The 576,716-nt window shown below is 41.4% G+C and overlaps 3 protein-coding genes and 1 pseudogene across 5 annotated transcripts in view; all 4 read right to left on the bottom strand.

Moving 5' to 3' along the window:
• Positions 1 to 35,119, bottom strand: part of XK (X-linked Kx blood group antigen, Kell and VPS13A binding protein) — a 122,897-nt gene extending 87,778 nt beyond the window's left edge. Inside the window, exons 1-2 of the mRNA XM_079765541.1 lie at positions 34,603 to 35,119; positions 28,317 to 28,579 (exon numbers count right to left, since the gene is read on the bottom strand). Of these exons, the coding sequence (XP_079621667.1) occupies positions 28,317 to 28,579; positions 34,603 to 34,847 (508 nt within the window). The 5' untranslated portion in view covers positions 34,848 to 35,119. The remainder of the gene's footprint in view (positions 1 to 28,316; positions 28,580 to 34,602) is intronic.
• Positions 9,621 to 11,098, bottom strand: LOC307095956 (uncharacterized protein CXorf38-like; annotated as a pseudogene). The gene has a single exon. The product of its transcript is annotated as an uncharacterized protein CXorf38-like (transcript).
• A 64,388-nt stretch (positions 35,120 to 99,507) lies between the features above and the next one.
• On the bottom strand, positions 99,508 to 109,920 carry LANCL3 (LanC like family member 3; the record flags this gene model as incomplete). Its single annotated transcript, XM_079764546.1, is given in 8 exon segments — positions 99,508 to 99,618; positions 99,622 to 99,636; positions 99,640 to 99,689; positions 99,692 to 99,706; positions 105,941 to 105,968; positions 105,972 to 106,138; positions 108,905 to 109,028; positions 109,879 to 109,920. Coding segments are annotated over 8 exon segments (552 nt in total).
• A 217,232-nt stretch (positions 109,921 to 327,152) lies between these two features.
• Positions 327,153 to 572,106, bottom strand: PRRG1 (proline rich and Gla domain 1). 2 transcript variants are annotated; one of them, XM_079765128.1, is made up of 4 exons: positions 572,059 to 572,106; positions 461,157 to 461,207; positions 411,358 to 411,518; positions 327,153 to 331,422 (listed from the first exon to the last, which is right to left on the bottom strand). In XM_079765128.1, the coding sequence occupies exons 2-4, from the start codon at positions 461,164 to 461,166 to the stop codon at positions 330,937 to 330,939; spliced, it is 657 nt and encodes a 218-aa protein (XP_079621254.1). In that variant the 5' UTR covers positions 461,167 to 461,207; positions 572,059 to 572,106; the 3' UTR covers positions 327,153 to 330,936. The 2 variants fall into 2 exon arrangements, with proteins under 2 accessions (XP_079621254.1, XP_079621255.1); XM_079765129.1 differs by lacking the exon at positions 572,059 to 572,106 and adding an exon at positions 496,741 to 496,829.
• Between the last annotated feature and the right edge of the window lie 4,610 nt (positions 572,107 to 576,716).

Raw genomic sequence — 576,716 nt, 5'->3', positions numbered from 1 at the left:
AGAAGACAGAATTGAAAAAAGTCACTCAATCAGAGAACCAAAAAGAAAAAAAAAAACACAATTGAAAAACAGGAGGACAGTTTAAGGGAGCGTGGGACAATGTGAAACATAACAATATTACAATAGCAAGTGTGTAAAAGAAGAGGCAGAAAGAGAGAAAGGAACAGAGAACGTGTTTGAAGAAATAATGGCAGAAAATTTCCCTAACCTGGTAAGGAAAAAAGTCACACAAGTCTGGGAGGCACAGAGAACCCCAAGTAAGAAGAACCCAAATGAGCCCATGCTCAGTCAAATCATAATTAAAATGCCAAAAATTAAAGACAAATAGTGAATCAAAAAGGCAGCAAGAGAAAAGCAAACTGTTACCTACAAAGGAGTTCCCATAAGGTTGACACCTGATTTCTCATCAGAAACTCTATAGGCCAAAAGGGAATGGCATGAAGTATTCAAGATAATAAAAAGCAAGATTTGAAACCAAGATTCCTATATCCAGCAAGGCTATCATTCAAAACAGATGGTCAAATAAAGCGCTTCCCTGACAATGAAAAAAAAAAAAGGCTAAAGGAACACATCAACACCAAGCCAACATTACAAGAAATGGTAAAGGGATTGCTATAAAGAGAAGAGGAAATAGAGAGAGAAATCTAGGCACACAGAATTAAAATGACAATAAATAAGTGCCTATCAATAATAACCTAAATGTAAATAGATTAAATGCTCCAATCAAAAGTCACATGGTAGCTGAATGGATTAAAAAACATGACCCAACTATATGGTGTCTACAAGAGACCCACCTCAGAACTAAAGATACATACAGGAAGAGAATGAAGGGATGGAAAAAAAATTTTCCATGCAAATGGAAAAGACAAAAAAGCTGGAGTAGCAATACTCATATCCACAATATAGACTTCCAATTAAGGCCATCACAAGAGACAACAAAGGACACTACATAATACTAAAGGGATCAGTCCAACAAGAGGACATAACCCTAGTAAACATATATGCACCCAATATAGAAGCACCTAAATATATACAAAACTTCTAGAGGATTTAAGGGAGAGAATGACAACAATACAGTCATAGTAGGGGACTTTAACAACCCACTGACCTCACTGGATAGATATTTCAGACAAAAACTTAACAAGGAAACAGTGACTCTAAATGACACACTGGATTAGATGGATTTAATTGAAATTTATAAAACATTTCACGCCAAAGCTGCAAAATATACATTCTTCTCATGTGGACATGGATCATTCACAAAGATAGACCACATGTTAGGACACAAAACAAGTCTATATAAGTTCAAGAAGACTGAAATCATATCCAGCATCTTCTCATATCACTGTGTAATGAGATTAGAAATCAACTACAATAAAAACAACAAAAAACATTCAAACACACTGAGGCTAAATAGCATGGTATTAAACAACTAGAGGCCCGATACACAAAAATTCGTGCAAGAGTAGACCTTCCTTCCCCCAGCTGCTGGCACCAGCTTCCCTCTGGCACCCAGGATCTGGGCTTCCCTCCTCTGGCTGCCAGCAGGTACCCGGGATCCCAGGTGGCTTCCCCTGGGCTGCCCAAAGGTACCTGGGACCCTAACTGGTTTCCCTTAGGCCGCCCGCAGGCACCCGGGACACAGGCTGGCTTCCGCTGGGCCGCCGGCAGGCACCTGGGACCCAGACTGGCTCCCCCTGTGCTGCCCAGGATCCCAGCTAGCTTCCCCCAGACCACCCACAGCTATCCAGGACATGGGCTGGCTTCCCCTAGGCTTCCTGCAGGAACCTGGGACCCTGGATGGCTTTCCCTGGGCTTCCCACAGGTACCCAGGACACAGGCTGGCTTCCCCTGGGCCGCCACAGGCACCTGGGACCCAGCTGGCTTCCCTCCGGCCCCAGCTTCGTCAGGAAGGACATCCAGAATGACATCCAGAAGACGTCCAGTATAATTAGCATATTACCCTTTTATTATTATAGATGAATGGGTTACCAACAAGATCAAGAAAGAAATAAAAAACTTCATGAAAATAAACAAAAACGACCACAAGTCTCTGGGACACAGAAAAATAAGTCCTGAAAGAGAAGTTCATAGTACTACAGGCCTACCTCAAAAAACAATAAAAATCAACAATAAACTACTGTGTTTAACCCTATATCTTAAAGAACTAGAAAGAGAACAACAAGAAAAGCCTAGAGTAAGTAGAAGGAAGGAAATAATAAAGATTAGAGCAGAAATAAATGCCATAGAGACTAAAAAATAAAATAAAATAAAATAAAATAAAATAAAATAAAATAAAATAAAATAAAATAAAAAATCAATGAAACCAAGAGCTGGATCTTTGAAAGGATAAACAAAATCGATGAACTGTTAGCCAGACTCATTAAGAAACAAAGAGAGAGGACCCAAATAAATAAATTCAGAAACGAAAGTGGAGAAGTAACCATTGACACCAGAGAAATACAAAGGATTATAAGAAAGTACTATGAACAACTATATGCCAACAAGCAGGACAATGTGGATGAAATGGACAAATTCCTAGAAAAACACAATCTCCCAAAACTGAATCAGGAAGAATCAGAAAACCTTGAATAGACTAATAACAACTGATGAAATAGAAGCAGTAATAAAAAATCTCCCAGCAAACAAAAGCTCAGGTCCAATGGCTTCACAAGGGAGTTTTGTCAAACATTCAAAAAACACCTATATTCCTCAAACTCTTCCAAAAAATCCAAGAGGAAGGTACATGTCCACACCCTTTTTATGAGGCACGCATTATACTAATTCCAACACCAGATAAAGACACTACAAAGAAAGAGAATTACAGGCCAATATCCCTGATGAACATAGATGCTAAAATCCTCAACAAATGTTAGCAAATCGCATCCAGCAATACATCAAAAACATCATACATCATGATCAAGTGTGATTTATTCCAGTGATGCAAGGCTGGTACAATATTTGCAAATCAATAAATCTGATAAATTACATAAACAAACTGAAAGACAAAAATCACATGATCATACCAATAGATGCAAAAAAAAAAGGATTTGACAAAATCAAACACCCTTTTTTGATAAAAACTCTCAGCGAAGTGGGAATAGAGGGAGCATATCTTAACATGATAATGGCCATATGTGACAAACCTACAGCCAACATTATACTCAATGGGCAAAAACTAAAACCACTTCCCCTCAGAATAGGAACAAGACAGGCATGTCTGCATTCACCACACTTATTCAACATAGTACTAGATGTCCTAGCCACAGAGATCAGACAAGAAGAAATGAAAGGCATCCAAACTCGAGAGGATTAAGTAAAACTTTATTTTTCACACGTAGGAAATGCTAAAAATTCCACCAAAAATTACTGGATTTAAAAAATGAATTTGGCAATGGAGAAGGATACAAAATCAATACCCCCCCCACCACCACCAAAAAAAAGGCTTTTATATACACCAATAAAGAATTCTCAGAAAGAGAAACTAAACAAGCAATTCCATTTACCATTGCAACAAAAAAATTGAAATAGTTAGGAAAAACTTAACCAAGAAGGCAAAAGACCTATACTTGGAAAACTACTGGATGGTGAAAAAGAGATAGAAGAACATATAAACAAGTGGAAGAATATACTGTGTTCATGGATTGGTAGAATCAACATCATTAAAATATTCACATTACCCAAGGCAATCTACAGATTCAATGCAATCTCTATTAAAATACCAACAGCATATTTCACAAAATAATACAAAAATGTTTATGGAACAAAAAATACCCCTAAAAGCTGCAGCAAACTTGAGAAAGAAAGAACAAAGTCGGAGGAATCACAATACCAGATTTCAAGTTATACTACAAAGCCATTGTAATCAAAACAGCATTATAATGGCCCAAGAAAAGCCATATAGATCAACAGTACAGAACAGAGACCCCAGAAATCCTCCCAAGCCATTATGCTCAATTAATATTTGACAAAGGAGGCAAGAGCATACAATGGAGTCAAGACAGTCTCTTCAGTAAATGGTGATGGGAAAATTGGACAGATACATGCAAAAAAATGAAATTACATCACCAACTTACAGCATAAATGAGAATAAACTCCAAATGGATAAAAGACTTAAATGTAAGTCAGGAAACCATAACAATCCTAGAAGAAACCATAGGCAGCAAAATCTCACATATCTCTTGTATAAGGTGACCAGACCTCCCTCTTTTGGCGGGACAGTCCCGATTTTTAACAATTTGTCCTGCGTCCCGCGGCGTTTTAAAAAAGTCCCGATTTTTGGAAAGAATGCACGACAAGCTAGGGAACGACGGGAGAATGGGGAAGGGAATATACGGTTTTCGGCGGCCATGTGGCTATTTAGCCAGGATATGAGTTTTATATTATTTTTGTTAATTTTGTAATGTTAAACTTTAATAACAACAAATAATTGTTGAGAACTGATTATCGAGAACTGCTTATCAAAGTTCGCATTGTTGATCAGTTGTTAGAATTCGACCACCATTGTTTGGACTTAATGAACAATGGCATTTTTTGGGATTGGCAACGACGAAAACATTTTGTAACTGTCTCTCAGATGATACACATCGTACTGCGTGCTAGTAAGCTAGTTAAACAAGTGATGTCATTACAAATCAGCTATTCAGATAATAAGTAATTTATTTATTTATTTCATAAATACATAAATTTTCTTGAATTTAGCAGACAGTACTCGTATTATTTATATTTTATAGTGGCGGCAAAAAGTCTAGTGCTGGCCTTGAAAGTGACACTTAGAGGAAAAATAATACAAGTTAGTATTGTTATTATTTAGAAAGAAATATAGGATTAAAATAATTTTTAAAATATAGTTACTTTATAAAAATCTAATTTAATTTATAAACTAACAATAAAATATGTTCATGTAATTATGTACCTACTTACTGTGTTTTTAAGCAATATGTATATAATAATTTATAATATAATTTTAAATTATTTTTTTTAGATTTTTAACATAATGAGTAAGAAAAGAGGATGCAAATTCAACGATGATCTAAGAAGTGAATTTCCTTTTATTAAAAAAAACAAAAGCGATTACAATATAGACCAAATTTTTAATCAAGAACCCCCCCCCCTGGGCCAAAACCGGTTTGGCTCAGTGGATAGAACGTCAGCCTGCAGACTCAAGGGTCCCAGGTTCGATTCCGGTCAAGGGCATGTACCTTGGTTGCGGGCACATCCCCAGTAGGGGGTGTGCAAGAGGCAGTTGATCGATGTTTCTCTCTCATCGATGTTTCTAACTCTCTATCCCTCTCTCTTCCTCTCTGTAAAAAATCAATAAAATATATTTTAAAAAAAAGAAACCCCCTCCTTGCCCCCCGGTCAATGGTGTCCTGCTTTACCAATGTTAAAATCTGGACACCTTACTCTTGTAGTAGTAATAAGTTTACAGATACATCTCCTAGGGCAAAGGAAACTAAGGATAAAATAAACAAAGGGGATTACATCAAAATAAAAAGCTTCTGTACAGCAAAAGAAACCATCAACAAAATGAAAATGGTGCCCACTGTATGGGAGAACATATTTGGCAATGATACATCTGATAAAGGGTTAATCCTATATAATAAAGAGGTAATTTGCAAATTGACCATCACTACAACAAACAAGATGGCTGCCCCCATGTGGACACAAGATGGCCACCACAAGATGGCCAGCAGGGGAGGGCAGTTGTGGGCAATCAGGACAGCAGAGGAGGGCAGTTGGGAGGGACCAGGCCTGCAAGGGAGGGCAGTTGGGGGTGATCAGGCCTGCAGGGGAGGGAAGTTAGGGGTGACTGGGCCGGCAGAGGAGGACAGCTGGGGCAACCAGGCCTGCAGGGGAGGGAAGTTGGGGGGACCAGGCCTACAGGAGAGGGCAGTTGGGGGGGGGGAATCCAGGCCTGCAGGGGAGGACAGTTGGGGGAGATCCAGGGCTGCAGGGGAGGGCAGTTGGGGGGACCAGTCCTGCCAGGGAGGACAGTTAGGGGCAACCAGGTCAGCAGGGGAGGGCAGTTAGTGGTGACCAGGCTGGCAGGGGAGGACAGTTAGGGGCAATCGGGCCAGCAGGGGAGCAGTTAGGTGTAGATCAGGCTGGCAGGGGAGTGGTTAGGGGGTGATCAGGCTGGCAGGCAGAAGCAGTTAGGGGCAATCAGGCAGGCAGGCAGGTGAGCGGTTGGGAGCCAGCAGTCCTGGATTGTGAGAGGGATGTCCGAATGCTCGTTTAGGCACGATCCCAGGCAGTCAGACATCCCTTGAGGGTGTCTGACATCCCTTGAGGGGTCCCAGATTGGAGAGGGTGCAGGCTGGGCTGAGGGACACCCCCCACCCATGCATTAATTTTGTGCACCGTGCCTCTAGTATCCAAAATATATGAGGAACTCATACAACTTAACAGAGGTAGATAAACAATCCAATTTAAAAATGGGCAAAGCACCTAAATAGAGACTTCTCTAAAGTAGACATACAGATGGCCAAGGGACATATGAAAAAATGCTCAAAGTCACTAATCATCAAAGAGATGCAAATTAAAACAGCAGTGAGATATCACCTCCCAACCGTCAGAATGGCTACCATCAACAAATCAACAAATGACAAATGCTGATAAGGATGTAGAGAAAAGGGAACTCTAGTACACTGCTGGTGGGAATGCAGACTGGCGCAGCCATTATGGAAAACAGTATGGAGTTCCTCAAAAAATGAAATATGGAACTACCATTTGACCCAGTGATCCCATCTAGTAATGTTATAATAATAAAAGCATAATCTGCTAATTAGACTGACATGCTTTGAAGCCATCAAGGTCACTGTAGTTGAGATACAATCTGACTTGTCATTTTTTTTCTTAAAACATGATATTCATAATACTATGTGACATTGAATTTATTTTGACAAAGGCTGTTAGCAGTAGGATTATGTTTTCTTATTTTGCTTTAATTGGAACTCTGTGATTTTATTTATGTACCCAAATGTAGCTTTTGGGAGAGTTGAATCACACAGTAGGTTTATATTGATGATTCAGTGGACGATGAAGAGGTTTGGCCAGTTAATGGCACCATTAAGTTAAATGCTACCCTGCCAGCAGCTAGATCTGTTTTCTAATTCCCAGGGAAGTGAATGCAGAATGAGGCCTTCTTAGATCAATGTGTCTTTTCCACACATGCAAGCCTTTATGAGTCAGAAATGGCACTCAGCTATATGCTACCTGTAAACTAGATCTCTGTAATTGCTACAGAGCCTCCAAGAAAAATATACTCAAATAGAAAAGAGTTCCCTTTTCTCCACATCCTTATCCTTAACATTTCAAAATGGATGAATTTGTTAGTCCTTTTGCCAACATTTGCCAATCCTTGATGAATTAATGGACTGTCCTTGTTTTACATGCAGTCTTTACAGGGTCAGAGGTGTGTGACTCAGAATATCAAAGCCCACTAAATCCTTCCTTTTACATTCCCTTAAAACTCCCCTATTCAGCTCAAAATGCTAATTGGCTTTCCAAAACGAAAGGTCCAGGACTTTTAAAATGCAAATACCAGGAACTCTAGTCTGGGCCATTTTTAAAGTATAAATCTTTGGAAGATAGCCCCCTAAACAAATCACTTTTATTTCAACTATTCCTTTCTAAATTAGTAAATTTTAATTAAGGTTATTGAATTTCTAGATATTTTGAAATAACATGAAATACTGAAACACTGATAATTAAATAGGTCTTTAAATTCGCCTGCTTTTGTCTTTATTGCCGAAAGTCTGTAAAATGGATTTGAACTTTTGATAGAATGTCTGGTGCTTGAGGGTGTGTTTCTTGAAAGTGAGAGTGTGTTAAAAATGTGTTTATAAACATCAATCTAAGGAATGCTGGTCACTTATTTTATTTTCATTATTATTGGAAATGGAGGCTTCTAAAAGTTAAAAGTTCAAATTAAGTCAGGAGAAATTATATGGTTGTGATAATAGAATGCATGAGGTATGGAGATTCATTTTGGAGAGAAAAAATATTCTTGCATTTTCTGGGCAAAAATTAGTAATTTGAATTATGCTATGGTCTTTATGTGTATGGTCTTTATGTGGTATGTGTTTGTCTGTGTATTACCTGTGGTAAATTTTCAACCTCTGGATGGCATTACTAGGATATAACCTTGTATTAGCCTAATAAAAAAAAGATTAAATACTTATATAAATTAAGCAGAATTCTGTGGTCTGGACAAAAATTTTAATATTAAAACTGGCTTAAGTTTGATTAATATCTTTTAGAGTTATTACCATAAAATACATGTTTTTTCCTAGATTTTCAAAGAGTTTATGATATAATCTTTTGGTTAAGTATATTTGACTATCTTTCCAAAGTTTGAATTTTAAGACTTTTAACCAAGAGATGACTTTGAGTTGTTCCAATGGGCCCTGGAATAACTGAAGGATTTATTCTCTCTTCTTAAAAGAAATATTTTTAAACTAAATTAGGCTGATTTGATATACTTGAAATTATGTGGGCAGCTTTGTCAAATAAAAATTAATAACTAAGTTCTATTTATATACATATATTTTGTTAAAATGAATGTTATAGAAATTTCAGTCTGCTTAAGAAAGGAACTTGCAAAGGCTCAGAGCCAAGTTCAAACAGAAAACTCTCAGGGGTAGCAGGTGTCCAGTTGGGGACACTAGGCAAGCCAAAAGTGATTCCCTGGGGGGGGAGGAGGGCATCTGCTAGTGATACTCTGGATATTTGTGTTTCACATATTGGAAGTTTATGAATTACTTTCACTGCTCAACATACCCCTTGCAATAAGCCATGTGCCATGTTTTAAAATCTTATGTATTTCTTCTTTATATGCTGAAATTATATATTGAACCTACATATATACAGATTTTATATTTTCTATGTATTTTATAGTAATTATAAGAGGCCCGTTGCACAAAGATTCATGCAATAGGCCTTCCTTCCCCTGGCTGCCGGCACCAGTTTTCATCCAGCACCCAGGACCCAGGCCTTCTCTCTGGCCGCTGCCTTCAGTGTTTACTCTGGCCAGAGCCTTCAGTCTTCTCCGTTCTGGCCGAAGCGACACTCCTGTAGCTCCCACCGCCCCCTGCCCTCCCCCTCATAGCAGGTGTCCCGCCCCGCTCGGCTGCTCTGTGTCTCCATATGCAAATTAACCTGCCATCTTTGTTGGGTTAATTTGCATACTCACTTCTGATTGGGTGGTGGGTGTCACAGAGGTATGGTCAATTTGCATATTTCTCCTTTATTAGTGTAGATTATTTACCAAGAAATTGATGTCTTGGAATGTTATATCTTACTAGAGGCCCAGTGCATGATTGAATCATGCACGTGTAGGGTCCACTACACGCTTTCGCTTTTGATCGCGGGGGAGCTGGGTGCCTGTCCGCTGGTGCACCAGGCACCCAGCTCCACCACTTTTTTTTTTTAGGTTTTATAAAATTAAATTAAGTGTCTTTTAATGTAAAAATATTTACATTGAACACCCACCCCCATCCTTGCCCCTTCTCTACAGATCACATCCATTTTTAAATTTTTTTCCTTTTTTTAAAAAAAAATTGTTTGTTAATCCTCACCCAAGGTTATTTTTCCATTGATTTTTGTTTTAGGGAGAGTGGAAGAGAAAGGGAGAGACAGAGAGCAACGGTGAGGTGAGAGAGACACATCGATTGGTTGCCTTCTGCTCGAGTCCTGACCAGGGCCTGGGCCGGGGAGGAGCCTGCAATCAAGGTACATGCCCTTGACCAGAATCGAATCCGGGACCCGTTGGTCTGCAGGCTGACGCTCTATCCACTGAACCACACTGGCCAGGGCCAGATCACATCCTTGATGGGCAGCCGAGGAAGCAAGAGCTCAGCTTCACTGGGCCACTCCTCCAGGCGGCTAGGCCGTGGGCAGCGGGGACCATGGCAATTCTGTCCCTGAAGGTTCAGAGGCAACATGGCCAGCTAAGCACCACAGCTGGAATGGGACAGCAGTGCCACAGTTCAGGAAACACACAGGACACAGTCAGAGGTGGAAGACATCTTGGGTAAGAGGAATAGAGGAGGTATGAATGAATCTGTGAATCTCAGGCCTCCCCTGCGGCTGCCTGGACCCCAGGCTCCTTTGAATCCAGTTTTTGATGCTGTAGACACAGGCTGCCCAGCTTCTGCAGATCCTCTGAAAGACCGTTCCTAAGATCCTCATTGTTTCTTAGAAATTCTCTCACCGCTTCCAGCCGAGTTAGGATCTCTTCTGGCAACACCTCTTGTTCTTTCGCTTGAAGATAAATCTCTTGAAGTTTTTCCTTTAGAAATTCCATTTCGATTTCATGGACTTGGCTCTCACTCAGGTAAATGCCTGTTTCATAGTCACACCCATCTCGATGATCTTCCTCGGGGATGAGGACGGCTCAGTCCGATGTCAACAGCTCTTCTATTCTGGAGTACGCCTCCACAATCTCTGGGATATTATGGAATTCATTCAGAAAATGTTGGATCTTTATCTGGAAATCTCGAAGCCACATAGAAGATACCTTCATCTCTGAAGAGTGCATGATATCGTTAGGACACTTAATCACCTCTGTGACTTTCTTTCGATCAACCAGGAAGTGATCGCAGGCGTTGATGAGGTTTAAAAGAGCCACTGCATCACATTCCTCGGGTCCTGCTTTGTCCGCCAGTCCGTGGGGCATGAAGGCCTTGGCCACCTCCCAGGCGTCCGCGGGCCAGCGGCCCGGCCGTCAGTTGCCCCAGTGGACGTCTCCGTTTCTGTTGCTGTGATGTTTCAGGATCTCCCGTTTCCACTCTGCGCACACCTGGCACTGAGGTTGGAACTGGCGGCGCGCGGGCTGCACCTGGAGCCGCCGCGGCAAGTGGCGCCCGGGCCCAGGCCGGAAGCACAGGCGAGCAGGCCGCGGTGGAAGGCCAGCATCTCCCGGCCCACGAAGCCCTGCAGGCAGCGGCACAGCAGCAGCAGCAGGCAGTGGCCCGCCTTCACGCAGTTCTTGTACTTGGCGCAGTTGAGGCGAACCGCCAACTCCAACAGCACCATCTCCCACTCCGGCCGTGGAGTCCACGGGGGCGGGGCGGGCGGCCCCAGCTCCACCACTTTTGATGATCCCCGGCTGCTGAGGGGGGCTACCCTGCTGTTGAGAGGTGCAGGGGGCGGGGCTCCCGCCCCCTGTGCCTCTCAACGGCCAGATCCGCGGCCACTGAGAGGGCCTGCCTGCCGCGGACACCCAGCTGCGCCTCTCAATGGCAGGGTAGCCAGGTGTCCGAGGCAGCCCCCTTCAGCAGACGTTGAGAGGCGCAGGGGGCGGGACTCCCGCCCCCTGTGCCTCTCAACAGCAGGGTAGCCCCCCTCAGTGGCAGCGGATCCGTGCCTCTCAATGGCCGGATAGGCCACCCCGAGTCCCGCCCCCCAGCCTCCTGCCGCCCAATCGTGGGCATAGTGGAGTGATGGTAATTTACATGTTATTCTATTATTAGATAGGATAGAAAATCAAAGTTTTTATCAATTGCATTATAATTAAATCTATAACCATGCTGCTTTTAAGTCTTGTCATTCATGGACAGTCATTGCTTTACTCTGATGCATTTGCAGGTATATCTTTAGAAAAATCCATGAAAAGAACTCTGACCTACTCTGACTTGCAGGCTTCTAAGCAGTTCATATCTTTGAACTTGATGAAGATTTATAAAACTTCAAGAAATAACTCTGTTCAAAAGAATACTGGCAAATAATCAGGATAAACAAAAGTAGTTATGGACTAACTAAATTTAGAATAATTATTCTTATGACTTTGTTTAAAATATTGTTGATTTTTAAATCTTTTCTTTCCCAAATGTAAGGAAAAGTAAAAAGCAGACATGCTGCATTATAGGAGCTAATAAATTAGTAACATTCATTTCCCAGTACTCCTAGGAGACAAAGATTCAAATACCACGACAACCCAGAGATTTTTTTGTCCATTGGGAAATACAATTAATTAAAGGCTCTCTTCAATAGTGTTAAAGGGACCTTACCTTGGGGGCAAGCATATCGGCAGGGGGGGGCAGTTGGGGGTGATAAGGCTGGCAGGGGGGGCAGTTGGGGGCAAGCAGGCCGGCAGGGGGACAATTGGGGGTGATCAGGCTGGCAGGAGAGAGCAGTTGGGGTGATCAGGCCAGAGGGGGGGCAGTTGGGGGCAAGCAGGCCAGCAGGGGGGGGGCAGTTGGGGGCAATAAGGCCAGCAAGGGGGGACAGTTGGGGTGAGAAGGCTGGCAAGGGGGCCATTTGGGAGCAACCGGGCCAGCAGGGGAGGGCAGTTGGGGGCAAGATTAGGCCAGCAGTGGAGAGTAGTTGGGGGCGAGATCAGGCTGGCGGGGAGGGCAGTTAGGGGCGATCAGGCAGGCAGGCAGAGGCAGTTAGAGGCAATCAGGCTGGCAGGGGAGGGCAGTTGGGGAGTGATCAGGCTGGCAGCGGGGGCAGTTGGGTGTGAGCAGACCAGAAGTTTGGGGGCAGTTGGAGGAGAGCAGGCCAGCAGGGGGGGGGGCAGTTGAGGGTGATCAGGCCAGTGGGAGGGCAGTTGGGGTGATAAGGCTGGCAAGGGGGGGGCGTTTGGGAGTGAGAAGGCTGGCAAGGGGGGCAGTTGGGGTGAGAAGGCCAGTGTGGGGGGCAGTTGGGGGTGAGCAGCCTGGCAGTGGGGGCAGTTGGGGGCAAGCAGGTCGGCAGCAAGGGAGCAGTTGGGGGCGATAAGTCTGGCAGGGGGGGAAGTTTGGGGCAATCAGGCTGGCAGGGGGGTGCAGTTGGGGGTGAGCAGGCTGGCGGGGGGGGGACAGTTGGGGGCGATCAGGCCAGAAAGGAGGGCAGTTGGGGGTGATCAGGCTGGCCGGGGGTGGGGGTAGTTAGGGCTGATCAGGCGGGAAGGGCGGTGCAGTTGGGGGTGATCAGGCATGTGGCAGGTGAGCGGTTAGGAGCCAGCGGTCCTGGATTGGAAAAGGGACATCCTTCAAGAGGTCCCAGATTGGAGAAGGTGCCGGCCAGGCTGAAGGACACCCCCCGCCCCCCATGCATGAATTTCATGCACTGGGCCACTAGTATCTATTATTAAGGACCCATCTTGGACAAACTCTTCCAAGAACACCTCCTTAATAATTCCCCTGGTAAAATTATATATGGATCTAATTAATCTATATGAGTATTTTAGATGAATATTGTCTAAATATAGGAATGGATGAAATTAACTGCCCAGAGGAAAAATTGGAACTTCTGGATAATAGTAGATACTTGTTTCCCCTCAGATCCTTCCTTGTTTAATATTATACATTTTTTTTGTTCCTAATCATTGTTACTGGTTTAATATTATTGCTTTTTTTCCTGGTATGTGTTATACTAGATGCAGAAAAACAACATTTAAGACAAGCAGCAAAAGATTTGGATCATGGTGGCTCAAAAATTAGAAATGATCCAAGATACTTAACAAGCACATATAGAATCTGACTGCCTCCCATTTACCTGCCCTTTTTGTTTTGAATAATAATTTGACCTTAAGTGCCATCTAAGGTTATGGTCTTGCCCCATCCCCAGTGGTCTACCCTGTTCAGCAAGACATGCTGACACTGAGACATCCTAGGAATGAGCCTTCCTAGTACTGTAGGACTCCATTATCCAACCAAAAGGTTGGTCATCAATGCATCCTTGGGATCGATTTATGACCAAAAGGGGGATGTGTGAATGAAAGGGGCCACATGCTAACCTGACAAGCTCAGGGAAGGCCTGCATGGCAGTCTTGCAAACTCAAAGACCTAAAGTAACCACAAGGGATAGTCTAAAATTAAGACTTTAACTAAAAGCAGTTATGGTGGGTAGTCATGTCCCAGGCCGGTATATTCCCTGACAAGGTCGATTTTTACCTTAACTGAGCCTATTGCCTCTATGCATCTAAGATAACATACCTATGAAATGTCAGAGTAGCTTGTAACTTCCCTCCCACCCCCCAATCCCTGGGACACAACCAAATGCTCCTGGGTGTCAGGAAAGAGACCATAAATTCCTTCATTGTTATTGTTATCATGTTAATTGTTGACTGTTAACTATCCTGTACCCACCTAAGTAATATGTCTTAAGTAATAAAAGTAATCCCAGAGGTTTCCCAACTTTGCTTTCTCATGCCTCCCTAATCTATTACCAATGAATTTAATGTAACCCACTCATGTCTCCTCCTTTGATGCAATGTCTAAAAATAGGTGAAAAAACCACCATTATCCGAATTTGTTGAGATTCTGCTTCCTGGCAATTGTCGACAGTTTGGCTCAAGTAAACTCACAAAATTGTTTACAGGTTTGAATGTTTTTATGTTAACATATCCATATATGCATGGCCCATGGACACAGATGAGGCCATGCATATGTGGGGCGGTGAGTGCCTTGAGCAGGATGGGGTGGAGGGCTGGAGGGGGTGAATGGGGGGCAAGAGGGAATATATGCCATACTTTCAACAATAAAAAATTATTTTTTTAAATCCTTTAAAAATAATTATTTAAAAAATAATAAAATACTTAAGTTACTTGTCATGAATAAAAACTTGTGAAAGTTCAAAAAACAAAATCTGTGAGATCAGCTTGGTCATGCAGCTATTAGGTAGCAGAGCTGGCCATCAGCCCAAGCTTCTGGTCTCAGTCCTAGAGTATTTAAACAAAGAAACAGATGTGTTCCAGCTAAGAGGCTGCCTAGAATGTGACTTCCTTCTGAATTTCCCAGCCACTGATGCTCCAGAGCTTTGGCCTTCCCAATCTCCGCTGCCCAATGTCTTCCTATGTGTCTATGGCCACCTAGATTTCTCCATAAGTTCCTGCATCTCTTAATGCAAATTCAATTCAGAGCCTACTTAGGCCAGCAAAAAGAAAGGAGTACAAAAGAAAATAAAGGGAAGTGAAAAGAGAAGGAAGGAATAAAACAGCATTTTTTAACATTTCAAAGCACTTTCATACCCATTATCTACTTTATCTCTCTACCCTCCTAAGGAGGTAGGCAAGACAATCATTGTCATTTCTGCTTTCTAAAAAAAGAACACTGGACCTAGGAAGTAATATAAATTAAAAGGAGAATGGAGAAATAGTGTTAGAGTCATACTAAGTCCAATTTTTATATAGCAACATTCTAAGAGCTAAGAATTTTTTGTACATTTTAAAGGGTTGTGAAAACAAACAAAACCAAAGGAGAATATGACACAGGCCTGCAAAATCTAAAATATTTACTATGTGTTTCATAGCAGAAAATTGTTGCCGGCAATAGAACACTTTTAAGCAACAAAAATAAATGAGCTAGAATTTACATTCATTAGCATACATAGTTCTCAAAATATTATGTTGAGCAAAAAATACAAATTTCAGAATGACATTTGCAGTATGATAAAGTTTTAAAGACCTACAAAATGAATATATAATATTTATGGATACAGTACATATGTAGTTAGGTTATAAATCATTCATAAAAATGGTGAACTCTGAAATCATGATAAGAAAGGGACACAGGGTAGCCCAATCATACTAGTAATGTTTTATTCTTAAAGAGAAAAAATTCTGAAGCAAACATCGTGAATATTTGATAAAACAGGTAAAGAGATACATGGTTTGTTATATTATTATCTACTCTTGTCTATATGCTTTAATATTTTACAATACCAATATTTTGAATTGATGTACAAAGAAAAAAATATCTGCAGTTAATAAGTTAGTGGGTATCTCTTTCATGATATCCTTGTTGACAAATCAGAGAACTGGTATTTTAATGTGAGTGCAGTCAGATTTGCAACTAGATAAGCAATTTGTACTCATACTCTTCATTACTTCCTTTCAGGCTAAAGGGTATTTGTCAAGGAGTGCTTAGGCCTGTGGCTTTGGGCTGTCTTAGTCTGACATTGTTGCCAATTATTGGAATGAAGACATAAAATTATAGCTGGGACAAAACTGAGAAGTCAAGAGAATCATGATTCAAAATTATCTCAACAGACTAATAACCTGGGCTTGAATCCAAGAAAAGGAATTATAACAAGAAAAAATATCAAGCCCTACATTTAAACATTTCTAAATATACTGTATAGGTACTGGATGGGTAAATCTTGGTTTAGCGGCTCTCATTATAAAAAAAGAACTGGGAGAATTCACTGAACCATCAATATAAACCGTGTGATTCAACTCCCCCAAAAGCTACATTTGGGTACATAAATAAAATCAAAGAGTTATAATTAAAGCAAAATAAGAAAAGAAAACATAATCCTACTGCTAACAGCCTTTGTTAAAATAAATTCAATGTCACATAGTATTATGAATATCATGTTTTAAGAAAAAAAAATGACAATTCAGATTGTATCTCAACTACAGTGACCTTGATGGCTTCAAAGCATGTCATTGGAGAAATGATTGAAGGATCTGAAGACTGGAAAACAAAAAGACACAGGAGAGTTGTGAATATTTGGGGATCTGTCATGTGATAAGGGCTTAGATGTGTGAGTTGCTTTAGTGGGAAAAACCAGGACTAACCATCAGGCTGAAGATTAAAGGCCGATTTCCATATAATTTAAGTGAAAATCTACTTAGTTTTGTCAACTTGATAGGCTATTATCATGAAAGGGATTTGTTGTCTCCCCACCCCCACCCGCCCCAGTCTCCATCCAACTGTGGATATAGAATGTGAAAGAAGTGACAGTGTCCCAGTTCTGAGCCTAGACCACCCACAAAGGCTCTGCAGTTCTGGATGCTTTCACTTTCTCAGAGCCCTGCCACTATGAGACTAACAGGCTTGGGAAGTAGAGACTACATGGATGTGAGCCATTCCTAGACCAGTGCACCTGTCCTAGACCAGTCATTCCCAACTGACCCACAGGGCTAAGTGTGTACTAATGAGCAAGCTCAGTCAAGGTCAGCATAGCCTCGTCCTGTAGATTATTGAACAACAATAAATGCTTATTGATTAAACTTCTAAATCTTGGGTACTCACAATAGCTAGCTGACACAGTGACGACCTCTTGTCACCTTTTCAAGCAAATGGCAACAGAATCTCTACTCACCCCAGACTATTCCCTCAAAACTCCCTCCTTCAGAAATCTACAAATAAGAAGCAGGCCTCAGCCTCTATGCTCATGGATGCTACTAAAATCCAGGGTACACACAACAAGCTATCTCTGAAGGAAGCATCAGTGGGGTGGGTCTATGGGTTCCCAGCTTACAAGACAAGGAGTGAAGTACTTGGCTACCCATGTTATGAGTACCCTTCATTGTGAAACCCTACTTTAGGTGGCTTGTTATAGAAGTCCCTATTCTCTCACCTCTTCCCTACAGGTATTTCCTTATAGAGTGTGATGGTGGGGATGTAGGGAGTTGATTGTGGTAGGGATGCTTTGTAACTCTTGTAAGATCCTGAAAAAAAGAATCTGGCCAATACTAAGTGGCTTTTTTCTGAATGCAGCATATCCAGCACTTGGACCTGATATCAATTCTGGAAAAAAAGAAAAAGTCCTACTTAACTCACTATATGAGAAGAATGTTCTAGCAAGTGTTTTATCAATGGAACAGTTCTTCTGAGTACTGAGAGATCCATTGCTAAACACAGTCAAGCAGGGGCTTATGAATCACCTTTCAGAGACATCAAAGATGGGATTTCTACATAAAATGTAAAGTCAGACATGATGACCTCTTAGATCCCTTCCAACTCTCAGCATTCTACAACTCCATGAGAAGCACTGCTGGCTAAAAGATAAATGGAATTTCAGGGCCATCAACTTTGCCATTGTGAGCAGCTGAAATAATGCCCACAAACAACTGCCTCCCTCCAATTTCTTATTTTATGAGAAAAATAAATCCCAGGTGTTTAAACCTGTAGTCAAGTGTAGTCCCGTGCAGCAAATGCATCCCTAATCATGATGAGGAAAATAAGACATTTTTGGGGGGGTGGAGACCAGCAGCCTGACTCTGTACCTAGTTAATCAGTACATTTCTGTTAGCCTATAGTCTAGTCATTGCCCCTTCCTTAATTATCTGGTCTTGCAAGACCTATTTACCTAAATAATCACATTTTACAGAGGCCATAAACCATGAATAATACACAACCCCTGGAAGGGGTTATCAGTGCTGGTGCCAGGCCAGGCCTTTAGGTGTGGTCTCACGTCCCCCATGCCAACACACGGGGCTTTTTTCAAAGCCCGCGAAAGGTCCGGAAGTCTGATCCATATATGGAGGACAAAGAAAACAAAGGGTATAAAGAGAAAGCTTCCTCCATATTGGCTTACTCAAGATTTGGAGAACTGACCCCCTGAGTCACTGTACTAGTACATGTGAAATATCTGAAAATAAATGGATTTATCCTAGACCTCCAAGTACGCCTGTGTATTTTCCAGTCGCCCAGTAAATTCTGTAACATAAAAATTGTTTCCTGACCAAAAAACATGCAGTCAAAGTTGCCTCCTGGAGGCACCGCTGCATGAGAGCAGGTGGGTGGGCCCACTCAACCGAGCTCCTGATGACGGGAAGGCGCGCCTCCAGTGATTTACTGGGTCCCAGTCCTCATCAGGCCCAGACGACCAGGGTCCCCGCTAGCGCTCAGTGGACTCCAAAGAGGACAGGAAAGCCCTTTCTAGAACCAGACATCTGACTGGTGAGTTTTCCCCTGGGGGACCAGTTAGAGTTCAGGCCTGCCTTTAGGGGCAGAAGAAGTCGCTGATCACTACTTAGGCAAATTATTTGCCTCTGTTCAGGGATTTTCCATGAGTGGAAGTCAAAACTCAAACTGACTGGTGTGTGAATGTGAGTGTGAGCCTGCATGAAGCAAAAGCTACCTTGTGTTGTTCTGTGTCTCTGTTAACTGGGAGGGATTACATGGTTTAACTACAAACATGGGAAGTAGTTCCTCTAAACCTGCTGTCTTAGAATGTATGGTAAAGAATTTTAAGAAGGGCCCAGACTGCTGCCTGCAATGCACATGTCTCTCCGCGAAATCTGGGGCCCCCAGCTTATGGCTGAGGTTTAGAAAAAGAAATTCCAGGCCTGGGAAATACATTCTCCCAAAATAATCCATTGGGAAGAATGCTGAGATTCGGTGGCGGTTGGGGGGGGGGGGAGGGGCAGTGCCCTGAACCAGGGACAGAAGACATTGCTCTTGATATAAACTTTAGTATTGTGCATGCCGGTATGATAGTGCTAGTTGATGTTTTATGTCTCTTTGTTGTTTAATTTGTTTAAAGATGGGGCAAGTCCCGCTTTGGGGGAATCCCAGTTGTATGTGGTGAGGCTGAACATGTGACAGAGATTGCAGGATGTCCCAGCAGCTGCCAAGAATCCATATTCTTGGGGACTCATCTTGCTCTTTCTTTCAGGGTATTATCCCACCAGAAACTCTTAGCTAGTGAGATTTCAAGAATTTAACTGAGAGCCAGCTTTGTGACATCTCAAGGGCCCTGAGGTGATGCAAAGATTTATTCTTTCTCCCTAAAAAGGAATATTTTTTAACTAAATTAGACCAATACAATATACTTGAAATTACATAAGGAAGTAAGCTATGCAGGCTGGGTTGGGGAACAAGATTAATGCTTCTAAGATAATGGGCGGTTCTTGAATGAGGATGGACCACATTCTGAGGGTGGTCCTGGTCCCGGGGGCATATGACTGCCAGCCAGATTAGCATGTCCTTTCCTTGAACAGAAAGGGCAATCATGGTTATTGGTCAAGAAAATGCTTTAGGTAATAATTGGCTTTAAAAATCTCAAAATTGTTAAGATATCATACCTAATAAAATGGTAATATGCAAATTACCATCACTCCGCTATGCCCACGATTGGGCCATTGGGAGGCTGGGGGCGGGACTTGGGGTGGCCGATTGGGCTGACTCACGAGTCCCTGCCCCCTGTTCCTCCTGCCGTCCCCAACGGCCAGCGCTGCGGGAGGACCCATGGGGCCAGCGCGCCGGTGGCGGAACTCCGGGTGGCTGATTGCTTGGCTGCCGGCACCAGTTTTCCTCCAGCACCAGTTTTCCTCTGGCCACCCGCCGATTGGAGTGCCTCCCGCCAGCGCGATCGGCCACCCAGAGTTCCTCCACCGGAAGCACTGGAGGAACTCAGGGTGGCCAATCCGGGAGGAGCTCCGATTGGCAGGTGGCCAGAGGAAACGGCAGTGGAGGAACTTGGGGTGGCCGATCACACTGGAGGCCAGAGGAAACGGCGCTCTGATCAGCAGGTGGCCAGAGGAAAACTGGTGCCAGCAGCCAGGTGAAGGAAGGTCTTTTGCACGAAACTTCGTGCAACAGGCTTCTAGTAATAAATAAATGTAAATAAAATGAAGAATTTGTGATAAAGCTTTTCAGTAATAATTATAAATATGCTAATAATAAAAGTCCAGTCACTCATGAGGAGACTGACTGTGCTCTCTGTTGAAGGAAGGAGCCAGTCGCCCTTCTCCCTGTAAAAGTAGAGAAGCCACAGCAGTAACCTTAGATGGTATCTCTAAGGAAGAATGTAGCAGTTTAAATCCAAGTGGCTAAAGGCCTGGGAACAGTCTTCTGGGCCTGCTCCCTCCTCCCCCAGCCTTTCCTCCAGCCTCATATGCCTATAAACATCTAAATATTTAAAAATAACAAAACAAAAAAACTGAAACATTAGCTGCTAAACAAGTTTTAATTCACCTGCTCTTAGCTTTTATTACAGAAGGTCTCTTGTACTTTGTTGAAGGTATATTTTCTTGAAAGTAAGAGTGCATTTAAAGTGTGTTCATAAATGTTAATCTAAGAAATGCTGGCTGTTTACTTTTTTGGTAATCATTGAAAAATTAAGGTTTCTAAGAATGAAGAATTCTAATACATTAAAAAAATAAAGAAAAGGTCTATACAAGTTGCTGATGGTATGACAGAAAGAAAGAATATTAGAGTAGAAATACTTAATGGAAGGACTGAGGCATCGTTATTATGCATTTTGAAGAAAAAAGAAAGTGGTTTCTAAAGGTGGTTATTTCTGGAAGTTGAAAAAATGTTTTTGAAAATTGTAAAAATGTCTGTGGAAGTTATAAGAAGTTTTAAAAAAAATAAACTTCTTATAACATAAAAGGAAATTGATTAAATGATACAGGTCAGTAAGCCAGGACAAGCAGAACAGGGAAACTGAGATATTAAAACAGCAGTTTGCAACCATCTAAAAAACTGTCTTCCATAAACCAATGACACTTAAGAGTCAACAATTTGCATGTTGCCTCCCTAAACAGAGGGTAAATAGCTTATGCCAAAGTACTCAGGGACACTGATGGGAGAAATCCAATTACTGTCATTTGCTGTCCACACCCAAAGACAAATGAAGTTGGAAAATAATCCTTATTTTGGTTAGTTCTTTTCTAGTAAAATAATTATGTTATATTAATCAAAAATTTAGTAAATAAAAAGACCATCTTTTAATCATAGGAACTGAAGGTTGCTAGCCTATGTTCCTGTCTAATAGACTTTAATATTTAATCTTTTGATAAAATCAAGTTTGACAATCCCTCAAGAGTTTGAATTTTAAAAAAAGACAACTTTCTCTTGATCTAGAATTGGCTTTAGATCATCCCAATAGGCTCTGAAATGCCTCAGATGTTTGTTTTCTCTCTCATGAAGGAAAATTTTATACTGAAGGTACATAGGAACCTTTGTCAAATACATTTATAACTAATGGTTATTGGTTATAATATTATAGAATGTTGCATTTTACAGAAAGGACAACATTCCATGCCATCTGCATTATAATGAAATCCATAACCATGTCATTTTAAATTTCTTCTTGTCATTTGGAGACAGTTATTGTTTTGTTATAATGCATTTGGAAAAATATTACATCTTCTGAAGAGTCCATGGAAAGGACTGGCAAGGAAAATCAGAAGATCTTAAGGCAGGTTAGTGTATTTTTCTCCCTTTGTTATCCCTCCAGAATTTGGCAATTCTTAATGAATGAATCATGGCAATGCATTTCTTTGCATAAATTCAATAAGACCGGTTTCAAATGGTGGTTTTATTGAACGAAAACTTTGACTGGAGTGTCATGTTTTAAAGAGTCCTGTCAGGACTCTGAAGACTTGAAGCCAATAAGAGTGCCATGGAGAAACCCTGGTATCTTACTGGGTAGCCCTGAAAATGGATGGTGCTGGAGCGTCAGGCCCATACCCTGCAATCGCTGGTGGTTGGTCAGAGTGGAAGGGGAGCAATGAGGGCACTTCTGCATCCCTGCGAAACCCACATGGACTCTAGGCCACAAGGAGCAGAAGTGCTGCTGAGATGGGCCTTGAAGCCTAGGGTGCGGCCCCAGGTGGAACTGCTGCAGGTGAGGAATTCACCTAACCCAGCAGATACTGCAGGCAGGCCTGATGGCAGCTGGATGGCTTGGCTTCCCTGCCCTACAGTGTGCATTGAGGATCAATCATGAAATTCCGGCAAAGGCGGTCAGTTATCATTCTTGTGTTTATGCAATCAATCAGGCCAAATTGAATGCAATAGATAAATTGGTCTTAATTTTGCTCTTTAATAAACATAAGGGTGATTTTAAGGAGAAAAGTTCTATTTCAATAGGAGTTATTAGAACTGAAATGTTGGGAGATCCAAGATGGCAGTGTAGGTAAACATCTAAACTGCTGCCGTCCACAACAATTTCAAAACTACAACTAATAGACAAAATGTGTATCACCCAGAACCACGGGAAAGCTGGCTGAGTGGAAGCTCTACAACTAGACAGAAAGAGAAAAGAGCATTCAGGGCACAAATGCTGAAAAACTGAGGTACGGGAGCGCGCGAGGGATATGAGCTGGTGGCGGAGCCTGGTTGGCGGCAGGTATTGCTTTCTTCAATGCGAAGAGAGACAAGCTCCCAATCTCTCTGAAATCCAGTTTCTGGGGAGAAACATGGCTGTCTGCCATCGGGTCGGAAAGTGAGGGTGGCTTGTGTGCAGAGCTGCGCGCAAGAATAATTGTTTGCTGTGCTGGGGCGTGAGACGCGGGGACGCGGTCAAGATGGCGCACTGCCAGCCATCGCTGTTTGCCATGCCCTAGCCTAGTGACACCCTGAGACTCCACCCCTTACAATCTACAAACACACCCAAGCTCCAAGCAGCGGCTTTTGCATATGAATGGCCTTCTCTATTGCAGCCAGGTTAACCTAGTAAACTTTCAACCCGGTACAGACAGCTCCAAAGCCTCCAAGCTCCAAGCAGGGAGGAGAGGACTGTGGTTCTCACTGTAGCGCCTGCAGGGTGGCCTCAGACAGTAGCAGAACTACACTCCATTGGAGATCCAGAAGCCAGTGTACCTAGTGGTCAGTGTGAGACACCAGATTTCAACTCCTCAGATCCATAAGTGACACATTCAGGAGGCAGACTCAGTGAGCACCAAAGCCCCACTGAAACAAGGCCTGTACCATAAGCATGTCTCCAGTGCAGCAGTTCTTCCATTATAGACACAGCGGGTCCTCACAACCAATTTGCCTGGAGGTCAATTCCTCCTAGTGTACCAACAGCAATCAAGGCTTAACTACACCAACACTTTGCACTCAGCCCACAAAGGGGTGTACCAAGAGCGACCACCTCGGGTGATTGGGGAAGCTGAGCTACTGGACCCATAGGCCACCGACCACACAAAGCCACTCCATCAACAGAGGGAGGCAGCTAAAATGCGGAGACACAGAAGTATGTTGCGAATAGGAGAGGTGGAGGAAAGTAAACTACTGGACGACACAGAGTTCAGAACCACATTTATAAGGTTACTCAAGAATATTCTAAAAACCGCTGAGAAACTTGAAGAGACCTCCAAGGAACTTAGTGAGACCTTCAAGGGCCTTAATTAGAATGCCAAAAAAATGGAAAAGGACCAGTCAGAAATTAAGCATACACTGTCTGAAATAAAGAATATACAGAAACTCAACTGTAGATCACCGTACCCCAAGAGTCAAACCAAAGATCTAGAATATGAGGAAGCAAAAAACACCCAACCAGAGAGACAGAAAGAAAAAAGAATCTAAAAGTGTGAGGATAGTGTAAGGAGCCTCTGGGAATGCTTTAAGCGCACCAACATCCAAATTTTTGGGGTGCCAGAAGAAGAGAGAGAGCAGGATATTGAAAGCCTATTGGAAGAAATAATGAGAGAAAACTTTCCTTACCTGGTGAAAGAAATAGACTTACAAGTCCAGGAAGTGCAGAGAATGCCCAATAAGAGGAATCCAAAGAGGACCACACCAAGACACATCATAATTAAAATGCCAAGGGCAAAAGACAAAGAGAGAATCTTGAAAGCAACAAGAGAAAAACAGTTAGTTACCTACAAGGGAGTACCCATACGACTATCAGCTGATTTCTCAACAGAAACTATGCAGGCCAAAAGGGAGTGGCAAGAAATATTCAAAGTAATGAACAGCAAGAACCTACAACCAAGATTACTCTACCCAGCAAAGCTATCATTCAGAATTGAAGGTCAGATGAAGAGCTTCACAGACAAGAAAAAGCTAAAGGAGTTCATCACCACCAAACCAGGATTACATGAAATGCTAAAGGGTATTCTTTAAGAAGAGGAAGAAGAAGAAAAAGGTAAAGGTAAAAATTATGAACAACAAAAAGACATCAAATACATACCTACCAACAAGTGAATCTAAAAATCAAGTAAATAAAAAATCTGAAGAACAGAATGGACTGGTGAATATAATAGAATCAGGAACATAGAAAGGGAGGGTACGTACAATTCTCAGGGGGAAGGGGGTCTGAGGGGTGCGGGAAGAGATTGGACAAAAATCTTACACCTATGGATAAAGACAGTGGCGGGGGCTAAGGGCATGGGGTGGGGTGGGGAATCAGGTGGAGGGGAGCTATGGGTGGAAAAAAAAAGAGAAACACCTGTAATAATCTGAACAATAAAGATTTATTATTTTAAAAAAAGAACTGAAATGTTTTCTTTCCCTACCACCAGACCATTTGTTATAACTCTAGCTGTTCTAATTGCTCAATAATACTAAATTTTATAACACAGTTTGTCTCCTCCAGGTCACAAGCCCACCCCCTTCCATGCCCAGACCTCATCGTCCCTCTGACAGAGAGCAAGGATCTCTTGGCTCTGAAAGAAAACTTTGTTCCTCCTCAGCATGGAAGTAGCCAGAGGAGCCCACCAAGGCCCATTTTCCCTGAAAGGATTCAGAGCCAGGATCCTTAAGGGGATGTGTTAGGAATTTAGACAGACATGAGCAGAGCAAGGACAATGGGCCAACTGGAGAAGAAATAGATGGGACCCTGAGACGTGCTTCTCACCACTCCAACTGCTCTGAAGCCAGAAATGAAGAAACCTGTGTAGACTCCCTCTCCCTTCCTCTAAGAAAGCTAACAGGTTATAGAACAGCTAATAGAGAGAATCAGTAAGCCCTGAAGCCCTAGATGTTACTCCAGTCTAAATCTCTGGACTGCCATTACAATCCCTTGGGTAATGAAGATGAAAATGACTCAAGCTGCTGAACACCCTACTCCCTATCTTTGAGTCTTCTAGCGAATCCCCAAGGCTGAAAATCAGCTTGAGGATCAAGGAGGTGGGGGGGGAGAGGAATGATGAGAAAAAGAAGACTTTTTTTGGGGGGGTGGGGGGAGACCAGCAACCTGACTCTGTACCTAGTTAATCAGTACATTTCTATTAGCCTATAGTCTAGTCACTGCCCCTTCCTTAATTATCTGGTCTTGCAAAACCTATTTACCTAAATAATCACATTTTAAAGAGGCCATAAACCATGAATAATACACAATCCCCGGAGGGGGTTATCAGCGCTGGTGCCAGGCCAGGCCTTTAGGTGTGGTCTCACGTCCCCCATGCCAACACATGGGGCTTTTTGCAAAGCCCGAGAAAGATCCGGAAGTCTGATGCATATATGGGGGACAAAGAAAACAAAGGGTATAAAGAGAAAGCTTCCTCCATATTGGCTTACTCAGGATTTGGAGAACTGACCCCCTGAGACACTGTACTAGTACATGTGAAACATCTGAAAATAAATGGCCTTATCCTGGACCTCCAAGTACGCCTGTGTATTTTTCGGTCACCTGGTAAAATCTGTAACAATCACACAATGGACACTATCAATGTTTGCCTCTGTGACACACCCCAACCCCTGTTTCAATTATAACTGCCTTTCTCCTTCCTGGTGAGGAATTCCTTCCACAGATATGTTAAGGAGATGATTGGGATTAGTCAAGACCTGCATAAATGGCAGCCATCTGAATTTTTAAGAGGACTATGCCTGTTTCCTTTTTCCATATATATTCTATTTATTGTTTAACTCTCAGAGGACTTATATTTTTCCAAATCCTTTGGGGGCATCTCACAGATTTTTTTTTTTTTTTTGTGAGACTGACATTTATAAGATAGGTTTTATTTTTCTCGATTGGACCAATATGCTGTCGCTTGCTGACCTCTGAACTATAAGACAATCTTCATTTTCAAAAACTTGAGAAAAAAATGGGTCTACTTGGAAAAATAAAACAGACTATAATCACATCTGGTCTTTCCTGTGTCCCTGACTGACACATGGAAAAACAATGAACTGGGAAAAGGGCATACACATACATGAATCACCTTGGTCAATGTCCATTCTGGTTATAATTTCTTAGAGAGCAAAAATACTCTGGAATTATTTGAGCACTTACTATCTGCCAGTGACTGTGGAAGGTATTTTAACATAAATGTTAATACACCAAGGTTCAAGACCTCAACTTAAGGTCCTGATATATCTTAATAATCACCTTCACTCTGAGGTAACCAGGATGAGGGGGATAGTTGTATAGCATGCAAACATCCTGTGACCCAGCCATAAATGAAGAAATTGTACCACTCAGTTTGTAATGTAAGCAGAAAGAAGATAATATTAAGGGAAGTGAAATTAGTAAGAGTGATTTATTATTTTTAAAATTCTAAGTTCAGTATTATCTTCAATATGTATTTTTCAACTTAAGGCTTTTAACTCATTTTTGCTTATCTATGCCATAAAACTTATCAGAACATCTAGTTTTCATTTACTAACTAGAGGCCCGGTGCACGAAATTTGTACATGGGGGGGGGGGGGTCTCTCTCAGCCCGGCCTGCGCCCTCTCACAGTCTGGAACCTCTCACTCCTTACCGCCCACCTGCTCGCTGCTCCTTACTGCTCAGCTGGCTGCTCCTTAGTGCTGCTGCAGAGGTGGGAGAGGATCCCGCCACCACCACTGCGCTCACCAGCCATGAGCCCGGCTTCAGGCTGAGCGGCACTCCCCCTGTGGGAGCCCACTGACCACCAGGGGTCAGCTCCTGTGTTGAGCATCTGCCCCCTGGTGTTCAGTGTGCATCATAGCAACTGGTCATTCCACTGATCATTTGGCCATTCGGTCGATTTGCATATTAGGGTTTTATTATATAGGATAATATTAATGTTTGAAAGGGGCTATCTCCTCTTCTCATATGAAAGTTTTTCACTGTGTCCATGCACATACAGGTGGGGCTTTTTGGGGGGAAGGGGATCTAGCTTAACCAAAACCTGCCTTAATTTGAAAATGTGAGAGTAGCTTAAAGGTTAGAGCACTGTTCATTTAAAAGCTGAGATACCTATTCAAACTGCAAGAAGATAAAAGTGCACTCTTGTTTTCATTATTTACCATAAAGAAGCTATTATAACCATGTCCACTAGTTTACAACTATCACTGAAAGACAGAGGCAAAATCCAAAGAGGCCTCTGGCAGCTGTATGTTCAGCCTACAGCAAGCTGTATTTTCCAAAATCGTCAATGCAGTGAACTTCCAGAACTCTACTCTTCCCCATCAAGAATCAATTTCCTCCCCTCCTTTTCCCTTGAACTTCATAAAGATTCCTAGCTGCTTCAACAAAGAAAATACAGCATGAATGAGCTCACAGGACTTCCAAGGCTGGATCACAAAAGGTGATACTCTTCTACCTGGTCTTCTCTCTTGTCTTAGGACTCTGACCCTTAAAATCAGCCACCATGCTATGAAGCCCAAACCAGCCCACACAGAGAGATGAAACAAAGAAGATCTGAGACCATCAACAATAAGAAATATGAGTGAATGGGCCTCCAGTGGATTCTAGCCTCCCATCTTTGGGCCGCCCCAGCTGATGCACATTAAAGCATAGGTGAGCCCTTTTAGCCCTCCCCAAATAGCAGATTCATAAGCAAATAAACACTGTTATTGTTTCAACTCACTAATATTTGAGCTTAGTAACTGGAATGCAAACTCAGGACTGAAAGCACCTATGAATGAATTTTACCTAAAACAAAATAAACTTTATGTTTTACTCCCCATGTTGATCCCCAAATTAAGGCAGAGATAAAAGGTATACATACATCTTCCAACAGTGATGTCCTGCTGCAAGGTGCTTATATATAGCTGCAGGGTCAGCTGAGGGGCTGAGCCCAGGAAAGCCTGGATCACTGATGCTCGGCTGAATGCAGATCGGTGGGTGAACATCTTGCCCTCTGCCTGGCCCACTTCCTTCTCAATCTCCTCTGAGAGGCCATTTTTTGGCATTTGTCGCTTCTTGGTGATGCTGACATAAGGCTCTTCGATGTGGCCTGACTGACAATAGATGCATAAGACTTCAAAACACCTGGAAACAAATCAGCAAGTCATGATAATCAGAGGCAGACAGGATTCTCTTTTTTCAGTTACCCTGCTTACACTTAGCCCAATTCTCAAAGCCTTGACTTAGCTACTCTGGACTGCAGCCCCTCCTAGAAAATCATCCACACCAAGGGCCAGTTTTGAGCATGCAGTCCTCTTGAGTCCCTCCAGCAGGCCAACTGGGACTGACTGAGAACCAAATTGAGAGGTGACATCAAAGCCCACTGAGGCAACCAACCAAGTAGATACTAAAAAAATATTCAATTTGCCTTCCTGACATTTATTAGCTGTTGCAGTCTTGGGCAAGTAATTTAACCCTTGAGTCATTTCCCTCAATTATAAAGCAGAAATAAAATCTACCTTGCTACACTGTTATGGAGTTAACACAGAATCTATGTACACACACACACACATATATATACACATATGCACACAGATCTATAAATCTCTCTCTATTTTTTTTCTTTTCCACATCCAAGAGATGCCCCAAATTTCCTTAGTTAAAGCAGCAGCTATGGTTGTGAGATTCATCCCCCAAATCACAGAACAATTTGCCATTTAGCATTTCCCTGAAAGACCACAATTTATTTCCTATCTCTCTGCTCTCATAAGACCTTATGGAACATGACTAAATTCAATCATGCCTGGGGGCTGACCAGCTTTGGAATTTCAAGCCTACCCTGAGGAAGGAGCTATAACCAGTCACCTTTCTACACTGACAGAGTACCTGGCTTTTAAAATTGGATTTCCTCTTTAGGCAATGATATGGATATTGAAGGAAGGAAGAGTAGTGATGTGTCTGATTTACTTTGAAATATACAAACACAAATGGATTGATGGTTTGATAGAAAGATAGATAGATGTATGAAATAAAATGTTAATTATAGAATCTAGGTGGCTAGTACTTGGATGTTCACCATACAGTTCTTTCAAGTTGTCCTCTTTATGTTCAAAAATGTTCCTGTCAGAGAGGAAGAGGTTTGGGAGGCTGGATGAAATAAGGTGAAGGGATTAAGAAAAAAAAATATACCTGGGTCCGGGTGAGGCCACGCGCCCCTGGGTCCGGGTGAGGCCACGTGCCCCTGGGTCCGGGTGAGGCCACGTGCCCCTGGGTCCGGGTGAGGCCATGCGCCCCTGGGTCCGGGTGAATCTGGATCCCGGATCCAGGTGAGGCCATGTGCCCCTGGATCCGGGTGAGGCTGGATCCCAGGTCCGGGGAAGCCGCACGCACCTGGGTCCAGGTGAGGCCACGCACCCCCTGGATCCGGGTGAGGCCACGTGCCCCTGGGTCCGAATGAAGCCGTGCCCCTGGGTCCGGCCGAGACCCAACCAGAGGGAATCGAACCTGCATTACCACCATTTGTCCACCATCCAGAGCTGAGGGGTCAGTGCCGACATGTACACATAAGGAACTGGTGGACATTGATATTGGGTCTCAAAAGAACTGTTGGTCCCGAAAGAAACTCACTACAGACTGATTCATTTGCCTGTCAGCATAACTATTATTGCTCATCTCACATTCAGTTCATATAAGTATATCTCTAGTGACACATGATCTCGCTCATCTAGGGGAAATGATGAACAACATAGACTGATGAACAAGAACAGAACCAGAAACAAGGAGGCATCAATCAGACTATCGGGCCTCAGAGGGAGGATAGGGGAGGGTGGGGGGAGGGGAGAGAGATCAACCAAAGGACTTGTGTGCATGCATATGAGCCTAACCAATGGTTAAGTTCAACAGGGGGTTGGGGCATCCATGGGGAGGGGTGTGGGATGGGAATGGGGGGATGAGGACAAATATGTGACACCTTAATCAATAAAGAAATTTAAAAAAAAGAAATATATATATATATATATATATATATATATATATATATATATATTACATGCATACACACAGGCTACAGTGTAGTGATAGCCAGAGGGAAAGGGGGTGGGGGAGGTGGAGGTGAGCAAAGGAGGGAGAAATGGGGACAGAAAGAGACTTTGCTTGGGGTGATGGGCTCACAATGCAGTGTTAAGATGATGTTTTGTTGAGTTGTACACTTGAAACTTGTATGGCTTTGTGAACCAATGTCACCCCCATAAATTCAATAAAAACCTTTTTTTCATAATAAAATCTGGGGAAAAAATGGGTTTTTCCTAAGAATAAGAAAAATGCTCATAATGCATTTCCCTCCCCCCAAACATGCATTTTTATAACAACCTTATAATGCTGATGGAAGTTTTGATGGCTTCACTTGTTTTATTGAATGTTGCTAACTTTGTACTCTCATCCCGAGGCAACTATTGCAAGAAGAATCTATAATAATCTATAATAATAAAAACATAATATGCTAATTATACCAGACAGCTGGATGCCCTTCCGGACACTGCCCTCCCCTGCTGGCCTGGTTGCCCCCAACTGCCCTCTCCTGTCAGCCAATTTGGTTCTGATTGGTCGGTTTCTATGCCAGTCAGTGTCAAAAGCTCCACCTCCTAGGCAGCCATTGGCTCCTCAAAGTTCACCCAGATTTGGTTCTGATTGGTTGGTTTCTATGCCAGTCAGCATCTCTGGGCCTATCTCCGGGCCTGATCAGAGAGGCGGGGCTGATCAGCAGCCCCTGCAGAGGCCTGGAGAGAAATAGAGGCGCGGCTGCTGGCAAAGCCCGGAGAGAAAGAGAGAGGCAACGGCTGATCAACAGCTGCCAAGGAGGCTGTGGATCAGACCCTGCCTCTCTCTTCGGCCCCTCTTCCAGGCCTGATTTGCAGCCCCCTCGGCAGTCAGTGCTGGCTCACCATGGCAACCCAGCACTGACTGCAGGACTGACTTCTGGTGTTCGGTCGAGCCTTTGATCGGTCATTACGGACCCTGGGTTTTTATATATTAGGAAAGTCTTTTGAAGGTATACAATAAAGAAAAATAGTATAGTGAATAATTTTGCAATGCTCTATAAAATATTACTGGAACTTCTTAGCTTTTATATTATAAACATAGATTTTCATGAGCCATTTTTTCCTCATTACACCAGTAAATGAAAATGGAGGAAAATTCCTTGAACTAGTAACTCATTTATATTCATTCCTTCTCCCAATTAATTTATAAAATCAACATATTGTAAAAGCATAAACAAATTTTGTTGTTGCTGTTAAGAGGTATTTCCCCCCACCCTCTGGTTTTTCAGAATATCTACTATTATTCACAATAACACTACCCTTAAAAAACATCAAGACATTATTTATTCTGTGTTCTTATCATTGAAACCTGGCCTTAATTAGGAAATAACCATATAAACTGCAACTCTAGTTTTAAATATAATACTGATATAAATGAAATATGCTGCTCTCCACTGCTTCCCTAAAGGAAAGAACAGTGGGGTCTAGATTGCAGTATTTAGCCCATAATCATTGTAATTCAGTTTAACTGAGTAAATTCAACAACAGCATCTCATCTAAAAAGAATATGTTGGGCCAGTTAGTGTGCACACAAAAATACACAGAGCTAAATTTTCCAAAAACAAATTCAAAATATTACTAAGTCTAATTGATAAGGCAGGAAAAGAAACACACCATGACTCTCCTTTGTACGGGGGGAAATAACGTTGATCCTATGTAAAATCTTAGAGTTAAAATAGAAACAGTCAACAGGAAAAATTTCCAATAACATATTAAGTCACGCTAATACACAACATTAAATTGCTTTTTTTTTCCATCTGGAAGCTAAGAGGCTTGGAACTGCACCTTGTGTATCTCAGCTCGAAGATCATAGGTCCGCTATCTCCTTGAAATAAATCAGCTGCATTAGAATGACAGAGTCCTTGTTGACAGAAGGGGATTGTTTGTTGCTTTGTTTTTTATATTTTATTTTGTTGTTCCACGAAAGAAAACAATGACTTATTCAGAATTTTCTGGAAATATGTCATTTTATGGGGTTGAAACTTTTTATATGGCTAGTTGTCTCTTCAAAGCATCAAACTTTTTATTTTTTAATAAAGTTAAAATATTTTTACTGTAAAAACTGAAAAATGTAGAGAAGCATATAATAAAGGAGGAAATGATGCACTTTCTATATTTTTCAGGAGAAAATTAAAATCACCCATAACTACACCATCAGAAATTACCACTTTTATCTTTGCCATCCTGTTTTATATATAATATTATATCATTAGCTTTATCTTAGGTCACTCTTAGTATTTACAAAAATATTAAATGACAGACATGATAGGGTATTATCATTGACCTGGATAACTGTTTAGGTTGTGTTTTTAAATTTTTCCAAGATGACCAAACTTTCTTGATTTAAGACTGAACTACTGATAAAATGCACTCCACACTCCTCTGCCTTCTTTCACAAAGAGTAGAGAACATAATTCACTCCACTCTATTTCTAAGAAGCCTTGTGGACATAGTTTAGGATCTCATTTTCCTCATCTATAAAATGGGGACAATTACATATAGTTCATGATGAGGATTTGATGAACTGAGGCATATAAACACTTACCAAACCATCTAGCACAAGAAGCATTTGAAAAATGTCAGTTCCCTTTTCTGTGTCACTTTACTTAAACATCTGCCAGTACTGAGTTTTCTTTTCACAGATCAGGTTGAGACATGATGAGAGCCTTGCCCAAAGTCAGATAACATTGATTTTACTGAGCAGGAATACAATCAGGGTGCTGTGGCCTACTAGGCCAGGGAGGATGAACTCTCTCCTCATCAAATGGCTCCAGGTTGCAGTTTAAAAATTTCCCTCACCCTCTTTGTCTCCTTTTCCCTTTCCCTTTCCCTCTCCCCTGCCCCTTCCCCCCGCCCCTAACTCTTCCCTTGCTCTCAAGATGTCAGTAGCAACTTCTTACTTCTGCCCATGTACCTGTTTCTTTTCCTTTCTAAAATTCCACAGCTTCAGGAAAATTTGTTCATCCACTTTGTCCTGACTGTGTGTAAACTACAAGTCCAAATTCTGAGTGTCAGCTAGAATGGCTGTCTTTAATATGAAGTGCAACGTTTTATTAAGCACTTAGTAAAACCTATCTTGCTGCTTAACTTTGTGTTGTATATGTGGGGGTTGGTGTGGGGGTGGTGTTGGGGTCTCCCTAGGTCCATAGCTAGCTGAACAGATGAATTTTATGGCTGCTGAGGTGCCTCTTTGGCCTTTCTATGTCTACCAATTCCCCTATCACTTATGTCTAAAGTTCAGTAATATAAATTTATTTCTAATCCAGATAGAACCCCTTGGTTTTGCTTTTCCTACAGAGATGAAAGACATCAAAACAACACCTTTTAAACTCTTTTCAAGGTCCTTGGATAAGCCAAAGTCTACTTCATTACCATATATTTCTCTTGCTTTGTGTTAATAAAAACTAGTTTTTCTTTCCTTAACACACCACAAGTGTTTGTCTTCGTGGCACGTTGTGTTCCAGCTTCAAGGACCAGGTTTATAAGTCAGGCTGGGGCAGAAGATGGTTCTACAACCCCGTATATTTCCACACACAAGAAACGAGACTGATGTGTGGCTTTCTAGAGTTATGTATGAGAGTTGAATAAATTAATATTTGTAAAGCGTTCAGAACAGTGCCTGTCACACAGTAAACTCAACGTGTTGAATAAATTAAATAATCTGCCCCCGCTTTTGCTCCAACTGGAATTTAGGACACACTTCCCAAGGGTTTGTCAGGACCCAAACCAACCCTGCCAGAGCTCACCTGACCGCAGAGAAAGACTGGATTTTTAAGAGGTCGAACCACATGAAATTGTCATGTTTGTCAGTCAAATTCCATTGAATGTTGGTAATTTCATTGGCAAGAACCTAACAGGAACTCAGTACGCCCAGCTTCATTGCCACTTTCCCAGGAGTCTGTCACATTCCTGGGTCTACAAAGGTGGCTGAGAGTCCAGGTGGGCCGGCCTGGGCCCGGTCCCCAGTGCCACCACCTGACCCTCCTGGTAGGCCGCCTCCCACCTCCTCGGCCAGCGCGGGTAGGGGAGGCGGCCTAGGTCTGGGCCTGGGACCCGGGGTCCCGCACGCACCTGAAGAGGGGTCCGAGCTGCAGCAGGTGCAGCAGCAGCACGAGTGGCCGGTCGCGGCTGAAATCACGGTGCACAAAGAGGAGTGTGAGCTGCACGAGCGAGCAGGGCAGCAGCGAGAAAAGCAGCGTTAGGGACTGCCACATGCCGTCCCCGCCTGAGCGGTAAGTGCTGCTCAGGTACAGCGCCGCCATCGTCTCGGCCACGAACAGGAACACGGACGCCAGCACCGAGCCCGGGAATTTCATCTTGGCGTGTCAGCAGCGCTCCTGGCTGACGGTAGCAGCGGTGGCGGCCTGAGGGGCTGGCGGCACGCCGGGCCCCTCGGCTCCAGCTCTCTACGCTCTGCGCTGCCCGCCCGGGCGCGGGAGCTGATCCCAGGGGCGACCTACTCCGCGGCGCTGAGGCGGCGCCCGCAGCCCAGCTGGGACACGCCCACGCGCGCAGCCGTGCACCGCCGGAGCGCCCGAGTGCCCGCGCCTGAGGCGACAGTCCCTGGGCGGGTCACGAACCCGCGCCCTGCAACGGCCTGCCCAGGGCTTTGAAGGCGCCGCGGCCCTGTTGGCCCCGCGCGCAGCCGCTGGGTCCTAGAGCCCCTTGGCGGTCGTTCCGGTTAGGAGCCTTTCACATCCCTTTGAAAAACTGCAACCAACCGGGTGGAGGGCGGGGGCCGGGGGGGCGGGGGGGCGTGTTGTACAGAGTTAGGGTCTGGCCGCCTTTCCAGTCCAGTCTCTATTTTCTGGGCCTAAGGAACACCTAATTCCTGAAAGGACCTGCGTTTCTGGTCATTTAAAAATAACCTGACCACTTGTACTCTTCAAAGTACAAGGATAGAGCATGGAACTATGAACCAGGAGGTCATGGTTTGAGGTTTGATTCACGGTTGGGGCACATGCTGGGGTTGCAGGCTCCATCCCCAGTGTAGGGTGTGTAGGAGGCAGTTGATCCAAGATTCTCTCTCATCATTGATGTTTCTCTCTCTCTCTCTCCCTCTCCTATCCTCTCTGAAATCAATAAAATACATTAAAACAAAACAAAACACAACACAAAGCACAAGTGTATTGTCATGCACCCCAGGATTATCTTTTCACTGGGCCAAGTAAGCATGCCCTGAGGGCCTTTCAAATACAGTGGTCTGAAGCATTGCTGCTGATGGTGAAACAGCACCAGAGATAATCCTTAGGAGCCACACTATGTCTCCCTGAAAAACTGCCTACAAAATTAATTCCTCTATAACTGACTAACTCAGGGCAAAGACCAAGGCCTAATAAGGAAATGGTTTTCTAGCCTTGCTGGTGTGTGCCAGCCCCAAGACTAACACAATTCCTTTCCACTCACTGAATTCGTGACAACCTTCTGGACATCAGGATGAGCTCAATCCATTTTTTCCCCTCAGAACTTGAGCAGGCCACCAAATCTCTCTAAAATTCAGGTTCTAACCTGTTCCAAGGGACGAGACTTTAATAATGGCAAGGTTCTTTTTCCTGCTGAAATTACATGATTCCATCAATCTGCAGTAATTTTTAGCATTTTCTCCTTTAGAAAATGATGTCAACACAAATAGAATGCGAACATTCCATAGGAATCAAGATAAAAGTTGTAAGAGGAAAAAACAGGAATAGCTGTGTTTCTTCATTCTTGTATGCCCTGGGAAAATCTATTTATAAGGGTTAAGGGGAGGATTCCACCAACAGCTGAGAGGTAACAGGCCCATTCTCTAAAAGGATTACTAATGTCTATTTATAGAACCCAGCCAGCCACCATGTCCTGGATCAAGATACACACACTGTCACAAATACAGAATAGGCAGCAACACTCCACAGAATATTTTTATAATATTTTATTTGACGCTGTCTTAAGCTTTAAAGGAAACATTAATTTGTAGCTTAGACTTATTAGCGCACAATTAACATTTAGCATTAAGATTTTATTTTAAGGCAAAGGATTATCACAGATTTTATTAAGTAGACTGTACATAAATGGGAGTGGGATAAGCCAATAAACAACATCACTTTAAACAAAGTCCAGTTTACAGCAAATTATTTTTTACAGTACAAAACAAATAAAGAAAACACATTTTGAAAGATCACAGTGTTTAGAATAGTGTTAACAGCACTTTTAAAAAACAGTAAGGTGCAGCTCAAAGCTTCTGACTCAATCCTGCTTCTAAAGAGATTTCATTACACCATGCAGTGACTGTGAGCAAAACCCCACATGAAGGGGAGGCAACACCAACTGACTGTTGCACTTCCCCCTCTAGGAACAACTGTTAACAAAAGCTAAAATCGGATGAGCATTTGCAAGTTGATCCTTGTCAATCTGCACACCAGCTAACTTACCCCAGTGACCATGTCTTTATGTATTATCATTTGCCTTTTTATCCTTGAGAAAAAATGTATATGTTTGAGCTATGATTGCTAGTTTCCCTGTCAAATACATAAATGGATTTAATGTCACATATTGTATTATATTTTCTTGCTAGGACTGAAATACCATCATTTTTAAAATATTATGTGCACAATAATAGACTTATAAAAAGTGAGTTTTTTAGTATAATAATATGTAACATACCAGAATACTTGAGGGTTTAGTTTCCTTATAAAATACAGTACTACAACGTTTGTGAAATAGCAAAATATCTGACAGAATATTCTGCTCTATATTTATACTTAACTGCTAATAGATGTCTTTGAAACTGCCTCACAGTACCTCTAAAGAAATATAATAATTAGCAAGAGGTCATAGAACCTATTTTTACACAAAGGCATTTTTTAATGTGTGTGTGTGTGTTTTTAATTGACTTCAGAGAGAGGAAGGAAGAGGGAGAGAGGGATAGAAACATCAATGATGAGAGAAACCAAGATGGTGGCATAGGTAAACACCTGAATTTGCTGCCTCGTACAACCACTTCAAAACTATGGCTAAAAGACAAAACAGACATTATCCAGAACCACAGGAAGGCTGACTAAGTGGAAATTCTACAACTAGAAGGGAAGAGAAAAGCACACTGAGATTCAGAGGAGTTGCGGAAGTAAAGTGCAGAGGTATAGAGGCGTGCACGCAGAGAGGGCTGGCAACTGAGTACGTGGCTGGCTTTTTCAATCCACAGGGAGACACAAGCTCCCAACTGCTCTGAACTCCAGTTCCTGGCGAGACTCTGGGGACCCAGACTCATACGGGAAGAAACTGGACAGTCTGGCGTTGGGCGGAACTCAAGGGCGGCTTTCTCTCAGAGGTGCTTGCAGCAATTACTGAGGGACACTGAGACCTGGAGGCCTCTTAGGGCAGGGCTGACAGGAAGCCATTGCTGTTTGCTCTACCCTGAGACTCCACCCCATCCAAGCTGTGTGCAGAGGCTTTTGCATATGAATGGCCTGGTCCTTTGAAATCAAAACTTACCTAACAAACTGCATCTGAGTCAGAGAGAACCAGAACATCCAAAAGAAGGCCCAAGGCCCCAGAGCAGCTTGCATTGCTTCACAGCTGGGCCTCATCTGGGAACCTCCAAAACCCAAACAAAGAAGAGGAATCTGCAGATCTCTGCGTAGCTCCTGCTGGGTGGCCTCAGGCAGAGGCTAAATTAGCACCTCCTTGGAGATCCAAGAGCCAGTTTACCCAGGGGTCAGCGTAGGACCATCCAGATTACAACTCCTCAGATCCATAAGGGACACACTCAGGGGGCAGACTCAGTGAGTACCCAAGCCCCACTGAAGCAAGTTTTGCCTCATAAGGGTGTCTCCAGCACAGAAGTTCTCCCAGCATAGACACAACTGATCCTCACAGTCAATTGGCCTGGAGGTCAATTCCTCCCAGTGATACCAGCAACAATCAAGGGTTAATTATGACAAAACTGTGCACATAGCTCACGAAGGGGTGCAGCAAGAGTGTCCACATCAGGTAACCGGGGAGGATGAGCCACTGGGCCCTATAGGACACCTAGTACACAAAGCCACTCTATCAACTCAGGGAAGCAGCCAAAATGCGGAGACAAAGAAACAGGTCACAAATGAAAGAAATGGAGGAAAGCAAACTGCCAGATATAGAGTTCAAAGTCACAGTTATGAGGTTTTTCAAGAATTTTCTAGAAAAAGGCCAATAAATTTAGTGAGATCCTCTAGGATATGAAAAAGGACCAACTAGAAATTAAGCATACACTGACTGAAATAAAAAATAGTATACAGAGATCCAACAGCAGACTAGAGGATCACAAGAATCAAGTCAAAGATTTGAAATACGAAGAAGCAAAAGACACCCAACCGGAAAAACAAAAAGAAAAAAGAATCCAAAAATATGAAGATAGTGTAAGGTGCCTCTGGGACAACTTCAAGCGTACCAACATCAGAATTATGGGGTGCCAGAAGAAGAGAGAGAGCAAGATATTGAAAACCTTTTTGAAGAAATAATGACAGAAAACGTCCCCCACTTACAAGTCCAGGAAGTGCAGAGAAGCCCAAACAAAAGGAATCCAAAGAGGACCACACCAAGACACATCATAATTAAAATGCCAAGAGCAAAAGACAAAGAGAGAATATTAAAAGCAGCAAGAGAAAAACAGTTAGTTACCTACAAGGGAGCACCCATACGATTGTTACCTGATTTCTCAACAGAAACTATGCAGGCCAGATGGGAGTGGCAAGAAATATTCAAAGTGATAAATAGCAAGAACCTACAACCAAGATTCCTCTACCCAACAAAGCTATCATTCAGAATTGAAGGGCAGATAAAGAGCTTCACAGACAAGAAAAAGCTAAAGGAGTTCATCACCGCCAAACCAGTATTATATGAAATGCTGAAAGGTATTCTTTAAGAAGAGGAAGAAGAAAAAGGTAAAGATAAAAATTATGAACAACAAATACATATCTATCAACAAGTGAATCTAAAAATCAAGTGAATAAAAAATTTGATGAACAGAATAAACTGGTGAATATAATAGAATCAGGGGCATAGAAAGGGTGTGGACTGACAATCCTCAGGGGGAAGCAGTGTGGGGGGTGTGGGAAGAGACTGGACAAAAATCATACACCTATGGATGAGGACAGTGGGGGCGGGGTAAGGGCAGGGGGTGTGGTGGGAACTGGGTGGAGGGGAGCTATGGGTGGAAAAAGAGGAACAACTCTAATAATCTGAACAATTAATTTTTTTTAAAAAGAAACATCAATGATGAGAGAGAATCACTGATCAGTTGCCTCCTGCATGCCCCCTACTGGGGATAAGTAGGAAATCTGGTCATGTGCCCTGACTGGGAATGGAACTATGACCTCTTGGTTCATGGGTTGATGCTCAACCACTGATAAACACTGGCGAGACAAAGCATTTTTAAAGAAGTCTCTAGATTTGTGTGCAAGGCTTTCAAAATTTTAGTTATATACTACAGATAAATGGTGTTGTATTTAATGCTGATGGAAATTAATATGACTTTAAGGTAATAATAACTAATCTTTATTTTTTGGTATATTTTCATAATTTTATGTTTTTAACTCAGCCTTTGTGCAGAGACAAATCCACTGCAAAGAGTACAATTTTACTAAAATACTAATTTATTGAGAAGTTCTTCCAAGTTCAATAAAACTTTAATAGTATGTATTAATTCCTAGATTAAGAACAAGCAATTATATTCTATAGACTGATTATTCTTTTGTATCCCCCCAAATAATTAAGGAATTGTACTAGTGTACTAGTGAAATCTATCATTGGGAAGGTGAGCTTTTTTTTCCTTCCAAAGATAAAATTATATTTCTGTAAGTATTGTGTATTGTGCAAAAAATCTTTTTGGTGAAATAAATTCTATTCACCTGGGAAATGCACATTCTGAAACTAACACGTGGAGTTTGACTATTCCTGTATATGACTTTGCAAATTTCTCCTAATCATTGGATTCTACAAAATCCATTTTTAAAATGTTTGTTAATTTAGTGCCATTAAATACATTAGATTAAAAATCCAACTTTCTTTCCAAATACAGCTATCACAAATGTTCAAATTTGGGAAAGCTGATATCTTTTTAGAGAATGGACTGCCCTTCTTTATCAGACAGATTCTAAAACCAAACTTTTGCTCTAAGAATGTTCCACTCCTGCTCCTGTACAGTCTATATAAAACTGATGGTATACTTTGCATTTTCAAGAGCAAAGGGATTCTATAGTCATAAGAAGACATCTCTAATATTTAAATGTTAAAGTCCTAAAAAATAAACAGACACAAAACTAATTATTTAAATCAATCTTATTTAAATGCATCCACATATAAGGTTACTAAAGTCATCTTGGATCAAATTCAGTAGCAGAAGTTATTTTTAATTGGTAATTGCTACATATGCACCGATCCTAAAACAAAATGGGGGAGGCAGCATTAGAAGTCCCATTAAAACAAAGGCAAAAAGATCATTTGCTAAAGATTGACAGTTGTAAAGTATAGTCTATATCTTCTTCAAACTAATTGCTAAGTTACAGCTACTTCACACACTACAAAAACAGTACACATTAAAGCATTGTAAAGTAACACCACACACAAAATACAAAAAGAACGCATCAGAAGAAATGGTATTACTCTAGTTAAGAAATTGTATTCTGTGTTTATACACAGGTATACACATCCAGATGTTTCTCCCCTTATCTTTTTAGAGTGCTCATGCTTTCTTAAATGAGAGGAAGGTGCCTATTTAGGTACTTTTTGAAGATCAATACCCATGTGCAAGACATTAAGGCCACCTGCTGGTTTCAATTTAGTAGGTGGTTCCAGAACAAGAAGATATATCTTGGTCCTAAGGTGATTCTGAATACAAAGACTAAATAGAGAAAGGCTCAAAAAAAGAGTGGAGAAAGAGGAGAAGACACAAAATTTTTCTTATTTAGAGACACTTGTGGCATTTTCCAAAATTTTTGTCCCCAAAAGTGTAATAAAGGATGACCTCAGGTCTCTGTAAGAACAAGATTTAGTAGATTTAATACTCTGGCTCAGACCAATTGTTGTATCTTTAATGGGCCTGGCAGAGGGGAGTAGGAGAAGGGGTGTTAAAACTCCTCTGTAGAAAATAAATAAATATTATAAGCATACTAAAAATGAACTAGGCCAAACTAACCATGTTTTTATAGTGGTAGCTGGGCAACAGCACAATCAGGAGGTTGAACCTTACAGACCTGTGTCTCAACCCAGTAGAGTTTTCTAAGCGTCTGTGTTATGTTAATTGCACCATATAAATCTCCAAAAGGGGGTAAAAGGATAGGACTTTCCTAACTTATTTAATCACAGAACCTGTTTTTCCATGGGGCAACTCTTGGCACTCTGTTCCACATTTGGTGAAACACTGAGGTTCTCAAATAGTATGCAGTGTTCTGTTTATATTTTTTGTGACAACAAAAATATACATAAGCTGTAGGAAGACCCTATTAATACAGTGAAACAGCAGTGGAATGCTATGCCTGTGCTGTTCAATATAGTAGCCACACCACAAGTGGTTCTTGAGCACTTGAAATGTGACTAGTCCAATTAGAGATGAGCAGTAAGTGTAAAACACACACCAGATTTTGAAGACTCAGTACAAAAGAAATGTGAAATAAAATAGCTCAATAATTTTATATTATGATGTTGAAATGATAATATTTTAGGTATACTGAGTTAAATCAAATACATTATTAAAAGTAATTTCACCTGTTTGTCTTCACTTTTTGAATGTGACTACTGGAATATTTAAAAATTACATATGTGGCTCATTTGTGGCTCTATTTGTGAAACTCACATATGTTATCTTCTACAGATGGCTAGTGGCTTTAACCTGAAGAATAAGTTTTCATGAAAATGAGTGCTTAAGTTAGACAACTAGAAGTGTACTACTAGGGCCCTCATTAATAATGTTCTAATTTATTATAGAGCACTCACCATACAACACAGACCTATCCTACCTAATAAAACAGTAATATGCAAATTGACCGTACCTTCGCTACACCCATAAGCCACGCCCACCAGCCAATCAGGAGCAAATATACACATTAAACCAGCAAAGATGGCGGGGGAAGGGGGCAGTGCCCGCTGCCGGTGGGATCCAAGCCATGATGGTAGACTGGGGCAGGCGGTTAGTGCCGGCAGCCGGCTGACCAGTTCCTGGATAGGGGCTTCGAGTCAGCCACCGCTGGCGGCGGCTGGCGGCGGCTGACTTGAAGCCCCGATCAGGGATCACTGACCAGGGCAGGCAGCGTGGGTTAGCGCCCCCAGTCGCCTACCCAGGTCCGCCATCACAGATCATGGACCAGGGCAGGCGGTGTGGGTTAGCGCTGGCAGCTGCCTGACCAGGTCCCGGATAGGGGTCACGGACCAGAGCAGGCAACGTGGATTAGCGCCGGCAGCCACCTGCCCAGGTCCGCCATCACGGATCACGGACCAAGGCAGGCAGCGTGGGTTAGTGCCAGCAGCCGCCTGCCCAGGTCCACGATCACGGATCACGGACCAGGGCAGGCGACATGGGTTAGCGCCGGCAGCTGCCTGCCCAGGTCTGCCATCACGGATCACCGACCAGGGCAGGCTGCGTGGGTTAGCGCCCACAGCCGCCTGACCAGCTCCGTGATCATGGATCATGGACCAGGGCAGGCGGCGTGGATTAGCACCGGCAGCTACCTGACCAGGTCCCCAATAGGGACTTGGAGTCTAGCATAACAAAAATAATATTCAGCAAAAGCAGGAGACAAGGTTTCATAAGTTCTCCCCCAGGTCACCACTGTTCTCTTATACATTTTAATTATCCCAGACTTTGCCTGATGGGATTTGATTTGAATTATGCCTGATGGAGATTACATGGCATGAATTGTAGGCTCATTCTTTTTGTGGTTGCCTGACTGAGAAAGGCCTTGGAATGAGAGAAGGCACTTTTATTTTCCTTTTTCATTCTATAGAGACTGAGGAATTACAGTTATATGAAGAAGTTAGTGAGAGAATGAAAGTCTCATGTTGTATTTTTCTGTAAGTTTTATCATGTGGACTATCAAAAACTTGGTGGGATCCTTTTCAAGAGGTGTTAACAAAAATTATGTTGGAATTAACATTCAAGAATAAAAGGAGAGAAGTGAGAAGTGTCCTAGAAACCAAATAGAAGCCACATAAACCTTCAGATTCTTACTCATTGTGCTTTGGAGGTATTAAAGGATACTTTTTTAAAAAGGCAAAATCATGACTCATAATCTGTATAGATAAAAGGCTAAGTGACCGACATTTGTCCATCCATCTGACCAACCAGTACATATGATGCACACTGGAAATTTAAAAATAAACTTTGACTCACACACGTGCCATACATATAAAGCTCTCGCTGGCTCTACTTTGAATGTTGCATTTGGTGGGAAAGTTCTTTTCAGAGGGGATTTTTGTGCCACCATGCTATACGATTGGCCATAGTACAAATAAGTTAAAAGTACTGTAGTGTTTGGGGATGTTTCAGATAGTTGTCTCTTAAAACAAATATGAGATCAGAGGATTCTGCTTATAGTGAATGGTTAGTAAAACTTGGAGATGGCGAACTTGAAAGCAGTTTTCATTTAGGAATGGATATTATTGAAATTCCCCATGAAATGATTTTTAATGGATCTATTATTAAAGCCACCTTTGGAAATAGTATATCTATAGATAATATTAAAAATATATCTAAACGTGCAATTCTTTGTTCAAAAAATGAGCACGTTCAAAAATTAAATGAAGAAATTTTTGATATACTTGATGGAGATTTTCACACCTATTTGAGTGATGATTCCATTGACTCAACAGATGATGCTGAAAAGGAAAATTTTCCTATTGAATTTCTTAATAGTGTTACTCCTTCTGGAATGCCGTGTCATAAATCAAAATTGAAAATGGGTGCAATCATCATGCTATTGAGAAATCTTAATAGTAAATGGGGTCTTTGTAATGGTACCAGATTTATTATCAAAATATTGTGACCTAACATTATCAAAGCTGAAATATTAACAGGATCTGCAGAGGGAGAGATTGTTCTGCTTCCAAGAATTGATTTGTCCCCATCTGACACTGGCCACCCATTTAAATTAATTCGAAGATAGTTTCCCGTTATGCCAGCATTTGTGATGACTATTAATAAATCACAAGGACAAACTCTAGACAGAGTAGGAATATTCCTACCTGAACCCGTTTTTGGACATGGTTAGTTAATGTTGCTTTCTCTCTCTCTCTCTCTTTTTTAAGTATTTTTAAAAAATATTTTATTGATTTTTTTTACAGAGAAGAAGGGAGAGGGACAGAGAGTTAGAAACATCGATGAGAGAGAAACATCGATCAGCTGCCTCCTGCACACCTCCTACAGGGGATGTGCCCGCAACCAAGGTACATGCCCTTGACCGGAATCGAACCTGGGACCTTTCAGTCCACAGGGCGATGCTCTATCCACTAAGCCAAACCAGTTACGGCTGTTGCTTTCTCTTGAGTTCAAAGAGCATGTTACGTTAAAGTTAAAGTTGTAAATACTTTATCTCAAGGGAAATTAGTCAAGCACTCTGAAAGTGTTTTTACTCTTAATGTGGTATACAGGGAGATATTAGAATAAGTTTAATCACTTTGTCAGTCATTATTTGCATCAATGTTGTTTTTATATTACGAGTTTGTTATTGTTGTTATATCATTTTGTTATTGTTTAGTTATTAATAAAATTATGTATTATTTTCCTATACATTGTACTCATTTCCTTTTATCTCTCACACTTTTATTATAGAGAAAGGGCAAATAGCAATATTAAAATATTTCATCTAATTAATTCCCTTTCAATGTGCACGAATTTCGTGCACCGGGCTACTAGTCTTATATAATAAAAGGCTAATATGCAAACAGACCGAATGGCGGAACAACCAAACAACCGAAAAAATGGTCGCTATGATGTGCACTGACCACCAGCGGGTGTGCGCGGAACATGGCGGGCATCAACAGCAGGCGGCAGAGCACAGAACATGGCGGGCATCGGTCACAGCAGGATGGTGGAGCAGGTGAGTGAGGGCACCAGACCAAGGTCGCTGTCATCGCGGCAAGCCTCTGGTGGTTACTGAAAATTCTTTGCTCCCGTGCACCATTGTCCCGCCTGGTGCTCACACCTGCTGTCGGTGCCAGCCCCACTCACATCCACTGCCAGCACCGGAGCCACCGCTCGCACCTGCTTTCGGCACCCAATGCTGGCCCTGATCACTCGGTGCCATCAGCAGGGGCGAGCGGAGACTGCTGGCCCTGATCACCCCCTCAGGGCTTCTCTACTTCCCCCTCCTCCTGAGGGGTGATTAGGGCTGGCAGCCACCACTTGCACCCACTGCTTCATGGCCCACAGTTCCTTACAGTGTGCACAAATTCATGCACTGGACCCCTAGTTCATTAATAAATGTGTACTTGTTATATGCATTCACTCAGATATATCTAATAGATAAATGTTGAGTTTTATTTCATATGTGATACTGACTATCCCTAAGTCAATCTCTCTCTCTCTCTCTCTCTCTCTCTCTCTCTCTCTCTCTCTCTCCTCACACACAGACACACATAGACACACACAGGCACACATGCATAATTGCTGACATGGGCTAAGAAAATATAAAAGGGAAACAAACAGGAAGTCCTTGCAAATTGTCTTCATTCAAGTCTTTTGTATCTTTTCTCCCTCTTCTTCCTCCATATTGTAAAGGGAGGAGAAAGGCAAGGTAAAGAAAAGATAGTATGAGAACCAAGATGGTAGAATAGGTAAACACCTATACTTGCTGCCTCCCACAACAACATCAAAACTACACCTAGAAGACAAAACAATTATCATCTAGAACAGTGGTTCTCAACCTTTCTAATGCCGTGACCCTTTAATACAGTTCCTCATGTTGTGGTGACCCCCAACCATAAAATTATTTTTATTGCTACTTCATAACTGTAATTTTGCTACTGTTATGAATCGTAATGTAAATATCTGTGTTTTCCAATGGTCTTAGGCTCTACAGCTGCGGTTCTCAACTATGGGTTGCGACCCACAGATTGAGAACTGCTAGCAGGGTAGCCTAAGACCATCGGAAAACACAGATATTTACATTACCATTCATAACCGCAGCAAAATTATAGTTATGAAGTAGCAACGAAAATAATTTTATGGTTGGGGGTCACCACAACATGAGGAACTGTATTAAAGGGTCGTGGCATTAGAAAGGTTGAGAACCACTGATCTAGAACCACAGGAAAGCTGGCTGAGTAGAAGTTCTACAACTAGAAGGAAAGAAAAAAGTGCATAGAAACTGGTAGGAGGTACAGAGGTGTGCAGGTATGGAGGCGCATGTGAAACAGGCTGGCAACTTGGTGCACTGCTGTTTTTTTCAATCATGAGGGAGATACAAACTCCTGATTGCTCTGAACTCCAGTTCCAGGCGAGACTCTGGGGACCCAGACTCATACTGGGAGAAACTGGACTGTATGGCATTGGGCCTGAATGTGAGGGTGGCTTTCTTTCAGAGGTGCTTGCAGCAATCATTGTTCCTGCGTGGGGGCGCGGGACGTGGGATGTGGAGATGCGGAGATGTGGAGATGGCTGACTGGCAGCTATTGCTGTTCACTCCACCCTGGTGATTCCCTGAGACCCCACCCCACCCAATTTACCACTTCACCCAAGCTGTGCGCAGCAGCTTTTGCATATGAATGGCCTGTCCTTTCGCAGCCTAACCTAACAAACTGCAGCTGGGTCAGAGAGCTCCAAAGCTTCCAAAAGAAGTCCCAAGGCTTGGCGGCAGCAGCCTTCCTTGCTTCACAGCTGGGCCTCATCTAGGCACTTCCAAAACCCAAACAAAGAGAAGGAATCTGCAGATCTCACTGTAGCTACTGCTGGTTGGCCTCAGGCAGTGCCTGACCTTGCACCTCCTTGGAGATCTAAGAGCCAATGTACCCAGTGGTCAGTGTGAGACCATAACTGATTACAACTCTTCACATCCATAAGTGACACACTCAGGGGGTAGACTCAGTGAACAGCAAAGCCCCACTGAAGCAAGTCCTTCCTCATAAGGGTGTCTCCAGCATGGCAGTTCTTCCATTGTAGACACAGCTAGTCCTCACAACCAATTGTCCTGGAGGTCAATTCCTCCCGGTGATACCAACAGCAATCAAGGCTTAACTACAACAAGACTGTGCATACAGCCCACAAAGGGGTGTACCAAGAGTGTCTACTTCAGGTGATGGGGAGGCTTAGCCACTGGACCCTAGAGGACACCTACCACACAAGGCCACTCTATCAACACAGGGAAGCAGCCAGAATGCGGAGACAAAGAAACATGTCACAAATGAAAGAAATGGAGGAAAGCAAATTACTGGATATAGAGTTCAAAACCCTAGTTATAAGGTTACTCAAGAATCTTCTAGAAACCTCTGAGGAACTTAGTGAGACCTTCAAGGATCTTAGTGAGAATGCCAAAAAAAAAAAAAAATGGAAAAGGACCAGTCAGAAATTAAGCATACAATGACTGAAATAAAGAATAATATACAGAAATTCAACAGTAGACTAGAGGATTGCAAGAATCAAGTCAAAGATTTGAAATAAGAAGAAGCATAAAACACCCAACTGGAAGAGCAAAAAGAAAAAAGAATCCAAAAATATGAAGATAGTGTAAGGACCCTCTGGGACAACTTCAAGTGTACCAACATCCGAATTATGGGGGTGCCAGAAGAAGAGAGAAAGCAAGATATTGAAAACCTATTTGAAGAAATAATGACAGAAAACATCCCCCACCTGGTGAAAGAAATAGACTTACAAGTCCAGGAAGTGCAGAGGATGCCCAATAAGAGGAATCCAAAGAGTACCACACAAAAGACACATCATAATTAAAATGCCAAGGGCAAAAGACAAAGAGAGAATCTTGGAAGCAGCAAGAGACAAACAATTAGTTACCTACAAGGGAGCACCCTTACGATTATCAGCTGATTTCTCAACAGAAACTGTGCAGGCCAGAAGGGAGTGGCAAGAAATATTCAAAGTGATGAATAGCAAGAACCTACAACCAAGATTACTCTACCCAGCAAAGCTATCATTTAGAATTGAAGGTCAGATAAAGAGCTTCACAGACAAGAAAAAGCTAAAGGAGTTCATCACTGCCAAACCAGTATTATATGAAATGCTGAAGGGTATTTATTTAAGAAGAGGAAGATGAAGAAAAAAGTAAAGATAAAAATTATGAACAACAAATACGTATCTATCAACAAGTGAATCTAAAATCAAGTGAATAAAAAATATGATGAACAAAATAAACTGGTGAATATAATAGAATCAGGGGCATAGAAAGGGAGCGGACTGACAATTCTCGGAGGGAAGGGGATGTGCGGTGTGGGAAGAGATTGGACAAAAATCTTACACCTATGGATGAGGTAAGGGCATGAGGTGGGGTGGGAACCGGGTGGAGGGGAGCTATGGGGGGAAAAAAGGAACATCTGTAATAATCTGAACAATAAAGATTTATTTTTAAAAAAGATAAACTGCTCTTTTAACCATACTGCTCACCAACAACCTCCGCTTTAAAGAACAAAAGTATGGGTGATTTGGTTCTCATTTAAAATATTTTTTTTTCAAATTCAGTTCGGAGGGGTAGCATGTACACAAAGGTGAAGAAGATCCAAGAAATTCTGCAGACAAGAGACTGCCATTTGTGAAAGTGTCAGACTCTTAGAGAGTGGGAAAGACAAGATTCAACACTTTTAGAAAATAAAAAAATATATATATATTTAAACCCTAAAGGCATCATCCATCAGGCCTCAATTTATTAGCACTTTAAATTAGAGAAACCAGGAGAGGGCAACCCAGAAGGCCCAGATGTTTGTTATCATAAACTTTTTGTTGTTGTTGTTTCCACCACAGTAAAAATAAAATGGCCAGGTTTCTTTTTGGAGGAAAAGCAAGATAAATGCAGTTGCCATTCTACTCTCTCATGTACATATACTTGGGTGGGCTGTCCTGGACCTGTGATCTGGCTACAGAATGGGCCCAACTTCTTCTTCTACTAACCTCAAGGTCAGCCCTTCTGTCCCAAGTGAAGTCTGGCCTTATTGAGCCTGTAGCTCTAAGATATGAACTGACATGGATGGAGATAAAGAGAAAACTGCCTGCCCAGGAAAAAAGAGGTTGCATGATTGAGCACGCAGAAAAAACATATCAGAATGTAACTATTTAAAGAAGAAGAGGACAAGAAATTGCTGAATTGGAAATAAGTGGGTGATTAGAGATCCCAGAAAGCAATAAAACTATGAGTAAGATTAGTAGTTCTTAGCAGCATTAAACGTGCATCCACAACTCACACTGAGATGCTGAGCTGCAGCAAGCTTCCCCCCACCCATCCTTTTGCCTGTCTTCTGATTTGCCTTCCTTGCCAAATTTATGCCAAGGTCACATGGCCTTAGTGAATCTGAGGCTTACTCATTTAGCTAATAATTTGGGACAGTGTTGAATAAATAACCCAGGTCCCGAAAGAAAGGCCTAATATGCAATATAGAGTTTATTTCTATCACTGTATGGCATGAAGTTCTGAGGCCTGAATTAAAGCACAAACCAAATTCAAGCAAAAATACTTTATTTTCCAGTTCATTTTTGCTCTGTGAACTAGACTGCCAACTCCTTTTCTTATATCACTGGCACCTTAATCATTTGTTTCAGCCAGCAAAATAAATGTTTACATTAAAAGTAGCTCAAGAGCTAAACCAGCCTATTCCTATATATTAAGCCCCAGTAAATCAAAACCTTCTGAGGCTCAAATGCTATAGTCAGGATTGGTTCTGGAATATAAAAATATACACTTTGGGAGTGAGAAAAAAAATGGTGGCAGAATAGGCAGGTGTGTCCTGCGCCTTGTCCTGGAGCAGATGCAATGAGCAACTAAATCGAACAACATCCACCCCGAATTGGCAAAGTAGAAACAGCTGGTGAGACAATTCGCAGCCAGGAAGGGCAGAAAATGCCTGGATAACAGTAAAATTAGGGATCTGAGCTGGAGAGAACTGTGAAACTCCAAAGCCCAGGTGTCAGAGGGAAACCACACAGCAATGAGGCCATGACCCTTGGGTCAGGCACAGCATCTGACTGTGGAAAGGAGGTCTGCAGGACTGCTGGCAGCAGGGGATTATATATCTGGGTCCACAGCCAAGAGAGACTGAGCCCAGAGGGAGCAGCCTGGATGGCTACCCAGGCCACACTGTGAGGGGGGATGGAGTGGGGGACAGGGGCTCACAGTGGTGCAGCTTTTGCCCCTATTTTTGGTCTTTGCTTTTGTTCACTAAACCTAATTTATGGGACCTTTCAAATACAGACACTCACCTGTGGCTGAGGTGCAGGTGGGGGTGTGCACTTGTGAAGTCTAGGGAGAGACCTAGGAGAGGAGAGTGTTGGGAAGAGGTGGCCGCAAGTCTGGCGTTGAGCCACACCTGATGTGCTGGACCTAGGCAGCCATTTTCTCCTGAAGAGATAGCCCTTCCCTGCAGTCTATAGACAACCAAAACAGCCACACCCAGACTAAACCCTGAGTGGCACAAAGGATACAAAAAAATTTTGAATAGTCCCTGAAAGCCCACAGGGTCTGGCCTAAAGATAGACCACATACTGGGTCACAGGCAAAGTATCTCTAAAGTCAAGAAGATTGAAATCATATCAAGCATCTTCTCAGATCACAATGGCATAAGATGAGAAATAAACTACGATAAAAACAATAAAAAAATTCAAACACTTGGAGGCTGAATAGTATGCTATTAAATAACTAGAAGCCTGGTGCACAAAATTCGTGCATGGCGGGGGGTTGTCCCTCAGCCCAGCTTGTACCCTCTCCAATCTGGGACTCCTGGAGGGATGTCCGACTGCCCGTTTAGGCCCGATCCTGGTGGGATTGGGCCTAAACGGGCAGTCGGACATCCCTCTCACAATCCAGGACTGCTGGCTCCCAACTGCTTGCCTGCCTGCCTTCCTGATTGCCCCTAACCTCTTCTGCCTGCCAGCCTGATCACCCCCTAAACCCTCTGCTGCCAGCCTGGTTGATGGTTAACTTCTCCCCTGCCAGCCTGTTTGTCCCCAACTTCCCTCCTCTGCCAGCCTGGTCACCCCTAACTGCCCTCTCCTGCAGGGTTGATCACCTCCAACTGTCCTCCCTTGCAAGCCTGGTCCCTAACAACTGCCCTCCCTTGCAGGCCGGGTGCCTCCCAACTGCCCTCACCTGTTGGCCATCTTGTAGTGGCCATCTTGTGTCCACATGGGGGCAGGATCTTTGACCACATGGGGGCAGCTATATTGTGTGTTGCAGTGATGGTCAATGTATATTACTCTTTTATTAGATAGGATAGAGGCCTGGTGCATGGGTGGGTGCCAGTTGGTTTGCCCTGAAGGGTGTCCCGGATCAGGGTGGGGTTCCCTTGGGGCATGGGGCAGCCTGAGTGAGGGGCCTGTGGTGGTTTGCAGGCCGGCCACGCCCCCTGGCAACCTAAGCGGAGGCCCTGGTATCTGGAATTTATTTTCCTTCTACAATTGAAACTTTGTAGCCTGGAGCGGAGCCAAACCTGCTGCTCCCTCCGGGGCGGCAGCCATTTCTGTGGCAGTTAATTCACCTTCTACAATTGAAACTTTGTAGCCTTAAGCGGTTGAGCCCAGCCAGGGTGTGCGCAAAGCTTTGCTTCCCCTGTTGCTGCCGGCAACCCTGGCCTGCTCTCTCAAGCTCCATTCTGCCGCCATTTGTTTGAATTTGTTTACCTTCTATAATTTAAACTTTGTCGCTTGAGTGGAGGCTTAGGCCTGCAAGGGCTATGGAAAGCTTGGCTTCCTTTGTTACCTGTGAAACCTTGCTCTCTGTGGCTGTAGCCATCTTGGATGGGGTTAATTTGCATACTCACCCTGATTGGCTGGTGGGCATGGCTTGGATGGTGGGCGTGGCTTATGTAGCGGAGTGATGGTTAATTTGCATATTACCATTTTATTAGAGAGGATGATTGGTTTACCAAAGAGATCAAAGAAAATTTAAAAACATCCTGGAAACGAATGACAAGGAAAACATAACAATCCAAAATCTATGGTACACTGTGAAAGCAGTCCTAAGAGGGAAGTTTATTGCTCTACCTAAAAAACAAAACAAAACAAAAACAAAAGAAAAATAAAAACAAAATAAAACAAAACAAATAAACAAACAAGAAAACAAGAAAAAACGGTAATAAATTATCTAACTCTATAACTTAAAGAATTAGAAAGAGGGCAACATGAAAAACTCAGAGACCAAAAGATTAGAATAGAGAACCCAGAAATCAACCCAAAACAGTATGCTCAATTAATATTTCACAAAGGAGGCAAGAACATACAATGGAGTTAAGACAGTTTCTTCAATAAATGGTGTTGGGAATATTGGACAGATACATGCAAAAAAATGAAACTAGACCACCAACTTACACCATACACAAAAATAAACTCGAAATGGATAAAGGACTTAAACATAAGATGGGAAACAATAAAAATATTAGAGGATTTTTATCTCAGACATATGCCAAAGCAATATCTTCCCCGGTACAGCTCATAGGGCAAGGGAAACTAAAGAAAAAATAACCAAATGGGACTACATCAAAATAAAAAGCTTTTTTCACAGCAACAGAAACCATCAACAAAACAACAAGAAAGCCCACTGCATGGGAGAATATATTAGCCAATGTTATCACCGATAAGGGTTTAATCTCCAACATTTACAGGGAACTCATACAACTTAACAAAATGGAGATAAACAATGCAATAAAAAAATGGGCAATGGACCTAAATAGATACTTTTTGAAAGGGACATAAGGAAGGCCAAGAGACATAAGAAAGCATGCTCAAAGTCACTAATCATCTGAGAGATGCAAATCAAAATGACAGTGAGGTATCAACTCACACCTGTCAGAATGGCTATCATCAACAAATCAACAAATGACAAGTGCTGGTGAGGATGCAGAGAAAAAGGAAACCTCGTGCATTGCAGGTGGGAATGCAGACTGGTACAGCCACTGAGTAGAACAGTATGGAGTTTCCTCAAAAAAATAAAAATGGAACTCCCATTTGACCCAGTAATCGCACTTCTAGGAATATATCCCAAGAAACTGGAAACACCAATCAGAAAGGGTATATGCACCCCTATGTTCATAGCAGCACAATTTACCATAGCTAAGATTTGGAAACAGCCTACGTGCCCATCAGCAGATGAGCGGATTAAAAAACTGTGGTACATCTACACAATGGAATACTATGCTGCGGTAAAAAAGAAGGAGTTCTTACCATTTGCAACAGCATGGATGGAAATGGAGAGCATTATGCTAAGTGAAATAAGTCAGGCAGAGAAAGACAAATATCACATGATCTCACTCATTTGTGGAATATAATGAACAACATAAACTGATGAACAAAAATAGATCCAGAGACAGAGAAGCATCAATCAGACCCTCAAACCTAAGAGGAAAAGTATGGGAGGGTGGGAGTAAGAGGGAGAGATCAACTGAAGGACTTGTATGCTCACATATAAGCCTAACTAATGGACACAGACACCAGAAGTGTGAGGTCCTGAGGGTGGGTGTGTGGGGGACAATGGAGGGAAAAGGACACATATGTAATACCTTAAATAATAAAGAAAAAATAAATTTAAAAATATATATACACTTTGTTTTCACCAATCAAGTGATCCAGAATGCATGGCATCCACACATGGATATTCCATTTAGCTAAAAAATTTATCTGAAGTCCTAATTTAGTATAATGTTATATTTAATAGGTAGTTAAATTGCAGCTTCCCCTCTTAAATATATAAATAACCTGCATATTACCAACCTCTCATCCATTGAAAACCCTCATGATAACACTGTGTGAAGAGGGTGATTATAAATATTATTATAGTGGCAGAAAAAGGATTTAATATGTTCAATACAGGGTTTTTTGCCTTACCAATATTTTTCTTTTAATTACGAGTTTGCTTAATATGGTTATAAATCACAAACTTACATTTTCTTGTATTGAAATTATTGAGATTTCCTCTCTCCAGTTCTGGGCGAGAAATCTGGGAATCCAGATTCATTGCGGGAGAAACTGGACTGTCTGGCAGCAGGTGAAACTCGAGGGTGACTTACTTTTAAAGGTGCTTGCAGCGGTTACTGAGGGACACTGAAAACCAGGGGCATCATAGGGCAGGGCAAATGGGAAGCCAAGACTGTCTGCTCAGCCCTGAGATTCGGCCCCATCCAAGATGAGCACAGAGGCTTTTGCAATTTTGCAAGTCTTCTCTCAAAAGGCTGTCTCCATCACAGAAGTTCTCCTGGCATACACACAGCTGATCCTCATAGCCAATTGGCCTGGAGGTCAATTCCTCCCAGTGATACCAACAAAAATCAAGACTTAACTGTAACAAGGCTGTACATACAGTCCACAAAGGGGTGCACCAAAAGTGTCCACCTCAGGTAACTGGGGAGGCCAAGCCACTGGGCCATATAGGACACCTAGCACACAAAGCCACCATACCAACTCAGGGAAGCAGTGAAAATGTGGAGACAAAGAAACAGATTACAAACAAAAGAAATGGAGGAAAACAAACGACTGGATATAGAGTTCAAAATCACGGTTATAAGGTTTTTCAAAAATTTTCTAGAAAAGGCCAATAAATTTAATGAGACCCTCGAGAATATGAAAAAGGACCAACTAGAAATTAAACATACACTGACTGAAATAAAAAAATATTATACAGAGACCCAACAGCAGACTAGAGGAACACAAGAATCAAGTCAAAGATTTGAAATACAAAGAAGCAAAAAACATTCAACCAGAAAAGCAAAAAGAAAAAAGAATCCAAAAATTTGAAGATAGTGTAAGAAGCCTATGGGACAACTTCAAGTGTACCAACATCAGAATTATGGGGGTGCCAGAAGAAGACAGAGAGCAATATACTGAAAACCTATTTGAAGAAATAATGACTGAAAACTTCCCCCACCTGGTGAAAGAAATAGACTTAAAAGTCCAGGAAGCACACAGAACCCCAAACAAAAGGAATCCAAAGAGCACCACACCAAGACACATCATAATTAAAATGCCAAGAGCATTTTACAAAGAGAGAATATTAAAAGCAGCAAGAGAAAAAACGTTAATTACCTACAAGGGAGCACCGCTATGATTGTCAACTGCTTTCTCAACAGAAACTATGCAGGCCAGATGGGAGTGGCAAGAAATATTCAACGTGATGAATAGCAAGTACCTACAACCAAGATTCCTCTACCCAGCAAAGCTATCACTCAGAATTGAAGGGCAGATAAAGAGCTTCACAGATAAGAAAAAGCTAAAGGAGTTCATCACTGCCAAACCACTATTATATGAAATGCTGAAAGGTATTCTTTAAGAAGAGGAAGAAGAAGAAAAAGGTAAAGATAAAAATTATGAACAACAAATACATCTCTATCAAGTGAATCTAAAAATCAAGTGAATTAAAAATCTGATGAACAGAATAAACTGGTGAATATAATAGAATCAGGGGCATAGAAAGGGAGTGGACTGAAAATTCTCAGGGGGAAAGGGGTGTGGGGGGTGCGGGAAGAGACTGGACAAAAATCGTACACCTATGTATGAGGACAGTGGGGGGGGAGGTTAGGGTAGAGGGTAGGGTGGGAACTGGGTGGAGGGGAGCTATGGAGAGAAAAAAGAGGAACAATTGTAATAATCTGAACAATAAAGATTTATTACATTTTAAAAATGAATAAATAAAAAGAATTTTCTAGAAAAGGCTGATAAATTTAATGAGACCCTCGAGGATATGAAAAAGGACCAACTAGAAATTAAGCATACAATGACTGAAATAAAGAATAATATACAGAGATCCAACAGCAGACTAGAGGATCACAAGAATTAAATCAAAGATTTGAAATACAAAGAAGCAAAAAACACCAAACCAGAAAAGCAAAAAGAAAAAAAGAATAAAAAAGTATGAAGATAGTGTAAGGACCCTCTGGGACAACTTCAAGTGTACCAACATCAGAATTATGGGGGTGCCAGAAGAAGAGACAGAGCAAGATATTGAAAACCTATTTGAAGAAATAATGACAGAAAACTTCCCCCACCTGGTGAAAGAAATGGACTTACAAGTTCAGGAAGCGAAGAGAACCCCTAACAAAAGAGCACCACACCAAGACACATCATAATTAAAATGCCAAGGGCAAAAGACAAAGAGAGAATCTTAAAAGCAGCAAGAGAAAAACTGTTAATTACCTACAAGGGAGCACCGCTATGATTGTCAGCTGCTTTCTCAACAGAAACTATGCAGGCCAGATGGGAGTGGCAAGAAATATTCAAAGTGATGAATAGCAAGAACCTACAACCAAGATTACTCTACCCAGGAAAGCTATCATTCAGAATTGAAGGGCAGATAAAGAGCTTCACAGATAAGAAAAAGCTAAAGGAGTTCATCACTGCCAAACCACTATTATATGAAATGCTGAAAGGTATTCTTTAAGAAGAGGAAGAAGAAGAAAAAGGTAAAGATAAAAATTATGAACAACAAATACATCTCTATCAAGTGAATCTAAAAATCAAGTGAATAAAAAATCTGATGAACAGAATAAACTGGTGAATATAATAGAATCAGGGTCATAGAAAGGGAGTGGACTGACAATTCTTGGGGGAAAAGGGGTGTGTGGGTGCGGGAAGAGATTGGACAAAATTCGTATACCTATGGATGAGGACAGTGAGGGGGGGTAAGGGCAGAGTGTGAGGTGGGAACCGGGTGCAGGGGAGTTATGAGGGGAAAAAAGAGGAACAATTGTAATAATCTGAACAATAAAGATTTATTTTTTAAAAATAGTGCAATCAGTTACCTGAAGAATGACAGGGGAATATATGCTGTAAAATCTCTGTTGCAACTTATTATGTTAAAACTAGAGGCCGGGTGCACAAAATACATGCACTTGGAGTGGGGGGGCCCTCAGTCCGGACTGCACCTTCTTGCAGTCTGGGAGCCCTCATCGGATGTCCCACCACCACCGGCGCTGCTGCACTAGCCAGCCATTATCCAGGCTTCTGGCTGAGTGGCACCCCCCTGTGAGAGCACACTGACCACCAGGGGACAGCTCCTGCATTGAGCATCTGCCCCCTGGTGGTCAGTGCTTGTCATAGCGACCAGTTGTTCTGCTGTTTGGTAGATTTGCACATTAGCTTTTTATTATATAGGGCAATGTGTTAGTATGGGCAAGGCCTCTACTTCAAATTTTTTTAGTTAGTTAAAGGGAGGGGCAAAATTTTCACTTGAGCCTGAAGCCAAAATTGCCCTTAGCTCAAAAATTTGCATACCACTGAGACACGTTTTGGTGAGGCTCATTTTGAACCCCTACACTGTTCTAGTATGTGTATAAGTATTGGGAACCATCTTATCTCTTTAGTGAAAGGAACCTTTTGTTATGTTACAATGACTAACTTTATCTCATGAGTTGTGTTTTGGCTTCAAGCCTGTATCCAGTATTCATGCAGCAACTTCAGCTCTTCTTTTCAATATTTACCTGGCATATCTTTTATTTTATTTTCTCTAAATCTTTCTAGATTTTTATGCATTAGATAGGAATAGCCCATGGACACAGACAATAATCTGTCGAAGGCCTGGAAGGGGTGGGTGCAGGGTGGAGGAGATCAATGTGAAAAAAAAAAAAACTAAAACAAAGAGACACCTGTAATATTTTCAACAATAAAGATACATTTTAAATAAAGAAAAATAAGTTGAAAAGAGTTTTATGTGAAATAATATAAGTAATTGCTCTACACTGTACTTTATATTCTCAACTCCTCTCAAAGAGATATTAATTGACCCTATGTTCACTTAACATTAATTGACCCTATGTTCATCGACTGCAGGACTGACTTCCACCATGCCGACCCTGCACTGACTGCCATGGGGGCTGCGATCAGACCCTGCTTTTCTCTCCCAGTCTGCTCCAGGCTGAGGGTTCGGTCTCAGTGAAACCCGGGTCAGTCTTTGCATCAGGCAAGTGGAATCACTGAGGCCTATTTGAGAGTCGCCAAGGCTGGGAGCATGATCTCAGAACAGTTAAAAACACATTCGTGAAGGGATGTTATGTGTTCTCATCAAAAAGCCCACACATGTCTGTGCTACACCAACATGGTTGCTTTAACATGGAAGCCTCCACCCACAAACTCACCACCCTCCAGGAGCTGGCAGGAGGTTGAAAGTAGCCTTGGGTAGATGAGGCCATTTCCAGGCGACCTGGCAGGTGTCAGGGGCTCGGCTGTCTGAGCCCCAAACACGGGGAGACAGGCTCTGACGTCACCACCATGTGGAGGATTTGACAGCAGCAGCAGTGGCTTCAGAGCTTGTTGTTATTTTGTTTTATTTAGATCTCATTTTCCCTTTAAACCTCTCCAGGTTTCATTTGTTCAAGAGAGGAGCAGCCTTTGCAGCCTCTTCGGTGGAGAGCAGGGCTTCGATCTGGGTTCACACACAGCCAGACAGAGTCCTGTTTAGAAACACATGTAGGTCTTGCATTATTTGCTCTATTACAGATAAAGTGGGTTTGAGATTCTGGCACATAAATATGTTCCCTGCTTATCCACGAGGGCAGGAGGCCGAGCACAGCCACAGGCACAGCCACAGTTCTTCACTCCTTCACAGGCTTCCATCCAAGGGCAGTGATGCAGGTGCTTCACACACGGAGGGGGACTCGGGGAGCAGGGTGGAGCAGCCCTGCTTTTCCCAGACCTTCTGTCTCAGTCCCGATCTTCCCACTCTGGGTCTGTAGCGTCTTCCTTTTGAGGCGGATTCAGGCATCTGGGGGACATGATGTTTATCACACGTTGTTTTCCGTGTGGGTGGTTAGCATGGGGGTGTTCCTGAATCAGACTTCCTTCACCATTGCAGTGAGCGGTAAGGGTGAGACAGCATGAAGGTGCAAACACAACCCGTGGGTACTCCTCACTGAGCGCCTTCTGTATACCTTCTGTATATGTGGTGGGCATCTCCCTTCAGAAGGGGTGCTCCCTGTGTCTGCGACCAGCAGGTGGAGCGGCGAGGACGGATCAAGATGGTTGGCTGTGTCAGCGAGTGGGGCAGAGTACCTGGGACCCTGGAATCCCTCTGGGGTTTGCAGAACCACCCCCCTCCCTTTGTTCTTCCATTCTCTGCAGAGGCGGCTGTTGGCAGATGGCACAACTGATGATCCGGGATCACACCTACAACCCGACCTCCAGGGAGGTTTCCTGACCCCTCTGCATCCCCCACTCACCTGAAGCCCCTAAAATAGTGGGAGTGCCCAGTGCTCAGAGGCTCCAGTGAGCTTGTGGAGTTGGGCCCTTGGTCATTGGTTTTTATTTTTTTACTACATTTCTTCTGTGTGCAGTGATCACACTTCGTCTGGACCGGGGCAGGCTCAAGTGACCTTGTGGAGCATCTAGGGAGGGGAAGCAGGCACAAGGCCAAGTTCCAGGAGGCCGGAAGTGCTGTCAGGGTCATGCTAGCAACTCTGGTCCATTGGTGCCTGGCCTGTCCTCTTGGGATTGAACCTAGAGGATTACTAAAGAAGCCAGTCCCCAGTTCCACCCGGCCTCCACCACCGATTGATTGGAGTCTGAGGGCCGAGAGGAGGGACCAAGAGGTCTGCCTTTTAGCCACTCGCCAGTCACGCTCACCAGTCACCGCTGCCACCAATTGATCAGCTCCCACTCCCTCAGCTCCATAGCTCGGCATGGTCAAGCTTTCGGTCGTTGGAGATGTTACACCCTGGCTCTTTATTATTATAGACTAGAAACCCGATGCATGAAGATTCATGCTAGAATGGGCTTTCCTTTCCCTGGCTGCCAGCACCGCCTTTCAACTCTGGCCCAGCCCCTTTCCACTCAGGACCCTCCTTCCCACGCTGCCAGAGGCCCTGAGACACCAGGGGTGGGGTAGAACGCCTGCATCATTGCCATGGCGATCACGCAAGCATCCCGCCCTGTCACTCGAAGGCTAAGTATGCAAATTAACCGCCATTTTTGTTGGGTTAATTTGCATATCACTCCTGATTGGCTGGCTGGTGGTGTAGCAGAGGTATGGTCAATTAACATGTTTGTCTATTATTAGGTAAGATGAGAGAAAAATACACGTAAAAACTGATGACTAAAAAGGGGTTGGGAAAAATAAAAATATGTAATATTTTGGGATATGTGCAGAAGAGAAAGTTCATAATTGTGTTAATAAAACAAAATGCACAGAATGGTAATATGTCTCAAAACTTCATGTCCTCTAAAAAAAAAGAGCAAGACCCACAGGATTAAAAATGGTGGTGAAGTAAGTGAATGCTACACAGACACATTCCCAGGACCAAACTGAAATTACAACTACAATACAATACAAAACAAAACAAAACAAAAACCCATGCTAAAGACTAGCTGAGAAGAACCTTGATAACCAAGGATGGAAAGTGGAGACCACATAAGAAGACCACATAGGAAGCTCAAAAGTGCTGATCAGGCCCCCACAAACAGCAGCTGAAATTCTGGAGAGACAGCTGAGCTGTGAGAGATTGCCATTGAAAACTCTGGGTCTAATCGCCAATCTGCTCCCCTCCCCCACCCATGGAGAGATCACCAGAACTGAGAAATGTGCCCAGATAACATCTGGCTGTGAACAGAAGCAGGACTGCTATCTTCTAGGGAGAGACAGTGGGAAATCCAGGCAACCTCTTAAAAGGCAAACACACAAAATTTTTAGTGCAGTCACTCCCCCTTGGACTCCAGCTGAGGAAGGCAGAGTGGACTGGAGCTTTGTAAGAATAGGCCAGGGTTGGGGGCTCTGGGATTAGAGCTGGGAAGGCAGCCACCTTGAAGCTTTCACTCCCTCACACTGCGGAGGTCATCTTTCTGAGGCAGACCTTTGCTATACAGGCAGTTTTTGCCTGGGGGAAGACAGTTGACCTACCATATTGGAAAACCCATTGCCCCATCCTGTGGAGTTTTTGAGGCCTATTAAGAGACTGAGAATACCAATTAGCCTCCAGGGAATCACCAGAAAAGCAGCTAAGCGAAACAGAGGCAAGAATATGTAAGAAAAAGAATTCAGAATAAGGGTCATACAGTTCATAAACCGGATGGAGAAAAAAAATCAACAACTTATGCAAGAAACAAGAAGAAATGGATGAAAAAATCAATAACTTATGTAAGAATCAAGAAGAAACGAAGAGTGACATAGCTGCAATAAAAAACACCATGGAGCCGAGACCGGTTTGGCTCAGTGGATAGAGCGTCGGCCTGCGGACTCAAGGGTCCCGGGTTCGATTCCGGTCAGGGGCATGTGCCTTGGTTGTGGGCGCATCCCCAGTGGGGGGTGTGCAGGAGGCGGCTGATCGATGTTTCTCTCTCATTGATGTTTCTAGCTCTCTGTCCCTCTCTCTTCCTCTCTGTGAAAAATCAATAAAATATATTTAAAAAAAAAAAAAAACACCATGGAAAGTTTCAATGGTAGATTAGGAGAAGCAGAGGACCGAATTAGCAAATTAGAAGACAGGGAAGCAAAACACACCCAAACTGAACTGCAATTAGAGAAAAAAAATTAAAAGACAGGAGGAGAGCCTAAGGGAGCTATGGGACAACATGAATCGAAGCAACATACGAATAATAGGGGTGCCAGAACAACAGGAAGAGGAACAAGGTTTAGAAAACCTATTTGAAGAAATAATGTCAGAAAACATCCCTGATGTGGGGAACAAATAAGTCACACAAACACAGAGAGTCACAACAAGATGAACCTGAAAAGACCGACATCAAGACACATCATAATTATGATGGCAAATGTTCAAGACAAAGAGAGAATCTTAAAGGCTGCAAGAGAGAGACAGAAAGTTACATACAAGGGAGTCCCCATTAGATTATCAAATGATTGCTCAACAGAAACACATGAGGGCAGAAAAGAATGGAAGAAAATTTACAAAGTGATGCAAAGCAAGGGACTGGATCCAAGAATACTCTATCCAGCAAGGCTATCATTCAAAATTGAAGGAGAAATAAGGAGCTTCACTGACAAAAAAAGGCTAGGGAAATTTATCACTACCAAGCCAGCAATGCAAGAAATGCTAAAGGGAATGCTGTAAAAAGTACGTAGAAAGAAAAAGGTAAGAAAGAACACAGGCACAAAAAAATAAAAATGGCTACAAACAATTACCTTTCAATAATAACTTTAAATTTAAATGGACTAAATACTAAAATCAAAAGACATAGAGTGAATGAATGGGTAAAAAAACATGACCCGTATATATGCTGTCTACAAGAGACCCACCTCAGAACAAGGAACTCACACAGACTGAAATGAAGGGAAGGAAAAATATCTTTCAGGGAAATGGAAATGAAAAAAAAAAAAGCTGGGGTAGCAATACTTATATCTGACAAAATAGAACTCAAAGGGAAGGCCATAACAAGAGATACAGAAGGCCATTTCATAACACTAAAGGGATCGATACAACAAGAGGCTATAACCCTGATAAATATGTATGCACCCAATGCTGGAGCACCCAAATACATAAACTCCTGGAAGATATAGAGAGATCAACCACAATACAATCATAGTAGGGGACTTTAAGACAGCACTGACATCACTGGATAAATCCTCTCGACAAAAAAACAGCAAAGAAACAGCAATCCTAAATGACTGAGTAGATCAGATGGACTTAGTTGACATCTTCAAAACATTTCACACCAAAGCCCGGAATATACATTCTTCTCAAGTGTACATGGGACATTTTCAAAACATATTGGGTCACAAGCAAAGTCTCCCCAAATTCAAGAAGATTGAAATCATATCAAGCATTTTCTCAGACCACAATGGCATAATATTAGAAATAAACTACAATAAAAACAGCCCCCAAAATTCAGACACTTGGAAGTTGAATAGCATGCTATTAAACAGTGATTGGGTTACCAAAGAGATCAAAGAAGAAATTAAAAACATCCTGGAAACTAATGACAATGAAAACACAACAATCCAAAATCTATGGGACACAATGAAAGCAGTCCTGAGAGGGAAGTTTATAGCGCTACAGGGCTATCTCAAAAAACAAGAAAAAATGGTAATGAATTACCGAACTATACAACTCAAAAGAATTAGAAAGAGAGCAAGAAAAGTTCAGAGTGAGAAGAAGGAAGGAGATAATAAAGATCAGAGGAGAAATAAATGACATAGAGACAAAAAAAAAAATACAAAAGATCAATGAAACCAAGAGCTGGTTCTTTGAAAGGATAAACAAGATTGATGAACCTCTAAACAGGCTCACCAAGAAGCAAAGAGAGAGGACCCAAATAAACAAAATCAGAAATGAAAGAGGCAAAATAACAACAGACCACACAGAAATACAAATATTGTTAAAAAATACTATTAACAACTCTATTATAACAAACTAGACAACATGAAGGAAATGGACATGTTCCTAGAAAAATACAACCTTCCAAAACGCAATCAGGAAGATTCTAAAAATCTCAATAGGCCAATAACTATGGAAGAAATTAAAGCAGTCATCAAAAAGCTTCCAGCAAACAAAAGCCCAAGGCCAGACTGCTTCACAGGGGAGTTTTACAAAACATTCAATGAAGAATTAAAACCTATCCTCCTCAGACTATTACAAAAAATTCAAGAGGAAGGAACACTTCCAAGTTCCTTCTCCGAAGCCAGCATCACCCTAATACTAAAGCCAGATAAAGACAACACAAAAAAGAGAATTACAGGCCAATATCCCTCATGAACATAGATGCCAATATCCTCAACAAAATTCTAGCAAATCGGATCCAGCAGTACATCAGAAAGATCATACACCAAGACCAAGTAGGATTTATCCCTGGGATGCAAGGATGGTACAATATTCACAAATCAATAAACGTGATACAACACATAAACAAACTGAGAGATAAAAATCACATAATCATATCAATTGATGCAGAAAAAGCATTTGACAAAAATCAACACCCTTTCTTGACAAAAACTCTCAAGGTGGGAATAGAAGGATCATACCTGAACATAATAAAAGCCATATATGAAACCCACAGCTAACATCATACTCAATGGGCAAAAACTAAAACCATTTCCCCTAAGAACAGGAACAAGACAGGGATGCCCACTCTCACCACTCCTGTTAAACATACTACTGGAAGTACTACCCATTGTGATCAGACAAGAAGAAGAAATAAAAGGCATCCAAATTGGAAAAGAAGAAGTAAAAGTGTCCTTATTTGCAGATGACATGATACTGTACATAGAAAACCCTAAAGACTCCATCAAAAAATTATTAGATTTAACAAATGAATTCGGCAATGTAGCAGGATACAAAATTAACGCCAAGAAATCTATGGCATTTTTATACACCATTAATGAATTTACAGAAAAAGGGACTGGAAAAGCAATCACATTTACCATCACACACACAAAATTTAAGATACCTAGGAATAAACTTAACTAAGGAGGTGAAAGACCTATACACAGAAACTTACAGGACACTGAAAAAAGTGACAGAGGAAGACATAAACAGATGGAAGAACACACCGTGTTCATGGATTGGTAGAATCAATATCATTAAAATGTCCATACTAGCCAAAGCAATCTATAGATTCAATGCACTCCCCATTAAAATACCAACGGCATATTTCACAGACCTAGAACGAACTTTCCAAAAATTCATCTGGAATAAAAAAAGACCCCGAATAGCAACAGCAGTCCCGAGAAAGAAGAAAATAGTAGACGAATCTCAATACCAGATTTCAAGCTGTATTACAAAGCCACTGTTCTCAAAACAGCCTGGTACTGGCACAAGAACAGACATATAGACCAATGGAATAGAATAGAGAATACAGATATCGACCCAAGCCACTATGCTCAATTAATATTTGACAAAGGAGGCATGAACATACAATGGAGTCAAGACAGTCTCTTCAATAAATGGTGTTGGGAAAATTAGACAGATACGTGTAAAAAAATGAAAGTAGACCACCAACTTACACCATACACAAAAACAAACTCAAAATGGATAAAGTACTTAAACATAAGACAGGAAACAATAAAAATACTAGAGGAATCCATTGGCAGCATAATCTCAGACATATGCCGAAGCAATTTCTTCACTGATACTGCTTCTAGGGCAATGGAAACTAAAGAAAAAAAATAAACAAATGGGACTACATCAAAATAAAAAGCTTTTTCAGAGCAACAGAAACCATCAACAAAACAACAAGAAAGCCCACTGCATGGGAGAACATATTTGCCAATGTTATCACCAATAAGGGTTTAATCTCCAACATTTACAGGGAACTCATACAACTTAACAAAAGGGAGATAAACAATGCAATAAAAAAATGGGCAATGGACCTAAATAGTAGATACTTTTCAAAAGAAGACAGAAGGAAGGCCGCCAAGAGACATATGAAAACATGCTCAAAGTCACTAATTATCCGAGATATGCAAATCAAAACAACAATGCAGTACTATCTCACAACTTTCAGAATGGCTATCATCACCAAATCAACAAATCACAAGTGCTGGCGAGGATGCAGAGAAAAAGGAACCCTTGTACACTGCTGGTGGGAATGCAGACTGGTGCAGCCACTGTGGAGAACAATATGGAGTTTCCTCAAAAAAACTAAAAATGTAACTCCCGTTAGACCCAGTGATCCCAATTCTAAGAATATATCCCAAGAAACTAGAAACAGCCCTAACTGATTTGGCTCAGTGGATAGAGCATCAGCCTGTGGACTGAAAGGTCCCATGTTCGATTCTGGTCAAGGGCATGTACCTTGGTTGCAGGCACATCCCCAATAGGAGGTGTGCAGAAGGCTGCTAATTGATGTTTTTAACTCTCTATCCCTCTCTCTTCCTCTCTGTAAAAATTCAACAAAATATACTTTTTAAAAAAGAAACTAGAAACACCAATCAGAAAGGACATATGCACCCCTGTGTTCATAGCAGCACAATTTACAGTAGCTAAGATTTGGAAACAGCCTAAGTGCCCATCAGCAGATGACTGGATTAAAAAACTGTGGTACATCTACACAATGGAATACTGTGCTGCAGTAAAAAAAAAAGGAGTTCTTACCATTTGCAACAGCATGGATGGAACTGGAGAGCATTATGCTAAGTGAAATAAGCCAAGCAGAATAAGATAAATATCACATGATCTCACTCATTTATGAAATATAATGAACAACATAAACTGATGAACAAAAATAGATCCAGAGACAGAGAAACATCGATCAGACCATTAAACCTCAGAGGGAAGGTAGGGGAAGGTGGGGGTAAGGGGGAGGGATCAAACAAAGGACTTGTATGCATGCATATAAGCCTATCCAATGGACAAAGATAACAGGAGGGTGACGTCATGAGGGGGGGAATAGGGGTGGTAGTGGGGGAATAAGGACACATATGTGACACCATAATCAATAAAGAAATAAAAAAAACAATTAGTCTCCAGGCAGAAGTAATTGCCCCACCCTTTTGGAAAACCTGTCATGGGACCTGTGGATGATTGATGGAGGCTACTGAATGCTGATTCCAATCAGTGTGTAGGCTGAGGCTAGTGTCTGGAGAATTTGACACTTTTTCTGATCTAATTAGTCAGAAACAACATTTGATTCCCTGCTGCAGACACTCCCCTAGACAGCAGTGGAAGGCAATCACAAGCAGGACCTAGCATGTGCTCACCCCTCCACCCCCTGGCCCCACACACAATCCCAGACCACTCAGTGAACCAAAGATTGTAAGACCCCAAGTGATTGCATATGAAACCTGTGGGACCAACTCCATGGGTAAAGGGAGTACAGTTCAGAACAGGGATAATCAAGGCATGAGACTAAAGGCATACCAAGCTTCTGAGCTAAGGGGTCCCCAAACACTGAAATACTAGGGGTTTCAACCTCTCAGACCTCAATCAGGTTGCCCAGGGCCAGAATGGGACAATGACTCACATTCACCTACATTAGAGAAGCTCTCAGGAGGCCCCATATAGACACACCAAGGGACAACATTCAACAACATCAGAGCAAAATCCATGGAGCTGCACAAATAGCAGACCCAATGCACCTGTATAACAGCTGGCACAGCAACATTGGGTGTAAACCTCACTTTCAGCAAGTTGGAGGGGAGACCCCTCCCACAAACAGGGCATTAACAATCAACTCCCAATTATAACAGGAGAGCCCAAATAATGCAAACAAGGGACATTCCTAGAGCATCCAGCTCAGGTGAACAAAGAGACTGCATCACTGGACCTCTCAAGACACTTTCTGCATAAAGCAATCCCACAAAGACTGAGAGGCATAACAGTTCTATCTAGCACACATAAACAAATAAAAAGAGACAGCTAAAATAGGGATACAAAGAAACAACCCCCAAATGAGAGAAAAGAGTGATCTCCAGAAAAAGAACTAAATGAGAGAGACACAAGTAACCTATCAGACGTAGAGTTTAAAGCAATGCTTATAAAATGCTTAAGGAACTTAGTGGAAATTACAACAGCATGAAAAGGGTAATAGAGGCTATGAATAAGAACTAGACAGAAATGAAGAATGATATATCTGACATCAAGAACACACTAGGACCTGGGTCCGGGGGAAGCTAGATCCCGGGTCCGGGCGAGGCCGTGTGCCCCTGGATCCGGGTGAGGCTGGGTCCCGGGTCCGGGAGAGGCCAAGCGCCCCTGGGTCTGGGTGAGGCCATGCACCCCTGGGTCCGGGTGAAGCTGAATCCTGGGTCTGGGCGAGGCCGTGTGCCCCTGGATCCGGGTGAGGCTGGGTCCCGGGTCTGGGTGAGGCCGTGGGCCCCTGGATCCGGGTGAGGCCACGCGACCCTGGGTCTGGGAGAGGCCACGCGCCCCTGGGTCCGGGTGAGGCCACGTGCCCCTGGGTCCGGGGGAAGCTAGATCCTGGGTCCGGATGAGGCCGTGTGCCCCTGGATCCGGGTGAGGCCACGCGCCCCTGGGTCTGGGAGAGACCACCCGCCCCTGGGTCCAGGTGAGGCCATGTGCCCCTGGATCCAGGTGAGGCTGGGTCCCGGGTCCGGGGGAAGCCGTGCGCACCTGGGTCCAGGTGAGGCCACGCACCCCCTGGGTCCGGGTGAGGCCACGTGCCCCTGGGCCCGGCCGAGACCCAACCAGAGGGAATCGAACCTGCATTACCACCATTTGTCCACCATCCAGAGCTGAGGGGTCAGTGCCGACATGTACACATAAGGAACTGGTGGACATTGATATTGGGTCTCAAAAGAACTGTTGGTCCTGAAAGAAACTCACTACAGACTGATTCATTTGCCTGTCAGCATAACTATTATTGCTCATCTCACATTCAGTTCATATAAGTATATCTCTAGTGACACATGATCTCGCTCATCTAGGGGAAATGATGAACATAGACTGATGAACAAGAACAGAACCAGAAACAAGGAGGCATCGATCGGACTATCGGGCCTCAGAGGGAGGATAGGGGAGGGTGGGGGGAGGGGGGAGAGATCAACCAAAGGACTTGTGTGCATGCATATGAGCCTAACCAATGGTTAAGTTCAACAGGGGGTTGGGAGGGGTGTGGGATGGGAATGGGGGGATGAGGACAAATATGTGACACCTTAATCAATAAAGAAATTTAAAAAAAAAAAAGAACACACTAGGAGGTATTAAAAGTAGATTGCATGAAGCAAAGAATTGAGTCAGCGATTTGGAACACAAGGTAGAAATAAATACTCAATTAGAGCAGCAAATAGAAAAAAGAAGGAAAATGCAGGAAGATAGCTTAAGGGAGCTCTGGGACAACATGAAACGTAATAACATCAGCACTATAGGAATACCAGAAGGGGAAAGGGGTGAGCAAGGAACAGAGAACCTGTTTAAAGAAATAATGAAAGATAACTTCCCCAGCCTGCTAAAGGAAAATTGTTACACAAGTTCAGGAGGCACAGAGAGTCAAAATTAAGATAAACCTAATTGGAAAAGAGGAAATAAAACATTCATTATTCTCAAAGGACATCATATTGTACATAGAAAACCCTTAAGACTCCACCAGGAAACTTCTAGGCTTAATAAATGAATTCAGCAAGGTAGCAGGATATAATATTGACATCCAGAAATCGATGGAATTTTTTATACAAAAATAATGAACTCTCAGAAAGTGAATTTTATTTTTTTCGCATTATGTATTAAGGTATTATATGTGTACATATCTTACAATTGCCCCCACCCCACCCCACTCCCATACATGCCCTCACCCCCCAGTGTTTTGCGTCCATTGGTTATGCTAGTATGCATGCATACAAGTCCTTTGGTTGATCTCCTATCTCCCACATCTCTCCCTAACCTTCCCGCTGTAATTTGACAGTCTGTTTGATGCTTTACTGTCTCTGTATCTATCTTTTTGTTCATCAGTTTATAATGTTCTTTATTATCCATAAATGAGTGAGATCATGTGATATTTTTCTTTCATTGACTGGCTTATTTCACTTAACATAATGTTCTCCAATTCCATCCAGGTTGCTGCAAATGGTAAGAATTCCTTCCTTTATATGGCAGTATACTATTCCATTGTGTATATATACCATAGTTTTCTGATCCAGACATCTGCTGACGAGCACCTAAGCTGTTTCCAAATCTTAGCTATTGTAAATTGTGCTGCTATAAACATAGGGGTGCATATATCCTTTCTGATTGGTGTTTCTAGTTTCTTAGGATATATTCCTAGGCGTGGGATTACTGGGTCAAATGGGAGTTCCATTTTCAGTTTTTTGAGGAAACTCCATACTGTTCTCCACAGTGGCTGCACCAGTCTGCATTCCCACCAGCAGTGCACGAGGGTTCCTTTTTCTCCGCATCCTCGCCAACACTTGTCGTTTGTTGCTGATAGCCATTTTGACAGGTGTGAGATGGTACCGCATTGTTGTTTTGATTTGCATCTCTCGGATAATTAGTAACTTTGAGCATGTTTTCATGTGTCTCTTGGCCTTCCTTCTGTCTTCTTTCGAAAAGATTCTATTTAGGTCCATTGCCCATTTTTTATTGGATCATTTATCTTCCTTTTGTTAAGTTGTATCAGCTGCCTGTAGATGTTGGAGATTAAAGCTTTTTCAGTGATACCATTTGCAAATATGTTCTCCCAAGCAGTGGGTTTTCTTGTTGTTTTGTTGATGGTTTCTGTTGCTGTGAAAAAGCTTTTTATTTTGATGTAGTCCCATTTGTTTATTTTCTCTTTAGCTTCTATTGCCCTAGGGGCAGTATCAGTGACAAAGTTCTTTTGGCATATGTCTGAGATTTTGCTGCCTGAGGATTCCTCTAGTATTTTTATGGTTTCCCATCTTATGTTTAAGTCCTGAATCCATTTTGAGTTTATTTTTGTGTATGGTGTAAGTTGGTGATCTAGTTTCATTTTTTTTGCATGTATCTGTCCAATTTTTCCAACACCATTTATTGAAGAGACTGTCTTGATTACATTGTATGTTCATGCCTCCTTTGTCAAATATTAATTGAGCATAGTGGTTTGGGTCAATATCTGGGTTCTCTGATCTATTCCATTGATCTATATGTGTGTTCTTGTGCCAGTACCAGGCTGTTTTGAGAACAGTGGCTTTGTAATGCAGCTTGATATCTGGTATTGAGATCCCTCCTACTTTATTCTTCTTTCTCAGGATTTCTGTGGCTATTCCAGGTCTTTTTTAATTCCAGATGAATTTTTGTAGAGTTCTTTCTAGGTCTGTGAAATATGCCTTTGGTATTTTAATGGGGAGTGCATTGAATCTATAGATTGCTTTGGCTAGTATGGACATTTTAATGATGTTGATTCTACCAATCCATGAACATGGTATGTTCTTCCATCTGTGTACATCTTGGTCTATCTCTTTTTTCAGTGTCCTGTAGTTTTCCATGTATAGGTCTTTTACCTCCTTAGTTAAGTTTATTCCTAGGTATCTTAACTTTTTTTGTGTAATGGTAAATGGGATTGCCTTTTTAGTCTCTTTTTATGTTAGTTCACTATGGGTGTATACAAATGCCATAGATTTCTTGGCGTTAATTTTGTATCCTGCTACATTGTAGAGTTGATTTATTAAGTCTAATAATTTTTTGATGGAGTCTTTCATGTTTTTTATGTACAATATAATGTCATCTGCAAATAAGGACAGCTTTACTTCTTCTTTTCCAATTTGGATGCCTTTGATTTCTTCTTCTTGTCTAATTTCAATGGCTAATACTTCCAGTACTATGTCAAACAGGAGTGGTGAGAGTGGGCATCCTTGTCTTATTCCTGTTCTTAGGGGAAATGGTTTTAGTTTTTGCTTATTGAGTATGATGTTTGCTCTGTGTTTATCATATATAGCTTTTATTATGTTCAGGCATGCTCCTTCTATTCCCAATTTGTTGAGAGTTTTTATCAAGAAAGGGTGTTGAATTTTGTCAAATGCTTTTTCTGCATCAATTGATATGACTATGTGATTTTTATCTCTCAATTTGTTTATGTGATGTATCACATTTATTGATTTGCGGATATTATACCATCCTTGCATTCCTGGGATAAATCCTACTTGGTCATGGTGTATGATCTTTCTGAAGTACTGCTGAATCCGATTTGCTAGAATTTTGTTGAGGATTTTGGCATCTATGTTCATGAGGGATATTGGCCTGTAATTCTCTTTTTTGTGTTGTCTTTATCTGGTTTTGGTATTAGGGTGAAGCTGGCTTCATAGAATGAGCTTGGAAGTGTTCCCCTTGAATTTTTTGGAATAGTCTGAGGAGGATAGGTTTTAGTTCTTCCTTGAATGTTTGGTAAAACTCTGCTGTGAAGCCGTCTGGCCCCGGGCTTTTGTTTGCTGGAAGCTTTTTGATGACTGCTTCAATTTCTTCTATAGTTACTGGCCTATTGACCTGTTTAGATTCTTCGTGATTGAGTTTTGGAAGGTTATATTTTTCTAGGAATATGTCCATTTCCTCCAGGTTGTCCAGTTTGTTGGAATAGAGTTGTTCGTAGTATTTTTAAACAATCCTTTGTATTTTGGCGGGGTCTGCTGTTATTTCACCTCTTTTATTTCTGATTTTGTTTATTAGGGTCCTCTCTCTTTGCTTCTTGGTGAGCCTGTTTAGAGGCTCATCAATCTTGTTTATCCTTTCAAAGAACCAGCTCTTGGTTTTGTTGATCTTTTGGATTGTTTCTTTGGTCTCTATGTCGTTTACTCTGATCTTTATTATTTCCTTTCTTCTGCTTACACTGGGCTTTTCTTGTTGTTCTTTTTCTAACTCTTTGAGTTGTGGGGTTAGGTAATTTATTACCATTGTTTCTTGTTTTTGCAGTAGGCTTATAGAGCTATGAACTTCCGTCTCAAGACTGCTTTTGCAGTGTCCCATAGATTTTGGATTGTTGTTTCATTGTCATTTGTTGTCATGATGTTTTTTATTTCTTCCTTGATCTCTTTGGTAACCCAGTCATTGTTTAATAGCATGCTGTTTAGTCTCCATGTTTTTGACTTCTTTGGATTGTTTTTATTGTAGTTGATTTCCAGTTTTATGCCACTGTGATCTGAGAAGATGCTTGATATGATTTCAATCTTCTTGAATTTGAAAAGACTTTCCCTATGTTCCAACATATAGTATATCTTTGAAAATGGCCCATGTGCACTTGAGAAGAATGTATATTCTCTTGGGTTTGGGGTGAAATGTTCTGAAGTTGTCAATTAATTCCATCTGGTCCAGTGAGTCATTTAGGATTGGTGTTTCTTTGCTGATTTTTTGTTCAGAGGATTTGTCCAATGGTGATAGTGAGGTATTAAAGTCTCCTACTATTATTTTATTGCTGTTAATCTCTCCCTTGATGTCCTCCAGTAGTTTTTTTATGTACGTGGGGGCTCCTCTATTGGGTGCATATATGTTTACCAGAGTTATTTCTTCTTGTTGGATTGCTCCCTTTAGTATTATGAAGTGGCCTTCATTATCTCTTGTTATGTCCTTCACTTTGAGATCTAATTTTTCAGATATTAGTATTGCTACCACAGTTGTTGTTGTTTTTTTTTTAATTTTCATTTCCATTCGCCTGGAAAAACTTTTTCCATCCCTTCACCCTCAGTCTGTATGCGTCTTTTTTTCTGAGGTGGGTTTCTTGTTGACAGCGGATATATGGGTCTTGTTTTCTTATCCAATCCGTTACCCTATGTCTTTTGATTGGGGCATTTAATCCATTTACACTTAAAGTTATTATTGATAGGTGTTCATTTGTCACCATTTTTATTCTTTACCCCTGTGTTCCTTCTTTGCTTCCTATTTATTTTCTTTTTTACAGCAGACCCTATAGCATTTCTTGCATTGCTGGTCTGGTGGTGATAAATGGCCATAGTCCTTTTTTTCTGTGAAGCTCCTGATTTCACCTTTAATTTTGATTGATAGCCTTGCTGGGTACAGTATTCTTGGATTCAGACCCTTCCTTTTCATGACTTTGTATATTTCATTCCATTCCTTTCTGGCCTGATGAGTTTCTGTTGAGAAATCAGTTGCTAGTCTGATGGGGTTTCTTTTGTATGTAACTTTCTGGTCTCTCTCTAGCCGCTTTTAAGATTCTTACTTTTTCATGGGTGTTTGCCAATTTAATTATAATGTGCCTTTGCATCGGTCTTTTGGGGTTCATTTTGCTTGGGACTCTGTGAGCTTCTTGGATTTGTGTGGTTTTTTTCTTCCCTATATCAGGGAAGTTTTCTGTCATTATTTCTTCACACAGGTTTTATATTCCTTGCTCAGTTTCCTTTACTTCTGGAACCCCTATTATGCGGATGTTGTTTTGTTTCGTGTTGTCCCAAATTTCCCTTAGGCTCTCCTCCTGCTTTTTAATTTTTTTTCTAGAAGCTGCTCTACTTGAGTATTTTTTTCCATCTTGTCTTCTAGCTCACTGATACAATCCTCTGCTTCTTGTAGTCTACTCTTGATGCTTTCTATTGAGTTCTTTACAGCTGCGAAGTCATTTTTCATTTCTTCTTGGTTCTTCTTCATTTCCTCTTGGTTCTTACTCATATTGTTGAATTTGTCTTCCATTCTTTTCAGCCACCTTATGACCATTTCTCTGAATTCTTTCTCAGATAGATTGCTTGCCTCTATTTCGTTTACTTCCTTTTCTGGTGATGCCCGCTTTTCTTACATATGCGGGTTGTTTCTTTGTCTCCCCATGGTCTCTCTTCTCCGGATGTCTGGTTATGTAGTTCTCTCTCTCTGCAGCGTTGATTTAAAGGCACAAAATACAACACAACCAGGTACAACACACAAGGCACTGAACATAAATGTATTCACGATATTAATAGCTTCCAATAAAGGTGACCACCAGAGAAAGGCAATTAGGGGATAGAAGAGAAAGAAGAAGAGTAAAAAGAAATTTAAAAAAGGAGTTTCAAAATGAAATTGGGAAAAGGAAAAAAAAGTAAGAGAGACAAGAATGAGACTAAGAGAGAAAAGGGGAACAAACTATATATATGGGGAGAAAACTCCAATAGAACAACCACTAATCCCAGTAAATGCCAGCAACAAGTTCCTGGAGATTAATACAAACTACAACACCAACTAATATGTAAGGCAAGGGAAAACACAAGTAAAAAAACACAAAAAATAAAACACAAACAAACAAAAATACCAAACAAAAAAAATAAGCAAAACAATCTCATAAAAAAGCTTAAAAATTCTATATAATCAACATTCAAGCCAACAACAACAAAAGGACAGAGAGAAAAACAATTTTTTGGATAGTTAAAACAGCAAAGATAGAGGTGTGTATGGACTTGGAGCAGGGGATTGGAAATTAGATATATAAGTAGGGAGAAATTTTAGCAGGGGGTAAACAAAAGAATAGAGAAATTCTAAACAGGAAAGGGTCAACGTAAACAGGACACCAAAAGGGGAAAGTTTAGGAAGAGAGTGATGGCATAAAGGTAGAGTTGAGATAGGGTAAAACGATGCTAAAGAAAGATGAAAATAGAATGTAGAACACTACTCCCAGAGTAAAATAAAGAGAAAATAAAATGACACTAAAAAAAAGGTAAAATAGTAGTAGTAATAATACTGATTGAATATAAAAATGTAATAATTCAAAAGGTAAAATCAAGTGAGGAAAAAAGAAAAAAATTAGTTCCTTAAGTAAAAGATGCAAATAATTAAAAAAAATAAATAAAAAAGTAAAAATAAAAAATAGAATGTGTAGTAGTGAAGGTCATTCACTTCCTCTAGTGTTCTGTTTGGCATGCCTGTTTCCCAGTCCGGACAGTATTGCAGTTCCCTGTGTTCCACTGCTCATCAGTGTTGTAAGCCAGTCCTTATTTTTAAGCAGGTGGTGTCTTAATTTCTCGTATTCCTTTATTTTTTATTACAACAAGAGTCAATTTGTGATTCAGCCCCTGGGTGGCTGTGTTTCTGGATTGACTTCTGGGTCTCTTTGGACTCTCTAGCCTTCTTTCCCTGTGGTACTCAACACCAGTTTGTGGAGGAGGGCTGCCTTAGAGCTGGCTCTTCGATGGTCACTCCCTGCTCCGATCCCCAGGTTCCAGAAAAACAATTTCCCCCTGGAATCTCCCAGGGTGTCCCCAACTGGGTGATCAAGGATTTGAAGAGGAAAAAGCCCAAATGTGCGGACAATGGGTCTGCGTGCAAGTCTAAGCAGCATGCACACCTTTGAAATTCCTAGGCTGTCCCTCCACGTCAGATTTAAATGGGTTGCTTTTTAGAGATCCCTTCTGTTAGCAGCTCTGAGGACCCCCTTCCACATTCATGGATCACGTCAGCCCCAACAGCCACGGATTTTTCTAGGCACAGACCTTCCCTGGTCCTCCAGCTCCCGCAAAGCACGCGTTTCTCTCTCCCGCCGGGACCAGAGACCCCACCTTATCCCCGGCAAAATCTGACCTTTCCATGGTGGAGTGAAGAGCTCCTTTGAATCTGGGTGTTTGCGCCAATTGGGAACCGGTGTTCTGGGTCTCCCAGCTGTTCGGTGGTTGCTGCAGTTGTGGATTTTCAGGCTTCCGATAAGATCCACTTTCCCTTTTAAGATGGTGTGGTTTCCGCATCCGAGCCCATATTTCCGGGAGGGACCCAGCTGCAGTGGAGACTGCCAGGTCAGGGGAACCACGTCCAGCAATCCCCCACCTTCTTCTGGAGTTTAGCTGTCCCTTACCTTGCTAACAAACACTCCTCGTGCGACCCTCAGCTGTTCTTTCTTTCTGCTCTGGCAAGGTTCAGACAAGGTTCGGAACACGTCTGTCTATTCTGCCGCCATTTTCTGCTCAGAAAGTGAATTTTATAAAAAGCACTCCCATTTACCATTTCAACAACAACAAAAAAGATACCTAGGAATAAACTTAACCAAGGAGGTAAAAGACCTGCACTTGGAAAACTATAGGGCATTGATAAAAGATATAGAGGACACTACAAAGAAGTGGAAACCTATGCCATGTTCATGGATTTGAATAATTAACATCTTTAAAATGTCTATACTGCCTAAAGTAATCTATAGATTCAACACAATCCCTATTAAAATACCAATGGCATACTTCACAGAACTAGAACATATACCCCAAAAATTTATATGAAACCATAAAAGTAACTGAACAGCTGCAGCTATCTTGAGAAAGAAGAACAAAGTGGGAGGGATCACAATACCAGATCTCAAACTATACTACAAAGCCATTATAGCCAAAACAGCCTGGTACTGGCACAAAAATAGGCATGTAGACCAATGGATAAGAACAGAGACCCCAGAAATTGACCCACATCACATCGTGGATGTCAATTAATATTTGACAAAGGAGGCAAGAACATACAATGGAGTAAAGACAGTCTCTTCAACAAATGGTGTTGGAAAAACTGGACAGACACATGCAAAAAGATGAAACTAGACCACTAATTTACACCATACACAAGCATAAATTCAAAATGAATAAAAGACTTAAATGTAAGGCATGTAACCAATAAATCTTAGAGGATAACATAGGCAGTAAAATCTCAGACATCTCACGTAGCAATATGTTTACAGATACATCTTCTAGGGCAAAGGAAACTAGGGAGAAGATAAACAAATGGTACTACATAAAAAAAGAAACTACTATCAAAATGAAATGGAAGCCCACTGTATGGGAGAATATATTTGCTAATGATACATCTGATAAAGGGTTAATATCCAAAATATATAAAATAGTCATACAATTCAATAAAAGGAAGACAAATAATTCAATTTACAAATGGCCAGAATACTTGAATAGACATTTCTCCAAAGAGGACATACAAAAGTCCAAGTGACATATGAAAAAGTGCTCAATGTCACTAATCATCAGAGAAATGCAAATTAAAACCACAATGACATATCACCTCACACCTCTCAGAATGGCTATCATAAAAAATCAAGTTCTGGCCAGGATGTGGAGAAAAAAGAACTCTAGTTCACTGCTGGTAGGAATGCAGATTGGTGCAGCCTCTATAGAAAATAGTATGGAGTTTCCTAAAAAATTAAAAATTGAACTTCTGTTTGACCCAGTGATCCCATTTCTGATACTCTATCATGAAAAATCCCAAACACCAATCAGAAATAATATATATACACCCTTATGTTCATAGCAACTTTATTTACAATAGCTAAGATTTGGAAATAGCCCAAGTGCCCATTAGTAGATTAATGGATAAAAATTGTGTGGAACATTTACTCTATGGAATACTATGCAGCTGTAAAAAAGAGGGATCACTTATCTTTGGGACAGCATGGATGGACCTGGAAAATATTATGCTAAGTGAAATAAGCCAAACTTAGAAAGACAAATATCACATGATTTCACTTATTTGTGGAATATAACGAACAAAACATAAACTGATGAACAAAAACAGACTCAGAGACAGAGAAGCATCAATCAGACTGTCAAACCTCAGAAGGAAAGTAGGGGAGGGTGGGGGTAACGGGGAGAGATCAACCAAAGGACTTGTATGCATGCATATAAGCCTAACCAATGGACACAGACACCAGGGAGCTGAGGGCATGAGAGGAGGTGGGGGGCCAATTGGGGGATAAAGACACATATGTAATACCTTAATCAATAAAGAAAAAAAAAGATCCGAAGCATGGAGGTGTGGAACAGACTGACATATCTTGATGTGGGGTTGGGCAGATGAGAAGAGATAAACCAAAGAACATATATACTTACTAGAGGCCCAGTGCATGAAAATTAATGCACTGGAGGGGGTCCCTCAGCCTGGCTTGCCCCCTCTCACAGTCCGGGAGCCCTCAGGGGCAGGAGACAAACAGGCAATCAGGGGAAGGTGACACCCCATCACACCTCTGCTGCTGCCACTGCCAGCAATGCAAGCCTTGGCTGGCCCTGGTTACCTGAGCCTCGGGCGGCCCTGGGTGGCTGGGCAGCTGCCATCCAAGGCTTGCCTGTGCCTCGGGCTGGCCCTGGGCTGCTGGGGGGTTGATGGGACTGGGGGACTCCGGAGGCAGGCATGTGGAGCAGCCGGACCTGCCTGGGGGTAGGCCTGGCCTTGCCACATCCCTGCTGCCCTAGTGGGGCTGAGGGGACTGGGTGCCACCATCTTGTGGCTGTGAGTGCCACCATCTTTGAGGGTGTGACAGTCAATTAGCATATTCCCTCCTATTGGCTGTGGGCACTGCCATCTTTGTGATGGTGTGGGGGTCAATTAGCATATTCCATCTTTATTAGATAAGATAGTCATAGCCCATGGACTCAGGCAATAGGCTATTCAGGTCTTGGCGGGGGGGAGGTAGGGGCTGAGAGGAGGGAGGAAATGAGGGGAAAATGGGAGACATGTAATACTATCAACAATAAAAATATATGAAAAATAGTAAGAAAAAAAATTCTGTTCTTAAAGAATAATGCAGTCTCCCCATTGTTGAGAGATTATTTCAATCTATCCTCTCATATTTTCAGGGTTTATAATTGTTCATATCACATCTTATATAATAAAGATGTAATATGCAAATGGTCGTTATGCTGTGAAACGTAATGACCGACCGAGTAACGATTGGATAATGGATCAACAGGAGGGTGGGGCAGTGAGCTATATGCAGGTGGTGGAGAACTACAGGAGGGAGCAGGGCAGCAAGCTATGAGGGGGGGCACGGAGAGGGAGATGGGAGGAGCTACAGGAGGGTGACAGCGAGCTACTGGCTACAAGAGGGCAGCAGAAAGCTACAGGAGGGAGCAGGGCAGCAAGCTATGAGGTGGCAGGGGGAGCGGAGGGAGCAACAGGAAGGTGGGGCAGTGGGCAGAGAGCTACAGAAGGGTAGTAGTGAGCTACTGGCGAGCTACTGGCACACAGATACATGTGCAGGGCTACTAGTATACTAAATAATAGTATAGTTATACTGGTGGTAAAACTGCCCCATAGTCTTCAAGAGGCAAAATGCTTAATTAATCACTATTCAAACAATAATGTTACTACATAGAAGGGAACAAGTTGGTTAATTAAATAAGAAGTGACATGCCACATTTTTCTATAGCAACACTTAGGGGTATTTTCCCACTTCTTTTTTTTTAAAATATATTTTATTGATTTTTTACAGAAAGGAAGAGAGAGGGATAGAGAGTCAGAAACATTGATGAGAGAGAAAAATCGATCAGCTACCTCCTGCACACCCCCTACTGGGGATGTGCCTGCAACCAAGGCACGTGCTCTTGACCGGAATCGAACCCGGGACCCTTGAGTCCGCAGGCCGACACTCTATCCACTGAGCCAAACCAGTTTCGGCTATTTTCCCACTTCTTGAGAAAATGAAAAGATAGAAGAAGACCTTCCCAAACCTATAATTCTTTCAGGAAAATTAAAACTTACAACATGTTTACATGCTAAACAAGCTTACCCTTATTTCTAATTTACTGACGTGTCAATTTATAATGACACTCAAACATGGCCTTTGCCGGATTTGACATGCAAAAGGGTTACCTTTTCACAATGATCAGCATAGCAACATCAGTTACCCTACTGGACCTTGAAAGCACAGATGGTCAAGAAAGAGTCTAGTTTTTCTGAATGTTCCTAGAAATGGAACTGATATGTTGAGATATATTATCACTTCTTAGTGCTTTAGGTTTTTGGTCTCAAGGATGAATTGTGGAAGGATCAACAAACAGAAACAGAAGGTGACTTGTAGAGATGTTTTGTTCATTGCTGTATCCCTAGCATCTAGTCTACGTTACTGAATAAATATACTTGGGAAGTGAAACCCTGGGTTTGAAAAGCAGGTATCACTATTATTTCAAAAAGAGACTATTTTGTAGAAGGCATTTTTTGCCTTAAAGATTTCAGAAAGGTCCTTGACTATTTTTGAAAGAACTTCTAGATCCCAACTTTGGGAGTATTGCCCCAACCTGAGTACTTTCAAAGATGAAAAACTAAGGCAAATTTTATATATTCGTATCTAAGGATGTGAAAATGAAACAAGCAGCTAAAAATGTGCATGCTTTCAAAACCATTTTGTCCTACTTTGTTCTGATGGATGAAAACATAAAATATACAAAGGTGGTTCTTCCATTTTTTTCTGCTACAGATTTCTTTGAGAATCTCAAGAATGCTAGAGATCCCCCTGCCCAAAATGAGCATGCACACACACATACACACGCAGATATTTTTAGGCAACAGAGCATTCCCCACTCCTCCCAAAGTTCATTTTTGAATCAAGAATTTAAAAACTACTGAATTAAGTAAATGTTTGAGTATACATGAGGATATACTGTATGTACATATTTTACATATGTAAATATTTAATGACCATTTAATAATTGTTAAATCTTATATGGTATAAAACTCCCTCCTCCACTTCGATATGAAATTGTCAGTGACCAAGTTCTAGGAAAGCAGTAAACCAGTATTCTGAGTATTGAAGTGACAAATGCTCCTATAGTGTTCTGAAAACCACTATTTTCTTAAAGTTGTTTTACAACTTCTATGTATTTTTAGCAGGGTTGAATTCAATATGACAACTTGGCTTGGGGGGTATTGTACACAATTTCCTGTGGAGCTTGTGTCTTGGGAGATAAGGTAATCAGCCAGGGAGTTCACTCATCTCTTATTCTAACAGTATAAAGTTGAGCAACATTCTTTTCACATCACTAGTTCCTTTCTCTGCCTGTATTAGGGGACACGGTATTCCATCAAAGGCAGAAATGAAACACTTTTGTAGTGGTTACCCTGAATGAGTGATTTTTATCATGAGTATATTTTACAGTTCAGCTAATAGCTTCATAGGAATTACATTTAAAAATTGCAGTAGACAATAACAGCTCACACTTCAAACAAAAATATTTGACAGTAACAGTTGCTACAGTATTTGCTAGTCTATGAATTTTACTATTCTAATTGGGGGAAGGGGGGAACCAGGAAAAGATGGATAAAGAAACTTCAAATTTCGGGGTTTAAGCAAAGTTTTGATATGTGCCCAGGATATTGATAATAAGTAGAGATTCATATGAAAATCTCTCTATTCAGTAAAAAGCATAAATTTCAATAAGTAAAGGCATAGGAAAACTAAGTTTCCTTTTTTGTCCTTCAGCAACCTGACACTGCATCCCTCCTAGAAGCTTTCATCTGGGCAATTATTTTAGTTTTAGATTATTCCCCAACTCATCCCAATTTCATTTCTGAATTTAGGGGTGGAGAGCACCCAAAAATAGTCAACTTCTCTCTCCAATTACAAAGATATTGACATTTTATTGCCTTTGTCCACGTTTCAGTTTTTTATGTCATAACTAAAAAACAAATAATTTATTTTTCCCTTTCTCCTCTGATCACTAGTTTCACTCCTAATCTCTGAAATATTGAATTTCTATGATTTAGAAGAGCTGTGGTGTCTTCATTTTGCAGGTTCTCAGACTGTTCTTCCTGAACTCTGGTATGTTGCCTTCACCTGCCTGCCTTTCTTTCTTTCTTTCTTTCTTTCTTTCTTTCTTTCTTTCTTTCTTCTTTCTTTCTTTCTTTCTTCTTTCTTCCTGTGGCAATGTTAAGGCTCATGGTTGTGATACCATTGAATGTGGCTCATGTGGAAACTACCTTGGGTAGCTCTGGAAATCTCAGGGACCTTCTACAGGGCCACAGTGGGAGATGGAGCCTTCTAAACAAAGACTCTGAAGAGAGGGAATTCAGCCTGACTGGGCTACAGCAGACCAATAAGAAAGCACACCATCCCAGAGAAGCCTTCATACAAGCTGTATATACTTTCAAGGACGTGAGAACCAGCCTTGAATTCCTCAGTAAATAAAAACTCAGCAAACCTAAAAGAAGAAGAAAATATGAAGAGTTTTAACATTAGTGTTTCCACATAATTGGCTTTGGGTTGCTTCTTCCTCCTCTCTGCTAAGTTAAAATTTTAGCATAATTTTATTTCCAGAATTGTACAATATTTTAAGAATGTTCCTTTTAAAAATGAATATGCTGTTTTTCTGCAGGCATATTATTTCTGAGCTAAGTTTCATTTATGTGACAGACAACAGAGACTGTAAAACTACACGGGCAAGATTTTATACAATATGTGCTTTGGGTAAACAAAGGGATAAGATAAATGAGAATAAGCAAACCACATTTTATAGTCGTGACATCAAATAGCAAACTCAGCTATAAGACAGATTGCTTTTAGGACATCTGCTTTTCACTGGCATCTAAATTCTCTATGAAAAAGCTTTATCTTTTTACTGACATTTATAACAAATCCTATTGAAATTATTTAGAATGAGTAACATTTTTAAAATTTTATTTCTTTGTTTAAAGTATTACAAATAGTAATACATATATCTCCTTTTCTCCCCATTGACCTTCCCCCAGCCTCCCCTACCCCCCTAGCACATGCCCTCATCCCACCCACCCCCAGTGTCTTGTGTCCATTAGTTGTGCTTATATGCATGCATACAAGTCCTTCAGTTGATCTCTTTCCCCCGTTCCCTAACACTCCCCAGCCTTCCCCCTGTAATTTGACAGTCTGTTCGATGCTTCACTGCCTCTGTATCTATCTTTTTGTTCATCAGGTTATAATGTTCTTTATTTCCCATAAAGGAGTGAGATCATGTGGTATTTTTCTTTCATTGCCTGGCTTATTTCACTTAGCAGAATGAGTAACATTTTTAGTAGTTAACAGCATTTAAAGTGCTGTTCCTTATGCCATCTTTTTACTGACTTGTTATTATTCCCATCAACAACAAAAATAACCACCAATTCAGAGGCTGGAGCTCATGGGGTGGTAAGGCTGGACAGATGATATTGCCATAAATTTAGATAATTGCTACTATATAGGGGATCTTATGAGAGTAATTACTTATTGTATCTTTTAAAGGTTCTTGGAATTATTGATGGCAGATTAAAATAAATCAGCAGAACACCTATTGCAATTCTGTTTAGTGTAAGTTTTCTATCAACTGTTTTCCTATATATGCAACAATTTATAAATAAAATTAAAATATTTAAATAGTAGAATAATGATACCTCCTCATGAGTTAATTAAAAATTTGTAATTGAGACATGCACAAGCACTGAAAACCTGAGGCATGAAGGTGTGTTAATCAGGCTGGTGGCAGGTGACTGGGTGCAGTGCTTTTTTCAACTCGAAGGGAGACCAGCTCCCTATTACTCTGAACTACAGTTTCTGGGGAGATGCTGGGGACCCAAACTCCTACAGGGAGAAGCTGGACTGTCTGCCATCGGGTCTGAAAGTGAGGGTGACATTCTTGCAGAGGTGCGCCCAGCAATCATTGTTTACTGCGCTGAGGTGCGGGACGAGGGGACTTGGAAACGCGGAAACGCAGAGACAGCTGACTGGAAGCCATCACTGTTTGCCACGCCCTAGCCTAGTGACTCCCTGAGACCCCACCCCGCACAATCTACAAACCCACCCAAGCTCCATGCAGTGGCTTTTGCATATAAATGGCCTGCCCTATCTCAGCTTAATCTAACAAACTGAAGCTCTGGACAGACAGGTCCAAAACCTCCAAAAGCCAAGCAAAGAGGATAAAACTGTAGTTCTCGCTGTAGCTCCTGCTGGGTGGCCTCAGACAGTAGCTGACCTGCACCCCATTGGAGATCCAGAAGCCAGTGTATCTAGTGATCAGTGTGAGACGACACCAGATTTCAACTACTCACATCCATAAGTGACACATTCAAGAGGCAGACTCAGTGAGCACCAAAGACCCACTGAAACAAGTCCTGCCCCATAAGCGTGTCTCCAGCACAGCAGTTCGTCCATTATAGACACAGCGGGTCCTCACAGCCAATTGGCCTGGAGGTCAATTCCTCCCAGTGACACCAACAACAATCAAGACTTAACTATAACAAGGCTGTACACAGAATCCACAAAGGAGTGCACCAAGATTGTCCACCTCAGGTAACCGGGAGGATGACCCACTGGGCCATATAGGACACCTAGCACATAAAGCCACCGTACCAACTCAGGGAAGCAGCAAAAATGTGGAGGCAAAGAAACAGATCACAAACGAAAGAAATGGAGAAAAACAAACAATTGGATGTAGAGTTCAAAACCATGGTTATAAGTTTTTTCAAGAATTTCCTAGAAAAGGCCAATAAATTTAACGAGACCATTGAGGATATGAAAAAGGAGCAACTAGAAATTAAAAATACACTGACTGAAATAAAAAAAAATATTATACAGAGACCCAAAAGCAGACTAGAGGAACGCAAGAATCAAGTCAAAGATTTGGAATACAAAGAAGCAAAAAACACTCAACCGGAAAAGCAAAAAGGAAAAAGAATCCAAAATGTTGAAGATAGTGTAAGAAGCCTCTGGGACAACTTCAAGCATACCAACATCAGAATAATGGGGGTGCCAGAAGAAGAGAGAGAGCAAGATACTGAAAACCTATTTGAAGAAATAATGACTGAAAACTTCCCCACCTGGTGAAAGAAATAGACTTGAAAGTCCAGGAAGCGCACAGAACCCCAAACAAAAGGGATCCAAAGAAGACCACACCAAGACACATCATAATTAAAATGCGAAGAGCAAAAGACAAAGAGAAAATATTAAAAACAGCAAGAGAAAACAGTTAATTACCTACAAGGGAGTACCCATATGATTGTCAGCTGATTTCTCAACAGAAACTATGCAGGCCAGACAGGAGTGGCAAGAAATATTCAAAGTGATGAATAGCAAGAACCTATAACCAAGATTACTCTACCCAGCAAAGTTATCATTCAGAATTGAAGGTCAGATAAAGAGCTTCACAGATAAGAAAAAGCTAAAGGAGTTCATCACCACCAAACCAGTTTTATATGAAATGCTGAAGGGTATTCTTTTTTTTTTTTTTTCAATTTTTTTATTAAGGTATTATATGTGTACATATCTTACCATTGCCCTCCCCACACCCCCCTGCCATATATGCCCCCAACCCCCAGAGTTTTGCATCCATTGGTTATGCTTATATGCATGCATACAAGTCCTTTGATTGATCTCTTATCTCCCCCACCTCTCCCTAACCTTCCCCTTGTAATTTGACAGTCTGTTTGATGCTTTACTGTCTCTGTATCTATCTTTTTGTTCAAGATTATAATGTTCTTTATTATCCATAAATGAGTGAGATCATGTGGTATTTTTCTTTCATTGACTGACTTATTTCACTTAACATAATGTTCTCCAATTCCTCCCAGGTTGCTGCAAATGATGAGAATTCCTTCTTTTTTATGGCAGCATAGTATTCCATTGTGTAGATGTACCACAGTTTTCTGATCCATTCATCTGCTGACGGGCACCTAGGCTGTTTCCAAATCTTAGCTATGGTGAATTGTGCTGCTATGAACATAGGGGTGCATATATCCTTTCTAATTGGTATTTCTAGTTTCTTCGGATATATTCCCAGGAGTGGGATTACTGGGTCAAATGGGAGTTCCATTTTCAGTTTTTTGAGGAAACTCCATACTGTTCTCCACAGTGGCTGCACCAGTCTGCAATCCCACCAGCAGTGCACGAGGGTTCCTTTTTCTCCGCATCCTCGCCAACACTTGTCGTTTGTTGATTTGTTGATGATAGCCATTCTGACAGGTGTGAGATGGTACCGCATTGTTGTTTTGATTTGCATCTCTCGGATAATTAGTGACGTTGAGCATGTTTTCATGTGTCTCTTGGCCTTCCTTCTGTCTTCTTTTGAAAAGATTCTATTTAGGTCTGTTGCCCATTTTTTTATTGGATCATTTATCTTCCTTTTATTAAGTTGTATAAGCTGCCTGTAGATGTTGGAGATTAAACCTTTATCAGTGATGCCATTTGCAAATATGTTCTCCCATGCAGTGGGCCTTCTTGTTGTTTTGTTGATGGTTTCTTTTGCTGTGAAAAAGCTTTTTATTTTGATGTAGTCCCATTTGTTAATTTTCTCTTTAGCTTCCATTGCCCTAGGGGCAGTGTCAGTGAAGAATTTCTTTTGGCCTATGTCTGACATTTTGCTGCCTGTGGATTGCTCTAGTATTTTTATGGTTTCCCGTCTTATGTTTAAGTCCTGTATCCATTTTGATTTTATTTTTGTGTATGGCGTAAGTTGGTGATCAAGCTTCACTTTTTGCATGTATCTGTCCAATTTTCCCAACACCATTTATTGAAGAGACTGTCTTTATTCCATTGTATGTTCATGCCTCCTTTGTCAAATATTAATTGAGCATAGTGGTTTGGGTCAATATCTGGGTTCTCTGATCTATTCCATTGATCTATATGTCTGTTCTTGTGCCAGTACCAGGCTGTTTTGAGAACAGTGGCTTTGTAATACAGCTTGAAATCTGGTATTGAGATCCCTCCTACTTTATTCTTCTTTCTCAGGATTGCTGTGGCTATTCGGGGTCTTTTTTTATTCCAGATGAATTTTTGGAGAGTTCTTTCAAGGTCTGTGAAATATGCCGTTGGTATTTTAATGGGGAGTGCATTGAATCTGTAGATTGCTTTGGGTAGTATGGACATTTTAATGATGTTGATTCTACCAATCCATGAACATGGTATGTTCTTCCATCTGTTTACGTCTTCCTCTATCTCTTTTTTCAGTGTCCTGTAGTTTTCCGTGTATAGGTCTTTTACCTCCTTAGTTAAGTTTATTCCTAGGTATCTTAATTTTTTTGGTGCGATGGTAAATGGGATTGCCTTTTTAGTCTCTCTGTCTGTAAGTTCACTATTGGTGTATAGAAAGGCCATAGATTTCTTGGCGTTAATTTTGTATCCTGCTACATTGCCGAATTCATTTATTAAGTCTATTAGTTTTTTGACGGAGTCTTTCGGATTTTTTATGTACAATATCATTTCGTCTGCAAATAAAGACAGCTTTACTTGTTCTTTTCCAATTTGGATGCCTTTTATTTCTTCTTCTTGTCTAATTGCAATGGCTAATACTTCCAGTACTATGTCAAACAGGAGTGGTGAGAGTGGGCATCCCTGTCTTGTTCCTGTTCTTAGGGGAAATGTTTTTAGTTTTTGTCCATTGAGTATGATGTTTGCTGTGGGTTTATCATATATAGCTTTTATTATGTTGAGGTATGAGCCATCTATTCCCACCTTGTTGAGAGTTTTTATCAAGAAAGGCTGTTGGATTTTGTCAAATGCTTTTTCTGCATCAATGGATATGACTATGTGATTTTTATCTTTCAATTTGTTTATGTGATGTATCACGTTTATTGATTTGCGGATATTGTACCATCCTTGCATTCCTGGGATAAATCCTACTTGGTCATGGTGTATGATCTTTCTGATGTACTGCTGGAGCTGATTTGCTAGAATTTTGTTGAGGATTTTGGCATCTATGTTCATGAGGGATATTGGTCTGTAATTCTCTTTCATTGTGTTGTCTTTATCTGGTTTTGGTATTAGGGTGATGCTGGCTTCATAGAAGGAGCTTGGAAGTGTTCCTTCCACTTGAATTTTTTGGAATAGTCTGAGGAGGATAGGTTTTAGTTCTTCCTTGAATGTTTGGTAAAACTCTCCTGTGAAGCCATCAGGCCCCGGGCTTTTGTTTGCCGGAAGCTTTTTGATGACTGCTTCAATTTCGTCCGTAGTTATTGGCCTATTGAGCTGTTTAGATTCTTCTTGATTGATTTTTGGAAGGTTATATTTTTCTAGGAATATGTCCATTTCCTCCAGGTTGTCCAGTTTGTTGGAATAGAGTTGTTCGTAGTATTTTGTAACAATCCTTTGTATCTCAGCGGGGTCTGTTGTTATTTCACCTCTTTCATTTCTGATTTTGTTTATTTGGGTCCTCTCTCTTTGCTTCTTGGTGAGCCTGGCTAGAGGTCCATCAATCTTGTTTATCCTTTCAAAGAACCAGCTCTTGGTTTTGTTGATCTTATGTATTGTTTCTTTGGTCTCTATGTCATTTATCTCCGCTCTGATCTTTGTTATTTCCTTCCTTCTGGTTACACTGGGCTTTTCTTGCTGCTCTTTTTCTAGCTCTTTGAGTTGTAGGGTTAAGTAATTTATTACCATTGTTTCTTGTTTTTTGCAATAGGCCTGTAGAGCTATGAACTTCCCTCTCAAGACTGCTTTCGCTGTGTCCCATAGATTTTGGATTGTTGTGTTTTCATTGTCATTTGTTGCCATGATGTTTTTTATTTCTTCCTTGATCTCTCTGGTGACCCAGTCCTTGTTTAATAGCATGCTGTTTAGTCTCCATGTGTTTGATTTCTTTGGATTGTATTTATTGTAGTTGATTTCCAGTTTTATGCCACTGTGATCTGAGAAGATGCTTGATATAATTTCTATCTTCTTGAATTTGAAGAGACTTTGCCTGTGACCCAGCATATGGTCTATCTTTGAAAATGACCCATGTGCACTTGAGAAGAATGTATATTCTGTGGCTTTGGGGTGAAATGTTCTGAAGATGTCAATTAATTCCATCTGGTCTAGTGAGTCATTTAGGATTGCTGTTTCTTTGCTGATTTTTTGTTTAGAGGATTTGTCCAGTGGTGATAGTGGGGTATTAAAGTCTCCTACTATGATTGTGTTGCTATTAATCTCTCCCTTGATATCCTCCAGGAGTTTTTTTATGTATTTGGGTGCTCCTATATTGGGAGCGTATATGTTTACCAGAATTATTTCTTCTTGTTGGATTTCTCCCTTTAGTATTATGAAGTGGCCTTCCTTATCTCTTGTTATGGCATTTACTTTGAGGTCTATTTTGTCAGATATAAGTATTGCTACCCCAGCTTTTTTTTCATTTCCATTTGCCTGAAAGATATTTTTCCATCCCTTCACTTTCAATCTGTGTGAGTCTCTTGTTCTGAGGTGGGTCTCTTGTAGACAGCATATATATGGGTCGTGTTTTTTTATCCATTCAGCTACTCGATGTCTTTTGATTGGAGCATTTAGTCCGTTTACATTTAAAGTTATTACTGAAAGGTATTTGTTTGCAGTCATATCTATTTTTGTGTCTGTATTCCTTCTTACCTGTTTATTTCTTCTTTTTACAGTATTCCCTTTAGCAATTCTTGCATTGCTGGTTTGGTGGTGATAAACTCCCTGAGGCTTTTTTTGTCTGCAAAGCTCCTGATTTCCCCTTCAATTTTGATTGATAGTCTTGCTGGATATAGTATTCTTGGATTCAGTCCTTTGCTTTGCAACACTTTGTATACCTCCTTCCATTCACTTCTAGCTTGTTGTGTTTCTGATGAGTAATCATTTGACAATCTGATGGGTGTTCCTTTGTAGGTAACTCTCTGTCTCTCTCTTGCCGCCTTTAGGATTCTCTCTTTATCATTTATATTTGCCATTGAAATTATGACATGTCTTGGTGTGGGTCTTTTGGGGTTGATCCTGCTTGGGACTCTCTTTACTTGCGTAACTTTTATCTTTCCCATATCCGGGAAGTTTTCTGTCATTATTTCTTCAAATAGATTTTCTAATCCCTGCTGCTCTTCTTGTCCTTCTGGCAGCCCTATTATACGCATGTTACTTCGTTTCATGTTGTCCCGAAGCTCCCTTAGGCTTTCCTCCTGCTTTTTAATTTTTTTCTCCAATTGCTGTTCAGCTTGAGCTTGTTTCTGTACCTGATCTTCTAACTCACTAATTCGGTCCTCTGCTTCTTGTAGTCTACTGTTGAAACTTTCCATGGTGTTTTTGATTGTAGCTATATCACTTTTCATTTCTTCCTGATTCTTGCATAAGTTGTTGATTTTCTCATCCATCCGATGTATAAATTCCATGACCATTACTCTGAATTCCTTTTCGGTCATGTTGCAAGCTTCATTTTCACTAATTTCCTTTCTTGGCGACTCCACATTTTCTTTCCTCTGTGAGTTATTTCGTTTCCCCATTTTGGCTATTACCAGAAAGCTCAAGCTTCCGTTTGCGTGGACCTGGGCCGTGTGCTGTGGGGACTTCGCTCCACCCTAGTTTCACTGAAGTGCTCTGACACTAGGACGTGTGGCTGTCTTTGGTTGGTGGGAACCAGACTTGCCCAGGATCAGTGTCCCCAGTGTTCCGTGTGGTCTCGTGTGCACATTTAGAATCAGGGGCCCTGTCTGCACTACACTGTTGGTATGTGCCGAGAATGAGATCCTTAGCATGTGCCAGGAGTCAGAGTTTCCCTGTGTCTGCACCAAGACTCGAGTGTCAAAGTCTCTGTTGCCTTGTGCGGTTTCTCGTTGAGAATCAGGGTCCCTGTGTGTGCACGCACCAACAATTGGGGTCGCTGGCTCTTAGTGTGAATGCGCTGTGAGTCAGGGATCCCAGGCAGCTGTGTCCGGCATGCCAAATTCCCTGAAGTGGAGCTGCGTCCTGTGTGTGCTCTCTCTACTGAGCCAAACCGGCTAGAGCGCACATTCTTAAAAACCTGAAGGTGAGCCGGCTCAGTGCACTCTCCCAAAGTCCCAGAAGGGGGGCGGAGTCCGTCCTGCACGCCAGATTCCCCAAAGGGAAGCCCCTCTGTACACGCTCTTAAGAATCTCCGAAGGGGGAGCTGTGACCCGCGAGCCAAATTCCCCCAAATTCCCCGAAGGGGAGCCCTCTGTGCGCACTGACAGATTTCCCTGAAGGGGAGCTGCTTCTGTCCCGTGCGTGAGCGCGCGCCAAATTCCCTAAGAGGGAGCGCGTCCCTGCGCAAAGCTCGGCAGCTTGGGCCAGGGGCGGGTCTATCAGTTACTATGACGCTGTCTGTGCGTGCCTGTGAGCAGCTTGGGCGAGGGGCGCGTCTATCAGTTACTATGGCGCTTTCAGCGCGCCTATGTGCGCTCAGCAGCTTGGGGGAGGGGCGGGTCTATCAGCGTGCCTGCGAGGAGGGGGATAGGCTCTTTGACTCACGGAAATCTGCCGGGAAGTCTGGATTCTTGTTGTTTGTTTGTCTGAAGCTGTGATAGCAGTTCTCTGTCCCCGGTGGCTGCAGGGTCCTGGTTTGTGTCAGAAGCCAGGATCCGCGTCTCGGGCAGCTCTGTTTCTCAAGATGGCGTGGTCTCTGCATCCGCACCAGCCGCCGAGAAGTGTCCGCTTTGTGCGCGGGGCTCCGCCGTCTAGGGCTGCCCTGTTCGGGAGCCCCTTGGAAGACGGCAGAATCTAACTGACCCTATCTCATACACACACACACACCACACACATCTACACTCTCCTCTATGGGTTCCTCACTCACACTCTCTCTCTCCCTACCTTCCTGCCGGTCGCCATCTTTTTTCCCCTGAAGGGTATTCTTTAAGAAGAGGAAGAAGAAGAAAAAAGTAAAGATAAAAATTATGAACAACAAATACATATCTATCAACAAGTGAATCTAAAAATCAAGTGAATTAAAAATCTGATGAACAGAATAAACTGGTGAATATAATAGAATCAGGGGCATAGAAATGGAGTGGACTGATAATTCTCACAGGGAAAGGGGTGTGGGGTGTGTGGGAAGAGACTGGACAAAAATTGTACCCCTATGGATGAGGACAATGCGGGGGGCGGTAAGGGCAGAGGGTGGGGTGGGAACCAGGTGGAGGGGACCTATGGGGGGGAAAAGAAGAAACAATTGTAATAATCTGAACAACAAAGATGTATTAAATTAAAAAAATAAAGTGAAAATGATTGTTTCCACACAATCTACAGAATAGTGCAGAATTCAAACTAGCAAATTCCTTTTACTAAAAAATTCTGTCAAAACAGAAGTCAGAATGGTAATATAGAACTAAAAAAATGTAAACACTGAAATCATGACATATCAAAACCTGATGATTATGACCAAAACTAAATCCAGAGGAAAATTCATTGATCTGAGTTTTTAATTAGAAAGATGGAATTATTCTAGTTAAGATTTTTTTTTAAACTCTTGAAAATAACAAATTAAAGGAAAGGAACACTAGAAAGTCAAAACATAGGCAGAAAATAATGAATTGGAAAGCAAAAGAGAAAAACAAAAATAATTAATAAACAAAATCAAAGCCAGTTCTTTGAATGCATGAACAACATAGACAAAATGCTGGTGTGTCTGACCAAAAAGAAAAAAGGATTAGGAATTCAAAGGGGCATATAAACAATAATATGGAAGATTTAAAATATCATAGAACTATATTGTTAGAGCTTTACCTCAAACATTTGAAAATCTATATGAACTAGATGTTTCTAGGAGAATATATTTACTTCCAAAAATGAATTCAAGAGGAGACGGTAAACCTGAAAAAATAAATATTCATAGAAGAGACGGAAAAGGTTGTTAAATATTTTTCTGTGGCCATCAATTCCAACTGTAGGTTAAGAGTAATAGGTGATGACCAAGTAATATTTATTCACATATACATATTGTTTTACTGTCTTAGGAACTGCCAAAATGAAAAAAGTCTCCCCATTTTGGGCCAAACCATATTTAACTTTGAATTACAATAAAGTGGAAATTTTAGTATTCTGTGCAATTAAATATAATGTTCACATAATATTCAGGTATTACCTGACAATTTTCATTCTATGACTATGAGAAATTTAAGTTGCCAAAAGGGGCCTAGACTCCAGAACCTTATAACTAAGACTCAGTAAGCTAGACCTGGTCTGCCAGAAAAATAAAGGGTTGTTCTGACTTTTTAAATAGGCTTTCTAGGGCTTGACAACCTCTGATGAAATTTATCCCAAAGGTGATATAGCATTAACCTAGATAAGATCCAAAATGACTTTCTTTTTCTACATATGGGAAATTAAGGGTCAGGCTGCAACCTGAACAGATTAGGGAGTCATGAATAAAACTATGTTAACAGAATTCCTAACAATGGAGCTTCAAACAGAGGACTTACATAAGTTAGTATTTTTTTCTTCAGTGCATACACACAAATATCATAAAGGATATTTTATATTTAACACTGAATATTAGATAAGTTGGCTTAGGAAGGCCTCTCAGAGAAAATTATTTTTGAGTGAAGTTCTGAATGAAGTGAGGGCACTGGAAGATATATGTAGAAAGTGAGTATTACAGGTCGAATTAACCAAATTTCAAAGGCTTTGAGGTAGATTGTACCCGGCATCCTAACAAAATCACAAGGAAGCTACTATGGTGGAAACAACCAAGAAGAGTAAATAGGGCATGGTATCAGAGAGGCAAAGGGAGGCAAATCCTGTAGGGCATTTTGCTCAAAGGATAGACTTTGGCTTTTACTCTGAGTCAAATGGAAAGCCACTGAGTTATCATGAAAAGAGGCATGTCATAATCTGACATGAATATCATATATAATAAAAGGGTAATATGCAAATTGACACTAACAGCAGAATAATCAGAACAACTGCTGGACCAGTCACTATGAGGCACACTGACCACCTCTTGGTCCCTTCCCCTGGCCATCAAGCACCGATCACCTGATGGAAAATGGGGAGCCGGGGGTGGGTGGTGACAGGGGGCATGGCCGGTTCAGGCAGCTGAGGAAGATGGCTCAGATCACAGGCCAGGCCTAGGGACCGTACCCACGCATGAATTTTGTGTGCCAGGCCTCTAATACATCATAAGAAGCAAATTTAAAAGATCTCGGTGATACAGAAAAGCATTCATAATTAAATCAGCATAAAGGCAAGGCCGTTTACTATCCCTCTTATTATTGAACACTGTTTTAGAGATTCTGACCCATGCAATAAAAATTTTTTTTTGAATGTTATTTTTTAATTAAATATTTATTGTTCAGATTATTACAGTTGTTCCTCTCCCCCCCCCCCATCGCTCTTCTCCACCAGGTTCCCACCCCACCACCTGCCTTTATCTGCCCCCTCTACTCTCCTCATCCATAGATGTATGATTTTTGTCCAGTCTCTTCCAGCACCCTCTACACCCCTTTACCCTTCTATGTCCCTGATTCTATTATATTCACCAGATTATTCTGTTCATCAGATTTTTTATTCACTTGATTTTTAGATTCACTTGTTGATAGATATGTATTTGTTGTTCATAATTTTTATCTTTACCTTTTTCTTCTTCTTCCTCTTCTTAAAGAATACCTTTCAGCATTTCATATAATACTGGTTTGGCGGTGATGAACTCCTTTAGCTTTTTCTTGTCTGTGAAGCTCTTTATCTGCCCTTCAATTCTGAATGATAAATTTGCTGGGTAGAGTAATCTTGGTTGTAGGTTCTTGCTATTCATCACTTTGAATATTTCTTGCCACTCCTGTCTGGCCTGCATAGTTTCTGTTGAGAAATCAGCTGACAATCATATGGATACTCCCTTGTAGGTAACTAACTGTTTTTCTCTTGCTGCTTTTAATAATCTCTCTTTGTCTTTTGCCCTTGGCATTTTAATTATGATGTGTCTTGGTGTGGTCCTCTTTGGATTCCTTTTGTTTGGGGTTCTGTGTGCTTCCTGGACTTGTAAGCCTATTTCTTTCACCAGGTAAGGGAAGTTTTTGGTCATTATTTCTTCAAATAGGTTTTCAGTATCTTGCTCTCTCTCTTCTTCTGGCACCCCCATAATTCTGATGTTGGTACGCTTGAAGTTGTCCCAGAGGCTTCTTACACTATCTTCAACATTTTGGATTCTTTTTTCTTTTTGCTTTTCCGGTTGAGTGTTTTTTGCTTCTTTGAATTTCAAATCTTTTGACTTGATTTTTGCATTCCTCTAGTCTGCTTTTGGGTCTCTGTATAATATTTTTTATTTCAGTCAGTGTATGCTTAATTTTTAGTTGGTCCTTTTTCATATCCTCGAGGGTCTGGCTAAATTTATCAACATTTTCTAGGAAATTGTTGAAAAACCTCATAACCATGGTTTTGACTTCTATATCCAGATGTTTGTTTTCTTCCATTTCTTTCGTTTGTGGTCTGTTACTTTGTCTCCCCATTTTCACTGCTTCTCTGAGTTTGTAGGATAGCTTTGTGTGCTAGCTTTCCTATATGGCCTAGTGGGTCAGCCTCCCCAGTCACCTAAGGTGGACACTCTTGGTGCACCCCTTTGTGGTCTGTGTTTACAGCCTTGTTGTTGTTACGTGTTGATTGTTGTTGGTATTACTGGGAGGAATTGACCTCCAGGCCAATTGGCTATGTGTATCAGCTGTGTCTACGCTGGGAGACCTGTGCTGGAGACAGCCTTATAGGACCAGACTTGCAAAATTGCAAAAGCCTCTGTGCTCAGCTTGGATGGTGCGGAGTCTCAGGGCTGAGCAGAGAGTCTTGGCTTCCTGTCAGCCCTGCCCTTGCACTCGTGCCTCTAGACCTCTGCCTTCCGTGGCTCCTCTGAGTTTCCACCTGACAGTCCAGATTCCCCCAGGATCTCCAGGAACTTGGGTTCAGTGCAGTCGAATTGGGGTTCAGTGCAGTCAGGAGCTTCTGATTCCCTTCCGCTAGGGAGAGCTAGTGGCAACCTCAGCAGTCAGTCTTCTCTGCATGCGCGTGAGCCTCCAGACCTCTGCTCACTGCAGCTTCCCCGAGTCTCTGAGTCTCCATTTGCCTTTCTCTCTACCTGACAGTCCAGACTCACCCTGTATGAGCCTGGGTCCACGGGGTTTCACCCAGAACTGGGGTTCAGTGCAGTCGTAACTGGGGTTCAGTGCATTCGGGGGCTTTCTTCCCTCTCCCGCCAGAGAAAGACAGCCAGGCACTCAGCCGCCCTTCCTCTCTGCGTGCGTGTCTGCGTACCTCAGTCCTCTGCAGCTTCTCTGATTCTCTGCATGCTTTCCTCCTTCCTTCTAGTTGTAGAATTTCCACTCAGCCAGCTTTCCTGTGGTTCTGGATGATGTCCATTCTGTCTTTTAGTTGTAGTTTTGAAATTGTTGTGCGAGGCAGCAGTTTAGGTGTTTACCTATGCTGCCATCTTGGTTTCTCCTCCTGAATTCTTTTTTCTTTTTGCTTTTCCTATTGGGTGTTTTTTGCTTCTTTGTATTTCAAATCTTTGACTTGATTCTTGTAATCTTCTAGTCTGCTGTTGGATATCTGTAAATTATTCTTTATTTCAGTCAGTGTATGCTTAATTTCTAATTGGTCTTTTTTCATATCCTCGAGGGTCTCACTAAATTTATCAGCCTTTTCTAGAAAATTCTTGAAAAACCTTATAACCGGATACATGTGCCCAGGTATTGTGGTTTTGAACTCTATATCTCATAGTTTGCTTCCCTCAATTTCTTTCATTTGTGACCTGTTTCTTTGTCTCCACATTTTGGCTGCTTCCCTGAGTTGATAGAGTGGCTTTGTGTGCTAGGTGTCCTCTAGGGGCCAGTGGCTCAGCCTCCCCAGTTACCTGAGGTGGACACTCTTGGTACACCCCTTTGTGATCTGTGTACACAGTCTTGTAGTTAACCCTTGATTGCTGTTGGTATCACTGGGAGGAATTGACCTCCAGGCCAATTGGCTGTGAGGATCAGCTGTGTCTATGCTGGGAGAACTTCTGTGCTGGAGACACCCTTATGAGGCAAGACTTACTTCAATGGGGCTTTGGTGCTCACTAAGTCTGCCCCCTGAGTGTGTCCCTTACGGATCTGAGGAGTTGTAATCTGGATGGTCCCACTCTGACCCCTGGGTACACTGGCTCTTGGATCTCCAAGGAGGTGCTAATTTAGCCTCTGCCTGAAGTCACCCAGCAGGAGCTATAGAGAGATCCGCAGATTCCTCTTTTTTGTTTGGGTTTTGGAGGTGCCCAGATGAGGCCCAGCTGTGAAGCAATGCAAGCTGCTCTGGGGCCTTGGTTCTTCTTTGGATGTTCTGCATCTTTCTGACTCAGCTTCAGTTTGTTAGGTAAGTTTAGATTTCAAAGGACCAAGCCATTCATATGCAAAAGCCTCTGCACACAGCTTGGATGGGGCAGAGTCTCAGGGTGGAGCAAACAGCAATGGCTTCCCGTCAGCCCTGCCCTAAGAGGCCTCTCGGTCTCAGTGTCTCGCAGTAATCACTGCAAGCACCTCTGAGAGAAAGCCGCCCTTGCGTTCTGCCCGCTGCCAGACAGTCCATTTTCTCCCTGTATGAGTCTGGGTCCCCCGAGTTTTGCCCAGAACTGGAGTTCAGAGCAGTTGGGAGCTTATGTCTCCCTGCGGATTGAAAAAGCCAGCCGTGTACTCAATTGCCAGCCCTCTCTGAGTCTCAGTGTGCTTTTCTCTTCCCTTCTAGTTGTAGAATTTCTATTTAGCCTACCTTCCTGTGGCTCTGGATGATGTCCGTTTTGTCTTTTAGTTGTAGTTTTGAAGTGATTGTATGAGGCTGCAAGTTCAGGTGTTTACCTATGCCGCCATCTTGGTTTCTTGCAATAAGAAATTTTTATAAAAAGAGTATATGTATGAGAAAGGAAGTAACAAAATTTTAATGATTTGCAGATAATATGAGTGTTTATTTAGAAAACCCAGTGAAATATAATGTTAATCTCATAGAAACAGTAATGTAGTTCAGTAAGGAGGGCAGATGTATCATTATGATATTTATCAAAGCTAAGGTGGTTATAAGATGAAATGCAGATTTATGTGAAAGAAATGCCTCTTAGATTGCTAAACTGCAATAATATGTATGTTTTAAAATGTTTTCATAAATACCAGTAATAAATGACATGAAAATACAGTGGAGGAAATGATTCTCATAACAAACTTGGAAATAAAACACTAGGAATAAAATTAACAAGAAATGGACATGATCTTTATAAGATCAAAACTTTACCAAATGACATTTTAAAAAAATTGAAATAAAAATACAACATACCAGATTCATGGATGGAAAAAAGTCAGTATTCAAAAAATGTTAATTCTCACTAAGGTAACCTTTTTAATTCATTTAAATTCCAATCAAATTGTCATAGGATTTATTTCAACTTGAAAAATGGATTCTAAAGTACAATTGGAAGAATGAGAGAGTAGCTAAGAAAAATTAGAAATAAATGAGATAAAATATAGGAATTCCAGAAACAAACCTATATATCAATGTAAATTAATATTTTCCCCCTTTTTATAATCTTAGAGTGGGAAAGGTCTTTTTAAGGAAAAACACAAAATCCAGAAATCTTGTAACTTCGACAATTCTGACAAGAAAAGTTCTTAAAATTTTGGTCTCGTGGAATACCATGAACTAAATTGAAAGATAAATAACAAAGTAGGAAAGTATTGACAGAGTATATTGACAAAGAGTTACAATCTTCAATGTAAACATCATAATAGGAAAAATGGGCAAAAAATGGGATAGAAATAAAGTGGGTCTAATGACTTCAATTCTAAAATTTCTCTTACAAGTAATGCTTGCAAAAAAAAAAAAAGAGATGCTTTCACAAGTGCATAGAAATGTACTAGTATGTACTGAATATTTGGGACAATTTAGTTTGTATTAATGAAGACTGGATATGTACTAATGTCCACTACTTAAAGATTGGTTAAATTAATTATGGTACATCTTTAGTTAGTAACTATATAGTCATTAAAATTATGAGATAGATCTATACAAACTGAAAAGGGATCCCTTAAACTTAGGTTGCAAAACAGTATACATAATACTGTTAAGCATTTGTTTAGAGTGCATAGTTGATGTATTATTTTTACAATTTTAAACTATATAACTCTATTACCTATTCAGAATGTTAGTTAGATTAATATCTGCAAAAAATACATGTGAAGAATGGCTGACCTTTGAGCTCAGTAGATATATTTAGAGTTTCCTGTGAGCTGATAAAGCAACAGGAAGACATAGGCACTGCCAGCTACACCGTGGAAAATTCCTGGCCCCTTCTTTAGTAGGCCCTTCTGTCATGTGAGTTCCCCACACTAAATACATGTGTCCAGGTACTGTGGTTTCTTGGAAACCAGATAAGCTTTGCAAACAGATAGGCAATGCCTGTGAAAATATCCAAGACATTAGAGGTTACTTTCAGTTTTTTTTTTAAAATATATATTTTATTGATTTTTTACAGAGAGGAAGGGAGAGGGATAGAGAGCTAGAAACATCGATGAGAGAGAAACATCGACCAGCTGCCTCCTGCACACCCCCCACTGGGGATGTGCCCGCAACCAATGTACATGCCCCTGACCGGAATTGAACATGGGACCCTTCAGTCCGCAGACCTACGCTCTATCCACTGAGCCAAACCGGTTTCAGCAGTTAATTTCAGTTTTTAATACTATAGAGCAGAACTTCTCAAACTGTAAAAGGCTCACAAATCCCCAGGGTATTGGTAAAATATCTATTTTCTTCTAGTTCTGAGATGGGGCCTGAGATACTGCATTTCTAACAACTGTATACTGCTGGAGACCACATTTGAATAGCAAGGCTATAAAATTTCCTATAAGGGAGTCTTATTTTACCTGTGAAATTTATTTTAAGTTTTTAGAATTATATTGTGGTGTTGATCCATGGAGAAAAAACAAAAATTACATGGATTGATAAAAATTCATAATCCTATAGCGTAAAAAGGTAATATGCAAATTGACCATCATGCTGTCACAAGATGGCTGACTACAACCAGGCCATCAGGGGGAGTTAGTGAGGTATGACTAAACAACTGAACAAGCAGGCTGTGTGGGGCGACCAGGCTGCCGGTGGGGCTGTGAGGGGAGACCAGGCTGGCAGGGGGAGCAGTTGGGGGTCATTAGGCTGGCAGGGGGCAGTTGGGGGCGAACAGGCTGGCAGAAGGGGTGCAGTTGGGGTTGACCAGGTGGCAGGGGGTGCAGTTGGGGGCAATTAGGCTGACAGGGGGGGAAGTGAGGGGAGACTAGGCCAGCAGGGGGCACTGTTGGGGGTGACCATGCTGGCAGGGGGGGCATTAACGGGTGACCAGGCCAACAGGGGGGGGGTAATTAGGAGCAACCAGGCAGGCAGGCAGGTGAGCATTTAGGAGACAGCAGTCTAGGATTTTGCGAGGGATCAGGCCTAAACCGGCAGTCGGACATCCCCTGATGGGTCCCAGATTGGAGAGGGTGCAGGCTGCCCTGAGGGTATCCCGCCTGCATGAATTTTGTGCACTGGGCCTCTAGTTTATAAATATTTAATAATGCATACTCTGGTAAGTATTATGCATATTTGGCTATTTGGAATGGCTAAATATTTTTGGTTTGCCTATTCTTCTCCTCCTCCAAGGTTCAGAATTTGTAATGTTAAAGTACTTATAACTATACACCTTTGAAGAGCAAAACTGGTAGTCCTGACAAAAATAATAATGATCCCAAATGACTTAGCCAAGACTTCTACTGCAGCTATGAAATTAGTTATTCTCAACTTGATTCTTCCAAAGAAAGACATTTTCCTTCAAAACTTCTCAACAGAGGCAATCTCAATTATACAGGCAGGAACAGAAATAAGAGAAGTGACAACTATTAATAGAGACATGTCACTTAAGTTTTTGTTGCTCATATTCATAAAGTAGATTAGTTACCCAAGATCACTCTCTCTCTCCTGCATGGCCTTCCTTATTCCTATATAAAGTAGAAAAGACTGGAAGTATTTTACTTACTCATCAAGATTCTTTTTGCCTTTCATTTTCTTTGACTGGGCTCTTTACAATTCTGCAGAAATAGGATTACTGTGTAGAAAACTGGTAGCAATATATAAAGAAATCCTGTCCCTAGAAACTCAAATTCTGCCTGATAGAGGTTGAATTGACTTTCCGCAGCCTTTGTGGAAGTAGCAAGTTTTGCATCTACTAAACAAATTCATGTCAGCATTCCAAATGGCCTATAAATATATCTGCTTTTTGGATTTTTCTTTGAACCAGTTATAACACCTTTCTGGTTGCCTTATAAATTAATGAGCAAATAAAATCATTCACATGTTTATTTTATATTTGTCTGAGACTCATGACTTTATTCTCTTTTAAAATCTATCCTTTAACACTCCCCATGATTAACACTTACATAACAGGCTCTCTTCATCTAATGCTTTCCAATCAACCACTGAAAATGGTCATCTATAGAATTGTTCTTCAGTTTTAGGAACAAAGTGTCTCCCACCGACTAAAGGATGATTTTAAAAGAAATGAACTTATTTAGTTATATGTATAGGGTGTCCCAAAATATGTGTACACACTTCAACAGCTGATAGCTCAATTTTGAAAATGAAATGTATTTTAATAAAAACTGCCATTACAATTATTCAAAGAGTGTGTACACATTTTGGGAGAAACCCTATATATTCATTCACTGTATCCGTTCATTTGAAAGTGTTCATTGATTATCTACTGTATGCATAGCATTGACTGGTTTCATGGGCATGTGATCTGAACAGTCTCACAAGGATCTGATGCTGTGTTGAATGCTCTGCTATTGCCATCTTGAAATTCTTAATAATTTTTAAAGTCATTTTCAAATTATGTAACAACTCCTGGCCCTGGGTGATACAAAATAAGTGCTAAACATGACTCTTGCCCTTCAGGAAGGCAGTGTCTAGAAAGGGAGAGAAAATTATATACATGTGACTAATGAGTAATAGGACATGTAGTTCATTATGCTTTTGGAGAATAAAATGAATGGTACTGTCAATTATACTAGAGGGACCGGAAAAGTGCAAGTTCCCTGAGGGAGACAGTCAGGTGAAGTAGGGCTTTTTTCAGGACTTTGTAGGATGCATAGGAAATTCCAGGCCCAAGGTTAGGGAGAGAGAGCATTTTAGGCATCAAGATCAGCAAGGGCAAAGATTCAGAGCCTGGACAAACAAGCTACATGAAGACCAGTGGAGCAGTATTCTAACCAACAGGACAGAGGGTTGGAAGGGTAGACTGGGTTCACATTAGGAATGGTCTTACAAATCAAATTAGGCATTTGGACAGTATTCTGTGGGCAACAGGAAACCAACCAGTGGGAATGTTTTGGTTGGGGATTGGCTGCTTTTTATTTTTAATAATGTGATTAGTATTATAGACAAAATGGCCCACACTGGTGTCAGGAGATACCTAAAGAAGGGCAATGGGGTAGCTATGAACTAATCATGTTGGCAAAAAGATGGCAAAGAGGCTAATGAAACAGCTCACAGGATTTTGTGGCTGTTTAGATATTCATTGAGTACATACTATATGCCAGGCACAGTAGTAGATGATAAGGTTTTAAAAATCTCTGCCTTCATAGTGTATACCACCTAACTAGAGGCATTAATTAGGCTTAGGCTATGTGAAGGGGGAAATTAGACTATGTTGAAGCACACAGGAAGGCTCCTAACCCACACTTGCAGGTATGAAAGGCCCATGAGGGGGAGTGGCACCATCTAGTCTGAGTACCAAAGGTTGAGGAGAAATTAGCCAGGTGAATTGAAGGCCTTTGGTGCTCTGCTGGATCCCCTTGACCTTGCCAGCAGGTGCACCCATCCCCCAGTTGCTATGAGCTGGCTGCTAACAAAGTTCACAGCTTCCCTCTTCTTGGAAGGTTTGCCCTCAGCCAAATGGGAGGCTAGGCTATGTGCCCATCCCCCAGCAGATTTTAGCCAATGACTGACACAGGGTTACAAAAGATTAGCCTCAAGGCAAACCAATTCTGTGGTGTAATCTGTGCCTCTTAGCTTCCCTCAAAATCCAGGTGAAGCTAGTCTCCAGATGAGACACAGAAAGCCCTTTGTGACCTAGCTCTCTACTCTGTTCTCATTTTTCCCCTCTATTCCCTACTTAACGCTTTCCACTTTGGTAAAACTAAGCTATTCATAGTTCCCGTTCCTTCACTATGTGGTCTCATGCCCCTGACTGACTTTTATTGAAACAAATTTTCCACCTTTCTTGGCCTGGTCAACTTATCTCAGGTATCACCTCCTTCAGGAAGCGTTCCCTGAACCTGGAGGAACACCAGGAATCCCTTCTCTGAGCTCCTATCACTCCCTATACAAACCTTAGCACTTATATAGTATCATATTAAAATTTTCTGTGTGCATATCTGCCTCACCTAGTGCAAATTTCCCAAGGGCTGGACCTCTTTCTTGTTCAATTTTGCTCTTCTAGTTTGTAATACATGGCAAAGGGTTCACAAATGTCTACTGACCCTGTAATGTCTCATTTCTCATCCCAACACAGTCCAACACTGAGTGAAGATGAGAGATGTGGAAGGAAGAAGGGATGAGATGGTCCAATTACTATACCAGGCCATTAATCCCAGACAGCTAATAGGTATTGATCCTATGGTTCTGGCAAGAGAGAAATGTCCTCTTCCTGCAGTTTGGGTCATGGAATGGTACATGGAAGGAACCTTGGAATTCTTCTAAATCTATTGTCTCCTAACCAGACCTAATGAAATCCACAATAGGACTGATTAGTCTAAAAGAAAGGAATGTTGGATTTCTTTGATTTTTATGGGAACTGTGACATTTCATCATGGGAATGCTAAGGCGCAGTGATAATAATAAATAAATAAAAATCCTGAGTCAGCACCAATATATGCCTTTGCCTTTGCCAAAGACAATTAGAGAAAGGAATTATTAGGTAAGAACTATCATTTTAGAGACTAGATATTTGAAAACATGCAATTTAGCACAGCCTTGTGACAGCCAGACTTGGCACATACAGTTTCAACATACTGGGGATCATCAGGCAGGTCCATCCTGTGATCAGTAATTTCATGGAGTCAGGTATTGCATTGCACTAAAAAGCTTGGTAACAGTGACATCTGTACTACACAAGCCCTTCTTATTCTTAATTTAAAGTTACCTACCCAAGTGTCCTTGTGGAATTAATTTTAAAAACAGCCACACCTGTGTTTCACACAGAGGAAAGGAAATGTCCTGTCAGTGTTACCACAGTGATGATGTAACATAATGCAATATAGAGTTTATTTTAGCCACAGAATTTGGTTTAATAGTGTGGACAAAAGGGGCCACATGCTGACCTGACAAGCTCAGGGGAGGCCTGCATAGCAGAGTCTTGCAAACTCAGAGACCTAAAGTAACCACAAAGGATGGTCTGAAATTAAACTTTAATGAAATGCAGTTATGGTGGGCAGTTACATCCTAGGCCAGTATCTTCACTGACAAGGTCAACCTTTACCTTAACGGAGCCTATCTGTCTTTTTGCATCCATGATAACATACCCTTGAAATGTCTGGGTAACTTGTAACTTCCCTTTTTCTGGAGCCCCTGGGGCACAACCAAATGTGGTAGGCGCTAGGACAGATACCACAAATTCCTTCATTATCATGTTAATTGTTCCTGCACCCACCTAAGTATGTGTCCATCATTTTACTTCTTATCCAATCCCAGGGGGTTCCCCCCCACCCCCACCTGTTTTGCTTTATCCCACCTCCTTAATCTATCACCAATGAATTTCATGTAAGCCACCTATGTCCCTCCTTTGTTTGCAATGTATAAATACAAATGTAACCCGCCATTTTCCGGAGCATTAACTTAATTCGTTGAGGTTCTGCTTCCCGGCATATGTTGACAGTTTGGCTCAAATAAACTCACAAAATTTCTTTATAGGTTTCAATGTGTGTGTTTTTTACGTTAACAATGGTTTTAAAATGACTTTTGTCCTGTATTTCAGAATCATCAAGGCTATGACGAGGTCATATGAATATGCCTACTATACTTTATTGCATTTAATGAGAAAAAGTATATGCCACACTGTCTTGTGATAGAGGATTGGATAAAGGAGATGTGGTACATACACACAATGGAATACTACTTGGCTATAAGAAAGGATGAAATAGCACCATTTGCAACAACATGAATGGACCTTGAGAACATTATGCAAAGTGAAGTAAGTCAGACAGAAAAAGCTAAGGACCATATAATTTCACTCATATGTGTGACATAAAACTGAATCTTATGAACATAAACAGCAGAGTGGTGGTTGTCAGAGAGAAGGGGATGCGGGGAGAAGGGAGTGCTAATATGAAGTGACAGGAGAAGATTTGACTTTGGGTGGTGGCTACATGGTACAATATAAAGATCTTGTAACATAAAAATCAACACATAAAACCTATATGTTCATGTTTACCAATGTCAGCTCAATCAATTTAATAAATAACATTTAAAAATTTTTTCATATTGACCTTTTTATCTCATGTAGTAATGATAAGATAAGAAATAACCTCACTTTTCAGAAAAGACACCTTTCTTTATCTAAGCTTGAAAGGCAATGTTTTTAGATAATAATGAGTGTGAGACCTGGGGCGCCATGGCACCAGTGCACCAGCTAGTTCTCTCTCTCAATGGCCTTGCCAAGCTCAGGTGGCCAGTTGCAGTTCTGTTCCTGCTCCATGAGGAAGTCCACACTCTGCCATACCAGCTCCTGATCTGAGGGCTTGATGTGCTCATAGTAAGAAAGAAGCATCTGGAGAATGGATGATATGTTACGAGCTGTTCCTATATTGACAAACAAAGCATAATTAATACACACAGTTTAATTTAGTGTAAAGACAATCATCTATATATATAAAAGCCTAAGCAACTGCCTGACCGGCTGATGGCCAGTAGCTATGATGTGCACTGACCACCAGAGGGCAGATGCTCAACACAGGAGCAGAAACCACAGGCATGGAAACATGGAACAGACTGATGAATCTCAGAGGGAAGTGGGGAGTGGGGAGGGAGAAAAGATATTAACCAAAGATCTTATATGCATACTAGAGGCCTGGTGCCATGCACTGGTGGGGTCCCTCAGCCTGGCCTGGGGGGATTGGGCCTAAATCTGCTCTTCAACATCGCAAGAGGGGTTCCGGATTGCGAGAGGGTGCAGGCCAGGCTGAGGGACCCCACCAGTGCACAAATCTGTGTACCAGGCCTCTAGTAGTATAAATAAAAAGAATGGCAAATTACTTCCAAGCACACATAGTGATATAATAGTTGAGTTGCCAAAAAACTAGGCTTCTGGGAAACATGGGTTAGAGCAGGGGTCAGCAAACTACAGCTTGCAGGCCAAATCTGGCTCACTGCCTGTTTTTGTAAATAAAGTTATTTTTAAACTTTTTAAAAATTAATATTCACCCAAGGATATTTTTTCCATTTCATTTTAGAGAGAGTAGAATGGAAGGGTAGAGACAGAGAGAGAAACATTGATGTGAGAGAGACACATCGATTGGCTGCCTTCCACACGTGCCCCGACTGGGGCCAGGATTGAGCCTGCGACAAAGGTACGGCCCATGAACGGAATTGAACCCATGATCCTTCTTCAGTCCGAGGGCCAGTACTCTAACCACTGAGCAAAACTGACTAGAGCTGTAAATAAAGTTTTATTGAAACACACCATGCTCATTCATTGATCTATTGTCTATGGCTGCTTTTGTGCTACAATGGCGGAGTTGTATTTGTGAAAGAGACCATAGAGCCCCAAAAGCCTAAAATACATATTATTTATTCTTTTAAAAAACAGTTCAGCCCTAGCTGGTTTGGCTCAGTGGATAGAGTGTTGCCTGAGGACTGAGGGGTCCTGGGTCCGATTCTGGTCCAGGACACTTTCCTTGGTTGTAGGCTTAATCCCCGACCCTGCAACCAATCGACGTGTCTCTCTCACATCCCTATTTCTCTCTATGTCTCTCCCCCTTCCTTCCACTCTCTCTAAAAAATCAATGGAAAAATATCTTTAGATGAGTATTAACAAAATAATAAATAAATAAATAGTTCAGTAATCAACCCATTTTAGAGAAAATATTTTTAAATTGTAATTAACATATTGATAGTTTTTATGAAAATGCTCTTAAAGTGCTTGAAAATAATTTGTTCTTGGTATCCTAAATATTCCTTCCTTCCTTCATTTATTATTCATTCAACACATAAGAATTAAGCATCTACTATGTGCCAGATACTGTTTAGGGGTGAATGAATCAGTGAACAAAACAGACTAATTCCCTTCTTTATTTATCAAAGTAGGGAGTTGGTAGATGAATACCCCAGCTTTGGCTGGGACAATTCTGATCCATGTTCTATAAAATCTCTAAGAATCCCCAGTGGCACTGAGTCTCAGTTATCCACAATTGCTCATTACTACATACTCTCTTAACTTATTTGTCTACCCTGTCTCACTGCCTCATTCTTCTACCAACACTTTCTCTGATCACCTCCCAATTAAACCATTTACATCTTGTCTCAAGATCTGATTCTAAGGAAAGTTGCACAGGAATTTAAAGATTCTTTTAGAAAACCCTCAGAGAACTGCTGCTCTATAGCTCATAGTTTATCAGCCATTTATTCATTAATTTGGGTACCCTCATTTTGTACAGGCTTTTGGTAAAGGTCACAAAGATAAACAAAAGAAAGCCCTTATCCTGAAGGTGCACAGAGCCAATTAAGGCAGTTGGACAGATAAGCCACTAATTGTACAGTCCATGTGATAAGGGCTCCAATAGAAATGTGGCAGGGTAACATGATACGAGCCAATTTTGCTTCACCGCAAAACCTGAACTGGTGAACATTTCTTTAGAGAGGGTTCAATAAATCCATTTTCCCAAAGCACAAAGTTTCTCAACAGATCTAATGATGTTTGAACAGAGTCTTGAAGTCTGGGTATAAGTATTACAGATAGATGAAGGGGTTAGAGGAAGTCAGACATTCTAGGCAAAAGAAGCAGGCACAAAGGTTAAGATATGAGAAGATTTTGCTTATAGTAGGCTATGCTGGACAGAACTAGCAAGGGGAAGAGATAAAGTCTGAGTTTGGAGAAGGAAACAGGTGATCTACAAAAGGCCTTCCAAGTTATGCTCAGAGGTAAGGAGAGTAACTAATTTTCAGTTACATGCTCCATAGCTCAAAAGTCACCATTGTTATTCAGCAGTCTTTTAGTAATCTACTAATATTAAAACTTGAGAATGTTAATGGCTGAATCCTATTTCCCTGTGTAGAGGCACTATTTGCAATAGGTGTGTAAACTGTTCACAAACTCAGCAAAATTAGGCCAATGAACTCACAATTTAGAATAAGGAAAGCAATTGTTAAAATAGCTACATTTACATCAGGTAGAGTGTGGAAACAAATATTAAATTTTAATTTGTAAAATTGATCATTATTTGTTTTTAATGGCATTTTAATATATTTCTACTTAAATGAATAATGATGAGCTATTTCAAAAACAGATTTTCCAGTCTTTAGTCAATGCTGATATTAGAGACTCCATCTTTTGCCAGCACCTTCACTCACCCAAGTATTCAGATCCATAGTAAGAATACATCAGAGGAAATGGTTTCCTCTTTTTCATGGCATATTGCTTTCCAGAGTCGAGAATTGCTTGGCAAATTGATTTGATCTCTGCTGGGGTCAGCACCTGTGTAAGGAAATCAAGAAGCAGAAGTCAAATCAGTATCTTTTTTCCTTAGACACTGGATTTTCTTGCTTAAAAAATCAATGAGCATATCCCCCAAATATCTTTTCCTAGGTGTATATAAGCTTTGCCAATCATAACTTTTTTTTTAAACCATTGATTCTATCCTTGTCATTTATCTACCCTCTTGAGAAAATTTGCTCAGAAAAGAACAAAGACTGGTCCTAACTGATTGCGCTTTTACTCCTGGTGCATGGTGCATGTCTGGCTCAGACAATGGGCCTTCAATTTGTGTCATTTAGACAGTGCTCATAAAGCCACAATTCTATAATAAGCTGCTGCCTGACAGACTCACTTGTGGCCTTTGGCATTCCTAAATGAAACCAAAGTCCAATAAGTACCAAAACAAAATAACTTTTTTAAAAATATATTTCTTTATTGATTTCAGAGAGGAAGGGAGAAAGAGAGAGAGATAGAAACATCAATGATGAGAGAGAATCATTGATCACTGCCTCCTCCACACCCCCTACTGGGGATAGAGCCTGCAACCCAGGCATGTGCCCTTGGCCAGAATCGAACCTGGGACCTTTCAGTCCGCAGGCTGACACTCTATCCACTGAGCCAAGCTCCTAGGGTGCAAAATAACTTTTAATATCAAAATGATTCTTAATCGATTATAGTTAAAATGCAGTGATTTGCAGTTGTCATTATTTTATTTAATCTAATCACAGTCATTTTTAGGACTATAGAGATTAAAATGTTCTTAAGCCTACAAAGCACAGTGAGTTTATTAGGATTACTAGAGGTCCAATGCACGAAATACGTGCAAGGGTAGGCCTTCCTTCCTGACTACTGGCTTCACGGCTTTACGGCCTTGCCCCCCGTCCACATCCATCTTGGCCTGGTGCTGCCTGCATCTGCCACCACACACCCCTGGTTCCACAGTTCCGTGGATCCCCCCCATTTGCCCTGGAGAGGGTGATCTGGGTCTCCCTCTTTGGGGTGATCAAGGAGCCCCCAATTGATAGCCCTGCTGGCTGGTGGCCTGGGCCTTCCTCTGTGGGGCGATCATGGGGCAATGGCAGGGACCCCCAACCAATCGCATCGTACCTGCCTTGGCTGGCCTGGCGCCAGTGCGTGTCATAGCGTGGTCATCCAGACCATCGTTCTGTAGTTTGGCCGTTTGGTCGATTTGCATATTATGCTTTTATTATTATAGATACTCAGGTTTGCAATGTTTTCTGCCTCCCACTCTTCCTCTGGGCAGATCAGATGCTCCCTTTGGCACAATCCTGTATCACCACAACTCTTTGGTGTAGCACTTACCACCTGGTGTATTATGTCTCTCTCTACTAAACAATCAGTTATTTGAGGGCAAAGACTATGGCATCTCATCGTTTTGGTTTCCTAACACAGAAACTGAGAAGAGTCTTTGGTAACTGATGAGTAAGTGCCATGTTTACTGGCATGATAGATAGAGCCCTCCCTCCCCTCTTTTCTTTATTGCCTCTCTAACCTCACCAGTCCATCCTTCCTTCCCTTCCTTCCACAATTAGTTCCTAAACCCTTACTATAAGACAGAAAAGCCTACTCTAAATGCTAGAGATACAACAATGAACAAAATAGACAAGACCTCTGCTTTCCTAAAGTCAATCTCCCCAAAAGGCAGACCTGCACAAGAAAAGTACCAGTCAGAGTTAAAACACACACACACACACACACACACACACACACACACACACACACATTACCTAAATTTTTTGAAGTTTGGCCTTCGCCTGATTGATTGAATCTGGGATCAAGGAAAAAAGAGTGTATTGGATTTTTTTTCCACCTTTAATTTTTTTAAAATAAGTCTTTATTGTTCAGATTATTACAGTTGTTCCTCTTTTTTCTCCTCATAGTTCCCTTCCACCTGGTTCCCACTCCACCCCATGCCCTTACCCCCCGGCATTGTCCTTGTTGATAAGTGTTCGATTTTAGCCCAGTCTTTCCCGGCACCGCCCACACTTCTTTCCCCCAAGAATTGTCAGTCCACTCCCTTTCTATGACACTGATTCTATTATATTCACCAGTTTATTCTGATCATCATATTTTTTATTTTTTAATAAATGTTTATTGTTCAGATTATTACAATTGTTTCTCCTTTTTCCCCCCCATATCTCCCCATTACCTGGTTCCCTCCCCCCTGTTGTCCTTATCCATAGGTGTATGATTTTTTGTCCAGTCTCTTCCCATACCCCCCACACAGACACCCCTTTCCCCCTGAGAATTATCAATCCACTCCCATTCTATGCCTCTGATTGTATTATGTTAACCAGTTTATTCTGTTCCTCAGATTTTTAATTCACTTGATTTTTTGAATCACTTGTTGATAGATATGTATTTGTTGTCCATAATTTTTATCTTTACTTTTTTCTTCTTTTTCCTCTTTTTAAAGAATACCTTTCAGCATTTCATATAATACTGGTTTGGTGGTGTTGAACTCCTTTAGCTTTTTCTTATCTGTGAAGCTCTTTATCTGCCCTTCAATTCTGAATAATAACTCTGCTGGGTAGAGTAGTCTTGGTTTTAGGTTCTTGCTATTCATCACTTTGAATATTTCTTGCCATTCCCGTCTGGCCTGCATAGTTTCTGTTGAGAAATCAGCTGACAGTCGTATGGGTGCTCCCTTGTAGGTAACTAACTGTTTTTCTCTTGCTGCTTGTAAGATTCTCTCTTTGTCTTTTGCCCTTGGCATTTTAATTATGATGTGTCTTGGTGTGGTCCTCTTTGGATTCCTCTTGTTTGGGGTTCTGTGCGCTTCCTGAACCTATAAGTCTATTTCTTTCACCAGGTGGGGGAAGTTTTCTGTCATTATTTCTTCAAATAGGTTTTCAGTATCTTGTTCTCTCTCTTCTGGCACCCCAAAAATTCAGATATTGGTACACTTAAAGCCATCCCGGAGGCTCCTTATGCTATCCTCACACTTTTGGATTCTTCTTTCTTTCTTCCTCTCTGGTTGGGTATTTTTTTCTTCCTCATATTCCAGATCTTTGGTTTGACTCTTCGGGTGCGGTGGTCTACTCTGTATATTCTTTATTTCAGACAGTGTATGCATAATTTCTGACTGGTCCTTTTCCATTTTTTTGGTATTCTCATTTAGGTCCTTGAAGGTCTCTTCAAGTTTCTCAGCGGTTTTTAGAAGATTCTTGAGTAACCTTATAAATATGGTTCTGAACACTGTGTCGTCCATTAGTTTGCTTTCATCTATCTCTCCTACTTGTGACATACTTCGATGTCTCCACATTTTGGCTGCCTCCCTGTGTTGATGGAGTGGCTTTGTGTGGTCGGTGACCTATAGGGGCTGGTAGCTCAGCTTCCCCAATCACCGTAGGTGGTCGCTCTTGGTACTCCCCTTTGTGGGATGAGTGGAAAGTCTTGGTGTAGTTAAAAGCCCTGATTGCTGTTGGTACACTGGGAGGAATTGACTTCCGGTCCAATTGGTTGTGAGGGCCTGCTGTGTCTATACGGAAGAATTGCTGTGCTGGAGACACAGTAGGGCTTTGGTGCTCACTGAGTCTGCCTCTTGAATGTGTCCCTTATGAGAGTGGTTGAAATCTGGTGTCGTCCACACCGACAGAAAAGTCACTCTCACTCTCTGACCAATGGCCGAGAGTCCCATAGGCGTCTGGGTCCCCCGCGTGTCCCCAGAAACTGGAGTTCAGAGTGGTTGAGATTGTTGGTATCACTGGCAGGAATTGATCTCCAAGCCAGTTGGCTGTGAGGATCAGCAGTGTCTCTGCTGGGAGAGCTTCTGTGCTCAGCTTGGATGGGGCGGAGTCTCAGGGTGGCGCAGACAAGCTTTGGTTTCCCGTCTGCTTCTGCCCTAAGAGGGGCGGTTTCTCCGTGCCCAAATTAATGGCTGCGCGCCTCTGAGAGAAGGCAGCTTTCAAGCCTCTCCCGCTGCCTAACAGACCACTTTCTCCCCAGCTGGGGCTGGATTTCAGTGCAGACCGGAGGTTTTGTTTTTCTCCCGAATGAGAAATCCAGTCACTGGGAGGGTTGTGCTCAGCTTGGATGGGGCGGAGTCTCAGAATGGCGCAGACAAACTTGGTTTACGTCCGCGCCGCCCTAAGAGGGCCAGTTTCTCCGTGCCCTAATCAATGGCTGCACGCCTCTGAGAGAAGGCAGCTTTTGAGCTCGCCCGCTGCCAAACAGACCAGCAGCTGGATTTCAGTGCAGTCAGGAGGTTTTGTTTTTCTCCCAAACAAGAAAGCTAGCCATGCAGCGTCTGCTGCCCTCCCTCTCTGCGCGCTGTGAGCAAGCCTGCTGTGTATTCAGCCGCCCGCCCTTTCTGCACTCACGGATCTCCGCACCTCCACAGCTCCTGAGGCTCAGCGTCCCCCTCTCTTTTTTTCTCTAGTTGTAGGTTTTCAACTCTGCCAACTTTCCGATGGTTCTGGACGGTGTGCGTTCTGTTTTGCAGTTGTAGTTTCAAAATTGTTGTGGTAGGGAACAATTAGGTGTTTACCTTATGCCGCCATCTTGGTTTCTCCTGATCATCATATTTTTTATTCACTCGATTTTTAGATTCACTTGTTGATAGATATGTATTTGTTGTCACTTTGTTCTTCATAATTTTTATCTTTACCTTTTCTTCTTCCTCTTCTTAAAGAATACCTTTCAGCATTTCATATAATACTGATTTGGCAGTGATGAACTCCTTTAGCTTTTTCTTGTCTGTGAAGCTCTTTATCAGACCTTCAATTCTAAATGACAGCTTTACTGGGTAGAGTAATCTTGGTTGTAGGTTCTTGCTATTCATCACTTTGAATATCTCTTGCCACTCCCTTCTGGCCTGCATAGTTTCTGTTGAGAAATCAGCTGACAGTCGTATGGGTGCTCCTTTGTAGGTAATTAACTGTTTTTCTCTTGCTGCTTTTATTTATTTTTTATTTTTTTATTTATTGTATTTTTTAATAATAAATCTTTATTGTTCAGATTATTACAGGTGTTCCTCTTTTTTTCCCCCATAGCTCCCCTCCACCTGATTCCCCACCCCACCGCATGCCCTTACCCCCCGCCACTGTCTTCATCCATAGGTGTAAGATTTTTGTCCAATCTCTTCCTGCACCCCTCAGACCCCCTTCCCCCTGAGAATTGTCTGTCCTCTCCCTTTCTATGTCCCTGATTCTATTATATTCACCAGTCCTTTCTTTTCTTCAGATTTTTTATTCACTTGATTTTTAGATTCACTTGTTGGTAGGTAGGTATTTGATGTCTTTTTGTTGTTCATAATTTTTACCTTTACCTTTCTCTTCTTCTTCCTCTTCTTAAAGAATACCCTTCAGCATTTCATGTAATCCTGGTTTGGTGGTGATGAACTCCTTTAGCTTTTTCTTGTCTGTGAAGCTCTTCATCTGACCTTCAATTATGAATGATAGCTTTGCTGGGTAGAGTAATCTTGGTTGTAGGTTCTTGCTGTTCATCACTTTGAATATTTCTAGCCACTCCCTTATAGCCTGCATAGTTTCTGTTGAGAAATCAGCTGACAGTCATATGGGTACTCCTTTGTAGGTAACTAACTGTTTTTCTCTTGCTGCTTTTAAGATTCTCTCTTTGTCTTTTGCCCTTGGCATTTTAATTATGATGTGTCTTGGTGTTTTCTTCTTTGGATTCCTCTTGTTTGGGGTTCTGTGCGTTTCTTGAACTTGTAAGTCTATTTCTTTCAGGTGGGGGAAGTTTTTTGTCATTATTTCTTCAAATAGGTTTTCAGTATCTTGCTCTCTCTCTTCTTCTGGCACTCCAAAAATTTGGATGTTGGTAGGCTTAAAGCCATCCCACAGGCTCCTTATGCTATCCTCACACTTTTGGATTCTTCTTTCTTTCTGCCTCTCTGGTTTGGTGTTTTTTGCTTCCTCATATTCCAGATCTTTGGTTTGACTCTTGTGGTATGGTGATCTACAGTTGAGTTTCTGTATATTCTTTATTTCAGACAGTGTATGCTTAATTTCTGACTGGTCCTTTTCCATTTTTTTGGCATTCTCATTAAGATCCTTGAAGGTCTCACTAAGTTCCTTGGAGGTCTCTTCAAGTTTCTCAGTGGTTTTGAGAAGATTCTTGAGTACCTTATAAATATGGTTCTGAATACTGTGTAGTCCAGTAGTTTACTTTCCTCCATCTCTCCTATTCGTGACATGCTTTGGTGTCTCCGCATTTCATCTGCCTCCCTCTGTTGATGGAGTGGCTTTGTGTGGTCAGTGACCTATAGGGGCAGGTAGCTCAGCTTCCCCAATCACCCTAGGTGGTCGCTCTTGGTACATCCCTTTGAGGGCTGAGTGTAAAGTCTTGGTGTAGTTAAGCCTTGATTGCTGTTGGTACACTGGGAGGAATTGACCTCCAGGCCAATTGGCTGTGAGGACCCGCTGTGTCTACAATGGAAGCACTGTTGCACTGGAGACACGCTTATGGTACAGGCCTTGTTTCAGTGAGGCTTTGGTGCTCATTGAATCCACCTCCCGAATGTGACACTTATGGATGTGAGGAGTTGAAATCTGGTTTCTCACACTGACCACTAGGTATACTGGCTTCTGGATCTCCAATGGGGTGCAGTTCAGCTACTGTCTGAGGCCACCCTGCAAGAGCTACAGCTAGAACTGCTGTTCTCTCCTCCCTGCTTGGAGCTTGGAGGCTTTGGAGCTGTCTGCACCGGGTTGCAAGTTTACTAGCTTAAACTGCAATAGAGAAGGCCATTCATATGAAAAAGCTGATGCTAGGAGCTTGGGTGTGTTTGTAGATTGTGCGGGGTGGAGTCTCAGGGCGTCACTAGGCTAGGGCGTGTCAAGCAGCGATGACTGGCAGTGAGCCGCCTCCAATCGCATCCCCACGTCTCGTACCCCAGTACAGCCAACAATTGTACCTCCATGCAGCTCTGCTAGCAAGCCACCCTCACTCTCCAACCCAATGGCAGACAGCCCAGTCTCTCTCCAGAAACTGGATTTCAGAGAGATTGGGAGATTGTCTCCCTTTGGATTGAAGAAAGCAACGCCCGCCACCAGCTGGGTTCCGCTGCCAGCCCGTGTTGCGCGCTCTCCCCTGTACCTTAGTTTTTCAGCGTTTGTGCCCTGCTTGCTCCCCTCTCTTTCGGTCTAGTTGTAGAGCTTCTGCTCAGCCAGCTTTCCAGTGGTTCTGGGTGATAGACGTTCTGTCTTTTAGTTGTAGTTTTGGAAATTGTTGTGGACGGCAGCAGCCCAAATGTTTACCTACGCCGCCATCTTGGATCTCCTCTCCTCTTTCTGCTTTTAATATTCTCTCTTTGTCTTTTGCCCTTGGCATTTTAATTATGATGTTTCTTGGTGTGGTCCTCTTTGGATTCCTTTTGTTTGGGGTTCTGTGCGCTTCCTGGACTTGTAAGCCTATTTCTTTCACCAGGTAAGGAAAGTTTTCTGTCATTATTTCTTCAAATAGATTTTCTGTATCTTGCTCTCTCTCTTCTTCTGGCACCCCCATAATTATGATGTTGGTACACTTGAAGTTGTCCCAGAGGCTCCTTACACTATCTTCATATTTTTGGATTCTTTTTTCTTTTTGCTCTTCCAGTTGGGTGTTTTTTACTTCTTCGTATTTCAAATTTTTGACTTGATTCTTGGTATTCTCTAGTCTGCTGTTGGATCTCTGTATATTATTTTTATTTCAGTCAGTGTATGCTTAATTTCTAATTGTTCCTTTTTCATATCCTTGAGGGTCTCACTAAATTTCTTGGAGGTTTTCTAGAAGATTCTTGAGTAACCTTATAACTGTGGTTTTGAACTCTGTATCCTGTAGTTTGCTTTCCTCCATTTCATTCATTTGTGACCTGTTTCCTTGTCTCTGCATTTTGGCTGCTTCCCTGAGTTGATAGAGTGGCTTTGTGTGCTAGGTGTCCTATAGGGCACAGTGGCTCAGCCTCCGCAGTTACCTGAGGTGGACTCTCTTGGTGCACCCCTTCGTGGGCTGTGTGCACAGTCTTGTAGTTAAGCCTTGATTGCTGTTGGTTTCACTGGGTGGACTTGACCTCCAGACCAATTGGCTGTGAGTACCAGTTGTGTCTACAATGGGAAAACTGCTGTGCTAGAAACACCCTTATGGGGCAGGACTTGCTTCAGTGGGGCTTTAGTGCTCACTGAGTCTGCCCCCTGAGTGTGTCTTTTATGTATCTGAAGAGTTGTAATCTGATGTGGTCTCACTTTGACCACTGGGTGCACTGGCTCTTGGATCTCCAAGGAGGTGCAAAGTCAACCACTGCCTGAGGCCACCCAGCAGGAGCTATAGAGATATCTGCAGATTCCTCCTCTTAGTTTGGGGTTTGGAGGTGCCCAGATGAGGCCCAGCTGTGAAGCAATGCAGGCTGCTGATGAGCCTTAGGCCTTCTTTTGGAAGCTCTGGGGTTCTTTGACCCAGCTGCAATTTGTTAGGTTAGGTTGCAAAAGGCCAGGCCATTCATATGCAAACACCTCTGCACACAGCCTGGGTGGCGTTGTAAATTGGGTGGGGCATGGTTTCAGAGAATCACAGGGCAGTGCAAACAGCAATGGTTGCCAGTTGGCCCTGTCCCAGATAGGTCCCTGGTTCTCTGTGTCCTGCGGCCCTGTGCAGAAACAATGAACGCTGCGACCACCTCTGAGAGAAAGCCGCCCTCGTGTTCTGGCCTGATGCCAGACAGTCCAGTTTCTCCATGTATGGGTCTGAGTCCCCAGAGTCTCACCTGGAATTCAGAGCAGTCAGGAGTTTGTATCTCCCTCCAGATTGAAAAAGACAGTGTACCCAGTTGCCAGCCCGTTTCCACAGCGCCTCCATACCCTTACTCTTCCTCTCCTCTGCACCTCCTACCAGTCTAGATGCGCTTTTCTCTTTCCTTCTTGTTGTAGAACTTCCACTCAGCCAGCTTTCTCATGGTTCTGGATGATATCTGTTTTTTCTTTTAGTTGTAGTTTTGATGTGGTTGTGCGAGACAGCAAGTTCAGGTTTTTACCTATGCCACCATCTTGGTTCCTCTGTATTGGATTTTTTACCTCTCTCCTAAGACATCAAATTTTATTTTCCTACCTGCTTTCTGCCATTAGACTCACTAATTCCCTTTGAAATGAAATACTAATGACTTCTTAATTCATAACTTTCTCCTCTGATTTACCCAACATTAGAAGGGTAAAATATAATCTAGGTTTGGGCTTCCTGAAATCTAGTATTTAATTTGGAAAAGTAATTACATAAAGTGAAAGCTGTTCATTAATTAATTCTGCCAATTAACATTTACTGAGCTACTATTCCAGTAAGGCCCTGTGCTAGGTATTGTGGGGGAAATTCTAGAAAGCTTAGGACAATTTTTTTTCCTTACAGGGAACATACTAATCAGCACTGGAGGGGAAAAATAGAGCAATTAAAGTTCATGAGCCTAGTGATTGAGAGAAACAGTAATGCAGAGTATAGCATGCAGACAATGAAGCACTACTCAGCTTGACTAGTATTTTAATGTCTGCTTGTTTTCCAACTGGTTGCTCAGAAACAATTTTGTTGTGGTTTTCTTTACCTAAATTTCCCTTTTATTAGCTACCAATTTTGTCTCTTGGATTTACTCCTCCTTTATGCCAAAAATTCCCAAACACCCTACCTTCCCATGCATTCCCAGTATCATTTCAGGGTTCAATCTCAGGTCTTTTCTTAGCTGAAAAACAAATTTCTCCTAAATTATTTCCTACTCTGCATCTTTTAAAATTACTACTAAAATTTTCATTTGCTATTAAAAACGTCTTACTCTTTAGGCCTTTATCAGTATCAACTGATCTTGGGTTTAGTCTTACTCAACTTAATATCTGTCATCACCAGTCTCATATCAACTTCTTCATCCTGGCTCACTCACAGAAACCTGCTAAACCCTGAAGGACATAAACTTAATAGGAGTCTAACCTGGTTCTATCCCATATTTTCCTGGGAATATATCTGGCTCTTCAACTGAACTTTGGTCCTATCTGCCAATATTGGTCTTGAATCTATGTGACAGAGGCAGTTTTTGTGATAGGAAAAGGTCACTGAATTTTTGGGGTATGTTCTCGTTTAAATTACTAAAATTCTCCCTATTTGACTCCTGTGCCAATAATTGAAAACTGGCTTATTCATTTCTCAGTTGAACATTATTCATCTCTCTCTCTCTCTCTCTCTCTCTCTCTCTCTCTCTCTCTCTCTCTCTCTCTTCACCTGCTTGTTTTCAACTCAGAAAACAAAATCGACTTACATTATATATGGTAGTCTCCTGTTCTTTCTATTCCTAATCCACAACTCAGAATAGAGAATGAATTTATATTTCAAAACCTCCCCAGTCATGCATCATGCCTGGGTGGTTTCCTCTTATCTCTCTGAAACACTGTGAAAAACAAAGAGAAACGGTGCTTGTTCAGCTTGATAAAACTATCTCTGGGAACAGACAAGACCTACCCTTGGATTTACTGGCCAGTAAATAAAAAGAGTGAAAATAGTGCTTATTAAATGTGTGTGGAGGGAAACATTGAGAAAGAGAGTGCTCTACTCTCCCAAACAAGAAAACAATAAAGAAGAAAGGAGATGAAATTAGAGGGGAGGGGCCTGCTCTTGTTCTATCATTTGTCTGCTTTGCCAGACACTCCTCCATTTCCTGCTCCCAGCACATAGAATCACATGTGAGTACACACACTTTCTCCAAGAAGATGGCCTCTGTGCGTTTGAAACAATCTGAGGCCCTGGGAATGAGGAAATGTCAATGCCAGTGGGGAAAAAGTGACTGGGGATGGCAGAGAGGGGCTCCCTGATCATAAGCCTTTCTCAAAACAAACCCAAATCCCCTTCCCTGAATGTGGAGCACTTAAGGCCTGTACAAGTGTCAATATCTTAGATGGATTTGGTTCTTTAAATAAAAAAATATTAATATATATTTTTATTGTTTATAGTATTAGAGATGTCTCCCATTTACCTCCCTTTACCTCATCCTCTCAGCCCCTATCCCCCCGCAGCTCCTCACCACACTATTGCTTGTGTCCATGGGCTATGCATATAAGTATACAAGAGGCCCAGTGCATGGAATTTGTGCATGGGGGGGCGGGGTTCCCCTCAGCCCAGCCTGCACCCTCTCCAATCTGGGACCCCTTGGGGGATGTCCGACTGCCAGTTTAGGCCCAATCCTAAACCAGCAGTCTGACATCCCTCACAATCCTGGACTGCTGGCTCCTAATTGCTCACCTGCCTGTCTTCCTAGTTGCCCCTAACTGCCCCACCCCGCCACTGCTGGCCATGTCGCCCCCAACTGCCCCCTTGCTGGCCTGATCGCCTCTTACTGCCCCATCTGCTGGCCTGGTCGCCTCCAACTGCACCCCACCACCAGCCTGGTTGCTGCTAACTGCCCCCTCCGCTGGCCTGGTTGCCTCTTACTGCCCCACTTGCAGGCCTGGTTGCCCCCAACTGCCCTCCTCTGCCAGCCTGGTTGCCCCTAATTGCCCCCCCTGCTGGCCTGGTTGCCCCCAACTGCTCCCCCCACTTGCCTAGTCGCCCCTCACTGTCCCCTTGCCAGCCTAATCGCCCCTAACTGTCCCCCCTGCTGGCCTGCTCACCCCCAACTGCACCCCCCACCAGACTGGTTGCTGCTAACTGCCTCCCTCCCCACCTCTGACCTGGTTGCCTCTTACTGCCCCACCTGCTGGCCTGGTTGCCCCCAACTGCCCCTCCCTCACCGGCCTAGTTGCCCCTCACTGCTCCCCTTGCCAGCCTAATCGCCCCCAACTGCCCCCCTCTGCCAGCCTAGTTGCCCCTAACTGCCTTCCCCTGCCAGCCTGGTCGCCTCCAACTTTCACCCCTGCTGGCCTGGTAGCCCCCAACTGCACCCCCTCTACCAGCCTGGTTGCTTCATGCAGCCTGCTTGTTCAGTCGTTTGGTCGTCCCTCACTAACCCCCCTGCCGGCCTGGTTGCCCCACGCAAACTTCTTATTCAGTTGTTTGGTTGTTCCTCACCAATCCCCTTACCAGCCTGGTCGTAGGCAGCCATCTTGTGAGGGTATGAGGGTCAATTTGCATATTACCTCTTTATTATATAGGATAATTTCTTTGGTTTATCTCTTCTTGTTCCCCATCCCCCACATCAAGGTATGTCTGTCTGTTCAACACCTTCATACTTCTGGTCTTATTTTATTGGTCAATTCATTTTGATCATTAATTTGATCCACAAACAAGTGAAGTCATGGAATATTTGTCTTTCTCAGATTGGCTTATTTCACTTAGAATAATATTATCTAAGTACACCCATGCCATCCCAAAGGGTAAGACTCTTTTTTACACCTGCATAGTATTCCATTGTGTAAATGTCCCACAGCATTTTTTATCCATTCATCTACTGATGGGAACTTGGGCTATTTCCAGATCTTAGCTATTGTAAATAACACTGCTATGAAGATAGGGGTGCATATATTCTTTCTGATTGGTGTTTTTTTTTGTTGTTGTTGTTGTTTTTTTAGGATATATTCCCAGAAGCAGGCCAAATGGAACTGCCATTTTTAATTTTTTGAGGAAATTCCATACTGTTTTCCACAGGGGCTACACCAATCTTCATTTCCACCAGCAATGAACTAGTGTTCCCCCTTCCCTCATTCTCACCAGCACGTTTGTTGATTTTTTCATTATAGCTATTCTGACAGGTATGAGGTGATATCCCGTTGTGGTTTTAATTTGCATTTTTTTCTGATGATTAGGGATTTAGAAAATTTTTGCATATGTCTCTTAGCCATTTGTATGACCTCCTTGGAGAAATGTCTATTCAGGTATTCTGACCATTTTGTAATTGGGTTGTCTTCCTTTGGTTGAGTTGTATGAGTGCTTTATATATTTTGGATATTAACCCCTTATCAGATGTATCATTGGCAACTATGTTCTCCCATATGGTGGGCTCCCTTTTGCATTGTGATGGTGGTTTCTTTTGCTGTGCAAAAGCTTTTTATTTTGATGTAGTCCCATTTATTTATTGTTTTCTTTATTTCATTTTTCATAGGAGATGTATCGGTAAAAATTCTGCTACCTTAGATGTCTGAGATTTTACTGCGTATGTTTTATTCTAAGATTTTTATGGTTTCATGTCTTACATTTAAGTCTTTTATCCATTTTTAGTTTATTATTGTGTATGGTATAAGCTGGTGGTCTATTTTCATCTTTTTGCATGTGTCTTCCTAGTTTTCCCAACTCCTTTTGTTGAAGAAGCTATATTTACACCATTATATGTTCTTGCCTACTTTGTCAAACATTAATTGACCATAATGATGTGGGTCAATTTCTGAGGTTTCTGCTTTGATCTATTGGTCTATATGCCTGTTCTTGTGCCAGTACCAGGCTGTTTAGATTATAATGGCTTTGTAGTATAGTTTGATATCTGGTATTGTGATCCCTCCAACTTTGTACTTCTTTCTCAAGATTGCTGAAACTATTCGGGGTCTTTTATTGTTCCAATATAAATATTTGGTTTATTTGTTCTGGTTCTGTGAATTATGTGTTAATATTTTAATGGGAATTGCATTGAATCTATAGATTACTTTGGGTAGTATATACATTTTAATTGTGTTAATTTCCCCAATCCATGAACATGGAGTACATTTCCTTTATTTATTTATTTATTTATTTATTTATTTTTTTGTATCTTCCTCTAGTTCTTTTTTCAATGTTCTATAGTTTTTCAAGTACAGGTCCTTTACCTCCTTGTTTAAGTTTATTCCTGGGTATCTTATATTTTTACTGTTGCAGTGGTAAATGGGATTGCTTTTTTAGTTTCTCTTTCAGAGAGTTCATTATTAGTGCATAAAAAGCCATCAATTTTTGGGTGTTGATTTTTTATCCTGCTACCTTGCTGAATTCATTTATTAAGTTCAGTAGTTTCCTGGTGAAATCTTTAGGATTTTCTATGTACAATATCATGTCATCTTCAAATAATGAGAGTTTTACTTCCTCCTTTCCAATTTGGATGCCTTTTATTTCTTTTTCTTGTCTAATCACTGTGGCAAAGACTTCCAGTACAATGTTGAATAAGAGTGCTAAAAGCAAACATCCTTGTCTTGTTCCTGTTCTTAAGGATAACACATTTACTTTTTGCCCAGTGAGTATGATACTGGGCATAGGATTTTCATATATGGTTTTTATTATGTTGAGCTATGATCCCTCTAATTACATCTTACTGAAAGTTTTTATCAGAAAAGAGTGCTAGATTTTGTTGAATGTTTTTTCTGAATCTATTAGTATGACCATATGGTCTTTATCTTTCAACTAGTGGCCTAGTGCACAGATTTGTGCACATTGAAAGGAAAATAATTGGAAGAAATATTTTAATATTTAATATTGGATTTTGTATTCCACATGCTCCATGTACCATATTTGATTTTACAATTTGAAAAAGTAGAGGGCACTGGTATTCATTAGAAATTTCTGCCTTAACTATATGGTCAATATCATGTTCCATTCATAATTTGGATTCACTATCTAATGTCAATAATATGTGAGCATGAGGGAGTCCGTGTTTCTGAAATTCAATGACATGAAATTTAGCTGTAACTTTGCCAAATAAATTGAATTTACGTATATAATTTAAAAGAACATTCAGCTTAATATTAAAAACCCTGGCTACCAAGTCAGGTCTGTTTTCAACTTTTTGCCAGCGCTATAAATTATTTGTAATATCTGCCCATTTTGGGTTGCACGTCATGGTTATGAATAAATCGGGCTTGCCATACTTCATTACAATTGCCATAACATCCTGATATCGCTGTTGCATATTTCTGGGTCTACCCTCAAAAGACAATGGAAGTATTATCATTTTACCAACCGGTACATTGTGATTTTCAGATCTAAATGTGAGATAATCCATCAAACCACTATATTTTTCAACTCTCAACTTAGATTGGTTTGCTTTAATGAAATTTATCCAATTGGCTTCCATTTTTGAATATGAATCAACAATATACCGTTGAGTTGATTTTCCTGCATTTAAAATAGGATTGAACATGTCCCAGACAGAGATTAAATCCATAATATTGCATTTGTGTGACTCATGTCCTTACATTTTGTCTGGTACTATTGTTGATTACACTGTTGTCTCTGAGTCTTGATGCAATATCTGTTCCCCGGCCTTATTCACCATGTGGAAAAAGAATAGGATGCATTAGTGCATCTAATGTAGGAAACAGAATACTGATTTGTTTCATTTTAGTGACATTCGGATTATTGGGATCTGGTTTACAATGAATGAGCAGGTCCCTTTCAAAAGGAGGTTCTCCATCTTCATTTCTGAATATGATGGCAACTTTGGTTACACGGGGATAATTGTATCTACCCAGATCACTATTACAATTATATTTAATTGCCATTGTTACTTCCATTGGAGCAATACCTTTCACTTCTGCTTCAGATTGGGCTTCCTTTTCTATCTCATGGAGCATCTTGTATGATTTTGTTAATTTGTTTATTTCATGCATGAGGTTGTTGATGTTGATCATGAGTCTTGCTGAGCAACCTTGGTTTTCTGACATTGCTAATCTTTTACTCGTCACTTCGGCAGTGTTTAAAATGTAGAGTTGAGCAAACTTCTGAGAAATACCATCTAAAGGATGTAAAGTTCCAGTACAGTGATAAATTTGACCATGTATTCTAAAACAGTATGGCCCATATCCTGATGGTCATGTGATATTTGTACCCATTGAAGCAAAAGCACTATTTATGGAACAAATATTTTCCATAAAATTTTTACTGTCAAAATCTTCGTTTATCATTAATTTTTAAAAATATGCCGGGTATTCTGGAAAATTTATATCATTTGGACAAACTTTACCTTTTCTGCAACATCAAGTAAATTTTATATCAGATGGTTTTTCATTGGAGAAATTTAGTGATAGGCAAAATTGACAGGTAACAGTCATTCCATCACAAGTATGCTCGATAATTGCATCCTCATTTACTTCATTTTTGCTGTGAAGGCAGTTCCTACCAGTATTGGTAGTACTTGTTGATGACACTTTTTCAGACATATTCTGTTGACGACGCCACTTTCTTTTAGCCGCAGAGGTACGTTGTGCCAATAGTTGGTCTTCAGACATATTCTGTTGATAATGCCAGCTTCTTTTAGCTGCAGAGGTACAAATGGGGCTGGCTGGCTGGGGAGGGACCATGGGAGAATGGCCTGCTTAGAAGGGACTGCAGGAGGGCTTCAGGGTGTGTCCAGCCCCCATCTTGCCCCAGAAGCCCCAGCTCATGCCCCCAGCCTTGCAGCCCTGCAGCCCCACCTGGCACCCTGCCTTGGCCTGGTGCTGCCCGCTCACCTGCTACACCATCCCACCACAGTCCCACTCTCATCAGGGCCCATTGGGGCTGGCAGCACCTCCACTGATGCCAACTTCCAGGGCTGCATTGTCAATGCCTGCCATGTTCAGCACCCCCCCCCCCCGGTGGTCAGGGCATGTCATAGCAAGCAGTGATTGAACTCCCAGTCTCCCGGTCGAACTCCCAAGGGGGCAATTTGCATATATATAGCTTATATATATTTGTTTATGTGATGAATCACATTTATTGATTTGCAAATATTGTACCAGCCTTGCATCCCTGGAATAAATCCCACTTGATCATGGTGTATAATCTTTTTAATATACTGCTGGATCCAATTTAGTAATATTTTTGAGGATTTTAGCATCTGTGCTCATCAGGGATATTGGCCTGTAACTTAGTTTCTTTGTAGTGTCTTTATATAGTTTTGGAATTAGGGTAATGCTGGCCTCATAAAAAGAGCTTGGAAGGGTTCCTTCATCTTGAATTTTTTGGAATAGTTTGAGGATAGGTGTTAGTTCTTTGAATGTCTGGTAAAATTTTCTAGTAAATCCATCCAGTCTAGAACTTTGATTTGCTGGGGGTTTTAAAATTACTGCTTCAATTTCATCAGTTGTTATTGGCCCCCCTCAGGTTTTCTCATTCTTTCTTATTGAGTTTGGAAGATTGTATGTTTCTAGAAATTTGTCCATTGTGGCCAGGTTGTCCAGTTTGTTGGCATAGTATTGTTGTTTGCAGTATTTGCTTACAATCCTTTGTATTTCTGTGGAGTCTGTTGTTATATTTCCTCTTTAATTTCTCGTTTGATTTATTTGGGTCCTCTCTTTTGTTTCTTGATGAGTCTGGCTAGGGTTCATCAATATTGTTTATGTTTTCAAAGAACCATCTCTTGGATTAATTGATCTTTTATACTGTTCTTAATTCTCTATGTCATTTATTTCTGCTCTGATCTTTATTATTTCCTTCCTTCTACCTTCTCTGGGCTTTTCTTGCTGTTCTCTTCTAATTCATTTAGTTGTAGGATTAAATAGTTTTATTAGTACTTTTTCTTGTTTCTTGAGGTAGGCCTGTAGTGCTATGAACTTCCCTCTCCAGGCTGCTTTCACCATGTCCCATAGGTGTTGTGTGGTTTTTGTGCTCATTTTCATTTGTTTCCAGGACATTTTCAATTCCTTGCTTGATCTCATTAATAACCCATTCATTGTTTAATAACATGCTATTTAGCCTCCATGTATTTGAGTGTTTTTGAGTTTTTTCATTGTAATTGATTTCTGACTTCATGCCATTGTTATCTGAGAAGGTGCTTGGTATTCTATTCATTTTTTTCAATTCACGTACTCATTTTGTGTCCTAACATTTGGTTTATCTTTAATGTTGGTGAATCTGGTCCCTTGGTGTGTCTATCCTGGGCCCCCTGGAAGCTTCTCTAGTGCAGGTCAATGTGAATTACTGCCCCTTTCTGGCCCTGGGCAACCTGATTGAGGTCTGAGGGGTTGAATCCCCTAGTAGTCCAGTGGACAGGGACTCCTTAGCCCAGAGGCTTCGTCTACCTCTAGTCTTATGCTTTGATTGTCCCTGTTCTAACTGTACTCCCTTTCCCATAGAAATGGGCTCTGTGATTGTATCCTGGTCTTGGCCAAGATGATTTGATCAAACTCGTGTTGTTGGGTGGTGCCAGTAGCTTGTAGGAGGGTGGGGCAAGCCCTTCCTCTCCTTCTAATTCCCCAGCTCTGTCTGATTTGCTGGAACCTCCTCTCTGTCACCTGCAGGGGCACATATTTCTCACCCCAGAGTGTCCCCCCTTTCCTCAGGTCGCTGCAGGTCAGGTCAGAAGCAGCTGATTTGTTGTCATAAAGAGGGGACCTACCCTGCATTCCATGTGGGCAGGGCTGATCTCCTTCCTGGACCTACTATTCAGCCCCCTTCCAGCTCACCTGCACAAGTTCCTGCAAGAAATAGAAGGCCCCACAGATTCAATGTTAAGTGTGTCCTTCAGACCCCTCCAGTGTAGGCTGGCCCTGAACTCCACTGCATGGCCTTTTCCCCTGGAAAGAGAAGTTTTCCAGGCTGCATGATGGTGGGGTGCTAGTGCTAATCTATCCCCAGGCTCCACAGCCTGTGCCCTTGAGGCCTTGTCTCTCAGTCTCAGGCCCTCCCCTCTTGCCTACAGATCTGCAGCCTTTTCAGTCTCCTCAGGTCCTCAGTTCTATAGGTCCAGGACAGGGTAAACTATATCCACCTCTCCCAGCCTTCAGCTCAGTTCCTGCCCCTGAGACTTGGTAGTAGAATGGAGCAGCTTGGCTCTAGGGTGGCGGTGGCAACACAGTAGTGGTGGCAGTAGTTGAGTACACGGTAGGGGCAACAGCCCTGCTGGGTCAGTTAATTGTGGTTGCAGGGCAGTGACACAATGTCTAGACTGGGTCCCCAGAGGTACACAAGTTCAGGTTGGGTGTGTGCCAGGTACACAGAGGCCCTGCCGGTGTCTTTTTCAGGTGTGTAGGTCTGAGTTGTGACCTCTGTGGGCACATGGGGACCGGGGTGGGGTGAGTCTGGATGGTGGTGAAGCTTGGCACCTAGCCCCTGCTGCTTCCTGCAGCCTCCTCCCAACTAGAACCTTGCAAACCTTTCAAGGTGGTGCACTCTCCAAGTTGGAGCTATGCCTAGGGAGTAGCTGTGGTGGTAGCAGAGGCTCCTCGTGCCCACAGCTGTCATCTGCAGATGCATGGAGTCCCGCTGCTGTTCCCTTAGGTGCATAGCCTGGAGTTGTCTGTGGCAGGCACACTCGGGCTTTCTTTGCTGCTGTCGCTGTTTATTTAGGTTCTTGGACTTGGGGTTGTGTCTTTAGGGTGCACATGCGTGTGCCAGATCCAGGACAGGGGTGCCTATGGGTTTAGGCCCTGACCTCAGCTAGTCCGGGTGGTAGCAAGGTTGGGTGCTCAGCCACTGCTGCCTCCTCTCAAGGAGGACTTTGTAAACCCTTCAAAATGGCATGGTCTCCAAGCCAGAGCAGATCCCCGGGAGTGCCTGTGGCTGCAGCAGGAGATTTTTGGCCAGGAGAGCCCCGAACCCCACTGCCACCCAGGCTCCCCATGATAGTACTGTCCTTCACACACACACACACACACACACACACACACACACACACTCGCCCTCTCACTCCCTCACTTACAGTTTTTCCCTCACTCCAGTCCTGCTGGCCACCATGTTCTGAAACTAAATAAATTTTTGTACTGAATTAAAATAAATTAAGCTATCTCAAAACTGCAAAGTAAGTCTGTGGTAGTTTGGTTTAAACAGCTTTATTAGTTTAACCAATTCCTTTCACTGATCCTCGGAGATGTTTGTTGTGAAATATTCCTGTTGGGCTGGGCTCTGAGTATGAAGAGACTAGAGAACAATGAAGCCCATGCTCAGTTTCTTGGCCCTACCTTGAAGGGTCATGTTATTACTGAACCACCTCCATGCCATTTGACTACCACTGAACATCAAAATGACTTTTGATACTTAAGGAAAATAGCTTTGATTATAAAGACTTTTGAGTTGTTAGAACCTGGGTATTTTAGTACTTAATGTTTATACCATATCAACAAGACAGGTAATAGTAAGTGTTGGGTGTCTGAAAAAGGAACTTTCTCATTCACTGCTGGTGGGAATGTAAATTGGTACAGCCACTATGGAAAACAGTATGGAAGCTCCTCAAAAAATTAAGAATAGAGTTACCATATCTACACAAAAATTTTAAAAACATTTATTTGCAAATATATATGCTCTCCTATGTTCATTGCAGCATCATTAAAATTGGCCAAAACATGGAAACAACCAAAGTGTCCTTCAATAGATGACTGGATAAAAGAGACGTGGTACATATATACAATGGAATACTACTCAGTCATAAGAAAAGGTGTAATACTGGCATCTGCAACAACATGGATGGATCTCGAAAATATTGTGCTAAGTGAAATAAATCAGACAGAAAAAACCAAGAACCACATGATCTCACTCATATGTGGGATATAAAACTGAAAGTATTGAACAAACATGACAAACAAAAACTCATAGACACAGACAACAATATGAGAAAGGGGGTGGGAGGAAAGTAGTATAGGATTAAGGAGATCAAATATGTGATGACAGAAGGAAATTTGACACTGGATGGTAAACACACAATGCAATATACAGATGATGTATCATAAACTGTACACTTGAAACCTATATAATTTTATTAACATATGTCACCCCAATAGATTTAATTTAAAAACCAATAGACTTGAAAGATGTATAGAGTCAGGATGGATCTAAATGCTGTTCACAGTGGGAAGAATTGACATGTAAAATAAACCAGGAAACTGAAAGTCGGTGTGGAGTTCCTACTATACCCCCTAAAAGATCCTGTAATTCCCCATATGTTTAAGGATCTGGTTGTTACTAGTAGGATGTGTGCCCCTCTCCTGCTTGAGGAGATGTGTCTACTGCCTCAGGGTCTGGGTCCAGTAAAAGAGTTATCACTACGTGACATGTCCCACAAGAAAGCCAGAGATCCTGAGTTTCTTGTGGATACCCTGGTGGACCAGGAAAAAAAAATCCCATACCCCAAAGTAAATTAGTTTTACAAATTCCAAGTCCTAATAATTTCAAATTAAAAACTCTTTTGTACAAAGTCAGTTTTCACAATTGGTTAGATTTTTATTTTTTTTTGTTTCTTTGGTGTTTTTTTTTATCTAGATTTTTACTTTTGAAGCCTCTTTGGGGTTGTGCGTGGGTTAGAACCCACTGGGTTACAGGGAAGGGTGAGGCTTCAGGAAATCGGACCTAGAGTTACTTCAAGCGTTGAGAAGACAAAAACTCAGGAGAGCTGCTGTGAGTAAGAAGAAACTTAAAGAGACAAGGTAGAACTAAGGGAAAACTTTCAAGCAGGAAATATATTTCGATGAGTTGAACAATTTACATTATGTGCAAAGCCTCTGCTAAGCACTTTAAGGGAAAATGTAACCATATAAATAATGAAACATTCAGCATTTGTTTAAATTCTAAAAGTTATGACATACAGGTGTAAGGTAGAGAGAATAAATATTGGGGACTTCACCCAAGGGAGAAGGATATGAGCTATGCTTTCTAAGACAAGTAGGAAGTAGATAAATGAAAGTAGAGAGAAGGGGGAGCATTTTAAGTTGTGGGAAAATGGAGCACACCCTGTGTATTAAGGCTTCTCAATCTGCAATGTGCACACAAGTAACATATTCTGATTCAGTAGGTCTGAAAGAATAATAAAGAGTTTTTTCAAAAGCTGTCTGTTTTATCTCAAACTCCCCCCCCCAAGGTCTCTCCCCCTGTGATGGTAAAGCTGAGTGTGTATTTTATCTCAACTCCTCAAGGTCCCTCTCCCAGTGATGGGAACAAGACCATTAAAGCTGTGTGTCTTATCTCAACTCCTCAAAGTCTCCCTCTGGAAAAAGCCCCAAGCAAAGAACAAACAGAGCAGTGTTGTTCAGACAGATAGAGAAACACAGAATATGAGATTACCAGGTGGGATTGTTGTTGCCCTGTCATAAAATATGTAACTAACAGCTCCCCTTTGGAATTTCCCGGCAGCTTTGGTCCCCTTTTTCCTCCCTCCCGTGTGTGACCCCTCCCGACGTGTAGTTTTTGCCTTTATAAGCTTGTAAGATTTTCTACTACTCGCTCGACTCCTCTGCTCCTGCGTGAGTTACGAGTTGAGCCCCAGCGCGCTGGAATAAAGCCTCTTGCTGTTTGCATCAAGTGGTGCCTCCTGCGGTTGATTGGGGTTGCCGTCGATTCGTGGGACAGAGTAAGGGTCTCCTTCTGGGGGTCTTACATTTGGTGCGTTGGCCGGGAATTGACGCCCCCCCCCTCATCCGCGGAGTCGACCTTGGAGGTAAGAAGGGGTACCCAGAGATTGTCTGTCTTTGTCCTGTGTTTTGTTAATTGGTCTGGTTCTGGGTGCGCACTTTCGGTTTTGCAGCCGTTCGGCGACTCGTGAGAGTGACCGGACAGTGGTCGGTAGACGTGCCTGGAGGGCCACAGGTTGCAGCCCTGGGGGATGCCCCAAGGGTGGAGGAGAGCCAGGGACGCCTGGTAGTCTCCTACTGTAAGGGCACTGATCGGGTTCAACTGTTGGATCAGAGATTGTTAAGATCGCGCCCGTCTGATTCTGTTGCGTATTTGTGGCGGACAAGGTGGGGTAAGTGGGTCCTCGTGTCTGTAACGTTATTGTTATTTGTGTTTCTAACGACGTACGAACTGACGATGGGACAGACTGTGACAACCCCTCTTAGTCTGACATTAGACCATTGGACTGAAGTTAAGGGAAGAGGTTGCGACCTATCAGTTGAGATCAAGAAAGGTCCATGGCGGACCTTCTGCTCCTCAGAATGGCCTACTTTTAATGTAGGATGGCCAACAGAAGGGACTTTTGACCTATCTGTCATTTTTGCTGTTAAAGAGATTGTTTTTCAGCAGGAACCTGGAGCCCATCCGGATCAGCAGCCCTACATCGTGGTTTGGCAGGACCTGGTACAAAATCCACCCCCCTGGGTTCGACCTTGGGTTGTAAAACCCAAGCCTTGGCCGGCTGCTCCAGTGCCGGCTGCTCCGGTGCCGGCTGCTCCGGTGCCGGCTGCTTCAGTGCTGGCCGCTCCAGTGCCGGCTGCTCCAGGGCCGGCTGCTCAAGTTCTCGCCGTCCAAACTCCCAGTTCTGGGGGGAAATCCAGTCGCTCGGACCCCCCCAAGAAGATTTATCCAGAACTCCAGGCTGACCTCCTTCTCCTTGACCCACCTCCCCCATATCCTCCTGCCTTAGTTCCTGTAGAGGGTCGGGGAGAGCCAGAAGTGCCGCCGGCCCCTGCAGTTGCCCCCTCTACTCCCCCTAACGAATCTCTGCCAGGGCCTGCACGGAGCACCAGAAGCCGCCGCGGAATGACTCCTGACACCACTGTCGCCCTTCCCCTGAGGGCTTATGGGCCCCCTCCAGTGGTGACGGACGGTGGACCGGCCCCTCTTCAGCCCCTTCAGTACTGGCCTTTTTCCTCCGCAGACTTGTATAACTGGAAAACTAATCATCCTCCCTTTTCAGAGGACCCCCAGCGCTTAACCGGGCTGGTGGAGTCTTTAATGTTCTCTCATCAACCCACATGGGATGATTGTCAGCAGCTGCTACAGACCCTTTTCAATACGGAGGAGAGAGAGAGGATCTTATTGGAAGCAAGGAAGAATGTACCAGGAACAGATGGACGACCCACCCAGCTCCCCCTCTTCATCGAGACTGCCTTCCCCCTCTCCAGGCCTGACTGGGATTCCAACACGGCAGAAGGTAGGGAGCGACTGACGGTCTATCGCCAGACTCTAGTGGCTGGCCTCCGCGGGGCAGCGAGATGCCCCACTAATTTGGCTAAGGTAAGGGAGGTTATCCAGGGGGCCACGGAACCCCCGTCAGTATTTCTTGAACGCTTAATGGAAGCTTTCAGGCGCTACACCCCGTTTGACCCTACCTCTGAGAGGCAAAGGGCTTCCGTGGCCATGGCTTTTATAGGGCAGTCAGCGATAGATATTAAGAGAAAGTTGCAGAGAATAGAAGGGTTGCAAGATTATACCCTACAGGATCTAGTTAAGGAGGCAGAGAAAGTGTACCATAAGAGGGAAACTGAGGAGGAAAAAGAACAAAGGAAAGAAAAAGAAAAAGAGGAAAGAGAAAACAAAAGGGATCGCAAGCAGGAGAAGAACCTGACATGGATTTTGGCCGCCGTAGTAGGTGAGAGAGGCCAGGAACAGACCCAAGGCAGGGCTAAAAAGCCAGGTTACCTGGGCAACCGCACCCCATTAGACAAAGATCAGTGTGCCTACTGTAAGGAAAAAGGTCACTGGGCTAGAGAGTGCCCTAAGAAGAGGAAGAACGGGCCCTCCAAGAAAGTGTTAGCCCTGGAGGAAGAAGAAGATTAGCAGGGACGGGGCTCGGAACCCCTCCCCGAGCCTAGGGTAACACTAAAGGTGGAGGGGAAGCCAGTTGAGTTCCTAGTAGATACTGGGGCTCAACACTCGGTCCTACTCGAACCATCTGGACCCGTCTCCCACAAGAAATCGTGGGCCATAGGAGCCACAGGGCACCAGCAGTACTCATGGACTACCCGAAGAACGGTAAACTTAGGAACGGGACGGGTAACCCACTCGTTTCTAGTCATCACCGAGTGCCCTGCGCCTCTACTTGGGAGAGATCTCCTAACCAATATGGGAGCCCAGATTACCTTCACCCCTGAAGGCCTGGAGGTGACCCAAAGCAGGAGAATGGCTACCGCCCTGACCATACGCCTAGATGATGAACATAGACTTTTTGAGAAACAGGGAACAGAGATAAGTCACATAAATGACTGGTTGAGCAGGTATCCGGGGGCGTGGGCTGAGACGGCTGGAACAGGATTAGCCGAAGAAAGGCCCCCCGTAGTCATAGAGCTTAAGGCCACTTCTACTCCTGTGGCTGTACACCAATACCCCATGACTAAGGAGGCCCGGGAAGGAATTAGGCCCCATATTCAGTGCCTCCTCCAGCAGAGCATCCTAGTAAAGTGTCAGTCGCCGTGGAACACTCCCCTGTTACCTGTTAAGAAGCCTGGCACAGGAAACTATCGCCCGGTGCAGGACTTAAGGGAAGTGAACAAACGGGTGCAGGATATCCACCCCACTGTACCTAACCCTTACAACTTGTTGAGCTCTCTCCCCCCGGATCATATTTGGTATACTGTCTTGGATTTAAAGGACGCTTTCTTCTGCCTGCGACTACACCCTCTTCCAGCCAGAACATCTTTGCATTCGAGTGGCGGGACCCTGACTCCAGGACTACAGGACAACTGACTTGGACCCGATTACCTCAGGGGTTCAAGAATTCCCCGACCCTCTTCGATGAAGCTCTTCACCAAGATTTAGCCCACTTCCGTGCCAGCCATCCCCAGGTAACGCTTCTGCAGTATGTAGATGACTTACTACTAGCCAGGGCCACAGAGGAAGAGTGCCAACGGGGCACGGGACTACTGCTAGAAGAGCTCGCCCGCTTAGGATATCGGGCCTCCGCCAAGAAGGCCCAGATCTGTCAAAGAGAGGTAACGTACCTGGGGTACGCCCTCAAAGAGGGGCAGAGGTGGCTAACGGAGGCTAGAAAACAAACTGACTCAGATACCCGTTCCTCGCTCACCCCGCCAGGTGCGAGAATTTTTAGGGACTGCGGGGTTTTGCCGCTTATGGATCCCCGGGTTCGCTACCCTGGCAGCTCCCCTCTATCCCCTGACTAGAGAGGGTTCCCCGTTTGAGTGGGGTAACGGCCAACAGCAGGCCTTTGATGACATCAAGAAGGCATTACTGTCAGCCCCAGCCCTGGCATTACCGGACGTAGCAAAGCCCTTCGTCCTATATGTGGACGAGAGGAGGGGAGTAGCCCGAGGGGTGCTGACCCAGCCTCTAGGGCCGTGGAAGAGGCCGGTAGCCTACCTCTCCAAGAAGCTAGATCCTGTTGCTAGTGGCTGGCCTGCCTGTCTGAGGTCCGTGGCGGCAGTGGCAGTTTTAGTGAAAGATGCTGACAAATTAATTATGGGACAAAAGCTAACGGTCATTGCCCCTCACTCCTTGGAGAGCATCATCAGACAGCCCCCTGATCGGTGGCTGTCCAACGCCCGCATGACACATTACCAGAGTCTCCTACTGAATGGAGACAGGATCCAGTTCGGGCTGCCTGCCATCCTCAACCCAGCTACCCTACCACCTGACACGTCCACCCAGGAGAGTGTGCTGCATACCTGTCAAGAGATACTGGCAGAAGAAACGGGGACCCGAAGGGACCTCCGAGACCAGCCCTTGCCAGACGCTCAGCTGACCTGGTTCACTGATGGAAGCAGCTACATAATAGAAGGTAAACGGGTGGCCAGGGCGGCGGCGGTAGTGGATGATGAGCAAATTATCTGGGCAAGCAGTCTACCCGAAGGGACATCGGCTCAGAAGGCTGAGTTACTAGCTCTGACTCAGGCTCTACGGTTGGCAGAAGGGAAGAAGGTTAACATCTACACTGACAGCAGGTATGCCTTCGCTACTGCTCATGTACACGGGACCATCTACCGGCAGCGGGGGCTACTGACCTCGGCAGGGAAGGAAATCAAAAATAAAGAAGAAATTCTGAGCCTGTTAGAGGCTGTCCACCTCCCTAAGAAAGTGGCAATTATTCACTGCCCCGGACATCAGAAAAGAGGGTCCAGGGTTGCAGAAGGGAACCAAAGGGCTGACAGAGAAGCCAAGCAGGCGGCCCAGGGACTTAACATCCTATCCTTGTCTGGGGAAAAACCGAGGCCTCACCCTGAGGATGCGGTATACCCCTCTATCAGGAACTTTGAATATTCAGAACCAGACCTTGAGAGAATGGACAGATTAGGATTTCGCCTGGAGACTCCAGAGGGGATCCGGGAAACCTCAGAAGGGAAAAGAATCCTCCCAGAAAAACAGGCTATCATCTTTCTCAGACACCTTCATAAATTAACTCATCTGGGCCCAAAACATTTAAAAACTATTGTCCAGTCTTCACCGTATTATATCATGAAATTAGGGGAGCTCGCAGATACAACTGTAAAAGAATGCAAGCCTTGCCAGATGGTGAATGCCCAGCCCAGCAAGCTATCTCAGGGCAAACGGCTCCGAGGAGACCGCCCTGGGAGTTACTGGGAAATAGACTTCACTGAGGTAAAACCAGCCAGGTATGGATACAGATACTTATTGGTATTCATAGATACATTTTCAGGATGGGTTGAAGCCTTCCCTACCAAGAAGGAGACTGCTCAGGTGGTGGCCAAGACAATACTAGAAGACATCTTCCCGAGGTTCGGGGTGCCTAAGGTAATCGGGTCAGACAACGGCCCTGCATTTGTTGCCCAGGTAAGTCAGGGACTGGCCAAAATCCTGGGGCTTGATTGGAAATTACATTGTGCTTATAGGCCCCAAAGCTCAGGACAAGTAGAAAGAATGAATAAAACTTTAAAAGAGGTCATGACTAAATTATCCTTAGAGACTGGCATAACAGACTGGACAGTCCTCCTTCCCTTTGCTTTGTTTAGGGTATGCAATACCCCTGGCTCCCTTAAGCTAACTCCTTTTGAAATTCTTTATGGGGCTCACCCCCCGCTCATTACCATACAGCATCTTCCTTCCCCAGAATCTTACTCCTCTCAATCTCTGTACACCAGATTAAAAGCCCTTGAGACTGTGCAGAGGGAAGTGTGGAACCGGTTAGCTGAGGCCTACAAGCCTGGAGACCTGCAAGTACCTCATCAGTTCCAGGTCGGAGACTCGGTGTACATTCGGCGCCACCGTGCGGCCAGCTTGGAACCAAGGTGGAAAGGACCATACATAGTGCTGCTCACAACTCCGACTGCAGTAAAGGTCGATGGCATCGCCACCTGGATCCACGCTTCGCATGTCAAGCCCGCGCCACCACCAGACCCAGCTTGGAAAGTGGAAAAAATGGACAACCCCCTCAAGCTCCGCATTCACCGTGTTCCTGCTCCTGTTGATGTTCTTCCCGCCGATAACTAGTCCTAACCCTCATGCCCCTCAACGACTAACATGGCAGGTCCTCTCCCAGACTGGAGATATAACATGGAGCACCACCAAGGAGGACCCCCTTTGGGCCTGGTGGCCGTCATTAACCCCAGACATTTGCGCCTTAGTGGCTGGGTTAGATAATTGGGACATACCCACTCTGACTGCCAAGGAGGCCCGTAGACATTGGCCACCCTCAACCAAGACTTTAGGGGGAGCAGAATACCGCCTTGTTCAGGGGCATGACCCAGGCTGTAGCTATCCACGCGCCCGTAACACTTTAAGCCAGACTCCTCTCTATGTCTGCCCTCAGGATGGGAGGTCGAGGAGTGAGGCAAGAAGGTGTGGAGGAATAGACCAATATTATTGCACAGAATGGGGCTGTGAAACTACTGGGAATACTTATTGGAACCCCACCTCGTCGTGGGATCTAATAAGAGTGCAGAAAAATCTTACGGTGGTAGACTGTTATAACCAAGGATGGTATAATCCCTTGAATATTTCCTTCACGGAAAGAGGGAAACAATCCCGTGAATGGATTAAGGGAAGGACATTGGGATTACGTTTCTATATGTCAGGTTATGACAATGGATTTTCCTTCACTATCAAGCTTAAGGTTGAAACTCCGGCCGCGGTTCAGGTAGGGCCTAACCTCGTACTGTCTGAACAGCGGTCGCCAACCACCCAGATGAGACCACCCGGCCCCCGAACCTCCACAGATAGGCCCAACCCAGTTACAACCACAACCCCCTCAGTCCTCGGCCCTGCATCTTAAATCGCCTAGTCACCTTCATCAGGGAGAGAATAAGTGCTGTGCAGGTACTAATGCTCAGGCAGCACTACCAGTCCCTCCGCCAAGGAGACAGCCTCAGAGAAGGGTATATAGAGACCGAAGTTCCATGATTAGAACTTACCAAAAAGCAAATGGGGGAATGAAAGAATAATAAAGAGTTTTTTCAAAAGCTGTCTGTTTTATCTCAACCCCCCCCCCAAGGTCTCTCCCCCTGTGATGGTAAAGCTGAGTGTGTATTTTATCTCAACTCCTCAAGGTCCCTCTCCCAGTGATGGGAACAAGACCATTAAAGCTGTGTGTCTTATCTCAACTCCTCAAAGTCTCCCTCTGGAAAAAGCCCCGAGCAAAGAACAAACAGAGCAGTGTTGTTCAGACAGATAGAGAAACACAGAATATGAGATTACCAGGTGGGATTGTTGTTGCCCTGTCATAAAATATGTAACTAACAGCTCCCCTTTGGAATTTCCCGGCAGCTTTGGTCCCCTTTTTCCTCCCTCCCGTGTGTGACCCCTCCCGACGTGTAGTTTTTGCCTTTATAAGCTTGTAAGATTTTCTACTACTCGCTCGACTCCTCTGCTCCTGTGTGAGTTACGAGTTGAGCCCCAGCGCGCTGGAATAAAGCCTCTTGCTGTTTGCATCAAGTGGTGCCTCCTGCGGTTGATTGGGGTTGCCGTCGATTCGTGGGACAGAGTAAGGGTCTCCTTCTGGGGGTCTTACAGGTCTTGAGTGGGGCCAGGATTCTACATTTCTAACAAGCTTCCAGGTGATGCTGCTGCTGCTGGTCCATGGAATCACACTTGAAGTAGCAAGGGATTATGGGAACAGAGAGGCTGGTTGCGGCAGAGAATTTATCTTGGAAAGGGTGAGAAATTAGACTGAAAGAATTATTGGAAGTTCCTAAAGACATTCAAGGAATCAAAAGGGAGTACCAGGTAAGAACAGCACACACCATCATTTAAATGATTAGATTACCCAGAAAAGAGAGGCAGCAACAATGGGAAATTCTCTTGCAATTTACTATGCATAGGAAAAACATGCCCAGATTTGTAACTTCCAGTGGGGAGCTCTCTTAGCTAATGTGGCCAGGTTTGTTATTTTCTTAATTAGTCTCCAAATGGGGCCTGTGTGCAAGTGCAGACTGAACAAGCCCCTTCCATCGGTTTTCCTGATGCTCCCCGACCATAATTATGCTGGGTGATGAAGAATGAGAGGTGGGTTTCTATACAATAAGTAATGATTATATTCTAGTCATTAAAGGGACTCAGCAGGGAATTTCAGTTATAAACATTTGGTCCCAGATATCAAAGTTTTCTCTTTTTCCTTCTCACCAGAAAAGTAAAACAGGTTTTACCCCATTCTTGCATGCTGAATGCTGGCTTTAAAGATTTATTACAAGTACCTGGTAACCCAGTGTGCACCAAGTGTCAGTAGATGATTCATTCTGTTTCCTGTAAGACACTAAATATCTCAGAGCCTGAGCTTTTTTATCTACAAAAAAGGGATCACAATGACTTGCTCCACAGACCTCCAAGGATGATGGTGAGACTATTAGAAAAAGCAGTTCCCAACATTTGACAGCACACTGTGATCATCTAGGGATCTTTTAAAAATCTTGATGCCCTGACCACACTCCAAGTCTATTATATCAGACCCTATCGGTGTGAGGCTAAGCATCCGTATTTTTTAAAGCTCTCCAGGAGATTGCAAAGTGTGGTCAAGTTTCAGTATCATTGCCATGAAATGTTGAATGAATGCAAAAATGATTTTTAAAAGCAAAGTAGTAATACTAGAATGATGATGATGACTATGGTGATGAAGAGAGCTATAAGAAAGACAAGCAAAAGTTAGTACCAGGTATAAACAACTTTGGTCTGAGTCATGGGAGATTGAAACAGAAAAAAAACCCTTGTGCACAGGAATGGACATGCTGCGTTAGGCCAGAGGTCCACTGAACCTCATCCAGTGTTTCCAACACAGGCATCAATGAACATTTTGTGGCAGAGTAATGGAGAAACCACAGAACACAGCAGACAGTGCACTAGACTAGGATTTAGGAGATGTGGCCTTGAGATCCAATTTTGCCACAGTACCCATGGTTAAGTCATCAGAGCTCTGTTTCCTCATCTGTAATATGAAAGGACTAGACTAGACTCTGCCTACTAAGTCAGTGCTTCTTAAATTTTAGTGTGCCTACAAATCACCTAGTGAGCTAGCTAAAACACAGTTTCTGGGGCCTCACCCTCATAGATTCTGATTCAATAGCTGTGGAATGGGGCCTGGGCTCTGAGGTGATGTGTATGGTGTTGGGCTGGGAATATCACTGTACTAGGTGACCTCTAAAGTTTTCTAAGGCATTGGAAGTCTGGCTCTTAAACTGAAGAAAGAATATAGCATGGTGTTAAAAACAACTACAACAACAACAAAACACAGGGGTTCTAAATTTGGCTACATCACTTTCTGGCAGTGTGGATTTAGGCAAGTTCCTTAATACTTTCTAACCTTGGTTTACTCATTTACAAAAAACAGCAATAATGAGACTTACCTAACTCACTGGATTGCTATAAGGATTCCATATAAGACACTTAGCACAATTCCTGGCATAAAGCACAAATGCAATGCATATGAGCTATAGTTAAAACTGACATCTAAGTTCAATAGTGACTCAACTCAACACCATTCAGCACCATATGCCTTGGAGGTCTTGTGCTCAGGAAATCTCACACAATATAATCCTGTTGTTGCTCACCTCCCATCCCCCACCTCCAACCAAGGATCAACTTGTGTCAGCTTGCATTCCTAAGTTGTTGTAACTTGTAATTCATAAACTAGTAATGCATGGCCCTTCATATCTGTGTATTTATTATACTCATCACCACACTTTGAGCCTTTTATGTCCTCTGTTGCACAAACCACATTTTTTTTCCTCTTTCAAAATACTTTTCAAGTTTTCCTGGTTTCTAGACAAGTCTTTGTCACTAACTATGTAACCTGAGCCCAATAACATAACCTCTGTGGACCAGTTTCCTCATCTGAAAAAAAAAAGGAGTTAAACCCTGGCAGGTGGTTCTCAGTGGTTAGAGCGTCAGCCTGCACACTGAACAGTCATGAGTTCAATTCCCATTCAAGGGCATGTACCTCGGTGGAGGGTTCACTCCCCTCAACCAGTTAATGTGTCTCTCTTACATTCTTCTTTTTCTCTCTTTCTCTCTCTCTCTCTCTCTCTCCCTCTCTCTCTCTCTCTCTCTCTCTATTCTTGCACTCCCTTCCTCCCTTCTACTCTGTAAAAAAAAAAAACAATAGAAAAAAATATACTCAGGTGAGGATTAACAAAAACAAAGAGTTAAGCTGAGGTGGTCTTTAATGTGCTTTCAGCAATAGTATTTTGTTACTTTGTGATTCAACACTTTATGTCAACTATTACAAATCTACATATACTTATTTGGGCTCTAATTCTGGGATATAGGTGTGATGGTATGTTGCAGTGGTTTCATTTCTTCCAGGCTAAGCAAAAAGTTCTTTGCAATGAGATTATAGCACATATTTAATTTTTCCTCTATTCTAGTCATTGTATTTTATTAAGATATATTTTCTCTTACATACTTCCTTCCTAGTAGAAAGCTTAAAAAAATAGAAAATTGGCCCTAACCAGTTTGGCTCAGTGGATAGAGGATCAGCCTGCAGACGGAAAGGTCCCAGGTTCGATTCCGGTCAAGGGCATGTACCTTGGTTGTGGTCACATCCTTAATAGGAGGTCTGCAGGAGGCAGCTGATCGATGTTTCTAACTCTCTATCACTCTCTCTTCCTCTCTGTAAAAAAACAATAAAATTTATTTTTTAAAAAACTAGAAAATTGTTTTAGCCTCCTGGTATTAGTTATTTGAATATCTGAAGTGTTTGGGCTCCTGATGCCCCCAAATGAATGACTATGTTATTAAGACTGAATGCATAATTGACCGTTTCACATCAGACCCTTCTCTAAGCCAGTATTGAATGAATATATCATTGCAATATTCTTAAACCACAGTTCGATAGACATTTTTCAGGTGCTTGCTGGGTGCATGACACTGTGCCAGAGAGTACAGAAATTATCAAGAGATCAGTAGTTATGTATAATTAAGTAGACAGTAAATGACTTTTTTTATTTATCAAGGCCTATTCTGAGAACATATTTGTGGCTTACACTATTAGTTAGCTACTCAACATCCATTCTTTCCTTATTCCTTGCTAATTGGATCTTAATTTTGTTTGGGTGACAATTAGCTCTAGGTGATAAATAGTGAGTAGTCTCAGCTAATCATGTCAATCCTATTGTCCCTTGACAGATAAACAGTTCTCACCCTTCTTTGAAGCTAGGGTTGACTATGTGGCCTCATTTTGATCAAAGAGGAAATCCGCTGTGGTAGGAGCTTCTTGGGAAGCTGTTATTTCATGGTAAATGGAAATAAAATGGATGAACTTGGCTGTAACCTACCTTTCCACTTTTTGGTGCCTTGAATGTTTATGTGAGGCCTGGAACTAGCTGTAGCAAACATTTTGCATCTTGAGGCAATGAGCATGTGGATGAAAGATTCAAAGAATTATGGAGGAGAAAGAAAGATCCTGGGTTTTGTGGACATAATTGAACATCTGTACCACAACCAGGATTACCTATCACCAGATTCTTGTTTTGAGAGAAAAAATTATTTCCTTTCTTAAAGTCACTGCTGATTATGTTCCTTATAGCCAAACTCACATCACCTGGGGAGCCATAAAATATAAACCCAACAGCATTGCTAGCCTTCATTTTCATGTAAAGCAATTTTTGCCCACATGCACCTCTGTTTCCATGGAAACTTCTAGCTCCAGAGATCTTCAAAGTGAGACTGATTGATTGAGTAGACAAATTCAAATGCAGTTTCCACTTCTGGCTGCACTCACAAAGTTGTGATTTATTTTTCTTTTTAAGTGCTATTTTATAGCCCCGAAAAAAGCCTGGAAAATATAGTCACTTTGCTGCCATTGCATTTGGTGACTCCTCTACTTCTTCCACTTATCCTGCTCAAGGTCAGGAACAATGAACACTCTGAAATCTGCCACCATGACAGTGGATCATCAAATTCTCAAATTCAATATGAGAAGGCAGAGAGGAGACCCATGGGCATTTCTGCAACAGGTGCTATAAAGCAATTAACTTCTTTTCAAGAAACCACTGTAACCTCAACTGAAGTGATAACATTATGTAGTACCTACCCTGTCACTTTAGAGAGCTATTCTGGAAAATGGTCCTAGATGAACAATATCTGAAAAATGTGTGATAATTTAAGGTGCAATAACTCTTTAATCTAAGTACTTAGGACATAACAAGCTAAAATATGTTGTGTGGTTTTTTTAATTCTTTGTTTGTTTTCTTACAATGCTCCTTGAAATGGGCCTGTGAAATTGATGGGTGCCCTGAAGGTTACAAACTGGGGAGGGAATGCAGAGATTCTTTAAAACTGATTAATCTTGGGAAGACAAAGAAACAACCCGCATATGAAAGAAAATGAGCAATCACCAATAAATGAAAGGGGGGGGGGGGCAAGCAATTTATCACAGAAAAATTCAGAGCAATGGTTATAAGGATGCTGAAAAAGCTGAACCAGAAATTCAACAACATGTTGAATGAGGACCACTTCATAATACTAACATGTGTAAGACTCAAGAGGAAATGAAGACTGGCATAGCTATAATAAAGAACACAACGGAAGGTTTCAACAGTAGACTAGAAGAAGCTGGGGACCACATCAGTGAGTTAGAAGACAGGGTAGTAAAAAACACCCAAGCAGAGCAGCAACTAGAAAAAAAAACCTTAAAAAGCAAGAAAGCCTAAGGGAGCTTTGGGACAACATGAAATGAAACAACATCCACATAATAGGGGGGCCAGACGGAGAGGAATCTGAGTAAGAATAGAAAACCTGTTTGAAGAAATAATGACAGAAAACTTCCCTGATTTAGGAAAGAAAACAAAATCACACAAGTACAGGAAGCACACACAATCCCAAAAAAGATGAACCCAAAAAGACCAACACCAAGAAACATCATAATTAAATTGGCAAACATCAACAACAAAGTAAGAATCTTAAAGGCTGCCAGAGAGAGACAGAAAGTTACCTACAAGGAATCTCCTATTAGACTATCAATTGATTTATCAACAGAAACACATCAGGCCGGAAGAGAATGGAATGAAATATACAAAGTGATGCAAAGCAGGGGACTGAATCCAAGAACACTATACAGAGGAAGGCTATCATTGAAAATTGAGGGTGAAATCAGGAGCTTCATAGACAAAAAAAAAAGGCTAAAGTAGTTTATTACCACCAAACCAGCAATGCAAGAAATGCTAAAGGGACTGCTGTAAAAAGAAGAAATAGGAAGGGAAGAAGAAACACAGGCATAAAGAAGAAAAATGGCTACAAACAAGCAAGTACCTATCAATAATAATGTAAAGACATTAAATGCTCTAATCAAAAGACATAGTGTAGCTGAATGGATAAGAAAACATGACCCATATATTTGCTGTCTACAAGAAACCCACCTCAGAACAAATGACTCACACAGACTGATAATGAAGGGATGGGGAAAAAAAAGTTTCAGGCAAATGAAAATGAAGAAAAAGCTGGCGCAGCAATACTTATATCTGGCTAAATAGACCTCAAAATGAAGGCCATAACAAGAGATCAGGAGGACCACTTCATAATACTAAACAGAACAATTCAACAAGAGGATATAATTCTCCTAAACATATATGCAACCAATGCATGAGTGCCCAAATACATTAAAAAACAAAAAACAATCAAACAAACAAACAAAAACTTCTGGATGATATGAAGGGAGAGACCAATAGCAATACAATCATAGTAGGGGACTTTAATACCCCATTGATTCCACTGGATAAATCCTCTAAACAAAAAATCAGCAAAGAAACAGCATTTCTAAATGAATCACTAGATCAGATGGAACTAATTTACATCTTCAGAACATTTCACCCCAAAGATACATAATATACATTCTTCTCAACTGTACACAAGACATTTTCAAAGATAGACCATATATTGGACACAGGCAAAGTCTCTTCAAATTCAAGAAGTTTGAAATCATATCAAGCATCTTCTCAGATCACAATGGCATAAAATAAGAAATCAACAACAATAAAAAACATCCAAAAACATCAATTACTTGAAGACTAAATAGAATGGTATTAAACAATGATTGGGTTAACAAAGAGATCAAAGAAGAAATAAAAAGAACATCCTGGAGACAAATGACAAGAAAAACACAATCCAAAATCTATGAGACACAGATTTTGAAAGCAGTCCTGAGAGGGAATTTCATAGCACTACAAGCCTACTTAAAAAAACAATAACAACTGGTAATAAATTATCTAACCCTACAACTTAAATAATTAGAAAGAGAGCAACAAGAAAAGCCTGGGGTAAGCAGAAGGAAGGAAATAATAAAGATTAGAGTGGGAATAAATTACATAGAGACAAAAAAAAAATACAAAAGATCAATAAAACCAAGCTCTATTTCTTTGAAAGGATAAACAATATTGATGAACCTCTAGCCAGGTGCACAAAGAAGCAAAGAGAGAGAACCCAAATAAATAAAATCTGAAATGAAAGAGGTGAATTAACAACGGACTCCAAAGAAATAGAAAGGATTATTAAAAAAAATACTATGAACCACTCTATCCAAGAAAAAATGGACAACCTACATGAAATGTACATATTCCTAGAAAAACTTAATCTTTGCAAAGTCAATCAGGAAGAATAAAAAAATCTGAATAGGCTAATAACTATGGAGGAAATTGAAGCAGTAATCCAAAACCTCCAACAAAGAAAAGCCATGGTCTGCACAGTTTCACAGGAGTTTTACCAAACATTCAAAGAAGAACTAAAACCTACCTTCCTCAGACTATTCCAAAAATTCAAGAGAAAGGCACACGTCTGAGCTCTTTCTATGAAGCCAGTGTTACCCTAATCCAGTGATGGGCAACCTTTTGAGCTTGGTGTGTCAAAATTCGCCAAAACACTGAGCATAACTCGGGTAGTGTGTCACTTTGAGGAAAAAACTAACTCCAAGACTCTAGTTGCAAATGTTTCATCCTCAGGAGCAGCAAATGTTTCATCCTCGGCATGCGGCCGTGTGTCATCAGAAATGGCTATGCGTGTCAGTGCTGACACACGTGTCATAGGTTCGCCATCCCTGCATCCAAACCCAGATAAAGACACTACAAAGAAAGATAATTACATAGTTGAACACAGATGCTAAAATCCTCAACAAAATTACAGCAAATCAGATCCAGCATTACATTAGAAAGATCATACACCATGACCAAGTGGGATTTATTCCAGGGATGTAAGCCAGGTACAATATCTGCAAACCAATAAACATGATACATCATATAAACTAATTGAGAGACAAAAACCACATTATCATATCAATTGATGCAGAAAAAGCATTTGACAAAATCCAACACCCTTTATTGATAAAAACTCTCAGCAAAGTGGAAATAGAGGGATCATACCTCAAAATAATAAAAACCTTATATGACAAACCTACAGCCAACATCACACTCAATGGGCAAATACTAAAACCATTTCCCATAAGATCAGGAACAAGACAGGGATGTGCACTTTCACCATTCCTGTTCTATAGCAATCAGATAACAACAATAAATAAAAGATATCCAAATTGGAAAAGAAGTAAAACTATCATTATTTGTAGATTACATGATACTGTAAGTAAAAAACCATACAGTTTTCATTTAAAAAAAAACCTCACTATATTTAATAAATAAATTTGGCAACATAGCAGGATCCAAAATTAACACCCAGAAATCTATGGCTTTTTTATACACCAATAATGAATTCATAGAAAGAGAAATTAAAAAAAAAACAAAACACCATTTTTCATTGTAACAAAAAAAGTAAGATACCTAGGAATAAACTTAACTAAGGAGGTATAAAATCTATACTCAGAAAACTACAGGACATTGAAGATAGAGATAGAGGGAGACATAAACAAATTGAAGAATTTATTTGGTAGATTTGATTGTTAGAATCAACATCATTACAATCTCCATACTACCCAAAGCAATCTATAGATTCAATGCATTCCCCATTAAAATACCAATGGCATATTTCACAACCTAGAACTAACTCTCCAAAAATTTAATATGGAATAAAAAAATAACCCAAATAGCCACAGGGATTCTGAGAAAGAAGAACAGTTGGAGGGATCACAATACCAAATATCAAACTATATTATAAATCCACTGTTCTCAAAACAGACTTTTATTGGCACAAGAACAGACATATAGACCAATGGAACAGAACAGAGAACCTAGAAATCGACCCAAGCCATTATGCTCAATAAATACTTGACAAAGGAAGCAAGAACATACAATGGATTCAAGACAGTCTCTTCAATAAATGGTGCTGGGAAAATTGGACAGATAAATGCAAAAAAATGAAACTAAAGGGGAGAGATCAACCAAAGGACTTGTGTGCAAGCATATGAGCCTAACCAGCAGTTAAGGACAACAGGAGGTTGGGGGCATGTGTGGGGAGGGGTGTGGGATGGGAATGGGGGGATGAGGACAAATATGTGATACCTTAATCAATAAAGAAATTTTAAAAAAATGAAACTAGACCACCAACTTATACCATGCACTAAATAAACTCAAAATGATTAAAGGACTGAAACATAAGAGGGGAAAACATAAAAATCTTAGACAAATCCATAGGCAACAAAATATCAGACATATGTCATAGCAATATTTTACTGATACAGCTCCTAGGACAATTAAAACTAAGGAGAAAATAAACAAATGGGACTACATCAAAATAAAAAGCTTCTGCACAGCAAAAAAACATCAACAAAACAGCAAGTGAGCCCACTACATGGAAGAACATATTTGCCAATGTTACATCCGATAAGGTTTTAATCTCCAAAATTTATAGGGAACTCATACAACTTAACAAAAGGAAGATAAACAATCCAATAAAAAATAGGCAAATGGTTTAACCTCTTAGGCTGGCGTCCTCAAACTAGGGCCCACGGGCCTCATGCGGGTGTTTTTGCCGTTTTGTTTTTTTACTTCAAAATAAGATATGTGCAGTGTGCATAGGAATTTGTTCATAGTTTTTTTAAAACTATAGTCCGGCCCTCCAACGGTCTGAGGGACAGGGACCTGGCCTCCTGTTTAAAAAGCTTGAGGACCCCTGCGTCTTAGGTCTGTTCACAGATTCACAGGCTTCAGGGCACTGGACTGAGTAGAAGGAGGCCTGGGAGGCCGCTGCCTGCGGTGCAGGGTGTGTCTGAGGCTCCTGGAGCCCCAACAGACCGAGATTGGGGTCCCCGTGCCTCCCGGACGCCTCTCTGCTCACAGCGTTCCCGCAGCCTGACCCCCCTGAACCCTCCAGCCTGGGGGCCGGCGCCGCTCAGGTCCTGCCGCCCAGGTCCCAGCGTCCAGAATGAGAGGAAGAGAGAGGGATAGAGAGTTAGAAACATCGATGAGAGGTCAGTTAGATTCTGCAGGTCTTCCAAGGGGCTCCCGAACAGGGCAGCCCTAGACAGCGGAGCCCCGCGCACAAAGCGGACACTTCTCCGCGGCTGGTGCGGATGCAGAGACCACGCCATCTTGGGAAACAGAGCTGCCTGAGACTCGGATCCTGGCTTCTGACACAAACCAGGACCCTGCAGCCACTGGGGACAGAGAACTGCTATCACAGCTTCAGACAAACAAGCAAGAATCCAGACTTCCCGGCAGATTTCCGTGAGTCAAAGAGCCTATCCCCCTCCTCGCAGGCACTGATAGCGCCATAGTAACTGATAGACCCGCCCCTCCCCCAAGCTGCTGAGCTCCCACAGGCGTGCGGAAAGCGCCATAGTAACTGATAGGCGCGCCCCTCGCCCAAGCTGCTCACAGGCGCGGGCACAGACAGCGCCATAGTAACTGATAGACCCGCCCCTGGCCCAAGCTGCCGAGCTTTGCGCAGGGACGCGCTCCCTCTTAGGGAATTTGGCTCGCGCTCGCGCACGGGACAGAAGCAGCTCCCCGTCGGGGAAATCTGTCAGTGCGCACAGAGGGCTCCCCTTCGGGGAATTTGGGGGAATTTGCCTCGCGGGTCACAGCTCCCCCTTCGGAGATTCTTAAAAGCGTGCACAGAGGGGCTTCCCTTTGGGGAATTTGGCGCGCAGGACGGACTCCGCCCCCCTTCTGGGACTTTGGGAGAGTGCACTGAGCCGGCTCACCTTCAGGTTTTTAAGAATGTGCGCTCTAGCCGGTTTGGCTCAGTAGAGAGAGCACACACAGGACGCAGCCCCACTTCAGGGAATTTGGCACGCCGGACACAGCTGCCTGGGATCCCTGACTCACAGCGCATTCACACTAAGAGCCAGCGACCCCAATTGTTGGTGCGTGCACACACAGGGACCCTGATTCTCAACGAGAAACCACACAAGGCAACAGAGACTTTGACACTCGAGTCTTGGTGCAGACACAGGGAAACTCTGACTCCTGGCACATGCTAAGGATCTCATTCTCGGCACATACCAACAGTGTGGTGCAGACAGGGCCCCTGATTCTAAATGTGCACACGAGACCACACGGAACACTGGGGACACTGATCCTGAGCAAGTTTGGTTCCCACCAACCAAAGACAGTCACACGTCCTAGTGCCAGAGCACTTCAGTGAAACTAGGGTGGAGCGAAGTCCCCACAGCACATGGCCCAGGTCCACGCAAACAGAAGCTTGAGCTTTCTGGTAATAGCCAGAATGGGGAAACGAAATAACTCACAGAGGAAAGAAAATGTGGAGTCGCCAAGAAAGGAAATTAGTGAAACTGAAGCTTGCAACATGACCGAAAAGGAGTTCAGAGTAATGGTCATGGAATTTATACATCGGATGGATGAGAAAATCAACAACTTATGCAAGAATCAGGAAGAAATGAAAAGTGATAAAGCTACAATCAAAAACACCATGGAAAGTTTCAACAGTAGACTACAAGAAGCAGAGGACCGAATTAGTGAGTTAGAAGATCAGGTACAGAAACAAGCTCAATCTGAACAGCAATTGGAGAAAAAAATTAAAAAGCAGGAGGAAAGCCTAAGGGAGCTTCGGGACAACATGAAACGAAGTAACATGCGTATAATAGGGCTGCCAGAAGGACAAGAAGAGCAGCAGGGATTAGAAAATCTATTCGAAGAAATAATGACAGAAAACTTCCCGGATATGGGAAAGATAAAAGTTACGCAAGTAAAGAGAGTCCCAAGCAGGATCAACCCCAAAAGACCCACACCAAGACATGTCATAATTTCAATGGCAAATATAAATGATAAAGAGAGAATCCTAAAGGCGGCAAGAGAGAGACAGAGAGTTACCTACAAAGGAACACCCATCAGATTGTCAAATGATTACTCATCAGAAACACAACAAGCTAGAAGTGAATGGAAGGAGGTATACAAAGTGTTGCAAAGCAAAGGACTGAATCCAAGAATACTATATCCAGCAAGACTATCAATCAAAATTGAAGGGGAAATCAGGAGCTTTGCAGACAAAAAAAGCCTCAGGGAGTTTATCACCACCAAACCAGCAATGCAAGAATTGCTAAAGGGAATACTGTAAAAAGAAGAAATAAACAGGTAAGAAGGAATACAGACACAAAAATAGATATGACTGCAAACAAATACCTTTCAGTAATAACTTTAAATGTAAACGGACTAAATGCTCCAATCAAAAGACATCGAGTAGCTGAATGGATAAAAAAACACGACCCATATATATGCTGTCTACAAGAGACCCACCTCAGAACAAGAGACTCACACAGATTGAAAGTGAAGGGATGGAAAAATATCTTTCAGGCAAATGGAAATGAAAAAAAAGCTGGGGTAGCAATACTTATATCTGACAAAATAGACCTCAAAGTAAATGCCATAACAAGAGATAAGGAAGGCCACTTCATAATACTAAAGGGAGAAATCCAACAAGAAGAAATAATTCTGGTAAACATATACGCTCCCAATATAGGAGCACCCAAATACATAAAAAAACTCCTGGAGGATATCAAGGGAGAGATTAATAGCAACACAATCATAGTAGGAGACTTTAATACCCCACTATCACCACTGGACAAATCCTCTAAACAAAAAATCAGCAAAGAAACAGCAATCCTAAATGACTCACTAGACCAGATGGAATTAATTGACATCTTCAGAACATTTCACCCCAAAGCCACAGAATATACATTCTTCTCAAGTGCACATGGGTCATTTTCAAAGATAGACCATATGCTGGGTCACAGGCAAAGTCTCTTCAAATTCAAGAAGATAGAAATTATATCAAGCATCTTCTCAGATCACAGTGGCATAAAACTGGAAATCAACTACAATAAATACAATCCAAAGAAATCAAACACATGGAGACTAAACAGCATGCTATTAAACAAGGACTGGGTCACCAGAGAGATCAAGGAAGAAATAAAAAACATCATGGCAACAAATGACAATGAAAACACAACAATCCAAAATCTATGGGACACAGCGAAAGCAGTCTTGAGAGGGAAGTTCATAGCTCTACAGGCCTATTGCAAAAAACAAGAAACAATGGTAATAAATTACTTAACCCTACAACTCAAAGAGCTAGAAAAAGAGCAGCAAGAAAAGCCCAGTGTAACCAGAAGGAAGGAAATAACAAAGATCAGAGCGGAGATAAATGACATAGAGACCAAAGAAACAATACATAAGATCAACAAAACCAAGAGCTGGTTCTTTGAAAGGATAAACAAGATTGATGGACCTCTAGCCAGGCTCACCAAGAAGCAAAGAGAGAGGACCCAAATAAACAAAATCAGAAATGAAAGAGGTGAAATAACAACAGACCCCGCTGAGATACAAAGGATTGTTACAAAATACTACGAACAACTCTATTCCAACAAACTGGACAATCTGGAGGAAATGGACATATTCCTAGAAAAATATAACCTTCCAAAAATCAATCAAGAAGAATCTAAACAGCTCAATAGGCCAATAACTATGGACGAAATTGAAGCAGTCATCAAAAAGCTTCTGGCAAACAAAAGCCCGGGGCCTGATGGCTTCACAGGAGAGTTTTACCAAACATTCAAGGAAGAACTAAAACCTATCCTCCTCAGACTATTCCAAAAAATTCAAGTGGAAGGAACACTTCCAAGCTCCTTCTATGAAGCCAGCATCACCCTAATACCAAAACCAGATAAAGACAACACAATGAAAGAGAATTACAGACCAATATCCCTCATGAACATAGATGCCAAAATCCTCAACAAAATTCTAGCAAATCGGCTCCAGCAGTACATAAGAAAGATCATACACCATGACCAAGTAGGATTTATCCCAGGAATGCAAGGATGGTACAATATCCGCAAATCAATAAACGTGATACATCACATAAACAAATTGAAAGATAAAAATCACATAGTCATATCAATTGATGCAGAAAAAGCATTTGACAAAATCCAACACCCTTTCTTGATAAAAGCTCTCAACAAGGTGGGAATAGATGGCTCATACCTCAACATAATAAAAGCTATATATGATAAACCCACAGCAAACATCATACTCAATGGACAAAAACTAAAGACATTTCCCCTAAGAACAGGAACAAGACAGGGATGCCCACTCTCACCACTCCTGTTTGACATAGTACTGGAAGTATTAGCCATTGCAATTAGACAAGAAGAAGAAATAAAAGGCATCCAGATTGGAAAAGAACAAGTAAAGCTGTCTTTATTTGCAGACGACATGATATTGTACATAAAAAATCCGAAAGACTCCGTCAAAAAACTAATAGACTTAATAAATGAATTCGGCAATGTAGCAGGATACAAAATTAACGCCAAGAAATCTATGGCCTTTCTATACACCAATAGTGAACTTACAGACAGAGAGACTAAAAAGGCAATCCCATTTACCATCGCACCAAAAAAATTAAGATACCTAGGAATAAACTTAACTAAGGAGGTAAAAGACCTATACACGGAAAACTACAGGACACTGAAAAAAGAGATAGAGGAAGACGTAAACAGATGGAAGAACATACCATGTTCATGGATTGGTAGAATCAACATCATTAAAATGTCCATACTACCCAAAGCAATCTATAGATTCAATGCACTCCCCATTAAAATACCAACGGCATATTTCACAGACCTTGAAAGAACTCTCCAAAAATTCATCTGGAATAAAAAAAGACCCCGAATAGCCACAGCAATCCTGAGAAAGAAGAATAAAGTAGGAGGGATCTCAATACCAGATTTCAAGCTGTATTACAAAGCCACTGTTCTCAAAACTGCCTGGTACTGGCACAAGAACAGACATATAGATCAATGGAACAGAATAGAGAATCCAGATATTGACCCAAACCACTATGCTCAATTAATATTTGACAAAGGAGGCATGAACATACAATGGAATAAAGACAGTCTCTTCAATAAATGGTGTTGGGAAAATTGGACAGATACATGCAAAAAAATGAAGCTTGATCACCAACTTACGCCATACACAAAAATAAACTCAAAATGGATACAGGACTTAAACATAAGACAGGAAACCATAAAAATACTAGAGCAATCCACAGGCAGCAAAATGTCAGACATATGCCAAAAGAAATTCTTCACTGACACTGCCCCTAGGGCAATGGAAGCTAAAGAGAAAATTAACAAATGGGACTACATCAAAATAAAAAGCTTTTTCACAGCAAAAGAAACCATCAACAAAACAACAAGAAGGCCCACTGCATGGGAGAACATATTTGCAAATGGCATCACTGATAAAGGTTTAATCTCCAACATCTACAGGCAGCTTATACAACTTAATAAAAGGAAGATAAATGATCCAATAAAAAAATGGGCAACAGACCTAAATAGAATCTTTTCAAAAGAAGACAGAAGGAAGGCCAAGAGACACATGAAAACATGCTCAACGTCACTAATTATCCGAGAGATGCAAATCAAAACAACAATGTGGTACCATCTCACACCTGTCAGAATGGCTACCATCAACAAATCAACAAACGACAAGTGTTGGCGAGGATGCGGAGAAAAAGGAACCCTCGTGCACTGCTGGTGGGATTGCAGACTGGTGCAGCCACTGTGGAGAACAGTATGGAGTTTCCTCAAAAAACTGAAAATGGAACTCCCATTTGACCCAGTAATCCCACTCCTGGGAATATATCCGAAGAAACTAGAAACACCAATTAGAAAGGATATATGCACCCCTATGTTCATAGCAGCGCAATTCACCATAGCTAAGATTTGGAAACAGCCTAGGTGCCCGTCAGAAGATGACTGGATCAGAAAACTGTGGTACATCTACACAATGGAATACTATGCTGCCATAAAAAAGAAGGAATTCTCATCATTTGCAGCAACCTGGGAGGAATTGGAGAACATTATGTTAAGTGAAATAAGTCAGTCAATGAAAGAAAAATACCACATGATCTCACTCATTTATGGATAATAAAGAACATTATAAACTTGAACAAAAAGATAGATACAGAGACAGTAAAGCATCAAACAGACTGTCAAATTACAAGGGGAAGGTTAGGGAGAGGTGGGGGAGATAAGAGATCAATCAAAGGACTTGTATGCATGCATATAAGCATAACCAATGGATGCAAAACTCTGGGGGGTGGGGGCATATATGGGAGTGGGGTGTGGGGAGGGCAATGGTAAGATATGTACACATATAATACCTTAATAAAAAAATTGAAAAAAAAATAAAAAATAGGCAAATGACCTAAATGGACACTTTCTGAAAGCAGACAAATATAAGGCCAAGAGACATATGAAAACATGCGCAAAGTCACTAACATATGAGAGATGGAAATCAAAACGACAAGGAGGTACCATCTCACACCTGTCAGAATGGCCATCATCAACAAATCAACAAATGACAAGTGCTGGAGAGGATGTGGAGAAAAAGGAACCCTGATGCACTGCTGGTGGTAATGCAGACTGGTGCAGCCACTGTGGAGAACAGTATGGAGTTTCCTCCAAAATCTAAAAATGGAACTCCCATTGCCCAGTAATCCCACTTCTAGGAATATATCCCAAGAAATCAGAAAGACCAACTAGAAAGAATACATGCACCCATATGTTCAATGCAGCACAATTTGTAATAGCTAATATTTGGAAACAGCCTAAGTGCCCAACATCAGATGAGTGGATTTAAAACATAGGTACATCTACACAAAGGAATACTATGCTGCTGTAAAAAAAGAACGAACCCTTACCATTTGAAACAGCATGGATGGACCTGGAGAGCATTATGCTAAGCAAAATAAACCAGTAGAGAAAGGTAAATATCACATGATCTCACTCATTTGTGGAATATAATGAACAACATAAACTGATGAACAAAAATGGATCCAGAGACATGGAAGCATCAAACAGATAATCTAACCTCAGAAAGAAAGCAGGGGAGAGTGGGAGGTGTTGGAAGCTGCCCATTGTCTTCACTAGCAGAGAGGTGTGGACAAGGAGCCCGGAACACTGGTGAACCTTGAGCCCTGGCAAGGGTCAGAGCTATGCACCAATTGTTTAGTTGAGATAATTGTAGCTGGAGCAATTTCCCGACCAGATAGTCTCATGTAAATCCTTACTGATAATACAGTCTTTCTGTTACTGGAATTGCCTGGCTAAGGGCTGTAGGTGTATCCCAAACTGAACAAAAGGATGGCCAGGCCTAAGCACAAGTAGAGTCCTTCCTCTTGCGTTGGGCTCCCGCCTGGCCCCCCAATTTTCAAATTATTATTTCTTGTCTCATCTCTATCATTTGTTCATGGCCCTTCTCCAGAGCCCGAACCCTGAACCATGCGGGAAGTGGGTCATCACATCCAGCGCCTCAATGAGGTACCTCTGGAGGAGAAGATTTCACCTAGAGCAGTGGTCGGCAAACTCATTAGTCAACAGAGCAAAATATCAACAGTACAATGATTGAAATTTCTTTTGAGAGCCGAAAACCGACTTCTGTGCATGGGCCACAAAGTTTCCATCGTACTGTACGTGCATGCCCACATGTGGTATTTTGTGGAAGAGCCACACTCAAGGGGCCAAAGAGCCGCATGTGGCTCGCGAGCTGTAGTTTGCCGACCACTGACCTAGAGCAAAGAACGAAGTTTCACTGTGAAGGTGGGGAAGATTTCACCAGATAAGTGGGAAAGAATTCACCATATAGGTAGGGAAATACACTGTGTGTAAACCCCACGGTCAGCTGCTGAAGTCATGATCTGTAAGTAGGGTGGGGACGTCTTTTTTTAGCCAGGCTAATGGGGAAGAATTTGGTTAAAAAGTAAGAAACTTTATTGTAGACTTTTGGTTTGCATGCTTAAGGAATTAAAGTTTCAGAAGGTATTCTCTTACAGTTTTTGCTTGATGTTATAGAACATAACCCTTGGTTTCCTGAAGAAGGTACATTAGATCTTGAATGTTGGCAAAGAGTGGGTCAAAATTTGAAAAAGCTCAGCAGCAGGGGAAAAATTTGCCTCCAAACTGTTTCTCCTTGTGGAACACAGTATTGCATTTGCTAGAGCCTTTTAAAGAGATTAAAGAGGATAAACCTCCTCCCCTTGCACCCTCCACTCCTAAAGAAGAGCAAAAAGAAAAATTGGAGGAATGGCCTTCATGGCCCCCTCCACATCCATGTCCTAATCCTGAAACATTTAATTTGCTGTTAATGGAATCACCTATGCAAAGAGCCATCAGAGAAGGATTGAAGGACATGTTGGGGGAAGAAAGACTTTCTTTTCCTATTATACAGGTAGCTGACCCACAGCTCCCAAATCATATAATAAGATAGCATGAAATATTTGACTTTAAAATGATAAAGGCCTACAAGAAAGCATATTTTAGAATGGTCCAATGGCTCCTTTTACAGGAGAAATTATGAATAACATTTCTGAAGCATTCTTAGATCCTTATTATTGGTATTCTCTGGCTCGTGCAACTCTGGATGGAGGAGATTATTTACTATGAAAGGGAGAATTTTTGGAGAAATGTCAGGAGCAAGCCCACGCAAAACATGGGCTGAATGCTCAAATAACTTATAAAATGCTGGCAGGACTGGGACAGTATTTTGATGTGAAAAATCAGCTAAATTATATGCAACAGGCGAATAAGCAAATTAAACTTTGTGGAAGAACAGGAAATTTAAAAAAAAAGAATGTAGGTAACCAAGAAGGACACAAGGTGGAACTCTAGGGAAAGGCGCAACTCATTCTGCCTGTTGATTTAATCAATGTAGATTCAACCTTTTATGTCCTAGATATTAAAAAGTAAATTATTGGATACTTTTTTATTAATTACTGTTTTATCTGTCTTTGTTGTTTACTGCTAATTTATTAAGCATAACTTCAATTTTATTTAAATGATGGCGGAGGAGCCAAGATGGCGGCGGAGGTGAACGGCTGATCTGTTGCCCCGCATGGCAGTTTCGGAAATACAACTAAAAGATGGACTGGTGAGCGCGGGGACTCCTGCTCGCGTCTCCCCAGGCCGGGCGGCTGCTCCTCTCAGTCAGCACCTCAGCCGGGGCCATGAGCTCGTGGGCGACCGCGGCAGCTGCTGTGGGGGCAGCCACGGACTCGGCGCAGCGGCTCTCGGTGAAGGAAGAGACCATCTTTCTGCAGGACGGGCCCATCTGCGTCACCGACCTGGCCGAGCTGCTCAGTGAGATCCTCGGGGTCCCAGAGACCGCCAACACAGACTCAGGATTTTTAGGGGTTCCCGTCTTACATTCAAGTCCTTTAGCCATTTTGAGAGAGGAGAACCAAGAAGGCAGCAAAGTTAAACAAAGGAACTTCGCCGCGCACAGCAATTTCAAGGATACAACTGGAGGATGGAGCGTCTGCCACCCAGAACCACAGGAGAGCTGGATGAATGGTGGATTTACAGCTAAGAGGGAAGAGGAAAGAGCGAACTCAGAGGAGATAAGGTGTGGAGGCGCGTGGGTCGGACTGGTGGCGGGGGAAGGGACGTGCGGCTTTTGTTCCAATGCTAGGGGAGATTAGCTCCCCATCACCCTGAAATCCAGCTTCTGGGGACGCGCGGGAGACCCAGACGCCTGCGGGGAGAGGCTGGATTCTCGGCCTTCGTGTCGGAGAGTGGGAGTAACTTCCTTGCGGAGGTGCGCCCAGCAATCAGTGTTTGCTGGGCTGGAGTGCGGAACGAGGGGGCTTAAAAAAGTGGAAAGCAGAAAAAGCAGACTTGCAGCCAGTGCGGTTCGCCACGCCATGGCCTGGTGGCGCCCTGAGGCCCGGCCCCGCCCTGAGACCCGCCCCACCCTGGGACCCGCCCCACACGTTGTGCAGACCCACCCCGCAAGTTTTGCAGGCCCACCTGGGCTCCAAGCAATGGCTTTTGCATGTGGGTGGCCTGCCCTATGGCAGCTTGACCAGATAAACTGCGGTTCTAGTCGGACTGCTCCAGGGCCCCTCAGACAGAAGGAGGAAACTGCAGTTTTTGCTGTAATTCCTGCTGAGTGGCCTCAGGCAGTAGCTGACCTACACTCCATTGGAGACCCAGAAACGAGGTCATCTAGTGGTCGGTGTAAGATGACACCAGATTTCAACCACTCGCATAAGGGACATATTCAAGAGGCAGACTCAGTGAGCGCCAAAGCCTTGCTGCACCAAGACCCGGCCCATAAACGTGTCTCCTGCACAGCAACCCTTCCTTTATAGACACAGAGGGTCCGCACGGCCAATTGGCCTGGAGGACAATTCCTCCCAGCGACACCAACAACAATCAAGACTTAACTATACAAAGGAGGACCAAGATGGAGGCATAGGGCGGAAGCCTGATAGTTGCCTACCACAACAATTTTGAGTCTACGACGGGAGAGCAGAGCAGACACCATCCAGAACCACCGGAGGGCTGGCTGAGCAGATGCTCTACAACTAGAATAAAAGAGAGGGGTACGCGGGATGATGCTGATGCCGGTGACCCAAAGATCACACTTTAAGAACTACAGCTCAGGCGACACAATGGCAGCCTGGAACGTGCTCGGCGCAGTTCCCCCGGCGGTCTCCGGCTGAGGGGAAGGCTCCACTCGCTGTCGAGCACAGACAGACGAGCCACTGGGAGACATGGGGTGGGAGACTTCGCGCTTGCTGACCTCCGAGTCCTTCAAGAATCAAACGCCCCGGAAGTGGCCAGGTGCGCACGCTCGGCGACCAGCCACCGCTGCTGACCCAAGGGCCGATGCAGCCACCCTGGACCAGCCCGCCGCCGCGCACCGGGCACACTAGAGCTTCGCCGAGCCCGCCGCCCAATGAGTTCTGCGGCGGCTGCCCTGAAGCTCTGAGAAAATGGCCGAAGGAATTGCTGAGATGGAATTGACCAACAGGAATTGGGATCAAGAAGATGAAACCCCGCTGGGTCCCGAATCCGGGTGAAGCCGCGCGCCCCTGGGTCCGGGTGAGGCTGGGAACTGGGTCAGGGTGAGGCTGGGTCCCGGGTCCAGGTGGGGCCGCCCCCCCGGGTCCGGGTGAGGCTATGCGCCCCTAGGTCCAGGTGAGGCTGGTACCTGGGTCCGGGTGGGGCCGTGCGCCCCTGGATCCGGGTGAGGCCACGCGACCCTGGGTCTGGAAGAGGCCACACGCCCCTGGGTCCGGGTGAGGCCACGCGACCCTGGGTCTGGAAGAGGCCACACGCCCCTGGGTCCGGGTGAGGCCGTGTGCCCCTGGATCCGAGTGAGGCTGGGTCCCGGGCCCGGGAAAGGCCACGCACCCCTGAGTCCAGGTGAGGCCATGTGCCCCTGGGTCCGGGTGAAGCTGGATCCTGGGTCTGGGCGAGGCCGTGTGCCCCTGGATTCGGTTGAGGCTGGGTCCCAGGTCTGGGTGAGGCCGTGGGCCCCTGGATCCGGGTGAGGCCACGCGACCCTGGGTCTGGGAGAGGCCACGCACCCCTGAGTCTGGGAGAGGCCATGCGCCCCTGGGTCCGGGGGAAGCTAGATCCCGGGTCCGGGCAAGGCCGTGTGCCCCTGAATCCGGGTGAGGCTGGGTCCCAGGCCCGGGAGAGGCCACGTGCCCCTGGGTCCGGGTGAGGCCATGCGCCCCTGGCTCCGGGGGAAGCTGAATCCTGGGTCTGGGCAAGGCCGCGTGCCCCTGGATCCGGGTGAGGCCACGCAACACTGGGTCCGGGTGAAGCTGGATCCCGGGTCTGGGTGAGGCCCTGTGCCCTGGATCCGGGTGAGGCTGGGTGTGGGGTCCGGGTGAGGCCGTGCGCCCCTGGATCTGGGTTAGGCCACGCGACCCTGGTCTGGGAGAGGCCACGCGCCCCTGGGTCCGGGTGAGGCCACGCGCCCCTGGGTCCGGGGGAAGCTGAATCCTGGGTCTGGGCGAGGCCGTGTGCCCCTGGATCCGGATGAGGCTGGGTCCCGGGTCCGGGTGAAGCCGTGGGCCCCTGGACCCGGGTGAGGCCAAGCGACCCTGGGTCTGGGAGAGGCCACGAGCTCCTGGGTTGGGTGAGGCCACGTGCCCCTGGGGCCGGGAGAAGCTAGATCCCGGGTCCGGGTGAGGCCGTGTGCCCCTGGATCCGGGTGAGGCTGGGTCCCGGGCCCGGGTGAGGCCACGCGCCCCTGGTGTCAGGTAAGGCCACATGCCCCTGGGTCCGGGTAAGGCCATGCGCCCCTGGGTCCGAGTAAGGCCACACGCCCCTGGGTCCGGGTGAAGCTGGATCCCAGGTCTGGGTGAGGCCATATGTCCCTGGATCGGGTTGAGGCTGGGTCCCGGGTCCGGGTGAGGCCACACACACCTAGGTCTGGGCTAGGCCACGCGCCCCTGGGTCTGGGAGAGTCCACGCGCCCCTGGGTCCGGGTGAGGCCACGTGCCCCTGGGTCCAGCCGAGACCCAACCAGAGGGAATCGAACCTGCATTACCACCATTTGTCCACCATCCAGAGCTGAGGGGTCAGTGCCGACATGTACACATAAGGAACTGGTGGACATTGATATTGGGTCTCAAAAGAACTGTTGGTCCCGAAAGAAACTCACTACAGACTGATTCATTTTCCTGTCAGCATAACTATTATTGCTCATCTCACATTCAGTTCATATAAGTATATCTCTAGTGACACATGATCTCGCTCATCTAGGGGAAATGATGAACAACATAGACTGATGAACAAGAACAGAACCAGAAACAAGGAGGCATCGATCGGACTATCGGGCCTCAGAGGGAGGATAGGGGAGGGTGGGGGAGGGGGGAGAGATCAACCAAAGGACTTGTGTGCATGCATATGAGCCTAACCAATGGTTGAGTTCACCAGGGGGTTGGGGCATCCGTGGGGAGAGGTGTGGGATGGGAGTGGGGGGATGAGGACAAATATGTGACACCTTAATCAATAAAGAAATTAAAAAAAAAGAAATGTAGATGGCCAGGCCATTGCTGAGTTTCCCCAGAACAAACAGAATGTGGGAATGGGGAAAGAAAGAATATGAGCAGTACACATGGCCAATAACACAGGTTCTAAGAAAATTCCCTAGACAGAAGGAAGTAACTGAAAATGGCTCCAGCCCATTGACTAGTCTTTTGGTGATCCTATAAGATGGACGCCCACTCCCAAGAATACTATTTTAAAAAGTCTCATCTTTGCCATGTTCTTTCCTGGTTTGTAATTTAGAAGTTTTACAAAATTTAGGAATGTGTCTGGGATTTCTGTGCTTGTGAAGAGAGAAAGCTAGCTTAAAACAAATGTGCACACCATCTGATTTGGGATTTTAGATAGTTTTGAGCTAAACTTAATCTCTTTACGATGCTAAAGAATAAAACCCAAAGACTGCTTTTTCTCAAAAGAAAGATGGTGCAGACTCCCCAAAAATATCCATATTGAAGGGTAATTTTTGTATAATAATGTACTGCATTACAAGGTTGCCTCACAAATCTTGGGGGAACTCCTGTTTTTATAAATAAAATAAAATAATACTTTAGCATTGAAGCCACTTAAAGTCAGTAAATTGTCTCTGTTATAAAATTTACCAAAGAAAATACCTTGGATAATTATAATTGGATTTAAAATCTCAAAATCGTTAAAACATAAATAAATAATATATTAATTATATAGGTCCAATAGCCCAGGGAGAAACTAACTTCACTCTTTGACATTTAAATGGACCAGGTTAGACCAAACTTGTTCACCAGTGGAAAACAGTTTTTCCCAAGTCTGTGATTTCTTAAAGAAAAAATGTGGTCATTTTGAAATTTCCAGCCAGCAAGCAACCGGGCAGGAAACAATGTAGCTAATTTGAATTTTATTTGCTACATGCCTGCTTCCAGTCACTGGTCACTTAAAACTTTGGAAGTTTGCTGAATTGAAAAATAAAATTAAATGTCTAGGTATTTTGAAATGACAAAATACTAAAATGTTAATCTAAATTTGCCTCATGAAACATCTAGAGGATAGAATTGAATTTGTTAATTAAATATGTCTTTTATTTTTAAAAAAATATGAAGTTATTATTAATATGAATATTTAACTTGCCACCATAAAATTTAAGACTTCTAAAAATTTTAAATTCAACTTAAATTGGGAGAAATCATATAGTTGTGGTAAAATTTCAACCTAATCTAGTAAAAAAAGAGAATTAATTCTGTGATCTGAACCAAATTTTTAATACAAAAACCAGTTTAAATTTAATTGATATTTATAAAGATAATTATAAAAATATATAATCTTTAAATAATATATATATTTGATGATATTTCCAAGTTAAATTTCCAGACTTTAACTGAGAATAACTTTTGCAGCCTGAAATGTTTTCAAAGGTTTGTTGTCTCTTAAAAGAAATATTTTTGAATTAAGCCGATTTAGTATACTTGAAATCACATGGAAAGCTTTATCAAATAAAAATTAATAAATATATTTTACTTATGTACCTATATTTTATATGTTATAAAGGTTTTGGCCTCTAAGGAAGGGCAAAACAAAATTAATTCTTAAGTAAAAGCCAAAGAATTCAACAGCAGAATTTTAAAACAGAACTTTAAGACAAAAAGGCCCCAGCAGCCTGCATTTTAAATAGGCTGGGGGTGGGGCAGCATTTATGCCTCATGGATCAAATGTATAAATTTATTTGCTTTGCCTTTTTAATAAAGATACTTACTTTACTTTATAAATTAGCTTTTTAAATTATAATCAAGGTGACATATAATTTCAGCTAAATTAAAAGCCAATATTTTCAAAAACAATTAAATCCTAATAAAGCCCTCTGAAAGTTACTGGGACTACCCATGATCCCTCTATATATGCAAATAAGCAAAAAAATATGTGCCATTTAAAAGCAAATTTTAAGCTTAATAAAAAGGAGAAATTTAAAAAAATTGAAATCTCTTCTGCTAATATTTACAGGGTAAACTAAAGAATATTATTCAGGCACTAAATCTGATCATTAATAGTAGTCACTGTAACTATGAGGGGAGTCATTTAATGTGACTACATGGCCTGGTAGTATTAACATAAACATCCAAAAAGCAACCATGTTTGTTACATGTGTGGCTTGGTGTAAAAAGGAAAGAAAAATATCTTTTAAATTCTCTGAAGGTGGTCAAAAAATTATTCTGGAAGGAAATAAAAAGAGGTTTCCTTCAAATGTCTGAAAAACTATAATTAAAAATCAATGTATTAGGCCTCAAAAAGAAAAGTAAGCGGTTTGTGTTTTTGCCTCCCTAAACAAAGTTTATGTAAAACTACTCAAAGACTAATAGCAGAAATTTAATTAGTGTCATTTATTGTCCCCAGCCAAGGACAAGTAAAATTAAAAAATAAGTCTTAGTTCAGACTAATTTAAATTGGCATATTTAAATAAATAAATATTCACAAAGTTTAGTTATACTGGGCAGGAAACTATTCTTAAGCATTAACTAATTTTTTAATGGTTCATCCCATAGTAAACTTGCTTACCAAGCAATGAGAGAGAAAAAGATGGCGACCGGCAGGAAGGTAGGGAGAGAGAGAGTGTGAGTGAGGAACCCATAGAGGAGAGTGTAGATGTGTGTGGTGTGTGTGTGTGTATGAGATAGGGTCAGTTAGATTCTGCAGGTCTTCCAAGGGGCTCCCTAACAGGGCAGCCCTAGAAGGCGGAGCCCCGCGCACAAAGCGGACACTTCTCGGCGGCTGGTGCGGACGCGGAGACCACGCCATCTTGAGAAACAGAGCTGCCTGAGACACGGATCCTGGCTTCTGACACAAACCAGGACCCTGCAGCCACTGGGGAAAGAGAACTGCTATCACAGCTTCAGACCAACAAACAACAAGAATCCAGACTTCCCCGCAGATTTCCGTGAGTCAAAGAGCCTATCCCCCTCCTTGCAGGTGCGCGGATAGCGCCATAGTAACTGATAGTCCCGACCCTCCCCCAAGCGGCTGAGCGCCCACAGGTGCGCGGAAAGCGCCATAGTAACTGATAGACCCGCCCCTTGCACAAGCTGCCGAGCTTTGCGCAGGGATGCGCTCCCCCTTAGGGAATTTGGCGCGCGCAGGCGCACACGCGGGACAGAAGCAGCTGCCCATCGGGGAAATCTGTCAGTGCGCACAGAGGGCTCCCCTTTGGGGAATTTGGGGGAATTTGGCTCGCGGGTCACAGCTCCCCCTTCGGGGATTCTTAGAGCATGCACAGAGGGGCTTCCCTTTAGGGAATTTGGCACGCAGGACGGACTCCGCCACCCTTCCGGAACTCTGGGAGAGTGCACTGAGCCAGCTCACCTTCAGGATTTTAAGAATGTGCACTCTAGCCGGTTTGGCTCAGTAGAGAGCACACACAGGACACAGCTCCACTTCAGGGAATTTGGCACGCCGGACACAGCTGTCTGGGATCCCTGACTCACAGCACATTCACACTAAGAGCCAGCGACCCCAATTGTTGGTGCGTGCACACACAGGGACCCTGATTCTCAACGAGAAACCGCACAAGGCAACAGAGACTTTGACACTCGAGTCTTGGTGCAGACACAGGGAAACTCTAACTCCTGGCACATGCTAAGGATCTCATTTTCGGCGCATACCAACAGTGTGGTGCAGACAGGGCCCCTGATTCTAAATGTGCACACGAGACCACACGGAACACTGGGGGCACTGATCCTGGGCAAGTCTGGTTCCCACCAACCAAAGGCAGCCACACGTCCTAGTGTCAGAGCACTTCAGTGAAACTAGGGTGGAGCGAAGTCCCCATAGCACACGGCCCAGGTCCACGCAAACGGAAGCTTGAGCTTTCTGGTAATAGCCAGAATGGGGAAACGAAATAACTCACAGAGGAAAGAAAATGTGGAGTCGCCAAGAAAGGAAATTAGTGAAACTGAAGCTTGCAACATGACCGAAAAGGAGTTCAGAGTAATGGTCATGGAATTTATACATCGGATGGATGAGAAAATCAACAACTTATGCAAGAATCAGGAAGAAATGAAAAGTGATAAAGCTACAATCAAAAACACCATGGAAAGTTTCAACAGTAGACTACAAGAAGCAGAGGACCGAATTAGTGAGTTAGAAGATCAGGTACAGAAACAAGCTCAATCTGAACAGCAATTGGAGAAAAAAATTAAAAAGCAGGAGGAAAGCCTAAGGGAGCTTCGGGACAACATGAAACGAAGTAACATGCGTATAATAGGGCTGCCAGAAGGACAAGAAGAGCAGCAGGGATTAGAAAATCTATTCGAAGAAATAATGACAGAAAACTTCCCGGATATGGGAAAGATAAAAGTTACGCAAGTATAGAGAGTCCCAAGCAGGATCAACCCCAAAAGACCCACACCAAGACATGTCATAATTTCAATGGCAAATATAAATGATAAAGAGAGAATCCTAAAGGCGGCAAGAGAGAGACAGAGAGTTACCTACAAAGGAACACTCATCAGATTGTCAAAAGATTACTCAACAGAAACACAACAAGCTAGAAGTGAATGGAAGGAGGTATACAAAGTGTTGCAAAGCAAAGGACTGAATCCAAGAATACTATATCCAGCAAGACTATCAATCAAAATTGAAGGGGAAATCAGGAGCTTTGCAGACAAAAAAAGCCTCAGGGAGTTTATCACCACCAAACCAGCAATGCAAGAATTGCTAAAGGGAATACTGTAAAAAGAAGAAATAAACAGGTAAGAAGGAATACAGACACAAAAATAGATATGACTACAAACAAATACCTTTCAGTAATAACTTTAAATGTAAACGGACTAAATGCTCCAATCAAAAGACATGGAGTAGCTGAATGGATAAAAAAACACGACCCATATATATGCTGCCTACAAGAGACCCACCTCAGAACAAGAGACTCACACAGATTGAAAGTGAAGGGATGAAAAAATATCTTTCAGGCAAATGGAAATTAAAAAAAAGCTGGGGTAGCAATACTTATATCTGACAAAATAGACCTCAAAGTAAATGCCATAACAAGAGATAAGGAAGGCCACTTCATAATACTAAAGGGAGAAATCCAACAAGAAGAAATAATTCTGGTAAACATATACGCTCCTAATATAGGAGCACCCAAATACATAAAAAAAACTCCTGGAGGATATCAAGGGAGAGATTAATAGCAATACAATCATAGTAGGAGACTTTAATACCCCACTATCACCACTGGACAAATCCTCTAAACAAAAAATCAGCAAAGAAACAGCAATCCTAAATGACTCACTAGACCAGATGGAATTAATTGACATCTTCAGAACATTTCACCCCAAAGCCACAGAATATACATTCTTCTCAAGTGCACATAGGTAATTTTCAAAGATAGACCATATGCTGGGTCACAGGCAAAGTCTCTTCAAATTCAAGAAGATAGAAATTATATCAAGCATCTTCTCAGATCACAGTGGCATAAAACTGGAAATCAACTACAATAAATACAATCCAAAGAAATCAAACACATGGAGACTAAACAGCACGCTATTAAACAAGGACTGGGTCACCAGAGAGATCAAGGAAGAAATAAAAAACATCATGGCAACAAATGACAATGAAAACACAACAATCCAAAATCTATGGGACACAGCGAAAGCAGTCTTGAGAGGGAAGTTCATAGCTCTACAAGCCTATTGCAAAAAACAAGAAACAATGGTAATAAATTACTTAACCCTACAACTCAAAGAGCTAGTAAAAGAGCAGCAAGAAAAGCCCAGTGTAACCAGAAGGAAGGAAATAACAAAGATCAGAGCGGAGATAAATGACATAGAGACCAAAGACACAATACATAATATCAACAAAACCAAGAGCTTGTTCTTTGAAAGGATAAACAAGATAGATGGACCTCTAGCCAGGCTCACCAAGAAGCAAAGAGAGAGGACCCAAATAAACAAAATCAGAAATGAAAGAGGTGAAATAACAACAGACCCCGCTGAGATACAAATGATTGTTACAAAATACTACGAACAACTCTATTCCAACAAACTGGACAACCTGGAGGAAATGGACATATTCCTAGAAAAATATAACCTTCCAAAAATCAATCAAGAAGAATCTAAACAGCTCAATAGGCCAATAACTATGGACGAAATTGAAGCAGTCATCAAAAAGCTTCCTGCAAAATAGCCCGGGGCCTGATGGCTTCACAGGAGAGTTTTACCAAACATTCAAGGAAGAACTAAAACCTATCCTCCTCAGACTATTACAAAAAATTCAAGTGGAAGGAACACTTCCAAGCTCCTTCTATGAAGCCAGCATCACCTTAATACCAAAACCAGATAAAGACAACACAATGAAAGAGAATTAGAGACCAATATCTCTCATGAACATAGATGCCAAAATCCTCAACAAAATTCTAGCAAATCGGCTCCAGCAGTACATCAGAAAGATCATACACCATGACCAAGTAGGATTTATCCCAGGAATGCAAGGATGGTACAATATCCGCAAATCAATAAACGTGATACATCACATAAACAAATTGAAAGATAAAAATCACATAGTCATATCAATTGATGCAGAAAAAGCATTTGACAAAATCCAACACCCTTTCCTGATAAAAACTCTCAACAAGGTGGGAATAGATGGCTCATACCTCAACATAATAAAAGCTATATATGATAAACCCACAGCAAACATCATACTCAATGGACAAAAACTAAAAACATTTCCCCTAAGACCAGGAACAAGACAGGGATGCCCACTCTCACCACTCCTGTTTGACATAGTACTGGAAGTATTAGCCATTGCAATTAGACAAGAAGAAGAAATAAAAGGCATCCAAATTGGAAAAGAACAAGTAAAGCTGTCTTTATTTGCAGACGACATGATATTGTACATAAAAAATCTGAAAGACTCCGTCAAAAAACTAATAGACTTAATAAATGAATTCGGCAATGTAGCAGGATACAAAATTAACGCCAAGAAATCTATGGCCTTTCTGTACCCCAATAGTGAACTTACAGACAGAGAGACTAAAAAGGCAATCCCATTTACCATCGCACTAAAAAAATTAAGATACCTATGAATAAACTTAACTAAGGAGGTAAAAGACCTATACACGGAAAACTACAGGACACTGAAAAAAGAGATAGAGGAAGACGTAAACAGATGGAAGAACATACCATGTTCATGGATTGGTAGAATCAACATCATTAAAATGTCCATACTACCCAAAACAATCTATAGATTCAATTCACTCCCCATTAAAATACCAATGGCATATTTCACAGACCTTGAAAGAACTCTCCAAAAATTCATCTGGAATAAAAAAAGACCCCGAATAGCCACAGCAATCCTGAGAAAGAAGAATAAAGTAGGAGGTATCTCAATACCAGATTTCAAGCTGTATTACAAAGCCACTGTTCTCAAAACAGCCTGGTACTGGCACAAGAACAGACATATAGATCAATGGAACAGAATAGAGAATCCAGATATTGACCCAAACCACTATGCTCAATTAATATTTGACAAAGGAGGCATGAACATACAATGGAATAAAGACAGTCTCTTCAATAAATGGTGTTGGGAAAATTGGGCAGATACATGCAAAAAAATGAAGCTTGATCACCAACTTACGCCATACACAAAAATAAACTCAAAATGGATACAGGACTTAAACAAGACGGGAAACCATAAAAATACTAGAGCAATCCACAGGCAGCAAACTGTCAGACATATGCCAAAAGAACTTCTTCACTGACACTGCCCCTAGGGCAATGGAAGCTAAAGAGAAAATTAACAAATGGGACTACATAAAAATAAAAAGCTTTTTCACAGCAAAAGAAACCATCAACAAAACAACAAGAAGGCCCACTGCATGGGAGAACATATTTGCAAATGGCATCACTGATAAAGGTTTAATCTCCAACATCTACAGGCAGCTTATACAACTTAATAAAAGGAAGATAAATGATCCAATAAAAAAATGGGCAACACACCTAAATAGAATCTTTTCAAAAGAAGACAGAAGGAAGGCCAAGAGACACATGAAAACATGCTCAACGTCACTAATTATCCGAGAGATGCAAATCAAAACAACAATGCGGTACCATCTCACACCTGTCAGAATGGCTATCATCAACAAATCAACAAACAACAAGTGTTGGCGAGGATGCGGAGCAAAAGGAACCCTCGTGCACTGCTGGTGGGAATGCAGACTGGTGCAGCCACTGTGGAGAACAGTATGGAGTTTCCTCAAAAAACTGAAAATGGAACTCCCATTTGACCCAGTAATCCCACTCCTGGGAATATATCCGAAGAAACTAGAAACACCAATTAGAAAGGATATATGCACCCCTATGTTCATAGCAGCACAATTCACCATAGCTAAGATTTGGAAACAGCCTTGGTGCCTGTCAGCAGATGACTGGATCAGAAAACTGTGGTACATCTACACAATGGAATACTATGCTGCCATAAAAAAGAAGGAATTCTCATCATTTGCAGCAACCTGGATGGAATTGGAGAACATTATGTTAAGTGAAATAAGTCAGTCAATGAAAGAAAAATACCACATGATCTCACTCATTTATGGATAATAAAGAACATTATAAACTTGAACAGAAAGATAGATACAGAGACAGTAAAGCATCAGACTGTCAAATTACAAGGGGAAGGTTAGGGAGAGGTGGGGGAGATAAGAGATCAATCAAAGGACTTGTATCCATGCATATAAGCATAACCAATGGATGCAAAACTCTGGGGGGTGGGGGCATATATGGGAGTGGAGTGTGGGGGGGCAATGGTAAGATATGTACACATATAATACCTTAATAAAAAAATTGAAAAAAAAAAACAAGCAATGAATCCAAACCAGTCATATTTCTGTGCATAAAATTAAAATTAAAAGCTATCAAGACTGCATTGCAGGATTTTCAAAAGCCTCTTAATATTACTTAAATAAAAAAGGAGGGTAGTGGAATAATCCCCTGTGAGTAAATTACATCAAGAAAATTTTTTACTTTGAAAATTATTTTTCACTTGTAATGCTGAAGACAAGACACCCATGAAAAAACACATGGTGTCAAAATAAGCCAAAGGAAAATGGTTTGGGCACAATGAAAAGAAAGGATGCCAAGTCTAGTTTATAGAAAAGATTCCTTTATTAACCTTTGGTTGAGAATATGCTTGTATATTACCAGAAAATTTCTCCAAGCCCATGTGGATTCCCAAAAGAAATATTAAACTTCAAAATGGATCTGAGGGAGGAACTAGCCAGGTTAATGAGGTCCCTACACCTGGAGCCACACCTTGTAGCTGCAGACAATTGACTACCTCAGCCACAGATAACAGCAGCCCCAAGCAACCCTCTGAAGATAAGGAGTGGGAGGAGGACAAGGCAGATGGAGAACAGCCCGGAGGTCACCTGGGGCATAGTGAAGAAGATGGTCCAGAAAGCTGAGCGAATTTGTGAGAAGACTAGATACCCAAGAATGCCTGAGAATGTATTTCTTGCCATGCTGGCAGTAATCAGCGTGAAGTAATTTTACCAGGGGCAAATGGGGAAGTATTTTGGACTTATGTTCCTGACCCTCCATGGGTAAGACCCCTTATGTGGGCTGATCCCCCACCTAATGTAGTCATCAATAATACCAAACACCTTGGTCATCCAGGAGGACCACAGGTGGGACAAGGAAGTATATGGGCAAAGTATAATTATATGGGTGTTGCCACCTAGCTTCCCTTTTGTATGACACAAAATCAAACCACTGCTCCTTTGTGTATAAAATTAAAGAGAGGCTTCTGGCTTGCATTTACATCAAAGGAGGGGGAGGCAAAAGCCCAAATACATCTACTATCACTACTTGCTTCGGGGAGAGGTGCAGAAAATGTAACTGTACTAAGACACCCCCCTCCCCACTAAGCCACTATGTAAAAGGTCTTATGAATGGCAGCCCACTGAGGAAGAAATTAATTGGCAAGACTGTTATAGTGATTACAAATATATAATAACAGTTTTTCCTTTGTGGATTGGAGCCCCTATGGGTCTGTGTATAGTAACAATCACACCCTAAAATGGAAGGGGAATGCAGCCTATCTATACGTTGATGCAAATAACTCCATTTCATGGCATGGAGGTGGATTTGTTGAATCTCAATTAAAGATGACAATTGGCCCCTACAAAATACATAATGGAAATTAGCTATGGCACTTGAACATATTAAATGGTATAGTTTTAATTACACTGAGTGGCCAGATTATTATGACCTCTGAACGCATAATAATCTGGCCACTGAGTGTAAATCCTATATAATCCTATATAATAAAAGGCTAATATGCATATTGTCCCCTCAAACAGGAGTTTGAACAGCAGGCAGGCCGGCCAACTGCCCATGTCCCCTCCTAGGCTGGCCGGACCCCACCCATGCACGAATTCATGCACCAGGCCTCTAATATGTGTGTGTGTATATATATATATATATATATATATATATATATATATATATATATATAAAGACTAAGTATAAATATTAGTATATATATTTATACTTTTATTAGTATACATATATACTAATATATATAGACATATACATATATATATACATATACACACACACACACACACACACATATATATATATATATACATATACATATATACACACACACACATATATATATATATACTAGAGGCCCAGTGCACAAAATTCGTGCATGGGGGGAGGTGTCCCTCAGCCCAGCCTGCACCCTCTCCAATCTGGGACCCTTTGAGGGATGTCTGACTGCCCATTTAGGCCTGATCTGGGCAGTCGGACACCCCTCTCACAATCCAGGACTCTGGCTCCCAACTGCTCACCTGCCTGCCTTCCTGATTGCCCCTAACTGCTTCTGCCTGCCAGCCTGATCACCCCTTAACCACTCCCCTGCCAGCCTTATTGATGCCTAACTGCTCCCCTGACAGCCTGTTTGCCCCTAACTGCCCTCCCCTGCAGGCCTGGTCCCTCCCAACTGCCCTCCCCTGCTGGCCATCTTGTGGCAGCAATCTTGTGTCCACATGGGGGCAGGATCTTTGACCACATAGGGGCAGCCATCTTGTGTACTGGAGTGACAGTCAATTTGCATATTACTCTTTTATTAGATAGGATAGAGGCCTGGTGCACAAGTGGGGGCCAGCTGGCCTGCCCTGAATGGTTTCCCGGATCAGGGTGGGGGTTCCCTTGGGGCATGGGGTGGCTGGGGCGAGGGGCCTGTGGTGGTTTGCAGGCCGGCCATGCCCCCCTGGCGACCCAAGCGGAGGGCCTGGTATGTGGGATTTATTTATCTTCTATAATTGAAACTTTGTAGCTTGGAGCGGAGCCAAGCCTCCTGCTCACTCCATGGCCACAGCCATTTTTGTTGGAATTTATTTATCTTCTATAATTGAAACTTTGTAGCCTTAAGTGGAGGCCTGGGCCCACCAGGGTTAGTGGAAAGCTTGGCTTCCTCCATTGCCAGGGCGACCTAAGCCTCCTGCTTGCTCTGTGGCCGCAGCTAACTTGGTTGGGGTTAATTTGCATAATCGCCCCTGATTGGCTGGTGGGCGTGGCTTGTTGGTGTAGCAGAGTGATGGTTAATTTGCATATTGGTCTTTTATTAGATAGGATATATATATATATATATATATATATATATATATATATATATATGGAGTGGGAGGAGTGGCCATATGATCATGATAATCTGGCCACTCAGTGTATAGCTCAGATAATTCCATTCGTACCTTATGGGGAACTCCCAATAAGACAGTATTTGCCACAGCCTGTGTGTTTGATCTGTTTGTACTCCTCTCAGGCCCCATCCAGATGTGCCCTAATGCTACAAGCCATCTGTATGAGGTGTCATGTACAGGCTGTACTCTATCCCATTGTATTAATTCTACATTCCAAAAGGATTCCCTCAGGATTTTAAAACAACCAGCTTTCGCTTGGGTTCCTACTAACCAAACCAAGCCTTGGGAATATCATCAAACCTGATCTGGTTACATGATCTGGTAAAAACCTTTAAAAGACAAAAAAAAGATTTCTTGGAATGTTAATTGAAGGAATCTTTGCCCTTGTAATGTTACTTACTTCTGTGGGCTGTTTCATCCATGGTACAAACTGTTCAAACTTCTCAGTTTGTACGACAAGTTAAGGAAAATGTAACTAAGACCTTGTCTATACAAAAAAGAATTGACAGCCAGTTTGAGATTGAATTGTCGGCATTAAAGTCTTGTGGATGGGTGATAAAGTCTGCTTAGAGCAAAGAATATATTTGCATTTGCCTCTCAGCATAACCACTATTGCTTGTCTCGTTTTTGTTCTCATATTTTTATTTCTAGTCTGCAGATGTGGAATGAAGAGTCTTAACCTTTTGCACTCAGATGTCGAGTGTGACTCGACATGGTTAGCATCGGTAGCAGCTCTTTTTATACTCTTTGAATGTATCAATAATTTGAAATATAAAAAAATCCAAATAAATAAGTTTGTATGAAAAGAAACTCCAGTTTTTTATTCTACTGCCGCGCTTTGTAAAATCTGGGGTATTTAAAAAATTAAATCCCGAGTAGAATAAAGGAATTGAGAAAAAAGCAAGCGAATGCAAAGGTTTAAGGACTTGAACCCTTTAGGCGGCATTCACTTTTCAAGATTTATTAAGGAAAAGAAAAGGGGAAGATGTGGAAGCTGCCCATTGTTTTCATTAGCCAAGAAGTGTGGACAAGGAGCCTAGAATGCTGGTGAACCTTGAGCTCTGGCAAGGGTCAGAGCTATGCACCAATTGTTTAGTCGAGAGAATGGTAGCTGGAGCAATTTCCCGACCAGATAGTCTCATGTAAATTCTTACTGATAAGACATTCTGTCTGTTACTGGAATTGCCTGCTTCAGGGCTATAGGTGTATCCCAAACTCAATAAAATGATGGCAAGGCCTGAGCACAAGTGGAGTCCTTCCTCTTGCGTTGGGCTCCCGCCTGGCCCCCCAATTTCCAAATTATTATTTCTTGTCTCATCTCTGTCATTTGTGCATGGCCCTTCTCCAGAGCCCGAACCCTGAACTACGCAGGACGTGGGTCATCACAGGGAGGTGGGTAAGAGGTCAACCAAAGGACTTATATCCATGCATATAAGGATAACCAATGGACACAGACACGAGGGGGGTGAGGGCATGTGCTGGGGGGGTGGGAGCTGCCAGGGAGAGATCAAGGGGGAGGGGGAAATTGACATATGTAATACTTTAAACATAAAGAATTAAATTTAAAAAACTGATTCATCATTTTCTCATTTTTTTCAATATCTTTTTTTTAAAAAATTCTCTATTGATTAAGGTATCACATATTTGTCCTCATCCCCCCATTCCCATCCCACACCCCTCCCCATGCATGCCCCACACCCCTGTTGCCCTTAACCGCTGGTTAGGCTCATATGTTTGCACACAAGTCCTTTGGTTGATCTCTCCCCTTTACCCCAACCCCCCCATACCCTCCCTCTGAGGCCCGACAGTCTGATCCATACCTCCTTGTTTCTGGGTCTGTTCTTGTTCATCAGTCTATGTTGTTCATTATTTCCCCTAGATGAGTTAGAAATATACTTATAAGAACCGGAAATGAGACAAGCAATAATGGTTATGGTGACAAGCAAATGACTCAGTCTGTAGTGAGTTTCTTTCTGGGCCAACAGTTCTTTTGAGACCCAATTTCAATGTCCAACAGTTCCTTATGTGTACATGTCAGCACTGACATTACAGTTCTGGATGGTGGACAAATGGTGGTAATGCAGGTCCGACTCTCTCTGGATTGGTCCTGGGCAACCTGCAGTGATGCACAGCTGCTACCTGCTAGTATGGGAAGGCCACATCAGCGTTTTCCATCTCTGGACTGCTTCTCTTCTGTCTTCATGGCTGGAGTACTCCTGAAGACTACTGGATAGTAGACCTGTAGACTATTATTCTCCTCTCTGTTGCTGGAATCCACATGGTCTCAGAGTTGTTGTCTGAAAATATACACACATATTCTCAACCAAAGTTAATAAAGGAATATTTTCTATAAATTTGACTTGGGATCCTATTGCATTTTTTGCCCAAATGATTTTCCTCTGGCTTGTTTTGACAACTTGTGTGTTTTTCATGGGTGTCTTGCTTTTAGCCTTACAATTAATTTTCTAAAGTATTAATTTTCTAGATATAATTTACTTACAGGATATTTTTCCTTACATGATATTCTCCTACTATCCCCTCCTTTTTTTATTTAAATGTTAGGAGGTTTTGAAAATTTTATAATGTAGTCTTGATGGCATTTAAATTTTAATTTTTTGCACTATAATATTACTGTTTTAAGTTCATTAAATGGTGCACATTTTTATCATGAGATGAAGTACCAATAAAAATTTTAGTTAACACTTTAGGAACACCTTTTTGTCCAGTACAATTAATTTTTCTAGAATATTTGCTTGTTTCAACTAGCCAATTTAAATTTGCCTGAAAACTTGACTACTATTTTACTGTCAAATTTATTACTCTAACAACAATCTTATTTTACCCTGTAAATATTAGTGGAAGGGATTATTTGCCTTCTTGAGTAGGTCCTGAGCATTCCTGGTGGTAGGCTGGATTTAGGTATCGTAAACCCACTTCCCCACACCATGGGTACAAGACAACTCAAACAATTCTTGTTGGAGTGAGAGGGCAGCTGCTGTCGGCCAAGTCTCTGTCGGTCACCTGGGTCCTGATCTGAGCTGGGCATGGGAAGCATGAAGCAGCCATGGGGCAGGAGACCTCCCTCAGAATGGGATAGGGTTCAGGCCCCTGCAATGTTGGGGATGTGAGGATCTGTGCCCCACCTCTGTTGATCCCCAAGTTCTCTCCTGATGGCCCCTCTGCGGCTGTGCCTGTCTTAAGTTGTTCCTTCCTTGAGGAATCTTACCCATCTTTGGCTAACCAGCCATCCTCTGGGGCCAAGCAGGGTGATGTGAGGTTCAGTTTTGTCTCCTTGGTAGCCTATGCCCCCGTGGCCTCCATACCCAGTACCTGCCTTGGGATCCCCTCGACTGCTGGCAGGGCCCCAGCACTGATCACATATCTTGTGGAACCCGGGATCTTCTCCAGGAGGGCTCAGTTCACCCCACTGGGTGAGAGACAGATCCATGGTACCAGTCATCACGAGACTTCAACCTCGACATGAACAGAGAGCTCATGCAACAGCTGTGAGCAATTGAATTGTGAGAAGAGGGTCTCTCTTGGCCTAAAGGGTAAGAGGGACCAATATAGAATGCTCAGGTGCCTTCCCAGGAGTCCCTCTACACAATGAAAAGGATTAAATCCTTACATGTCCTTTTTAAATTACTGCTAGACATTCAAAGAATTAGTTTGTAAGTTTGCTTGGGATAATTGTATATTATGCTGTTATAATTCTAAAGTATCAAGAGATGTGTTGAGTTTGTCTCCAAGCACCAAACAGATGATTTTCCCCCCCAAGGGTGCGAGGAACTATTATAAGTACTGGGGGTGATCCAAATCTTGGAATAATTTTAATGACAGTGTAGAATAATATCATGTAAAGATATTCTTTGTTCTAGTCCATGGCAATTCCCTTTCAAACTGGCTGTTCATTTCTTTTTGTATAGACAAGGTCTTAGTTACATTGTCTGCAGCTCTACCGGGGGCAAGTAGTGATAGTAGTGACACCCTTTCTTTGGTGTCCATACAAGCCAGAAACCTCTCTTTAATTGTACACACAAAGGGGCATTGTTTTGATTTTGTGTCATACAAAAGGGAAGCTGGGTGGAGACCCCAGTGTATTTATACTTTCTAGACCCACCCATGGACCTCCTGGATGACCAAGGTGTTTGGTATTATTGATAACTACATTAGACAGGGGATCAGCCCACGTTAGGGGTCTTACCCATGAAGGGTCAGGACCATAAGACCAAAATACTTACCCTCTTATCCCAGGTAAAATTACCGTACTTCTGATGATTGCTAGCATGGCTAGAAAGGCGTTCTCAGGCATTCTTGGGTTTCTGGTTACCTCACAATTTCTTCCCTGAGGTTTGACGTTCTGACTGATGTTTTTCTGTTTCTGGATCTATTTTTTCCCCATCAGTTTATGGTCATTATATTCCACAAATGAGTGAGATCATGTGATATTTATCTTTCTCTGCCTGGCTTATTTCACTAAGTATAATGTTCTCCATCTCCATCCATATTGTTGCAAATGGTAAGAGCTCCTTCTCTTTTACCGCAGAGTAGTATTACATTGTGTAAATGTACCACAGTTTTTTAATCCACTCATCTGCTGATGGGCACTGAGGCTGTTTCCAAATCTTAGCTATGGTGAATTGTGCTGCTATGAACATAGGGGTGCATATATCCTCTCTGATTGATGTTTCCAGTTTCTTGGGATATATTCCTAGAAGTGGAATCACTGGGTCAAATGGGAGTTCTATTTTTAGTTTTTTAAGGAAACTCCATACTGTTCTCCACAGTCGCTGCACCAGTCTGCATTCCCACCAGCAATGCACGAGGGTTAATTTTCTCCACATCCTCTCCAGCACTTGTCATTTGTTGACTTGTTGATAATGGCTATTCTGACAGGTGTGAGATGATACCGCATTGTTGTTTTGATTTGCATCTCTCTAATGATTAGTGATTTAGAGCAGGTTTTCATATGTCTCTTGGCCTTCCTTATGTCTTCTTTGGAAAAGTGTCTATTTAGATCAGTTGCCCATTTTTTGATTGGGTTGTTTATCTTCTTTTTGTTAAGCTGCATGTGTTCCCTGTAAATGTTGGAGATTAAATCCTTATCGTTGACATCATTGGCTAATATGTTCTCACATGCTTTCTTGTTGTTTTATTGAAGGTTTCCGTTGCTGTGCAAAAGCTTTCTATTTTGATGTAGTCCCACTTGTTTATTTTCTCTTTAGCTTCCATTGCCCTAGGAGCAGTATCAGCGAAGAAGTTCTTTTGGCATATGTCACAGATTTTTCTACCTGTAGATTCCTCTAGTATTTTTATGGTTTCCTGTCTTATGTTTAAGTCCTTGATCCATTTTGAGTTTATTTTTGTGTATGGTGTAAGTTGGTGGTCTAGTTTCATTTTTTTACATGTATCTGTCCAATTTTCCCAACACCATTTGTTGAAGAGACTGTCTTGACTCCATTGTATGTTCATGCCTCCTTTGTCAAATATTAATTGAGCATAGTGATTTGGATTGATTTCCAGGTTCTCTATTCTATTCCATTGATCTATATGTCTGTTCTTGTGCCAATACCAGGCAGTTTTGCGAACAGTGGCTTTGTAATATAGCTTGAAATCTGGTATTGAGATCCCTCCTACTTTGTTCTTCTTTATCAGGATTGCTGTAGCTATTCGGGGTCTTCTTTTATTCCAGATGAATTTTTGAAAACTTCATCCTAGGTCTGTGAAATATGCCATTGGTATTTTAATGGGAAGTGCATTGAAATTATAGATTGCTTTGCGTAGTATGGACATTTTGATGATGTTGATTCTACCAACCCATGAATATGGTATGTTCTTCCATCTGTTTATGTCTTCCTCTATCTCTTTTTTCGGTGTTGTGTAGTTTTCCGCATAGAGGTTTTTTACCTCCTTAGTTAAGTTTATTCCTAGGTATTTTAATTTTTTTGGTGTGACGATAAATGGAATTGCTTTTTTAGTCTCTCTTTCTGTGAGTTCATTATTGGTGTATAGAAATGCCATAGATTTCTTAGCATTTATTTTGTATCCTGCTACTCTGCCAAATTTATTTATTAAGTCTAATAATTTTTTGAAGGAGTCTTTAGGGTTTTCTATGTACAGTATCATGTCATCTGCAAATAAGGACAGTTTTACTTCTTCTTTTCCAATTTGGATGCCTTTTATTTCTTCTTCTTGTCTGATTGCAATGGCTAGTATTTCCAACACTATGTTGAACAGGAGTGGTGAGAGTGGGCATCCCTGTCTTGTTCCTGTTCTTAGGGGAAATGGTTTCAGTTTTTGTCCATTGAGTATGATGTTGGCTGTGGGTTTGTCATATCTGGCTTTTATTATGTTGAGGTATGATCCTTCTATTCCCAGCTTGCTGAGAGTATTTATCAAGAAAGGGTGTTGGATTTTGTCAAATGCTTTTTCTACATCAATTGATATGACTATATGGTTTTTATGTCTTAATTTGTTTATGTCATGTATCATGTTTATTGATTTGCAAATATTGTATCATCCTTGCATCCCAGGGATAAATCCTACTTGGTCGTGTTGTATGATCTTTCTGATGTACTGCTGGAGCCGATTTGCTAGAATTTTGTTGAGGATTTTGGCATCTATGTTCATGAGGGATATTGGCCTGTAATTCTCTTTCATTGTGTTATCTTTATCTGGTTTTGGTATTAGGGTGATGCTGGATTCATAGAAGGAGCTTGGAAGTGTTCCTTCTTCTTGAATTTTTTGGAATAGTCAGAAGAGGATAGGTTTTAGCTCCTCCTTCAATGTTTTGTAAAACTCCCCTGTGAAGCCATCTGGCCCCGGGCTTTTGTTTGCTGGAAGCTTTTTGTTGACTGCTTCAATTTCTTCCATAGTTATAGGCCTATTGAGATTTTTAGTCTCTTCCTGAGTAAGTTTTGGAAGGTTTTGTTTTTCTAGGAATGTGTCCATTTCCTCCAGGTTGTCTAGTTTGTTGGAATAGAGTTGTTCATAGTATTTTTTGACAATCCTTTGTATTTCAGTGGTCTGTTGTTATTTCACCTCTTTCATTTCTGATTTTGCTTATTAGGGTCCTCTCTCTTTGCTTCTTGGTGAGCCTGTTTAGAGACTCATCAATCTTTTTTATCCTTTCAAAGAACCTGCTCTTGGTTTGGTTGATCTTGTGTATTGTTTTTTTGGTCTCTATGTCATTCATTTCTGCTCTGATCTTTATTATTTCCTTTCTTCTGCTCACTGTGGGATTTTCTTGTTGCTTCCTTTCTAATTCTTTGAGTTGTTGAGTTAGATGATCTATTACAATTTTTTCTTGTTTTTGAGGTATGCCTGTAGAGCTATACACTTCCCTCTCAGGACTGCTTTTATTGTGTCCCATAGGATTTGCAATGTTGTGTTTTTATTGTCATTAGTCTCCAGGGTGTTTTTAATTTCTTCTTTGATCTCATTGATAACCCAATCATTGTTTAGTAGCATGCCATTCAGTATCCAAGTGTTTGAATTTTTTGGAATGTTTTTATTGTAGTTTATTTCTAATATTATGCCATTGTGGTCTGAGAAAATGCTTTATATGATTTCAATCTTTTTGAATTTGGGGAGACTTTGCTTGTTACCCAATATGTGGTCTATTTTTGAGAATGTCCCATGTGCACTTGAGAAGAACGTATATTCCATGGCTTTGGGGTGAAATACTCTGTAGATGTCAATTAGGTCCATCTGATCTAGTGTGTCATTTCGAATTGCAGTTTCTTTGCTGATTTTTGGTCCAGAGGATTTATCCATTGATGTCAGTGGTGTATTAAAGTCCCCTACTATGATTGTATTGATGTCGATCTCTCCCTTGATATCTTCCAGGAGATTTTTATGTATTTGGGCGCTCCTGCGTTGGGTGTATATATGTTTACCAGAGTTATATCTTCTTGCTGGATAGCTCCCTTTAGTATTATGTAGTGGCCTTCCTTATCTCTTATTATGGCCTTTACTTTGAGGTCTACTTTATCTGATATAAGTATCGCAACCCCAGCTTTTTTCTCATTTCCATTTGCCTGAAAAATATTTTTCCATCCCTTCACTCTCAGTCTGTGTGAATCCTTTGCTCTAAGGTGGGTCTCTTGTAGACAGCAAATATATGGGTCATGTTTTCTTATCATTTCAGCTACCCTATGTCTTTTGATTGGTGCATTTAATCCATTTACATTTAATGTTATTATTGATAAGTACCTGTTTTTTGTCATATTTTTTCTTAGTGTTTGTTTTTTTTCTTGCCTTTCTCTTTCTTCTTTTTACAGCAATCCCTTTAGCATTTCTTGCATTCCTGGCTTGGTAGTGATGAACTCTCTTAGCCCTTTTTTGTCTGTGAAGCTTCTGATTCCACCTTCAATTTTGAATGATAGCCTTGCTGGGTATAGTATTTTTGGATTCAGTCCCTTGTTTTGCATCACTTTGTATATTTCATTCCATTCCCTTCTGGCCTGGTGTGTTTCTGTTGAGAAATCAGTTGATATTCTGATAGGAGATCCCTTGTAGGTAACTTTCTGTTTCTCTCTGGCAGCCTGTAATATTCTTGCTTTGTCATTGGTGTTCGTCAATTTAATTATGATGTGTCTTGGTGTCGGTCTTTTGGGATTCAACTTGTTTGGGACTCTGTGTACTTCTTGGACTTGGATAGTTTTTTTCTTGCCAATATCAGGGAAGTTTTCTGTCATTATTTCTTCTAACAGGTTTTCTATTCCTTGCTTCTCTTCCTCTCCTTCTTTTATCCCTATTATTCGAAGGTTGTTTCGTTGTGTGTTGTTCCAAAGCTCCCTTAGGCTCTCCTCTTGCTTTTTAAGTCTTCTTTCCAGTTGCTGCTGTGTTTGTGTGTTTTTTCCTACCTTGTCTTCTAATACGCTAATGGGGTCTTCAGCCTCTTCTACTCTACTCTTTAAGCCTTCCATTGGGTTCTTTATTGAAGCTATGTCGTTCTTCATCTCCTCTTGGTTTCTTTTCATGTTGGTGACATTTTCATTCAGCTCCTTATAGTTCTCATTGAGTTGTGTGTATTTGTCATCCATCCGTTTAAACATCCTTATAACGAATACTCTGAATTCTTTCTCTGTTAAGCTGCTAGCCTCAATTTCATTTAACTCCCTTTCTGGTGATTCCTCTATTTCCTCACTTTGGGAATTTCCTTTTTTTCTCCCCATGTTTTCCTGTAATGTTTTAATTGTAGATCCACTTGCTTTGCTACCCAGATTCTTTTGGGGATGGTGCTACTGGTGTAATCTCTCAGTTCTCCTGGGCTTGGTAATCTAGTGTAGCTCCCTACTTGAGCTACTTGGGTTCTCTTGATGTAGGCCTGGAAGCTTGAGAGGCACAACTGTGGTGTCTAGAATTCAGCAGCTATGGAGTGGAGTGTCCCAGTTTTTGCTGTCTTGCACCCTTAATTGTAATCACACATGCCCAGCAGGGACTCACAGTGGCCCCCTGGTACTGTCTGTTGGGGTGTTGGGGCTCAGGGGATCTGGTCTTTGAAAGGAGTGGCTGTGGTGCCCTGAGATCTGCAGTCGTGGGGTGAGCAGACCCAGCTTTTTCTGTTGCACCTGTGGTGGATAGGTGCTTACTCCCAGCAGTGTTTTACAGGAGCACCCTTGGTACTTTTGCCAGTGAGGCACACTGAAGGGCTCTGAAGGGCCCTGGCATTGTATCCGGGTAATTGGGGTGCCTGTGGGCCAGTATCCACGGAAAGTAAATTCACGCTTCTACTGCTGGAGGGGCGTGCGACCCCTGCTTGTTCAAGATCACACCCAAGGAGAGCTCACAGTGGCTCCCACTAGTGCCTTGTGGTTGGTTGGGCTCAGTGTGTTAGTATCTGTGGAGGCGCGCTCTCTGGTCGCAGAGCTCTGATGCACTCTGAGGGGTCCTGGCACTATGATTGAGTAGCTGGGGTTAATGTGGGCAACCCTACAGGAAGAGGGAATTCAGAATTTCCACTAAGGGGCTGCGTGCCCTGTCTGCGCAGAATCACACCCTTGGGTGCAAACCCTGAGCAAAGTGACCTGGGGCTGAGAACTCGCAAGTGCATGCGCAGATGGGGTTAATGTGGGCAACCCTCCAGGAAGAAGGAAGTAGGAATTTCCACTGTGGGATCGCGGGCCCCCGTCTGCACAGAATCTCACCCTCGGGTGCAAACTCGGAGTGAAGTGTCCTGGGGATGAAAGCGTGCGAGTGCTTACACACGCAGCTGGGGGCAGCTGGGGTTAATGTGGGCAGCCCTCCAGGATGGGGGAGTTTGGAATTTCCACTGAGTGCGCCCCCTTCTGCACAGAATCACAACCTCGGGTGCAAACCCGAAGTAAAGTGACATGGGGCTGAGAACGCGCAAGTGCGTGCACAGCTGGGGTTAATGTCGGCAACCCTCCAGGAAGAAGGAAGAAGGAATTTCCACTGAGGGGCTGGGGGCCCCATCTGCACAGAATCTCACCCTCGGGTGCAAACCCGGAGTGAAGTGTCCTGGGGATGAGACCACACGAGTGCGTGTTCGTGCGCGCGTGCGGGCGGGAACCAGGGGTTCTGCTGTTGGGGAGGGTGAGTTGCACTTACAGCTGTGGAAAGCTGTGTCTCTGGAGGTGGAGGTCCCAGGTTCCGTGAGTCTGCAGCTGGGGTAGCAGGATATGGGCTGGAGTGGGTGCTGGGTAGCGGGGAAGTTCCAAGGCCTGTCTTGTTGGTGGTGTTGATGAGTTTCTATGTAAGGCCGTTCTCCACTCAAGATGGCGTGAGCTCCCTCTGTTTTTTTCAATATCTTAAATCACAATTTAGTAAATGTGTTTGCTGGGGCTCAGGAAAGCAGTGTGATATAATCCAGTTTTGGTCATGAATGTTACCTTCTCAGTGTGCAAAGTGAAACCTGAAGCTATTGGGGCTGGGGTGAGGTGGAATGTATTGAGTGACCATTGTTGGGAAGATCAGAATTTTTGGCTCTGTCATTTTATGGCACTGAGCAAGTGATATAACCTCTATGGCTTCACTGTCCTCATCTGCAAAATGAGTAACTTCCCAGGACCTTTCTTGTTCATAATTTACATGATTTACTAGAATATAACTTTTCGACCTTCTCTTGTGTTCACTTAAGTATTGTAGGGAATCTTCTGTCTGATCATGTTCAAAGTAGTTTTGCTATGTTGATATTTTGTTTTCAGGTCCTTTAAAGGGGAAATGACTATTTTCTAGTTTCTTTTCAGAAACAGTTTTAGCTGAAGGTCTTGAGAGAGTTATATTATAAAATCTAGATTGTGCAGACTGTTGAAACTCAGAGGGAAGGTGGGGGTGGGTGGGAAAAGATCAACCAAAGAATTTGAATGCATATATATCCATAACCCATAGACAAAGGCAATAATATGTTGAAGGCCTGGGGATGGGGGAAGAGGTGGGCTAGATATGGGTCAATGAGGTAAATAAAGGGGACATATGTAATACTTTCAACAATAAAGATTAAAAAAATAAAATAAAATCTAGATGGAATCGCTTTCCATATAAACAACACAGCAAAAAAGGCAATTTGGAGTGAGTTGGCCATGAAGGCATGCTAAAGGAAGCTGCCATCGCCCCCCACCCCCTGCATAGTAGACATAATGAACAAAACTGTAACTGTGGCTATTTCTGTTTTTTCACTTTACACCTAGTGGAAGGAGAAGGAAAGGAGAATTTCCGGAGGAGCTGGCTCTGTTGCAATGCAGGGTTCCTTTTTCTTCAGCTCTGTGGCTGAAGTAAATGATACCTTTGTTCTGTTAAGGACAAGAAACTCTGCAAAGCTTCTTCCTTGAATTTGGGCTTCCACAAATTCCAAGTAGTTGCTGCTGAAGGAACACAGCTAGGGAAGCTTCTTCCTGGTCCTCAGAAAGGCTGGGATGAGCAACTGGAATATATTATTAGTACTAAGCAAAGCAGGATTTATAACCTTGTGAGTTAGTAACTAAGGTTCTTTTCTTATATAAGGTTTACTCAAAATAATATTATTGATCCCTACTATGCTTTACTAGGAGAACTTCTGTGAACAAAAAAGAAAAAAAAATCCCTTCCATCATGGAGATTACATTGTAGTCTGAATAAATTCATATTGTGCTCCATAGTTTATTACCCCAGATAGGTATTATCCAGCCACTTTCCATAATTGGTTATTATTTTAATTGCACTATTTTCATAAAGAAATCAATATTAAGTAAATTGTGTGCCTCATCTTATGTTGCCTGGGAAGATTTTCACAGATGAAATCCATCCACAGGATCCAATGTTCAACTGAGGGTAATCACCAGAACTGTAAGGATGTACATAAGAAAAAAATGGCCAGCTGGTCAGATGCTATAGCGTCTAGTTCCATGGAATGTTCTAAAAACAGAGGTCTGTCTCTACACCAAGGCTTATGGGGTTAGGACCAGACACTCATATTTTAAAAAAAAATGTTCCACTCATGATGCTGAGACACAGACATTGCTTCATAGGGCTTTGCATAGCAAATCCAGCACTATTTAGTGTTACAAATTGAAGAGATGGTTAGAAGAAGGAACTCAGCTTAATCATTAAAAAATTTTTAATTGATTTTTGGAGAGAGAAAAACTTTTTTTTTCAGAGCCAAGATTTTATTTTATTTTTATTTTTGTTTTCATGTTTCTAGTCTCCTTTTATGGCTTCTTTTTTTGTTGTTTAAATTTCTTTATTGATTAAGGTATCACATATTTGTCCTCATCCCCCCATTCCCATCCCACACCCCTCCCCATGCATGCCACTACACCCCTGTTGTCCTAAACCACTGGTTAGACGCATATGCATGCACACAAGTCCTCTGGTTGATCTCTCCCCTTTATCCCCACTCTCCCCTACCCTCCCTCTGAGGCCCGACAGTCTGATCCATACCTCCTTGTTTCTGGGTCTGTTCTTGTTCATCAGTCTATGTTGTTTATCATTTCCCCTAGATGAGTGAGATCATGTGCTACTAGAAATACACTTATAAGAACCAAAAATGAGACAAGCAATAATGGTTATGCTGAAAGGCAAATGAATCAGTCTGTAGTGAGTTTCTTTCTGGGCCAACACTTCTTTTGAGACCCAATTTTAATGTCAAACAGTTCCTTATGTGTACATGTCAGCAATGATATTTCAGTTCTGGATGGTGGACAAATGGTGGTAATGCAGGTCCGACCCTCTCTGGTTTAGTCCTGGGCAACCTGCAGTGACACAAAGCTGCTAACAGCTAGTATGGCAAGGCATTGTCAGCATCTTCCATCTCTGGAATGCTTCTCTTCTGTCTTCATGGCTGGAGGAGTCCTGTCGATTCCTCTCTGTTGCTGGAATCCACATGGTCTCAGAGTTGTTTTCTGAAAATATACAAACATATTCTCAACCAAAACTTAATAAAGGGATATTTTCTATAAAATTGACTTGGGATCCTTTTTCATTTTTTGCCCAAATGATTTTCCTCTGGCTTGTTTTGACACCATGTGTGTTTTTCATGGGTGTCTTGCTTTTAGCCTTACAATTAATTTTCTAAAGTACAAATTTTCTAGATGTAATTTACTTACAGGGTATTTTTCCTTACATGATATACTTCTACTATTCCCCCCTTTTTTGATTTAAATATTTGGAGGCTTTTGAAAATTTTATAATGTAGTCTTGATAGCTTTTAAATTTTAATTTTTTGCACTATAATATTACTGCTTTAGGTTCCTTACATTTTATGCAATTTTACCATGAGATGAACTACCAAAAAAAATTTAGTTAACACAGTTGAGAGAGATGATAGGAAAAAGATGGCGACCAGCAGGAAGGTAGGGAGAGAGAGTGTGAGTGAGGAACACATAGAGGAGAGTGTAGACGTGTGGTGTGTGTGTGTGTGTGTGTGTGTGTGTGTGTGTGTGTGTATGTATGAGCTAGGGTCAGTTAGATTCTGCAGGTCTTCCAAGGGGCTGCTTAACCGGGCAGTCCTAGACAGCGGAGCCCCGCGCACAAAGGGGACACTTCTCGGAGGCTGATGCGGACACAGAGACCACACCATCTTGAGAAACAGAGCTGCCTGAGACTAGGATCCTGGCTTCAGACACAAACCAGGACCCTGCAGCCACTGGGGATAGAGAACTGCTATCACAGCTTCAGACCAACAAACAACAAGAATCCAGACTCCCCGGCAGATTTCCGAGAGTCAAAGAGCCTATCCCCCTCCCCGCAGGCTCGCTGATAGCGCCATAGTAACTGATAGACCCGCCCCTCGCCCAAGCTGCAGAGCTTTGCTCAGGGACGTGCTCCCCTTTAGGGAATTTGGCTTATGGTACAGAAGCAGCTCTCCTTCCGGGAAATCTGACAGCATGCACAGAGGGCTCCACGTCAAGGAATTTGGGGGAATTTGGCCTGCGGCTCACAGCTCCCCTTTGGGGAATCTTAGAGCGCACACAGAGGGGCTCCCCTTTGGGGAACTTGGCGCGCAGGACAGACTCTGCCCCCCTTCGGGGAATCTGGGAGAGTGCACAGAGGCAGCTCACCTTCAGGAATTTGAGAGTGTGCGAAGCCCTAGCCGGTTTGGCTCAGTACAGAGAGCACACACAGGACGCAGCTCCACTTCAGGGAATTTGGCATGCTGGACACAGTGCCTGGGATCCCTGACTCACAGCGCATTCACACTAAGAGCCAGCGACCCCAATTGTTGGTGCATACACACACAGGGACCCTGATTCTCAACGAGAAGCTGCACAATGCAACAGAGACTCTGACACTCAATTCTTGGTGCAGACACAGGGAAACTCTGACTCCTGGCATATGCTAAGGATCTCATTTTCGGCACATACCAACAGTATGGTGCAGACAGGGCCCCTGATTCTAAGTGTGCACAGGAGACCACACAGAACACTGGGGACACTGACCCTGGGCAAGCCTGGTTCCTACCACCCCACAGCAGCCACAAGTCCTAGTGTCAGAGCACTTCAGTGAAACTCAGGTGAAGCGAAGTCCCCACAGCACACGGCCCAGGTTCACGCAAATGGAAGCTTGAGCTTTTTGGTGATAGTCAGAATGGGGAAACAAAATAACTCACAGTGGAAAGAAAATGTGGAGTCACGAAGAAAGGAAATTAGTGAAACTGAAGCTTGCAACATGACCAAAAAGGAGTTCAGAGTAATGGTCGTGGAATTTATACATCGGATGGATGAGAAAATCAACAACTTATGCAAGAATCAGGAAGAAATGAAAAGTGATATAGCTACAATCAAAAACACCATGGAAAGTTTCAACACTAGACTACAAGAAGCAGAGGACCGAATTAGTGAGTTAGAAGATCAGGTACAGAAAGAAGCTCAATCTGAACAGCAATTGGAGAAAAAAATTAAAAAGCAGGAGGAAAGCCTAAGGGAGCTTCAAGACAACATGAAACGAAGTAACATGCGTATAATAGGGCTCCCAGAAGGACAAGAAGAGCAGCAGGGATTAGAAAATCTATTTGAAGAAATAATGACAGAAAACTTCCCGGATATGGGAAAGATAAAAGTTACGCAAGCACAGAGAGTCCCAAGTAGGATCAACCCAAAAAGGCCCACACGAAGACATGTCATAATTTCAATGGCAAATATAAATGATAAAGAGAGAATCTTAAAGGAGGCAAGAGAGAGACAGAGAGTTACCTACAAAGGAACACCCATCAGATTGTCAAATGATTACTCAACAGAAACACAACAAGCTAGAAGAGAATGGAAGGAGGTTTACAAAGTGTTGCAAAGCAAAGGACTGAATCCAAGAATACTATATCCAACAAGGCTATCAATCAAAATTGAAGGAGAAATCAGGTCCTTCGAAGATAAAAAAAGGCTCAGGGAGTTTATCACCAACAAATCAGCAATGCAAGAAATGCTACAGGGAATAGTGTAAAAAGAAGAAATAAACAGGTAAGAAGGAATACAGACACAAAAATAGATATGACTACAAACAAATACCTTTCAGTAATAACTTTAAATGTAAACGGACTAAATGCTCCAATCAAAAGACATCGAGTGGCTGAATAGATAGAAAAACATGACCCAGCTGAGACTGGTTTGGCTCAGTGGATGGAGCGTCGGCCTGCAGACTCAGGAGTCCCGGGTTCGATTCCGGTCAGGGGCATGTGCCTTGGTTGCAGGCACATCCCCAGAGGGGGGTGTGCAGGAGGCAGCTGATTGATGTTTCTAACTCTCTATCTCTCTGTCTTCCTCTCTGTAAAAACTCAATAAAATATATTAAAAAAAAAAAACATGACCCATATATATGCTGTCTACAAGAGACCCACCTCAAAACAAGAGACTCACACAGATTGAAAGAGAAGGGATGGAAAAATATCTTTCAGGCAAATGGAAATGAAAAAAAAAAAGCTGGGGTAGCAATACTTATATCTGACAAAATAGACCTCAAAGTAAATGCCATAACAAGAGATAAGGAAGGCCACTTCATAATACTAAAGGGAGAAATCCAACAAGAAGAAATAATTCTGGTAAACATAGATGCACTCAATGCAGGAGCACCTAAATACATAAAAACTCCTGGAGGATATCAAGGGAGAGATTAATAGCAATACAATCATAGTAGGAGACTTTAATAGCCCACAATCAATATTAAACAAATCTTCTAAACAAAAAATCAGCAAAGAAACATGAATCCTAAATGACTCACTAGACCAGATGGAATTAATTGACATCTTCAGAACATTTCACTCCAAAGCCACAGAATATACATTCTTCTCAAGTGCACATGGGTCATTTTCAAAGATAGACCATATATTGGGTCACAGGCAAAGTCTCTTCAAATTCAAGAAGATAGAAATTATATCAAGCATCTTCTCAGATCACAGTGGCATAAAACTGGAAATCAACTACAATAAATACAATCCAAAGAAATCAAACACATGGAGACTAAACAGCATGCTATTAAACAAGGACTGGGTCACCAGAGAGATCAAGGAAGAAATAAAAAACATCATGGCAACAAATGACAATGAAAACACAACAATCCAAAATCTATGGGACACAGCGAAAGAAGTCTTGAGAGGGAAGTTCATAGCTCTACAAGCCTATTGCAAAAAACAAGAAACAATGGTAATAAATTACCGAACCCTACAACTCAAAGAGCCAGAAAAAGAGCAGCAAGAAAAGCCGAGTGTAACCAGAAGGAAGGAAATAACAAAGATCAGAGCGGAGATAAATGACATAGCGACCAAAGAAACAATACAAAACATCAACAAAACCAAGAGCTGGTTCTTTGAAAGGATAAACAAGATTGATGAAACTCTAGCCAAGCTCACCAAGAAGCAAAGAGAGAGGACCCAAATAAACAAAATCAGAAATGAAAGAGGTGAAATAACAACAGACCCCGCTGAGATACAAAGGATTGTTACAAAATACTATGAACAACTCTATTCCAACAAACTAGACAACCTGGAGGAAATGGACATATTCCTAGAAAAATATAACCTTCTAAAAATCAATAAGGAAGAATCTAAACATCTCAATAGGCCAGTAACTATGGACGAAATTGAAGCAGTAATCAAAAAGCTTCCGGCAAACAAAAGCCTGGGGGCTGATGGCTTCACAGGAGAGTTTTACCAAACATTCAAGGAAGAACTAAAACCTATCCTCTTCAGACTATTCCAAAAAATTCAAGAGGAAGGAACACTTCCAAGTTCCTTCTATGAAGCCAGCATCATCCCAATACCAAAACCAGATAAAAACAACACAATGAAAGAGAATTACAGGCCAATATCCCTCATGAACATAGATGCCAAAATCCTAAACAAAATTCTAGCAAATTGGCTGCAGCAGTACATTAGAAAGATCCAACACCATGACCAAGTAGGATTTATCCCAGGAATGCAAGGATGGTACAATATCCGCAAATCAATCAAAGTGATACATCACATAAACAAATGAGAGATAAAAATCACATAGTCATATCAATTGATGTAGAAAAAGCATTTGACAAAATTCAACACCCTTTCTTGATAAAAACTCTCAGCAAGCTGGGAATAGAAGGATCATACCTCAACATAATAAAAGCTATATATGATAAACCCACAGCAAACATCATACTCAATGGACAAAAACTGAAAACATTTCCCCTAAGACCAGGAACAAGACAGGGATGCCCACTCTCACCACTCCTGTTTGACATAGTACTGGAAGTATTAGCCATTGCAATTAGACAAGAAGAAGAAATAAAAGGCATCCAAATTGGAAAAGAACAAGTAAAGCTGTCTTTATTTGCAGACGACATGATATTGTACATAAAAAAATCCGAAAGACTCCGTGAAAAAAACTCATAGACTTAAATGAATTCGGCAATGTAGCAGGATACAAAATTAAAAACAAGAAATCTATGGCATTTCTATACACCAATAGTGAACTTACAGACAGAGATACTAAAAAGGCAATCCCATTTACCATCGCACCAAAAAAATTAAGATACCTAGGAATAAACTTAACTAAGGAGGTAAAAGACCTATACACGGAAAACTACAGGACATTGAAAAAAGAGATAGAGGAAGACGTAAACAGATGGAATAACATACCATGTTCATGGATTGGTAGAATCAACACAATTAAAATGTCTATACTAACAAAAGCAATCTATAGATTCAATGGACTCCCCATTAAAATACCAATGGCAGAGGCCGTGTGCCCCTGGATCCAACTGAGGCTGGGTCCCGGGCCCGGGAGAGGCCACGCGTCCCTGGGTCCCGGTGAGGCCATGCGCCCTGGGTCTGGGTGAAGCTGAATCCTGGGTCTGGATGAGGCCGTGTGCCCCTGGATCCGGGTGAGGTGGGTCCTGGGTCCGGGTGAGGCCGTGGGCCCCTGGATCCGGGTGAGGCCACGCGACCCTGGGTCTGGGAGAGGCCACGCGCCCCTGGGTCCGGGTGAGGCCATGTGCCCCTGGGTCCGGGTGAAGCTGAATCCTGGGTCTGGGAGAGGCCGTGTGCCCCTGGATCCGGGTGAGGCTGGGTCCCGGGTCCGGGTGAGGCCGTGGGCCCCTGGATCCGGGTGAGGCCACGCGACCCTGGGTCTGGGAGAGCCCACGCGCCCCTGGGTCCGGGTGTGGCCACGCGCCCCTGGGTCCAGGAGAAGCTGGATCCTGGGTCCGGGTGAGGCCGTGTGCCCCTGGATCCAGGTGAGGCTGGGTCCTGGGCCCAGGTGAGGCCATGCACCCCTGGGTCCGGGTAAGGCCACGCGCCCCTGGGTCTGGGTGAAGCTGGATCCCGGGTCCGGGTGAGGCCGTATGCCCCTGGATCCGGGTGAGGCTGGGTCCCAGGACTGGGTGAGGCCGCACACACCTAGGTCCGGGTGAGGTCACGCGCCCCTGGGTCCGGGTGAGGCCACGCGCCCCTGGGTCTGGGTGAGGCCACGTGCCCCTGGGTCCGGATGAAGCCGTGCCCCTGGGTCCGGCCGAGACCCAACCAGAGGGAATCAAACCTGCATTACCACCATTTGTCCACCATCCAGAGCTGAGGGGTCAGTGCCGACATGTACACATAAGGAACTGGTGGACATTGATATTGGGTCTCAAAAGAACTGTTGGTCCTGAAAGAAACTCACTACAGACTGATTCATTTGCCTGTCAGCATAACTATTATTGCTCATCTCACATTCAGTTCATATAAGTATATCTCTAGTGACACATGATCTCGCTCATCTAGGGGAAATGATGAACAACATAGACTGATGAACAAGAACAGAACCAGAAACAAGGAGGCATCGATCGGACTATCGGGCCTCAGAGGGAGGATAACGGAGGGGGGAAGGGGGGGAGATCAACCAAAGGACTTGTGTGCATGCATATGAGCCTAACCAATGGTTAAGTTCAACAGGGGGTTGGGGCATCCGTGGGGAGGGGTGTGGGATGGGAATGGGGGGATGAGGACAAATATGTGACACCTTAATCAATAAAGAAATTTTTTAAAAGAAAAAAAGCCATCCATATAAAAAAAAATACCAATGGCATATTTCACAGACCTTGAAAGAACTCTCCAAAAATTCATCTGGAATAAAAAAAAAAAACCAAATAGCCACAGCAATCCTGAGAAAGAAGAATAAAGTAGGAGGTATCTCAATACCAGATTTCAAGCTGTATTACAAAGCCACTATTCTCAAAACAGCCTGGTACTGGCACAATGGAACAGAATAGGGAATCCAGATATTGACCCAAACCACTATGCTTAATTAATATTTGACAAAGGAGGCATGAACATACAATGGAATAAAGACAGTCCTTCAATAAATGGTGTTGGGAAAATTGGACAGATACATGCAAAAAAATGAAGCTAGATCACCAACTTACACCATACACAATAATAAACTCAAAATGGATACAGGACTTAAACATAAGACGGGAAACCATTAAAATACTAGAGGAATCCACAGGCAGCAAAATTTCAGACATATGCCAAAAGAACTTCTTCACCGATACTGCCCCTAGGGCAATGGAAGCTAAAGAGAAAATAAACAAATGGGACTACATCAAAATAAAACCTTTTTTACAGCAAAAGAAACAATCATCAAAACAACAAGAAAGTCCACTGTATGTGAGAACATATTTGAAAATGGTATCACTGTTAAAGGTTTAATCTCCAACATCTACAGGCAGCTTGTACAACTTAATAAAAGGAAGATTAATGATCCAAAAAAAAAAAATGGGCAATGGACCTAAATAGAATCTTTTCAAAAGAAGACAGAAGGAAGGCCAAGAGACACATGAAAACATGCTCAACGTCACTAATTATCTGAGAGATGCAAATCAAAACAACAATGCGGTACCATCTCACACCTGTCAGAATGGCTATCATCAACAAATCAACAAACGACAAGTGTTGGCGAGGATGCGGAGAAAAAGGAACCCTCGTGCACTGCTGGTGGGAATGCAGACTGGTGCAGCCACTGTGAAGAACAGTATGGAGTTTCCTCCAAAAACTGAAAATGGAACTCCCATTTGACCCAGTAATCCCACTCCTAGGAATATATCCTAAGAAACTGGGAACACCAATAAGAAAGGATATATGAACCCCTATGTTCATAGCTGCACAATTTACAATAGCTAAGATCTGGAAACAGCCTAGGTGCCCATCAGCAGATGACTGGATCAGAACACTATGGTACATCTACACAACGGAATATTATGCTGCCATAAAAAAGAAGGAATTCTTACCATTTGCAGCAACCTGGATGGAATTGGAGAACATTATGTTAAGTGAAATAAGCCAGTCAATGAAAGAAAAATACCACATGATCTCACTTATTTATGGATAATAAAGAACATTATAAACTTGAACAAAAAGATGGATACAGAGGCAGTAAAGCATCAAACAGTCTGTCAAATTACACCAGGAAGGTTAGGGAAAGGTAGGGAAGATAAGAGATCAACCAAAGGACTTGTATGCATGCATATAAACATAACCAATGGACCCAAAACTCTGGGGGGTGAGGGCATATATGGGACTGGGGTGGAGGGGCAATGGTAAGATATGTACACATATAATACCTTAATTTAAAAAATTGGAAAAAAAATTAGTTAACACTTTAGGAACTGCTTTTTGTCCAGTACAATTAATTTTTCTAGAATATTCGCTTGTTTCAATTAGCCAATATAAATTAGCCTGAAAACTTGACTATTTTACTGTCAAATTTATTACTCTAACAACAATCTTATTTTACCCTGTAAATATTAGTGGGAAGGATTATTTGCCTTTTTGAGTAGGCCCTGAGCATTCCTGGTGCTAGGCTGGTTTTAGATATCAAAAACCCACTTCCCCACACCATGGGTACATGACAACTCAAACAATTCTTGTTGCAGTGAGAGGGCAGCTGCCTTGGGATCCCCTCGCCTGCTGGCGGGGCCCCAGCACTGATCACATATCTTGGGGAACCCAGGTTTCTTCTCCAGGGAGGGTCTAGATCGCCCCACTGGGCTAGAGGCAGATCCATGGTACCAGTCATCACGATGCTTCAACCTCAACATGAACAGAAAGCTCAGGCAACAGCTGTGAGAAATTAGATTGTGAGAAGAGGGTTCCTCTTGGCCAAAAGGGCAAGAGGGACCAATATACAATGCTCAGGTGCCTTCCCAGGAGGCCCTTTACACAATGGAAGGGATTAAATCCTTACATGTCCGTTTGAAATCGCTGCCAGACATTCAAAGAATTAGTTTTAAGTTTGTTTGGGATAATGGTGTATTATGCTGTTGTAATTCTAAAATATCAAGAGATGTGTTACCTTTGTCTCCAAGCACCAAAAAGATGATTTTTTTATTGATCCCCAAGGGTGGGAGTAACTATTATAAGTACTGGGGGTGATCCAAATCTGGGAATAATTTTAATGACAGTGTAGAATAATATCATGTAAGGATATTCTTTGCTCTAGGCCATGGCAATTCCCTTTCAAACTGGCTGTCCATTCCTTTTTGTATGGACAAGGTCTTAGTTACAATTTCTGAACCTCTCCCGGGGGCAAGTAGTGATAGTAGTGACACCCTTTCTTTGGTGTCCACAAAAGCCAGTAACCTCTCTTTAATTTTACACACAAAGGGGCAGTGTTTTGATTTTGTGTCATACAAAAGGGAAGCTGGGAGCAGACCCCTGTGTAATAATAATTTCTTGCCCCAACTGTGGTCCTCCTGGATGACCAAGGTATTTGGTATTATTAGTTACTACATTAGTCAGGGGCTCAGCCCAAAGGGGTCTTACCCATGAAGGGTCAGGAGCATAAGTCCAAAATACTTCCACATTTTCCCCAGGTAATATTACTGAACATCTGATGATTGTTAACATGGTTATAAAGGCGTTCTCAGGCATTCTTGGGTTTCTGGTTACCTCACAATTTCTTCCCTGAGGTTTGATGTTCTGATTGATGTTTCTCTTTCTCTGGATCTATTTTTTTTCCATCAATTTATGTTGTTCACTATATTCCACAAGTGAGTGAGATCATGTGATATTTATCTTTCTCTGCCTGGCTTATTTCACTAAGCATAATGTTCTCCATCTCCATCCATTTTGTTGCAAATGGTATGAGCTCCTTTTTTACCTCAGCGTAGTATGCCATTGTGTAGATGTACCACAGTTTTTTTAATCCACTCATCTGCTGATGGGCATTGAGGGTGTTTCTAAATCTTATCTATGGTGAATTGTGCTGCTATGAACATAGGAGTGCATATATCCTTTCTGATTGATGTTTCCAGTTTCTTGGGATATATTCCTAGAAGTGGGATCACTGGGTTAAATGGGAGTTCTATTTTTTAGTTTTTTAAGGGCACTTAATACTGTTCTGTGGGAAACTGTGCTCCCAGAACTTCATGTGGATGACCAAAGATAACATTGTTTGCACAACAGGGGGCTCTTGACAATTATTACTTAAACACCCTAGTGGCAGACATCCTGGCGGCTGGGGCACAACAAGACCTCTCTGTTGAGATAACCTATTCTTGATATTTACGGCTTAACTACCCTCCCACTGACATCATTAGAGGAGTTCCCTCACCCTCCCTTACTATATCTATTCCCATATACCTTGCAATAAACGAGACTTGATCAGAAAGCCTGTCTTGTCTCCGTCTCTTGTGCCACTTGTCCTTTCATTCCCACTCCCCCTCTAGGGTCCGCGTTGACTTTACCTGCGGGTCGGGGCACTGTTCTCCACAGTGGCTGCACCAGTCTGCATTCCCATCAGCAGTGCACGAGGGTTCCTTTTTCCCCGCATCCTCACCAGCACTTGTCATTTGTTGACTTGTTGATAGTAGCCATTCTGACAGGGGTGAGATGGTACCGCATTGTTGTTTTGATTTGCATCTCTCTGATTATTAGTGACTTTCAGCAGGTTTTCATATGTCTCTTGGACTTCCTTCTGTCTTCTTTCGAAAAGTGTCTATTTAGATCAGTTGCCCATTTTTTGATTGGGTTGCTTATCTTCTTTTTGTTAAGCTGCATGAGTTCCCTGTAAATGTTAGAGATTAAACCCTTATCGTTGATATCATTGGCAAATATGTTCTTTCATACAGTGGGCTTTCTTGTTGTTTTATTGATGGTTTCCTTTGCTGAACAAAAATTTTTTTATTTTGATGTAGTCCCATTTGTTTATTTTATCTTTAGCTTCCATTGCCCTAGGATCAGTATCAGTGAAGAAGTTCTTTTGGTATATGTCAGAGATTTTTCTGCCTATATATTCCTCTAGTATTTTTATGGTTTCCCGTCTTATGTTTAAGTCTTTGATCCATTTTGAGTTTATTTTTGTGTATGGTGTAAGTTGGTGGTCTAGTTTCATTTTTTTACATGTATCTGTCCAATTTTCCCAACACTATTATTGAAGAGACTGTCTTGACTCCATTGTATGTTCATACCTCCTTTGTCAAATATTAATTGAGTGTAGCAATTTGGATTGATTTCTGGGTTCTCTACTCTATTCCATTGATCTACATGTCTGTTCTTGTGCCAATACCAGGCAGTTTTGAGAACAGTGGCTTTGTAATATAGCTTGATATCTGGTATTGAAATACCTCCTACTTTATTCTTCTTTCTCAGGATTGCTGTAGCTATTCGGGGTCTTTTTTTATTCCAGATGAATTTTTGGAAAGTTCGTTCTATGTCTGTGAAATATATAATTGGTATTTTAATGAGAAGTGCATTGAATTTATAGATTGCTTTGGGTAGTATGGACATTTTGATGATGTTGATTCTACCAATCCATGAACATGGTATGTTCTTCCATCTGTTTATGTCTTCCTCTATCTCTTTTTTCAGTGTTGTGTAGTTTTCTGCATATAGGTCTTTTACCTCCTTAGTTAAGTTTATTCCTAGGTATCTTAATTTTTGTTGTGTGATGGTAAATGGGATTGCTTTTTTAGTCTCTCTTTCTGTAAGTTCATTATTGGTGTATAGAAAAGCCATAGATTTCTTGGCATTAATTTTGTATCCTACTACTCTGCCGAATTCATTTATGAAATCTAATAATTTTTGATGGAGTCTTTAGGGTTTTCTATGTACAGTATCATGTCATCTGCAAATAAGGACAGCTTTACTTCTTCTTTTCCAATTTGGATGACTTTTATTTCTTCTTCTTGTCTAATTTCAATGGCTATTACTTCCAGTACTATGTCAAATATGAGTGGTGAAAGTCGGCATCCCTCTATTGTTCCTGTTCTTAGGGGAAATGGTTTTAGTTTTTGTCCATTGAGTATGATGTTGGCTGTTGGTTTGTCATATATGGCTTTTATTATGTTGAGGTATGATCCTTCTATTCCCACCTTGCTGAGAGTTTTTATCAAGAAAGGGTGTTGGATTTTGTCAAATGCTTTTTCTGCATCAATTGATATGACTATGTGATTTTTATCTCTCAGTTTGTTTATGTGATGTATCACATTTATTGATTTGCGAAAATTGTACCATCCTTGCATGCGGGGGATAAATCCTACTTGGTCTTGGTGTACGATCTTTCTGATGTACAGCTGGATCCAATTTGCTAGAATTTTGTTGAGGATTTTGGTATCTATATTCATGAGGAATATTGGCTTGTAATTCTCCTTCATTGTGTTATCTTTATCTGGTTTTGGTATTAGGGTGATGCTGGCTTCATAGAAGGTGCTTAGAAGTGTTCCTTCCTCTTGAATTTTCTGGAATAGTCTGAGGAGGATAGGTTTTAGTTCTTCCTTGAATGTTTGGTGAAACTCTGCTGTGAAGCCATCTGGCCCCGGGCTTTGGTTTGCTGGAAGCTTTTTGATGACTTCATCAATTTCTTCTATAGTTATCAGCCTATTGAGATTTTTAGTATTTTTCTGAGTAAGTTTTGGAAGGTTGTATTTCTCTAGGAATGTGTCCATTTCCTCCAGGTTGTCCAGTTTGTTAAAATAGAGTTGTTCAGCCAAAACCGGTTTGGCTCAGTGGATAGAGCGTCGGCCTGCGGACTGAAGGGTCACTGGTTCGATTCCTGTCAAGGGCATGTACCTTGGTTGTGGGCACATCCCCAGTAGGGGGTGTGCAGGGGGCAGCTGATCGATGTTTCTAACTCTCTATCCCTCTCTCTTCCTCTCTGTAAAAAATCAATAAAATGTATTTTTAAAAAATAGAGTTGTTCATAATATTTTTTAATAATCCTTTGTATTTTTGTGGGGTCTGTTGTTATTTCTGCTCTTTCATTTCTGGTTTTGTTTATTTGGGTCCTCTCTTTTTGCTTTTTGGTGAGCCTGGCTAGAGGTTCATCAATCTTGTTTATCCTTTCAAAGAACCAGCTCTTGGTTTTATTGATCTTTTTTATTGTTTTGTTGGTCTCTATGTCATTCATTTCTGCTCTAATATTTATTATTTCCTTCCTTCTGCTCACTGTGGGCTTTTCTTTTTGCTCTCTTTCTAATTCTTTGAGTTGTTGAGTTAGATGATTTATTATCATTTTTTCTTGTTTTTTGAGATAGGCCTGTAGCGCTATAAATTTTCCTCTCAGGACTGCTTTCATTCTGTCCCATAGTATTTGCATTGTTGTGTTTTTATTGTCATTAGTCTCCAGGATGTTTTTAATTTCTTCTTTGATCTCATTGGTAACCCAATCATTGTTTACTAGCATGCTATTCAGTTTCCAAGTGTTTGAATTTTTGGAATGTTTTATTGTAGTTTATTTCTAATATTATGCCATTGTGGTCTGAGAAAATGCTTGATATGATTTCTGTCTTTTTGAATTTGGGGAAACTTTATTTGTGACCCAATATGTGGTCTATTTTTTAAAATGTCCCATGTGTACTTGAGAAGCAGGTATATTCTGTGGCTTTGGGGTGAAATGCTCTGAAGTTGTCAATTAGGTCCTGCTGATCTAGTGAGTCATTTAGAATTGCTGTTTCTTTGCTGATTTTTTGTCTAGATGATTTATTCAGTGATGTCAGTAGTGTATTAAAGTCCCCTACTATGATTGTATTATTGTTGATCTCTCCCTTGATATCTTCCAGGAGTTTTTTTTTTTTTATGTATTTGGGTGCTCCTGCATTGGGTGCATATATGTTTATCAGGGTTATATCCTCTTGTTTTATTGATCCCTTTATTATTATGAAGTGGCCTTCCTCATCTTTTGTTATGGCCTTTACTTTGAGGTCTATTTTGTCAGAAATAAGTACTGCTACCCCAGCTTTTTTTTTTTTTTTCATTTCCATTTGCCTAAAAGATATTTTCCCATCCCTTCACTTTCAATCTGTATGACTCCTTTTTTCTCGGGTTGGTCTCTTGTAGACAGCAAATATATGGGTCTTGTTTTTTTATCCAATCATCCACTCGATGTCTTTTGATTGGAGCATTTAGTCCATTTACATTTAAAGTTATTATTGAAAGGTACTTGTTTGTAGCCATTTTCATTTTTTGAGACTGTTTTCCTTCTTACTTTTTTCTCTCTTCTTTTTACACCAGTCCCTTTAGCATTTCTTGCATTGCTGGCTTGGTAGTGATAAACTCCATTAGCATTTTTTTTGTCTGTGAAGCTCCTTATTTTCCCTTCAATTTTTAATGATAAACCTGCTGGATAGAGTATTCTTGGATTCAGTCCCTTGGTTTGCATCACTCTGTAGATTTCCTTCCATTCTTGTCTGGCCTGATGTGTTTCTGTTGAGAAATCATTTGATAATCTAATGGGAGTTCCCTTGTATGTAACTTTCTGTCTCTCTCTCTTGCAGCCTTTAAGATTCTCTCTTTGTCCTGAATATTTACCATTGTAAGTATGTGTCTTGGTGTGGGTATTTTTGGGTTCATCCTGATTGGGACTCTCTGAGCTTGTGTGACTTTTTTCTTTGCCACATCAGGGAAGTTTTCTGACATTATTTCTTCAAATAGTTCTTCTAACCCTTGTTCTTATTCCTGTTGTTCTGGCACCCCTATTATTCGTATGTTGCTTCATTTCATGTTGTCCCATAGCTCCCTTAGGCTCTCCTCCTGTCTTTTATTTTTTTTTCTCCAATTGCAATTCAGTTTGGCTGTGTTTTGCTTCCCTGTCTTCTAGTTCACTATAAAAATTATGAACAACAAATACATATGTCAACAAGTGAATCTAAAAGTCAAGTGAATTAAAAATCTGAGGAACAGAATAAACTGCTGAATATAATAGAATCAGAGGCATATAATGGGAGTGGATTGATAATTCTCAGGGGTAAAAGGGTGTCTGTGTGGGGGGTACGGGAAGAGACTGGACAAAAATCATACACCTATGGATAAGGACAGTGTGGGGAGGTAAGGGCAGAGGAGGGGTGGGATCCGGGTGGTGGGGAGATATGGTGGGAGAAAAGGAGAAACAATTGTAATCTGAACAATAAAGATTTATTAAATTAAAAAAAGAAGAATTGGATGAATATGGGGAGGACCTCAATTTAGTATTGCGGAAGTCAAAAGGGAATAAGTGGATGAGACAAAAGCGAATGAGAAGAAAAAATAATAAATTTACAAAAAATGATTTCAAAAATGATATAAAAAATTAAAAATAGCAAATAAAAAATAATGATGAAAAATAATGTGAACAGAAATAAAATTTAAAAAGCAACAAACCAAAACAGGAAAACAAAGAAGAAAAGAAGAAAGAAAGAAGAAAGAAAGAAAGAAAGAAGAAAGAAAGAAAGAAAGAAAGAAGAAAGAAAGAAAGAAAGAAAGAAAGAAAGAAAGAAAGAAAGAAAGAAAGAAAAAAGGGATAATAAAAGTAAAAGTGAAAAAAAAAAGTGGGGTGTCTTCCTTTGTCTGGCTTATGATTCCATCTGTCTGTACTGTTCTGTTTGTCAGTTTCCGGTTGCTGGGGCTAAAGATAACTCTTTAGGCCCCTCCTATGTCCTCAGGGAGTATTCAGATTCCTTGTATTACTCAAGGTGGATCTGGGTGTGGATATATTGGTTGCCTGGAGACTTGAGGGAGGGGCTATCTCTCAGGAGAAAATGGCGACCGGGGTTTAGATGACTCAGCACTAGATCTGCCACCACCACCCCTGGACCGCCAGCCTACTCTCCCCAGACTCCACAAGCCCACACCTTCCCCCGCACCTCAGCCACAGGTAAGTGTCTGTATCCGAAAGGTCCCACAAACCAGGTTCAGTAGGAGAAGGCACAGGCCCCAGCGGAAGGAGTGACCACTTCCCCGCGAGCTCCCCTCTTGCCGCCACTGCACGATCCGACTAGCCCTTCAGAGCTGCCTCAGCTCAGATCCAAAATCCAGACTCCAAGGTCCAAAATCCCCTACCTCCCGCAGTGCCGAAGGCCCCCTCCCCCACTTTTTTATTTTTACAGACTGACGCTTTTCCTGTCCTCAGAGACGCAGCCCGGCACCCTGTAGACTCCCCCTGCCCCCCTTGCCACAGAGGCTTGGCAGATTCTTCAGCCCAGATCCTTGTTTTACCTTTTTCAGGGACTTCTGCCCTTCCAGGGTGCAAACTATCTCACCAGCTGCGCCTCCTTGACAAATTTGGGCATAATTCCACTCATTTCAGCTGCTCCCTCCACTTGCTCCCAGACAAGTCTCAGGAGACGTCCATCTATTCCGCCATCTTTCCTCCTCCCAAGAGAAAAACTTTGATGTGAGAGCAAAACATTGATCAATCCATGGGCTGCCTCCTGCATGCACCCTACTGAGCATCAAGCCTGCAACTGGGCACGTGCCCTGACAGGGAATCGAACTAGCAACATTTTAGTGCACAGGATAATGCCAAACTGACTGAGTCACACGAGCCAGGGCTTAGCTTAATCTTATGTGGTTCATGTAGCTTTGCTGTGTTTATTCCTGGACACAGACTAATCTCTTAATTATAAGCTTAATGCAAGATAACCTCATGCCAGTGGCTAAAGCAAAAAACAGTCCACATCAAAAAGAAACATTGGAAGACCAATGGACTTTGATATTCAGCAGGGCTGAATCCTGCTGTGATTGCAATGGCTCGAGGCAATTTCCCGACCTGATAATCTTTACATTGTTTACCAAACGTTACCTTTGATCTGCCTGTATGCATTGATAAAGGGCAAATGTGTATTCAAGTAAATAAAAAGTGGACTAGGCCAGAAGTCAGGGTGCCTCTCAGGAAAGAAGTTTCCACCTGGCCTCCCAAAGCCTTCTAAATTAATATTTTTTGTATAGTATTTTCATTTGTGCATTGGCCCTTCCTTCAGATCCTGAACCTCGCTGCAAAGGTTGTGGCATCTGGTACCCAAACAGGGATTGGAGAAGATTCGCCTGAGTGAAAAACGAAGTGAAAAAGAAAAAGTGGAAACTCACCAGAAAGGTGGAGATTCACTGTACGCAAAGCCTGTGCCAGCTTCTGAGTCTCGACTGTAAGTGGATTGGGATGTTTCTGGAATCAGCCAAGTTATAATGGGGAAGAATTTGAGTAAAAGGCAAAAACATTATTGTAGATGTTTAGCTTGCATGCTCAAGGATAAAGGAATTAAAGTGTCAGAAAGTATTGTCTTACAATTTTTGCATATTATCATAGAGTATAATCCTTGGTTCCCTAATGCTGAAAAATTAGACCTTAATCTCTAGAAACAAGTAGATTGGAATTTAAAGAGAAATCAGGCTCAAGAAAAATGAGTGCCCTTGTCATCTTTAACTATGTGGGCTCTTGTTCGAAATGTACTATGCCCACTTCATATTGAGGATCAAAAGCCTACAGAATGCCAGGAGAATTTTCCACCACCCCCTCCTCCTCCTAAGGTAAAGCCTGTAAAGCCCCCTGATCCTCCACCTGTGGTGTGGGAAGGCTCATCAACTACAAAAAAGGGGGTTAACAGTCCATTTAAAAAAGGAATCCTTAATGCTTTGTCTGAAAATTACCATTGATGCTTGGGACTGGAAGAGTTTAGCTAAAACAATTTTAGACACCAGTCAATACTATGGAGAGCAGAATATGATGAGATCTGTAAACAACAGGCTAAGATCTGGGCTGCATCTGGCTGTAAGTCCCAGGCAATGATGACATCTCAAAGATCCATGAAAAGAACTCCAATTTATTAAGTCTTGTCTATGTGTTATGCAGGCTTGTCTGTTGATTGTTGTTTTATCTGTCTTTTTTGTTTGGTTTAATTTGTTTATTGTTAGTCTATTAAGCATGCCTTTGATTTATCTTCATAAAAAAGAAACAGTAGGTGGCCAGGCCATTACAGAATTTCCCCAAAGCAAACAGGATGTGGGGGTGGGGAGAGAGAATATGAGTGGTACATGCGTCTGATAACACAGGTCCTAAGAAAATTCCCCTAGACAAAGCAGGAATAGGTAACTAAAAAAGGCCCCAGCCCATAATTACTAGGTCTCTTGGTGATCCTACAAAATGGACACCCCCTCTCAGGTGTTATTAAACATCTCATTTTCTCCATGTTTTTATTTCTCAGTCTGTCATTTGAAATTTGGATAAATAAGCCATTTCTCACAATTTGGAAATGCATCCAGGATTTCTATAACCATGGAAAGGAAGAGGCTAATTCAAGAGATGGCACACCCCACTTGATTTTGGGTGGCCTCTTGGCCTAAGCCCCATCTCTTCATGGATTCTATAGAACAGGCAAAAAAAAAATATATCTTGAATTTTTTCAGCCTATGTTTTTCTTTGGAAGATGGCAAAAATGACACAAGGAAAATATACAGGCTGGGTCTGGGCAACAAGATTAGTGTTTCCATAATAATGGGCAGTTATTGAATAACAATGGACCACATTCCAAGGTTGTCTCCCAGATCTCGGGTGGCACTCTAGTTTTTATAAAGGAAAATAAAATAAAATAATACTTTAACATTAAGGCCACTGAAAGCCAGTGAGTTATCTCTGTTACAGAATTTGCCAAGGAAAATTCCTTGGGTAATAATAATTGCCTTAAGATCTCAAAGTTGTTAAGGCAAAATATATATAACTAAAATGAAGAGTATATAATAAATCTTTTTTCTCTGGTAATTATATAAGCCTAAATGTCATTTTCTAAAATCTTTGGTAACTTAAAACTTTGGAGTTTGCTAAATTAAATAATAAAAATTATTAAATATCTAGGTATTTTAAAATGACAAAATACTGAAAAATTAATCTGCATTTGCCTCATATGAAAAATCTAAAAGATCTATTTGAATATATTAATTGAATATGCCTTGTATTTTATTTGAAGTATATCCTTAAAAATATGAATATATTAGTAATCTGAGAAATGCTAAGTATTTAACTTTCCACCTAAAATTTGAGGCTTCTAAGAGTTAGAAGTTCAAACTAAGTTGGGAGGAATTACATAGTTGAAATAATAGAATGCATGAAGTATGAAAATTCATTTTTGAGGAAAATAGTTCTTGTGTTTTCTCTGGAAAAATGAGTAGTTCAAAATATATTGTAGTCTTTATGTTTACTACTTGTGGTTAATTTTCAACCTTGGATATAATATTTAATTGGCCTGATTAATAAAGAGAATTAATCCTATGGTCCGAACCAAATTTTTAATATTAATGAAAAGAAAAATGGGTGGGGGGGCTTGCAACCTAGTTCAGTATCTCATTAAAATTGTAGTCTTACTTCCCAACTCTGACTGACTTGGGCAGAGCTGCAGAGCCTAACTCCAGGGCTCCACCACAGCTTACTTGGGCTGAGCTGCAGGGATCCTCAGGGGCCCACCACAGGAAGAGATATATAGGCCAGAGCTTCCCCACGAGTTCAGTTCAGGCTTTGGATCTGGAATTCCCCCAGACTAGCAATCTGTGAAATAAAGTTTAAACTTTCCTCCCTCAGAGTGCTGGCTGATCGTTCTCCTGTGCATTCTGCCACAACATTAAACTGGTTTAAATTTAATTAATACCTTTTATAAACATTACAAAAAGTATATAATATAATCTTTGGGTTATGTATATTTGATAGTCTTTCCAAGTTAAATATCAAGACTTTAACCAAGAGATTGCTTTGGGATATTTCAAGGGCCCTGGAATGATTCAAGGATTTATTCTCTCTTCTTAAAAGAAATATTTTTGAACTAAATTAGGCCAATCTAATATACTAGAAATCACGTGGGAAGCTTTGTCAAATAAAAATTAATAACTGTGTTCCAACCTATATAATAAACAGGAAATATGCAAATTGACCCTCACTCCATCACACAAGATGGCCGCCCCAATGTGGACAAAGATGGCCACCACAAGATGGCCTGCAGGGGAGGGTAGTTGTGGGCAATTAGGCCTTCAGGGGAGGGCAGTTAGGGGCTACCAGAATGGCAGGGGAGGGCAGTTAAGGGTGATCAAGTTTGCAGGGGAGGGCAGTTGGGGACAACCAGGCTGGCAGGGCAGGGCATTTGGGGGTTACCAGGCCAGCAGGAGAGGACAGTTGGGGGCCATTGGGCTGGCAGGGGAGCAATTAGGCATTGATCAGGCTGGCAAGGGCGTGGTTAGGGGGTGACCAGGCTGGCAGGCAGGCCAGCAGTTGGGAGCCATCAGTCCTGGATTGTGAGAGGGATGTATGACTGCCGGTTTAGGCCCGATCCTATGGTCGGACATCCCAAAAGTGGTCCCAGATTGAAGAGGGTGCAGGCTGTGCTGAGGGACACCCCCCAATGCACGAATTCCATGCACCAGGCCTCTAGTGTGTGTGTGTGTGTGTGTGTGTGTGTGTGTGTGTGTGTGTGTATAAGTGACCATTGGAACTGAACGGATGATGGAACAGGCTGCATGGGGCGACCAGGCCAGCAAAGGGGTCAGTGAGGGGCAACCAAATGACCGAGCAGCTGGCTGCATGGGGCGACCAGTCCAGCAGGGGGTTTAGTGAGGGGTGACTAAATGATCAAGCAGCAGGTTGTGTGGGATGACCAGGCCTGCAGTGGGGGGCAATTGGGGGGACCAGGACGGCATGGGGGGCAGTGTGGGGTGACCAGACTGGCGGGCAGGCAGTTAGGGGCAATCAGGCCGGTGGGGGGGCAGTAAGGGGCTACAAGGCCAGCACAGGGGGCAGTAAGGGGTGACCAGGCCAGCAGGGGAGGCAGTTAGGGGTGATCAGGTAGGCAGGCAGGTAAGCAGTTAAGAGCCAGTGGTCCCAGATTGTGAGAGGGATGTCCGACTGCTGGTTTAGGCTCATTCCCCGGGATCGGGCCTAAACCAGCAGTTGGACATCCCCCAAGGGGTCCCAGATTGGAGAGGGTGCAGGCTGGCCTGAGGGGACCCCTGTGTACAAATTTTGTGCACTGGGCCGCTAACATATATATATAAATGTTATAGAGGTTTCAGCCTCTAAGCTTGGCAGGGAGCAGTGGAGTTTCAAGACAGGATCATACATAATGCCTCAGACCCCCATCTAGCCTGCTCTTCAGATTGGCTGAAGGGTGGGGTGGCATCTGTACTTCATAGATCAAATGTACAAGTTTGGTTACTTTGCTTTTTCAATAAAGGTGCCTACTTTAATTACTTAATAAGTTAATTTTTCACAATATAATCAAGATCTTATATAAACTCATTTATATGTGAAGCCAATATTTTGTAAGCAGTTGGTTCTAAAAAAGTCCAAACTAAAATTTACTAGTCATAAAGAATGCTGTTTAGAAGTTAATTTAAGCTTAATAAGGAGAAATTTAAAAATCTCTTCTACTACTATTCACAAAGTAAACTAAAAGTTATTGTTCAAGCATTAAGTCTCACCATTAATGAAACACTGTAAGTATAATAAAATTACTTTTATTTAAGTTGTATGCACTGCAGTATTGGCCAGCATGTTTGTCTCCTACCTGTTTTTCTAAATGGCAACCAAGTTGGTTGCTCTGCTTAAAAGAAAGGAATAGTATTTAATGTAGCAATTTATGGTAAGCATACAGGAAAAGCAAACTTTAGCAATGTTTACCCAGTTAGAAAAGAAAATCCATAAATGGGGCTTAAAGATTGCTCTGAAAAAGGTACAGAAAGTAATGCCCTTCAATTATCTAGAAACTGTAATTGAAAATCAATGTATTAGGCCTCAAAAGGTAGAAATATGAAAGGATTGCCTTAAGACCTTAAATGACTTTTAGAAATTATTAGAGGGTGTTAAATAGTTAAGATTTTATCTAAAAATCTCTACAGGAGAAATGACAAATTTATTCAATATATTTAGGGAATCCTGAGGAAGCTTTATATAAGTGTGTGCAGGGACCTATGGAATCATTTTCTAATTCTGTGGCTCGCCTCACTCCAGCAGTGAGATGGCACGTACAGCATATAACAGCAGTTTGCAACCATCTAAAAAATATAAATGTCAAGTGGTTTGAGGCCATGTGGTAAATCCTATCTTTCCTAAACCAAGGACACTTAAGAGTAAATAACTTGCATTTTGACTCCTTAAACAGAGTCTAAGTAGCTTATGTCAATATACTTAGAGAGACTGATAGCAGACATCCAATTAGTATCATTTACTCTGTACACTCAAGGACAAATGAAGTTAAAAAATAAACCTTATTTCAGACTAATTTAAATAGTCAAATTGAAATAAGTGGATATTCAGGGGAACTTAGTTATCACCTACTAAAAAACAAGTTACTACAGTTTTTATATTACACCCCTATTATTATAATACCAAAAAATACTAGACAGGAACCTATTTCTGTAGCCTTAACTGTTTTTACCGATGGTTCATCTAATGGTAAAGCTGCTTATCATACAGTAAATTCAGACCAAGTCATCCAGACTAGTCACACTTCTTTACTAAGAATTGAATTAGAAGCTATCAAGACTGCATTGCAGAATTTCCAAGAGTCTCTTAATATTATTTCTAATTCTGCCTATGCTGATGGCCTGGTAAACAGAATTGAGACTGCTCGATTAAAATGGCTCAGTGACCAAAGTCTATTTATACTATTTAAACAGGTACAGCAAATTGTACAGCAAAGACAATATCCTTTTTATATTACTCATATCAGGGCTCATACCACCATGCCTGTTCCTTTAACAAAAAGAATGCATATACCTATGAGTTAGTTGCTTTATTACAGCAGGCAAAACAAATTATCAAGGAATGCCCCACTTATATGTTACACCTGCCTCAGGGGCCTAATACAGGAATTAACCCTCAAGGATTAAAAAGGGACCATATCTGGTAAATGGATGTAACACATTATACTCCTTTTGGAAACCTTAGGACATTGCATCTCTGTAAATACCTTTTCAAAGTTACTATGGGCCACTGAATTTACAGGAGAATCAGTGAAACAGGTCATTAATCATTGCCTAGCTGTTTTGACCATCATGGAAATTTCAAAAATTATTAAAACTGATAATAGACTTGCATACACAAGCTGTCATCTCCAGCAATTTTGTAAAAATTCAACACATTACAGGAATACCATACAATTCCCAAGGACAGGCAATTATAGTACACCAACATCAGGGGCTAAAATCCCAACTTGAAAAACAAAAAGGGGGAATAGTGATGCTGGAGAAATCTCCTATAGGTAGACTACATCAAGCCTTAATTACCTTAAATTTTTTCACTTGTAATGCTGATGTAAAGACACCAATGGAATTACACTGGTGTCATAATAAGCCAAAAGAAAAAAGGCTTGATAAAATGGAAGAATCTTAAGTCTGCTTTATGGAAAGGTCCCAACCCTTTACTAACCTTTGGTTGAGAATATGCTTATGTATTTCCAGAAAACTCCTCCAAGCCTGTGTGGATTCCTGCAAGGAACATCAAACTCCAACATGAAGCTGAGGAAAGAACTGACAAAACTAATGAGGACTTTGCACTTGAAGCCTCATCCTGTACCTGTGGCTGCAGACAGACTACTACTCCAGCCCCAAATAGCAGAAGCCCCAAGCAAACTTACAGACTAATTCCATTAAATGCCTGAAACAATTTTTAAAAGGACATGAAAGAGGTCAGACCTTTTCATTGAATCTCCCTACATTTGCCTGTTAGCATAACCACTATTGTCTATCTCATTCTTGGTCTTACATGTTTATTTCTAGTCTGCAGATGCAGAATGAAAAGTCTTAAAAAAGACTCAAACCCTACAGAGAGCATACGCTTTTCAAGATTTATTAAGAAAACAATAGGGGGACATGCCTGAGGCTAAAGCAAACAACAGTTAACATCAAAAAGAAACATTGGAAGACCAATGGACTTTGATATTCAGCAGGGCTGAATCCTGCTGTGATTGCAATGGCTCGAGGTGATTTCCTGACCTGATAATCTTTACATTGTTTACCAAACTTTATCTTTGATCTGTCTGTATGCATTGATAAAGGGCAAATGTGTATTCAAGTAAATAAAAAGCAGACTAGGCCAGAAGTCGGGATCCCTCTTCAGGAAAGATGTTTCTACATGGCCCCAATGCCTTCTAAATTCATATTTCTTGTATAGTATTTTCACTTGTGCGTTGGCCTCTCCTTCAGATCCTGAACCTCACAGCGAAGGTTGTGGCACCCTCTCTTAAATTTGTTTCATTAATTGTAACAGAAACTACTACTGACTTTATCAAATTTTAAATAAACAAAAGCATGCATCCCCATAATACTGAGAGGGTACCCCCATGTTTAATATGTAAAAGGGGTAAATCCATTACATATATAATTAGTTATGAAGAGGTACTCACAAAATAAGGTCTCCCAATTATACTATGAAAAAGCAACTAAAGAGAAAAATGTATTAAGATGCATGTGAGATATCTATATCTATATCTGTATTCTTAACTGTGAATGATGTATGATTTGGAGTTCTATAGTACACCAGTGTCCAAGGGAAATAAGTACCTAGGTTTATTGTACAAGAATGTCCACAGCAACTTTATACATAAGAGTTTATTCATAAGACCTGGAAACATCCTACCTGGCCATTGTGCTCAGTAGTTGTGCATCAATCTATGAACCAAGAGGTCACCAGTTTGATTCCTGGTCAGAGGGTTATGGGTCTGATCCCCAGTAGGGGGGTCACAGGAGGCAGCCAAAAGATGATGTTTCTTTCTCATCGATGTTTATATCTCTGTAGCCCTCTCCCTTCATCTCTCTCTAAAAATCAATAAAAACATATTTTAAATAAATTAATTAATTAAAAGACTTGGAAACATCCTAAATGTCCATCAACAAGAGACTGCATGATTAAATTGTGGTATATTTACCCAGTGAAATACTACTCAATAAAAAGAGAATGAATTGAGAGAAACCAAGATGGCGGCATAGGTAAACACCTAAACTGCTGCCTCACACAACAATTTCAAAACTACAACTAAAAGACAAAACATCTATCACCCATGACCACAGGAAAGCTGGCTAAGTGGAAGTTCTACAACTATAAGGTAAGAGAAAACAGCATTGAGACTTGCACAAGCGCTGAAAAGTTGAGGTATGGAGGCGTGCAAATTGGGCTGGCGGTGGGCTTCTAGGTGCGCTGCTTTTTTCAACATGAAGGGAAACCAGCTCCCGATTACTCTGAACTCCAGTTTCTGGGGAGATGCTGGGGACCCAAACTCCTACGGGTAGAAGCTGGACTGTCTGCCATCGGGTCGGAAAGTGAGGGTGTCTTTCATGCAGAGGTGCGCGCAGGAATCATTGCTTACTGTGCTGGAGCGCGGGATGCGAGGACATGGAAACTCGGAGATGCAGAGACAGCTGACTGGAAGCCATCACTGTTTGCCACGCCATAGCCTAGTGACTCCCTGAGACTCCGCCCTGCACAATCTACAAACCCACCCAAGCTCCATGCAGCAGTTTTTGCATATAAATGGCCTGCCCTATCGCAGCTTAACCTAACAAACTGCAGATAGGTCAAAAACCTCCAAACCCCAAGCAAAGAGGATAAAACTGTAGTTCTCACTGTAGCTCCTGCCGGGTGGCCTCAGACAGTAGCTGACCTGCATCCCATTGGAGATCCAGAAGCCAGTGTATCTAGTGATCAGTGTGAGACGACACCAGATTTCAACTACTCACATCCATAAGTGACACATTCAAGAGGCAGACTCAGTGAGCACAAAAGCCCCACTGAAACAAGTCCTGCCCCATAAGTGTGTCTCCAGCACAGCAGTTCTTCCATTATAGACACAGCGGGTCCTCACAGCCAATTGGCCTGGAGGTCAATACCTCCTAGTGACACCAACAACAATCAAGACTTAACTGCAACAAGGCTGTACACACAGTCCACAAAGGAGTACACCAAGAGTGTCCACCTCAGGTAACTGGGAGGCCGACCCATTGGGCCATATAGGACACCTAGCACACAAAGCCACCCTACCAACTCAGGGAAGCAGTGAAAATGTGGAGACAAAGAAAAAGATTACAAACGGAAGAAATGGAGGAAAACAAATGACTGGATATAGAGTTCAAAACCATGGTTATAAGGTTTTTCAAGAATTTCCTAGAAAAGGCCGATAAATTTAATGAGACCCTCAAGGATATGAAAAAGGACCAACTATAAATTAAACATACACTGACTGAAATAAAAAATATTATACAGAGACCCAACAGCAGACTAGAGGAACGCGAGAATCAAGTCAAAGATTTGAAATACAAAGAAGGAAAAACACTCAACCGGGAAAGCATAAAGAAAAAAAGAATCCACAAATTTGAAGATAGTGTAAGAAGCCTCTGGGACAACTTCAAGCGAACCAACATCAGAATTATGGGGGTGCCAGAAGAAGAGAGAGAGCAAGATACTGAAAACCTATTTGAAGAAATAATGACTGAAAACTTCCCCCACCTGGTGAAAGAAATAGACTTATAAGTCCAGGAATCTCAGAAAACCCCAAACAAGAGGAATCCAAAGAAGACCACACCAAGTCACATCATAATTAAAATGCCAAGGGCAAAAGACAAAGAGAGAATCTTAAAAGCAGCAAGAGAAAAACAGTTAATTACCTACAAGGGAGCACCCATACAACTGTCAGCTGATTTCTCAACAGAAACTATGCAGGCTAGATGGGAGTGGCAAGAAATATTCAAAGCGATGAATAGCAAGAACCTACAACCAAGATTACTCTACCCAGCAAATTCAGAATTGAAGGTCAGATAAAGAGCTTCACAGATAAGAAAAAGCTAAAGGAGTTCATCTCCACCAAACCAGTATTATATGAAATGCTGAAGGGTATTCTTTAAGAAGAGGAAGAAGAAGAAAAAAGTAAAGATAAAAATTATGAACAATAAATACATATCTATCAACAAGTGAATCTAAAAATCAAGTGAATTAAAAATATGATGATCAGAATAAACTGGTGAATATAATAGAATCAGGAACATAGAATGGGAGTGGATTGATAATTCTCAGGGGGAAAGAGATGTGGGGGGTACAGTAAGAGACTGGACAAAAATCATACACCTATGGATGAGGACAGTGGGGGGGAGGTAAGGGCAGAGGGTGGGGTGGGAAACAGGCGGATGGGAGCTATGGGGGGGGGGGAAGAAGAAACAATTGTAATAATCTGAACAATAAAGATTTATTAAATTAAAAAATATTTAGTAACTGGTATGGTTATAAAAATTAATATGCAAACTGATATATTTCTGACACTTAAAAATATATCCTCTTATAATCACTAAATAAACTGAATTATATGTGAAAAAGAAAAGAGAATGAATTACTGACAAATGAAACAATATGGATGGATTTCATGAACGAATTGACCAAAAGAAGCCAGGGACAGAAGAATAGTACTTGCTATATGATTCCATTTATATGAACTTCAAGAACAGGCAAAATAAGACTATAATAATAGAGGTCAGAAAAGAGGTTACCTCGCTGTTTCCCTTCTGTGTGCATAGGCAAGTGGTACTTATTGGGATAAAGGGACTCTGGGGTGATAGATATATTCTTTTCATAATCTGGGTAGTGAATATATGAGTCATTCAACTATATACTTCTGACTTGTACATTTTGCTCCATGTCAATTACACTTCAATTTTAAAAAGCAAAATAAATGAGGGTATATCAATGTTTTAGCTGTTTGTTAATACATTTTATCTGCATGTCAAGGTCCTTTGGTTGTAAGACACCAACTTGACTAGGTATCCTGAAGAAGGGCCTTCTTAAGTCTTGTGTGAAATTAATTTAAAAAGATGGGCTCCTTTCTGGACAGATGAATTACATAAAGAAGCACATTACCTCTGGGCTGATGCAGCCCCAGGCCAAGACTTATTGGCCAAAACGCAGAGGCTGGATTTCACTTTCCTCATCCTTTGTCCAGGTGCCCTTGTGCAGAGTACAACTGCCAGTCACACAGATATTCATGCTTTTTGGGAATGAAAATGGAGCACTCCAGGAAACCAAGGGCAGCCAGGCTAGAGAAGAAACTAATACTTGGACCCAGAAAGCTGTCAGGCCTCAGGCAGTATTCTCTTTCTTGATGACATTGGTCTCTGCCTCTCACTTTCACTTTTTCAGACATATTATTTCTACTTCTCTATGGCTGAAGGGTGACCTTCCATCACACCATCATGCTTTAAAAGTTTTATTATGTTCCCCTGTTTCAGACACACTGCAGGGATCAACTAGAACCACTAAAACCAAATTTCAAATCCTTAAGAGAGAGAAACTTATGAGCTCATCCTCAGTCAGGTGTGTTTAGCCCAAATGAATCAATATAGGCACAAAGATACGCCCAGAGAATAAGTGGGACAGTATTTTACAGAGAACTGGGGTGATTTTGAGCTAGGCAGATTTCCATAGTAGGGTATACTATACTTTTATCATTATGTTTTTATTTTGATTTTTATTTAATTTTCATTTTTTTCTTTATTGATTAAGGTATTACATATGTGTCCTTATCACTACATTGCCCCCCACACCTCCCATTCATGCCCTCACCCCCTGTTTTCTGTGTCCATTGGTTGGGCTTATATGCATGCATACAAGTCCTTTGGTTGATCTTTCCCCGTCACCCCCACCCTCCCCTACCTTCCCTCTGAGGTTTGACAGTCTGATAAATGCTTCTCCATCTCTGGATCTGTTTTTGTTCATCAGTTTATGTTGTTCATTATATTCCACAAATGAGTGAGATCATGTGATATTTATCTTCCTCTGACTGGCTTATTTGGGTTAGCATAATGCTTTCTAGTTCTATGCACGCTGTTGCAAATGGTAAGAATTCCTTCTTTTTACCACAGTGTAGTATTCCATTGTGTACATGTACCACATGTTTTTAATCCACTCATCTGCTGATGGGCATTTAGGCTTTTTCCAAATCTTAGCTATGGTAAATTGTGCTGCTATGAACATAGGGGTGCATATATCCTTTCTGATTGGTGTTTCTAGTTTCTTGGGATATAATCCTAGAAGTGGGATTACTGGGTCAAATGGGAACTCCATTTTTAGTTTTCTGAGGAAACTTCATACTGTTCTCCACAGTGGCTGCACCTCTCTGCATTCCCACCAGCAGTGCACAAGAGTTCCTTTTTCTCCACATCCTTGCCAGCACTTGTCGTTTGTTGATTTGTTGATGATAACCACTTTGACAGGTGTGAGATGGTCCCGCATTGTTGTTTTCATTTGAATTGTTGTAATGTACCCCATAAATTGCACAAAGGATGCCCTAATCAAGAAGTCAAATTAAGGAGTCTTTATTCAGAATCCGGCGGCTACAAGGGGGCATTAGCTCTCCAAATCTCGAAGCACCAAGTGACTACAGTAACAAGCTTATAAAGGTAAAAACCACATCCTGCTAGACGTTGGAATGTGGAGCTATTTTGTGAAAGCAGATTATACAGAAGCAAAATTGAGCAAAGTTAATTATCTCTAAAGGTCATCTACAATCTCAACTCCTGGAGCCACTGAGTCAACGGAAAGCAATCTTGTGTGGTTCTGGTCCTCAGGCACAGAATAACCTTTGTGATGTGGGCTGTCAAAATACTGGGGTGATTTATGTGAGTTTCCAGGTCTCAATCTGGAAACTGAGGTAACCACCATATTGTTTAAGCAAGTAGGTGTGTACAGAAGCCAGCAGATTTTACCTGAGATAAATGTTACCATGCTTCATTGCTTCAGCATCTCTCAGATGATTAGTGACTCTGAGCATCATTTCATATGTCTATTTGGCTTCCTTATGTCTTCTTTTGAAAAGTATATATTTAGGCCCATTGCCTATTTTTTGATTAGGTTGTTTATCTTCATTTTGTTAAATTGTATGAGTTTCCTGTAAATGTCAGAGATTAAACCCTTATTGGTGATAACATTGGCAAATATGTTCTCCCATGCAGTGGGCTTTCTTGTTGTTTTGGTGATGGTTTCTTTTACTGTGCAAAAGCTTCTTATTTGATTTCGTCCTATTTGTTTATTTGCTCTTTTGTTTCCATTGCCATAGGAGCTGTATCGGTGAAGAAATTGCTTGCGCATATGCCTGAGATTTTGCTGCCTGTGGATTCCTCTAGTATTTTTATGGTTTCCCATCTTAAGTCCTTTACCCATTTTGAGTTTATTTTTGTGTATGGTGTAAGTTGGTGGTCTAGTTTCATTTTTTTTGTATGTATCTGTCCATTTATCCCAATACCATTTATTGAAGGGACTGTCTTGACTCCATTGTATGTTCTTGCCTCCTTTGTCAAATATTAATTGAGCATAGTGGTTTAGGTCGATTTCTGGGTTCTTTATTCTATTCCATTGATCTATATGTCTGTTCTTGTGCCAGTACCAGTCAGTTTTGAGAACAGTTGCTTTATAATACAGCTTGATATCTGGTATTGAGATCCCTCCTACTTGGTTCTTCTTTCTCAGTATTCCTGCAGCTATTCAGGGTCTTTTTTTATTCCAGATGAATTTTTGGAAAGTTTGTTCTAGGTCTGTGAAATATGCCATTGGTATTTTAATGGGGACTGCATTGAATCTATAGATTGCTTTGGGTAGTATGGACATTTTAATAATATTAATTCTACCAATCCATGAACATAGTATGTTCTTCCATCTGTTTATGTGTTCCTCTATCTCTTTGTTCAGTGTCCTGTAGTTTTCTGAGTACAGGTCTTTTATCTCCTTAGTTAAGTTTATTCTAGGTATCTTAATTTTTTTGGTGCGATGGTAAATGGGATTGCTTTTTTAGTCTCTCTTTCTGTAAGTTCACTATTGGTGTATAGAAATGCCATAGATTTCTTGGCGTTAATTTTGTATCCTACAACATTGCTGAATTCATTTATTAAGTCTAATAGTTTTTTGATGCAGTATTTAGGGTTTTTTATGTACAGTATCATGTCATCTGTGAATAAGGACAGTTTTACTTCTTCTTTTCCAATTTGGATGCCTTTTATTTTTTCTTCTTATCTGATCACAATGACTAGTAATTCTAGTCCTATGTCGAACAGAAGTAGTGAGAGTGGGCATCCCTGTCTTGTTCCTGTTCTTAGTGAAGACGGTTTTAGTTTTTGCCCACAGATTGTGATGCTGGCTGTGGGTTTGTCATATATGGCTTTTATTATGTTGAGGTATGATTCTTCTATTCCCACATTGCTGAGGGTTTTTATCAAGAAAGGGTGTTGAATTTTGTCAAATGTTCTTTCTGCATCAATTGATATGACTATGTTGATTTTATCTCTCAATTTGTTTATGTGATGTATCATGTTTATTGGTTTGCGGATATTGTACCATCCTTGCATGCCCGGGATAAATCCTACTTGGTCATGGTATATGATCTTTCTGATGTAATGCTGGATTTGATTTGCTAGAATTTTGTTGAGGATTTTGGCATCTATGTTCATGAGGGATATTGTCCTGTAATTCTCCTTCATTGTGTTGTCTTTATCTGGTTTTGGTATTAGGGTGATGCTGGCTTCATAGAATGAGCTTGGAAGTGTCCCTTCCTCTTGAAGTGTTTGGAATAGTCTGAGGAGGATAGGTTTTAGTTCTTCCTTGAATGTTTGGTGAAACTCTGCTGTGAAGCTGTCTGGCCCCGGGCTTTTGTATGCTGGAAGCTTTTTGATGACTGCTTCAATTTCTTCCATAGTTATCGGCCTATTGAGATTTTTTACATTCTTCTTGATTGAGTTTTAGAAGGTTGTATTTTTCTAGGAATATGTCCATTTTCTCCAGGTTTTCTAGTTTGTTGGAATATAGTTGATAATAGTATGTTTTAACAATCCTTTGTATTACGGCAGGTCTGTTGTTATTTCACATCTTTCATTTCTGATTTTGTTTATTTGGGTCCTCTCTCTTTGCTTTTTGGTGAGCCTGGCTAGAGGTTCATCAATCTTGTTCATCCTTTGAAAGAACCAGCTCTTGGTTTTGTTGGTCTTTTGGATTTTTTTTTTGGTCTCTATGTCATTTATTTCTGCTCTGATCTTTATCTCCTTCCCTCTGCTTACTCTGGGTTTTTCTTGTTGCTCTCTTTCTAACTCTTTAAGTTGTAGACTTAGATGATTTACTACCATTTCTTCTTCTTCTTCTTCTTCTTCTTCTTCTTCTTCTTCTTCTTCTTCTTCTTCTTCTTCTTCTTCTCCTTCTTCTTCTTCTTCTTCTTCTTCTTCTTCTTCTTCTTCTTCTTCTTCTTCTTCTTCTTCTTCTTCTTCTTCTTCTTTTAGGTAGGCCTGTAGTGCTATAAACTTCCCTCTCAGGACTGCTTTCATTGTGTCCCCTAGATTTTGGATTGTTGTGTGTTCATTGTCATTCGTTTCCAGGATGTTTTTAATTTCTTCTTTGATCTCTTTGGTAGCTCACTCATTGATTAATAGTATGCTCTTCAGCTTCCAAGTGTTTGAATTTTTGTGATTGTTTTTATTGTAGTTGATTTCTAGTTTTATGCCATTGTAATCTGAGAAGATGCTTGATATGATTTCTATCTTCTTGAATTTTAAGAGACTTTGCCTGTGTACCAACATATGGACTATCTTTGAAAATGACCCATGTACACTTGAGAAGAATATATATTCTGTGGCTTTGTGGTGAAATGTTCTGTAGATGTCAATTAAGTCCATCTGATCTGGTGAGTCATTTAGGATATCTGTTTTTTTGCTGATTTTTTGTCTAGAGGATTTACCCTGTGATGTCAGTGGTGCATTAAAGTACCCTACTATGATTGTATTGTTGTCAATATCTCCCTTGATATCTTCCAGAAGTTTTTATTTTATGTATTTGGGTGCTCCTGCATTGGGTGCATATATGTTTACCAGGGTTATATCCTCTTGTTGTATCAATCCCTTTAGTATTATGAAATGGCCTCCCTTATCTTTTGTTATGGCCTTCACTCTGAGGTCTATTTTGTCAGATATAAGTTTTACTACCCCAGCTTCTTTTTTTCATTTCCATTTGCCTGAAAGATATTTTTCCATCCCTTCACTTTTAATCTGTGTGAGTCCCTTTTTCTGAGGTTGGTCTCTTGTAGACATCATATATATAGGTCATTTTTTTTTATCCATTCACTCACTTGATATCTTTTGATTGGAGCATTTAGTCCATTTACGTTTAAAGTTATTGATAGGTACTTGTTTGTAGCCATTTTTATGTTTTGTTCCAGTGTTCCTTCTTCCCTTTTTATTTCTTCTTTTTACACCAGTCCCTTTAGCATTTCTTGCATTGCTGGCTTTGTAGTGATAAACTTCCTTAGCCTTTTTTTTTTTTCTGTGAAGCTCCTGATTTCCCCTTCAATTATGAATGATAGCCTTGCTGGATAGAGTATTCTTGGATTCAGTCCCTTGTTTTGCATCACTTTGTATACTTCATTCCATTTCCTTCTGGCTTGATGTGTTTCTTATGAGAAATCATTTGATAATCTAATCGGAGATTTCTTGTACATAACTTTCTGTCTCTCGCAGCCTTTAAGATTCTCTCTTTGTCTTGAACATTTGCCATCATAATTATGACGTGTCTTGGTGTGGGTCTTTTTTATTTCATCTCGTTTTGGACTCTCTGTGTTTGTGTGACCTTTTTGTTCCCCACACCAGGGAATATTTTGATATTATTTCTTCAAATAGGTTTTCTAACTCTTGTTCCTCTTCCTGTCATTCTGGCACCCCTATGATTCATATGTTGCTTTATTTCATGTTGTCCCAATGCTCACTTAGGCTCTCCTCCTGTCTTTTAATTTTTCTCCTCAATTGTAGTTCAGTTTGGGTGTGTTTTGCTTCCCTGTCTTCTAATTCGCTAATTCGGTCCTCCACTTCTAGTCTACTGTTGAAACTTTCTACAGTGTTTTTATTGCAGCTATATCATTCTTTATTTCTTCTTGATTCTTAAATAAGTGCTTGATTTTTTCATCCATATGGTTTATGAACTGTATGAGCCTTATTCTGAATTTCTTTTTCTGACATATTGCATGTCTCCCTCTTAGTTGCTTTTCTGCTGATTTCTCCTTTTCTTTCCTTTGGGGGTTTCTTTTTAACCCATTTTTGTTCTCACCGAAGTATCTAGGTGTTGAGTTGTGCAGAGGCTGCTCCTTGGGTGTCAGTGGCTCCTCGGGTTGTGGCTGCTCCTCAGGTGGTCACGGCAGCAGCTTCTCCTCAGTTGGCATTGTCTTCTCTGGTTGGGACTGTTAGCAGAAGTGGTGTCTCCTCTGGCTCATCGGGGAAGGCTGCTTGTGCAGCTGCTGCTCCTCAGATGGGGGCAGGCTGCACGCAGCTGCTGCTCCTTGAATGGGGACGGGCTGCTCACGTGGCTGCTGCTCCTCGGACTGGTATGGGTTGTGTGTGGCTGCTGCTCCTCGAACGGGGGCAGGATGCTCGTGTCACTGCTGCTTCTCAGATGGGGGTGAGCTGCGCATATGGCTGCTGTTACTCGGACAGGTGTGGGCTGCGTGCAACTGTTGCTCCTTGGACGAGGGTGTACAGCGTGGGGCTGCCGCTACTTGGTTGTGGGTTGGCTGCTCACATGGCTGCTGATTGCATGGTCGCAGTTTCCTGGGATAAAGTGTTGGGCCAGTAAAAGGGGAGTGTGCTTGGGAACTCACAGGAGCCTGAACCTGGGGTGCCTGGGTCTCAGTGACCATGGAACCACAGTCGAGGTAGCAGGTCCCTGGCAGGGGTGGCTGTAGAGTCCCAAGTGTTATAGGAGGGCACCCTGGGTGGAGATGAGGCTGGGCTCCCAGTCACAGCAGCTCTCCCCTTCAAAAAGGCGAGGCCTCTGAGGAAGAGCCGGCTGCTCTGGGACTGTTTGCAGCAGTCGCAGAGACTGCCTAGTTAGGCAAGCCTGGTTAGCCTGCCCCTGAAAGTTCTGCGGGATCTAACTGTGCCTCACTCACACTCACCCAACACGACCACACACTCCACTTTTGCTCCCACCCTCCCTCACTCAAGCTCTCTCCCTCTCTGCTGCCCTCTTCCTGCCTCTGTAGTTGGCTCTGGAGTGTTACTGACCCATTCATGGATGGAGTCTCCTCTCCGGGTGTCTGGTTATGTGACTCACTCTCTAGCACATTGGCCAAACAGGATAAAATTCACCTCTACAAGACACGACACAAACTGAACAAAACATGAATGTATTCATGACACCAATAACCCCAATATAAGTGACCACCAGAGAAAAGAGAATTAGGGGAGAGAAAAGAGAATATAAATGATATCAAAGAGAGAAAAAATGGTATGAGACAAAAAAAAAAGAAGAAAAAGGAAAAAAACTTATATATATACTAGTATATGGGGAGAAAACACCAGAGAACAAACAGGTAAACCAAAACATACAAATACCAAATTCCCAGTAAAGAGGATGGGGGCAGAATCTTATATACATTAAGTAAGGTTAAGAATTGGATGAATATGGGGACGACTTCAGCGCAAGTATAAAGAGGATGAGTGGATAAGAAGAAAGAGAAAGAGAAGAAAAAAATAACAATAAATTAAAAATTTGATTAAAAACTAGGATAAATAAAATAAAATAAATTGGAATGATGGAAAAATAATGTGAAAAGAAATAGAAAATAAAGAAACAAATGAAAAAAGGAAAATAAAGAAAAAAGATAACAAAATAATAAAATAAAATAATATAAAATAAAATAAAAATGAAAAAGTGAAGTGTTGTTACTTTGCTGGTTTAAGATCCCACTCTTCTGTACTGTCTGTGGCTTCTCAGTTTCCTGTTGCTGGGCCGAAAGGCCTCTCTTTAGGCCAGTCCCTGTGGACTTTCAGGTATTATTCAGATATTTTTTATCCCTTGTACCACTAAGGGCATAGTCTGGGTGTGGCTGTATTGGTTGCCTGGAGAATGCAGGGAGGGGCTATCTCTTCAGGAGAAAATGGCTACCTAGGTCAAACGTGTCAGGTTTGACTCAGCGCCAGACTCGGGGCCCCTCTTCTCACCCCAGCCTCTCCCCAGACTCCACAGGTATGAACCCCCTCCTGCACCTCAGCCACGGGTGGGTGTCCATATACAAAAGGTCCTATGAACTAGGTTCAGTCAAGAAAAGCAAAGACCTAAAAGAAGGGAAAGTTCTGAGCCTCTGCGAGCCCCTCTCCTCCTGGCACTGCGAGGTCTGGGAAGCCGTCTTGAATGCCCCCTCTGAGCTCAGTCTGTCATGACTGTGGACCCAGATCTAGAATCTGCTGCCACCAGCAGTCCTGTGGATCTCTTTGCCACAGTCAGACGCTGTGCCTGACCCAAGGGGTGCGGCCTCAGTACCGTGTGGTTTCGCTCTGACCCTCTGGGCTTGGAGGTTTTGCAGTTCTCTCCAGCCCAGATCCCTGATTTTACCGTTCTCCTGGTGTCCTCTGCCCTTCCTGGCTGCAGATTGTGTCACCAGCCATGTCCACTTCACCAATTCGGGGTGGATGTTATTCGATTTAGTTGTTTGTTCTATCTGTTCTGGGACAAGGCTCAGGACATGTCCAATATTCTGCTGCCATTTTGTTTCCCTCTCTCTGGTATGTTTTTAACTTAAATTAGTAGAAAATCTGACTTCCAGTGGCTTCATCAAATAAAAGGTTATTTTTCTCATATAACAAAAAGTTTGAAAGCAGCCAACTGATGATATTGTTTAGTGGTTAGTGATATCAGGACCAGGATGACACAATTCTCTCTTCCTTCCCTCATGTTGGTCCATATGCACAAAATGGCTGCTATAAATCCAGACACCAATCAAGACAGGAAGAAATGGGGAAGGGCAGCACTAGTCACACCCATTATTTTTTATTTTAATCTTTATTGTTGAAAGTATTACCTACATCCCTTTTTCTATATTGACCCCTTTAAGCCTGCTCTGCCCCCTACCCCAGATTTTCATCACACTATTGTCTGTATCATAGGTTATGCATGTATGCATATAAGTTCTTTGATTAATAATCTCTTCCTATCCACCACTCATCCCCTCCTATCCTCTGAGATTCAACAGTTTGTTCCATGCTTCTATGTTTCTGTTTTGTTTGTTTTTTTAATTTCTTTATTGATTAAGGTATCACATATTTGTCCTCATCCCCCCATTCCCATCCCACACCCCTCCCCACACATGCCCCCACGCCCCCTGTTGTCCTTAACCACTGGTTAGGCTCATATGCATGCACACAAGTCCTTTGGTTGATCTCTCCCCTTTACCCCAACCCCCCCATACCCTCCCTCTGAGGCCAGACAGTCTGATCCATGCCTCCTTGTTTCTGGGTCTGTTCTTGTTCATCAGTCTATGTTGTTCATTATTTCCCCTAGATGAGTGAGATCATGTGTTATTAGAAATACACTTATAAGAACCGAAAATGAGAAAATGAATAATGGTTATGCTGACAGGCAAATAATCAGTCTGTAGTGAGTTTCTTTCTGGGCCAACAGCTCTTTTGAGACCCAATTTCAATGTCAAACAGTTCCTTATGTGTACATGTCAACAATGACATTTCAGTTCTGGATGGTGGACAAATGCTGGTAATGCAGGTCCGACTCTCTGGTTTGGTCCTGGGCAACCTGCAGTGATGCACAGCTGCTAACTGCTAGTATGGCAAGGCAACGTCGGCGTCTTCCATCTCTGGACTGCTTCTCTTCTGTCTTCATGGCTGGAGGAGTCCTGTCGATTCCTCTCTGTTGCTGGAATCCACATGGTCTCGGAGTTGTTTTCTGAAAATATACTATCATATTCTCGACCAAAAGTTAATAAAGGAATATTTTCTATATATTTGACTTGGGATCCTATTTCATTTTTTGCCCAAATGATTTTCCTCTGGCTTGTTTTGACACCTTGTGTGTTTTTCATGGGTGTCTTGCTTTTAGCCTTACAATTAATTTTCTAAAGTATTAATTTTATAGATGTAATTTACTTACAGGTTATTTTTCCTTACATGATATTCTTCTACTGTCCCCCCTTTCTTGATTTAAATATTAGGAGGCTTTTGAAAATTTTATAATGTAGTCTTGATGGCTTTTAAATTTTAATTTTTTGCACTATAATATTACTGTTTTAGGTTCATTACATGGTGTGCAATTTTATCATGAGATGAAGTACCAATAAAAATTTTAGTTAACACTTTAGGAACACCTTTTTGTCCAGTACAATTAATTTTTCTAGCATATTCGCTTGTTTCAACTAGCCAATTTAAATTTGCCTGAAAACTTGACTGCTATTTTACTGTCAAATTTATTACTCTAACAACAATCTTATTTTACCCTGTAAATATTGGTGGAAGGGATTATTTGACTTCTTGAGTAGGTCCTGAATATTCCTGGTGGTAGGCTGGATTTAGATATCATAAACCCACTTCCCCACACCATGGGTACAAGACAACTCAAACAATTCTTGTTGGAGTGAGAGGGCAGCTGCTGTCGGCCAAGTCTCTGTCGCTCACCTGGGTCCTGATCTTTTTTTTTTTAATATATATTTTATTGATTTTTTACAGAGAGGAAGTGAGAGGGACAGAGAGCTAGAAACATCGATGAGAGAGAAACATCAACCAGCTGCCTCCTGCACACCCCCTACTGGGGATGTGCCCGCAACCAATGTACATGCCCTTGACCGGAATCGAACCTGGGACCCTTCAGTCCACAGACCGACGCTCCATCCACTAAGCCAAACCGGCTTCGGCATGGGTCCTGATCTGAGCTGGGCATGGGAAGCACGAAGCAGCCATGGGGGCAGGAGACCTCCCTCAGAAGAGGCAAGGGTTCAGGCCCCTGCAATGTTGGGGGGGTTGCTTCTGTTTCTGAATCTGTTTTGTTCTTAGTTTATTTATTTATTTATTTATTTTGTTCATTAGATTCCACATATGAGTGAGATCATGAGATACTTGTCTTTCTCTGACTGGCTTATTTTGCTTAGCATAATAATCTCCAGGTCCCTCCATGCTGTCTCAAAGGGTAAAACATTTTTATTTTTTACTGCTGCATAGTATTCCATGGTATAAATGTACCACAGCATTTTTATCCACTCATTTACTTGGGCTGTTTCTAAATCTTAGCTATTGTAAAATGTGTTGCTATGAACATAGGGGTGAATATATTCTTTCTGATTGGTGTTTTGGGTTTCATAGGATCTATTCCTAGAAGTGGGATCACTGGGTAGAAAGGCAGTTCCATATTGAATCTTTTGATAAAACTCCATACTGTTTTCCATAATTGCTGCACCAGTCTGCATTCCCACCAACAGTGTGTTGTCTCCACATCCTCAGCAACACTTGTCATTTGCTGATTTGTTGATGGTAGCCATTCTGATAAGTGTGAGGTGATAGCTCATTGTTGTTTTAATTTGCATCTCTCTGATTAGTGCCTTGTGCATTTTTTCATGTTTCTTGGCAATCTGCATGTGTCTATTTAGGTCCTTGAATGATTTTTAAATTGGATTGTTTGTCTTCCTTTTGTTAAGTTGCAAGAGTTACTTATATATTTTGGATATTAACCCTTTATCAGATGCATCATTACCAAATATGTTCTCCCAAAGTGTTGGGTCCCCTTTTCATTTTGATGGTGGTTTCTTTTGCTTTGCAGAATATTTTTATTTTGATGTAGTCCTATTTGTTTATTTTCTACTTTGTTTCCCTTGCCATAGGAGATGTGTCAGCAAACATATTGCTATGAGTGATGTCTGAGATATTGCTGCCTAAGATTTCTTCTAGGATTTTTATGATTTTATGACTTACATTTAAGTCTTTTATCCATTTTGAGTTTATTCTTGTGTATGGTATAAATTGGTCTAGTTTCATTATTTTGCATGTATCTGTCCAATTTTCCCAACACCATTTACTGAAGAGGTTGTCTTGATTCTATTGTATGTTCTTGCTTCCTTTGTCAAATATTAACTGAGCATAATGGCTTGGGTCAATTTCTGAGGTCTCTGTTCTGTTCAATTGATTAATATGATTTTTCTTGTTCCAGTATCAGGCTGTTTTGATTACAGTAGCTTTTTGTATAACTTGATATCTGGTATTGTGATCCCTCCAACTTTCTTCTTCTTTCTCAAGATTGACACAGCTATTTGGGGTCTTTTTTGCTTCCATCTTTTCAAAGAACCAGCTCTTGGTTTCAATGTTCTTTTGACATTTTTTTTTTAGTCTCTATATCATTTATTTCTGCTCAGATATTTATTATTTACTTCATTCTTTTCTTGTTATCTTTCTAATTCTTTAAGTTTTCAAGGTAGATAGTTTATTAATAAATTTTCTTGCTTTTTGAGGTAGGCTTGTAATGCTATGACCTTCCCTCTCAGGACTGCTTTTTCTGTGTCCATAGGTTTTGGGTTGCTGTGTGTTCATTTTCCTTTGTTTCCAGGAAGTTTTTAAAATTTATTTCTTGATATGATTGATAACTCATTCATTGTTTAATAAAATGTTATTTAACCTCCATGAATTGGAATGTTTTTGAGTGTTTTTATTGTAGCTGATTTCTAATTTCATGCCATTGTTATCTGAGAAGATGCTTGGCATAATTTCAATATTCTTGAACTTGTAGAGACTTATTTTGTGTCCTAACATGTGGTCTATCTTTGAGAATGCTCCATGTGTGCTTGAGAAGAATGTATATTCTGCAGCTTTGGAGTAAAATACTCTGTAAATGTCAGTTAAATCCATCTGACTACTGGAAAGAATACACAGAAGATTAGGGGAATCTGAGGATTGGATCAGTGAATTAGAAGACAGGGTAGAAAAAAATCACTCAATCAGAAAACCAAAAAGAAAAAAAAAAATAAGAGGACAGCTTAAGGGATCTCTGAGACATGAAACATAACAATATTTATATCATAGGAGTGCCAGAAGGTGAAGAAAGTGAACAAGAGATATAGAACTTGTTTGAAGAAATAGGGGCAGAAACCTTTGCTAGCCTGGTGAAGAAAAAATCACAGAAGTTCAAAAGGCACAGAGAGTCTCAAGCAAGGAGAACCCAAAGAGGCCCACGCCTAGACACATCATAATTAAAATGCCAAAAATTAAAGACAAAGAGAATCAAAGGCAGCAAGAGAAAAGCAATTTGTTACCTTCAAAGGAGCTCCCATAAAGCTGTCAGCTGATTTTTCATCAGAAACTCTACAGGCCAAAAGGGAATAGCATGAAGTATTCAAGGTAATGAAAAGGAGGGATCTAAAACCAAGAGTAATGTATCCAGCAAGGCTTTCATTCAAAATAGATCGTGATAAAAAGAGCTTCCCAGACAAAAATGGCTGAAGGATTTTATCAACAACAAATCAGCATTGTAAGAAATACTATAGGTATTGCTGAAATAATAAGAAATAGAGAGAGATAAAAACATAGGCATACAGAATTAAAATGTCAATAAATATCTCTATCATCATTATTGTGAGATTCCCCTTTACTCTCTACCATCACATAGAAGCTTCTTTTACTGAATCAATTCAGAAGTCAATGAATATCCTGCCAAGTCATTTAAGCTCAAAAAGTGACTCCAAAAAGATGGAGAGGTGAGAAAGGAAAAGGTGACATATTTGGCACATCACCAGGCCAGAAATAAAGTGAAACTCTGTAAACATTTTAAGCAATGAATAATGGCCTTATAAAAAATAAATTCATATCTCATGTTGATAACCCTAAAAACCTGCATGTCACTTTTTCTTAGAAAATGATCATCTGTCTACATAACAAACCTGGTGACTCAGGCTTCCTTTCAGCAAGCACCTGTAAAAAGCCCCTCCCAGCTTTCCCATAATACTCCCAGATGTTCAAAAAATGAGAAGGTTAGAATTGAAGTAACAAGGGCATTCCTCACAGGAAACAAGAATCTGTTTATTATTAACAATTCAAATTTCTGGCAAATTCTTTATAATCGGTGTCCTTTTAAGGTTCTGTTTTGAAAAGGCAGTGTTTGTTACATCTCTGTGTCAGGTAAATTTAGGATATGGCTGCAGAAACACTATATGAAAAGCCAGGCTAGCAAAGCAGCAACTTATTTATTACAATTGCTTTCAATTAAAGGGTAAGGATCTTCGTCTTAAGAAAGAAAAAAGAAAAGAAAAAGATTCCATTTTACTCCAGCAGAGGGAGCCTATGAAACAGCCAAAGGTCATTCTGATCTTGTCAGAGTGAATTAAGGATCATTTGCCAAAAAAAGTAAAAATAAAAGTTACAGCTTATGGAAGTGTGAAAGCATAACAATGACCTTGAAATAATGATTTCAGGTGTTCAATGAATGCTTGCTTAGTGGAGAAATGTTTTGCCTCCTCCCTCAGGGAGCCTTACTTTTGGTGACTTCACATCCATTTATCCTCATAGAATGCTAGCATTAAATCACACACCTGACTTCTGAGAAGAAGTCATCTAGTAAACTCAGAGTTTGGTGGTTGGGACAGAGGGCTAACTTTTGTTAAGGGTCATGGCGTATTTTTAATCTTCACACCAACCCAGAGAAAAGAGCCCAGTGCCATCTTGAAGATAAGGAAACTAAAGTTCCAAGAAGCTAGTGATTTGTTTCTGCTCACACACCTAGGAAGTGTGAGAGGTTGAGCAACTTGTTCTAATCTTCACTCTTCTATGATAAAATTATACATCCACACCTTTGCCATGTAACTGTTGTATTTTCTATTGTGGGTGGAGCATATGTCCCCTCTCCCTTGATGGCCTTGGCCATTGAAAGGGTTAAAGAGAATAAAACGGGGCAGAGGAAACTTACTGTGCTTAGCAGATATCTTGCGGAAAGCTTGCAGCCTTGAGCACTGCATAGCTTAGATAACCAGAAGACACCTGGAATCGGGAGGAACTAGGGACAGACCGGACCCTTATGTCAGCAGAACCGCTTGCAGCCAGCAAGGATTAATAAAAACCTTTCTCTCCCTTTAGTCTCCGCTGACTCCTTTTTTCAGACTCAGCCCACCTGCACCCAGGTGTCTGAAATAAAAGCTTCTTTTGATACATTATGGTCTCATGTCATAGGTGCATGACCCCGGCCCACTCTAAACCTATCATGGCCCACTCTGAACCCATCATTTGGCACCAAAACCCGGGAAGGTCTAGTGAGGGGTCTGGTAAGAGTCATTGCAGGGTTCCAGCAACTGGACACTTGGCACTCAGAAAGACCGTGATCATCTGGCTCCTGAGCTCCCCTTGTGTCTGGGGAGGCCCCAGCTATACTTCTGCATGGCTGAACTTCTGCTGGACACGCGACACTTGCTTAGGAACCCCCCCCCCGACCCTCCCAGCCTTCCTCCAGACCGGTCTGGGTGGTGCCGGTGACTGGATAGTGGACCTCTCCTTGCCTTACCTCCCTCCATAAACACTGGGCATAAATTCATGGGTAAGTGTCTTTAGTCTGTCCTGTCATTTTGGGTTTGGAGCCAGGCTCTGGGCTGTTACTATACAGTCGGCCCCACGGAAACTCCAGCACTGGTCAGCATAAGTCCTCCGGGAACCAGGTTCCCTTGCCCAATCTTCTGATGGGGACTCCTGTCACGAAGGGAGGGCTCTGTCCATTTCTGTTGAACATTAGGAGAGAAGGGCACGCCTTTCTCCACATTAACGTTTGATGGAGAACAGACTTTAAGCCCTAGCCTGTCACCATGGGGAAATTCACAGTCAGGATCCCCCCTCCCCACGCACCGCACCCTCACGCAGGACTTACACCCTAAGTGACTTATTTTTTATTGCAATACTGTCTGTCTGGCCTCAGTATAAATTAGACAATGGGTCCCACATGGCCTGAAAACAGCGCTTTCAATTTCCAAATTCTAACTGACCTTGACAATTTCTGCCACAGGCAGGGCAAGTAGCCTAAGGTCCAGTATATCCAGGCTTTTTTTTTTTTTTTACCCTCAAGGACACATCCTTCTCTCTGTAACAGCTGCTATCCCTCACAGATTTTCCTTCTTCACTCTAAGCCCCCAAGGATCCCAAATACCCCTCTGCCTTCACCACTTTTAATCTCGCTGACAATCCTATGGCTCCTCCATTTCAGCAGCCTAAGAGGTCACCACCCTACCCAGCGAATCCCACCACTACCACCACCACCCCATCTCACACCCACTCCAGAGCAGTTTGGGGCTCTCTTCCTCCCCGACTCTGGCACTAGCCTTAAAGTGCCCCCTTCAGGAGATTGCTGGTGCCAAATCTGGCTTCATGCACAGGGTCAGGCAGATACCCTCCACTGGCAGGCCCCTGCCCTCCTAGTTGGAGCGCATGCTGTCCCTAACAGGGACCCACAATAGAACTATCAGGAAGGGCGGGCAGGCCGCAGGTCTCAAGACCACATGGTTCTCTGTCTGCTAGAAGGACTGAGAAAGGCAGCCCACAAAGCAATTAATTATAAAAAATTACCAGAGATCACCCAGGAAAGACATGAAAATCCAGCAGTCTTCCTCTCTTGCCTTACACAGGTCATGAGAAAATACACCAATCTTAACCCTACAAGCCCAGAAGGGAAAATCCTCCCAATGAGACCTTTTAAACATGACCTTTAAGGTATTTAATAATAGATACAAGGAAACTAAAAAACAAAAGCGAGATCAGGACAAGGCTGAGGCCCAGACAAAGGCCTTTCAGCTTCTAGCCACCACTCTCATGAACCCCAAATAAAGTGCTGGTCCTCCAACCAAGGGTAAGTCAGGGGCTCAGCCTCTTCTGAGCCCATGCTTCAAATGCAACAAGAGAGGACACTGGGCCAAGTCCTACCCAAACCTTAGACCCCCGCCTGGGCCCTGCCCAAGGTGGGGAAGGGAAGGCCACTGGAAATCAGACTGTAGTCTGGCCCCTCCAGGTCGGACCTCAGCAAGGCCACCCTCTGGATCCATTTTGGAGCTTCCAGACCTCCTGGGACTGGCCACTGAATACTGAAGCTACCCAGGCCCTGGCAAGGCCCTACATACTTACATCACTAGGACAGAGCCTCAGGTAATGATTGTGGTGGCAGGTAAGCCAATCTCCTTTTTAATTGACAGGGGGGCCACTTATTCTGCCCTCTCTGAATTCACTGGGACCCTTGTCCCCTCCTTAGTCTCTATTATGGGGGTTGACAGATTAGTCTCACAGTCATTAGCCACCTCACCTCTTCACTGCATCTTATTAAATACCCCCTTATATACTCTTCTTGCTAGACCCAAATGATGCCCAGTTGTCCCAAATGATAGTCACCTACTTCTGTTTCACTCTCACCCCACAAAGCTATGCCATTCCTTAGACTGTAAACTCCTTATCTTCTCCATGACCATTCCCTCCTCTAAACAAGAAATACTCTCCTTATTTGGGCTCGCTAGGTACTCTCGCCTCTGAATTCCCAACTTTAGTCTTCTTGCAAAACTTCTCTATAACATGACATGATGAAGGAACTCCTCACTGAGCCTTTAGATCCCAAGGACAACATTCTCACCCCTTTAATGCTCTGAAAACTTCTCTGACCTCAGAGCCTCTCCACACACACCCCTTTTTCCAAAGAACAATTTTCTTTACTACAAAACCACAAATGCTTACTTAACAGTCTGACTACTACCAGAAGCTGAACTCATTATCGCATAAACCATAGCATGTTATCTCTAAGGAAAAATATGGCAATTTTAAATCCAAGCAGCTAGAGGCCTGGGAACACAGGCTCCTAGGCCTGCTCCCTTTCCCCCCTCCTTTTCTCCAGCCTCATATGCCTATACATAATTTTCCAAAGTCTTTGACAACTTAAAAGCTTTGGAGCATTGCTGGATTAAATGATAAACATCTAAATATTTCAATACACTTCAAGTTCACACAATTTTAGCTTTTATTATAGAAAATCTATACATTTATAACTGTTAATATAATGGCCTATACTTTATTAAAGATATATTTCTTAAAAGTGAGAATGTTCATAAATGTCAATCTAAGAAATGTTGGCTGTTTACTTTTTGATTATCATTGGAAAATTAAGGTTTAGAAATTGTATGGTTTAATAATAGAAGGCATAGACATGCATTTTTAAAGGAAAAAGAAAGTGAGCTAAAGTTGTAAGAATGTTTATGAAAGTTGTAGAAAGGTTTGTGAAAGTTATAGGTTTGTAGGGAGAAATGTTAAAAAGAAGTTATATAAATGACACAGGCCAGTAAGCCAGAACAAGCAGAATAGGAAAACTGAGATAGTAAAACAGCAGTCCACAGCCATCTAGTAAATCCTATCTTCCCTGAACCAAGGACACTTAAAAGTACATAATTTAAGAATAAACCTCATTTGGGTATATTAGACGACAATCCTCCAAACTAATGTCTCCTTCATTCCACCAGACCATTTGTCATAACTCTTATTGTTCTAGCTTTTCCCCCAGTAATACTAAAATGTATAAAACAGTTTGTCTCCACCAGATTACAAGCCCTACTCATACTCAGGAAATACCACCCCCAGATCCCATCACAACCTCCTTTTGTCCCCAGGCCTCATCGTCCCTCTGACCCCCAGAGTAAGGAAAATGGGCCAGATACAGGTGTAGAAACTCACCAGGACAGAAAGCTCCAGATGGAAAAAACTGGGGAAAACAGAAACCTCACCCCCAGGGTAACCTACCTTCCCATTAGCCTTCCTGGAAAAAATAGCCCCTCACATATCAGCCAAATGACTAATAAATTATATACCCAGGCTTCCACATTCCTTTAAATTGTTAGTGACAACATTCCCCCACCTGGCACAGACTATCCCGTCCAAACAGTGCAAGATATTTTCAAACTTATTACAGACCTCTGGCTCCAGGGTGATTTACAAGATTTCTCTCCAGATCACATCTCTTTGTTTACCTTCATAGTGCTTCTGAATCTCGCAGGTATCCTATATCCCTAAAATGGTCCCCCTACTAGCCCTAGACTATCTTTTAGCCAAAAAGGAAGGGGTTTGTTTAATTGTTAACACCCCCTGTTGTTTTTATATAAACTCTACAGGTCAAATAGAGGAAAGAACACAACATTCTGCAGAATACTCAATGACTCAAGGAGATCAGCTAGGACAGCATAGAGCAGTCCATATAATCCAGCCTACAAACAGCTCTGCCCAAATTAACCTGGCTTTTACCCCTTTGGTTAAGCCCCCCCCGCCCCAACACTATTTCTCCTCCTCCTCCTCCTCCTCCTCCTCCTCCTCCTCCTCCTCCTCCTCCTCAGGCCCTGCATTTTCAGGATAATTACCAAATTTATACAAACAATATTACAAGTCCTAGTTAACCAGACAGTAGGACAGTTTGTCCTTACCCAGGTAAAGGGACCCTATAGGTCTATATCCCAGAAAATAATCTGAATTTACTCCTTAGGAATCCATGACACCCCCTCCCATGCAGGAAGTAATAAAAGAGAAATGGAGACCCCATCCCCCTTCTTTTCCTTTATATATACCCTTTAAGATGGGAATGAAAGGGTTAAAGATAATAAAATGGGGTAAAGAAAACTTATTGTGCTTAGCAGATATCTTGCAGAAAGCTTGCAGCCTTGATCACTGCATAGCTTAGATAACCAGAAGACACCTGGCATCAGGAGGAACCAAGGATGGACTGGACCCTTATGTCAGCAGAATGGCTTGCAGCCAGCAGAAGTTAATAAAACCCTGCCTCCCCCTTCACGCTCCGCTGACTCCTTTTTTCAGACTCAGCCCACCTGCACCCAGGTGCCTGAAATAAGTTGTTTTGATACATTATGGTCTCATGTCATAGGTCCATGACCCTGGCCCACTCCAAACCTTTCAGCCATGTGAACTGCTTTGGTTATAGGAATGTTAGGGATAAAAAGCTTTAAACATACTTGCATAGTTTGTCTTGTCCTAAAACACAGGGAGGTGGGCTGAACCTTACTCGTTCAGAGTAATCAGAGCCACTCCCAGCCCAGATGGCCTGAAGACTATTAGCAAGGAAAACAAAATGTGTTAGTGCAAACCACTGGATTTAGGATTAGTTATTACAAAGTAAATTTCACTAATACAACAACATTGTGAATTACATCTAGCCCCAACTTGCAGATGAGAACACTGAGGAGTTGAAAAATGAAGTGGCTTTCTCAAACAGGAAAATAATTTCCCAGAGGCACATACATTTCTCCTGATGTCTCAGTGGCCAGAACTGTGTAACATACCTACCTACAATTGCAATAGATGTTGGAAAAGTATCTGGCATCATGAGCCTTTCCTGTGGGGACTAGGGTCTACCATCATGGAAGGAAGGGGAGATAAATAATTTTTGAGTAGGCACTCAACAGTGCCTGTCATTCCATTGTTGTCAGGCTCCAAAGTCCATTAACTTTACTAGTTCCCAATGTTGTGTTCTATCATAGGTAGGCAGAAGCTACTTGGAAGTCCCTTCAACTTAACCTTGGTGAACTGGTTTTTCCTTTAGTACTTCTGCACTTGCCATGGGAAGAACATCCTCCAGGTAACTGATGGCCCAAGGAGAATGAGGACTCACATGGAGTCAACCTAAACCCACACAGAACTTCCCCATGAGTAAGGAAAAGAAAAAAAAAAGATTTAGGGGTGCTTGTTATTAATTTAAAAATAAGAGTGTTTTGAAGTTCACCCAGCTGTACCTGGCTATCAATTCAGATTCGAGTGAGCTTCAATTGTAACCACCTATGGGTGTGTGCACATGGTACTGTTTGATAGTAATAGCATATAGTCAAAGAGCATGCCAAAAAATCTAGGACATGATATTCATTCATAATTAGAAAAATGCAAATTAAAATAGCACATAAGCAAGAATGAGTAAGTAAAATGTATAGCACAGGCAACTTGTGGGAAAACAGGCACTCTCATACACCTTTTTTTCCTTTTTTTTTTCATACACTATTGAAGGAGAAGTTAGATAGGTGCTGCCTCTCTGGAAGGCAATTTGGCAAATGGATCAAAATTGTCTTAGCAATTCCAACAAATATTTATGTCTGGGTGTACAGAGAAGTGTGTATAATGTGTTGCAGCATTATATATAATGGCAAAGGACTAGAAACTGCCAAAATGCCTGTTAACAGGCACTAGATAAATGATGTGTGGTACCACCTATACAATGAAGTATTATCCTGCTATGAATGGTTGTTGATATGGAAAGTTCTCTAACACAGATGGTCAGATTAAAAAAAATAGGGTGCATAACAGTGTTCATGGTTCATTCACATATGCATGTGTGTGGATATGTTTAGCATATTCCTGGGAAGAGTCACAAGAAATAGGTAAAATTGCGTATGGGGATAAAGGTAACTGGGAGTCTGAGATGAGAGGAAGACTTGCCTCTCATTTTATATACCCTTTGTATACTTCAGTGTGTGTGTGTGTGTGTGTGTGTGTGTGTGTGTGTGTGTGTATCAACTACATGAAATATTTTAAAAATATAGATGTAGTTAATAAAAATAAATATAATAAATAATAATTAACAGTCCCTCAAGGTATACAGGGAAAAAAACCCAAAACCTAATATGCCCAGCTGGCGTGCTCAGTGGTTGAGCATCAACCTATGAACCAGGAAGTCATGGTTCAATTCCTCGGTCATGGCATATGCCCAGGTTTTGGGCTCGATCCCCAGTGGACATGCAGGAGTCAGCCTATTGATGTGTCTCTCTCATCAATGTTTCTATATCTCTATCCCTCTCCCTTCCTCTCTGAAATCAATAAAAATATATTAAAAAATAATAGCCTTCCTATTAAATCTAGAAAAATCAATGTGTTTAAAAGGATAACTTTTTTAAAAAATGATTTAGTGATTAGACTGTGGAAAGTTAAATTTTCAAGGACTATCAAATTTCATTCAGTAGACAGAGAATGACCTGAAAAGGAAATGAATGACTATTTTTCAGTCAGTGAGGGAGGTAGGGTTATTTATATAACTCTAATGACACAGGAAAGATAATGTCTGCATTTTCTTCATGGCTCATCTTCTACTGCAGAGAGGCCAGAAGGACAAGGCCCTGAAGTTATGCCTATGATATGACTGGTCCAGGAGAATTAAAGTGTTTCTGAGGCACTGAGCCATTATGAAATATCAAAGCAATAACTTTTGTTAAATTAGAAAAAAGGCCCATACATTCATTTTCCCTGTAAAGTAAAAATAAGTGTGTTTGATTTTCATGGGGTAAATGCAGAATAGCTACATTCTCAGGGAAGAAATGAACATATATGGTTAAATAAATGACACTCAATGCAAAAACACTATCAAAAGGTGCCATTTCTATTGTCAAATGGACATCCTGTTATCTTTCAATAAATGAAGGTGTTTAATGCATTTTATAGCCTTAAAAGGAGGTAAGGAAAACTAATACAGTTAGATATGATATGTTCATGCCTTATGGGAATGTGCAGTTCCATTGTGAGGACAGAATTAGGTCTAATTGGTGCAGTACCGGAGACAAGGAGTATTGTCAGAGAAAGGAGAAGATGGAGAAAGCGTCACCCTGGATCTAGAACACAGGTTATGCCCAGGTTGATAGAATGGTATGAGTAAAGACTTAGAAATGGACTGCCAGCAAATTGAGAAAGTGGACACCAGCATCAATGTATCATGTTGGGCAGGATAGAGAATGTTCAGTTTGAATAGAAACAGTCCAGTTTGCAGCAGGATTGTAAGCCATGGGCAAGTGTACAATTCATGTGTTAATGATGTGTTTACAAAGTTTTGTCCTACCAGATAACAGATAATCAGCGCGGGGCAGGGCGGCGGGTTGGAGAAGTCCTAGTCCATGTGGTTAAATATTTGAGAAATATTAGGTTAAAAAAGGTGATTTAAAAATAAGAGTGTTTTGAAGTTCAGCAGATGAGTGGACAAAAATGCCATGGTACATCTACACAATGAAATACTATGCTTCTATAAAAAAGAAATAACTTTTGCCATTTGCAACAGCGTGTATCAACTACATGAAATATTTTAAAAATATTTAAAATATTTTTAAATATTTAACTTATTTAAAAAATGAGTTAAAGTACTGACATGAAACATTGGAAACAAGTTTCTTTCCAACTTGAGTTCCCCTCACACATGTATTCTCACACCTTTTCACCACTCTAAGAAATGTGATATTAGGAAATTTCTACTGGGAGGGTCAATCCTGGGGGGCAGGAGACTGTTAGAATAAAAAAGAATCTGAAAGTTAATTAACAGATAAAACAGATGGTTAAGAGGAGCAGAGGCTCTGGCAATAATGTCTTTGGAAAGACAGGGAGATGAAATCAGCCTAGGCTTCAGAGATTATACTAGGTGCTTTGGTTTGACCTATGGGTTGTGGGAGGGTGGACTGAGGGAATACCACTAGTTAAGGGAAGCAGGGGCAGTAACTGAGTTGGATCTACATCAACATAGGTTTTTCCATCTCAAGCTTCCAAGTGCTTCTACATCCCTGGGATATGGTGGTTCACTAGGTGTTCAAGGTTAACACTTCCAAGTTATAAAATCAGAAAGACTGAAATTCTGGTCATAGGACCAGACAAAGTCCAAAACTATCTTTTAACAAATGAACATTTTCTGTAACCAAGCAAAAAAATCTTTTTATTGAAACTGGAGGGAAGAAATACACTTCTCAACTTAGCTGAGGAAAGCAGAAAATAGAAAACAAAACAAATATTAGCTTAAGGTAATAAAATATTACTGGCATTCTCTTCATTTAGAATGCCAATTTTAATGTTTTATTTCAGTAAATGTGAAAATATTTGTAATAGGTTGCCGTTGATCCACCCACACTAATTTCCAACATAAAGATGACCTTCAACCAGGATTTCCTTTAGCACGGGTTTTTTTCTACAATTTCATACTTACACCTAGGAGAAAGAGTACATAATTCATCTCCATCAGAATAAACCAAATATCTTGAATTTACATGTAAAGCAATAGCCTCTGTGTGTTCTACAAATTCTGCATCAAGCTGTGTGTAGAGTCTGAAAAACTAATAAAAGTCATAGTGAATGACCTTATAATATAGATAATTAGACAAGAGGGGCCGGGCTATACAAATACTGCACTGCCCACCAGTGCTGCAGAGACTATCTGAGGAGCAAAATAATGCAGGAAAAAGGACAAGGAGCTTGTTCCTGAGCTACACAAAGCCAGCTTGGTCCAATCAGGAAAGGATAAAAATCTTACATTAAGATTTTCTTAATTTAGATTTAAATGAGATGAGGGAGCTATTGGTGTGACAGAAATTAGGCTGTGATATATGGAGATCAGTGTTGAGAAACTGTGAGCTAAGAGTCGTCTGCCATTTCCCCAGTCCTTTGGGTCATTCCAGGAGTGTACTAGAAAAATGCGTGCCAAAGCAAATGTCTCTCAACTTGGCAAGGACCCTCCTTTAAAGTCAGGCAAATGGGACTCAATGTGAAAGAATAACCAATAATCCAGGTAATTGTTCAGGAAACAAGACCTCATTTATCAGTTTTCTTTTTATTAAATTCTTTATTGTTGAAAGTATCACATATGTCACCTTCACCCCCATCGACCTCTCCCAGTCCACTCCCCCCGCCCCACAGCACAGGTCTTCACGACCCTACAGTCTGTGTCCATTGGTTATGCATATCAGTCCTTTGGTTGATCTCTTGATCCCACCTTGCACCCTCCCCTGCCTTCCCTCTGCAGTTTAACCTTGTATTCGATATTTCTATGTCTCTAGATCTATTTATGTTCAGTTTATGTTGTTCATTATATTCCAAAAATGAGTGAGATCATGTGATATTTATCTTTCTCCTACTGACTTATTCCACTTAGCATAATGCTCTTCAGGTCCATCCACGCTGTTGCAAATGGCAAAAGTTATTTCTTTTTTATAGCAGCATAGTATTTCATTGTGTAGATGTACCATGGCATTTTTGTCCACTCATCTGCTGATGGGCACTTAGGCTGTTTCCAAATCTTAGCTATTATAAATTGTGCTGCTATGAACATATATTCTTTCTGATTGGTGTTTCTGATTTCTTGGGATATATTCCTAGAAGTGGGATTACCGGGTCAAATGGGAGTTCCATTTTTAATTTTTTGAGGAAACTCCATACTGTTTTCCACAGTGGATGCACCAGTCTACATTCCCACCCGCAGTACAATGGGGTTCCTTTTTCTCCACATTCTTGCCAGCATTTGTCATTTGTTGATTTATTGATGATAACCACTCTGACAGCTGTGAGATGGTACCTCATTGTTGTCATAATTTGCATCTATCAGATGATTAGTGACTGAGCATTTTTTTCATATACCTCATGACCTTCTGTATGACCACTTTTGAAAAGTGTCTATTTAGATACTTTGCCCATTTTTTTTATTAGACTGTTTATCTTCCTTTTGTTAAGTTTTATGACTTCCCTAGAAATTGTGGAAATTAAACACTTATCGAATGTAACATTGGCAAATATATTCTCCCATTCAGTGGGCTGTCCTGTTGTTTTGTTGAGGGTTTCTATTACTGTGAAGAAGTTTTTATTTTGATGTAGTCCCATTTGTTTATTTTATACTCAATTTCCATTGTCTAAGGAGATGTATCAGTAAACATATTGCTACAGGGTACCTCTGATATTTTGCTGCCTATAGATTCTTCTAAGATTTTTATGGTTTCCCATCTTACATTTAAGTCTTTTATCCATTTTGAGTTTATTTTTGTGTATTATATAAGTTGGTGGTCTAGTTTCATTTTTTTGCATACATCTGTTCAATTTTCCCAACATCATTTATTGAAGACACTGTCTTGACTCTATTGTATGCTGTTACCTCCTTTGTCAAATATTAACTGAGCATAATGGCTTGGGTTGATTTCTGCATTCTCTGTTCTGTTCCATTGGTCTATATGTCTGTTCTTGTGTCAGTATCAAGAAGTTTTGAGAATAGTGGCATCTATAATAATAAAAGTGTAATATGCTAATTAGACCGGACATCCTTCCAGACGACTTTCTGAACGAAGCTGGGGCTGCCAGGGAATCCCAGATGCCAGGTGTCTGCCTGGTGCTGGAGGGAAGCCGCTACCAGCAGCCAGGGGAAGGAAGGCCTACTCTTGCACAAATTTCATGCATTGGCCCTCTAGTTGTAATATAATTTCATATCTGGTATTGTGATCCCTCCAACTCTGTTTTTCTTTCTCAGGATTGCCGCAGGTATTTGGGGTCCTTTTATATTCTATATAAATTTTTTGGAGAGTTTGTTCTAGGTCTGTGAAATGTACCATTGGTGTTTTAATGGGGATTGCATTGAATCTATAGATTGCTTTGGGCAGTATGGACACTTTAATGATATTGATTCTACCAATCCATGAACATGGTATATCCTTCCACTTGCATATATCTTTCTCTATCTCTTTTTTCAAAGTCCTGTAGTTTTCCAAGTATAGGACTTTTACCTCCTTAGTTAAATTTATTCCTGGGCATCATAATTTTTTGTTGCAATGGTAAATTGCATTGTGTTTTAGTTTCTCCTCCTGTGAATTCATTATTGCTGCATAAAAATGCCATAGATTTCTAGGTAATTTTGTACCCTGCTATGTTGCTGAATTCACTTATTAAATGTAGTAGTTTTGTGATGGTGTCTTTAGGGTTTTCTATGTACAATATCATGTCATCTGTGAATAAGGACAGTTTTATTTCTTCTTTTTTAATTTGGAAACCTTTTATTTCTTCATCGTGTCTGATTGCTCTGGCTAGCACTTCCAATACTATGTTTAAAAGGAGTGGTAAAAGTGGGAATCTCTGTCTTGTTCCTGTACTTAGGGGAAATAGTTTTAGTATTTGCCCATTGAGTATGATTTTGGCTGTAGGTTTGTCATATAAGGCGTTTATTATGTTTAGGTATAATTCCTCTATTCCCAAATTTGCTTAGAGTTTTTATCAAGAAAGGTTGTTGGAATTTTTCAAATTCTTTTTCTGCATCAATAGATATGATCATGTGATTTTTTTGCTTTTCTATTTGTTTATGTGATGTATCACCTTTACTGATTTGCGGATATATGTACCAGCTTTGCATCCCTATAATAAATCCCATTGGTCATTGTATATGATCTTTTTAATTGCTGGATGTGATTTGTTAATATTTTGTTGAGAATTTTACCATAGATGATCATCAGGAATATTGGCCTGTAATTCACTTTCTTTGTAGTGTTTTATCTGGTTTTAGGACTACGGTAATGCTGACTTAATAGAAAGACTTTGGAAGTGTGCCTTCCTCTAGAAATTTTTAGAATAATCTGAGGAGGATCAGTGTTAGTTCCTCTTTGATTGTTTGGCAAAACTCACCTGTGAAGCCATCCAGACCAGAGCTTTTGTTTGCTGGAAGCTTTTTGATTATTGCTTCAATTTCATCAATAATTATTGGCCTATTCATTTTTTTATTCTTCCTGATTGAGTTTTGGAAGATTATATTTTCCTAGGAATAAGTCCATTTCATCTAGGTTGCTCAGTTTGTTGGGATAGAGTGGTTTGTAGTATTTTTTTTTACAATCAATTGTATTTCTGTGGGGTCAGTTGTTACTTCACCTCTTTCATTTCTGATTTTGTTTATTTGGGTCCTCTCTCTTTGTTTCTTTGTGAGCCTGGCTAGAGCTCACCAATCTTCTTCATCCTTTCAAAGAACCATCTTTTGGTTCAACTGATCGTGTGTTTGTGCGCGCATGTGCGCGCGCACTCGCGCATGTATGTGTATTTGTCTCTATGCTATTTATTTCTGCTCTGATCTTTATTATTTCTTTCCTTTTGCTTCCTCTGGGCTTTTCTCATTGCTTTCATTCTAGTTCTTTAAGTTTTAGTGTTAGATAACTTATTACCAGTTTTTTGTCTTTTTTTGAGATAGGCCCATAGTGCTATGAACTTCCCTCTCAGGACTGCTTTCACTGTGTCCTATAGATTTTGGATTGTAGTGTGTTCATTTTCCTTTGTTTCCAGAACAATTTTTACTTCTTCTTTAATCTCTTTGGTAACCCATTCATTGTTTAATAGCATGATATTTAGCCTCCATGTATTTGATTATTTTTATTGTAGTTCATATCAAATTTTATGCCATATTTTTTTTAATCTGAGATGATGCTTAATATGATATAAAACTTCTTGAATTTGTAGAGACTTAGCCTTTGTCCTAATATGTAGTCTATCTTTGAAAATGTACCATGTGTACTTGAGAAGAATGTATATTCCATAGCTTTTGGGTAAAATGTTCTGAAGATGTCAATTAATTTAATCTGATCTACTGAGTAGTACAAGGGTGCTGTTTGTTTGCTGATTTTATGTCTAGATTACAGTGGTTCCCAACCTTTTAATGCCGCAACCCTTTTATACAGTTCCTTATGTTGTGGTGACCCCCAACCATAAAATTATTTTCGTTGCTACTTCATAACTGTAATTTTGCTACTGTTAATGAATTGTAATGTAAAAATCTGTGTTTTCCGATGGTCTTAGGCGACCCTGCTAGCGGTTCTCAACTGTCGCGACCCACAGGTTGAGAACCACTAGCAGGGTCGCCTAAGACCATTGGAAAACACAGGTATTTACATTATGATTCATTAACAGTAGCGAAATTACAGTTATAAAGTAGCAACGAAAATAATTTTATGGTTGGGGGTCACCACAAAATGAGGAACTGTATTAAAGGGTCGTGGCATTAGAAAGGTTGAGAACCACTGGTCTAGAAGATTTATCCAGTGATGAGAATGGGGTATTAAACTCCCCTACTATGATTGTATTGCTGTTGATCTCTTCCAGAATACTTTTTATGTATTTGGGGGATCCTGTATTGGGTACATACACTGAGTGGCCAGATTATTATGATCTCGAACGCCACTCAGTTTATATCCTATCTAATAAAAGAGTAATATGCAAATTAACCATCACTCCATGACAAAATGGCAGCACCCATAGCCACAAGATGGCGGTGCCCAGTCCTCTCATCCCCGCCAGAGTCCCCCAGTCTCAGGGCGGGCTGCTGCTGAGAGCCGGCAGTGTAAGTGGCTTGGCGAAATGCTGCCCAGAGGCCCTCCTGACCTTTTATAAAAAACAAATTCACTCTCCATGGCCCGATCCCCACCCAGCGGCAACAGCCTGGGGTCTCAGCCTGGGAGGGGTGCGTACCCCCATGGCATGATTTCCTCCTAGGGGCAGCAGCCTGGGCTGGGGTCTCAGCCTGGGAGGGGCGCGCACCCCCATGGCGCAATCCCCTCCCAGCGGTGGCATCCTGAGCTGGGGTCTCAATCACTGAGTCACACCAGCCAGGCAGATATGGAGGAATCTTAAATGTTTCTTTTTTTAAAATATACTTTATTGATTTTTTACAGAGAGGAAGGGAAAGGGATAAAGAGCTAGAAACATCTATGAGTGAGAAACATTGATCAGCTGCCTCCTGCACACTCCCCACTGGGTATGTGTCTTCAACCAAGGTACATGCCCTTGACCAGAATCGAACCTGGGACCCTTGAGTCTGCAGGCCAATGCTCCATCCACTGAGCAAAACCAGTTAGGGCTGTCCAATATGTTAAAGAAAAAGCCCTATCTAATAAAGAGGGAATATGCAGGGGAGGGCATTTGGGGGTGACCAGGTTGTCAGGGTAGGGCAGTTGGGGACAATCGGGCTTGGCAGGGGAGTGGTTAGGGGCAATCAGGCAGGCAGGCGAGCAGCTGGGAGCCAGCAGTCCTGGATTGTGAAAGGGATGTCCCACAGGGATCGGGCCTAAACAGGCAGTCGGACATCCCCCGAGGGGTCCCAGATTGGAGAGAGTACAGGTTGGGCTGAGGGACACCCCCCCAGTGCACGAATTTCTAGTCCTATATAATAAAAGGCTAATATGCAAATTGTCCCCTCGACCAGGAGTTCGACCAGCAGGCAGGCCGGCCAACCACCCATGTCCCCTCTTCCTGGCCAGGCTGGCCGAACCCCACCCATGCACGAATTTATGCACTGGGCCTCTAATATATATGTATATATATATACTGAGTTGCCAGATTATTATGCGTTCAGAGATAATAATAATCTGGCCACTCAATGTATATGTTTACCAGGGTTATATCTTCTTGTTGAATTGCTCCCTTTAGTATTATGAAGTGGCCTTCCTTATCTCTTGTTATGGCCTTCACTTTGAGGTCTATTTTGTCAGATATAAGTATAGCTACTTCAGCTTTTTTTTTTTTTTCCATTTGCTTTGAAAATTTTTGCCATCTCTTCACTTTCAGTCTGTGTCAGTCCTTTGTTCTGAGGTGGGTCTATTGTAGATAGCATATGCATGGGTCATGTTTTCTTAACCATTCAGGTACCCTATGTCTTTTAATTGGAGCATTTCATCCATTTACATTAAAGTTATTATTGATAGGCACTTATTGTTGCCATTTTTATTCTTTTTTATTTATTATTCAGATTATTACAGATGTTCCTCCCCCCCACCAATGCTCTGCTCCATCTGGTTCCCATCCCACCTCATGCCCTCACCTCCCCACTGTCCTCATCCATAGGTGTAAGATTTTTGTCCAATCTCTTCCAGTCCCCCCATACCCCCTTCTCCCCGAGAATTGTCAGTTCACTCCCTTTCCATGCCCCTGTTTCTATTACATTCACCAGTTTATTCTGTTCATCAGATTTTTTATTCATTTGATTTTTAAATTCACTTGTTGATAGATATGTATTTGTTGGCACTTTGTTGTTCATACTTTTCTATCTTTACCTTTTTCTTCTTCTTCCTCTTCTTAAAGAATACCCTTCAGCATTTCCTATAATACTGGTTAGGTGGTGATGAACTCCTTTAGCTTTTTCTTGCCTGTGAAGATCTTTATCTGACCTTCAATTCTAAATGATAGCTTTTCTGGGTAGAGTAATTTTGGCTGTAAGTTCTTGCTATTCATCACTTTGAATATTTCTTGCCATTCCCTTCTGGCCTGCATAGTTTCTGTTGAGAAATCAGCTGACAGTCGTATAGGTACTACCTTGTAGGTAACTAACTGTTTTTTTCTTACTGCTTTTAAGATTCTCTCTTTGTCTTTTGCCCTTGGCATTTTAATTATGATGTGTCTTGGTGTGGTCCTCTTTGAGTTCCTCTTGTTTGAGGTTCTCTGTGCTTCCTGGACTTGTAAATCTATTTCTTTCAACAGGTAGGGGAAGTTTTCTGTCATTATTTATTCAAATAGGTTTTCAATATCTTGCTCTGTCTCTTCTTCTGGCACCCCCATAATTCAGATGTTGGTATGCTTAAAGTTGTCCCAGAGGCTCCTTACAATATCTTCATATTTTTGGATTCTTTTTTCTTTTTGCTCTTCCAGTTGGGTGTTTTTTGCTTCTTCGTATTTCAAATCTTTGATTTGATTCTTGGGATCCTCTGGTCTACTGTTGAATCTCTGTATATTATTCTTTATTTCAGTCAGTGTATGCTTAATTTCTGACTGATCCTTTTCAATTTTTTTTTTTTTTGGCATTCTCACTAAGATCCTTGAAGGTTTCACTAAGTTCCTTGGAGGTTTCTAGAAGATTCTTGAGTAACCTTATAACTGGGGTTTTGAACTCTATATCCAGTAATTTGCTTTCCTCCATTTCTTTCACTTGTGACATGTTTCTTTGTCTCTGCATTTTGGCTGCTTCCCTGTGTTTATAGAGTGGCCTTGTGTGGTAGGTGTTCTCTAGTGCCCAGTGGCTCAGCCTCCCCAATCACCTGAGGTGGACACTCTTGGTGCACCCCTTTGTGGGCTGTGTGCACAGTTTTGTTGTTGTTAAGCCTTGATTGCTGTTGGTATTACTGGGAGGAATTGACCTCCAGGCCAATTGGCTGTAAGGACTAGCTGTGTCTGCAATGGAAGGACTGCTGTGCAGGAGACACCCTTATGGGGCAGGACTTGCTTCAGTGGGGCTTTAGTGCTCACTGAGTCTGCCCCCTGAGTGTGTCACTTATGGATGTGAAGAGTTGTAATCTGGTATGGTCTCACACTGACCTCTGGGTACACTGCCTCTTGGATCTCCAAGGAGGTACAAAGTCAGCCACTATCTGGGGCTGCCCAGCAGGAGCTACAGAGAGAGCTGCAGATTCCTTCTCTTTGTATGGGGTTTGGAAGTGCCCAGATGAGGCCCAGCTGTGAAGCAAGGCAGGCTGCTGGAGCTGGGCCTTGGGCCTTCTTTTGGAAGCTCTGGGGCTCTCTGACCCTGCTGCAGTTTGACAGGTTTTAGGCAGAGAAAGGACAGGCCATTCATATGCAGAAGCTCCTGCGCACAGCTTGGATGGGGCTGTAAATTGGGTGGGGTGGGGTCTCAGGGAATCACCAGGGTGCAGCAAACAGCAATGGATGCCAGTCAGCCCTGCACCAGAGAGGTCCCATGTCTCCGCGTCTGGTGCCCCTGCACAAGAACAATGATCACTGTGGGCACCTCTGAGAGAAAGCTGCCCTCGTGTTCTATCCCAATGCCAGACAGTCCAGTTTCTCCCCATATGAGTCTGGGTCCCCAGAGTCTCGCTCAGAACTGGAGTTCAGAGCAAGTGGTAGCTTGTATCTCCCTCCTGTTTGAAAAAACAACAACAGCAACCTGGTTGCCAGCCTGGTCCATGTGCACCTCCGCACCTCCGCACCTCTGCACCTCCTACAGTCTCAATGCGCTTTTTTCTTTCCTTCTAGTTGTAGAACTTCCACTCAGCCAGCTTTTCCATGGTTCTGGAGGATAATTGTTTTGTCTTTTAGTTGTAGTTTTGATGTGGTTGTGAGAGGCAGCAAGTCCAGGTTGCTGCCATCTTGGTTCTCCAGCCATTTTTATTCTTTATGCCTGTGTTTCTTCTTTCTTTTCTATTTATTCTTTTTATAGCAGTCCCTTTAGGATTTTTTGCATTGCTGTTTTGGTGGTATTAAACTCCCTTAGACTTTATTTGTCTGTGAAGCTCCTGATATCACCTTCAATTTTGAATTATAGCATTGTTGAATAGAGTATTATTGGATTCAGTCTCTTGCTTTTTATCACTTTGTATACTGCATTCCATTCCATTCTGGCCTGATGTGTTTCTGTTGAGAAATCAGTTAATAGTCTAATGGGAGATACCTTGTTGGTAACTTTCTGTCTTTCTCTTGCAGCCTTTAAGATTCTCACTTTGTTGTTGACATTTGCCAGTTTGATTATGATATGTCTTGGTGTTGGTCTTTTGCAGTTCATCTTGATTGGGACTCTGTGATTTCTGGATTTGTGTGACTTTTTTCTTCCAAGTCAGGGAATTTTTCTGTCATTTCTTCAAACAAGTTTTCTATTCCCTGCTTAGCTTCTTCTCCATATGGCATCCCTATTATGAAGATGATGCTATGTTTCATGTTGCCCCAAAGCTCCCTTAGACTCTCCTCCTCATTATTTAAGTTTTTTTTTTTCCAGTTGCTGCTCTGCTGGGGTGGATTTTTCCTGCCTTGTCTTCTAACTTGCTGATTTATTCCTCAGCTTCTCCACTCTACTGTTGAAACCTTCCATTCTGTTCTTTATTGCACCTATGTCATTCTTCATTTCCTCTGTATTCTTATACATGTTGGTGAATTTCTGATCCTGTTGTTTGAACATCCTTATAACCATTGCTTAATTCTTTCTCTGATAAATTGCTTGCCTCCTTTTCATTTATTTCCTTTTCTGGTGTTTCCGCCTTTTCTTTCACATGGGGGTTCTTTCTTTGTCTCCCCATTTTTGTTGCTCCTTTGTGATTGTTGCCATGTATTAGATCAAACTACTATGCCACCCACATTTTTAAAATTGGTTTTATATAGTAGCTGTTTTGTGGGATCCAGGGGTGCTCTCTCAGGTCTTCTGGGCTGGGTGTTCTAGGGAGACCCCCTACTTGAGATATTTGGATTCTGCTGATGTAGTTGGGTCTTGAATGTTGTACCATTCATGGATGGTGTCTCATGGCTCGCTTTCTACCACATCATACCAGTAATTGTGGAGGTGCTGACCGAACAGCACAAAATACATTACAACAAGACATGACACACGAAGGAGCAGAACATGAATATCCACAAGACACCTATAACCCCATAACAGTGACCACCAGAGAAAAGAGAATTAGGTAAGGGAAAAGAGAACTAAAATGATATTGAGAAAATAAAAAGAAAGAAAAAAACAAACAAAGAATATAGGAGAGAACTCAAGAAAACAAACAAATAAACCAAAAAGCTCCCAGCAAAAGGGGGTGAGGCAGAATCTGTAGAGGCAGAGCTTAAATACAGAAAATGAGGTTAAGGAATTGGATGAATAGGGGGCAGACCACAGTTTAATATAGAGGAGGGAGAAAGAGAATGAAGAAAATAAAATTTATGTATTTATTTATTTATTTATTTATTTTATATTTGGAAAAGGAGAATAGAGGACATAGCAGATAGGCTTGAATTTAGGAAATGAAACCAATTAGTAAATTAGGGGGGGGAAAGAGCAAGAGAAGAGAGGGAAAAAATTGAGTAGCAAAGAAAAAGAAAAGAGAAGGGGAAATGGAGTAGGACCAGGGAAGAGGAAATTAAAAATATATGAATAAGCCAACAGATACTACAATAATAGTAACACATCAATAAAGCAGATAAAGATCAATTTTTTAAGGGATAAAAAGAACAGAAAGAGAAGAAGGTGGAAAGATGGCGACCGGCAGGAAGGTAGGGAGAGAGAGAGTGTGAGTGAGGAACCCATAGAGGAGAGTGTAGATGTGTGTGGTGTGTGTGTGTGTGTGTGTATGAGATAGGGTCAGTTAGATTCTGCAGGTCTTCCAAGGGGCTCCCGAACAGGGCAGCCCTAGACGGCGGAGCCCCGCGCACAAAGCGGACACTTCTCGGCGGCTGGTGCGGACGCAGAGACCACGCCATCTTGGGAAACAGAGCTGCCTGAGACTCGGATCCTGGCTTCTGACACAAACCAGGACCCTGCAGCCACTGGGGACAGAGAACTGCTATCACAGCTTCAGACAAACAAGCAAGAATCCAGACTTCCCGGCAGATTTCCGTGAGTCAAAGAGCCTATCCCCCTCCTCGCAGGCACTGATAGCGCCATAGTAACTGATAGACCCGCCCCTCCCCCAAGCTGCTGAGCGCCCACAGGCGTGCGGAAAGCGCCATAGTAACTGATAGGCGCGCCCCTCGCCCAAGCTGCTCACAGGCGCGCGCACAGACAGCGCCATAGTAACTGATAGACCCGCCCCTGGCCCAAGCTGCCGAGCTTTGCACAGGGACGCGCTCCCTCTTAGGGAATTTGGCGCGCGCTCGCGCACTGGACAGAAGCAGCTCCCCGTCGGGGAAATCTGTCAGTGCGCACAGAGGGCTCCCCTTCGGGGAATTTGGGGGAATTTGGCTCGCGGGTCACAGCTCCCCCTTCGGAGATTCTTAAAAGCGTGCACAGAGGGGCTTCCCTTTGGGGAATTTGGCGCGCAGGATGGACTCCGCCCCCCTTCTGGGACTTTGGGAGAGTGCACTGAGCCGGCTCACCTTCAGGTTTTTAAGAATGTGCGCTCTAGCCAGTTTGGCTCAGTAGAGAGAGCACACACAGGACGCAGCACCACTTCAGGGAATTTGGCACGCCGGACACAGCTGCCTGGGATCCCTGACTCACAGCGCATTCACACTAAGAGCCAGCGACCCCAATTGTTGGTGCGTGCACACACAGGGACCCTGATTCTCAACGAGAAACCACACAAGGCAACAGAGACTTTGACACTCGAGTCTTGGCACAGACACAGGGAAACTCTGACTCCTGGCACATGCTAAGGATCTCATTCTCGGCACATACCAACAGTGTGGTGTAGACAGGGCCCCTGATTCTAAATGTGCACACGAGACCACACGGAACACTGGGGACACTGATCCTGGGCAAGTTTGGTTCCCACCAACCAAAGACAGTCACACGTCCTAGTGTCAGAGCACTTCAGTGAAACTAGGGTGGAGCGAAGTCCCCACAGCACACGGCCCAGGTCCACGCAAACAGAAGCTTGAGCTTTCTGGTAATAGCCAGAATGGGGAAACGAAATAACTCACAGAGGAAAGAAAATGTGGAGTCGCCAAGAAAGGAAATTAGTGAAAATGAAGCTTGCAACATGACCGAAAAGGAGTTCAGAGTAATGGTCATGGAATTTATACATCGGATGGATGAGAAAATCAACAACTTATGCAAGAATCAGGAAGAAATGAAAAGTGATATAGCTACAATCAAAAACACCATGGAAAGTTTCAACAGTAGATTACAAGAAGCAGAGGACCGAATTAGTGAGTTAGAAGATCAGGTACAGAAACAAGCTCAAGCTGAACAGCAATTGGAGAAAAAAATTAAAAAGCAGGAGGAAAGCCTAAGGGAGCTTCGGGACAACATGAAACGAAGTAACATGCGTATAATAGGGCTGCCAGAAGGACAAGAAGAGCAGCAGGGATTAGAAAATCTATTTGAAGAAATAATGACAGAAAACTTCCCGGATATGGGAAAGATAAAAGTTACGCAAGTAAAGAGAGTCCCAAGCAGGATCAACCCCAAAAGACCCACACCAAGACATGTCATAATTTCAATGGCAAATATAAATGATAAAGAGAGAATCCTAAAGGCGGCAAGAGAGAGACAGAGAGTTACCTACAAAGGAACACCCATCAGATTGTCAAATGATTACTCATCAGAAACACAACAAGCTAGAAGTGAATGGAAGGAGGTATACAAAGTGTTGCAAAGCAAAGGACTGAATCCAAGAATACTATATCCAGCAAGACTATCAATCAAAATTGAAGGGGAAATCAGGAGCTTTGCAGACAAAAAAAGCCTCAGGGAGTTCATCACCACCAAACCAGCAATGCAAGAATTGCTAAAGGGAATACTGTAAAAAGAAGAAATAAACAGGTAAGAAGGAATACAGACACAAAAATAGATATGGCTGCAAACAAATACCTTTCAGTAATAACTTTAAATGTAAACGGACTAAATGCTCCAATCAAAAGACATCGAGTAGCTGAATGGATAAAAAAAACACGACCCATATATATGCTGTCTACAAGAGACCCACCTCAGAACAAGAGACTCACACAGATTGAAAGTGAAGGGATGGAAAAATATCTTTCAGGCAAATGGAAATGAAAAAAAAGCTGGGGTAGCAATACTTATATCTGACAAAATAGACCTCAAAGTAAATGCCATAACAAGAGATAAGGAAGGCCACTTCATAATACTAAAGGGAGAAATCCAACAAGAAGAAATAATTCTGGTAAACATATACGCTCCCAATATAGGAGCACCCAAATACATAAAAAAACTCCTGGAGGATATCAAGGGAGAGATTAATAGCAACACAATCATAGTAGGAGACTTTAATACCCCACTATCACCACTGGACAAATCCTCTAAACAAAAAATCAGCAAAGAAACAGCAATCCTAAATGACTCACTAGACCAGATGGAATTAATTGACATCTTCAGATCATTTCACCCCAAAGCCACAGAATATACATTCTTCTCAAGTGCACATGGGTCATTTTCAAAGATAGACCATATGCTGGGTCACAGGCAAAGTCTCTTCAAATTCAAGAAGATAGAAATTATATCAAGCATCTTCTCAGATCACAGTGGCATAAAACTGGAAATCAACTACAATAAATACAATCCAAAGAAATCAAACACATGGAGACTAAACAGCATGCTATTAAACAAGGACTGGGTCACCAGAGAGATCAAGGAAGAAATAAAAAACATCATGGCAACAAATGACAATGAAAACACAACAATCCAAAATCTATGGGACACAGCGAAAGCAGTCTTGAGAGGGAAGTTCATAGCTCTACAGGCCTATTGCAAAAAACAAGAAACAATGGTAATAAATTACTTAACCCTACAACTCAAAGAGCTAGAAAAAGAGCAGCAAGAAAAGCCCAGTGTAACCAGAAGGAAGGAAATAACAAAGATCAGAGCGGAGATAAATGATATAGAGACCAAAGAAACAATACATAAGATCAACAAAACCAAGAGCTGGTTCTTTGAAAGGATAAACAAGATTGATGGACCTCTAGCCAGGCTCACCAAGAAGCAAAGAGAGAGGACCCAAATAAACAAAATCAGAAATGAAAGAGGTGAAATAACAACAGACCCCGCTGAGATACAAAGGATTGTTACAAAATACTACGAACAACTCTATTCCAACAAACTGGACAATCTGGAGGAAATGGACATATTCCTAGAAAAATATAACCTTCCAAAAATCAATCAAGAAGAATCTAAACAGCTCAATAGGCCAATAACTATGGACGAAATTGAAGCAGTCATCAAAAAGCTTCCGGCAAACAAAAGCCCGGGGCCTGATGGCTTCACAGGAGAGTTTTACCAAACATTCAAGGAAGAACTAAAACCTATCCTCCTCAGACTATTACAAAAAATTCAAGTGGAAGGAACACTTCCAAGCTCCTTCTATGAAGCCAGCATCACCCTAATACCAAAACCAGATAAAGACAACACAATGAAAGAGAATTAGAGACCAACATCCCTCATGAACATAGATGCCAAAATCCTCAACAAAATTCTAGCAAATCGGCTCCAGCAGTACATCAGAAAGATCATACACCATGACCAAGTAGGATTTATCCCAGGAATGCAAGGATGATACAATATCCGCAAATCAATAAACGTGATACATCACATAAACAAATTGAAAGATAAAAATCACATAGTCATATCAATTGATGCAGAAAAAGCATTTGACAAAATCCAACACCCTTTCTTGATAAAAGCTCTCAACAAGGTGGGAATAGATGGCTCATACCTCAACATAATAAAAGCTATATATGATAAACCCACAGCAAACATCATACTCAATGGACAAAAACTAAAGACATTTCCCCTAAGAACAGGAACAAGACAGGGATGCCCACTCTCACCACTCCTGTTTGACATAGTACTGGAAGTATTAGCCATTGCAATTAGACAAGAAGAAGAAATAAAAGGCATCCAAATTGGAAAAGAACAAGTAAAGCTGTCTTTATTTGCAGACGACATGATATTGTACATAAAAAATCCGAAAGACTCCGTCAAAAAACTAATAGACTTAATAAATGAATTCGGCAATGTAGCAGGATACAAAATTAACGCCAAGAAATCTATGGCCTTTCTATACACCAATAGTGAACTTACAGACAGAGAGACTAAAAAGGCAATCCCATTTACCATCGCACCAAAAAAATTAAGATACCTAGGAATAAACTTAACTAAGGAGGTAAAAGACCTATACACGGAAAACTACAGGACACTGAAAAAAGAGATAGAGGAAGACGTAAACAGATGGAAGAACATACCATGTTCATGGATTGGTAGAATCAACATCATTAAAATGTCCATACTACCCAAAGCAATCTATAGATTCAATGCACTCCCCATTAAAATACCAACGGCATATTTCACAGACCTTGAAAGAACTCTCCAAAAATTCATCTGGAATAAAAAAAGACCCCGAATAGCCACAGCAATCCTGAGAAAGAAGAATAAAGTAGGAGGGATCTCAATACCAGATTTCAAGCTGTATTACAAAGCCACTGTTCTCAAAACAGCCTGGTACTGGCACAAGAACAGACATATAGATCAATGGAACAGAATAGAGAATCCAGATATTGACCCAAACCAATATGCTCAATTAATATTTGACAAAGGAGGCATGAACATACAATGGAATAAAGACAGTCTCTTCAATAAATGGTGTTGGGAAAATTGGACAGATACATGCAAAAAATGAAGCTTGATCACCAACTTACGCCATACACAAAAATAAACTCAAAATGGATACAGGACTTAAACATAAGACGGGAAACCATAAAAATACTAGAGCAATCCACAGGCAGCAAAATGTCAGACATATGCCAGAAGAAATTCTTCACTGACACTGCCCCTAGGGCAATGGAAGCTAAAGAGAAAATTAACAAATGGGACTACATCAAAATAAAAAGCTTTTTCACAGCAAAAGAAACCATCAACAAAACAACAAGAAGGCCCACTGCATGGGAGAACATATTTGCAAATGGCATCACTGATAAAGGTTTAATATCCAACATCTACAGGCAGCTTATACAACTTAATAAAAGGAAGATAAATGATCCAATAAAAAAATGGGCAACAGACCTAAATAGAATCTTTTCAAAAGAAGACAGAAGGAAGGCCAAGAGACACATGAAAACATGCTCAACGTCACTAATTATCCGAGAGATGCAAATCAAAACAACAATGCGGTACCATCTCACACCTGTCAGAATGGCTATCATCAACAAATCAACAAACGACAAGTGTTGGCGAGGATGCGGAGAAAAAGGAACCCTCGTGCACTGCTGGTGGGATTGCAGACTGGTGCAGCCACTGTGGAGAACAGTATGGAGTTTCCTCAAAAAACTGAAAATGGAACTCCCATTTGACCCAGTAATCCCACTCCTGAGAATATATCCGAAGAAACTAGAAACACCAATTAGAAAGGATATATACACCCCTATGTTCATAGCAGCGCAATTCACCATAGCTAAGATTTGGAAACAGCCTAGGTGCCCGTCAGCAGATGACTGGATCAGAAAACTGTGGTACATCTACACAATGGAATACTATGCTGCCATAAAAAAGAAGGAATTCTCATCATTTGCAGCAACCTGGGAGGAATTGGAGAACATTATGTTAAGTGAAATAAGTCAGTCAATGAAAGAAAAATACCACATGATCTCACTCATTTATGGATAATAAAGAACATTATAAACTTGAACAAAAAGATAGATACAGAGACAGTAAAGCATCAAACAGACTGTCAAATTACAAGGGGAAGGTTAGGGAGAGGTCGGGGAGATAAAAGATCAATCAAAGGACTTGTATGCATGCATATAAGCATAACCAATGGATGCAAAACTCTGGGGGGTGGGGGCATATATGGGAGTGGGGTGTGGGGAGGGCAATGGTAAGATATGTACACATATAATACCTTAATAAAAAAATTGAAAAAAAAAGAACAGAAAGAGAAAAACTAAAACAGGAACAGAAGAAAAACTGGATGAAAAAAGAAGTGAGGAAGAAAAAGGTGAACAAAAAAATTACAATAAAAATATTAATAGTATACAAAATTTTAAAAAATTAAATAACTAAAAAATTGAAGTGTGGTTCACTTCAGCCGAGTTTTAATGCCCCATAGGAGCTGGTTTCAGACCTCACTCTTCTGTTCTGTCTGCCAATTCTGGGTTTCCTTTTAGGTAGGTAGGAGCTGACCACTGTCAGGCACTGTCTTTTGGCTTTTAGCTCCCTGTTGAAGCTCCAAGTGATACCTGCTTATGTCTGTCTCCACAAGCCTCGGTTGCAAGCAGACAGGGCCAATCTGCCCACTTTGCCTGTCTGCCAGTTGTCAATCTTAATTATTGTCAGGGCTTTAGGTGGAGGTGGTGCTGTTTTGCTTTCCAGGAATCAAATGAATTTTTTTTCCCTGACCCAGAGCTACTCCTCAGCGAGTAGCCCAAAATATTACTCTGGCCCAGGTTGGTCAGATATTCTTGTATGGAGACCAGTGGCCTTGGCTGGCAACCTGGAGTTTTTATCAGTCTGGTTCCCAGAATAGTGGGGCAGATTGTCCCCTCTTCCAATCCAGTCACTGAGGACTCATTGGGCCTATTCAGACCCGTAAACTTGGCCTCTGCCTTTGTTTCCTTTGTAGAGCTCAAAATGCGGTCAGAGTGTGGCAGGCTGAATTATCTGTCTTGTGGCTACTGGGAGGGGCTAGCTCTTCAGGGGAGAAATGGCCACTTAGGTTTTGAAGCTTTAAGAATGTCCTGGCCATGTCTCTTTGCCCTGCTTCCCTCCCCAGCCTCTCCTCAGGCACCTCATCTGTGCTCTCCCTACACCGAAGCCTTGGCTGAGTGTTTGCAATTGAAAAGTCCTATGTTCTGGGTTTAGCAAATAAAAGCAAATACAAAACCAAAATAACCATGAAACTGCCGGTTTCTCTCCACCCTGCACCACCTGAGCCTTTCCTGGCTACGGTCTTATGTCCAGATTTCCTGGCTGCCAGCAGTCCAGTGGCTTTTCCTTTCCACGGTTGGATTTTACACCTGTCTCCAAGGTGAATTGCAGCTTCCTCCTCACCTTCTCAGCCTTCTGGCCGGCTGGCCCTCTCTAGCCCAGATCCCTGTTCCTACCATTTGACAGGTGTCCTCTGCCCTTCCTTGTTGTAAATTGTCTACTCAGCTGTGTCTAATTTGTTAATTATGGGTAGACATTCCCCAATTCAGTTGCTTTTCCAGTCTGGCCTCCGAACAAGGTGCAGGACATGCCTTCCTATTTGGCCACCATTTTCTATATCTCATTTATCAGTTTTCAATATCTGTTATCACTGGACTGAGGATATCTATACTAATACTAGATGTACCGGTTAATAATGTGGATTTTTTTTCAATAGATGGAGTTACACATATGTTGATATATATGCGATTTGTATTGACAACAAGCTTCAAAACTTCATATGTCAAATTTGCTGAAGGTGTTAACATCATAGATATTTTTACACTTAAAAATGTTGAATTTCATGCCAAAAAAAGAGCATTTGGGGGAAGTTTTAATTCATTACTTTATTTTGAAGAAAAGTGCTGCTGAATACTTCGGGAAGCTTATGGTGAACATGGTCCATCTCAAGATACTTGTGTACGTTGGTTTAAATGCTTTAAAAGTGATGATTTTGATGTGAAAGATAAAGAACATCCAGGTCAACCAAAAAGGTTTGAAGACCAACAATTACAAGCACTATCTGATAAAGATGCATGTCAAACTCAAAAACAACTTGCAGAAAGATTAAATGTTGCTCAGCAAACAATTTCTGATCATTTACAAGCAATGGGAAAGATTTTAAAGGAAGGAAAAGGGGTGCCACATCAACTGAACGAAAGACACATGGAAAACCAAAAAGTCATCAGTAAAATGTTGCTTCAACAGCACAAAATAAAGTCTTTTTTTTTTTGCATCGATTGTGACTGACAATGAAAATTGGATTTATTTTGAGAATCCCAAATGCACAAAATTATGGGTTAATACAGGTCAACCATCAACATCGACTGCAAGACCAAATCACTTCGGAAAGAAGACAATGCTCTGCATTTGGTGGGATCAGGAAGGTGTGGTGTATTATGAGCTTCTAAAACCAGGTGAAACCATTAGTACTGATAGCTACTGACAACAAATAATCAATTTGAACCATGCCTTGATTGCGAAATGACCAGAATGTGTCAGAAGACATGGCAAAGTAATTTTGCTTCATGATGACACACCATCACACAATTCAAAACCAGTTAAAAACACATTAAAAGATCTTGCGTGGGAAGTATTAACCCACCTGCCATATTCACCAGACCTTGCTCCTTCAGATTACCACTTGTTCTGATCGATGGCCCATGCACTTTCTGAGCAGCACTTCAAAACATACAAAGAAGTGGAAAATTGGGTCTCTGACTGGTTTGCCTCAAAACAAGAAAAGTTTTATTGGATGGTATCCACAAATTACCTGAAAGATGGGGGAAATGTGTAGCTAGTGATGGACATTACTTTGAATAAAGCACTTTTGATGTTTCTCTTGAAATTATCGTGTTCTTTTATTACAAAATCCACATTATTAACCGATACACCTAGTAAAAAGGTAATATGCTAATTAGAGGAGACATCTTCTGGACATTCTTCTGGACAAAGCCACGGTGGCAGAGGTGGTTAGGAGTGATCAGGCCAGCAGGGGAGGGCAGTTAGGGGGTGATAAGGCTGGCAGGGAAGCAGTTAGGGGGTGATCAGGCTGGCAGGGGAGCAGTTAGGGGGCGATCAGGTCGGCAGGCAGAGGGGGTTATGGGCGATAAGGCCAGCAGGCAGAGGCAGGTAGGGGCGATCAGGCTAACAGGGGAGCAGTTAAGGGCATCAGGCTGGCAGGCAGAGGTGATTAGGGGCGATCAGGCAGGCAGGCAGGTGAGCAGTTAAGAGCCAGCAGTCCTGGATTGCGAGAGGGATGTCTGACTGGTCCTGGATTGGAGAGGGTGCAGGCCTGGCTGAGGGACCCCTACTCCATGCGCGAATTTCATGTACCGGGCCTCTAGTTAAGGATTATTACTGAACCCCTCAGTCTTGGTTATGGTCTCAAGTTTAGTCCTACAGTCTAACCCAGTCCTACTTCCTTCCCATTTGCATTGAGAAGGAAGTAAGATAACCATAGGAATGATGGGATTTCAGGTTCTGGAAGTGTGGCCAGCAATTAAGAGGCTAGGAGGAGTTTGTGCTGAGAAGTACCCCAAATCCAGTCTAAATTAGACTTAAAAGTTTTTGGAACTTCTCTGCAACCTGCCCCAACTTCTGTAAGATCACATAGTCTCTGGAGCTGGTCCCCATTTCCCAAGACCTTATGGGAACTGGGTAGATGAAATTCACTGACTCCATCACAGGCCTAAATATCTGCCTTCTTTTCTCCTTTAGGGTGGGTTTTATTCTTTAGCATCCAACTATTACCTAACCATACATGTGTTCCCTGTCAGTTGTAATTGTCTTCCCATGTCTGAGACCCAAGAGTCACCTGTTCTTTTGCCTTAGGCTTTCTTCTCTGGATACTCCCACACTATTTATTTCACCCTAGAAGTTAACTGGGTCTTATGAGAGCAGAATTCCACAAATCTCCAACTAGTCAATAATGATCAGCACTTTAGGCATGGCAGTCTAGGAGGGCAACAGAGAAAAAGGAAGAAACCAAGCCATGTCACCTGAGGATTTCCTTACCTACCTTTCTGGAGACTTTCCTATTTTATGCCTCCAGAGTGGTGTCCTTGGCTAAGACTTGAAGGAAGAAGGAATATACAAGGGCAAAAGTAGGTTTACAGTTGTTCATTTAGAAAAAGACCTGCAGGTTGTAATTATTACAATAGCTTTATTAACTCAAAAGCATGTCACAATGCAACTGTAAACCTACCTTTTCCCCATGCCTGTATTTGACAGAAAATGAAAAGGGGAAGTCATTCTAGGTAGAAGTGACAGTATGAGCAAAGGCTAAGTGTCATGCTTAAAGGACTCTGAAGAAGAAAAATGAACGGAGCTTGTTCATAGATTAGGAAAAAAAACACAGAAGAGTTAAAGACACAAATAAGAGTTTTAGAGTACTGGGAGGGTTGAATGGAGTTTCTGTGCAGCTGTTTTCCATTTTCAGGGAAAATGGGATAGGAGGAAATTTTCACCGAGTAAGAGGAAATAGTCTTAATGTCTGACAACATGGTTGAGTGCAAGAAAGTGAAGAGACTACAACCTGCATAGTAACTTCTCCTTTTTGCTTCTTTGATCAAGGGCAGAGGTAGTCACTTATAATTAGTATTTAATTAGCAAGTTTCAAAGTTTAACAAAAAGGTATATTGCAAAATTAGGACCATATAATCTAAAAATAACTTGGCCTAACCAAATTTTAACCCCATCTTTATCTGTGCCTTTGCCAAAACATATGATTTTTAAAAATTTCCATTTTATATTTCTTCATGGTCTCATTTACAATCTCTCTTCATATTACCTTACTTGGGTTTCAGCTCAGTATTGTGTAAAGTCTGCTAAATTTAGGAAGATCAGGTTATACCTCTAAGTAAAAGGTTTTCTGCAGACATTCCTGTCAGTAAACATCCTCAAGGAAAATTTATTAAGGAATAAAAGTAGATAGGGAAAAGGGATCTTGATCACTGGCAGAAATAAATGTGCTTCCAAATGAGAATCTGTGTGAAAGTGCTATATATATGGTAATAGTCATAATGATTATAATAATTATTCAATCATTTGATTTCACTGTTTTTACTCAAACTTAGGATCCCATGCACAAGATTGAATATAGCTGCAATTTAAAGCCAGTTTTATTTTCATATACTATTATACACAATCACCCTCTTCAAATAGAACAGTGAGGATGAAATATTCCTTAAAATGTAACCCACCTACCCCACTGAATTTCACTGGTGTAGAGTTAAATGACTCTACATGACTGAGGCCATGGGGATAAAGAGTTGGAGGGAAAGACCCCAGAGAAGGGGAAGTGGAGATTTGTAATATAGGATGTGTTATAGGTTAAATTGTATCCCTCCAAAAAGAGCTGCTGAAGTCCTAAACTCTAGTGCCTGTGAAAGTTACCTTATTTGGAGATTGGTGATTAAGTTAAGATGAGGTCATTAGGTTGGGCCTTAGATATGGACATAGATATGTACACTGGGAAGATAATGTGAAGGCATAGAAGTAATATACCACATGAAGATGAAGATAGAAATCTACAAGCCAAGGGGCACTGAAGATTTCCAGTAAACCACCAGAAACTAGGGAGAGGCAGGGAACAGATTCTTCCTCACAGCCCTCAGAAGGAACTAACCCTGCTGACATCTTTATCTCAGAGTTTTGGCCTCCATATTGTGAGACAATAATTTCTGTTGTTTAAGCCACCAGGTTCATGGTAATTTGTTACAATAGCCCTAGGAAACTAATACAGGGTGGAAAGGGCAGGAGGTGAGGAGGCAAACCACTTCTCACAAAGAATAGAACCCCCCTTCCTCTGGTTGTTTCTCCATGATGTTCTCCTCAACTCCTGGTTTAGCAATTCAGAGTCAGAAATAGGATTAAGAGATGCAGGGCCATAAGTGGTTTTGCAAAGAGCAATACCATAAACACAAGCATACATGTCTATCCTGGATCATTATATTTTCTATACAAAGCTCTGAAGTTCCAGCTTGCAGCCAAATAGGTGACCTTGCTAGATGACTCATGGCCTCCTTGGAGGAGAGGGCCCAGAGAATCCTGGGTGTGTCAGGGTCAAACTTATGTTTGGCCTTCAAGAAACCCTTTTAGTACAATGTGATGATTATAGTATGATATATTTGAAAGTTCCTGAGAGAATAGATCATAAAAATTATCAAAAAGAAAAAAAACACATTTTTTTGTATCTAGTATATGAAATGATGGATGTTAACTAAACTTACGTTAATATCTAACAATGTATGTAAGTCAAGTCATTATGCTGTATACCTTAAACTTATACGATGCTGAATGTCAACTGTATCTCAGTATAACTGAAAAAAAAGAAGTCCTTTTATTTATTTTTTATTCTTTTGAATATATTTTATTGATTTTTTACAGAGAGGATGGGAGAGTGATAGTTAGAAACATCGATGAGAGAGAAACATCAGTCAGCTGCCTCCTGTACACTCCCTACTGGGTATGTGCCCGCAACCAAGGTACATGCCCTTGACCGGAATTGAACCTGGGACTCTTGAGTCCACATGCCAACGCTCTATCCACTGAGCCAAACCAGTTAGGGCAAAATAAGTCCTTTTAGCTGCAGGCCAGAGGCTGAGCAATCCAGCAGGACTCCCATCCTACTTTTGACAACAGCAGCTATGCTTTCCACTCCTATGTGAATTGGGCTTCCCCATATGATTCCAATTGAACAAAGGGTTTCACAGATCAAAAATAAATGTCTTGAAATTCCTTCATAAGATCCCTATGCTTCAGTGAAGCACATCTAGTAACCATTCTTCACACAGGCTTCACCCTCCATGCCTTCTTAATGCCTTCCCCTAACATGGGAATGCCCTAAGTCTTGGTTCCACTGACTGAAATCCTCCTGTGCCCTATAGTGTTTGTAGACTACCCCAAAGTTTTGCGATTTAAAAATACTTGTACCCTGATAAAAGAAGCCCAATGCTACTTGAATATTGGGATATGACTCCTAGAAGCTATGGAAGGTCAACCAGCCCCTAGTGTACTGGTGGTCATATACCCAAATTCTAGTCAATAAGGCAAGGGCGAGGTTTGTTGGGAGGTCTCTAGGAAAGAATTGCCTCCTTTATAAGAAAGCAGGAGGAGAATTCTTTCCCTAATGCCTCTCTGCTTCTTGTTCTTGAATATAGTTAGATGAGAATGTTATTCTCAGAGCTACAACAGCCATTTTGTGATCATAAAGGGAAAAAATGAGGGCTGCACATTGAGGACAACATGGATAGACCTTGAGGGAATTATGCTAAATAAAATGTCAGACAGAGAAAGACAAATACCATATGATCTCACTTAATATCCTAGCTAATAAAAGAGTAATATGCAAATTAACCATCACTCCGCTACACCCACCAGCCATGCCCACCAGCCAATCAGGAGCGAATATGAAAATAAAGCCAAACACTACCAAGGAGACAAAACTGAACCTCACATCACCCTGCTTGGCCCCAGAGGATGGCTGGTTAGCCAGAGACAGGTAAAATTCCTCAAGGAAGGAACAACCTAAGACAGGCACAGTCGCAGAGGGGCCATCAGGAGAGAATTTGGGGATCAACAGAGGTGGGGCACAGACCCTCACCCCCCCAACATTGCAGGGGCCTGAATCCTAGCCCCTTCTGAGGGAGGTCTCCTGCCCCCATGGCTGCTTTGTGTTTCCCATGCCCAGCTCAGATCAGGACCCAGGTGAACGACAGAGACTTGGCCGACAGCAGCTGCCCTCTCACTCCAACAAGAATTGTTTGAGTTGCCTTGTACCCATGGTGTGGGGAAGTGGGTTTACGATATCTAAATCCAGCCTACCACCAGGAATGCTCAGGACCTACTCAAGAAGGCAAATAATCCCTTCCACCAATATTTACAGGGTAAAACAAGATTATTGTTAGAGTAATAAATTTGACAGTAAAATAGTAGTCAAGTTTTCAGGCAAATTTAAATTGGCTAGTTGAAACAAGTGAATATTCTAGAAAAATTAATTGTACCAGACAAAAAGGTGTTCCTAAAGAATCAACTAAAATTTTTATTGGTACTTCATCTCATGATAAAAGTGTGCACCATATAATGAACCTAAAACAGTAATATTATAGTGCAAAAAAATTAAAATTTAAAAGCCATCAAGACTACATTATAAAATTTTCAAAAGCCTCCTAACATTTAAATCAAAAAAGGAGGGGATAGTAGAGGAATATCATGTAAGGAAAAATATCCTGTAAGTAAATTACATCTAGAAAATTAATACTTTAGAAAATTAATTGTAAGACTAAAAGCAAGACACCCATGAAAAAGACACAAGGTGACAAAACAAGCCAGAGGAAAATCATTTGGGCAAAAATTGAAAAAGGATCCCCAGTCAAATTTATAGAAAATATTCCTTTATTAACTTTTGGTCGAGAATATGTTTGTATATTTTCAGAAAACAACTCCGAGACCATGTGGATTCCAGCAAGAGAGGAATCGACAGGACTACTCCAGCCATGAAGACAGAAGAGAAGCAGTCCAGAGACTGAAGACGCTGATGTGGCCTTCCCATACTAGCAGTTACCAGCTGTGCATCACTGCAGATTGCCCGGGACCAAACCGGACAGAGTCGGACCTGCATTACCACCATTTGTCCACCATCCAGAACTGAAATGTCAGTGCTGACATGTACACATAAGGAACTGTTGGACATTGAAATTGGGTCTCAAAAGAACTGTTGGCCCAGAAAGAAACTCACTACAGACTGATTCATTTGCCTGTCACCATAACCATTATTGCTTGTCTCATTTTCGGTTCTTATAAGTGTATTTCTAATAGCACATGATCTCACTCATCTAGGGGAAATAATGAACAACATAGACTGATGAACAAGAACAGACCCAGAAACAAGGAGGCATGGATCAGACTGTCGGGCCTCAGGGGGAGGGTAGGGAAGTGTGGGAGTAAAGGGGGAGATCAACCAAAGGACTTGTGTGCAGGCATATGAGCCTAACCAGCGGTTAAGGACAACAGGGGGGTGGGGGCATGTGTGGGGAGGGGTGTGGGATGGGAATGGGGGGGCGAGGACAAATATGTGATACCTTAATCAATAAAGAAATTTAAAAAAAAAGAAAAAAAAAGAAAAGAAAGCCAAACAATATGGCTACGGCCACAGAGAGCAGGAGGGAGGCTTGGGTTTCCCCGGCAATGGAGGAAGCCAAGCTTTCCACCTGCCCTTGCTGACCTAGGCCTCCACTCAAGGCTACAAAGTTTCAATGATAGAAGATACATAAATCCAAACAGAAATGGCGGCAGCCACGGAGCTGGAAAGAGCAGGAGGCTAGCCTTGCCCTCGGCAATGGAGGAAGCCAAGCTATCTGCACACCCTGGCTGGCCCAGGCCTCCACTTAAGGCTTAATTATAGAATATACATAAATCCCAACAGAAATGGCTGCCACCATGGAGCAGGCAGAAGGCTTGGCTCCACTCCAGGCTACAAAGTTTCAATTGTAGAAGATAAATAAACCCCAGATACCAGGGCCTCCTCTTGGGTCGTCAGGAGGCGTGGCCAGCCTGCAAAACACCACAGGCCCCTCACCCAGGCCTAACCATGCCCCAAGGGAACCCCCACCCTGATCCAGGACATCCTTCAGGGCAAACCAGCCAGCCCCCACCCATGCACCAGGCTTCTATCCTATCTAATAAAAGAGTAATATGCAGATTGACCATCACTCCAACACACAAGATGGCTGCCCCCATGTGGTCAAAGATCCTGCCCTCATGTGGACACAAGATGCCACTACAAGATGGCCAGCAGGGGAGGGCAGTTGGGAGGAACCAAGCCTGCAAGGAAGGGCAGTTGGGGGCGATCAAGCCTGCAGGGGAGGGCAGTTAGGGGTGACCAAGCCAGCATAGGAGGGAAGTTGGGGGCGACCAGGCCTGCAGGGAAGGGCAGTTGGGAGGGACCCAGGCCTGCAGGGGAGGGCAGTTAGGGGTGACCAGGCCTGCAGGGGAGGGCAGTTAGGGGCAAACAGGCTGGCAGGGGAGCAGTTAGGCATCAATCATGCTGGCAGGGGAGTGGTTAGGGGGTGATCAGGCTGGCAGGCAGAAGTGGTTAGGGGCAATCAGGAAGGCAGGCAGGCAGGCAAGCAGTTGGGAGCCAGCAGTCCTGGATTGTGAGAGGGATCAGGCCTAAACGGGCAGTTGGACATCCCTTGAGGGGTCCCAGATTGGAGAGGGTGCAGGCTGGGCTGAGTGACCTCCCCCTTCATGCACAAATTTCGTGCACTGGGCCTCTAGTGTAGAATAAGAAAAGAACAAGCTCATAGTTACCAAGAACAGATTGGTGGTTGCTAGAGGCAGGGGTTATGGGATGGGAGGTGGGAAAAATTGGTAAACATGATCAAAAGGTACACATTTTCAGTCATAAAGTAAATAAGTCATGGAGATGTAATGTACAGCATGGCAACTACATTAATACTGTATTGCATATTTGAAAGTTAAGAGAGTGTGCCTAAAAAATCTTCACCATGTCCTAGCCAGTTTGGCTCAGTGGATAGTGTCAGCCTGTGGACTGAAGGGTTTCGGGTTCAATTCCAGTCAAGGGCACATACCTCGGTTGATCCCTGGCCTTGGTTGAGGCAGGTGCGGGAGGCAACCAATCAATGTGTCTCTCTCACATCGATGTTTATTTCTCTCTGTTTCTTCCCCTCCCTTCTACTTTCTCTAAAAATCAATGGAAAAAATATCCTCGGGTGAGGATGAACAACAATAACAAAAATAATAATAATTTAAAAAATAAAGAAATAAAGTCTTCATCAGAGGGGAAAAATTGTAACTATGTATGGTGATGGATGTTAACTAGGCTTATTGTGGTGATCATTTCACAATATATACAAATATCAAATAATTATGTCATACACATGAAACTAATATAATGTTGAGTGTCAATTATACCTCAATTACAAAAAAAAAAAAACAAAAAAAAACAAAAGAGGACTGCAGAGACACTGACCCAGAACCCTGATATCCTTGAATACTTGAAGCAGCACTCCAGGCTGCCTACCTACAAACTACTTCTTGTGAAAGAAACAACAACCCTTCTTCTTTAATTAATCTCATTCAGGTTTTCTGTTACAGCCAAATGCAGTCTTAAACTGATACATTTCCTGTCCTTCAAGAAACAGAGATCTCCCCACCTGCCATCAGGCACAATTTCTCTTTCTATCTCCCTCTCTCTTCTTTGTTCCCACAGTAACATTCATTAATGTTTCTTATCACATTTGATTATTCATATTCAAATTTCATTTTTACTTTCTTTTTTTTTTAATTATAGGCCCAGGAGGGAAAGACCTTAATGTGTCCTTCCTCTGATAGAAGTGATTTTTTCAAATAGTACTGTTAAAATGTTAATGTGCATACAAATCACCTTGTTAAAAATGAAGATCCCTGAGCCCCAAACACTGAGCTTCTGATTCAGTGGGTCTGGGGAGGGGCCCAAAACTCTGCATCTCAAACAAGTTCTCAGATGATGCTGATCCACAGTCCAGGGAATACTTTGAGGAAACACTGCTCTAAAACACTGTGTACCATTTGTATTATTCATGACACACACCATCTTTTATTGTTAACCTCTTTTCTTTTGTATTGCATTCCCAGTAATTTTGTAAACTCTTTAAGAGCAGGGACCATGTTTTATGTTTCTTAGTACCTCTGGAGTACCTAGCATAGTGGCTTCTAACAACCTTTATTGAAATGAATGAGTGAAGTGAATACAGTTGCTAATCTTTCAGTCTAGTTTCTTATTCCTGACCTTGATAAACATGAGACATGCCAGTACTTCAACTGACATTTCTGCAGAGAAAGTAATATCTTCAGAATTCTAGTCAATAAATGCAGCCAAGAGTCCTTTTCTTAACATTGGACTCCGTTTACAATGTAGACACACTAGCATTTCACCCCAGATTTCTGTTGTATGAAGTCACATATTTTTATGAGTAACATATTTTATATTACAGACTTTGTTCCCTCTGGTTCTCTGAGCCAAGAAGTGCCTCTTAAAATAATCTAATAAGTGAATACATTTCTTCCAGGCAAATCCTCTTTGTCTCATATATGCATTATCTGGTTGGAAATATCCTGAGTGGTGGGAGTGGGTAGAGAGTTCTTCCTGGAATCTGTAATGGTTGAGCTGTTACAAGGAACATGAAATTTGATTCTTATTTTGTTATCTGGTGAGCTTTGTTCTCAGGAGTAAACCTAGGATATTAAATGAGTGAGAGATGGGAGCCTGAATATCATCCACCACATGATTGCATTGAATGTGGGATCAAGGCTACTAATGAAAATATTTCTTTTCATCCAAAAGGAGGAAAACAATCTCTTTCCTGATGACAAAACCTTAAATAGCAGTACTATTTTTGAATGAACAGTGCTTCCATATCCACTGGTGTTTTGTTTAGTTTAATAAGAAATATTCCAGATCTGTAACACATTTTCAAAAGCAAAGGCAATGGCAAAAAAAAAAAGAAAAAAAAGACACAGAAAGATATCCAAAATAAAATCTTGATAATCTGTTTCTTCTTTGTTCCCTATTAAAAGCAAGGATGGAACAACCTGTTTAGGCCATGAGAAAAAAATGTGGTGACGATAAAAGCTAGTAGTAGATTAATTTCCAAATGTAAAAAGTACTGATGAGAGGTACTGGGTTCTAGGCATTATATTTCAATCTTTGACTAGACAATGATCTGCTGGACACAGCACCCAATGTCAGTTTATTTATTCAACAGCCACTTATCAAGCACCCAAGCATAGTGGTTAAACAATCACCTTTGAGACTCATTGCATGGATTCTAGTTGTAGCTCCACTGTGTATTTGTTGTCAGAATCTGGTAAAACTGCTATCATCTCTAAGCCTAAGAGCACAAATATCCTCCTTTATCCATAGTTTTGCCTTCTGTAGTTTTGGTTACCTGTGGTAAACTGTTACCAAAAGTATTAAATGGAAAATTGCAGAAATAAACAATTTATAAGTTTTAAAATGCACCCTGTTCTGAGTAGCATGATGAAATCTTGCCCAATCCTGATTGTCCTGCTTGGGACATGAATCATCCCTGTGTCCAAAGTCTCCATGCTCTATATAGTACCCGCGTATTAGTCACTTAGTAGCCGTCATGCTAACACAGTGCTTGTGTTCAAGTAACCCTCCTAGTAGCCTAATTCTACATCACAATGCCTACGTCATTCACCTCACTTCATCTCACCACATAGGCATTGTATCACCTCACATCATCACAAGGTGAGGACACTATAGTAAGATATTTTGAGAGAGACCACATTCACATAACTTTTATTACAGTACATTGTTATAATTGTTCCATTTTATTAGTAGTTGTTGCTAATTGTAGGTGGCTGTTTCACAGCTGTAACGGCTCAGGGTGGGGCTCCAATCTCTTGGAGCTGGGTGGGGGCCGGGCCAGGGCGGGGCCAGGTGGGCTAGGAGGGCAGGTTTAGCTGCGCTCCCAGCGAGGTTCAGTGCGCTTCCTCTGCGGAGATGGCGCTGCTGCTGTTGGGGGTGGTGGTGGAAGGGTCTGACCCTGGGGGGCCACTCAGGCCTGCCTCCACCCAGGTCTGGAGTTATAGGGAGGAGAGGCATGCCTGGCCCCAGCGGAGTGGGCCTGGCATTTGCAGGCTGTGGGCCCCAGGGGCGCTGACGGGTGTTCGCCAGCCTGCTATTGTTGTGGGTGCCCCTGGCAGGGGGTGTTGGAGGAAGAGATCAGGAGTCGGAGGTGCGGACTGCTAGGCCGGAGGCTGGGTCTTCTCCCCGTTGTCCCCTGCCCCCCCCCCCCGAGGTTGCGGGGCCTGGGGTAGGGTGTGCTTCCATCCCCCTCGAGGGTGTGTGGGGGTAGGGGGCTAAGGTAGGATGTCCATGCAGGGGGATTGGAAGAGCTCCCCGTGGCCTCTTCCTCTTCCTTCTTTGCAGTCCGGGCTCCTGTCAGGAAGTCTCCTCAGATCCCAGGGAACTTGGCTCCTGTCGCCTGCCCCCTGCTGTGCACGCATCAATAGGAAAATTGGTCTTTACTGGGACACTGTCACAAACAAATTAGCATATAACCTCTTTATATATATAGATGTATAGAAAAAAAATAGTACATATAGGGTTTAGTACTATCCATGGTTTCAAGCACCCACTTGGGGTCTTAGAACATATCCCCTGCAGATATGGGTGGGGACAGTTATATAAATTCTTATTTGGAATGTCCTTGCTATTCAAAACATAGAGCATAAACCTATAGCATCAAAATCACCTGGGAGCTTGTTAGAAATGCAGATCTGGTGATCTGGAATCTGCATTTTAACAAGATCCCCAGGTAATTTCTATGCACACTAAAATTTGAGAGGCACTTGTAGATGATACAGAAACATTCTCTAAGCCAGTGGTTCTCAACCTTTCTAACCGCTGCTGTAGAGCCTAAGACCATCAGAAAACACAGATATTTACATTACGATTCATAACAGTAGCGAAATTACAGTTATGAAGTAGCAACGAAAATAATTTTATGGTTGGGGGTCACCACAACATGAGGAACTGTATTAAAGGGTCGCAGCATTAGAAAGGTTGAGAACCACTGCTCTAAGCCCAAACTGCATGAATCTTAAGCTCTACCGGTTACCACCTGTGTGCCCTTGGTATGGTACTTAACCAATTTGTGCCTCAATTTCTTAATCCATAAAATGGGGATAATAATAAAAACTCAACTTATAGGATTGTTGAGAAGAGTAAACTAATGAATACATGTAAAGAGCTTAGAAAAGGGCTTAGTATGTAGTGTTCAGTTATATTGAGAATTAATTGAGTTGTAAATGCTGAATACAGTAAATAACAAATAGTAAGTACTTGGTAAATGTTACCTGCAGTGGACAAAATACTTTTCAGTGTTGTCAAGAAACAGATGATAAAGAAAAAGACCCTGACCTCATGACACTTGTGACCTAATGATGATAATTCTGCTTATATGTGGGGCCTATTAAAACAAGAAAGAATCACAGTAACAGTTTTTCAATGACAGTCAAAGCATCCCTGCCACAGCTTGGACTTTAAATGATGAATCTAAGTTGTAATTCATGAGCCAAACTTGAATTAATACTGCTCAAGACACCACGGAGTAACTAATATGGTGGAAGAAAATGCCACATTGCTTGACTTGCTCATTTTCAGGCAATTCTCATATAAATTGCTCTCTGAGATTTAGAAAGGTAACAGCATTCAAAACCTTAAATAGCAATACTATTTTTTAATGCTCCTCAGTACCTCTGGAGTATCTAGCATAGTGGCACTCAACAACCTTTATTGAAATGAATGAGTGAAGTGAATACAGTTGCTAATCTTCAAGTCTAGTTTCTTATTCCTGACCGTGATAAACATGAGACATGCCAGTACTTCAATTGACATTTCTGCAGAGGAAGTAATAGCTTCAGAATTCTAGTCAATGAATGCAGCCAAGACAAGAGTGGACTCCATTTACAATATAGACACACTAGCATTGGACTCCATTTACAATATAGACACACTAGCATTTCACCCTATCTAGTAAGTTATGCGGAAACAAGTTGATTCTATCTGATGGGTTAAAGGGCTGGAGTTGAATCTATACATCTGCCCTCTTTCCTAGGATAAGATGTGTCTTGCAATGGTTCTCAAACTTGGCTGCCTATTAGAATCACCTGGGTAGCTTTTCCAAAAAGTACTAATACCCAGGCCCCATCCCCAGAGACACGGATTTCATTGCTTTGCAGTGGGGCTCAGGAAACTTCCTAAAGTAGCAGGAAGAGAGGACAGTTCCAGAAATGTAGAACTTAAAAAATGATGTAAAGAGTAAACCATCCAAATCAATTGCTATAAAATCCATGCCCTTTACGCACAGAGCCTTGCAGGTTTATTCTTAAAGCTCATTTTCCATGTCAGCCAAACCTAGAAACAACCTACATATGAGTAGAATGAGATAAATATATTGCAGCCAATTCACTCTGGATATAAGAGCACAAACTGCCGCTATACACAACATAGATGAATGTCACAGACATGATGCTGAGAAAGCTGACACATTAGAGCACAGACTATATGACTACATTTATATGAAAAATTGATGGTGAGAGAAGTCAGAAACATGGTCACCTTTTGGAGATGGCACTGACTGGGAGGGGTCTGAGGGGGCCTGCTGGTAGGTGCTGGAAATGTCCTATATCTTAGCCTGGGTGTGGTGATAATGTGTGCACATATATACATTATTTATTGAGTTGAACACTTAAGATGGATGCACATTACTTGATGCAAGTTATGCTTCAATAAAAAATAAAGAAAAAGAAATATATTTGTTATTATTATTAGTCACTCAATAAATATTTATGAAAAGCTTACTCTGAGCCAGGTCATGTTCTTGGTGTTGGATACAGAGGTGTAGTAAACCAATAGAGCTCCTGTCTTCTTGGCACTTAAATGCTAATGAATAAAGGAGACCACAGAACATAAACAAACACATGTTAACATGTTGTCAGGTTGTGATAAATATCATGAAGAAAACTAAACAAGCTAAGGTGCTGCAGTGCTTGTGGTGGGGGGGGTAGAGGTGGGTGAGGCAAGCTATTTTAGATATCAAGGTCAGAGAAGGCCTTTCTGAGAGGGCAACATTCCAACAACTTCATGGTATCTGGTTTCCAGCCCACAGCAGATTAGAAGCAATGCATAAGATGAGGATAGGAATATTGTTTGAAAGCAGACAAACTGACAGAAGCAAGAAGTGTCCGTTGACAACAAGGGAAGGACACAGGAATTATAAACTAACAAGACCAAGCACTCAGAGAGCCCGGCATGAGGGCCACATACTTTGCCCCTCTATTAGCTTTTAGGACATCCCAGTGATAAAGCTCAAAACAGCCTTTTGTTCTTTCATTTCTCTTACTGTGTCAGCACCATTTCCTGCCCTCTCCTCCACTAGACAGTAAGCATCTTGAAGGCAGAGATTGGGTCCTCTTTGTCATTGAATCCCCAGCACCTACCACAATGAGGGGACATAGCAAGGCAGTAAATAAATATTTACTACTTACCTGGCTGTCTGATGTTGAGTTACCCCCAAAATATTGCTACAACACTACTATTTCCACAATTCTTTGTGTAATAGAATTTAGACTTCAAAATGAGTATAATTCATCAGGTTTTAACCTTTAAGATTGGGTGTGTGAAAGAAGAGGAAAGTGTCAGCCATGGAGAACTCAAAAGGAAACTTCTCATTCCCAAAGATGCCGAGGAAATAAGATATTAGTACTATGCTAATCAATTTTGTCTTGACATCACCTGATATCTCTCACTATCTCTGACTCTCAACCTGGAGTAGCGCTGTTCAAACTTCAGTATGTATACACACCACATGAAGGGCTGGTTATAAATGAAAATTTCCAGGCTCCATATTCAGATGTTAGGATTCACTATGTCTGGGATATAGATAGTAATAATAATAACAACAACTCACTGAACACTTAATAATTGCCAGGCATCATTCTAAATGAATTTAATGTTCTAGCTCAATTAATTCACAAAAATAGTCATATGACACACTTTACAGATGAGGAAAATGAGGCACAGACAGCTCAGGTAACTTGCCCAGGATCATATAACTAGTGGGTATCTCTAGGATTCAAATTCAGGCATTCTGGGATCTGAATCACCTCAGTCAATTGCCAGGTGGTATGAATTTTCATCAAGCAGGCTAGTTATACTGGTGGCCTGGTAGTTTCATTTCAGTAAAAGGCAAAAGATTTATATGATCTGAAGAGAAGTCAGAACTTCACTTTAAAAACAGTGGCCAACATCAGCCTTTTCCTTCAATTCCTGCATCCTCTAACTATAATTACTGTTACCTTGATCTTGGACATTTAGAGAACCCTACATTTCCCACATCAGAAAGGAACCACAGACCCCCCCCTCTTTTTGTTTTATATTTAATAATAAAGGAACAGAGTTTTCAATCATTTATTAAAGTAACTTCTCCAATGGCAGCAGAGTAAGTGGATGCTACAAAGACACGTTCCCATGACCAAACTTGAATTACAACTAAAATTCATAAAAATCATCCTGAATAATCAACTGAAGACTAGCTGGAGCGAACACTGATAACCAAGGATGAAAAGTGGAGACCACATAGAGACTGGTAGGAAGGGCAGAAGCTCAAAAGGGCTGCTCGGGATCCCACAGAAAGAAGCTGAAGTTCTGGAGAGATATCTCAGCTGTGGGGGTTCCCAATTAGAACTCTGTAGTCTAATTCCCAAGCTGGTCCCCCCAGCAGAGGTCACCAGAACTGAGAAAGGTACCCAAATAACATCTGGCTGTGAAAAGCAGCAGGGCTGCTGTCTGTCAGGGAGAGATGGCTGGAAATGCAGTCACCATCTTAAAGGGCCAAAACACAAATTTTTGAGTGCAGCCACTCACCTTGGGCTCCAGCAGAGAGAGGGCAGAGTGAACTGGAGCAGTGTGAGCAGAAGTTAGGTTTGGGGGCTCTGGGCTTAGAGCTTGGATGGCAGCCACCCCAGTTTCCTGTGCTTAGCCATTCCCTCATGCTGCAGATGTCATCTTTCTTAGACCTTTGCTATCAAGGTCATTTTTGCCTGGGGGGAAGACAGTTTACCCATCCTATTGGCAACCCCTTTGCCCCACCATGTGGAGTTTCTGAGGCCCATTAAGAGACTGAGAATAACAATTAGCTTCCAGTCAGAAGCAATTGCTCCACCCTGTTGGAAAACCTCTCACCTCACCTGTGGACGATTGCCTGAGGACTACTCATGACTGAATCCAGTCTGCAGGCAGAGTAGGGTCTCTGGAGGCTTTGAGTCTTTGGCTGATCTAATTAGTCAAAAACAGCATTTGACACTGCCCTATACTAGAGATTGGGAAGTGTAATAGATCTACCTAGTCATAAACCCAAACAGGCAGCCAAAATGGGGAAACAAACAAACAAAAAACAACCCTCAAATGAAAGAACAAGAGAATTCTCCAGAAGAGATAAATGAAATTAAAGTAAGAAATTTATCTGACATAGATTTCAGACTAATAATGGTAAAGATGCTCAGGAGAATGAGAAAAGATATGGTAACTATGAAAATGGCAGTCAGAAATAAAGAATGACATAGCACTAATAAATAACACATTGGAAGGAATACACAGAAGATTAGGGGAAGCCAAGGATCAGATCAGTGAATTAAGAGACAGGGTTGAAAAAAATCACTCAATCAGAGAATCAAAAAGAAAAAAAAAAAAACAATTGAAAAACAGGTGGAAAGCTTAAGGGAGCTCTTAGACAACATGAAACATAACTATACTTGCATAATAGGTGTACCAGAAGGAGAATAAAGGAAACAAGGGATAGATAACTTGTTAGACAAAATAATGGCAGAAAACTTCCCAAGCCTGGTGAAGGAAAAAGACACAAGTTTAGGAGACACAGAGAGTCTCAAGCAAGAAGAACCCAAACAGGCCCACACCTAGACATGTCATAATTAAAAAGCCAAATATTAAAGACAAAGAGAAAATCTTAAAGGTAAAAATAGAAAAGCAATCTGTTACCTACAAAGGAGCTCCCATAAGGCTGTGAGCTGATTTCTCATGAGAAATTCTGCAGGCCAAAAGGGAATGGCATGAAGTATTCAAGGTAATGAATAGAAAGAATCTGAAACCAAGATTACTATATCCAGGAAGGTTATCATTCAAAATAGATGGTGAAATAAAGAGCTTCCTAGAAAATAAAAAGGTTAAAGGAGTTTATCACCACCAATCCAGTATTGCAAGAAATGCTAAAGGGACTGCTGTAATGAGAAGAAGAAATATTGAGAAAAACCTGGACATACAGAATTTATTTATTTATTTTTTTGACTTTTTTTTCTTTTTTTTTTTATTGAGGTATTATATGTGTACATATCTTACCATTCCCCCCCACCCCACACCCATACATGCCCTCACCCTCCAGAGTTTTGCGTCCATTGTTTATGCTTATATGCATGCATACAAGTCCTTCGTTTGATTTCTTATCTCCCCCACCTCTCCCTAACTTTCCCCCTGTAATTTGAAAGTCTGTTTGTTGCTTTACTGTCTCTGTATCTATCTTTTTGTTCATCAGTTTATAATGTTCTTTATTATCCATAAATGAGTGAGATCATGTGGTATTTTTCTTTCATTGACTGGCTTATTTCACTTAGTATAATATTCTCCAATTCCATCCAGGTTGCTGCAAATGATGAGAATTCCTTCTTTTTTATGGCAGCATAGTATTCCATTGTGTAGATGTACCACAGTTTTCTGATCCAGTCATCTGCTGACGGGCACCTAGGCTGTTTCCAAATCTTAGCTATTGTAAATTGTGCTGCTATGAACATAGGGGTGCATATATCCTTTCTGATTGGTGTTTCTAGTTTCTTCGGATATATTCCCAGGAGTGGGATTACTGGGTCAAATGGGAGTTCCATTTTCAGTTTTTTGAGGAAACTCCATACTGTTCTCCACAGTGGCTGCACCAGTCTGCATTCCCACCAGCAGTGCACGAGGGTTCCTTTTTCTCCGCATCCTCGCCAACACTTGTCGTTTGTTGATTTGTTGATGATAGCCATTCTGACAGGTGTGAGGTGGTACCTCATTGTTGTTTTGATTTGCATCTCTCGGATAATAAGTGACTTTGAGCATGTTTTCATGTGTCTCTTGGCCTTCCTTCTGTCTTCTTTTGAAAATATTCTGTTTAAGTCCGTTGCCCATTTTATAATTGGATCATTTATCTTCCTTTTATTAAGTTGCATAAGCTGCCTGTAGATGTTGGAGATTAAACCTTTATCAGTGATGGCATTTGCAAATATGTTCTCCCATGCAGTGGGCTTTCTTGCTGTTTTGTTGATGGTTTCTTTTGCTGTAAAAAAAGCTTTTTATTTTGATGTAGTCCCATTTGTTAATTTTCTCTTTAGCTTCCATTGCCCTAGGGGCAGTGTCAGCGAAGAAGTTCTTTTGGCATATGTCTGAGATTTTGTTGCCTGTGGATTCCTCTAGTATTTTTATGGTTTCCCGTCTTATGTTTAAGTCCTGTATCCATTTTGAGTTTATTTTTGTGTATGGTGTAAGTTGGTGATCTAGTTTCATTTTTTTGCATGTGTGTGTTCAATTTTCCCAACACCATTTATTGAAGAGACTGTCTTGACTCCATTGTATGTTCATGCCTCCTTTGTCAAATATTAAATGAGCATAGTGGTTTGGGTCGATATCTGGATTCTCTATTCTGTTCCATTGATCTATATGTCTGTTCTTGTGCCAGTACCAGGCTGTTTTGAGAACAGTGGCTTTGTAATACAGCTTGAAATCTGGTATTGAGATCCCTCCTACTTTATTCTTCTTTCTCAGGATTGCTGCAGCTATTCGGGGTCTTTTTTTATTCCAGATGAATTTTTGGAGAGTTCTTTCTAGGTCTGTGAAATATGCTGTCGGTATTTTGTTGGGGAGTGCATTGAATCTGTAGATTGCTTTGGGTAGTATGGACATTTTAATGATGTTGATTCTACCAATCCATGAACATGGTATGTTCTTCCATCTGTTTACGTCTTCCTCTATCTCTTTTTTCAGTGTCCTGTAGTTTTCTGCGTATAGGTCTTTTACCTCCTTAGTTAAGTTTATTCCTAGGTATCTTAATTTTTTTGGTGCGATGGTAAATGGGATTGCTTTTTTAGTCTCTCTTTCTGTAAGTTCACTATTGGTGTATAGAAATGCCATAGATTTCTTGGCGTTAATTTTGTATCCCACTACATTGCCGAATTCATTTATTAATTCTATTAGTTTTTTGATGGAATCTTTTGGGTTTTTTATGTACAATATCATGTCATCTGCAAATAAGGACAGCTTCACTTCTTCTTTTCCAATTTGGATGCCTTTTATTTCTTCTTCTTGCCTAATTGCGATAGCTAATACTTCCAGTACTATGTCAAAAAGGAGTGGTGAGAGTGGGCATCCCTGTCTTATTCCTGTTCTTAGGGGAAATGGTTTTAGTTTTTGCCCATTGAGTATGATGTTTGCTGTGGGTTTATCATATATAGCTTTTATTATGTTGAGGTATGATCCTTCTATTCCCACCTTGTTGAGAGTTTTTATCAAGAAAGGGTGTTGGATTTTGTCAAATGCTTTTTCTGCATCTATTGATATGACTATGTGATTTTTATCTCTCAATTTGTTTATGTGATGTATCACATTTATTGATTTACGGATATTGTACCATCCTTGCATTCTTGGGATAAATCCTTCTTGGTCATGATGTATGATCTTTCTGATGTATTGCTGGAGCCGATTTGCTAGGATTTTGTTGAGGATTTTGGCATCTATGTTCATGAGGGATATTGGTCTGTAATTCTCTTTCATTGTGTTGTCTTTATCTGGTTTTGGTATTAGGGTGATGCTGGCTTCATAGAAGGAGCCTGGAAGTGTTCCTTCCTCTTGAATTTTTTGGAATAGTCTGAGGAGGATAGGTTTTAGTTCTTCCTTGAAAGTTTGGTAAAACTCTCCTGTGAAGCCGTCTGGTCCCGGGCTTTTGTTTGCCGGAAGCTTTTTGATGACTGCTTCAATGTCTTCCATAGTTACTGGACTGTTGAGCTGTTTAGATTCTTCCTGATTGAGTTTTGGAAGGTTTTCTTTGTCTAGGAATATGTCCATTTCCTCCAGGTTGTCCAGTTTGTTGGAATAGAGTTGTTCGTAGTATTTTGTAACAATCCTTTGTATTTCGTCGGGGTCTGTTGTTATTTCACCTGGTTCATTTCTGATTTTGTTTATTTGGGTCCTCTCTCTTTGCTTCTTGGTGAGCCTGGCTAGAGGTTCATCAATCTTGTTTATCCTTTCAAAGAACCAGCTCTTGGTTTTGTTGATCTTCTGTATTGTTTCTTTGGTCTCTATGTCGTTTATCTCCGCTCTGATCTTTATTATTTCCTTTCTTCTGCTTACACTGGGCTTTTCTTGTTGTTCTTTTTCTAACTCTTTCAGTTGTGGGGTTAGGTGATTTATTACCATTGTTTCTTGTTTTTGCAGTAGGCTTATAGAGCTATGAACTTCCGTCTCAAGACTGCTTTTGCAGTGTCCCATAGATTTTGGATTGTTGTGTTTTCATTGTCGTTTGTTGCCATGATGTTTTTTATTTCTTCCTTGATGTCTTTGGTAACCCAGTCATGGATTAATAGCATGCTGTTTAGACTCCATGTGTTTGATTTCTTTGGGTTGTTTTTATTGTAGTTGATTTCCAGTTTTATGCCACTGTGATCTGAGAAGATACTTGATATGATTTCTATCTTCTTGAATTTGGAGAGACTTTGCCTATGTCCTAACATATGGTCTATCTTTGAAAATGACCCATGTGCACTTGAGAAGAATGTATATTCTGTGGCTTTGGGGTGAAATGTTCTGAAGATGTCGAATAATTTCTTCTGGTCTAGTGAGTCATTTAGGATTGATGTTTCTGTGCTGATTTTTTGTTTAGAGGATTTGTCCAACGGTGATAGTGGGGTATTGAAGTCTCCTACTATGATTGTATTGCTGTCAATCTCTCCTTTGATATATTCCAGGAGTTTTTTAATGTATCTTGGTGTTCCTGTATTGGGTGCATATATGTTTACCAGAGTAATTTCTTCTTGTTGGATTTCTCCCTTTAGTATTATGAAGTGGCCTTCATTATCTCTTGTAATGTCCTTCACTTTGAGATCTAATTTGTCAGATATAAGTATTGCTACCCCAGCTTTTTTTTCATTTCCATTCGCCTGGAAAACCTTTTTCCATCCCTTTACTCTCAGTCTGTATGCGTCCTTTTTTTTGAGGTGGGTTTCCTGTAGACAGCAGATATATGGGTTTTGTTTTCTTATCCAATCTGTTACCCTGTGTCTTTTGATTGGGGCATTCAATCCATTTACATTTAAAGTTATTATTGATAGGCACTTATTTGTCGCCATTTTTATTCTATACCCCTGTGTTCCTTCTTTGCTTCCTATTTCTTTCTTTCCTTTTTTTTTTTTTTTACAGCAGACACTTTATCATTTCTTTCATTGCTGGTTTGGTGGTAATAAATTCCCTTAGTCCTTTTTTGTCTGTGAAGCTCCTGATTTCACCTTCAATTTTGATTGATAGCCTTGCTGGGTACAGTATTCTTGGATTGAGACCCTTCCTTTGCATGACTTTGTATATTTCATTCCATTCCCTTCTGGCCTGATGAGTTTCTGTTGAGAAATCAGTTGCTAGTCTGATGGGGGTTCCTTTGTATGTAACTGTCTGTCTCTCTCTGGCTGCTTTTAAGATTCTTACTTTGTCGTTGGTGTTTGCCAACTTAATTATAATGTGCCTTGGTGTCAGTCTTTTGGGGTTCATTTTGCTTGGAACTCTGTGAGCTTCTTGGATTTGTGTGGGTTTTTTCTTCCCTATATCAGGGAAGTTTTCTGTTATTATTTCTTCAAACGGGTTTTCTATTCCTTGCTCCGTTTCCTTTCCTTCTGGTACCCCTATTATCCTGTTGTTGTTTTGTTTTGTGTTGTCCCAAAGTTCCCTTAGGCTCTCCTCATGCTTTCTAATTTTTGTTTCTAGAAGCTGTTGTAATTGGGTATTTTTTTCCATCTTGTCTTCTAGCTCACTTATGCGGTCCTCTGCTTCTTCTAGTCTACTCTTGATGCTTTCTATTGAGTTCTTTACAGCAGTGATGTCATTTTTTATTTCTTCCTGGTTCTTCTTCATTTCCTCTTGGTTCTTACCCATATTGTTGAATTTGTCTTCCATCCTTTTCAGCCACCTTATGACCATTTCTCTGAATTCTTTCTCTGATAGGTTGTTTACCTCTAATTCATTTACTTCCTTTTCTGGTGATGCCTGCTTCTCTTTCCTATGGGGGCTGTTTCATTGTCTCCCCATGGTCTCTCTTCTCCGGATGTCTGGTTATATAGTTCTCTCTCTCTGGCGTTGATTTAAAGGTACAAAATACAACACAACCAGGCACAACACACAAGGCACTGAACAGAATTGTATTCACGATATTAATAACCTCCAATAAAGGTAACCACCAGAGAAAGACAAACTAGGGTATAGGAGTGGAAGAGGGAGAGTAAAAAGAAAGAACAACAACAAAAAAAAAGTGTGAATCTAAACTTGGGAAAAGAGCAGAAAAAAAAGGAAAAGAAAAAAAAAAGTAAGAGAGACAAGAACAATACTAAGAGAGAAAAGGGGAACAAACTATATATATGGGGAGTAGACTCCACTAGAACAACCACTAATCCCAGCAAATTCCAGCAACACGAGCCTGGAGATTAATACAAACTGCAACACCAACTAATATCTAGTGAGGCAAGGGAAAACAAAAGTAAAAAACAAACAAAAACAAAGCAAACAAAAGAACCAACCAAACAGACAAAAAGAATAATCAAAACAATCTCATAAAAAAGCATAAAAATTCAATCTAATCAACATTCAAGCAAACAACAACAAAAGGCCAGAAAGAAAAATAATTTTTTTTTGGTAGCGTAGAGAGAGGTATGTATGGATTTGGAGCAGGGGGTTGGGAATTAGATATATAAGTAGGGTGAAATTTTAGCAGAGGGTAAACTAAAAAAGTAGGGAAAATCTATAGCCAGAAAGGGTTAAGAAAAACAGGAGACCTAAAGGGGAAAGGTTAGGAGGAGAGTGATGGCAAAATGTTAGCGTTGAGATAGGGTAAGGGAAAGATGCAAATAGAATGTAGGACACTAATCCCAAAATACAAGAAAGGGAAAATCAAGTGACATTTAAAGAAAAAGAAAAAAAAAGTAAAATAATAGTAATAATAATGCTGATTGAAAATAAAAATGTAATAAGTAAAAAGGTGAAAATTGAGTGGGGAAAAAGAAAAAAATTTAGTTTCTTAGGTAAAAGATGCAAAAAATGAAAATAAAAAAATTAGAATAAAAAAATTAAAAAAAATTGAAAAAAGAATTAAAAATTAAAAAATAGGAAGACTAAAATGTGCAGTAGCGGCTGTCATTCACTTCCTCTATTATTCTGTTTGGTATGCCTGTTTCCCAGACTGGGCGGTATTTCAGTTCAGCTTTGTTCCACTGCTTCTCAGTGTTGTAAGCCAGTCCTGCTTTTTGAGCCGGCCGTTTCTTAATTTCTCGTATTTATTTTTTATTACACCAGAGACAATTAGCGTTTCAGCCCCTGGGTGGCAGTGTTTCTGAATTGACTTCCGGGCCTCTCTAGCTTATTTTTTTTCCCCTCTATGGCACTCACTACCGGTTTGTGGAGGTGTGTGCCTCAGGGCTGCCTCTCTGATGGTCACACCCAGCTCTGCTCCCCAGTTCCGAAAAAACAACTTCCCCCTGCAGTCTTTCAGGCTTTTTCCACCTGGGTTTTCCTATGTATTGGGCTTAGTAATCAGAGTCGGAAAGAGCCCAAGTGTGCGGACAGTGGGTCTGTGCGCCAGACTAAGGAGCCCGCACTCCTTTGAAAATTCTTAGTCTGATCCTCCTCGTCAGATTAAAATGAGTTGCTTTTAAGAGGTCACTTCTGTTAGCAGCTCAGAGGACCCCCTTCCACATTCACAGATCACGGCAGCTCCAACGAATTCTGCGGCGGCTGCCCTGGAGCTCTGAGAAAATGGCCGAAGGAATTGCTGAGATGGAATTGACCAACAGGAATTGGGATCAAGAAGACGAAACCCCGATGGGTCCCGGATCCGGGTGAAGCCGCGCGACCCTGGGTCCGGGTGAGGCTGGGAACTGGATCAGACTGAGGCTGGGTCCAGGGTCCGGGTGGGGCCGCCCCCCCTGGGTCCGGGTGAGGCTATGCGCCCCTAGGTCCAGGTGAGGCTGGTACCTGGGTCCGGGTGGGGCCGTGCGCCCCTGGACCCGGGTGAAGCTGGATCCTGGGTCTGGGCGAGGCCATGTGCCCCTGGAATCGGGTGTGGCTGGGTCCCAAGTCCGGGTGTGGCCGTGGGCCCCTGGATCCGGGTGAGGCCACACGACCCTGGGTCTGGGAGAGGCCACACGCCCCTGCGTCCAGGTGAGGCCACGCACCCCTGGGTCCGGGGAAAGCTAGATCCCGGGTCCGGGTGAGGCCATGTGCCCCTGGATCCGAGTGAGGCTGGGTCCCGGGCCCGGGTGAGGCCACGTGCCCCTGGGTCTGTGTAAGGCCACGCGCCCCTGGGTCCGGGTGAAGCTGGATCCCGGGTCCGGGTGAGGCTGTGTGCCCCTGGATCTGGGTGAGGCTGGGTCCCAGGTCCGGGTGAGGCCGTGCGCCCCTGGATCCGGGTGAGGCCATGCGACCCTGGGTCTGGGAGAGGCCACGCGCCCCTGGGCCCGGGTGAGGCCACGCGCCCCTGGGTCCGGGGGAAGCTATATCCTGGGTCCGGGTGAGGCCATGTGCCCCTGGATCCGGGTCAGTCCACGCGCCCCTGGGTCTGGGATAGGCCACGTGTCCCTGGGTCCGGTTGAGACCACGTGCCCCTGGGTCCGGGCGAGGCCATGCTCCCCTGGGTCCGGGTGAAACTGGATCCCGGGTCCAGGTGAGGCCATGTGCCCCTGGATCCGGGTGACGCTGGCTCCCGTGTCCAGGGGAAGCTGTGCGCACCTGGGTCCAGGTGAGGCCACGCACCCCCTGGGTCCGGGTGAGGCCATGTGCCCCTGGGTCCGGATGAAGCCGTGCCCCTGGGTCCGGCCGAGACCCAACCAGAGGGAATCGAACCTGCATTACCACCATTTGTTCACCATCCAGAGCAGAGGGGTCAATTCCGACATGTACACATAAGGAACTGGTGGACATTGATATTGGGTCTCAAAAGAACTGTTGGTCCAGAAAGAAACTCACTACAGACTGACTCATTTGCCTGTCAGCATAACTATTATTGCTCATCTCACATTCAGTTCATATAAGTATATCTCTAGTGACACATGATCTCGCTCATCTAGGGGAAATGATGAACAACATAGACTGATGAACAAGAACAGAACCAGAAACAAGGAGGCATCGATCGGACTATCGGGCCTCAGAGGGAGGATAGGGGATGGTGGGGGGAGGGGGGAGACATCAGCCAAAGGACTTGTGTGCATCCATATGAGCCTAACCAATGGTTAAGTTCAACAGGGGGGTGGGGCATCCGTGGGGATGGGTGTGGGATGGGAATGGGGGGATGAGGACAAATATGTGACACCTTAATCAATAAAGAAATTTTAAAAAAAGACATAAAGTAGGTGAATGGATAAGAAAACATGACCCAACTATATGCTGTCTACAAGAAACCCACCTCCGAATTAAAGACTCCCTAAGGATGAAAAAGGAAGGGATGGGAAAATTTTTCCATTCAAAATGCTGGGGAAGCAATACTCATATATGACAAAATATACTTCAAAATAAAGGCCATCAGAAAAGACAATAAAGGTCACTAAATAATACTAAAGGGATCGATCCACAAAAGTATATAACCCTGGTAAACATATATGCACCCAATATATGAGCACCTAAATTATTTTAAGCCCTAACTCATTTTGCTCAGTGGATAGAGTGTCAGCCTGCGGACTGAAGGGTCCCAGCTTTGATTCTGCTCAAGGGCACATGCCCAGGTTGCAGGCTCGATCCCCAATAGAGGGCATACAGGAGGCAGCCAATCAATGATTCTCTCTCATCGTGATATTTCTATCTCTCTCTGTCTCTTTCCCTTTTCCTTCCTCTCTGAAACATATTAAAATATATTAAAATATATTTTAAAAACTTCTAGAGGACTTTAAGGAAGAGATGGACAGCAATAAAGTCAAAGTAGGGGACTTTAACACTCCACTAACTTTACTGGATAGATCTTCCAGACAAAAAAAAATTAACAAGGAAACAGTGACTCTGAAAGACACAAGGGATCAGATGGATTTAATTGACATTTATAAAACATTTGACCCCAAAACTGCAGAAAATGCATTTTTGTCAAGTACACATGGATCATTCACAAAAATAGATCACATGTTAGGACACAAAACAAGTCTCCTCAAGTTCAATAAGACTTAAATCATATCAAGCATCTTCTCAGATCACACTGGAATGAAATTAGAAATCATCTATAGTAAAAGCATTTAAACATATAGAGGCTAAATAGAATGCTATTAAACAATGAATGGGTTATCGAAGGGATGGATCAAAGAAGAAATAGAAAACATCTTGGAAACAAATGAAAATGAACACACAACAAACCCAAATCTCTGGGACACAGCAAAAGCAGTACTGAGAGGGAAGTTCATAGCACTACAGGCATACCTCCAAAAACAACAAAAAATAATAAACTATTTAACCCTACAACTTAAAGAATTAGAAAGAAAACAACAAGAAAAGTCCAGAGTAAGTAGAAGGAAGGAAATAATAATGATTAGAGCAGTAATAAATGATATAGAGACTAAAAAAAATACCAAAAAAAAATCAATGAAACCAAGAACTGGTTCTTTAAAAGGATAAACAAGACTGATGAACCATTATCCAGACTCATCAAGAAACAAAGAGAGGACCTAAATAAATAAAATCAGAAACAAAAGTGGTGAAGTAACCAATGACACCACAGAAATACAAAGAATTATAAAATAAAATACTATGAGAAACTATATGCCAACAAGCTGGACAACGTGGATGAAGTGGACAAATTCCTAAAAATATATAGTCTCCCACTGAATCAGGAAGAATCAGAAAACCTGAATAGGCCAATAACAACTGATGAAATAGAAGCCATAATTTAAAAAAACTATCAACAAACAAAAGCCCAGTTATGGATGGCTTCACAGAGGAGTTTTGTCAAACATTCAAAGAAGAACTAACACCTATACTCCTCAAATTATTTCAAAAATATACAATAGGAAGGATCAAAGCTCTTTTTATGAGGCCAGCATTATCCTAATTCTAAATCAAGATAAAGATACTACAAAGAGAAAGAATTACAAGCCAACATCCCTGATGAACATAGATGCTTAAATCTCCAACAAAATAATTGCAAATCAGATCCAGCAATATATTAAAAAGATCATACAGCATGACAAAATGAAATTTATTCCAGGGATGCAAGGCTGGTACAATATTCACAAATCATTAAATGTGATATATCACATACTAGTAAACAAATTGAAAGACAAAAATCACATGATTATATCAATAGATACAGAAAAAAACATTTGAAAAAACCCAACACCCTCTTTTATTAAAACTCTGAGAGGGAAGAGAGGAAGTACATCTCAACATAATAAAAGCTATACATGATAAAGCTATAGCCAACATAATACTCAATGAGTAATAACTAAAATAATTTCCCCTAAGAACAGGAAAAAGGCAGGGATGTCCACTTTCACCACTCTTGTTCAACATAGTTCTGGAAGTCCTAGCCACAGAGCTGAGATAAGAAGAAGAAATAAAACGCATCCAAATTGGAAAGGAGGAAGTAAAACTCTCATTATTCACAGATGACATGATATTGTTACATAGATAACCCTAAACACTTCACCAAAAATATACTAGATTTAATAAACGAATTAGGCAATGTAGCATGATATAAAAATCAACACCCCCAAAAATGGCTTTTTTATACACCAATAATGAATTCTCAGAAAGAGAAACTAAAAAATCAATCCCATTTACCACTGCAACAACAACAAAAAAAATTAAGATACCTAGGAATAAACTTAACCAAGGAGGTAAAAGACTGGGGCTCAGAAAACTACAGGACATTGCAAAAATAGATAGATGAAGTTATAAACAAGTAGAAGAATATAATGTGTTCATGGGTGGTTAAAATTGAAATAATTAAAATGACCATATTACCCAAGGCAATCAACAGATTCAATGCAATACTTTTAAAATGCCAACAGCATATTTCACAGATCTAGAACAAATACTCTAAAATTTACAATAAAGACCTGGGATAGCCACAGCAATCTTGAGAAGGAAGAATAAAGTTAGAAGAATCACAATACCAGATATCAAGTTATACTAAAGCCACTCTAATCAAAACAGCCTGGTACTGGCACAAGAACAGGCATATAGATCAATGGAACAGAACAGAGAACCCAGAAATCAACCAAGCCATTACACTCGGTTAATATTTGACAAATGAAGTGAGAACATACAATGGAGTCAAGACAGTCTTTTTCAAAAAATGTTGCTGGGAAAATTGGACAGATACATGCAAAAAAAAAAAAATGAAACTAGACCACCAACTTACTCCATACACCAGAATAACTTCAAAATGGATAAAAGACTCAAATGTAAGTTGTGAAACCATAAAAATCCTAGAAGAAACCATAGGCAGCAAATTCTCAGACATGTCTCCTAACAATATGTTTATGGATACATCTCCTCAGGCAAAGGAAACTAAGGAGAAAATCAAGCAATGGGACTACATCAAAATAAAAATCTTCTGCACAGCAAAAGAAACCAACAACAAAAGGAAAATGCAGCCTACTGTATGGGAGAACATATTTGGCAGCGATACATCTGATAAAGAGTTAATATCCAAAATATATAAGAAACTCATACAACTTAACAAAGGGGAGAGAAATAATCCAATTTAAAAAATGGATAAAGGACCTAAATAGACACTTCCCCAAAGTGGATATACGATGGCCAATAAACATATATGAAAAAATGCTCAAAATCACTGATGATCAGAGAGATGGAAATTAAAATGACAATGAGGGTGTGGTGTGAGCATCACAACCAAGATGCTGACATTCAGAACTCCTGAGCCCAGGAAGTTTCCTGTGGATGTACAGAAGCTGGCATTGTCAGAGGTATTGGCTAATATTTCTTCAGGCACCTTAAACTGAAAAGAGGGCAGTCCCTGTATACTCCTCTCGTAGTCACTTAAAGTTATATGCACTGACCTATTAGGAAGTAAGAACAAAAAGTCAGTGTGGGGATCTTGAAGGGGAGAGTGGCTGTGATCTGAAGCCTATACCTCCAGGGACTCTACAACCACAACACCCAGGGACCAGCTGTGAACCCAGGAACACCAGATCTCAAGCAGTGTGAATACGCAGACTCAGAGGAGCTCTGCGCCTTCTCACAGAAAGGTCAGATTTCTCCTAGGGAAAGATGAGGTCTGTGATCCAAGCTGGAGAGAGAAACGCACACAGCGGGATCTAGAGATTCCGGAGAAGTCTGTGCCCCACAAAATCCGCGGCCATTGGGGCCAGCATGATCCGCGAATGTGGAAGGGGATTCACAGGGCTGCTGGCAGAAGGGAACTCTAAAAATCAATCCATAGCTGGACTGGGCACAAAAAGGTAGCTTGAAGTTTCACCAGTGTGCTGGCTGCTTAGTGCCAGCAGAAAAAAGACGTGCACACAGATGTTCACAGAGTTGTACGCAGTGCTGGAGAGTAAAAGTCACGAGTTCACACACTTATTCTGGTTCTTTTTTTCACTTTAAATCATTGCTTTTGATTACTAAGCCCAGTACGTAGGATCACCCAATTGGGGACACTTTCAGAGACAGCAGGGGAAAGTTGTATTTGTGGAACCTGGGGATCAGAGTGGGAAGTAATGATCAGAGAACCAGCTCTGGGGCAGTCCATTCTCCCAAACAAGTATTAAGTGCAACAGGGAAAACAAAATCAAAATACTGGCTAGAGAGGACTTATAGCCTCAGAGATCAATCCAGAAACACTGCCACCCATGGGTTGAATCACAAATTGACTCTTGTGTAAACACAAATAAAGGCAGTCTAAGAAACAAAGAAATACTGTCTGCTTGAAAATCAGACTGTGGCTTACAACACAGAGGAGCAGTGCAAATCAGGGAACTTCAATACTGTCCTGACTACCTGACAGAAACAGATGTGCCAAACAGAACAGTAGAGGAAGTGAATGACCTTCACTACTGCATATTTTTATTTTTTAATCTTTTGCTTAAGAAACTATTTTTTCTCACTTGATTTTACCTTTTTAATTATTATATTTTTATTTTTAATCAGTATTATTACTACTACTATTTTATCTTTTTTTTGAAAAGTGTTATTTTATTTTCTCTTTATTTTATTTTATTATATTTTATTTTGGGATTAGTGTTCTACATTCTATTTTCATTTTTCCTTTAGCATCATTTTACTCTATCTCAATATTACCTTTATGCCAACACTCTCTCCCTCACTTTTCCTGTTTTGTTGTCCTGTTTCTCTTACCCTATTCCTGCTTTAGATTTTCCCTATTCTTTCTTTTTACTCCCTTTTAAAATTTCACCCTATTATATATCTAATTTTCAATCACCTGCTCCAAGTCCATACACACCTCTCTCTTCTCTTTCTTCACTATCTAAAATTTTTTTATCTCTGTCCTTTGGTTGTTGTTTGCTTGATTGTTGATTATATCAGTTTTTTATGCTTATTTGTGAGATTATTTTCCTTCTGCTTTCTTTTTGTTTTGGTTTTTTTTTCCTTCTGTTTTCCCTCACCTCACTTGATATTAGCAGTAGTTTGTAGTTTGCATTCATCTCTAGGTATTTGTTGCTGGCATTTGTTGGGATTAGTGGCTGTTCTATTGGAGTTTTCTCCCCATATAAACAGTTTTTCCCCTATTCTTTCTTGTTCTCTTTCTTTTCTCTCTTACTTTTTTTTCTTTTTTCCCAATTTCATTTTTCAACTTCTTTTTTTCTCTTCTTTCTTTCTTATCCTCTAATTCACCTTTCTCTGGTGGTCACCTTTCTTTGGGGTTATTAATATCGTGAATACATTTGTGTTCAGTGCCTTGTGCATTGTGCATTGTTATGTTGGATTTTGTGCCTTTAAATCAAGGCAGGAGAGAGATAACTACATAAATAGACATCCGAAGAAGAGAGACCATGGGGAGACAAAAAAAACAGCCCGCATATGAAAGAAAAGCAGGCATCACCAGAAAAGGAAGTAAATGAAATAGAGGCAAGCAACCTGTCAGAGAAAGAATTCAGAGAAATGTTCATAAGGTGGCTCAAAAGAAAGGAAGACAAATTCAACAATATGAATAAGAACCAAAAGGAAATGAAGAAACAAGAAGAAATTAAAAATTACATTGCTGCTACACAGAACACAATAGAAAGCATCAAGAGTAGACTAGAAGAAGCAAAGGACAACATCAGTGAGCTAGAAGACAAGGTGGGAAAAAACACCCAAATAGAGCAGCTTCTAAAAAAAAAAATTAAAAAGCAGGAGGAGAGCCAAAGGTAATTTTGGGACAACATGAAACAAAACAACATCCGCATAATAGGGTTTCCAGAAGGAGAGGAAACTGAGCAAGGAATAGAAAACCTGTTTGAAGAAATAATGACAGAAAACTTTCCTGATATAGGGAAGAAAAAACCCACACAAATCCAAGAAGCTCACAGAGTCCCAAGCAAAATGAACCCCAAAAGACTGACACCAAGGCACATTATACTTAAATTGGCAAACACCAACGACAAAGCAAGAACCTTAAAAGCGGCCAGAGAGAGACAGAAAGTTACATACAAAGAAACGCCCATCAGACTAGCAACTGATTTCTCAACAGAAACTCATCAGGCCAGAAGGGAATGGAATGCAATATACAAAGTCATGCAAAGGAAGGGTCTGAATACAAGAATACTGTACCCAGCAAGGCTATCAATCAAAATTGAAGGTGAAATCAGGAGCTTCACAGACAAAAAAGGACTAAGGGAATTTATTACCACCAAACCAGCAATGCAAGAAATGCTACAGGATCTGCTGTAAAAAAAAGAAATAGGAAGCTAAGAAGGAACACAGGGGTAAAGAATAAAAAGAGTGACAAATAAGTACCTATCAATAATAACTTTAAATGTAAATGGATTAAATGCCCCAATCAAAAGACATAGGGTAACGGATTGGATAAGAAAACATGACCCATATATCTGCTGTATACAATAAACCCACCTCAGAAAAAAAGACTCACACAGACTGAGTGTGAAGGGATGGAAAAAGGCATTCCTGGTGAATGGAAATGAAAAAAAAAAGATGGGGTAGCAATACTTATATCTGACAAATTAGATATCAAAGTGAAGGACATAACAAGAGATAAGGAAGGCCACTTCATAATACTAAAGGGAGCAATCAACAAGAAGAAATAACTCTGGTAAACATATACACACCCAATACAGGAGCACCCAAATACATAAAAAAAAACTCCTGAAGGATATCAAGGGAGAGTTTAACAGCAATAAAATCATAGTAGGAGACTTTAATACCCCACTATCACCATTAGACAAATCCTCTAAACAAAAAATCAGCAAAAAAACATCAATCCTAAGTGACTCACTAGACCAGATGGAAGTAATTGACATCTTCAGAACATTTCACCCCAAAGCCAGATAATATACATTCTTCTCCAGTGCACATGGGTCATTGTCAATGATAGATCATATGTTGGGACATAGGAAAAGTACCTACAAATTCAAAAAGGTAGAAATCATATCAAGCATCTTCTCAGACCACAGTGGCATAAAACTGGAAATCAACTACAATAAATACAATCCAAAGAAGTCAAACACATGGAGACTAAACAGCATGATATTAAACAATCACTGGGTTACCAGAGAGATCAAGGAAGAAATAAAAAACATCATGGCAACAAATGACAATAAAAATACAACAATCCAAAATCTATGGGACACAACGAAAGCAGTCTTGAGAGGGAAGTTCATAGCTCTACAAGCCTACTGCAAAAAACAAGAAACAATGGTAATAAATCCCTTAGCCCTACAACTCAAAGAGTTAGAAAGGGAGAAACAATAAAAGCCCAGTGTAACCAGAAGGAAGGAAATAATAAAGATCAGAGCGGAGATAAACGACATAGAGACCAAAGAAACAATACAGAAGATCAACAAAACCAAGAGCTGGTTCTTTGAAAGGATAAACAAGATTGATGAACCTCTAGCCAGGCTCACCAAGAAGCAAAGAGAGAGGACCCAAATAAACAAAATCAGAAATGAAAGAGGTGAAATAACAACAGACCCTGCCAAAATACAATGGATTGTTAAAAAATACTACAAACAACTCTATTCCAACAAACTGGACAACCTGGAGGAAATGTACATACTCCTAGAAAAATACAACCTTCAAAAACTCAATCAGGAAGAATCTCAACAGGTCAGTTGGCCAGTAACTATGGATGAAATTGAAGCAGTCATCAAAACGCTTCCAGCAAACAAAAGCCCATGGCCAGACGGCTTTACAGGAGAGTTTTACCAAACATTCAAGGAAGAACTAAAACCTATCCTCAGATTATTCCAAAAAATTCAAGAGGAAGGAACACTTCCAAGCTCCTTCTATGAAGCCAGCATCACCCTAATAGCAAAACCAGATAAAGACAACACAATGAAAGAGAATTACAGGCCAATATCCCTCATGAACATAGATGCCAATATCCTCAACAAAATTCTAGCAAATCGGATCCAGCAGTATATCAGAAAGATCATACACCATGACCAAGTAGGATATATCCTGGGGATGTAAGCATGTTACAATGTCCGCAAATCAATAAACGTGATACATCACATATACAAATTGAGAGATAAAAATCACATAGTCATATCAATTGACGCAGAAAAAGCATTTGACAAAATTCAACTCCTTTTCTTGATGAAAACTCTCAGCAAGGTGGAAATAGAAGGATTATACCTCAACATAATAAAATCCATGTATGACAACCCCAAACCCAACATCATACTCAATAGGCAAAAACTAAAACCATTTCCCCTAAGAAGAGGAACAAGACAGGGATGCCCACTCTCACCACTCCTGTTCTACATAGTACTGGAAGTACTAGCCATTGCGATCAGACAAGAAAAAGAAATAAAATGGCATCAAAATTGAAAAAGAAGAAGAAAAGCTCTCCTTATTCGCAGATGACATGATACTGTACATAGAAAACCCTATAGACTCCATGAAAAAAGTATTAGACTTAATAAGTGAATTCAGCAATGTAGCAAGATACAAAATTAACACCAAGAAATCTATGGCATTTCTACACACCAGTAATGAACTTACAGAAAGAGAGACTAAAGAAGCAATCCCATTTACCATCACATCAAAAAAATTCATATACCTAGGAATAAACTTAACCAAGGAGTTAAAAGACCTATATGCAAAAAAAAAATACAGGACACTGAAAAAAGAGATAGAGGAAGACATAAACCAATGGAAGAACATACCGTGTTCATGGATTGGTAGAATCAACATCATTAAAATGTCCATAATATCCAAAGCAATCTATAGATTCAATACACTCCCCATTAAAATACCAATGGCATATTTCACAGACCTAGAACAAACTCTACAAAAATTCATCTGGAATAAAAAAGGCCCCGAATAGCTGCATCAATCCTGAGAGAGAAGAACATACTATTCTCAACAGTAGCTACTATAGTCTGCATTCGCAAAAGCAGTGCACGAGGGTTCCTTTTTCTCAGCATCCTCGACAGCACTTGTCCTTTGTTGATTTGTTGATCATAGCCATTCTGACAGTTGTAAGATGGTATCTCATTGTCATTTTGATTGGCATCTCTCAGATGATTAGTGATTTTGAGCATGTTTTCATATGCCTCTTGGCCTTTCTTCTATCTTCTTTTGAAAAGTATCTATTTAGGTCCGTTGCCCATTTTTTGATTGGGTTGTTTATCTTTCTTTTGTTAACTTGTATGAGTCCATTGTAAATGTTAGAGATTAAACCCTTATTGGTGATAACATTAGCAAATATGTTCTCCTATACAACACGTAGCACACAAAGCCACTCTATCAACACAGGGAAGCAGCCAAAGTGTGGAGACAAAGAAACAGGTCACAAATGAAAGAAATGGAGGAAATCAAACTACCGGATATAGAGTTCAAAACCACAGTTATAAGGTTATTCAAGTATCTTCTAGAAAAGGCCAATAAATTTAGCTAGAAGCTGGAGGATATGAAAAAGGACCAACTACAAATTAAGCATACACTGACTGAAATAAAAAATATTATACAGAGATCTAACAGCAGACTAGAGGATCGCAAGAATCAAGTCAAATATTTGAATTACAAAGAAATAAAAAAATACTCAACTGGAAAAGAAAAAAGAATCCAAAAATATGAAGATAGTGTAAGGAGCCTCTGGGACAACTTCAAGTGTACCAACATCAGAATTATGGGGGTGCCAGAAGAAGAGAGAGAGCAAGATACTGAAAACCTATTTGAAGAAATAATGACCGAAAACTTCCCCTAACTGGTGAAAGAAATAGACTTACAAGTCCAGGAAGCACAGAGAACCCCAAACAAAAAAATTCCAAGGAGGACTACACAAAGACACATCATAATTAAAATGCCAAGAGCAAAAGACAAAGAGAGAATATTAAAAGCATCAAGAGAAAAACAGTTAGTTACCTACAAGGGAGCACCCATACAAATGTCAGCTAATTTCTTAACAGAAACTATGCAGGTCAGATGGGAGTGGCAAGAAATATTCAAAGTGATGAATAGCAAGAACCTACAACCAAGATTACTCTACCCAGCAAAGCTATCATTCAGAATGGAAGGTCAGATAAAGAGCTTCACAGACAAGAAAAAGCTAAAGGAATTCATCACCACCAAACCAGTGTTATATGAAATGCTGAAAGGTATTCTTTAAGAAGAGGAAGAAGAAGAAAAAGGTAAAGATAAAAATTATGAAGAACAAATACATATCTATCAACAAGTGAATCTAAAAATCAAGTGAATAAAAAAATCTGATGAACAGAAAAAAACTGTGGTACATCTACACAATGGAATACTATGCTGTGGATAAATAAGGAGTTCTTACCATTTGCAACAGCATGGTTTGAACTGGAGAGAATTATGCTAAGTGAAATAAGCCAGTCAGAGAAAGATAAATATCACATGATCTCACTCATTTATGTAATATAATTAACAACTTAAACTGATGAACAAAAACAGGTCCAGAGACAGAGAAATGTCAATCAGACCATCAAACCTCAGAGGGAAGGTAGGTGAGGGTGGGGTTAACGGGGAGAGATCAACCAAAGGACTTGTATGCATGCATATAAGCCTAACCAATGGACACAGACAACAAGGGGGTGAGGGCATGAATGGGAGGGTTGGGGGAGTAATGGCAGAATAAGGACACATATGTAACACCTTAATCAATAAAGAATATTTAAAAAAAGGTAAGTATAACATAATCTCACTTATATGTGGAATCTAATGAACAAAATAATCTGATGAACAAAATAGATCCAGAGATGTAGAAGCATGGACCAGACTATCAAATCTCAGAGGGAAATGGGTGGGAAGAGATCAACCAAAGAACTTGAATGCATATATGCGTTATCCATGGACAAAGAGAATAGGGTGGTGAAGGCCTGAAGTGTATGGCAGGGGCGGGCTAGAAGAGGTCAATGTGTAATATTTTCAACAATAAAGATATATATAACATAACCATATATTTCTTATTTCTTATACATAAAAACAAACCTGCACACTCTCCTAGTTTCTTTAAATCTCTGATAGTAGTATTCTCTGCAATGAAATATTTATTCATTGTTTTGTTCTTAGGAGTTGAAAAACTATTTTCTCAAGATTAAGTTATCCTGCAATGGTGATACATATTTTTTAAGTTACCAGGGAAAGTTCTAGAATATACTATAAAAATAGTATAAATACTAGATACTCATTTCTTACCAAATACATGAAAGTGAGGAAGAACTAAGTAGATTTTATTCTCGTTATTTTTGTTCTCATAAACAAGACTTAATGATCTCTAAATAGTACAATATAATAAACTTAACTAAATATAATAATACTGGTGTGAAATAATGTTTTATTCTACCTAATGAGTTTTGCAGGGTGTGAATTATCTCTTGGTTATGATCAATTTCAAATGTATACAAAATTAGACAGAATCTATACTAATAGCCTAGGTGGTTGTCACGTCCACATGTTGTCACAAGATGGCCCTCACAAGATGGTCGTCACAAGATGGCTGCATTCAAAGCAGAGTCAGGGCCCCAGCATCTGCTCGGTGCAGTGAGGCCTGGGGTCTCAAAGCTCCATGCGGCGTAGAGGAGGCCGGTCTCGGCGTCTCCAGGGCCTCACGTGGAGGAGGCAGGTCCTGGTGGAGGAGGTGGGTCACAACAGGGGAGGGCAGTTGTGGGTGATCAGGCTGGCAGGGGAGGACAGTTGTGGGCAATCAGGCCAGCAGGGGTAGGCAGTTGTGGTCTGTCAGGCCAGCAGTAGAAGGCAGTTGGGGGTGATCAGGCCGGCAGGGGACCAGTGAGGGGGCGATCAGGCTGGCAGGCAGAAGTGGTTAGCGGTAATCAGGCAGGCAGGCGAGTGGTTAGGAGCCAGCGGTCCCAGATTATAAGAGGGATGTCCCAGATTGGAGAGGGTGCAGTCCAGGCTGAGGGACACTCTCCCATGCAAGAATTTCATGCACCGGACCTCTAGTATTATAATAAATCCCATCTTACCATCTCTCACATTCAACATTATTAACTCATGACAATATTTCTTTGTTTCCCCCTTCTTCTTTTTCTTTTTTTTAAAATCTTTATTGTTGAGAGTATTACAGATGTCCCCATTTTTTTTCCCATTGCTCCCCTCCATCCAGTTCCCACCCTGCTCCAGGCCTTCAATACCCTACTGTCTGTGTCCATAGGTAAGATCTTTGGTTAATCTTTTCCCATGCCCCTTTCTCATTCCTTCTGTGATTCATTAGTCTGTTCCATGCTTCCATACCTCTTATTCTATGTTATTCACCAGATTATTTGTTCATTAGATTTCTTTTTCATTTATTTTGATTTTTTAGATCCCATTGTTGATAGATATGTATTTGTTGCCATTTTATTGTTCATATTTTCTCCTTCTCCTCCTTCTCCTTCTCCTTCTCCTTTTTCTTCCCCTCCAACACTTTATATTATATTGGTTTGGTGGTGACGAATTCCTTTAGCTTTTTCTTGTTTGTGAAGCTCTTTATATGACCCTTATTACTAAATGAGAGCTTTTCTGGGTAGAGTAATCTTGGATGTAGGACCTTACTATTCATCACTTTGAATATTTCTAGCCACACCATACTGGCCTACAGTTTCTGTTCAGATCAGCTGACAGTCATATAGGTGTTCCCTTGTGGGTAACTAACTGCTTTTGTCATGCTGCTTTTAAGATTCTCTCTTTATCTTTAACCCTTGGCGTTTTAATTATGATGTGTCTTGTATGAGCCGCTTTGTGTTCCTCTTGTTTGGGACTCTGCACTTCCTAGACTTGAAAATCTATTTCTTTCAAGAGGTAGGGGAAGTATTTTTGTCATTATTTCTTCAAATAGGTTTTTAATATTTTGCTCTCTCCTTCTGGCACCACATAATGCAGATGTTGATACCCTTGCAATTGTCCCAAATATTCATTACACTATCTTTATATTTTTGGATTTTTTTTTTTGCTCTTCTGCTTGGGTGGTTTTTCTTCCTCATATTCCAAATCATTGATTTGATTCTCGAAATCCTCTACTCTACTGTTGAATCTCTGTACATTAGTCTTTATTTCAGTTAGTGTATGCTGAATTTCAGACTGGTCCTTTTTCATGTCTTTGATATTCTCACTAAAATGCTTGAAAGTCTCATGAACATCCTTGAGTAACCTTATAACCATGGTTTTGAACTCTGTCCTATAGTTTGTTTGCTTCCATTTCTTTCATTTGTGATATTTCTTTGTCTCCACATTTTGGCTGCTTCTTTGTGTTTGTTTCTATGTATTAAGTAGATCTTCTATGTGTCCTGGAATTGGTAGAGTGACCTTGTGTAGTAGGTGTCCTGTAGGGTCCAGTGGCTCAGCCTCCTCAGTCACCTGATTTGGGTACTCTAGGTTCACCCCTGTGTGGGCTGTATGCACAGTCTTGTAGTTGAGCCTTGATTTCTGTTGGCATCTCTGGGAGAAGTTGACCTCCATGCCAATTGGCTGTGAGGACCAGCTGTGACTACAGTGGGAGATCTGCTGTGCAGGAAACACCCTATGGAGTAGGACTTGCTTGGATGTTCATTGAGTCTGCCTCTTGAGTGTGTCTCTTGTGGATGTATAGAGTTCTAATCTGCTATGGTCTGAAGCTGTACACCAGGTGCATTGGCTCTAGGGCCTCCAGGGAGGTGCAAAGTCAGCCACTGCTTGGGGCCACCCAGCAGGAGCTACAGAAGGATATACAGATGGCTACTACTTGGCTAGGAAGTACCCAGGTGAGGCCCAGCTGTGAAGCAAGGCAGGCTGGTGCTAGTGCTGGGTCTTGTGCCTTTTATTGATGGTTTGGGGCGTGCTATCCCAGTTTCAGCTTGTTTGAGGCTACAAATTGAATGGGGCAGGGTCTCAGGGGATCACCAGGGCAGAGCAAACAGTGTGCTCTAGGCTGATGGATTTTCAGATATGGCTGCCAGTCAGCTCTGCAACAGGGGAGGTCCCATCCTAGGAACAATGACCCCTGGAAGCACCCTGCCTGGGAGAAAGCCATCCCTGAGTTCTTGCCCCAACGCCAGATAATCCAGTTCCTCCTTGTATGTGTCTGTGTCCCCTGGCACTGGAGCTCAGAAGAAGTGGGACTGTGTAGGTTTGTGCACAGGCTCTTTATAAAAGGAAAAGCTGGGTCTCCAGCAGCCTCCATGTCTCTCAGCCACAATTTGCTGGTTTTTACAACCTGTAGTTGCGGGGACTTCTCTTCCCAGTTCTGAGACCCTGGATGGGGAGGTCTGGTGTGAGGTTGGGACCTCATGCTCCTCATGGATGGCTTCTGCAGAGATGATCTCCCTCTGGATTAAAAAAAGGCACATGGCTGTCGGACCAGACCATTCCACACCTCCATCTCAATGTGCTTTCTTCTTTAATTCTCTAGTTGTAGGACTTCCATTCAGCCAGCTTTCTGGCAGTTCTTAATGATGGTTGTTCTGTATTTTAGTTGTAATTTTGTTGTGGTTGTGGGAGGCAGCGAGTACAGGCATTTACCTACACCACCATCTTGGTTCTCTTCTTCCCCTCTTATTTTTAAGAAACTGTAAGACATTATTTTATCCATAAATGTTCACTGGTTGTGGGTTTTCCCCTTTATCATGTTGAATCCATCATGCCACTCTTTTCTGGCCTATGAAGCTTCTGCTGACAAATCAAATCAACTGATAGTCTTATGGGGGCTTTCTTGTACATAGCTAGTGGTTTTTCTCTTGCTTCTTTTAAGATTCTATGTCTTCAACATTTAACATTTAAATATGATGTGTTAGAGAACATAGATCATGGTATAAGTAAATGCCAATACTGTCTACCTCCCACAACATCAAAATGTCAACCAATCATGACCAGCATGGCTCAGTGGTTGAGCGTGGGCCTATGAACCTGGAGATCATGGTGTGATTCCTGGTCAGGGCACATGCCCATATTGCAGGCTCAATTCCCGGTGTTTGGCATGCAGGAGGCAGCTGATCAATGACTCCCTCTCATCATTGATGTTTCAATCTTTCTGCCCTTCCTCTCTGAAATAAACAAAAGTATGTTTTTTAAAATTACAATTTAAATACGGAACAACTATCATTCAGAACTGCCTGAAAACTGGCTGAATGGAAGTCCTATAGATAGAGAACTAAAGAAGAAAGCAAATTGAGACTGGTAGGAGGGCTGGAGGGGCAGAATGGGCCAGTCCAACACCCACTTGTGGTGTGTGTGTTTTTTAAATCAGGAGGGATATCTCGGCTTTAGAGGCCTCCTGTGAGGAGCAAGGGGTCCCATCCCCACACCAGCCTTCTCCCCTCCCCCCCAGCCTAGAGTTACAGAACTGGGAGGAGAAGTCCCTATAATTTGGGGTTGTAAACACCAGTGGGGATTGTGGCTGAGTGACACAGAGGCTGCTGGAGACCCAGGAAGCTCCTCTTAAAGGGCCAGTGCATGGAATTACATGGACTCACTACTTCTGAGCTCCAGAAATGGGGCAGTGGCTTGGGGGATCCAGGAACATGCAGGGAGGAACTGGGTTGTCTGGCATTGGAGCAAGAACTCAGAGGCAGCTTTATCCCAAACAGAGGCATTCACAGGAGTCATTTTTCCTATGTGGAGATTACCCTTGTCACAGAGCTGACTGGCAGCCATATCTAAGTTTCCATCAGCCTGGCACATATTGCTTGCTCTGCCCTGGCAATTCGATTCCATGAGACCCATCCCCCTCATCCACTTGGCAGCCCCACCCAAACTATTTGCAGCCCCACCCAAACTATTTGCAGCCCCACCCAAACTATTTACAGCCCCACCCAAACTATTTGCAGAAGTTTTTCCATATGAATAGCCTGTCCTGGCTCAGGCTTCAGAATTTGGTAAATCTCTTAAATAAACAGCAGCTGAAGTCAGCATGCCTCATACTGTCAATAAGAGGCCAAAGACTCAGCACTAACAGCAGTCTGTCTTGCTTCTCAGCTGGGCCTCGCTTTGGCACTTCCAAGCCCAACACAAATAGCTGCAATTTACAGATCGCTTTGTAGGTCCTGTCTGGTGGCATCAGGCAATGGCTGACTTTGCACCTCCATGGCGGCCCCATAGCCAGTGCACCTGATGGACAGCTTCAGACCATACCAGATTACAACTCTACACATCCACAAGCGACACACTCAAGGGGCAGACTCAGAGAGCACCAAAGTCTTACTGAAGCAAGTCCTGCTCCATAGTGGTATCTCCCTCACAGCAGCATTTCTGCTGTAGTCTCAGCTGGTCTTCACAGCCAATTGACCTTGGGGTCAATTCTTCCTAGTGACGCCAATAGAAATTAAGGATCAACTACAACAAGACAGTGCACACAGCCTACACAAGGGTGCACCTAGAGTTCCCAGCCCAGATGACTAGGGAGGATGAGCCACTGGGCCCTAAGGGATGCCAACTACACAAGGCCACTCTACCAATTCCAGGAGACAGAAGCTCTACATAATATGTAGAAACAAACACAGAGAAGCATCCAAAATGTGGAGAGAAAGAAACATGTCACAAATGAAAGAAATGGAAGCCAGCAAACTACTGGATACAGAGTTCAAAACCATGGCTATAAGGTTACTAAGAATCTTCATGAGACCTCCAAGGGATTTAGTGAGACTTTCAAGGATCTTAGTGAGAACGCAAAAAAAAAGAAAAAAAGAAAAAGGAAAAGGACCAGTCAGAAATTAACCATACATTGACTGAAATAAAGAATATCATACAGGGATTCAGCAGTAGAGTGGAGGATTCTGAGAATGAAATCAAGGATTTGTAATATGAGGAAGCAAAAACCACCCAATCAGAAAAGCAAACAGAAAAAAGGATCTAAAAATAAAAAGATAGTGTATGGAGCCTCTGGGACAACTTCAAGCATACCAACATTCGCATTATGGGGGTATCAGAAAAGAGAGAGAGAGCAAGATATTGAAAACCCATTTGAAGAAATAATGACAGAAAACTTCCCCTACCTGTTGAAAGAAATAGACTTACAAATACAGGAAGCAAAGAGTCCTAAACAAGAGGCACCCAAAGAGACCCACACCACGACACATCATAATTAAAATGCCAAGGGTTAAAGACAAAGAGAGAATCTTAAAAGCAGCAAGATATATAGCTGCCACCTGATATCTCAACAGAAACTTTGCAGGCCAGAAGGGATTGGTAAGAAATATTCACAGTTTTTAATAACAAGGACCTACAACCAAGAATACCCAGAAAAGCTATCATTTAGAATTGAAGTTCAGATAAAGATCCTCACAGACAAGAAAAAGCTAAAGGATTTCATCACCACCAAACCAGTATTAGATGAAATGTTGAAGGGTATTCTTTAAAAAGGAGAAGAAAAAAGAATATAAAACATATAAACAATAAAATGGCAGCAAATATATGTCCATCAACAACTTAATCTAAAAATCTAAATAAATGAACAGGAATCCAATGAACAAAATAAACTGATGAATAAAATAGGCCAGAGGCATGAAAACATGGAACAGACTGACAAATCTCAGAGGGAAAGGGAGAGGGGGCGGGAAGAAATTAACCAAAGAAGTTATATTCATATATGCATCACCTATGGACACAGACAATAAGGCAGTGAAGGCCTTTAGTGGGGTAGGGATTGGGTGGAGGGGAGTATTGGGGGGAGACAGGAGATGTCTCTAATACTCTTTACAATAAAGATTTAAAAATAGAAAATGCTAAAAAAATAAGTAAATGTGATGTGTCTTGGTGTTTGCCTCTTTGGGTTCATCTTGTTTGGGACTGTCTGTACTACTGGGACTTGAATATCTGTTTTCTTAGTCAGGTTAGGGATCTTTTCAGTCAGTTCTTCTTGGAATAGGTTTTCTGCTCCCCCCCTCCCTCTATATATATGGGACCCCTATAATGTGAATATCAATATGCTTGATGTTGTCCCAGAGGTCCTTTTAACTATTCATTTTTTAATTAATTTTTCTTTTTGCTGTTCCAGTCAGATTATTTCCACTACCCTATCTTTCATGTCACTGACCTATTCTTCTGTACCATCTAATTAACTGTTGATTCCTTCTATTGAATTTCTTTTTTCCATTTCAGTCATTGTATTCTTAAGTTCTGTTTGGTTCTTTTGAATATTTTCTATGTCTTTGTTAAAGTTCTCAATGTGTTCATTCATACTTCTCCTGAATTTGGTTTGCAGTCTTATGACTATTACTTTTAACTCTTTATTTGGTAGACTATTTATCTTCATTTCATGGTTTTGTTTTTCAGGGGATTTGTCTTATTCTTTCATTTGGTACATATTCCTGTATTTTCTCATTTTTTATTGATTTTTTTGTTTCTACATTTACATAGATCAGCTACACCTTGCAGTATTGAAAGAGTGGCCTTATGTAGAAAGTACACTGTGGGGCACAGTGGACACACCCCCTCCACAATCACCAGAACCAGGAACTCCAGAGTGTCCTCTGTATAGGCAGCATGTACTCTTCTGTTGTGATTGGGCTGTGACTCTTGTGGGTGAACTGTAAGGTAGGGATGGTCCCTGGCCTATCTGGCTGTGAGTCCTGGCTACAACTGCTGCAGGTATACTGGTATGTGGGGCAGACCCCTGGCATGGCTTTCTGTGGTGTTTGGCCACAACTGCGGCTGGTGTGCTGGTGTCCAGGGCAGGCCTCTGGTGTGGGTGGCTGTGAGGCCTGGCCTCTACTGTTGCATGTGCATTGGTATATGGGTACTAGCCTCACAGAGTGAGATGCTGATTTTGGGGGGGGGGGGTCTCCGGTGTCACTCAAGGCTTCCTACTGGGTGGGTGGCAGGGTACCACTTTGAAGGGGCTTCAGTGCCTCCCTGGGCCACCTGCCAGATACTTTGTAGCAGGTTGCCACTTTGGAGAAGGTCTTCAGGAGAACACCATAGTGGGCTGAATGGTTAGTTGGTTAGTGGAAAGTGTCAGAACTGGCACCTGTCAACATCATGGCTGGCTGGCTGGGTGGAGAGTAAAACAAATAAAAATATGACACCAGAAAGTGCTTCCATCCCTGAAAATCAGATCTCTGCTCCTCTAGCACACACCTTAAAATTAGTCCATGTATCTCCATCACATAAGACCCAGGCACTTCTGTGCTGGAACCCAGAATGAATGAATTTGTGCATGGGCCCTTTAAGGGAGGAGTCTCAGTTTCCTATAGCCATTCAGCTCTCCCCTGACATAACCTCATTGGTTTTCAAATCCAGATGTTATAGGGGTTCCTCTTCCTGGTGCAGGTTCCTGAGAATGGGGAACCTAATGTAGGTTTCTTTGCTCTTCAGACGAGACCTCTACGGTTGTAGAGTGCCATACTGGGGGTGTGGGATCTGACTAGACCCCATATCCACCCCTTTTACCCATCTTGATTTAGTTTTTTCTTTATATCCTCATTTATAAAGAATTTGTTCTGCTAATCTTCATGTCACATTCAGAGATATTTGCTCCACATGTACTTGTAATTTTGGTGTGTCCATGGGAGGAAGTGAGTCCAAGATCTCTTCATTCTACTATGTTGATCCTGCCTCCCCTTAAATGTGCTTTTTAAAGTTTTGTACTTATAACTGGAAGGGCAAAACAATGACTTTCAAAATCAGAAAGAGTAAGTCAGAAAGAGTATCTTGCTTTGTATGAGTGGTTGTTCCTGAGACCATTTCATGTAAATTGGCAGTTTCTTGAGATACAGCTCTAAAGAACAATGCACAGCAGTCAGCAAAAGATTACAAGCTATGCTTTCCTTTTCTGATTAGAGAAATAAAATTCCAAAGTTACATAACAGCAAATATGGAGGAACTGAAGTATTTTCATAAGCACATTGTATATTTACTGTGGTAAAAATACACACACACACACACACACACACACACACACACACACACAACACCCCTGAGAACTTGTAGGTCCTCTTTGTAAATATTAAGAAGACACCTTGCATTTGTTTTTGTTTTTTGGTGTGTGTGTGTGTGTGTGTGTGTGTGTGTGTGTGTGTGTTTGTGTATGTGTGTGTGTGGTTTTTTACTTTGTTTCTTTTATAGCCCACATGGTTTTTGTCCTTTCCCATCTGACTTATTTCACTTAGTATAAGATTCTCAAGATCCACCCACATTATCACACTCATAGATACAGAAAACAGAATGGTGGTTACCAGAAGGGAAGGGGTGGAAGGGCTAGTTAGGTAAATGGGGTCAAATATATGGTAGCAGAAGGAAACTGGACTTCTGCTGGTGACCATCCAATAGAGTATACAGATATTGAATTATAATGTTGTACACCTGAAATTTATATAATGATATTAAACAATGTTATCTCAATAAGTACATGTTTTAAAGTGAAAAAAGAAGGTATCTTGGAATACTGATTCAGTGATAAATATATCCTAGGAATACTGGATCTTAAGAGTTTCATATTTTTGGCCCAAGTACATAAGACCTATATAAAAGTGATGTTTTACAGGTATGGGCTTATCATTAAAGTACCTAGAAGAACCCAGTTCTTTATTTTCCTTGCGATGGTCATACCTTATTTCAGTGTGATGACTGGCAATGCTATTTCATAATTATCTTTAGTTATTTGACATACTCTTCCTATGAAGTACATAAATATATTAGGTTTGAATCATATGGAATTGCTATTTAGTCCATCAAAATATTTGACTATTGAGAAATCCATATACATGTCAGTGACCATTTTATTGAAAGCCTGGCAAGTCTTCTTAATCTACACCAAAGGGATGTCTGCTTATATTCATACTAGTGGCCTGGTGCATGAAATTCATGCATGGGGCGGGGGGGGGGGGGGAGGTGTCCCTTAGCCGGCCTGCACCCTATCCAATCCGCTAGGGCAGTGGTTGGCAAACTCATTAGTCAACAGAGCCAAATATCAACAGTACAGACCACCACCCAGTCTGGTCTCCGAAGCAAACCTGGTCACTACAGCCACTCTGGTAGAAGACCTGCCACCCCAGCTGCAGATGCGGGAACCCTGAGACTTCCACCTCCAAAAGTGCTCTGTTGAAAGCAGTAAGTACAACCTCCCCCTCCCCAGCGCCTGAACTCAGGATTCGCTGCGTCCCCAGCCCATAGGCACCCAGTCACTCCACTACCCAGGAAGTGCTTGGAAATCACTGAGAGGCCCCGAGGGGGTGATTCTGCACAGTCAAGGGTGCGCGGCCCTGCAGTAGAATCTCTGAACTGCCTCTTCCCAAATAACTGCCCACGGACACCCCTGCGGTGCAACGTCAGTGCCAGGGTGCCTCAGAGCTTTGCGCAGGCGGGCGCACCACCAGTTCCCGCACACTCAAGGGCAGGCAAACTCATGGCCACAGCATGGGAAGGCACCCTGAGCCCATATATCCACAGGGTCCTATGGGGAGCTGCTTTGAGCCCCTGCTGGGTGTGATTCTGTACAGCCAAGGATGCGCTGCCCCACTGCAGAAACTCTGAACTCCTTTCTCCTGAAAAACTTCCCACATACACCCTAGCTGTTTAACTTCAGTGCCAGAGTCTCTCAAAGTGCATCAGAGCTGTGCGCCTGCAGGCTCGCCACGAGTTCGCACACATTCCAGAGCGGGCAAACTCACAGCCACAGCAAGGGAAGGTGCCCTGAGCCCATATACCCACAGGGTCCTCTGGGGAGCTGCTTTGAGCCCCTGCTGGGTGTGATTCTGTACAGCCAAAGATGTTCTGCCCCACAGCAGAAACTCTGAACTCCTTTCTCCTGAATAACTTCCCACATACAAACTAGCTGTTTAACTTCAGTGTCAGAGTCCCTCAAAGTGTGTCAGAGCTGTGTGCCTGCAAACACACCTCCACAGAAGCGAATTTACAACAGGCAGGCACCCTGAGCCCATCTACACACAGGGTGCTAGTGGGAGCCACTGGGAGCTCTCCCAACAGATGGTTCCTGGGTGCCACTGTGAATTCTCACTGGACACGCGCGATTTCAACTAAGGGTGCAAGACAGCAATAACTGGGACACTCCACTCCATAGCTGCTGACTTTTAGACACCACAGTTGTGCCTCTCAAGCTTCCAGGCCTACATCAAGAGAACCCAAGTAGCTCAAGTAGGGAGCTACACTAGATTACCAAGCCCAGGAGAACGGAGAGATTACACCAGTAGCACCATCCCCAAAAGAACCTGGGTAGCAAAGCCAGCAGATCTACAATTAAAACATTACAAGAAAACATGGGGAGAAAAAAAGGAAATTCCCAAAGGGAGGAAATAGAGGAATCACCAGAAAGGGAGTTAAATGAACTTGAGGCTAGCAGCTTAACAGAGAAAGAATTCAGAGTATTTGTTATAAGGATGTTTAAACGGATGGATGACAAATACACACAATTCAATGAGAACTATAAGGAGCTGAATGAAAATGTCACCAACATGAAAAGAAACCAAGAGGAGATGAAGAACGACATAGCTGCAATAAACAACCCAATGGAAGGCTTAAAGAGTAGAGTAGAAGAGGCTGAAGACCCCATCAGCGAATTAGAAGACAAGGTAGGAAAAAACACACAAACACAGCAGCAACTGGAAAGAAGACTTAAAAAGCAAGAGGAGAGCCTAAGGGAGCTTCGGGACAACACAAAACGAAACAACCTTCGAATAATAGGGATAAAAGAAGGAGAGGAAGAGAAGCAAGGAATAGAAAACCTGTTAGAAGAAATAATGACAGAAAACTACCCTGAAATTGGCAAGAAAAAAACTATCCAAGTCCAAGAAGTACACAGAGTCCCAAACAAGTTGAACCCCAAAATACCGACACCAGGACACATCATAATTAAATTGATGAACACCAACGACAAAGCAAGAATCTTAAAGGCTGCCAGAGAAATATAGATAGTAACCTACAAGGGATCTCCTATTAGAATATCAACTAATTTCTCAACAGAAACACACCAGGCCAGAAGGGAACGGAATGAAATATACAAAGTGATGCAAAACAAGGGACTGAATCCAAGAATACTATACCCAGCAAGGCTATCATTCAAAATTGAAGGTGGAATCAGAAGCTTCACAGACAAAAAAGGGCTAAGAGAGTTCATCACTACCCAACCAGCAATGCAAGAAATGCTAAAGGGGCTGCTGTAAAAAGAAGAAAGAGAAAGGCAAGAAGAAACACAAACATTAAGGAAAAATATGTCAACAAACAGGTACTTATCAATAATAACAGTAAACATAAATGGATTAAATGCACCAAAAAAAAGACATAGGGTAGCTGAATGGATAAGAAAACATGACCCATATATTTGCTGTCTACAAGAGACCCACATTAGAGCAAAAAACTCACACAGACTGAGAGTGAAGGGATGGAAAAACATTTTTCAGGCAAATGGAAATGAGAAAAAAGCTGGGGTTGCGATACTTATATCAGATAAAATAGACCTCAAAGTAAAGGCTTTAATAAGAGATAAGGAAGGACACTACATAATACTAAAGGGAGCAATCCAGCAAGAAGATATAACTCTGGCGAACGTATATGCACCCAACGCAGGAGCGCCCAAATACATAAAAAATCTCCTGGAAGATATCAAGGGAGAGATCAACATCAATACAATCATAGTAGGGGACTTTAATACACCACTGTCATCAATGGATAAATCTTCTGGACAAAAAATCAGCAAAGAAACAGCAATTCTAAATGACACACTAGATCAGATGGACCTAATTGACATCTTCAGAGTATTTCACCCCAAAGCCATGGAATATACGTTCTTCTCAAGTGCACATGGGACATTCTCAAAAACAGACCAAATATTGGGTAACAAGCAAAGTCTCCCCAAATTCAAAAGATTGAAATCATATCAAACATTTTCTCAGACCACAATGGCATAATATTAGAACTAAACTACAATAAAAACATTCCAAAAAATTCAAACACTTGGAAACTGAATAGCATGCTACTAAACAATGATTGCATTATCAATGAGATCAAAGAAGAAATTAAAAACATCCTGGAGACTAATGACACTAAAAACACAACATTGCAAATCCTATGGGACACAATGAAAGCAGTCCTGAGAGGAAAATGTATAGCTCTACAGGCCTACCTTAAAAAACAAGAAAAAATGGTAATAGATCATCTAACTCAACAAGTCAAAGAATTGGAAAGGGAGCAACAAGAAAAGCCCACAGTGAGCAGAAGAAAGGAAATAATAAAGATCAGAGCAGAAATGAATGACATAGAGACAAAAAAAACAATACATAAGATCAGCAAAACCAAGAGCAGGTTCTTTGAAAGGATAAACAAGATTGATGAACCTCTAGCCAGGCTCACCAAGAAGCAAAGAGGGAGGACCCAAATAAACAAAATCAGAAATGAAAGAGGTGAAATAACAACAGACCCCACAGAAATAAAAAGGATTGTGAAAAAATACTATGAACAACTCTCCTCCAACAAACTAAACAACCTGGAGGAAATGGACACATTCCTAGAAAAACAAAACCTTCCAAAACTTACTCAGGACGAGACTAAAAATCTCAATAGGCTGTTAACTATGGAAGAAATTGAAGCAGTCATCAAAAAACTTCTAGCAAACAAAAGCCCAGGGCCAGACGGCTTCACAGGGGAGTTTTATAAAACATTCAAGGAAGAGCTAAAACCTATCCTCCTCAGACTACTCCAGAAAATTCAAGAAGAAGGAACACTTCCAAGCTCCTTCTACAAAGCCAGCATCACCCTAATACCAAAAGCAGATAAAGATAACACAATGAAGGAGAATTACAGGCCAATATCCCTCATGAACATAGATGCCAAAATCCTCAACAAAATTCTAGCAATTCGGCTCCAGCAGTACATGAGAAAGATCATACACCACGACCAAGTAGGATTTATCCCTGGGATGCAAGGATGGTACAATATTTGCAAAACAATAAACGTGACACATCACATAAACAAATTGAGAGATAAAAACCATATAGTCATATCAATTGATGCAGAAAAAGCATTTGACAAAATCCAACACCCTTTCTTGATAAATACTCTCAACAAGGTGGGAATAGAAGGATCATACCTCAACATAATAAAATCCAGATATGACAAACCCACAGCCAACATCATACTCAATGGGCAAAAACTAAAACCATTTCCCCTAAGAACAGGAACAAGACAGGGATGCCCACTCTCACCACTCCTCTTCAACATAGTGTTGGAAATACTGGCCATTGCAATCAGACAACAAGAAGAAATAAAAGGCATCCAAATTGGAGAAGAAGAAGCAAAACTGTCCTTATTTGCAGATGACATAATACTGTACGTAGAAAACCCTAAAGACTCCATCAAAAAATTACTAGACTTAATAAATGAATTCAGCAGAGTAGCAGGATACAAAATAAATGCTAAGAAATCTATGGCATTTCTATACACCAATAATGAACTTACAGAAAGAGAGACTAAAAAAGCAATCCCATTTACCATCACACCAAAAAAATTAAGATACCTAGGAATAAACTTAACTAAGGAGGTAAAAAACCTATATGCGGAAAACTACACAACACTGAAAAAAGAGATAGAGGAAGACATAAACAGATGGAAGAACATACCATGTTCATGGATTGGCAGAATCAACATCATCAAAATGTCCATACTACCCAAAGCAATCTATAATTTCAATGCACTTCCCATTAAAATACCAACGGCATACTTCACAGACCTAGAATGAACTTTCCAAAAATTCATCTAGAATAAAAAAAGACCCCGAATAGCCACAGCAATCCTGAGAAAGAAGAACAAAGTAGGTGGGATCTCCATACCAGATTTCAAGCTGTATTACAAAGCCACTGTTCTCAAAACTTCCTGGTATTGGCACAAGAACGGACATATAGATCAATGGAATAGAATAGAGAACCCGGAAATTGTTCCAAATCACTATGCTCAATTAATATTTGACAAAGGAGGCATGAACATACAATGGAGTCAAGACAGTCTCTTCAACAAATGGTGTTGGGAAAATTGGACAGATACATGCAAAAAAATGAAACTAGACCACAAACTTACACCATACACAAAAATAAACTCAAAATGGATCAAGGACTTAAACATAAGACAGGAAACCATAAAAATACTAGAGGAATCTGCAGGCAGAAAAATTTCTGACATATGCCAAAAGAACTTCTTCGCTGATACTGCTCCTAGGGTAATGGAAGCTAAAGAGAAAATAAACAAGTGGGACTACATCAAAATAAAAAAAACTTTTGTACAGCAAAGGAAACCATCAATAAAACAAGCCCACTACATGGGAGATCATATTTGTCAATGATGTCAACGATAAGGGTTTAATCTCCAACATTTACAGGGAACTCATGCAGCTTAACAAAAAGAAGATAAACAACTCAATCAAAAAAATGGGCAACTGATCTAAATAGACACTTTTTGAAAGAAGACAGAAGGAAGGCCAAGAGACATATGAAAACCTGCTCTAAATCACTAATCATTAGAGAGATGCAAATAAAAACAACAACGCAGTACCATCTCACACCTGTCAGAATGGCCATTATCCACAAGTCAACAAATGACATGTGCTGGCGAGTATGTGAAGAGAAAGGAACCCTCGTGCACTGCTGGTGGGAATGCAGACTGGTGCAGCCACTGTGGAGAACAGTATGGAGTTTCCTTAAAATCTAAAAGTAGAACTCCCATTTGACCCAGGGATCCCACTTCTAGGAATATATCCCAAGAAACTGGAAACATCAATCAGAAAGGATATATGCACCCCTATGTTCATAGCAGTACAATTCACCATAGCTAAGATTAGGAAACAGCCTAAGTGCCCATCAGCAGATGAGTGGTTTAAAAACTGTGGTACAACTACACAATGGAATACTACGCTGCGGTAAAAAAGAAGGAGCTCTTACCATTTGCAACAATATGGATGGAGATGGAGAACATTATGCTTAGTGAAATAAGCCAGGCAGAGAAAGATAAATATCACATGATCTCACTCATTTGTGGAATATAATGAACAACATATACTGATGGGGGGAAAAATAGATCCAGAAACAGAGAAACATCAATCAGAACGTCAAACCTCAGGGAAGAAATTGTGAGGTAACCAGAAACCCAAGAATGCCTGAGAACGCCATTCTAGCCACGCTAGCAATCATCAGATGTACGGTAATTTTACCTGGGACAAGAGGGTAAGTATTTTGGTCTTATGCTCCTGACCCTTCATGGGTAAGACCCCTTATGTGGGCTGATCCCCTGACTAATGTAGTTACCAATAATACCAAACACCCTGGATATCCAGGAGGTTCATGGGTGGGGCAAGAAAGTATAAATGCACAGGGGTCTCCACCCAGCTTCCCTTTTATATGACACGAAATCAAAACAATGCCCCTGTGTGTACAATTAAAGAGAGTTTTCTGGCTTGTGTGGACACCAAAGAAAGGATGTCACTACTATCACTACGTGCCCCCGGTTGAGGTGCAGAAAATGTAACTAAGACCTTGTATATATGAAAAGAAATGGACAGCCAGTTTGAAAAAGAATTGCCATGGACTAGAACAAAGAATATCCTTACATGATATTATTCTACACTATCATTAAAATTTTTCCCAGATTTGGATCACCCCCAGTAGTTATAATAGTTCCTCGCACCCTTGGGGATAAAAAAAAAATCATCTGTTTGGTGCTTGGAGACAAACTCAACACATCTCTTGATACTTTAGAATTATAACAGCATAATATACAATTATCCCAAGCAAACGTACAAACTAATTCTTTGAATGTCTGGCAGCAATTTAAAAAGGACATGTAAGGATTTAATCCTTTTCATTGTGTAGAGGGCCTCCTGGGAAGGCACCTGAGCACTCTATATTGGTCCCTCTTACCCTTTAGGCCAAGAGAGACCCTCTTCTCACAATTCAATTGCTCACAGCTGTTGCATGAGCTCTCTGTTCATGTCAAGGTTGAAGTCTCGTGATGACTGGTGCCATGGATCTGTCTCTCACCCAGTGGGGCGAACTGAGCCCTCCCTGGATAAGTAACCCGTGTTCCACAAGATATGTGATCAGTGCTGGGGCCCCGCCAGCAGGCGAGGGGATCCCAAGGCAGGTGCTGGGCATGGAGGCCACGGGGGCATAGGCTACCAAGGAGACAAAAACTGAACCTCACGTCACCCTTCTTGGCCCCGGAGGATGGCTGGTTAGCCAGAGACAGGTAAGATTCCTCAAGGAAGGAACAACCTAAGACAGGCACAGTCGCAGAGAGGCCATCAGGAGAGAATTTGGGGATCAACAGAGGTGGGGTATGGACCCTCACCCCCCCAACATTGCAGGGGCCTGAAACCTAGTTCTTTCTGAGGGAGGTCTCCTGCCCCCATGGCTGCTTCGTGCTTCCCATGCCCAGCTCAGATCAGGACCCAGGTAACCGACAGAGACTTGGCCAACAGCAGCTGTCCTCTCACTCCAACAAGAATTGTTTGAGTTGTCTTGTACCCATGGTGTGGGGAAGTTGGTTTATGATATCTAAATCCAGCCTACCACCAGGAATGCTCAGGAGCTACTCAAGAAGTCAAATAATCCCTTCCACCAATATTTACAGGGTAAAATGAGATTGTTGTTAGAGTAATAAATTTGACAGTAAAATAGTAGTCAAGTTTTCAGGCAAATTTAAATTGGCTAGTTGAAACAAGCGAATATGCTAGAAAAATTAATTGTACTGGACAAAAAGGTGTTCTTAAAGTGTTAACTAAAATTTTTATTGGTACTTCATCTCATGATAAAATTGCACACCATGTAATGAACCTAAAACAGTAATATTATAGTGCAAAAAATTAAAATTTAAAAGCCATCAAGACTACATTATAAAATTTTCAAAAGCCTCCTAACATTTAAATCAAAAAAGGAGGGGATAGTAGAGGAATATCATGTAAGGAAAAATATCCTATAAGTAAATTACATCTAGAAAATTAATACTTTAGAAAATTAATTGTAAGGCTAAAAGCAAGACACCCATGAAAAACACACATGGTGACAAAACAAGCCAGAGGAAAATCATTTGGGCAAAAATTGAAATAGGATCCAAAGGCAAATTTATAGAAAATATTCCTTTATTAACTTTTGGTTGAGAATATGTTTGTATATTTTCAGAAAACAACTCCAAGACCATGTGGATTCCAGCAAGAGAGGAATCGACAGGACTACTCCAGCCATGAAGACAGAAGAGAAGCAGCCCAGAGACGGAAGACGCTGATGTGGCCTTCCCATACTAGCAGTTAGCAGCTGTGCATCACTGCAGGTTGCCCAGGACCAAACCAGAGAGAGTCGGACCTGCATTACCATCATTTGTCCACCATCCAGAACTGTAATGTCAGTGCTGACATGTACTCATAAGGAACTGTTGGACATTGAAATTGGGTCTCAAAAGAACTGTTGGCCCAGAAAGAAACTCACTACAGACTGAGTCATTTGCTTGTCACCATAACCATTATTGCTTGTCTCATTTCCGGTTCTTATAAGTATATTTCTAACTCATCTAGGGGAAATAATGAACAACATAGACTGATGAACAAGAACAGACCCAGAAACAAGGAGTCATGGATCAGACTCAGAGGGAGGGTAGGGAAGGGTGGGGGTAAAGGAGAGAGATCAACCAAAGGACTTGTGTGCAAGCATATGAGCCTAACCAGCAGTTAAGGACAACAGGGGGGTGGGGGCATGTGTGGGGAGGGGTGTGGGATGGGAAAGGGGGGATGAGGATAAATATGTGATACCTTAATCAATAAAAAAATTAAAAAAAACAAATATCAACAGTACAACAATTGAAATTTCTTTTGAGAGCCGAAAACCGACTTCTGCATATGGGCCATGAAGTTTCAATCGCACTGTACATGCGCACCCGCACATGGTATTTTGTGGAAGAGCCACACTCAAGGGGCCAAAGAACCGTATGTGGCTCGCGAGCCACAGTTTGCCAACCAGTGCCCTAGGGAAATGGCTGTCTACCAGTTTAGGCCTGATGCCACTAACCCACAGGGATTGGGCCTAAACTGGTAGCCAGACATCCCTCTCTCAATCGGGGACTGCTGGCTCCTAACCGCTCACATGCCTGCCTGCCTGATCGCCCCTAACCACTCTGCATGCTGGTCTGATTGCCCCCAACTGTCCCCTTGCTGGCCTGCTTGCCCCCAACTGCCCCCCTCTGAGGGCCTGCTTTCCCCTGACTGCCATCCCTTGCCGGCCTGTTCACCCCTAACTGCCTCTGCCTTGGCCCCACCACCATGGCTTTGTCCTGAAGGACATCAGGAAGGTCTCCCGGTCTAATTATATATTACACTTTTATTAGTATAGATAAGATACCACTTTTCATCTGTTAGTAGGATTATCTTCACTTCCTAATCAATTCATAAACTATCTCCTAAGAGCAGAATTTTCAAATTCAAAGGCTATATGATTTAAAGCAAAAGCTGCAACTTAGAACCTAAGAAGTATAGCCCTTGATGAGACCACGGAGGCTATCTCATTGCAGTAAATATTTCTAACTACCCCCTAATATTTTTTTATATCTCCTCTCTCTATTTAATAAAAATTCTAATATTTATCTGGGAACATGGCTACCCAATACAGTCTTCTATCCCATGTATCTCTGGGAGCTAGTCAGGCCAGGTCACTAAGTCCTGACCAATAGGATGTGACAGAAATAATCGGTTTCCTCCTCTTTCTGTCCCTGTTATCTGATGGATGAAATTCAGAGGTGGTGGTCATTATGGTGGGTCATCTTGGACCATGTAGGTGGGGAAAATACCCTATAAAATGAATAGCAATATGGGAGGAGTTTGGGACCCTGTAACCCTGAAATTATCACACTACCCTGGGATGCTTATGCTTATACTTCTACAAAAGAGATAATGTATGTCCTATTATACTAGTCAAATCCTTTCAGTTTACAGGTGATAAAGCAAAGACTCAGAGAGATAAACTTGCTTAGAATCACTCAGCCAGAGTGTGGCATTGCTTAGAGTCTAACTCAGGCCTTTGATTTAAATGCTTGTTTCTCATCTTCTACTGTCTCTGTGAAAATGAGGCCACTTAAACACAAAAATTATATGTAAAAAAAGTCACTTTTAAATTTAAACTACACTCTTATTTATTTTTAATAATGCTTTTTCACTAAGAATGGAGCTTTGAAACAAATTAGATGACTTTCCTCAAACACAATAAAATATTAGATATTCAATCATTGAGATTTACTGATACATGTAAATTTCACTTTATAGTTACCCTTCTCAAGTTTATAGCATTGCATTTAAGTGTCTTTGATAATAAAAATAGAACTGATGGATGATAGAATATGCCTGTGGGATTTCTAAACATTTCAAATGGCTCAGCTTACGCTAAATAGCCTCAGGGCAATAATCAGGGTGAAATTATTTCTGTCAATTTTGGGTGTGGGCTGGATGTCATCTAACCTTCTTTCTAAAAAATAAAATTGTCTCTAGAGTAAATTTTGGTAGTCACGTGTTTCATCTATTGTTTTTTTTAAAGGTAAACAAACATGCATTTATTAGTTCCTAAATGACAAGCTTGATGACTGCTTCTTAAATTTGGAAGTAAATTAATGATTTAGAAAAGTTAGTGGATTTTTCTTTTCTTTCAGAGCCATATGTCCACTTACCATTAGCCCACATATAAGACTAGAGATTATTTTCCTATATAATAAAGAGGTAATATGCAAATTGACCATCACTCCAACACACAAGATGCCCGCCCCCATGTGGTCAAAGATGGCCACTCCCATGTGGACACAAGATGGCCAGCAGGGGAGGGCAGTTGTGGGTGATCAGGCCAGCAGGGGAGGGCAGCTTGGACAAACCAGGCCTGCAAGGGAGGGCAGTTGGGGGTGATAAGGCCGGCAGGGGAGGGAAGTTGGGGGCAACTAGGCCTGCAACGGAGGGCAGTTGGGGATGACCAGGCCTTGCGATGGAGGGCAGTTGGGGGCAACCAGGCCAGCAGGGGAAGGCAGTTTGGAGCAACCAGGTCTGCAGGAGAGGGCAGTTGGGGGCGGGGAGGACCAGGCCTGCAGGGGAGGGCAGTTGGGGGTAGGGAGGACCAGGCCTGCAGGGGAGGGCAGTTGGGGGCGGGGAGGACCAGGCCTGCAGGGGAGGGCCATTAGGGGCAACCAGGCTGGCAAGAGAGGGCAATTAGGAGTAACCAGGCCAGCAGGGGAGGGCAGTTAGGGGCAATCGGGCAGACAGAGGAGCAGTTAGGTTTCGATCAGGCTGGCAGGGGAGTGATTAGGGGGTGATAAGATTGGCAGGCAGAAGTGGTTAGGGGCAATCAGGCAGGCAGGCAGGCGAGTGGTTGGGAGGCAGTAGTCCTGGCTTGTGAGAGGGCAGTCAGACATCCCTCGAGGGGTCCCAGATTGGAGAGGGTGCAGGCTGGACTGAGGGACACCCCCCATGCAAAAATTTTGTGCACCGGGCCTCTAGTATTATTATAAAAATATAAAATTTTAATTGAAATATAACAAACATCAATAAAAATACATATTATCAGTCAGCATTATGGATTTTCACAAAGTCAACATACTTCTGAAACTAGCACTGAGATCAAGTAACAGAACAGAATCAACACACTAGAAGGCCCTGGTGACAGATTTAGTCTTTGTTACCCACAAAGGGTAAGTGCTCTCTTGACCTCTAACACTAGAGATTACTTTGCCAATATTTGAATCTTATGTAAATGAAATCACAGAGTCTGACTTCTTTTGCTCAAAATTATGTTAGTAAGATTTGTTCAAACTTATGGGTTTAGTTGTAGGCTTTTTTCATAGATAGTTTTTCATTATGTTAATGTATATATTTATATATGTATGTATTCCACTGTTGAACATTGCCCTGTTTTTGCCAATATAGGGCAGTTTCAGCTTAACATAACTTTTGATTTAATGAAAAATTGTATGTCCTCAAATAATCAGACCATCTCTTCCAGCACCCTCACACCCACTTTCCCCTGAGAATTGTCAGTCTGCTCACCTTCCATGCCCCTGATTCTATAAAATTCACTAGTTTATTCTGTTCATCAGATTTTTTATTCATTTTACTTTTATTTTTTTATTTTTTGCATTTTAATTTCTTTATTGATTAAGGTATTACATATTTGTTCTCATCCCTCCATTACCTTCCCATGCCCCCTCCCCAACTTATGCCCTCAACCCCTTGTTGTCTGTGTCTACTGGTTAGGCTTATATGCATACATACAAGTCCTTTGGTTGATCTGTCCTCCTTACCCCCACCCTCCACTACTTTCCCTCTGAGGTTTGACAGTGTGATCGATGATTCCCTGTCCCTGCATCTGTTTTTGTTCATCAGTTTATGTTGTTCATTATTTCCAATAAATGAGTGAGATCATGTGATATTTATCTTTTTCTGACTGACTTATTTCGCTTAGCATAATGCTCTCCAGTTCCATCCATCCTGTTGCAAATGGTAGGAATTCCTTCTTTTTAGCGCAGCATATTACTCCATTGTGTAGATGTACCACAGTTTTTTAATCCACTCATTTGCTGATGGGCACTTAGGCTGTTTACAAATCTTACTTAGTTATGGTAAATTGTGCAGTTATGAACTTAGGGGTGCATATATCCTTTCTGTGTGCTTGCCCTGAATCAAAGTCAGGTGGCACTGCCGTTCAGTGTGGTTGTGGGGTCTGGTCATGCGGGTGTGCACTTGGGATATATTCCTACAAGTGGGATCACTGGGTCAAATGGGAGTTCCATTTTTAGTTTTTTGAGGAAACTCCATACTGTTCTCCACAGTGGCTGTACCAGTCTGCATTCCCACCCGCAATGCACTAGGGTTCCTTTTTCTACGCATCCTCGCCAACACTTGTCATTTATTGATTTGTTGATGATAGCCATACTGACAGGTGTGAGATGGTACCTCATTGTCGTTTTGATTTGCATCTCTCAGGTGATTATTGACTTTGAGCATGTTTTCATATGTTTCTTGGCCTTCCTTCTGTCTTCTTTTGAAAAGTTTCTATTTAGGTCCATTGCCATTTTTTTTATTGGATTGTTTATCTTCCTTTTGTTAACTTGTATGAGTTCCCTGTAAATGTTGGAGATAAAACCCTTATCAGATATAACAATGGCAAATATGTTCTCCCATGCAGTGGGCTTTATTGTTGTTCAGTTAATCGTTTCTTTTGCTGTGCAAAAGCTTTTTATTTTGATGTAGTCCCACTTGTTTATTTTTTCGTTATTTTCTATTCCCCTAGGAGCAGTATCAGTGAAGACGTTCCTTTGGCATATATCTGAGATTTTGCTGCCTGTGGATTCCTCCAGTAGTTTTATGGTTTCTCGTCATATGTTTAAGTCCTTTATCCATTTTGAGTTTATTTTTGTGTATGGTGTAAATTGGTGGTCTAGTTTCATATTTTTGCATGTATCTGTCCAATTTTCCCAACACCATTTATTGAAGAGACTGTCTTGACTCCATTGTATGTTCATGCCTCCTTTGTCGAATATTAATTGGGCATAGTGGTTTGGGTCTATTTCTGGGTTCTCTATTCTAGTCCATTGATCTACATGTCAGTTCTTGTGCCAGTACCAGGCTGTTTTGAGAAGAGTGGTTTTGTAATACGGCTTGAAATCTGGTATTGAGATCCCACCTACTTTGTTCTTCTTTCTCAGGATTGATGCAGCTTTTGGGGTCTTTTTTTCTCCAGATGAATTTTTGGAGAGTTCTTTCTAGGTCTCTGAAATATGCCATTTGTATTTTAATGGGGATTGCATTGAATCTATAGATTGCTTTCGGTAGTATAAATATTTTGATGATGTTGATTCTACCAATCCATTAACACAGTATGTTCTTCAATCTGTTTATGTCTTCCTCTATCTCTTTTTTTCAGTGTCCTGTAGTTTTGTGCATATAGGTCTTTTTCTTCCTTAGTTAAGTTTATTCCTAGTTATCTTAATCTTTTTGGTGCAATGGTAAATGGGATTGCTTTTTTTAGTCTCTCTTTCTGTAAGTTCATTATTGGTGTATAGAAATGCCATAGATTTCTTGACGTTAATTTTGTATCCTATTACCTTACCAAATTCATTTATTAAGTCTAACAAGTTTTTTGATGGAGTCTTTAGGGTTTTCTACGTACAGTGTCATGTCATCTGTGAATAAGGACAGTTTAACTTCTTTTCTGATTTGGATGCTTTTATTTCTTCTTCTTGTCTGATAGCAATGGCTAGTACTACCAGTACTATGTTGAACAAGAGTGGTGAGAGTGGGCATCCCTGTCTTGTTCCTGTTTTTAGGGGAAATGGTCTTAGTTTTTGTCCATTGAGTGTGATGTTGGCTGTGGGTTTATCATTTATGGCTTTTATGTTGTTGAGGTATGATGCTTGTATTACCACCTTGCTGAGAGTTTTTATCAAGAATGGGTGTTGGATTTTGTCAAATGCTCTTTCTGCATCAATTGATATGGTTATGTGATTTTTCTCCCTCAATTTGTTTATGTGATGTATCACGTTTATTGATTTGTGGATATTGTACCATCCTTGCATCCCTGGGATAAATCCTACTTTTTCATGTTGTATGATCTTTCTGATTTGCTAGAATTGGGTCCGATTTGCTAGAATTGGGTCCGATTTGCTAGAATTTTGTTGAGGATTTTGGCATCTATGTTCATGAGGGATATTGGCCTATAATTCTCTTTCATTGTGTTGTCTTTATTTTGTTTTGGTATTAGGGTGATGCTGGCTTCATAGAATGAGCTTGGAAGTGTTCCTTCCTCTTGAATTTTTTGGAATAGTCTGAGGAGGATAGGTTTTAGTTCTTCCTTGAATGTTTGGTAGATCTCTCATGTGAAGCCGTCTGGCCCCTGGCTTTTTTTCGCTGGAAGCTTTCTGATGACTGCTTCAATTTCTTCCATCGTTATCAGGCTATTGAGATTCTTAGACTCTTCTTTATTGAGTTTTGGAAGGTTGTATTTTTCTAGGAATATGTCCGTTTCCTCCAGGTTGTCTATTTTGTTGGAATAGAGTTGTTCATAGTATTTTTTTAACAATCCTTTGTATTTCTGTAGGGTCTGTTGTTATTTCACCTCCATCATTTCTGATTTTGTTTATTTGGGGCCTCTCTCTTTGCTTCTTGGTGAGCATGGCTAGAGGTTCATCAATATTGTTTATCCGTTCAAATAACCAGCTCTTGGTTTCATTGATCTTTTGTATTATTTTTCCCCCCTTTGGTCTCTATGCCATTTATTTCTGCTCTAATCTGTATTATCTCCTTCCTTCTGCTCACTCTGGGTTTTCTTGTTGCTCTCTTTCTAATTCTTTGAGTTGTAGAGTTACTACCATTTTTTTCTTAATTTTTTGATGTAGATCTGTAGAGCTATAAACTTCCTTCTCAGGACTACTTTCATTGTGTCCCATAGGTTTTGGGATTGTTGTGTTTTTATTGTCATTAGTTTCCAGGATGTTTTTAATTTCTTCTTTGATCTCATTGGTAACCCAATCAATATTAATAGCATGCTATTCAGCTTCCAAGTGTTTGAGTGTTTTGGATTGTTTTTATTGTAGTTTATTAATAATCTTATGCCATTGTGGACTGAGAAGATGCTTGGTATGATTTCAATCTTCTTGAATTTGGGGACACTTTGCTTGTGACCCAATATGTGGTCTATTTTTTAAAATGTCCCATGTAATCTTGAGAAGAACGTATATTCCACAGCTTTGGGGTGAAATGTTCTGAAGATTTCAATTAAATCCATCTGGTCTAGTGAGCCATTTAGGATTACTGTTTCTTTGTTGATTTTTTGTCTAGAGAATTTATCCAGTGATGTCAGGGGTATATTAAGTTCCCCTCCTATGATTGTATGTTTGTCGATCTCTCCCTTGATATCTTCCAGGAGTTTTTTTTTTTATGTATTTGGGTGCTTCTGCATTGAGTGCATATATGTTTACTAGGGTTATATCCTCTTGTTGTATTGATCCCTTTAGTATTATGATGTGGCATTTGTTATCTCTTTATGGCCTTCACTTTGAGGTCTATTTTGTCTGATATAAGTATTGCTACCCCACCTTTTTTTTTCATTTCCATTTGCTTGAAAGACATTTTTCTATCCCTTCACTTTCAGTCTGTGTGAGTCCCTTGTTCTGAGATGGGTCTCTTGTAGACAGCATATATATGGGTCATGTTTTTTTATCCATTCAGCCACTCAATGTCTTTTGATTGGAGCATTTAGTTCGTTTACATTTAAAGTTATTTTGAAAGGTACTTGTTTGTAGCCATTTTTATTTTTTGAGCCTGTGTTCTTTCTTACCTTTTTATTTCTACCTTTTACATTCCCTTTAGCATTTCTTGCATTGCTGGCTTGGTAGTGATAAACTCCTTTAGCCTTTTTTTGTCTGGCAAGCTCCTGATTTCCTTTTCAATTTTGATTGATAGTCTTGCTGGATAGAGTATTCTTGGATTTAGTCCCTTGCTTTGCATCACTTTGTATTTCTCCTTCCATTCCCTTCTAGCTTGATGTGTTTCTGTTGAGAAATCATTTGATAATCTGATGGGGGATCCTTTGTAGGTAACTCTTTGTCTCTCTCTTGCAGCCATTAAGATTCTCTCTTTGTCATTGTAATTATGATGTGTCTTGGTGTGGGTCTTTTAGGATTCATCTTGCTTGGGACTCTCTGTACTGTGTAACGTTTTTCTTCTCCATATCAGGAAAGTTTTCTCTCATTATTTCTTCAAATAAATTTTCTAATCCTTGCTGCCCTTCTTGTCCTTCTGGCAGCCCTATTATATGTATGTTATTTCGTTTTGCATTGTCCCAAAGCTCCCTTAGGTTTTCCTCCTGGTTTTTAATTTTTTCTCTAGTTGCTGTTCAGATTGGGCTTGTTTCTGTACTTTGTCTTCTAACTCACTAATTTGGTCCTGTACTTCTAGTGTACTGTTGAAGCCCTCCATGGTGTTTTTGATTGTAGCTATGTCAGTTTTTATTTCTTCCTGATTTTTGAATAGGTTGTTGATTTTCTCATCCATCTGGCATATGAAGTGTATGACCATTACTCCGAATTCTTTTTCTGTCATGTTGCATGCTTCTGTTTCACTTATTTCCTTTCTTGCCAATTCCTCCTTTTCTTTCCTCTGGGATTGTTTCATTGTCTCCCCATTCTGACTATCACCAGAAGGTTCAAATATGGAGTTTCAGGGGCCTGGGCCATGTTCAGTGGGAGTTTTTCACCCCCCAAGTGCCACTGAAAAGCTCTGACACCAAGACGTAGGGCTGCTATGGGTTGTTGGGAGCCATGATCGCCCCGGGTCAGAGTCACAGGTGCTTAGTGTGGCCTCATGTGAGCACCTAGAATCAGGGACCCTGCCTGTGCCACGTTGAAACAGAGAACCCACTGGGGTGTGCCAAAAATTAAAGTCCCCTAGTGTGTTTCAGGAGTCAGAGGTTCCTATGTCCGTGCTGAGAATCATTTATCAGAGTCTCTGTTGCTTGGTGCTATCTCACACCGAGAATCAGGTTTCCTGTGTGCGCATGCGCCAAGAATTGGAGTCGCTGGCTCTTAGTGTGAATGTACTGGGAATCAGGGATCCCAGGTGCACACAATGAGAAACAGAGTCTAGTCACTGGTGCTCATTGCTGCCTCTTGTGTGGAGATTCAGGGTACCTGATCTGCTTGGGAGACCGGGTTGCACAGTCGCACTGTGTTGGAAGGAGTTCCACTCTTGCCCTGTGGAAAACAGCTTTCTGTGTGTGCTTGCCCTGAATCAAAGTCAGGTGGCACTGCCGTTCAGTGTGGTTGTGGGGTCTGGTCATGCGGGTGTGCACTGCAGAAACAAACTCCCCATGTCCATTCACCCAGGCTCAAATTGAGTACTGCCTCCCTGTGTGGGCATGGAGTCTGGTTGTCAGGAGCAAACTCCCAGAGTTAACTCGTTCAGGTTCAAATTCAGTGCAGTCTCCATGCTTGGGTGCCGGGTCTGGTCATGGGAAACAAACTCCCCGGGTTCGCACCCCCAGGCTCAAATTCAGCACTGTCTCCCTGCGTGGGTGTGGGATTTGGTTGCAGAAAACAATCTCCCCAAGGTGGCGTAGCTAGGCCCAAATTGAGCACATCCTTCCTGCCTGGGCTCGGAGCCTGGGCAAGGGAAACAAACTCCCCGGGTTCGCAAGTCCAGGCTCAAATTCAGCATAGCCTCTCTGCTAGGGTGCAGGATCTGGTTGTGAGAAACCAACTCCCCAGATTTGCACCCCCAGGCTCAAATTTAGCGCTGTCTCCCTGCATGGGTGCAGGGTCTGTTCACAGAAAACAATCTTCCCAAGGTCGCGCACTTATGCTCAAATTCAGCCAGTCTCCCTGCCTGGACGTGGAGCCTGAAACAAATTCCCCCAGTTCGCACGTCCAGGCTAAAATTCAGTGCTGTCTCCCTGCCCTGCATGGGCACGGGATCTGGTCACAGAAAACAATCTCCTCAAGGATGCACACCTAGGGTCAAATTCAGCACAGTCTCTCTGCCTGGGCGGGGAGCCTGGTTACAGGAAACAAACTTCCTGTGTCCAACACCAAGGTTCAAAATCAGGTAGATCTGCTGCTGCTGCGTGTGTGCAGAAAGCCTTATTGTGAGGCCAGGGTCTGGCAGTTCCTATGCTGCTGCTGGTGGGGGAGGGGGATTGGCTTTGTGACTCACAGAAATCTGCGGCCAGGGTGCCTGGAGTCTTGGTGTCCCTGGGTCTGCAGCTGTGGTTGCAGGTCTTCTACCAGAGCAGCTCTAGGGTCCCAGTTTGCTATCGAGACCAGACTAGGTGGTGGCGAGGCTAGGATCCTAGTCTCAAGCAGTTCTGTTCTTCAAGATGGCATGGTCTCTGTGCTGCAGGTGTCCTCCCCGGAGTGTTTGTGGCGGCAGCGGGGTTTTGCCATCTAAGACTGCCCAGATTGGCAGCCCCTTTGGAAGACCTGTAGGATCAAACTGTCCCTATTTCACTCACACACACACCCATACAAGTCCACACACTCCTCTATCACTCCCTCACTCTCTCACATACTCTCCCTCCCTACCTTCCTGCCGGTCACCATCTTTTTTCCTCCTATTCATTTGATTTTTATATTCGCTTGTTGATAGGTATGTATTTGTTGTCACTTTGTTGTTCATAATTTTTTATCTTAAACTTTTTCTTCTTCTTCCTCTTCTTAAAGATGACCCTTCAGCATTTCATATAATACTGGTTTGGTGATGATGAACTCCTTTAGCTTTTTCTTGCCTGTGAAGCTCTTTATCTGACCTTCAGTTCTAAATGATAGCTTTGCTGGGTAGAGTATTTTTGGTTGTAGGTTCTTGTTATTCATCACTTTGAATATTTCTTGCCACTCCCGTCTGGCCTGCATAGTTTCTGTTGAGAAATCAGCAGACAGTCGTATGGGTACTCCCTTGGAGGTATCTATCTCTTTTTCTCTTGCTGCTTTTAAGATTCTCTCTTTGTCTTTTGCCCTTGGCATTTTAATTATGATGTGTCTTGGTGTTGTCCTCTTTGGATTCCTCTTGTTTGGGGTTTTCTGAGCTTCCTGGACTTGTAAGTCTATTTCTTTCACCAGGTGGGGGAAGTTTTCTGTCATTATTTCTTCAAATAGGTTTTCAATTTTTTGCTCTCTCTCTTCTTCTGGCACCCCCATAATTAGGATGTAGGTACACTTGAAGTTGTCCCAGAGGCTCCTTACACTATCTTCATATTTTTTAATTCTTTTTTCCTTTTGCTCTTTTGGTTGGGTGTTTTTTGCTTCTTCGTATTTCAATTCTTTGATTTGATTCTTGGGATCCTTGGGATCCTCTGGTCTACTGTTGAATCTCTGTATATAATTCTTTATTTCAGTCAGTGTATGATTAATTTTTGACTGATCATTTTCCATTTTTTTTTTTTGGCATTCTCACTAAGATCCTTGAAGGTCTCACTAAGTTCCTTGGAGGTTTCTAGAAGATTTTTGATTATCCTTATAACCATGGTTTTGACCTCTATATCCAGTATTTTGCTCTCTTTCGTTTCTTTCATTTGTGACATGTTTCTTTGTCTCTGAATTTTGGCTGCTTCCCTGTGTTTGTTTCTATGAATTGGGTAGCTGCTAAGTCTCCTGGAGTTGATAGAGTGGCCTTGTGTGGTAGGTGTCCTATAGGGCCCAGTGGCTCAGCCTCCTCAATCACCTGAGGTGGACACTTTTGGTGCACCCCTTTGTGGGCTGTGTGCACAGTTTTGTTGTAGTTAAGCCTTGATTGCTGTTGGTATCAGTGGGAGGAATTTACCTCCAGGCCCATTGGCTGTGAGGACCAGCTGTGTCTACAATGGAAGAGCTGCTGTGCAGGAGACACCCTTATGGGGTAGGACATGCTTCAGTGGGGCTTTGATGCTCACTGAATCTGCCCCTTGAGTGTGTCAGTTATGGATGTGAAGAGTTGTAATCTGGTATGGTCTCACACTGACCACTGGGTTCACTGGCTCTTGGATCTCTAGGGATGTGCAAAGTCAGCCACTGTCTGGGGCCACCCAGCTGGAGCTACAGATAGATCTGAAGATTCTTCCTCTTTGTATTGGGTTTGGAAATGCCCAGACGAGGTCCAACTGTGAAGCAAGGCAGGCTGCTGCTGCTGGCATTGAGTATTCTTTTGATAATTTTGGGGCTCCCTGATCCAGCTGCTGCCTGTTTGACAGGTTTTTTAGGCTGAGAAAGGACAGGCCATTCATATGCAAAAGCTGCTGTGCACAGCTTGGGTGTGGTTGCAAATTGGGTGTGGCAGGGTCTCAGGGAATCTCCAGGGTAGAGCAAACAGCAGTGACTGCCAGTCAGCCCTGCTCTGGGGAGTCCCCAGCACAGGAACAATGACTGCTGGGAGCACTTCCATCTGAAAGAAAGCCACCCTTTCATTCCTGCTCTGATGCCACACAGTCCAGTTTCTCCCTGTATGTGTCTGGGTCACCCAGAGTCTCGCCTGGAACTGGAGTTCAGAGCAAACAGGAACTTGTATCTCCTTCCCAATTAAAAAAGCAGCACACCCGGGTGCCAGCCTGTTCTGGGCCTCTGCACCTTCTATCAGTCTTAATGTGTTTTCTTCTTTACCTCTCTGGTTGTAGTACTCAGGCAGCTTTCCCGCGGTTCTGGATGATAGTTGTACTGTCTTTTTGTTGTAATTTTGATGTGGTTGTGAAAGGCAGCAAGTACAGGTGTTTACCTATGCCTCTATCTTGGTTATTCTCTAGCGTTATCTTTAAGGAAGGGGAATGAGGGAGCCTTCTTGGGGTGTCAGAAATGTCTTGACCTAGGTGTTGTGTTTCATGAATGTATTAATCAATATGTAATTTATATAAGTTTTAGAAATTGCTGTATGTTTTTTTAAATACATATAAAGTTTATTAAAAATAGGTTGGAATGGAATACAGTAGAATAGAAGCTACAGCAGTTGGGATGTATTTGCAGTACTGCAGTTATGAAAAGCACTCCCCCACCCACGCCACCTGACCTCCCCAGGATGGCCGAGCCAACCCCCTGTGCAGGGTTTGCATGTAGTTCACTTGTTTGTGGGCACGGGCCTTTCTATATATTAACAGAATAGCAGTTTGCTCACGTCATCTCTTGGGGAAACTTGTGGACTTTGCCCCGTGGGGCTACCAGTGTCTCGAGGTGCCTAGGAGGAGCCTGCTCAGACCATGCAATCCTTCATAACCGAGCAGGCTCCTCTACTGACTTACACATACCTCCCAACCAGAGCCCAGGCCACATGAACATATTTACACTCGCACTGGAAAGGCTTATCCTACAACTCTCACCCAAGTGGTTCCCAGGTCAGAAACCCTTCCCCCTTCTATTTGAAGTGTGTGCGTTTTCCTAACAGACAAATTTGTAAGAGAACAATACGTACAGAAAAATCTTCCAGACCCCTCCTCAGGGCTTTGTCAATAGAAAATCTGATTATAAACACAGAGTAATTTATCATTTTAACATCACAGAATATAAAATAGCATGAGGCCCATCTCCCAGACATCAGCCACATATTCATAGCTGAAGAAATGGCAGTGGTAACTAATAATTCAACAAATGGAAATTAAATAATTCTATTAGAGTATAAAAATAGCTTGAATTGCCACACAAGTCATTCTTAGGAATTTAAATAAGGTGCTGGGTGGGAGCGTCCCCCGCCCCCTCCATGTAGCACATGGATATCACTCTTGGTCGAATGTAAAATCCCTGAGTAGTAGCTTCGCCTGGTGTCCCCTATGACTCACATCCTGACACTGTGCTCCTATATATGCAACACTGAGTTAGTTAGTGGCATCCTTACAGATCTCCTTGAGCATCTGAAATACTTAATGTTCTAACTCTAACTGCCACCCTCAAAATCACCAGTGGTTTAATATAACTAATCTGGTATTTATAAAAATAAAATACCCTAAACTCAAAATTTTCTGTTGGGAAAGTTTTCCCATCAAATATGTAAGTGGATCGTCAGGGGTTGCACCTGTGAGGAGCCGGCGGAGCGAAATTGCTATATGTTTTTAAAAGTACCTTGTTATGATATTTTGGACAACTCTCTGGGAACTGATGCTTAGAAAATGGATACTTAGACTTATAACATATTCTTACAATTCCTCCTCAAATATAATTAAATATTTTATACCATAAAAATCAAGTCATATTTACATTAGTTTGTTTAATGACATATCACATTAGCTTTTGTTTTTTGAGGTAACTACACTTTAAGAAGCTTCCCTGTGGTTACAGATGTTTGCATCTTGTGATTTCCTTTCTAATCTTCTAAATATCAAGTGCAATCTATTCTGCTAAGGAGGAAAAAATCCAGTTCCTTGATATCTTTAAATAACACTATTTCCAGTACTTGACAAACTACACCACTGCAGGGAGTTCAGTCTATCCTTTTGAAGCAAGTGTTTCCATTTTGTGTCATGCTCGCATCATTCAAAAGTAGTACAGAAAGTTCTTTCTTGCTGGGAACACCCTGAAGTTGTCACCAGATATTTTTTATTTCTGGAGTAATATTACTTAAATTCATAAGAAAAATAAAAATAATTTTTACCTTATTAAAAAGACCATAATTAATAAGAATTTATGCAGCATGTTTATTAACTAATCATAATATAATTAACACATGGTAGAAAAAGTCTCTTGGGTTTAAAAACAGCTTTATTTAGCATACCAAAAACATAGAGATATAAGAAAAACATTACCTAGTATAAACATAAAAATAGTTAAAAACCATAATTTAATGTAAACCAAGTGTTTAAAAATGTGAAATATAATAAAATACATGAAATTTACACAAAACCAAGTTAAAGCAACCTCCAGTTATCATATCAGATCATCAGTCTTGAAGTCATAATTAACAATGAATAAAACACAGCATCAGTATTTGTATTGTTCAATATGAAAAAAGAAATATAATTTACTTTAAACAGATACAATTAATTGTGATATTCAAAGCAGAGAGGCAGATAGTTCTAGTATTCTAGTCACAACTACTGCATGTGGAAGTTTGGAAACCTTTCCACTGGAAGAACTCCCATTAAGCCCATTCTTTCATTTAAATGCAAACTGGTTGATTCAGTTTAATTACTGCTTAAGAAAGGCACTAAATATATCTGCAAAACTAAACCTTTATTAAAAATGATCAAAGGTGAATGTAGTATCTATCAGGTAAGAAAGGCAAAAGCATAAAAAATATATTTATTCCAGACAAGCCCCTTTAATTATAAAACATATTAAGAAATTCAGTTTATAAAACCAGGTGGCATAGCAAAAGGGTTTTTAAAAATGTAAAACCCAAACAAAGCAAAATCAAACCAAACCAACCAAACAAACCTAAGAGAATGCTTCTTGAAGAAAGTGGTATTTTGTTTATCCTGTCATCATGATGCCAATGCTGCCAGGAGACCTGTGACTGATGCCAGTTATCACTATGGAGTAAGAATGCTTTCTTTAACCAATAGTCTGAAAAACTGTGGTCATTGATCAGTTTAAGCATTTGGCTTTTGTTTCAAGGATCAACATTACAGTTCAGGTATCACTAAAAGGTAGCATTAAATCCAATATCAGGAGTTGGAAATGTAAAATAAAGTTGCAAGAATAATATACTTAGTTAACAGAACATTCTGCTCCTTTGTATAATCTTGTAATTCTGAAACTTTTGGTCTCCAGATCTCTTCATATTCTTACATTTTATTGGGGATCTGGATGCCAAAGAGCTTTTGTTTATGGAGTTGACATCTATCCATATTTTCCATATTAGGATGCATACAAATTTAAAAAGTATTTATTTATTTAAAAATTAAAAAGTCCATTACGTGCTAACATAAATAACATTTTTAATAAAATAGCCATATTTTCTAAAACAGACATAAGATCTGAGGGAAGATGGCATTGTTTTATATTTTAACTATTTTGAGAGTTAGAATAAAAAGATAAATAATAGCCTTGTAATATTATGATTAATAGTTTTGATCTCACTGATCCCCTAAAAGGGTCTCAAGGACACCCCAGAACTCATGGGAACACTTTTGGAAACTACTGTTTAACCTTTTGCACTCGGATGTCAAGTGTGACGGTTATTGAATGTATCAATAATTTGAAATATTAAAAAATCCAAATAAATAAGTTTGTATGAAAAGAAACTCCAGTTTTTTATTCTATTACCGCGCTTTGTAAAATCTGGGGTATTTAAAAAATTAAATCCCGAGTAGAATAAAGGAATCGAGAAAAAAGCAAGCGAGTGCAAAGGGTTAATCTAAGGCCTGATATTAATGACATAAAAATCTATACAAAAGGAGCCTTAATTTTCATTTTAAAATAAACCAAAATATCCACACATACACACACAAGTCACAGTATCAAACACTTCAACTTTCAGCTTTAACTAGAAGCCAAAGATCACCATGGCCAAATTCAAAACAGCATCGTCATTTCTGCTGAGACCAGGGTAAAGATTTTTCATTTTTAGCCCATGAAAGCTACAAAACCTATTAACAAAGCACACTCATTCTATTTCTCTTTCTAACATTTGCTTAATCCTGTTTGTGTTAAACTGGCTGTCATCTTTAAGTTGGCACAGCCTTGGTATAGACCAGAGAATGACAGGAGTTTAACTAATAGCCTTCACACTCAGATCAGGAACATGTCAGCCATTTATGGGGCAGCCTATTCTATTTCTCATTATGTAAAAACTCGGATAAATTTTAGGGGAACGGGGAGAAAATTCTCTCTTTAGGACAATAAGAACAATGCTATGACCTCTTCATATCTTACAAATTACTTTCATGCACACCATATCATTAGATCTTTTGATGTCACTGGAGAAGGACAGGGCAAATGATTTTATTGCCATTTCAGAGTTAAGGAATTTGAGGGCCAGATATGGGACTTTCCTGAGGTACCATGGCAAGTATATTGCAGAGAGGGATTAGAATTCATGTCATCTGACTCCTAGTTCAGGATTCTCCCAAGCATTTCCTCTTCCTTTGGTTTCAAGGCAAGATTGAGGGAGAGGTCAGTGGGGATGGAGATGGAGGCAGCAGTGTATGATACTTACTAAACCTGCATTCCATTGCTTCATCCACCATTTTACCCAAGACCAAGGAAGCCTGGGAGAGTGGCAGAGACATCTTTCTGACTAATAAAATGAATTTCCCACCAGTGACATAAATTATGGAACTTTGTATAAAATCACTGTCATACTTTTCTTTCTGAGCTAGTTTATATTGGCAGCTCATTCATAGCCGTTCACTCTGATCCAAAGAAAAAGTAAAAATCATGAAGTTAAATAAAAACTGATGAAAAAAAAACCCAAAATGAAAGAACAAGATCTTTGTTAAGTTATTATAACTAGATTTATTGTGCACCTGGCACAACAGACTTTGCAATCTTCCTCCACCAACTGGAGAGCAATATAAAAATCACAATTCTTAATTTAATGGGAAATTGCCTCAATCATTTGACACAAAGACTTCAGTCTATAAAAAAGCATTAAGAAAATAATTTTAAGAATTTTATTTTAACTAAATTCTTAGGTACTTGACGATTCTGTGGTGGTAGAAAGAGTAGAAAGTAGAGTAAAAAGCAATGAAACAGTGAGAAGAAAATAATTGTTGTCACCAAAGAGCAAAGGATAAATCTTTATCTATTCACTGTCATTAATGCATATATGTACTTTAGAAATTATTCTGTTTGCAGGAAATCCTCTCCACCAAGATGTTAATACAAATAGCATGAGACATTCAAAACTAGTAAGCAAACACTGTTTAATTGGGAGGAGGGACAGTCAACAACAAAAAAATTCCCTCCTATAAAATTAGCTAAATGCAACTAATTACCAATAATTTTCTTGCTATACACTATAAGCAAGTTATTGTTTACTGTCCCTTCCCTCAATCTTTCTGGGATGTTCTGAAAATCAAGATAGACTACATGCATTTTTTTCTACTAAGGTAGTTGAAGAAAAAGTTTAACAAAAGCCAGTAAGAAACAGAAAACATACTAAGTTCATCTTATTTTCAAAATTGAACTGCACATCACTATCTATTACACAACTTGACGGCCCCCCCCCCCCCAATTTTGGTGAGTAATTTACAGGTGATTTAGACAGAAGTTAATGGCTGTTTAACACATTGCACATATGCTGGGCTGATGTACACACTATATGCATATATGTATATATGCATGAATACACATACACACATATGTATAACTCATCACATCACATAAAGACCACTGTTTTCCCCTCTTCATATATTCCTATTACCTAAAATAAGCATGGATAATGATTTTATAGTAGGAAATAAAACTAATTAAAATCAAATCAGAAAATGTAAAGTGCTATGCTGTCAGAGTCCAATAAAATAAGTCAATGCATATTTATGTAGTGGTAAAGTGGTAGACAGTTGTTTTATTAGTATTCTAAAAACGATTATAGTAAAAAGAAGTTTGCTGTTTCATTTGATGGTGGTGACCACAGGCACCATAGCAATGGCACTGGATGAGTTGGAATTGATGATGTCCTCATACTCCGGGGGTGGGTCTAATTGAGGTTCTGTTTCAATCCTCTGAAGGTTCACCTGTCCTGTGGCTTCCTCATAGGTTGGTGGAGGATCGCAGTTGGACAGGTGAGTGGAAACAGAATCTGAGCGTCCAACTACATATTCCAGAAAGCCTGGCGAAATTCCACTGCTATCAAACACTTCGTCTGGTGGGGGAGGTGGAGTGATAATATTAAGGTGCTGAGGGAAAGGGATGTGATCTTCAGTCACTGTCTGTCTGCGAGTTTTGTTTTTTAGGAAGCATCTCCAGATTAGGAAAATGACAAGGAGGATAATAAAGAGGCCAAAGATTAATGGAAAGGTGAGGTAAAATTGAAACCAGTCACTTCCTCTGCTACTCTCACCTTGTTGCGCTTTTGTATAGATGTTCCAAAACTCTTTCTGAAAATAAAAGACAAAATTATTGAAAATCAGTATGATCAAAAGATATGAAATATCAAATGAACAAATGTATGGGGTCTAGTAATATAATGAAAAAACAACAACAACAAACCAGCTTTTTTTGTTTAAATGACCTATAGTCTACATTTTTCATGACAAGAAATTACAAATAAATCATAGTAGAACATGAGTCATCTTCAAGACTTGGGAGTTATTTATAATTTTAGCTATGACATTTTATTTTTTTCATTTATAGAATTTTAAAAAATCATTCAATTACATTTAACATACAATATTTTATTAGTTTCAGGTATCCAACATATGTATTAGACATTTATATAACTTACAAAGTGATCACTCCAATAACTCTAGTACCTGACAACATATATAGTTATTATAATAATACTAGAAGCCCGGTGCACGAAATTCATGCACGGAGGGGGGTTGTCCCTCAGCCCAGCCTGTACCCTCTCCAATCTTGGACCCCTGGAGGGATGTCCGACTACCCGTTTAGGCCTGGTGGGATCAGGCCTAAACGGGCAGTCGGACATCCCTCTCACAATCCAGGACTGCTGGCTCCCAACTGCTTGCCTGCCTGCCTTCCTGATTGCCCCTAACCACTTCTGCCTGCCAGCCTGATCACCCTCTAACCACTCTGCTGCCAGCCTGGTTGATGCTTAACTGCTCCCCTGCCAGCCTGTTTGCCCCCAACTTCTCTCCTCTGCCGGCCTGGTCACCCCTAACTGCCCTCTCTTGCAGGGTTGATCACCTCCAACTGCCCTCCCTTGCAAGCCTGGTCCCTCTCAACTGCCCTCCCTTGCAGGACTGGTCCCTCTCAACTGCCCTCTCCATCTTGTAGTTGCCATCTTGTGTCCACATGGGGGCAGGATCTTTGACTACATGGGGGCAGCCATCTTGTGTGTTGGAATGATGGTCAATCTGCATATTACTCTTTTATTAGATAGGATAGAGGCCTGGTGCACGGCTGGGGGCCAGCTGGTTTGCTCTGAAGGGTGTCCCGGATCAGATGGGGGTTCCCTTGGGGCGTGGGTTGGCCTGAGTGAGGGGCCTGTGGTGGTTTGCAGGCCGGCCACGCACCCTGGCGACCCAAGCAGAGGTCCTGGTATCTGGGATTTATTTTCCTTCTACAATTGAAACTTTGTAGCCTGGAGCGGAGCCAAGCCTGCTGCTCCCTCCGGCCGGCAGCCATTTCTGTTGCAGTTAATTCACTTTCTATAATTGAAACTTTGTAGCCTTAAGCAGAGACCTGGGCCCGTCCAGGGTGTGCAGAAAGCTTTGCTTCCCCTGTTGCCGCCGGCAACCCTGGCCTGCTCTCTCAAGCTCTATTCTACCGCCATTTCTGTTTGAATTTTTTTACCTTCTATAATTGAAACTTTGTAGCTTGAGTGGAGGCTTAGGCCTGCAACGGCTCGCAGAAAGCTTGGCTTGCTCTGTTACCTGGGAAACCTTGCTCTCTGTGGCTGTAGCCATCTTGGTTAGGTTAATTTGCCTACTTGCTCTGATTGGCTTGTGGGCGTGTCGATGGTATGGTCAATTTGCATATTACCTTTTTATTAGGTAGGATTTGCTATATTCTCTATTCTATACTTTATATCCCCATAACTGTTTTTATAATTGACAATTTGTACTTCTTAATCTCTTCACCTTTTTCACACATCCTCCTCAATCCCCCTCCCATCTGGCAATCATCAATTTTTTCTCTGTATCTATGAGTTTGTTTCTGTTTTGTTTGTCCATTTATTTTGTTTTTTTGGATTCCACATATAAATGAAAACATGTGGTATTTGTCTTTCTACTTTTTAATAATTCTTAATTGTTGAAAGTATTACATATGTCCCCTTTTTCCTTCCCCCCATTGAACCCCCCCCCAGTCCCCCTGCACTCCAAGGCCTTCAGTACCCTATTGTCTGTGTCCATGGGTTATGCATACAAGGTTCATTACCTTCCACCCACCCACACTCCGCCACTTTCCCTCTAAGATTCCACACTCTGTTCCATGCTTCCATGCCTCTCGATCCACTCTGTTCATCAGTTTATTTTGTCACTTAGATTCCACATATAAGTGTGATCATGTGATACTTGTCTTTTTCTGACTGACTAATTTCATTTAGCATGATACTCTCCAGGTCCCTTCATGCTGTCTCAAAGGGTAAGATATTCTTCTTTTTTAATTTTTTTTTACTAGAGGCCTGGTGCATGAAATTCGTGCATGGGGGGGGGGTGGTGTCCTCAGCCCAGCCTGCATCCTCTCCAATCTGGGACCCCTTGGAGGATTCCAACTGCCAGTTTAGGCCCGATCCTGCAGGGATATCCCTCTCACAATCCAGGACTGCTGGCTCCTAACTGCTCACCTGCCTACCTGCCTGATCACCCCTAACCACTCTGCCTGCCTGCCTGATGCCCCTAACTGCTCCCCTGTCTGCCTGATTGTCCCTAACCGCCTCTGCCTGCCGGTCTGATTGCCCCTAACTGCCCTCCCTTGCCGGAATGGTTGCCCCTAACTGCCTCTGCCTCAGCTCCCACCACTGTGGCTTGGTCTGGAGGGACGTCTGGTCTAATTAGCATATTACCCTTTTATTAGTATAGATGGATACTGAGCAGTGCATTCTGGGGAACATGGGGGAGTGGTCCGATGACTCAGAGACCAGGGACTCAACAGGAAGCTGGGAGGACTGGTCTCACTCAGCAGAAGATGGGCCTTTGATCATGGGCGAGGCCTGGACTGTGTTTAGGTCTGAGGAGCCTCCCTCCTCCAGGCAACACTTGCTCAGTGGACTCCCACATAGCACACACCCCTACCCAGGTTTAAACCTGCAGCGTTTCAATGTACAGGATGAAGCTCCAACCAATGGAGCCACCCGGCCAGGGCAGTTATTCTTGGTTTTTCTTTTCCTTTTTAATTTTCTTTTATTTCTTACTCTTTTCATTAAATCTTTATTGTTGAATGGGTTACATAGGTCCCCTTTCCCTCATTAACCTTTTCCAGCCTACTACCCCACCCCCCCAGGCCCTCACCACCCTGTTGTCTGTGTCCAGGGGTGATGCATATATGCACACAGGCCATTGGTTGATCTCATCGCACCCACCAACCATCCCCCGCCTTCCCTCTGAGGATCCACAGTCTGTTCATGCATCTGTATCTCTGGATCTATTTTTGATCACCAGTGTATTTGGTTCATTAGGTGTTAAAAGTGCTCTGCTTGTGATCACTTGGGTTTTCTAAAGATGCAGTCATATCATGTACAAATCTTTTTTCTTTTTCCAAATGTACTTGTGGACACATTGGGAATATAGATACCAGAAATAGAAGTCTGTGAATAAGTTGGGAATAGGATGCGTTTTCTTTTGTGATGTTGTGTACATGATCCTGTGCTACCGCCGTGTTGAGGCTCTCATTAGCAACTCATCCACATAGAGCCATAGCCTCCCTCTCCATCAGCCTCAGCTCCCAGGACAGATGCATGCACCCCTCAGCAGAGGTGGGGGCACTTGGCCACCTCCTGCAGGCTTGCCCCCGCCATCACCCGGTGGGGCCCGGCCCACCTTCTGCACATCACCCTCTTATTCCTACTCCCAGGCCTTTCCATGCACTTCCTCTCACCCAGCTCCCTCCCTCCTCCCGTCATGTCCGGAGCCCCAGGTGCTGTCCCTGCGAGGTCTGTGACACTCTTTACTGGACTGTTTCATCTTATTCTTCCATGGCGTCCAGTGTTTCTTCTGCCTCATTAACTTGGTTTGAATCTGAACGGAAATAGATCCATCTTCTATTCCATTTGTGTCCTTTCCACCCCTAAGTTAATGTCGTGTCGTTAGTATGTGGCTATGAGATGTCTCTGTGACTGAACTGGGAAACCTTTCACATTTTTCTTTCCTTTTCTTTCATCTCAGGATAACTGAGCTCTGAGGTTTGTGTGAAACCAAAGACCCTGGGAATACAATGCAGAGCCCTCTGAATTCATTTTATCCTTTATTGTATTATTTGATTCCTGGGATTGAATTAAACATGAAAATATACCCTTAGTTATAGAATCTGAGTTATTACCTGGAGATTTCCATGGGAGTTGACACTGAGACATGAGACACATGTGTTTATTGGTCAGTTTCCTCAACTATGGAACGAAGGTTGAACCTGTCCCTTGGATCCTTTTGAGGGTGGATATGATGCATCCAGAGGGATTAACTGGAAGCTTGGAGAGTAAGATTGGAAGTCAACAGACACTTGTTTCCTTTACCCGGACAGAGTTAGAAAAACACAGCTCTTTTTATCATAACACCAGGATGGGCTATGCCTGTGGGAGGAGGTGCAGGGAACTGGGGCTTCCTCCTTGCTCCTTCCCCGCCCTCCCACCCACCCTCCCCCGCCTTCCCTCTGAGGATCCACAGTCTGTTCATGCATCTGTATCTCTGGATCTGTTTTTGATCATCAGTGTATTTGGTTCATTAGGTGTTAATAGTGCTCTGCTTGTGATCACTTGGGTTTTCTAACGATGCAGTCATATCATGTACAAATCTTTTTTCTTTTTCCAAATGTACTTGTGGACACATTGGGAATATAGATACCAGAAATAGAAGTCTGTGAATAAGTTGGGAATAGGATGCTTTTTCTTTTGTGATGTTGTGTACATGATCCTGTGCTACCGCCGTGTTGAGAACACCGAGTACTGTGGTTGCAGGGAGGCTCTCATCAGCAACTCATCCACATAGAGCCATAGGATAGGATTGTATAAAGTATTACAAATAGTAGTAGATATGTTTCCTTTTTCCCCAATGACCTCCCAGACCTCCCCTATCCCCCGACACATGCCCTCAACTTCCCCCCCGCCATTGTCTGTGTCCTTTGATTATGCTTATATGCATGCATACAAGTCCCTCAGTTGATCTCTTACCGCCCCCCCCCAAAAAAAACCACCCCTGCCTTCCCTCTGTAGTTTAAGAGTATGTTTGATGCTTCCTTGTCTCTGTGTCTCTTTTTGTTCATCAGTTTATGATGTTCTTTATATTCCACAAATGTGTGAGATCATGTGATATTTATCTTTCTCTGATTGGCTTATTTTGCTTAGCATAATGCTCTCCAGTTTCATCTATGCTGTTGCAAATGGTAAGAATTCCTTCTTTTTTATAGCAGTGTAGTATTTCATTATGTAGATGTACCTCAGTATTTTAATCCACTCATCTGCTGATGGGCATTTAGGTTGTTTCCAAATATTAGCAATTATAAATTGTGCTGCTATGAACATAGGGGTGCATATATCCTTTCTGATTGGTGTTTCTGGTTTCCTGGGATATAGTCCTAGAAGTGGGATTACTGGGTCAAATGGCAGTTCCATTTTTAATTTTTGGAGGAAATGCCATACTGTTTTCCACAGTGTCTGCACCAGGGTGCACGAGGGTTCCTTTGTCTCTGCATCCTCGCCAGCACTTGTTGTTTGTTGCTTTTTCATGATAGCTGTTCTTTGCATGGACAATTTGTGAATTTGAGAATGTTTTCATATTTGGCTTCCTGCATGTTCTCTTTCAAAAAGTGTCTAGTTAAGTCCTTTGCCCATTTTTTGATTGGATTGTTTATCTTCCTTTTGTTTAGTTGTATAAGCTCCCTCTAAATTTTGGAGATTAAACCCTTATTGGAGATAACATTGGCAAATATGTTCTCCCATGCAGTGGACTTTCTTGGTTTGTTGATGGTTTCTTTTGCTGTGAAGAAGCCTTTTATTTTGATATAGTCCCATTTGTTTATTTTATCCTTAGTTTCCATTGCCCTAGGTGCTGTATTGGTAAAGATATTGCTACAACAAATGTCTGCTATTTTGCTGCCTATGATTTCTTCTAAGATTTTTATGGTTTTCCATCTTACGTTTAAATCCTTTATCCATTTTGAGTTTATTTTTATATATGGTGTAAGTTGGTGGTCTAGTTCCATTTTTTTTTTTTTTTGCATATGTCTGTCCAATTTTCCCAACACCATTTATTGAAGAAACTGTCTTGACTCCAGTGGATGCTCTTGCCTCCATTGTCAAATATTAATTGAGCATAATGGCTTGTGTTCATTTATGGGTTCTCTGTTCTGTCCCGCTGGTCTATATGTCTGTTCTTGTGCCAGTACCAGGCAGTTTTGAGAACCGTGGCTTGGTAATTTAGCTTGATATCTGGTATTGTGATCCTTCCAACTTTGTTCTTCTTTCTCAAGATTGCTGCAGCTTTTGGAAGTCTTTTTTTTTTATCCCAGATAAATTTTTGGAGAGTATGTTCTAGGTCTTTGAAGTATGCAGTTGGAATTTTAATGGGGATTGCATTGAATTTATAGATTGCTTTGGGTAGTATGCATATTTTAATGATGTTGATTCTCCCAATCTAAGAACATGGTAAATTATTCCATTTGTCTGTCTTCCTCTATCTCTTTTTTCAATATCCTATAATTTTCTGAGTCCAAATCCTTTACTTCCTTTGTTAAATTTATTCCTAGCTATCTTAATTTTTTGTTAGAATGGTAAATGGGATTGTTTTTTTAGTTTCTCTTTCTGTGAGTTAATTATTGGTGTGTAAAAAAGTGATAGACTTCTGGGTGTTAATTTTGTATCCTGCCACATTGCCAAATTTATTTACTAAGTCTAGTAGTTTTTTGATGGAGTCTTTAGGGTTTTCTGTGTACAATATCATGTCATCTGCAAATAATGACAATTTTACTTCTTTTCCAATTTGGATGCCTTTTATTTTTTCCTCTTGTCTGATTGCCATGGATACTGCTTCCAGTACTATGTCAAACAGGAGTGGTGAGAGTGGGCATCCCTGCCTTGTTCCTGTTCTTAGGGGAAATGGTTTTAGTTTTTGAGTATTATGTTGGCTGTAGGTTTGTAATATATGGTTTTTATTAGTTTGAGTGATGATCCATCTATTCCCACTTTTTTATCAAGAAAGGGTGTTGGATTTTGTCAAATGCTTTTTCTCCATCAATGGATATGATTACATGGTTTTTATATTTCAATTTGTTTTATGTGGTGTATCATGTTTATTGATTTGCAGATATGGAACCATCCTGGCATCCTCAGAATAAATCCAACTTGGTCATGGTATAGGATCTTTCTAATGTAATGCTGGATTCAATTTGCTAAAATTTTGTTGAGAATTTTGGCATCTATGTTTATGAGGGATATTGGCCTGTAATTCTCTTTCTTTGTATTGTCTTTATCTGTTTTTGGGATTAGGATAATGCTGGCTTCGTAGAAAGAGCTTGGAAGTGTTCCTTCCTCTTGAATTTTTTGGAATAGTTTGAGGAAGATAGGTTTTATTTCTTCTTTGAATGTTTGATAAACCTCCCCCGTGAAGCTGTCTTGTCCAGGCCTTTTGTTTGTTGGAAGTTTTTTGATTACTGCTTCAATTTCCTCCACTGTTATCAGCCTATTTAGATTTTTTTATTCTTCCTGTTTCAGTTTTGGAAGGTTGATATTTTTCTAGGAATAAGTCAATTTCTTTTAGGTTGAACAGTCTGTTGGAATAGAGTTGCTCATAGTATTTTTTTGTGATTCTTTGTATTTCTATGAGCTCTGTTTTTATTTGGACTCTTTCATTTCTGATTTTGTTTATATGGGTCCTCTCTCTTTGATTCTTGGTGAGCCTGGCTAGAGGTTCATCAATCTTGTTTATCCTTTCAAAGAACCATCTCTTGGTTTCATTGATCTTTTGTATTATTTTTTTTCTTTTGTCTCTATGTCATTTATTTCTGCTCTGATCATTATTATTTCCTTCCTTCTGCTCACTCTGGGCTTTTCTTATTTATCTCTTTCTAATTCTTCAAGTTGCAGTGCTAGCTGGTTTATTACCAGTTTTTTCTTGTGTTTTTTTGTTTGTTTGTTTGTTTGCTTGTTTTTTGTTTGTTTGTTTGTTTGTGTGTGTGTGTGTTTTTTAACTTAGGCCTGTAATTCTATGAACTTCCCCCTCAGGACTGCTTTCACTGTGTCCCATAGATTTGGCATTGTTGTGTTTTGATTGTCATTCATTTCCAGTATGCTTTTATTTCTTTTTTGATCTCTTTGGTAACCCAATCATTGTTTAGTAGCATGCTATTCATCCTCCAAGTGTTTGAATTTTTGTGATTGTTTTTATTGTCATTTATTTCTAATATTATGCCATTGTGATATGAGAAGATGCTTAATATGATTTCAGTCTTCTCGATTTTGAAGAGATTTTGCCTGTGTCGCAATATGTGGTCTATCTTTGAAAATGACGCATGTGCCTTTGAGAAGTATGTATATTCTGTAGCTTTGGGGTGAATGTTCTGAAGATGTCAATTAAGTCCATCTGATCTACTGAGTCGTTTAGAATTGCTGTTTCTTTCCTAATTTTTTGTCTAGAGGATTTATCCAGTGATGTTAATGGGATATTCAAGTCTCCTACTATGATTGTATTGCTGTCAATCTCTCCCCTGATACCTTCCAGAAGTTTTTTGTTATGTACTTGGGTGCATATGTTTTTACCAGAGTTATATCCTCTTGTTGTATTGATAACTTTAGAATTATGAAGTAGCCTTCCTTGTCTCTTGTTATGCTCATCACTTTGAGATCTATTTTGTCAGATATAAGTATTGCTACTCTAGCTTTTTTTCATTTCCACTTGTCTGAAAGATATTTTTCCATCCCTTCACTTTTAGTCTGTGTGAGTCCCTTGTTCTGACGTGGGTCTCTTTTACACAGCATATACACTGAGTGACCAGATTATTATGACAACCTGATGTTTGTAGGAAAATTAGCCGTACAGTGCATAGTATGGGATATGGAAGCCGAAGGCCTGTTCAAACACCTTTGCTGTCTGCAGTTACCAAGATAAAATTCTCCAATTCGCACGGGAACACAAGGATTGGACAGTCGAGCATTGGATAAAAGTCATGTGGTCCGATGAATCACATTTTCAGTTGTGTCATACAGATGGCAGAGTGAGAATTTTGCGGAAACAGCATGAAAGCATGCACCCCACATGCAATGAGTACAACCCTTCAAGTTGGTGGGGGGCAGTGTTATGGTTTGGAGCATGTTTTCTTGGCATGATTTTGGCCCTTTAATTCATGTGGAACAATGTCTGAAAAGCACAACATACCTAAGTATCGTTGCTGATCAAGTTCATCCTATCATGTTGATGGCATATCCCAATGGAGATGGCTTCTTCCAATAAGACAATGGGCCATGCCACGGTGCTCATATTGTGCAAGATTGGTTTTAAGAACATGAGGAAGACTTTATCTTGCTTAGGTGGCCCCCACAATCACCAGATATGAATCCAATTGAGCCTATCTGGGACGAAGTTAAAAGAGCCATCAAGCAGCTGTTTCCACAACCATCAAATCTCACAGAACTGGACAGTGCTATTCATCAGGCATGGTGTCAGATTCCTTGCATCACCTTTCAACATCTTGTGGAGTCAATGCCAAGAAGAATCACTTAAGTATTGAAGGCAAAAGGCAGCCCAACAAAGTACTGATGGCGTGGTCATAATAATCTGGCTACTCAGTGTATATGCGTCAGGTTTTCTTATCCATTCAGTCACTCGATGTCTTTTGATTGGAGCATTTAATGCCTTTACATTTAATGTTATTATTGATAGGTATTTGTTTGTAGCCATTTCAGTACTTTATGCCTATGTTCCTTACTCTCTTTATATTTCTTCTTTTTTACAGCATTCTATTTAGCATTTCTTGCATTGCTGGTTTGGTAGTGATAAACTTCCTTAGCATTTTTATTTTTTTGTCTGCAAAGCTCCTGATTTCCCCTTCAATTTTGATTTATAGTCTTGCTGGATAGAGTATTCTTTGATTCAGTCTTTGTTTTGCATCACTTTGTATACTTAATTCCATTCCCTTCTAGCTTGGTGTGTTTCTGTTGAGAAATCATTTGATAATCTGATGGGGGATTCTTTGTAGGTAACTCTCTGTCTCTCTCGCAGCCTTTAAGATTCTCTCTTTGTTGTTAACATTTGCCATTGTAATTATGATGTGTCTTGGTGTGGGTCTTTTGGGATTCATCTTGCTTGGCACTCTCTGTACTTGTGTGATGTTTTTCTTTCCCATATCAGGGAACTTTTCTGTCATTATTTCTTCATATAGATTCTCTAATCCTTGCTGCTCCTCTTGTCCTTCTGGCACTCCTATTATACATATGTCATTTTGTTTCATGTTGTCCCAAAGTTCCCTTAGGCTCTACTCCTGCTTTTTAATTTTGTTCTTCAGTTGCTGTTCAGATGGGCTTGTTTCTCTACCTTATCTTCTAACTCATTAATTTGGTCCTCTGCTTCTCCTAGTCTACTATTGAATCTGTGCATCACATTTTTGATTGTAGATACATCACTTTTTATTTCTTCCTGATTTTTGTATAAGTTGTTGATTTTCTTGTCCATCCAGTATATGAACTGTATGACCATTACCCTGAATTCTTTTTCAAACATATTGCATGCCTCCATTTCATTTATTTTCTTTCTTGGTGATTCCTCTTTTTCTTTCCTTTGGGGATTTTTTGTTGAGTCCTCATTCTAGCTATCACCAGAAGGTCAAAGCGCTGAATTGTGGGGTGCTGAGCCATGTGTGGTGGGAGTGTGTTGTCACCTGAGTGTCACTAAAGAGTTCAGACACTGAGACATGTGGCTGTGGTGGGAGCCACGTGCACCCAGAATCAGAGTCCCCGTGTGCCTCTGCTGAGAATCGGAGTCACTGGTGCTCGGTTCAGATCTGCATGTGTGCCTAGAATCAGTGTCCCCACCCACATGTGCTGTGAAACAGAGTCCCTACATGTGAGTACCAAAAATCAGAGCCCCCAATTGTGCACATGGAATCAGAGTCCCCATGTGCTCAAGCCAAGAATCGAGAATCAGAATCTCTGGCGCTTGGTGCGTTCTTGTGTGCGCTACAAGAATTAGGGTCCCTGTGTGCTTGTGATGAGAAACAGAATCCCCGCATGTACGCTGAGAATGAAAGTCAGTGGCACACAGGGCGACCTTGCGCATGCGCCAAAAGTCAGTCCATGCACACAGGCCAGTAATCAGAGTCCCTGGCCTGCTAGGGTGCAGGGCTGCACAGCTGCCCTGTGTCGGCCATAGGCCCGCTCACACACTGTGGGTCACGCAGGCCCTATGCAGCTGTGGCAGGCTGGACGGGGGGGGGGATGCACTCTGTGACTCACAGAAATCTGCAACTGGGATTTCTGGAGTCTTGTTTTCCCTGGATCTGCAGCTGTGGTAGCAGGTCTTTCTCCGGAGTGGCTGTAGGGTCCCGATTTGTGTCTGAGGCCAGTAGGTAGTAGTGCAGCTAGAATCTTAGACACAGCAGTTTTTCCCTTAAAGATGGCATGATTTCTGTGCCAGCGCCAGCCGCCTGGGAGTGTTTGCAGTGGCAGCAGGGTCTTGCAGTCTAAGACTGCCTGGTCTGCCAGGCCCCAAAAGTTCTGCATGATCTAACTGTCTCTAGCTCACGCACACACTCACCACACATGTCCACACACTCCCCTTTCACCCCCTCACTCTCTCACACACTCTCTCACTCCCTGCCGTCTTGCCAGTCGCCATCTTCCTCTCCCAATATTCTTTTTTTAACTGCTGCATAGTATTCCGTGGTAAAAATGTACCACAGCTTTTTTATTCACTCATCTACTGATGGTCACTTAGGCTGTTTCCAGATCTTAGTTATTGTAAATTGTGCTGCTATGAACATAGGGGTCCGTAGATTCTTTCTGATTGGTGCTTTGGGTGTCTTAGGATATCCTCTCTAATAAAATGGTAATATGCAAATTAACCATCACTCCGCTACATAAGCCACGTCCACCAGCCAAGCCACGCCCACCAGCCAATCAGGGCGAGTATGCAAATTAACCCCAATCCAAGATGGCTACAGCTACAGAGAGCAAGGTTTCCCAGGTAACAGAGGAAGCCAAGCTTTCCATAGCCGTTGCAGGCCTAAGCCTCCACTCAAGCTACAAAGTTTCAATTATAGAAGGTAAACAAATTCAAACAAATGGCGGCAGAATGGAGCTTGAGAGAGCAGGCCAGGGTTGCCGGCGGCAACAGGGGAAGCAAAGCTTTCTGCACACCCTGGACGGGCTCACCCGCTTAAGGCTACAAAGTTTCAATTGTAGAAGGTGAATTAACTGCCACAGAGATGGCTGCTGCCCCGGAGGGAGCAGCAGGCTTGGCTCCACTCCAGGCTACAAAGTTTCAATTGTAGAAGGAAAATAAATTCCAGATACCAGGGCCTCCTCTTGGGTCGCCAGGGTGCGTGGCTGGCCTGAAAACCACCACAGGCCCCTCGCTCAGGCCGCCCCACGCCCCAAGGGAACCCCACCCTGATCCGGGACATCCTTCAGGGCAAACCAGCTGGCCCCCACCCCTGTACCAGGCCTCTATCCTATCTAATAAAAGAGTAATATACAGATTGATCATCACTGCAACACACAATATAGCTGCCTCCATGTGGTCAAAGATCCTGCCTCCATGTGGACACAAGATGGCCACTACAAGATGGCCAGCAGGAGAGGGCAGTTGGGAGGCACCCGGCCTGCAAGGGAGGGCAATTGTGAGGGACCAGGCCTGCAAGGGAGGGCAGTTGGAGGTGATCAACCCTGCAGGAGAGGGCAGTTAGGGGTGACCAGGCTGGCAGAGGAGGGAAGTTGGGGGCAAACAGGCTGGCAGGGGAGCAGTTAAGCATCAACCAGGCTGGCAGCAGAGTGGTTAGGGGGTGATCAGGCTGGCAGGCAGAAGTGGTTAGGGGCAATCAGGAAGGCAGGCAGGCAAGCAGTTGGGAGCCAGCAGTCCTGGATTGTGAGAGGGATGTCCGACTGCCCGTTTAGGCCCGATCCCACCGGGATCGGGCCTAAACGGGCAGTCGGACATCCCTCCAGGAGTCCCAGATTGGAGAGGGTACAGGGTGGGCTGAGGGACAACCCCCCGCCGTGCACGAATTTCGTGCACCGGGCTTCTAGTATTCCTATAAATGGGATCACTGGGTCAAATGGCAGTTCCATATATAATTTTTTGAGGAAACTCCACACTGTTTTACATAATGGTTGCACCAGTGTGCATTCCCACTTGCAATGCACTAGGGTTCCCGTTTCTCTACATCCTCGTTAGCACTTGTTATTTGTCGATTTGCTGATGCTAGCCATTCTTACAGTTGTAAGATGGTACCTCATTGTTGTTTTGATTTGCATCTCTTGGATGATTATTGACTTTGAGTATTTTTTCATATGTTTCTTTGCCATCTGTATTTCTTCTTTGGAGGAGTTTCTATTTAGGTCCTTTGCCCATTTTTTAATTGGATTGTTTGTCTTCCTTTTGTTAAGTTATATGAGTTCCTTATATACTTTGGATATTAATGCTTTATCAGATGTATCATTGCTAAATATGTTCTCGCATACAGTAGACTCCCTTTTCTCATTGTTGGTGGTTTCTTTTGCTGTATAGAAGCTTTTTATTTTGATATAGTCCCATTTGTTTATTTACTCCTTAGTTGCCTTTGCCTTAGAAGATATATCAGTAAACATATTGCTGTGAGAGAAGTATGAGATTTTGCTGGTTATGGTTTCTTCTATGATTTTTATTGTTTCAAGACTTACATTTAAGTCCTTTATCCATTTTGAGTGTATTCTTGTATAAGGTGTAAGTTGGTGGTCTAGTTTCATTCTTTTGCATATATATATGTCCAATTTTCCCAACACCATTTATTGAAGACTGTGTTGGCTTCATTGTATGATCTTGCCTCCTTTATCAAATATTAATTGAGCATAATGGCTTGGGTCAATTTCTGGGTTCTCTGTTCTGTTTATCTATATATCTGTTCTTGTGCCAGTACCAGGCTATTTTGATTATGATGGCTTTGTAGTATACTTTGAAATCTGGTATTGTGATCCCTCCAAACTTTTTTCTTTCTCAAAATTGCTGCAGTTATTCGGGGTCTTTTTTTAATTCCATATAATTTTTAGAGTATTTGGTCTGGCTCTGTGAAATATGCCCTTGGTATTTTAATGGGGATTGCTTTGAATCTGTAGATTGACTTGGGTAGTATGAACATTTTAATGATGTTGACTCTACCAATCCATGAACATGGTATATTCTTCTACTTGTTTATATCTTCTTCTATCTATTTATAACATCCTGTAGTTTTCTGAGTATAGTTCTTTTGCCTCCTTGGTTAAGTTTATGACTAAGTATCTTAATTGTTTTGTTGCAATGGTAAACGTGATTGTTTAGTGCTTCTTTCTGATAATTCATTATTGATGTATAAAAAAAGCCATCAATTTTTGGGTGTTGATTTTGTATCCTGTTACATTGCCAAATTCATTCATTAAATCTAGTAGATTTTTGGTTGAGTCTTTAGGGTTTTCTATGTACAATATCATGTCATCTGAAAATAATGAGAGTTTTACTTTCTCCTTCCTAATTTTAATGCCTTTTATTTCATTTTCTTGCTGTGGCTAGGACTTCCAGTACTATGTTGAATAAGAGTGGTGAAAGCGGACACCCTGTCTTGTTCTGGTATTTGTCTTTCTCAGACTTATTTCACTTATTATAATACCCTGTAAGTTCATCCAAACTATCATAAATGGAAAGATTTATTTCTTTTTAATGGCCAAGTAATATCCACTGTATATGTATACCAACTCTTCTTTATCCATTCATCCATCAATGGGCACTTAGGTTGCCTCCATATCTTGGCTATTGTAAATCATGGTGCACATATCATATTGAATCAGTGTTCTAGATCTTCAGATAAATACCCAGAAGTGGATTTGCTAGGTCATATAGTAATTCTATTCTTAATTCTTTCAGGTTTCTCAATATGGTTTTCTATAATGGCTGTAATAATTTACATTCCCACCATACCAGTGTGTGAGGGTCTCCCTTTCTCCTTATCCTCTCCAACACTTGTCATTTTTTGGCATTTTGATGAGAGATTCTAACAGGTGCGAGGCGATATCACGTTGTACTTTTAATTTGCATTTCCTAGTAACTGATGATATTGACTATCTTTTCACCTGACTGCTGGCCATGTGTATGTCTTCTTTATAAAAATGGCTATTCAGATCTTCTGCTCATTTCTAAAAAAAATCCTTACCCTAGGATATATTTTTCATGGATTTTAGAATGATGAAGGGGGTGGGGGAGAGAGAAAGAGAAAGAGAGAGAGGGAGAGAGAACATCGATCAGTTGCCTCCCACATGTGCCTCAACCAGGGATCAAACTCCCAATCTGGTCATGTGTCCTGATGGGGAATCGAACCAACTGTTCAGATGACACTCCAACCAACTGAGCCACACTGGCCAGGGCTCGCTCTTCTGCTTATTTTGTAATCAAGATTTTTGTTGTTGAAATGCACGAGTTCTTTACTTATTTTAGATATTAACTAACCTTATTGGATGTATGATTAGCAAATTATCTTTTCACATTTGCTAGGTTGCCTTTTCATTTTATTGATGGCTTCCTTTCTTATGCAGAAGATTTTTAGTTTTATGTAGTCCCACTTATTTTTGCTTTTGTTCCTCTTGCTATAGGAGTGAAATTCACAAAAATATCACTGAGACCAATAACAAGAAGCTTACTATGTATTCTTCTATGTATTTTATGGTTTGGGGTCTTCTATTCAAGTCAAAACCATGTATTGAAAATACTTTCCTTTTCCCATTGTATGTTCTTGACTCCTTTATTATAAACTAGAAGCCCAGTGCATGAAATTCATGCACCCCTGGTGGGGGGGGGGGCAGGATCCCTCTACCTGGCCTGTGCCCTCTCACAGTCTGGGAGCCCTTCAATTGATCACCCCAAAGAGGTAGGCCCTGCACACCCAACCGGGGCTCTGCAATGAATGGCCCCTGCAGAGGGAGGCCCAGGCTACCCACCACAGTGCCACCAGCCACCCATAGCCTAGGCCTCCCTCTTGGGGGCAATCATGTAGCCCTCCTATTCGTCTATTGCCCTGCAGGCTGGTGGCCTGGGCCTCCCTCTGCAGGGTGATCATGGGGCGATGGCCAGGCCCTTGACCAATTGCACTGCACCCACCTTGGCTGGCCTGGTGCCATTGGGTGTCATAGCGTGGTCATCTGGAAGGTCATCCAGACAGTTGTTCTACTGTTGGGTCGTTCAGTTGATTTGCATATTATACTTTTATTATTATAGATTAGTTGTCCATATAAGTGTGGGTTTATTTCTGAGGTCCCAATTCTGTTCCATTGATTGATCATTTTTTCTGTTTTTCTGCCAATACCATACTATATTGTTTACTGTAGCTTTGTACTAGTATAGTCTGAAATCAGAGAATATTATACCTCTGGTTTTGTTCTATTTATCAGTTGCTTTGGCTATTCAAGGTCCTTTATAGTTCCATGACATTTTAGAATTTTTTAGTTTTATTTCTGTGAAAAAATGCCATTGGGAATTTAATAGGGATTGCATTGAATCTGTAGATTGCTTTAGGTAATATGGACTTTTAACAATGTTAATTCTTCCAATCTATGAGCACTAATTATCTTTCCATTTTTTTCTATATTTTTCAATTTCTTTCAACAATTTCTTATAGTTTTGGTGTACAGGTCTTTCACCTCCTTGGTTATATTCATTCCTAGGTATTTTATTCTTTTGGATGCAACTGTAAATGGGTTTGTTTTCATTTGTCTTTTTGATTTTTCACTTTAGTGTATAGAAACACAACAGATTTTTGTATACTGACTTGGTTCCTAACAACTTCACTGTATTTTTTATTATTATTTCTAACAGGTGTCTTTGGTGGATTCTTTAGGGTAAAATCATGTCATCTGCAAATAGTGACAGCTTTACTTCTTCTGATGCAATTTGGATGACTTTTATTTCTATTTCTGCCTGACTACTCTATCTAGGACTTCCAATATTACATTGAATAATAGTGGTGAAAGTGGGCACCCTTGTTTTGTTCCTGATATTAGATGAAAAGTTTTGTTTTCAACGGTTGAGTATAATACTAGCTGTGGGTTTGTCCCATATGGCATTTATTTTGTTTAGGTACTTTCCTCTACACTCATTTATTGAGATTTATTTTTTTTATCATAAACTGACATTGAATTGTTCAAATGCTCTTACTACATCTTCTGAGATGATAATATGATTTTTTATACTTCATTTTGTTAAATGGTGTGTCACATTGATTGATTTGCAGATGTTAAACCATCCTTGCATCCCTGGACTAAATTCCACAAGATCATATTATATGATCCGATTAACATATTGCTGCATTTGGTTTGCTAATGTTGTGTTGAGAATATTTATGTATGTGTTCATCAGGGATATTGGCCAGAATTTTTCATTTTGTGTGTTTTGTCCTTCTCTGGTTGGTTTTAGTATCAGAGTAATGTGGTACTCCTGAAATGAATTAAGAAGCATTCCCCCCTCTTCAGTTCTTTGGAAGAGTTTGAGAAGGATAGGTATTAAATCTTCTTTGAATTCCTGGTAGAATTCACCATTGAAGCCATGTGGTACTGGACTGTTGGTTTTATTATTATTATTATTATTATTATTATTATTACTGTTTCAACTTTGAAAGGTTTTAGGGTTTTAAAAATCCATTTCCTCTTGATTTGTAATTTGTTGGTATATATGTACTTATGCCTCTTATGATCCTATGCATTTATGGGTATCTACTGTAACTTCTCTTTTTTACTTTTAGTTATTTGAACCTTCTCTTTTTTTTCTTTAGTGAGCCTAGGTAAAGGTTTATCTACTTCATTTATCTTTACCACTTCTTAGTTTCATTGATCTTTTCTATTGTGTTCTTTTGTGTGTGTGTGTGTGTGTGTGTGTGTGTCTACTTCATTTATTTCTACTCTGATTTTCATTATTTATTACCTTCTATTGATTTTGAGCTTTGTTTGTTCTTTTTTTCTAGCTTCTTAAGATGTAAGGTGAGATTGTTTGAAATTTTTCTTGTGTGTGTGTGTGTGTGTGTTTGTTTTTATGAGGTAGTCCTGTATTGCTATAAGCTTACCTCTTGGCACTGCTTATTCTATAACTCATACATTTTGGTATTTCATAATTTCATTTGTCTCCATATATTTTTAAAATTTCTTCTTTGATTTTTTTGTTGATCCAATAAATTGCTGCCTAATATCCTCTTTAGTTTCCACATATTTTTTTTTTTATCTTTCCAGGTTCCTTCTCATAGTTGATTTCTAATTTCATACCATTGTGGTCAGAAAATATGCTTGATATGATATCATTCTTCTTAAATTTGTTGAGACTAGTCTTGTGTCCTAACATCTGGTCTATCCTGGAGAATATTCTGAATGCACTTGAGTAGAATGTGTATTCTGTTGCTTTTGAAAGGAATGCTCTGTACATCTATTAGGTACTTTGTTCTAATTGCTACTTAAGGTCACTGTTTGCTTGTTGACTTTCTGTCTAGATAATCTATCCTCTTATATAAATGGGGTGTTAAAGTCCCCCTACTATTATTGTGCTGCTGTTAATTTCTCCCTTTAAGCATGTTAATAGTTGCTTTATGTATATTTTGTTGCTCCTATGTTTAGTATACACATAATGATAAATATTAAGTGCTGTTGATGGATTGTCCCCTTTATCATTATATACCAGTAATGTGCCTCTCTGGCTCTTGTTACCCTTTTTGGCTGAAGTTTGTTTTGACTGTTGACTACCATTTGCTTCGAGCATTATCTTCCAACCCTTTGTTTTGAGCCTCTGCTTGACTTTAGAGTTCAGATGGGTCTCCTGGGGCATCATATAGTTGGGTCTTATTTTTAAAACCATCCAGTCACTCTGTGACTTTTAATTAGTGAGTTCATTCTACTTGAATCAAGGGTAATCTATATATATAAAAACCTAAGTGACTGTCTGACTGTCCAACCAGTAGCTATGATGTGCAATGACCACCAGGGGGCAGACACACTGACTGGTAGCTATCATGTGCACTAACCACTATGGGACAGATGCTCAATGCAGGAGCTGTCGTGACTTGGCAGCTGCGGTTCTCGGGTGATGCACCCAGAACCAGAGAGGAGGGAGCCCGATTCCAGGGTGTATCACTAGAGAATTGCCCTCTCACAATCTGGGACCTCTCAGGTAATGTCGGAGAGCCAGTTTTGGCCTGATCCCCACAGGCCAGGCCAAGGGATCCCACCGGTGTACAAATCCGTGCACAGGGCCAATAGTTGTTAATATGAGGGCTTACTACTGCTATTTTATACTTTTCTTATTTGCTCTCTATCTTCATTGTTTATTTTCTCTTGTGTTTCTGTCTGTCATTTTAGTTTGGTGATTTTCTATTATTTTTTTTCTGTTTCTCCTTTTTCAATTTTGTCTCTGCTCTAGATCTTTGTTTTGTGGTTGCCATATGTTTTGTATAAAATGTCCCACAGATAAAATAGTCCTTTTTCTGCTGATAGCATCTTATCTTCATTTGCCTATACAGCTTCTATCATTTTCTTTAACCCCTTTTATGATTTTTTTTTATCACAAATTGTTCCTTTTTCTGTTGTGAGTTTTTAACAAACTGAAGTAGCTATAATTATTTTAATGTGCTTTTTCCTTTAACCTTTATGTTACACTTTAGTGATTCTGAAGTAGCTTCACAATTCTCTGATTCTCTCTATTATATCACTCAAAGTTTTGTATACATTTGCTTTTTCATTTCAGTTGCAAGAGATACTTTCAACATTTCTTATAAGGCAGGCCTAGTAGTGGAAAACTTCATCTTTTGTTTGTCAAAGAAAGACTTTATTTCTCCTTCATATCTGAAGGATAACTTTGTTGGATATTCTTAGCTGGTGGTTTTAATCTTTCAGTAGTTTGAATATGCCATTCCTTTTTCTCCTGGCGTGTAGAGTTTCTGCTGAGAAATATACTGATAACCTAATGGGGATACCCTTGTAGGTTACTGAATTTTTATCTTTGGCTCCCTTTAAAATTCTTTATCATTGACTTTTGACAATTTTAACATAATGTGTCTTAGAGATGGTCTTTTTGTACTGAGGTAATTAGGTATTCTGTTAGCTATTATTTCTTTAAATTAGCTCTTTGCCCTCTTCATCCTCCTCTTCTTTCTGGGATACCCATTTTCCTTATGCTTGTTTTCGTAATGGAGTTGGATACGTTTCTTATAGTTTCTTCATATTTTTAAGATCTTAGTTCTCTCTCATTTCTAGATTTTATAGATTTCTATCTTTTGAGCTCATCAATTTTCTCTTCCATATAATGAGCTCTATTTCCATTGCTTTTAAAATTCATTCTTCATCTCATTTCCTGGGTTCATCAGCTCCATAATTTCTGTTTGGTTCTTTTTTAGAGTTTCAATCTCTTGTGTTCATTAATTTTATTTCTGAGCTCATTGAACTGTCTTTCTGAAATTTCTTGTAGCATTTTGAGTTTCTTCATGACAACTATTTTGATTTATCTATCAGTTAGATTGCAATGTTCCATGATGTTAAATTTAATTTCTGGAGAATTGTCCATTTGTTTTGGTGGTGCCAAATTACTGTACTTTTTCATGGTGCTTGATGAATTGTTCTTCCTCTAGCAAATAAATTAGTGAACACATTTCTGAGTTGACTCTATCTATATTTGAGAGCTAGCACTTTCCACACTCCACTGCTTTTGCCATCACTGGTGCCCTTGTTGCTGCTTTTGCCTCTGAGGTTGGTGGTGTCTTGCTGCTGTTGGTGTTGCAGGATAGTAGGTGACACCACTGTTCCTGGAGCATCAGGTCATAAGCATGGCTGCTACTGTTGGCACTGGGGTTTTGGGTACAGCTCCTATTGCTGGGACAGTTGAAGTTGCAGGCACTGCCACAGTTTCTAGAACCTCAGGTAACAGGTGTTGCTGCTAAGGGTACCAGGTTCTTAGACGCAGTCCCTGCTGCTAGGAAGGCCTGAAGTTGCAGTCGCCACCACTGGTGGAGGGCAGCATGGATTTTGGGTGCTGCTCTGGTTCCTGGAGCCTCCCGTCATGGACTCTGCCACTGCTATTCCTCTAGTTCCATGCCCTCCGGGCAGTCCAATCTGCCTATTTTCAGATGTATGGATCTTTGGACATCCTTAGTACAGAGGATCCTATGTTATGCTATTGATGTCCTATTGGGTGTAATTGAAAGGGGAGAGACAAGGGGAATGACGCACTTCTCTATGATGCTGACATCACTCTGGGAAATAAAATTCTTAATCATGTACTTATAGAGACCTACTAAGTATTTCATTTATATTCAATTTTCTTTTATCTGCTGATAAAAATTTACCCTATCAGCCGAAACCGGTTTGGCTCAGTGGATAGAGCGTCGACCTGCGGACTGAAGGGTCCCAGGTTCGATTCCGGTCAAGGGCATGTACCTTGGTTGTGGGCACATCCCCAGTAGGGGGTGTGCAAGAGGCAGCTGATCGATGTTTCTCTCTCATCGATGTTTCTAACTCTCTATCCCTCTCTCTCTTCCTCTCTGTAAAAAAATCAATAAAATATATTTTTAAAAAATTAAAAAAAATTTACCCTATCACTTCCTAATCTCTCACATCACCATCTCTTTTCTTCCATTTAATCTTATCCAAGAAAATGAACAAGTACATATGATTTCAAATAATTATATAATTCTAACAGTAGATAAACACATTAAAAAGTGGCTGTTTTGTATTATCCACATCACCTTGGATAATTGATCATCAATAATGCACATAAAATTATTATTTTTTAAATATATTTTATTGATTTTTTACAGAGAGGAAGAGAGAGGGATAGAGAGTTAGAAACATCGATGAGAGAGAAACATCGATCAGCTGCCTCTTGCACATCCCCTACTGTGGATGTGCCCGCAACCAAGGTACATGCCCTTGACCGGAATCGAACCTGGGACCCTTGAGTCCACAGGCCGATGCTCTATCCACTGAGCCAAACCGGTTTCGGCATAAAATTATTTTTATGGCTGGCTTGTAATTCAATTTCTCTGGTGTCTTTGACATGCTGGAAATAAAATATATACAGACTAAAAGAAGAAAATAACCAGATTTTAATTTTGAATGGTTAAAAAGAAAGCCTAGACAAAAATGAAATTATAACACTGGAGAGCATTATGCTAAGTGAAATAAGCCAGTCAGATAAAGACAAATATCTCATGATTTCACTCATTTGTGGAATATAATGAACAACATAAACTGATGAACAAAAACAGATCCAGAGACATAGAAACATAGATCAGACCATCAAACCTCAGAGGGAAGGTAGGGGAGGGTGGAGGTAAGAGGGGGATATCAACCACAGGACTTGTATGCATGCATATAAGACTAACCAATGGACACAGACAACAGGGGGGTAAGGGCATGAGTGGGGGGGATGGGGAGTAATTGGGGAATAAGGACACATATGTAACACCTTAATCAATAAAGAAATTTAAAAAAAAAACTAGATTTTTACTTTATCGATAGCAACTCAATCCAAACTCAGCAATGAATGTATAATTATCATCTTCACTTGAAGATGAGGAAATGGAGGCTCAGAGAGGTTACCTAATAATATACCTAAGGTCATTAAACATGAAAACGTTGGGACTAGAATTTGAACCCAAGAGGCCTGGCATTCAAGCAAACCAAAAAGAAATCTGCCTTAATGTATAAGACATTTTGACCCTATCTGGCTACTTTCCTAGAAAATTCAATCCATCATGGTAAATTTTAGTCAAAAGTGAGCTTGCTCAGTTTATAAATAAAATATTTCCAATTAAAGTAACATTGATCTGATAGAAAGGTACTTACTGACAGATTTCTTTGGGAACTAGACTTATTTTGTTCTTTAAGTCAGAGAATCAGATGAAAATTCACTTGAAATCAAGACTAATACAATTTTCATTTAAAAATTACACTTAGCTTATGCCTCTGTAAGCTATTTTTTAAAAGTTCTTTATCTTACTGAAAGTAGCAAAAGATATTCAGAAAGAGCAATTAATTCTAATACTTGGTAAAACAGTGTTTTAGAGGGAAATTTTTTGTTTAGTGAAGAAAAATCTCATAAGAGGTCCTCAGTAATTTTATATCAGGCTAAAAGTATACATATAATAAATGTAATCTGAATGTTTCAGAGAGATCTGAACCATTTGTGAGGGGAGAATACCCAAGAGGTAGAGGTTTCAACACAGTAGATGAGTTTTAGAATAAAATTCTCTATGTTCAGGTTTCTATCAAGCAATATTAGTTGCTCTTTTATAAAGTGTGTTTTTCTGTTTTGAATTTTCTTACTGACCTTTATTAGAATTTGAGTGACTCAAGGCCCGAAGGACTACTCATCATTCAGAGTAGAGCTAAGAATGTTTTACATTCCTTGATTAATTAGCTCAGAACCTACCCTGTGCAGTTTGGAAGTGGATGATGTTCCCAGTGAGTTTGTGTTGCTGAGGGCCCTGCAGTATTTATATCTAGCACTCACATGGCTTGCTTGAACAAGTATGACAGGGAAGGGAAGAAAAGACTATCAGAGATGAGGGAAAAAACCCACAATCATAACTCAAAAAGCTATCTAATTGGGAACAAGTTGGAACATTCTAGCAAGAAGTTGTCCACAAAATTTAAGAATCTTTATCAAGATGGATTTTCTGGGGAAAATGGCTGGAGAGACACAAGGCACTTAACATCTTTGTGTTAATGTGTTTTTGTCTACAGGGTAGGAATATGTAGATATAATTTCTGAGAAAATTGAAAAATAAAACATGTGTAAGTTACTATGTAAAAAGTAAGGCAGCCCTAACCGGTTTAGCTCAGTGGATAGTGTCGGCCTGCAGACTGAAGGGTCCCAGGTTTGATTCTGGTCAAGGGTACATCCCCAGGTTGCAGGTTTGATCCCCAGTAGGGGGCATGCAGGAGGCAGCCAATCAATGATTCTAACCATTGGTGTTTCTATTTCTCCCTCTCCTTTCCTCTCTGAAATCAATAAAAAAAAATTTTTAAAAAAAATTTAAAAAGGCATTATTTGAAAACTGCCACTAGGGTATAGAAAAATTGCTATAAGAAGTAATATTTATGCTAAGTATAGTGCGAATTAGGTTTATTTTATAATTCAGTTTAAAACGATAGAGCTGGGGGATGAAGAAGGAATGGTTTTGTGTGTTTTAAAAAATAATTATGAGAACTATTGTTTTTGCCAGGTGGCACATAGCTTACATAAAGTAAAACATCTATAATTTATTTATTTATTTTTTAATTTTTTAAATAATTTAGATATAATTATTTGGAAAATGTTAAGATTTGGATTCAGCCTACTTGAGGGGGAATTGATATCTATACTGGTGTAAGAGGCAGCAGGAGGAAACTCAAGTCCCAAAACTTACCTCATGACCAGTATTCAAAATTGAATGCTAAAAATTCATTCTTTCAGGGTTCCAGTATAAGACAGCAATATACAAAGATCCAGAACTTAACTACTCCCATGGACATACCAAATCTACAGCTACATATGGAACAAATTCCTGTGGAAAAAAAAAAAACACGCATAAGAATTACCTGAGTAACTCCTACACATTGGGTGAAAGGGGGGAAAAACCCACATCTAAGCAGGTAGAAGAGGCTGAGACAAGTTCTCACCATAAAGCCAAACCCTGGTTCAGTGACTCACAATTAGAAAGGAACTGAAAACCATGAGATTCTTCCTGCGGGGCAAAGGATTTGAACCCCACCTCAGGCACCCCAACTTTTAAGACCTGTACCGGAGAGATGAAGCCCTAAAACAACTAGCTTTGAAATCCAATGGGTCTCACTTCCAGGAGACCCACAAGGCTACAGCAAACTGAGCAATGCTTCTTTAAAAAAAAATAAATAAATAAATAATATATATATATATATATTATTGATTTTTTACAGAGAGGAAGGGAGAGGGATAGAAAGCTAGAAACATCGATCAGCCGCCTCCAGCACACCCCCCACAGGGGATGTGCCCACAACCCAGGTACATGCCCTTGACCAGAATCGAACCTGGGACCCTTCAGTCCACAGGCCGATGTTCTATCCATTGAGCCAAACCGGTTTCGGCGAGAAATGTTTCTTAGATAGTTCATGTGAGCAGACTCGCTTAGCTCTAGAAGCTGACTGAAAGGCAACCAGACTTTGTGTGAAAGATGTGGATAAAAAGGGCCACACATTAACCTGACTAATTCAGGAAAGGCCTGTGTGATAGCCTTGCAAACTCAGAGTCTAAAGTAACCACAAAGGATGATCTGAAATTAAACTTTTTGTTTGTTTAAAGTATTACAAATAGTATGTTTCCTTCCCCCCACCCCCCATTGACCTTCCCCCGGCCTCCCCTACCCCCCAGCACATGCTCTCACACCCCATCCCCAGTGTCTTGCTTCTATTGGTTATGCTTATATACATGCATACAAGTTGATCTCTTACCTCCCTTCCTTCCCCAGCCTTCCCACTGTAATTTGACAGTCTGTTCTATGCTTCTCTGCCTCTGTATTTATCTTTTTGTTCATTATAAATGAGCATGTTTTCATATGCCACTTGGCCTTCCTTCTGTCTTTTTTCAAAAAGTATCTATTTAGGTCCCTTGCACATTTTTTGATTGGGTTGTTTATCTTCCTTTTGTTAAGTTGTATGAGTTCCAAATGAATGAGATCTTGTGGCATTTTTCTTTCACTGACTGGCTTATTTCACTTATTAAAAAGCAGTCTATGGTGGGTAGTCATGTCCTAGGCTGGTATATTCCCTGACAAAGATCAGCTTTCATCTTATCTGAGACTATTGTCTTTTTGCATCTAGATAACATACCTTTGGAATGTCAGGGTAACTTGTAACTTCCCTTTATTAACACCCATCAGGGCACAATGTACTAGGAAGGAGACAACAAATTCCCTCATAGTTATTGTTATCTTATTAATTATTTAATGTTAACTATCCTGTACCCACCTAAATAAAAGAAGCATGTGTCTATCACTTTTACTTTTTATCCAATCCCAGAGGTTTCCCGCTTTGCTTTCTCCTACCTCCCTAATATATCACCAATGGATTTCATGTAACCCACTTAAGTCTCCTCCTTTAATTGTAATGTATAAAACAAAGTGAAAAACTGCCATTCTCCAGAGCATTGTCTCAATATGTTGAGATTCTGCTTTCCGGCAATTGTCCACAGTTTGGCTCAAATAAACTCACACAAATTCTTTATAGGTTTGAATGTTTCTTACCTTAAAGAGGTTTACTTGCTTACCTTAAAGATTTTACCTGAGCCCTAGGCCATTTTGCTCAGTGAATAGAATGTCAAGCATGTATGTGGGTTGCAGACTCTACTGGTGGGGGCAAGTGCAGGAGACAACCAATCAATGTGTCTCTCTCACATTGATGTTTCTCTCTCTGCGTGTCTCCCCCTCCCTTTCACTCTTTCTAAAAATCAATGGAAAAATATCCTCCAGTGAGGATTAATAAAACAAATAAACAAAAAAGATTCAGCCTGAGGGGCAGGCATTTAATTTAACACACATACAGGGGCCTATCGAAGTACTTTCTAGGGATAGAGGACAACAGTGTAATCCCTCTGACTTCTTTCAGCTCACTGGTTTCTCCCAGATAGGAGATAGTACCCTCCTCTGGCACCCTGATTTTTGCAACTATCATCCAGAAGTCACCTGGCTCTGGTGGCCAATAGGGCTTATGCTCGTAGGTCCCACAGGACTGTAACCAATGAGAAAAAAATTATTAACCAGCTACTACCCCCAGGGCATAGCAAAACTCAACAGACTGAGGTGCTAAGTCTTTATGTGAAAGAGACCCATAACTGCAGCCCGAGGGGCAGGCTTTAATCAAGTAGAAGGCAGGAAATAATAAAGAAAAGAGAATTCAGTAAAATAGAAAATAAAAAATAGGCAATATAAATAAAACCAAACATAGATTTGAGATTTTTTTAAAAGCCCACATAAATCTCCAGTTACACTAATTAAAAAATAAAGGGAGAAGATAAAAACTACCACTGTCAATGATGAGAAGATATTACTACAGATCATGAAAAGGGAACAATATTGCCATAACTGACCTAGACTAATGATTTTTAATTGATTTAGAGAGAGGAAGGGATGGGGGAGGGAGGAAAAGAAGGAGTGAGAGGAAGAGAGAGAAAGAGAGAGAGAGAGAGAGAGAGGAGAGAGAGAGAGAGAGAGAGAGAGAGAGAGAGAGAGAGACTGATGTGAAAGAGAAACAATGATTGGTTGCCTCCCACACATTCCCCGACAGGGAATGAACCACAACCTGGGTATGTGCCCCCAGAGGGAATCTAACCTATTACCTTTTGTTATATGGGACAATGCTCCAACCAATTGAGCCATCTGGCCAGGGCATATAGTAATAATGATTTACCTCTAGCAACTGGGTATATTACAACTGGGCATATTATTACAAAATTTTAGTTCTTTTAGCAAGAAGGGGGTAAAATGCTTTTTAGATCAGTAATCTACAGTGTCTGCCACAATTTTCTTCATTAGCAAATTAGACTATAATAATTAAAAAAATTACTTTCTTTTCTCCCCAAGAATATTTGTGGTAGGGCAATCCATAATCAAACAGCAAGGAACACAGTATTTCTAGGATAATGTAAATAATACAAAATGTGGTAGAGTAGAAAGCAAATAGAATGTTCACTGCTGGAACAAAGTCTATTTTTGTATTTCGAGGAATACTAAAACACCTAGTAATTACTTATCTTTTTTGTCTAAAGTTTGCCCTAAATTTTAATATTTTAAAATGGAAAAAACAGCAAAGTGGAATGTAACAGTTTCAATGAAAAACTAATATAAAGTCCAGTTTATGGGGAATTATTATTTTTATTAGTTTACCTCATTTCAGTTATTAATATGCACCTAGATCTTTATAATGCAATCTAAGTAATAACAATGAAGCTCTATAATTGAAGTTTCATTCAAACTTTTTATAGTGGGGGAGAAAATGGTGGCTGAATAGGCAGACGTGTCATGCAACTGGTCCCGGGGCCAGACTGGAAAAACAACTAAATCGGAGAACATACACCCATAATTAACAAATTAAACACAGCTGAGGAAACAATTTACAACAAGGAAGGGCAGAGGACAGTAGGAACGGGGATCTGGACTGGAGAGGAACAGCCAGCCACCAGGCTGAGAGGGTGAGGAGGAAACTGTGTTGCACCAAAGCCGCATCCCTTGGGGACAGGCATAAAACTCAACTAAGAAAAGGAAAGGCCACAGAGCTGCTGGCAGGTGGGGAATTGAGATTAAGACCACAGCTGTGAAAGACTAAACCCTGAAAGGAAGCCTGAAAAGCAGCCCGAGCAGTGCAGTGCCAGAGGGAGAGAAACCCACAGTTTTATGATTGATTTGCTTGTGTTTTGTCTTTGTATTTATTGATAAACCCAGAACATAGCATGTTTCTGTTGGAGACCAAGTATAAACTGACGCCGTCCTTGCACCTAAAGGGGCTAACAAGGCTGGGACGCTTACCCACACAGCTTTCCCAGACTTGTTTGGATGGCAGTTATCTGTAGAATGAGAGCAACCTTTGTAGAATGAGAACAGCCTTTCATGGCTTATCAAGAAGTCTGTAACTATTTTACTGAGATTTGCTGTACCAAGAATTTGTTCTTCTGCTCTGTCCCTCCCTTAGTGATTAAGAGGAACAAAGACATTCCTCTTGACAGACCTCCTATTCAGTATTTTGTGTATAAAAGGCATCGTGTAGTTAATAAACTTGCTACAGACTCTTGAAGAAGACCTGTAGTCCTCCCGATTCCCGCTGTCCTGTCTTTCTTTCTTTTCTCAGTCCAACCTCCCTACCTCAGCCCAGTTCAACCCGTCAGGCTGGCCTTGACAAATGGGCGCCCAAACAGGGATCTGAGGACTTGGGAAGCAGATGGTGAGGACCTCCTCCAAATAAAGAGTGCACTCGATAAGGTCAGGGAGGAGCAATTTATTGATAGTCGGGAGTAAAGCATGGGACAAGTAGAGTTTAGAGAAAATGCCCTTTAGAAGCAAATGTTGAAGTCTATGTGATCACAGAATAATGTTGTTACTTGTTCAAATTAGAATCTTAGTGTGTCTATGGAATTTAAAATCTGTAATAAGTGGAACTCCATTGCTGAAGCCGCCTCTAGTGCGGAGAGATTCAGGAGTGGCAGAAGAGGGCAGGGCTATCTGCTCTCCCACAATAAGATTACTTGCAATAAGATTACTTACGGTTACATTTAAAAATTATATGAGAACTTGCAGAGAAATGCAAATCTTGGCCAAATTGGATGTGAGTTATTACTTCAGAAAGCGAAAAAGAAAGAAAAAAATTTGAGATCTGTCTATCTTTTAAGCATAAAAAGAAATTCGGCTAGATCTGTTGCTAATACTTCCCCTGAAGTAAGCAGGATATGGGGGAAGAGAGGGACACGTGACAATCCAATATGGACGCCCACTCTCCCAGTATACAAAATTAAAGTTTCCTTTCTCGCCATAAAAAAGTTTTAAAAATTTAGAAATACGTCTGGGATATCTGTACACGTGTAAAGAGAAAGCTGGTATAAGGCAAAATGCACACATGGTCCGATTTCGGATATTAGATAGGTCTTAAACTAGACTTAACTCTTTACAAGGGCTACAGAAATGAAAAACCCAGAGCTAGTTCTTTTTCCTAAGAAAAACGGTGAAAAAGTATTCTTGAAAGAAATTCAAGCTAATTCCAGGGGCAGGATTCGCATTTCCATAATAAAGAGTAGTTTTTAAGATGCTAATGAACATCAGTAAAAGTTAACTTTTAAAGCCTTCAAGAAAACAAGTAAATTTATCTGTCATAGAATTTATCCAAAGTAATGCTTTAAAATAATTATAATTAACTCTAGAATCTCAAAGAAACTGTTACAATGTAGATAAATAATGTATTAATTATAAAAATCTAAGTGGCCCAGACAACTGGCTATGCCCTTTGTTAATAGAGGAAGGGGTAGATGCCCTTCCCCCAGCAGAACTACTGGCAAATAAAAAATAAAGTTTACATTTGCCTCATGAGACAAATCTAGAGGACAGAATTAAAGCTATTAATTGATTATCTTGTATTTTTCTTAGAAATATAAAGTGTTTTCAATCTAAGAACTACTAAAAATATTTAGCTTACAAGCTCTAAAAGTTTAAAGTACATATTAAATTAAGAAAAATTATATAATTGTGGTAATAAAACCCCATAAAATATAAAAATATGTTTTTGAGAAAATAAAATATTATATTTTCTCTAATAGTTAGAAATTTAAAATATATTAGTTATTGGTCTGATTTTAAAAGAGGATTAATTCTATAATCCAGTTTAAATATAATTGACATTCTTTAAGATAATTTAGGTGTATAATTTTTAAAGCATATATATAAATATATGCATATATATATATATATATATATATATATATATATATATATTTAATCTTTCCAAGTTATTTCGAGACTGAGTGATTTTTGAGCATTTCATTGGGCCCCAAAATGTTCAAAAGTCTGTTCTCTCTTAAAAGAAATATTTTTTTAATTAAACCAATTGATACTTGAAATCCCATGGAAAGCTTTATCAAATAAAAATTAAGATTTTTTACTTATACATATATATTAAATGTTATAAAGGTTTTCACCTATAAGAAGGGCAAAAACAATATATTTCTTAAATATAGCCATACTTTTAAATCAGACTTTTATCAAATCTATAAATTTTACTAAATAAGTCTTTTTACTTTTTAATTAAAGATACCTACTTAAGTCACTTTATAAATTAGCCTTTTAAAATATAATCAAGACATCATATAAATAAAGTTACATAAGAAACTAATGTTTAAATAATTAAATACAAGTAAAATCTAGGAACAGATCAGAAGCCACCATTTACTATCTAACTTTATGTAGCCTCTTACATTAAGCTAGAGGCAGGGCAACATTTACAGTTTATAAAATCAGACGTAATTTACTTTATTTTAAATAAAGATACCTACTTTAATTACTTAAATATATTAGCATATTAAATTATAATCAAGGTTTTTAGCTTACAGAAAAGCCAATGTCTTTGTAAGCAATTTAATTAAGTATTCTAGGAAAGTTACTAAGACCTTGTCTATACAAAAAGAAATTAACATCCAGTTTAAAATTAAATTACCATACCTAGAACAAAGTATATTCTTACATAATATTATTCTACAATGTCATTGTAATTTTTGATATTTTACAACAGCATATTTTACATTTATCCCAAACAAACTAATTCTTTGAATATTTAGCAGCAATTTACAAGGACATAAAAGGATTTAATCCCTTCCACTGTGTGGAGGGCTCCCTTAGAGGGCACTTGAGCATTCTATATTGGCCCTTCTTGCTCTTTTTACCAAGAGGGACCCTCTTTTCACAATGCAATTGCCCGCAGCTGTTACCTAAGCTCTCTGTTCATACTGCGGTTAAAGCCTCATAGTGGCTGGTACCATAGATCTGTCTCTCGCCCAATAGCGTAAGCTGGGCCTCTCTAGAGAAGAAACCTGGGTTCCCCAAGATATGTGATCAATGCCAGGGCCCCGCCAGCAGGTGAGAGGATCCCAAGGCAGGTAGTGGCCATAGGGGCATAGGCTACCAAGGAGACAGAACTAAACCTCACATCACCCTGCTTGGCCCCGGGGGATGGCTGGTTAGTCAAAGACGGGTAAGATTCCTCAAGGGAGGAACAACCTAAGACAGGCACAGTCGCAGAGGGGCCATCAGGAGAGAACTTGGGGGTCAACAGAGGTGGGGCACAGAACCACACACCCCCAACATTGTAGGAGCCTGAACTCTAGCCCCTTCTGAGGGAGGTCTCCTGCCCCATGGCTGCTTCACGCTTCCCACGCCCAGCTCAGATAGGGACCCAGGTGACAGACAGAGACTTGGTCCAGCTCAGATCGGCACCCAGATAACAGAGACGTGGCTAACAGCAGCTGCTCTATATTTAATTCCAGCCTAACACTAGGAATGCTCAGGGCTTTCTCAGGGACACAAATAATCCTTTCCATTAATATTTACAGGGTAAACTAAGATTGTTATTAAAATATTAAATTTAAAAGTAAATTAGTAGTCAGCCTTACTGTAAAACTACTTATAATATAGCTAGCTAGTCGCCTATAGGCTTAACCTTCAAACTACAGCCCTACAGGTTACGTATTATAAAAAGAAAGACAAAGATTCTTAAATAAAAATAAAGAGGTTTCCTTCAAATATTATAGGAATTATAATTAAAAGTCTATATGTTTAGCCTTTTAAACTAAGGTAAATAATTTATGTTTTTCCTCTCTAATAAGTTTTATATAAAATTAAAGATTAATAGCAAAAACTTAATATCATTTATTATCCATAATTTAGGACAAATAAAGTTAATAAATAAATTAAGCTTTATTTCAGATTAATTTAAATTGGCTAATTAAAATAAGTAAGTATTCATAAAAACTTAATTATACTAGACAAAAATCTGTTCCTAAAGTATTAACAAAACTTTATTAATAGTTCATCTCATAATAAAATCACTTAACATACAATGAATCCAAAACAATCATATTTCTACACAAAAATTAAAAATAAAAGATTATCAAGACTACATTAAAAAAATTTTACAAAAACCGGAAACCAAGATGGCGGCATAGGTTAAACACCTAACCTACAGCCTGGCACAACAATTTCAAAAATACAACTAAAAGTCAAAACGGACATCATCCAGAACCACAGGAAAGCTGGCTGACTGAAATGCACACAAATAGAAGGAAAGAGAAAACCACAAGGAAAATCAGAGAAGCCGTAAAAGCCTGAGGTATGGAGACACGGGCAGAGACACGAGCCCGCGCGCGTGCGGGGAGGACGGAGCCAGAGAGGAAGGGGCGGCTGACGGCCTGGCTGGCGTTCTCTGGCGGGAAGGAGATAAAAGCGCCAGATTGTGCTGAACCCCAGCTCCGACTGCACTGAACCCCAGTTCCGGGCGAAACCCTGGGAAGCTGGGCTCATGCTGGGGGAGTCTGGGCTGTGGGGCGGAGGCACAGAGGAGTTGCGCCGGAGCCGCGCACGGGAATGTGCGCAGAGGAGGGACTGTTGCCTGTGCTGCTGGATTGCCCTAACGGGAAGGAGACAAAAGCTCCGGACCGTGCTGAACCCAGTTACAACTGTACTGAACCCAAGTTCTGGGAAACACCCGGGGAAGCCAGGCTCATACTGGGGAAAACTGGGCTGTAAGGCAGAAATGAAGAGAAGCGGCGAAGGGCAGAGCACCGGAGGCGCGCACGGGATTGTGCGCAGAGGATGGTCTGTTGACCGTGCCGCTGAATCGCCCTGGTGGGAAGGAGACAAAAGCGCCAGACTGCGGTGAGCCCCAGTTCCGACTACACGGAAACCCAGTTCCGGGCGAGAATCTGGGAATCCAGATTCATTGGGGGAGAGACTAGACTGTTTGGCAGCGGGCGAAACTCCAGGGCGCTTTTCTCTCAGAGGTGTTTGCTGGGAGTACAGAGGGACACTGAGACACAGGAACCTCATAGGGCGGGACTGACGGGTAGCCAAGGCTGTAGGCTCCGCCCTGTAACTCCGCCCCATCCAAGCTGAACACAGAGGCTTTTACAATTTTGCAAGTCTAGTTGAATGGGGCTGTCTCCCGGCATAGACACAGCTGATCCTCACAGCCAATTGGACTGGAGGTCACATCCTCCCAGTGTACCAACAGCAATCAAGGCTTAACAACACCAAGACTTTTCACTCAGCCCACAAAGGGGGGTATCAAGAGCGACCACCTAGGGAGATTGGGGAAGCTGAGCGATAGGGAGGCAGCCAAAAGGGGAAGACACCGAAACAGGTCACGAATATAAGGGATGCTGTAATTCCTGCTGAGGGGCCTCAGGCAGTAGCTGACCTACACTCCATTGGAGACCCAGAAACAAGGGCATCTAGTGGTCGGTGTGAGATGACACCAGATTTCAACCACTCGCATAAGGGACACATTCAAGAGGCAGACTCAGTGAGCGCCAAAGCCGTGCTGCACCAAGACCCGGCCCATAAACGTGTCTCCCGCACAGCAACTCTTCCTTTATAGACACAGAGGGTCCGCACAGCCAAGTGGCCTGGAGGACAATTCCTCCCAGTGACACCAACAACAATCAAGACTTAACTATACAAAGAAGGACCAAGATGGAGGCATAGGGCAGAAGCCTGATTGTTGCCTACCACAACAATTTTGAGACTACGACGGGAGAGCAGAGCAGACACCATCCAGAACCACCGGAGGGCTGACTGAGCAGATGCTCTACAACTAGAATAAAAGAGAGGGGTACGCGGGATGAAACTGATGCCGGTGACCCAAAGACCACACTTTAAAAACTACGGCTCAGACGACACAATGGCGGCCTGGAACGTGCTCGGCGCAGTTTCCCCAGCGGTCTCCGGCTGAGGAGAAGGCTCCACTCGCTGCCGAGCACGGACAGACGAGCCCCTGGGAGACATGGGGGGGGAGACTCCGCGCTTGCTGACCTCCGAGTCCTTCAAGAATCTCAACGCCCCGGAAGCGGCCAGGTGCGCACGCTCGGCGACCGGCCACCGCTGCAGACCCAAGGGCCGACGCAGCCACCCCGGACCAGCCCGCCGCCGCGCACCGGGCACACCGGAGCTTCGCCGAGCCCGCCGCTCAACGAGTTCTGCAGTGGCTGCCCTGGAGCTCTGAGAAAATGGCCGTAGGAATTGCTGAGAGGGAATTGACCAACAGGAATTGGGATCAAGAAGACGAAACCCGGTGGGTCCCGGATCCGGGTGAAGCCGCACTCCCCTGGGTCCGGGTGAGGCTGGGAACTGGGTCAGGGTGAGGCTGGGTCCTGGTTCCGGGTGAGGCCACGCGCCCCTGGGTCCAGGTGAAGCTGAATCCTGGGTCTGGGCGAGGCCGTGTGCCCCTGGATCCGGGTGAGGCTGGGTCCCGGGTCCGGGCGAGGCCGTGGGCCCCTGGATCCGGGTGAGGCTGGGTCCTGGGTCCGGGCGAGGCCGTGGGCCCCTGGATCCGGGTGAGGCCAGGTGACCCTGGGTCCGGGTGAGGCCATGCGCCCCTGGGTCCGGGTGAAGCTAGATCCCGGGTCTGGGTGAGGCAGTGTGCCCCTGGATCTGTGTGAGGCTGGGTCCCGGGTACGGGTGAGGCCACGTGCCCCTGGGTCCGGGGGAAGCTAGATCCCGGGTCCGTGCAAGGCCGTGTGCCCCTGGATCCGGGTGAGGCTGGGTCCCGGGTCCGGGCGAGGCCGTGGGCCCCTGGATCCGGGTGAGGCCAGGTGACCCTGGGTCCGGGTGAGGCCATGCACCCCTGGGTCCGGGTGAAGCTAGATCCCGGGTCTGGGTGAGGCCGTGTGCCCCTGGATCTGTGTGAGGCTGGGTCCCGGGTCCGGGTGAGGCCATGGGCCCCTGGATCCGTGTGAGGCCACGCGACCCTGGGTCTGGGAGAGGCCATGCGCCTCTGGGTTCGGGTGAGGCCACGTGCCCCTGGGTCCGGGGGAAGCTAGATCCCGGGTCCGGGCGAGGCCATGTGCCCCTGTATCCGGGTGAGGCTGGGTCCTGGGCCCCGGGCCCGGGAGAGGCCACGCTCCCCTGGGTCTGGGTGAGGCCATGCGCCCCTGGGTCCGGGTGAAGCTGAATCCTGGGTCTGGGCAAGGCCGTGTGCCCCTGGATCCGGGTGAGGCTGGGTCCCGGGTCCGGGTGAGGCCGTGGGCCCCTGGATCCGGGTGAAGCCGTGCCCCTGGGTCCGGCCGAGACCAAACCAGAGGGAGTTGGACCTGCATTACCACCATTTGTCCACCATCCAGAGCTGAGGGGTCAGTGCCGACATGTACTCATAAGGAACTGGTGGACATAGATATTGGGTCTCAAAAGAACTGTTGGTCCAGAAAGAAACTCACTACAGACGGATTCATTTGCCTGTCAGCATAACTATTATTGCTCGTGTCACATTCAATTCTTATAAGTATATCTCTAGTGACACATGATTTCGCTCATCTAGGGGAAATGATGAACAACATAGACTGATGAACAACAACAGAACCAGAAACAAGGAGGCATCGACCGGACTATCGGGCCTCAGAGGGAGGATAGGGGAGGGTGGGGGGAGGGGGGAGAGATCAACCAAAGGTCTTGTGTGCATGCATATGAGCCTAACCAATGGTTAAGTTCAACAGGGGGTTGGGGCATCCATGGGGAGGGGTGTGGGATGGGAATGGGGGGATGAAGACAAATATGTGACACCTTAATCAATAAAGAAATTAAAAAAATTTTTACAAAAACCTCATAATAATACAAAAAAAGAAATTAATAGAGTAATATCTTAAAAGAAATATCCTATAAGTAAATCATATCAAACCTTAATTACTTTAAAATTTTTACTCAAAAATTAATTTTTCATTTATAATACTAATAACAGGACACCCATAAAATCTTATAGTATCAAAATAAGCCAAAGGACAATCATTTAGACAAAAATCAACAGGATCCCAAATCTAATTTACAGAAAAGATTTCTTTATTAACCTTTGGTCAAGAATATGTTTGTATATTTCCAGAAAAGCCCATATAGATTTCTACGACAACGGATCCCATAGAAGACCTCATAGAACTGTTCCAGCCACGGAATAGGCAGTGGCCCACAAGAACAAAGGTAAAATAGTCCAGAAATAAATATAGTAAAGATACCTTACCATACTAGCTGTCAGCACCTATATATTGCTACAGGTTGCCCAGGACCAAAGGCAAGGAAGGTCAGTATGCGTACTTCCAGATCATGTATACACACTCTTCTACATAAAAGTCAAAATATTTAATATTTGTATTATTCCGGGAACCCTGGCTTATGGGTTTACTTTATTTCTAACATAGGGAATAGTATTAACTACCACATTAAAAGAATCATTACCTCAAGCATTAACCATTTTTACAGATAGATCCAGTTCTTGAAAGGCTAGATCTACTACAGCAGAAAACACAGGTCCTTCAAACCCCTTATATTTCAGTAGAAATACAAGCTCTTATTTATACCTTAACAGATTTTACTACAGAGCCCATAAACCTATAGTAATAATATTTATATAGTAAGTATAGCAAAAATTATTAAAACAGCTAGTATAGGGCACACTAATTCAGAGGATCTTTCCATTTAATTTTCAGTCTTTAAAATGTTATTTGAGAACGGCAATTTCCATATTTTATTAGAAGCCATGTTATCAGTATATTATCCATCTTTCTATACCAACTTTAGGGGTAAATCCCTAAAAACTTACACCTATTTGAATCTAGCAAAATAAATAACACTCAATTATAGAAAGAGCCAATCGTACTCTTAAAATCATTTATTAAAAAACAAAAAAGGGGGAGACAGATGTTATGAGTCACCTCAAGAGAAGCTCAGTCATACTTTTTAGACTTTCAAAATTCTAAATTGTAAAATTTTAAAATTTTAATACAGAGGATCGTACAGCAGGTGAAAGGCATCAGGCCTCCTATACAACAGCCTCCATCGAGTCAGCTAGGTGGAAGGAAGCATAAACCAGAAAAGAGTTATATTAGATTCAGTAATAATGTGGGGAAGAGGTTGTGTTTTATATCTTTCCAGAAGGAGCAATACAGCCAATTCGGGTATCAGAGCATTACGTGTGTCACCACAATGGACTCCGACAAGCTCCTGTGTCCCTTCACTCAAAAGGACTAAGGACTGCCCTAATGTGACTTTTAGTTTTCTTCTTCCTCTGCTTAATGAAAGCAAAGCAGGAAAAGAAAACTAAAAACTACGCAAGGGACTAAGGTACCAACATAGAGTCATCTGAAGAAGTTAACGACTCAAGAGCAGCAGATTATGGAAAAGCAAGAAGTTGAAGCTACTTCTTCAACCATGTTCCTGCTCATGCTAGCATCTGTTAGCTGCCAGTCTTCTGCAAAGTCTTACGCAGCCAAGTCCAAGGACACCAGCAGCACAAGAGACTTTCTTTCATTTAGTAGCTAAAAATGTTAATATGTCCATAGTTTTGATTTCTCTCTTATTGTTTTATCATTATTTAATAGCCATAGTTTTGCTCTTAACATTCAAGTTTTAAAAATGATAACATGTATATAATTTAATTTTACATTGGCATTGTTTTAATATTAGAGCTTTATTATTAATATTTAAATTTTACTTTTATTATTAGTATCTTAAAATTAAATAGAAAAGGGGGATCTGTTGGTTACCAGGTATAAACTGACGCTGTCCTTGCACCTGAAGGGGCTAGCAAGGCTGGGACCCTTACCCACACAGCTTTCCCAGACTTGTTTGGATGGCGGTTATCTGTAGAATGAGAGCAACCTTTGTAGAATGAGAACAGCCTTTCATGGCTTATCAAGAAGTCTGTAACTATTTTACTGAGATTTGCTGTACCAAGAATTTGTTCTTCTGCTCTGTCCCTCCCTTAGTGATTAAGAGGAACAAAGACATTCCTCTTGACAGACCTCCTATTCAGTGTTTTGTGTATAAAAGGCATCGCGTAGTTAATAAACTTGCTACAGACTCTTGAAGAAGACCTGTAGTCCTCCCGATTCCCGCTGTCCTGTCTTTCTTTCTTTTCTCAGTCCCACCTCCCTACCTCAGCCCGGTTCAACCTGTCAGGCTGGCCCTGCATTTTTCCATTCCAAACAGTCACCCGAGGAGGCTGCAATGCAGGGAGAAGCACAGACTTCAAGTGCCTAAGGATAGACTGGAGAGGGAAGCAGGGCAGGGAGATGTGCTCAGGACACTGCTGGCATTGGGACACTTACATATCTAAGTGGCCATTTCTCTCCTGAAGAGCCATCCCCACCCAGTAGCCTCAAGACGGGTAATACAGCCTGCCACACCCTGCCTGCATTTTGAGCTATCTAAAGGAAATAAAGGCTCTGAATAGCCCCAAAGAGCTCAGTGACTGGGTTGGAAGAGGGGCCAGTCAGCCCCATTATTCTCGGAACTAGACTGATAAAAAATCCAGGTTTCCAGACAACCACACTGGTATCCATACAAGGATCTGTTACCATCAAAGGCCAGAGTTATGTTTTGAGCCACTCATGGAGGAGTAGTTCTGGGTCAGGGAAAAAAACATCCTTCTGACTCCCCGAAAGTGAAACAGCACCACCCCCACCTAAAACCCTGTCAGAAACAGACACGTGAGCAATTACGATTGACAGCTGTCAGACAGGCAAAACAGGCATATTGGTCCCGCCCGCTTGAAGCCAAGGCCTGTGGAGACAGACACAAGCAGAGGAGCAGTGGATGGCTTTGGGCTTCAACAAGGAGCTAAAACCCAAAGAAAGTGCCTGACAGTGGTCAGCACCTAACTACTTAACAAGAAGCCCAGAATTGGCAGACAGAACAGAAGACTGAGGTCCTAAATCAGTCCTCATGGGGCATTAAAACATGGGTGAAGTCAATGACACTTCACTTTTTAATCGTATCCAGCATTACATTAGAAAGATCATACAACATGAGCAAGTGGGATTTATTCCAGAAATGAAAGGGTGGTACAATATAAGCAAATCAATAAACAGGATACATCACATAAACAAATTGAGAGATAAAAATCACATAGTTGTATCAATTGACGTAGAAAATGTATTTGAAAAAATCCAATACCCTTTCTTGATAAAAACTCTCACCAAAGTGGGAATAGAGGGATCATACCTCAACATAAGAAAAGCCTTATATGACAAACCTACAGCCAACATCATATTCAACTAGAGGCCCGGTGCACGAAATTCATGTATGGGCGGGGGTCCCTCAGCCTGGCCTACATCCTCTTGCAATCCAGGACTGCTTGCTCCTAACCACTCAACTGCCTGCCTGCCTGCCTGATCACCCTTAAGCATTCTGCTTGCCTGCTTCTTGACCCCTAACCACTCGCCTGCCTGCTTGATGCCCCTAAACACTCTGCCTGTCTGCCTGATGCCCCTAACGACTCTGCATGCCTAGCTTATGCCCCAAACTTCTCAACTGCCTGCCTCATCACTCCTAACTGCTTCTGCCTTGGCCCCAGCCACCACGGCATTGTCCGGAAGGATGTTCAGCTGTCCGGTCTAATTAGCATATTATGCTTTTATTATTATAGACTAGAGGCCCGGTGCATGAAATTTGTGCATGGAGGGGGGTTGTCCATCAGCCCAGCCTGTACCCTCTCCAATATGGGACCCCTTGAGGGATGTCCGACTGCCCGTTTAGGCCAGATCCCGGTGGTGGGATCGGGCCTAAATGGGCAGTCGGACATCCCTCTCACAATTCAGGACTGCTGGCTCCCAACTGCTTGCCTGCCTGCCTTCCTGATTACCACTAACCACTTCTGCCTGCCAGCCTCATCACCCTCTAACCACTCTGCTGCCAGCCTGTTTGCCCCCAACTTCCCTCCTCTGCCGGCCTGGTCACCCCTAACTGCCTTCTCCTGCAGGGTTGATCACCTCCAACTGCCCTCCCTTGCAGGCCTGGTCCTTCTCAACTGCCCTCCCTTGCAGGCCGGGTGCCTCCCAACTGCCCTCTCCTGCTGGCCATCTTGTGGTGGCCATCTTGTGTCCACATGAGGGCAGGATCTTTACCACATTGGGGCAGTTATATTGTGTGTTGCAGTGATGATCAATCTGCATATTACTCTTTTATTAGATAGGATAGAGGCCTGGTACAGGGGTGGGGGCCAGCTGGTTTGCCCTGAAGGGTGTCCCGGATCAGGTGGGGGTTCCCTTGGGGCGTGGGGCAGCCTGAGCGAGGGGCCTGTGGTGGTTTGCAGGCCGGCCACGCCCCCTGGCAACACAAGCGGAGGCCCTGGTATCTGGAATTTATTTTCCTTCTACAATTGAAACTTTGTAGCCTGGAGCGGAGCCAAGCCTGGGGCTCCCTCCACGGCCGGCAGCCATTTCTGTTGGGGTTATAATTGAAACTTTGTTGCCTTAAGCGGGTGGGCCCAGCCAGGGTGTGCAGAAAGCTTTGCTTCCCCTATTGCCGTCGGCAACCCTGGCCTGCTCTCTCAAGCTCCATCCTGCCGGCATTTGTTTGAATTTATTTACTTTCTATAATTGAAACTTTGTAGCTTGAGTGGAGGCTTAGGCCTGGCAAGGGCAGGCGGAAAGCTTGGCTTCCTCTGTTACCTAGGAAACCTTGCTCTCTGTGGCTGTAGCCATCTTGGTTTGGGTTAATTTGTATACTCGCTCTGATTGGATGGTGGGCGTGGCTTGTGGGCGTGGCTTGTGGGTGTGTCGGAGGTATGGTCAATTTGCATATTTGTCTATTATTAGGTAGTATTATTATAGATGGGCAAATACTGAAACCATTTCCCCTAAGAACAGGAACAAGACAAGGATACCCACTCTCACCACTCCTATTTAACATAGTACTGCACATGCTAGCCATAGCGATTGGACAAGAAGAAGAAATAAAATGCATCCAAATTAGAAAAGAAGAAGTAAAACTGTCATTATTTGCAGATGACATGATATTGTACATAGAAAACCCTAAAGATTACATTAAAAACCTACTAGTCTTAATAAATGAATTTGGCAATGTAGCAGGATACAAAATTAACACCCAGAAATCTATGGCTTTTTTATATACCCATAATGAACTTACAGAAATAGAAATTTAAAAACTAATCCCACTAACTATTGCAACAAAAAAATTAAGATACATAGGAATAAACTTAACTAAGGAGGTAAAAGACCTATATTCAGAAAACTACAGGAAATTGAGAAAAAAAGAGATAAAGAAAGAAATAAACAAATGAAAGAATATACCAAGTTCATGGATTTGTAGAATCAACATCATTGAAATGTCTATACTATGCAAAGCAATCTATAGATTCAATACAATCCCCATTAAAATACCAATGGCATATTTCACAGATCTAGAACAAACTCTCCGAAAATTCATATGGAATAAAAAATAAAACACCCCAATAGATACAGCAATCCTGAGGAAGAACAAAGTAGGAGGGATCTGAATACCAGATATCAAGCTATATTACAAAGCCGCTGAAATATATTACAAAACTTCCTGATACTGGCACAAGAACAGACATATAGACCAATGGACCAGAAGAGAGAACCCAGAAACCAACCCAAGCCATTATGCTCAAGTAATACTTGACAAAGGAGGCAAGAGCATACACTGGAGTCAAGACAGTCTCTTCAATAAATGGTGTTGGGAAAATTAGACAGATGCATGCAAAAAAAAAAATGAAACTAGATCACCAACTTACATTATACACTAAAATAAACTCAAAATGGATAAAGGACTTAAATGTAAGCCAGGAAATCATGAAAATCTTAGAGGAATCCACAGGCAGCAAAATACAGACATCTGTCATTGCAATATCTTTACTGATACAGCTCCTAGTACAATGGAAAATAAGGAGAAACTAAACAAATGGGACTACATCAAAATAAAAAGCTTCTACACAGCAAAAGAAACCACCAACAAAACAACAAAAAAATCCCACTGCATGGGAGAACATATTTACAAATATTATCGCCAATAAGGGTTTAATATCCAAAATTTACAGGGAATTCATACACATTAACAAATGGAAGGTAAACAATCAAATCAAAAAATGCGTAAAGGACCTAAATAGACATTTTTCGAAAGAAGATATACAGAAGGCCAAGAGGCATATGAAAAAATGCTCAAAGTCACTAATCATCAGAGAGATACAAATCAAAACAGCAATAAGGGACCCTCTCCCACCTGTCAGAATGGCTATTATCAACAAATCAACAAACAACAAGTGATGGCGAGGATGTGGAAAAAAAGGAACCCGTGCACTGCTGGTGTGAATGCAGAATAAGTGCAGCCACTGTGGAAAACAGTATGGAGTTTCCTCAAAAAATTAAAAATGGAACTCCATTCGACCCAGTAATCCCACTTCTAGGAATATATTACAAGAAATCAGGAACACTAATCAGAAAGGATATATGCACCCCTATGTTCATAGCAGCACAATTTAAAATAGCTAAGATTTGGAAACAGACCAAGTGAACATCAGCAGATGAGTGGATTAAAAAATCGTAGTACAGCCACACAATGGAATACCATGTTAATGTGAAAAAGAAGGAACTCTTACCATTCTCAAAAGCATGGATGGACATAGAGAGCATTATAGTGAGCAAAATAAACCAGTTGGAGAAAGATAAGTATCATATGATCTTACTCATTTGTGGAATAAAATGAACAACATAAACTGATGAACAAAAACAGATCCAGAGAAAGAGAAGCACTGAGCAGACTTCAAACCTCAGAGGGAAGGCAGGGGAGGGTGGGTAAGTGGGTAAGACATCAACAAAGGACTTATATGCATTCATATAAGCATAACCAATTAACACAGACACTAGCTAGGGGTGTGAGGGCATGTGCTGGGGGGGGGTAGTGGTTGGGAAGAGGTCAATGGTGGAAAAAGGAGACATATGTAAGACTTTAATCAATAAAGAAAATAAAATTTAATTTTTAAAATATTTATTATTTATTGTTATTGTTATTTTATTTCTTTCTCTTTTTTAAATCTTTTTCTTCTTCTCTTCTCTAATTTTTATCCTGGTTTTCTTCTCCTTTCCCCAATTTAGTTTTTCTCTTGCCTTTCATTTTAACCCTTTTTAAAAAGTGATCTTCTTTATATGATTCATTGATGTATTATTATTGTAGTCTCTGTTGGCTTATTCATATATCTAAATTCTTCTTCCCTGCTTCTTCTCTTTTCTCTTTCTTTGCTTCTCAAATTTTTTCCTTCTTTTTCCTCTCCTCTCTTGCTCTTTTCTTCCCCTAATTATTTAATTAATTGTAACAAATGGAACAACTGGAAGAAACGAACATATTTCTAGAAAAATACAACCTTCCAAAACTCAATCAGGAAGAATAAAAAAATCTCAATAGGCCAATAACTATGGCAGAAATTGAAGCAGTCATCAAAAAGCTTCCAGCAAACAAAAGCCAGGGGCCAGATGGCTTCACAGGGGAGTTTTACCAAACATTCAAGGGAGAACTAAAACCTATCCTCCTAAGACTACTCCAAAAAACTCAAGAGGAAGGAACACTTCCAAGCTCATTCTATGAAGCCAGCATCACCCTAATACTAAAACCAGATAAAGACAACAAAATGAAAGAGAATGATAGGCCAATATTCTTCATGAACATAGATGCCAAAATCCTCAACAAAATTCTAGCAAATCGGATCCAGCAGTACATCAGAAAAATCATACACCATGACCAAGTAGGATTTATCCCGGGGATTCAAGGATGGTACAATATCCACAAATCAATAAACGCGATACATCACATAAACAAATTGAGAGATAAAAATAACATAGTCATATCAATTGATGCAGAAAAAGCATTTGACAAAATCCAACACCCATTTTTGATAAAAACTCTCAACAAGGTGGGAATAGAAGGATCATTCCTCAACGTAATAAAAGCCATATATGACAAGCCCACAGCCAACATCATACTAAATGGGCAAAAACTAAAACCATTTCCCCTAAGAACAGGAAAAAGACAGGGATGCCCACTCTCACCACTCCTGTTCGACATAGATCTGAAAGTACTAGCCATTGCGATCAGACAAGAAGAAGAAATAAAAAGCTTCCAACTTGGAAAAGAAGTAAAACTGTCATTATTCACAGACTAGAGGCCCGGTGCACGAAATTCATGCACGGTGGGGAAGGGGGGTAGCGGGGGGTGCTGTCCCTTAGCCCAGCCTGCAGTCTCTCCAATCTGGGACCCCTCAAGGGACCTTCATTTTTTCCTTCAAGAGTGTGGTGGAAAAACCCTAGATTACCTTCTTGGATTCTTATAACCCAAATTACCAAGAACACTGCAATTGGTGGCCTACAGGGAGATTAGCCAATGAGTTGTCAGAAAAGGTATTTACTCTCAAAATGGTTTGGCTCAGTGGATAGACCGTGGGCCTGCAGACTGAAGGGTCCCAGGTTTGATTCCTGTTAAGGGCATGTACCTTGGTTGGAGGCATATCCCCAGTGGGGAGTGTGCAGGTGGCAGCTAATGGATGTTTCTCTCTCATTGATATTTCTGACTGTCTATCCCTCTCCCCTCTTCTCTGTAAAAAAAAAAAATTCAATAAAATTTTTTAAAAAAAGGTGTATCCTCTGCAGCTCATGCAGCCCCTGGGTTGTGTCCACTGGGCTAGGGGCATGTCCCTTCCACCCGGTGGTGGCTGCCGGGGTCTCTGCACACCCCAGAGGCCAGCAGCCATCCCCCTGTGGAGGGTGCTAGGCTTGGGGCATGGACACAATCTGCCACTTGGTGCTGGAGCTTGGAAAGCCTCTGGGGCTGGGTGGGAACATCCCCGTCTCCAAACGCCCCAAGGCCAGCAGCCAGCCCCACCATGGGCCCCACGCTCGAGGCTTGCAGGGACCCTGGGCAGCACGCAGCGGTGGCCGCCAGGGTCTCAGCAAACCCAGGAGGCCAGCAGCAGCCCCTGGTCCTGGGCGCCTGGCTGGGGGCATAGCCCCAAACCACTGCTTTGTGCAGGAGCCTTTGCAAGCGGCTTGGGGAGGCCAGCAGCCAGCCTGACCATGGGCCTCAGGCTTGGGGCTTGCAGGGACCCCGGGAAGCACACAGCAGTGGCTGCCAGGGTCTCGGGACACCCCGGAGGCCAGCGGCAGCCCCCGGTCCTGGGCGCCTGGCTGGGGGCGTGGCCCCAAACTGCCGCTTTGTGCAGGAGCCTTTGCAAGCCGCTGGGGGCGGGGCGGATGTTCTGCCCGCCAGGTTGCTTGGCGCCTACACCCATAGGCTCTGAGTGGCCAGGGTGTGTTCTGGGACCCCTGCCGCTCAGGACCTAAGCACGGGCCTACAGGCTAGGAGCGGCCTGGGTCCACCAGGCCACTCAGTGCCCGCATATGCAAATTAATCGCCATCTTGTTCGCTCTGTTTGGCTGTGGGCGTAGCGAAGGTGCGGTCAATTTGCATGTTTCTCTATTATAAGGTAAGATGACATGCTATTGTACATAGAAAACACTAAAGACTCTGTCAAAAAAACTCCTAGATTTAATAAATGAATTTGGCAATGTAGCAGGATATGAAATTAACTCCCAGAAATCTATGGCATTTTTATATACCGTATTTTCCGGTGTATAAGATGACTGGGCGTATAAGATTTTCCTGGGTTAAAAGGTCTTCTTATACGCCGGAAAATACAGTATATGTTGCTAATAATATGGTCTCAATACACACATCAAAAGAAATATAAGGTACTGTATTTTCAGGCATATAAGACGACTTTTTAACCCAGGAAAATCTTATACGCCCAGTTGTCTTATATGCCGGAAAATACAGTACCAATAATGAACTCACAGAAAGAGAAACTAAAAATAAAAAAATCCATTTACCCCTTCCACAAAAAAATTAAGAACACTAGGCATAAACTTAAATAAGGAAGTAAAAGACCTGTACAGGACATTGAAAAAAGAGATAGAGAAAGACATAAACAAATGGAAGAATATACCATGTTCATGGATTGGTAGAATCAACATCATTAAAATATCCATACTACACAAAGCAATCTATAGATTCAAAGCAATCCCCATTAAAATACCAACGCCATATTTCAGAGACCTAGAAGAAACTCCTCAAAAATTTATAAGAAATTTAAAAAAAGACACCCAAAAGCTGCAGCAATTCTGATAAATAAGAACAAAGTTAGAGGGATCACAATACCAGATATCAAGCTTTATTTCAAAGCCACTGTTCTCAAAACTGCCTGGTACTAGCATAAGAACAGACATATAGACCAATTGAACAGAACAGAGAACACAGAAATTGACCTAAGCCATTATGCTCAATTAATATTTGACAATGGAGTCAAGATAATCTCTTCAATAAATGGTTCTGGGAAAATTAGACAGATACATGCAAAAAAATGAAACTAGACCACCAAATTACACCATACACTAAAACTCAAAATGGACAAAAGAGTTAAACATAAGCTCAGAAACCATAAAAATCTTAGAAGAATCCAAGGCAGCAAAATATCAGATATATATGATAGCAATATCTTTACTGATACATCTCTCAGGACAATGGAAACTAAGGAGAAAATAAACAAAAAGGACTACATCGAAATAAAAAGCTTCTGCACAGCAAAAAACAACAACAAAAACCATCAACAAAACAACAACAAAGCCCACTGCATGGGAGAACATATTTGTCAATGTTACATCTGATAAGGATTTAATCTTCAAAATTTATAGGGAACTTATATAACTTAACAAAAGGAAGATAAACAATCTAATCAAAAAATGAGAAGAGGTCCTAAATAGACACTTTCCTAAAGTGGACATACAGAAGGCCAAAAGACATATGAAAAAATGCTCAAAGTCACTAATCATCAGAGAGATGCAAATCAAAACGACAATGAGGTACCCTCTCACACCTGTCAGACTGGCTATCATCGACAAATCAACAAATGATAAGTGCTGGCATGAATGTGGAGAAAAAGGAACCCTCATACATGGCTGGTGGGAGTGCAGACTGGTGCAGCCACTGTGGAAAACAGTATGGAGATTCCTCAAAAAATTAAAAAATGGAACTTCCTTTTGACCCAGTAATCCTACTTTTAGGAATATATCTCAAGAAATCAGAAGCACCAATTAGAAAAAAAAATATGCACCCCTATGTTCAATGCAGCACAATTTACAATAGTTAAGATTTGGAAACAGACCAAGTGCCCATCACTAGATAGTGGATTAAAAAATGGTGGTACATCTATAAAATGAAATACTACACAGCTGTAAAAAAGGAAAGAACTCTTATAATTTGCAACTGCCTGGATTGACCTGGAGAGCATTATGCTAAGCAAAATAAGCTAGTCATAGAAAGATAAATATCATATGATCTCACTCGTTTATGAAATATAATGAACAACATAAACTGATGAACAAAAATAGATCCAGAGACAGGGAAGCATCAAACAGACCACCAAACCTCAGAAGGGAGGCAGGGGACTGGGGGGGTGGTGGTGATGGTGGTAAGAGATCAACCAAAGGACTTGTATGCATGCATATAAGCATAACCAATGAACACAGACAGTAGGGGGGTGAGGGCCTGTGCTGGGAGTCAGGAGCGGGTAGGGAGAGGTCAATGGGGGAAAATGGAGACATACGTAATACTTTCAACAGTAAAGAATTAAAAAAAAACTTTTTATAGAACTAATTCTTTATCATCTCCTCTATCTCTTCAGACATTACTCTGGAATTATAGTAAACCTCATCTGTTTATTTAACTTAAAGATAGCTTCCTTGAAAATGATTTCACCAGCAAACCAAACAAATTCAAAAGTGTCTAACAGTTCAGATTGCCACTTCTCAGATAATAACAAGAAATCTCAGCCTACCTCTATATTTCTTTCTAATTGGCCCAATTATATTACAAATTCTAATAAGTTTTTTTTCTGTTCAAGACATCCTGCCATATCTAAGTGTGTCAGCTACATGGCATGATGCTCTTGAGTACTAGATTAGGAATCAAAACCAGGAGTTTCAATTCCACTTGGAAATCAGTCATATCATTGGTCTTCTTTACAATCACAATATTGGTCTAAAGATGGAAAGAAAATCACCTACTCTGCTTGTCCTAATTGTTGTTCTAAAGCATTTTAAAACAGTAAAAAGAATACAGTGATGAGTGGGTGGGTATCAGCAACCAATTTTTCATTTCAATCATATCTGGGCTTGAATAAGTATATCGTGACATGCCTTTATTAACAGCCTAATAAAATCAGCATAAGAAATCTAGAAGTAAATTGATCTATTGTACAAACTTTGGTATAACCATCACAAGTTAAATTAAGAGGGAACTGTGTTCAATGCAGAGGAAGGGGAGGAAAAACACTCAATTAGGAGACTGGATCTCATTTCTTGCTGTACCAATCAGTAACTTGCTATAGGAAAATGACCAAATGAAAAATTTCTCTGGGGCTGTTATTTGTGAAATGAAGAGCTTGACCTGTTTGGTTTTTCTGAACCCTATCAGATATAAAAATGATTGCAGCCTATCCCATCAGTCTTTCTTCAACAATGAAATGAAGAATCAGCCTTTAGTCTATTCATTATAAGCAGTGATTGGTATCAAATGTTAGCTTTGGGAATGAGATAATATCTTAACATTCAAATAATAATACTATTTTATGTTATTAGAATTATGTTATTAGGCATTAGTGTGACCCTCTAGAACCGTGGTCGGCAAACTGCGGCTCACGAGCCACATGCGGCTCTTTGGCCCCTTGAGTGTGGCTCTTCCACAAAATACCACGGACTGGGCGAGTCTATTTTGAAGAAGAAGTTTAAGTTTAAAAAATTTGGCTCTTGAAAGAAATTTCAATCGTTGTACTGTTGCTATTTGGCTCTGTTGACTAATGAGTTTGCCAACCACTACTCTAGAACATACAATTTAAGAAAAGGCAGAGCCTTCTTCACTCTGCTGGTTGCTGTATGTGTAATGGGGAAATGAATCCCATTTCAGACTGATGGCATCCAAGACCTATGGCTGACTATCACAAAGTTCCAATTTCCTTTGCCACTGATTTTATTGTACTTTGGAAGTGGCTAAACTGAATCTTATTTATATAGTTACTAATACTCCAACCATAAGAGCCATTCACAGTCAGAAGCTTTGCTCTGGAGGTACTGTGCCCTAGCACTAAGGGAAAGAACCAGTGACAATCCCCAATATTAAAGGAATCAGCAGCTACCCACTGTAACAGAAACTGATTTAAGGTAGTGGTCCCAGATAGGAATCTCTGAGGAGGGGTGGTGAGTGATTGCTGTATTTTATCCAATATACCACAAATTGAATAGCATACTGTTTTATACAATAAACTAGAAGCCCGGTGCATGAAATTCGTGCACGGCGGGGGTTGTCCCTCAGCCCAGCCTGTACCCTCTCCAATCTGGGACTCCTGGAGGGATGTCCGGGCAGTCGGACATCCCTCTCACAATCCAGGACTGCTGGCTCCCAACTGCTTGCCTGCCTGCCTTCCTGATTGCCCCTAACCGCTTCTGCCTGCCAGCCTGATCACCCCCTAACCACTCTGCTGCCAGCCTGGTTGATGCTTAACTGCTCCCCTGCCAGCCTGTTTGCCCCCAACTTCCCTCCTCTGCCAGCCTGGTCACCCCTAACTGCCTTCTCCTGCAGGGTTGATCACCTCCAACTGCCCTCCCTTGCAAGCCTGGTCCCTCTCAACTGCCCTCCCTTACAGGCCTGGTCCCTCACAACTGCCCTCCCTTGCAGGCCGGGTGCCTCCCAACTGCCCTCTCCTGCTGGCCATCTTGTGGTGGCCATCTTGTGTCCACATGGGGGCAGGATCTTTGACCACATGGGGGCAGCTATATTGTGTGTTGCAGTGATGATCAATCTGTATATTACTCTTTTATTAGATAGGATAGAGGCCTGATACAGGGGTGGGGGCCAGCTGGTTTGCCCTGAAGGGTGTCACAGATAAGGGTGGGGGTTCCCTTGGGGTGTGGGGCGGCCTGAGCGAGGGGCCTGTGGTGGTTTGCAGGCCGGCCACGCCCCCTGGCAACCCAAGGGGAGGCCCTGGTATCTGGAATTTATTTTCCTTCTACAATTGAAACTTTGTAGCCTGGAGCGGAGCCAAGCCTGGGGCTCCGGCAGCCATTTCTGTGGCAGTTAATTCACCTTCTACAATTGAAACTTTGTAGCCTTAAGCGGGTGAGCCCGGCCAGGGTGTGCGAAAAGCTTTGCTTCCCCTGTTGCCGCTGGCAACCCTGGCTTGCTCTCTCAAGCTCCATTCTGCCGCCATTTGTTTGAATTTGTTTCCCTTCTATAATTGAAACTTTGTAGCTTGAGTGGAGGCTTAGGCCTGCAACGGCTATGGAAAGCTTGGCTTACTCTGTTACCTGGGAAACCTTGCTCTCTGTGGCTGTAGCCATCTTGGATTGGGGTTAATTCGCATACTCGCCCTGATTGGCTGGTGGGCGTGGCTTGGCTGGTGGGCGTGGCTTGTGTAGCAGAGTGATGGTTAATTTGCATATTACCATTTTATTAGAGAGGATAAGAGAAGAAAAAATGTGCTTCCAACTAATCCATAACAGTGATGTATCTCAGAGAAGTTAAAATGTGAATAAATGATCAGAGAATCTATGACATACTGTAATATTTATTGGGTTTTGTCATCCACTTACCTGAATATATTTATCAAAGTAGATACTTTTTTACTATTAATATTTGTCCCAGTAGTCTACAGTATTATGTACAATGATAGAAAACATTACTAAAGGAAAAATGGGCATTTTCTGTTGGACAGTATTTCATTTAACAACACTTCAGCCTCTTCCTAGCATGGGTGGTTTCTGACTTTTTTCTTCCTTCTATTCCTTTTTTTGGAGGCAGAGGTTTAGTGTATTAGACTAAGGAATGTAATTCCTTGGGTTAACAGGTAAACAAATACCTGTTCTCTGAATTCATAGCTAATCCCCCTCTTAGTATGCCATGGTAAACATGTGACATCATTATTTCATACAAAATAATAGATGCATTAAACATTTACCAAGCAAAGTTGCTGACCTAAGGTCCTACTCAGATCCCATATTGAACGTGAAAGTTTTATTCTCATCAATCCCACCGAATAACTGCAGCTCACTGTTGGGTAATATGAGCATTTCTAACAATGATAGTGCTGCCCATCAAGTAGTCAAACATCCCAAAGCATCAGCACAGTAGCTTATAGGGCCACTAGGATCACTAATGCACATGCTAGGTTGGCTTGTCGCACTTTCATAGATTCAAAGTTACTGTTTATCCCGAAAACTTTGAACTACTGAGGGGAGCAAAGTCATATGTAGGGTACTGCCATTTCATTTCCTGAGTGGACATCCACGTAACCCTTTGCACTCGCTTGCTTTTTTCTCGATTCCTTTATTCTACTCGGGATTTAATTTTTTAAATACCCCAGATTTTACAAAGCGAGGCAGTAGAATAAAAAACTGGAGTTTCTTTTCATACAAACTTATTCATTTGGATTTTTTTATATTTCAAATTATTGATACATTCAAAGAGTATAAAAAGAGCTGCTACCAATGCTAACCGTGTCGAGTCACACTCGACATCCGAGTGCAAAAGGTTAAGTAGTAGACTGGCTGATGTGCCTCACTCCTGACCCGTGTGTCCATATGAAGGGCAGGGTACATGAGGAAAAGTGAGGTAGAGAATGGGGTCAACACTGAAACAGATACTTTCCAAGGATTAAAATGAGGTGGATACTGTGGAAAGCTTGAGCCCTGTTGCTGCTACTTTGCCCCACAAAGTTGTTTTCCAGGCAAAAGGCCCCCAAAACAAGGAAGTGAGGTGTGCATATCAGGATAGGAGCCTGCTGGGGAATAAGGCAAAAGAGGACCACATGAGTCATAACTCCTATTCCTGGAACTATGTTGTGGGGAGGTTCCTTCTAGCACTCCTTGAACATGGTGTACCTCCCACCTAACTTATAATTAAGCACACCAAATAATTAATTACAACCAAGAAGATGCTACCACAATACCAATTAAGTAAAAGACATCTGTCCCTTTTCCCTCTCTTCCCCCCCCCCCAGGTCCTCAAAATACCAGAGAAGAGAAATGGGAGGGGCAAGGGACAAAGCAAATCTTGTCTCTCCTCACTCCACAATCATAAAGTCAAGCTTTAGCAGAAGCTAGAGGAAAAGGTGAGCATAAAACAAATACAACACTAAAGTTTTGAATGGAAGAGAGTGGATAGGAGTTTTTATGCTCAAAGTGCCTATAAAGGTAAGAGATCTGCCTATCTCTAAGGAACATAAGTTTAGATTGTCACTGTAGAGTGGTTACACAAGGCAAGGTCTTTTTAGATATGGGACTCATTTTTTATGTGACCTTAAACTCTGGTGCAGTATTGCTATGGAACCCTTGGGATTCTACCAGGTCCGTTAGAAGAACTCCTCTGGCAAATTAATTATAACAAGGAGCACTGATTAATTCTGAAATTCTATATGTGTCTTCAGTGTAATCATGGGTAAACAGCAGCATATTTTTAAAAATATATTTTATTGATTTTTTTACAGAGAGGAAGGGAGAGGGACAGAGAGTTAGAAACATCGATGAGAGAGAAACATCGATCAGCTGCCTTCTGCACACCTCCTACTGGGGATGTGCGGCAAACAAGGTACATGCCCTTGACTGGAATCGAACCCAGGACCCTTCAGTCCGCAGGCCGACACTCTATCCACTGAGCCAAACCGGTCAGGGCAACAGCAGCATACTTGGAGGTTAAACAGAACATCACTAACTAGACACTGCTGTTTATAATATGCAGATTTATATTAACGCTATGGTACAAATTATTCTACAAGTGAAATAAAAGGACCCATAAGTCTCTGAGGGAATGTCTGAAAATGATGAACTGGCACTGGAAAAGGAAACTGATGAGGTAACTTACGGTCAAGGTTCACAGATTGCTGGCATGGGCAAGAGAGACCCACACTGGAGCCAAGTCGACTTCTTTGGGAATATACAGGCTGAAACTCTCCAAATTAAGTTACTATCATAACCTGAAAAGAATAACTGAGATTACATAGGACTTATAATCTAAAAAAGAGCCCATCTGACAGAATAAAGTTCACCAATAATTTAAAACCAACAATATAATAAAAAATTAAAATAAATTATCATATAAAGTGATACCTGCCTGTAGAAGTCAGACCTTCCTCATCTCTCTAGTAGCTCATAATACCAACTGCATAAAATAACATACTTTGGCCCCATTTAACTTATTTTCAAGCGATCCCAAAAAGAAATATAAGAGAAAGCCTGTGGGAGCGCCAGGAAACCACGCTCATGTGGCTGAAGGGAAACTTCATATTTGGCTCCTCCCCCAGGAAGGTGTGGGATGGGTCTAGCAAAGGGAAAGTGTGGGAAGATTTGGATGGAAATGTATTGAGCATGGCTGAGAGATGGCCACAGGGCCACCCCATATTTGCCCCCATATGTCTATGCTCACCTCCTTTCCTTACTGAATTCCCTCATCCCTCAAAGGGCAAAGTTCTGAATTAGTGACTACAGTGTCATCAATGGATCATGGGAAGCTAAGTGAAATAGGAGTTTTCCTAATAATCCTCAAGAATCTGAGTTTTTGCCTGTAAGAACAATGAGTAATCTTCAGGAAACTAGTGACCAACTCTTAAATACCTAAGACATTGAGCATCTCTTGTAATCACTATCTCTACCTACAGGTGTTGACATGCTAGTTCCTGCTATGGGATGTGAACTCAGAGATTTCCAATGTAGCTTTATATAGAGGGGAACTGCATATCTCTTTCTTCAAATTCTCTTTAAACAATTTCCACAATAAAAAATTAAATGGCAGCACTTGGAATGAGAGGTATTATCTAAAAAGAAATCTCTGGGCTTGGATCTAAAATCCTTGGACAGGGAGACTTCAAAATGACGGCGGAGTAAGTAGACGGTAAACTGACACATTCCCAGGACCAACTGTAAACACAAATAAATACAGAAGAACAACCCTGAAAAATAAACTGAGGACTAGCTGGAGAGAACCCTGATAACCAAGAATGGAAAGTGGAGACCACATAGAGATTTATAGGAAGTGCAGAGGCGCGAAAGGGCTGGCCAGGCCCCCACAGACAGCAGCTAAAGTCCTGGAGGGATATCTACAAACATATTGCTACAAGAGATGTCTGATATTTGCTGCCTATGGTTTCTTCTAGGATTTTTATGGTTTTGTGACTTACATTTAAGTCTTTTATCCATTTTGAGTTTACAGCCCAAGTGCCCATCAGTAGATGAGTAGATAAAAAAGCTGTGGTACATTTACACCATGAATAATATGCAGCTGTAAAAAAGAAGGATATCTTCCCCATTGAGACAGCATGGGGGGACCTGGAAAGTATTATGCTAAGGGAAATAAGCCAGTCAGAGAAAGACAGTATCACATGATCTCACTTATATGTGGAATCTAATGAACACAATAAACTGATGAACAAAATAGATGCAGAGATATAGCAGCATGGAATAGAATATTGAATCTCAGAGGGAAGGTGAGGGTGGATGGATGGGAAGAGATCAACCAAAGAACTCATATGCATATATGCATAACCCATGGACACAAACAATAGGGTGGTGAAGGCCTGGGGTGGGAGATGGGGGTGGGCTAGATGGGGTCAATGGGAGATAAAAGGGGACAAATGAAATACTTCCAACAAAAAAGATTTAATTTTTTAAAAAAAGAGTGGTTGCCAGAGATGGGGATGGGAGATGGGTAAAAGGAGTCAAAAGGGAAAGATGATTACTAGAATTAGTGTGGTGATCATATTGTAAGGTATAAAAATGTTAAATAACTCTATTGTACATGTGAAAATAATATATTATTATATACTACTTATACTTTAGAAAGAAATTTTAAAAAGGTACAAACATTAAATTTTATAAAGAGGTAATATGCAAATTAGCCAGGATGCCCTAACAGTCACGACTGGCTCAGGAGGAGGTTGTGTGCAAAGATGGGTGGGAGGGGACTGCTTGCACTGTGAGGCAAGCCATGGATGGCGCAGCCCCAGGAGCAGAGAGGCATGGGGGCATGCACAGGTCACCGCCACCACTGCCTGGGTCCAGCAGACCTAGGAGCAGGAGCAGAGAGGCAGGTGGGTGTGCCCAGGCCGCTGCCATGGAGCGGGAGTGAAGAGGCAGGGTGGCATGCCCAGGTCACTGCTGCCCAGCCCCAGCAGGTGTGCCTCTGCACGTGAGCTGCAGAGGAAACACCTTTTCTGACCGCTCATTGCCTAAGCTCCCGGAATGCCACTTGCAGCATTCTTTTTTTTTTTTTAAGAATTCAAAATGCAAACAAGGAAGATGTTTATCAAGTAGAAATCAGAAGTCCCCATAATCTAATTTGGTTCTCGTCCACACACTATCAATTGCCGTGCTACTTGGTATGCCAATATGACATGAAGCAAGTGAAACAGACATGGTTCACAAAACAAGGTCATCTCTATGCATGGCTCACTCAACTGTTTTTTTTCCTTATCCCCCTATTATCTCCCATCCCCCCACTCATGCCCTCACACCCCTGTTGTCTGTGTCCATTAGTTCGGCTTATCTGCTTGAATACAAGCCCTTCGGTTGATCTCTTCCACTTACACATACCCTTTCCCTATTTTTCCTCTGAGGTTGATGGTCTGATCAATGTTTCTTTGTCTCTGGATCTGTTTTTGTTCATCACTTTATGTTGTTCATCATATTCCATAAATGAGTGAGATCATGTAATATTTACCTTTCTCTGACTGGCTTATTTCACTTAGCATAATGCTCATCAGTTCCATCCATGTTGTTGAAATGGTAAGAACTCCTTTTTTACCACAGTGTAGTATTCCACTGTGTAGATGTACCACAGTTTTTAATCTACTCATCTGATGATGGGCACGTAGGCTGTTTCCAAATCTTAGCTATGGTGAATTATGCTGCTATGAACATAGGGGTGCATATATCCTTTCTAATTGGTGTTTCTAGTTTCTTGGGATATATTCCTACAAGTGGGATCACTGGGTCAAATGGGAGTTCCATTTTTAGTTTTTTGAGGAAACTCCATACTGTTCTCCACAGTGGCTGCACCAGCCTGCAATCCCACCAGCAGTGCACGAGGGTTCCTTTATCTCTGCATCCTGGCCAGCACTTGTCTTTTGTTGATTTGTTGATGATAGGCAATCTGACAGGTGTGACATGGTACCGCATTGTCATTTTGATTTGCATCTCTCAGATGATTAGTGACTTTGAGCATGTTTTCATATGTCTCTTGGCCTTCCTTCTGTCTTCTTTTGAAAAGTATCTACTTAAATAAATGGAGTTACTAATCATCAGCAAATTGGATCCAGCAAATCGGATCCCCTAACTGCTCACCTGCCTGCCTGATGCCCCTAACCACTCTGACTGCCTGCCTGATGCTAAGTTGTATGAGTTCCCTATAAATGGTTTGTTGATGGTTCCTTTGCTGTGCAAAAACGTTTTATTTTGATGTAGTCCCATTTGTTTATTTTCTTTTTAGTTTCCATTGCCTTACGAGGAGTATCAGTGAAGAAATTGCTTTGGCATATGACTGAGATTTTGCTGTCTGTGGATTCCTCCAGTATTTTTATGGTTTTCCATCTTATATTTAAGTCCTTTATCCATTTTGAGTTTATTTTTGTGTATGGTGTAAGTTGCTGGACTGGTTTCATTTTTTGCATGTATCTGTCCAATTATCCCAACACCATTTATTGAAGAGACTGTCTTGACTCCATTGTATGTTCATGCCTCTTTTGTCAAATATTAATTGAGCATAGTGGTTTGGGTCGATTTTTGGGTTCTCTATTCTATTCCATTGATCTACATGATCTATATGACTGTTCTTGTGCCAGTACCAGGCTGTTTTGATAACAGTGGTTTTGTAATACAGCCTGACATCTGGTATTGAGATACCTCCTACTTTGTTCTTCTTTCTTAGGATTACTGTGGCTATTCGGGGACTTTTTATTCCAGATGAATTTTTGGAGAGTTCTTTCTAGGTCTCTGAAATATGCTCTTGGTATTTTAATGGGGAGTGCATTGAATCTGTAGATTGCTTTGGCTTGTATGGACATTTTAATGATGTTGATTTTACCAGTCTATGTCAGGGTTTGTTCTTCCATCTTTTTGTGTCTTCCTCTATCTCTTTTTTCAGTGTCCTGTAGTTTTGTACATGTAGGTCTTTTACCTCCTTAGTTAAGTTTATTCCTAGGTATCTTAATTTTTTTGGTGTGATGGTAAATGGGATTGCTTTTTTAGTCTCTCTTTCTGTAAGTTCATTATTGGTGTATAGAAATGCCATAAATTTCCTGGCATTAATTTTGTATCCTGCTACACTGCTGAATTCATTTATTAAGTCTAATAATTTTTGATGGAATCTTTAGATTTTTCTATATACAGTATCATGTTATCTGTAAATAAGGAAAGTTTTACTTCTTCTTTTCCAATTCGTATGTCTTTTATTTCTTCTTCTTGTCTGATCACAATGGCTAGTACTTCCAGTACTATGTCAAAGAGGAAGGTGAGAGTGGGCATCCCTGTCTTGTTCCTGTTCTTAGGAGAAATGGTTTTAGTTTTGCCCATTGAGTATGATGTTGGTTGTGAATTTGTCATACACAGCTTTTATTATGTTGAGGTATGATCCTTCTATTGCCACCTGGCTGAGAGTTTTTATCAAGAAAGGGTGTTGGATTAGGTCAAATGCTTTTTCTGCGTCAATTGATATAATTATGTAATTTTTTATCTCTCAATTTGTTTATGTGATGTATCACATTTATTGATTTGCAGATATTGAAACATCCTTGCATCCCTGGGATAAATCCTACTTGGTCATAGTGTATGATCTTTCTGATGTAATGCTGGATCCGATTTGCTAGAATTTGGTTGAGGATTTTGGCATCTATGTTCATGAAGGATATTGGCCTGTAGTTCTCTTTCATTGTGTGGTCTTTATCTGGTTTTGGTATTAGGGTGATGCCGGCTTCATAGAATGAGCTTGGAAGTGTTTCTTCCTCTTGAAATTTTAGGAATAGTCTGAGGAGGATAGGTTTTAGTTCTCCCTTGAATGTTTGGTAAAACTCCCCTGTGAAGCCATCTGGCACTGGGCTTTTTTTTTTTTTTTTTGCTGGAAGCTTTTTGATGACTGCTTCAATTTCTTCCATCCTATTGGCCTATTGAGATTTTTAAAATCTTCCTGATTGAGTTTTGTAAGGTTGTATTTTTCTGGGAATATGTCCATTTCCTCTACATTGTCTATTTTGTTAGAATAGAGTTGTCCATAGTATTTTTTAACAATGATTTGTATTTCTGTGTGGTCTCTTGTTATTTCACCTCTTTCATTTTTAATTTTGTTTAGTTGGGTCCTCTCTCTTTGCTTCTTGGTGAGCCTGGCTAGAGTTTCATCAATCTTGCTTATCATTTCAAAGAACACGCTCTTGGTTTCATTGATTTTTTTTTTCTGTCTCTATGTCATTTATTTCTGCTCTGATCTTTATTATCTCCTTCCTTCTGCTCAGTCTGGGCTTTTTTTGTTGCTCTCTTTCAAATTCTTTGAGTTGTAGAGTTAGATGATTTATTATCAATTTACCTCCTTTTTTTTTTTCCTTTTTGAGGTAGGCCTGTAGAATTATAAACTTCCCTCTCAGGACTGCTTTCATTGTGTCCTATAGAATTTGGATTGTTGTGTTTTTATTGTCATTAGTTTCCAGGATATTTTTAATTTATTCTTTGATTTCTTTGGTAAACCAATCATCCTATCTAATAATAGAGTAATATGTAAATAACCATCACTCCGCTACGCCCAAGATTGGGCGGCGTGAGGCTGGCAGGCAGGACTCGGGGTGGCCTATCCGGCCATTGACAGGTGCGGGGGGCGGGACTCCCACGGGGGGGCGGGACTCCCACCCCCCATGCCTCTAAACGGCCGGATCCGCAACCACTGAGGGGGGCTGCCGCGGACACCCGGCTCCCTGCCATCAGAGGCAGGGAGCTGGGTGTCCGCGTGTGCACCAGGCCAAAAGCCTAGGGTCATCACGACCAGAAAGGCCTACCGGTAACCAGGAAGTGCATGGAGCACCTCTTGGTCCCTCCCCTCCATTTCCCCCACCCCTGGCCCACAGGCTCCCATCAGGCTGGAGGGCCAATGGAGAGCCATAGGGAACCGGGCTGGGTGGCAGCAAAATGGGACTGGAGATTGGCGAGCGGGCGCAAGTCAGACCTCCTGCACCCTCCCCCAGCTGACATTCTTCTGAAAGGCACGTGAAGCCTCCACTGCACAGCCTTCCTGGACCAGGACTCACAGCTGTGAGAGGCTCCAGAGCAGAGACTTTAACAAGGACTTCAGTGCCTCCTCAGGGGGGAAAAACCACCACCTCCCTACTCCCCAGCTACTTCAGTGTCTGCAAGAAACTGCGCATGCCCCTCCCTGAGAGATGGGCGGTTCCCTGATGGCGGCTGGGCCAGTGCAGGGATGGAGGGAGGGAGGGCAGGGCAGGGCAGGAGCAAGGGGGAAGCCCCAGTTCCCTGCAACTCCTCCCACAGGCATAGCCCTTCCAGGTGTGATGATAAAGAGTTGTGTTTTTCTAACTCTGTCCAAGTAAAGGAAACAAGTGTATGTTGACTTCTGATCTTACTCTCCGAGCCGCCAGTTAATCCCTCTGGATGCATCATATCCAACCTCCAAAGGATCCAAGGGACAGGTTCAACCTTCGTTCCATAGGTGAGGAAACTGACCAATAAACACATGGGTCTCATAACTCAGTGTCAGCTCCCGAAGAAATCTCCGGGTAATATCTAAGGGAAGGTGACCAGATCGTCCTGCTTTTGGTGGGACAGTCTCAATTTTTAAGAATTTGTCCCGCATCCCACAGCGTTTTAAAAAAAGTCCCTCTTTCCAAAAATAGGGACTTATTTAAAACACCGTGGGACGCGGGACAAATTGTTAAAAATCGGGACTGTCCCGCCAAAAGTGGGACGATCTGGTCACCTTAATCTAAGGGTATATTTTCTTCTATTTTAATGTTTAATTCAACCCCAGGAATTAAATAATACAAAAAAGAATAAAATGAGTTCAGAGGGCTCAGCATTGTATTCCCAGAGCCTTTGGTCCCACACAAACCACAGAGCTCAGTTATCCTGAGGTGAAAGAAAAGGAAAGAGAAACATGAAGTTTCCTAGCTCAGTCATAGAGACATCTCATAGCCACATACTAAGGACACAGCATTAACTTAGGGGTGGAAAGGACACAAATGGAATAGAAGATGGAGCCATTTCCGTTCAGATTCAAACCAAGTTAACGAGGCAGAAAAAACACTGGACACCATGAAAGAATGAGAGGAAATGGTTTGGTAGGGAGTATCACAGACCTCGCAGGGACAGCACCTGGGGCTCCGGACATGATTGGAGGAGAGAGGGGGCTGGTTGAGAGGAAGTGCATGGAATGGCCTGGGAGTAGGAACAAGAGGGTGATGTGCAGAAGGTGGGCCCCACCGGGTGATGATAGGGGGCAAGCCTGCGGGAGGTGGCCAAGTGCCCCCACCTCTGCTGAGGGGTGCATGCATCTGTCCTGGGAGCTACGGCTGATGGAGAGGGAGGCTATGGCTCTATGTGGATGAGTTGCCAATGAGAGCTTCCCTGCAGCCAGAGTACTCAGTGTTCTCAACAAGGCAGGAGCACAGGATCACATACACAACGTAACGAAAGAAAAAGCATCCTATTCCCAACTTATTCACAGACTTCTGTTTCTGGTATCTATATTCCAAATGTGTCCACGAGTAAATTTTGAAAAAGAAAAAAGATTTGTACATGATATGACTGCATCTTTAGAAAACCCAAGTGATCACAACCAGAGCACTTTTAACACCTAATGAGCCAAATACACTGATGACCAAAAAGAGACACAGAGGCATGAATAGACTGTGGAACCTCAGAGGGAAGGCGGGGGAGGGTGGGTGGGTAGGAAGAGATCAACCAATGGTCTGTGTACATATATGCATTATCCCTGGATACAGACAATGTGGTGGTGAGGGCCTAAAGGGGGTTGTAGGCTGGAAAAGATTAATGGGGGGAAAGGGGACCTATGTAAACCTTTCAACAATAAAAATTTAATAAAAAAGAGTGAAAAATAAAAATAAAATAAAAGCTAAGAATAACTGCCCTGGCCAGGTGGCTTCATTGGTTGGAGCTTCGTCCTGTACATTGAAAGGTTGCGTGTTTGAACCCATGTCAGGGTGTGTGTGGGAGGCCACTGAGCAAGTGGTGCCTGGAGAAGGGAGGCTCCTCGGAGCTAAACACAGTCCAGACCTCACCTCACCCATGATCCCAGGCCCATCCTCTGCTGAGTGAGACCAGACTTCCCAGCTTCCTGTCAAGTTCCTGGTCTCTGAGTCATAAGGCCGCTTCCCCATGTTTCCCAGAATGGACTGCTCAGTAACCATCCATACTAATAAAAGGGTAATATGCTAATTAGACTAGGTGACTGGACATCTTTTAGACATCCAACTTCCTTCCAGACAAAGCCACGGTGGTGGGGGCTGAGACAGAGGTGGTTAGGGGCAGTCAGGTGGGCAGGGGAGGTCAGTTGGGAGCCATCAGGCCAGCAGGGCAGGACAGTTGGGGGCCATGAGGGGAGCAGTTAGATAGCGATTAGGCTAGCAGGCAGGCAAGCAGTTAGGAGCCAGCAGTCCCGGATTGCGAGAGGGATGTCTAACTGCTGCTGCCCTGTGAATGGGGCCTAAACTGGCGGTCGGACCTCCCCCAAGGGGTCCTGGATTGGAGAGGGTGCAGGCTGGGCTGAGGGGGATTCCCCCCGCCACCCCATGCACAAATTTTGTGCACCGGGCCTCTAGTTGTTTAATAGAATGCTATTCAGCTTCCATGTGTTTTAATTATTTGGATTGTTTTTATTGTAGTTTATTTCTAATATTATGCCATTGTGGTCTGATAAAATGCTTGATTTGATTTCAATCTTCTTGAATTTAGGGAGAATTTTCTTGTGGTCTATTTTTTAAAATGTCCCATGTGCACTTGAGAAGAACATATATTCCATGGCTTTGGGGTGAAATGTTCTGAAGATATCAATTAAGTCCATCTGATCTAGTGTGTCATTTAGGATTGCTGTTTCTCTGCTGATTTTTTGTCTACAGGATTTATCCAGTGATGTCAGTGGTGTATTAAAGTCCCATACTATGATTGTATTATTGTTAACTTCTCCCATGATATCTTCCAGTTGTTTTTTTTTAATGTATTTGTGTGCTCCTGTATTGGATGCCTATATGTTTACCAGTTATATCTTCTTGTTGAATTGCTCCCTTTAGTATTATGAAGTGGCCCACATACCTTATCTCTTGTTATGCCCTTCACTTTATGGTGTATTTTATCATATATAATTATTGCTACCCCAGCTTTTTAAAATTTCCATTTGCATGAAAAATTATTTTCCATCCCTTCACTATCAGTCTGTGTGAATCCTTTATTCTGAGGTGGGTCAGTTGTAGACAGCAAATACATGGCCCATGTTTTCTTATCCATTCAGTCACTCTATGTCTTTTGATTGGAGCGTTTAGCTCACTTACATTTAAGGTTATTATTGATAGGTACTTGTATGTAGCCATTTTTCTTCTTTATACTTGTGTTCCTTCTTTTTCTATTCCTTCTTTTTACAGAAGTCACTTTAGCATTTCTTGCATTGTTTGCTTGGTGGCAATAAACCCCCTTATCCTTTTTTGTATGTGAAGCTCCTCATCTCATCTTCAATTCTGAATGATAGTCTTGCTGGATAGAATATTCTTGGATTCAGTCCCTTGCTTTTCATCACTTTATAAATTTCCTTCCATTCCTTTCTGGTCTGATCTATTTCTGTTGAGAAATCATTTGATAATCTAATGGGAGATCCCTTGTATGTAACATTCTATCACTCTCTTGCAGCCTTTAAAATTCTCTTTGTTCTGAACATTTGCCATAGTAATTATGATGTGTCTTGGTGTGGGTCTTTTCAGGTTCATCTTGTTTATGACTCTCTGTGCTTGTGTGACTTATTTATTCCCCACTTCATGGAAGTTTTCTGACATTATTTCTTCAAATAGGTTTTCTAATCCTTGTTCTTATTTCTGTTGTTCTGGCACCCCTATTATTAGTATGGTGCTTCATTTCATGTTGTCCCATAGCTCCCTTAGGTTCTCCTCCTGTCTTTTAATTTTTTTCTCCAATTGCAGTTCAGTTTGGGTGTATTTTGCTTCCCTGTTTTCTAATTTGCTAATTCGGTCTTCTGCTTCTCCTAGTCTACTGTTGAAACTTTCCATGGTGTTTTTTATTGCAGCTATATCACTCTTCATTTCATTTTAATTCTTACATAAGTTATTGATTTTTTAGTCCATTTCTTCTTGATTCTTGCATAAGTTGTTGATTTTTTTCCTCCATCTGGTTTATGAACTGTTTGACCTTTATTCTCAATTCTTTTTCTGACATATTGCATGCCTCTGTTTCACTTAGATGCTTTTCTGGCAATTCCTCCTTTTCTTTCCTTTGGGGGTTTCTTTGTCTACCCATTTTTTGTCTCATCGACTGATCTAGATGTTGAGTCGTGCAGGGTCTGCTCCTTGGGTGGCAGTGGCTCTTTGGGCTGTGGTTGCTCCTCGGGCTGCAGTTGTTCTTCGTGTGGTTGCAGAAGCAGCTGCCCCTCAGTTGGCAGTGGATCCTCTGGTGGGTGCTGCTCACAGCAGTGGTGTCTCTTATGTTTGGTGGGGGAGGCTGCTCACACAGCTGCTGTTCCTTGGACTGGGGTGTGTTGATCACGAGGCTGCTGCTTCTCGGATGGGGGCGTGCTGCGCGTGGTTACTGCTCCTTGGACGGGGTTGGGTTGCTTGTGCAGCTGCTGCTCCTCAGGTGGAGTGAGTTGCACATTCGGCTGCTGCTCCTTGGACGGGGATGGGCCGCTCACCCAGCTGCTGCTCGTCAGACAGATACAAGCTGCATGTGGCTGCTGCTCCTTGGACCAGTGCGAGCTGTGCAGGGCTGCTGCTCCTTGTATGTGGGAATTCTACTTGTGTCGCTGCTGTTCTTTGGTCGGGGATGGGCGGCTCGGGAGGCTGCTGCTCCTTGAAATGGGGTGGGTTGCTCACGGCACTGCTTTTCCTCATACGGGGGCAGGCTGCTCACACAGCTGCTGCTCCTTGGATGGGGGTAGGCTGCTCATGCACCTGCTGCTCCTCGGACAGGTGCAGGATGTGGGCCATGCACAGCTGCTGCAATTCAGATGGGGACAGGATGCATGGGGCTGCCGCTCCTCAATCGTGGGTGGGCTGCTTGTGTGGCTGCTGCTCCTTGAATGTGGCAGGCTGCTTGTGTGGTTGCTGCTGCTGCTTGGACGGGGTAGCAGCCTGCTCACACAGCTGCTGCTCCTTGGACAGGGGCAGGCCACGTGAGGCTGCTGCTCTTAGGCTTGGGGTGGGCTGCTCGTTGGCTACTGCTCCTTGGAGAGGATTGGGCTACTCACATGTCTGCTACTTGCATGGTTGCAGTACCCTGGGCTAAATCATTGGGCCAGTCAGAGGGGAATGCTCTTCAGAACTCACAGGAGCTTGCGCCTGGGGTAGCTGGAGACTCATTGACCGTGGGACCACAGCTGAGGTAGCAGGTCCCTGGCAGGGGTGGCTTTCTCCAGAGATCCTCTGCCCTTCCTGGCTGCAAACTGTCTCACCAGCTGAGTCTCCTTTGCCAATTCTGGATGCATGTTCTTTGCTCATCCTATTTGCTCCGGGACAAGGCTCAGGACATGTCCATCTATTTTGCCACCATTTTTCTCACCTCTGCAGTGTTCTTGATAACTTGGGTAATAAGAATCCAAGAAGTTGATCTAGGGTTTTCCCACCTCACTCATGGAGGAAAAAACAAAGTTCCGCTGATGGAGGGGCTAAAAAATATGATATCCTGCCCTAGCCAGTTTGGCTTAGTGGATAGAGCCTTGGCCTGCAGAATGCAGGGTCCGGGTTTGATTCTGGTCAAGGGCATATACATAGGTTGCAGGCTCCTCCCTGGCCGGGGCCCAGGTCATGGCTCATGCAGGAGGCAACCAATCGAAGTGTCCCTCTCACATTGATATTTCTCTCTGTCTTTCACTCTCTCTTCCATGCTCTCTAAAAATCAATGGAAAAATATCCTCAGGTGAGAAAAAAAAAATAAAGAAAGAAATATCATATCCTATGAAAGAGACATCTTGAAAATGCCTAAAGAAAGTTGTCATTTTTCGTGGTGAAGGGTCTCAAGTTCATGTTGATGAAAACACCTTGGTGGCCGGCAGTGGCAGCAGCAGCAGGGTGATGGGGGTGGCACCTTCCCCTGAACAGCCCACAAAGGGAGGCCAGACTGCAGTTCAGGCCTTCTTCTGGCAGTAGGACACCCCCTGAGGGCTCCCGGACAGTGAGAGGGGGCAGGCTGGGCTAAGGGACACCCCCCCTCCAGTGCACGAATTTCATGTACCGGGCCTCTAGTTTAATTATAGAATAAATAAACCATGGAGATATAATATACAGCATGGTGACAGTGACTATAGTTAATAATACTGTATTGCATATTTGAAAATTACTAAGAGAGTAGATCTTAAAATTTCTCATCATGAAAAAAGAATAAAAATTGTGTGATGATGGATGTTAACTAAACTTATTGAGGCAATAATTTTACAACATATACATATGTCAAATCATTACATTGTGCACCTAAAGCTAATATAATATTGTACGTCAATTATATCTCAATTTTAAAAATTAATGTTAAAAAAGAAAATAGGTGAAAGACATAAAGGGAGATTTCACAAAAGGGAATATAGAAATATCAAATAAGCACATAAAAAGTTGTTTGACATAATTAGTCATTAAGGAAATAAAAATTAAAATGTGATATCCCTACACACCTATCAGAATGACTCAAAGAAAACATAGTAACACCACCAAGTGCTAGCGAGTAATCAGAGAAGCTGGATCACTCAACCACACTGGAGGAAATGTAAAATGGTAATTTGTACAATGACAAATTAGTTTGTCAGTGTTCTAAAGAAGTACATATATTCTTATCGTACAACCCAACAACTTTACATTCCCAGAGAAATAAAAAGTTATGTTCAGAGGAGGAGAAAAAATGGCGACGGAATAGAGTCGTGTTTGGAGTCTGGTCCTGGGACGGAGAGTAGGAGCAGCAGAGGTTCGCAGGGGGAGTGTATATTGGCAAGCCAAGGGACAGCTAAACTACAGGAGAAGGCCGGGGGAGTGCTGGCCAGGGTTCCCCTGACAGTGCAGCACCCACAGGGGCTGGGTCCCCTCCCGGAGCTGCGGGCTCACCGGGCGCCTTGCCATCTTGCAAGGAAAGGAGGATTTTATTGGAAACTTGACTTTCCGAGACAACTGCAAACACTGAACAGCTGCGAACACCAGAACACCGGTCCCCTATCGGCGCAAACATTCAGATTCAAAGGAACTCTTCACTGCACCACAGAAAGGTCAGATTTCGCCTGAAATAAGGTGTGGTTTCTAATCCCCGCGGTGGGAGGGAAGCGTGCGAGCCGTAGGACCGGCAGGAACCAGAATGTGTGTGCCTAGAAAAATCGGCGGCAGTTGGAGCTGCCGTGATCCGTGAATGTGGAAGGGGGTCCTCTGAGCTGCTAACAGAAGTGACCTCTTAAAAGCAACTCATTTTAATCTGACGAGGAGGATCATACTAAGAATTTTCAAAGGAGGGCAGGCTCCTTAGTCTGGTGCACAGACCCACTGTCCGCACACTTGGGCTCTTTCCGACTCTGATTACTAAGCCCAATACATAGGAAAACCCAGGTGGAAAAACCCTGAAAGACTGCAGGGGGAAGTTGTTTTTTCGGAACCTGGGGAGCAGAGCTGGGTGTGACGATCAAAGAGGCAGCTCTGAGGCTCACACCTCCACAAACCGGTAGTGAGTGCCATAGAGGGGGAAAAAAAAAAAAAAGCTAGAGAGGCCCGGAAGTCAATTCAGAAACACTGCCACCCAGGGGCTGAAACGCTAATTGTCTCTGGTGTAATCAAAAATAAATACGAGAAATTAAGACACGGCCGGCTTAAAAAAGCAGGACTGGCTTACAACACTGAGAAGCAGTGGAACGAAGCTGAACTGAAATACCGCCCAGACTGGGAAACAGGCATACCAAACAGAATATTAGAGGAAGTGAATGAGAGCCGCTACTGCACATTTCAGTCTTCCTATTTTTTAATTTTTAATTCTTTTTTCAAATTTTTTTTTTTCAAATTTTTTATCCTAATTTTTTTATTTTCATTTTTTGCATCTTTTACTTAAGAAACTAATTTTTTTCTTTTTCCTCACTCGATTTTCACCTTTTTAATTATTACATTTTTATTTTCAATCAGCATTATTATTACTATTATTTTACTTATTTTTTTTTTAAATGTCATTTGATTTTCCCTTTCTTGTATTTTGGGATTAGTGTCCTACATTCTATTTGCATCTTTCCCTTACCCTATCTCAACGCTAACATTTTGCCATCACTCTCCTCCTAACCTTTCCCCTTTTGGTCTCCTGTTTATCTTAACCCTTTCTGGCTATAGATTTTCCCTACTTTTTCAGTTTACCCTCTGCTAAAATTCCACCCTACTTATATATCTAATTCCCAACCCCCTGCTCCAAATCCATACATACCTGTCTCTACGCTACCAAAAAAAAATATTTTTCTCTCTCACCTTTTGTTGTTGTTTGCTTGAATGTTGATTAGATTGAATTTTTATGCTTTTTTATGAGATTGTTTTGATTATTCTTTTTGTTTGTTTGTTTGGTTCTTTTGTTTGCTTTGTTTTTGTTTGTTTTTTTACTTTTGTTTTCCCTTGCCTCACTTGATATGAGTTGGTGTTGCAGTTTGTATTAATCTCCAGGCTCGTGTTGCTGGAATTTGCTGGGATTAGTGGTTGTTCTAGTGGAGTCTACTCCCCATATATATAGTTTGTTCCCCTTTTCTCTCTTAGTATTGTTCTTGTCTCTCTTAATTTTTTCTTTTCCTTTTTTTTCTGCTCTTTTCCCAAGTTCAGATTCACACTCTTTTTGCTTTCTTTCTTTTTACTCTCCCTCTTCCACTCCTATTCCCTAATTTGTCTTTCTCTGGTGGTTACTTTTATTGGAGGTTATTAATATCATGAATACAATTCTGTTCAGTGCCTTGTGTGTTGTGCCTGGTTGTGTTGTATTTTGTACCTTTAAATCAACGCCTGAGAGAGAGAACTATATAACCAGACATCTGGAGAAGAGAGACCATGGGGAGACAAAGAAATAGCCCCCATAGGAAAGAGAAGCAGGCATCACCAGAAAAGGAAGTAAACGAATTAGAGGCAAACAACCTATCAGAGAAAGAATTCAGAGAAATGATCATAAGGTGGCTGAAAAGGATGGAAGACAAATTCGACAATATGAGTAAGAACCAATAGGAAATGAAGAAGAACCAAGAAGAAATGAAAAATGACATCGCTGCTTTAAAGAACTCAATAGAAAGCGTCAAGAGTAGACTAGAAGAAGCAGAGGACCGTATAAGTGAGCTAGAAGACAAGATGGAAAAAAATACCCAATTACAACAGCTTCTAGAAACAAAAATTAGAAAGCATGAGGAGAGCCTAAGGGAACTTTGGGACAACACAAAACAAAACAACATCAGGATAATAGGGGTACCAGAAGGAAAGGAAACGGAGCAAGGAATAGAAAACCTGTTAGAAGAAATAATAACAGAAAACTTCCCTGATATAGGGAAGAAAAAACCCACACAAATCCAAGAAGCTCAGAGAGTTCCAAGCAAAATGAACCCCAAAAGACCGACGCCAAGGCACATTATAATTAAGTTGGCAAACACCAACAACAAAGTAAGAATCTTAAAAGCGGCCAGAGAGAGACAGACAGTTACATACAAAGGAACCCCCATCAGACTAGCAACTGATTTCTCAACAGAAACTCATCAGGCCAGAAGGGAATGGAATGAAATATACAATGTCATGCAAAGGAAGGGTCTCAATCCAAGAATACTGTACCCAGCAAGGCTATCAATCAAAATTGAAGGTGAAATCAGGAGCTTCACAGACTAAAAAGGGCTAAGGAAGTTTATCACCACCAAACCAGCAATGAAAGAAATGCTAAAGGGTCTGCTGTAAAAAAAAAAGAAAGAAAGAAAGAAATAGGAAGCAAAGAAGGAACACAGGGGTATAGAATAAAAATGGCGACAAATAAGTGCCTATCAATAATAACTTTAAATGTAAATGGATTGAATGCCCCAATCAAAAGACACAGGGTAACAGATTGGATAAGAAATCAAAACCCATATATCTGCTGTCTACAGGAAACCCACCTCAAAAAAAAGGACGCATACAGACTGAGAGTAAAGGGATGGAAAAAGGTTTTCCAGGCGAATGGAAATGAAAAAAAAGCTGGGGTAGCAATACTTATAGCTGACAAATTAGATCTCAAAGTGAAGGACATAACAAGAGATAATGAAGGCCACTTCATAATACTAAAGGGAGAAATCCAACAAGAAGAAATAACTCTGGTAAACATATATGCACCCAATACAGGAGCACCAAGATACATTAAAAAACTCCTGGAATATATCAAAAAAGAGATTGACAGCAATACAATCATAGTAGGAGACTTCAATTCCCCACTATCACCATTGGACAAATCCTCTAAACAAAAAATCAGCAAAGAAACATCAATCCTAAATGACTCACGAGACCAGATGGAATTAATCGACATCTTCAGAACATTTCACTCCAAAGCCACAGAATATACATTCTTCTCAAGTGCACATGGGTCATTTTCAAATATAGACCATATATTAGGACATAGGCAAAGTCTCTCCAAATTCAAGAAGATAGAAATCATATCAAGGATCTTCTCAGATCACAGTGGCATAAAATTGGAAATCAACTACAATAAAAACAACCCAAAAAAATCAAACACATGGAGACTAAACAGCATGCTATTAATCCATGACTGGGTTACCAAAGACATCAAGGAAGAAATAAAAAATATCATGGCAACAAATGACAATGAAAACACAACAATCCAAAATTTATGGGACACAGCGAAAGCAGTACTGAGAGGGAAGTTCATAGCTCTACAAGCCTACTGCAAAAAAACAAGAAACAATGGTAATAAATTACCTAACCCAACAACTCAAACAGTTAGAGAGATAGCAACAAGAAAAGCCCAGTGTAAGCAGAAGGAAAGAAATAATAAAGATCAGAGCGGAGATAAACAACATAGAGACCAAAGAAACAATACAAAAGATCAACAAAACCAAGAGCTGGTTCTTTGAAAGGATAAACAAGATTGATGAATCTCTAGCCAGGCTCATCAAGAAGCAAAGAGAGAGGACCCAAATAAACAAAATCAGAAATGAAAGAGGTGAGATAACAACAGACGCCCACAAAATACAAAGGATTGTTACAAAATACTATGAACAACTCTATTCCAACAAACTGGACAACCTGGAAGAAATGGACATATTCCTAGACAAATACAACCTTCCAAAACTCAATCAGGAAGAATCTAAACAGCTCAACAGGCCAGTAACTATGGAAGAAATTGAAGCAGTCATCAAAAAGCTTCTGGCAAACAAAAGCCCGGGGCCAGACAGCTTCACAGGAGACTTTTACCAAACTTTCAAGGAAAAACTAAAACCTATCCTCCTCAGACTATTCCAAAAAATTCAAGAGGAAGGAACACTTCCAGGCTCCTTCTATGAAGCCAGCATCACCCTAATACCAAAACCAGATGAAGACAACACAATGAAAGAGAATTACAGACCAATATCCCTCATGAACATAGATGCCAAAATCCTCAACAAAATCCTAGCAAATCGGCTCCAGCAATACATCAGAAAGATCATACACCAAGACCAAGTAGGATTTATCCCAGGAATGCAAGGATGGTACAATATCCGCAAATCAATAAATGTGATACATCACATAAACAAATTGAGAGATAAAAATCACATAGTCATATCAATAGATGCAGAAAAAGCATTTGACAAAATCCAACACCCCTTTTTGATAAAAACTCTCAACAAGGTGGGAACAGAAGGATCATACCTCAACATAATAAAAGCTATATATGATAAACCCACAGCAAACACCATACTCAATTGGCAAATACTAAAACCATTTCCCCTAAGAACAGGAACAAGACAGGGATGCCCACTCTCACCACTCCTGTTTGACATAGTACTGGAAGTATTAGCTATCGCAATTAGGCAAGAAGAAGAAATAAAAGGCATCCAAATTGGAAAAGAAGTGAAGCTGTCCTTATTTGCAGGTGACATGATATTGTACATAAAAAAACCCAAAAGATTCCATCAAAAAACTAATAGACTTAATAAACGAATTCGGCAATGTAGCGGGATACAAAATTAATGCCAAGAAATCTATGGCATTTCTATACACCAATAGTGAACTTACAGAAAGAGAGACTAAAAAAGCAATCCCATTTACCATTGCACCAAAAAAATTAAGATACCTAGGAATAAACTTAACTAAGGAGGTAAAAGACCTATACACGGAAAACTACAGGACACTGAAAAAAGAGACAGAGGAAGACGTAAACAGATGGAAGAACATACCATGTTCATGGATTGGTAGAATCAACATCATCAACATGTCCATACTACACAAAGTAATCTACAGATTCAATGCACTCCCCATCAAAATACCGACAGCATATTTCACAGACCTAGAAAGAACTCTCCAAAAATTCATCTGGAATATAAAAAGACCCCGAATAGCCGCAGCAATCCTGAGAAAGAAGAATAAAGTAGGAGGGATCTCAATACCAGATTTCAAGCTGTATTACAAAGCCACTGTTCTCAAAACAGCCTGGTACTGGCACAAGAACAGACATATAGATCAATGGAACAGAATAGAGAATCCAGATATCGACCCAAACCACTATGCTCAATTAATATTTGACAAAGGAGGCATGAACATACAATGGAGTCAAGACAGCCTCTTCAATAAATGGTGTTGGGAAAATTGGACACACACATGCAAAAAAATGAAACTAGATCACCAACTTACACCATACACAAAAATAAACTCAAAATGGATACAGGACTTAAACATAAGACGGGAAACCATAAAAATACTAGAGGAATCCATAGGCAACAAAATCTCAGACATATGCCAAAAGAACTTCTTCACTGACACTGCCCCTAGGGCAATGGAAGCTAAAGAGAAAATTAACAAATGGGGCTACATCAAAATAAAAAGCTTTTTTACAGCAAAAGAAACCATCAACAAAACAACAAGAAAGCCCACTGCATGGGAGAACATATTTGCAAATGCTATCACTGATAAAGGTTTAATCTTCAACATCTACAGGCAGCTTATGCAACTTAATAAAAGGAAGATAAATGATCCAATAAAAAAATGGGCAACGGACCTAAACAGAATATTTTCAAAAGAAGACAGAAGGAAGGCCAAGAGACACATGAAAACATGCTCAAAGTCACTTATTATCCGAGAGATGCAAATCAAAACAACAATGAGGTACCACCTCACACCTGTCACAATGGCTATCATCAACAAATCAACAAACGACAAGTGTTGGCGAGGATGTAGAGAAAAGGAACCCTCGTGCACTGCTGGTGGGAATGCAGACTGGTGCAGCCACTGTGGAGAACAGTATGGAGTTTCCTCAAAAAACTGAAAATGGAACTCCCATTTGACCCAGTAATCCCACTCCTGGGAATATATCCGAAGAAACTAGAAACACCAATCAGAAAGGATATATTCACCCCTATGTTCATAGCAGCACAATTTACAATAGCTAAGATTTGGAAACAGCCTAGGTGCCCCTCAGCAGATGACTGGATCAGAAAAAACTATGGTACATCTACACAATGGAATACTATGCTGCCATAAAAAAGAAGGAATTCTCATCATTTGCAGCAACCTGGATGGAATTGGAGAATATTATACTAAGTGAAATAAGCCAGTCAATGAAAGAAAAATACCACATGATCTCACTCATTTATATATAATAAAGAACATTATAAACTGATGAACAAAAAGATAGATACAGAGACAGTAAAGCAACAAACAGACTTTCAAATTACAGGGGGAAAGTTAGGGAGAGGTGTGGGAGATAAGAAATCAAACGAAGGACTTGTATGCATGCATATAAGCATAAACAATGGACGCAAAACTCTGGAGGGTGAGGGCATGTATGGGTGTGGGGTGGGGGGGGTTAATGGTAAGATATGTACACATATCATACCTCAATAAAAAAAAAGTTATGTTCACATGGAAGCTTGTATATAAATATTTATAGCAGCTTTATTTGTAATAACCCCAAACTGGAAACAACCCAGATGTCCCTGAAGGAGTGAATAGTTTTAAAAATGTGATACATCCATACCATAGATTACTACTCTGCAATGAAAAAGAATGAACTATTGATATACACAACAACTTATGTGAATCTCAAGAACATAATGCTGAGTGTAAAAAGTCAGTATCAAAAGTTTCATATTATATGATTCCATTTATAAAACATTCTTGCAATGAAAGAATTACAGAGGTGAGGGAACAGATTAGTGATTACAAAAAGTTAGAGATGGTGGGTTGGGGAACGGGGAGGTATGACTATTAAGGAAGAATTTTGTAAAACTGATGAACAAAAATAGAACCAGAGTCATAGAAGCATTGAACAGACTGTCCAACATATGAAGGAAGGTAGAGGGTGAGAGGGTAAGAGGTCAACCAAAGAACTGGTATGCATGCATATGAGCATAACCAATGAACACAGACAGTAGGGGGATGAGGGCAGGTGCTGGGGGGTGGGGGTGGCTGGGGAGAGGTCAATGGGGGAAAAGGAGACTTGTGTAATACTTTAAAAAATTTTTTTTAAAAGTATTTGTGGTAGTGAAAAAATTCTGTATCTGTATTACTAGTTGTGATTATAGGATCTACACATGTGGTAAAATGGCATAATACTATACACAGAGTGTGCACCAATGTCAGTTTCCTGTTTTTGATATCCTATATAATAAAAGGCTAATATGCAAATCAACTGAACAGCGGAACAACTGGTCGCTATGATGCGCACTGACCATCAGGAGTCAGACACTCAAAGCAGGAGCTGCCCCTTGGTGGTCAGTGCGCTCCCACAGGGGAAGCACCACTCAGCCAGAAGCCAGGCTTACAGCTGGCGAGTGCAGCAGCTGTGGCGGGAGACTCTCCTGCCTCCGTGGCAGTCGGACATCCCCTGAGGGGCCCTGGACTGTGAGAGGGCACAGGATGGGCTGAGGGACCCTCCACCCCAGTGCACAAATGTCGTGTGCTGGGCCTCTAGTTGTACTATAATTATGTAAGATGTAACCATTGGGGAGAACTGGGTAAAGGTTACAAGGAGACTCTCTGTATTTTCTGTGGATCTATAATAATCTCTAAATAAAAGGTTTAACAACACATAATGCATCCTTGAAAATATAATTTAGACCTTTAGATTTCTTAGAACTCAAGTCAAAATAAATACATCATTCTTTAATTAAAAATTAATGGTCTAGTGTATAAGTGTTCATAGCAGCTTTATTTGTAATAACTACAAACTGGAAACAACCTCAATCTCTAAAAAACGAATGAACTATTGGTACATGTAGTATGTATGCATCTGAACATAGTTATGCTGAGTGAAAGGAGTCATACCAAAAAAAGTACATAATGTATGACTTCATTTATAGGAAATTCTAGAAAATATAAATGAATCAATAGTGACAGAAATCAGATCAATCATTGTCTGGGGGGTGCTGTTTGTGGGGACAAGTGAGAAGGAATTATATGGAGAAAGAAGGAACTTTTGGGGATGATGAATTTGTTTACTATCTTGATTGTGGTGATGGTTTCATATATGTCCTATATAAAAAAGAGCTAATATGCTAATTAGACTGAACAGCAGAACGACCGTCTGGACTACCATCTAGATGAAGCCAAAGCCGCCACGGCTGTGAGGGCCAAGCCCCTTGCACAGATTTCGTGCATTGGGCTTCTAGTATATATGTGTATATATTTACCAAATTGATGAAATATGTATGGTTAATGGTATCTGTATATATAAAAGCCCAGAAACCTTTACAGTGGAACGACTGGACAACCAGAGCGACCAGTTGCTATAACGTTCACTGACCACCAAGGGGCAAGAAGCTCAACGCAGGAGCTGTCCCCTGGTGGTCAGTGAGCTCCCACAGCGGGAGCGCCGCTCATCCAAGCTGGGCTCATGGCTCGCGAGCACAGCGGCTGTGGTGGAAGCCACTTCTGCTATCGTGGCAGTGCTAAGGAGCTGTGAGCGAAGCAGTAAGGAGCAAGCAGGCGGGCGGTAAGGAGCAAGCAGGAGGGCAGTAAGGAGCAAGCAGGAGGGGGGTAAGGAGTGAACAAGTGGGTGGTAAGGAGCGGCGAACCAAGCAGTAAGGAGCGGGCAGGCGGGTGGTTAAGAGCGAGAAGGCAGGCAGCAAGGAGAGAAAAGGCAGGTGGTTAGTAGCAAGCATGCAGGTGGTTAGGAGCAAGGGGTCCCGGATTGCGAGAGGGATGTCTGACTGCTGGTTTAGGCCCCCTCGTGGTCCTGGATTATGAGAGGGCACAGGCCAGGCTGAGGGAATTTTGTGCATTGGGCCCCTAGTGTCAATTATAATTCAATTAGAGGAAGGAAGATGGCTGCTGATGGGAAGGCAGACTGTAAGATAGTGTGTGAGTGAGAGAAGGAAAAAAGTGTGTAGTCGCACAGGGAATGTTTGTTTCTGAGTTGAGGGACAGCTATAATTACAGGGGACTGTGAGGGACAGCCGGACGGGGTTCCCCTGAACAGGCAGCTTCCACTGCTGCTGAGATCCCTCCCGGAGCAACTAGCTCTGATGCGGAGACCACGACATCTTGAAGGGGAAAGTGGATGTTATCGGAAGCCTGAAAACACTGAGAATCTACAACACTGGCACCCACTGAATAGCGGCAAACCCTGGAATACCCTAAAGACTCCACCAAAAACTATTAGACTTAATAAATGAATTCAGCAATGTAGCAGTATACAAAATTAACGTCAAGAAATCTACAGCAGCCGAAACCGGTTTGGCTCAGTGGATAGAGCGTCGGCCTGCGGACTGAAGGGTCCCAGGTTCGATTCCGGTCAAGGGCATGTACCTTGGTTGTGGGCACATCCCCAGTAGGGGGTGTGCAGTAGGCAGCTGGTCGATGTTTCTCTCTCATCGATGTTTCTAGCTCTCTGTCCCTCTCCCTTCCTCTCTGTAAAAAATCAATAAAATATATTTTTTAAAAAAGAAAGAAATCTACGGCATTTCTGTACACCAATAGTGAATTTACAGAAAGAGAGATTTAAAAAGCAATCCCATTTACCATCAAACCAAAAAAAAAAAATTAAGATATTTAGGAATAAACTTAACTAAGGACGTAAAAGACCTATACATGGAAAACTACAGGACACTGAAAAAAAGAGATAGAGGAAGACATAAACAAACGGAAGAACATACCATGTTCATGGATTGGTAGAATCAACATCATCAAAATGTCCATACTACCCAAAGCAATCTATAGATTCAATGCACTCCCCAGTAAAATACCAATGGCATAATTCACAGACCTAGGAAGAACTCTCCAAAAATTCATCTGGAATAAAAAGTCCCCAAATAGCCGCAGCAATCCTGAGAAAGAAGAATAAACTAGGAGGGATCTCAATACCAGATATCAAGCTGTATTACAAAGCCACTGTTCTCAAAACAGCCTGGTACTGGCACAAGAACAGGCATATAGACCAATGGAATAGAATAGAGAACCCAGATATCAACCCAAACCACTATGCTCAATTGATAATTGACAAAGGAGGCATGAACACACAATGGAGTTAAGACCGTCTCTTCAATAAATGGTGTTGGGAAAATTGGACAGATACATGCAAAAAAAAAAATAAAACTAGACCACCAACTTACACCATACACAAAAATAAACTCAAAATGGATTCAGGACTTAAACATAAGATGAGAAACCATAAAAATACTAGAGGCATCCACAGGCAGAGAAATCTCAGACATATGCCGAAGCAATTTCTTCACTGATACCGCTCCTAGGGCAATGGAAGCTAAAGAGAAAATAAACAAATGGGACTACATCAAAATAAAAAGTTTTTGCACAGCAAAAGAAACCATCAACAAAACAACAAGAAAGCCCATTGTATGGGAGAACATATTTGCTTCTCCAACATTTACACGGAACTCATACAACTTAATAAAAGGAAGATAAATGATCCAATAAAAAAATGGGCAATGGACCTAAATAGAATCTTTTTGAAAGAAGACAGAAGGAAGGCCAAGAGACATATGAAAACATGCTCAAAGTCACTAATTATCTGAGCAATGCAAATCAAAATGACAATGTGGTATCATCTCACACCTGTCAGAATGGTGATCATCAACAAATCAACAAACGACAAGTGCTGGCGAGGATGCGGAGATAAAGGAACCCTTGTGCACTGCTGGTGGGAATGCAGACTGGTGCAGCCACTGTGGAGAACAGTATGGAGTTTCCTCAAAAAACTGAAAATGGAACTCCCATTTTACCCAGTGATCCCACTTCTATGAATATATCCCAAGAAACCAGAAATACCAATCAGAAAGGATATATGCACCTCTATGTTTATAGCAGCACAATTCACCATAGCTAAGATTTGGAAACAGCCTAAATGCCCATCAGCCAATGAGTGGATTAGAAAACTGTGATACATCTACACAATGCAATACTACACTGCTATAAAAAAGAAGGAATTCTTACCATTTGCAGCAGCATGGATGGAACTGGAGAGCATTATGCTAAGTGAAAATAGCCAGGCAATTAAAGAAAAATACCACATGATCTCACTCATTTATGGAAAATAACATTATAACCTGATGAACAAAAAGATAGATACAGAGGCAGTAAAGCATCGAACAGACTGTCAAATTACAGCCTTCTACAGGAAGGCTGGAGAGTGTTGGGGAGTCGGGGGAAGAGATCAACCGAAGGACTTGTATGATGCATATAAGCACAACCAATGGACACAAGACACTGCGGGGAGGGGGGGTGGGTGGGGGGTATGAGGGCATGAGACAGCGGGTAGGGGAGGCTGGGGGAAAGTCAATGGGGGAAAAAAGGAGATATATGTACTACTATGTGTAATACTTTAAACAATAAAAAAAATACGGCCTTGGATTCTGACATTCGTGCTGGTTTTCAGGAGCCACCTTGCAGCTGCTTTTATATAGTTTCTTCCTTGTGGAGCATCTAGGGAGGGGAAGAGGCCACAGTGCCTGAGGCCAACTTCAGGAGGCCAGCAGTGGTGTCAGGATCAGGATCATGCTGGTGGTGCAGGTCCATCAGTGCCTGGCCCATTCTCCAGAGATTGGACCTGTAGGACTACTGAGGGAGTGAGTGGCTGCCACCTGGCTGATGTGCCACCAGGGCGTGTCGGTCAGCTGAGTGGTGCTCCCACTGAGGGAGTGCACTGACCACCAGGAGGAAGCTCCTGTGTTGAACGTCTTCCCCCTGGTGGTCAGTGTGCATCATAGCAACTGCTCATTCTGGTCGGTCCGGTTGTTTGCTTGTTTGGTTGCTTAGGCTTTTATATATATAGATAAGGTTTAAAAACTCAGTAACAGAGCAATACTTAGAAACAACCTTGAGCTATTAGACCTTGAGCTTTTACTCCTGAGTTCCTCTCTATCTATCAAGATAAAATCCCCTATCCTTAAAACTTCAGCAATAAAATTTTACTTCTGTAATAAAATTTGATGTCCCTCTAACACATCTGACATCCCTTGTTTAGTATCAAGTGTTATTTTCATGGTACACAGGAATGCATCTTTGTATAATGGCTACCTCTGGCAATGCAATTTACAAGTTCAAAGCAGTTCTATAGAATTTATACCGCTGCGTTGTGCTTTTACCAAAGTATTTTCTTTGGTAGGAGAAGTAAACCATTTTGAATTAGTGTCAGTATCTATTAGCTTCCTCCACAATTTCTCTCTGATTAGGCAGAGTAAAGAGATGATGTCAACTATAACTTTCCCTGAATGAAGCTTCTATGAAACAAACATTTGCTTCCCCTTGCTAAGAGGACAAATCTTAGTTCAGCAGAGTCCTATGGAAATAGGACCTGCACAGACAGGCCAACATACAGGGATGTGAATCTAGCCCTCTATACACACAGTAGTTTAAGTTAGATGCCACTTTCAGAGTTCTTCACAAGGGTAACTTTTAATTGCTAGCAATGCATACCATTTGGGAATGCAGACTTCAAACATATATCTAAAAGGTAGGCAAATCTGTCAAAAAAATTTAAAAGTACCAACATACTTACAGTTTTTTCATTATTTTCAAAAGCTTCTCTTGCTTCTTCGAATGTGCAGAATTCTTCTTTGCATTCACGTTCAATATTTCCTTGTCTTATTTCTTCAAAAAGTCCATTAGCTCTTGGGTAGCGTTTTAGTACCGAATTTGCTTTTCCTCCCGTGAGGAAAACTAAAAAAAGATACAATAATAAGCATACACTTGTAATAAAAATGTGTAAAGTTAATATACAAGATGAAAACTGCTAGATAGTCTTTAGAATACAGAGCCAACATCCTAAACCTCTTTCTGTGTGAGTCAGCAATGAAGTAGCATTTAGCTCCAAACCATCACATCTGCCATATTCTTCATCAAGTTAGTATGTCCTTTCAGTAGCAGGTGCTCTGGGCAGGGACAGTGATATAGTTTACTATCTTATATTCAGACTTTAGCACGTTCTTGCCAACCATGGGTGTTTAAATATAGTAACAATGATACCACCATTTATTTTTAAATACATTTTATTGACTTTTTTACAGAGAGGAAGGAAGAAGGATAGAGTTAGAAACATTGATGAGAGATAAACATTGGTTAGCTTCCTCCTGCACGACCCCCACTGGGGATATGCCCACAACCAAGGTACATGCCCTTGACCAGAATCGAACCAGGTATCCTTCAGTCCACAGGCCGCTGCTCTCTCCACTGAGCCAAACCAGTTAGGGCTGATACCACCATTTATACCTATTATTATAAGTTGACACCTTGAGGTACTCTGCTGTTGGACAGCAGTAAGCAAATAAAAATCCAGTCTCTAGACTATCAGTCTTTGTCCCTTAACTAAAAAACATAAAACTCCAACTAACCTAATGATATGAACCAAGAGGAGCTTTACTTGTATGAAAAAAAAAAAAAAGACGTGACAAAACAATATCAAAAAATTAAGGTAAATTTAGCCATAATTCATTCCAAGGAATGCTAATAATAATTTTGTTCTAAATTCACTTAAGTTAAACATATTGAGACATTTAAATATATTCAACCCCATTTTACTGTCCTTCAGAAAAAGAAAATTCTGCATGACTTAGAGGCATTTTATATAAACATTCAAAATACACACTTATGATATCCAATAAAATAAAGGCAGGAGTTACACAATTATGGAAAATTATTTTTATTTTTACATACTGATTCATTTATTTTTTTTTACTTTTTAAACAAGTTTAACATTTTCTATTTGTTTGTTTTTAAAATATTTTTATTGATTTCAGAGAGGAAGGGAGAGGGAGAGAAAGATAGAAACATCAGTGATGAGAGAGAATCATCGATAGGCTGCCTCCTGCACGCCCCAGGCTGGGGAATGGGCCCCCAGCCTGGGCATGTGCCCTGACCAGAAATCAAACTGTTACCTCCTGGTTCATAGGTTGACATTCAAACACTGATCCATGCTGGCTGGGCTCATTTTAAAATATACTTCAATTACATTCTCCTAAAAGTGTCATGTTTGTTTGCAGAGATACTAGAAATTAATCTCTGCTACTGCAAAAAAAAAATTAGAAAATTCCCTAATCTGATATACTGCTAACATGGGGAAAAGCACATTACAGATCCTTCAAGATGTTTAAAAAATGTCTATATGTTTCAAAGAATATATTGAAGTAAATGAAAAATAGTGAATGTTCTTTTAAAAATAACAATTTCAATGAATTTAAGGTTTACCTCATTATAGAGATGTGTTTCACTTTATATGAGATATGGATTTATTACTGATGATTCTTTAAATTATCCAAATTGATACCAGCTAGATGAACCTATACTAGATTGAAAACTATGGTGCACTTCCATAAGAGTATCCTTCTTTATGTACCTCAGAAGGTTAACCATCTATAAAATGAATCAGAGTGATAAAACATCATTAGAAGAAATCTTTAAAATTGTGGCAAGTGGTATGAAAGAAACTAAAAGGCTGATATTGAGATTAAGAATATCAGTGGAGAGGAGAAAATGGAGGCTGAATAGGAAGACCTGTCAGGCACCTTGTCTCAGGGCCAGGCTGGAAATACAACTAAAAAGGAAAACATTCACCTGGAATTTCCAACTGTGGTCCAGCTGAGGAGGTGACTTATAACAAAGAAGAACAGAAGGCACCTAGAAACCTGTAGGAAGAGTGAGATCACGAGTGGTGGTGGTGGGGGGGGGGGGTTCTCAGAGCATACACAGCGGCCTGTGGCAGCAGTGGTGACTGAGGAGCAGCACCTCTGGACCCACAGTGGCATGACCCGCAGTGCCCATATCACCCAAGGTGCTAAGAAAAGTAACAAGACTGATGGTGGCAGCAGAGTCTAGACATGGCAGAACAGAGCCACTGGGGATAAAGCTGCATCTTTTATTCCCTTTACCTTTTTCTTTTTTATTTCTAAACCCAGAGCATAGGAGTTTTCATTTGCAACTACACACCAAAGGCAGGGAAGGAGGAGTGGACTTGAGGTGCCTGAGGAGAGGTGGGGAAGGGAAGCAGGGCAGGGAGACTTGGACAAGTAGTAGCCAGAAGTCCTGCATTGGAACGTTCTCAGGCTTCCAAACTGAAATGGCCATTATCACTGGGAAGAGCTACCTCCTCCCAATACCCAGAGTGTAGGTGAAGGAAAAAAACTCTGCCTTAGGTAATACAGCCTGCCACACCTTGCACTTTGAACTTTACTGAGGAAACAAAGGCAGAGACCAAGCTTATGGGTCTGAACACTCTCAAGGAGCCATCAGTGACTGGAGTGGAAAGTGGCCAATCGTCCCACTATTCTAGGAACCAGGATAATGAAAACTCCCGGGTCCCAGATGACCCCGTTTGTCACTAGCAACTGGAAAACAACTTAAAAAGCAAGAGAGTCTAAGGGAGCTTTGGGACAACATGAAACGAAACATCATCCTATCTAATAATAGAGTAATATGCAAATTAACCATCACTCCACGACAAAATGGCAGCGCCCATAGACACAAGATGGCGGCGCCCAGTCCTCTCAGGCCCGCCGGAGACCCCCAGTCCCAGGGAGGGCTGATGAGAGCCGGCAGCTTGGCCCAGGCTGTAGGCCTGGGAGGTGGCCACGCCCCCGGCACGATCTGCTACTAACCTCAGCCCGCGCATCCCTGGCGTAATCTGCTCCCAGCTGCAGCCCTGGCCATCCGCCTGGGAGACTCCTGTGGCCCCCCCCAACTCCCCTCCCACGATCCGCTTCCAGCCCCAGCCTCGCCCGTGGGCCTGGAAGGCAGCTGGACCCCACCTCCACGAGATCCACTTCCAGCCCCGGCCCAGGCCGTGGGCCTGCGAGGCGGCCACACCCTCTGGCGTGATCCGCTCCCAGCAGTGACCCAGGTCGTTGGCCTGTCAGCTGGGGCTGGGAGGCGCCTACACCCCTCTCAGAGCGTTCCACTGCCAGCCGTGGCCCGGGCCTTAGGCCTGTTGGCTGGGAGGCACCTGCGCCCCTCTCCATGCGTTCTGCTTTCAGCCTCGGCCATGGCTGTGGGCCTGGGAGGCATCCACACCTCCCAGGCACGATCCGCTCCCAGCTGTGGCCCTGGCCGTAGGCCTGTCGGCTGGGAGATGCCTGCACCCCTCTCAGTGTGTTCCATTTCCAGCTGTGGCCAGGGCTGTGGGCGCGCCTCTCCCATGCGATCCGCTCCCAGCTGTGACCGGGGCCTTAGGCCTGTTGGCTGGGAGGCACATTCAGCTTTCAGCCTTGGGCAGGACTATGGGCCTGGGAGGCAGCCACGTCCCTCTCCGCATGCTCCACTTTCAGCCGCCGCCAGGGCCGAGGCCTGTCACCTGGGAGGTGCCTGCGCCCCTCCCGGCGAGTTCAGCTTTCAGCCAGGGCCATGGCTGTGGGCCTGGGAGGCAGCCGCACCTCCTGGGCGAGATCCACTCCCAGCTGTGGCCCTGGCCGTAGACCTGTCAGCTGGGAGGCGCCCGTGCCCCTCTCCTGCTCCCCTCTCAGCGCGATCCGCTCCCAGCCGTGACCGGGGCCTTAGGCCTATTGGCTGGGAGGTGCCTGCGCCCCTCTCGGTGCGTTCAGCTTTCAGCCAGGGCCATGGCTGTGGGCCTGGGAGGCAGCTGCACCTACCAGGCACGATCCGCTCCCAGCTGTGGGCCTGGCTGTAGACCTGTTGGCTGGGACACGCCTGCGCCCCTCTCAGCGTATTCAGCTTCCAGCTGTGGCCAGGGCTGTGGGTGCGCCTCTCCCGTGTGATCCACTCCCAGCCATGACCCTGGCCGTAGGCCTGTTGGCTTGAGGTGCCTGTGCCCCCCTAGGCACATTCCACTTTCAGCCGCTGCCAGCTTCTTCCCAACCTGCAAAACTCCAGCTTGATTCCCCTATAAAGGGAAGAGAATAGGACAGAACATTCCCAGGAAATGGTGACAACTGGTTGCATGTGTGGACTGTGCTGGAGCTGTGTCCATGGCACTGTGGGAACACTGAGGAAGGAGCAAGCAGATCTGGCTGCAAGGATTGGGAGAGGGCCACAGAGACTTGGCCACCCCTCAAAGGGCCCAGTAGAACTTTCATAGGTAGAGAGGATTGAGATTATTAAGAGGAGAAAGGCATCTTGGAAGGAGTATTTCTAGCAGAAGGGAAAAAATGGGCCAAAAGTTTGTGGGAAAATGGATAAGTACAGTGTTAGTAGACCTCTATGTGAAAAAACCTTCCATCTTGACACCTACATTACTTAACAGACTTGGCTCCAATTGCCTTTGCCCTTTCAAAATAATTTTTGGAGGGAAAGATGGAGAGTTGATTACATGTCTATTATTTATAAAAGAAAAGGAAACTTTTAGAAAATATGAAAAAGTGTGAAATCACCTATAAACCTTCTACTTATTCAAATATAAGCCCAACAACCACATGATATCACCTTTCCAAGGTCTCATGAAATTCCTGTTTAAGGAGTTTATTTTATGACACTTTTAGTTTGGGTTTACATTTTTACTGGTTTGTCAAGACCACAGCAGGTATACTGTCCAATATGTTAAAGAAAAAAACCTATCTAATAAAGAGGGAATATGCAGGGGAGGGCATTTGGGGGTGACCAGGCTGTGAGGGGAGGGCAGTTGGGGATGATCGGGCCGGCAGGGGAACAGTTAGGTGTCAATCAGGCTGGCAGGGGAGTGGTTAGGGGCAATCAGGCAGTCAGGCAAGCATTTGGGAGCCAGCAGTTCCGAATTATGAAAGGGATGTCCGACTGCCCTGTGGGATCGGGCCTAAACAGGCAGTTGGACATCTCCCAAGGGGTCCCAGTTTGGAGAGGGTGCAGGTTGGGATGAGGGACACACCTCCCCCCCCCCAGTGCACGAATTTCATGCACCGGGCCTCTAGTCTGCATAATAGGGGTGCAAGAAGGAGAGGAAGCTGAGCAAGGGATAGAAAACTTGTTTGAAGAAATAATGACAGAAAACTTCCCTGACTTTGAGAAGAGAAAAGTCACACAAGTCCATGAAGCACAGAGACTCCCAATCAAGAAAACCCCCAAAAGACCAACACCAAGACACATCATCATTAAATTGACAAACGTAAAAGACAAACAAAGAATCTTAAAGACTGCAAGAGACAAAAAGTTACCTACAAGGGATCTCCCATTAGAGTATTAACTGATTTCTCAATAGAAACACATCAGGCCAGAAGGGAATGGAATGAAGTATACAAAGTGACACAAAGCAAGGGACTAAATCCAAGAATGCACTATCCAGCAGGGCTATCATTCAAAATTGAAGGTGAAAACAGGAGATTCACAGACCAAAAAAAAAAAAGGCTAAGGGAGTTTATTACCACTAAGCCAATAATGTAAGAAATGGTAAAGGGACTGTTATAAAAAGAAGAAATAAAAAGGGAATAAGGAACACAGGCATAAAGAATAAAAATGGCAACAAACAAGTACGTATCAATAATAACCTTAAACGTAAATGCTCCAATCAAAAGACATAGGGGAGATGAATGGATAAGTAAACATGACTCATATATATGCTGTCTACAAGAGACCCACCTCAGAACAAATGACTCACACAGACTGAAAGTGAAGGGATGGCAAAAATTTTCAAAGCAAATGGAAATGAAAAAAAAAAAAAAGCTGGAGTAGCAATACTTATATCTGAAAGAATAGACCTCAAAGTGAAGGCCAGCACATCAAGCCTCAGAGGTCAGGCAGGGTAGGGTAGGTTAGGAGGGAGGGCACAAGACATCAACCAAAGGACTTGTATGCATACATATAATCATAACCAAAGGGCACAGACAGTAGGGGGGTGGGGACATGTGCCATGGGGGGGGGGTGGCTGGAGAGAAGTCAATGGGGGGAAAGGAAACATATGTAATACTTTCAACAATAAATAATTTAAATTAAAAAGACACCATTGCGGACCTCAGAAAAACAAATAAATAAATAAACAAAACAAAACAAAAAAAAAAACAACAAAGAGATAAGGAAGGCCACTTCATAATACTAAAGGGATTGATAAAACAACAGGCTATAAGTCTGATAAACATATATGCACCTAATACAGGAGCATCTAAATATATAAAAAAATTCTGGAGGATATTAAGTGAGAGAGTGACAGCAATGTGATCATAGTAGGAGACTTTAATACTCCACTAACATCACTGGATAAATCTTCTAGAAAAAAAAAATCAATAAGGAAACAGCAATCCTAAATGACACTCTAGAACAGAAGGAACTAATTTACATCTCCAGAATATTCTATCCTAAACCTATGGAATATCCATTCTTCTCAAGTGCACATAGGGCATTTTCAAAGATAGAACACATGTTAGGACACAAGCTAAGTCTCTACAAATTCAAAAAGACTGAAATCATATCAAGCATCTTCTCAGACCGCAATGGCATAAAATTAGAAATCAGCTACATTAAAAGCTCTCAAAAACAAGCAAATACATGGAAGCTAAATAGCATGTTATTAAACAATGAATGGGCTACCAAAGAGATCAAAGAAGAAATTTTAAAAAATCCTAGAAATAAATGAAAATGAATAACACAACAATCCAAAATCTATGGAACACAGTGAAAGCAGTCCTGAGAGGGAAGTTCATAGCACTACAGGCCTACCTCAAAAAACAAGAAAAACTGGTAATAAATTATCTAACACTACAACTTAAAGAATTAGAAAGAGAACAAGAAAATCCCAGAATAAGTAGAAGGAAGGAAATAATAAAGATCAGAGCAGAAATAAATAAATTTTAAAAAATGGAAAAGGACCAGTCAGAATTTAAGCATGCACTGACTGAAATAAAGAATAATTATATAAAGATTCAACAGTAGACAAGAGGATCCCAAAAATCAGGTCAAAGATTTGAAATACGCAGAAGCAAAAAACGCCCAACTGGAAGAGAAAAAAGAAAAAAGAATCCAAAAATATGAAGATAGTGTAAGGAGCCTCTGGGACAACTTCAAGGGTACCAACATCAAAATTATGGGGTGCCAGAAGAAGAGAGAGAGCAAGAAATGAAAACCTATTTAAAAAAATAATGACAGAAAACTTTAACTACCTGGCGAAAGAAATAGACTTACAAGTCCACGAAGCACAGAGAACCCCAAACAAGAGGAATCCAAAGAGGACCACACCAAGACACATCATAATTAAAATGCCAAGGGCAAAATACAAAGAGAGAATCTTAAAAGCAGTAAGAGAAAAACAGTTAGTTACCTACAAGGGAGCACCCATATGACTGTCAGCTTATTTCTCAACAGAAACAATGCAGGCCAGAAGGGAATGGCAAGAAATATTCCAAGTGATGAATAGCAAGAACCTACAACCAACTCTACCCAGCAAAGCTATCACTTAGAATTGAAGGTCAGATAAAGAGCTTCACAGACAAGAAAAAGCTAAAGGAGTTCATCACAACCAAACCAGTATTATATGAAATGTTGAAGGGTATTCTTTAAGAATAGGAAGAAGAAGAAAAAGGTAAATATAAAAAAATTATGAACAAGAAAGTGACAACAAATGCATATCTATAAACAAGTGAATCCAAAAATCAAATGAATAAAAAATCTGACAAACAGAATAAACTGGTGAATGTAATAGAATCAAGAGCATGGAAAGGGACCAGATTAACAATTCTCGGGGGGAAGGGGATGTGAGAGGTGTGGGAAGAGATTGGACAAAGAACTTATATGCATGTATGCAGTACCTATGGATGAAGACAGTCAGGTGGTGAGGGCCTGGGGTGGGTTGGGAACCGGAAGGGAGCTATGGGAGAAAAAAAAAAGAGGGACATCTGTAATAATCTGAACAATAAAGATTAAAAATAAAATCAAATAGTGTGGAGTGAATCTAAAAAAAAAAACAACATTAAAAAAAAGAAAGAAATGACAGAGACAAAAAAAAACCCACAAAAAGTACGAAAAATAAAAATAAAATAAAAAAGTAAAACTCAAAAATACAATACAAAAGATCAATAAAACCAAGAGCTGGTTCTTTAAAAGGATAAACAAGATAGATGAAACTCTAGCCCAACTCACCAGGAAACAAAGAGAGAGGAGGCAAATTAAAAAAAAAATCAGAAATGAAAGAGATGAAGTAACAACCTACCCCACAGATATACAAAGGATTATATAATACTATGAACAACTTAAGTGCAACAAATGGAACAACTAGAAGAAATGGACATATTCCTAGAAAAATACAACCTTCTAAAACTCAATCAGCAAGAATCAGAAAACCTGAATAGGTCATTAACTACTGATGAAATTGAAGCAGTAATAGAAAATTTCCCAGCAAACAAAAGCCCTCATCCAGACGGATTCAAAGGGGAGTTTTACCAAATACTCAAAGAAGTACTAACACCTATATGCCTCAAATGATTGAAAAAAATTCAAGAGGAAGGAATACTTCCAAACTCTTTCTATGAAGCCAGCATTACCATAATTCCAAACTAGATAAAGACACTATAAAGAAAGAGAACTACAGGCCAATATCTCTGATGAACATACTAGTAGACATTAAAATCCTCAACAAAATTTTAGCAAATCTGATTTAACAATACATGAAAAAGATGATACATCATGACCAAGTGGGACTTATTCTGGGGATGCAAGATTGGTACAATATTCACAAATCAATAATTGTAATACATCACATAAACATATTGAAGGACAAAAATCACATGATCATATCAATTGATGCAGAAAAAGCACTTGACAAAATCCAACACCCTTTCTTGATAAAAACTATCAGCAAAGTGGGAATAGAGGGATCATACCTAAATATAATAAAAGCCTTATAACAAACCTACAGCCAACATCATACTCAATGGGCAAAAACTAAAACCATTTCCCCTAGGAACAGGAACAAGACAGGGATGTCCTCTTTCACCATTCCTGTTCGACATGGTTCTAGAAGTCCTGACCATAGTGATCAGATAAGAAGAAATAAAAGGCATCCAAATTGGAAAGGAGGAAGTAAAACTCTCATTACTTACAGATGACATAATACTGTACATACTATATAGAAAACCCTAAAGACTCCATCAGAAAACTATTGAATTTAATTAAAGAATTTGGAATCACAGCAAGATACAAAATTAACACCCAAAAATTCGTAGCATTTTTATACAACAATAGTGAACTCTCAGAAAGAGAAACTAAAAACAAACACACAAAAAACCACACACAACAATCCCCTTTACCATTGCAACAAAAAAAAATTAAGATACTTAAAAATAAACTTAACTAAGAGGTAAAAGACCTGTACTCAGAAAACTACAGGACATTGAAAAAAGGGATAGGGAAAGAAATAAACAAGTGGAAGAATATACCATGTTCATGGATGGGTAGAAAAAAATCACTAAATGTCCATATTACCTAATGCAATCTACAGTTTCAATGCAATACCTATTAAAATACCAAGGGCATATTTCACAGACCTCAAACAAACACTCCAAAAATTTATATGGAATCAAAAAAAGACCTGAATAGCTGCATCAATCTTGAGAAAGAAGAACAAAGTAGGAGGAATCACAATACCAGATATCAAGTTATGCTACAAAGCAAGTATGGTCAGAACAGCCTAGTACTAGCACAAGAACGGGCATATTGATCAATAGAACACAACAGAGAACCCAGAAATCAACCCAAACTATTATACTCGATTAGTATTTGACAAAGGAGGCAAGAACATACATTGTAGCAGAGACAGTCTCTTCAATAAATGGTGTTGGGACAATTGGGCAGGTACATGCAATAAAATGAAACTAGACCACCTACTTACAGGATACATAAGAATAAACTCAAAATGGATAAAATACTTAAATGTAAGACGTGAAACCAGAAAAGGCCCAGAAGAAAACATAGGCAGCAGAATCTCATATATCCCTAGAAATATGTTTACCAATACATCTCCCAGGACAATGGAAACTATGGAGAAAATAAACAAATGAGATTATGCTAATATATAAAAGAGCTAGGTGCCATCACGACCAAACGGACCACCGGTCCCTCCTCCCCCCCAACCCCTCCTACCCTCAGCCCACAGGCTCCCATCCCAGGATCGCCAACGGAGAGCCATGGGGAACTGGGCTGAGTGGCAGCAGAGCGGGACTGGGGATTGGTGAGCGGGCACAAGTTAGACCTCCTGGATGGCCAATGGAGAGCCACAGGGAACCGGGCTGGGTGGCAGCTGAGCGGGACTGGGGACTGGCTAGCGGGCACAAAGTAGACCTCCTGGTCCCTCTGCACAGCCGGCAGGCTCCAATCAATCCTCAGTTTCTTCTGAGAGGAACATGGTGCCTCCACTGCACAGCTTCCCAGGACGCGGACTCACCACTGTGAGAGGCTCCGGAGCCGAGACTTCAACAAGGACCTCAGCGCCTACTCAGTGGGGAAACTGCCACCTCCCTACTCCACAGCTGCTTCCACATCTGCAAGAAACTGCGCATGCTCCTCCCTGTGAGATGGGGGGCCAGATCCTGAGTTGAGCAGTTCCACTATGGCAGCTGGGCCAGTGCAGGGATGGAGGGAGGGAGGGCGAGGAAAGAGCAAGGAGGAAGCCCCAGTTCCCTGCACCTCCTCCCACAGTCATAGCCCTTACTGGTGTTATGATAAAAAGAGCTGTGTTTTTCTAACTCTGTCCGGGTAAAGGAAACAAGTGCCTGTTGACTTCCAATCTTACTCTCCAAGCTTCCAGTTAATCCCTCTGGATGCATCATATCCAACCTCCAAAGGATCCAAGGGTCAGGTTCAACCTTCATTCCATAGCTGAGGAAACTGACCAATAAACACATGTGTCTCATGTCTCAGTGTCAACTCCCGTGGAAATCTCTGGGTAATAAATAACTCAGATTCTATATCTAAGGGTATATTTTCATGTTTAATTCAACCCCAGGAATCAAATAATACAATAAAGAATAAAATGAGTTCAGAGGGCTCAGCATTGTATTCCCAGGGCCTTTGGTTTCACACAAACCGCAGAGCTCAGTTATCCTGAGGTGAAAGAAAAGGAAAGAAAAAAATGAAAGGTTTCCCAGCTCAGTCACAGAGACATCTCATAGCCACATACTAAGGACACGACATTAACTTAGGGGTGGAAAGGACACAAATGGAATAGAAGATGGAGCCATTTCCGTTCAGATTCAAACCAAGTTAACGAGGCAAAAGAAACACTGGACATCATGGAAGATGAAACAGTCCAGTAGAGAGTGTCACAGACCTCGCAGGGACAGCACCTGGGGCTCCAGACATGACAGGAGGAGGGAGGGAGCTGGGTGAGTGGAAGTGCATGGAAATGCCTGGGAGTAGGAACAAGAGGGTGATATGCAGAAGGTGGGCCTCACCAGGTGATGACGGGGGCAAGCCGGCAGGAGGTGGCCAAGTGCCCCCACCTCTGCTGAGGGGTGCATGCATCTGTCCTGAGAGCTGAGGCTGATGGAGAGGGAGGCTATGGCTCTATGTGGATGAGTTGCCAATGAGAGCCTCCTTACAGCCACAGTACTCGGTGTTCTCAACACGGCGGGAGCACAGGATCATGTACACAACATCACAAAAGAAAAAGCATCCTATTCCCATCTTATTCACAGACTTCTATTTCTGGTATCTATATTCCCAATGTGTCCATAAGTACATTTGGAAAAAGAAAAACATTTGTACATGATATGACTCCATCTTTAGAAAACCCAAGTGATCACAAGTAGAACACTTTTAACACCTAATGAACCAAATACACTGATGAACAAAAATAGATCCAGAGACACCGATGCATGAACAGACTGGAACCTCAGAGGGAAGGCGGGAGAGGGTGGGTGGGTGGGAAGAGATCAACCAATGGCCTGTGTGCATATATGCATCACCCCTGGACACAGACAATGGGGTGGTGAGGGCCTAGGGAGGTTGTAGGCTAGAAAAGGTTAATGGGGGGGGGAAAGGGGACCTATGTAAAACTTTCAACAATATTTAATAAAAAGAGTAAAAAATAAAGTAAAAAAGTAAAAGAAAAGTAAATAAAAGCCAAGAATAACTGCCCTGGCTGGGTGGCTCCATTGGTTGGAGCTTCATCCTGTAAGGTTGCGGGTTTGAACCCGGGTCAGGGTGTGTGAAGGAGGCCACTGAGCAAGTGGTGCCTGGAGGAGGGAGGCTCCTTGGACCGAAACACAGTCCAGGCTTCGCCCATGATCTCAGGCCCATCCTCTGCTGAGTGTAACCGGACCTTCCAGCTTCCTGTGGAGTCCCTGGTTTCTGAGTCATAAGGCCGCTTCCCCATGTTTCCCAGAATGCACTGCTCAGTAACCATCTATATTAATAGAAGGGTAATATGCTAATTAGACCGGGTAACCAGACATCTTTTGGACGTCTGACTTCCTTCCAGACAAAGCCATGGAGGTGGGGCCGAGGCAGAGGCAGTTAGGGGCGATCAGGTGGGCTGGGGAAGGCAGTTGGGGCCATCAGGCCGGCAGGGGAGGGCAGTTGGGGGCCATCAGGCCAGCAGGGGAGGGAAATTGGGGGCCATCAGGCTGGCAGGGGAACAGTTAGGTGGTGATCACACTGGCAGACAGGTAATCAGTTAGGAGCCAGCAGTCCCAGATTGTGAGAGGGATGTCCGACTGCCAGTTTAGGACCTATCCCGCAGGGATCCCAGATTGGAGATGGTGCAGGCCGGGCTGAGGAAACGCCCCCCCCCCCCCTGTGCATGAATTTCATGCACCAGGCCTCTAGTATTAAAATAAAAAGCTTCTGAACTGCAAAAGAAACCATCAACAAAATAACAAGAGAGCCCACTACATGGGAGAACATATTGGCTAATGAAACATCTGATAAGGTTTTAATCTCCAAAATATATAGGGAACTCATACAACTTAACAAAATGAAGATAAATAATCTAATTTAAAAGTGGGCAAAAGTCCTATATAGACACTTCTCCAAAGTGGACATACAGAACACCAAAGGACATATGAAAAATTTCTCAAAGTCACTAATCATCTGAGCAATTCAAATCAAAACGACAATGAGATATCACCTCACACCTGTCAGAATGGCTATCATGAACAAATGACAAGTGTTGGTGAGATTTATGGAGAAAAGGGAATCCTAGTACACTGTTGGTGGAAATGCAGACTTGTGCAGCCACTGTAGAAAATAGTATAGAATTTCCTTAAAAAATTAAAAATGAAACTCCCATTTGACTCAGTGATACTACTTCTAGGAATATATCCCAAGAAACCAAAAAACACTCATCAGAAAGAATATATGCACCCCTATGTTCATAGCAGCACAATTTATAATAGCTAAGATTTGGAAATAGCCTGAGTGCTATCAACAGATGAGTGGATTAAAAAACTGTGGTACGTCTACACAATGGAATACTATGCAGCAATAAAAATGAAAGAACTCTTACCATTTGCAACAGCATGGATGGACCTGGAGAGTATTATGCTGAGCAAAATAAGCCAGTCTGAGAAAGATAAGTATCACATGATCTCACTCATATGCAGAATCTAATGAACCAAATAAACTGATGATCAAAAATAGACCCAGAGACATGGAAGCATGAACAGACTGTTGAACCTCAGATGGATGGCATGGGAGGGTGGGTGGGAAGAGATCAACCAATGAACTTAAATGCATATATGCTTAACCCGTGGACACAGGCAATGTGGTGAGGTCCTGTAGGGGTGGATGGGAGTGGGCTATAAGAGGTTAATTGGGGAAAAGGAGGACCTATGTAATACTTTAAACAATAAATTTTAATGAAAAGAATACCAGTGAAATTTTCTGGTAGTGCCTCTCACAGTTTGGCAGCATCACAGTCCCCTAAAGGTCTCCTTATCAAAGAAATTGCAAGACCCATGTCCCAGAGTTTCTGATTCCATAAGTCTGGGTGGGGCCATGAAGTTGTATTTCTAAGTTCACAGGTAATGCTGGGTGCTGCTGGTCCTACTACCACAGTTTGAGAATCACTACATATTTTAAAATATATTTTACTATATGACTTTTAAGGGCCCTTAATATATATTTAATATATATTTGTAAATCTCCAGAAAAGGAACATGACACATGCATTTGTCATTTATTTGATTATGGTACACTTTTGTAGGGGATATTTCACTGAATTAACAACTTCCTAGCCATTGTTCTTATTTATACCCTCCTCTATATAACACGGCCAACTAATACATAAAGACAGTAAATGATTTCCATTAAGTCTTATATTTTCCAGGATAAGTATGTCTAGTTCCTTCATCCATTGCTCATATAAAATATATAGTAGTATCTACATCATATTTATCTCATAAAATAGTGTCCTACATTGAGTATGATACTCTAACTGTAGTCTGAGAAGTCCAAAACTGATCAGAACTATCTGCTTCCTTGTAATAAAACACAATAGATATGTTAATGTAGTCTAACATATCCCTGGCTTTTGGGACAGTTTTCTTGAAGATAAACCAAACAATAATATACACTGAGTAGCCAGATTATTATGATCTCTGAACTCATAATAATCTGGCCACTCAGTATATATATATATATATATATATATATATATATATATATATATATTAGATATATATTAGAGTCCCGGTGCATGAATTCGTGCATGAGTGGGGTCCGGCCAGCCTGGCCAGGGGGAGGGGACATGGGTGGTTGGCCAGCCTGCCTGCTGGTCGAACTCCTGGTTGAGGGGACAATTTGCATATTAACCTTTTATTATATAGGATATACACTGAGTGGCCAGATTATTATGCGTTCAGAGATCATAATAATCTGGCCACTCAGTGTGTGTGTGTGTGTGTGTGTGTGTGTGTATGGAAAGAGAGAGTATGTATGTGTAATATATATATACATAGCCTTTTACCTGGCCTTTAGCCTTTACCCCTCCACTTTCTCTTCATCCTACCCCAAAATGGAGGGGAAAAAGCCACGTGAAAAATTATTTACAATAGACCTGGTTAATAAATAATGAAATTATGCTTTAGAATGGGGGAAATAGGAATGGAAAGAAAGGGACAAACTTGAAAGATGCAGATATTGGGTGATTTCTTTGGCCACTACACTCACCATGCACCTTATTCCTCAGTAAAACCAAATCTTACCATTCTCCAAACAAGCTCTTTAATACCACCATAATTTTGTACTTAATATTTCCTCTGTCAAGTGAACTCTTATTCCATCTATATATATAAAAAGGCAGTGTCCATCACAACCAGGACGACCAAAGGACTGACCAGTCACCTCCCCCCAGCCCATAGGGGACTGGAGAGCTGTGGCGGGTGGCAAGCAGTAAGTGGCTTGTGCTGGGCCAGCCCCTACCTTCACCCAACAGTGGCGCAGTGGAGCCTGTCCCAGGTGAAGACAGGAGAGGCGCATCCCGCACCCCGCCAGGTTCTCAGACCCCCATGCCAGCATCGAGGCCTTGGATGCCAATGCTTTGTTATCCTCCACAACTCTGCGACCCCAATGCTGCCCAGGAAGAAGTTTTGCGTGCCTCACCTATCTGACCCAGGGCCAGATTCTCCACCTACTCTTGCCACCTGCTGCCCTCCCGCTGCTCAGACATCCAAGCCAGGGACTCGCTGTGGGGTGGGCCCAGATGCTCCTTCCCATCCCCAAGGGTCTGGTGGCCTTGGAAGCACCCGAGCCCATGACCTGCCCCTGAGAGGGTGGGTCTGAGCTAGATATCCACAGCCCCTCCCTCCACAACATCCCACCCAGCAGTGGGGGAGGGGGCAGCCTCCCTCCTTTCCAGCTCCATCCCAGGGCAGAGGCTGTGGCATGTCTCAGCCCCCAATACCCTCCAGAACCCTGGGAAGAAGTGCCGGCCCACCCAGCTAGGACAAGTGCTTCAGGCTCCCCACCCTCCTGAGCCCACACCTGGCCTCGCCAATGGCTGCTGTTCCCCTCAGCCATCAGCCCGCTGGCATGGGAGGAGAGGAGAGGAGGAGGGAAGCTGTTGGTGTGACTCTGTCGGGTTCAGCTGGCCTGCCTGAAAGCTCTCCCCGTGTGCCTCCCTGATCTGCCTCTGCAGAGGGAACTCTGCCCCTGACGCACATTCATCAGGGTTGCTGCCATCTTGGGAAGGTCAATGCCCGGCTGACTGCAAGATGCCCCGTGGTCGCCATAACAAAGAGGTCATGGAGGGTCAAGACCCTGCCTCTGGTTGAAACAGGTGCTGGGGGAGCAAAGGGACCAAAAAAATGGTTATGTACAACAGCCCTCTAACTCCACACGTGGTGTGCAAATTAGTCATTGTTAGAACTGAATTCAGTACTGGTATACCCCATTTTAAGCAGATCCCCCAAACAGACTTACCGTGTTGATAATTCACTTTACTACAGAAAGAATGCACAAAGATTCTTGAAATAAGCAAAATATTTTGCACCTCATAGTACAAAACGTTTAAAAATCATTAAAAATAATCTCTATGCATAAAGGGAGTTGATATTAGCAAAATCTAATATAGCCAATTCAAAATGTCATTCAGAAATGCATCTACTATGTAAAATCAAAGTATGGGATCTATGGTTTGGAAAAAGCAACTTTACTCCACTCTACCTGCTCATCCCCTCAGCCTTATGATTTGCCCAAAATTCTCAATAAAGAGATGGAGCAGAAGGAAAAGTAATGCCTCATGACACTGAAATTTATCAGTTTCTTCAACAAATATTTATAAAAGTTGCATTAACTTTGTGCCTGTATTATAGAAACACAACACAGCTCTGTCCCTATCTTCAAAGGGCTTAAAGTCTTTGTGAGTTCCCAATAAGGTAAACCCGTAAACAGCCAAAGAAGGAGCAGGTTTCAATACAATTCTTATAAAAATTACTGAGTAAAAAACTGTCCTCACTCTCTCTCCAGAACAAGAATTAAAAGGAGCAAATAAATATAATGAATTAATCCGAACTCCTTTGGGGACCCCAACCCTCAGGGACTAACACAGGTTTTGTGAGGCCTAAAGTTTACTGAACCTAAAGGACTAATTTTAGTGGTGGTGGTGGGGGGGGTTTAATAAGATTCAAAAATGACTTTATTTGGAATAAGAAAATAAATTACAAATAACTGTAGGCTTGGGGAATCTGTCCCTTTCTCTTTTTAAATCATTTCAAGCAGGTTATCCAAAATGCTGCTGGTTACAACTTGCTTGCTCTCTCCCGCAGAACAAATCCAGCCCTCACAGGGGCTCTGAAGCTTCCTTAGCTTTACCATAAAACAAACAAACAAAAACAAACAAACAAAAACCATTTTATCAACATTCCTTTCTGGACAAAATTCTTTCTTTTTAGATTTTTTTAAAAATATATTTTATTGATTTTTTACAGAGAGGAAGAGAGAGGGATAGAGAGTTAGAAACATCGATGAGAGAGAAACATCGATCAGCTGCCTCTTGCACACCCCCTACTGGGGATGTGCCCGCAACCAAAGTACATGTCCTTGACCGGAATCGAACCTGGGACCCTTGAGTCCGCAGGCCGATGCTCTATTCACTGAACCAAACCGGTTTAGGCTCTTTTTAGATTTTATCAAAGTAGTAAATACATGCTTCATAATGTATATATTTTTTTCCCCTAATAGGTGTGTAGTGTAGTGGTATGTCATTGTTGTTTTTATTCTATTGTTGACACTATTATAGATGTCTCCTATTTCTCCCCCCTTTACTCTCCTCCACCCAGCCCCCCCCCCACCTCTGGCCATCACCACACTTTTGTCTATGTCCATCCCCCTCCCCTCTGATCTCTGTCAGTCCCTCCCATCCTATATAATAAAAGGCTAATATGCAAATCGACCAAATGGTGGAACAGCAAGTCTCTATGACGCACACTGATCACCAGGGGGCAGAAGCTCAATGCAGGAGCTGCCCCCTAGTGGTCAGTGCACTCCCACAGGGGGAGTGCCACCATGAGCTGGGCTCTTGGCTGGCAAGCACAGCAGCGGTGGTGGGAGCCTCTCCTGTCTCCACAGCAGAGCTAAGGATGTATGACTGCTGGCTTAGGCTCGCTCTCCCAAGGACATCCCCCGAGGGCTCCCTGACTGCAACAGGGCACAGGCCAGGAAGAGGGATCTCAGCCATATGCACATTAGGAACAACCAGGCCAGCAGGCGAGGGCCATTAGGGGTGACCAGGCAGGTTAGGCAGAGGCAGTTAGGGGCAATCAGGCAGGCAGGGGAGCAGTTAGGGGTGATCAGGCAGGCGAGTGATTAGGAGCCAGCAGTCCCAGATTGTGGGAGGGATGTCTGACTGCCAATCCCAGCCTGATCCCTGGGATTAAGCCTAAACTGGCAGTTGGACATCCTCCAAGAGGTCCCGGATTGGAGAGGGTGCATGCCGGGCTGAGGGACCCGCTCCCCCCCTCACCCCCCCCCCCCCATGCACAAATTTCGTGCCCTGGGCCTCTAGTGTCTATATATAAAAGACTAAGTGACTGTTTAAGTTCGACTGGTAGCTATGATGCGCACTGACCACCAGGGGGCAGACTTCAACACAGGAGCTGCCCCCTGGTGGTCAGTGCACTCCCACAGCAGAAGTGACGCTCAGCTGACCAACGGGCGCCAGACGCTGGGGTCATGGCTGAGTGCAGCTGTGAATGCGCAAGACTCTCCTGTGGACACTCCCCCTGAGTGCCCCTCCCCCATCCAGACGGGGACCGGGATTGGGACTGGCATTGGGACTGACTGGGCACAAGCCAGCGGCCGCTTCTTGGTCATGGGTGAACTGGTATCATTCTAGGACAGGCATGCGGAGACCACAGTGGACCAGCAGCGAGCCTACCGAGTGGTGGTGTCAGGCACAGTGGGGCCAGGAAGAGCAGGAGCAGTGCAGTTTCTGGTCTAGGCTCGGGTTCCTCCCTGGCCGCATGCCGCTTTGTGCACTACTACATCCCTTGGGGGATGTAGGACTGCCGGTTTCAGCTGATCCCCACAGGCCAGGCCGAGGGACCCCACCGGTGCATGAATCAATGCACTGAGCCTCTAGTTCAAATATAACATCCTCTATAAACCTTCCCCAGAGTGTACTCCCCACTTCATTAGACAGAGCTGCTATAGACTCAGTATTTACATATACTTAAATTACAGCAATTAATTAAACTATATTATGTTGTTTGGTATGCTTATCTGGTTTTCCCTCAAGATTAAGGTTCTCAAAGGCAGGTCCCATGTCTTTTGATCCAATCTATGTCTTTCATAACACCTAATAAATAACTTGGTACAAGATTCAATAAGTATAGAATAAATGAAAAGGCAGAATGGGAGAAACTTGAAGGCTGAGTTACTCAAAGCTGGGAAAACAAGGACCATGCCTCTAATTATGAAACAGTATGACAAACTTACTATATGATTTTGAAATAAATACATTCACAGCAACATTTCTAGGGAGAGAGCACTTGAATATCCTATTTTTAACAAACGAAACTACCTTTTGAAATTTGTATAATACTAGTACTTCTATTTGTGCTTCCCTTGGAACAGACATTTTTTGTCCGATAAGAACCATTTGATTTCCACTAATAGTTGTGTGGAGGTAAGCTAGCTGAATACCTACCTACCATTCTGGAAAGAGGACATAGCCAGATGCCTTTTGGCTTAGCAAGGAACTAATAATACCTTGATCCCCAAAGTGTATACCCACAAGGTGCATGTATAGCATAGTGTTAGTCTGCTTGCCAACATCAATCAGCGCTTTCAAAGCAACTTATGTAATCCTTTTGAAAGCCCCCTTTTTCTGTCTTTATAAATTGTCTCTTTCCCCCTTAGAACATAGTTGAGGTTTCTACCCAAAATTATGTTATCTGGATTGCAATTCCTAAAAAAGACCCCCAAATAAAGCTTTTGTTTACCCTGCAGTTCTTGGTCAAAAAATTAGTTGACAACAGTTTATCATTAGATAATTCTACATTCATTTCCTTTGTGAAGCTAGATTTTTTACTGTGATTTTTTAAAAAAGTGTTGTGTGAAAAATCAATATGGAATAGGAAATGGAGATGGTATCCTCCAATATCCAATATCCTCCACTATCAAATCTGATCCCAAAGTTTGGGAAGTTGTATACTGCTCATCAGGCACATCTATCCTATTAGTAAGTAACTGCATGGCTATTTAAGGTTGAAATAAAAATATTGCTTTCTTGTAATTTGTTTAGATTATTTTTCAAATGGCTACTAAGCTCCTAGGATATAAATACTTATGTTGTTTGGACATAACTATTTAATAAATAGAACTATTAAGTATTTCTTTTGGCCTATAGCTGCTATGAAAAAAAAATCACTGTGACAACTAAGGGCACTGTAAATCAGAAAGTTTGAGGACCTCAGACCTAGAGGTTCTGGAAACAGGTGTATTCTTGCCACTCTCTTCCAAGTTCATTTGGCACACCAAGCTCAAATGGGCTGGGGAATTCCTTCCCTGAGAAAAGAGACCAAGATCTCATTTGAAAGTTCATAGTTATCGGAACCTGTCAGATGGGTTATTGCTGTCCTGATAAGAGTTACAAATATCAGGAAAAGTACACAGTGTAGTCCTCCACTACATTAGATCACTCAGTTGTTGGTTACTCTCAACTAGCTCTTCTGGTTCTATGAGATTGAAGAAGAGGCCAGAAATATTAAAACTGAAACAATAGTACCACCAATTAGCTGAAACATTGGAAAATAGGGCCTACTATGTTGTGAGCAAAAGTGAATGAAATGCTAGGTAAAAAGATGCCCTCCTCTTATCGAAGCCCAGCTGGGGAAACCTTTATTTCAGTTACTGTGGTGATTCCTTTAGTGCCCTTGAACTATTTTAGGTGCCAGAAAGCCTGGTCTGGGCTCCCTGGTGCAAGAATATCAAGAGCAAGAGACAATGGGGACTTTCTATAAATTAACTTAACATTTCATTATCTTTTCTTCTATGCAAGAGTCAGAGCCCACTCCTGTAGACATAATATGCAACCCTAGATTTTTTGTATTTCTCATAGGAACAGCGTTGGTTAGGGAAGGAAGAATGATATTCTTAAGTTACCAAGGGTTGTAGTTGTTTAATTTGCGTAACAAATGCAATCTGTAACAAATGTGATCTCTTTGGTATCCCAAGCTTATTAAGTGGTGCACATAAGTAATACATTGTGAAAGCAAAAAAACAAAAAAAAAAGTTGTTAGAGCAAATAGCTATGTGAGGAAAGCAAAAACCATAAGCTTCCCTTCTTCATCTGTAAATTAGAATAACAGCACCAATCTCATAATTATAAATGAGGTAATGTACATAAAGTACTTTGATCAGGGTTTGGCTAAGAATGGATGTTTAATAGACGTGTTGCCACTGTTATAATGATAATTATTCAGTGAAAGGAAAAACACAAGACTTACCAAGCTGATAATAAAAATGCACGTAGAAAATACAGAATAAATTAGTAAGGATAAGGTTAATTTGCACTGACTTTGTATGCTTAACTCCAAGGATGCCTAAGAGTTTGTTCCCCTTGATCAAGTTTGAGATGAAATGTAGTAGAGCTTTATAAAGTGCTTTTAAAGTCTTAAACCCCCTTGGAGACACTCTATACTAGCTTGTCTATACCATTTATTGAAAATGTGTAGATTGTGGTTTGCATCTGATTTAATTGAGCATGCAGCCTACTTTCAGCTACATAACCAGTGGGGTATCAAAGATTCTAGGTAACCTGTGCCTTAGCTCCCCTGAAATCAATATTATCTTACACAAACCTTGGTGGTTCACAATTAGAAGACAAAACATGTCCTCTGTGACTACAAATGGCCTTAGAAGCCATCTTTCTCCTGCTGCACTGGACCTTTAGCCATTATTAAAGCCTTATGAGAGCCTCATAGGTCTTTTCAATTATCTAATGTTGTACAGTGGCTACAATATACTTTGATGATTCATAAATATTTTGGGATATCATGAGAGTTTAAAATTTCAGAAATTCTTCATAAAGTAAATTAAGGCTTATTTCTGGTTCTTATTTATAAGGACTTAATTGATCATTGTAACAAACTCCAAGGAAACATCTTTTACCATAACCTACCATATGTACTTACTTTTATTAGCTTCGATTTTGGTCAAATGTATGTTCATAAGCTATCATCATTAGAATTTTAACAATAGATCACAAAGAAGCTCTTAAGGACAGGTTAAGAAATGAAAATTATATATATGACAGATATATATGTTTAGAGAGCATGGGTACCTACAACAAAATACACTAAACAATCATTTTCTATTGATTTTAGGTTATGTTATTTAATATTTTATATAATCACTGTAGATATTAATCACAGTAATACATCATTATACAGAAGCAACTCAAATAAACCCAGTTTCATGAACTTAGAAAGAAGAAATGACCAAGCTCATACTTACTAGAGACCCAGTTCACAACATTCGTGCACTGGGGGTGGGGGGGGGTCACTCAGCCCGTCCTGCACCCTCTCGCAGTCCAGGACCCCTCAGGGGATGTCCGCCTGCAGGCTTAGGCCCACTCCCCGTGGCCAGCAGGCAGACATCCCCCTTGGGGTCCTTAGCGCTGCCACGGAGGCGGGAGAGGCTCCTGCCACTGCTGCTGTGCTCACCAGCAACTCCTGCGTTGAGCGTCTACCCCCTTGAGGTGGACATCCCCCTTGAGGTGGTCATTGCGCTTCATAGCGACCAGTTGTTCTGCTGTTTGGTTGATTTGCATATTAGCGTTTTATTATATAAGGATGCTTTACCTACAGCTCCCTTAGACTAATCAAGGATACATTTATTTAACCAGCATCCAGAAACCTGGTTATGGGACATGGAAGCCTCATTGCACATTATTGCTGAAAAGTAGAAAAGCAATAAGAAGTGAAAACTGATTAATCTGAAGACAAGGGAACTGGTAGATAGAGGCCCTTTGAGGGTTATTTAGAGTAGGCTCTAACCACCCTCATAGTTCCCAAAGTTCTAGGCATCAATGATTATATTCAAATGGTAAATATGAGTGACCAAGAAAGGACCATATGTTTAGGATATAGTTTAGGAAGGCAGTAAATTATATGATCTATTTTAGAAGTGTTTCCATAAAATAGTTTTTAAAAAGCTTTAAACACTTATTTAACAGGTGAGCATGAACACTCAGCAAAATGTATTTTTTAAATGGAAAGTCTATTCCTAGACATTGTGTAAATGTTGGTATATCAGACAATCTATCACGAATCCACACACTAACCAGGAAGCTGTTTTTCTCTCCTGAAAAAGTATCTATCTTGTTTAGTTGTGAATTTCTCATAAATACTGCAGAGCATACCAAACTATACACTTAACTGAAACTTCACATGAAAATTGCCTTTTGAGACTATCTAAAAGTCTAAAAACATTTTATACTAAAATCTAAAAAATCCAATATCCATTAACTTACTGTCACACTTTCACCAATCCTGTATTGAGACAAATGAAAAGCAGGAAAAGAGAAGAGTGTGATATGGTAAAAAGGTCCTGAATTTGTACTCAGAGTACACAGATTCCTGTTCCAGCTCTGGCACTAAAGCATGATTCTGCATTTGTTGCTTAATTTATCTATGCCTGTGACCTAAGGAGCTGTACATGACTTTTTAGGTCCTTACAGTTATAACTGTGAAAAGTTTTGTAATTGGAAAGATATTTGTTTAGTGGGAGTAGTGTTTCATATCCAAATTCTTTGGGGATATGAACACACTATTTTCCAGCCAAGCAACCACCATCCTCTAAACCAACAACAAAAATAAACAAGAGAAAATCAACAAGGCATACTCCCCACCCAACCCTGTGCTCAGATTTATATTTTTAAAATCTTATGAAGTGTCACACTCATAATTCCTTGTTTTCTTGTTTCTAAGCCATTTTGGCACTATTATTTACTCAGTTGTGCCTGCATACAATGCCTTCAGGGTTTCTCTTTTTTCTTTTTTCTTTTTAACTGAAATGAGTATAAAATAGGTACTTCTTATCACAGATTGGTGGAAATAACTTTCCCCATAAAAATAAAGCCTCACATTCTAAAGTGACATTTCACTTTAAAAAAAAGATGCTATTTGGATCATCCTCTTATTACTTAGGAAGTTGGAAAAAATAGAATATTTTCCAATTGTATTTCACCACTGTAATCTATTTGTGGAAAATAAACTTAATTTTTTTCATACCAAGTAGGTTTATGATTCAGAATTTGTTGTATGGTGGTGCTCATGTACTCAACCAGGTTGTCACAAACTTACAGCTTAGTTAGAATGGCATGTAGTATGTGTTCACAGCAATTAGTGAGCTAAAACCCATTCAGGAACTCAGGTACTTAAAAATAATTTTTAAGTTACAAGATTGAGCTAGTGTGAGTGAGATGTCTCAGGGTTTAAGAGAAGAAATAATTGTTATTAATATATTTAATATCCTGAACCTGCTTTTTAAGGACTATGTGGTGGTTATGATCACTACCTAAAACTTTTTAAAAAGGATATATTTGCCCTAACCAGTTTGGCTCAGTGGACAGAGCATCGACCTGTGGACTGAAGGGTCCCAGGTTCGATTCCGGTCACGGTCATGTACCTTGGTTGCGGGCACATCCCCAGTAGGAGGTGTGCAGCAAGCAGCTGATCGATGTTACTCTCCCATCAATGTTTCTAACTCTCTATCCTTCTCCCTTCCTCTCTGTAAAAAAAAATCAATTATATATATATATATATATATATATTTAAAGGGTATCTTTATGCTACCGGAGGTAATGCAATGAAATGCCAGATGAACAGGCAGACTTCCAGGAATAAGTGTGAAGAAAATGCCAGAAATGGATTTTTGTACAAGAGTAAACAAAAGAGACAATGTAAAAAGTCAATAGTCTTTAAAAACAAATATGTCCCACCAGGGTGAGTCTTACTAACTCAATATGGTTTTCTTAAAAGCTAAATTTTGGATCATATATTCAGATATCTCTTGTCTCATGATTTTATGCTTCATAAGGAATAATGAGATACAGAGAAATGGTCTAATTGTTTCTACCACAAAGGAAGATGAAAGGCCACATTTTCTTTGATGGAGTCTTACAATTTATCCAAAATAATTCTTCATTAAATGGTAGGTGACAACAATCAAGCTGCTAGCAATGGCAACAATTGATTTAAATGTATGGTATTCTAACACATGATTATTTATGGACTAGGGGCTATGCCTTATCCACAATAAACAAAAAAAATATGGAATTAGCAATGGTAAAATTTGCACAAAATTAAACATACAATCATGTGGAATCATGAAAACCAGAGAATTCCCAAGATGGGTATTTTTTTCTGTCACTATTGCCTCAATCATATTTGTTACAAACATAAAACTTTCTTTTTAGTTTATGGATTATATCTACACTGATTATGGTTCTGTCTAGAAATAACAATAACTATAATAATCACCATTTAATGGGGAAAAAAGCAGAGAGAACTCACAAAATTGAAATAGGGTTTTAAGTACATAACTATGTTATAATGAATGCTTTACAACTTGTCAACATAGACACTATGATATTATCTATGTGATAGTTTACAGTAATCTACATTCTAGAAATGGATAATTATCCTGATAGAGCACACACTACATTTAATCAAAAACCCACATTCTAGAGGTTGCTATTAAGATAGCATTCAGCTTTCTCTCCTGCCCATGACAGCAGAGAACATAATGGATTCAAATGGAGTTTCATTGGCAAATTAATGCCTTTGTTAATTAGCACACGAATTTTAGAAACTACTTTCACTGGTGAAATTAATATTATTTATGCCTGAATTTGTTCTAGAAATTATAGAAGAATTCAAACTTTGCTTGCTCTGCCTGAGGGGAGTTGCTATATACCAGGAGCACTTCACTTTAATTTCCTTCATGGTGGCTCCCTTTAGAAAATCTGGCCTTCACTGAGCACACTGGAAACCACTGATCTATTTCAATCCCTTCATTTTACTGACAAGAAAGCTGAAATTCCAAGGTTATGTTATTTATCCAAAAACATAGCTGCTTGAATATATGGTTTTCCAGAACCATATAATGCTCTTCTTTAGACTCAAATTACTTCTATTATAATACTAGGGGCCCAGCGCATGAACTTGTGCACCTTGAAAGGAACTGTGGGCTGCGAGGCTGTGGTGGGCAAAGGGGAGGGTCTCAGCCCATCCACACCCCCACCTAGCCCCTCCTGTCTCAGCCCCCCAGTCCCCTCTCTGCCTACAGCCCTGCTTCTGCCACCACCACTCCCACCCGCTGACAGCATAGAGCGATTAAGGTCAGTGCCAGTAGTGGGTGCGAACTGTGGCTGCTTCCCTGATCGCCCCTCAGGAACAGGGGGAGGTGGAGAAGCCCTCAGGGGCGATCGGGGCCGGCAGCCACTGCTCAAACCCACTGACAGTGCTGAACAATCGGAACTGGGACTGGGACTGGGAACCAGCAGCAGGTGTGAGCTGTTGCTCCAGCAGTGGCTGCAGGTGCGAGCAGGGCCAGCATTGGCAGTGGGTGTGAGTGACGGCTCTGGCACCGGCAGTGGTGAGAGTAGGGCCGTCGCCAGCAGCAGGTGCGAGAGGCAGCTGCCGGCCCTGATTGCCCCTCAGGAGCAGGGGGGCGGTGGAGAAGCCCTGAGGGGCGATCAGGATGGGCAGCTGCCACTCACACCCGCTGATGGCACTGAGCATCAGGGCCAGCACCAGGTGTGAGCGGTGGCTCCAGCACTGGCAGCGGGTGTGAGCGGGGCCAGCACCAGCAGCAGGTGCGAGCACTGGGTGGGACCACAGTGCGTGGAGGCAAAGAATTTTCAGTAACCACCAGAGGCTCGCCCCAATGACAGCGACCAGTGCCCTGCCTTGGTCTGACACCCTGCTCACCTGCTCCACCATCCCGCCACAGCTGACACCCACCATGTTTCGCACTCTACCACCTGCTGATGATGCCTGGCAGGTTCTGCATGCACCAGCTCGTGGTCAGCATGCATCATAGCAACCGGTAGTTTGGTTGTTCGGTTGTTCCACTGTTCTGTCTATTTGCATATTAGGGTTTATATATATAGCTTATCTCTAAAGACTTTCTTTCCTTTACACCAAATCAGTGGCTCTCAGCCTTGGGTTATTTTGCACTCCAGAAAACATTTGGCAGTGTCTAAACACATTTTTGGTTGTCACAAGTTGGAGGGATAGGTGCTACTGGCATCTAGTGGGGAGAGGCCAGGAATGCTGCTAAACATCCTACAATGCACAGGACATCCCCTCACAACAAAAAAACTTATCTGGCCCAAAATGTCAACAGTAATTCCTAGGTATATCTCCCAACCAATTGAAAGCAGATATTCAAACAAAAACTTGTACATCAATGTTAACAGCAGCACTATTTATAATAGCCAGAAGGTGGAAATAACCTAAACGTCCAGTAACTGATGAACGGATAATCAAAACGTAGTATAATCATACAATGGGATATTTTTCAGCCATAAAAATGAATAAGGACTAGTATTTCTTAGTAGTTGAGCACCGGCCCATGAACCAGGAGATCACGGGTCAATTCCAGGTTAGGGCACATGCCTGGGTTGTAGGCTGGATCCCCAGTAGAGGATGTGTAAGGAGGAAGCCAAGCAATGATTTCTCTCTCACTGATGTTTCTATTTCTCTATCCCTCTCCCTTCCTCTCTCTAAAATCAATAAAAAACATCACTCTCTGTGCCTCAGTTTCCTCATCTATTAAAACAAGGATAATACCATCTTCCTCACAAAGTTGTTTAAAAAAAGAATAAAGTACTAAATACAACATGAATAAACCTAAAAAAAATATGCTAAGTGAATATGCCAGATACAAAAGGTCACATATTGTATTACTGCATTTATATGAAATATTCAGAATAGGTAAATGCATAGAGACAGAAAGCAGACTACAAGGTGTCAGGGCCCGGGGAGAGGAAGGAATAGTGACTGACCGTAATGGGTCTGGGTTCTCCTCCGGAGGTGATGAAAATGTTTTGGAACTAGATGCTTGCACAACATTGTGAATGTACTAAATGCCACTGAACTATACACTTTAACATGGTCAATTCTATGTTATGCGATGTTTGCCTGAATTTAAAAAATGTCAGTAGTGCTGAGGTTGAGAAACCATTCTAAACGTATGTACCAAAGGTTATTTTCGTCTTAAATAGGTAAAATCAGGAAGGACTGCATCAAAGACAAAAAGCATCAAGCACTATAATGAGTTTTTTCTTTTTAAGGAGTCTGACCCTTAAAGAGTTAATTACTGCCCTGCTGGTATAGCTCCGTGGTTGAGCATCAACCTGTGAACCAGGAGGCCACAGTTTGATTCCTGGTCAGGTTGCCTGGATTGTGGGCTTGATACCCAGTGGGTGTGCAGGAGGCAGCTGATCGAAGATTCTCTCTCATCATTGATGTTTCTATTTTTCTTTCCCTCTTCCTTCTTCTCTGAAATAAATAAAAATATATATTAGTTAAAAAGTTAATTACTTCACTTCTTTTTTTTCCTGATGGGAAAGACTTGCCAGGGAAGAGGAATGGCCCAAGCAGATTTTACATTACTGCTATAAAATTATGAATATAATAATTTAAGATAAATTGGTGACATCATCTAAACAGCAGAGGCATGAATATGCTACTGTAATAAAAGAGATTATCAGATTTAACACAAGCCAGAACATGAAATAATTAATTTTTTTTAAATGTGTGCCTGCACTTGAATTATAAACCAGGGAGCTGTCAAATAAAATTAAGCACTACATTATGAGATAGTCACTTTACAAGGCTTATCAGTATGAACATTCATTTGCCATTTGAAAATATAGAGATGTATGCTCAGAGTTAAAATTTAGGATTGGCCTCAACTAAACAGTAGTTTGGTGGTGCATCAAAGAGCTTAGAGATTTACTGTGGTAGCTATAAACCATTTTTTCTTCCACGAAGTCTTGATAAGTGGGGGGACAAGCTTGGGTTCCTTGGGCTAAAGGAGCCAGGCACATCCAGGGACCCAAAGGAATTATGCTGCTATGTTTTAATTAATGCACACACACACACACACACACACCACGTACACACACACACACGCATGCACGCACGCACACGCACACACGCACACAAAGACTGTGCCTGACAGCACAGTCACTGTTTCTCTACAGCATGGCAATATGTTCATGCATACTAGACCATCAAAAGCATGTCACCATTAAGTATAGAAAATGAAAATGGAAACTGACTTTTCAGATTAAGATTTTTATAGACATAAGATTTTTTTACAGGCTAGGTAAAAGTTATTTCCAAAGACTAAATACGGACAGAGGAAAAACAGAAAAAATGCTGTTACCTTCATATTTTTATCTTAATTATTACCCACAAATCCTGTCAGTTTACTATCACCCAGCTCTTCCAGATATTATTTTCTGTACAACAAAGTAAAATTCATCCTTTTGAAGATACATGGTTAAATTATTATTCATATTTTCTAAAAAAAAGTAGTAGCATAATGTGGTTAGTTATGATTGAAACAGCATGATGAATTGCTTCCAGAAGCTGTATTCTTAAGTTAAAGATAGTGAAATTCACCATAAATAACTGCATATGCTAGTAAATATGACAAATTACTGCTATAGCACTTAGAAAATGCACTAAGATCAAAATAAAAAGCTTCTGCACAGCAAAAGAAACCATCAACAAAACAACAAGAAAGCCCACTGCATGGGAGAACATATTTGCCGATGTCATCACCAATAAGGGTTTAATCTCCAACATTTACAGGGAACTCATACAACTTAACAAAAGGAAAATAAACAACTCAATCAAAAAATGGGCAATGGACCTAATAGATACTTTTCGAAAGAGAACATAAGGAAGGCCAAGAGACATATGAAAGCATGCTCAGAGTCACTAATCATCCAAGAGATGCAAATCAAAATGACAACACGGTACCATCTCACATCTGTCAGAATGGTTATCACCAACAAATCAACAAATAACAAGTGCTGGCGAGCATGCAGATAAAAAGGAACCCTTGTGCACTGCTGGTGGAAATACAGACTGGTGCAGCCACTGAGGAGAACAATATGGAGTTTCCTCAAAAAACTAAAAATGGAACTCCCATTTGACCCAGTAATCCTACTTCTAGTAATATATCCCAAGAAACTAGAAACACCAATCAGAAAGGATATATGCACCCCTATGTTCATAGCAGCACAATTCACCATCCTATCTGATAATAGACAAATATGCAAATTAACCATACCTCCGACACACCCACAAGCCACGCCCACAAGGCACGCCCACCACCCAATCAGAGCGAGTATGCAAATTAACCCAAACCAAGATGGCTACAGACACAGAGAGCAAGGTTTCCTAGGTAACAGAGGAAGCCAAGCTTTCCACCTGCCCTGGCCAGGCCTAAGCCTCCACTCAAGCTACAAAGTATCAATTACAGAAGGTAAACAAATTCAAACAAATGGCAGCAGAATGGAGCTTGAGAGAGCAGGCCAGGGTTGCCGCCGGCAACGGGGAAGCAAAGCTTTCCGCACACCCTGGCCGGGCCCACCCGCTTAAGGCAACAAAGTTTCAGTTATAACCCCAACAGAAATGGCTGCCTGACTCGGAGGGAGCCCCAGGCTTGGCTCCGCTCCAGGCTACAAAGTTTCAATTGTAGAAGGAAAATAAATTCCAGATACCAGGGCCTCTGCTTGGGTTGCCAGGGGGTGTGGCCGGCCTGCAAACCACCACAGGCCCCTCGCTCAGGCCGCCCCACACCCCAAGGGAACCCCCACCTGATCCGGGACGCCCTTCAGGGCTAACCAGCTGGCCCCCACCCCTGTACCAGGCCTCTATCCTATCTAATAAAAGAGTAATATGCAGATTGATTATCACTGCAACACACAATATAGCTGCCCCCATGTGGTCAAAGATCCTGCCCCCATGTGGACACAAGATGGCCACCACAAGATGGCCAGCAGGAGAGGGCAGTTGGGAGGCACCCGGCCTGCAAGGGAGGGCAGTTGAGAGGGACCAAGTCTGCAAGGGAGGGCAGTTGGAGGTGATCAACCCTGCAGGAGAGGGCAGTTAGGGGTGACCAGGCCGGCAGAGGAGGGAAGTTGGGGGCAAACAGGCTGGCAGCAGAGAGGTTAGGGGGTGATCAGGCTGGCAGGCAGAAGCGGTTAGGGGCAATCAAGAAGGCAGGCAGGCAAGCAGTTGGGAGCCAGCAGTCCTGGATTGTGAGAGGGATGTCCGACTGCCCGTTTAGGCCCGATCCCTGGGCATAACATCCCTCGAGGGGTCCCAGATTGGAGAGGGTACAGGCTGGGCTGAGGGACAACCCCCCTCCGTGCACGAATTTCATGCACCGGGCCTCTAGTAGCTAAGATTTGGAAATAGCTTCAGTGCCCAACAGCAGATGAGTGGATTAAAAAACTGTGGTATATCTACACAATGGAATACTAAGCTGCAGTAAAAAAGAAGGAATTCTTACCATTTGCAACAGCATGGATGGAAGGGGAGAGCATTATGCTAAGCGAAATAAGCCAGTCAGAGAAAGATAAATATCACATGATCTCACTCATTTATGGAATATAATGAACAACATAAAGTGATGAACAAAAACAGAGACATAGAAGCATTGATCAGACTGTCAAACCTCAGAGGAAATGTAGGGGATGGTGGGGTTAAGGGGGAGAGATCAACCAAAGGACTTGTATGCATGCATATAAGCCTAACCAATGAACACAGACACCAGTGGGGGTGAGGGCATGAGTGGGGTATGGGGGGGGCAATGGGAGGATAGGGACACATATGTAATACCTTAATCAATAAAGAAAATAAAAAATAAAATAAAATGGTAAAAAAAAAAAAGAAATAGAGAAATGCACTAAGAGAAGTGTGTTCTGACATGGAAAAATATTCAGATGAAAAACAGGTATGTTTTTTTTGTTTGTTTGTTTTTTGTTTTTTTTTAAATTTCTTTATTAATTAAGGTATCACATATTTGTCCTCATCCCCCCATTCCCATCCCATACCCCTCCCGACACATGCCCCCACCTCCCTGTTGTCTTTAACCGCTGGTTAGGCTCATATGCTTGCACACAAGTCCTTTGGTTGATCTCTCCCCTTTACCCCCACCCTTCCCTACCCTCCCTCTGAGGCCCGACAGTCTGATCCATGCCTCCTTGTTTCTGGGTCTGTTCTTGTTCATCAGTCTATGTTGTTCGTTATTAAATAAAGAAATGCACTAAGAGAAGTGTGTTCTGACATGGAAAAATATTCAGATGGAAAACAGGTATGTTTTTTTGTTGTTGTTTTTTTAATTTTTTTTAAAATATATTTTATTTGCTTTTCACAGAGAGGAAGGGAAAGGGATAGAGAGCTAGAAACATCGATGAGAGAGAAACATCGACCAGCTGCCTCCTGCACGCCCCCTACCGGGGTTGCGCCCGCAACCAATGTACATGCCCTTGACCGGAATCGAACCCGGGACCTTCCAGTCCGCAGACCGACGCTCTATCTACTGAGCCAAACCAGTTTCGGCTGGAAAACAGGTATGTTTTAAAAATCAAATTCTAGCCCAATGGTGTGGCTCAGTGGTAGAGCATCAATCTATGAACCAGTAGGTCACAGTTTGATTCCTAGTCAGGGCTCATGTTCAAGTTTCGGGCTTGATCCCCGGGGGGGGGGGGGGGGGGGGGGGCATGCAGGAGGGAGCCGATCAATTATTCTCTCACATCATGTTAATGTTTCTATCTCTCTCTTCCTCTCTCTTCCTCTCTGAAATCAATAAAAAATATTTAAAAAAATCAAATTTTATTCAAACATTGAAACAAAAACAATAATCCCCAAATTTTTTAGCAAGAAAACTCCCAAGAAATTTCTTTGTGGATCACTCAAATTTTGTCATGAATATACCAGTTGCTTGGGGATGGTGGGGTAGGAATGAAAAGAGGCTAAAGTTTTCATTTCTATCAGAAGATGACTAAAGATAAATACTCAAGTTTAAACATACACATTTGTAAAATTCTCACATTCTTTCCTTTGTGAAAATGTTATTTCTCTACTAAAACTTACACATAATTTAATCTATAAATGCTGTTCTTTTTTTGTAACAGGATCTCCCCCTGTTGGCTCATACTATTCTGGTGTTCCATGGTGTATTATATTCTTTGTGTTAAGAAAAACCACAAAGGTAAAAACCTATTAATAAAAAAGGGTGACTTGCACCAGGTAAGTGTCTCTGGCCCCAATCTGGGCTGTGTACAGCAAGCTTCTGAGTTGTACTATCTTGTTATGTACCTTGGTGACTGAAAATAAAAACTAGACATGGCATAAGGAGACCTAGGTTTATATTTTGACACTCCTTTTATAAGCTATGGACTTTACATAAGACTTTTTCTCACAACCTTCAGTTTTGTAATAAATAAAATGAAAATAATAATTCCTATTTACATCAAAGGGTTATCTTACAACTCAAATAAAATAATATATGAGAAATATCTGTGAGTTATGAAGTGCTCTATAAATGTTAATATAAAAATAAGTGATTCTTGGAAGGAGAAACCCTGGTGAGACAGTTTGCAGCTGGGAAGGGCAGAGATCTCCTGGAAAAAGGTAAAACAAGGATCTGGGCAATAGAATCTGCTGGATCTCTAAGCCCAGAAGGTCAGGGGAAAACTACACAGCACCAAGCCACGTCCCTGAGGACAGGCAAAGCGTCTGACTGTGAGAAAAAGGGTCCACGGGACTGCGGGAGGTAGTAGATTTTAGACCTTGGATTCTGATTTGGGATCTGAGCTCAAAAGCAGCCCTGAAGAGCTAACTTCCGACCACGCAGTGCCAGCAAGAGAGGAGCTTGTAAAGACGCGGTCCCTCTCTGCGCTGGGGCCTGTGTCTTTCTCCACTGAACCTAGTTCGTAGGACCTTTCGGATACAGACACTTACCTGTGCCTGAGGTGCAGGACAAGGGGTGGAGTTGTGGAATCTAGGGAGAGTAGGCAGCAAACAGGTCCAGGAGAAGTGGAAGCATGTCTGGTGCTGAGTCACTTCTGATCCCTGGTCTCCATTTTCTCCTGAGAGATAGCCCCTCCCTCCAGTCTCCAGGCAACCAATATAGCCACACCCAGATTCCACCCTAATTAACACCATAGAATCTGAATACTCCCTGAAGCCATAGGAACTGCCCAAAAGAAAAACCTTTAGCAGCTAGGCACATCAATTACAAAGTTACACTGCCAGGGCTCTTCAGAGTGCTTCAGTGTACCTTGATGGCAAACTTACCGCGGGTGCTCCTGTGAGCCGCCACTGGGATTAAATGCCTATCCACTACAAGTACAGCAGCAAAAGCTGAGTCTGCCCACCCCACAACTACAGAATTCTGGGCAACACAGTCACGCCTTTCCAGAAGGCAGGCCCCCTGAGCCACATCACCCTGACAGACGGTTCCTTGGAGCCACTGTGAGTCCCCACTGGGAAGGCGCAATTTCAATTTAGGGTGCAAGACAGAAAAAATTGGGATACTACCCTCCATGACTGCTGACCTCTAGACACTGCAGTTGTGCCTCTCAAACTCACAGACCTACATCAAGAGAACCCAAATAGTTCAAGTAGGGAACTATACTAGATTACCAAGCCCTGGAGAACTGAGAGATTACACCAGTAGCACCATCACCAAAAGAACCTGGGTAGCAAAGCAATTGGATCTACAATTAAAACATTACAGGAGGGGAGGCATGATGGCGACCAGCAGGAAGGTAGGGAGGGAGAGTGTGTGATCAAGTGAAGGAGTGATAGAGGTGGGTGTGGACGTGTGTGGGGGTGTGTGTGTGAGTGAAATAGGAACAGGTAGACCCTGCAGTTCTTCCAGGGGGCTTCCAATCCAGGCAGTCTTAGTTGGCAAAACCCCGCGGCCACTGCAAACACTCCTGAGAGGACACCAGCGGCACAGAGACCATGCCATCTTTAAGAACAGAACTGCTAGAGACTAGAATCCTAGCCTCGCCACCACCCCGTCTGGTCTCGAAAGCAAACCTGGACACTACAGCCACTCTGGTAGAAGACCTGTTACCCCAGCTGCAGACGCGCGAACCCAGAGACCTTCACCTCCAAAAGTGCGCCGCTGAAAGCAGTAAGTACAACCTCCCCCTCCCCAGCGCCTGAACTCAGGATTCGCCATGTCCCCAGAATATAGGCACCCAGGCACTCAGTGCTTGGGAACCACTGAGAGCCCCCGAGGGTGTGATTCTGCACAGTCAAGGGTGTGCGGCCCTGCAGTATAATTTCTGAACTGCCTATTACTAAATAACTGCCCACGGACACCCCCACTGTGCAACTTCAGTGCCAGGGTCCCTCAGAGTGTGTCACAGCTCTGCGCGGGTGGGCGCACCACCAGTTCTCGCACACTTCAGAGCCCGCAAACTCAAGGTCACAGACAAGGGAAGACACCCTGAGCCCATATATCCAAGGGGTCCTCTGGGGAGCTGCTTTGAGCCCCTGCTGGGTGTGATTCTGTACAGCCTAGGACGTGCTACCCCACAGCAGAAACTCTGAACTCCTTTCTCCTGAATAACGTCCCACATACACCCTAGCTGTTTAACTTCAGTGCCAGGGCCCCTCAGAGTGCATTAGAGCTCTGCGTGGGCAGGTGAGCCACCAGTTCTCGCACACTTCCAGAGCCAGCAAACTCAAGGCCACAGACAAGGGAAGGCACCCTGAGCCCATATATCCAAGGGGTCCTCTGGGGAGCTGCTTTGAGCCCCTGCTGGGTGTGATTCTGTACAGCCTAGGACGCGCTGACCCACAGCAGAAACTCTGAACTCCTTTCTCCTGAAAAACGTCCCACATACACCCTAGCTGTTTAACTTCAATGCAAGGGCCCCTCAGAGTGCGTCAGAACTCTGTGCGGGCAAACGCACCACCAGTGCACTCACACTTCCAGAGCCAGCAAACTCAAGGCCACAGACAAGGGAAGGCACCCTGAGCCCATATGCACAGGGTCTTCTGGGGAGCTGCTTCGAGCCCCTACTGGGTGGGATTCTGTACAGACAAGGTCACGCTGCCCCGCAGCAGAAATACCGAAACCCCTCTTCCTGAATAACGGTCCACATCCACCCTAGATACTCAACCTCAGTGCCAGGACCCCTCAGAGTGCATCAGAGCTCTGCGCCTGCAAACACACCTCCACAGAAGCGAATTTACAACAGGCAAGCACCATGAGCCCATCTACACACAGGGTGCTAGTGGGAGCCACTGGGAGCTCTCCCAACAGATGGTTCCTGGGTGCCACTGTGAGTCCCCACTGGACATGTGCGATTTCAACTAAGGGTGCAAGACAGCAAAAACTGGGACACTCCCCTCCATAGCTGCTGACTTCTAGACACCACAGCTATGCCTCTCAAGCTTGCAGGCCTACATCAAGAGAACCCAAGTAGCTCAAGTAGGGAGCTACACTAGATTACCAAGCCCAGGAGAACTGAGAGATTACACCAGTAGCACCATCCCCAAAAGAACCTGGGTAGCAAAGCAAGCGGATCTACAATTAAAACATTACAGGAAAACATGGGGAGACAAAAAGGAAATCCCCAAAGGAAAGAAAAAGAGGAATCACCAGAAAGGGAGTTAAATGAACTTGAGGCTAGCAGCTTAACAGAGAAAGAATTCAGAGTATTCGTTAGAAGGATGTTTAAACAGATGGATGACAAATACACACAACTCAATGAGAACTATAAGGAACTGAATGAAAATGTCACCAACATGAAAAGAAACGAAGAGGAGATGAAGAACGACATAGCTGCAATAAAGAACACAATGGAAGGTTTAACCCTTTGCACTCACTTGCGTTTTTCTCGAGCTGCTACCGATGCTAACCGTGTCGAGTCACACTCGACATCCGAGTGCAAAAGGTTAAAGAGTAGAGTAGAAGAGGCTGAGGACCGCATCAGCGAATTAGAAGACAAGGTAGGAAAAAAACACACAAACACAACAGCAACTGGAAAGAAGACTTAAAAAGCAAAAGGAGAGCCTAAGGGAGCTTTGGGACAACACAAAACGAAACAACATTCGAATAATAGGGATAAAAGAAGGAGAGGAAGAGAAGCAAGGAATAGAAAACCTGTTAGAAGAAATGACAGAAAACTTCCCTGATATTGGCAAGAAAAAAACTATCCAAGTCCAAGAAGTACACAGAGTCCCAAACAAGTTGAACCCCAAAACACTGACACCAAGAAACATCATAATTGCAACAAGACTTGATGGAGATGTCTTGCACCAATGATCCGGGGAACTGGGGTCTAGGATATCTAAATCCAGCCTAGCACCAGGAATGCTCAGGGCCTACTCAAGAAGGCAAATAATCCTCTCCACTAATAATTACAGGGTAAAACAAGATGGTTGTTAGAGTATTAAATTTGACAAGTTTTCAAGTAGTCAAGTTTTCAGACTAATTTAAATTGGCCAATCAAAATAAGCGAATATTCCAGAAAAATCAATTGTACTGGACAAAAAAGCTGTTCCTAAAGTGTTAACTAAAATTTTTATTGGTAGTTCATCTCATGGTAAAATTGCGTAACATATAATGAACCTAAAGCAGTCACATTTTAGTGCAAAAACAGTTAAATTTAAACACTATCAAGATTACAGGATAAAATTTCCAAAAGCCTCCCAATATTTAAACCAAAAAAAGGGGGGATAGTAGAAGAATATCATGTAAGGAAAAATATCCTGCAAATAAATTACATCTAGAAAATTTTTACTTTAGAAAATTAACTTTCATTTGTAATGCTAACAGCAAGTCACCCAGGTAAAACATACATGGTGTCAAAACAAGCCAAAGGAAAATATTTTGGGCAAAAAAATGAAAAAGGATCGCAAGTCAAATTTATAGAAAAGATTCCTTTATTAACTTTTGGTCGAGAATATGTTTGTATATTTTCAGAAAACAACTCCGAGACATGTGGATTCCTGCAACAGAGAGGAATTGACAGGAGTGCTCCAGCCATGAAGTCAGAAGAGAAACAGTCCAGAGATGGAAGACGCTGACGATGCCTTGCCATACTAGCAGTCAGCAGATATGCGTCACTGCAGATTGCCCAGGACCAAACCAGAGAGGGCCGGACCTGCAATACCACCATTTGTCCACCATCCAGAACTGAAATATCATTGCTGTTATGAACACATTAACAACTGTTGGACATAGAAACCGGGACTCAAAAGAACTGTTGGCCCAGAGAGAAACTCACTATAGACTGATTCATTTGCCTCTCAGCATAACTATTATTGCTTGTCTCATTTTCGGTTCCTATAAGTGTATTCCTAGTATCACATGAGCTCAAGGAATAGAAAACCTGTTAGAAGAAATGACAGAAAACTTCCCTGATATTGGCAAGAAAAAAACTATCCAAGTCCAAGAAGTACACAGAGTCCCAAACAAGTTGAACCCCAAAACACTGACACCAAGAAACATCATAATTGCACCAATGATCCGGGGAACTGGGGTCTAGGATATCTAAATCCAGCCTAGCACCAGGAATGCTCAGGGCCTACTGAGCATTCATCTAGGGGAAAAGATGAACAACATAGACTGAAAAACAAGAACAGCATTGATCAGACTGTCAGACCTCAGAGGGAAGGTAGGGGAGGGTGGGGACAAGGAAGATAGATCAACAAAGGACTTGTGTGCTTGCATATGAGCCTAACCAGTGATCACGGACAACAGGGGGAGGGGGGCTTGCGTGTGGGGGGGTTTGGGAAGGGAACGGGGGGAGGGTGTTGATGACAAATATGTGATACCTTAATCAATAAAGTAATTTTAAAAAAAGACACATCATAATTAAATTGATGAACACCAACGACAAAGCAAGAATCTAAAAGGCTGCCAGAGACAGACAGAAAGTTACCTACAAGAGATCACCTATCAGAATATCAACTGATTTCTCAACAGAAACACACCAGGCCAGAAGGGAATGGAATGAAATATACAAAGTGATGCAAAACAAGGGACTGAATCCAAGAATAATATACCCAGCAAGGCTATCATTCAAAATTGAAGGTGGAATCAGAAGCTTCACAGACAAAAAAGGGCTAAGAGAGTTCATCACTACCAAGCCAGCAATGCAAGAAATGCTAAAGGGGCTGCTGTAAAAAGAAGAAAGAGAAAGGCAAGAAGAAACACAAACACTAAGGAAAAATATGTCAACAAACAGGTACTTATCAATAATAACATTAAATGTAAATGGATTAATGCACCATTTCCAAACCCAATGCACCAATCACAAGACATAGAGTAACTGAATGGATAAGAAAACAGGACCCATATATTTGCTGTCTACAAGAGACACACCTTAGAGCAAAAGATTCACACAGACTTTGAGTGAAGGCATGGAAAAACATTTTCCAGGCAAATGGAAATGAGAAAAAAGCTGGGGTTGCGATACTTATATCAGATAAAATAGACCTCAAAGTAAAGGCCATAATAAGACATAATGAAGGCCACTACATAATACTAAAGGGAGCAATCCAGCAAGAAGAAATAACTCTGGTAAACGTATATGCACCCAACGCAGGAGCACCCAAATACATAAAAAATCTCCTAGAAGATATCAAGGGAGAGATCGACATCAATACAATCATAGTAGGGGACTTTAATACACCACTGACATCAATGGATAAATCCTCTGGACCAAAAATCAGCAAAGAAACTGCAATTCGAAATGACACACTAGATCAGATGACCTAATTGACATCTTCAGAGTATTTCACGCCAAAGCCATGGAATATACGTTCTTCTCAAGTGCACATGGGACATTCTCAAAAATAGACCACATATTGGGTAACAAGCAAAGTCTCCCCAAATTCAAAAAGATTGAAATCATATCAAGCATTTTCTCAGACCACAATGGCATAATATTAGAAATAAACTACAATAAAAACATTCCAAAAAATTCAAACACTTGGAAACTGAATAGCATGCTACTAAACAATGATTGGGTTATCAATGAGATCAAAGAAAAAATTAAAAACATCCTGGAGACTAATGACAATAAAAACACAACATTGCAAATCCTATGGGACACAATGAAAGCAGTCCTGCGAGGGAAGTGTATAGCTCTACAGGCCTACCTCAAAAAAAAAAAAAAAATGGCAATAGATCATCTAACTCAACAACTCAAAGAATTAGAAAGGGAGCAACAAGAAAAGCCGACAGTGAGCAGAAGAAAGGAAATAATAAAAATCAGAGCAGAAATGAATGACATAGAGACCAAAAAAACAATACACAAGATCAACAAAACCAAGAGCAGGTTCTTTGAAAGGATAAACAAGATTGATGAACCTCTAGCCAGGCTCACCAAGACGCAAAGAGAGAGGACCCAAATAAACAAAATCAGAAATGAAAGACGTGAAATAACAACAGACCCCACAGAAATACAAAGGATTATCAAAATACTATGAACAACTCTATTCCAACAAACTAGACCACCTGGAGGAAATGGACAGATTCCTAGAAAAATACAACCTTCCAAAACGTACTCAGGAAGAGACTAAAAATCTCAATAGGCTGATAACTATGGCAGAAATTGAAGCAGTCATCAAAAAGCTTCCAGCAAACAAAAGCCCATGGCCATTCGGCTTCACAGGGGAGTTTTACAAAACATTCAAGGAAGAGCTAAAACCTATCCTCCTCAGAGTATTCCAGAAAATTCAAGAAGAAAGAACAGTTCCAAGCTCCTTCTATGAAGCCAGCATCACCCTAATACCAAAACCAGATAAAGATAACACAATGAAAGAGAATTACAGGCCAATATCCCTCATGAACATAGATGCCAAAATCCTCAACAAAATTCTAGCAAATCGGCTCCAGCAGTACATCAGAAAGATCATACACCACGACCAAGTTGGATTTATCCCTGGGATGCAAGGATGGTACAATATACGCAAATCAATAAACTTGATACATCACATAAATAAATTAAGAGATAAAAACCATATAGTCATATCAATTGATGCAGAAAAAGCATTTGACAAAATTCAACACCCTTTGTTGATAAAAACTCTCAGCAATCTGGGAATAGAAGGATCATAACTCAACATAATAAAAGCCATATATGACAAACCCACAGCCAACATCATATTGAATGGGCAAAAAATAAAACCATTTCCCCTAAGAACAGGAACAAGACACGGATGCCCACTCTCACCACTCCTCTTCAACATAGTGTTGGAAATACTAGCCATTGCAATCAGACAAGAAGAAGAAATAAAAGGCATCCAAATTGGAAAAGAAGTAAAGCTGTCCTTATTTGCAGATGACATCATACTGTACATAGAAAACCCTAAAGACTCCATCAAAAAATTATTAGACTTAATAAATGAATTCGACAGAGTAGCAGGATACAAAATAAATGCTAAGAAATCTATGGCATTTCTATACGCCAATAATAAACTTACACAAAGAGAGATTAAAAATCAATCCCATTTACCATCACACCAAAAAAATTAAGATACCTAGGATTAAACTTAACTAAGGAGTTAAAAGACCTATACGTGGAAAACTACACAACACTGAAAAAAGAGATAGAGGAAGACATAAACAGATGGATGAAAATACCATGTTCATGGGTTGGTAGAATCAACATCATCAAAATGTCCATACTACCCAAAGCAATCTATAATTTCAATGCACTTCCCATTAAAATACGAACGGCATATTTCAAAGACCTAGAACAAACTTTCCAAAAATTCATCTGGAATAAAAAAAAGACTCCGAATAGCTACAGCAATCCTGAGAAAGAAGAACAAAGCAGGAGGGATCTCAATACCAGATTTCAAGCTATATTACAAAGCCACTGTTCTCAAAACTGCCTGGTATTGGCACAAGAACAGACATATAGATCAATGGACTAGAATAGAGAACACGGAAATCGATCCGAATCACTATGCTCAATTAATATTTGACAAAGGAGGCATGAACATACAATGGAGTCAACACAGTATCCTCAATAAATGGTATTGGGAAAATTGGACAGATAAATGCAAAAAAATGAAACTAGACCACCAACTTACACCATACACAAAAATAAACTCAAAATAGAACAAGGACTTAAACATAAGACAGGAAACCATAAAAATACGAGAGGAATCTACAGGCAGAAAAATCTCTGACATATGCCAAACAAACTTCTTCACTGATACTGCTCCTAGGGCAATGGAAGCTAAAGAGAAAATAAACAAATGGGACTACATCAAAATTAAAAGCTTTTGTAAAGCAACGGAAACCATCAATAAAACAATAAGAAAGCCCACTGCATAGGAGAACATATTTGCCAATGATGTCAATGATAAGGGTTTAATCTCCAACATTTACAGGGAACTCATGCAGCTTAACAAAAAGAAGATAAACAACCCAATCAAAAAATGGGCAACTGATCTAAATAGACACTTTTCGAAAGAAGACAGAAGGAAGGCCAAGAGACATATGAAAACCTGCTCTAAATCACTAATCATCAGAGAGATGCAAATCAAAACAACTATACAGTACCATCTCACACCTGTCAGAATGGCCATTATCAAAAATTCAACAAATGACAAGTGCTGGCGAGGATGTGGAGAAAAAGGAACCCTCGTGCACTGCTGGTGGGAATGCAGACTGGTGCAGCCACTGTGGAGAACAGTATGGAGTTTCCTTAAAAAGCTGAAAATAGAACTCCCATTTGATCCAGTGATCCCACTTCTAGGAATATATCCCAAGAAACTGGAAACATCAATCAGAAAGGATATATGCACCCCTATGTTCATAGCAGCACAATTCACTATAGGTAAGATTTGGAAACAGCCTAAGTGCCCATCAGCAGATGAGTGGATTAAAAAACTATGGTACATCTACACAATGGAATACTACGCTGCGGTAAAAAAGAAGGAGCTCTTACCATTTGCAACAATATGGATGGAGATGGAGAACATTATGCTTAGTGAAATAAGCCAGGCAGAGAAAGATAAATATCACATGATCTCACTCATTTGTGGCATATAATGAACAAATAAACTGATGGAGGGAAAAAAATAGATCCTGAAACAGAGAAACAGCAATCAGAATGTCAAACCTCAGGGAAGAAATTGTGAGGTAACCAGAAACCTAAGAATGCCTGAGAATGCCTTTCTAGCCATGCTAGCAATCATCAGAGGTACGGTAATTTTACCTGGGACAAGAGGGGAAGTATTTTGGAATTATGCTCCTGACTCTTCATGGGTAAGACCCCTTACATGGGCTGACCCCTGACTAATGTAGTTACCAATAATACCAAACACTTTGGTCATCCAGGAGGTCAATGGGTGGTGCAAGAAAATACAAATACATAGGGGTCTCCACCCAGCTTCCCTTTTGTATGACACAAAACCAAAACAATGCCCCTTTGTATGTAAAATTAAAGAGAGGTTTCTGGCTTGTGTGGACACCAAAGAAAGGGTGTCAATACGATCACTACTTGCCCCCGGGAGAGGTGCAGAAAATGTAACTAAGACCTTGTCTATACAAAAATGAATGGCCAGCCAGTTTGAAAGGGAATTGCCATGGCCTAGAGCAAAGAATGTCCTTACATGATATTATTCTACAATGTCATTAAAATTTTTCCCAGATTTAAATTACCCCCATTACTTATAATAATACCACCCACCCTTGGGGATCAATAAAAAAAATCATCTTTTTGGTGCTCGGAGACAAAGGTAACACATCTCTTGATATTTTAGAATTACAAGAGCATAATGTACAATTATCCCAAACAAACTTACAAACCAATTCTTTGAATGTCTGGCAGCAATTTAAAAATGACATGAAAGGATTTAATCCCTTCCATTTTGTAGAGGGCCTCCTGGGAAGGCACATGAGCATTCTATATTGGTCCCTCTTGCCCTTTAGGCCAAGAGAGACCCTCTTCTCACAATTCAATTGCTCAAAGCTGTTGCATGAGCTCTCTGTTCATGTCGAGGTTGAAGTCTCGTGATGACTGGTAACATGGATCTGTCTCTCGCCCAGTGGGGCGAACTGAGCCCTCCCTGGAGAAGAAACCTGGGTTCCCCAAGATATGTGATCAGTGCTGGGGCCCCACCAGCAGGCGAGGGGATCCCAAGGCAGGTGCTGGGCGTGGAGGCCATGGGGGCATAGGCTACCAAGGAGACAGAACTGAACCTCACATCACCCTGCTTGGCCTCGGAGGATCACTGGTTAGCCAGAGGCCATTAGGATTCCTCAGAGAAGGAACAACCTAAGACAGGCACAGTCACAGAGGGGCCATCAGTAGAGAACCTGGGGGTCAACAGAGGTGGGGCACAGACCCTACCTCCCCAACTTTGCAGGTGCCTGAACACTCACCCCTTCTGAAGGATGTCTCCTGCTCCCAGGGCTGCTTAACGTCCCATGCCCAGCTCAAATCAGGACCTGGGTAACAGACACAGACTTGGCCAACAGCAGCTACCCTCTCACTCCAAGAAGAGTTGTTTGAGTTGTCTTGTACCCATGGTGTGGGGAAGTTGGTTTATGATATCTAAATCCAGCTTACCTCCGGGAATGCTCAGGACCTACTCAAGAAGGCAAATAATCCTTTCCACTAAAATTTACAGGGTAAAATAAGATTGTTGTTAGAGTAATAAATTTGACAGTAAAATAGTAGTCAAGTTTTCAGGCAAATTTAAATTGGCTAGTTGAAACAAGCGAATATTCTAGAAAAATTAATTGTACTGGACAAAAAGGTGTTCCTAAAGTGTTAACTAAAACTTTTATTGGTAGTTCATCTCATGATAAAATTGCTCACTATTTAATGAACCTAAAACAGTACTATTATAGCGAAAAAATTAAAATTTAAAAGCCATCAAGACTACATTATAAAATTTTCAAAAGCCTCTTAATATTTAAATCAAAAAAGGGGGTGATAGTAGAAGAATATCATGTAAGGAAAAATATCCTGTAAGTAAATTACATCTAGAAAATTAATACTTTAGAAAATTAATTGTAAGGCTAAAAGCAAGAAACACATGAAAATCACATAAGGTGTCAAAACAAGCCAGAGGAAAATCATTTGGGCAAATAAATGAAATAGGATCCCAAGTCAAATTTATAGAAAATATTCCTTTATTAACTTTTGGTCGAGAATATGTTTGTATATTTTCAGAAAACAACTCCGAAACCATGTGGATTCCAGCAACAGAGAGGAATCGACAGGACTACTCCAACCATGAAGATAGAAGAGAAGCAGTCCAGAGATGGAAGATGCTGATATCGCCTTGCCATACTAGCAGTTAGCAGCTGTGCGTCACTGCAGGTTGCCCAAGACCAAACCAGAGAGAGTCGGACCTGCATTACCACCATTTGTCCACCATCCAGAACTGAAATGTCAGTGCTGACATGTACACATAAGGAACTATTGGACATTGAAATTGAGTCTCAAAAGAACTGTTGGCCCAGAAAGAAACTCACTACAGACTGATTTATTTGCCTGTCACCATAACCATTATTGCTTGTCTCATTTTCGGTTCTTATAAGTGTATTTCTAATAGCACATGATCTCACTCATCTAGGGGAAATAATGAACAACATAGACTGATGAACAAGAACTGACCCAGAAACAAGGAGCCATGGATCAGACTGTCGGGCCTCAGAGGGAGGGGAGGTGAGGGTGGGGGTAAATGGAAGAGATCAACCAAAGGACTTGTGTGCATGCATATGAGCCTAACCAGTAGTTAAGGACAACAGGGGGTGGGGGTATGCGGGGGGAGGGGTGTGGGATGTGAATGGGGGGATGAGGACAAATATGTGATACCTTAATCAGTAAAGAAATTAATTTAAAAAAAGTGATTCTTTTTAAAAAACATTTTTATTGATTTTTAGAGCGAGAGGAGGGGAGAAGGAGAGAGAGAAACATCGATGCAAGAGCAAAACACAGATGGCTGCCTCCCGCATGGCCCTGACTCCCACAACCCAAGCATATGCCCCAACCGAGAATTGAATACAGCAACACTTTGGTGCACAGGATGATGCCCAACTGAGCCACACAGTCCAGGGCAATAATTATATAGTCTTACTAGTAAGAGTCCTAAATACTAAGCCATAACTCAAAGTAATATACAATGGACGCTGATGGTGGCCTAATAAGAACTTAAATACACAAGTCTGTTTTCATCCAAACCCCCACCATTTTAGACTTTGTTTATAAATGTTTTTCATGTCACATAAATGACTCATCTAACATATACTTATAATGTCTTCATTCAATATCAAATAATTCAAAAAGAAATTCACCTCAATTTTAATTTTTCACCTACACTGCATAGTTTTCCAGCTGTGCTGTTTTCATGGCTCCTTAATTAATGAGGCTAGTGCCATATTTTTGTGATATTTTCCTCTGTTGTCCCTTTGTATGACACAATGAGCTATGTTTGTGAGAAGGTTTACCAAATCTTATAAAAGCTTCATTGTACATTGCCAGAAAAGAAAACAAAAAGAGCACCCAGTAACATTTTTCTTTTCACTAATAGTGTCAGCAATTAACAAGTGTAATCAAGGAAACTAAGTAAAGCTTGTAGAGTAAAGGATAGAGCCTTTGAGATTCACAACCATCAACGAAACAACAAGAAAGCCCATCGGTGATAGCATATGGTGAGAACATATGCTATCACCGATGAGTGTTTGCCAATGTTATCACCGGTAAGTGTTTAACCTCCACCATTTACAGGGAACTCATACAACTTAACAAAAGGAAAATAAACAACCCAATCAAAAAATGGGCATTTGGACCTAAATAGACACTTTTCGAAAGAAGACAGAAGGAAGGCCAAGAGACCTATGAAAACATGCTCAAAGTCAATAATTATCCTAGAGATGCAAATCAAAATGACAATGCGGTACCATCTCACACCTGTCAGAATGGCTATCATCAACAAATCAACAAACAAGTGCTGGCTAGGATGCATAGAAAAAGGAACCCTCCTGCACTGTTGGTGGGAATGCAGACTGGTGCAGCCACTGTGGAGAAAGGTATGGAGTTTCCTCAAAAAACTAAAAATGGAACTCCCATTTGACCCACTGATCCCACTTCTAGGAATATATCCCAAGAAACTAGAAACACCAATCAGAAAGGATATATGCACCCCGATGTTCATAGTAGAACAATTCATCATAGCTAAGATTTGGAAACAGTCTAAGTGCCCATCAGCAGATGAGTGGATTAAAAAACTATGGTACATCTAAAAAAGAAGGAATTGTTACCATTTGCAACAGCATGGATGGAAGGGGAGAGCATTATGCTAAGCGAAATAAGCCAGTCAGAGAAAGATAAATATCACATGATCTCACTCATTTATGGAATATAATGAACAACATAAACTGATGAACAAAAACAGAGACATAGAAGCATCAATCAGACTGGCAAACCTTCAGAGGGAAGGTAGGGGATGGTGAGGTTAAGGGGGAGAGATCAACCAAAGGACTTGTATGCATGCATATAAGCCTAACCAATGGACACAGACAACAGGGGAGTGAGGGCATGAGTGGGGCGGGGGGATAATGGGGGTTAAGGACACATATGTAATACCTTAATCAATAAAGAAATTTCAAAAAATAAAGTGGTCAACACAAACAGTTGACCACTTTACAAGCTTCTGTTTGTTTGTAAAAGTAGACTTTTTGAAGCACTTCCCTTATCTCATGTCAAGGTTGGAAGCATGCCCATCTTGCAGATTACATTACCATGCCCTGTGCTTTATCAAATATTCTATTAATTGCCTAACTATTTAAATAAATACTTGCTGAGGCACCTTTAAAGTAAGCACCTAATGATCTCTTTTTAATGACCTGATAATTATTCTAAAAATGAATAGAATAAGAAAAAATGTGTTGCCCTTTCTCAGTGTAGCTCTCTTCAAATCCAACCGAAGCTTGTGATTAGGTGAAGACCAAACAGGATGAGTTACTCTGGAAACTTCTGTTGACGACTGACTTGGTGTTAGGACATGGCATGGATTAGTCTGAAAATTTATAAGTTTTCTTTTTAATTTATTCATTTTTTTAATTTCTAAAATATCAGAGATTAGTATCTTTTGTTGAGTTTGGTAAAGAATCATAATCTCTGGGGTTAATCAATCTCCAAGGAAAGCCCCAGGGTTGGGGGGAGCAGGCAAAATCTGATTCAATAGGTTCAGGAAGATATTTTCCATGATTAATCCAGGGCCTACCAGGGCCAATACTAAACTGGGGCAAATAAAGTGCCTCGAGCTCAAAACATAAGGTGGAATTCTCTGTCACTTGGACAACCCTAGTGAGCCCTGCTGATAAAAATAACTTCATTTTAACTAATAAAAGACAGAACCAATGAAGATATACTTATTCAATAAGGACAGCAAAGAGCAGATACCACTGCTCTCTTTGATTGTACTTGAGTTCTCAACATGCTTTTCATATATGAGTTCTCAACATGCTTTTCATATGCATTATCACATTATGCCAACCTCAGCTTCCTGAGGATAGAAGTGCAGAATGTATTAATTCTCCCTCAGATATGAACAAACAAGTTTAGGGGAGCTCTAGGATTTGGTCAAGGTAGTAGAGGTAGACTTGAATTCAGGCCTTTGATTATCTGTGTCTAGTACTTTTCTCACTATACTACACACCACCAAGTCTCATTGTGAGGTCCTTTATAGCATCTGATTTTATAGTCTACATTGATTAGAGTTATTTATGAAGTCATCTGATTTTATAGTCTACATTGATTAGAGTTATTTATGAAGTCATAGCGGATTTATACTAACAATGAAATGACCTTAAATTTGTCTATTAGTCACTGACCCTAAATAGCCTTATAAGAAAGGAAAAATAACAAATGCAATTCATCTAATGGTTCTTAATGCCAGGCTTTAACATTTTAGGGGAAATCGAAACCATTTATAAATCAACCTCACAGATTAACTTTTTAATACTGTCATTGGTTGCATGTTTTTGTTTATGTTATTATCAACAAGGCTTAGAAACAATTAGAAGCATATTTTGCTAAGAGTTGTAAAGAAGCTGGGATTAGGGCAGGTCTATATAGTATCAAGTTTGAGCCTTCTCTCCTTGTGCTGGGAGGTGTTCAGAAAAGAGAAGAAAAAAAAAGACCCTTGCCAGTGAGCAACATGTGGTCTGTTGGTTTGTCTCTGTATAGGCCTGCTTCAGACAAAAACTTTCTAACACTAACCAGAAATATAATTTAAATATACCCCAAAACATACACACATACATACATACACACACACACACACACACACACACACACACACACACACACACGAAAACCTTGGAGTTGCAAATCTAATTTCCTGGATACAGTGAATTAATATAGAGAGAGTCTAAATTATTTAAATAATTTAAAAGTGAAGAGAAACTTACTCCTCCCCATGTTTTCTTGTGGTCTCTGGGAGGTCCCTGGATGATGATTCCCTGTAAAAACAGAACATACACACAGTCAGATTCTCAGAGGCTGAGTCACTACATCAAATAAGTTCCATTAAAACTGATGATGTCAACATGAGCATTCATTTTAGTGCATTCTAATCTTTCCCCTTTACATAAATGTTTTCTCCATCACAAATAGATATCTAATTTCAGAGGAAAGAAACAGAGTATCCTGGAAACATGAGGTCTATATGAACTTACTATGACCTTGTTTATCTGGCATTAGTTTCTGCCCTTACCAAATAAAACTCATCAAATTGGTCACATGCTTATCTCTTAGGAGATGACCATGATATCAATAAAAATGGTGGACAAAAATTCCAAAAGGCCAATTTAATAATGAAGCTATCATATTATTAGTTTGCCTGGCTTCTCATCAATGTCATTCTGTCACAAATCCAATGCTCTCTATAGTGTAACATTTTCCTGAATGGTGTTAAACAGCAGTACTTCTAATCAAATTATTCCTGAGGCAAAGCAGCCCACAGAGTTATTACCCATAAACAGTATGAAGCAATGACCGTGAACTACTAACCACAAAACTTTGGAGGAAAAAAACAACAACACATAATGAAAATGCAAGTATGCATGGAGGAGCAGCAATTCTGTTTTGAAAAGATGAAAATACACACACTGAATCTATTCCATAATCACAACGCTTCATTTTCTTATAGGTTTCAATCATAGAATCACCACACATTTACTGTTCACCTGCCACATTCCCAATGTGGAGCTAAGCACCAGAGAGGCAAAATTATAAGACACAATCTATCAGTACATTTAGGAATACATAACCTACTTAAAGCTAAGCACATAGGGGAGAGTGATGTCATCAAGATGGACACATAAGTCTCCTTCATATGCCAACTTCAGTCCCCCTCACAGGAAAACCAATTAGTAACTATCCATAGAAAAGACACCACTGTGAAAATCCCACAATATAAGGGTAAAAGGACTACATTCGCTCTGATTATACAACTCCACCCCCACATTGCCACAGTGCCACATCAAGAGGGCACCTCAAGCCTGTGGTTTCTACAGTGGGAAAAGATAGCCTGAGCTGTACATCCAGCTCCTCCAGCATATGGAAGGCTTTCCAGGAGGCCCACTGAGGTCTTGCCTCACGGGAGTCACTGGAGGAATCTGCAGGACTTTGACAGAGGTGGATAGGGGAGTGGGGCTTACAGCAACCAGAGTTAAGGTCTTGGCAGACAGCATTCTTACTTGCAGCAGTGTCTGAGCAGAGATCCAAGCCAGAAGCTCTGGAAATCTGAAGAGCTGAGCCAATGACCACTCTGGCTAGGGACCTCAGTTGGTATTTCTCCCTGATTTGGATCCCTATTCAGTGGGCCATATGGGAAGTGGAGCCTGTTCTACCACCCCACCCAGGAAAGGAAGCAAATTCCTAGAACCATCCAAGTGCTGAGCATAGCCTCCAGTTCTGGCCACCCAGGAGGCCTGGCCAGAGAACTGAAGCAGCCATGCTTGGTCAGGGAGGCAAACTGGCAGTCTGGCCCAACTCTTAAGCACAGCCTCTGGCCCTGCTTAACCAGGGAGTCTGAACAGTGACCCTGGGCAAGAGAGGAGCCCAGCCCACATTCCACCCAGCCTGGGAGCCAAGTGTACAACCTTAATAAGCAGAGAAGGCCAACCTATAACACTGCCTAATTGCTGAACATGACCTGTGCGTTTCCCCAGGCAGAAAGCTCAGCCAGCAACCCTGTCCAATCAGAAGCATAACCTGTGGTAGGCAGAGCAAGGATGATGGGCCAGGTACAGAAAGTCACCAGGGTGGAAACACCTGGATGCCTACCAAAGGACAATTGTAGGGTAGGACCTTGCCCCCAGGGTGAAATTTCCTCCCCTAGCATATCCATGGTCCTGTGGTTTGGACCACCTGACCTTTCCTCCCTAGAGATAACAATTAGGCCTGAGTTGTATTTAAGCTCCAGGTCCAGAAAAGAAGAAAAACCAGACAAGCAACACCACAGCTGACCTCAGGACCAACTGCATTGGATAATGACCCCCTGTCCTGGTGCCGACCAATAAATCAGTGGAAACCTAGACCCTGAAAGGACAAACCTGTAAAACTGCTGAATATTCTATTGAGATCTTGCCTCTGGGATCTTCCCTAAGATCTCCACCCTTAAAACCCTTAGGACTGAGTACCCAGCTTACTTTCCCTCCCACCCCTTTCCCTTCCTCCTCCTCCACCCTTAGGCATATTACCATTACCTTCCTCATTCCCCAGTTCCAAGGGCCCTTCCTATACCTCTATAACTTGTTTCATAAGCCCATTTCTTCTACATATTACTTATTCTACCTCTGTTATTTTATAAATTAATGTCCTGTTATAGTTTGAATCTTGGTTCTGAATTCTTTCCTAGGCAGAACTAAAGTATAGAGGATGCTGAACCCTGGTGCAGTGTGACCCCACTGGTTTCATATCTGGTGCCATTTCCACTGCCTACAACACAACCTACTGCCCCAGCCAACAGAAAAGCCCAGCCAATGACCTTGCCTATCAGCAGAGAACAGACAATGGCTTAGGTGATCACAAAGACAAGCATGCAGTCCCATTCAACCTCATGTAGCCCTGCCTAATCCCAGAGCATAGCCTGAGGCCACATCTGACTACTAAATCCTGCCTACAGCCCCACAGAGTTCAGGCAGTGGCACCATCAGGTTGTGAAAGCAAATTTTAGGATCCCATATAACCGGGACAACTGCAGTGCAGAGCCCATAGCCCTAACCAATTGTGGAGTTCAACCAGTGGTAGCATCCTGCCAGTGAACATAGCCTGGGACTTGATCCAACCAGAGGTGATTGCAGAGCTCAGTTAGTGGCCCTGCCTGACTTGCAGAGCACAATCAGCCCAAACAGGGATATGGCCAAACAATGGCCCGGCTTGAATATGGTCATAGCCAGAGGCATCCCCCCAATCTCAGAGCATGAGTACTGATATCACCCAACTACAGACCATACTAATAAACTCTGCCTGCCAACAGATGCTACCAAATGACCTATCTGGTACCCCTAGCTACAGTGACTGGTGAAGGTCTTTCCCTGCAGAAGTGAACATGTAAAGTCTGGGTGAGGAAGACACATAAACAATTGCACAAATACCATCACAAGGAATCAAGAATCACAAAGAGAGAGAAACCAAGATGGCGGCATAGGTAAACACTTGAACTTGCTGCATCGCACAACCACTTCAAAACTACAACTAAAAGACAAAACGGACATCATCCAGAACCACAGGAAGGCTGGCTAAGTGGAAATTCTACAACTAGAAGGGAAGAGAAAAGCACACTGAGACCCAGAGGATCTGTGGAAGTAAAGTGCAGAGGTATGGAGGTGCGCACACAAGGAGAGGGCTGGCAACTGAGTACGCGGCTGTCTTTTTCAATCTGCAGGGAGACACAAGCTCCCGACTGCTCTGAACTCCAGTTCCAGGAGAGACGCTGGGGACCCAGACTCATATGGGGAGAAACTGGACTGACTGGTAGCAGGCAGATCTCGAGGGTGGCTTTCTCTCAGAGGTGCTTGCAGTGATTACCAAGGAAGACTGAGACTTAGAGGCAACTTAGGGCAGGGCTGATGGGAAGTCTTTGCTGTTTGCTCTGCCCTGAGACTCCACCTCAACCAAGCTATGTGCAGAGGCGTTTGCATATAAATGGCCCGGTTCTTTGAAATCTAAACTTACCTAACAAACTGCAGCTGAGTCAGAGAGACCCAGAACATCCAAAAGAAGGCCCAAGGCACCACAGCAACTTGCATTGCTTCAAAGCTGGGCCTCATTTGGGCACCTCCAAAACCCAAACAAAGAAGAGGAATCGGTAGATATCTCTGTAGCTCCTGCTGGGTGCCCTCAGGCAGAGGCTAAATTAGCACCACCTTGGAGATCCAAGAGCCAGAGTACCCAGGAGTCAGAGTAGGATCATCCAGACTACAACTCCTCAGATCCATAAGGGACACACTCAGGGGGCAGACTCAGAGAGCAACAAAGAACCACTGAAGCAAGTATTGCCTCATAAGGTTATCTCCAGCACAAAAGTTCTCCATTGTAGACACAGCTGATTCTCACAGCCAATTTGCCTGTAGGTCAATTCCTCCCTGTGATATCAACAACAATCAAGGCTTAACTACAACAAGACTGTGCAAACAGTCCAAAAAGGGGTGCACCAAGAGTATCCACCTCAGGTAACTGGGGAAGCTGAGCCACTGGGTCCTATAGGACACCTAGCACACAAAGCCACTCTATCAACACAGGGAAGCAGCCAAAATGAGGAGACAAAGAAACAAGTCACAAATGAAAGAATTGGAGGAAAGCAAACTACTGGATATAGAGTTCAAAACCATGGTTATAAGGTTTTTCAAGAATTTTCTAGAAAAGGCCGATAAATTTAGTGAGACTCTCGAGGATATGAAAAAGGACCAACAAGAAATTAAGCATACACTGACTGAAAAATAGAATAATATACAGAGATCCAACAGCAAACTAGATGATCGCAAGTATCAAGTCAAAGATTTGAAATAAAAAGAAGCAAAAAACACCCACCCAGAAAAGCAAAAAGAAAAAAAGAATCCAAAAATATGAAGATAGTGTAAGGAGCCTCTGGGACAACTTCAGAATTATGGAAGTGCCAGAAGAAGAGAGAGAGCAAGATACTGAAAACCTACTTGAAAAAATAATGACCGAAAACTTCCCCCACCTGGTGAAAGAAATAGACTTGCAAGTCCAGGAAGCACAGAGAACCCCAAACAAAAGGAATCCACAGAGGACCACACCAAGACACAGCATAATTAAAATGCCAAGAGCAAAAGACAAAGAGAGAATATTAAAAGCAGCAAGAGAAAAACAGTTAGTTACCTACAAGGGAGCACCCAAACCACTGTCAGCTGATTTCTCAGCAGAAACTATGAAGGCCAGAAGGGAGTGGCAAGAAATATTCAAAGTGATGAATAGCAAGAACCTACAACCAAGATTACTCTACCCAGCAAAGCTATCATTCAGAATTGAAGGTCAGATAAAGAGCTTCACATATAAGAAAAAGCTAAAGGAGTTCATCACCGCCAAACCAGTATAATATGAAATGCTGAAAGGTATTCTTTAAGAAGAGGAAGAAGAAGAAAAAATGTAAAGATAAAAATTATGAACAACAAATACATATCTAACAAAAAGTGAACCTAAAAATCAAGGGAATAAAAAATCTGATGAACAGAATAATCTGGTGAATATAATAGTATCAGGGGCATAGAAAGAGAGTGGACTGACAATCCTCAGGGGGAAAGGTGTGTGGGGGGTGCAGGAAGAGACTGGACAAAAATCATACACCTATGGATGAGGACAGTGGGGGGGAGTAAGGGCATGGGGTGGGGTGCGAACCAGGTGGAGGGAAGCTATGGGGGGAAAAAGAGGAACAACTGTAATAATATGAACAATAAAATTTAATAAAAAACAAACAAACAAAAAAGAATCACAAAGAAATAGGTAAACATTACACCATCAAAAGAACCTAATAGCCTGAATGGTTTTGCACAGTGATTGAGTGTTGACCCATGAACAAAGAGGTCCCCAGTTGGATTCTCAGTCAGGGCATATGCCTAGGTTGCATGCTCTATCCTGAGTAGGAGGTGTGCAGGAGGCAGTGATTGATGTTTCTCATTCATTGATGTTTCTATCTCTCTACCACTCTCCCTTCTTCTCTCTAAAATCAATACAGACATATTTAAAAAAAATAATCTAATATAGCTCGAATAAGTGACCCCAAAGAAATGGAGAACTATCTAAAAAGAATTCAAAATAATCCTCTTAAAAAAGTTCAGTGAACTACAAAACACAAAGACTAAATATATTAGGAAAACAATGCATGAACAAAATTAGTTCAACAAGAAAATAGATACCATAAAAAACCCACTTAGAAATCTTAAGAGCTAAAAAATACAATAACTGGGAGATTAAAAATGGTGGTGGAATAAGTGGATGATACACACACGCTCCCAAGACTGAACTGGAATTACAACTCAAATAAAAAATAAAATAAAACAAAGAACAAAAAAGCCAACCTGAATAATCATCTGAAGATTAGCTATAGAGAATCCTGATAACCAAGGATGGAAAGTAGAGACCGCATAGAGACTAGTAGGAATGGCGGAGGCTTGGAAGGGCTGCCAATGATCCCAAAGACAGTAGCTTAAGTTCTGGAGAGATATCTCAGATGTGGGGGGTTGCCACTGAAAACTCTGGGGTCTAAATCCCAAGTTGAACCTCCCCTCCCCCCGGCCAAGAGCAACAGAACTGAGAAAAGTGCCCACATAACATCTGGCTGTGAAAAGCAGCAGGGGTGCAATTGCCAGGAGGAGACAACTGGAAATGCAGGCACACTCTCAAAGGGCCAACACACAGAATTTAGTGTGCAACCATTCACCTTGGACCCAGACAGAAAGAGGACAAGTGGATAAGAACTGTGTGAGTAGAAACCAGGGCTGGGGGCTCTGGAGTTAGAGCTCAGAAGGCAGACACCTTAGTTTCCTGTGCTAAGTCATTCCCTCATCCTGAGGAGAACATCTTTCTCAGGCAGACCTTTGCTATTCAGGCTGTTTTTTTCCTTGGGGGAAGACAGTTACTCTAACCCAGTGGTTGGCAAACTGTGGCTCGAGAGCCACATGCGGCTCTTTGATTCCTTGAGTGTGGCTCTTCCACAAAATACCATGTGCGAGCGAAACTTCATGGCCCATGTACAGAAGTTGGTTTTCAACTCTAAAGAAATTTCAATCGTTGTACTGTGGATATTTGGCTCTGTTGACTAATGAGTTTGCCGACCACTGCTCTAACCTAATGGAAAAACCTTTACCCAACCATGTGGAGTTTCTGAGGCCCATTAAGAGATTGACAATAACAATCAGCCTATACTCAGAAGCAACTCCCCCACCCTGTTGGAAAACATCTCACCCCACCTATGGATGATTGCCTGAGGCACTCAAGACTGAATATAATCAGTCTGTAGGCAGAGTTGGATTTCTGGAGGCTTTGAGTGTTTGACTGAGCACTAATAAAGAACACAGTGGAAGGAATACACAGCAGATTATAGGAGCCTGAGGATCAGATCAGTGAATTAGAAGACAGGGTAGAAAAATCACTCAATCAGAGAACAAAAAAAACAAAACAACAACAACAAAAAAATAGGACAGCTTCAGGGATCTGTGGGACAATGTGAAACGTAACAATATTCGCATAATAGGTGTGCAAGAAGGAGAAGAATGTGAGCAAAAGATACAGAACATGCTTGAATAATTAATGGCAGAAAACGTCCCTAACCTGGTGGGGGGAAAAAAGTCACACAAGTAAAGGAGACACAGTCCCAAGCAAGAAGAACTGAAGCATGCCCATTCTCAAACACATCATAATTAAAATGTCAAAAATTAAAGACAAAGAGAGAATCTTAAAGAAAGCAAAAGAAAAGCAAATTGTTACTAGGAAGAAGCTCCAATGAGGCTAACACCAGTTTTCTCATCACAAACTCTAAAGGCCAGAAGGAAATGGCATGAAGTATTCAAGGTAATGAAAAGCAAGGATCTGAAACCAAGATTATTATATCCAGCAAGGTTATCATTTAAATAGATGGTGAAATACAGAGCGTCTTACAATGAAAGGCTAAAGGAGTTTATCATGACTAAACCAGCACTACAAGAAATGCTAAAGGGACTGCTGTAATGAGAAGAAGGAATAGAGAGAGAAACATTGGCATACAAAATTAAAATGGCAATAAATAAGTACCTATCAATAATAACTTCAAATATAAATGGATTAAAGGCTGCAATCAAAGGACAAAAGGCAGAGAATCAAGATGGTGGCATAGGTACACACTTGTACTTGCTGCCTCGCACAACCACATCAAAACTATAACTAAAAGACAAAACGGATATCATCCAGAACCACGGGAAGGCAGGCAGAGTGGAAATTCTACAACTAGAAGGAAAGAGAAAAGCATATTTGAACTGATAGGAGGTGTGGAGGGGTGGAAGTGTGGAGGTACGGAGGCGCGTGTGGAAATGGGCTGGCAACTGGGTACAATGATGTCTTTTTCAATCAGGAAGGAGATACAAGCTCCCGACTGTTCTGAACTCCAGTTCTGGGCGAGACTCTGGGGACCCAGACTCATACGGGGAGTAACTGGACTGTCTGGCATTGGGCCAGAACACAAGGGCAGCATTCTCTCAGAGGTGCTTGCAGGAATCATTGTTCCTGCACGGGTCCTTAGGACACAAAGACCCCAGGACCTCTCCAAGGCAGAACAGACTGGCGGCCATTGCAGTTATCTCCGCCCTGATGATTCCCTGAGACACCACCCCACCCAATTTACAACCCCACCCAAGCTGGAAGCAGAGGCTTTTGAATATGAATGGCCTGTTCTTTTGCAATCTAAAACTTAACAAACTGCTGCTGGGTCGAAGAGCGCCAAAGCTTCTAAAAGAAAGCCTAAGGCTCGACAGCAACCTGCATTGCTTCACAGCTGGGCATCATTTGGGCACTTTCAAACCCCAAACAAAGAAGAGGAATCTGCAGATCTCTCTGTAGCTCCAGCTGGGTTGCTTCAGGCAGTGGCTGACTTTGAACCTCCTTGGAGATCCAAGAGCCAGTGTACCCAGTGGTCAGAATGAGACCATACAAGAGTACAACTCTTCACATCAATAAGTGACACACTCAAGGGGCATACTCAGTGAGCACCAAAGCCCCACTGAAGCAAGTACTGCTCCATTAGGGGGTCTCCAGCATAGCAGTTCTCCCATTCTTGACACAGCTGGTCCTCACAGCCAATTGGCCTGGTGGTCAACTTCTCCCAGTGATACCAACAGTAATCAAGACTTAACTACAACAAGACTGTGCACACAGTGCAAAAAGGGGTGCACCGAGAGTGTCAACCCCAGGTAATTAGGGAGGCTGAGCCACTGGGCCCAATAGGACTCCTAGCACACAAAGCCACTCTATCAACACAGGGAAGCAGCCAAAACGTGGGGACAAAGAAACATGTCACAAACTAAAGAAATGGAGGAAAGCAAGCTACTGGATATAGAGTTTAAAACCACAGTTATAAGGTTACTCAAGAATCTTCTAGAAACTTCCATGAAATTTAGTGAGACCCTCAAGGATATGCAAAAGGACCAATTAGAAATTAAGCATACACTGACTGAAATAATGAATAATATACAGAGATCCAACAGCAGACTAGAGGACCCCAAGATTCAAGTCAAAAATGTGAAATACGAAGAAGCAAAAAACACCCAACTAGAAAAGAAAAAAGAATCCAAAAATACGAAGATAGTGTAAAGAGCCTCTGGGACAACTTCAATCGTACCCACATCCAAATTATGGGGGTGCCAGAAGAAGAGAGAGAGCAAAATATTGAAAACCCATTTGAAGAAATGACAGAAAACTTCCCTTACATTGTGAAAGAAATACACTTACAAGTCCAGGAAGCTCAGAGAACCCCCAATAAGAGGAATCCAAAGAGGACCACAACAAGACACAGCATAATTAAAATGTCAAGAGCAAAAGACAAAGAAAGAAACTTAAAACAACAAGAGAAAAACAGTTAGTTACCTACAAGGGAGTACCCATAGGACTGTCAGCTGATTTCTCAACAGAAACTATGAAGGCCAGAAAGGAGTGGCAAGAAATATTCCAAGTTGTGAATAGCAAGAACCTACAACCAAGATTACTCTACCCAGCAAAGTTATCATTTAGAATTGAAGGCAGATAAAGAGCTTCACAGATAAGAAAAATCTAAAGGAGTTCATCACCACCAAACCAGTATTATATGAAACTAGTAGCCCTGCACATCAATCCATGTGCCAGTAGCTCTCTGCGGGGCCTGGCCACTCCGTGCCCACTCCTCAGAGGCTCTCCGCAGCCCCGAGGCCCATCCGCGGCCAGGTGTGGAATGCTTGCCTCGTTGCTGAGGTGACGAAGCAAGCATTCCGCCAGGCCGCTCATGCTGCCCGCTCTCAGCGGCCACCACCCCCCGCCCCTGGGACGGGGGGACACCGGTGAGGTTGAGAGAACTGGGCACTGCCATCTTTGTGATGGAGTGATTATTAATTTGCATATTACCCTTTTATTAGATAGGATGCTTAAGGGTATTCTCTAAGAAGAGGACGAAGAAGAAAAAGGTAAAGATAAAAAATTATTAACAAAAAAGTGAAAACAAATGCATATCTATGAACAAGTGAACCTAAAAATCAAATGAATAAAAAACCTGATGAACAGAACAAACTGGTGAATGTAATAGAATCAGGGGCATGGAAAGGGAGCAGACTGACAATTCTTGAGGGGGAGGGGTTGTGGGGGGGTACGAGAAGAGATTGGACAAAGAGCTTACACATATGGACGAGGTCAGTGGGGGGGGGGTAAGAGCATGGGGTGGGGTGGGAACCAGGTGGAGTGGAGATATGGAGGGAAAAAGAGGAACAAGTGTAATAATCTGAACAATAAATATTTATTAATAAAAAAAGACAAAAAAAACCCCAGCTGAATGGAGAAAAAAAAACCAAAAAACATGGCCCATCTATATGCTCTCTACCAGACACCCACCTCAGAACAAAGGACTCACTGGATGAGAGTGAATGGATGGGAAATTTTTTTTTCCATGCAAATGGAAATTTAAAAAAAGCTGGGGTAACAATACTCATATCTGACAAAATAGATTTCAAAATAAAGGCCATCACAAAAGACCAAAAAGGCCACTACATAACTCTGAAGGGATATATTCAACAGGAGGATATAACCCTGGTAAATATATATGCACCCACTATAGAAGCACCTAAATATATAAAAATAAAACTTCTAGAGGACTTTATGGAAGAGAAGGGCAAACATACAATGATAGTAGAGGACTTTAATATCCCACTGACTTCACTAGATAGATCTTCCAGAAAAGAAAATTAACAAGGAAAGGTCAACTCTAAAGAACAGACTGGATCAGATAGATTTCATTGACATTTATAGAACATTTTACTCCAAAGCTGCAGAATATATATTCTTCCCAAGTGCACATGAGTCATTCACAAAGATAGACCATATATTATGACAAAAAAAACAAGTCTCTACAAGTGCAAGAAGACTGAAATCATAGCAAGCATATTCTTAGATCATAATGGAGTGCAATTAGAAATCAACTCCAGTAAAAACACTCAAAAATATTCGAACACATGGAAGCTAAATAGCATGTTATTAAACAAGGAACGGGTTACTAATGAGATCTAGAAATAAATTTTAAAAAACAAACTTCCTGGAAACAAATGGAAAATAATATACGACTCCAAATCTTTGGGATACAGCAAAAGCAGTCCTGAGAGAGAACTTCATAGCACCACAGGCCTACCTCAGAAAAAAAGAAAAATTAATAAGAAACTATTTAACCCTAAAACTTAAAGAATTAGAAACAGAACAACAAGAAAAGTCCAGAGTAAGTAGAAGGAAGTAAATAATAATGATTAGAGTAGAAATACTAATAAATGACATGAGGATAAAAAATATAAAAAATAAATGAAACCAAGAGTTAGTTCTTTGAAAAGATAAACAAGATTGATGAGCCATGAGCCAGAGTCATCAAGAAACAAAGAGAGATGATCCGGTTAAATAAAATCAGAAACAAAAGTGGTGAAATAACAATTGATATCACGGATATACAAAGAATTGTAAGAAAATACTATGAACACGCTGCACAATATGGAAAAAATGGACAAATTCCTAGAAAAATACAATATTCCGAAACTAAATCAGGAAGCATCAGAAAACTTGAATAGGCAAATAACAACTGAGGAAATAGAAGCAGTAATAAAAAAATTAAAAAAAAATTTCAACAAAAGCCCTGGTCTGGATGGATTCATAGGGGAGTTTTACCAAACAGGCAAAGAAGAACTAACACCCATATTCCTCAAACTATTCCAAAAAATCGAAGAAAAAGGAACAGTTCTTTTTATGAGGCCAGAATTACCCTAATACCAAAACCAGATAAAGACACTACAAAGAAGGAGAATTACAGGCCAATATCCTGATAAACATTGATGGTAAAATCCTCAACAAAATATTAGCAAATCTGATCCAGCAATAAAAAAGACCATACTCCATGACCAAATGGTATTTATTCCAGGAATGCCAGGCTGGTACAATATTCCCAAGTCAAAAAACATAAACAATTTGAAAGACAAAAATCACATGATCATAACAATAGACACAGAAAAACTATTTGAGAAAATCCAACACCCATTTTTGATAAAAAACTATCAGCAATGTGGGAATAGAGGGAGCATATCTCAACATGATAAAGGCCATATATGACAAACCTACAGCCAACACCATACTCAATAGGCAAAAACTAAAACCTTCCCCCTAAGAAGAGGAACAATACAGGAATGTCTGTTTTCACCACTCTTATTCAACATAGTACTGGAAGTCCTAGCCACAGTGATCAGAGAAGAAGAAGAAATAATAAGCATGCAAATTGGAAAGGAAGGAGTAAAACTCTCATTATTCACAGATGACATGATATTGTACATAGAAACACTGAAGACTCCACCAAAAAACTACAAGATTTAATAAATATATTTGACAATCTACCAGGATACAAAATCAACACCCAAAAATCAATGGGTTTTTTATACACCAATAATGAATTCTCAGAATTCAGAAAATGGCAGCAGAATAGACAGATGTGTTCCGAGCCTTGTTCCGGAGCAGAAAGAAAGAACAGCTGAGAGTGGCACAGGGAGTGTTTTTGGGCGAGTTAAGGGACAGCTAAACTCAAGGAGAAGGTGGGGGACTGCTGGACGGGGTTCTCCTGACTGGGCAGACCCAACTGCTGCTGGGTCCCCTCCCATAGCTACAGGCTAGGATGCGGAGACCGCTCCATCAAGAAGGGGAAAGTGGATATTATTGGAAGCCTGAAAATCTACAACTGCGGCAACCACTGAAGAGCTGCGAACCCCAGAACACAGGTCCTCAATCGGTGCAAACACACGGATTCAGAAAAGCTCTAACCCCCCCCCCCGAAAGGAAAGGTCAGATTTCACCTGGGATAAGGAGAGAACTACATAACCAGACATCCAGAGAGGAGAGACCATGGGGAGACAAAGAAACAGCCTGCATATGAAAGAAAACCAGCCATCACCAGAAAAGGAAGTAAACGAAATACAGGCAAGCAACCTATCAGAGAAAAAATTCAGAGAAGTGGTCATAAGTTGGCTGAAAACAATGGAAGACAAATTCCACAATATGAGTAAGAACCAAGAGGAAATGAAGAAGAAACCAGAAGAAATGAAAAATGACATCGCTGCTGTAACGAACTCAATAGAAAGCATCAAGAGTAGAATAGAAGAAGCAGAGGACCACATCAGTGAGATAGAAGACAAGATGGGAAAAAATGCCCAAGTAGAGCAGCTTCTAGAAAAAAAAATTGAAAAGCAGGAGGAGAGCCTAAGGGAACTTTGGGACAACACTAAACAAAACAACATCTGCATAATAGGGGTTCCAGAAGGAGAAGAAACTGAGCAAGGAATAGAAAACCTGTTTGAGGAAATAATGACAGAAAACTTCCATGATATAGGGAAGAAAAAAACCCACACAAATCTAAGAAGCTCAAAGAGTCCCAAGCAAAATGAACCCCAAAAGACCGACACCAAGGCACATTATAATTAAATTGGAAAACACCAACGACAAAGTAAGAATCTTAAAAGGGGCCAGAGAGAGACACAAAGTTACCTACAAAGGAACCCCCATCAGACTAGCAACTGACTTCTCAACAGAGACTCATCAGGCCAGAAGGGAATGGAATGAAATATACAAAGTCATGCAAAGGAAAGGTCTGAATCCAAGAATACTGTACCCAGCAAAGCTATCAATCAAAATTGAAGGTGAAATCAGGAGCTTCACAGACAAAAAAAGGACTAAGGGAATTTGTTATCACCAAACCAGCAATGAAAGAAATGCTAAAGGGTCAGCTGTAAAACAAAACAAAACAAAACAAAACAAAAGAAAGAAAGAAAGAAAGAAAGAAAGAAAGAAAGAAAGAAAGAAAGAAATAAGAAGCGAAGAAGGAACACAGGGGTAAAGAATAAAAATGGTGACAAATAAGTACCTATCAATAATAACTTTAAATGTAAATGGAATAAATGCCCCAATCAAAAGACATAAGGGAACGGATTGGATAAGAAAACAAGACCCATATATCTGCTGTCTACAAGAAACCCACCTCAGAAAAAAAGACGCACACAGATTGAGGGTGAAGGGATGGAAAAAGGTTTTCCAGGTGAATGGAAATGAAAAAAAACAGTTGGGGTAGCAATACTTATATCTGAAAAATTACATCTCAAAGTGAAGGACATAATAAGAGATAAGGAAGGACACTTCATAATACTAAAGGGAGCAATCCAATAAGAAGAATTAACTCTGGTAAACATATACACAACCAATACAGGAGCACCCAGATACATAAAAAAAAACTCCTAGAGGATATCACGGGAAAGATTGACAGCAATACAATCTTAGTAGGAGACTTTAATACAACACTATCACCATTGGACAAATCCTCTAAACAAAAAATCAGCAAAGAAACATCAATCCTAAGTTACTCACTAGACCAGATGGAAGTAATTGACACCTTCAGAACATTTCACCCCAAAGCCAGAGAATATACATTCTTCTCAAGTGCACATGGGTCATTTTCAAAGACAGACCATACATTGGGACATAGACAAAGTCTCTTCAAATACAAGAAGATAGAAATCATATCAAACTTCTTCACAGATCACAGTGCCATAAAACTAGAAATCAAATACAATAAATACAATTCAAAGAAATCAAACATATGGAGACTAAACAGCATGCTATTAAACGATGACTGGGTTACCAGAGAGATCAAGGAAGAAATAAAAAACATCATGGCAACAAATGACAATAAAAACACAACAATCCAAAATCTATGGGACACATCGAAAGCAGTCCTGAGAGGGAAGTTTATAGCTCTACAGGCCTACCTCAAAAAAACAAGAAACAATGGCAGTAAATCATCTAACTCTACAACTCAAAGAATTAGAAAGAGAGCAACAAGAAAAGCCCAGAGTAAGCAGAAAGAAGGAGATAATAAAGATCAGAGCAGAAATAAATGACATAGGGACCAAAAAAACAATACAAAAGATCAACAAAACCAAGAGCTGGTTCTTTGAAAGGATAAAGAAGATTGATGAAACTCTAGCCAGGCTCACCAAGAAGCAAAGAGAGAGGACCCAAATAAAATCAGAAATGAAAGAGCTGAAATAACAAGAGACCCCACCGAAATACAAAGGATTGTTAAAAAATATTATGAACAACTTTATTACAACAAACTGGACAACCTGGAGGAAATGGACATATTCCTAGAAAAATATAACCTTCCAAAACTCATTCAGGAAGAATCTAAAAAGCTCAACAGGGCAATAACTATGGAAGAAATTGAAGCAAGTCATCAAAAAGCTTCAGCAAATAAAAGCCAGGGGCCAGACAGCTTCACAGGGGAGTTTTACCAAACATTCAAGGAAGATCTAAAACCTATGCTCCTCAGACTGTTCCAAAATATTCAAGAGGAAGGAACACTTCCAAGCTCCTTCTATGAAGCCAGCATCACCCTAATACCAAAACCAGATAAAGACAACACAATGAAAGAGAATTACAGGCCAACATCCCTCATGAACATAGATGCCAAAATCCTCAACAAAATTCTAGCAAATCGGATCCAGCAGTACATCTGAAAAATCATACACCATGACCAAGTAGGATTTATGCATGAATGCAAGGATGGTACAATATCCACAAATCAATTAAGATGATACGTCACATAAACTAATTGAGAGATAAAAATCACATAGTCATATCAATTGATGCAGAAAAGCATTTGACAAAATCCAACACTCTTTCTTGATAAAAACCTTCAACTATGTGGGAATAGAAGGATAATACCTCAACATAATAAAAGCTATATATGATAAAACCACAGTTAACATCATACTGAATGGGCAAAAATTAAAACAATTTCTTCTAAGAATAGGAACAAGACAGGGATGCCCACTCTCACCACTCCTGTTTGACATAGTACTGGAAGTATTAGCCAATGCAATTAGACAAGAAGAAGAAATAAAAGGCATCCAAATTGGAAAACAAGAAGTAAAATTGTCCTTATTTGCAGATGACATGATACTGTACATAGAAAACCCTAAAGACTCCATCAAAAATTATTAGACTTAATAAATGAATTCGGCAATGTAGCAGGACACAAAATTAATGCCAAGAAATCTGGCATTTCTATACACCAATAGTGAACTTACAGAAAGAGAGACTAAAAAAGAAATCCCATTTACCATCAAACCAAAAAAATTAAGATACATAGGAATAAACTTAACTAAGGAGGTAAAAGACCTATATGCGGAAAACTACAGGACACTGAAAACAGAAATAGAGGAAGACGTAAGCCGATGGAAGAACATACCATGTTCATGGATTGGTAGAATCAACATCATTAAAATGTCCATACTACCCAAAGCAATCTATAGATTCAATGCACTCCCCATTAAAATACCAATGGCATTTCACAGACCTAGAAAGAACTCTCAAAAATTCATCTGGAATAAAAAAAAAAAAAATACCCCAATAGCCACAGCAATCTTGAGAAAGAAGAATAACGTAGGAGGGATCTCAATACCAGATTTTAAGCTGTATTACAAAGCCACTCTTCTCAAAACAGCCTGGTATTGACACAAGAACAGACATATAGATCAATGGAATAGAATAGAGAATCCAGATATTGACCCAAACCACTATGCTCAATTAATATTTGATAAAGGAGTGATGAATATACAATGGAGTCAAGACAGTCTCTTCAATAAATGGTGTTGGGAAAATTGGACAGATACATGCAAAAGAAATGAAACTAGATCACCAACTTACACCATACACAAAAATAAACTCAAAATGGATACAGGACTTTAACATAAGTCGGGAAACCATAAAAATACTAGAGGAATCCACAGGCAGCAAAATCTCAGACATATGCCGAAAGAACTTCACTGATACTGCTCCTAGGGCAATGGAAGCTAAAGAGAAGATAAACAAATGGGACTACATCAAAATAAAAAAGATTTTTTACAACAAAAGAAACCATCACCAAAACAAGAAAGCCCACTCTATGGGAGAACATATTTGCAAATGTTATCACTGATAAAGTTTTCATCTCCAACATCTACAGGCAGCTTGTACAACTTAATAAAAGGAAGATAAATGATCCAATAAAAAAATGGGCAACGGACCTAAATAGAATCTTTTTGAAAGAAGACATAAGGAAGGCCAAGAGACACATGAAAACATGCTCAAAGTCACTAATTATCCGAGAGAGGCAAATCAAAACGACAATGTGGTACCATCCCACACCTGTCAGAATGGTTATCATCAACAAATCAACAAACAAGTGTTGGCGAGGATGCGGACAAAAAAGGAAGCTTCGTGCACTGCTGGTGGGAATGCAGACTGGTGCAGCCACTGTGGAGAACAGTATGGAGTTTCCTCAAAAAACTGAAAATGGAACTCCCATTTGACCCAGTAATTCCACTTCTACGAATATATCCTAAGAAACTAGAAAAACCAATCAGAAAAGATATATGCACCCCTATGTTCATAGCAGCACAATTTACAATAGCTAAGATTTGGAAATAGCCTAGGTGCCCGTCAGCAGATGACTGGATCAGAAAACTATGGTACATCTACACAATTCAATACTATGCTGCCATAAAAAAGAGGGAATTCTTACCATTTGCAGCAACCTGGATGGAACTAGAGAATATTATGCTAAGTGAAATAAACCTGTCAATGAAAGAAAAATACCACATGATCTCACTCATTTGTGGATAATAAAGAACATTATATACTGATGAACAAAAAGATAGATACAGAGGCAGTAAACCATCAAACAGATTGTCAAATTACAGCGGGAAGTTTAGGATGAGGTGGGGAGATTGGAGATCAACCGAAGGACTTGTATGCATGCATATAAGCATAACCAATAGACGGAAAACACTGGGGGTGAAGGCATGCATAGAAGTGGGGTTGGCAATGGTAAGATATGTACACATATAATACCTTAATAAAAAAATGGGAAAAATAATGAATTCTCAGAAAGAGAAACTAAATAAGCAATCCCATTTACCATGGCAACAACAAAAAATTAAAATTCTTAGGAATAAACTTAACCAAGGAGGCAAAAGATCTGTACTTGCTAAACTGAAGTACATTGAATAGAGATAGAAGAAGATACAAATAAGTAAAAAATATACCGTGTTCATGGATTGGTAGAATCGACATCATTTAAATGTTCATAATACCCAAGGCAATCAACAGATTCAATGCAACCCCTATTAAAATACCAACAACATATTTCACAGATCTACAACAAATACTCCAAAAATTTATATGGAACCAAAAAAGACACCAAGTAGCCACAGTAATCTTGAGATACAACAGTTGGAGGAATCAAATGCTAGATTTGAAGTTATGGTACAAACCCACGGTAATCAAAACAGCCTGGCCCTAGCCAGTTTGGCTCAGTGGATAGAGTGTTGGCCTGTGGACTGAAGGTTCTTGGGTTTGATTCTGATCAAGGGGGCGTACCTGGGTTGCAGGTTACCAGCCCTGTTTGAGGATATACGGGAGTCAACCATTTGATGTGTCTCTCTCACATTGGTGTTTCTCTCTCTCTCTCCTTCTCCCTCTCCCTACCACTCTTTCTAAAACTAAATGGAAAAATATCCTCAAGTGAGGATTCAAACAAACAAACAGCCTGGTACTGGCACAAGAATGGGCATATAGATCAATGGAACAGAACAGAGACCCCAGAAATTGACCCAAGCCATTATGCTCAATTAATATTTGACAAAGGAGGCATGAACATACAATGGAGTCAAAACATTCTCTTCAATAAATGGTGTTGGAAAAATTGGACAGATACATGCAAAAAAATGAAACTAGACCACCAACTTACGCCATACACAAGAATAATCTAAAAATGTATAAAATACTGAAATATAAGTGATTAAGGCATAAAAGTCCTAGAAGAAATGATAGGCAGAAAAATATCTCATAGCAATATATTTATGGACACATCTCCTAGGGCAAAGAAAATTAAGAAGAAAATAAACAAATTGGACTACATGAAAATAAAAAGCTTCTGCATGGCAAAAGAAATCATCAACAAAATGCAATGGGAACCCACTGTATGGGAGAACATATATGGCAATGATACATCTGATAAAGGGTTAATATCCAAAATATGTAAAGAACTCATACAACTTAACAGAAGGAAGACAAATAATCCAATTAAAAATGGGCAAAGGACCTCAATAGACACTTTTCCAAAGATGTGTCTTTGGACATATAGATGACCAAGAGACATATGAAAAAAGGCTCAAAATCGCTGATCATCAGAGAGATGCAAGTTAAAATGACAATTAGGTATCACCTCACACCTCTGAGAATGGCTACCATCAACAAATCAACAAATTACAAGTGCTGGCAAAGATGTGGAGAAAAGGGAATCCTAGTACACTGATGGTAGAAATGCAGACTGGTGCAGCCATCATGGAAAACATATTAAGTTTCCTCAAAAAATTAAATATGGAACTGCCATTTGACCCAGTGATTCCACTTCTAGGATTATATCCTAAGAAACCCAAAACACCAATCATAAAGAATGTATGCACCCCTATGTTCATAGCAGTACAATATACAATAGCTGATATCTGGAAACAGCCCAAGTGCCCATCAGTAGTTGAGTGTATAAAAATGCTGTGGTACATGTACATCATGGAATACTATGCAGCAGTAAAAAAGGATAATGTCTTACCTTTTGAGGCAGCATGAAGGGACCTGGAGAGTATTATGCTAAGTGAAATAAGCCAGTCAGTGAAAGACAAGTATTGCATGAGTGAGCTCATATGTGGAATCTAATGAACAAAATAAACTGATGAACAGAGTGGATCCAAAGACATGGAAGCATGGACCAGAGTGCAGAATCTCAGAGGGAAGGTAGGGGAGGGTGGGTGGGTGAAAGGTAATCAACCAAGGACCTTGAATTCATATATATATACATGGTCCATGGACACAGACAATGGGGCAGTGAGGGCCTGGGGTGGGCTAGAGGGGGTCAATTGGGGAAAAGGGGGGAAATATGTAATACTTTCCACAATAAAGAATTATTTTTAAAAAAGAAGAAAACACACTGAGACTGGTAGGATGGGCAGAGGGTGGAATGGGCTGGTTTGACACCCACATGTGCTGTTTTTTTAAATTATGAGGGAGATCATCTCTGAGGAGTCCTCTAGTGAGGAGCAAGGGGTCCCAGCCCTACACCAGACACCCCCAACCCAGGTTTCCAGAGTTTGTAAAAGAAGTCCCCATAACTACAGGCTGTAAAAGCCAGTAGAGATTGTGGCTGAGTGTCAGAGGCTGCTGAAGACCCAGGGGTTCATATTAAAGAGCCAGTGCACCAACTTTCTTGGACTCAATCCCTCTGAGCTCCAGTGCCCATCAGCTTTGGAGTACTCAGACACATATGAGGAGGGAATGGATTCTCTGGTATAGGGCTGGAACTCAGAGGTGGCTTTCTCCCAGACAGGGGTGCTTGCAGGAGTCATTGTTCCTGTGCTGGGACCTCACCCATCACAGAACTGGCTGACAGCCATATCTGATTTTCCATCAGCTTGGCTCACACTCTATAGTCCATCCTGGTGATTCCCTGAGAACCTGCCTCATCCAATATGCAGCCCCACCCAAGCTATTTGCAGCATCTTTTGCATATGAATGGCCTGTTCTGGCTCAGGTTTCAGACTTTGCTACAATCTCTCAAACAAGTAGCAGCTAGGGTCAACATTCCCCATACCTATCAATAAGAGGCCCAAGACTGAGCTCTAGCACCAGCCTGCCTTGCTTTGCAGCTGGGCCTTCCCTGGGTACTTCCAAGCTTGATACAAATAGTAGCCATCAGCAGATCTCTCCATAGCTCCTGCAGCATGGCCCCAGGCAGTGGGTAACTTTGCACCACCCTGAAGGCCCCCGAGTCAGTGCACCCAGTGGACAGCTTCAAATCATACTAGATTACAACGCTCCACATCCCCAACAGACACAATCAAGGGGAAGTCTCAGTGAGCACCAAAGCCCCACTAAAACAAGCCCTGCTAATAGAAGTGTTCCCTGCACAGAAGCTCTTCCACTGTAGTGACAGCTGGTCCGCGCAGCCAATTGGCATGGAAGTAAATTCCTCCCAGTGAGACCAACAGCAATCAAGACTCAACTACAAGACTGAGCACATAGCCCACACAGGGGTGCAACTAAAGTGCCTAGCTCGGGTGAATGGGGAGGCTGAACTACTGGGCCCTACAGGACACCTAATACACAAGGCCACTCTACCAAATCCAGGAGAGATAGCATCTCTACTTATTACATAGAAATAAACACAGGGAAGCAACCAAACTGTGGAGACAAAGAAACATGTCACAAATGAAAGAAATGGAAACAAATACACTACTAGATAGAGTTCAAAACCATGGTTATAAGGTTACTCAAGAATCTTCATGAGTGTGTGTGTGTGGGGGGTAATGGTAAGATATGTACACATATAATACCTCAATAAAACACACACACACACACACACACACACACACACACACACACACACAAAAGAATCTTCATGAGCCGAAACTGGTTTGGCTCAGTGGATAGAGCGTCGGCCTGCGGACTGAAGGGTCCCAGGTTCGATTCCGGTCAAGGGCATGTACCTTGGTTGCTGGCACATCCCCAGTAGGGGGTGTGCAGGAGGCAGCTGATTGATGTTTCTCTCTCATCGATGTTTCTAACTCTCTATCCCTCTCTCTTCCTCTCTGTAAAAAATCAATAAAATATATTAAAAAAAAAAGAATCTTCATGAGAGCTTCAAAGGACTTAGTGAGACTTTCAAGAATCTTAAGGAAAATGTCAAAGACTTGAAAAAGGACTAACCAGAAATTAAGCATACAATAACTGAAATGAAAAATAATTTACAGTATTTCAATAGTAGAGTAGAGGATTCCGAGAATCAAATCAGCAACTTGGAATATGCGAAAGCAAAAAACACCTAAGCAGAAGACCAAAAAGAAAAAGGAATCCAAAAATATGAAGACAGTGTAAGGAGACCCTGGAATAACTTCAAGTGTACCAATATTCTCATCAGAGGGGTGCCAGAAGGAGAAGAGAGAGTGCAAGATATTGAAAACCAATTTGAAGAAATAATGACAGAAAACTTCCCTTACCTCTTGAAAGAAATAGACTTACAAGCCCAGGAAGTGAAGAGAGTCCAAAACAAGAGGCACCCAAAGAGGCCCACATCAATACACATAATTAAAATGCCAAAGGTTAAAGACAAAGAGAGAATCTTCAAAGCAGCAAGAGAAAAGCAGTTAGTTACCTACAAGGGAGCACCCATACAGCTGTCAACTGATTTCTCAACAGAAACTTTGCAGGTCAGAAGGGAGTGGCAAGAAATATTCAAGGTGATGAAAAGCAAGAATATAACCAAGAACACTCTACCCAGCATAGCTATCATTTAGAATTTAAAGTCAGTTAATGAGCTTCACAGACAAGAAAACACTAAAGTTCATCACCACCAAACCAGTATTACATAAAATGTTGAAGAGTGTTCTTTGAGAAGAGGAAAAAGGAGGGGAAAAAAGGATCAAATATATGAAAAATAAAATGGCAATAGATACATACTACCAACAATTGAATCTAAAAATGAAAATAAACAAACAAGAAATCTAACGAACAAAATAAACTGGTGAACAATTTTTTTTAATAAGCAGGCAAGAAAGGCAAGAACATACAATGGGGTAAATTAATATATAGGCCTGGGAAAATTGCATAGATGCACACAAAAAATGAAATTAGACTATCTTTTTACACAATATACAAGAAAATCTCAAAATGGGTTAAGGACTTAAATAGAGGATTTAAAACCATAAAACTCCTAGAAGAAAACATAGGCAGTAAAATCTCTATTTTTCTTAGCAATGTTTCCTTGGGCATGTGAAGCAAAAGAAAAAATATAAATGGGACTATATAAAACTAAATAGGTAAAGTTCTGCAAAGCAACGAAAACCATAAAAAACAAAACAAAAAGACAACATATTAAATAGGATAACATGTTCACCAAGGATACATCTGATAAGGGTTTAATATCCAAAATTTATAAAGTACACATACAACTCAACACTCAACACCCAAAAAAATGCAATTAAAAATGGGCAGTGGATGGCCAAGAGACATATGAAAAGATGCTTAGCGTTACTAATCATCAGAGAAATGCAAATTAAAACCACAATGAAATAGCGCTTTACACCTGTCAGAATGGCTATCATCAATAAATCAGCAAATTCCAGTGTTGGCAAGGATGTGGAGAAAAGGGAACTCCTGTACACTGTTGGTGGGGATTCAGACTGGTGTAGCCACTATGGAAAACTGTATGAAAAAGTCCTCAGAAAATTGAATATACAACAACCTTATGACCCAGTGATTCCACTTCTGGGTATATATCTGAAGAACTCAAAAACACTAATTTAAAAGAATATATGTACCCCTATGTTCATTGCAATTATTTACCATAGCCAAAATATGGAAGAAACCCAAGTGCCCATCAATAAACGAGTGGATAAAAAAGCAATGGTACAAACACTGAGTGGCCAGATTATTATGATCTCTGAACACACACACACACACACACACACACACACACACACACACATATATATGTATGTATATGTATATGTATATGTATATGTATATGTATATGTATATGTATATGTATATTAGAGGCCTGGTGCATGAATTCGTGCATGGGTGGGGTCTGGCCAGCCTGGCCAGGGGGAGGAGACATGGGCAGTTGCCCGGCCTGCCTGCTGGTTAAACTCCTGGTGGAGGAGACAATTTGCATATTAGCCTTTTATTATATAGGATATACACTGAGTGGCCAGATTATTATGCGTTCAGAGATCATAATAATCTGGCCACTCAGTTTATATAAAATGGAGTATTACTTGGCAATAAAAAAGAATGAAATCTTGCCATCTGTGACTGCATGGATGAAACCAGAGGGCATTATGCTAAGTGAAAAAAGTCAGAAATAGAAAGACAAATATCATATGATTTCACTTACCTGTGGAATCTAAAAAATACATAAAAAATGAAACAAAACAGAAAGAAACCCATAGATACAGAGAACAGACTGGTGGAGACAGATGGGAGGTATTTGGGGGAATGGGTGGAAAAGGTGAAGGGATTAAGAAGTACAAATTGGGCCCAGCCAGTGTGACTCAGTGATTGAGCCTAGACCTATGAACCAGGAGGTCCCGGTTCAATTTCTGGTCAGGTTACATGCCTGGGTTGAGGGTTTGATCCCCAGTGAGGTGTGTGTAGGAGGCAGCCGGTCAATGATCCTCTTTCATCACTGATGTTTCTGTCTCTCTCTGCCTCTCCCTCTCTGAAATCAACAAAAGAATAAATTTTTAAAAAGAAGTATAAATTGGTAGTTACAAAATAGTAAAGGAGATGTAAAGTACAGTATAGGAAATATCTATCTAATAAAGAGGGAATATGCTAATTGGCCATCATGCCCTCACAAAGATGACAGTGCCCACAGCCAATAAGGAGGGAATATACTAATTGACTGCCACACCCTCAAAGTTGGTGGTGCCCACAGCCACAAGATGGTGGCTCCCAGTCCCCTCAGCCCTGCCAGGGCAGCAGGTATGCAGCATGGCTGGGCCCGTCCCCTGGCAGGTCTGGCTGCTCCATGCACCTGCTTCTGGAGTCCCCTCAGCCCCCCAGCTGCCTAGGGCCAGCCCGAGGTGCAGGCAAGCCTCAGATGTTGGCTACCCAGCTGCCTAGGACTGGCCCAAAGTGCAGGCAAGCCTCAGATGTCTGCTGCCCAGCTGACACCCGAGGCGCAGGCCAGCCTCAGATGTCAGCTGCCCAGCTGATGCCAGAGGCACAGGTAAGCCTTGGATGTCGGCTGCCCAGCCAACGCCCAAGGCACAGGCAAGCCTCGGATATTGGCTGCCCAGCTGCCCAGGGCTGCCCAAGGCCCAGGTAACCAGGGCCAGCCAAGGCTTGCGCTGCCGGCAGTGGCAGCAGCACAGGTGTGATGGGAACATTGCCTTCCCATGATCGCCAGGTCACCTCCTGCCCCTGAGGGCTCCCAGACTGTGAGAGGGGGCAGGCTGGGTTGAGGGACCCCCCTCCAATGCATAAATTTTCATGCACTGGGCCTCTAGTAGTCAATAATATTGTAATGACTATGTATGGTTCCAGGTAGGTACTTGAAATTTTATGGGGGGTGAACCACTTTGCAAAGTATATGATTGTCTAACCACTATGCTGCACACCTGCAACTAATACAAAATAATATTGACTATAAACTATAATTGAAATTTTTAAAAAGTGTTATCATATATTGAATTCCTTGGATGCTGATCTTTTAGAATATGGACAATAGAGTTAGGCAAGTTATGCAAATGAAGAAAGTACACTTTGTTTCCTTTGGTTGTCCAGTTATCCTCAGATTTTAGCTAAAGTAATATGTAGCAGATTCTATACCAAGCATGTCAAACTCAAAAGGCTAACATGGGCCAAATAAATGAGGCATGTGGACTGTGGGCCATGAATTTGACATGCTTGTTCTACACAGTCAACTTTTCAATTCAACAAATACTTACTGTGTGACTACTCAAATACACAATGTGTTTCAACTACATGCCTAGATTCTGGGGATACAGCAGCAAACTGAAGAGGCAAAAATCTCTTCCATCAAGCACTCCTCGGGTGGCCAGCTCTGGCACAGAAACCATGCCATCATGAAGGGGAGAGCTGCTGTGACTAGGAACTCAGATTCACCAGCAACCAGACTAGCCTGAGACACCATATTGGACCCTACAGCCACACTGGCCAAAGACCTTCTACCTCATCCTCACACCACTGACTCCAGGACTTCAGCCTCCCAGGCTGCAGGCTCCGGTGAGTTCCAGAGTGCACTCCCCTCCCATCAAGGCCACCGCTCTATCCACAGGCCCCACACTACCCAGCATTTAGGCGATCCTAAGAGACTTGGAGTGGGAGACATTCTCGCCAAGCCCATTACTTCAGCCACAGGCCCCATGCTACCCAGTGCCTGAGCCCTCCTGCAAGACTCAGAGTGTGTGACCCTTCCACCAACCCCATAGCTTCAGCCACAGACCCTGCGGTACCTGGCACCTGGGACCTCCTGCAAGACTCAGAGTGCACGACCCTCCCACCAAGAACACCAATTCAGCCACAAGCCCCATGCTACCCAGTGCCTGAGCCCACCGTTGAGTACTGGAGTGTAAGAACATCCTGCTAAGCCCATTGCTTCAGCCACAGGCTCCATGCTACCCAGCACTTGGGCACACCAGCGAGTATTAGAGTGCACAACCCTCCCACCAAGCCTGCCACTTCAGTCAGAGGCACCACGCTATGAGGCACCAGGGCCCTCTGGCAAGTCTCAGAGTGTGTGACACTCCTACCAAGCCTGCCAATCCAGCCACAGTTCCCACTTGATTTGATGCCTGGACCCTTCAGTGAGTCACAGAGTGTACGACTGCACCCCCAACAGTCCCTCTTCCCCCCCCCCCCGCACTGTAAAGCCCACCATTTCAGCCACAGGACCATATGATTCGGCGCCTGGACATTTCAGTGAGAGCAAAAATGGGGAGACAAATGAACAACCCCAAAGGAAAGAAAACAAGGAATCGCTAGAAAAGAACTAAATGAAATGGGGGCATGCAATAGATCAGAAAAAGAATTCAGGGTAAGGGTTATACAGTCTGGCTAGATGAGAAAATAAACTTATGGAAGAATCAAGAGAAATCAGTAATGATATAGCTATAATACAAAACACAATGGAACGTTTCAATAGTAGACTAGAAGACATGGAGGACCAAATTAACAAGTGAGAAGACAGGGCAGAAAAACACACCCAATCTGAACAGCAATTGGAGAAAAAAATTTGAAAGCAGGAAGAGATCCAAAGGGAACTTCAGGACAACAAGAAATGAACTAATATTAGTATAGGGGTTCCAGAAGGACAGAAGAGGAGAAAGGATTAGAAAACCTATTTGAAGAAATAATGATGAAAAATTTCCCTGATTTGGGGAAGAAAAGTCACACAAGCACAGAGAGTCCCAAACAAGATGAACCAAAAAAGACCCACACCAAGACACCTAGTAACTACAATGGCAAACATTAACAACAAAGAGAGAATCATAAGGTTGTGAGAGAAAAGAAAGATAGTTACCTACAAGGGATATCCCATTAGATTATCAAATGATTTCTCAACAGAAATAAAGCCAGAAGGCAATGGAATGAAGTATACAAAATGATGAAAAGCAATGGACTGAATGAAAGAATACTCCATCCAGCAAGACTATCATTCAAAATTGAAGAGTAAATCAGGAGCTTCACATATCAAAAAAAAAAAAAAAAAGTCTAAGGGAGTTTATCATTACCAAGCCAGCAATTCAAGAAATGGTAAAAGGACTGTTGTAAAAAGAAGAAATAGAAAGGGGAGCAGAACCAAAATGGCAGCATATGTAAACACATATACTTGCTGCCTCTCACAACCACATCGAAATTACAACTTAAAGGCAGAACAACTACCACCCAGAACCACTGGAAAGCTGTCTGAGTGGAAGTTCCACAACTAGAGAGGTGAAGAAAGTGCATTGAGATTGGTGAGAGGTGCGGAGGCACAGAAAGTGCTGCCACCTGGATGTGCTGCTCTTTTAATCAGGAGGGAGATACAAGCTCCTGCTTGCTCTGAAGTCCAGTTTTGGGCGAGACTCTTGTAGACCCAGACACATACAGGGAGAAACTGGACTGTTGGACATAGGGACAGGAATGCGAGGGCAGCTTTCTCTCAGAGATGCTCACAGCGATCATTGTTCCTGCACAGGAACATGGGACACAGAGATGTAGAGACCTCTCCAGTGCAGGGCTGACTGGCAGGCAATCCTGTTTGCTTCGCCCTGGTGATTCCTAGAGACACCACCTCACCCAATTTACAACACCACCCAAGCTGTGCACAGCAGCTTTTGCATATGAATGGCCTGTCCTTTCTCTGCCTAAAACCTGTCAAACTGAAGCTGGGTCAGACAGCCCCAGAGCATCCAAAAGAAGGCCCAAGGCCCAGCAGCAGCAGCCTGCTTTGCTTCACAGCTGGGCCTTGTCTTGGCACTTCCAAATCACATACAAAGAGGAGGAATCTGTAGATGTCTCTGTAGCTCCTTCTAGGCAGCCCCAGACAGTGGCTGACCTTGCTCCTCCTTGGAGATCCAAGAGCCAGTAAACCCAGTAGTCAGAGTGAGACGATACCAGATTACAACTCTTCACATCCATAACAGACAAACTCAAGGGGCACACTCAATGAGCACCAAAGCCCCACTGAAGCAAGTCCTGCCCTACAAGGCTGTCTCCTGCACAACAGATCATTCAGTGTAGACACAGCTGGTCATCACAGTCTATTGGCCTGGAGTTCAATTCATCCCAGTGATACCAACAACAATCAAGACTTAACTACAACAAAACTGTGCAAACAGCTCACAAAGGGGTGCACCAAGAGCGTCCACTTCAGGGTATTGGGGAGGCTGAGCCACTAGGCCCTAGAGGACACCTACCACACAAGGCCACTCTGTCAACTCAAAGAGATTTAGCAGCTACTCAGTACATAGAAACAAACACAGTGAAGCAGCTAAAATGCGGAGACAAAGAAACAAGTCACAAATGAAAGAAATGGATTAAAGCAAAATACTGGATTTAGAGTTCAAAACCACAGTTATAAGGTTATTCAGGAATCTTCTAGAAACCTCCAAGAAATTTAGTGATACCTTCAAGGATATGGGAAAGGACCAATAGTAAATTAAGCATACACTGACTGAAAGAAAGAATAATATACAGAGATCCAACAGCAGACTAGAGGATCCCAAGAATCAAGTCAAAGATTTGAAATACGAAGAAGCAAAAAACACCCAACCGGGAAAGCAAAAAGTAAAAAAGAATCCAAAAATATGAAGATAGTGTAAGGAGCCTCTGGGACAACTTCAATCATACCCACATCCAAATTATTGGGGTGCCAGAAGAAGAGAGAGAGCAAGATATTGAAAACCTATTTGAAGAAATAATGACAGAAAACTTCCCCTACATTGTGAAAGAAATACACTTACAAGTCCAGGAAGTTCAGAGAACCCCCAACAAGAGGAATCCAAAGAGGACCACATCAAGACACAGCATAATTAAAATGCCAAGGGCAAAAGACAAAGAGAGAATCTTAAAAGCAGCAAGAGAAAAAGAGTTAGATACCTCCATGGGAGTACCCATATGACTGTCAGCTGATTTCTCAACAGAAACTATGAAGGCCAGAAGGGAGTGGCAATAAATATTCAAAGTGACGAATAGCAAGAACCTACAACCAAGATTACTCTACCCAGCAAAGCTATCATTCAGAATTGAAGGTCAGATAAAGAGCTTCACAGACAAGAAAATGCTAAAGCATTTCATCACCACCAAACCAGTATTATATGAAATGCTGAAGGGTATTCTCTAAGAAGAGAAAGAAGAAAAAGGTAAAGATAAAAAAATTATGTACAACAAAGTGAAAACAAATATATATCTATCAACAAGTGAACCTAAAAATCAAATGAATAAAAAACCTGTTGAACAGAACAGACTGGTGAATATAATAGAATCAGGGGCATGGAAAGGGAACAGACTGACAATTCTCAGGGGGGCGGAGTTATGGGGGGTGTGAGAAGAGATTGGACAAAGAGCTTACACCTATGGACGAGGTCAGTGGGGAGGGCTGGAGTGGGGTGGGAACCGAGTGAAAGGGAGCTATGCGGGGGAGGGAGAAAGAGGAACATCTGTAATAATCTGAACAATAAAGATTGAAAAAAAAGAAAGAGAAAGGAATAAAAAGGGAAGAAGGAACACAAGCCTAAAGAAGAAAAATGGCTAAAAACAAGTACCCATCAATGATAAACTGATATGTAAATGGATTAAATGTTCCAATCAAAGCACTGGCTGAATGGATAAGAAAACCTGGCCCATATATATGGTGTCTACAACAGACCTACCTCAGAACAAAGGGTATGGAAAAATATTTTTCAGGAAAATGGAAATGATAAAAAAGTTGCGGTAGCAATACTTGTACCTGACAAAATACACATTAGAATGAACTCCATAACAAGCGATAAGGAAGGCCACTTCATAATACTAAGGGGATTGATATAACAAGAGGATATAAGTCTGGTAAACATATATGCACCCAATACAGGAGCACCCAAATACATTAAAAAAAAAACTTCTGGAAGATATCAAAGGAGAGATCAACAGCAATACAATCATAGTAGGTAACTTTATTACCCCATTGACATTACTGGATAAATCCTCTAGACAAAAACTCAACAAAGAAACAGCAATCCCAAATGACTCACTAGATCAGATGGAATTATTTGACATCTTCAGAACATTTCACCCAAAACTACACAATATACATTCTTCTCAAGTGTACATGGGACATTATCAAAGACAGGCCACATATTGGGACACCAGCAAAGTCTATTCAGTTTCAAGAAGATTGAAATCATATAAAGCATCTTCTCGGAATACAATGGCATAATATTAGAAATCAACTACAATAAAAACAACCAAATAAATTCAAACACTTGAGAACTAAATAGCATGTTATTAAACAACTAGAGGCCTAGTGCACAATTTTGTGCACCAGTAGGGTGCCTTGGCCTGGCCTGAAGGATCAGGCCAAAACCATCTCTCCAACATCCCCTGAGGTGTCCCAGATTTTGAGAGGGCATAGGCCAGGTAGAGGGACACCACCAGTGCATGATCAGAGCCAGGGAGGGACATGGGAGGTTGGACAGTCAGAGATGGACCACAGGAGGGCTCCAGGACATGTCCGGCCCATCTCATCCAGTTATGATCGGACTTATCCCAGCAGCAAGCTAATCTACTGGTTGGAGCGTCTGCTCCCTGTTAGTCAGTACACGCCATAGCAAGCAGTGGAGCGGCCATAGCATATCATTAGCATGTTACGATTGGTTGAATGGTCGACTGAACAACTGGGCACTTAGCATATTGGGCTTTTATTATATAGGATGATTGGGTTACCAAAGAGATCAAAGAAGAAATTAAAAACATCCTGGAAACAAATGACAATGTAAACATGGCAATCCAAAATCTATGGGATACAGTGAAAGCAATCCCAAGAGGGAGGTTCATAGCATTACAGGCCTACCTCAAGAAACAGGAAAAACTGGTAATAAATTATCTAACTCTACAACTTAAAGAAATAAAATGAGAGCAACAGGAAAAGTCCAGAATGAGTAGAAGGAAGGAAATAATAAAATCAAAACTCAAATAAATTACATAGAGACCAAAATAAGAAAACAAACAAACAAAAAACAAATACAAAACAAAAATAAAACAAGAGCTGGTTCTTTGAAAGGATAAACGAGATTGATGAAACTCTATCCAGGCTCACCAAAAAGCAAAGACAGAGGACTCATATTAAAAAAAAATCAGAAATGAAAGAGGTGAAGTAACAACTAACCCCACATAAATACAAAAGATTGTAAAAAAATACTATGAACAACTCTATTACAATAAACTCGTCAACCTAGAAGAAATGGACATATTCCTATGCCGCAGTCTTTTCACAGCAAGGGTTCAGGAATCTGAAGAAGGGATGAGCATACATGAATACTAGACAAGAAATATAAATTTGGAAGGCATTTTGGGGGAGCCAGATGGAAACTTAGTTCTAGTGACTAAGCTCTCCAAATCTCCGGACCCACGGCTTTTTATTAACACATTTTGCCCTCTAGCAAAGCAGATATACATATCAAAGGTAAGGTTTGATAAACAATAAAGGATTATTAGGTTAGGGGAATTGTCCTCAGCTGTTTGGCAGCAGGTAATAATATGCAGATCTTCAGCCCTGCTGAAAATGTCAATCAGCCTTCTGATGAACTTCTTGCATTTATTATGCTAACTACTGTCCTTAGTCTCCAGCAGTCCTAGAAAAATATGACCTTCCAAAGCTCAATAAGGAAGAAACAAAACATCTGAATAGGCCAATATGTATGGAATAGGCCAATAACTATAGAGCAAATTAAAGCAGTAATCAAAAAAACTTCAATCAAACAAAAGCTCTGGTTCAGATGGCTTCACAGGCTATTTTAACCAAATATTCAAAGAAGAAGCAAAACCTACCCTCCTCAGACTTTAACAAAAAAATTAAAGTGGAAGGAACACTTCAAAGCTCATTCTATGAAGCCAGAATTACCCTAAACCCAAAACCAGTTAAAGACACACAAAAAAGGAGAATTACAGGCCAATATCACTGATGAACACAGATGCTAAAATCCTCAACAAAATTGTACCAAATATGATGAGTATTACATTAGAAAGATCATATACCATGACCAAGTGGGATTTATTCTGGAGATGCAAAGATGGTACAATATATAAAAATTAATAAGCAATATACCACATAAACAAATGGAGAGACAAAAAAAACATAATCATATCAATTGATGCAGAAAATGCATTTGACAAAATCCAACCTATTTCTTGATAAAAACTCTCATCAAAGTTGGGATAGAAAGATCATACCTCAACATAATAAAAGCCTTATATGACAAACAGCCAACATCATACTCAATAGGCAAAAACTAAAACTATTTACCCTAAGAACAAGAACAAGATAGGAATGCCCACTCTCACCACTCCTGTTCAACATAGTACTGGAGTACTGGCCATAGCAATCAGACAACAAGAAGAAATAAAAGGCATCCAAATTGGAAAAAGAAGAAGTAAAACTGTCATTAATGGCAGATGTCATGATATTGTACATAGAAAACCCTAAAGACTCCATCAGAAAATGACTGGACTTAATAATTGAATTTGGCAATGTAGCAGGATACTGCATTAACAGCCAGAAATCTATGGCTTTTTTATACACCAGTAATTAACTCACATAAAGAGAAATAAAAAAAAATCCGATTTACCATTGCAACAAAAAAATTAAGATACCTAGGGATAAACTTAACTAAGGACATAAAAGACCTGTACTTGGAAAACTACAGGATGTTGAAAAAAGAGATAGATAAACACATAAACAAATGGAAGAATATACTGTATTCATGGATTGGTAGAGTAGCTAAGCCATTCTGGTAGAGTAGCTAAGCCATTGGTAGAGTAGCTAAGCCATTCTGTGCTCATTGGTCCAAATGAAAGATAAGCTTGGGTCAGACAAAGAGAGAAAAAAAAGTTGTCCTGCCGAAACCGGTTTGGCTCAGTGGATGGAGCATCGGCCTGTGGACTGAAGGGTCTCAGGTTCGATTCCAGTCAAGGGCATGTGCCTTGGTTGCGGGCACATCCCCAGTGGGGGGTGTGCAGGAGGCAGCTGATCGATGTTTCTCTCTCATCGATGTTTCTAGCTTTCTATCCCTCTCCCTTTCTCTCTATAAAAAATCAATAAAATGTATTTTTTTTTAAAGTTGTCCTAACTTTGTCATCCAAGGAACTTGGGGAAAACAAGAGGTCTTCTAGCAGAGACAATAGGATTGAAGAAAATAATGAGAGCAACGGTTCTAACTCCAATCCCATCCAGTCATTCCTCCTCCCCAGGCTAGAAAGGCTTCCCTGGATTAAAGGGAAGAGAAAAGTCAGTGAGACCAAGGATAGAAGGACCATACCTGAAGGGACCAAATACATTCAAAATGATGGGTCATTTTTAGTGAGGAGCATTGCTGAATGCCCAGGAATCCCTTAGGAGTGAGTTTAGCATCAGCAGACTTTAAGAGTAAGCACATGGGCAGAACCTTTCCTGGTAGTCCATAGTGAAGTCTTCTCTTGGACAGTAGTCGTTCCTTGCAGATGATCTCACTGCTAGAAGGAGGCCTATCCAAGCCTGAAGCTTTACGTGGTCCCCATCCAATTTGCTCCATGTAGACAGCCCTCTTTGCATCTTCCTTGTACCATAAGCACTGAAAGGCAATAGAGACCTGCACACTCCATGAAAGTAATGGTGCTGGAGATGCAAGATGGCTGCCGACAGGATGGCAGCCTGCAAGATAGTGTGTGAGTGAGAGAATGAATGGAGAGTGTGTAGACGTGTGGGGAGTGGTTGAATTTGTGAGTGAGCGATAGTTATATTCCAAGGGACTGTTGGGGACTGGCGAACTTGGCTCCCCTGGCTGGGCAGCATCTACTGCTGCTGAAATCTCTCCTGGAGAGGCCAGCTCTGCCACAGAGACCGCGCCATCTTGAAGCGGAGAGTGGCTGTACATAATGAAATGACTTACTGACTTTTCATAAATCAACAGTCAAAAGAAATATAAGTAAGCCTAGGATACATATTAGTGAAACATAAAGATCCAGCACTATCAATAATAACAGCTAGAAAACTCTCTAATAACTTTAGAGATATTAATTTCATATGGTAGTGGAACTTACATTCAAGTACACAGTAAAATATTAAAGACAATGGTGAATCTAAAAAAAGAAGCCCAGATAAAAACGACATAGTCATATCAATTGATGCAGAAAAAGCATTTGACAAAATCCAGCACCCTTTTTATATAAAACTCTCAGCAAAGTGGGAATAGAGGGAATCATACCTCAACCTAATAAAAGCCTTATATGACAAACCTACAGCTGATATCATACGCAAAAATTAAACACATTTCCCCTAAGAACAGGAACAAGACAAGGATGCCCACTTTCACAACTCCTGTTCCATACAGTACTGGAAGTGCAAGCCATACTGATCAGACAAGACGAAATAAAAGGCATCCATATTGGAAAAGAAGAAGTAAAACTGTCCTAATTCACAGATGACATGATACTATACAAAGAAAACCCCAAAGACTCCATCAAAAAACTACTAGACCTAATAAATTAATTTGACCTAATAAATGTATTAGGATACAAAATTAACACCCAGAAATCTATGGTATTTTTATACAGCAATAATGAACTCACAGAAAGAGAAACAAAAGAAAAATCGCATTTACCATTGCACCAAAAATTTTACGATACCTAGGAATAAACTTAACTAAGGACGTGAAAGACCTGTACTCAGAAAACTACAAGACATTGGAAAATGAGATAGAGGAAGACATAAACAAATGGAAGAAGATAGCATGTTCATGGATTGGTAGAATCAACATCATTAAAATATCCATACTACTCAAAGCAATCTACAGATTCAATTCAATTCCCATTAAAATACCAACAACAGCCGAAACCGGTTTGGCTCGGTGGATAGAGCGTCGGCCTGCGGACTGAAAGGTCCCGGGTTCGATTCCGGTCAGGGGCATGTACCTTGGTTGCGGGCACATCCCCGGTGGGGGGTGTGCAGGAGGCAGCTGGTCGATGTTTCTCTCTCATCGATGTTTCTAGCTCTCTGTCCTTCTCCCTTCCTCTCTGTGAAAAATCAATAAAATATATATTAAAAAAAATAAAAAATAAAAAAATAAAATAAAATACCAGCAACATATTTCAAAGATCTAGAACAAACTCTCTCAAAATTCAATAAAAATGAATAAAAAAAAGACCTGAATAGCCACAGCAATTCTGAGAAAGAAGAACAAAGTTGGAGGAATCAAAATACCAGATATCAAGCTATATTACAAAGCCACTGTTCTCAACACTGCATGGTACTGGCACAAGAACAGACATATAGACCAAGGAAACAGAACAGAGAACCCAGAAATTGACCCAAGCCATTAAGCTCAATTAATATTTGAAAAAGGACGCAAGAGCATACAATGGAGTCAAAACAGTCTCTTTAAAAAATGGTGCTGGGAAATTTGGACAGATACATGCAAAAAAATGAAACTAGATCAACTTACACCATACACAAAAACAAACTCAAAATGGCTAAAGGACTTGAATGTAAGACAGGAAACCATAAAAATCTTAGTGGAATCCACAGGCAGCAAAACCTCAGACATATGCCGATGCAATATCTTCACCGATACAGCTCCTAGGGCAATGTAAACTAAAGAGAAAATAACCAAATGGGACTACATCAAAATAAAAAGCTTCTGCACAGCAAAAGAAACCATCAACAAAACAAGAAAGCCCACAGCATGGGAGAACATATTTGCCAATGATATTTCTGATAAGGGTTTAATCTCCAAAATTTACAGAGAACTCATACAACTTAGTAAAAGGAAGATAAATAATCCAATCAAAAAATGTGCAGAGGTTCTAAATAGACACTTTTTGAAATCGGACATACAGAAGGCCGAAAGACATGTGAAAACATGCTCAAAGTCACTAATCATCCCAGAGATGCAAATCAAAATGACAATGCCGTACCATCTCACACCTGTCAGAATGGCTATCATCAACATATCAACAAACCACAAGTGCTGGTAAGGATGCTGGGAAAAAGGAACCCTCCTGCTCTGCTGGTGGGAATGCAAACTGGTGCAGCCACTGTGGAAAACAGTATGGAGTTTCCTCAAATAAGTTAAAAATGGAACTCCCATTTTCCCAGTAATCCCACTTCTAGGACTATATCCCAGGAAACCAGAAACACCAATCTGAAAGGATATATGCACCCCTATGTTCATAGCAGCACAATTTACAATAGCTAAACTTTGGAAACAGCTTAAGTGCTCATCAGCAGATGAGTGGATTAAAAAAACTGTGGTACATCTACACAATGGAATACTATGCTGCTATAAAAAAGAAGGAACTTTTACCATTTGCAACAGCATAGATGGAACTGGAGAGCATTATGCTAAGTGAAATAAGCCAGTTGGAGAAAGATAAATATCACATGATCCCACTCATATGTGGGATATAATGATCAACATAATTTGGTGAACAAGAATAGATCCAGAGACAAATGATAGGGGAGGGGGATTAGAGAGCATCGAAAGGACTTGTATGCATGCATATTAGTATAACCAATGGACACAGACACTGGGGCACTGGGGGCCTGCCCGGGGTGGAAATGGCTCGGTGGGGGGTCAATTGGGGAAAATGGAGACATATGTAAAACTTTAGACAATAAAAAAAGTTATGGTGATGAAGGCAAGCCCTCTACTGGAATTAGCAAAATGAGGAAAGGGGAGATAGGCACTAATGACCACTACCCTGATTTCTTACACCATTTTTTTACCTTCATACAAATGGACTCATAGTGTATAATCTTGAACCTAATTTCTGCATCTCAACTTTATGTGTGTGAACTTTATCTATATTGTATGTGATTGTAGTACATTCATTCCCAATATTGACTGTGATTAGATATACACCAAGTGGCCAGATTATTATGATCTCTGAGTGCATAATTATCTGGCCACTCAGTATATATATATACACATATATATATTAGAGGCTCGGTGCATGAATTCGTGCATGGGGTCTGGCCAGCCTGGCCAGGGGGAGAGGACATGGGTGGTTGGCTGGCCTGCCTGCTGGTCGAACTCCTGGTGGAGGGGACAATTTGCATATTATCCTTTTATTATATAGGATATACACTGAGTGGCCAGATTATTATGCATTCAGAGATCATAATAATCTGGCCACTCCATGTACATTCCCATGTATTTATTCTTTCTACTACTGATGGACATTTGAATTGTTTACACACACCCATTATGTGGGTTTACCACAGTGGACTCATTCTTAGTCAGTAAAACCTACTCACTCTTCCTTTGCTGTATCTGTAATACCTGATCCCAGTCTTTCCATACTCACTGCTATAAAATTTAATCATATTTCTTCAATTGGATAGTCAGTTTCACAAGGAATAGCTATTGTACATGTATAATCTCTACTATCATAGTGATCAATAACAACTTTCAATGTAGAAATAAATGCAAGTGGCACTCTGACATCTTGACTTAAAAGGCTTGAGATTTTTTTTAAAGAATCCTATTTTAGGTATCTCTCAGAATATGAAATGTTCCTAAAATATTATCTAAATAAAAAAGAGCCTAGCGTTTAAAACATACCTTTCCTCACCTTAAGCAAGAGGCTCAGAAGGAAGTGATACAGAAGTAAGAGTGAAAGGAAGAAGTATGTGCTGGTAGGATACTTAAATACAGGGCTCTATCAACTCATAGCTTTAATATCAGGAGAGAGAACCTAAGCTTTTAGCATAAGAACCCAGGAGAATAACAACAGCAAACAATAACATGGAGCTTTATTATGCATATTACTTATATATTATTTCCTTTAATCTTTGCAATTTTATGATGAGTTAGGTATAGGACTATCATTAGAGTTACCAATAAGGAATTTGATGCAGAGTAGTAAAGCAATTTGTTCAAGGTCCTACAGTTTGTAAAGTGACAGAGCTAAGATTCTAACCCAGGCCACATGGCTTTCATATTCTTGACTGGGGTAGCATGGAGGTGGAGACTTATTTTTCCAAATTGGGTAAGAGTTCTATAATTTAAACAAAAATTAGATTGAGCTATCGATCAGTATATGTAAGTACAGATTTTAAAGATACTTTATATGTATAAATAAAGCTTTTCAGCCATTAACAATGATGAAATAAAAGATTATAATAAAGGGAATAGAGGCCCAGTGCATGAAATTCGTGCATGGGTAGGGTCCCTAGGCCTGGCCAGTGATCAGGGCTGATCAGGGACTTTCGGCTGCCGACCATGACCTTCCTTCATTCCGCACCACCCCCTGGTGGTCAGCGCACATCATAGTGAGTAATAGAACTCCCAGTCTCTTAGTCGTACTCCCAAGGGGACACTTTGCATATTAGCCTTTTATATCCTATATAATAAAGAGGAAATATGCAAATTGACCTTCACACCCTCGCATAAGATGACCACCCTCATGTGGTCAAAGATGGCCACCATAAGATGGCCAGCAAGGGAGGGTAGTTGTGGGTGATCAGGCCAGCAGGGGAGGGCAGTTAGGGGTGACCAGGCCAGCAGGGGAGGGCAGTTGGGGGAGACCAGGTCTGCAGGGGAGGGCACTTAGGGGCGACCAGGCCAGCAGGGGAGGGCAGTTGGGGGCAACCAGGCTGGCAGGGGAGGGCAGTTAGGGGGGGACCAGCCCAGCAGGGTAGGGAAGTAGGAGGTGACCAGGTGTGCAGGGGAGGGCAGTTGGGGGCGACCAGGTCAGCTGGGGAGGGCAGTTAGAGGAGACCAGGCCGGCAGGGGAGGGCAGTTAGGGGTGACCGGCCCAGCAGGAGAGGGCAGTTAGGGGTGACCAGGTTGGCAGAGGAGGGCAGTTGGGGTGGCCGGGCCGGCAGGGGAAGGCAGTTGGGGGTGACCAGGCTGGCAGGGGAGGGCAGTTGGGGGTTACCAGGCCAGCAGGGGAGGGCAGTTGGGGGCAATCGGGCCAGAAGGGGAGAGCAGTTGGGGGTAATCAGGCCAGCAGGGGAACAGTTAGGCATCGATCAGGCTGGCAGGGGAGTGGTTAGGTGTTCATCAGGCTGGCAGGCAGGTGAGCGGTTGGGAGCCAGCAGTCCCAGATTGTGAGAGGGATGTCCGACTGCTGGTTTAGGGATTGGGCCTAAACTGGCAGTTGAACATCCTCTGAGGGGTCCCAGATTGGAGAGGGTGCAGGCTTGGCTGAGGGACACCCCCCCTCCCCCAGTGCACAAAATTCATGCACCAGGCCTATAGTATATAGATAGGCGGAAACATTTTGGAGTGATAGATTACTTGTTATCTTGATTGAGATGACAATTTCATGGGTATACATGTACATAAAAATCTATCCAATTGTATACTTTAAATATATGCGTGCATGTCAATAGTATGTCAACTATACCTCAATAAAGCTACATGCAAACAGGATAAAATAGATAAAAACACATGTAAAAACACACATGTACACACACACATATAATGTAATCTGTGGGCTTTGTTTTTTTAGCTTTCACTGAGGCTTCTGTCAACAGGTAGGTGACTGAGCCACCTTGTAGCAAATCTTCCAGTCCCCTTCAAGCCTTCACATAACTGCATGCTTTAGCTGATATTTTGGTAACAACCTCATGAGAGACCCTAAGCCAAAACCACCCACCTTAGCCACTCCTGGATTGCTGACTCTCAGAAACTGCAAGATAAATGTTTCTTATAGCCTAGGTGCCCATCAGCAGATGACTGGATCAGAAAACTATGGTACATCTACACAATGGAATACTATGCTGCCATAAAAAAGAAGGAATTCTTACCATTTGCAGCAACCTGGATGGAATTGGAGAACATTATGCTAAGTGAAATAAGCCAGTCAATGAAAGAAAAATACCACATGATCTCACTCATTTATGGATAATAAAGAACATTATAAACTGATGAACAAAAAGATAGATACAGAGACAGTAAAGCATCAAACAGACTTTCAAATTACAGTGGGAAGGTTAGGGAGAGATGGGGGAGATAAGAGATCAACTGAAGGACTTGTATGCATGCATATAAGCATAACCAATGGACGCAAAACACTGGGGGGTGAGGGCATTTATGGGAGTAGGGAGGCAATGGTAAGATATGTACACATATAATACCTTAATAAAAAAATGGGGGGGGGAATAAAGTTATCAATAAGTGTGAAAAAAAGATAAATGTTTCTTATTTTAAGCTGCTAGTTTTAGGGGTAAGTTTTTATGTAGGAGTAGAAGGATAATTAAGATTTATTACACTTTTATATATAATATTAAAATATAGCATACATACATAAAGTGAGCACACCCATGTAATGAGTACCCACATCAGGACAAAGAACAGAACATTACTAGCACCTCAGAATCCCCCCTTGTGCCCCTGTCCATTTACTACCTAACAACAAGGGTAGCCACTAGCCTGATTTCTTAAAGCATATATGGCTTTTGTGTGTTTTTGAACTTTATATAAGTGGAATCATAGTGTATACTCATTTGAATCTAGCTTCTTTTGCTCAATATCATGTTTATAAGGTTAATCCAAATTGTTACATGTAGTTATAGTTCATTCATTCTCACTACTGGTAACATGTTAGGTATATAACCCCATTAATGTACTTGTTTTGCTACTAATGCATATTTGTGTTGTCTCAAGTTTAGATTTATTACAAACAGTGATGTGAACATTCTTGTATGTGTCTTTTTATGAACCTATATATGTTATTTCTGTTGTGTATGGGCCTAGAATGAATTACTGGATTATAGGCATGCCTGTAGTATTCAGCTCTACTAATTATCTGAAAAATGCTTTTCCAATTTGGTTGCACGAATATACTATCTGAGCAGCTATATAGAGGAGATCCAATTGCTCCACATTCTTGCAGACTCTTGGTATTGTCTTTTTCATCTTTGCTATTCTGGTGGGTGGTAGTGGTATTGCATTGTACATTTTCCTTATTTTTGTATGTTAATTGGCCATTTGGTTATCTTTTGTGAAGTTTCTGTTTCAAGTCTTTGTTCATTTAAGCAAATATTACTTTTATTATTTTAAAGCAATTTTACTTTTTATAAATTAATAGGATCTCTCTGGTACTGTGAAAGCAGTACCTTAGAAGAACAGAGTTATGAAAAAGAAAAAGAAAGATTGAACTAATAACAGGAATATGGTTAGATGCCTATTCTAAATCTAGAATGGTGTTGAGAAGAGAAACAAGAAAAACAGCAGGGCAGAAAGAACCCTCAACTTAGAAATGAGACAAAGAAGGAGAAGGTGGCTTCAGGAAAAGGAAGATGGCTGCCGACATGAAGGCAGACTGCAAGATAGTGTGTGAGTGAGAAAACAAAGGGAGAGTGTTTGGTCACATGGGGAGTGTTTGTTGGTGAGTTGAGGGACAGGTATACTCCAGGAGACTATGGGAGACTGCTGGATGGGGCTCCCATGACCAGGAAGCCCCCCTGCTGCTGGGTTCCCTCCCTGAGCAACCTGCTCAGACAAGGAGACCGCGCCATCTTGAAGGGGAAAGTGGATGTTGTCCGGAACCTGAAAAGCTCGGAAAATCTGCAACTACGGCACCCACCGAACAGCTGAGAACCCCAGAACACCGGTCCCCAATTGGCGCAAACACACGGATTCAGAGCTCTACACTCTACCACGAAAAGGTCAGATTTCGCCTGGGATAAGGTGAGGTCTGTGGTCTGGGCAGGAGAGAGAAACACGTGCACTGCGGGAGCTGGAGGACCAGGGGAAGTCTGCGCCTAGAAAAATCCATGGCTGTTGGGGCTGCCATGATCCATGAATGTGGAAGGGGATCTCCAGAGCTGCTAACAGAAGGGAACACTAAAAAGCAACCCATTTTGTTCTGAGTGCAAAAGGACAGCTTAAAAAATTTAAAAGTGTGCAGGGTGCTTAGACCCAAGGGGGGAAAAAAGACTGCACAGACTTGCGTGCAGCCCCGGAGTTCACACACTTACTCTGGCTTTTTTTTTTCCTTTTCTTTTTCCTCTTTAAATCTTGCTTCTGATTACTAAGCCCAATACATAAGATCACCCAACTGGGGACACCATAAGAGACTGCAAGGTAAAGTTGTTTTTCTGGAACCTGGGGATCAGAGAGGGGAATAACCATCAGAGAACCAGCTCTGAGGCAACCCACTCCCACAAACTGGTATTGAGTGCCACAGGGAAAGCAGGATCTAAGCACTGGCTAGAGAGGACCTATTGATCCGGATGTCAATCCAGAAACACTGCCACCCAGGGGTTGAATCACAAATTGACTCTTGTGTAAACACAAATAAAGGAATACAAGAAATTAAGACACACTGCCTGCTTAAAAATCAGGACTGGCTTACAACACTGAAGAGCAGTGGAATGCAGGGAACTGCAACACTTTCCTAACTAGAAAACAGGCGTGCCAAACAGAACAGTAGAGGAAGTGAATGACCTTCACTACTGCACATTTTTTTTTCATCTTTTACTTAAGAAACTATTTTTTTTCTTTTTGCATCACTTGATTTTACCTTTTTAAGTATTAAACTTTTATTTTCAATCAGTATTATTACTACTACTATTTTATTTTTTTTAAAAAGTGTCATTTTATTTTCTCTTTATTTTACTTTGGGATTAGTGTTCCACATTCTATTTTCATCTTTCCTTTAGCATCATTTTACTCTATCTCAACTTTACCTTTATGCCATCACTCTCTTCCTAACTTTTCCACTTTGGTTTTCCTGTTTCTCTTACCCCTTACCTGCTTTAGATTTTCCCTGTTCCTTCTTTTTACTCCCTGTTAAAATTACACCCTACTTATATATCTAATTTCCAATCTCCTGCTCCAAGTCCATACACACCTCTCTCTTCTCTTACTTCACTATCCAAAAAAAAATATTTTCTCTCTATCCTTTTGTTGGTGTTTGCTTCATTGTTGATTATATCGATTTGTTATGCTTGTTTGTGAGATTATTTTGCTTATTCTTTTTGTTTGTGTTTGTTTTTTTAATTCTGTTTTCCATCGCCTCGCTTGATATTAGTCGTTGTTTGTACTTTGTATTCATCTCTAGGTACTTGGTGCTGGCATTTGTTGTAATTAGTGACTGTTTTATTGGAGTTTTGTCCCCATATATATACTTTCTTCCCCTCTTCTTTCTTATTATCTTTACTTTCTCTCTTATATATATTTTTTCGTTTCCCAATTTCATTTTTGCACTCCTTCCTCTTTTTTTTCTTTTTTCTCTTTGTCTTTCTCTCCTATCCTCTAATATGCCTTTCTCTGGTGGTCACCTTTATTTGGGGTTATTAATATTGTGAATACATTTGTGTTTAGTGCCTTGTGCTTTGTACCTTGTTGTGTTATATTTTGTGCCTTCAAATCAATGCAGGAGAGAGAGAACTACATAACCAGACACCTGGAGAAGAGAGACCATGGGGAGACAAAGAAACAGCCCGCATATGAAAGAAAAGGAGGCATCACCAGGAAAGGAAGTAAATAAAATAGAGTCAAGCAACCTGTCAGAGAAAGAATTAAGAGAAATGGTCATAAGGTGGCTGAAAAGAATGGAAGACAAATTCAACAATATGTGTAAGAAGCAAGAGGAAATTAAGAAGAACCAAGAAGAAATGAAAAATGACATTGCTGCTGTAAAGAAATCAATAGAAATAATCAAGATTAGACTAGAAGCAGCAGAGGACCACATCAGTGAGCTAGAAGACAAGGTAGGGAAAAATACCCAAGTAGAGCAGCTTCTAGAAAAAAATTGAAAAGCAGGAGGAGAGCCTAAGGGAACTTTGGGACAACAGGAAACAAAACAACATCCGCATAATAGGGGTTCCAGAAGGAGAGGAAACTGAGCAAGGAATAGAAAACTTGTTTGAAGAAATAATGACAGAAAACTTACCTGATATAGGTAAGAAAAAAAACAACAACACACAAATCCAAGAAGCTCAAAGAGTCCCAAGCAAAATGAACCCCAAAAGATCGACACCAAGGCACGTTATAATTAAATTGGCAAACACCAACAACAAAGAATCTTAAAAGCAGCCAGAGAGAGACAGAAAGTTACCTACAAAGGAACTCCCATCAGACTACTGACTGATTTCTCAACAGAAACTCATTAGGCCAGAAGGGAATGGAATGAAATATACAAAGTCATGCAAAGGAACAGTCTGAATCCAAGAATACTGTACCCAGCAAAGCTATCAATCAAAATTGAAGGTGAAATCAGGAGCTTCACATACAAAAAAGGACTAAGGGAATTTATTACCACCAAACCAGCAATGCAAAAAATGTGAAAGGGTCTGCTGTAAAAAAAAGAAATAGGAAGCAAAGAAGGAACACAGGGGTAAAGAATAAAAATTGCTCCAAATCATTAACCATCTGAGCACTTCTGGTTGTCCAAGTGGCCCTTTACCCTTGATGATGTCAGCAATCCCAGCAAGTCCCCTGGCCCAAACCATTACCACCTGAGCACTTAAGCCTGTCCACGTGGCCCCTCCCTGTTGATGACATCAGCACTTCTAGTTTAAATGCTTAAACAAATTTCTTTCAAAAACGACAACTCATTGGCACTGAAATATAAATGTAACCAGAATCAAACTTGGTTCTCTGATCTTTGAACATGATTTCCCTGTCATTAAACAATGTGCTACAGATATTAAGGCTCTTTGTTGATTTATTCCTAGTGTTTCAAGCACGTTCAAGCAACCTAGGTTATCATTGTGAATTTACCAGGGTTTGATTCACTTTTTTTCCAGTGTTTCAAGCTCATTCATTAGGAATTCCAAGTGTTTAAACAGTGTTTTTACATATATACCAGCACTTTAAATATGAATTATTACCATTAAAAAGACTATCCTACCTTTCACAGTGCTTTGAATACAAATTCTCAGTATTTCAAAATGCAGTAGAGATCTTAAGGTTCTAAAACGTATTCCAAGTGTTTTAGAAACACTCTTACACATTCCCCTGCTCTGTTATTTTGAGCTCTGAGAGTTTTAACATTTTAATATACATATTATACGAGCTCTTTAAAGGTACATTATTACTACTTTGACCACTAGGCTAACTACCATTTTGATTTCTTAGTGTTTTAAATACTTTCATACTGTTATATAGCTCTATGAAAATGAATTTTTAAGTATTTCACCAACTTTCTTCCAAAAACGCCAACTCATTTTGACGGGAATAATAAATGTAAACAGTATTACACTCACTTCTCACCTCTTTGAACACAATTTCCCAGTGACAAAATTGTGTCGTTCAGATATTAAATCTATTTGAACATGTATTCCTAGTATATGAAGCACATTCCTAAATATTTCCCTAGTCTATCATTGTGAATACTCAGTGTTACATTCACTTTTGTCCAGTGATTGAAGCTCATTCATTGTGAATTCCAAATGTTAATACACCATAACCCTAACCTGAACCCTAACCCTAACCCTAACCCTAGCCCTAACCCTAACCCTAACCTGAGCTTGAACCCTAGCCCTAACCCTAATCCTAACCCTAACCCTAATCCTAACCCTAACCCTGAACCTAACTTTAACCCTAACCCTAATCCTAACCCTAACCCTAGTCCTAACCTTGATGATGTCAGCACTCCAGGCAGGTCCCATGGCTCCAAACCATTAACCACCTGAGCACTTCTGGCTATCCACGTGGCCCTTTTCCCTTGATGACATCAACATTCCCAGCTTGTACCCTGGCTCAAACCATTACCACCTGAGCACTTGAGCCTGTCCACATTGCCCCTCCCCCTTGATGACATCAGCACTTCCGGTTTAAATGCTTAAACAAACTTCTTTCAAAAATGCCAACTCATCGGCACTGAAATATAAATGTAACCAGTATGCAACTCAGTTCTCTGATCTTTGAACATGATTTCCCTGTCATTAAACAATGTGCTACAAATATTAAGGCTCTTTGTTGATATATTCCTAGTGTTCTAAGCATATTCTTATATATTACCCTAGGTTACCATTGTGAAATTTCAGAGTTTGATTAACTTTTTTCCAGTGTTTCAAGCTCATTCATATCAATAATAACTTTAAATGTAAATGGATTAAATGCCCCAATCAAAAGAAATAGGGTAACAGATTGGATAGAAAATAAGACCCATATATCTGCTGTCTACAAGAAACCCACCTCAGAAAAAAAGACGCACACAGCCCTAACCAGTTTGGCTCAGTGGATAGAGCGTCGGCCTGCAGACTCAAGGGTCCTGGGTTCGATCCTGGTCAAGGGCATGTACCTTGGTTGTGGGCACATCCCCAGTAGGGGGTGTGCAGGAGGCAGTTAATCAATGTGTCTCTCTCATCGATGTTTCTAACTCTCTATCCCTCTCCCTTCCTCTCTGTATAAAATCAATATAATATATATTTTTTAAAAAGACACACGCACACAGACTGAGAGTGAAGGCATGGAAAAAGGTTTTTCAGGCGAATGGAAATGAAAAAAAGCTGGGGTAGCAATCCCTATACCTGACAAATTAGATCTCAAAGTGAAGGACATAACAAGAGATAAGGAAGGCCACTTCATAATACTAAAGGGAGCAATCCAACAAGAAGAAATAACTCTGATAAACATATATGCAACCAATACAAGAGCAGCCAAATACATAAAAAAAACTCCTGGAGGATATCAAGGGAGAGATTGACAGCAATACAATCATAGCAGGAGACTTTAATACCCCACTGTCACCATTGGACAAATCCTCTAAACAAAAAATCAGCAAAGAAACAGCAATCCTAAGTGACTCACTAGACCAGATGGAATTAATTGACATCTTCAGAACATTTCACCCCAAAGCCACAGAATATACATTCTTCTCAAGTGCACATGGGTCATTTTCAAAGACAGACCATATATGGGGTCATAGGCAAAGTCTCTTCAAATTCAAGAAGATAGAAATCTTATTAAGCACCTTCTCAGATCACAGTGACATAAAGCTGGAAATCAACTACAATAAAAAAATCCAAAGAAATCAAACACATGGAGACTAAACAGCATGCTATTAAACAATGACTGGATTACCAGAGAGATCAAAGAATAAATAAAAAATATCATGGCAACAAATGACAATGAAAACACAACGATCCAAAATCTATGGGACACAGTGAAAGCAGTCTTGAGAGGGAAGTCCATAGCTCAACAAGACTACTCCAAAAAAACACGAAACAATAGTAATAAATTACCTAATCCTAACACTCAAAGAGTTAGAAAGAGAGCAACAAGAAAAGCCCAGTGTAAGCAGAAAGGCCAAAATAATAAAGATCAGAACGGAGATAAACAACATAGAGACAAAAAAAAAACAACAATACAAAAATCAACAAAACCAAGAGCTGGTTCTTTGAAAGGATAAACAAGACTGATGATGCTCTAGCCAGGCTCACCAAGAAGCAAAGAGAGAAGACCCCAAAAAACTAAATGAGATATGAAAGAGGTGAAATAATAACAGAACCCACAGAAATACAAAGGATTGTTAAAAAAATACTATGAACAACTCTATTCCAACAAACTCAACAACCTGGAGGAAATGGACATATTCCTAGAAAAATATAACCTTCCAAAACTCAATCAGGAAGAATCTAAACATCTCAAAAGGGCAATAACTATGGAAGAAATTGAAGCAGTCGTCAAAAAGCTTCCAGCAAACAAATGCCCGGGTCCAGACGAATTCACAGGGGAGTTTTACCAAACATTCAAGGAAGAACTAAAACCTATCCTCCTCAGACTATTCCAAAAAATTCAAGAGGAAGGAACACTTCCAGGCTCCTTCTATGAAGCCAGCATCACCCTAATACCAAAACCAGATAAAGAAAGCACAATGAAAGAGAATTACAGGCCAATATCCTTCATGAACATAGATGCCAAAATCCTCAACAAAATTCTAACAAATCGGATCCAGCAGTACATCAGAAAGATCATACACCATGATCAAGTAGGATTTTTCCCAGGAATGCAAGGATGGTACAATATCCACCAATCAATTAAGATGATACATCACATAAACTAATTGAGAGAAAAAAATCACATAGTCATATCAATTGATGGAGAAAAAGCATTTGAAAAATCCAACACCCTTTCTTGATAAAAAGTCTCAACAAGGTGGGAATAGAAGGATCATACCTCAACATAATAAAAGCTATATATGATAAAACCACAGTTAACATCATACTGAATGGGCAAAAATTAAAACAATTTCTTCTAAGAATAGGAACAAGACAGGGATGCCCACTCTCACCACTCCTGTTTGACATAGTACTGGAAGTATTAGCCATTGCAATTAACAAGAAGAACTTAAAAGGCATCCAAATTGGAGAAAAAGAAGTAAAGCTGTCCTCATTTGCAGATGACATGATGTTGTACATAAAAAAACCCAAAAGACTCCATCAAAAAACTAATAGACTTAATAAATGAATTCAGCAATGTAGCAGGATACAAAATTAACAACAAGAAATCTATGGCATTTCTATACACCAATAATGAACTTACAGAAAGAGAGACTAAAAAAGCAATCCCATTTACCAGCACACCAAATAATTAAGATACCTCGGAATAAACTTAACTAAGGAGGTAAAAGACCTATACGTAGAAAACTACAGGACACTGAAAAGAGAGATAGAGGAAGACGTAAACAGATGGAAGAACATACCATGTACATGGATTGGTAGAATCAACATCATTAAAATGTCCATACTACCCAAAGCAACCTACAGATTCAATGCACTCCCCATTAAAATATCAACAGCATATTTCACAGATCTAGAGAAAACTCTCCAAAAATTCACCTGGAATTAAAAAAGACCCCGAATAGCTACAGCAATCCTGAGAAAGAAGAACAAAGTAGGTAGGATCTCAATATCAGATTTCAAGCTGTATTACAAAGCCATTGTTCTCAAAACAGCATGTTACTGGCACAAGAATAGACATAGAGAACAATGGAATAGTATAGAGAATCCAGATATCGACCCAAACCACTATGCCCAATTAATATTTGACAAAGGAGGCATGAACATACAATGGAGTCACGACAGTCTCTTCAATAAATGGTGTTGGGAAAATTGGACAGATACATGCAAAAAAATGAAACTAGACCACCAACTTACACCATAAAAAAAAAAAACCTCAAAATGGATACAGGACTTTAACATAAGACAGGAAACCGTAAAAATACTAGAGGAATCCACAGACAATGAAAGCTCAGACATATGCTGAAACCCTTTCTTCACCGATTGCGCTCCTAGGGCAATGGAAACTAAAGAGAAAATTAACAAATGGGACTACATAAAAATAAAAAGCTTTTTCACAGCAAAAGAAACCATCAACAAAACAACAAGAAGGCCCACTGCATGGGAGAACATATTTGCAAATGGCATCACTGATAAAGGTTTAATCTCCAACATCTACAGGCAGCTTATACAACTTAATAAAAGAAGGATAAATGATCCAATAAAAAAATGGGCAACGGACCTAAACAGAATATTTTCAAAAGAAGACAGAAGGAAGGCCAAGAGACACATGAAAACATGCTCAAAGTCACTTATTATCCGAGAGATGCAAATCAAAACAACAATGAGGTACCATCTCACACCTGTCAGAATGGCTATCATCAACAAATGAACAAACGACAAGTGTTGGCGAGGATGCGGAGAAAAAGGAACCCTCATGCACTGCTGTTGGGAATGCAGACTGGTGCAGCCACTGTGGAGAACAGTATGGAGTTTCCTCAAAAAAACTAAAAATGGAACTCCCATTTGACCCAGTAATGCTACTTGTAGGAATATATCCCAAGAAACTAGAAACACCAAGCAGAAAGGATATATGCACCCCTATGTTCATAGCAGCACAATTCACCATAGCTAAGATGTGGAAACAGCCCAAATGCCCATCAGCAGATGAGTGGATTAGAAAACTATGGTACATCTACACAATGGAATACTATGCTGCTATAAAAAATGAATTCTTACCATTTGCAGCAGCATGGATGGACCTAGAGAGCATTATATTAAGTGAAATAAGCCAGGCAATGAAAGAAAAATACCACATGATCTCACTCATTTATGGAAAATAAATAACATTATAACCTGATAAACAGAAAGATGAATACAGAGGCAGTAAAGCACCAAACAGACTGTCAAATTACAGTGGGAAAACAGGGGAGTTTTGGAGAGGGGGGAAAAGAGATCAACCAAAGAACTTGTATGCATGCATATAAGCACAACAAATGGACACAAGACACTGGGGGGTGCAGGATGAGGGCATGCGACAGAGGGTAGAGGCAGTTGGGGGAAGGTCAATGGGGAAAAAAGCAGATATATGTAGTACTACATGTAATACTTTAAACAATAAAAAAAATATTTAAAAAATAAATAAAATGAATGCTTAAAAAATGGAGAAGTCATTATGAAGATGATGCACATGGGTTGGATTTGCATCTTTTTGATGAATGGGAAGTACAGCACACACAGGATATAGCTCAAGAATCATGATAGGCATAGTTACTGTCTAGAAAAGCTTTTTTGAAGAAAACAAGGGGCTCAGATGGGCTATAAACTTATTATATAATGCTATATAATTCAAGGACGTTTAGTGCTAATAGAAAAAAACAGTAAATATTCTACAAATAAAAAATGTGTATCACCAATATCTTGCTCCTATCCTGTTTAGCTAAAATAAATTCTAATAAACTCTTATAAAAAGTTTTTCAAAAGTTAAAAAATGTATATCATCTAAAAGTATGGTGCCATTACATCACACTTCTCAAGAGAGTAAAAATGGTAATTTCTACATACCCTAGAATAGCCAATAAATATATCTCACCTTCCTTTAACCTCACAAGCCTGAATTAAGCTTTAGCTTCTCTTTTCTTTTATGAGGTACCATAATGCACTATGGCATTAGCTGCTTATTTTTAGTTTATTGATTAAATTTTAATGTGTTTCTTTAGAAAGCAGGACAGTCTATTAAAGAATGTTAATATTTAATGCATAAAGGACACCATGTGTGAGAGAAAAACTAGAATAAACCATGTGGGTTTGGTTATATTCTCTTAGACATATATAGAACAGAACTTTAACCCTAAATGTAACAAACTGGTGCTTTAAATGCGATTGTATAAGAAGTTCAGGTATTATAAATATTTTTAAAATATATTTTATTGATTTCAGAGAAAGGAAGTGAGAGGGAGAGAGAGCTAGAAACATCAATGATGAGAGACAATCATCGATCGGCTGCTTCCTGCACACCCCCTACTGGACATTGAGTCTGCAACCCAGGCATGTTCCTTGACCGAGAACTGTGACCTTCTGGTTCATAGGTCTATGCTCAACCACTAAGCCACACCAGCTGGGCAGTTATTATATGTTATTAATTAAATAAGGTCAGATATACTAATAACTTCATGAGCTCAACACTTAAAAATCAAGCAGAAAAAATAGGGACTCAAATTTTTAATATTGTCATTGTCCTATTGTGCATGTACATCACAAAAATGGCACTGAGAACTCATCACATCTATACTAATAAAAGAGTAATATGCTAATTAGACTGGGAGACCTTCCGGAGACCTTCCGGACGTCCTTCTGGACAAAGCCGGGGGCTTGGCCAGCCTGCAAACGGCCCTCAGCCCCTCCCCCAGGCAGGCCACAGCCCCCAGCAGGGACCCTCACCCTGATGGTGGGTGTGTCCAGCCTGCAAACAGCCCTCAGCCCCTTGCCCAGCCCCTACCCCACGGCAGCCATGACCCCCAAAGGGACCCTCACCCCGACGGGGGTGTGACCAGCCTGAAAACGGCCCTCAGCCTCTTGCCCAGGATGACCACGCCCCCCAGCAGGGACCCTCAACACAATGGGGGCATGTTCAGCCTGCAAAAGGCCATCAGCCCTTTGCTCAGGCCTGCCCTGCCCCCAGCAGAAACCCCCACCCTGATGGGGGTATGGCCAGCCTGCAAATGGCCCTCAGCCCCTTGCCAAGGCCTGCCACAACCCCCACCCCAATGGGGGTGTGGCCGACTTGAAAACTGCCCCAGGCCCCTTGTCCAGGCCAGCCCTGCCCACCCAAGGGGACCCCACCCTGACCCGGGCCCCCCTTCAGGACAGACCAGCCAGACCCCACCCTTGTACCAGACCTCTATCTATACTAATAAAAGGGCAATATGCTAATTAGACTGGGAGACCTACTAGACGTCCTTCCAGACAAAGCCATGGTGGCGGGGCTGAGGCAGAGGTGGTTAGGGGTGATCAGGCCAGGAGGGGAGTGCAGTTGAGGGTGGTCAGGCCAGTGGGGGGGCAGTTGGGGGCAAGAAGGATGGCAGGCAAGAGTGGTTAGGGGCGATCAGGCAGGGAGGCAGGTGAGTGGTTAGGAACTAGTGGTCCTGGATTGTGAGAGGGATGTCTGAACCAGCAGTCGGACATCCCCCGGGGGGTCCCAGATTGGAGAGGGTGCAGGCCGGGCTGAGGGACATCCCCCCTCCCTGTGCATAAATTTCATGTACTGGGTCACTAGTATAGTATAAGGAACAAAACTGATACACCTCTCAGGCTTTAGAAGGAAAAGTTCTATGACATGATAATGTTGCTTCACTACCTAACAAAGCATATCACTGAAGTGAACATGTTTCAAGGATATTACATTAAAGCTATTAGGAGAACCAAAATTTTATGGTTGGACATAGGCAATTAAAACATTAACCTCAAACTTGGCCGGTGTAGCTCAGTGGTTGAGCATCAACCTAGGAACCAGGAGGTCATAGTTGATTCCCAGTCAGAGCATGTGCCTGAGTTGTGGACTTGATCCCCAGTGTGGGGCATGCAGGAGGCAGCTGATCAATGTTTCTCTCTAATCACTGATGTTTCTCTCTCTCTCCCCCTCTCCCTTCCTCTCTGAAATCAATAAAAATATACTAAAAACAAACAAACAAACAAAAATCTTTAACCTCATAATTTCAAAATATAGATCCATTTCCTATAAGTATCATTCAAATTTTTTAAAGGAAATTTGTCCCAAGAACAAAATTAAGAGGAGAAACCAATATGGCGGCATAGGTAAACACCTATACTGCTGCCTCGCACAACAATTTCAAAACTGCAACTGGAAGACAGAGCGGACATCGTCCAGAACCACCAGAAAGTTAGCTGAGTGGAAATTCTACAACTACAAGGAAATATAAAAGGACACTGTGACCCAGAGGATCTGTGGAGGACAGGTGCGGAGACCCGTGCATGCAGAAAGGGCAGGCGGCTGAATACACAGCTGGCTAACTCGCGGCGCAGGGAGACTCACAGCACTCAGAGACTCGCAGTGCTCAGAGACGGCAGACGGCGGGCAGCAAGCGTGCAGGTAGCTTCCTCGCTTGGGAGGGAAACAAAACCTCCTGACTGCACTAAAATCCAGTTCCAGGTGAGACTTTGAGTACCCAGACTCATTCGGGGAGAAACTAGACTGTCTGGCAGTGGGCGAAACTCACGGCAGCCTTCTCTCAGAGGTGCGTGCAGCCATTGCCGTGGGACACTGAGACACAGGGGCCTCATAGGGTGGGGCTGCCAAGAAACCAAGGCTGTCTGCTCAGCCCTGAGACTCCGCCCCATCCAAGCTGAGCACAGAAGCTCTCCCAGTGGAGATACAGCTGATCCTCACAGCCAATTGGCCTGGAGGTCAACTCCCCCCAGTGATACTAACAACAATCTAGGCTTAACTACAACAAGACTGCACACACAGCCCACAAAGGGGCACACCAAGAATGTCCACCTCAGGTAACTGGGGAGGCTGAACCACTGGGTCCTGCTAGGACACATAGCACACAAAGCCACTCCATCAACTCAGGGAAGCAGCCAAAATGCAGAAACAAAGAGGCAGGTCATAAATGAAGGAAATGGAGGAAAGTAAATGACTGGATATAGAGTTCAAAACCACGGTTATAAGGTTTATCAAGAATTTCCTAGAAAAGGCCGATAAATTTAACGAGACCCTCGAGGATATGAAAAAGGATCAACTAGAAATTAAGCATACACTGACTGAAATAAAAAATATTATACATAGACCTAAAAGCAGACTAGAGGATTGCAAGAACCAAGTCAAAGATTTGAAATACAAAGAAGCAAAAAACACTCAACCAGAAAAGCTAAAAGAAAAAAGAATCCAAAAAGTTGAAGATAGTGTAAGAAGCCTCTGGGACAACTTCAAGCGTACCAACATCAGAATTATGGGGGTGCCAGAAGAAGAGAGAGAGCAAAATACTGAAAACCTATTTGAAGAAATATTGACAGAAAACTCCCCCACCTGGTGAAAGAAATACACTTACAAGTCCAGGAAGCACACAGAACCCCAAACAAAAGGATTCCAAAGAGGACCACACCAAGACACATCATAATTAAAATGCCACGAGCAAAAGACAAAGAGAGAATATTAAAAGCAGCAAGAGAAAAACAGTTAGTTACCTACAAGGGAGCACCATACGAATGTCAGCTGATTTCTCAACAGAAACTATGCAGGCCAGACGGGAGTGGCAAGAAATATTCAAAGTGATGAATAGCAAGAAACTACAACCAAGATTACTCTACCCAGCAAAGCTATCATTCAGAATTGAATGTCAGATAAAGAGCTTCACAGATAAGAAAAAGCTAAAGGAGTTCATCACCACCAAACCAGAATTATATGAAATGCTGAAAGGTATTCTTTAAGAAGAGGAAGAAGAAGATAAAGATAAAAATTATGAAGAACAAATACATATCTATCAATAAGTGAATCTAAAAACCAAGGGAATAAAAAATCTGATGAACAGTATTAACTGGTGAATATAATAGAATCAGGGACATAGAAAGGGAGTGGACTGAAAATTCTTGGGGGAAAAGAGGAGTGTGGGGTGTGGGAAGAGACTGGACAAAAAGCATACACCTATGGGATGAGGACAGTGCGGGGAAGGTAAGGGCAGAGGGTGGGGTAGGAACCTGGTGGAGGGGAGCCATGGGAGGAAAAAGAGGAATAATTGTAATAATCTGAACAATAGAGATTTATTAAGTTTAAAAAAAGAACAAAATTAAGTTGATAAACTACAGAACAATAAGATTACATTCTATAAAAGCATGAGTATAAATTTGTTTGTAAGGTTAAATAAAAAGGCCCATGCAGAAGTACTTTCTCCTGTAGAAGCAGTTCAGACTCACCGCCCACTCCCTGCGGGGGGGGGGGGGGAGAACAGTCACAAGGGATGGATTCCTAGGAAAGGCTATTACACTGAGGTTATTGGGCAACATTAGCTTTAAAAAAATCTTAGGGGAGGTTGGGGGTGGGGGCTGTAAGAGATCAACCGAAGGACTTGTACGCATGCATATAAGCATAACCAATGGATACAAGACACTGGGGGAGAGGGCAGGTGAGGGCATGTACTAGGGGGTAGGAGAGGCCGGGGGGAGGTAAATGGGGGGAAAAAAGGACACATATGTACCACTATTTGTAATACTTCAAACAATAAAAAAAATTTAAAAATAATAATAAAATAAAATAAAATAAAATAAAAACATGGAAATATGTAAAAATGCATAGGAGCCAGCTTGAAGGGAATCCCAGTGGCCAAATTTAGGACAATCTGAGCAACAAAATAAATAAGGCAGTAATAGATTATTTACCTATTGAATAAAACAAATATTTATGAGCACAATAACAGAGGGAGAGGTACACTGAGATTTCTGGCTTATGGGTGAACGACTTGCATCTACTGATAAATGTGAAGGGTGTAGTGGCATTGGAAATCATCATTTTCCAAGCATCATTGTAAAGACTGGTTCAGTCAGACAAGAATCATCAATGGATGCAAAGTTTGAGGGGAAAGTTATATGAGCAGGATCATTACATGGTCTCAAAGTGTTTCTCCACATATTGCTTCATAGTTGCATGGGGAAATAGAACCTATACAGTGGAGAAACTGGACAATGCCTTGATCTGGTCATCAAGATTAACATCACCAATGAAGGATATTCAGATATCATGTGCCTCCTAATGTGATTACCTGGAGAGGTCACAACTTTGTCACTTATGTAACCGTCCAGCCAGGGATGCATAACCTGAATTTAATATGGAGGCAACACAAACAATCCAAAATAAAGGGCATTTTGGTAAATGAAAAAAAAATCTAAAAATGATAGGGAACGCTGGGCTTGAATTGTCTGTTGGTACTGTTTTTTAAACTCTACTCATCAATATAATGGAACTGGAGAGCTATGAATTCTCAAACAAAAAAGAAATGAAACCAAGATCTTGGAGGGTCCACAAAATAGAAAGTGAACTTAATGACATCTGATTATAAATCATCAGTCCCCCAAAGGAGATTTAATTTCATAATGATGTCCTATTATGTTTAATGCTGGCAGGGATCATGTATATCTTGTTTGTTGCTACTGTATCCTCAAACTCATCACTACACTTGACTCATACTACACATGCAAAATTTATTGAATAAAACATTTATTGAATATTATATTTCAACAAGTTGAGTTAATATGATATTCCATTTTATGTCTGCCTTTTTCATTCATACACTGTAATAATCTTCCTATTAAATTAAATACTTCATAAACATGATTCTTAATGGCTGAATTATATTCATGTATCATAACTTAACCATTCCCTAAATATTCAACCATTCAGAAATAAACTTTGTTATATCCATACAATAAAAAATTATGTGACCATTAAGAATTAATTCTATTTTTTGCTTCATAAATAATGTAGCAGTATGTATTTTAAAATATAGTGTTATTCACATGTCTGATTATTTTCTAGGGACAGATAAATGGGAGACTTGTATTTAGACACCTAGAGAGAGCATGCTTCCCCTTTGGAGAAAGAAGTATATATTACTGAGAAAATTAGAGGGTGTTATTAGCTCTTCACACATGTGTAAATTAATTTAATCAGCTTGTATCTTAATACCTAGCTGAAATAGACTACAAAATCAGAAGTTTCATACATAAAGTAGAAATAGTATGGCAGTGAAAGAATTGAATCATATAGGGTAGGTGTGGGGAAATTTATCCTGACCAAGGAATATATACTGGGCTAGTACTTCATTCCACTGTTTCATTAGTTGTGAGATACTGCTGGGCCTCTTTTCCTTGCTCTCCTGTAAAAGGCTTCCCACTGAAACAAACAGCCTCGAAAAAGCTCGAGAGTAAGGAGCCAACATATAACCTTGAGGTATTCATTGCAGAAGTTATTGTAGGCATATGATCATTTATCACCTTACCATACGTACTACCTTATCTAACATATAAATTGTTGTATATTTCAGGATGTCACCTAATTTGATACCCTAATCATCACCAAATAATGATAAACTAACAAACAAACAAAAATGAATACCAATTCAATACATTAAGCTTAGCATTTCAGTATAAAATTAATTTATTTACTCATACTGTACTTAGTTCTGGAAAGAAGTGAGGATAATATAAAAATCGCATAATAAGACAATAATATAAAATACAATTAAAAAGTAAAAAAAAAATATTTGAGGAAAATGTGACAAAGAGAAAATAAAAAAATAGAAAAGTTTCAGGATAATATAACCTGAATAGAGAGGACTTATATATGTATACCAAGAAAACAAAAAACCTTGTTTAAAGGTTCCTTTTCTTTGTTAAAGAAACAGATAAACCTCCCAATGGTCACTGCCAAGAGAAAAACACCATGAGTTACATGATCCATGTGTCCCTAAGATAAAAATAAAAAAGTTGCCCAGAAGCCCAATTACTTATGATTTTCAGACTAGAGATAAAAATTATCCCTAGTAGCAGAAACCCAAGAATGCCTGAGAACACCTTTCTGGCCATGCTAGCAATCATCAGATGTACAGTAATATTACCTGGGGCAAATGGGGAAGTATTTTGGACTTATGCTCCTGAACATTCATGGGTAAGACCACTTATGTGAGCTGATCCCCAGCCTAATGTAGTCACCAATAATACCAAACACCTTGGTAAACCAGGAGGAAAGTATAATTACACAGGGGTCTCCACCCACCTTCCCTTTTGTATGACACAAAATCTAAACACTGCCCCTTTGTGTGTAAAATTAAAGAGAGATTTCTGGCTTGTGTGGACACCAAAGAAAGGGTGTCAATACGATCACTACTTGCCCATGGGAGAGGTGTAGAAAATGTAACTAAGACCTTGTCTATAAAAAAAGAAATGGACAGCCAGTTTGAAATGGAATTGCCATGGCCTAGAGCAAAGACTATCCTTACATGATATTATTCTACAATGTCATTAAAACTTTTCCCAGATTTGTGTTACCCCCATTACTTATAATAGTACCTCGCACCCTTGGGGATCAATAAAAAATCATCTTTTATGTGCTTGGAGACAAAGGTAACACATCTCTTGATATTTTACAATTAAAACAGCATAATATACAATTATCCCAAGCAAACTTACAAACTAATTCTTTGAATGTCTGGCAGCAACTTAAAAAGGACATGAAAGGATTTAATCCCTTCCATTGTGTAGAAGGCCTCCTGGGAAGGCACCTGAGCATTCTATATTGGTCCCTCTTGCCCTTTAGGCCAAGAGGGACCCTCTTCTCACAATCCAATTGCCCACAGTTGTTGCCTGAGCTTTCTGTTCATGTCGAGGTTGAAGCCTCGTGATGACTGGTACCATGGATCTGTCTCTTGCCCAGTGGGGCGAGATGGGCCCTCCCTGGAGAAGAAACCTGGGTTCCCAAAGATATGTGATCAGTGCTGGGGCCCTGCAAGCAGGAGAGGGGATCCCAAGGCAGGTGCTGGGCATGGAGGCCATGGGGGCATAGGGTACCAAGGAGACAGAACTGAACCTCACATCACCCTGCTTGGCCCCAGAGGATGTCTGGTTAGCCAGAGACCAGTAAGATTCCTCAGGAACAACCTAAGACAGGCACAGTCACAGAGGGGCCATCAAGAGAGAACCTGGGGGTCAATAGAGGTGCGACACAAACCCTAACCCCCCAACTTTGCAGGGGCCTGAACACTCACCCCTTCTGAGGGAGGTCTCCTGCTCCCATGGCTGCTTAAATCAGGACTTCCCATTCCCAGCTTAAATCGGGACCCGGGTAACAGACAGAGACTTGGTCGACAACAGCTGCCCTCTCACTGCAACAAGACTTGTTTGAGTTGTCTTGTACCCATGGTGTGGGGAAGTGGGTTTTTGATATCAAAATCCAGCCTACCACCAGGAATGCTCAGGGCCTACTCAAGAAGGCAAATAATCCTTTCCACTAATATTTACAGGGTAAAATAAGATTGTTGTTAGAGTAATAAATTTGACAGTAAAACAGTAGTCAAGTTTTCAGGCTAATTCAAATTGGCTAATTGAAATAAGCAAATATTCTAGAAAAATTAATTGTACTGGACAAAAAGCAGTTCCTAAAGTGATAACTAAAATTTTTATTGGTAGTTCAACTCATGATAAAATTGTGTAACATGTAATGAACCTAAAGCAGTCATATTATATTGCAAAAAATTAAAATTTAAAAGCTATCAAGACTACATTTTAAAATTTTCAAAAGCCTCCTAATATTTAAATCAAAAAAGTGCGATAGTAGAAAAATATCCTGTAAGTAAATTACATCTAGAAAATTTGTACTTTAGAAAATCAATTGTATTGCTAACAGCAAGACACCCATGAAAAACACACATGGTGTCAAAACAAGCCAGAGGAAAATCATTTGGGCAAAAAATGAAATAGGATCCCAAGTCAAATTTATAGAAAATATTCCTTTATTAACTTTTGGTCGAGAATATGTTTGTATATTTTTAGGAAACAACTCCGAGACCATGTGGATTCCTGCAACAGAGAGGAGTTGACAGGACTACTCCAGCCATGAAGACAGAAGAGAAGCAGTCCAGAGATGGAAGTCGCTGACGACGCCTTGCCATTCTAGCAGTCAGCAGCTGTGCGTCACTGCAGGTTGCCCAGGACTAAACCAGAGAGGGTTGGACCTGCATTACCACCATTTGTCCACCATCCAGAACTGAAATATCATTGCTGACATGTACACATAATGAACTGTTTGACATTGAAATTGGGTCTCAAAAGAACTGTTGGCCCAGAAAGAAACTCACTACAGACTGATTCATTTGCCTTTCAGCATAACCATTATTGCTTGTCTCATTTTCGGTTCTTATAGGTGTATTTCTAGTAGGACATTATCTCACTCATCTAGGGGAAATGATGAACAACATAGACTGATGAACAAGAACAGACCCAGAGACAAGGAGGCATGGATCAGATTGTCGGACCTCAGAGGGTGGGGAGGGGAGGGTGGGGATAAAGGGGTGAGATCAACCAAAGGACTTGTGTGCATACATCTGAGCCTAACCAGTGGTCAAGGACAACAGGGGGGTGTGGGCATGCGTGGGGAGGGGTGTGGGATGGGAATGGGGGAATGAAGACAAATATGTGATACCTTAATCAATAAAGAAATTTTAAAAAAATAAAAAAGCTGTGGTACATATACAAAAAAAAATTATTCCTAGTGTCCTCAAAACAAGAAATGTAATGAACAATATCTTCAACATCCATTTAGTAAATACAAGAAGACATTTTATAGCACAACTAGAGGCCCGATGCACAAAATTCACGCAAGGTTAGGCCCTGGTGGCCCCAGCTGCCTTGGCTGCCTCACAGCCCCGCAGCTCCCTCCCCTGCCCTCTGGGTATTCTGGAAGGTTGTTCCGCTGTCCAGTCTAATTAGTATGTTAGCTCTTTATTATATAGGATTTCTTATAGTTTCTTTGTTATAAGTAGGTCAATGGCAAGACAGCACAGAAGCCATGTTTCCTGTATTTGTATAATATAATTAGAAATTGACTCACCAAAACGGCTTCCTAAATCTGCCCAGATACAATTGAAAAGATACCAGGCCCAGTGGAATGCCTGTGCCAAAGGAAATTCCTTGCACCTAGTTGATCAGACAAATATCCTGATGGCCACTCTATAAACAAAATATAAAATATCTGACTCACTCTGCTGGTCCTTCTCCAAAAAAGAACAGCAGCCCTGAAAGAAATGCTGATAAGCAATCCCATGGGCCAAAAGAATTCAGAATAACATTTCATTCTAAATAATTATAGATGAGGAACTATCTTTAGAGGGTAGCTTTAGGTTCCTAAGAATTACTACTCCCTGGAAGTACACTGTGGAAAGCTTCCCAAGTTGATTTACCAAATCAGTATAGTCCTGGTATCAATCAGCCAAAACAAAAGGGATGCTTGTTATGATATAGTGATGGCTAAAAAGTAACCCCAAAACCTTATCCTGTAGTCCAGCTGTCTGGGCCCAAAGCACTAAAGATTCTGGTATGTGCTGGGGGGTTGTTAGATAATGTTTCTGGACTCTTGTCACTTCAGTACTCAATTTTCAGGTGGGTTCAGATTTCTCTGTAAATCCTTTATTTTCCCTTTTCATCAGAGTAGAAGAGAAGAGAGGGTACAGAGGGGGTTTGATCTGAAGACTACAGGCCCGGCACATGAAATTCATGCGTGGGTACGGTCCCTAGGCCTGTCCTGCAATCAGGGCCATCTTCCCCAGCTTCCCACAGCCAGCCCTGCCCCCCGTCACCACCCACCCCCAGTTCTCCGTTCACCATTGGGTGATCGGTGCCTGACAGCCAGTGGAAGGGACCAAGAAAACAGCTGTTTCCGCCCCCTCGCCGGCCCCACCCCCATTGCAGGTGGCCATCAGGATATTGGAGCATGCTGGCTGGGGAAAGGGACCAAGAGGTGGTCAGTGCGCCTCATAGTGACTGGTCCAGTGGTCGTTCGGATCGTTCTGCCATTAGGGTCAATTTGCATGTTACCCTTTTATTATATAGGACTAGCGGCCCAGTGCACGAAATTCGTGCATGGGGGGTGGGGTTGTCCCTCAGCCTGGCCTGCACCCTCTCCAATGTGGGACATCCCTCTCGCAATCTGGGACTGATGGCTCCTAACCACTCACCTGCTTGCCTGCCCTGATTGCCCCTAACCACTCTGCTTGCTGGCCTGCTTGCCCCCAACTGTCACCCCCGCTGGCCTGCTTGCCCCCAATTGCCCCCCCACAAGCCTGATCACCCCCAACTGCCCCCTGCCAGCCTGCTCGCCCACAACTGCCCCCCCTGCCAGCCTGCTCGCTCCCACCTGCCCTCCCTGCTGGCCTACTTGCCCTCAACTGCCCCCCCCTGCTGGCTTTATTGCCCCCAACTGACACCCACTGATGACCCGCTCGCCCCTAACTGGGCCCCCCTGCCAGCCTGCTTACCCCCAATGGCCCCCCCACCACTGGTCTGATCACTCACAACTGCCCTCCCCCTTGGCCCCTAACTGCCTCTACCTCGGCCCCGCCACCATGGCTTTGTCCAGAAGAATGTCCAGAAGGTTTCCTGGAAGGTCTCCCAGTCTAATTAGCATATTACCCTTTTATTAGTATGGATAGAGGCCTGGTACACGGGTGGGGGCTGGCTGGTTTGACCTGAAGGGTGTCCTGGATCAGGGTGGGGGTTTCCTTGGTGGGTGGGGTGGCCTGGGTAAGGGGCCTGTGGTTGTTTTCAGGCCAGCTACATCCCCATTGGGGTGGGCGTCCCCACTGGGGATGGTGCCAGCCTGGGTGAGGGGCTGGGGCAGTTTTCAGGCCAGCCACGCCCCCATGGGGTGAGGATCCCTGCTGGGGGGGCATGGCCAGCCTGGGTGAGGGGCTGATGGCTGTTTTCAGGCTGGCCACCCCCTGCACAGGGACCCTCACCCCATGGGGGTCTGGCCAGCCTGGATGAGGGGCTGAGGGCCGTTTTCAGGTTGGACACACCCCCTTCAGGGTGGGGGAACTTGCTGGGGGGCCTGGCCAGCCTGGATGAGGGTCTAAGGGCCGTTTTCAGGCTGGCCACACCCCCTTCAGGGTAGGACACACCACTGGGGGGTCTGACCAGCCTGGATGAGGGGCTGAGGGTCTTTTTCAGGCTGGCCACACCCCCTTCAGGGTGGGGGTCCCTGCTGGGGTGCCTAGCCAGCCTGGGTGAGGGGCTGATGGCTGTTTTCAGGCTGGCTACGCCCCCCAGTGGGGACCCTCACCCCATGGGATGTGGCCAGCCTGGGTGAGGGGCTGAGGGCCGTTTTCAGGCTGGCCAAGCCCCCCAGTGGGCACCCTCACCCCAATGGTGGCGTAGCCAGCCTGGGTGAGGGGCTGAGGGCCATTTGCAGGCCACTCCCTCGGTGGCCGGCCCAGGCAACCCAAGCGTCCCGCGTGCTCAGGCCGGCTCTGTGGCCACCGCCCACAGACCCCTCCTTCAGCGGCTGGCCAGGGCGGGCGGGAAGCTTGGGTTGCTCTGGCCTGCTCCTTGGCTGCCACCCACAGGCCCCTCCTTCGGCAGCTGGCCCAGGCAGGCAAGATGCTTGGCTTCCTCTGTGACCAAGGGCAACCCAAGCCTCCTGCCTGCTCCGGCTGGCTCTGTGGTCACTGCCATCTTTGTCCTGCTAATTTGCATATTCCCTCCTGATTGGCTGTGGGCATCACAGAATGATGGTCAATTACCATATTTCTCTCTTATTAGTATAGATTGTTTTTTGTTTCCCTAAGTACTGCATCAAGAAGAATCTTTACATCACTTTACTTGATCTTCAATTAGAAACCCCATGAGTCCAGTAAGGTGAATAATATCATAATTGTCTTACAGACAAGGAAACCAAGGCTTTTATTTGGTTATAGAGTGGCTACTTGGTAGAACCTTAGCATATTCCAGGTCAGAGTCTCACTCTTAATACTATCTCCACTACAGTACTAAACCGAGAATGGAAAATTTTCACCTCTCAGCTTAATTTCCTGTCCTAGAGTGGATTTTCTAATACTAAAATGGCCATTTTTGCAACTTGCAATTAAAAGCAATAAATACAACTCCTTCCAAACCTGAATCAGAGGTTGACATTCTAGGCTGTGGTCTGGTCCGTTATTTGCTTTTGCACTCCAACAAGAATCTTACACATCAAATCAAGCTAGCTCTCTACAAATGCTATATATTTTCCCACTTCCAAGACTTTTCTCACACCATTCCCCTTAATTTAAATATGATGTCCTTTACTTTTGGTGTCTTTGAATCCTAATGCCATTGTTAATGAAAGCATAGTCCCCCATTTGTTTAGAAATATATCTCTATCAGCCCTGCAGGACATAATTTCTCTGTCCTTTGGATTTCTATAACATTCAAATGTGTAGCATTCATTTATCAAATATTACTCTCTCTTGTTTGTTCACCAATTTTTCAACCATGTGTGTATTATCTTCCCAAGATTACAAAATGCTTGAGGGATGAATCCATCACTTGGCCTTTCTGCACTGATGATAGCATCCAGCACCCAGCTGAAACAGATAAAAGACTCTAACTGATGGCTAAAACACCAAGACACCTGAACAATTAAAAAAAATTAGCTATCTACCTCACTGTCTTTCTTTTTTAATGGGATATTAAACTCAACTAATCTTTTAATATCCCATTTCCCCTTTATCTTTCTTTTCCTATTTTAACTGTCCATAACACAAAACCAAATTGTATGTTTTAACATTGGATTGACTACAGATTCTTATATGGGAAATATTTTCTCTTCACTGAACTTATATATACTTAAGGCAGACAACTTGAAGCATGCATAAATGATCATTGTTGCTTCATAATCTTATATAATAAAGAGGTAATATGCAAATTGCCCATCACTCCAACACACAAGATGGCTGCCCCCATGTGGTCAAAGATGGCTGCCCCCATGTGGTCAAAGATGGCCACCCCCATGTGAACACAAGATGGCCACCACAATATGGCCAACAGGGGAGGGCAGTTGTGGGTTATCAGGCCAGCAGGGGAGGGCAGTTGGGAGGGACCAGGCCTGAAAGGGAGGGCAGTTGGGGGTGATCAGGTCTGGAGGGGAGGGCAGTTAGGGGTGACCGGGCCAGCAGAGGAGGGCAGTTTAGGGTGATGAGGCCTGCAGGGGAAGACAGTTTGGGGGGACCCAGGCCTGCAGGGGAGGGCAGTTGGGAGTGATCAGGCCTGCAGGGGAGGACAGTTGTAGGTGACCAGGCTTGCAGGGGATTGCAGTTGGGGGGGACCAGGCCTGCAGGGGAGGGCAGTTGGGAGGGACCAGGCCTGAAAGGAAGGGCAGTTGGGGGTGATCAGGCCAGCAGGGGAGGGAAGTTAGGGGTGACTGGGCTGGCAGAGGAGGGCAGTTTGGGGTGATGAAGCCTGCAGGGGAGGGCAGTTGGGAGGGACAAGGCCTGCAGGGGAGAAGAGTTGGGGGGAACCATGCCAGCAGGGGAGGGCAGTTAGGGGCAATCGGGCCAGCAGGGGAGCAGTTAGGTGTCGATCAGCCTGGCAGCAGAGTGGTTAGGGGCAGTCAGGCAGGCAGGCAGGTGAGCAGTTGGGAGCAAGCAGTCCTGGATAGAGAGAGGGATGTCTAACTGCCTGTTTAGACCCTATCCCAGATTGGAGAGGGTGCACGCTGAGCTGAGGGACACACACACACACACACACACACACACACCCATGCACGAATTTCGTGCACCGGGCCTCTAGTCCATTATATAAATATTTACCATTTATTTACTATCTCCACTACAATTAATGGAGTTCAATTAATATGGTTCCATTTCTTTATTATAAATAAAACTGACAATTATAACTAAATTTTTATGCACATCTCATTTTTTCTGATATTAAATTCCTAGGGTAATTGATACATGTTGCTAACTTGTGCTCCAGAAAATTTGAAGCAATTTCATTTTCATTTCCAGTGTACAGAAGTACTTGTTTACAGAGTGTAGTTGCCTCAGGTTGGCTTTAGGGGAATTAACAGTGAAGGAAAGAGAAGGGAAGGAAAGGAACTGGATAGGGTTATATCTTTTTAAAAAGATGAGAAAAAAATGGTGGACATAGAAGTTTTTATTATATTGGCCTCTCTACGTTTCAGTATGCTTCATCTGTTATAATACTTTAATAACAAACTTTTAAAGCTTGTCTATTCCCCATACTCATAAGTAAGCAAAGCATTTTGTTTTCCAAATTGTGAATTCAATAATTTAAAAATGGTATCTCACTGCTTTAGTTTACAATTCCTTGATCACATGTCACGTTGAATAGATAATATGTAATGTACATATGAGCTAGCTGTATTTCTTCTTTTATGAACCTACAGCTTTCAGTTAAAATTTCATGCTCTCTGTTCCTTATCCATGCATACACTGCTTTTTTTAATTTTAGAAGCAAAAATTAAAGAACATTTTTCTCTCAAAGATAAAACTCCTACCCAAAAGAACTATCCTCTAAATAAGATCTTTACATATGCGGTCCTTATTTGCTCTCTTATTATATATGTGGCCCTCAAAGGAAAAAGTTTCTCCACTACCAAATTGCACATAAATTTCCTAGAAGCAGTTAAAAAATAGCGAGGCCTTCAGAAAAGGGATTTGTCTAATAGATATAACTGTAGGGTTTTACTGTTGTTGTGATAAGTAAAGACAAGAGAATTCATGGCCGAAAACAAATGCACAGTATTCAGATAAAGAAAGAGACCCTAAATTCACAACTATAAGACAATGTTGTAAGGGACACACGTAAACTCAAAAATCACAGGAAGGTGAATCCTAAGAAAGCAATGGATTATAAGAGTAGGGGGCTACAGTAAAGATTAGAGAATCCTAGTGGTTTCCAGCAGACAGGTGATTTGTGAAGTCCATCCCTTTAGAGTTAAATGGTTTCCATACTGTTTGGGGTTAAGTTCCTAGAACCACATTCTCTTGTAAAACTGCTTATTTCCATTTCTGACCATATCCTACATCTTAAAAATGGCCAAAGTAAGTTTAATTTGAAACCATGATCCAGACCACACTTTTAATATAGATGCAAAGAGCCTTAGCTGGTTTGGCTCAGTTGATAGAGCCTCAGCCTGTTGACTGAAGGGTCCCGGGTTCAATTCCAGTCAAGGGCACATGTTCAGTTTGCAGGCTCCATCCCCAGTGGGGGGCGTGCAGGAGGCAGCCAATCAATGATTCGCTCTCATTATTGATGTTTTTATTTCTCTCTCCCTCTCCCTTCTTCTCTGAGATCAATAAAAATATATTTAAAAAATAAAATAGATAAAACAAATCTGAAGAAATAACAAAGAAACAGATTTTGTCCTCAATTCTTAAGATGGTAAGCCTACTGCTTAAATATGTTCAATGTGTGATTTAATTAATTGTACATGCACCAGGACATTTTTGAGGGAAACCCCAATAATGAACATGACATTGTAGATTACCTACACAAATAGCATCCACAATGCCTTTGCCCCCTGCCTTTCTATAGAAGAAGGGCTAGAAAAGTTCTTTGACTCCCTTGCAACTAAGGGTGGCCATGTGATCCAATTCTAGCCAATGTGATGTAAGAGTAAAGTGTCTTTATGAAGAACATACTTCTGGCAAAACCTTCTGCCATTTTCCCTCTTTCTTCCTGAATACAGATGTAAGGTGTGGAATATAACTGTTGTTCCATCATGAGAATGACATGCTAAGCTTAGTGAATTGGAAAACAAACAAACAGAAAGATATGTGTCCTTGGAGACATCCATTCTAAATTACCTACCTCCAAATTTAGAAGGGAAAGACTATCCTGCCTTGCTTTCTGTCCAACAACTGCTACCTCTATTCTAAAACAAGTAAAAAAAAACCTAAGACATAGTAATACAATATAATTCCCATTCTTCCAAAAAAATGTATAAGGATCTATCACAACCAAACATAGTACCAGGACTCAATGATTACTAAAATGGCATAAAACCTGCCCTCATGTTGCTTACAATCTAATAAACATTTTCAAGGCTATCGTAATAAAACAAGTAGTCACAGCTCAGTGGATGCATAATTGTATCTTAGATATACTGCTGTGTTTGGCCTATAAGAAGTCTGACATTCCAAACTAAAACCTACTCTGTATCATCTAGGAATCGCCTCTCTCCTAGTGTAAAGGGAAGGACATCATGTTGTCATTTGTGGTCATTAAAAATCTCAGCACAATTATGAACCTGGCAAAGGTCCCAGGAGATCAAAACAATCTATTTTGTAACATAGCTTCAAAGCCTCCAGAGACAATCAGGATCCAAGTACTTAAGAAAATTACCTCACCATCTATTCACCTCTTTGGAATCTGTTTCTGAAATGTCTAGCTGCAGCTTTAGCTACCAATAAAGTCAGTCTTAGGGAAGGCCCCTCCCATATACCAATTTAGTTGCTAATTTGAGGAGAAAATTCTCTTTGGAAAAGCATTTCCCCAAATTTCATATATGCCTTATAGGATTTTAATACCTTGTACAGTTTATTCTGAAACAGACTTTCTCTCTGTCCTTTTTATAGTACCTGTGAAACATGAGACAGGTATCTTGAAAATACAGTTCCTTACCTCCCATTCAATTTAAGTATTCATCTACCTCAGAGATGTGAGAGTAGGACAAAGGATAGTAATTAATGTGGTCTGGTACAGAACCAACAGGAATGCATCTGGGTGCTCAGAAGACTCAAATAGAAATTTGTTTAATTATAAATGTATCTTTCAGAATCATCTGGGGGAAAAAAACTGAATCCTGCTAGCAACGTGCATGAATATCCATGAAAATGTTCTTTGGCCTTACTTTCCCTTGTTATTCTGGTCTACAATTGTTTTCACATTTTTTAGTGCTCACTGATGCAATTCAGACCTCAAAGCAGTTTTGGGGTACTGGATTTCAATGCAAGTTACCTTAAAAAAGAGGCAGAATACAGGGGTATTCATAGTTATGGGTCACTAAAGCCAACATCAAATAGCTACCACAGCTTATAAATCCTAAGCCTTCTCAGGGTTCACCAGTCTGCCTGCAGCAATGAGTAAATGGAGACCTAGGACAGAGAACTAAAGGAGTTTCTATGTTAGGATGCTGAATACTTACATTAATCTCAGGAAATAATTCCATACTATATATATTTTACAAGAATCACACTGACCAGTCAATGCCAAATCTCTAATGTTAGTGTCAAACATGGCCGCTTTGATCTCAGTCCCATTCAGTAGTGAGTAGCACCTATAGTATAGCCCATGATTTACCATAATGATATCAAGGCCCCATGTGACCTCTTACATGTGAATTAACAAGAGAGTAATGAGCCAAAAGTGCTGCACGTTGTATTTTTTATGGTGTATTTTTTTGTTGTTGTTGTTGTTAATCCTCCCTGTAGGATATTTCTTCCATTGATTTTAGAGAGAGTGGAATGGAGGGGAAGGGGGAGAAGAAAGAGAAACATTGATGTGAGAGAGCCACAATCAGTTACCTTCACCACACACCCCCAACTGAGGCAGAGAACCTGCAACCCAGGTATGTGGCCTTGACTGGAAGAAATTGAACTCAGGACTCTTACGTTTGAAGGCTGATGCTCTAACCACTTAGCACATTGGCCAGGGCTGCATATTGTATTTTGATGAATTTTACACTTTGTGTGTAGATATACTCTCCAGAACACTTTAACCCCAATATTAAAGAAACTTTAATTATTTTCTATTCTATAGCCTAAATACCTTGATGATGTCTATAAATCTAATTATTACATTCTTAAGGTGTTTAAGTTAATAATCTAACTTACTTTGGCTATCATATGAGATAGAAAGTAAAAATAAACTTTATTTAATTAGGTTGCTCACTATTCCCTATAATCCTTCAACAAAGGAGTTAGAGCCCTAGTTGTTTTTTTGTCCAGTGGTTAGAGCATAAGCTCAATTGAAGGGTTATGGATTCGATTCCAGTCAAGGGCACATACCTGGATTGCAGGCTCAATCCCTGGACCTGGTCAGGGTACATGCGGGAGGCAACCAATTGATGTGTCTCTCTCACATTGATGTTTCTCTCTCTGTCTCCCCTGCCTCCCTTCCAATCTCTCTATAAATCACTGGAAAAAATATCCTCAAGTGAGGATTAACACCCCCCCACACACACCAAAAAAAAAAGGAGTTAGAAGTAAGAAATAACTATTAGGTCACTTCTGGAGGGAAATTGCTTCAATTGAGTTTTGTTGCTCCCTTGAGATGAGGAAAGTCAGAATTAAAGTTTTCGTTAGCTTGGCTTGAAGTAGAAAAAAATGGGTTAGTGACATATAAGAAACTTTGGAGATAGTGAAGGGCAGTTTGTCCAGACCAGTGGTCGGCAAACTCATTAGTCAACAGAGCCAACTATCAACAGTACAACGATTGAAATTTCTTTTGAGAGCAAATTTTTTTAAACTTAAACTTCTTCTAACACCACTTCTTCAAAATAGACTCTCCCAGACCGTGGTATTTTGTGGAAGAGCCACATTCAAGGGTCCAAAGAGCCGCATGTGGCTCGTGAGCCGCAGTTTGCCAACCACTGGTCCAGACTGTTGAGAGCTCAGAATTAGAGTTTAATTGGGATAGAAATTCTGCTGATAGCACCTGATGCCTGAAATCTGAGCACTCTACTTTTAGGTTTTCCAATTCAAGTTTTTGGAGACTGCCTATTAAAAGATTCCTGGATGGAAAGTGTTTGTATAAAGTATATTCTGTGTTTACCATGCTTAGCTATCTGTAAGGAATATGGAATGTTAAATGCCTCATGTTCTCAAGAAGCTTGAATTTTAAAATAAAGAAGAAATATAAATATGAAAAATGAAAAAAAAGCAGCTTGAATATTATTCAGGAAGTCTTTAAGGGCTTATCTATAATAATAAAAGTGTAATATGCTAATTAGACTGGATGTCCTTCCAGACGAAGTGGGGCTGCGAGGGCATCTAGTAGAATTTCCTGCATCGGTCTTCTAGTGGAATCATAACAGAAGCAACTGCAATTCACTAGCTGGGTTGTGTAAAATCATTGGCTAATTGTAAGAACACATTTCATCATAGAATGGATTTTACAACTGCTGTGGTAGAAAGAGCAGGGACAGCATGAACAAAATCCTGAAGTCCAGAAATAGCACAGTATCAGACACTATGAAAAGTTTGATTTTACCAGTAATTTTTGAGTCAAGTAGTGACAAAAGTTCGGCAAGTACTAGATCCTGGAGGGTCTTGCATGTGCTGTCAATAGGATTATTTCACCTGTGTTTTATAGTTGGGCTGTCTGGGAAATAACATCGGGCAATTCTACAGCGAGAAGGGTTGAGGACCCAAGTAACCAACCAAGGGAGAGTTTGGGGCTGAAAGAAAAGAAAATTAATTTTATAATATGAATTTATCAGCTCCAAAACTATGCTGTTCAGAGGGAGTAATTTGTTGGGGAACCAATTGTTTTAGCTCATGGTAACCCAGAGAACAGGAAAAAAAATAATATGGCTGTATCTAGCTTGGTGCAGTAGCAGTATCACAGCCAATAAGGTTTATTGGAAACACAATTATTGCTAATTGAAGAAAAAAATAATGTCTATCTACAAGCAATACCGTGGACTAAAATCTGATGTTATTTTGTGATATATAGGTTATTTGATTCACTTTTCCCCAACCTTTAGGCTCTGTAAGGTCATCATTAGTATCTTAGTTAACTGGTGGTCAGATGACCTGGTGAAATTTAAACCAGCTAAAAGTTATCAGTATTTTTTTTGGGGGGGGGGGGAATAAAAATGCTTCCCTTCTAAGTTCAAAGAAGATAGTATGGCAGCCATAGGGCACACTATTCTGGTGGTTGGGTAACAAGAAACTAGTAAGCCTGAAGTAAAGGCTGAATGTTGATTTCAATTTCTTCTCTATTCTTAAGAGCATCTAAATGAGTCTGAATCCTTTCCAGGTTCTCATTGCAAGGCAAGGTAATTTTTCCTCAGCAAAAGCACCAGTGTTTTTCAAAGTGAGATCTTGGCACCAGCAGCATGAAAATCACCAGGATCAAAGGTGATTGAATATAAAGAAAGCCAGAACATCTCTTATGTATCTCAGGGACCAGTTTTAGAAAAAAACAGCTAAGGTGTGTCTTGTCACCTTTTCACTCAGTGACTATAAGCCAGATGAACTTAAGCTCCCCAAATCCTTATTACATAAGAATTCTAACAATGAAGTGGCATGTAAGAAATATAAGAAGACTGAAATAAATAAAACTTTCAGAGAGGTTTTATCTCCAAAGATGAAAGCCACCACATCTTCTAAGACAGAATCCACTCTGTAAAAATCATCCTTAGATGTTCACACAGAAAATAACAAACAACACATGAGCACTTCAGACACAGTGCTTCTCAGTGTTGAGATGGAAGGCAGTCAGGATGGAGACAGCGATGAAGATACATCAGGCTTGGTAAGAGTTTAATTACTGTTTATCTAAAATATTCTTATGTTAAAAATTGAAATTTTGATAGTCGACATTAATTGGGAACACTGATGTGCTGAATAATAATTCCTTTAAACATGAAAAGGAGACAAATGATGTAATAGAGAAGATACATGATAAAATTTATTAATTCTATTTAAAATAATAGTTTGAATCAGCTTAAGGAATTAGGCATCTAATTCTTTTGGCTTCTGTTGACTACCAGGAGTGCTGTACTTCATTTGAAGTGACAAGTTTTATGCAACATAAGATAAAAGTACACCACAGGACAGAAAGTTGATGGAAGTAGGAGAACAGAAAATGATGGTAGGGAAAGGGAGATAGGATAATTGAGGTGTTATTCTGAAACTAGAGGCCCGGTGCACAAAATTTGTGCGGGGGGGGTGGGGGTCCGCTCAGCCCAGCCTGCACCCTCTCCAATATGGGACCCCTCAGGGGATCGGGCCTAAACCAGCAGTCGGACATCCCTCTCACAATCCTGCACTGCTGGCTCCTAACGGCTCGCCTCCTGCCTGCCTGATCACCCCTAACTGCCCCCCCACCAGCCTGGTTGCCCCCGGCAAGCCTGGTCACCCCCAACTGCCCCCCATGCTGGCCTGGTCGCCCCACACAGCCTGCTGTTCAGTCGTTTGGTCATCCCTCACTAACCCCCCTGCCGGCCTTATCGCCCCATGCAGCCTGTGTTCAGTAATCTGTCCAGTTGTTTCAGTCGTGACAGCCCCTGGATTTTTGTATATTAGGATAGGAATTCAATTTAAGCTTTATTGCCCAGAAGTAAGAACTAGGGCCTATGAGAGGCATTGTGGGGTAAAGTGTAAGTACATTGGACTGGGGGTTGGAAGCCTAAGTTTTAGGAATGACCACTTCTAGGAAACCTTGTGCTTTTAAGCAAATAATCTCAGCACTAAGACCCTTGGTTCTCAAAGTTTAGCCTGCCTTAGAATTATCTGGAGGGTTTGTTAAAACTTTGTTGCAGGGCTCCACCACCAGAGTTTGTTTTTGTTTGTTTGTTTGTTTTATTAAAACATTTAATTGATTTGAGAGAGAGAGAAAAAACAGAGAAAGAGAGAGAAACATCTATTTGTTCCACTTATTTATGCATTTATTGGCTGATTCTTGTATGTACCCTGAGTCAGGATCCAACCGAAAACCTTGACTTATGGGGGATAACATTCTAACCAACTGAACTACAGACCAGGGCTGGTACCAAACTGTTTTAATTCCTATAGCTTTGTAGTAAGTTTTAAAATCAGGAAGTGTGAGTCTTACAACTTGGATTTTTTTTTCAAGATTGTTTTGGCTAACAACAGGGGCGTGGGGGCATGTGTGGGGAGGGGTGTGGGTTGGGAATGGGAGGATGAGGACAAATATGTGATACCTTAATCAATAAAGAAATTTTTAAAAAAAGATTGTTTTGGCTATTCTGGGGCCTTTGCATTTCCATATAAATTTTAGGTTCAGTTTGTTAATTTCTACAAAGATGGCATTTAGAATTTTGATAGAGATTGCATTGAATTTATAGATCAATTTAGGGAGATTGCCATTTTAATATTAAATCTTCCAATCTATGAGCATGAGATGTCTTTCCATTTACTTACATCTTCTTTAATTTTCTTAAGTATTTTGTAGTTTTCAATATATAAGCCTTGCACTTCTTTGGTTAAATTTTTGTCAAAGTATACTATTCCTTTTTGTGATAGAACATTATTGGGTAAATTACAGTGATAGAAAAAGTAATTCCTAGAAGAAATGGGCTTAGGAAACAAGTTATAGAGGTAAAGGAAGGGCCTTTGGAGATTGGGAGTGAGGAAGATAATGGTAATGTGCATGGAGGGAGGAAAAGGGAAAGGAAAAGACATGGGCCTGCTCCCAGGAGAGAGAGCCCAAAGTATATTATTCTTTTGATGCTATTATGAATGGCATTTTGTTAATTTCATTTCCTTATTGTTCATTTCTAGTATATACAAACATTTTAGTGCAAAAAAGTTAAATTTAAAAGCTATCAAAATTACAGGATAAAATTTCCAAAAGCCTCCCAATATTTAAACCAAAAAAGGGGGGATAGTAGAAGAATATCATGTAAGGAAAAATATCCTGCAAATAAATTACATCTAGAAAAATTTTACTTTAGAAAATTAACTTTCATTTGTAATGCTAACAGCAAGACACCCAGGTAAAACATACATGGTGTCAAAACAAGCCAAAGGAAAATCGTTTGGGCAAAAAAATGAAAAAGGATCGCAAGTCAAATTTATAGAAAATATTCCTTTATTAACTTTTGGTCGAGAATATGTTTGTATATTTTCAGAAAACAACTCCGAGACCATATGGATTCCTGCAACAGAGAGGAATTGACAGGAGTACTCCAGCCATGAAGTCAGAAGAGAAACAGTCCAGAGATGGAGGACGCTGACCATGCCTTGCCATACTAGCAGTCAGCAGATGTGCATCACTGCAGATTGCCCAGGACCAAACCAGAGAGGGTCGGACCTGCATTACCACCATTTGTCCACCATCCAGAACTGAAATATCATTGCTGTTATGAACACATAAAGAACTGTTGGACATAGAAACCGGGACTCAAAAGAACTGTTGGCCCAGAAAGAAACTCACTATAGACTGATTCATTTGCCTCTCAGCATAACTATTATTGCTTGTCTCATTTTCGATTCCTATAAGTGTATTCCTAGTATCACATGAGCTCACTCATCTAGGGAAAAGATGAACAACATAGACTGAAGAACAAGAAGAGCATTGATCAGACTGTCAGACCTCAAAGGGAAGGTAGGGGAGGGTGGGGACAAGGAAGATAGATCAACCAAAGGACTTGTGTGCTTGCATATGAGCCTAACCAGTGATCACGGACAACAGGGGGAGGGGGGCATGCGTGTGGGGGGGTTTGGGAAGGGAATGAGGGGGTTGATGACAAATATGTGATACCTTAATCAATAAAGTAATTTTAAAAAATGTTCACTCTTATCTAATTTATTAATGGTGAGCAATTTCTTATGGTGAATACATTGTTAATGGATTCAAATATTTACTGAATAACTATGACAGGCATTGTACTAAGCAAAGTAGAATCTAGCATCTGGCTCAAAACAGCAATAGATAAGTTTTTAAAAATCATCAGGCTTTATGAAAGGCTATTCTATTTTCAATACAACTTAGTGATGTGGGATCATAGGTTGCTCATAGCCCCCAAAGATCCTGCTTATCACTAAATGTCTCCCCTATTCCCTTATATATGGAAAACAAGAGGCTAGGCTATCACAACCTTCTACCTTACCAACAACATTCACTAAAGGAACATATGGTTTTGGTTTCTAAGAGGTTATTCAGTAAATTGTTTTTTTGTTGTTTTCATGGAAACATTCCTCAAAATTTTCCATTTCTGGTATGATAAACTCTGAATCTATAGGACTGTCTTCTTCCTCCATATACATACACATACAAACAGAAAACAACTACAAAGCCTGGATGTAATAGGAAAGGAAATTAACTTAAGGTACTGGGTGGTAACAATAGCATATAGACTCTAAAACTCAAAATTGTTGGGAGAAATAGAGACAGGGACCTATACAAATAGGTTTTCATCATCATGGCTTTTACCCTAGGCCTAAGTTCAGTACTTGTGGTGAACAGCAGCTAGTAGAGGAGGGGACAAGAAACAACAACACCCATCACTATTATTACCTAGGGAACCATAAAGGCTGGGCTATAAAATGCTGAAGGAAGATGGAAAATCTCATAAGGAAGAGAACTAGAGAGGGAATCCGCAATCACTGTCTACTCAGATCTCTAACTGAATCCTGAACCATACTGGTGTAGATCAAATGCAAAGCAAAAGAACAAATTCTGAATTAAGACTATAGCTGTCCCTCAGAAGATGCTGGTGAGTAAAGAAAAGCAGACAGACATTGTCAGAGAGTATACACTCACTTGGAATATGGGAGATGGTTAAGGTGACCAGATTTTAACATTGGTAAAGCAGGACACCATTGACCCGGGGCTGCGGGGGGGGGGGGGGGGGGGGTTCTTGATTAAAAATTTGGTCTATATGGAGTAACAAAAATTTTCATAGAACGCAAAAATAGTATTGTAATATATTTTTTAAAAATTTCAACATAAGTACAATTTACAAATATAATAAATAAAAAATTATGTATAGTATTATTTTATTCTTTGGCATATTTCTCATTTGAGTGAATTTTTTTTAGTAGATTGCTGTCTTTGTTTAAAAGGTCATGAATTTGCCGTAACGTAAGTCGTAAGTTTCACTTTCAAGGCCGGCGCTAGACTTTTTGCCACCACTATAAAATATAAATAATACGAGTACTGTCTGCTAAATTCAAGAAAATTTATGTATTTATGAAATAAATAAATAAATTACTTACCTAAATTATCTAAATAGCTGATTTGTAATGACATCACTTGTTTAACTAGCTTACTAGCACGCAGTACGATGTGTATCCTCTGAGAGACAGTTACAAAATGTTTTCGTCATTGCCAATCCCAAAAAATGCCATTGTTCATTAAGTCCAAACAATGGTGGTCGAATTCTAACAACTGATCAACAATGCGAACTTTGATAAGCAGTTCTCGATAATCAGTTCTCAACAATTATTTGTTGTTATTATTAAAGTTTAACATTATAAAATTAACAAAAATAATATAAAACTCATATCCTGGCTAAATAGCCACATGGCCGCCGAAAACCGTATATTCCCTTTCTGTTCTCCCGCCATTCCCTAGCTTGTCGTGCATTCTTTCCTAAAATCGGGACTTTTTTAAAACGACGCGGGACGCGGGACAAATTGTTAAAAATCGGGACTGTCCCGCCAAAAGTGGGATGTCTAGTCACCTTAGAGATGGTGTGCCTTTTAATATGGAACTATGTGCCAGTCAAAGTGCTCACAGCAAAGTCAGCACATGTGGAAAACCAGGCCTGGAAAATCAGATACAAAGAATCCAGGAAATTATGAGAATTTAAGAGAAAGAGCCAAAAAGCACAGGCATAAGCCCTGATTACCCACACCTCTGACTAAACTCTGAACAATGATTGCACAGATAAGACTCTTAGCAGCCCATCCAAAAACAAAAGATCTGAACAAAGACAAGAGCTAATACACAAGAAAGAGTTAGCTGACCAAGCCCAACCAAGAAAACTAGCTGTTAAAACAAAGGAAGAAAGGATTCCAAAATGAAAATGGAGTAAGAGGAAATACACTGACATGCTCCCAGGACCAAACTGGAATTAAAACTAAATACAGAAAAACCAGCCTGAATAATCAACTTAAGACTAGCTGGAGAGACCCCTGATAACCAAGGACAGAAAATGGAGAGTGCACAGAGATTGGTAGGAAGTACAGAGATGTGAAAGGGCTGGACAGGCTCCCAAAGCAGCTGAAGTCCTGGAAGGATATCCTCAGCTGTGGGGGATTCCCACTGAGAACTCTGGAGTCTAAAACCCAGGCTGGGCTCTCCGGCCCAGAGCACCATATCTGAGCAAGGTGCCACATAACATCTAGTTGGGAAAAGCAGTAGGGTTTCTGTCTGCCAGGGAGAGACAGCTGGAAATGCAGGCATCCTCTAATTTCATGTGCAGCCACTCATTTTGTGCTCTGGCAGAGGGAGGGCAGAATGGACTAGAGCTATGTGAGCAGAAGCCAGGGCTGAGGGTTCTGGGGTTAGAGCTCAAAAAGTAGATACCAGTTTCCTATGCTGAGTCATTCCCTCACACTGTGGAGAACATCTTTTTCCAGTGGACCTTTGCTATGCAGTAAGTTTTAGTCGGGGATGGGGAGGCAGTTGCCCCACCCTATTGGAAAATGCCTTGCCACACCCTGTGGAGTTTCTGAGGCCCATTAAGTGACAGAATAACAATCAGCCTGTAAGCAGAATAAATTGCTCCAACCTGTTGGACAACCTCTTGCCCCATGCTGATAGCCTGAGGCTAATCAAGACTCAATACAATCAGACTTCAGGCAGAGGCAGGTCTCTGGAAGAGTTGAGTCTTTGCCTGATCTAATTTTGGGCCCAGGACTAGGAAAAGTAGACCTTAGTGCACATCTTGGTCCTTTCCAGAGGCACCCAACCCCAGCAGAGGGAGCCACACCTGTGGATTGCAAATAGCTCCAAATAGGGTACTCAGGGCAAGTCAGAAATAGCATATGACACTAACCTGAACTAGAGATTGGGAGGTGTAGCAGATCTACCTAATACACAAACACAAACGGGCAGCCAAAATGGGGAGACAAAAAAAAAAAAACAAGCTCCAAACGAAAGAACAAGAGAATTATCCTGAAGAAGAGCTAAGTGAAATGGAGATAAGAAATTTATCAGACATATAGCTCAGAATAATGATGGCAAAGATGCTCAACAGCATGGGAAAAGATATAGTAACTATAAAGCATGACATAGCACTAAGAAAGAACACAGTGGAAGGAATACACAGAAGATTAGGGGAAACAAAGGATCAGATCAGTGAATTAGAAGATAGGGTAGAAATAATCACTCAATCAGAGAACCAAAAAGAAAAAAAAATTAAAAAACAGAAGGACAGCTAAAGGGAGCTATGGGACAACATGAAACATAACAATATTCACATAGTAGGTATGCCAGAAGGGGAAGAAAGGAAACAAAGGATAGAGAGCATGTTTGAATAAATAATAACAGAAAACTTCCTTAACCTGGTGAGGGAAAACATCACACAAGTTCAGGAAGCACAGAGAGGCCCAAGCAAGAAGAACTCAAACAGGCCGAAGCCCAGACAAATCATAATTAAGATGCCAAAAATTAAAAGCAGCAAGAATAAAGGAATTTGTTACCTACAAAGGACCTTCCATAAGGCTGTCAGCTGATTTTTTTTCAGGCCAGAAAGAAATAACATAAAAATTCTAGAAGAAACCATAGGCAGCAAAATCTCAGACATTTCTCATAGCAATATGTTTGCGGAAACATCTGCTATGGCAAAGGAAACTAACAAAAAATAAACAAATGGGACTACATAAAAATAAAATGTTTCTGTGAAGCAGAAGAAATCATCAACAAAATGAAAAGGGAACCCACTCTATGTTTGGAAATGATACATCTGATAAAAGGTTAATATCCAAAATATATAAGGAACTCATACAACTTAACAAAAAGGAAACAAACAATCCAATTAAAAAATGGACAAAGGATCTAAATAAACACTCCTCCAAAGTGGACATTTAGATGGCCAAGAGACATATGAAAAAATGCCCAAAATCTCTGATCATCAGAGAGATGCAAGTTAAAATGACAAAGAGGTATCACCTCACAACTGTCATAATGGCTACCATCAACAAATCAACAAATGACAAGTGCTGTGGAGGATGTCGAGAAAAGGGAACCCTAGCACACTGCTGGTGGTTATACAGACTGGTGAAGCAATTATGGAAAACAGTATGGAGTTTCCTCAAAAAATTAAATATGGAACTTCCATGTGACCCAGTGATCCCACTTCTAGGAATATATCCTAAGAAACCCAAAACACCAATCTGAAAGAATGTATGCACCCCTATGTTCATAGCAGCATAATTTACAATAGCTAAGATGTGGAAACAGCCCAAGTGCCCATCAGTACATGAATGGATAAAAATGCTGTGGTACCTTCACACCATGGAATATTATGCAGCAGTAAAAGCAAAGGACCTCTTTCCCTTTTAGACAGCATGGAGGGACCTGGAGAGTATTATGCTAAGTGAAATAAGCCAGTCAGTGAAAGACAAGTATCATATGATCTCACTCATGTGAAATCTAATGAACAAAATAGATCCAGAGACATAGAAGCATAGAACAGACTGTCGAATCTCACAGGGAAGGTGAGGATGTGTGGGTGGGTGGGAAGAGATCAACTAAAGAACTTGTATGCACATATGCATAACCCATGGACTTAGACAATAGTGTGGTGAAGGCCTGGGGAGTGGGGCATAGACAGGCCATAAAGGGTCATTGGGGGAAAAGGGGAACATATGTAATACTTTCAACAATAAAGTTTAAAAACAAACAAACAAATAAATAAATAAATAAATAAGAAATAATACTTATTAAGTAAAAATAATATAGTTCACAATCTTCTCAATTTAATATTCATAATATCCAACATATAATACAACAGATCCCAACATACAAAGAATCAAGAACATATAGCACATTATCAGAAGAAAAGGAAGTCCTTCTAGTCCAACTCTAAGGTGAACCAGATATTGGAAGTAACAGATAAGAGGCTATCCTCAATGAAACACAAGGAGGTATGTTTTAAATTCATATAAACCTGACTTCTGGTTTCTGGTCTCTCATACAAGGACCTTGGAAGACTTCATTCCCATTCTTACAATAAGGAAAAAGGTGAACAAACTGAAAATCAACAATTCTTCCACGATTCAGCAGAGGATTAAGCTCACAGGACAAACCACTGCCCCCAAACCTATAGACAACAGGTAGTCACAGAAAATCCAAATTACCAAAGCAGAAGCCCAGGAACAGAAAACTCTAGAATCAATACCAGAATAGGAAAACCTAAACTGTCATTGATTGCTGGAGGTTCAGTGTTGACAAGTTTAAGAGTTAAAAACTCCAGGGAAGTCCAATCTTAGAGGGACCTTCACACTTTGGGGAGTTCTACCTGTATGAACTCTACCAGGTTCCTACAGTGAAGATCAAAGAAAAATTCCCTCAGACTTTCAGCAGGGGGAGGGGAAAAGTAGCCATCCTCTCTAATAAAATGGTAATATGCAAATTAACCATCACTCCGCTACATAAGCCACGGCCACCAGCCAAGCCACGCCCACCAGCCAATCAGGGCGAGTATGCAAATTAACCCCAATCCAAGATGGCTACAGCCACAGTGAGCAAGGTTTCCCAGGTAACAGAGCAAGCCAAGCTTTCCATAGCCGTTGCAGGCCTAAGCCTCCACTCAAGCTACAAAGTTTCAATTATAGAAGGTAAACAAATTCAAACAAATGGAGGCAGAATGGAGCTTGAGAGAGCAGGCCAGGGTTGCCGGCGGCAACAGGGGAAGCAAAGCTTTCCGCACACCCTGGCCGGGCTCACCCGCTTAAGTCTACAAAGTTTCAATTGAAGAAGGTGAGTTAACTGCCACAGAGATGGCTGCCACCCCGGAGGGAGCAGCAGGCTTGGCTCCGCTCCAGGCTACAAAGTTTCAATTGTAGAAGGAAAATAAATTCCAGATACCAGGGCCTCCCCTTGGGTTGCCAAGGGGCGTGGCCGGCCTGCAAACCACCACAGGCCCCTCGCTCAGGCCGCTCCATGCCCCAAGGGAACCCTACCCTGATCCAGGACACCCTTCAGGGCAAACCAGCTGGCCCCCACCCCTGTACCAGGCCTCTATCCTATCTAATAAAAGAGTAATATGCAGATTGATCATCACTGCAACACACAATATAGCTGCCCCCATGTGGTTAAAGATCCTGCCACCATGTGGACACAAGATGGCCACCACAAGATGGCCAGCAGGAGAGGGCAGTATGGAGGCACCCGGCCTGCAAGGGAGGGCAGTTGAGAGGGACCAGGCTTGCAAGGGAGTGCAGTTGGAGGTGATCAACCCTGCAGGAGAGGGCAGTTAGGGGTGACCAGGCTGGCAGAGGAGGGAAGTTGGGGGCAAACAGGCTGGCAGGGGAGCAGGTAAGCATCAACCAGGCTGGCAGCGGAGTGGTTAGGGGGTTATCAGGCTGGCAGGCAGAAGTGGTTAGGGGCAATCAGGAAGGCAGGCAGGCAAGCAGTTGGGAGCCAGCAGTCCTGGATTGTGAGAGGGATGTCCGACTGCCCGTTTAGGCCCTAACCTACCAGTATCGGGCCTAAACGGGCAGTCGGACATCCCTCCAGGAGTCCCAGATTGGAGAGGGTACAGGCTGGGCTGAGGGACAATCCCCCACCGTGCACGAATTTCATGCACCGGGCTTCTAGTTTTATAATATGCCCAGAATATTCTCTCCTTCACAAGGCCTGACCTCAAGAGAAACTACTTACCAGAGCCTAACCAACCTTGGGGAAGTGAAATACCCAAACTGTCTTAAAATCTCCAAATATCCAGTTAGTTCTAACCCTCCTCTAGCCCTCCTCTAGCCTTCCCCATGGGGTAAATACCCAAATCCAGCCCCCATGTAGCCTCCTTGCATCATGTAAGGGGGAAGGAGACTGAGAAGTACTTGTGAAGGTCAATGCCCAGAAGCACAGGCTCACTGAGACGTAATCACAGAATTATAGAACATTTCCTCTCTCCCCTCACCTTACCACATAGGACTCCTGTGTAGTAATAGGAGAAAACAACTGAAAGAACTGCAAATCTAAGACATCATCTAAGAACAAATCCCTAGGACAGTGATGGGCAACCTTTTGAGCTTGGTGTGTCAAACTTCGCCAAAAGACTGAGCATAACTCTGGTAGTGTGTCACTTTGAGGAAAAAACATTATTTCGCGATATTTATAGTTTAAATAACATAAATATATAATTGTATTTAATAAACCAAAAACTAAATATTTAACTTACCTGCTTAGTGACTTCTTTGTTCATCCATCAATAGATTTCTTTTGTTGGTCTTGATATTATTTAGCTTGTGTGGGGTGCCGTGAACTAAGATAAGTGAGGGGGAGGGGGAATTCTTTAACTAACCTGCCTATTAGTGACTTTTTTATTGCTGAATTTCATTGGCTAAATCTTCAATTGAAGGTTGGTATTTTGTACACTTCAGGCACAAGCAAGCACTACTAACTTCATCTGTCAATCTGTTTCTTTTGTTGGTTTTGATATTATTTAACGCTGAGAATAAGGCCTCACAAAAGTATGTAGAGGGAAAAATTGTGAGTAAAGCCATTGCTATATTTTTCAGGGTGCTAAAAGTCTCTGGTAGTCGGTTCCAGGCACTCCAAATTTCCTGTTCGTAGTGGCACTCCTCTTGATTCTCCAAGCGGCACCTTTCCAGATTCTCAAGCTTTGACCTCAAGTCGACAAACACCTGAGCCCAGATACTGTCTTGAAATTCTGCAAGTTGCATCTCCAAATCATCAATTTGCATCCATTGGAAACCATTTAATTCCAAACTACTGTAGACTACTACTACATCAGGATACTTAATTATTTTCATGGTCTGTTCTAGACTTCTAAATTGATTTGTACAGCTGCACTGGCCTTCTCAAAATACTTTGTTACTCGAGGAAAATACTTATAAGTTTTAGTTTCTACATCTCGCTTGAAAATTTTAACTTTACTTTCAAAAGCTTTTATGTATCCCAACATAACGTCAATACTTTTGCGAAAACCTTGTAACTTTAAGTTCAGTTCATTAATATGAACCGAGAGATCTGTAAAAAACATCAGGGTGTTGACCCACTTATCATCATTAAGCTGAGGAAAGTTTCCCAGATCCTTATCGTCAAGAAATACCTTAATTTTTTCCAAGCACTCCACAAAGCACTCAAGAACTTTGCCTAGGCTCAGCCATCTTACATTATTGTACATCAGCAGTCCACTGTAGGTGGAATCAACCTCCAGTATAAGTGCCGAAAATTCTCACTTGTGAAGGGGGCGAGCAGCTATTAAATTAACTATTTTTGTAACAACTAACATTAAGTCATTTAAGTCGGTGAATCCTGCCTTGGCACATAAAGCCTTCTGATGGATAATACAATGAAAAGGCACAATTGGATGGCCAATAGCTTCTGTAAACAATTTGAGAAATCTGACTTTTTCCCCCACCATATTTGGTGCCCCATCTGTCGTCACTGACACAACTTTAGAGATATCAATGCTTAGGTCACGAAATGTTTGTATAACAACCTTATGTATTTCACTTCCTGATTTACTTGTTGACACTGATACTAACTTTATCAACTCTTCTCTCATTGTGAGACCATCAGAATATCGACCAATAATGGCCAACTGAGCATGTGATGTGACATCAGTAGTTTCATCAAGAGAGATCGAAAAATATTTACACTTGCTTATGTCTCTCTTTAATTGATGTTGTACGTTTGTGTTCAGTCTCATTATTTGGTATTTTATGATATTTCTACTGAGTGGTAACTCAGATATTCTCTTAATAATTGCATCTTTATTCTACATATCATGAAATAGAACTGGTGTACATCGTAGGAGAGTTTCTTTAATAAATTCTCCCAAACTGAGCGCTTTTCCATGCTGAGCTATAGAGTGAGCAATGCTCAAACTTGCAGATGTTAAATTTGTAGAGCCTTTCATAAATTTAAGGATGGAATTAGATTGGCTCTTATAAAGGTGTAGCTGCCTGGAAATGTATTCCTCCTTTCATCCTCACTTTTTTCCAAGAGCTGGGAATGATTAGTTTCAAAATGTCTATTTATATTCCACATTCTGCTTACTACCGTTTCAGTACATAGAATGCAAAATGATCTGCCATTTTTGTCTATAAAGCCATACATCTCAGTCCATGTCTCTTGAAAGGGTCGGCCACTGCTACTACCACTTCCTTTACTTAACCTTAGTTTTTATTTTTTGGGTTCTCCATCAGGGGGGCAGTGACAGAAGATAGAATTATAAATAGCTTGTTAGGCCTGCAGGCAATTAGGGGTTAACTAGCCTAACTAACCACAAAATGGTGCATACAACTGTCTTTTAGGAAAGGGCAGGGTTAATAAGCAGAAATAGGGATTAATAAGGATGCACAACAGTAATAGTGGTGAAATGGAGTCTACACTATGGAGCAAGATGGTGTTCCTTATGTGAATTAAAATGGCTGCCGCTATTTCTAATGGCGGGGAAACGGCACCCATAGCATGCCACAAACCCTCGCCTCTCCCAGCCTCCCCCTCACTTATCTCAGTAATGATGGATTAGAAATCTATGACACCCCAGAACAGTAGATAATGGTTGCTGTGGTTAACTGTTATTTGGTTACTGGTAATGGCAGGGCCCCCAGAGATGCGTCCCCCACTGCGTTCTGCTGCTCCCTGCTCTGCCGGCAGAAGTGAGGGCAAAGATCCCCACTTAACCGGAAGTCCCAGAACTAGACACTCTGTGCCGGACTTCTATTGTTTTGGCCTACAGACCTCCGGCACAGAGTGTCTAATAGGGGAGGATGAAACATGTAACTCCAAGACTCTAGTCGCAAATGTTTCATCCTCAGGAGCAGCAAATGTTTCATCCTCGGCATGCGGCCGCCTCAGCGGCCGCGTGTCATCAGAAATGGCTACGCGTGTCAGTGCTGACACGCGTGTCATAGGTTCGCCATCACTGCCCTAGGAAAACCCAAACACAACAGGAGAGTGAAAAACAAAGATACCAGGCCCAGAGGGTGTGGCTCAGTGGTTGAGTGTTGACCTATGAACCAGGAGGTCACAGTTCGATTTCCAGTCAGGGCACATGACCATGTTGTGGGCTTGATACCCAGTAGGGGGCATGATGGAAATAGCCAATAAATGATTTTATCTCATCACTCATGTTTCTATCTCTCCCACCCTCTCCCTTTCTCTCTGAAATAAATAAAAAAATATTTTTTTAACAAACAAAGACACCAGAGGAAATTTTATCCTCTGACACCTACAGCTACAGCAAAAATTAAAACAGCCTAACCTCTAGCCATATAAACCTCACACTAAAGACTGATTTATCACAATTCCCTTTATCCAGTACATCATCTCCAGCCTTCAACAAAAATATCAAAGCATAAAAATGACCCCTCATGAAACAGTGATCAGATGGGGGAAGCATCAGAACCAGACTCAATTATGGCAGAGATATCACAATGAACAACTCATGAAAATCTCAGCAGAGAAATAGGAACAATCTATACTAATAAAAGCTTAGGTGGTTCTTGCGCTTTCGCACGACACCCTCATGTCATCACAAGATGGCCACCACAAGATGGCTGCCCTCACATTGTCACAAGATGGCCAACACAAGATGGCCACCACAAGATTGCGGGCAGGGGAGGGCAGTTGTGAGCAATCAGGCTGGCAGGGGAGGGCAGTTGGGGGTGATCAGGCTGCAGGGGAGGGCAGTTGGGGTGAACAGGGTGGCAGGGGAGGGCTGTTGGGGGCCATCAGGCTGGCAGGGGAGGGCAGTTGGGGGTGACCATGCCAGCAGGGGAGGGCAGCTGGGGGCAATTGGGTCAGCAGGGGAGGGAAGTTGGGGGTAATTGGGCTGGCAGGGGAGGGCAGTTGGGGGCCATCAGGCCAGCAGGGGAGGGCAGTTGGAGGTGGCTAGGCCAGCAGAGGAAGGCACTTGGAGGTGACCAGGTCAGCAGGGGAGGGCAGTTGGGGGTAATTGGGCCAGAGGGGGAGGGCAGTTGTCAGGGGAGGGCAGTTGGGGGCCATCAGGCCAGCAGGGGACGGCAGTTGGGGGCGACCAGGCTGGCAGGCAGAAGCAGTTAGGGGCAATCAGGCAGGCAGGCAGGCAGGCAGGCAAGCAGTTAGGAGCCAGCAGTCCCAGATTGTGAGAGGGATGTCCAACTGCTGGTTTAAGCCCAATCCCTGTGGGTCCCAGATTGGAGAGGGTGCAGGCTGGGCTGGGGGACACCCCCCTCCCATGCACGAATTTTGTGCACTGGGCCTCTAGTCTATAATAATAAAAGTGTAATATGCTAATTAGATGGGACAATGGAACAACCTTCCAGTCGACCTTCTGGACGAAGCCGGGCTGTGAGAGCTGAGGCAAGCCATGCAGCTGCGAGGGCTGAGCCCCTTGCACAATTTCGTGCATTGGGCCTCTAGTAAAAAAATGAAATTTTAGAATAAAATTTACAATTTCTGGCAAACACACACACACACACAATAAACTAGATTTCATTAACAGCCAAATGGACATGACAAAGGAATGAGTAAATGAACTTAAAGACAAATCAATGGAAATTGAAAAAGGTGAAGAATAGAAAAGTTGAAACAAAATGAACAGAAGCTCAAAGACCTGTTAGGTGATATTAAACAGTCATAAATAAGTGTAATTATAATATCAGATGCAGAGGAGAGAGAGAAAATATTTGAAAAAATAATGGATGAAAATTTCCCAAAATTGATGAAAGACAGAAATTCACAGATACAAAATACTAAATTAATACAAAGCAGAATAAACACAGAGAAGCCCAGCTAAAGGACATAGTAAACCATTGCAAGACAAAGATAAAGATCAAACCTTGAGGTATCACAATCAAGAGAATTGGTTAACTTCTCATCAGAAACCATGGAGGACAGAAAGACTGGAACAACAGAATTCTAAAGTCAGCAAAAATATAACTGAAGAGTGAAAACAATATAAAGGTATTTTCAGATAAAATAAAACTAAAAGCATTAGTCACTAACAGACCTGCATATAATTGCATTTGTTGGCAGCATACTTGCACTATAAGAAATGCTAGAAGTTATTTAGATGGAAGAGAAATTATACCAGATGGAATTGGTATACTCAGCCTATATAATAAAAGCCTAATGTGCTAAGTGTCCGGTCTTCTGTTCAACTAATCAAAGCATAATATGCTAATGATATGCTAAGGCCACTCAACCACTCGCTATGATGTGCACTGACCACCAGGGGACAGACAGTCAACCGGTCGACCAGTCGCTCTGACTTGTATTGACCACCAGGGGGAAGATGCTCCCTGGAGCCTTCCTTCAGTACTTTCCTGGCTGGCCAAACTCCTGCATCCCTCCCTGGCCTTGATCATGCACTGGTGGGTCCCTAGGCCTGGCCATTGCCCTCTTGCAATCCAGAACCCTTTGGGAGATGTCAGAGAGCTGGTTTAAGCCAGATTTCGCAGGCCAGGCCAAGGGACCCTCACTGGAGTATGAATTCGTGCACTGGGCCTCTAATAAATAAATAAAGAGCATCAGAAATGGTAAATGGCTAAATAAATGCAAAAGACTATATTTTGCTTTGTTCATCTAAATTTCTTTATAAACCAATAATTGTTTAACCTTTTGCACTCGGATGTCGAGTGTGACGGTTATTGAATGTATCAATAATTTGAAATATAAAAATATCCAAATAAATAAGTTTGTATGAAAAGAAACTCCAGTTTTTTATTCTACTGCTGCACTTTGTAAAATCTGGGGTACTTAAAAAATTAAATCCCGAGTAGAATAAAGGAATCAAGAAAAAAGCAAGCGAGTGCAAAGGGTTAAAACTAAAATAATAACAATGTCTTGTGGTGTGTGTACTTATAACAGCTATAACAAAAAGGATAGGGGACATGACGAAGATGGCTGATGACAGGAAGGCAGACTGCATGATATTGTGTGAGTGAAAAATCAAAGGGAGAGTGTGGGGTCGCACGGGTAGTGTTTGTTGGTGAGTTGAGGGACAGCTATACTCCAGAAGACGGTGGGGGACTGCTGGACAGGGCTCCCATGACCAGGCAGCCCCCACTGCTACTGGTTTCCATATCAGAGTGACCGGCTCGGACATGGAGACCACGCCATTTGAAGGGGAAAGTGGATGTTATCGGAAGCCTGAAAAGCCCAGAGAATCTACAACTACAGCACCCACCAAACAGCTGCGAACCCAAGAACACCGGTCCCCAAGTGGCCCAAGCATGCGGATTCAGAGGAGCTCTACACTCCCTCACAGAAAGGTCAGATTTTGCCTGGGATAAGGTGAGGTCTGTGGTCCTAAGAGGAGAGAGAAATGCGCACGGTGGGAGCTGGGGGACCTGGGGAAGTCTGCACCTAGAAAAATCCGGGGCTAGCATGATCCATGAATGTAGAGGGGGTCTGCAGAGATGCTAACAGAAGGGAACTCTAAAAAGCAACCCATTTTGATCTGGGCGCAAAAGGAGAGCCTAAAAATTTTAAGTGTCCCAGCTGCTTAGACCCAAGGGGAAAAAAGACTGCACAGACTTGCACGCATCCCTGGAGTTCGCAAACTTACTCTGGCTCTTTTTTTTTCCTCTTTAAATCCTTGCTTCTGATTACTAAGCCCAATACATAGGGTCACCCAATTGGGGACACTCTAAGAGAGTGCAGGGAAAAGTTGTTTTTCTGGAACCTGGGGATCAGAGCAGGGAATAACCATCAGAAAACCAGCTCTGGGGCAACCAACACCCCAAACCGGTATTGAGTGCCACAGAGAAAACAAATCTAAACACTACCTAGAGAGGACCTATAGACCCGGAGGTCAATCCAGAAACACTGCCAGCCAGGGGTTGAATCACAAATTGACTCTTGTGTAAACACAAATAAAGGAATACAAGAAATTAAGACACACTGCCTGCTTAAAAATCAGGACTGCCTTACAACACTGAGGAAGAGTGGAACGCAGGGAACTTCAATACTGTCCTGACTAGGAAACAGGCGTGCCAAACAGAACAGTAGAGGAAGTGAATGACCTTCACTACTGCATATTTTTATTTTTATTTTTTTCATCTTTTACTTGAGAAACTAATTTTTTCTTTTTTCCTCACTTGATTTTACCTTTTTAATTATTACATTTTTATTTTCAATCGGTATTATTACTACTACTATTTTACCTTTTTTAAAAAAAATATCATTTTATTTTCTCTTTATGTTACGTTGGGATTAGCGTTCTACATTCTATTTTCATCTTTCCTTTAGCATCATTTTACTCTATCTCACCTTTACCTTTATGCCAACATTCTCTTCTTCACATTCCCCATTTTGTTCTCCTGTTTCTCTTACCCTATTCCTGCTTTAGATTTTCCCTATTCCTTCTTTTTACCCCATGTTAAAATTTCATCCTACTTATATATCTAAATTCCAATCCCCTGCTCCAAATCCATAGACATCTCTGTCTTCTCTTTCTTCACTATCCAAAATTTTTTTTCTCTGTCCTTTTGTTGTTGTTTGCTTGATCGTTGAATATATCGATTTTTCTATGCTTGTTTGTGAGATTGTTTTTTCTTTATGTTTTTTTGTTTTGTTTTTGTTTGTTTTTTGTTTCTGTTTTCCCTCACGTTGCTTGATATTAATTGTTGTGTGCAGTTTGGATTCATCTCCAGGTAATTGTTCTCTCATTGTTAGGATGAGTAGCTGTTCTATTTGAGTTTTCTCCCCATATATATACTTTTTCCGCCCTCTCCTTTCTTATTCTCTTTCTTTTCTTACTTTTTTTCCCTTTTCCCAATTTCAATTTTGAACTCCTTTTTTTTCCTCTTCTTCTTTATCTCCTATATTCTAATTTGCCTTTCTCTGGTGGGCACCTTTATTTGGGGTTATTAATATCATTAATACATTTGTGTTCAGTGCTTTGTGCATTGTACATTGTTGTGTTGTATTTTATGGCTTTAAATCAATGCCAGGAGAGAGAGAACCACATAACCAGACACCCGGAGAAGAGAGATCATGGGGAGACAAAGAAAGAGCCCGTATATGAAAGAAAAGCAGGCATCACCAAGAAAGGAAGTAAACGAAATGGAGGGAAGCAACCTATAAGAGAAAGAATTCAGAGAAATGGTCATGAGGTGGCTGAAAAGAATGGAAGACAAATTCAACAATATGTGTAAGAACCAAGAGGAAATGAAGAAGAAAAAAGAAGAAATGAAAAAATGACATTGCTGCTGTAAAGAACTCAATATAAAGCATCAAGAGTAGACTAGAAGAAGCTGAGGATGGCATCAGTGAGCTAGAAGACAAGGTAGGAAAAAATACCAAAGTAGAGCAGTTTCTAGAAAAAAATTAAAAAGCAGGAGGAGAGCCTAAGGGAAATTTGGGACAACAGGAAACAAAAAAAATCCGCATAATAGGGGTTCCAGAAGGAGAGGAAACTGAGCAAGGAACAGAAAACCTATTCGAAAAAATAATGACAGAAAACTTCCCTGATATGGGGGGGGAAAAAAAACCACGACACAAATCCAAGAAGCTCACAGACTCCCAAGCAAAATGAACCCGAAATACCGACACCAAGGCACATTATAATTAAATTGGAAAACACGAACGAAAAAGTAAGAATCTTAAAAGGGGCCGAGAGAGACACAAAATTACCTACAAAGGATCGCCCATCAGACTACCGACTGATTTCTCAACAGAAACACATTGGGCCAAAAGGGAATGGAATGAAATATACAAAGTCATGCAAAGGAAGGGTCTGAATACAAGAATACTATACGCAGCAAGGTTATCAATCAAAATTGAGTTTGAAATCAGGAGCTTCACATACAAAAAAAGACTAAGGGAGTTTATTACCACCAAACCAGGATGCAAGAAATGCTAAAGGGTCTGCTGTAAAAAAATAAATAAATAAATAAATAAATAAATAAATAAATAAGAAGTGAAGAAGGAACACAGGGGTAAAGAATAAAAATGGCGACAAAGAATTACCTAACAATAATAACTTTAAATATAAGAGAATTAAATGCCCCAATCGAAATACATAGAGTAATGGATTGGATAAGAAAACATGACCCATATATCTGCTGTCTACAAGAAAGCCACCTCAGAAAAAAAGACGCACACAGTCTGAGGGTGAAGGGATGGGAAAAGGTTTTCCAGGCAAATGGAAATGGAAAAAAATCTGGGGTAGCAATACTTATATCTGACAAATTAGATCTCAAAGTGAAGGATATAAAAAGAGATAAGGCCACTTCATAATACTAAAGGAAGCAATCCAGCAAGAAGAAATAACTCTGATAAACATATACGCACCCAATAGAGGAGCACCCAAATACATTAAAAAAAAACTCCTAGAGGATATCAAGGGAGAGATTGACAACAATACAATCATAGTAGGCAATTTTAATACCCCACTACCACCATTGGACAAATACTCTAAACAAAAAATCAGCAAAGAAACATCAATCCTAAAGGACTCACTAAACCAGATGGAATTAATTGACATCTTCAGAACATTTCACCCCAAAGCCACAGAATATATATTCTTCTCAACTGCACATGGGTCATTTTTAAAGATAGACCTTATAATGGGTCACAGGCAAAGTCTCTTCAAATTCAAGAAGATAGAAATCATATCAAGCATCTTCTCAGATCACAGTGGCATAAAACTGGAAATCAACTACAATAAAAACAATCCAAAGAAATCAAACACATGGAGACTAAACAGCATGTTATTAAACAATGACTGGGTTGCCAGAGAGATCAAGGAAGAAATAAAAATATCATGGCAACAAATGACAATGAAAACACAACAATCCAAAATCTATGGGACACAGAGAAAGCAGTCTTGAGAGGGAAGTTCATAGCTCTACAAGTCTACTGCAAAACACAAGAAACAATGGTAATAAATTACCTAACCCTACAACTCAAAGAGTTAGAAAAAGAGCAACAAGAAAAGCACAGTGTAAGCAGAAGGAAGGAAATAATAAAGATCAGAGTGGAGATAAATGACATAGAGACAAAAGGAACAATTCACAAGATCAAAAAAAAACAAGAGCTGGTTCGTTGAAAATATAAACAAGATTGATGAACCTCTAGCCAGGCTCTACAAGAAGCAAAGAGAGAGGACTCAAATAAACAAAATCAGAAATGGAAGAGGTGAAGTAACAACAGACCCCACCGAAATACAAAGGATTGTTAAAAAATACTATGAACAACTCTATTCCAACAAATTGGACAACCTGGAGGAAATGGACATATTCCTAGAAAAATATAACCTTCCAAAACTCAATCAGGAAGAATCTAAACAGCTCAACAGGACAGTAACTATGGACGAAATTGAAGCAGTCATCAAAAAGCTACTGGCAAACAAAAGCCCAGGGCCAGATGGCTTTACAGGAGAGTTTTACCAAACATTCAAGGAAGAACTAAAACCTATCCTCCTCAGACTATTCAAAAAATTTCAACAGGAAGGAACACTTCCAAGCTCCTTCTATGAAGCCACCCATCACCCTAATACCATAAATAGATAAAGACAACACAATGAAAGAGAATTATCTTCTTCACTTTCCCCATTTTGTTCTGGGGGAAAAGACCAATATCCCTCAGACCAATATCCCTCATAAACATAGATGCCAAAATCCTCAACAAAATTCTAGCAAATCGGCTCCAGCAGTACATCAGAAAGATCATACACCAGGACCAAGTAGGATTTATCCCAGGAATGCAAGGGTGGTACAATATTCATAAATCAATAAACGTGATACACAACATAAACAAATTAAGAGATAAAAATCACATAGTCATATCAATTGATGCAGAAAAAGCATTTGACAAAATCCAACAACCGTTCTTAATAAAAACTCTCAACAATTTGGGAATACAATGATCATACCTCAACATAATAAAAGCTGTATGTGATAAACCCACAGCAAACATCATACTCAATGGGCAAAAACTAAAACCATTTCCCTAAGAACAGGAACAAGACAGGGATGCCCACTCTCACCACTCATGTTTGACATAGTACTGGAAGTATTAGGCATTGCAATTAGATAAGAAGAAGAAATAAAAGGCATCCAAATTGGAAAAGAGGAAGTAAAGCTGTCTTTATTTGCAGATGACATGATATTGTACATAAAAAACCCGAAAGACTCCATCAAAAAACTAATAGACTTAATAAATGAATTCGGCAATGTAGCAGGATACAAAATTACCGCCAAGAAATCTATGGCATTTCTATACACCAATAGTGAACTAACAGAAAGAGAGACTAAAGACCTATACACGGAAAACTACAGGACACTGAAAAAAGAGATAGAGGAAGACGTAAACAAATGGAAGAACATACCATGTTCATGAATTGGTAGAATCAAAATCATTAAAATGTCCATACTACCCAAAGCAATCTACAGATTCAATGCACTCCCCATTAAAATACCAACAGTGTATTTCACAGACCTAGAAAGAACTCTCCAAAAATTCATCTGGAATAAAAAAAGACCCCGAATAGCCACAACAATCCTGAGAAAGAAGAATAAAGTAGGAGGGATCTCAATACCAGATTTCAAGTTGTATTACAAAGCCACTGTTCTCAAAACAGCATGTTACTGGCATAAGAACAGACATATAGATCAATGGAACATTATAGAGAATCCAGATATTCACCCAAACCACTATGCTCAATTGATAATTGACAAAGGAGGCATGAACATACAATGGAGTCAAGACAGCCTCTTCAATAAATGGTGTTGGGAAAATTGGACAGATACATGCAAAAAAAATGAAACTAGATCACCAACTTACGCCATACACAAAAAATAAACTCAAAATGTATACAGGACTTAAACATAAGACGGGAAACCATAAAAATACTAGAGGAATCTACAGGCAGCAAAATCTCAGACATATTCCAGAAGAACTTCTTCACTGACACTGCCCCTAGGGCAATGGAAGCTAAAGAGAAAATTAACAAATGGGACTACATCAAAATAAAAAGCTTTTTTACAGCAAAAGAAACCATCAACAAAACAAGAAAGCCCACTCTATGCGAGAACCTATTTGCAAATTCTATCACTGATAAAGGTTTAATCTCCATCTACAGGCAGCTTATGCAACTTAATAAAAGGAAGATAAATGATCCAATAAAAAAATGGGCAACGGATCTAAATAGAATCTTTTCAAAAGAAGACAGAAGGAAGGCCAAGATACGCATGAAAACATGCTCAAGGTCACTAATTATCCGAGAGATGCAAATAAAAACGACAATGCGGTACCATCTCACACCTGTTAGAATGGCTATCATCAACAAATCAACAGACGACAAGTGTTGGCGAGGATGCGGAGAAAAAGAAACACTCATGCACTGCTGGTGGGAATGCGGACTGGTGCAGCCACTGTGGAGAACAGTATGGAGTTTCCTCAAAAAACTGAAAATGGAACTCCCATTTGACCCAGTAATCCCACTCCTAGGAATATATCCTAAGAAACTAGAAACACCAATCAGAAAGGATATATTCACCCCTATGTTCATAGCAGCAGAATTTACAATAGCTAAGATTTGGAAACAGCCTTGTTGCCCGTCAGCAGATGACTGGATCAGAAGACTATGGTACATCTACACAATGGAATACTATGCTGCCATAAAAAAGGACTTCTTACCATTTGCAGCAACCTGGATGGAATTGGAGAACATTATGCTAAGTGAAATAAGCCAGTCAATGAAAGAAAAATACCACATGATCTCACTCATTTATGGATAATAAAGAACATTATAAACTGATGAACAAAAAGGTAGATACAGAGGCAGTAAAGCACTGAACAGACTTTCAAATTATAGCGGGAATGTTGGGGAGTGTTGGGGATGGAAGGAAAAGAGCAACCAAAGGACTTGTATGCATGAATATAAGCACAATCAATGGAAACAAGACACTGGAGCGGGGGATGGGGGCACGCGTCAGGGTGTAGAGGAGGCTGGGGGAAGGTCAATAGGGAATAAAAAGGAGATATATGTACTACTATATGTAATACTTTAAACAATAAACAAAAGGATAGACTTGTGGGCCGATAAGTTTGTAAGTTTTCCATGTTTTAGTTGAAGTAGTACACTATTAACTAATGTACTAAGTAGTACATTATTAACTAATTAAGTGTATTGTGAAAAGTTATGTTTGTATATTGTTATGCCTAGTTCAGCCACTATAAAAATGGTAAAACACACATACAGCTAAAATAATAATAGGCCTAAGCTCAATCATGTCAGTTAATACATTAAAGATTATTGGACTAAAAATATCCCCATTAAGAAGCAGAGATTGTCAGAAGGCAAAAATAAAACAAACACACACACACAAGGATACACTGTTTAAAAGACACTCATTTTAAATAGAAGTACACAGACAGATTACAAGTGAGCAGATGAAAAATACATACCTTGAAAAGAGTGATCAAAAGACTGGTATGGCCATTAATATCACAAGACAAATTTAAAACCTAAATGCATTACCAGAGATAAAAGCATGGCTCTTCATAATCATAAAAGGGTCAATTCAACAGGAAGACATTATCCCAAATGTGTATGTATCCCACAATAGAGTTTTAAAATATATGAAACAGGAATTGATAAAATTGAATGGGAAAAAAAAGAATTCCCCAATCATAGGTCGGGACTTTAACACTCCTGTCTCAGCAATGGACTAAACTAGGGGAAATAATCTGCAGAAACATAGAGGATCTGAACAGCATTATCAGCCACTTTACGTAATTGATATTTATAGAAAAACTAGAGGCCTGGTGCACGAAATTCATGCACGGGGGGGTGACCCTCAGCCCAGTCTGCATCCTCTCCAATCTGGGACCCCTTGAGGGATGTCCGACTGCCCGTTTAGACCCAATCCTACCGGGATCCTGGTAGGATCGGGCCTAAACGGGCAGTCAGACATCCCTATCACAATCCAGGACTGCTGGCTCCCAACTGCTCGCCTGCCTGCCTTCCTGATTGCCCCTTAACCACTTCTGCCTGCCAGCCTGATCACCCCCTAACCACACCACTGCCAGCCTGATTGATCCCTAACTGCTCCCCTGCCAACCTGTTTGCCCCTAACTGCCCTTCCCTGCAGGCCCGGTCGCCCCCAACTTCCCTACTCTGCCATCCTGGTCACCCCTAACTTCCCTCCCCTGCAGGCCTGGTCGTCCCTAACTGCCCTCCCCTGCAGCACTGGTCACCCCTAACTGCCCTCCCCTGCAGGACTGGTCCCCTCCAACTGCTCTGCCCTGAAGGCCTGGGTCCCCCCCAACTGCCCTTCCCTGCAGGGCCGGTCGCCCCCAACTTCCCTCCTCTGCCATCTTGGTCACCCTTAACTGCCCTCCCCTGCAGGCTTGATCACCCACAACTGCCCTCCCTTGCAGGCCTGGTCCCTCCCAACTGCCCTCCCCTGCTAGCCATCTTGTGGTGGTCATCTTGTGTCCATATGGGGGCAGCCATCTTTGACCACATGGGGGCAGCCATCTTGTGTGTTGGGGTGATGGTCAATTTGCATATTACTCTTTTATTAGATAGGCTAGAGGCCTGGTGCACAGGTGGGGGCCAGCTGGTTTGCCCTGAAGGGTGTCCCACATCAGGGTGGGGGTTCCCTTGGTGCATGGGGTGGCCTGGGCGAGGGGCCTGTGGTGGTTTGCAGGCTGGCCACGCCCCCTGGCGACCCAATCAGAGGCCCTGGTATCTGGGATTTATTTATATTCTATAATTGAAACTTGGTAGCCTTGAGTGGAGGCCAAGGCAATCCAGGGCTGCGGGAGCTTGGCTTCCTCCATCACCGGGGGCAACCCAAGCCTCCTGCTCTCTCCAGCTCCATGGATGCTGCCATTTTTGTTGGGATTTATCTTCTATAATTGAAATTTTGTAGCCTTGAGTTGAGTCCTGGGCTGGCCAGGGTGTGTGGAAAGCTTGGCTTCCTCCATTGCTGGGGAAATCCAAACCTCCTGCTCACTCCATGGCCACAGCCTTCTTGGTTGGGTTAATTTGCAGGCTCACTCCTGATTGGCTGGTGGGCGTGGCTTGTGGGTGTAGCAGAGTGGTGGTTAATTTGCATATTACTCTTTCATTACATAGGATATACCCAATAATAGCAGAATATACATTCCTTTCAGATTTACCTGGTACACTTAGCAGGAGAGACCACATTGTAGGTTGTAAAACAAGTCTCAATACTTTTTTTAAAAAAAAACTGAAATCATAGTGTATGTTCTATGACCACAATAGAATTAAATTATAATACAGTTTTAGGACACATAGGATAACCCTCAATTTTCCGGTTCACCAGAAGAACTCAATGGTAATTATTCTCAGGACTAAGTTTCATTTATCACAGCAAAGGTAGAGAGTAAAAGCAGCAGGAAAATGATATGCATTGGGTGGAGTTCAGACAGGTCAGACACAGGCTTCTTATACATGCTTTCTCTCTAGTAGAAAAATACAGGGACATGTACAAAATATCTCAAATTAGAGCAGAAAGAGCATTTGTATCTCAGCCATGAAGGCTCCAGGGCTGGCATATCCTGCTATGCAACCAGCTACACTAACTAAAAGCTCAGGACCACAGCAATGAAACCAAGTACACATCATCAATCTGGATGTTTGTACAAAGTAATTCTGACAAACATGCACAGCATGGTCTATTACTCCTGGTGTACAAAACTAAAATCAACCATGAACAAAAAAGCATTCAGAGGGCTACATTCCAAGAAGTTAAGCAAGAGTCAATTGTGTTTCTAGGTTCCCTTAGAGACAATAAAGGAATTAGCAACCACACCTGCTAGGTTAACATTTTCCCCATTAGTACCAATATGGAAACCAGGAAAACCATATATATTTAGAAAATAAACAATAAAACTCTAAATATTAACCACTGGATCAAATAATAAACTACAAAATAAGTTAGACAATATTTTGAATGAAATGATAATAAAAGCACAATATTAAAAATCTGTGAAATGCAGTTAAAGTAGTGCTTAGAAGAAAATGTATAACCTTAAATGTCTAAATTTAAAAAGATCATAATATAAAATCAACAAATACTATAGAAAATTTTTCAAAAAATATATAAATAGCCCTAGCTGTTTGGCTCAGTGGATAGAGCGTTGGCCTGCAGACTGAAGGGTCCTGGGTTCGATTCTGGTCAAGGGCACATGCCTGTATTGCAGGCTTGATCCCCAGTAGGGGGTATTCAGGAGGCAGCCAATTGATGATTCTCTCTAATCAATGATGTTTCTATATCTCTCTCCCTCTCCCTTCCTCTCTGAAATCAATATATATATATATATATATATATATATATATATATATACACACACACACACACACACACACTGAGTGGCCACATTATTATGATCTCTGAACGCATAATAATCTGGCCACTCAGTATATAGATAGATAGATAGATAGATAGATAGATAGATAGATAGATATGTGTGTGTGTGTGTGTGTGTGTGTGTGTGTGTGTGTGTGTATATATATATATATATATATATATATATATATATATATATATTTAGAGGCCTGGTGCATGAATTCGTGCATGGGTGGTGTCCGGCCAGCCTGGCCAGGGGGAGGGGACATGGGCAGTTGGCCGGCCTGCCTGCTGGTTGAACTCCTGGTCGAGGGGACAATTTGCATATTAGCCTTTTATTATATAGGATATACACTGAGTGGCCAGATTATTATGCGTTCAGAGATCATAATAATATGGCCACTCAGTGTGTGTGTGTGTGTGTGTGTGTGTATTTTGTTATTATATATATATTTATATAAGTAATTAAATAAGTAATTTATATAAGACAATTTATTACTTATATAATTTATTACTTAATATATATATATATATATATATATATATATATATATATATATATTAGATCTGGGAAGAATAGAAAACAACATGGAAGGTAATATATATTTTCCTACTATGTTGTTTTCTATTCTTCCCAGATCTAATAACAAAATAAGAATGTTTTGTAGATGCTTGTATGGGGAAACATTTGTTTTCTTTGGAAACCAAAATTCCACAGACAGAAGATATCACAGTATCTATCTATGAGCAGGAGGAAACCACCTCCTGAGTAGGAATGCACCCTTCTGCCCTAGGAGGTGTGCCTCAGTGTATAGAGCATCAGCCTGCAGACTGAAGGGTCCTGGGTTTGATTCTGGTCAAGAGCACGTACCTCGGTTGCACGTTTCTTCCCCGTGCTGGTCGGGCTCCTGTAGGAGGCAACTGATAGATATTTCTCTCTGTCTTTCCCTCTCTCTTCCACTCTCTCTAAAAATCAATGGAAAAATATCCTTGTGTGAGGATTAAATAAATAAAGTATATCATTCTGAGTAGGCCCAAACACTGTGATTAGGCTTTTGTTTCCTATCACACTTAGGTGTGTATATAGTGGGAAGCTTCAGAATTTGTGTGGTCTTCCTAATTGTATAAATAAGATTTTCCAATGTGCAGGTTTTGGTATTTTCCCTGACCTTGCAATGTGAGAAAAGAATAATTCTAATAGAAAGCACTGGCTTCTGTTCACCTGAAAATTGGGGGCTTGCTCCATTCTGCCCAGAGACAAGTAGAAGATTCAAAGAGCATGTCATGGTACAAGTAGCAGCTGATTGTTTGGCCAGTGAAAGCCCCTCTGTGTCACAGAGACAAACATTCCCAAAGCAGCAACACAGTGGCTAATGGGGCCACAAGTATTACTGCTTTAGCTGTTAGGTTGTCTTTCCACACTTCCATAGTTTCAGTTGGTAAGGTGATAATGAGCTCAAATGGATTCAGACAATTTATTACTTATATAGACAGCAAAAGCAAAATCAGCATGATGTCAGTAAACCAAGTCTCTAGTCCCACATGATGACATCAATAGGAGAGACCAGATAACAGATGGCCCAAGGGATGTGGCATGCTGCTGTTGATGATCCACCTCTAAACTAAACCCAAGGAGTTTTATAGACTTATAGATACCTGAAGTTGTACCCCACAGAGTATAAGGTAGAAAGTCTTGCACTCAACTGAAAATAGGAAATGAATGAGAAATGGCCTTATTGCAGTTTCCCACAAGGTCTGTTATGAGAAACTGCTTCATGTCAGCTCCTCACTAGGCTGCTTATCTCCCCTTGCTCTAAGAGGAATTACAGGGCAGTTTGCCTTGACTTGAGTCAGACTACAGTCAAACATTGTCCGGATGGCCTGAATGAAGATGAGCAAGATTGCCAGGGTGCCACACAGAGAAGTTTTTCTACAATATAATGAACTTACTTGCTTCTCCAGAAACCAGAATTACTGGAATGATATTCAATGCCAAAATTTCTGAAGCACTTAGTAATAAGTGACACTGAGTATTTCAGCTGGGCCCTGAATTAATGAAAAGAAAGCGATTGTGGAGTGAGGTAAGTGTGAAGTTTTTAACAGAATAATTCTCTGTCTTCTACCCATACAAAATAATGGAATTAACCACTCCAAATACAGGAGGCCGATCTGTGGGAAGTATGTGTAGTGCACAATGAAGGAAGTACTATACCAGCTATATGAATTCCCTAACCACTGACCTTTGATCCTTGAAAAGGGTCTGGTAATACTCCCTGGAATTAATGCTGCTGCTTCTGGTCAAATAGAGTAAGGTCAGGTCAAAGGTTATGGTTCTAAAACATTCAGTGTACAGAATGAAACTAAAGTCATGGAAATGGATGGCATTATATAGGGAAAGGGTAGAAGCCAAAAAAGGAATTTTAGGAAGTGAATGAATAAGAGGTCTAGTAAGATGAAGTGCATAAAGGAAGCCTTCTTCTAAAAGTAGAGTTGATCATATGATATGAATTATTCTTTAGAGGAATGCAAAGGAAAAAGAATCCATTAAAATCCATCTTTTCTTCACAAAAAGACTAGATCTATGACTCAAATACCTATATTCACCATCATTTGTATTAATAAGAGTACAATTGATAATCTAATTAATTCAATGACATTTGAATGAATAAGCTCATGAATTCAACAAATATTTTGAGCATTTACCATATGCTTGCCACTGTGTTAAACTAAGGGCAACTACCCTTTCTAACTAATTTACATGGTATCCTCTCATTCATTAAGCACTTAATGCTCGCTAGACCATGTTTGATGCTGGAAATGCACACATAGTGTTTCTCTTCTTAAACACAGTTTCACTGTGTGTTTACTGTGTAAAACGGACAATGGGAAGAGGCAGCCCAAAGCATGCTTCATGCAATGGGGTCTCCTGAAAAAAGCTCCAAGATTTAGTGTCAGATAGATCTAGATTAGAATTCCAACTCCACCACATACCTCAGAGTGAACTGGATCACTTAACCTCTCTGATCTACAGTGTCCTCCCTATATAATAGGGATAAATGTCATGTACTGTACAAGGTAATAAAAATAATGAAAGTTAAATATCTGGTACATTTTAGCAGGGTTATTGTCATTGCTGTTGTTGTTATTATTACTACTAGAGGCCCGATGTACGAAATTCATGCAAGAGTAGTCCTTTGCAGCCTCGTCTTCATCCGGAAGGTCATCTGGATGGTCGTTCTGCTGTTCGGCCGTTCAGTCGATTTGCATATTATGCTTTTATTATTATAGATTATTATAGATTATTATTATAGATAATCCATGTGTTATAGTTTCTTGATAGATGAGAAGAAAAAATAATTTGGGCAATCTTCTGAATAAGGAATTCACTATACTCCTATGAAGAAGATAGCTTCCAAGAGTGGATTTGGATTTCAGAAAAAAAGCAAAAGTACATAGGATTTTCCACAGTCCCCTTCCTGGTCTTCTGAGGGCCCTGCTATCTTCTTCCTCTTATCAGTCCTGATGAAGTAGGCTAAAGTCAACCCACTACAATGGCAAGGAGTTCAAGAATATTCAGCATCCTGATTCCTGGTGCTGGGAATCAGGCAGAAACCAAGTAGATAAAGATAATATAGATGCTCTGACTCCTGGCTAATGATGCTGCGAATCTGGCAGAGAACTAGCCCCAATTAAATGGTTAAGAACTGAAATGCAAATGAGGAACACAAACAGAAAAAGTGGAAGCCAACTTAGAAAGATTAGGCATAAACAACCTTTGAGAAAGTGGTTACGTCTATAGAGGCGGATGGGGCTTTCTAGAAGCACTGTAAAGGGTAGTACCTGCAAGTTGGAGGCTTTCAGTATCTGTGGATGGGCACATTTGAGCTAAGGACTAGAAATAAATGACTGGAGAGACCATTAAAAAGGACATGGTTATAGTGTGAAGAAAGAAATAATAAATCTTGAACTCGGACAATAGCAGTGAGAATTGACTATTCAAAACTTTGCAAAGGTCAATTCTATAAACTGGATGAACATTCATAGTTTAGGGAAAGAAACAAAGTAAATGCTAATAATAAATATTAACACCTACATTTTCATTTTAAAGAACTTTAAAATTCAAAGAACATATTGATTTTTGCAGTATCGCTCATATTATTATCACAAGAACATTTGTATTTTCAGACTAGCTGCTTATGAACCTAAGAAAAAAATATCTTACTTCTATATGTAGTAATATTTTTGCGATAAATCCTAGGGAAAAATGAATAAGATACTGAAGTATGATAAAATTACATAGGAAAGTAAATATATCCTTGCAAAAATCATTATTCTGGTCCCATAAGTAATACTAACGCAGAGTAAAAGACTAGGAATATATTACATTAACTTTTTTTCCAGTTACAGCAAATTTTAAAACTAGTCATATGTTTTTAACTTTGCAAGCTTTCTCCCTGAAGCAAACATGTCAGAGAAGATTAATGTGGCTAGTTAGTCATATAGATTTTCTTTTTACATAATTAGAATGCATAACATTAGAAACCAAACCACAAAGAACAGACATATTGGAGACAGACTGGAGCAGAACATACAGTGCTCTGAATAACAGGACTTTGTCATTCAAATGGAAGAGTTTGGTTACCTAGCACTCTAGAAAATAACACATATCTTCTAAAAACACAGTTTTAAAAGAAGGGTAAAAATAGAACACAAGGAAGTTAGTTCAAGTCAGGGATGTAAAATACAACAGATTTTCCTAAAGAAATCCTAAGTTCTAAATTTCAAGGCACTGAAAAAAATGTACCTAAGAAGTTCAAATCTTTATTTAAATTCTGGCCGATTTAATTGCCAAACCTTTCAAATTCTTCATCAGTATGTGAATGAGCTTGAAAATAAGTATATCAGTTACTACCACTCAATAATGGAGAAAGTAGAGCAACCATTGAACATTTTTAATATGTTTTTTTAATTGGTTTTTAGAGAGAAGGACTTCCTCTACTAGGGATCAAGCCTGCCACCCCGGGTGTGTCCCCTGACCAGGAATCAAACCAGGGGACTCTTGGTTATAGATCAATGCTCAACCACTGAGCCACACCCGCCGGGCCCATTGACCATTTTTAAGAGCTCTGATTATCCCTGCCTTGAGGGACTTTAACTCTCAACTCATTGGGCTCAATAACATTTATGTTTTTACTTTTAAAAGGGTAAAGCTAGTATACACACCCCTTACACAGCAAAGGTGTTCAGTAAATGCTGAGTTAAAGTTTGACATGTATTGTATAAAGCCATTTCCTTGAAAAAGTCAACTGCACTGACAATATTATTTCTATGGTCCCCAAGGTTTTCAGGATAACAAAACACTGCACTTAGTATTTCCTGTCAAAATCCCTTAAAAAAAGCTTTACATCTTGTCTGTTACTCCCATACATATCTAAGTAAGAACACACATGTTGACCAATGTCAACCCAATAAATTTAATAAAATTAAAAATTGAAAAAAAACACAAAATAAATGAATGGTACTATGTCAAACTAAAAAGCTTTTGCTCAGCAAAAGAAACTGACTACAAAACAAAGAGGCAACCAACTATATGGGAGAAGGTATTTGCAAACAGTAGCTACGAAAAAGGTTTAATTTCCAAAATATATAAAGAACTCATAAAACTCAACACCAAACAAACAAATAATCCAATAAGTGGGCAGAGGACCTGAAAATACACCTCTCCCAGGAAGACATATAAACAGCCAATAGATATATGAAAAGATGTTCAGCCTCACTGGCAATTAGGGAAATGAAAATCAAAACTACAGTAGCTGACCTACACTCCATTGGAGACCCAGAAACGAGGGCATCTAGTGGTCGGTGTGAGATGACACCAGATTTCAACCACTCGCATAAGGGATACATTCAAGAGGCAGACTCAGTGAGTGCCAAAGCCTTGCTGCAACAAGACCCGGCATAAACGTGTCTCCTACACAGCAACTCTTCCTTTATAGACACAGAGGGTCCTCACAGCCAATTGGCCTGGATGACAATTCCTCCCAGTGACACCAACAACAATCAAGACTTAACTACACAAAGGAGGACCTAGATGGAGGCATAGGGCGGACGCCTGATTGTTGCCTACCACAACAATTTTGAAACTACAATGGGAAAACAGAGCAGACACCATCCAAAACCACCGGAGGGCTGGCTGAGCAGATGCTCTACAACTAGAATAAAAGAGAGGGGTATGCGGGATGATGCTGATGCCGGTGAGCCAAAGATCTCACTTTAAGAACTACGGCTCAGGCGACACAATGGCGGCCTGGAACGTGCTTGGCGCAGTTCCCCCGGCAGTCTCCGGCTGAGGGGATGGCTCCACTCGCTGCCGAGCATGGACAGACGAGCCACTGGGAGACATGGGGTGGGAGACTCCGCGCTTGCTGACCTCCGAGTCCTTCAAGAATCTCAACACCCCGGAAGCGGCCAGGTGCGCATGCTCGGCGACCGGACACCGCTGCAGACCCAAGGGCCGACGCAGCCACCCCGGACCAGCCCGCCACTGCGCACCGGGCACACCGGAGCTTCGTCGAGCCCGCCGCCCAACAAGTTCTGCGGCAGCCGCCCTGGAGCTCTGAGAAAATGGCCGAAGGAATTGCTGAGAGGGAATTGACCAACAGGAATTGGGATCAAGAAGACGAAGCCCCGCTGGGTCCCGGGTCCGGGTGAGGCCGCACGCCCGTGGGTCTGGGTGAGGCTGGGACCTGGGTCAGGGTGAGGCTGGGTCCCGGGTCTGGGTGAGGCCACATGCCCCTGGATCTGGGTAAGGCCGCACGCCCCTGGGTCCAGGTGAGGCTGGGTCCCGGGTCCAGGCGAGGCTGCGCACCCCTGGGCTCGGGTGTGGTCACACACCCCTGGGTCTAGGTGAGGCCTCATGCCCCTGGGTCTGGGTAAGGCTGGGTCCCGGGTCTGGGTGAGGCCCCACCCCTGGGTCCGGGAGAGGCCACGTGCCCCTGGGTCCGGGTGAGGCCACGCCCCCGGGTCCAGGCGAGGCTGCGCGCCCCTGGGTCCGGGTGAAGCTGGATCCCGGGTCTGGGTGAGGCCGTGCACCCCTGGATCCAGGTGAGGCTGGGTCCCGGGTCCGGATGGGGCCGCTCCCCTGGATCCGGGTGAGGCTATGCGCTCCTAGGTCCGGGTGAGGCTGGATCCTGGGTCCGGGTGAGGCCACGCGCCCCTGGGTCTGGGTGAAGCCGGATCCCGGGTCTGGGTGAGGCCGTGTGCCCCTGGATCCCGGTGAGGCTGGGTCCTGGGCCCGGGTGAGGCCGCGTGCCCCTGGGTCTGGGAGAGGCCATGCGCCGGGTCCGGGTGGGGCCGCCCCCCTGGGTCCGGGGGAGGCCGCGCGCCCCTGGGTCCGGGTGAAGCTGGATCTTGGGTCCGGGTGAGGATGTGCGCCCCTGGATCGGGTGGGGCCGCGCACACCTGGGTCCAGGTGAGGCCACGCGCCCCTGGGTCCGGGTGAGGCCACGCGCCCCTGAGTCCGGGTGAAGCCGTGCCCCTGGGTCCGGCCGAGACCAAACCAGAGGGAGTTGGACCTGCATTACCACCATTTGTCCACCATCTAGAGATGAAAAGTCAGTGCCGACATGTACACATAAGGAACTGGTGGACATTGATATTGGGTCTCAGAAGAACTGTTAGTCCAGAAAGAAACTCACTACAGACTGATTCATTTGCCTGTCAGCATAACTATTATTGCTCGTCTCACATTCAGTTCTTATAAGTATATTTCTAGTGACACATGATCTCGCTCATCTAGGGGAAATGATGAACAACATAGACTGATGAACAAGCACAGAACCAGAAACAAGGAGGCATCGATCGGACTATCGGGCCTCAGAGGGAGGGAGGAGGAGGGTGGGGGGAGAGGGGAGAGATCAACCAAAGGACTTGTGTGCATGCATACAAGCCTAACCAATGGTTAAGGTCAACAGGGGGTTGGGGCATTAGTGGGGAGGGGTGTGGGATGGAAATGGGGGGGATGAGGACAAATATGTGACACCTTAATCAATAAAGAAATTTAAAAAAAAGAAAATCAAAACTACAATGATATACCACCTCACACCTGTTAGAGTTGCCATTATCAACAAGACAAGCAATCACACGTGTTGGTGAGGTTGTGGGGAAAAAAGGGAACCCTCATTCACTGCTGGTGGGAATTTAGACTGGTATATCAACTATGGAAAGCAGTCTGGAAATTCCTCAAAAAATTAAGAAAAGAACTACCACACAACCCAGCAATCCCTCTCCTGGGTATATACTCAAAATCATGTATTCACAAAGATATATGTGCCCCTATGTTCATTGCAGCATTATTCACAGTGGCCAAGACATGGAAACAACCGAGTGTCCCATGATAGAGGACTGGACAAAGAAGATGTGGTATATATACACAATGGAATAGTACTTAGCCATAAGAAAGTATAAAATAGGGCCATTTGCAACAACATGAATTGACCTTGAAAATATTATGCCAAGTGAAATGTCAGTCAGAAAAAAGCTAAGAACCATATGATTTCACTAATATGTGGAATATAAAACTGAAACTTGTGAACACAAACAGCAGTGTGGTGATTGTCAGATGGAAGGAGGTGTGTGTAGGGGGGTAGGAGGAGTCCTAATATATGGTGACAGGAGAAGATTTGACTTTGGGTGATGAGCACATGGTGCAATATACAGATCTTGTAACACAGAAGACCACACCTGAAACCTATACGTTAATGTTGAGCAATGTCACCCCAATAAGAACCATTATCTCAAATACATGTCATATATGTTTTTCTAGTCATAATAATGACAATGTTCCACCAATTGGATTGTATAATTAAATCAACCCTCTGTATCCGACACATACCAAAAACAAACAAAAAGGCTCCTGGTCACCAAATCCAGCTGTGTTCTCTTAGAGCTATCCTTTCCAAGCTTTACATGATATCTGATACAATCAGGTTTAAGCACACTCCTCTCTTAACTTCGATAACTTTTTGATCTTTTGGTCTCCTCTCCCTTCTTCCCTGCCAACTTGTCTGAATGTCATTTGATCAGCAACACTCAGTGTGACCTGAGGGCCAGCAGCTATCATTTGGAAACTTGTTAGTAATGAAAAGTCTCAGGCAGCATCCAATACAACGGAAACTCTGGGCGTGTGGCCCAGAGATCCGCACGTTTTTATGATTATTGTGCACACTGATGTTTGAAAACCACTGTACTAAATCACTTGTTGAAGATATATGGGAGGAATATACAAATATAGGACTGGAACTTGAACAGGATGGGAGATGTTAATACATCCACATTTTGAAGTTAATGGCTACTGAAATTGTTTCTTATAAGAAACAGCAAATAAAAATAGCAACTTTTTTAGGTATTATGATGCCACACTTTGATATTATGATAAGATGTTAATATACCTGATATCCGTTATCAGGTATTATAATTACATTTTACAGATGAAGAAACTGACACTTAGAAAAGGAAGTTTAATATGTTGCCTTCAAATTCCATGCCCTTGACCACCATATTATTGTCTCTTGCATAAAGTGGGAAATAAAGTATTGGACAGAACCCTAAGAAGAAGACTCAGTAGAAATGACTGAGGTTGACTAGTCAAAGAATTGAGGAAAACCCAGAAATATGGGGAGGAAGTCTAGGTGAGGAAAGTTTTAAGAAGTAAACTATAATCACAGTGGTTTGGATTTTTTTTCAGTGAGTCTAAAGACCACAGAAAATGTAGAACTTAAAAAAAAGTTCCATGAAGAAAAAGTGCTTTTACATTTAGGTAGAGAAGGGATAAATTAAGTGAGGGGGGTCGGGAATAGAAGTTACTAACAGCCAGGATAGGTTTTCTGCTTTTCAGGCACAGAAACCTGTTCACTTAACGCTTGGGTTGGAGGGAATTGCGCCTTTAAATACATTTCAGATCTGAAAGTATATATTTATAAAACAGAATTCACAATCAAGGGAAAGAGGTGGAGGAGGAGGAAGTTCAATTTTTGTTGTATTAAGTTAAACAAATGAGTAAAAAATCAACATCCATGCTTGAGAGCACATATATTATTTTTCATAACGATGCTAAGCCTGAAAATGAAAGCCATAGAACCTACAACATTTGCCCTAGTGTTTTGTATTCCCAAAATCATTTTAAGGGTTCAAAAGTGAGTCTGCCCAAGAACTTGGCAGCACCTACACACACACACACACACACACACAATAATCCACTCTTGATTGAAACAATCAACAGCACCCTAATCAACTTTTCACTTATCCTGACTGGAGCACTTTCATATCCTTCAAAGTCTAGCTTTATTTATATTATGGCTATCACAAGGCATTAATTTAGCTCTAAGTTTTAACACCACCTCTTCACCCTTTCCTTCAATTATTTCCTCTTAAATGCTATTTCGCTTTTCTCCTGAAGGGACATTTAAAGACTACCTCAACAGCCCAATGACAAAACCAGAGGCTGCAGCCTGAGTCTGAATACAAATTCCCAATCCTATCTCCCTCTCAAGACTGTTCCTACCACTGATCAACTTCAGCGGACCAGGAAGGGGGAGGGGGGAACTGAGGCAAGGTCTTTCCCTTCCTTCCACTTCCCCCATGCCTGCTCCCCTGCTCCCCAAAGCCCAGGGCCAAAGAAGAACCTCATTCTAACCCCATCCACCGACCCGCCTCCGCTGTCACCCGCCACAGCTTAGAAAACAGTCATCGCCTTTGTTAAAATGTCCACGACCACAATGCACCAGAATACGGGCACATTCTCTGGGACCGGGAGAAGGAAAGTCACAAGAACGCTGTGCTCTCCTTGGCACTAGCCTGGAGTGGCAGCCCATGTCCCCTAAATCCTCTCCCCAGCGATGAAGAACGTTCCTGGTAACTCTGCACTCTGAGACGACAGAGCGGGGGAAGGGATGGCCCAGGACACCGCTCAGGGGCACCAAGCAGGGGTACTGAACTTGAAGCTAGGACACTCTGCAGCCCCCTTAACAAGCCTCGAGGTCCTGCCAAACCTGAGTACACAATTCCAGCCTGTGGAGCCCTTTCCTTTAATTTTTCTCCTCACACTTACCCCCACCCGCTCCCGCCACCAGGCACTCCGCTTCCCAAGAGGCCCGTCCCCTGGACACTCCCAGGCAGCGCAGCCAACCCTGCTGCCGCCTGTCTGGCCGATTTCTCCTTACAGGACCCAAGCTTCCCGAAACAGACACCCGCACACACCCCAAACCCTCTCGGGAAGCTCAGCCTGAACCTTGTTCCTCAGCTGCGAGCCCCCAAGGCCACCTCACTCACCAGGGCGTCCCGCGCCGCTACTCCCAGCTCTGCGAATCACCAGCTGCGCCTGCGCGCTCCCAATGCCTCCCAGCCCAGTTGCAGTCCTGAGCCAGGAGCTGATGGGCTGGGCGGAGGGGGGGGGGGGGCAGGGCGGGGTTAGGAGGGGGGGCTGGGCCTGACTGGGTGGGAAACGGAGGGGCGGGGCCTCCGCTGTCTTGGTGTGGAAGACTAAGGGTTCTAAGAGTCAGGCTTGAGGTCTGTTTATAACACTGGCGGAGAAGTCAAAGAGGTTCCCTCCACACTCAGTGTCTAGAAAGCTTGGCTTAGTTGAGACACCTTGGATCCTCCCTAGCCTTACACTCTTTTTGCATGCCTATTTCCCCACACCTTATCCACCCCACCTCAGGGCATTCTCCTTATCTTTGGCAGTCCTCAGCCATCCAGAGGTGAGGGGCATGGAGACTTTTCACCCACAGATCGCCTGTGCAGTGCATCCTAGTTAACATGTCTTCGCTGTATGAGAGCCCAGAACTTGGTTGCTGACCATACAAACACAACCCAGAGTTACAACTCAGCGCTTACCCTGAAAACAAATTATATTGCTGCTCTTTTTGGACTTGTGGTGACAGTGATCTGCTTTTTTCTTAAAAAGAGTTTTAAACATATCTGAATATCTTGGGAAGAAGAAAATGGGTTGTCAAATAAGATCTATCTTTGACCATGTATTTTAGTTAGCCACCTTAGAATGTGAGCCTTCTAAAAGCCCCTCTGAGAAACAGAATACTTGGCCTGTGTTGTTGTTTGGACTTTGCCCTAATGGTTACAGGTTTTCTGGCATTTAGCATTTTAGGAAGTCTAACTTGATTATTATTCCATGCTGCATGTGTGCTTAGTTTTTAAGTTCTATAATTTCATGCTCAGAATCTGGTTAGCTGTGGGATCTCACATGCCTTCAGAACAGCTATTAAAAGAAATACACCTGAGTGAATCCAAAGTGACTTGGCCTGTGGGCCTGAAGTGATTTCTTCCAAATTATTTTTCCTTCTTTTTACTTTAGTTATGATGAAATTGAGAAACATTTGGCTTATTAAGAATAAAGGAATTGCCACCAATAGTCCTTCCAAGCAAGTATTTTGGCTGTGATGGGAGCATTTGGGGGGGGGGGCGGGGGGGAAGATCCTGGTAATTACCATTAAATATGTGAATATCTTGAAATTCTTCCCATTAAACATTTGTGGTCCTTGCATTTCTGTATTTTATGAACCAGGCTTTCCTTTTTTTTCAAATCCTTACTCAAGGATATTTCCACTGCTGAGAGAGAGAGAGAGAGAGAGAGAGAGAGAGAGAGAGAGAGAGAGAGAGAGAAAGAGAGAGAAATTGATTGGCTGCCTCTCACATGAGCCCGGACAGGGGAATCAAATCTGCAACCTAGGAATATGCCTTCACTGGGAATTGAACCTGCAACCTTTTGGTGTATGGAGACCTTGACACTCCAACCAACTGAACCACCTGGCCAGGGCTGAACCAGACTTTTTTGAGCTCATTTTTATTTCCCATCCTATATAATAAAGAGGTGATATGAAAATTGACCCTCATGCCCTCACAAGATGGCTGCCTACGACCAGGCCGGCAGGGGTTAGTGAGGGACAACCAAACGACTGAATAGAAGGCTGCGTGGGGCAACCTGGCAAGCAGGGGGCAGGCAGTAAGGGGTGACCAGGCCGACAGGGGGGGGGGGCATTTAGGAGCAATCAGGCCAGCAGGGAGGGGGCAGTTGGGTGACCTGGTCAGCAGCAGGGGGCAGTTAGGGGCAACCAGGCAGGCAGGCAGGTGAGCGATTAGGAGCCAGGGTTCCAGGATTGAGAGGGATGTCCGACTGCCAGTTTAGGCCTGATTCCCGGGATTGGGACTAAACCAGCAGTCGGACATTCCTCAAGGGGTGCCGGATTGGAGAGGGTGCAGGCTGGGCTGAGGGACCCACCCCCCATGCATGAATTTTATGCACTGGGCCTCTAGTATGTCAAATAAGCATAAGGGATTGCAGTGAGGACAGATTGCAAGAAGGAATGTATATTGGTAAATGTAGATACAGACTCTGGAGGGTGATGAAGAAATCAATCTGTGTCAGGAGTGGGGCCTTGTCCTATTCATTTCACTAATAAAATGTTTTGCATACAGAAAGTGCTATAAAAAAACATTGGGTTAATAGATAATTTTTGCATTCATTTTAAAATATATATTTTTTATTGATTACTGAGAGGGAGAGGGAGAAAGACAGAAACATCAATGAGAGAATCATTGACCAAATGCTTCTTGCATGCCCCCTACTGGGGATCAAGCCCACAACTCAGGCATGTGCCCTGACTAGGAATCAAACCATGACCTCCTGGTGCATAAGTCAATGCTCAACCATTGAGCCACACCGGACGGGCAATTTTTGCATTCTTAATAAGTGTGATTACTGGGTTTATTTTCTTATTTTACGTCTGAGTTTATCAGGATATTTTGTTTGAAGTGACCAAAAGTTAAATGAAGTGCCTTAGGCAAAAAGAGAAAGTTATTGTGTAACCCAAAGTTTCAAAAGGACAAGTCTATGATTGGCCTTAGGAATAAACTGAACTAGTAACTGGAATGCTTAAAATTCCAGGTTAGACTTTCAACCTGGCTTCTCCCAGTAGGGTCATTCTTTCAGAACCTCTGAATGTCATGTTCTGTAGGCTTAGAACCATAACCTCTAACAAATAAAGGGCTCACACCAAGTTGTAAACAGACATAAAGTGCCTCTCTTCCCTCAGTTCCAATTTCTATACCACCATATAAAGAGCAAGATTGGGTGAGACTATGTAACAACCATTTTTCGAGAAAAAAGTGCATGTGTGACATAAGAATGATACCACTAGTGGAACTCCATAGTTGGAGAAAAATATGGTGGAGAGAAAATTCCTAAATGAAAACAGATTGTAGGGGAGATGCTCTTTCAGAAGAAGAGAAAAGTGCTGGACACACACACACACACACACACACACACACACAATGTTCACTATGGAACACCTCTGTTTAAGGAATATAGCATTGGAATTGCCTTTTATCTCTCTTGTATTCAAGTATTAACCAGCCTTCTTAATAATGTCTCTATATTGGTTTTCTGTGGCTGCTATAAAAAGATTTGCCACAAACTTAGCGGCTTAATACAACACAAATTTATCATAGCTCTAGAGGTCAGAAGTCTAAAAAGGGTCATACTGAGCTAAAATCAAGGTGTCAGCAGAGTTGAGTTCCTTTATGGATGCTCTAAAAGAGAATCCTCTTTTTTAAAAAAAATCTTTATTGTTCAGAGTATTACAGATGTACCCCTTTTTCTCCCCATTGCCCCCCTTCACCTGGTTCCCACCCCACCCCAGGCCATAGGTAAAATCTTTGGTTAATGTCTTCCTGCCCCCCATCCCCCTTTGTCTCTGTGATTTGTCAGACTGTTCCATACTTCCATGCCTCTGGTTCTACTTTATTAACCGGTTTATTTTTTCATTACATTTCTTGTTAGTTTATTTTCATTTTTAGATTCAATTGTTGATAGGTATGTATTTGTTGTCATTTTATTGTTCATATTTTTTTATCCATTCCTCCTCCTCTTCCTCCTCTTCCTCCTCCTCCTCTTAAAGAATACCCTTCAACATTTCATGTAATACTGGTTGGTTGGTGATGAACTCACTTAGCTTTTCCTTGTCTGTGAAGCTCTTTATCTGACCTTCAATTGTAAAGGATAACTTTGCTCGGGAGAGTAATCGTGGTTGCAAGTCCTTGCTATTAATCATGTTGAATATTTCTTGCCACTCTTTTCTGGCCAGAAAAGTTCCTGTTAAGATATCAGCTAACAGTAGTATGGGCCCTCCCTTGTAGGTAACTAACTGCTTTTCTCTTGCTGCTTTGAAGATTCTCTCTTTGTCTCTTTAACCCTTGGCATTTTAATTATGATGTGTCTTGGTGTTTGCCTCTTTGGATTTCTCTTATTTGGAACTCTCTGCACTTCCTGGGCTTGTAAGTCTATTTCTTTCACCAGGTAGGGGAAATTTTTTGTCATTATTTCTTCAAATAGGTTCTCAATATCTTGCTCTCTCTCATCTCTTTCTGGCACCCCCATAATGTACATGTGGGTATGCTTGAAATTGTCCCACAGTGTTCTTAAACTATCTTCTTTTTTTGTTGTTGTTCTTCTGCTTGGGTTTTTTTCTTCCTCATATTCCAAATCATGGATTTGATTCTCTGAATCCTCTACTGTTGAATCCCTGTAAATTATTCTTTATTTCAGTTAGTATGCTTAATTTATGACTTGTCCTTTTTCATGTCTTTGACATGCTCATGAAGATCCTTAAAAGTCTCATGAAGATCCTTGAGTAACATTATAAGCATGGTTTGAACTCCGTATTCGATAGTTTGCTTGGTTCCATTTCTTTCATTTGTGACAAGTTTCTTTGTCTCCGCATTTTGGCTGCTGCCCTGTGTATGTTTCAATGTTTTAGATAGAGCTGCCATATTTCCTGGAATTGGTAGAGTGGTCTTGTGTAGTAGGTGTCCTGTAGAGCCCTGTGGCTCAGCCTTTCCAGTCACCTGAACTGGGTCTTGGGCCTTTTATTGATAGGTTTGTGGCACATTGTCAACATCTGCAGCTTGTTTGAGAG

The sequence above is a fragment of the Cnephaeus nilssonii genome, assembly GCF_951640355.1.
Source record: "Cnephaeus nilssonii genome assembly, chromosome: X".
Lineage (NCBI taxonomy): Eukaryota > Metazoa > Chordata > Mammalia > Chiroptera > Vespertilionidae > Cnephaeus > Cnephaeus nilssonii.
This window is presented reverse-complemented; position numbering and strand designations above follow the sequence as displayed.

What these genes read in the sequence shown, in the direction of transcription:
- PRRG1 (XM_079765128.1), bottom strand. An exon ending in TTGAAAATAATGAAAAAACT is followed by an intron (nt 331,423 to 411,357) that starts GTAAGTATGTTG and finishes TTTTATTTTCAG; the next exon opens with AAAGAGTTTTGGAACATCTA.